General features: G+C 38.1%; 6 protein-coding genes and 2 long non-coding RNA genes across 12 annotated transcripts; 3 read left to right on the top strand and 5 right to left on the bottom strand.

Annotated features, from left to right (window-relative positions):
• Window positions 1-18,500: 18,500 nt before the first annotated feature.
• On the bottom strand, window positions 18,501-252,639 carry LOC124164563 (serine/threonine-protein kinase OSR1). Of its 4 annotated transcripts, XM_046541933.1 has the most exons (12): window positions 252,390-252,638; window positions 162,144-162,281; window positions 46,042-46,259; window positions 45,406-45,518; window positions 44,107-44,357; window positions 43,201-43,366; window positions 41,583-41,818; window positions 36,473-36,587; window positions 30,534-30,638; window positions 26,562-26,905; window positions 23,328-23,514; window positions 18,501-20,307 (listed from the first exon to the last, which is right to left on the bottom strand). In XM_046541933.1, exons 1-12 carry the CDS (start codon window positions 252,434-252,436, stop codon window positions 20,230-20,232), a joined length of 1,998 nt encoding a protein of 665 aa, XP_046397889.1. In that variant the 5' UTR covers window positions 252,437-252,638; the 3' UTR covers window positions 18,501-20,229. The 4 variants fall into 4 exon arrangements, with proteins under 4 accessions (XP_046397889.1, XP_046397890.1, XP_046397892.1 ...); XM_046541934.1 differs by lacking the exon at window positions 30,534-30,638 and having other exon boundaries at window positions 252,390-252,639; XM_046541936.1 differs by lacking the exon at window positions 162,144-162,281 and having other exon boundaries at window positions 252,390-252,637.
• Window positions 252,640-260,625: 7,986 nt separating this feature from the next.
• LOC124163597 (tRNA-dihydrouridine(47) synthase [NAD(P)(+)]-like) lies at window positions 260,626-276,589 on the bottom strand. The gene is made up of 11 exons (XM_046540613.1): window positions 276,354-276,589; window positions 276,050-276,210; window positions 275,149-275,392; window positions 271,802-272,207; window positions 268,699-268,893; window positions 268,189-268,305; window positions 267,721-267,897; window positions 266,971-267,130; window positions 265,857-266,008; window positions 264,838-265,019; window positions 260,626-263,770 (listed from the first exon to the last, which is right to left on the bottom strand). The coding sequence occupies exons 1-11, from the start codon at window positions 276,413-276,415 to the stop codon at window positions 263,698-263,700; spliced, it is 1,929 nt and encodes a 642-aa protein (XP_046396569.1). The 5' UTR covers window positions 276,416-276,589; the 3' UTR covers window positions 260,626-263,697.
• Window positions 276,590-282,968: 6,379 nt separating this feature from the next.
• Window positions 282,969-290,422, bottom strand: LOC124164304. Its single transcript, XR_006866021.1, has 3 exons — window positions 290,391-290,422; window positions 285,298-285,352; window positions 282,969-283,036 (listed from the first exon to the last, which is right to left on the bottom strand). It is a non-coding gene; the product is annotated as an uncharacterized LOC124164304 (long non-coding RNA).
• A 12,185-nt stretch (window positions 290,423-302,607) lies between these two features.
• Window positions 302,608-315,501, top strand: LOC124163763 (phosphotriesterase-related protein). The gene is made up of 7 exons (XM_046540847.1): window positions 302,608-303,018; window positions 303,442-303,604; window positions 305,223-305,413; window positions 307,755-307,913; window positions 310,310-310,474; window positions 313,538-313,755; window positions 315,013-315,501. The coding sequence occupies exons 1-7, from the start codon at window positions 302,997-302,999 to the stop codon at window positions 315,142-315,144; spliced, it is 1,050 nt and encodes a 349-aa protein (XP_046396803.1). The 5' UTR covers window positions 302,608-302,996; the 3' UTR covers window positions 315,145-315,501.
• A 3,035-nt stretch (window positions 315,502-318,536) lies between these two features.
• Window positions 318,537-327,849, top strand: LOC124163492 (phosphotriesterase-related protein-like). Of its 2 annotated transcripts, XR_006865777.1 has the most exons (8): window positions 318,537-319,035; window positions 319,999-320,158; window positions 321,175-321,365; window positions 322,916-323,074; window positions 324,675-324,839; window positions 325,829-326,046; window positions 326,234-326,354; window positions 326,775-326,815. XR_006865777.1 is itself a non-coding variant. In XM_046540437.1 (7 exons), the coding sequence occupies exons 1-7, from the start codon at window positions 319,014-319,016 to the stop codon at window positions 326,904-326,906; spliced, it is 1,047 nt and encodes a 348-aa protein (XP_046396393.1). In that variant the 5' UTR covers window positions 318,539-319,013; the 3' UTR covers window positions 326,907-327,849. The 2 variants fall into 2 exon arrangements, 1 of the variants encoding a protein (XP_046396393.1); XM_046540437.1 differs by lacking the exon at window positions 326,234-326,354 and having other exon boundaries at window positions 318,539-319,035; window positions 326,775-327,849.
• On the bottom strand, window positions 327,079-344,345 carry LOC124163491 (serine protease snake-like). Its single transcript, XM_046540436.1, has 10 exons — window positions 344,044-344,345; window positions 339,264-339,350; window positions 338,209-338,375; window positions 336,753-336,948; window positions 334,864-335,024; window positions 333,885-333,997; window positions 333,158-333,246; window positions 330,718-330,936; window positions 330,371-330,537; window positions 327,079-327,931 (listed from the first exon to the last, which is right to left on the bottom strand). Exons 1-10 carry the CDS (start codon window positions 344,087-344,089, stop codon window positions 327,758-327,760), a joined length of 1,419 nt encoding a protein of 472 aa, XP_046396392.1. The 5' UTR covers window positions 344,090-344,345; the 3' UTR covers window positions 327,079-327,757.
• A 15,556-nt stretch (window positions 344,346-359,901) lies between these two features.
• LOC124164052 lies at window positions 359,902-361,691 on the bottom strand. Its single transcript, XR_006865945.1, has 3 exons — window positions 361,079-361,691; window positions 360,702-360,878; window positions 359,902-360,025 (listed from the first exon to the last, which is right to left on the bottom strand). It is a non-coding gene; the product is annotated as an uncharacterized LOC124164052 (long non-coding RNA).
• Window positions 361,692-434,557: 72,866 nt separating this feature from the next.
• LOC124164559 (asparagine synthetase [glutamine-hydrolyzing]) lies at window positions 434,558-468,291 on the top strand. Its single transcript, XM_046541931.1, has 10 exons — window positions 434,558-435,119; window positions 437,453-437,578; window positions 440,103-440,418; window positions 443,041-443,226; window positions 444,815-444,993; window positions 446,825-447,002; window positions 447,651-447,858; window positions 448,891-449,064; window positions 456,815-456,958; window positions 463,329-468,291. Exons 1-10 carry the CDS (start codon window positions 435,000-435,002, stop codon window positions 463,456-463,458), a joined length of 1,761 nt encoding a protein of 586 aa, XP_046397887.1. The 5' UTR covers window positions 434,558-434,999; the 3' UTR covers window positions 463,459-468,291.
• Window positions 468,292-487,587: the final 19,296 nt, after the last annotated feature.

Raw genomic sequence — 487,587 nt, 5'->3', positions numbered from 1 at the left:
TCACAAGGCAGTGTGTAGACAAAGAAGCTCTTAGAGCAATACTAACGCAGCTAAAACTTCAATTAAAGTGTCCTTCCTTTTTTTCCCTCCTGATCCCTTTCCACATTTTTCACCTTGACCAGATGTATAAATCAGGTGTAGTACTATTTTAACTCAGTTAAGTACAATACCCTTCCTACTTTTAGTCTCCGCATCTTGCACCAGGTTATATAAAGTAGTAAGTAAAATAAAATAAATTAGGCTTTTATTACATGTTCTGTTACATACAAGTGATATTAATGACAATAACAAACACTCCAGCGACTTGTTTCTTTCAAGGTCCTACACACTTCCTACTTTTTATCATGTTGTTACCATATCTCAGTATATTTTCATATTCACTTGTATACACTGTCAAACTTCATTGCATAACCTCACTCGAATGACATTAACATGGTCAAAGCTAATTCTAATGTCTATAGTTTATCCATTTTCAGGAAGCATGCTATTGCCTTCCTCATGTGGGTGCACAGAAGGATTGAAGAAAAGGGCACAACCGAGGTAAAATGTTAGTGGAAGCGTTCAGAGCTGGCGAGTGTTGGGAGCAGCATAAAGTTTATCAGCTCTTCAGAACTGAGGAGGACAAGAAAGAAGGAAAGTGATGTGGTGACAAATCATAATACATTCTTGGATGAAATTGTTGCTCAGGGAAAGAAGTTTAAAGTTGAAAATCAGTTGTCAAGATACTTTCAAAGTGAAAATAATGATGCAAATAGTTCAAGCCTGCATGGTCTAATGCAGAGATTTCGCGAAACAGGGGGTTCGCTGCAAAAAATTCATGGCCTTTGCAAGAGATAATATGAGCCAAAGGCTGATTAATGAAGTTGCTGCTTCCACCATAAGGCAGAGTGAAAATCCACTTTGGCACGAGCTACGCTTCATGCGTATAACTGCCTCAAAGGTGCATGAAGCAGCCCATTGTGCAACTGATAATGGAACATTACCCAGACGGCACAGAACCCTCAGTATCTAATTCGTATGTACATAGTACCCATTGACTAAGGGGATACTATGCCGCTCCGTCGCTTTTCGTCAATGGATAATTTCCGTTCGCGGCCTGTCGACGAAGCGCGTACGCAGCATGTGAATGTCCGCTACTAAGCACGTACGATTGGATACGAAGCGCGCAGGAACACGGCACTCAGGCTAATCTCAATCGATTAGGTCGAAATTAGATATATCGTAACTCGCACGATCGAAAAATGTATCGAACGCAACACAATCGATAGCTACCGACCGTAGCGAGAACCTTGATACGAATCATTATGAATTGTAAGTTCTCAATAGGTAAATAACACCATATCATGAATTCTAATTACCATGAAAGACTCACGACCGACAAAGTTTTTGTCGGTTGTGAGTTTTTCATGGTAATTAGAATTCATGATATAGTATTATTTACCCATTGAGAACTTACAAAACTTACTCGGCCACTTAAATAACTCTGCGAAAAATGAGATTCTCACGGCTAATTCACGCACCCCCAGCATCCAGCATTGTTAAGTGGCTCGTACTTACTTGGAAACCTTGAGATATTAATAAGAGTAAATTCTTATTAATTTTGACACTAAATAAGACATCACATAGCCCACGAGCATTAAAAAGCTTACCCTAAAGCCTGACGAAATAAAATTTTTAAATAATGCCAATTGCCGATGAAACAGGATTGCTGACACATCTGCTATTAGAATGATCGAATTCATCAAAATGCAAGCAAAAATTAACGTATAGTTCAGTCTCAGCTACTAAAACTTACCCATATCAGGCGCTAAAGTATTTGAAAAATTATTTGGTATGAGTAAAAGTCCCTAGGTCACTGCAGTAAATGTATCAACCTATTAAAAATATGAAAGTCCTGCCAAATCACCAGCATAAACACTTGTAAAATAAAACATGTTATCTCTTAGATCACACCTCCGATTTTATACTTACTTTGCATGAAGTCACCACCGCAAGAAATTTTAAAGAGGCAGGAAAGAAAAAACCCACAGAAATACAATACATATATTATGTATTTTCTATTGTCAACCACAATAATATTTCCAATTTTCTCTTCTATCCCACATCTAATTTAGCGAAACAATTACTCTTATTCTCTTTCGAATAGAAAATTATTTAAAAGAGGACTGGTCGATACATACAAACTATCGTCAATACTTTCTCCGATGAACGTCCACTATCACTGCACCAACTTGCACAAATCAAATCCACATCCACAAATATGTCACTTCTGCCACAATGTCTGTCTTCTTGGCGACAGGTAACAGTGAAGCAATGGTACCTTCCTCCAATCTGGGCACCTTCAATTCAGCAAGAATTTTCTCCTCGTCTTCTCGTCCAAGGCCACAGATTATTTTCTGATATCACAAGGTGCGATGTGAAGCTCACACACCTAAAATTAATAAATAATAAAATACCATGTAACTTATTAGGTCCAATCATTTCCAATTTTTGGTATTTCTGCATGAGAAATCAAATTACTATAGGCTCGTAAATATAGTAAATATTTGTATGCCTGATATTTTTATTGTTTTAAACTATAGCATAAGATAATTTGAAATGATGAAAGCCGACGTGTAATACACCATAGGGCAAGCTAAGAAGCAATATTCGATCCTATAAACTTGGCAGCTTATTCCTAGTTTCTCCTTTAACCACACGTTCACCGAATGAATTAATACAAAAAAGACAACTAAAATGCAAGAATTTTCAAAAGAATTGCTGCTACAATATTTTGAATCACCATTTTTAGTACTGAATAGTACTATAGTACTTCAGTACTGAATAGTTCGGGATGTTGATGCATCAACATCCCGAAGCCACTTCTAACTTAAAATTACATCCAAATAATTACAGCGAGAAAGAGTACATACCTCACAGTTTTTCGTAGGGGTGAAATGTTTTTTTCTTATCGCCCAAATGCACTTCTTCTTCAACTCAGGATCTTTTGGAAAGCTAAAAACTTGAGCCATGTCCCGGAGTTTCCATTACATCCCGACATTACACACACGGAAGGCATTTTTAACAAAAATATCTCACAAACACGTTTCTGAAGCCCAGAGAATGAAATTAAAGAATAAGGGAAACTTCACCATTACCAGACACTCTATTTTTCACAAACTTAACCACAAAAATCCCTGAAATGTGGTGAGACGTGACGTAAACCATGCCATCTCCAACGGCTTGTGAAGGCATGTGATCTTTCTAGGAGGATATGGCACGATGGCACCAGATGGCACCACCCGCGAAAGAAAATAGTCCCAGACCGAATACAGTTTTATCGATGAGATACAATTTTATCGATGCATATGAATTTGCCAGTCCTCTTGCATCTTTTTTCGTCATTAAAGGAAATAAAGAAACAAAACCTTCTAAGTAACTTCCTAAGCGCGATTTTTGTATCTTGATTGTCCACCCTCGTATTTAGGTACGAAAACTTCCTGTGCCGTCTGGGTAGTAGAAAGGGTGGTGGGAGCTATTAAAATAAGGCCAACAAAGGCTATGAGGAGGGGCTCTTCCCTTGAGGCCCAAGTAATAACAAACATGTTTTTTTGGTGATGTTGCCCTATCAGAAATATATGTCCTTTTTTGAGTTTGTTTGCTCCTGAATTTAGTGCTTATTTGAACCCTAACACTTGATGTCAATGGAGAGGAAATACCTGTCCTCTACCTGTACTACTCTCCAGGTCAACTCTCAACTCTCTCTGACTCAACTTCAAATAGTTTTGTCAGCTTCATTGACTGGAACCTGTGCCCAATGCTTCTGAGATTAATTCTGCATGTAGTCTCTTCACTGCCAGTGGTCTTAAAGGAGTAGTATGAGCTGTATTCCTATCTTTTTGGCAGTCAAATCTATGTGGGACAACGTTTGGCTTAATTTTAATTGGCCCTCCAATCATGGTATATTTGCGCCAGTTTTCCATATCTTCCTGCAACTGATGATAAAAATGTGAAGCAGACAAATCATGAACTAATTGAGAGAGATAATAGGTTTTTCATGAATCATCTACATTTATGAATTGAAAAATACAAGTATCAAAGCTCTATGAAAACGTACTTTAACCGGTAGAAAAATCTTATAAAAATACTTTTCTTGAAATATAACAACACTTTTTCCGTTCATAAATAAGTTTTTCCTTTGATTTGATTGTTTGTAACTTTTCAATTTATATTACGCGGCAATAGCATCCTTTGGCTTAGTTCAATCTTTTTAACTCACAAAAATAAGATATGCAACCGTACTGGCACTTACATTAAAGTGATCCTCACAACAGAAAGCTGTTGATAATTTCGAGAGAGAATTTACGTCTCTTCTGCAGGCTCTCAACCATTTTAATCTCTTCTTCGAATCTTTCGGGACATAAATGAAAATCTTCTTCGGCGTGGAAACTGAGGTATTTGAGCAACAGGGCACGATACAAGATTTGTAAACCTTTCTCTTTTTTTTCTCGTTTACATCCATTATGCTTGAATGAGATAATTAATTAAGATTAGTGAAAATCACAAATTAAAAAACAAAAACAATAATTTACTCTAAATGCGGTTCCATCATTAGCATCCACTTACTTTCTTGTCAAAATATAAACAATTGTCCCTAGCGATACCGTTCCGTGACGTCATGCGTCCATTGCGCAATGACACATTGTTTTCAGGCTGCCGAGAAAGAATTATTTTTAAAGAATGATATCTCAGTAAAAAACCGCAGGCCACGTGTGAAATTTTTACCACATCCATTTTAGTTGGTGGTCTTCCGATTCATCTGGTTATAAAAATTGTGCATGTTCCCCATTGTACTAATCCCGCAACAGAACACGAGGTAATACTCCCGGGATCTCTGTGTTCGGCATCTTTCCTTAGGATTATGGATTCCAGAGGCTGATTCAAAATGAGCCGCCCATGTCTAAAGAATGTTAGGAAAATTTTAATATGAAGTTTTATGCAGCGAGAAAATGATTAAGTTCCTCGAATTAAAAGAAAAATTGATCGTGCGGAAATGAGTATCACAATTTAACGTAAAATAAACAATGGTTCTGCAGGATCATGTGAGTTTCTTATCGTTCTGAAGGCATTATGTTGCATAAGTATACCTTATTAAAAAAAATATTCTCACCATAAAATGGTGATGGATGGAAGGTTGTGGACACGAACTGTCATTGAGAGATACATAAATATATCTAATAACATTTGAAAAAAATCTTCATCTTACGCAAATTTGGCTTCCGTAGAACAGAATGTAAAGTGATTTCACACGCAGCCAGACATTTTAAGTAACATGCACGTTGCTTACCCTAAAATTAGCTAATCATTCCCACGCATCACAAACCCACCAATTCGTGACATAAACTTTAAATTTAGAAAATATATTCGTGAAAATTATACTCATTATTGTTAATTACCGAAATGGCATTGATTAAAATGTCTTCTTCTCAATTGGAGTTTGCCTCCAAATTCTGGTAAAATTTTCGTAAACTGTAGGGCTTCGGCAGTGGTCAATATCATCAAAATTCTGATCTGTGACCCTGATATATAAGCACACAAATTTCCTTTAACGGGCAAACTCATTCCGAAAAAAGTATTTTTTGTCAAACATCAGGGGCGGATCCAGGATTTCTTTCTAGGAGGGGCACAAGCAAGGCCGTATCCAGGATTTTGTTCAGGGGGGGGCACAAGGATACCTCGTCATACAAAACGAACGAAATGATAACGGTATTAAAAATCTAGCATATTTTTAGGGTCTGGGGGGGTACGTGCCCCCGTGCCCCCCCCCCTGGATCCGCCTATGTCAAACATCATACGTACTCACCCAGGTATACAATTGAATCATTCGGAAATGGATGAGAAAAATATTCAGGTTGTCGACCATGTGGATAAGAACAAAATGAGGGATAGTTAACGGCGAGTACCCAAGCGGAACAGAAAAGTCAAAAATACCTCAAAATGACGTCCAAATATGGTCATTTCTCAAAAGTCAGAATGACGTCATATGGGGTGCCAATTGTGACTATTTTGTGACATCACCTTGACTTCATTGTGACTTCAAAATGATCTAGCATACTGTGTTTGACAAATGGTGGCCTTTCCACCTTCCAGGATATACTTCAACAGCAGTACCGTGTTCAGGGCCGGCACACCCATTCGGCACACCAGGCGACTGCCTAGGGTGGCACTTTCCCGGGGGCGGCAAAAAAGGGTGGGAGGGGGAAAGTAGGGAAGGAGAGGTTTGGGGGCGGAAGATGTTACCTTTGCCTAGGGTGACAAAAGTGCTAGCGCCGGCCCTGACCATGTTGTACACGAATGAAATGCTAAAGAAATGGAAATATTAGGAATAAAATAGAAATAATACGAAGAAAAAAGTTGTTTTTATTGAGAGCTTAACAATGCTAGCAATAACATAGTAGCAGGCAGTCAATCAATTTTTCTTTGCGCACGGTCCATTCTGCTATCAGGAAATAGCTTGAGTGCAGCACCTAAGCAACGCAAATAAATAAGAAATGAAAAGTTTTATCAGAAATATAGGGAACTTATAGATGGATATTGAGATCTGAATGAGATTTGTACTCACACATTAGAGCTTCGAAAATTTTGGATTTTCCCAGTCCAATTTTCACACCAGAACCAGAGAAGTTCATGCTAACAGCAAAAGCATTGGTGAAAACCTTGGGCAAAATTTTGAGGACAGCTTCTCTCTCATTGGTGGCTGAACGCCCAAAATTCATGAAGTAGTAACACTAGAGTTTAGGGTGAATTAGATAACAATCATTGGTCACTTCTAAATTATACAACTTCATACATATTAATTTCAAACCTTTAATTTCATTTATGATGAAGTAAGTAGTTAGGTAAATAAATAACGGCAGCAAAGAGCAAAATAATTGACGTTTTATCACAGAACTACACCTACCAACGTTTATCGTGTTATGGTACTTAAATACGGGATTATTATTAAGGATTTCATCAGTTTATTTCACCTATAGAGCAAACACACGTAGCCCGAGGAATCCATGACGAATTCTATAACTTATGCACGGTTTGAACACTACACAGTGTTTCGTAGATACTAAATTATGGAATCATACCTAGTTATGAAACACCTTTCATTAAAATATATAAACTTGAACAACACATATAAACTTTCAACAACACTTAAATAAATTCAATGGACTCTATTTTCCCTGGAGAAAAAATTTGAAACAGTACTTACACGTACTTCGGCAGTTTTCGGCGTTGCTTCATCCATCACGCAGACATTTAACGTCCAGTATGAAACCAGGTTAACTGAGACACAATATATATATATCACTTTTTCACAACGGCGAAATTCACCAAACCAGTCGATGAGGTACCTTTTTCGCCAAATACCGTCAAATCAGAAAAAATGCGGGGACAACTACTACGTTGGCTCCAAACGCCGGCTCAACCACGCGACGACGCTAACACGCTATAACCACGCTTGACAATAAGTGACATCACTCGGTAGCGCATACGAACTATACATGGAACAACTCTGAGGCTAGACAAGCAAAAATTAAATGCTGTTGAAGTTGTTCGTAAATTCTCAACGTCTTCATGAGAGAAAATTCCGAATGAAAAAATAAATATATCTATATAAACACAAAATAAATAGTTTTTTTTTTAAACACAGGCATACGAAAACAAATTGAAGAACAATCATAACAAGAAACTCAGTGTAGTCATCTTTGTAGTATATATAAATACAGTCCTGTATGCTATGTTTTCATTTTTCTATCTCAACATATGCGTAAATATGTGGTCCGGGGTACCATTTTCAAGACGGTTAACGTGAGTATCATGAATTTTGTTAAATATAATTTGCAGTAGCAGAGGATGCGCATGGTCACGATGAAGTCATTTTCACGTCATGAGAAGAGGCGAAGTAAATCTTGACAAAACCTCGTCAACTTGACGTCACCTGAACGTCATTTTGACTTTGGTTTCCGCTTGGGTATTAGCTCAGGTGATGACGATGATGATGACGATGGACAACTCGAACATCGAAACTTCGGCCGAGATGGAGTTGGAGAACCTGGTCCGGTGGAATGCCCGAGTAACCTTCCACGACGTAGGGACGGGGTTTGAATATCTTTAGCTACCTACTATGGCCTTGACGATATTAAATTTTGCTGTTCGAGGTTACTCGATTTAACGCAATCATGGTGGAACAGTATAAATCGCGGAAATATTACAGGCCACTTTACTCCTTAACGTATTCTTTCCCCTTTCTTAATCCCTTTTACTCCTTAACTCCTCGCTTTTAGTTTCGAATGCTTTCATAAGCCGGGGCGGCCTGGGGTGAATGGGGCTCCTCGGCTGGGGTCCCTCCCCAGAGAATTTTTGGAAATTGTACGCCTGGAAAAGGATTTTGACGCTCTTGAAAACTAGATAAAAGTTAATAAAAGTAGCAATCTTGTAAAAAATACTGTAAAGAGTGAGAATTTCTCAGCTTATAAAGTTTAATAATACAAATCTAAAAAAAACCTAAAATAAGCTTTTCGAATAACCCTTTTTTGAAAAAAATAGGTTATATTTATTCTTCTGACTCCTTCATTTTATTTATATATATTATCCTATCTGAAATTTCGTTCATACAATCCTACGTCAGAAAATCAGTTCGCAAGGCCGTTCACTTTGTGAACTCGATTTTCATTCATTTTTGTATTTATGGATAACATTGTAATATGACTGGTGAAATATACTGGTCAGGAAACGCTACCTCTGTATATCATACATTAGAACTAATTTCTAACCAAACACCACGAGATCACGTCAAAAATACAAAATCTTCCTGTCCCATTTATCACGGGGTTAAAACTTAAAACCGAGAAAAATATATATATATTTTTAGAGATAAGACATGAAAATGTTGCTCTTTCATAATATACGTAAATAACTTTTGAAAAATTATCTAGTAAATCGAGACCCCAAAACGAATATTAAAGAATTGGTAGAAATACTGATATCTGTATGTACTAATGTTTTTGAGCTTCAGTTTTGTGGATAGGTATTCTGTATACAGACTGTCCCAAGGGTCGTGTGTCATTTTTGACCTGTAATTTTAGTAACTTTCCATCGAGCAATTTTCATGAAAATTGGCACACTTATGGGGAAAGGTCCTAAGTTTTGTTGAGTGCAAGCAAAATTTGACAAATTTCAAACTAAGACGGCAAGGGAGGTTTATCGGAAAAGACAGTGGATATGTGTTCTATGCCACTCACTTGGTCACCATTCAAAACCTTTGGTTGGGGACATTAGTTTTCCTAGTATTTCAAAACATACATCTATAACCTTTGACCCCCTTTATGACCCTTGCTGGTAAAAAAAATCGACAATATGGATGTACGAACTGCCTAACCGACCTTGGAACCCTTCAAAACCTATGGTTTGACACGTTGGTTGTCATGATGGCCGGACGTTTAACTCTATGACCTTTGACCCCATTGTGACCCTCGGAGGTCAAAAAATCAACAATACGGATCTATGAACTGCCTAACCGACTTTGGCAGCCTTCAAAATCTATGGTTTGACACGTTGGTTGTCATGATGGCCCGACGTTTAACTCTATGACCTTTGACCCCCATTGTGACCCTCGGAGGTTAATAAGTGAATAATACGGGTATTTGGACAATACCAATGACTTGGGCACCCTATAAAACCCATGGATCGACACCTTTGTTGGTATGCTATTCTTTTTGTCACCCTTATGACCTTGACGGTGACCTTACTGGGTCAACGGTTGAATTTTCGTAAACAAAAGTGTTATTTTAGGGTTTCTCGTGTCCGAAAACCTAAGAATTGACACATTGGTCAATGAAATTCAGACATTTTTCTATCTCGATTTTTTTAACATTGAAACCCCATAAGGCAAATTCAAATTTTTGGTTTGGACCTAAATTGTGAGGTCAAAAGGTCAAAATTCTAAAATTTTGCTTGCACTCAACAAAACTGAGGACCTTTCCCCATAAGTGTGCCAATTTTCATGAAAATTACTCGATGGAAAGTTACTAAAATTACAGGTCAAAAATGACACACAACCCTTGGGACAGTCTGTATACGGTTTTATGGACGAAATTTCAGGTACTACGATTATGTGGCTTAAATTTTACCCATGCGATGCTATGGACTAGAAATCCCATATAAACCTGAATGGAATGATTTTTTTAAATACTACTTTGCGGCTAGGAGCGGCAGTGCTGTAGTTGGGGGAAAAAAATTAGGCGGTACTTACCAAAAATTGTCAATATAAATGTAATAAGTTATTAACCATACATGCACAGCCTATTTTACCGAGTAAACCTATTCTAGACAGTGATGTATTTGGGAAGAAATTTAGGTGGTACTCACCAAAATTTGCAAACAGCTGAACATGTATTTTACATCCGGCTGCGATTGCAATGTCAAACTCCAACTCTTAAATTAGTTCCAAGTTGTGCCACGATTTAACTTTCACAAAGTAAATAATCATTTCGGATTTTTCTTGCTGATATCAATTGGGCAATTTACAGTTGGGCTATTTTTTTACAGATTTAAAAAGGTAGTTTAACAGGTACGCTTATAACGAGTTTGGAATTTTAGGGGGTTCGCCGTACCGGCCCAACTATAGCACCGAGGAGCGGTCGAAATATTTGTACCTATTTAAAAGAACGCACAACACTTCTTCGACATCGCTGTTTAACGAATTTACTGTATTCATTTTACGGAATCAATAAGGTCGTCTATACGAAAATTAGAAATTTTTCTTACGGCCATTCAGCTATCGTATACAAAGTTCAAAAACAGGTCACTCAAAATGCAAAATAATTCTACTTAGCGAACGTCAAACCATAAGCTAACACTTCAATCTCTCAAGAAATTAGCGAGCTTGCCTATTACGAATAATCCCGCGGGAAACAAGGGATCGCATCCCCACACTTCTGCTTAATCCTCGTGTCATTAAGTCAAGGTGACATTGAAGGTGGAAATCCTTGCGCAATTACACGTGCAGCACCCCCGGGACGATTTCTTTTGTGAAACCATAATCGTTCCTGCAACCATAAAAAAATACCTCGAGATTGTGAGGTTATAAAGTGACGGACAAGGGCACGCTGTCCATTGGAGCTGACATGATAAAACAATACCTTAATTCCACCACTTTCCATGTCCAACATGAGTGAGTCTCCCGGCTAGCATGTACTATGAGAGATACCCCGAGGCTACAAACGAAACAAGCAAAAACTGAACTCTTATTCAATTGCATCAAACGCAAAAAGTGATGGAAAAATGTAAGTCAAAATCGAATTTTCCAGTTAACGATTTTCAATCTAAGTGAAAAGCTCGAGTTTTCAGCGAAAATCGAAACTTGAACCAGAAGATCGATTCATCGAAAAAATCGACGGTTCTTAAAAAAGTTCGTATAAAAATATATTTATTATCCATTTGAAACATAACTTAAATACAAATTTGAGTAGTAGGAGAAATCCAGTTAGAATAAATGCTTGAATTATTAGCAGTAAAAATGTACAAATCGCTAAAATATTTGGGTAAGATCCAGGGACGGCGCTAGCAGGTGCAGGGCTAGGGGCGAACCTTCAGTGCGGGGCCCTTCACTTAAAATATTAAACTCTATACTCCATCTACAAACTCGAGCATTTTGAATCCCTACCACTCTCTGGCTAAGTATGTGTTCCCCTCCCAAATTCAGACTTCGCAATTACGCCGTTATGATACCATCACGCAGTTGAGTTCAAAATAGTATAATACAAATAAAATTTATAATTATACCTATTTATTCATAAAATTATTACGTAAAATAAACATAAAAAGCGCGCTTTTTACTTTAAATTACTGCATTATTATTCCTTTTTCATAATATTATTTTTTGTCTAGCACGGACTTAACAATACAGTAATAGTTGAAATTGCGTTTTCAAACTATCTTATATTTTAATTTTTTTCACGAACGCGGGGCCCCCTAAAGCGCGGGGCCCGGGGCAGTCGCCCCGCCCTAAGGCCGGCTCTGGTAAGATCATCAGAGTGAGATGCTATCTTCATGATCGACAGCATGCTTGTCCAATTTTACAGGCCTCAGAGAAAATTATTTCAGATGGGACGGATGGCGTTATCATAGGCCGGTGGGATCGAACGAAATAATGGTCAAGATCGAAGTTGAAAAATCGAATTTGGGTAGAAAGTCGAAGATCAAAGAAGAAGAGGCGGGTCCTTTGGATATTTGACAGATATCTATGCAAAGTTAATTGGCTTACAATGGATATTGCACGGATGTCATATGATAACGCCAATCAATGTTGTCTGGATGTTGTGGGGATATTGATTGCTGCTTGGGTATAGTCACCCAGGATTCGAACCCACCACTCTTCAGTCAGAGGACCCCCTGTGTCATCATGCTTCCCCTCAGTGGCGTAACTATTAGGGGGGGGATGAGGGGATGTATCCCCCCCAAAGCCTCAGAGAAATAAACAAAAAACTAAAAATCTTGTCTGGGTTTGATATACAGGGTGTCCCATTTATCTTGACCCCCCGAAATAACTTTTTGTCCAGATGCAAATTCAAAAATGTGTCATGCAAATGTTCATTAGCCGTCAGGGGGACATTAATCAGCATGATTGCCTTCCTTGTAGCTTTGTTATTTACAAAGACATGAACAGCAGTAGGTCTTTTTTAAATGGCATCCTATATTTTTTATTCGGCAATTCATTTCCTCTCCTAAAGACTTATTCAAAAATGTTGCACAAAGCACCATTAACATAAACACAGTGCTATGAAAAATGACTGACTCTTTAGCACTTAATGCAGGTACACACGTATTGGTACTACTCCACTTGCTGACATTGACGGTGAACAAATGAGAACATAGTAAAATGCACACCAGTCATAAGAAACTCGTCCACAGTAAGTAGACGAGTTTCTTATAGGCGTTTTCATAATGTGGTGAGCATGCAGTGAGCCGTTCGTAATAGCCCTCTAAGGCCTACACTCCAAGAATAAAATGTAATATTAAATATAGAGGTCAGGAAAAGGAAAAAAATTATACTCAAAATATTTTCAAATCCCTCATCTTAATAAACATCATACATGCAGAAAAATTGAATGCAGAGGATAACTCATAAATTTAATAAATTCGTAAGTATCGTAAAGGAAAACATGGTTAACTCCACTGTCAACTTATGGTGTTATTCATTAGAAAATCCCACTTTGCCCTGAAGTCTCGATGAGCGTCAAAAAGTCTTGAGGGGTCGAGACTTTGCGAGTCTTGCCAAGACTCCCGACCCAGGCGAGACTCTTGCCACGCCGAATGTTCGTCCCAACAATGCCAAGAAATGGAAGTGTCATCTCGACTGTCGAGACGAGACTCTCATAGAGCACTACCAAATATTGAGGATTCAATTTTGGAAAAAAATAAGTCAAATTAACAGGGCACTCAAATTTAGTCTCCTGTAATGAACTTTTCTCCCAGAGATTTTAGGCAACACGGACTGGACTACATTTGTACATCAAGATAAAATAGATACTTTTGAATCAAGATTATCAATATTTTTCCTAAATTTTTGGCAGAGGGACAACTAATAAGTAAGAATATACATAACTACTGTCAATTTATAACGGTAAATTCTACTCACAGGTGATGCTTAGTACCATTCTCTGGGGCTTTACACCCAATTGTATAATAGTATTGAAATTCAGAAGGTGATACCGTGGCTTTTAGGTAAAGTACCTGTTTACGCCCCATGTAAATCTCTTTTTCATAAATTTAGTATTTTACCTCTCCCATCAGGGTGTATGCAGGCCAAAACTGTTTGTGCTAAAAGAATATTTCCAATGATGCAGCCAATGACGACTATCATTGTTTTCATACAACAAGGAGTTCTACCAGTCTTCACCAAACATATATAAGACCTAAAAACTCAGGTCATGCCCTTGCACATGGGCCTATTGTAATTTGATATGCTTTAGTTAAGTTAAAGAGGGTAAAGACTATGTCCTCCTTCAAATGCAAGCTTCGTGAGTTTCTTCTGAAAAATATTAATTTTACTCGGTGGATGAATTTCTTCATTTATACGTGACATTTTTTTAATTGTACCTCAATCGACATTCCTATATTTGTAACAAGAGATCACATCTGGAAAAATAAACATTATTATTTTATATATCTATTTATCTTACTAAGTAATATTAGGTGCCATTGTACATTTTATAAATAAGATATTTAAGGATATTATATATAAGTAGACTCCCGATTATCCGGCTGCGGTTTATCCGGGTTGCGGATTATCCGTGCATGATTTTCACTCTCGCTCAATTTTTCCGCGATCTTTGTTTTTAAAAATCCTACGCAAAATCACCAGAATTACTGCATCAATGCTAGGACATACGGGGCTTATCATTTCCATTAGAATCCCCTTCGTAAAACGGGAGCGATCGCGCTCTAGTTGCATTCACGGGAGCACCGTGTTCCTGTTTTCCAAGCCTCGCAGTGCGCGACCGCGCTCCTTGATCACGGATACAAGTCCTGCAGCAGTTTCAACCCGGGCAACTTGTGTGAGACGCGAGTACGTGGCGTAGTGCCTGACAGTGTAGTTTGCGACGTGAAGCAGTGGTTTTGAAGCATTCGTGCAAACCTTTTTCCTGTATCCGTTATCACACAGCCACGGAGGCGTGGTTTTCGAAACCAGGCCATACACAAAGCATTAATAATACGAGTACATCCACGCTATCGTCGCTAAAAAAAAGATCGCGAACTGGCGAAGAAAGCTCTCAAGGAGTCCTGGAAGCACTCTAAAGCAACACAATAACTGCATAAATAATAATATATTGTTTGTTTTACGTAAATTATGAACATTAAAAGACATTTAACTGAAAGTTTGGATTATCCGTGTTTTCCGATTATTCGTGCCATCTCTCCCCATCATTACCCCGGATAATCGGGAGTGTACTGTACATAAAGTGGCACTCAATATCCCTTAAAGTTAAAATATACGCGATGCAGGACTTTTGAGGAAAAGGTTCATGCTAGATGAACCTATTCCTCAAAAGTCCAGACAGAAAAATAACTCCTATTTGTACCAACACTCAAAAAATTTAAATTTTCACATACCTTATTTATTTCTGATATATGACTTTAGGAAAATGTAATTTCCTGGGAATTTCATCAAATATTTCCTTTTTCAATTCATCCATCTAATAACTTCTCTGAGCATAGCAGCGCCTTAAGACTTTCACTTGAGCAATCTTGCATGATTATCGCCGACCTTGAACCTCCTTTTACTTTACGACGTCAAGGCCACTACACTGACTAGTAGCATTGGGCAAAGGTGATAATCTTGGGAGAAGAAACATAGTTTCACACCTCTAGGTCAGATGATACTTGCACCTTGCTTCTCGATGAAGGAAAAGATGCCAAAGCCATCAAAGGGAGATAAAAAAATATAACCAATTAAGTAGACACATCAAAGAATAAATGTCACATAAAATCGCCCTCTACAATTTACTGACTTCTAAAAACACCTACCGTGGGATATCCCTAAAGGGATATTGGGTAAGAATCTTTCTCAACAACAGTCCCTCAAGATGACTTGTGACAAAGACCAGCTCTATCAAACAAGTGGAGCATTACTTCACGTCTTGAACCTTAGGGCTTGAATGTTGTACACTAATTGAAATAAAGCAAAGGAAAGAAGTTAAACTACAGGAATAAAGCTCTCCTTTCATTTGAGAAGTACAATAGATTTTCTAAATATCACATCAGGTTCCTTACAAGAGCTAGGAAAATGAAGAAGAATGGATATCAACACAATTCAAAGGCATAGGCTTTATTCTGAATAAAAGTTTAAAAACAGTATTCACAAATTTTCAGCAAATTTTTCAGGATATTTTATTGAAATATTGTTGTACACTGAAGGCAGTAGGATCGAATGTAATCAAAATGTATGGTCCAAAATTTAATTAAATGAATTTTGTTACGCAAATTAAGAGGGTGATGAACCAAGGGTAAAGAACCCCAGTTAATCGAGGGAAATACCTAATACTCGGACATATCTGATAAATGCCCACCTACATCATAACCATAACTGGTTATGGGATAAACCCTAAAATATATCGAATAAACAGAAAGCATTATGGAATACACAAATGAGGGTTTAAACTGAGTGGATACAACTCTAAAAAATTGGTTATTTAATACAATTTTACCAATGAAGTCCTCTTCAGGATAGCCTACACAGTCCATTTTCACGACCATTCTATAACCAAGCAAAATAGCGAAGTGAAAATGCTTACAGCTGTAAAAATACTTTCAATAAACCTAGTCATGTAATAAATGTTTGCCACCCCCAATGCCCACCCCTTAAATGCTGCCCCAATTAAATATAGAGCATAAATCTTTACGCACAAATCCCATGGTGATTTTCAATGGATAAGCAAAGGGATCACAGTTTGAAAATTCAATAACTCTGCCAAACAGCACCATGTTTATCCATTAATGAATATGTACTGTATTTAGAGGCTGTTGTATCAGCTACTAAATTCATACAAGTAAAGTTACGTCATAAAAGATGAAAAACCATTCTCAGCATGTTGTGGCTAAGTTGAGCATGAATTTATACTTCAACGACACACCTCTGAAAGCTCAGCAATATGTAACACAGACTTTTCATATCTCTATATCTAATTGGAGAGAAGAAACAGGAAGTAAGTAGAACAAGTAAAGTTAATAAGGGTAATGTGATACTATTACAATGTAATTATTAGCAGGTAACAGGTGTTCCCACAGAGTAACTAAAATACTAACCTCAAATGTAAAATGAAAACTGAATACATACATATATACGAAGTACAAAAATAAAGGCACCATTTAATGACCTCAAAAAGGAGAGGCAATTACCAAATCTACATATGATTATAATGCCCAAGGATCAAGAAGAATATTAACATCTTATACACGAAAATACAGCAAGATAATCCCAATCATCAACAGTGCCAATTCCCAAATTTTTGGTGTACTCTTGAAGCCATGCAAAATGATTTTGATGGGAGGCAAGAATTATGCCCCTCAACTCCATAAATGCCCCAATTTAGAAATACAATTTAAACCATAATCACCAGCAAATGCAAGGAAAATTGGGGGATTACCGTAATAATTGTACTTAAATAGTTCCAGAGAATAATGGTGATAATAATTTTATTCATATTCAATCTAAGAGTTAATTAATCCCAAATGTATTCTTGTGCACTGCAAAAGTTGGCAAAAAAAACTTGAATTACAAAAAATTAAAAAAACGAACACAATTTAAAAACCCTGAGATACCCTAGATATGACTATGTACCAAAAAAAATACATTCCATACACGATTTGCACTTATGCAGACATGATAAAAATAATTGATGATTATTCCTTGTGTGAGGACCAAAGAAGCTAAGGGATGTAAGTACAATTTTGATAAACTTGGATGTAAACACATATAATGGTTGGTGGGGTATACAATATTGTTGTGGCAAAGGGATACAAGGGAATGACTGAATCTACATATAATATACTTATCAGTGATTCACCACCAATCGTTATCTACACGGAACTCCAAATTTATGCAAATTGCACTTTAACCACTTGGCTTCCAGGTTCCTCATGTGCATTTCATATATGTTATGCTGCTGTATTAATTCAACACCCCTTTAATGCAACGACAGAAGTATTATAATGCTACTATGCAAGTCCTCCAAAGCTACTGAGCATAAGTACACTATGCTGAAGCTAAATGTGGTAAGAAACTACATTGCACCAGCAACGATTATTATCTGCCAATTCAACTAACATCTCACCCAGGGGCGGTCTGACCAGGTCGGTAATGGCCGAGGGCTCAGAGCTTAGGGGGGCCCCAAAACGCTCGTGTCTCTTGTGAAGCATATATGACAGGTGTAATAAAAAGTCTCAGATCACTCGAATGTTATTTTTTCTACAATTATAAAATTCTAAATTTTCATTTGTTGCTTTATTTACGACATACTCAATGTAAAAAGAATCATATAAAAATAAATAAAATGATGGAGTCAAAAGATAAAAGAATCTGATGCTATTTTGAGAGGGTTATTCAAAAAGGTCATTTTAGTTTTTTTTTTAGATTTCAGCAGTTTCAAGGAACAAATTCACTAAATAACAGATAATATAACCATAAAAGATTATTAAATTTTATAAGCTATGACATTACCACTTTTCATTGCATTTTTTCTTACGAAATTGCCATTTTTTTTATTAACTTACATCTAGCCAGAGTAGCCTTAAAATCCATTTCCGGGCATGCATTTTCTTTAATTTTTCCAGGGGGGAGGACCCCCAAATCCCCCAGTAATGAGGGCCCCAAAGCACCCCAGACCACCCCTGACCTCACCAATGCTACATTACATATTAGAGGAGACAGGTACATACTAAAGGGCATAGGCATGAAGTTAAAAACAACATCAGAAGCATTTCCACGTTTATTTGTAATTAAGGCCACTTTTTTAAGGGTCTATACATCCACCGCTGAAGAAATCTACTTAATGGATATGCAAGTTTTCACAAAATAATATATAGTTGGAGAGAAACGGCACAGCTTCCAAATGCTTAAAACTGTAATGGACAGGCATCTCCAATCTATCACTGCAATTCACTGTAACCTCCAAGCAAATTATGAAAGTTTGGGGAATCCCACAAAAATAAATAAGAATACACTCTGGACAGCAGCTAAATTTGTATATATACACAATATACAAATGTGGATAGCACTAAACAAGTCCACCGATCAGAGATTTTTTTTTCATACTCTACAAAGAATTACAGAATTCATAAATAAAAGAAAAATTTAACAAAGATTTCCGTAAGCAAACTCATGGTCCGAGGAGTCTTTACCCACATAGCACAATGGCTTGTTACAAACGAAATTCAACAAACATGGAACATAACTTGGTTGCTTGGTTCTGCAAAGGAATAATGCAACTTTAAACTGCTTTCCACCACTACTAGTCCCAAACTTCATCCCCACCCTAATACACTTGACAATAGCATTTACAAGGCCTCTTAGATAAGACTGCTTCATGTTTATTTGTTTCATTTTTAAGTACTTGGCTATCACAATCTCATTGACATCATTAAGAGCGAAGAAGTCCCTGTTCTTAGCACGTCACATCCACAACTCAATCAGCATTGACACATTTTTACAGTTTCACGAGGATTTAGTACCAACCTTAAGTTAACACCTACAACCAGAAGGCTACATGCCCCTAAAGCAATCCCTTTAAATGCAAAACCAGTTCACTACCAATGCTTTGAAGTCAAGGAGTAATTATTGCCACTTTCATACACAAAATAAGAATAGATTTGCATTATAAAAAAACCAAGCACTGAAGGTGTTTGCTCCAAAATAAGGGCTCCTGTTTAACAAGGCATTTCACTTACAGCTACATATATAATTAAGATCCCTTCCTCCTTCCCTCCCAGTGGGAATGTAGTTCAGATGACATGAGATTCTTAGTCTCCACTCTTTGTTTTACAAAACCACTCACCTTAATCTCACTAAATATCCAGGAAGCATTTACAGGCACCGTAAGAAGGAATATGTGCATTCTATGGCAGTCTAGACATTGAAAATTCATAGAAGCGTTTCCGAAAAAAGAACTGAAGGTAGGCAAGTCACACTCTTCCTCAAAACTTGGTGAGCCATATGACACTCTTAACCATACAATTTTATTGTTATTGATCTAAGGACATTATGAACGATTAAATTTTTGAATAAAAAAATGACATTTTGCAGGGTTGCCATCAAATAGACTTTTGGGACTCTGGATCATCCAATAGCAACTGCCAGAGTGAACAAAGATATTGGACATTTGACGAGGGTAGATTTATAATCCCTAATGGATGTCACGGCAGTCAGCAATGAATCCAATCAGGTTGAGTTGGAGAAATGGGGCGTATAGGGTTGAAGGGGAGGAAAATACAGAAGCTGGAGGTGAACGGATACCTTTCCACCGAGGGAGGAGATACGAGGGAGGCAGGTCGAGTGGTCAGATGTGGCGGCGGCATTGGCGTGGGGAATTTTCACAACAGGACACAAGCAACGTAACCGCCCCCCCAAATGTAACGTAATCATCTCTTGCCCACTACGAAGCACCAGTTTTTCTTTTCAAGTCACGGGTCTCACACCACTAGTTAGTCTGTGATGGATATCTGAGCAAAGCCTATTAAGGCTTTGTCATCAGGGTCTTCATTTTCTCCACAGCCCGAGTTCTGAAAATAAAAGATGACAAGTTGTAACTACAAAATTTCAGAAGACTTCCTTGAAAACGTCCTCTGCAGCATTCAGAGGACCCTTAAAATTTTGCATTTAAAAACTCTCTTCACAATTTCGAAAACTTTAAGAAATGATGAAACCTTGAGTATAGTGGAATGGGAGTCCCACTAAAACAGCTTGATGGATGATTATTATGACATTTTACTTTAACTTAATACTGGGCTGGCAAGGGAAACCATCAGGAATCAATGAGTGAAAATATGTATATCAAAAGCAGAAAAGATGCTCTGTGTTTACTTTACAGTCTATACTGCAGCAAATGAACACTGAAATATCGGTCTTCAATATCTAATATTTACTTCACATGAGATGAAAAGTGGTAAATATTTTTACGTATGTTCCCATTAGATCACGCAATAGAAGGAAAATGTTCACAACAATTTATTTGTTGTGAGCATTAAACCGCAGTACTTTTTACCAACACTGATATTTTCATACATGAGGTGACGAGAAGCCAAGGGGTATAAGTGATTTTTTTTCTTAAGTACAGAAATAAAGGTAAAGAAAACAATCAAGATAAACTAGATATTTAGTCAGTGTATTTGATTTAATACTCAAGGTCAGCAATGAACAGAGACTCACTCATATTGCTTGGCCAACAATTTTTGTGCATTTCCTCTATCAATGTCTGCACCTAACTCAGGTACCCCTTTTGCTAATAAGGGCGAAAATATGCAGTAGGAATGTTTCTGGACCCAGGAGACGAAAGCTGAAAATTTTCCTATGCAGGCGAATGAATGCCAAAAATATATGCTTCCCTGCTCTCCCATTCTATGTTGGTTGAAGGTTCGCGAAGTCTTAGTTTCGGGACCCAACACAGCAGGATTTAGGCCATACCCTCGAAATCTGGGAGCAGGTACCTGGACCCCTCATCTCATATTACCCCTCTTCATGGTAACGGACCACGGTCGCGTACAATAGCGTAGTTTCCTTCATCAAAGAAAACGAAAGGCATTGATTCGCTACCCAACTTTAGTGTATTCATAATATACAAATTATTTGGTTTCAGAAATCCCAGTTTAGACAAATGTTCATGGTCAATTTTAACCTCATTTGAAAAAGGCCAGATTGGCACCATGCGATGCCACTCCACGTGATGTCACTGGGACCTAGATGCTGCAGGTAACGCATGCATGAGGCACAGAGCTCAGAAAACATCTCTTAATATGTAATCACCTGTTAAAATTGCCTATGGTCGGAAAGTTTCCTCCATTTGATAGGGTATTAATGATCCACATTTAAGCCAAGTGCTACCTGCTAGCAGGGTACTCTGCTACCTGCTAGCAGCCTGCATCGTAGCGGTGCTCATAGCCTTGCTCCAAGGTGGCCTCACACGGCAACAGACGGAACCAGAATGACATCACATGGGCTTTTCCCATCATTCATAATGCATTATGCATTTTTTAAATTTTTCCTGAATTTAAAACGCATTTTTTAAATTTTTTCCTGAAACTGAAGCCTCAAAATTAGGGGGTACTATATTCAGAGGGGTACTATGTTCGTAGAAATACGGTATTTGTTACTTTCTCAAAAATTATCAACTAAGAATAGAATTCTTAATCGTTTGAGCAGCGTTTACAATTTTGAAACGTAATTATACCATAAATATTAACTTATATCTCAATTTCAGTATAAACATCAACATGGAAATTGTTGATGCATTAAATCTGTTAATATTGACCGTAGAGCTTTGTTCAAAATTTGACAATTCTCAGAATAATATGAGGAATTCAATTCGAAGTCTGCAATTTATGAGCAAGCAACAATTATCCATATAGCTAATTCATATAAACAAAGCATGAGTTGACCAATGCCACTAATGGAGTTATAAACCCAGAAAGGATGGAGCCCAACTACCCTAGGAGTCGGAGGTAATGTGTAGTCCCCTCTAGGAATGGTCAAAAAAGGTTGGTGCTGAGAGTGTGTGATTACATATCTGCAGGGTTGATAAAAATCATGATTAAAAAAATCACTTTTGTTGATTTTATTGATTTAAATCAGATTTTATTGATTTAAATGAGATTTTTATGATTCTCCATTCATCAAAAATTCAGTTATTTGCAAAACTAACTATTTAGGCAGCATATATTGGAGAATGATCGTTTGCAGAAACAATAAGAGGCAACATACTCTAAACTTAATACAACATTTAGTCAATCAGGGGAGAGAACTATGGAAATGCCAATGGTATCAAATTAAAAATTACACCAGCATAATATAAAGTTGCCATTGGAAGTATCAAATGTGCTATATTATGCGGTTCTAAAGCATATGGAGTTTAGAAAAATTCTGTAATTGCAATTTTGTATGGTGCCTACGCTTAGAAGTTAAATCAGAAAACATTTTTTTTTCAACGGATACACTAGTATTCTAACCAAAGCCATTTTTTTAAATTTTCATGTTACATGCATTCCTACAGTATCATTTCTATTTACCACCATTAGAGCAACCATTGTGCTGATAACTGTCGACGCATTGTATTAATTAAGAAATAAAAATCAAAATTATACACTTACAGCTTCCTTTTCTTGACTCTTTAAAAATCAAACATATAGATCACATTATGATTTAAATCAAAGTGATTTAAATCAATCAACCCTGCATATCTGCAAGACCCTCCTTACCGAATGTCATGCAAAAATGCAGAGTCCCTTGGGGGTCAGTCCAACAGTAATGCTAAGGAGAGAACTCCACTGTTTTGAAAGGGTTAATAAAACAAATCACTTGTACCCCATGGCTTCTCACCTCCTCAAGTAATATCTAAATTAACCATCAATTATCAAATTATAAATAATAACATCGACCAATATACTTTGTTGGAGATGTTCAGACAGGCTAATAAGTCACTTACACTCAAATACAGCCCCCCTATGTCATTTTCCCCAAATATATGAGAAAAAAGAGCGGTACTTGCATAAGTAGGGTACATAAGAATCATCACTTCACTCATACTAACCAATGGAAATGTTACAGCCCGACATGAAGGAGTTGTTTCAATGAGTTTCCTTAAACTTGCTGCAATCGCAACCATATCTCCGCCATCAACAAGACCTGCACCCACTAATTCCGACGCTATACCTTCTGGACTGTCCTTTCCAATCACAAACTCAAAACGAATGTCATTCAGCTCACGGCGACTATTCCTATTATTTGGAGAAAGGAAGAGAAAAACATTGAAACTTTACACAATAAAATCAATGCACATAAAAGGTTATGAACTTCACTATACACCTGAATAGAACAATAGCATATTCTCTAAAGGAAAAGATCTTACATTTAAAATTTGCTTGACTGCAGATGAAATATAAGGAACATGTGATGAAGGAAATGAAAGGTGAGAACTATGAGTATCCATAGGTTAGCAGCATTAAACCAAAATGAGGACTTTGTGCGTAGGTTTCCGCGGCGTTGTACAAGATGACTGCCAAGTTACGGGTTCTCCAGCCGCGTCTGTCGTTTATAGTAGACTACAGTTTTGAAAGCCATCCAGCTTTTGTCTTCAGGTCGAAGGTGAGAAGTGTTGATTTTTTGCCGCCTTATATAGCACTGCCCATCCTCCCCCTGTGTGCTGTTTGGTCAGTACTCTCTTCCACACGTTGCTGATTGGGTAGCCATTGTCCCCTCTAATATTTGGTGTTTTATGAATTTCTATTGCTCCCCCAGTCTGCCTTGGATAGTAGCGACTCTTTTTTGCCACTATTTTCCCTCAATCGAAATCAATTTTATGGCCCGCCCTACTCCATGCATGCTCTGCAATGGCTAACAAGTGCAGTTGTTTTTGATTAGTGGCTCTTACATGCTCCTTCATCCTTGTCGCCATTCCTCAGCATGTTTCTCCAACATATGATCTTCCGCAGGAACATGGCACTTTGTGCATGCCTTCACATAGTTCCTGTGAGATACAATCTTTTGCCCCAGGTACAATGGTTTGTATCTTGGTCACACAATTGAACCTTGTGACCACGTCATGCTTCCTTCGTATCAACAACCTGTGGAAGAGAGTACTGACCCAACAGCACACAGGCGGTGGACGGCCAGTGCTATATAAGGCGGCGAAAAATCAAAATTTCTCATCTTTGACCTGAAGACAAAAGCAGGATGGCTTTCACAACTGTAGTCAACTATAAACAACAGATGCGGCTTGGCAGTCATCAAAATGAGGACTGTTGATGGTAATAAGTATGAAAATGATCGAGTAGAATACAACTATTGCTACTAACTATGTACTTAAGTTGGCAAAATTTCCTGTATCACTTCGAAATTTCATTGTTTTTTGTTCATTCTAGTGATGGGTCAATTTGATTCCTTGATTCTTCTATTCTATGCCCAAAATTGAAATTGAAAATGAGTATTTACCAAGGTGAAAATTCGATTCATGTTCCAGTAATACTGCAACCCACAAACACAGTCATGCTTACAGAAGTGAGTTGAATGTTAAATCGTAAAAAAAAACACAGTCCCATAGTGGCATTGAAGATACATAAGTTTTCTAGGTGCACGACGCTGTCATCGACTTCTACTGACAAGGGGAGTGTCACAAAATTGGGTCTCAGATTTCAATCAAACTTTGTAGTTTTGTAGGTCATCGGGAGCAGTCCACGAATCACCCCGTATGGGGGTATATAACCCCTTAAATATAGTTTTAGCAAAAAATGCTGTTAAATATTTACAGACCTAATATATTCCCTAAGAAACATGCCACGACCAAGAATATAAAGCAGCCCGGTAGTTACAGTGTATCACCCAGAGGGTCCAGGATCGATTCTCGAAGTCGACAATTTTTTTATGTTTTGTTTATGCTTTACATTTTACAGAAGCAGCCTATTCAATCACTGAAAATTTTGTCTTTATGTGTGGAAATCTTTTTCTGAAATGTGGATCTGATCTCTGCTGTTTTTCATTTTTTTTCAAACAGAAGCCTACTTTCAATAATGTTATTTCCGTGTCCCAACACGAAATGTTTTACGTAGCACATGCATTGGGTTTCCTTTTACATTGCAATGTGGACTCATATACTTCTATTTCAAGCCTAATTTTTGGAGCCTAATAAATTAAAGCCTAATTTCAATAGTGTGGAATCATTTTCATATTGATCTTATATATAATCAAATTGCCGCATGTATCCTCTGACACGCAAGGTTTTCTCATGGTGGAACTTCAAAATCTAACTCAAATCTATTAAAACATTTTAATAAAAAAAAACCGCCTATGGCATCAGTATTGGTAGAATCAGAATCGAAATGTAAGGATTGGAATCACTAAAATTCAGGAATCGACCCATCCCTAGTTCATTCCCTTGAAAAATGCAATCAAAGTTCCACAGTAAGACAAGAGCTACATGCATAGCACAATAACATCCACACAAACCAGTATTCCAGCTCTCTCTGTCTTTAAGGTCCCAACCACTCCGCTTGATTCTTTACAATAAAGTTCCCGAAGAAATAAAAAATAGCAACTCACTCTCCGTATTTAAGAAGAAACTAAAACTTCTCCTAGCTGAAAAATGCTACTACAGTGTTAATGAATATCTGGAGGATGCATTGTAAGGTAATTTCCTAGATGGCCGTTACCCAGATGTTAAGCGAATTAGGCTGGGAGCCGTTGGAGACTCGGAGGCTGCGCGCTAGGCTTAGATTGCTTGAACAATTAAGAATGGATATCTTTAAGAGCGATACAGAGAACATAATCTTAGAGCCACACTATATTTCCAGGTCCGACAGAAGCGATAAATTAAGAGAGATTTTTTGCCGAACGGATAGATATGGGAATTCATTTTTCCCCCGAACAATAAAGGACTTTAATAAACGCTTGTCCCAACCTCGTTAGAGCACTTCTTTTTTTTTTTTTTTAATAGCTGTAAACGGCTGGTGTCCTAACACCCCCTGCCACACGCCTTTTAGGCGGCTTGCGGGGTATTATGTAGATGTAGAATTGCCTATTTTTTTCCATGCTTCTGTTAGTATTTATTAACCCCCTGGAAGCTGTTTTGATGTTGTACATAACATAGTTAAATGATTATCTTGGGAATTCCCAAGAATCTTATCCTGGTAATTTCAATATTCATGAATTTATATCATTGTTTATAAATTTTATATGTACTTGACTTTAGCCTTGCAGATGTGGGTACTGCCAATGGTGAAATAAATTTATTTCGTCAATAAATAAAATAAAATACACTTATAACACTTGCCTCATCCTGAGTACTAGATTGATTGGGGCAGCTTCATACATAGCAGCGGACTCTGACTCCAAGACACCAGGGGCAGATGCTACAGCCTGAGGCTGCATGTAAGGCTGCTGTTGCTGGGGCTGAGCCGTTTGCTGTGCTTGCCTCTGCTTTGGGGTTCCTGGAGCCTTCGGCGTCATGATGGGCGTTCCTTGCTTCTGTGCCATGTGGGCTGGTGAATGGTGATCATCTCCGAGGACACCAGGGACTCCTTGTACACTTCCGGTGTCCGTTGTCTCCGTTGGATCCTTTTCACTACCTGACGATCCTCCTCCCTCAATGTTGTTCATTGGCTTTTCCTTGTCATACTGCCAAAAGAGAGCAACTCATATCAGTACATATGAAAAGGGAAAACTTTATACAAGTTCCTTCAAATTTGTAAAAATAATAAGTGATATTTGATTCTCCAAATTTTTCCCCGTTCCTTCTCCATGCTAGCCATGCATCTCAATATTACAATGGCAGCCTTTCAATTTCCCAACTTCAGACCACAATATGTCTCCTAGATGACAGAGACATTTCCAAGGTGAAAAATCAAGTTTAATCTCAGATATAAACAACAACATATATGGAGGGAGATCAATGATAAACACCAAACAAATTTCAGAAATGTCTCATAAGTCTCTTACATTTCATTGTTATGCAGCAAGAACTATTTCCAGGTGAGGCATTTGTAAAAAAATTTGAAAACTGCTTCTGCCTCACCATGTACAGTGAAACCTCTATTTTACACTTTTGAATGGACCACTTACAAAAAGTGCAAAATTGAGGATATTGTAAAATAGAGTATCATTATTTAATGGCGGTATTGTTTGGGACCTGATAAAAATGGTGCAAAATCGGGGAAAATGTATAATGGGGGAATGTAAAATCGAGGTTTAACTGTATCTCAAAACATGAAAGTGTAGCCAAATCAACAATAGATAAATATGTATGTATTGCTTGCATAATTATCATAAAAAATACAATCACATTATGCTGTACAAGGTTACAACAAATACCACGATGAAGTTTACTTCATTAGGGTGGCTGAATGTGTACCAAACCCCCACGCATAGTAAAGAAAGGTTCATGAATTACAGCAGAAGAATGGAAATCAGGTACCCTCAAGGATATGCAAGAAAAGTAGATGATGAGCTAGGGAATAAATCATAGATAAGCAGATTGAACGAAAGTAAACACTAGTACAAAATAAAAATGTACAACATTGTTTTACAACCTTCACCACATACACCCACAATCTGATACCACCACCACAAGGCACGGATGCAAAGCCACAGAAAGCCAAAAATGGTGCATTGAAAAATTTCTAGTTATATTAATGCCAACAGTCATGCCATTGCATTACTATTAGCCATGACCATTTTTGTATAACAAATTTGTATCTCCAAAATTGTGGTAAATATTGCAGAGATAATTCTCAAAGTCATTGTAAACTACAATTAAACCTACAATAAGGAGTAAAATTTGAACCCATATCCATAACCTTAGTGCCACACATATGTGATAAATTAATAATTTTAATAATGTAGGAGAGTCAAGATGCTAATATAACTTCATAGAAACTTGAGTAATTGATTTGATCACAAGAAATTCACCGTACACATTTTTTTACACATTAATATATTCCTAAAAATACATTCCACTACAGCATGCATCCAAAACAAATTTAAAAGGTGATAACAAGTACATATATTTTTACCAATTCAATATATTTCAACGGACAGAGCGCCAAAGAGACACACTAACACAAAATACGTGATAACTGAGGACAAGGAGGAACAAATGAAGGAAAAACAGAAGATCAACAGAGATTAAATAATGTAATATTTACATGTTTCGTGAAATCCACCCAGGAGAGATTATTAGATCAAAAGTTCATGGAGGGCCAGAAAGAGATTTCAGAAGGATGTTTTTACTAGAGATGGGTCGAATAGCAGATTTCTCGAATTCGAATATCGAATTCGAATATTAAATCATTGCTCGAATATTCGAATACCTCGAATTTCGAATACCTCGAATACTAAATGATGAATGCTGGTATGTTTGACTCGGTTGCCTATGCAGCAGGCAACACAAGATTTTGGGGAGTAATTTTGATTTCCTTTAAATGATTCGAACAGGAATTTAGCTGATTAATGAATATTTTAATTTTATGGAAACAATTGGGCATATAATTAATTCAACTAACATCGCTTTACCCTCACTCCTGCTGCCAAGTGCTAGCTGACAATCTGAGGCAATTTGCAAAATACAAGCTCTTTTCCACCGGATTTTCTTCAATTATTTTGTTAGTTATTATTATTAGTCCACCTTTGGGAGTTCTCACGAGATAAGAAGATGAATTGGAATTGCTATCAGGGAGAAACCAAATATCCTGAGAAAATATCCCTTCCTCTGGGACTGTAACAATAAAGATTTATAGCACCACTCATAAATTGTAACTTTATATATGTTTTCGGAAAAAAATACGGCATCAACTCCCGAGAAGCTCTGCTGCTCATATCGAGTTTCGCCAGAATGCTAAGTCTCCGTCGTATTTTGATATTTATTTCTTTGCGTAAAATGCTTAAATAAACTCAGAAATACGTCGTGTTTGGTCTTATTCTTTTTGAAATTACGCGCACATTACTAATATTTCAATTGAATAAAGGTGTAACATCAATTGACGAAAGTCATTCTTAGACACCTTTTGTGCTAATAGATGACTCATGCAGCGGTTGACCTCCACAGAAATGGGGAACTTCGAAGCTGGTAGGAAAAAAAGGTCAGTGGGGGAGAAAAGGGTGGGGCCCGAAAGACGTTTCTATTGTTCTCGTGTAACTTGGTATTTTTTCGAAGCTAAGGTCTTCGTAATATGATCCCTGCGCGAACTGTGACCGGATCTAGGGAAATGCGCTAATGTAAGTATCCCACGTTACTCACACAGCTGTTGACCTCCAGAAATGGGGAACTTCGAAGCAGGTAGCCAGAAAAAGGTCAGTGGGTGAGAAAAGGGGGGAGGGCGTGAAACACGTTTTTATTGTTCTCGTAACTCGATATTTTTTTCGAAGCAGGGGTCTTCGTAATGCGATCCCTGCGCGATCTGGGACCTTTTGTTTGATTTCGGAGAAGAGGAAAGCGTCAGAGTGGTTGAGGTAAGTGCTGAATGGAGGGGGATAGCGGATCGTGGGAAATGACCTAAGGTTGCTATCCCACGGCACTGAGGTTCTCCTGGTGGGGGGAATCGGGGATTTTCGGATTTTTTCACCCGACCATTTTCGGTTCCCCTCGTCGTACTCTTTTCACCGCTAAAATCCACGAATTTGATGTAATTCGTCAACTTGCGTAAAACGGCGCTGCGAGAACTAAACGACTAGAGTTCTCTTCATTTTTCCGAGTCAACTACCAACGACGTGCGTGCGACAGTGTATGACGCGAAATTCAAAGTATTCGAGGTATTCGAGGCGGTACTTTTCGCATAACTATTCGAAACCTCGAATATCGAATACTTTCTAATATTCGAGGTATTCGAGTATTCGCGGATACTATTCGCACATCTCTAGTTTTTACACGATGACACAAAGTTGGGTAAAAAGAGTTTGATTGTCGATACATACGTGGGATGACAATTACTGTTGATATTATTCAATTTTGTTCTAGATGAAAATTTTGACTTGGAAACTTAGTGGACAATGCACAGGAGATCAAACATTTTCTAGACTTAATTGCAATGAAAACTGCTGAATTAGGCCATACTACCTGCACCACCTTACTCTAAAAAGGAAATATATACATGAAATAACAATAACATTAAATTATTACAAGGTAATTACACCATTATAAATTACAATAAAATCAAGACACTATACAGAGGGTCATAAGAATCCAGCAGGTCAAGGAAACCGTACACCACCAAGTATTACATACAATGCAAAATTTCTGCAAATAACTCACATCATCGTCAGAGGATCCGTCACCATCTTCTTCTGATGACCACACCCACTCCCCTGTGACTGTTCGATGCAATCGGCCAGAAGTACCGGGCTGCCTCTTTGCCGCCTAAATATTTATTATTTAAGGACTTACTCAAAGCAATGATGTAACTACCAAAGTTGGAAACATTTACATGAGAAAGCACAGAGAAAAAATATTTCATCCTTAAGAAAGCTTACGTTAACAGTGACTCTGAAGAGCTTTCAGAAAAAGGTTTTCATCATGTGTTCAAATACGTTTTTCAAAACTTTCCATGAGCAAAATACCTTCATGGGCTCTTTCTTGAAATCGTCACCAAAAGACAAAAAAATCAACTATTAACTAAAAAAGGCAATTAGAAATGAGTTCATATTAAATTTCATGCCATCACAAGCAAGCAGGAGAAGAGTATATAAACAAAAGACAAAAACTACCTACTAATTCAATTTGCTATAAAAAATAAAACTCTGCAATTGTAATCATTAAACTTAACACATTTTTACTGAAAAGAACAAAGAAGCTAATATCAACTCAATGGTATTTTATCAAAAAAATGTTTCTACAGGATAAAAATGTAATGAAGAACAGAATCACTGAGACATGCATTCTACTTTCCAGTACGTTGAAATATTTTTCTCTTTCTGTAAGCCTACAAAGATTATTTATAAGGCATTTATTCCTTTCCATTAAACATTTGTATCAGTTTTCAATAATTTTCTACATAGGTACTGCTTAACCAATATGAACACACCACCTTGGTCCACCTCAGCATTTAATTCTCTTCTCCACCTAAATTTACTCCAAACCCATTCATATTCTTATTCATATATTCTAAGGCCCAAACCATTAGATTAAAAGTATTTTTGGTCTGAAGGAGAGTAACAACATATGGGCTATTGAAAAAATTAAAAATATCCAACCCTAAATGTACCAAATACACTTATTGGCTGACTTTGACACTAGAATGACCGGGGTAATCTGCACACCTATAATGACAGCCAGTGGTCAATTGACCGTTTGCCCTTTCCTTGCACTATTTCAATTGGTTTCCCTCCATATTTTTACCTAATGAGTGTAGAGGTGTTCCAATTATATATTATGGTTTGATGTAGTGTTGGGAAAAAAATTGAACATTGCAAAATAACATTAATTACACCAAAAAAGTTGTATTGTAAAATAAAAATGTGTCTAACCCCCTATGAAAAAATTGTATAAACCTGTTTCAAATTTTTAAACATTCTTATACATTACCATGGCAATGTGAAAAAAATTTGAAACAGGTTTATACAATGTCGTCTCCATGTTTCTGGGTGCCACCGCGTGGATTTTTTTTGTGACGACAGGACAGTTTCTACAGTATTCCAACCGGCGTCTTCAGGTCGATGAAGACGCCGGTTGGAATACCGGACAAAGTGTCCTGTCGTCACAAAGAAAATCCACGCGGTGAAACGCAGAAACATAGAGATATCATCTACACAACACCGCGGAAAACTAGGCATCAGGTTATACAATTTTTTCATAGGGGACTTGCATAGTTAAAAAATAATACGTCATGTGTTTCAAAACACAAGAAGCATTTCAAAACACATTATTTTCTGCAGTTTTCTTGGTTAAAAACATATATGAGGAAAAAAAATCAAATAAGAGTATTAAAATAAAGCACAACGAATTCGACCTCAAGGTATGCATTTCATTACTCTCTTAGCAAGTTTGCAAATTTTCTGACTATGTTCACAGCGTTCACACATGTGTTTGCGAGACAAACATCAATGGTTGGAAATATCCATGATAGTTTATAAGACACTGATAACGATCACCAGAAATGCCTCTGAGTGGCATACCGCATCCATTTCTGGGATGATGAAACAACAAACACCTTGGTGCATCAACTGATGAAAATTTCAACTGTTATAATCTAGGAAAATTGTTTACGCTTTGTCGCATTTGAAATAAATTTCATTTTTCCGATCAGCTGAGCACAAAAAAGTTTTCACCGAATTTGTTAAAAAAATATAGTTTAAATTGGATGATCTAAGAGAATATCACCAGTTCTAGTGAGCGGGATGACCACAGTGTGGACTGAACTACAGGAATGGGTGACTGCAGCATCTATGACGAGAATGTGACTGGCATGCAAGTTGTAACATGTTGCCAAAAGGACATTCCCCAGATGCTCATGAGCAGCCCAAAGGCAACGCAGTGCGCAGGAGAAGCGGAGGTGCGGCAGTGCCTGGCTTGGTTGGCAGCAGCTATGCACGAATCCAACAATGAATTGAATGAACTAAATGAATGTTCATCACTGTCCATAGAATGCTTAGTAGGCTTAGTACATAGCAACTTTTTACGATGCAGCATACCTTGGTTTTGCTTAAGTGTCTCTCCTTCTCATAAACTGTAAAATCATTCGTAAAAACTGTTTTAAAGACATGAGAGTCAAACTTGAGTAATTTTTCATGTGTAGTAAGTGCACACTATGGTATTTGACGAAATTAACACAAATTATCGGCAAAGAGAGCTAAATTATGGTACAAAATTTAAAAACGGTCAATTGACTGCTCACCGTCATTCTAGGTAAAAGCTGACATTTTTAAGGGCATAAATTCCCCCCCCCTTAAAAAAAATTCATTTTCAGATTATTTGTTCTAAAATTTTAAAATTCAAAAAATCTCAGCATTATTGATCGGAAAATAATGAAATGGTCCGCGAAAGAAAAATGCAAAAGGTCGATTGACTGCCCCTGGTCTTTCTCGAGTTAATAGTTTAAAATTTGGCTCATGCCAAAATTTTAAACTATTAAAATCTGCCATTAAATGAATACTAAATTCATAAATGATGAACCAATATTTTTCAAAATCCCATAAGAATACAAGCAAATAAGTTTCATTTAGAAATACATACAATCTAAACGAGAAGTGGAAATGAATTTAGTATGCTTCACTGGTAAGAAAATTTGCCTAAGACGGCATAATACTATCAATCAGGTACAGTGAGTCCTCGTTTAACGTCACTTACCGTCCCTGAAAAATGTGACGATAAACGAAATGACGTTAATCGAAACATAATATCCCATAAGAAACAATGTAAAAAGTGAATATCGGCTCCTATACCTCACAATTCCTACGCGAAAAAATTTTAGCGTATCCTATCAGGGGCATTTTTTACGATGGGAATGCCAAGCTATGGCATAAATACGAGTTCCTGTCTTCATGGACGACAATACCAGCAGTGACGTAAACCCTTCTCCATTTTTGTATCTTCCTGCATTTGGTTTTCGGCTACGCTACGGTGGTCGACTAGGCGAGCGTCGCCTGAGTATCATCATCGCTGAAACATCGTAGCAGTTACAGGAACCAAAATTATTGTGAACACGGTGAAAAAAGTGACGACAAACACTCCGAGTTCTACACGGAAAAATGCCTCTATATCACTTTTTAGGTTCCTGAAAACCATTATGTCAAGTAAAACCTTGTGCACCTACATAAGAATTCATTTAGCAGAAAATTTGCTAAAACCGTAATCGCAATTATCAATAAACAACATCGTTTTACACTTTGTATAGACTGACTATATTACCGCCCACACAACGAACAACCTGCAACGCCTGCCGCTTCGCCTTTTTTTTCCCCCGCGAAATTTAAAATACTTGACGTTATCGCAAAGCAAAGGTGCGATAAACGAATGACGATCTCAAAATTTTCGTGACGTTATTGCGAAATGACGTTAAACGGGGTGACGTAGAACGAGGACTCACTGTACCTAAATACATAGTATGAATATTTTTGTAGTATTTTATCTTGAACCATTCACACACATTAGCCTAGAAACTTCATAGTTTTGGGCGTATGTTTGTAAGGCAAATCATAAAGTAATTCAAATTAAACCAAAGAAAATTGGTGAGTGCAGAATCAATGCATAGATTTGACTAAGATACATTTTGTGGAATCTTTTATTCATGAGAGGTGAAATTTTGATTACATATCCACATCTTGGTTATCTTTTTGGTATCTTATGTTATGTTATATCTTGGATATCTCTCTGGTTATCTATGTTTTACCCATTTGGTTACCAACACCCCATTTTTAGAGACACCAAGTTTTTATGAGCTGCAATAATACGAAAATTACCTGTTCCAGCTAAATTTGCTTCTAAGGTCTTTTCCTTAATTCCCACAAGAATTGTATGATACTTGTCTTTTAAGCACATGAATTTTTAACAGAATTTCACGCGTTAATAAAGGTATATTAAGTGGAATAAATGATCTCATTGGTAAAATTAGTCAGCAAAATGAAAAGTAGACGTTACCCATATCTCCATAGCAGCCATGCAAGCTTATTCTGTTCTTTGTCGGTTCCTAGTTATGACACTTCAACTTCTGATCATCAAGCTCTAACTCCCAACCATTGGGAAGATGTATATATCACAATATTTTATGTTTTCCTCTGCATATTACATTTTTGCAGCCTCAAGCCCTAGGGTGAATATCCTATTTCCCTGGACTAAAATTGCAATAAACTGAATTTGACAATAGAGATTCATTGTCAGCTTTTGACCACTAACTTTTTAGAAGTTGATTGCATTGTTTCAGGAAAGTTACTAATCACAAAAACCTACACTTTCCTTCTCACAATAAAAAAATTTGAAAAAATGTGCCAGCTTCATTAGTTAATTCAGGTCAATGTACCAAGGAATCTAATGTACCCATAGAATCCATGCCATTCATTGAAAATGCCATTCACTCACCAATTTCCACTTCCCTTTAAAGTATCCCGAGGATTATAGATAATTACCAAAATGCTAGCAAAGGGTCACCTAAACATACATACTAGAAACATTATCACTAGTGCATCTACAATAAATTGAATAGCTTTGAAAGAAATGCATTGTCATATTCATGCTGATCTAAAATAATGAAAATATTTTACAAATAGGTACTTGAGCAGCATTGCATGAAATTTCCAAGTTCTATCAATTTACTCTATGCACTCAGTTCTCTAAATCTAACAGGCTGATTACCACCCTACTACAATCATTTCACACAGACCTGTTTCAACTATTTATAAGTCAACAGCATAATTTCAACATGTATTCTCCACATGAAGTTGGATAACTTTATTGCAAATTGCTAAAAAGTAGGAAAAGATATAAAGGATGTAAGTTGAGGGGAATCATAGCTGAAATAATCAATTTTCCTGCATTTCTATGTCAGACTTGCAAACTTTCCTTATGATGGAACACTTTTTCTCTCTTACTAATTACAGCTCTCATTCACACTGAATTCAGCTACATATGCAATCTCTGGCATCTAAGCTAGTTTAGACTAAATAGTAAGCATCACAATATGAGAACTGAAAAAGAAATGAGCCAGCACATTGCAGTGAAGCAGAGTTAGATAAACTAAATGAAAGATGTCTAAAGAGTCTATTGGACACGAAATCTATAAGAGATAGAATTGACAGGTGGAAAATTTTATGGAAGTCAATTAATTGGTAAGACAATAACTTCCACTGCTTTTTTTTAGTATCAACAGCTCAATAATTTTTTGAATAAAGAAAACAACTATTCAGAATAATAATGAAGCATGAATACTTGAGGATAGTAAGATTTTCAATGGGATTTTATAAACATTTAACTATCTTTTTGGGAAAATAAATAATTCAAAATAAAATCATAAGCACAAATACATGGATATTGGCTAGAGCATTAGCACAACATTCTCACAGAAATTCCTAAAACGACTACATTATTATTGAAAACAGCAAAGCTTTTTATATGGCAATCTACAAGAAGCACAATATTAGTGGCTAATCAGCTATTTTTTTATAACAAAAAAAGGTTTTAAGGGAATATTTCTCAAAGGAGTAACAATACAAATACAAATATTGTCCATGCAATGCAAACTTTGAAACAATATTCATTCATACCTTCTGAACTCTGGTTTCAAGACTAGGACCCATCGCCACCAACGTTTGCTGTAGATACCGTCTGTCCTTTGCCTTCTTGAAGAACGGATGTCTCAAAAGTTCTGTGGCAGTGGGTCTGCAGAAAATTTACTTAATTATGCACAGTAAAAGAATGTCTTCAACAATTGAGGTAATTAAAAGTTTTATAATAATTATTTTAGCATTAAATTATTTTCAGATGGAGAACTAGAAACAAGCAACAAGCCTTCACTATCCAACAATAAAAACCATTATAAAAACTACAGATGGCAATTTTTACACTTTAATACACAACAACAAACCATAGTTTCGACATTCTATGTCATTAAAAGGAGAAAACTTTTCCTTGAAAATGACTTAGAATGTCAAAACCATGGTAGGGAGTTGAGTTTTGTATCAAAGTGTGGAAATTACCATTCGTAGTTTATATATTATGTATCATGGATATATCGCACTTCCACCAAGTCAAGCATGAAACAATTTTATGCGTTCACAATTCAAATTTTTAAAAATTATGAAGCTCAGCTTAGCAACTTTCAAGCTAGATAATTCCAGCAAGTACAAGGTATATCCATAAAGTAAGGGCCGTTTGCTTAACTTAAATATGGGCACCACAGAACACAGTTTTACTCCTGCAGCGCTATCCACTGATTCATTGAGAAGCTATTGCAGCATTTGTTTTGTTTCATAAGTCGTTTGCTTGTCCGTACATTCAAACAACTATGTCCGCAACAATCGATGATCCTGCATTCTGTCATACAATTCTTGAATGGAAACGGATTGTCAGCAACTTAAATTCACCCGAAGTTACGTCCAGTTTACGGACCAACAGTTATGAGCGAAGGAAACGTAAGACAATGGTGCCGTGCAACCAACTTGAAACGGTGGCTTAGAGGACAATGTTTTGAAACTGAAGAGGAACTCAAGAACGTCACAGTCAATTGGTTCAGCTCTCAGGCGGCAAACTTGTAGGCAGAGGGGTTAAAGAAGATGGTGCAGCGGCATGAAAAATGCTTTGAAGTGAATGGCAATTATGTTGAGAAGTGAAGTAGGTTTGTAACTAACTAATGGTGCCAATAAAATGAATACAGTGAGTCCTCGTTCTACGCCACCCCGTTCAACGTCATTTCGCGATAACGTCACGAAAATTTTGAGACCGTCATTCGTTTATCGCACCTTTGCTTCGCGATAACGTCAGGTCTTTTAAATTTCGCGCGAGAAAAAATGCGAAGCGGCGGGCGTTGCAGGTTGTTCGTTTTGTGGGCGGTAATACAGTCAGTCTAAACGAAGTGTAAAACGGTGTGTTTATTGTCAATTTCGATTACGTTTATAGCAAATTTTCTGCAAAATGAATTCTTAGGTAGGTGCCCAAATGTTAAGTGCGTAAATGTCAAGTAAAGTTTTAGCAAATTTTACTTGACATAACGGTTTTCTGGAACCTGAAAAGTGATTTCTAGGAATTTTTCCGTGTAGAACTCTGAGTATTTGTCGTCACTTTTTCGCCGTGTCCTCAATAATCTTGGTTCCTGTAACTGCGGCGATGTTTCAGCGATGATGATGCCCAGGTGACCACCATAGCGAAGCCGAAAAAACAAACCCGGGAAGATACAAAAATGGAGAAGGATGTACGTCGCTGCTGGTATTGCCGTCAATGAAGACAGGGACTCGTGTTTATGCCATAGTTTGGCATTCCCATCGTAAGAAATGGCCCAAATATGATACGCTAAAATTTTTTCGCGTAGGAATTGTGAGGTCTAGGAGCCGATATTCACTTTTTACATTGTTTCTTATGGGATATTGTGCTTCGATTAACGTCATTTCGTTTATCGTCACATTTTTCAGGAACGGTAAGTGACGTTAAACGAGGACTCACTGTATACTTTTTACTGTGACCAAACGGACCTTACTTTGTGAATATGCCTTGCAAGCACCTTCAATATACCAAAAGTCTCATATGGAAGCAAAGACGAATTGAAATTAACCCTATTAGTGCCAGCCAATTTTTCCCGGTTTTGCTGAGGAATGCCAGGGCTTTTTTGGTGAATTTGTAGGTTTGCACTAAAAAATTCACAGAAAGCCTAATATGCATTTTCAGAAGCCTATACCATTTTTCTGAACTGAAGGCGGCTGACCTTGAGCGTGCTCGCAACCCACCCACTCTTCTAGCCAATCACAGAAGAGCGACAGGAGAAAGTGTGGAAGAGCCCGCAGTCTCTCTCTGAACTCCGAGCAGTGAACGTCGCTCTCCAGCTGGCAGTGTTGCCAAGCCTAATCTTTGAAGATCACTTTGGCGCTCGTTCTGCCGCCCCTGAAAGTACCGTTACTCCCAAGGCTGGCAACGCCGGTCGGCCGGATGGAGGGGGGCGTAGGGGAAAAGGGAAGGGGATGGAGGGGAACGGAGAATTGGAAGGGGCAGTGCTTCTGATTGGCTACTTGCTATTTTCCACCCAGCCGCCTTCAGTTCAGAAAAATGGTATTATATGTATTTTCACTATTATTTTACTTTGATCCCAAAACTTATGGGTATGTTAAAGCATGACAGATGCTAAAAAATAGTTACCGCAGGTACATGAAACACAAAAATAAAAAGGCTTGAGAGGAAAAAAACCGGCCGATAGATCGGCTCTTGGTTCTCTTAACACATACCCCCCGGGCCGATGGATCGGCCCGGGGGGTATGTGTTAAGATCGGCCCGCTGGCACTATAAGGGTTAAGTTTCTACCTCAACGAAAGGAAAAAACCATATTTTCACAAATATAAGATGAACACAATTCTACTAAAAAATTATCTCTTTGGTAAAATGAAACATTAATGATACTCATGCTACATGCAGTTACATACGCTTTATGAAAAAAAATATTTCTAATCTTTTCATGCAAGGAAATAATTACATTATTCCTCTTTCTCTAAATAAACCACAATAACAAAAATTGCAATGCTCACTAACAAAATGAATATATATTAAATTTGAAATATTTTTTTCATATAGCATACGTAACTTTGATATTCATGTACTTTTCTACACCTCAGAAATGGAAATCAACCTTTCGGACATTTAAAAAATGAAATGACGGGAAAATTTTTATTTTAAAATGCTATTTGTAATGCAAGGACATTGTTCTCTCATTAAAAAATACTATGAAATGTACCAATCAAATATTTTTCCCATGACAAGATGAAGAAGACAACCCTTTCACTATTATCATAGTTTTTCGAGTGTTCTCCTTCACTCTTCCGATTGTAGAAGCTAAATGTTTATGTTTAGACGAACTTTTATGATTCATTGTTGAAGTCAAATAAACAATGAGTAAAATGATATTTGACACGATCCCATGGAGCTTCAGCAGAATTTCATGCAAGTGCTTAAAGTTCAGCATTCTACCTTTTTTGAGCTGATAGTAGTTTTGTCATATTTCCTGGCACATGCAAGTGAATGATATGCAGATGATATTAGAAATTCATGAATTGGTTTCCTTTTGCTATTCAATACCTCCACTGCAAAACCACTCAACAATTGCCCACTAAATAAAATCTACTCATCTAGGAGTCCGCCAATACGAATGCGCTCAGCTGACAATAGCCAGAGCATAAACGCTCACTTCCGAAGCTGGAGATTGGAGGTGAGCGGCTATGCTCCGGGTATTGTCAGCTGAGCACATTCGTATTGTCGGGCTTCCAGATGAGCAGATTTGATTTGGTGGGCGGTTGTTGAGTGGTTATGCAGTGGAGGTATTGCATTACTCTAAAAAGTAAGGTGATATCCTTTTAAATAGAGGTTATCTATGAGGGAAAAACGCTTCAATTTTAGCTAAGTTTTGATCGCTTAGAGGATTAGCTTATGTTTAGTTCAATGATTATCAATTCATTCCGTAATGTCAGCTTTTTCACTTGTCCTTATTTGTTTACCAGCAGAAAAACTAAGAGTAGGCGTAAACCCAAAAGTAAAACTGATGCTAACATAAAATTAATAGAAAACTCCTAATTTTTTATGCAAGTTTCTTACCTCAAGAACACTATGAAAATAAGAGGAATTAAGATAAGATTAATTAATCATTTAAGAGGAATGCTAACTTAAAACCAAGAGGAAATTTCACTAGGTACCAACAACAGAATTCTTGTTTCTTTTTTTAACTTTTAAATACATTTTCTGCGTATTTTCGAAAGACATTATATAATGCGAGGAATTTTTTAAATTTATTATTAAACATTGTTCCATAAAAATAAAATCTGTGCAAAAAACAAGGTTTTAGTATGTATATTTCGCTCTTTTGGAACAAAACCTCTAATAGGGTAGTTTCCTTCATCAAAGAAAACGAAAGGCATTGATGGCGATTCGTTACCCACCATTAGTGTATTCATAATACACAAATTATTTGGTTTTTGAAATACCGGTTTAGACGAATGGCAAGGGTCAAATTTTATCCTCATTTGAAAAAGGCCAGATTGGCGCCCATGCGATTCCACTCCACGTGACGTCACAGGGACCTAGTTTCTACACGAGAGGATAGGAGTTATGCATCGTCAGAGGCTACCAATGCATGCATGAGTCACAGAGCTCAGGGAAACATGTCTTAATAATCACCTATTAAAACTGGCTAAGGTCGGAAAGTTTTCTTTGCTTGATAAGGTATTAATAAACCTTTTTTAAGCCATGCGCTACCAGACAGGAAGGTACTCAGCTACCCGTTAGCATCCTGCGTCCTATCAGCGCTCAGAGCCTCGATCAAGGTCACCTACCAGGCGGGAGGGGGAACCAGAAATGCGTCGTACGGACTTTTTCCCTTCATCCCTACGTTTTCGCGCGCTTGAAATTTTTCACTTTTCATTTGATCGCGAAAAATAGATATCGTCATTTAAAAATCTAAAAGCGTGAAAAACGTACTCCAGGAGTAATAATCTTTCGATTTAGGCAATAAAAAAATAATAGGAAACCACCCTATTAGCATGGAGCTCAATGGTTCGACTTTCGTACATGCGTTCAGGAACGCATTGTGTGCAAAAGTCGGATACTGCGTGCATCAAGAAAAGGCATAGACTGTTTTTCTTAAAGTAAAATAACAAAAACCAGCTTAGCAAATGAATCATCTCATACCTCTTGGATGGATCTTTTTGAAGGCAATCCACGATCATACGACGGAAGGTCTTCCCGTACGCTTTGTACTGGTCCTTCTCTTCCGCGCCGGTGTCTAAAGTTGGAGGGTCATTTTGAAGTGTCAACATGAGCACCTTCATTGGGGGATATTTGTGGTATGGAGCTGTTCCAGTAGCCATTTCAATGGCAGTAATGCCAAATGACCAGATATCAGCCTTGAAGTCATACCCATGATCCTAGATAGTAACATGAAAATTGATCAAGGAATTAGAGCTGGTAATAAATATCAATAGCAATATCTCATTCAAATATGTACTTGGTATCAGGAGCACTAATAAGAGGTACCATATTTCTCCACATATAGTCCCCCTCTCAATGCAGTCCTCCCGCTTAATTTTGAGGCTTCAGTTTCGGGAAAAATTTAGAAAATGCTTATGAATAGAGTCCCCCCTTCACTTTTACCACGGGCATTTTTGAAAAAAAGGGGGGCTACATTCAGATAAATACGATAATCCTATGTCACATTAATTTTTATTTAATTTTAATTCGAACTTTAATTCGAAAGGTGATATAAAATACATAAAAGAGAACCAAGATTAATATTTTATAGCAGTGGTGAGAAATAAGTGATCATTCGTAAACATGGAGTAAATATAAGCACTTGTGCACAAACTTGATGACATTTTCCATTAATCACACTCGTTCAAAAGTAATATGGTTCATGAAAAATAATTTTAAAATACAATTCCAATTGCACAGGCAGAAGGTAAATAGTCCTTGACATAGCATGTCCTCAAAGTGAAATCTAATTTAAATATTTCAACAACAGGAGAGTCTCATGGGTACATTCAAAACTCGATCACAATAATGAATTTCACACTTTTTATATAAAATGAGTTTTGCATGATATGCTAAAAATGTTATTTTATGATTTAAAAAGAAAGCCACACTCCCCTGAATTTAGTAATATTACTTGGCACAAAATTAAAAAAATTGCTAGATACCATTTGATATATAGATTTGGTAAATCACCATTACAGTCAAGCAGGGGCGGATCCAGGATTTTTTCCTGGGAGGGGCACAAGCAAGGCCGTATCCAGGATTTTGTTCTGGGTGGGGCACAAGGATACCTCGTTATACAGAACGAATGCAACGATAATGGGACCGTATTAAAAATCTTGCATATTTTTGAGTGTCTGTGGGGGGCACGTGCCCCCGTGCCCCCCCCCCTGGATCCGCCTATGCAGTCAAGCACAAAAAATTTTGGGTAAACTTTAAATTGAATTTACAAGGTCACCTTTCGAAAAATGAAAAATCAATCAGCAGATCACTATTTTTTGGTGTCATGTGAAAAGCCAATGGAATATATCAGATTGTACATAAAGGACACAGCGTACAACCTAATAAAAATTACAGAAAAACTTTCTGGACATGACATAATTTTCAATGGACAAACCTAGGCACTTGTGAAGTGGTGGAGCAGATGCATTGCACTTGATGGGATTACACAATAGGCAATGGACTTCGCCATGCATGAACATAAAATATATAATAACTTTTTTTGTTCATTTGATCCACCCATTTGGACACAAAAAATAAAATGCATAAATTCACTGACCTGCTCCATGACTTCAGGAGCCATCCAGCAAGGGGTGCCAACAAAGGTATGCCTAACTTTTTGTCTAGAAAGATCTCTACCAGTAGCCAACCATGCACTGACACCAAAATCTGCAATCTGGACAGTTCCGTCTTCACCAAGGAGAATATTTCCTGCCTTGACGTCCCTGAAAATAGAAAAAATACATAAAAATAAGGGCGTAAAGGCATGCTATATTCTTTAACCATTTTCAATAAGGGCAATATAAAAAAGGGAGTTTTTCTAATGGAGTGGATTTTCACCACAGTTCTGCATTTGGTATACGCAGTCAGACCTTGCCTTTGAATAATGCTAGTCTGACTACCAAGATTGGAAATACCAAACAAAAGCCTCATACTTTGTTTGGGGTTGTCTGAATGCCTCACCCAAGATTTGCACCTCTTGATCAATAGCCAACCCCTCTACCCACTGGGCTAGTACCCAATTAACTGTATACAACTAATATTTAAGAATAGGAGATCTACAACAATCAGAGCCATATTAGGTAAAATTGATTGGAACTTATGAACCAGTGCTGTAGTTGGGAAAAAAAATTTAGGCGGTACTCACAAAAAATGGCCAACAGCTGAACGTGTTTTATACGTCTGTCTTAACATGTTTCATACATCTGGCTGCAATTGAAATGTCGAACTCCAACTCTTATATTAATTCCAAGTCGTGCCACAAGATATCTCTGAACAAGTAAATAATCATTTCTGATTTTTCTTTGTGAAATACATTGGACAATTTACAATAGGACTATTTTTTACAGATTTGAAAAGGTAGTTTAACCGGTACGCTTATAACGAGTTTGGATTTTAGGGCGTACGGCGTACCAGCCCAACTACAGCACTCTTATGAACACTTTATAAAATCCACTTCACTTACCTGTGTATCTGCCCATTGCTGTGAAAGTACTCTAGACCTTTGAGGACCTCCCTTAACACAGTGGCTATGGTTGCCTCGTCAAAAACACCATGCCGACAGTTGCTGGCCTTCATCTTGTGCTTGATGATATCTAATAAGGATCCACCTTCCAGCAACCGCAGTACCAACCATAGCTCTTCCCGGACGACAAAACTTGTATAATACGTTACAACGTTTTCATGATTACATGATGACATGGCCTGGATTTCTTTCTGTAAGAGATTTTCATCATCAAATATCACCATACATATTCCAGACATTCTCATGATTACATACATTAAAGGAAGTCCTCAGCCAATTCAACTTCATACTAGTTATGTAATCAATACAAAGAAGTATGTAAAAAGTAAATTAAAAAATCAAAGAATTTAGATACTAAAGTTAATTTATAGCATTACCGGTAATACAAAAAACGAATGAATAAATACGAAATTCTAAAATAAAAGCCCTTAAGGGAGGCTTGTGGGGCTCACTCTAATCTCCCACGTAGTGTGTCACAGGAATATTTATAGCGAAATGCATAGTTAAACAAACATAACCTAAGTAGTAGCTTACAGTGGGTCCTGGTAGGGCAAACATTAGTCTGCCTAAATCCTTACACACCCCTATTGAAAAAAAAATCTGAACATAAACATCATTTCGTGGCAAACAGGCAGTGCTGTTTCTAAGTGAGCACTGAGAAATATTAGATAAGTACCGTGCATGACAAATTGAATCAGCATCAATCATTTTCACACAAAGTAAAGCGATTAAGTTGTTGTAAAATTTAATGAAGGACTCCTTAAACAGCAACCCAGCCATAATTAAACCACTGCAATTATATTATTCACTGCTGAGCACGAGCTATAAAGCTCACATCTCATGGATGTCGAAATAATATCGTGAGATATGTCCGCTTTAGAAGAGACATATTCACGCAAGATAACAACATCGTTTGAAGTAAGTCTATCATTGTCAAAAAAATCACACCGATAAATAAAGTCAATCGATTCAATACGAGGCTTTCCTTGAAATTCACCATGCTACGATAAAAATGTTGCACTGTTACATTCAACATACTACTTCCACCGTGATCGCTGTAAATCCTTCGATTCTCCGTAAATATTTCATGAGCACTTACCCAGTAAAATGATTGATTCAAAGGAATCGCCTAGAAATCTGGCTACCTCGTTATTGAATCCCCAAAATATGTCGGTAGCTGGACTCACAATAAATAAAATCCATAGCACTCAATAGAAACATCGTTGATTTGTGACTTACCAATAACTCATCCATACTCGTATTCCACTTTTCTAAGTTTATCCTTTTGATGGCACATTTTTCTTGTCTGGGTTTACAATATGCACCGTGGACAACGGCTGTAGCACCAACTCCTGCAAAATAAGTCCAAAATATGAATAACCATTATAAAAATCTTCGATCGTACAGCAGTTGATGTAAAGAGAGCTGTATGAGGAAATGAGAAGGTACAACAAAAAACTACATAATAATGCAGTGATAAATGTATTTTTCATGATAGACGAATACGAACTCAGGGCCAAAATTCCACGAGCAAAAAAATTGAGCCTGCAGTGGAGCGAAACTCATATAGGTCCTGGGAAAGTGATTTCGGCCAAGTCAAATCAGTTGCCTTGGGGTACCCTAACACAACCGCAACAGAAAATCTATGTGATACACACATCTACGAACTCCTTCTCTCAGAAAGAACACAAAATTAAACCTTGCTCCACTAAAATTCAACGTGAAATACGTGCCGGCAAACCGGCATCAAGACACATCATTGAGATGCATCATACGGCATAAGTGTTCTCCACTTTCTCCTCGAGGGACATCCCGTAACTATTGATGGTAAGATAAAAGCTAATATCATTAATCATTAATTGATATCTAACTCACCAATAACTTCTTTCAACTCGTAACACTCTTTAGTGTTGGGCCAGCCCTGCACTGTTCCGCCTGCACCAGTTACCGCCATCTTGTGGGCAAGAATATTACCAATGCTCACTCTGGCGGATCGCGGGTAAGTTGAAAACGGGGGAGCTGGATCCGTGGAGGAAGTTTTTCTTCGAAATATCCCGGGCGACCCTGGGGGCAGAACCCCGGGAGAGATTTTCCTGCAATGAAATGAATATGATAAGTACAAACATGGGATGATATTGTAAATAGATAATGTTAGCAGCCCTTGTTATTATTGGAGCACGACGGTGATGCTGTTAATTCGCTAAGTAAATGTAGAGTAGATCTGGGGAAGACTCTAATCAGAGTCGGAATTTTTTTTATGAAAAAATCAAACGAAATTGGAAATAAATAACACTTTCATTCTTTAACGTTAAGCTAATGGTCACTGAATATTGTACCACGTTTTATTTTTTGTTAAAAACTATGCCACTCCCTGGAAATGTTAACTATTGTTCCTCGTTTATTATGGAAGCGTGTTGGAAAATCTGTCATGCCAACAGTATGAAAATATAAGAAAAAATATTTGAAAAACAATGCAAATAAATACATTAAATGATCATCGGATAAGTCTTCATCAAATTACATTCGTCCCTTATACTCCTCAACCTTGATATCAACTTTACGAAATACTATGCCGTAGATATAGGTCACATCAATAAAATACTATTCAAATCATGCACATCAGAGGATATTTATATAAAATCGCGTGTTTACGCTTCAGACAGGCATCAGACGGACGCTTCCACTCGGCGGACGGCAATCTATTACGTGAGTTTCGTATTCGCGTGTTGCTCGCGTCCCAATTCTTAGTACAGGCATTAGTGGCGAATATTCGTCATAGCCCACAGCATCCATTCAGCAAAATGGTGAAACAGGAGGCGAGATGATAAAAGGAATGACCGACGGAAAACAAACAGCTGCCAAAAAAATCAGCACACATGCTATTCCGCTCGCGATCTCACAGCCTCCCGGCCGGATAAATTATTATCGTATTCAAATATGTACCTGCTCCAACCCACCCAATCTCTTACTGAGGAGAAAACTCATGCAGTGCGAGTAACAGACGCACGTTTGTCGAGGAGAAAGAAAACACTGACGAGGAAAAAAAAATTATAATCAGTCACGTGCCATGGAGATCGCCTCTTTCAATGCCATGGTGATTTTTGTGGAACCTGTGCGCTTGGCACTCGGCGCTGTTCTTTTTTTTATCGGGGCAACCGACATTACAAACACAAGTTCACCTTACGTAACTGCGGAAGCAAGTTTGGAGCAGTATTATGTGCCGACACACATAAGCGAGGGAGAGTCTCCCTGTATACCCACACCGCTCCCCTAAAAACCCACTCATGTCATCCCACCAGTCTCCTTCCCCTATATTCCTCTCCTACGCCCCCCACCACGCCCCCTTCGGTCCTCCCGTCTCCCCCACCACTCGCACCGCCTGTCACTCTTCCCTCTACTCCCCTCTTTCCCCCCCTCTCCCTTCCTTTAACACCACCCCTCCCTTTCCCCACCATTTCCCTCCCACTTTTTCCCTCAACTTTTATTCCATCTTTTTCTCTTTTCCCTTGTCTCTCTCTCTCTCTCTCACTGTATCTCCTCTTCGCTGTGCTAGCCTCTGCCGCCCTCGGTTGAATGGTTTGACGTAAGCGACCTGCTGCTGTGGCTGCTCCACCACCTTGTCATCTCCTCGCTTTTTAGCGCCATGGAATTCCGCACAGCATGGAACCGGATAGTTGTGGAGTGTGGTCTCTAAACAGTGCCTACATGCCGGCTTAACTCATCCCGAGGGACCGGGTTCGTGCACCGTAGGAATCGCCACAGACATACGGAGGAATCACGATTCAGGGTTCCCACTATAACTAACTTATAAATTAAAGTTTTTTTTCAGGTTTTCACGGTCTAAATGTCGTCAAATTCACGGTTTGTAAATAAGCCATTCTAGGCAGAAATACTGATGACGTAACAATCACCGGCCGCACGTTAACAAATATTTTATCAAACGCAACAGACGCAGTGAATGCAAACGAAAGCATCTAATATGACGCTGAAAACATCTCTTAGGGCGTCACCCATCGTTAGCAATATTCAGGTCCGGCTGAAGGTTGTGAGTGGGAAAATGGAGGGAGCAGGGTGGTAGGGAAGTGAAGAAGTGTCTGATTTTTCGTCAGGGTTAATGAATGCTTTGTTTACCGGTCTTCCAATCACAGGCTCAAGATCAATGTGTCGTCATGGCACGCGGCCCAATAATTGCGCTTCCTATGTACTAGGCATGGGCGGTCCTTAAAAATGTACCGGTATTTTTGTGATGAGTATTAAAAAGCAATAATAGTACTCTCCCGGTAGTACCGGCGAAAAAATACCGGTATACCGGTACTTTCACAATTGATAAAATATATTAATAAGTTGAGATTTAACGCTTGTCTTACCCTAATTCTCCGGTATTTCGGCAAATTAGCGTAACATACAAAAAGAATACACTGAAAAAATTATTAACTGGATTTTTTTACGAAAATGTATCGGAAAAATACATGAAGGCTAGATTCTCTAATAGTGTGAAGGGTGATAGTGATGAAGTTTTATTTCTTAGAAATGGCCTATTTCGCTTGATATATTATCAAAACTCAATTGTTTAAGTAGCTGGGTAGGCAGTTGATTGATAACACATAAGATGGCAGAGCCGTCGAAGTACCGGTATTTCTAGTACCGATACTCCGGTAGTACCGCCAAAAAAATACTGACCGGTACTACCGAAGTAGAAAAAAATAGTACTCAGTACTACAGAATACCGGTATTTTTTGCCCATGCCTACTATGTACGTGTGGTGATAAATGCGTGGACAGTGCCTGCGCGTGACTGACCTTAAAAACATGATCGACGTATCGATTTTTCCTTTGATCTGTCAATAGGGTAGTTTCCTTCATCAAAGAAAACGAAAGGCATTGATTGCGTTTCGTTACCCACCATTAGCGTATACCTATTAAAACTGCCTATGGTCGGAAAGTTTCGTTCTTTTGATAAGGTATAAATAATCCTTATTTAAGCCAAGCGCTATCTGCTAGCAGGGTACTCTGCTACCTGCTAGCAGCCTGCATTGTAGCAGCGGCGTTCATAGCCTCGCTCCAATGGGCCTCACACGGCGGAAGCCGGAACCAGAATGACGTCACACGGGCTTTTCCCATCATAATAAACAAATGATTTGGTTTTAGAAATCCCAGTTTAGACGAATGGCAATGGTCAATTTTAACCGCATTTGAAAAACGTCAGATTGGCGCCCAAGCGATGCTAGTCCACGTGAAGTCACAGGGGCCCAAATGTTATACGAGTAGTCAGGAGTTTTACATCGTCTGAGATTATCAATGCGTGCATGTGGCACAGAGCTCAGGGAAAAATTTCTTAACAATCACCTATTAAAATTGCCTATGGTCGGAAGGTTTCCTTCGTTTGATAGGGTCTTAATAATCCTTATTTAAGCCAAGCGCTACCTGCTATCAGGGTACTATGCATCCTGCTGTCCCCTCATCCTCCCTCTTAGTTACGCCACTGGTTCGAACGATCACTCTTCTGGTTCCTGAAAATCTTTCGCTGGAGCTACGGAAAACATGATCGTTTGATTCAGCTTTTGAGATATGACGAGAAAACTAGAGTATAGTGAAATGCACGCTAATTCCTGTGCTGGGTATCTATCTACCATTCGTTTTACATTGGGTGCTATGTAATGAGAAGATAACTTGAAGAACAGCACTCTGTCCGTAAATAGGGACGGGATTGTGGTAACCTTCAGGGCGCAGCTAGGAATTAACTCTAGGGGGGGTTTACGCGCAACTAATACTGAGGGTACTTGGGGGTATGGAATACCCGCTAAGGGCGGTACGGGGAGGTACCTACGAGGGCGCGGGAGGTACGGGGGCCCTCCCCCAGAAAATTTGTAAGATAAATGATTCAAAATTGTGAGTTTTACGGCTGGTTGAATAGGGTGGTTTCCTATTATTTTTTTATTGCCTAAATCAAAAGATTATTACTCCCGGAGTACGTATTTCACGCTATTAGATTTTGAAATGACCATATCTATTTTTCGCGATTAAACGAAAAGTGAAAAATTTCAAGCGCGCGAAAACGCGACGGCTAAGTAGGAATGATGGGAAAAGTCCGTGTGACGTCTTTCTGGTTCCCGCTGTCGCAAAGTGAGGTGACCTTGGAGCGAGGATGTGTGCGCTGTTACGATGCAGGCTGCTAGCAGGTAGCGCTTGGCTTAAATAGAGATTATTAATACCCTATCAAACGAAGGAAACTTTCCGACCATAGGTAATTTTAATACGTGATTATTAACAGATGTTTCCCTGAGCTCTGTGCCTCTGCCAAAAATTTATTTCTAAACAATTGATGTCTTCTTCGATGAAGACTGAACTCGGGTGGAATTTATTACGACGACGACGAGAATAAAGAATCCGTCCAAATTTACCACTTCTGTTAGTAAAAGCGCTAATTCAACAAAATATTGGCAATATATCTCATCTTAGATCCCAGAATGATCTATAGGAACTACAATTAGCGCAAATAACTCCGTTAACCCGAGCAGGGCCTAGGAGTTTTATCAGGGGAGCAAATATCACATTACCGCCCCCTCTCCTGATCCCCCTCGCTACCCTTCACCCCCGTCTTCTTCCACCACTAAAATATAATACATCCGTAAGCTGTTTTTTTGAGATGCAGTAGTTGAAATTACACATTTCATGTTTCCTATTAAGAAGTCTTATTTACATTATTGTTTAATAATTTATTAATAAATAATAATTATTAAGTAATTTAATTAGAACAGTTTTATTACTTATTAAAATAAACTATTCATATTTTGCTGCCCCTTGAAATCTGCCACCCGGGGCACGTGCACCCTCTGCCCCGCCCTAATTCCTGGCCTGAAACCTAGCAAAAATGATAGATTTGGAAAGAATAGACAGGAGTGCCAATTCTTCTGGCTTGTGTCCTAACTCGCTAGTATCGAGAAGGAAAAAATATCGACCTCATGGCTGCGAGGAGTATTAAGTACCTACCCCAATTTCGATAGCTCCACTGCAGTGCCAAGACCTGCTCTCCTGTATATCACGTAGCCTTCCCTCAGCAACGGATACAGAAAAAACTCAAGGGGGGGTGGGCGCAAAAATATTTTGAGCTACCTATGCTTTTAACGTAGTGAAAAATAATCAAGTTACTTGCAAACTTTATGACAATTTTATTTAAACTGATTATAGGGATATACAAGACAATGCTGTCTTATGACATAGAAAAAGTTACAATAGGATGGTTTCCTAATATTTTTTAATGCCTAAATCGAAAGATTATTACTCCTGGAGTACGAATTTCATGCTTTTAGATTTTTAGATGAAGATATCTATTTTTCGCGATTAAATGAAAAGTGAATCTGGTTCCGGATGCCACCGTGTGAAGTCACCTTGGTGCGAGGCTATGAGCGCCAATACGATGCAGGCTGCTAGCAGGTAGCAGAGTACCCTGCTAGCAGGTAGCGCTTGGCTTAAATAAGGATTATTAATACCCTATCAAACGAAGGAAACTTTCCGACCAAAGGCAATTTTAATAGGTGATTATTAAGTAATGTTTCCCTGAGCTCTGTGCGTCATGCATGTATTGGTAATCTCAGACGATGTAAAACTCCTATCTACTCGTATAGAAACTAGGTCTCTGTGACGTCACGTGGAGTGGCATCGAATGGGCGCCAATGTGGCCTTTTTCAAATGAGGTTAAAATTGACCATTAATATTCGTCTAAACTGGGATTTCTATTACAAAATAATTTGTATATCATGAATACACTAATGGTGGGTAACGAATCGCAATCAATGCCTTTCGTTTTCTTTGATGAAGGAAACTACCCTATTGTGGTTCTGAAATGTTCGGCAATTCGGATAGCCACACAAGATGGGGATGCGCCCCCCATATATCCGCCACCCCCTTCCCTATTCATATTTTTTTCTCATTGAGGTGATTAACAAATACACAGAAACATAAACCCCCAATACAATCCCTCTTACGAGTCCTATCGGGAAATTCCAGGGTTTATAATCGATATACACGAGTTAATCACCTATATTTACCACTAAACTTTCTCTTTGATCGATAGTCAGTGCGTGATTGGTGGTACACTAATACTACAGCAGCCGAATTTCAATGAATTTAAGTGTAAACACACAAAATTAATTTATAATCGGATATTTATGACTTAAGTGATCTTGGAGAATTTAGAGACGAATATTTTTAAAGCAAAGATTATTATTATTCCACGCAATGTATCTGACAAGTCATTGAAAAAAAAAAACAATCTATTATCTCAAGTAAACTTCGAGTAATAAATTATAGACTACACTCGCAGCATCGTTGGGATTTATTGAATACTTGTTTAAACTTTGTTGTTGGCTTCATATAGTGAACCCAACACCATAAATTTCGCATGTTTTTCGGAAAAAAGGATATTAATCTGTATGATATGTAAGTTAACGAGCTACTTGCCATTAGAAGTTGAGATTAACGTCCGACAATACACTTGCAGACTTTTTCAATAACAAAAAGACACTCGTCAAACCATATCAAAATCAATTCAGCGGTTGAGTTTGCGCAGTAGAGGAAACACAAAAATACTCTCAGACACTATTATTATTGTACGCGTAATTTTGGGCCGAAGTGTATTATTTTCGCTATGTGGTGGTCTTCGAAATATATCCCCATGCATTTCACACGAGTGTTGAAAGAAACATACCAATTAGGATGATATCCATCCTAAAGGGCCCCTTGCAGCAAAGTAAAATGTCGGATAAGCTAATTAAAATAAATTTCCGGCCATATGCTTTTAACCCAAGACATTCAAAACACAAAAAGAATCGGCTGGTAATTTTCCAAAGGAAATCCGTGCACTTAATGAGTTGCTTCGATAGAAATAACAAACACATGTCCGAAGATAGTGAAAAAACACTCCTATCGGAAGATATATAAAAATGAATCTTATCTATTACCTGAGATGAATTATGAAATATTTTTGGTCTTATAAATAAAGAGAACATTACTAAACAAATGAGGATTGGATGACTTTCACGACCATTCATCATCATTGACATAGTGGCGCAAAAGTTAAGGTCGTTGGGATATCGGGGCATTTAGAAATTATGACTGAATTAGGATGGCCAAAAATATACAGCCAAGGAAGGCGGATGAGAGGAAGACCACTAAAGTACAGCAGCATAATGCAGATAATGATCCTGCCCAGTAGCTATAAGAATAAAAAGAGGAAGTGGCCATGTAGAGAATCACGGCCACTAGTCAATATTTACGCCGGAAAGGACAAGTCTCTACAAGGGCAACAACACCAAGGAATAATGCATTGAAATGAAATGGAATAAAATATAATGCGGAGTAGATTACCTTAGAATTATTGCGGAGATGATCGTTCTACCACATCCTTTCATTGATTCATTCCACACGCTATGCTAATGGGACGCAGAGCCAACGAGTTTTTGACCCAGAATTCATTTCGGTAGAAGGCGTCAGATCTCATTAACGAGTCCCTATCGTCGGATGACTAAGTCGAGAGGCGGCATTGTACCGAATGATAGGGTGTCGGATTTGGAAAACAAAAAAAAATTAAAAAGATCTCATTAACTTCCAATCTCAACGACATGGACGGATTGATCGCTATAGATGTTCTGTGAGATTTATTGAGGCTATTCTTTTTCGAGATGAATCGGTCATTTTCCCTCTTCTCTAATATTTAAGCATTCCGTGTCTTTTACGTCGAGCGAGATTCAGCATTATTTGCGGCCCTGTATCCATCACGTCATCCTTTGCCATCCTTAATAGACCGAAAGAATACCTGCAGGATGAAATGAACTAGACGCCTGAGGCCTTGACGATGCATAAAATTAATAAATCATTTTACTTTTGAAATGACTGAAATTTGGGCTATTTTAAGAGGGGATTTCAATAAGCAATGTAACGCATTTTTTTTCTAAAACTGGGGTTGTTTTATCCAGTATTCAAATTCACCATGATATTCCCCAATCTTTTAGCTACATTATTTTTCGACGTAATATCCATTCAATGCGACAGCTTTACGCCTCCTTCAAGGGAAGGCCTGTATGGTTTTAAACAGAGAAATTTAAAATGTCATTCTTCCCTCGTACTATTAAGGATAGCAACGTTGCGTCAATTGATAGGCTTAATGGCGTCGCTCGCTAGGATCACTCATTGCATGTTTTTTCATAGTTCTAACCTTGCATGTATTTGCTCTAGGAATTACTAACCATTAGCAATTTTTTTATGAATAAGCATGTATATTTTGCTAGTGTGCGTAATATTTCTATAACCGTGCGGCGTGCATGTGGCGGTCCTCTTGCATGCCGCATGTTGGTGATTTGTCACCCCCTACCAAACACCCTAGAGGTGGCTCGCTGGGTATTATGTAGATGTAGATGGTTGCACGGTACCATTTCAGCGGCAGATGTCGGAGCCAACGTCGTACTGCATCCCCGTAGCGGCGATGATGAAAAACGCGGTTTCCAACGACTCACAGTGCTTTTGTTTACTGCCTGATCACTATAAGGCGCTACCAGGGGCGGATACAGAAAACACTCAAGGGGGGGGGCGCAAAAGATATATTGAGTTGCCTTTACTTTTTATCGCGATATCGCAATAAAAAATAATCAAGTCACGGGCAGAGTAAAATAAAATTTTAATTAATGTAATTATACACATATATAAGACAATGCCATCTTATGATATAAAAAAAGTCACAATCGTGGTTCTGCCATGTTTGCCAATACGGCCGGACCCGCAAGGGAGGGGCGCGCGCCCCCCGCGCCCCCCATCTGTATCCGCCACTGGGCGCTACACACGTTCCGACCAAACCAACCAACTGTCGGGACCAACTACTTTGGCACCGACGGCTGGAAGGTGTGTATGCCTGTCGCCCGACGCTTGTCAGACCATTCAACCGCCGACCGCCCTACCCTGATTTCTGTGGCGTCGAAACGTCTGTACCGTTATCGACTATTTTTGCAATCAATTTGAGGTTTGATCTTGCCGAGCAACTCCATGAAACACACTTCGCCCATCCTCCAAGAATTTCGGAAATCATTTCCATCCAATTCTCGAAGTAAATCAATGTGGGTGAAACTTAAAACAGCCAACAAATTCTAATTAAAGCCCATGTTAAGGCTAAATATTTCTCATGAGCGGAAAATGTTCACTCCAGATATCTAAGTTCTTCATATATAGATCCGAACATGGGTTTAGAGACCAAGCGTTTTGCGTATAGGTATACATTTGTGCATGAGAACTTTCCCCTATGGTAATCACACCAAAATCTGAAGCGTAAAAATGTTCCCAAAATTCAAAGATAAATTTTATGAATTCATCCTGTAATTTTAATCCATATTCACTTAACATTTTTGCTCGTGACAAGCCTTATTGCAATGAAAACGTATTTAACGTTCAATTTCAGAATTGCGGTGTTTTCAACTTTGTAACTGCTCATATGCTGCAATCAACACTTTTCATGAATACCATAATCAGAAGTCAACAATACGAAGATTGGTTCAAGGCAGCTTTCCAGTCCGCTCTCCCGCCTGCTAACCTTTTCATATTTAAGTATATCAATATCAACCACAGAATTATATTTCTTCCCAGTTGTTCGGAGATATTTGTTCCCAGGGTAATATAAAAAAGTATTTTGATTTTACAGTGGTGCAAATGACCGTAGTTGTCGAGGCACCCTTAAAACAAAAATACTTCTATAAAAAGTATTTCCATTTCTATATCTCGCCAGAAACTTTAACATTCTGGCTAGACAGTACCATTGCGTTGGCACAGGTGACACAGATGCAATCTAGAAACGATCGAGTGAGATACTTCTGATTCCTCAGTTGTTTGGAGATATTTATTTCCATGGTAACATAAAAAGTATTTCCATTTCTATATTTCGCCAATTCTGGCTAGGCAGTACCATTGCGATGGCACAGGTAACACAGATGGAATCTAGAGACGATCGAGTGATATACCTCCAATTCCGCAGTTACTTGGAGATATTTGTAGGGTCCAGGGTATCATGCATTTCTATTTCTATATCTCTCCGTAAATTTGAACATTCTGGCTACACAGTACAAATGTTTCGTCACAGGCGACACCGATGCAATCTAGAAACAATCGAGAAAATCGAGTGGGAGTCAAAACAAAGAAATCTTTGAATGCTTGGCCAACTATAATCTCAAGAAGGCCACGGAGAGAAAGTGGAGGCGGATGAGGAGCAGACTTATTTCCGATTGAGCGTGCGGGGTTGGTGAATAGTCATTGAAATCGGTCCAAATCGCTTGCCCTCAAAGACTCTTGAAGTCTCGTTATGGATTGGGGAGGCACGAATTTGATTTCAGAAAGAGAAACCTACACGTGTCCCTCTTACAATTGAAATGGACGAAAAGGTGCACACTTAGGTCATCTACATCTACATACTATACCACAAGCCGCTAAAAAAGGCGTGTGGCGGGAGGGGGAAAGTATGAACACCAGCCGTTTACGTATAAAAAGCAAATGCTCAAACGAAATTACGACTAACATTTATTAAAGTCCTTAATGATTCGGGAGAAAAACGAATTCCCATATCTCTCCGTTCATCAAAATATCTCTCTTAATTTATCGTTTCTGTAGGACCTGGAAATGTAGTGGGGCTTTAATGTGATGCTTTCCGTGTCGGTCTTAAAGGTATCTGTTCTGAATTGCTCAACCAATCTAAGCCTACGAGTCTCTAGCACCTCCCAGTTGTGAGCAACAAAAATTACTCGAATGAAAATTTATTCCCAATGGCAGTAATCTATAGTGGGAGAATTAAGGAAATTAAGGCGTAGGAAGTGCTTGGAAAGGAGGTAGCCAAACAGTATGTATGTAAATGTCAAAATGCATAAAATAAGATGAAAAAAAAAGGAAAACCACAAAAGGAGATTTAACAGGATTTACTGTAAAGCAGTGACATCACTCTTACCAAATTCAAAAAGGAACTAAAAAAAAAAACGAAATAAAAGTAGTCCCTCCACTTGACCGCAAAAGAGCACGTCCTTGAGCAATACAATGTATTCAACCACTGCACATCATAGAAATTTATGCATTAACGAATAACAGCAACAATTGATGAAAAATTTCAACTCATCCGTGACACTTTCCCACGACTAGTGAACCACATCTGAATTATACGAGTCACGAGTGAGCATAAAATAATGAGCAATTTTTCTTGATTCGTGTGAAACCTATCTACATAACTAAGGAATGCTGTTTGCCTCGTAGAATGCTGACCTGCGACATACTAAAGACAACATCGACCTGACGTGGGCAATAGGGCGGATCGCAAAAATCGATTTTTTTCAAATCCATCTGGCCCAATGAAAAAAAGTTGTGGGACCGATCAAAAATAAGGCCTGAAAAATTTGAGACCTCTACGTGAACCCCTGACCCTCGCTCAAATGCGATTTAGGGGGGGAAGGTCAAAATTCGAAAAATATAAAATTTTATGATCATTTCCTATAGATTTTGCCGAGTTACTGCCCTTTAGAGCAAAAATTTCGTGCATTTTGACGTATCTGCCACCGTTTAGCCACAAAATGCCTAATTTGAGTCCGCGCCCGCGAAGAAAATATTACAACGCCCGCGCAGCGTCGCGGATACAAGAGCTGCTAGCCGATCCCGTCCCCTCCCCGCTCGCTTCTCCCCCTCCCATGCCTCGAATGCAGCAAAATTCATCTCGCGTGTGCTGCTAGGAGGGCGTTTATCTTTGATAATATAAATCGGAAGATGGTAGAAGGTAAAAAACGGTGCGTAGTGAGACGACTTGTCCCTTATTTGGAGCCTCGTCGGCGTTAAACAAATCGATGTTACCAACTTATAGAGAAGTGATGAAATATTTTTAGATCTGCGAACGCAGGAAAGGAGCCTGCGGTCTACGAAGCGGCCTCTCGAGTGGCTATAAAGGTGTGCGAACTATGGTGACGCGCTTCTCTTCCATTGTGAATGTGACTAAATGGATTTAGCGGTACCACAGGAAGTACTATAACTTACGGAAAATTAGAATAGACAAAAAGTAGGGTTTTATTGAAGTATAAAGCTCAAACAATTTTAAAGGAACATGTTTAATTATGCGATATTTTTGCGTGTAAGTGCAAGGAGGAGCATAAGTTTCCCCCAATGAAGAAGTAGTTTGAAAGACAAGCTGACGAAAAGAAAGATGATAGCTGCTGGATTGTATCCTAAAGAAACTCGACAACTGAGGAAAAAAGGGAATACTCGGTGATCGATGAGTCAACATCGTCAATTCTTGTACGGGAAAATAGTATCAAAACTTTTCTTCATCAATTCATTCGAAGAAAATGAAATTAGCCGATTTGTATCTCTACTTTCCTCATAAAATAAACATTAAGGACTATAAACTCAAATTGGAACTTCTTCGGGGAAAATGCGTCTGCCAACTGTGATAGAGGTATATGCAAGAACCAAACAACAGCAATGATCGTTCCTGCAACTTTAGCCGACGCAAAAGTCATAACTTAGTAAGATACATCAAAGCTAGTGTACCAGAATCACTTACGTACACAGAAAAAGATGCTACATACTGACAAATCGCTGTCGAGTTTACAAAATTATCCGAATATTAAGAAAATGTTCATCAGATTTAATACAAGCCTATGCTCATCTTCACCAGTGGAAAGACTTATTTTCACTTGCTGGGTTTATCCATTTCCCTGTGAGGGGAGCTCTGTCAGACAAACTTTTTGAAAAACTTGTATTCCTCAAGGGGAATAATTCATTCATAGAGAGCAACATTTGATAATTTTTATTTTGAAAAATCTCAAATGTATATGTGTATGTTAGAATTTTTATGTTTATTTATGTGTTAGAACTTTTTAAAAGATGTCTTAGTTTCCTTACAAGTGTATTTTGTAAAAAGTATTTAAAATACTATTTTGTATTTTGTTATTCAAATACCGAAGTCCAAAGTATTTGGTATTTTGCATTTCAAATACATTTTGTGCAGTATTTTGTATTTCAAATACTCCTCGGCCTGTATTTTGCCCAGCCCTGCCTACTGTGGATAAGAAAAGAGAGATTTCATCAAAGGGCTCCATTTTATTGGAACGAAAGACTATACTCTTGTCTGATGAAAAAAGGCAAGAGGACTTATCAATACAAGTTTAGAGGGGAATGTGTGGTGTTAATTGAAGAAACAGGGTCCCACTTTTGGAGGTTTGCTTCGCCCGTCAGAGGATTAGCAAAAGTTATAAAATTATTATTATGCGATTATCGATTCCTTTCGGAGTGAAAAGTAGATACACAAAATTAAAAAAGGAGGCATCATCCCTTTGCTATAAGCATAATTCCAACATCCCTTAAAGAGTAAACTCAACTCGGGATTCACACCGGGTTAATTTTTCCATAATGGCCAACATTTCAATCTCCGACTCGGGGCTCATCATAAGAGATAAATTTTGTTGAATCCCGAAAAGAGTTAACCCACATCATTCGTCGGGAAAGCATTAAATCCGTGTTTCATCCCTTACTGTGGTCTATTTGCTAATTGCACTATGCTGACTTGGATTTGCGACATAAACATTGGGAGGGTAATCTTGGGACCCAATTTGCGTTGCTGCAAGGATGCGTTTGGCTACAAATCCGAGATTTTTTTAATTGCTGGGTTTTAATATCGACGTAAAGGACTACACGCTGATGATATATTGGAGAGAGACTCCGGTTCCTTCGGCTATATCTGAGATTAGCGCTGTGGAAATGAAAAATCTATTAGTGAACGTTCAAATTTGAAGTTAAATATTCTTTTTATTATACATGCGGACGAGATATTCGTGAAAGAATTCACCAAAACTTTGTTGACAGCAGCGAAAGACGAGGAATGACACTGATATAAGAAATATAGAGTGGAAAGAAGATAATTGAGTAATTCTTTCGTGATTGTTCCTCACCGGACGATGCTGAAACATCAAATATTAGTAAGACCAACGAAGAAAGACGCCTTTGGTGTGAATTTTGGTGCATTTTGGGCGTGGAAGAGGCGAGCGGGGAGGGGACGCGAGCGGCCTTCACCCAAAATCCATTTAGACACAGCTGTCTGACAATACCGGAATAGAAGTGTATATCCTAAGTTCGCACACCTTTATAGCCACTCGAGAGGCCGCTTCGTAGACCGCAGGCTCCTTTCCTGCGTTCGCAGATCTAAAAATATTTCATCACTTCTCTATAAGTTGGTAACATCGATTTGTTTAACGCCGACGAGGCTCCAAATAAGGGACAAGTCGTCTCACTACGCACCGTTTTTTACCTTCTACCATCTTCCGATTTATATTATCAAAGATAAACGCCCTCCTAGCAGCACACGCGAGATGAATTTTGCTGCATTCGAGGCATGGGAGGGGGAGAAGCGAGCGGGGAGGGGACGGGATCGGCTAGCAGCTCTTGTATCCGCGACGCTGCGCGGGCGTTGTAATATTTTCTTCGCGGGCGCGGACTCAAATTAGGCATTTTGTGGCTAAACGGTGGCAGATACGTCAAAATGCACGAAATTTTTGCTCTAAAGGGCAGTAACTCGGCAAAATCTATAGGAAATGATCATAAAATTTTATATTTTTCGAATTTTGACCTTCCCCCCCTAAATCGCATTTGAGCGAGGGTCAGGGGTTCACGTAGAGGTCTCAAATTTTTCAGGCCTTATTTTTGATCGGTCCCACAACTTTTTTTCATTGGGCCAGATGGATTTGAAAAAAATCGATTTTTGCGATCCGCCCTAGTGGGCAATAGCTTTTGAATATCGTCAAGTAAAATTACTTCCTCGAAGCGAATTTTATCCCTCTTCGGACACTTTCGCAATAACTACGTAGGAAGTCATTAGCGGATTTCAATGGTTTGGAAAACGTATCTTAAGAACGGATCACATGAGTTCGCAAGATGAATCCGTAGAGACACAGGCACAAAATATTTGAAATTTTATCGAAAACTATCTCAGGTTACTCAAATCGGGAGCGAATTTCCCTAGATAAAATCTATGATGGGTACTAATACTGAGAAATCATTTTAGTGGCCTCCTGTCAAGGCATCATCTAACTCACGTGCATGTATCGCATGCTTAGTACTTAATACCTAACATTGGAGCCGGCAAAAAATTTGTTATGAATATGTATGCATAGCGCTCCTATCTGCTTGTTAATGCTGATAGAAACAAATGGTTTTTCAGGTTCTTCTTTTGCTTTTTGAGAAATAAATAATCGTTCGCGGAATTTTGAGGGAACTAATTGGCTAATGATACAGGTTTAAAAAAATATTGGGTGAATATTAAAGATAAGCACTCGAACTCGTGATAAGAAAAGTTCTAGCAGAAATATATGACCCGCTTGAATACAAACATTACTCGCGGAAGACATGTCAGGTTTGAGGAAAATATTGGAGTCATGAAATGAATGATATAAATCAACGGCAATGAAAATGTTTTTCCCGATTTCCTATTGAACTCAGTGGTATCTTTGAAATAACATTTTCTCACCCGCTAAATAGCACTTATTGAATCCAAGTATTCGTAAGAGTGATTTTTCTTGATTACATTTTAAATAATTAAATTTAATTCCTTTTATTTTTAATTTGTGTATTAAAAAAAAAGAAAATTACATTTCCTAATTTTAAAGGAGATAATATCACGACCTAATTTATAAGGCAGATTCACGCTTAATGTGACTGAAAGAAAGAATTATTTTGATGAGCTTCTAATTTTAAAAACGATGGATATTATATGAAAAAAGAAGCATTAGTATCCAGAGTAATAAAAATTCTAACAGCTCAAATCTCCAAACTAATTTAAACCACAGCAGATGGCCCACCACTAAGATAACGGCAGAAAATAGTAGTTAAATCATCTAGCCCATCTTTCTTACGCAGCGAAATCAGCATCGAGGTGATTAGAAATCACAGCCTTAGAATAAACGAAACATCCTCCGTAACCGAAGAATAGTATCACCAGAATAAAGTCAGTTTACCCAATCCAACAATAACCCAGGCGTCTGGCTCATTTGGCTTCATTCAAGGACGGGGGCACACGTGCTCTGGACTTTCAACATTTTTTCCAGATAAGAACGCTGCACATTTTCTAATTATATGCTCAACGATTCTCTCAACGAAGCAAGAGAATAATGCATAACAGAAAAAATTAGAGAAAACAAATGTTGCTGACCCAAATTGCAATACCAATATAACTGACTACACGTAAAGACAAAAAAAATATTCCAAACATAATCTTTTTCGCAAACTAATTTATTTACGAGATTACTGTGTGAGATCGAAAACAAAAAAAACTTCGGTTGGAGCGATAATTTTCTGTGTATTTTTCAAGTGTAACAAACGTGTACGTTAAAAGCAAAATTAAGGCCACATAACAGCTTTTTTACGCAGCAAAATCAGCATCGAGGTGATTATAAATCACAGCCCTAGAATAAAGGAAACATCTTCCATAACCGAAGGAGAGTATCACCTCATAATGTTTTTCGGTTATCTTCCTTTGGTGTTAACTGCGGCACTATTCTAGTTTACATTATTTATTTTAACTTCAGTAAAGGTATTAATTTAGCAATAACTCATAAAATTATATGGTGAACACTAAATGCTTTAATTTTATGGTAGCCTGTATATCATGGAGAAAATTATCCACTTTTTGTCAAAATAACATGCATATTTTAATTTGAATATTCATTAAACATGTGAATATAAAAGTAGTGTCATAAATACCTGAGGTAATCATCGGATTTTTGAATGTAGTTTCCAAGGTATAGAGCGCAGTAAACTCCATTTTTTAACAGATCTATGAACAACCAGAAGCGTACAATGAGAAGGAAACATTGTGAAATTTAGGTTGGAACCAACCGAAAAACTGAACGACGAACGAACATTTATCTTGATCCCCTTGTGAGAATGAATTTTTTCAAATCCGTGTGACAAAACCGCACTAAATATACATCTACATCTACTTAATACCCTGCGAGCCACCTCTACGGTCTGTGGCAGGGGGTGATCAATCACCAGCATGCAGCATGCAATTGGACTCCCACATGCACACCACACGGTCCAAAAAACGTCACGTATACTAGCAAATTATGCTACCATATGCTGTTAGAAATAAAACTAAGACATATGTTTTAAGTTTTACATAGGTTAGTAGGCTACACTACAAGTCATGCAATCTATTTATGAGTTCTATCGCTGCCGTTATAATCTCATTGATCGTGGAAATAAAGACATTCTGAATCTGTCTGTTCTACAATCTATCCCTCTTACTTTATTTATATGATCTGATCTTCCGTAGTATGTAGGCGTCCGTAAGATATGGTTAACTTCGTTAGAAAAGACACTGCTCTTGAATATATCTAAAAGGTTTAGTCTACTTTTCAATCTACGGTCCGACAGAGATTCCCATCCGAGTTTATCTAAGAGGTCAGTTACACTAACATACATTTCTGGTCACTGAAGCCATGAGATTTACTACTGCTCTTCCTCATGGGCAGAACAAGAGCTAGAACCTCACAATCAATCCTTAGCATTACCGAGATTGCTGGAAAATGTTACAATCGGAAGCGGTTTCCACAAGCCACCCGCTTCGATTTCCATTTTATCTTACGACTTCAAGCCAATCCAGCCAACTAGTACGCGCATATCGGTCATATAAACAATGGGACCTTGTTTTACCCTCCATATCAAAGGTGGGCTCAGCTAACGATACAAGTGGACTTCTCAAGAAAGTACTGCCTGTTTGAAGAAGAAAAATCAATTTACCTGAAAATTTTAATCTTGCGCTACCACTATTCATACAACAGCGAGCGAACCATCCACCTCTTTTTGGTTTAAGAAGTTACGTTAAGTTTAAACTTAACGTGAAACGTTAGTTCCAGAAAAGAAGAAAACATCATTTTAACGAAAATTTCAAGATATGCTCTCCTAATTGCACGTAATTGATTGACGCCCACATAACAATCGGCATCTCATGCCCTATTTTGTTGAACTTTGGTTGGGAAATTCGCATTTTGCACAGGTTTCGGTGATCATACGGAAAATATTGATAATTTATAGAATAAATATCTCGTTTCGGTAAAACATGACACAATGTCCAATATACTTTGAGATTCACAACGGTTAAAGCCGAGGTTCGTCACCGCACCAAATAGCAAATGTTACTATGAATGAAAATGAATACTGTAATTTAAATCAAATCAAGATAATTACAAATGGTGCCTCGATCGGCTCAGATAGATGGAAAAAATTGCGCCCTGCAAAAATATAGTGATTGAATTATCAACATTATATTTGCCCTTAGTATCCTGTTTAACCTCAATGGACGTCACATGGTACTGGCACACTTTTCTAAATAAAATGTGAGAAGCGTAATTCTTTTTAATTGTGCAATCACGAAAATACCCCCTTAACGAGATATAAAAAATGAATTTCAACGTGAAGGACTTTTTATTCTTACTACTAGAAACGGAAAAAAATTGTTTTGCTTGAAGAATTAAACATAATACATATAGGTATAGAAATAATTCTTGGTACTTCAACAAGCGGAACGGAAGAACATTTTCCGTTTCTTCTAAACGCAGCAGCCACTTCCGTGACATAGTTAAAGCAAAAGAGGGGGAAGAAATTAGAGCAGAACCGACTGCTTAACTAGAGAAGTTGAGCTAACCGTTGAATAAATCTAAAACCTACATCGAGCGAATGTTTGAGTCCAGAAAGGGCATGAATAGTTATCTCGCTAAGTATAAGTAAATGCACTCGAAATAAATGAATTCCACAAGGAAGTTTTCCTTAATAACTTCCCAACGATCTATACTTCCATTTCTGTCTATCTAAGGTATATATTATCAATTACTCAAGCCTCTGAGTCTCCAGCGACTTCCAGCTGCGAGCAACAAAAATTACTCAATTAAAATTAATTCACAATGGCGGTAATCTTTCGAGGGAGATGTAAGGGAATTAAGGTAAAGGGCCCTTTTTGTCCCTTCGTTTCTCGCCGAGTAAAGACTATCAGATCCGCTTAGAATTAATGGGCCATAGATCTCCTCAAAGGTTGCTACGGTAGAGATCACAGATCCACTTCCCATCACAAATCCATCAATAAATTTCTGGCGCTCACCTATCATCCGACGTTCAGCACCTATTATACTTACACGAAGGCATGGAATAAAGTTCAATTCAATGTGCCAATAAATGGGAAAGGAAATGGATACGAGGAAAATTTTTGATGTTTTGTAAGTACACGTAATGAAAATAGAACCAGCAATCAAAGTATCGAACGTTTAGGATAGCCAAAGAAAACTCTACATAAGTGAAATGAAGTAAACGTATTTTTAAAGTAAACGTATCATTTCATGAGAGTTTGTTCTCGAGCAACAGCTTAAGAAAACAATCAACAAACATATTAAATTCTCTAATAGAAATGCTTATCTACTTATCCGTGAAAAATTCTTAAAATTTGTAATAAAAGTCGATTTGGCTATATACTGAAACTATTGCATGGGAAACGTGATAAAAAATGGCATCTCTTGACCTTACTATTGTACCTTCAGGTTATTAATAAATTCAGCCCATGAATTCCAAAATTAGCACAAGTCTGGTCAGAAAAAATTTGAAACAAACCACTTTCTTTCAACATCTTCATATACACCAAAGCCATTATTTCAACTTTTACTCATAAATATGTTCCTTCCATACTTTCCTTCAGTATGCAGTATACGTTAAAATGATAGCTTCAATTGATGTTCAAACTGGAATCAAATATGTTTGTAGAATGAAAATTGGAAATTGCGTGACGCAATCACAGAAACTCCGCATGATGAGTCCTTAAAAATTAGGTATTTCTGCAAGTCCTACCTAGCCTTTGCACCTACTTTGTACTACACTGCGTTCAATCGGCATCAGTAGTCATTTTCTGTTCCAGACAGCAAGTAGAACGCTTTTAAATCATGCTGTCAGTTTCAGCAAAATGACGCCGAATATACCGCGTAAGTTATAAGATATCGGGGGCTAGATTAATTTTAGATCTTCCTCCGAGAGTAGCTTTGTTGAATGTAGCAATACGTTTCAAGATTGCTTCAGCTTCATTCTTCAGAACACTCTTGCACGCACGTAAGCTTGGACGAAAATGTACCATTATATCAATCTAAAACAATAAGTCTCAAAATGGGTAACATTTTGCAATCGTATTGTTGATACTCCATCAAAGTTCTTTAAAAAAGCTAAAGATTAATTGTTCCTGATGATCGTAATCGCATATTTTCGTCCAAACAAAAGTGCATCAAAAAAGATGTTTGCATTGTCATATCTCAGTAACTAAGGAGTTACGGCACCATGTTTACGGGAAAAAAATGATTAAAACTGTCTCAATTACCATCTCCTGAATTTTTGCAGATTCCTCCTGAAATACTCTGTATATAAAATTATAAATTCGATAAATTATAGAATAATATGGTTAGAAATATAAACTATATAATATTGAAGTTAGGACGCCGTAAGTACATAGCAGTCGCGGTGGAAGGTTGTCTGCGAAGGTGGGCGATTCTGAGGCGAGATGCCGTGGACCAGACTTTACCCCGAACTGGTTTCTCCCCGCGGGATCCCTTCGTCACGCCGCAAGGTGTCGGGGAGCCCGTCACAGATCGTCCCCCGCTGCCGCGAGCGCCTACCCCGGTGAGAGAGAGCAGCCGCCGCCGCCGACGGGAAGACGGATGGAGTCATAAGATGCGGAGAAGGGTGTCTCACGGGGAAGAGAGGAATCCGACCTCACACCCCGCGCAACCACCACTCATCCTCACCGAGAAAGAATTCCAGGAAGCTCCCCTAAGAGGCAGCGTGAGTCGAAATGAATGAGAAATTCCTCATTCCGAGTCCTATAATATGAGGTATTTCTTAAGTATCTACCTAGCCTTTATACAGACTATCCCAATAATCGTGTGCCATTAGTAAAAACATAGCCTAATGTTGTTACTACAGCTGAACCCAACTATCTTCATATATCCGATTATCGGCCCGCAGCTTTTCAAAGGGCATTTACCTTTGCCGCCTCAAAAACATAGAACAACCTTCCCAAACTAATCCAATACTCGTCATCCCTGCAAAAATTCAGAAAAAATATATCTATTTCTAACTTGCCGAAACTAATTGGCGTTTTCAATGCCGTTTATTCATTTATGTATGTCCTGCATTGTGGTTGAATATTTCCCTTTGTTGTATATTTTCATTTGTTAATGATTTTCAATTTGTTTACACACTTACAATTAGACATTATGCGTAATTAATATAGCAACTTTGTTCTTAAGGTGAGACAGGATGTAAAAGGCAAATGCCATGAATTTAATTCTTAATGGAAAATATTTGTTACCTCTTTGTAGTATATTTTCATTTATTAATCAATTTATTACAATATTGATTACAATTTACTACTATATACAAGACATTTCACTGACTGCTGAGCTGTAAGCTAATTGGAAAAAATTGTTCAAATCGGATGTAACAATCTGTGAACAATAAATTTTATTGTTATTATTACCATTGAGGCAAATTGTTTCAAGAAAGTTAAAATTTCATTCGTCAGAACGCTTTTGAAACATGCTGCCTGTTTCAATAAAAGAAGACGGGATGGACCTGACATAAGAAAAAACATTAGGCAGAAATATTAGTTTAAGGAAAAGGGTTTTAAGAATTTAATTTAAAATATAAGCTCGAAACATAAACACCCAAAACTCAACTTGATATACAAATCTGACAGCGATTTCCACTGTATCGTCGCCAAAGCCATGATGAATATACATATTTTTTGAACAAAATTCTTTGGGTAGCAAAAATGTAAAAATAGCTATGTACAAAAAAATTCTATAAAAACGTTTTTATCGCGAAATATTGCTAACAACATGAACACAAGCTATGAAGAATTTGAGAGGAAGATGGAATTATATTGTTATGACTTCGCATAAATTGTTGTCCTCCCTGCCTTTCTTTTGCTGATATTAAAAGTACTATCATTATAATTTAAAAAAATATAAATATATTATTATATATTATTATTATTATTGGCCTCTAATTTTAGCCACTTCCTTTAGAGCTATATTCATGAAAATGGCATACTCTTCGGAAAATTCGTATGTTTAGTTGAATTAATGCAAAATTTTACAATTTTGACCTCACAATGAGGGCCCAAACCAAAATCTAAAATTTGGTAACGGGATTTCAATGCTAAAAAGTTCGAGATAGAAATATGCCTGAATTTCACTGTCGAAGATGTCAATCCTTAGGTTTTCGGACACGAGAAAAACGACATCGCTGTCGTATTACAATCGATACTTCGCTCTCTCTGCGTTTTATCTATATGGCTCATTTGGATAGCTGAGGGTATAGTTAAACGCGGACTCAGCCGTAGGCGAGCGAATACCACACTTTTAGGGTAAGTAAGTCAGTTTCGAGTATTTACAAAAGCATTCAAAGTGGCAGCGGAGAACCAAAAGGAAAGGCCAATATTGAAACCCCAATGTCAATGTTATTATGGGAAGTATAAAGTACTTATAATGATTATTTCTTGATATCCTGATATTTCTAACTATTCATGAGTGTTATAACAATGAAATTTCTTATAAAAACAGCATGAAAACAAACTCAGATGTCATCAGCCAAATTAGGCTCGTCACAGATCTCACCTCGGCTTTAACCATTTCAGTCCTGATCCCATACGATGAAGCCGAACGCCACTCCTGCATTTATTCTAAGGGAACATCTCGCGACCAATCCAGTCTGTCCTGTCCCACAAATCGGGCTACCAAGTATCACCATTTATATGAAGTCAGTTTAACGACGATATGGAACTCTCTGGCGTAAGATTTCGAGTACTGTAAGTCTGTAGATGCCTTTAAAGAGAACTGTAGTAATATAAGCTTGTGAAAAATTTATTTTAGCAATTACAGTAGCGTGTACTCCTAATTATATTATCGTGTCTGTATCTAAGTGTTTCCTTTTACGTTTTTCTATTACCTTGCCCTCAAGGATGTTGTACCCAGAGTGTAAATAAACTTCTATGCTATTCCATTATCAGTGGTTCTGGCCTGACTTCGAATCTCAGCCGCCATGAAATGGGAAATGATGTATGAGGATGGCGAGCCTTTTTGCGCTTGACTGCAAAATTTCATGAAACTATATCACACTCTAGTTTTCATCAGAGACGAGAAGGGTATCAGCCACCATTTAGGGCATCGGGAAATAGAGAGAAGAAAAATAGTTCATACGATGGAAAAACTAAACAGAATGATGAGGAATACTAACTAGTTATCAACCAATTATGATTTAATTCAAGGAACCAACTGCGGAATACCAGCGATATACCTTTATGAAGACACTTGCGGAGTCAACTGAAAACTACGCAGAGGAAGGAGAGGCCTCAGTTATTCAAAAAGATGAACATCTGATGCGAATTAGAGGGATCTGGGCCTGAGTTCCATTTCAAGGCAACTGATTTTCCTCAAAGGAAATGTAGCGCTCACCAATTATAAGTTCTAATGTGTTTTCCAGTATCGTCATGGTAAAATGAGCTGTGCCGGAACGCACTTTCCTAAACTTTTTTTGTACGTGAAATATTACTGTATCTGTTTTTTTATTTCAAGTTATTATTTACATTTGATCACAAAATTTTTTGTTTTGGTTACGAATGTATATATTTTGAGGCAAAAAAATTAATAAAAGCGTTAAGTACTTAACTATTATGTCTTTTGTTAACCAGAGCCTGAACGGCGTTTCGGCGCGTCCCAGGACCATGACACCACTGGTGTTTACCTGGCAAAAAAGCTGACTTCATTGAAACATATGAATTAGTAACCACTGCATCCACGTTGTTTTTCAAATCTGGCATTATATTATTGATACCATCTAAGAAAATTCGTTAAACTATAAGTAAATCTATGCAAAGTCACCGCCTTTTTCAAAGTGACGTATTTCTTCTCTTTTACATCCTTTATAACCTTATCTTCTCATCTATAGATTCTGATTTTGCTTTTTGAGCTTAAATGTGTAGGTTAAGTTGGCGCCTTAAAGATAGGGATAAAAACAAAGGACCTTGTGGTAATAAGCCATATTGAGATGTAAGAAATAAAGAAAAACCATAGTGTCAAGTGATACTAAAGTTTTTATAATCACTATGATACGTTAACATTGTGATCCATATCAACATTTAGCAACGTATGGACTTGGTTCACCATCTTAATCATTAGTCGACAATGCCAAGATTGTTTCGACGCAGCTCTCCATTACTCTCTCCTATCCTTAGCCTGTTCATAGTGACGTATTTCTTTTCTTTTACTTCATTTAAAACCTCCTATGTAACTCATGCGGAGCCGTCCCTTGCCCTTCTACGATTGCTTTCAACAGACCATTATGCCTCATAACGTGGACGGCTAAGTTTTCCCGTCCTCTCCTTAAGGTTTTTATAAGACTTCTCTTTTCTTCCACTCTTCTAAGCACACATTACTCACTCGGTCGATCCGTTTTATCTTCAAAATTCTTTGGAAGAACCGCATTACGAATGCTACCACTCGTGACTTCTCAGATTTTTAAATTTAATCACTTCTCGTAAGTAGCGAGGTAAAGATTTTGAAATGGCGGGGAGTGTGGTTTACCGAAGATTTCGGGGCCGGTGTGTACCCAGTGAGAAATGGGTGGTGGAATCCACGTGGAACCCCCGTGGAATCCACGTTGAGTGGTGGATATTTGGTGGTGGTGGATATTGAGTGGTTGGACCCACGTGGAATCCACGTTTATTTCAAGTGGATTTGTGGTGATTAGCATTAAATGTTAAACAGAATTTCTAATTTGTGGAACTTAACTCTCTGGTGACATTGCGTCATTTATCATCCTGAAACCACGCTAGTTATGTGAAAATGTATCGCACATTCTATTTTTATATAATTCGTGGAAAGGCAGCCATGAGAGCACATGAAAAATCGTAGACACATATATAGAAGGTTTAGATATAGAGTGGTTGAGGTTTTAACGGTTTTAGGACAGCACCTACTGCTGTTTTAATTTTTCCACCAAATTTCCACGTGGGTTCCACGTTTATTCCACGACCAAAAACACGTGGTATCCACGTTACATCTCCACGTGGGTTCCACGTGGGTTCCACCACCCATTTCTCACTGGGTATGGAAAACATCCCACTGCAAATTGGGGTCCGGGGGTCCACATGTTGAAAATTTTGGGATTTTTGTTTTTTTATAGCAATACTTTTCTTTTCTCTAAACGTATGAAAACTTTTTTTTACGTACAGTAACTGATGTTATCGTTTTATTTATTGAGGCCATCTCACTCGTTTTTGGCGCCCCTTTAAAAGTATTTCAAAGGGGGTCAGGTAACCCGGAAAAAACCTCCGTGGCTTCACCACTGCTTCTCGGCCTAAGTAACAAGTCATGTAAATACCCACCTCAAAAGAGATACTTTAGCGCCGACTAACCATGTTGGCAGAATAAAAATCGATTAATCAATCCGCCAGATTGATATCGCCTTCGCCAAATTAACAATTCGCAAGCTCAAAGAGGCCGTCTTTACCACCCTCAGAATGTCGGCGGCCTCTCAGCACTCCGACAGATTCCACGAATTGGGTGCGTGGTAGATGATGAATGAAAATTCGACCGAAATCTCGTGTCAAACTTTCTCCTCCAAATCGTTCTCTGTTGTTTTGATTCTTTGTTTTGGCTTTTCTCTCTCTGAGCGCTTGAGGAAGGTATTCTCCACTAGGAGCCCGACATTATGAAAAACTTCGCTGAAGGGGATCGGGTTAGTGTGGTGGCTTCCCACCCGGCAGGCTCGGGTTCATCTCCCGGCGGTGGCAAAGAATTTTCGGAGACTGCCCGATACCTGCTTGAATGTTGCGTGGAGGACGTTTCAAGCGCAACACTCTGTCCATCGGATGGGACGTTAAGCCGTGGTCCCCTCGTCGCCTTTCGTTAATACGGCGGACTGCCTTGAAGGGGGCTTGTCCAGTTGTTCCCTTGATGAATCACGGACGGCAGAATTGTGAGCAAGGAGTACGATTCGAGAGATCTACACCTACATACTACACCGCAAGCCGCCTTTACAAAGGCGTGTGGCAGGGGGTGTTAGGACAACAACCGTTTACGTGTAAAAAGCAAATGCTCAAACAAAATTGGGGATCGAGTCGGTGTGGTAGCCAGAGTGTTGGTTTCCCACCCGGCGGGCTCGGGTTCAAATCGCGGTGGTGGCAGAGAATTTTCAGAGACAGCCCGATCCCTGCTTGAATGTTATGTGGATGACGTTTCAAGCGCAACACTCCGTCTGTTGGATGTGACGTTAAGCCGTGGTTCCTTTGGCGCCTTTCGTTAACTAATGCCGACGCCGAATTTCTCTCCACCCTTCCTTCCACACCCTTCCCTTATGCCGCAAATGACCTCAGCTGTCAGTCGCCTCCTCCAAATACCATGCCAACTTTGCAGAACGGCTTTTCGAGTTCTCCACCGGGTAATAGGGTGGTTTCCTATTTTTTTATTGCCTAAATCGAAAGATTATTACTCCTGGAGTACGTATTTCACGCTTTTAGGTTTTTAAATGACGATATTGTGCGGAAAATCCACAGAGAAGAAATCAATCGTCTTGACTGGGATTCGAACCCGGATCCCTCAAATTCCTTCCGAGTGCTTTACCCAATGCAGCTAACGAGGCGTCATTCTCCCCTGAGGAAATTTGCGGACTATACTAGACAAGGTGGTATGGATTACTGAGCATATTATGAGACTATTAAAACATGATTTTTTTCTCTGTGGATTTTTCGCACAATTTGTGTATTGCGGGTGATTCCCGTAAAGGTACCACCGTGGGTACTGTCTATAAAAAAAGCAAGATACTCGAGTTTGAGGAGCTCTAGCGTCTAAATGAAGCAATCGATTTCAATGCAATAAAAAGCATACGAAAGAAAATTTATTTCTAAGTTGTATCATGTACTTTAAAAAATTTTCGGCTCAATAGTATTTCCTGTACTTAATTTTTTCTAAAAAAAGTACCCGTTTTTTGCGCGTAAAATCAAGTTTCCCAACTTTGAGCGCTTGGCATTCCCGTAGTTTTCGTTCCTATAACTTGAAATTTTGATATAAAGAGGCCACATCTATTATTAGCAGTTTTCCGAAAACAAATTGTTTATACCAATAAAATCAACGGAGTTGTTGTAAACAACGCAAACCTCTGCTAACTTTGAAGCCAGTGGGTCAATTGAAAATTGGTTTGTACCAATGTCTTCCGTCCCGGTATACTTTCGTATGAAACGGGCAAAGGTTACGTCGTTACGGCCATCGTGCTTATTCTTACGAAACTCCAGAAAAAAAACAAAACGAAAAATACAGTTATATGGCACGTTCACTCAATAATTAAAATTTATGCTAAGAGTTTTCACAGCGTTTTCCAATTGCTTGCGATCATGTAACCATTTCTTCTCCGACGAGAGGCGCAGTAACGAGGTGCGTTCAACTGCAAGGGAATAATCACTCTGGGGTTTTATCCGGATTATTTCGGGAGGGTTTATTTCATTCATTTTTTTTTATTTTACGCCGTGACTCAGCCCACTCAACGCTGACAAATTGTTGGACGATTATTTTTAGAGTACTTGCCGGGAGAGAGGGGCGGGGTGAGTAAGAGATATGAGCCTAACGGACAATCACAACGAGCATTTAAATATTTTTATGACCTCATTCGAAAGAGTTTCGTGGCTCTCAGCATCCAGGTGCCGGGGTTTGACGTCAGGGCTAGTAGCACCTGGTGTAGATGAGAAATTATTCAAACGCTTCTCTGGGCCGTGTCTCGTGATATCTTGTGTCAGGGGCGTAAATAGATCCTCATTTCGGGGCGGGGGGAGCGTCGGTCACCACCCGTATTTTCTCCCTCCCTAAACATTGGTTGTGCCCCAATTCAGAGTTTAATCAGAGCGGTGACGAGAGGCGATCGCGTCTGCCACGACACTTCAGAGTAGTGATGGGTCGATCATGAACGATTCGATCAAAAAGATTAAAATCACTAGGTGAATCAAATGACTCATGATTCATTTCGTTAAACAAGTTGATCATCAAACATCAATCACTCCGACTTCCGGTTTCATATCAATCATCCCGGTTTCCGGTTTATTTCAACATTTGGAACGATCGATGCTTGATCTCTTTTCGTCAGGGCAGAAATAGTTGTGAGAAAATTAAATACTATGTCATAAATAACTGAATACTTGTGTCATCTTTTGCTTATATATTTTACAGCAGTTATTAGTATTAATAACACCACTACACGTTGAAGGGAAATATTAAGATGACTCTTGTTTGCTACAGGGTAATTTTATGAACGGCACTATAAAATGTTAACAGCTGCAACTTCTACTTCTTAACAATATTCTCCTGCTTCGCCGAGGTGGTTGCGGTCGTGGCGGTTGATCGCTTTGCTGGACAAGGCGCCCATTTTAAAAACGTTGACTACATAATACTGGCACATCAAATTAGCGGGTTAAATTAAATGCTTAGTTTCCCACATCCATCACCCAATGTCAGAGGCTTCATTTCAGTCCGGTAGTAATTCTTTCACTCTTTCCAGCAGATGTTCGAACTTTCACACTGGATCCATAAATTGGCTACTGTACTGTAATAGAGTGGAGTTAGGTAACTCGTGCTCAGTTGAAAGCTTCTAATCGATTGAAATTCCTTGCGGCAGATCAGATTCATGCATAGTATTTGGTGTATTTTGTGTAGTTTGAGATATATAGTTTGAAATTATTCTATTAGTGTTAAGAAACTGTGGCAGTTTTGCCTTCCCAAATATTTTCATGACACAACTTCCTTCATTTTAGCAACCTCATTTACTCTACACTCATCTAGGAATCCACAGTGAAAATAGTTTATGAAATGATAATATGGATAGCAATCAGCGTTACCAATGCTATTCGCAGATGCGGCAGTATTTATTCGATTATTCAAAGTGAATTTATTACATCCATTCATTGAGTCTTTCAATCTTGATTCATTTGAGTCTTTTCGATCATAATGATGGAATCAATTGTTTGAATCATTAATGTGACTCGAGTCAAAACCATTGAATCACTAAAATGATCGACTTTGCCCATCACTACTTCAGAGGCATTCGTCAAATTCACCTGAGCGATTCCGATTCTTGCTGTTTTCCTCTCTCTCTTGCTCTCTCGTGTACTCGGGCTTATGGAGCTTAGCAAGAACTTAAAATAATTATGGATCAATAGCAGAGGAGGGGCCCGAAGAATACAGTTATACGGTGGAACAACTTCTTTCGCTCAAATTTTAGAAATTTCAAGCGAATTCTCGGAACAAAACCAATGTTTTGCGACCAATTCGCATGTTTTGCAAAGAGCTTCTTGTTTTGGCCACTAGGAGTCAACAAAACTGACTTCTGATTGGAGATTGGCCACGATAGAATAGAACCTTTTCTTAATTCCAATTGGGCGAGAAATTGTGTCCAATATTGTGAAAAGGATATTGGAATAGAAATTGGTGTGTGTCAGTTGGACCGCAATCCAATATGCAATGGATTGGCCAATAAATTGGGAGGTGTCATACAGGCTTAAGAGTCAGGTTCACTTATTTAAATTAAAGACTTCCCATGCTATTTACATTCAAGTAACTTTACTTTTCCACTATTTTCATAATTTTGGGGGTACCTTCAGCCCCTTTCCCAAGTCAATTGGGTTGGCTCTCCTAAAACACTTGATTTTTCTACCCTACGCACCTCCGCCAAAAAAAAGTGGCCTTGTAGGCAGAGAGCTGTTATATCGTAAAAGGGGTCTGGGATTCGAAGAGTGACTTTACCACTAACCCGGAACTAGGAATATCCTAGCAGTGCATTTTTCTGAAGGAAAAACTCAATAAATTATCATTCATGGCAAGAAAGTTGCACCCGTGCCATGAGTGCGCTGAATAATCTGACACATTTTCTCGTGTCATGCCTACCGGTGTCTCCCCCTGTGGCAGTGAGATAATGACCTTGCTGGCCAACTGAAAGGTCGCGGGTTTGAAAACTGTCCATGTGGACATTCACCACCCAGGGCATGGATGCAGCTTGTAAACTGTCAACTTGTCAAATGCTGAAATGAAGTAAAAAATCCTAATTTTTGAAGTTAAATAAAAACATAATTAATGCCATTACTAAGAGTGTGTAGTGTATACTACTAACCTTCTGACTGATATACTACAGGTCGGTTTTATTATGCCTACTTAATGTTTTGTTAAGTATGAGAGCCGAACTCTACGAATTACAGCCATTGTAAACTTGTTTTACTAACTCTAGTTCTGAACATGAAGAATAGGGTGGTTTCCTATTATTTTTTTATTGCCTAAATCGAAAGATTATTACTCCTGGAGTACGTATTTCGCGCTTTTAGATTTTTAAATGACGATGTATATTTTTCGCGATTAAATGAAAAGTGAAAAATTTCAAGCGCGCAAAAACGCGACGCTTAAGTAGAAAGTCCGTGCGACGCATTTCTGGTTCCCCCTCTCTCCTTGTGAAGTGACCTTGATCGAGACTCTGAGCGCTGATAGGACGCAGGATGCTAGTGGATAGCTGAGTACCTTGCTGAATGGTAGCGCGTGGCTTAAAAAAGGTTTATTTATACCTTATCAAACGAAGAAAACTTTCCGACCTTAGCCAGTTTTAATAGGTGATTATTAAGGCATGTTTCCCTGAGCTCTGTGCCTCATGCATGCATTGGTAACCTCAGACGATGTATAACTCCTATCCTCTCGTGTAGAAACTAGGTCCCTGTGACGTCACGCGGAGTGGAATCGCATGGGCGCCAATCTGGCCTTTTTCAAATGAGGATAAAATTTGACCCTTGCCATTCGTCTAAACCGGTATTTCAAAAACCAAATAATTTGTGTATTATGAATACACTAATGGTGGGTAACGAATCGCAATCAATGCCTATCATTTTCTTTGATGAAGGAAACTACCCTATTTTCAACTATCTGATGGTGATTCAACGCCTGTAGCATGCTACGGTTTACGCTAACTATGCATTAGAAACCGGCCCTAAGTGAAGGAGTATCTCAGACCAGGCCCAACCGCAAGTGAACACATGAAAAATAAAAACATTTCCGGAATTTGTACAGGAATGAAGGAGTTAGAGTGGAAAATATGCACATTACTAGGATTAAACCACGCGAAGCCGTCTAAGCGCAAAACGTTTGTCCTTCTGCGGTCTTACTTTGCACCAACTGCCCTTCCTTATGTCACAATTAGGATTTCCATCGGAAAATAGGCTAACAAAAACATGTTTTAGGACAACTCGAGGACTAGTTGGTGGTTAACCTATAAGTCCTAACGAAAAATGAACTGCACTGCGAGAATTCAACGGTATATCATCGGCATTCATATACAGCAGAAAAAAATGGCAGGTTTAAAATTACGCAGTATTTCATGAGGTGCCCACATTTTTTTTCGCATGAAACGGAAATGATACAGAATATGGAAAACTAACCACATTACTTCGGGAAAGGCATTTTCCATGAAGTTTCAACAACACAGCGTTATTAATTTTATATTATTCTATCAATGCTTATTTAGTTGAGGTCCCTCCGAGTACTATCCCGGTCTAAGCGGATATATATAGCCTCAGTATATCATACGTGCTCATATCGGCGTAGGAAATGAAGGCTATGAAATATAAGAGCAGGATTTGATACTTTCCTTGCGAAATATGTAAGGCTCATTCCAAAAAATCCCTCAACCTCACTCTTTCCGAGTTTTCTGAAAAAATCTGCAATTGATCCACCCAAGTATCTAGGGTCGCAGATACTCCATGGAATTTTTCAGCGCATAAATTTACAGTATTATCGTTTGCATTTAGCATATCGTTTGCAATTCAAACAAATTTAATTCCCATGAATTCGCTTCAGACTTGACGTGGTGGATATGCGATATATTCATGATAAAATTTAAACGACAAATGGTAATTTCCACATTTTAATAGACTAGAATCAAAACTCCAATCGAAACTCTATGTCATTTTCAAGGCCTGCACTGCATTTAAATTACCATTTGTTGTTAATATTTTATCACGGAAGTTTAATTAACTTTAAAATAAAGTATCGAGGATTTTTTAGTCTTGGAATTTAATTTATCAATAATTGCGTAAAACAATCGAGGATAAAATATTTATAAATATTAAAGTAATCAAAGACTTGTAAAATCCTGCGCAATAATATCATTGAAAAACTATACCCCACTATACAACATTGAAAAGAAAAAAAATCATGATATTTTCATAAGAATCTAAGATCACAATGAAAAGCAACTGTTTCGGTAGAGAAGCTATAAGTCCGGGTCATTTTCTGCATCTCCGCCAACATTTCCTAATATGATCTCGTACTTGACTCCTATAATGCGCAGCCATCTCTGCATGCGTCGATGGGGATGGGCGTATTAAATGTGACGGAAGCTCGCGAAAACTTTCCCACGAAAATACCTCAACGGCCTGAGAAAATACCCGGCTTATTTGCAGACCTGGTTTCAGCGAAAAATATGAGTACCAAACTTAGGCTCAGCTAAAATATTGCTTAGTGACGGAAAACTTCTCCACCTCTTCGTACCTTAGATTGCTGATATTATTTTTCCCCACGCATGGCGATGCGTTGGGGGAATTATGCAATCAGTAACCGTAGGTACATATGGCTAGCATACGAGAAGGATTAATGTAAATATAATTTAAGAAGTGAGTCATTTGTAATAACAAGTAGACCAACGTTAACATCATATAAACGTTGCTTTCTTTACATGGGGCCAAAGTTATTTCATTTACTGCCCGCTAAATATTTAAAAAATTGAATCATCAAATGAAAAGTGTAAGACTTCTCACAAGAAATAATTGAACATTTACTTTGATGTTATTTCTTTAAAACACTCATGCATTTTATATTATTTCATTGTTATTTTCTTTTTTTGGCATACATTTTTGTTATTTGGTGGTGGATCAATTCTGGTCCTATGACCTTGGAGAGTACATAAAGCTCCGTCTCTTTGTTATCTCGTTACTCAGCTGTAAAAACAAAATGTAGGAGTAAATAAAATTATTATAATTATTATTTTACATTTTTCCAATGAGCAAAGATGTTGAATTTTACACGGGCTTCCATTATTGCCGAATTTTTGATGGAATGTTTTTCCTGCTTTCTCATGCCTGGTCGAGTTCTTTTAAATGTGATTTATTCAGACATGCATGAATATTTCAGGGGGTATCCATTTTAAGGATCTTCAGTAAGGTAAATATTTTTTTATTTAAAGCGGAAAATTTACGCATATAAATAAGGAAACAACTTATCAGAACATACATTTGGAGAATGCTTCCCTACGTAAGTGAGGCATGGATAATGAATTACCACTGCAAAGAAATCAGGCGTAGAGTGCTACGGAATATGGCGGTACAGAAGAATGGTGAGGATCAAAAGTAATGAATAAGTCCTAGCAAGAGTGGGAGAGAAGAGAGGCCTCATGAAAACCTTGATAAGAAGACGGAACAACTATATATGACACATATTGAGACATGATGACCTGATGAAGACAATTGTCGAGAGACAAGTAGATGGAAAGAACGAAAAAGGAAGACCTCTAATAAAATATTTGGAGCAGGTGAAAGAGGATATGAAAGAGAAGAAATACGCATTTGTGAAAAGATATGAGAATAGGGTGGTTTCCTATTATTTTTTTATTGCCTAAATCGAAAGATTATTACTCCTGGAGTACGTATTTCACGCTTTTAGATTTTTACATGACGACATCTATTTTTCGCGATTAAATGAAAAGTGAACATTTTCTAGCGCGCGAAAACGCGACGCGTAAGTATGAATGTCGGGAAATCTCTCCGTGTGACGTATTTCTCGTTCCCGCTGCCGCCCTGTGAGGTGACCTTGAGGCGAGTTAAGCGCTGATACGACGCAGGCTGCTAGCGGGTAGCTGAGTACCCTGCTGGCTGGTAGCGCTTGGCTTAAATAAGGATTATTTATACCTTATCAAACGAAGAAAACTTTCCGACCTTAGCCAGTTTTAATAAGTGATTATTAAGACATGTTTCCCTGAGCTCTGCGCCTCATGCATGCATTGGTAATCTCACACAATGTATAACTCCTATCTTCTCGTATAGAAACTAGGTCCCTGTGACGTCACGTGGAGTGGCATCGCATGGGCGCCAATCTGGCCCTTTTCAAATGAGGATAAAAATGGACCATTGCCATTCGTCTAACCCGGTATTTCTAAAACGAAATAATTTGTATATTATGAATACAGTAATGGTGGGTAACGAATCGCAATCAATGCCTTTCGTTTTCTTTGATGAAGGAAACTACCCTATTGAGTGGAGAGCGGCGTCAGACCAATCTTAGGATTGTTAACCGGTGAAGATGATAACATTTTTAAATTCTCATTTCAAACGAGATTTTCAGTGCTAGTAAAATACATTTCTATCTTGAAATTTAGTTCAATATCACCAATAGGGTGGTTTCCTTCATCAAAGAAAACGAAAGGCATTGATTGCGATTCGTTACCCACCATTAGTGTATTCATAATATACAAATTATTTTTTTTCAGAAATACCGGGTTAGACGAATGGAAATGGCCCATTTTTATCCTCATTTGAAAAGGGCCAGATTGGCGCCCATGCGATGCCACTCCTCGTGACGTCACAGCGACCTAGTTTCTATAGAAGATAGGAGTTATACATCGTCTGAGGTTACCAATGCATGCATGAGGCGCAGAGCTCAGGGAAACATATCTTAACAATCACTTATTAAAAATGGCTGAGGTCGGAAAGTTTTCCTCGTTTGATAAGTTATTAATAATCCATATTTAAGCCAAGCGCTACCAGCCAGCAACGTACTAGGCTACCCGCTAGCAGCCTGCGTCGTATCAGCGCTAAGCCTCGCCTCAAGGTCACCTCGCAGGGCGGCAACGGGAACCAGAAATACGTCACGCGGAGAGATTTCCCGGCATTCATACTTACGCGTCGCGTTTTCGCGCGCTTGAAAATTTTCACTTTTCATTTAATCGCGAAAAATAGATATCGTCATTTAAAAATCTAAAAGCGTGAAATACGTACTCCAGGAGTAATAATCTTTCGATTTAGGCAATAAAAAAATAATAGGAAACCACCCTATTATCTCTGAAGATTCCGTAAAGAGCCGAACTCTGCGAACTACAACCATTATGAACATGTCGGACTAACTCTAATTCTGAACTTGGTTTAAATCGAAACATAGGTAAGAGGCCTAACGTGGTCGTAAATCCAGGAGAAACTCATCAGCATGAGGAAAAAAGTCTCACACATCGAAGAAATAGACCTTGAATTGAAATAAAAACTGATGAATTTTTTTTTCAAAAATTTCAGATCAGACTCATGCTTTTAAATGTCACTATCCTAATTAATACGAAGTAATTCCAACATTAACAAATATAACCAGGTATGGAAGCTCTAACGTCAGATAAGGCCGAAAAGATATAAAAACGAAAGAAAAAATGCCACAGGTCTTTCTGAGGGTTGTTTGAATCCAAGAAAAACCGGGGTAGGATTAAGATATTGTAGTTTTTCTGCAAAGAGTAACAACCTCCATAGGCACTCCCCCATCTCAATGTTTCCCGTTATTTGTACTCGTGAATGGTATCAACGAAACTCACTCAGAAATCACGCAATTTTCATCATTTATAAAACAATTAAAGTATTTTCAATTTAACTTTCAAGCGTAATGCCATAGAGAGTGCGTTGATTGACTTTTTTGCACACCTGTATACTTTTTCTTTGAAAATTTTTCCCCTCCACGAGGATGGGATTAAATACATATTGGAGATGAAATTTTGAAGCCGTACGGAGATAATGATTACGTTTCGTACAAATATTGATATATGAGGGGGCGAGATGTCAAAGGTGAAAGTGATTTTTAAAATTATATAATTATATAAAGAATTGTATAAAGAAAACAAACTAGAAAAACAAGATATTTAGCAGTCAATTTCGCCAAAATAATAAATTGCAATCAGTTTTGATAATTTTAAAACGCAAACCCTGAATACTATGAGCCAGTAAACATTGGTTTTTCGATAAAAAAACATGATTTGTAAATGTAGCATATTTAATTATGAGCAGGTAGCAGCCAATGAAACGACGAGGAGAATGTATGGGTTGCAAATTGTATTCTCCATTTGAAAGTCGCTTCTTCATGTTGTTGATTTTATCTATTATAAGTATAATCACTCACTTGTACAACACAAACAGCATACAAAACAATATAAATAAAATCCATGTATTCTCCTCAATCCTTCTCTCTCCGTTCGTGCATACAAAATATATATGTAATACGAGCGTGACGATAGAGGATGTGTCGGATTGATCTATCAGGAGATGAGACGACAAGAAGTACAAGTGATTTTTTGTTCTCTGCAGAGATAGTTAGAGAAATTAGATAAAGAAAACAAACGAGATCAACAACATATTTAGCAGTGAATTTGATTTCCCACCAGATGTCAGCACAGAAAAGATCTTGACCATCAAGTATTCGTATATTTCTCCCATCAATTTATCTAATTAACTCTGTTTAGAAAAAAAATCTCTCGTACTTCTTGGCTTCTCAGCCCCTCATATTTCCTCAAAATAATCTTAACTTCACTACGTGACGTATGCTCATAAATGTGGAGCCAATTCACCAATAATGACTGGTTTGCATTCCGGAACATGCTCTACGAATGGGCGATAGCTGGGAACACGTTATGCCACTTGATACTACTGCTGGGCCATAAAAGGTCAGCGCGAATACATTTTGAGAATTATGGCTTTATGTTTGTGCGTAGCGACACACATATGACGCAAAAGCTTACCCAGTATGGGATAATTGATGGTGTAATAAAGAGCTTAATTGATTACCTCACCAACTTCCTTCCCGTCTTCTTATTAATTACAATTGTCATTCTATACATTGGCTGAACGAGAAGACGTGCATGCAAATAATCCACGTAAGTAAACAACACCATGTTTTCAGCGCTCTCGAATACGATAATTGGCCAAGGTTATTCCGAGAAGCTATTGCAAAAAGATTATTTTGTGCAAAACTTATTTGCTTCACAGAGCAGATGAAAAATCACTATTTATTTATAAAGAGTCAGTAAGTTAAAAATATGATATCGAAAATGCCATTGAGTGTTAATTACCTTGGCAAACAAGCGAATAAATGGAGAAAATAAAAGTCCGGATCAACACTTCGGGAAAATATCTCATTTCATCCTTTTGCCAAGGATATGTCTTGAAAAACCTTTTAAACGTACCTATTCCTTAAAATAAGTGAATATATAAATACCTGCTTTTCAAGTAGTCAAAACGTGATATATTTTCGTCATTAACTAGTATCTACAATCGAATTTCAAATGTTTAAAGATCTAGATTATTTTGCTGGGGCGAAGAGGTGACAGACTACTTTCAAGATGCAGAATAAGTAACATTTCCATTTCTTTACGAATGAATTTCTTTTGACGAAACAAATAAGCACTCACATATAGTTTATCGTGGTTGCATAGAATCACAATCTGATTGTACTTGTTAAATAAATAATAATTATCGATTCTGTTTCGTTAATATTTCAAATGCTTTGTAGGCATTTAAATAACATTTAATATAACCTTGACATTGAGCGTTACGATTCACTATTGATATCTAGTAACAAATAACGAGTTAATAAATGCTGCACCGATTCTTAGGCTAATGATGATGATAGTAGGGGTGGATGCAGGATTTTTTTTCTCGGCGGGGGCACAAGAGTCTGACAGGTTTTGTCACATTTGAGATTAAAAACAAAATAAAAAATTACTGTAGCAAATTTTATCTTTATTTTTGTATGAAAGTTATTTATATTAAATTAAATGATTGAGACTCCGTAACACACAAAATAAAATGAACGCTATGATAACCGTATTAATAATCTTGTCTATTTTTTAAGAGCCTGGGAGGGAGGGAGCACATGCTCCCGTTCCCCCCCTAAGTCCGCCTATGATGGGTAGTGTAATACATTGTAAACATATACCATAAATTAAGTATATGTCTTAATATCTGCCTTTCAAGCAATCAAAACATGATATATTTCCGTCTATTGTTACTTGTCATATTTCGTCATATTATACCGTATTTCATACGTTACCATATTTCGTCATTGCCTATAATTATTTTTTTCCCTTATCTTGACCTCGTTTAATTCATATTAAAATAGTTCTTGGAGTGTAGGTCAACGTATGTTATGCAAAAAAGTTATAGCCAACGTTTTCCTGTTTATTTTAAACTATCATCAAGGCTTAACTTTGTACATATTTATTGATATATATAATAAATAAATATCAATAAATATGTACAAAGTTAAGCCCTGATGATAGTTTAAAATAATCAGAAACGTTGACCAAGAACTATTTTAACATTGCCTATAATATTTATCGTGTACTTCAAATTTTTGAAAGTTTTACACAAATACGTATTTTGCCAAAGAAGCGGGGATTTTGAAATGAGCGGCAGTTGGCCGACACTACTGACGATAGGCGGCAACGTGCTAATCCACCCAAGCTCGGGAGGATGAGGGTAACAAATTAGCACGTGAGAACGAGCGTAGTGAGCGGAAAGGGGTGCGAGAGCGCCGTTTATCGCGCGCCGAAGGCCACGTATCGCTTCGGTGGTATAGCGTACGAGGATTCGATAAAAATCCCACGGCCGAGATGGCCTCCGCTTCGCTTTACTTACCTACCCTGTTTGAGGAACGACAGACCTTAATCGTGTTTCCCCAGTATCAGACTGACTCACTGGAAATAATTTTCTCGAGAAAAATTTTCACGGAAAGAAAAAGAAACTCGGACTGACTGACCTGATCAAGGGTAGAGTGAATGTTGCCGATGTTTTCTCTGGATAGATGAAAGATTTTACATGCAAGGGAAATAATTGCGATTTATAACTTTCATTCCCGCGGTCAGGCTGAAGCATTAAGCACTGAACGCCTTAGCCCGCAACCGTTAGAGACATATAGATTTTGTATAGGGGAGGCCCAATTAGATCCAACGGAAGGTTTTTTTTTCTGTTGCCACTTCGGTCGCATTTTTAATTGGCTTTCAATAGCGTCCGCGGCGCGGTGATAAATATAATACGATCCTTTTTTTCCCAATATTTTGCGGTATGATGTTTGTAATTGCGAGGAACAGCGTTGAAGAGTTGTTAATTTCATAAATAAAATCATCATCAATGTAAATTTCGGTTGGCACCACTAATTATTCCTTATTTCCCCGTGAAACTCGGATCACTTAGGTAAATGAATGCATGTAATAGGTGCACATATACAGGTAAATAGAAAATAAGTAAACATTTGAGGGGATGTGAAGCCAAGGAGTATAATTCTTTTAAACAGAGTTAGATACATAAATAGAAGGTTAATATTAAGAAGAAATGCACAAAAACTTGGTAGCCAAAGATTAAAAATGAGTCTCTGTTCTATGCTAACATCGAGTGGAAAGTCATATGCACTACTAAATATCTAATTGATATCGTTTATTTTCAGTACCAAAAATCTGTCTTAACTGTATTTAGATAAAAAATCACTTGTACCCCTTGGCTTCTCACCCATTCATATGTAAGAGAAAACTTAAATGAAAGAGGACTTTTCGTCGTACAAACATATTCTAATGTCCAAAATGAGCGAGTAAATCTGGTACAAATAAATACCTTTAAATAAAAATGAAAAGATGAAAAGAGAACACAGCTATTAGAATGAAAAATATGATATTTGAAAGGTCTGTCATAAAAAGAACGTTTTCTTACCCAAATTTCTTTTACAAACGGGCAACAGGGCTTTAGTCCAACGAAAGTAATTCCATACCTCATGTCGATGCGGTCACTTCGGATTATTTCTGCTACCCAAATAAAATATGATCCCCCATATACGCCAATTTACACATATTTCAGACAAAACTTCGTTCGAGATGGTCCAGAGGCAATGTACTGAATTGCATTATTTAAACTGACGCCCACGTTATTTCCCAAGCACTAGCGTTGTCAGCTTCCAAGAACTTTTAAAACGTCCATTAGCGGCATTCTAAGGAGTTCCGATAAGGCAGCCATCTATCATCGGCTATAAAACAATAAACGTTCAAAGCTCTCAAAATTTTACGAAGTGCGAACATGATATGATTCCATTAAACTTAGAAAGACAATCTTTCTTGAAAGAAAAAATAAAACTCCTTTTGGTTAAAAAAAAAGCCTTTTACTGATTATGGCGACCACATAATGAGGAAAAAGTTCAATTCATTGATAAATTAACATAAGGACGAGTATAATATCTTAAATTAGGATCTCAATCAACCAGACTCAATAAAGATTATCAAGGCATTTGACAGGGATTATAGCGACGAAAGCTACATTTTTTTTGCTGAATAGGAAGATAAATTCCTAAAACAAAAATTACAACTAGAAAATGTGAAAAAATATTTGGAAAAAATTGTGCATGTGCAATAAGTGAATGATATTGTATTTACTCATTCTGCCTAGCATCAAGAAAAGGTGTGTTTTTCTTCACTCTACGAGCATGTGTTATGGAAATACATTCACTCATTGCCAGGAGTACAACTAATTTCATACTAGCCTTCGATATCAGCAATCATAAACATGAATCGAAATAAACGTAATCCTTCTCTTGAGTAATACGTGAATAAAAATGCGTCCATTCTAAAGAATTCTTTCTTCCAAAATCTCACAATCCCGTAACATTTTCGCCTATTTTTCCTAGTCTTGCTCAGCAATTTTTCGGTATCAGATGTTTGTTATATTTAAGCATTCGGCTTAATTTCGTTTAAATTTATTCACGATTTTACTATTATAACCGAATAATGTGTTTATTTCTACCTTATATCAATTATTCAATTCTTTTGAGCTGATTTTCACAAAGCTACTCTCTCATCGTATTCACACCCACCGTTGTATATGACATTTACTGACTATAACCCGGAATTCCACAATTTATAAAAATCACAATGCAAGAAACAGCAAACAAATTAAAATCATGGAAGGATTAATCAATATTCCCGATAGATTTCTCCTCATTATAAGACTAATTATCATTTTATTAGCCACAGTCTGCCTTTTCTTCTCAGATGAGATGCTACGACATCCTTGAAAAATGAAAATTTCGCAAATATTTATTTATAATTACCTCTATTTAATATCGTACCACCGAAAACAGCGCTATTTGGCCTTTACATCGGGATTTACATATCATTTAAAGATTAAGTGTACACAAACATCCATACTATGGATAGGGGTAACCTACCCAGACTGCACTCGGGCCCGCGACTATCGGTTTGACAAGCGAAGAGCCAGCCATTGCCGACTCCGGAAAACTTACTATTGCCGTGCGCTTTAGATTGAACTTAACATCAATCTCTTACTTATCTTTGCAATTTGGTTTCTCTGGAAGCTTGTTTTTTTAAATATTTTATGTCTAGGATTGTGGTTTTAACGGCTTCTAAAAAATTAAAGGAGCAACATTAACGGTGTGAGATAAAAATAAATTAATGGCAGGACGATTTCTGCATGGATTCGCAATAATTTCCTGCGATCGCCATTTGTTATAAAAAATCATGTCTCAACTATTTACTACATTTAACGAAAAGGGTAATTTTCACAGCTAGAATGCTGCTATATGTTTTTATTCCTAGAATAGGAAATACATCGACAAACATCACAAATGATAAAATTCTAATTCCAGTAAAATTTTCATTTTTACTAATAAATCCATCAATACAATTGCTATTAAGGGAAGGACAGATTAATCATGATGTTCTTTCGAAACGATAAACATGCTACGATCCACGCTATGGATTTCAATAATTCTTAATAATTCAATTATTTATAAGCCCTTAACAATTTTCTATGATAGCAATTTTCTTTGGCATTAAAATAAAGCTACACTTTCGGCTCTATTTCTTCTTTCAACTTTTCTCTGAGAAATTTTTTTCTGTGAATGGTTTAGCTCGAGGTTATTTGTCAATTTTATTAGTAGAGTCAGTTAAATCTTACATTAACGTTTATGCAAACATGATGTTGAGTGGCAGTTATCAAACTGAATCGCCTTCTTCCTCAACGGAATCGATTGCGTATAAAATCAAAGAACTAATCATGATGGAGTTGAATTTTTACATATTGAAAGAAACACTTGCAATTTTCCATTATTATAAACTTTTGATCCCCTGGGTTTCGACATTACTACAATATATTCAAGGTATATCGAAACCTAGGTCAGAAATAGAAGTTTATCATCGTGGAAAATTGCATGTGTTTCTTTCAATATAGAATCAATAGTGGATGATGAATGTAGAGTCACGGGATGCAAAGGAAGCTCTTGTACCTGCTTAGTTGTTTTTGAAGCGTTTCGTCTCTTCCAAGCATAACTAAAGGATTTAGTCATCGAGCGACTACATGAAGTGGGTCAAGGATACCAGGGTCAGTACATAACAGATAACCTTGGGAGCAAAAAAACTGCCAGCCGCTACCTGCTGTTTTTATTTATTGCCAATGAGGATTTGGCCGCAGGCGAATAGGAAACCAATGGACGGGAGAAGAAGATATTCATCTTGGTGGGCGGTGTAAAACAACGATAATAAAACAAAAACATAAATTAGATAACCTGTGCCAAAAGTCCGCAATTCTATGTGCATTTTGTAATATTTTCATTTTTTTGTCAATCCCCGTTTATATTAATTCTTGAATATTTTCAACACAATAATTTTATTCATTCGTTATACACCTCATATTTTAAGTTCCTTACACACGATGTCCGTTTTAGAGAACGTTTGGTATTCTTCATGCTTCGTATATTTTATTTTTAATATTTTTGCCTGCTTAAGTTACGTTTTATTGGTGTAGCATATGGATTAAACAGTTGTTTTTTTTTAAGTTTTTAAAGTTTAGAATAAAAAAAATTGTGTAACCGATATACCTCGATCAATTAATCAACATGGAAAAATCTAAACTTTTAAGTCAAAATAATGGGCAAATAGTGAAATTTGAGATTGAGATTGCATTTTACGTCAGAAGCCGGTGATTCAACGCTTAAATTGATACCTCATTGATCACTGCAGGTGCATTATTTACGGAGCATATACGGAATGGCAGAAAAAAATCTTTCTGCTGAAATGTATAAAATAATGGATTTATTTTGTGACTTAACTTAGGAAGAGACGTCAAAAAACATTAAAATATTGTCGGTCAACGGGAACAGTAAGCCAAAAACGCTAAAAATTCAGCATTTTTATGAATGTTTTTTTTCAAAATTCACCATAAATCACATGAAAAACGAAATTTGAGTGCAAGAATAAGAATTTGTATTTATTTTTCTTTCCAAAGGTACATATTTCAACCATAAGTAACCATTATCACTAACTGAAATATGTAAAAGAAATAACGTCTGCAGACATTAATAACGACCTTGGCATGTATTTATTATCGAAAGTTTTAAGTCAAATTAAGGGGCAAATAGTGAAATATGAAAGTGAGACTGCATTTTTCGCCAGAAGCCCGTGAGTCAATGTTTAAAATGATACCTCGTTTATCACTTTGGGTGCAGTATTTACGGAGTGTATACGGAATGACAGATAAAGACCTTTTTGTGATAATATATATGATTTTTATAAAAAAAACAAGGTTTTTATCGCGAACTAAAAAGTATACAGGTAATTTTTGTTAAGTCAATTTTTCAATGAACTTTGACGTAAATAAATTTGTTGATATAACCCCCCATCATTCTCGTTCCTTTAAACATCGCAGCGCTGGCGTAGGCTTTTCGTGGCCATTTTTAAAAACTAATTTCCATATGTAATTTTGAATTCTGCATAACAATCGAGATATATTTAAAACCATAAACAAATGATCGAATATTGTATCGTCATCTGGTTCAAAGTCATCCTTACAAATTTAGCTTGATAGCTAATCGGCCCGTGGATTAAAATTGATTTTAAAGATTTGACCCGGAAAAGATAACGAACAACAAAGCGAGCTCATAAAAACGTTATAAAAATGTCCTAGACTGGTTTCATCTAAAAACTTCATCGGTGTTAAATTCTCTTTATAATACTGTGTTTCTGAAATATATATTGTTGATATATTTTTTTTGAGAAAATAACTAATCAACTTCATCAGTATTAAATTCTCTTTAGAATACTGTGTTTCTGAAATATATATTGTTGATATACTTCTTTTTGAGAAAATAACTAATCTTATCCCGGGAAAATAATTCCAGTCACCTACTATGCATATAAAAATATTTTTAGGTATTCAAGGTGGCTTGGAAGATTTTCTTCATAATTACATTTTACCTTGCTAAATTACAAGGCCACTTAAATTGTTCGGATATGTCACGACGCTCAGGGCTATCAACGGTGGCCTCAGGTGTTAACCGTGAAAAAGATACCTTAGGCGCAATTTCCTTCGCCTTAATTGAAGTGATTTCCAAATAAAATCTGATGATTCAAGCGTGTTAGAGTGGAATTCTTTCCTATTAACATAAATAAGTGCAATTTTCCACGATTATAAAATTTATTACGACCTAAGTTTCAAGTGAAGATGATGTAGAAGAATTGAGAAAATTGTATAAAACTTTTATGATCGTGGAGAATGGCAAGTATTTATTCCAATACGATTTCCAAATGTTGTTTATCATCTCTATATCGAGTTCCGCATGAAACCTAATGAAAATAAACTCTGAAGTTTTCTTGGTGGCCTGATTTGACCTTCAAAATAATGATCCTAAATTGACGCCGTATAAATTTCAAATAAGTCAAACGACTTGGTTTAAAGGCGAAATATTTCAATTTTTTCTAGAATCAAAATGGAAAGTATTACACTGAAAGATTTTGTTGAAAAGATTTCAAGTTGCTGTCAGCATTTGGTATCGTGTCTTATACACGTACTTATTTTCAAGGAGTAGGTTTCCTTTAAAACTCAAACAAAGTGTAAGAATACAAACTAATGTAAGGAAAATAAAATTCAATAACTCCTGTGTATAACTTTGTGGTATTCCATTTTAAAGTTTCTTAGATGAATAGCTATTGCTTTATTAGTGGTCTGATTATATACCATTTCTTTTTTACCAGGTTTATCATAATAATCATTGAATTACCATTATCGTCAAACGTAAATTACTTGCTATTGATCAATTGCTACAATAGCTAACGATTTACGTCCGATGGTTATTCATCGAAGCCCGGGACGCTTTTATTAATAAGTAGTAGTACATGGTAATAAATGCAGAAGTTTCCAGAAATTTCCAGGGACCCAAAATATATTTTGCGTTGCCTTAATGTATGAATAATACAAAGAATGAATTTAATTATTGTAATAGCGCAAGAAATTCGTTATCAACCATTAATAATGTATCTAATTAGATTAAACAATGTATGGAATGAGGTATGTTAGAGGAATGTCAGTGCCCTAATTTTGTGTTTTTATGTATTAAATTCATATGAAAATTCAAGTTTCCTTGTACATCTCTTGGATTAATTTTGTAATTGTCAGAACTGACACTCCTTTTTTCGAATATGTAGGTAGCATCACATCCCAAACATCCAATGGTAAAACAAGTCGGTAGCCCCTAAACGGAATCCTAATACCAATGTTCCAAACCTATGTTCCAAATTATACATGTGCCACAAAAAATTGTATTCATGTGTGATATAAAAATTATTATTATTATTAATCCAAGAAACCTTAATCTAAAGATATAATTATGCATATAATGTAGTACCGTGATTAAAAGTATGATGGGATCGGAAAGAGCGAAAGTATTGATTGCGTTGCGCCATTCTGACGTACGGGGGTTGGCACTTATTTGTAGAAAGCGACCTTCCAACCTGCGGTGATTTATTCGATAGTGAGAAAAAAAACTTGAGATAGGTGGCGCGAGACGGTAACGTTGTAGAATCACCCACTTCCTTTGTGGGTTGCCAAATTTTACCGCCGCGAACTCAATCCGACACTGGAAATTTCTGGAAGGGTAATTGTGATGTAACCTACATTCTGGGCACTTTTCCACGCCGAAAATAAAAGGAAGCATTGTATTTTCCCTTCTCCGGAAAATAGTCCGTGCATTATGAGGGTAAAATAGTCCTCAGAAGTGACGGCATTAAAAGAGTACTTCCCCACTATCCGTGCCTAGATATAATGTGCAAGCCTACAAATATTCCCCACTACAGTTTCTTATTTTAACTAAAAAAACGCCGACATATAATCTCTAGAAATTTTTTTAGTCAACTGAGTTACATTTATTGGAATGGCAATGTCTCCAAAATATCAAGAAAATAATACATTCAAATCACACAAAGAGGGAAAATTCTGTTCAGAATTGAAGATCCAAGCGCAGAAAATCTATATCGGTAGCACTTTTTGCCGACATCGAATTTAATTCGTGCAAGCTCTGGTCATCCACTTCCCAAAACCTTCCTTTGGTTTGTAACTCAAATTTTATTCAAAACTCCAATTTTGAGTCAGGTTTCGAGCATAATTTCTAAGAAATTAGTGGTCAAGATTACTCTCGGCATTACAATAAAATCGATCTTTCAGCAATTACCGCTACAAAATGCCGATTCAAGAAAAAAAAGTTGTATGACGTAAAGTAATGAATGGCATTGTGAAAACATCAGAACAGACGCGTTGGACGCAATCAAAAGTAGCACTATAGGCTTTGGTAGCATGGGATTCACCTATGTACCAACTTCGGTCGCTATCCGTGCTGCCGCATGGAAACGCATACCGGACAGACATACGGACATCCTCTTTTTAAATATATAGATCCAGCAAAAAAACGAATCATAAGGATCTAACAGCAGGCAAAATGTAAGAACTGGGAGAGTGATCATAAAAAACCGCAGGACTTTCCCGACCGGCGAGCGATATTGACCATTATTAATCCTTTAACCCTCTCTACGAGCTTTCTCGTATCCCAGAGTTTACTTTTGGGAGAAATTTAATTTCAAGACTTCTCATTAAAAACTGTGAAAATTTTCTACTCAATCATAATAATAGCGTAGTTTCCTTCATCAAAGGAATTGATTGCGATTCATTACCCACCATTACTGTATTCATAATATACAAATTATTTCGTTTTAGAAATACCGGTTTAGACGAATGGCAAAGGTCCATTTTTATCCTCATTTGAAAAGGGCCAGATTGGCGCCCATGCGATGCCACTCCACGTTACGTCACAGGGACCTAGTTTCTAAACGAGAAGATAGGAGTTATACATCGTCTGAGGTTACCATTGCATGCATGAGGCGCAGAGCTCAGGGAAACATGTCTTAATAATCACTTATTAAAACTGGCTAAGGTCGGAAAGTTGTCTTCGTTTGATAAGGTATTAATAATCCTTATTTAAGCCAAGCGCTACCAGCCAGCAGGGTACTCAGCTACCCGCTAGCAGCCTGCGTCGTATCAGCGCTAAGCCTCGCCTCAAGGTCACCTCACAAGGCGGCAGCGGGAACCAGAAATACGTCACACGGAGAGATTTCCCGACATTCATACCTACCCGTCGCGTTTTCGCGCGATAGAAAATTTTCACTTTTCATTTAATCGCGAAAAATGGATATCGTCATTTAAAAATCTGCAAGCGTGAAATACGTAGGTACTCCAGGAGTAATAATCTTTCGATTCAGGCAATAAAAAAATAATAGGAAACCACCCTATTACCGCTACAAAATACCGATTCAAGAAAAAAAAAGTTGTATGACGTAAAGTAATAAATGGTATTGTGAAAACATCGGAAAAGACGCGTTGGACGCAATCAAAAGTAGCACTATAGGCTTTGGGAGCATGGGATGAACCTATGTACCAACTTCGGTCGCTATCCGTGCTGCCGTATGGAAACGCATACCGGACAGACATACGGACATCCTCTTTTTAAATATATAGATCCAGCAAAAAAACGAATCATAAGGATCTAACAGCAGACAAAATTTAAGAACTGGGAGAGTGATCATAAAAAGCCTTTCGGCTCGCCGGTCGGGAAAGCCTAAAAGGCTTTCCCGACCGGCGAGCGATAGTGACCATTATTAATCCTTTAACCCTCTCTACGAGCTTTCTCGTAACCCAGAGCTACTTCTGGGAGAAATGTAGTTTCAAGACTTCTCATTTAAAACTGTGAAAATTTTCTACTCAATCATAATAATTGCGGAAGCTGCATATTTCGCCATTAAACTTAACAGCACAAAAGAACTCGAGGTTTAAATCTTTCCTGAATAGAGCTGCAAATGTATACATTTTTGATGTTACATAGAAGCAACAATAGGTTAAATATCGAACAAACTAGCCCACTGATTTTTATTATTATTTTTTTGCATATCCTAAATATTTTACCACTAATTTAGAGATGTTATGAAAGAAAACCCGAACAAAATTTTATAAATGCATTTCCAAGCATGCTACCAAATGGCAACACGCCACAAAATTTTGCAATTGCTTGAAAAATAAATATAAACTTGACATAGAAACTAAGTTAAACTATGAAACATATATAGATGGCTAAGTTCTAACTACACGTAACTCAAAAATAGCGACTTTTTAGGCGAGCAAAAAAAAAAAGATTTTATATTTTCAATCGTTTATTATTTTAATTGTAATTAAAAACCCAAAATACATAACACTGAAAAATAACCATACATTTGCAAACAAAGACTTGTTTTTCGCTTGAATTTCATTTTTTATTAGCATTATTAACTTATACCGGCCAAATTTTGAGATACGTGTTGTTAGAAATTAGCCATCGACATATTGATCTTATGAATAAATGAGCATTTGTCGCTGAAGAGCTGGTGCAGCGAAATATATCGAATAAACCGCAAACTTACTACGGAGATGATGAAAATAACCAATTTTGAAAAGGCATAATTGACGACCAATGTAATGTACGCAAGGCATACGATTCACTTTAATAAATACTTCAATACTTTATTAACATAACGACAGCTATAAAAGTGATCACAGATACGAAATATAATTTTCATGAATTTTTATAAGCCTGTTCCCCAATGGGAAAATTTGACTAGGAACGGTTAATATAGTTTTGGAACATTTGCACCATATCTTCTACATTATTTCTACTATATAGATACCTTTTTCTCAACTTATACGCAACTAAACTCTACAAATGATGTACCAAAATGCACAGAATTTATCAGAGAACATGCGACGGCATATCTTACTTCCTAAATATTGCTATTGTTTCCTAAAATTGGTTTTTAAATAGTTAAAAAAAACAAAAACCGGTAAATATTCCAGACGTTAACGGCGCACACACTGATACATTTTTTCATTTGCAACAATATCTCGCATTCTTAAACTAATTTTTATCAAAATGCGGCTGATTCCACATTCAAGTCTCCTGTTGATACGTAGGTATGAGTCATCATGTGCGTTTAACAGAGGATAGGGAAGTACTTCCAATGTTGTGTTTTAATAGGTCCTCTGACCTCAATTTGTACATGAACATTCCAATTAAATTTGTACGTAAGACCCTGCCTTTTTTTCTACATTTAAAAATTAGAAACGCGCCTATCCCTCTGTGGACCTGCATTGAAAAGAGCGGGGGAAGCCCGCTGGGAGCGGGCGCATCACACTCGTGACTCTAGAATCTGACATGCTCGCTGTTTCCACTCTTTTCGAAAATTTCCCGCCGAAAGATATCCTCCCAGAACCCACATCCTCGAGGGCTTTCGATAAGCTCTTCGCCGCGCCCAACTTCCGCTTAAAACCTCCTCGAGATAAGTGGCGTCTTGAAATAGGCGCTCTCGTTTTTTGAGGTACATCCCCTTCCCATCACTCCTAAATATACGATCCAAAGGCATCGGAATCAATTTGGCAAAACCTTAAAATAGCGCGTCCAGTCTTTTTTTTAATCCTTAAAACATAAAACTTGATTACGTGCAAGGCCTAGAAAATATTCTCGCTGGTACTTGTGTTATTACGGAATGAAGAGATAATAGATCATTCTTTCATTTTTTCTCAAAATGATCACTGAACAAGTAATTGAAAGGAAATGGTGTTAACTTTCGATAGCGGACCTAAAAGATGATATGCGTGAATTTCATTCGTCCATAAACCAAAATTTGATTCAGTGCGAGACATAGCTTATATTCTTAACCATTTTATATCCAGGCGATCGCTTCCATGAATGAGAACGTGGAACTACAGTTGCAAAAAACTTTTATTTCTCAGACTTATTTAGAACTCCCAATCGTAGCAACGGGTATTTTGACCACAACTGGCCAAGAACAATGTGGTCCAAACAAAAACTTGGTTCCCTTTCAAAACAAATTAAAAACAAAAACTGTAACCGGCCACCGCTCAAATCAAAGAATGAAACAAAAAATATGACCAAAATTTAATTAATGGCCCAATAAAAAAGACATTATTTGCTCTGTATAACACCATGTGCGACCTTTTATTCGTGGCCTGTCTCCCGGCATGACGGGTGTCGATCACAAGGAATAGGCGGCAATATCCAATTGTCAATTAAATATTGGCGCTGGAGATAAAGCAGGCAATAAAGAACTGGTACACACTATATTCATTTCTGACGACAAGAAGAGGGGAAGCTGTCAAAAAAATATCGCAAATCAGCCTGATGAAAAGCCGATAAGCTTTGCTATAAAGCTTAACGAGTCTAAAGACCGTTTTACACGGGGCACGGAATTGCGCAGGTTAGAGCTGCATTAATTTCTAAAATGGCGTGGAATTGCGCGAATGCACGAACGAAATTAGAACAGGGGCTTTTTTGCCGTCTCGCATCCACGCATTTTCGCATGTGTTCTAGCAATTCACCGCTTTACACGACGCAATTTTGATTGCGCCTTCGCACGTACGTCAGATTGCGCAATTCCGTGCAGCGTGTCAAACGGCCTTTAAAATCGGGTAAAAGGTTCGTTAAGGTGTATAAGACTTTGGACCTTCAGTAACGTGCCTTGGACCTTCACTAATGAAAATCTCTCCATCGTAGGTTGCACAGACATTATTATTCCCTACAGTGCTATTATTAGTGCCAATGAGTATTTATCTTACAATCGGGTAAATTGTTCGTTTAGATATACTACTTTTTGGACCTTCAGTATTGAAAATCTCTTCATCGCAGATTACACACATATTCTTATTCCGCATACTGCCAATATGAGTGTCAATGAGAATTTATCTGCGTCATGCTCTTATCTCGCTGACGTCAAAAGTTTGGCAATAGATAAATGACCAGCGCTCAGCAGAAAGAAAAAAAAATGAAAACGATGGAAAAGAATCAGTCCAGGCTGTTACCGGCTCTCCTTTTATTTACCGCTCGTTGTTCATTCACAATAAAATCCAGGAAAAAATAAAAGTTTCATGAAATTGAGAATTTTTGATTGATGTACACGACAAGGAACGGAGAATAAATCGTTATATACTCTACACCAAAACTTCATTTTATTCTTAGAACACTTCTAGATAAATAGCACGACTTTTCTAGGCGCTAATGCAAACAAACGTTATCTAAGGAATAAAAATATGCGTTCTCACTTCGAAGTCATTTTTTATCTCAAGGTTCTCGTTCAGAGGAGTGGTTTTTTCCGGAGTTGTATGACGTTTGTCGAGGGATGTCAATCAGTAATAGGGTTTAGGCACATGGCAAATACGCCATCACTCAAACTTATCAATTTAAATTTGCCTCGTAGTGACTCATTGAAAAAAGAAACGTAAAGAATGACGATTACTCATAAATCAAATCTGTTCCTTTCAATACGCTTCAAATACTTTTGCTGACAGAATATCGGTTGAAAATTGATAATGTATGAGAGCCTTCGATTGTTGCGGATCAAAACTAAATGATACAGTACACGAGTGACAGAAACAACACTAAGGTCATTTACCTCATACTTAAATATATGATGAGGAATATGTTTCTAAAAGTTTCATGCGGATTTCACGACGTATACCACCACTGTAGCTTGAAATCAAACACGGGAGAGTAATCAAACCACAGAGAATCCCAGCTCCATAAAATGTAAACTGTGCCAATATTTCAAATTTTTTACGTTAAAATTTTATGTTTGTTACTGCGTCACTATAAATTTGCAGAAATGCTGTATGTGAGCAACTTCTTAAATAAATAAAAAAATAAAAAAATAAATATACATATTTTACTACTTCCTTTGACAAAATGTTCGACTGACTGGAATAGGAGATATCAGATTTCCGTTGGATAAATTCCTGTACATTAATAATGGCATACTTGGGTTAGCCTCGCGATAAAATTTATTTGGTAAATGTTATATTTATGTGGTAAATAGCAAAAGCACGATTAAAATATCTCTGAAGACTATACATACTTACATACCATGAAAGTAAGTCAAAGAGATAAAATATTTTCCCTCTTTAGTCGAGGTTTTTTGGTATGCTCACAATAAAGGGGTTCATATATTTTTAAATTTAGAAAATAATTCAATATGAGGGGGTAAAATCGAAATCAAAAGCATCTAATCATTCTGCGATTGAGTTACAACAGTTTCAAGTTGGCCTTCAACAAATTTGCTAAAAAAAAGTCCATTCACATATTACGTCTGAGAAAAGATCAGTAAAAGATGAGATAACCATGATGCAACATCAACAGTCCATTTCTGATGGCGGATACTGGCCACGCGATAAGCACGGAGTTGTATTTATGAGGAAATGAGATGCTCTCGAAGACTGTGCGCGGACCCCATTTCCTATATTATTTAGCTATAAGTTATTTAATGCTTACATCGGTGATGTAGTGGTTCCGTTTTTGTGGTGTTGTAATCGCCATGCTAAAACTTTTCGTAACTTGAATTGGAAGTATTGGGTTCACATATGGGCTAAGAAAAACTTGTGTTTATATTCGTTTGTCGGTTAATACGTATGTTATACAAAAATTTAAGCTATTGGTAGGGGTGGGGAATCCTTGTAGTCTCTTAGCGTGATACTAAAACGACACACACTATACCCTATTGGGCTCTCATACTCATGTGATGTAGCCAGTAACTCAGACGGAAATACTCTCCGAAGTTTTTTTAGTTACCTTTTTTTTAAGGTCAGTTATGTTAAAAACTCATATTTCAGCGTGTGTTGACATGTCATTGATCTCCATTAAAACTCGTGCAAAAGCATTTACACGAGTTTTAATGGATATCTTATGTCTTATCCAAACATTTCAAGTAAATTTCATCATAAACGGGCAAATGTCTTTTCTTCGCGTCCTGAAAGTTTTTCCAAAGAAATTTTCAAAGTGGTAAATTACGTTTTCAGAAGCGTGGTAGCTTAGTTAGTAGAACGATTAGGTTTACCCGGAACCTAAGGAATCCTGTTAAAATTTTGGACACCCAAAAGCGAAAATCCTGGAAGTGGGAGATGGCGAATGGAAATGGGCTTAAGGATTCGGATGAATGAATTCTTCCCAGAACTTGCAATGTCTGTCAATGATTCCTCAATATCAACCATATCAACTAAAGGAAACATATTGCCATTGTAATAGAAAGAAAATCGTTTCAAAATGGCAGAAATAGTATTACTAAAAGTTACAATTAATTCAATTTTGCTCCTAATGAAAAAGAAAACCATTTAATATTGCTAAATTAAGATTTTCAGCTCACGGACTTCGTTCAAAATAATGATATTACAAAATCATAAAGTGTAGGAAATAGATGTAATTAAAATTGAAAATGAGTACTTTGAGAAATGAAGTTATTATAAACCACACCAGCCATCCAAAAAAGCAACAACATTTAAATAGGACGAAAAAAATAAGTACTTATTATTAAGAAGAAGAGCTGCTTAACCTGAAGGTTAATTCCACCAGCAAATAATTGCCCAAACCGTTTCGTTAAACTATATTAGCTAAAGGCATCTTTTTGGACAACATAGTAACCAGATCCTTGAACTGACGATAGTACATATACTGAATATCGGATGCAACATATCGCCATTGGAGTCGAAAAAAAATTCAGTGTATAGTACCGTTAAGCCTGCTGTTTACAATGACTGCAATTTTTAATGCCGTGTATGTCGTATCAGGCACTTTTCACTCAACAGTGTTATATATTAGAATCTCGGTGCAGGTATTGATATTTTTTGGAAAAATCGATGAATATTCTACGAAAGAAAAAATATGGATATTATTGTAAGATAATCAATTTTGGAGGTTTTTAATCCTAAAAAGAAATGTGCATGGTATATGCTTTTTGAAGACCCTAACTCAATCAGCAAGTGCTTTACAAAGAGGAGCCAATTTTATATGCGTTGGAAATAGCATTCTTTAAGGAAACCCATTGTACATCGAGAGTAAATAGATTGAACATTATGAATTTTTAAAGTAATGTAGCAATAATGTAACAATTTGGTGGTCAGGGATTCCAATTGTGCCTCAAATATATTTTATACTGTTTTTTCCCTTTCATATGAGATTCTGACATTAGTAAATTGCCTAAATATTTTCCTTTTTTCTTACTATGCATTTTGTGTCATACATAAATTAGGTTACTGTATACGCCCTCAGCAGCATGCATAATTTTATCGCAAGTAGACTGTGCTGAATGTGTTTATGTGGTATTTTCCCAAGATATTCGATATTTTTCAACCCTCTCCATGCGACCACTCCTGCACATAATTGAAAATTATGGAGAAATTTTCAAGCTCGTACTGTGCTTTATTTTTAGTGTTTCAAATGTATTTTTAAAAACTAATCTGAAGCGAAAATATTTGATTCCCCACTTAATGGGTAGTCCAGAAACACAAAGATCTTTACCAAAAAAATCTGTTCGAAGGCTAGTGTAAAATATATATTTTAGGAGAAGATTTTGCGAATCATTACAGCAGTTTTCCTGTAGAAGACAGTTGAGAGTTGCTACAAAAGTATCGGAAAAACACTCGGCCATTCCCAAAAATCGGCGGAATGCGATTTTGGAAGCTTATCAATTTCGTTCTGGTGTCTGGTCAGAGAATAAAAGATATTAATGTGGTGATGAAACATTGAAAATATTAATGATTGTAGGGTGAAAATAGGGAATATCTACACATTTTCCTCCCGATTTTTGAATGTATTTTCCGACACAATACACGATAATCTTGGCCGCGGATTTCTGATGACCTCACTGCGAGCCATTTTTGTGCAATTGAACTCAACGAGCAATTGTCCTTCAAGGAGTGTCGCGTTGCCTCCTCCGTTCATCGCAAACACGGAACCTTAGTGCTTGGCCTTTCTAATCGCCCTACCACGGATCGCCTTCGTTAAACGTTCGTTACGCTCGTCAGGACGTCATAATTCTTCCGCGAGGCACAAGCCCTCCGGTAGAAAGAACTAAACAAAATAGGAGGGCACTGTTTACAGTATCAGAACTCACAGTAAATGTAAACAAGAACTTTGAACTTCGTTCCCCAATAACCGCCAATGACGTAACGAGAGGGGACGCTTAAATATACAAGGTGTTTATAGGAGGAATCTGCAATATATCATGAGGTGGTGAGACCGACTATTTTAAGCATTATTTGTCCATAAACATGGGGTCCTTACTCCTTAGTTACTGCTATGGCAACGCAAGCATTTATTTGGAACACTTATCAGTTACCATGAAAACTGTTTTTCTTGGGTATACAGTCTTTCCAGCATTTTATTTAATATTCTGGATTTAAAGGACATTAAATAATTAGGGTTTAATGACAATCATCATCCTAATTAGTCAACAATCCTAACATTTGTTTGACGCAGCTCTCCATTCCTCTCTCCTATCCCCTAGCCTTTTCAGAGCGACGAATTTCTTCTCTTTTACATCCTTTATAACCTGTCCTATGTGACTCATTCGGGGCCCCCTTGCCTTTCTTCCCTTCCACCTATTCTTCTACGATTGGATGAAAATATGCGATTATAATTGTCTGAAACAATTTATCTTTGAGAACTTTGAGTAAGTATCAATAATATGATTGACCAATATCACACATTTTGAGATCGTTACCTTCTATAGAAATAAACGCCCCAAAATCAAGGAGATAAGGTCTTAAGAGTCCTCTCCCTCTTGATGATTACCCCTCCCCCCCGAAATGATTACGACATCCACAAAACCCAGCAGAAATATTTATTTGGCAATGGCCCTGGAAACCTAATGCTGGGCCAAAATTCATTCCATGTACTTTCAAAAGAATGTGGGTATTATCACGAAGGCTGATGAAAGTAATTAAAGCATTAAAGCCTTGTAAATTTTTTTTGGTCAAAGCCTCTTCATTAGGCTTTTTCATTGCCGTAAACTTTATATTCGCTAAAGATGGAATTTTCATCGTTAGTGCACAAAATCATCGCAATAAAACACAAGCAAAGCGTTCTAAGGAATCGGTGGATCAACATTGTTGAAGCTCTTGCGGGTCATTGTTGCCGTTGGTAATGTTTTTTCAAAAATGACTCGCGTACTTATTCGGTTTGTTGCCCGAAGTTTCGAGGCTGTTACTGGTCATTTTTTCTTAGGGAATCTAAGAAAAATAAGGTAATAATCTAATTCATAACCACATGTTCACTTCTATGATCACAATGAGAAACAAGTAATGAAATTATTTAATTCCATAAGAGGAAGAAGTGACCAGCAACGGCCACGGAACGTCGGGCAACAAACCGAATATATTTGCAGAGCACACCCGAAAAAAACATCACCAACAGCTAAGAGAATCAAGTTTTCCAATCTTGAAAGCACGCACATAACACAAAATTAATCTCTCTCGCTATTCTTCTTAACACTTGATTATATGAATTACTGAAAACAGCGGCGTCGGAAAGGGGGGGGGGGGTGCAGCCTTTACTCCGGGCCTCGTTTACATTAATAGAAATTAAAATTCATTTGTCTCCAGATAGCTTTTTCCCGTCTGGCACACATTCTCTCATTTTCATGTGCTTTTTTCGCGTAATTAGACTCTCCCCTTTCATATTCGCAAAAGAAATGCGGGCACTTTCCAATATTATTCCCCCAGAGAAAATTGCTACGATGCCCCTGATGTTCCTTTAACCGCGAAAGTCCGACAGCAGCGCTCATTACAGGACGGAGAGCATGGATTACAGTTTGACTTGATGCATTTTTAATGGTATTTTTGGCTTTCATTACGGGAAGTCAGTATCCAATAGGGTAGTTTCCTTCATCAAAGTAAACGAAAGGCAATGATTGCGATTCCTTACCAACAATTAGTGTATTCGTAATATACAAGTTATTTTGTTTTAGAAATCCGAGTTTAGACGAATGTTAATGATCAATTTTAAACTCATTTGAAAAAGGCCAGATTGGCGCCCATGCGATGCCACCCCACGTGACGTCACAGGGACTAGAGAAACGAATCCCATTTTCATTGAGGTGAAAGACACTGCTCATAAGTTCATTTATCGTTTGAAAAAAAAACAATTTTGAGACGTTGAGCCTTAGGTTGTAGGTAAAAATGAAATTCCATAATGTTCATTCTATATTCCATTCACACGAATAAAGACAAAGAAAGAGTTTTGAAAATTCGGCTGATATGAGCCACAAGAGGAAGTAGCCTTTAAAAAAGATTAAAGGGAGCTATAGGGGTTGAAATCTTCCCCGAAACGTTTGGGAGATACGGTCTTAAATACACTAAGGGACACTACCACGAAATGGATTCAAAATAAACTCTCAAAACTCTCTCTCAAAATAAATTATATCAAAAACTTTTTTATGGCTATGGCCTCGCATTTCATCTGACTGAAAGAGATGAGACACTCTTCAATACCACAGGCACATAATAACTGATATAAAATCCAAGCTTCAGGTATATTTTCAAGATTAATGCGTGTGTTTACTTGGACCATAATAATGTACTATACCCTCATGATAATTTCCTTGGAACTTGTCACAATAGGCACTCTTCAAATTCACAGGACACTCTTACCGTCCGTTTAACATGAGCATAGTTTAAGAAAATATTACATTTTGAGAGCTTATTGATATGAGCTCAGGGTAAAAATGCGAGAAGTAGACCCAGAAAGGAATAATTTCTAAAGATTATAGAGGAAATGGGCGGCCATTCTTACTTAAAAGTGAAGGTGATGGCTCAAGATCGAAAATAACCGCTGCCGACCATTCTACGATTTATCCTGAAGACGATGGCAGACATAGCCTTCGAAACGTCGGTGCTGAAAAACCCTTGGACCCGGCTGGAAACCCGAGAACTCTTCCTCCAGTCTATTCACCGGGAAAACATTAGATCATTCATCAACCATTCTACGGGTTGCTGATCACAAGAGGAGAGTCAAATTATTATAACTTGGTCCATGTTCTTCAATATTTATGAATTTTTAGGTTAACGCACGTCAAATTTTTGAATGGCTAACGTTTCCTCTACTATGCCGGAGACATCATCAGGCTTATGACCTTTAAAATTGACGCGGGTTACCCAAAAAGCCATTAATATTGGCACAAGAAGACTATTATTATTTAATTTTTAACATGGATTACGACCTAGCAATGATAAATTAATTTTTTTACCCCGTTACAGTACAGAATAAAGGTGCACAGTGTATTCTATTATTTTGGCTGCTTTTCGGTGCATTAACAAAAAGAGAATTTTTTATCGCTGATGGATGCTTGGGCTGTGCTCGGGGCCTTAAGCTTACTGTGCATAGTTAATTTGGCGCACGCTCGGAACGCCGATAATTGGATTAGAACGGCGTAGGGTAGACTATACTCTCCGGAATTATATCGGTGGACAGGGGATCGCAAGCCAGGGGTATTAAGCCTCTGAAAAGGCCGAGCTTTTCAAGGCTATTCCCAGAGGATCACCAGAAGAGAAGATCCTTAAAAAAGGATTAAGTAGTTAATCCTGCAAAAACAAAGGCTTTCGTTCAGCAAAAAGTAAGATCCTAAAGAAGAAGAAAAGAACTCGAATTGGTAAAGTGGATTCCTGGTGGTTAAAGTGGATACCAACCATGGAAAAACGTAATACAGCTACGGACGGAATACGCTTCTCATTCAGAAAAATTGAGAATAGAAATTAAGCGAACTCTGAGATTTCATAGTCATATATTATTATTATTATTACTTATTGCTGCAAGTGGACTATTTCCTCGTGGCAGCATTATATTTGCACATATGAATGACAAATCCACTTATCTAATAACAAAGTTAGAAACAGAAAAAGCACCTATCGTAAAAAATGAAACATAAATTCTAACATCATACGACTAACAATTGATCATTGACCCCAATAACCCAATTTCAAACGACCCATAAAATACCTTTATTCTAATCTCATACAGCTATACAAGCTTGGCGTTGAATTATTCTCCAAAATTGATTCACGACATTCTATGACAACTATATTCATTATGAATGCTAAAATCATTTCCATGCTCTGCATTTTAGAATCCAAAGGATTTCCAGGATTTCACTCTTTTTATTTTAGATACTCCAACTCATACCACTCAGATGTGTCACGGATATACCCTGTTGCAACTCCCAGCAGACAAGCACTGATTTACTGCCTTGTCACGAAAATTTGCGCCATTTCAACGTAATATTATTATTTCACTGTCTCAGGACGAGCTCCAGGAAGGAATTAATACGAGGATAGGGTATGAAATCATGGTTTAAATATTTTCACGCATTATTCTTGAAAATACATCGAAATCTTGGTTTTCAACATAAATAATTATGACGCCAATGGCAAGAATATTTGTTCCAGCACGATTGCATAAAATATAAACAAGCAATAAGCGTAAGCGTGTTAAGTACGATGCAACTGGTAAATGTATTCAAATATTAAAGAGGATGGAGAGATTCAACAAAGAAGCACAAAGTCATTAATTTAAAGGGTTTCAATGGAAGTTGCGAAATGCTTCCACGAACTGCGGACTTCCCGTATCGATTTCTAACTTTTACATGGTAAAATTGTATAAGTTAACTACACTTATGGGGTACAGTTATTCCAAGAGGGTATAGGACAACTCGAGTCCTCCTTAAAGGTGAGATTCTCACTGCCAATGGTTGGTGTTAAAATGTTTTCGTCGAAAACATAAAAGTTAGACAAATCAATTTCAATTCTGCGCATCCTGATTTTGCCTTTTTGTGTAAGTGGATGTCATGATATTTAAAGAAATAAACTCCATTACATTCCGCACAATATATTTATTAAAAACTCTACCGGTTTCGACCTTTTTAGGCCATTATAAAGAGATAACAGAGATTCTGTTCACTAAATAGAGGTAACAGAGGTTCTCTTACCTCTTGATAATGGCCTGAAAAGGTCGAATCCGATAAAGTTTTTAATAAATACTATGTGGAATATAACAAAGAATATTTTTCAATCAATCGTGTCACCATTCCGCGAAGTGTACTCGCGAACCATTCGATTCAATGGATAACTTCTATAAACTCGATTGTTTCAGGCTTTACTTTGTGAAAATCCATTGTAAACAATAAAAAGTTATGGTACTCGTTGTCAACTTTTTTTTGGTCAACTATTCCCCCCTCCTCTTGGAAATTCCCCTGAAGATGAGTAACGCTCCAACCTCAACGCAACCCTCCCCTACCAACGCGTAATAGCAACCAGATAAACAACAACAAAATAACTGTAAAAATAACGATTTCTGTACCCGATGATGTCGCCTCTGCGACGAAACCGGTCGTCTTGAAAAAATCGTGAGAAAAAGTACCATAATATTTTATTGTTTGATAACCTTTATGACTGAAAACCATTTTCCTCAATAAACAATTGCGAAATGTTTTCGAAAATTATTTGTTTTGGATCGCGCAGTTTCAAACTAGTCCTACAAAATGATCGCGCACTTTTCGCGCAAACATATCGGAGAACGAAGGACGAGGTTTTGTCACCTTACTTTTATCTTCTCCTGCACGGCATAAACAACGCAACGATGGCCGCTTTGTTTACTCTCGTTACCAAGGCTCACGCACAGCTTGGACTGTCAAAGTATACTGATGGAAACGTCGAATAATCACTCGGAAAGAGAGACATTTATATTTGCTCTCCGCGAATATTCCGACGGCCTTTCTCAACGCCGCGATAGAGGCAGACTAACAGTCACCCACCGTGACCTCTTTCCCACTCCTCGCGTTCAAGTGGATTCATTGTTGTCCTTTTATTTTTCCGAGGCCCACTCACAAAGCTTTTGAGGGGCCCGAGGCGTTCCTCCAATTCAACTACACGTCTCACCGAGGCCGTTTCGCTAATGTCGCTCGTTTCCATTTCGTACCTCGAGTCGATCAATGAGGATGGGAAACGCTACTAAAACCAGGTAACGGTATTGTACTCCAGGCCCGTCAGACGCAATTTGTTGAAAGAGATACTTTGCCAAACGGATAGATAAGGGAATTCGTTTTTCCCCCCGAACCTGAAAGGACTTCAAAAAATGCTAGTCGTAACTTTGTTTGAGCAGTTGGTTTTTATACATATGTTAACGGCTGGTGTCCTAACACCCCCTGTCGCACGCCTATTAAGGCTGCTAGCGGGGTTGTACGAGTATGTAGTCGTTTCACTACAATTTTTGTAGCCCATTATCTATTTCAAAATATGTTAGGTAATAGCGTATAACACCTCCTGCCACACGCCTTTTTTGACGGCTTGCGGGGTAGTATGTAGATTTAGATGTAGCATTTGACATTTAAATACAGTGCGATCTAGGTAATCCGATAAATAAACAGCCGTGACATAGCCGGATTATCGAAAACGCCGAAATATTGTAAACATACAGTAAACAAGCAAATTGCACAAAAAGCTTTTTAAGACATAATTTTGCAATTAAATAATATAGTGACGCCAACTCTCCCTCCTGCTCAGGTCGTGAGTCATTGTAGATAAACAAATTAATAATAACGATTACGGTCGATATAGGAGGAAAAATACCTGGACACAATTGTGACTCTCCAAAGAGCATTCCTTTTTTCCGATTTAGTGGGTCAAGTAAGCAAAACTTCATGCAGATTAAGAAATGACAAACATTTACATACATGAATAAAACAAATACTTAATAAGTATTGAAATATCTTTTATTTAAAAATTACGAAATTATATTAACCAAAGGGAGGTCACCAGCTATTCATGCCGAATTACTGGATGTGTCGGATTACCGCAATGCCAGATTAAAGAGATCACACTGTACTGATCAGAACTGATGTTGATAGTTAATATCGTTATTTGATGTTGTTAGGGGGTTTTTGACTGGAGGAGAGGGGGGATTGTTGAGAAAAAAAGGAAAAGGCAAAGTTGCTTGAAGGGGTGAGAAAAAAACTGTATTTTGAATCGAATAAAGAGGTTTTTGAAAAAAAATCGTGTCGTCACTGTAATATCGCATAATTGAACAAAATTTCTTGATGCTAGTATTTTAAGACAGATCCAAGCTGAAATATGTATTGATACCCAACTTTAGGCCCAACAATTGAGTTGCTTTGCATTTAGAATTCATTCCGCGTCTTTTTTTGCCTTGATAAGTCGCTTGGTGAATACACGACTACACAGGCATGCATGCTACGCTACGCTACGCGATTATAGCCAATGGTACTATGACTTCCATTTTAATTACCTTTGCTTGGAAAAATATTATTTTCATTTTTAAATGTTCCCTCCACGATTTTACACAACACGCTGCCGTTTTTTCAGCCACCGACACATTGCACATCAAAATTTACTGTAAATCATTTAATATTTTATTTTTCATTTCAGCGTAAAAACAATTATTGCCGACAATGTAGCATGAATCTACCTTCAATGTATCTTCTGCAAGACAACAGGACAAATCCAGAGGGATATCAAGTGAAACATTGTTTTTACGCTGAAAAAGTACGCTTGAAGCCTACAAAAAGCGGAGCAACTCAAGAGAGCAAGTACCGATGCCCATAAGTTAATCAATCAATCTGTAATGCTTTCTTATCTACCGGTGCTGTGGGTGTATATCGAATTCACGTCGAGTATTCATCGATGATTGAGATTAAAATCGAAATGAGTTAAAACTGAACCAGATTTTCATAACCAGTGAAATGTTAAGTATTAAACCAAAGCAAAGATTCCCGCACATTTTTCTTCTTTCTAGAATAAATACACCTGAATGGTGTCTGAATATATCAAAACACCGTCTGTGTCCTCCTGACCACCTTTAAAACACGTACATATTTATTATCTCTAGCATCATGTGACAATCACGCACGGCAGCAAATATGTATCGTATGATTCAACATTCCGTGAGAATGAGCGAAATGACCGAAGCCAAAACATTGACTGGTTTTAATTTTCTTACACGGTGACAAGTACGAGAAAAGTTTATTTAAATATATTTTGCACTTCCGTCAATATTAAGAAAGGTAAAAAAATTAAACGATTCGAAGGAATGGAGCGATGACCCAAAATACGATAAAAATAACCATTTGATGAAGTAAATAATAATGTAAGGAGACATTTTTTATTGCTGAAAATCGTAATCTCCAGTAATCCATGGAGACGGAAAAAATTATCGTGTGATATAGGCATTAAACTAGAAATTGCTTCCATTATTCAGCTAAGTCCTAAAGAAAATAATTACTAGTCGAATCTTTAACACCGACTCTTACCACGGTGATTATTAGTGAAAAAATGTGAGAAATCTATGTATAATTGCGTAATATAATTGTAAACTACAATTTCTACGTGCTTCATGTAAAATTTCGAAGACTGCTCAGGAAAAATAACTTAAATTAGCAATTCTTAAAAGCGTAGCTCAAACAATACCTTGACTTAGGCGTGAAAATAATTATCGAGTTATAAAGACATTCAACTACAAACTGATTCAGCTGAGTCCTTTAAAATACTCGCTTGTTGATTCACATAGAGGTAAAAGGAGTTGGATTGGACCAGGGAGGAGGTAAAATATGGCCGGAATGGCGAAATTTGGTGACTTGCGAGAACATGCTAAAAGAGCGGTTGGATTCCATGTAACCTTGAGGCTGGGTCCTCGAAATTAATTATTCCAACATTCATCTCGAGTCTTCCCTTCCCACATAGTCCTTCAGAACACCAAAATGGAACTAAATTCATGGAAATCCCTACTTGCGATTCCAAGAAATTACTTTCCGAAATAATATGCCCTCCGGAATGAAAGAAACACGGCAAACAAAAACAAACAGTTGATCCGTAGCCTAAGGAAATTTTCAAGTATACATTCCTACATTTCAAGTAAAACATCCCTAATTTGAGAAAATTGTGCATCCTCAGAATATGAAACCACAGATTATAAAATTATGCATACATGCATTACAGGATTTTAGCTTACAATCTCTATGTGGTTAATGAAAATTTTCGACGGCTGTCGGGAAAAAATAAGTATTAAACGTTTATTTATGTTAGTATGATCGTGATAGATTTCTTGTGATCAATATTTTAGTTCTTTTCTGCTTCAGAACCTTTGATGAGTTGCGAGACGTACCTTAATTGTTTTTAATACCGATTTTAACTGTTAATCTAAAGATTTAAATAAGTTACACACACAAGCATATCATTTTATGTAAAACATTCGATGGAATTGTGCAAACAACGCTCTTCTTAGCGGACCCTACAACTTAAATATCACCATCCGGCAAGTCATGCATAAGCTATATAAGAGTAATTTTTATAGAAAATGTTGCTTCAAGTTTCGAAATAGAATCACCGAAGCTTAGTACTGAATAAAGCCAAAAATGGGTCGAAATATTTAAGGCAATCGATATTTAGGAAAAACATCCAACAGAAAGGTTACTGCAAATCAGTCAATATATGAAACATTGTTAGGTAAATCCATCTATCAAATTGTAAATTTATTTAATATCATGCACTGTACCATAACACAACGTATATAGTTGATTCGCTCATTTACTTTCAACAAGCAATTCGACTTTATATCTCGGCGCGAAATTTCAGTGAAAAAAGCACACACGTTTAGAGAAAAACCGTAGACCAGCCTGCGGATTACCTCTCATCAATTACCCACAAGCGCACGTAAAATGCGGATGAACCGCAAAATAAATATAAATTGCTTTATCCTGGATTAGTTCCCTCGTACCTGCCTGGGATGCGATTGCCAATTGTGCCACCCGAGCATCCTCATTTCAGGTCTATTTTTGATGGATTTTTGCTCGTGCAAAATGACCCCTCAAAAGGTGCATAATCGGGGATACTGGTTTGAGCAGTGATCAATGCAAATGAAATTTCCTCCCTGACATTTTTGTGAAATTTTCATGGCATTTAATCACGTTACTTCATTAAGATTTCACGCATTCATTCTTCAAATGGAATCGAAATATTTACGCTAGTAACATGAAATGGCGAAAAAGTCGGCTAATGAGTGATTAATTGGGTTATCTTCATATTGTATCACTACTTTTATATTTTTATCCGTGAATTACGCTATCAATGAAAGCAGTATAGTTTTTTAATAAGTAAAAAAGTTGGCATCATGTGCATATTTTGTTGGTCGCGTAGCCACAATAGAACCTCTCTAAGGTCACAATTCATTCCACGCTCGTTTTTTTATGGAGCTGTTATAACTTTCACTCTCTATACATTTAGGAAGTTACGCGCCATGCTAAAATTCGGCCTCGAACTTTACACCTCACGGAAGAGTTGTTTAATAAGTCAAAATGTTGGAATCAGGAGTATATTTTCTTGGTCACTGTAATTAAGAGTGATAAACAGTTGAAGCTGTAGGAATGAAGTGATGGCCCCAAAAAAGGTTTGGAAAAAAAACCGTTTGACAAAGAAGAAATGTAGGATATAAATTTTTCTATTGACGACTTCCTTAAAAAGATTTGAAAAAATAGCCAAAATAGATCCTCACTAGTGTGACACTCACGCGCTGTGTATTATGACACGCTAGTGTTGTTCAAGGAGATTTTATACCTTTCACTGTCCAAATTTTAGGAATTCACACACGCTTTTCAGGAAACTCTTAAAGTCGGCCTTGGCCTTCACACCTCACAGTAAAGTTGTTAAATTCGTACCATTTTTATATATTTATCACAGAAAGACGCTATCAATGGAAATAGTATAGTAATAGCTGGTTAAATTATAGTTATAAGTAATAAATTTAGGATCAGCAGCATATTGAATAAAAACTTTTAGGCTATGTCGCCGCGTCAATTCTTGGGCGACATAGACCAAAAGTTTTTATTCTACATGACTAGCACCCGCGAAAGTTTTAACGAAGAATCAGTAGGATATTTTGTAAGTCGCGAAGCCACAAGATAACATAACTATTTTATATCACACTCGTGTTTTTTTAAACACTTCACTTCAATTTTATTTGTTAGTACCGTGATCCTATCCTCTATTTATTTTTTCTAGTGGTTCTATTAGAATGGAATTCTTGGTAACCGATATTTTGTAGCTTTCAATCAACGTATAACAGCGAAGTAAAATATGATTAACAAACATCGAGAACACACCTATCGCTACTCGTAAAAAAATTATTTTCCTAGGAATACATCGCATTTCATGTAATATGAGTTATTTACGTGCATTTTTGATGTTTTGACATTGTTAAACTTTAAAAATATTTATATTGTTCCCCCAAATATTGCTAAAAAATGAAATCTGATGACGAGCTACACTCGTCGTAGCGCGATTTGGCATTGGAAGTTCATGATGAGATAGACTCGTCATTTCGGCGCAAGGGAGCTGTCATAACTTTCACTGTCTACATTTAAGAAGCCACGCGCCACGATAAAATTCGGCCTCGACCTTCACACCTCATGGCTTCTGGGTCTAGGCTCCGAGCGGAATCCTACTGCGGCAACGAAACGAACGTGATGGTAGGGTAACCCACGCCCCCTATTCCCGCCGAAAAAAAATCAATATCCATAGGTAGGTACTACATAGTCCCTCTCCCGCCCCTTTGGCTTTTGTGACTGCGGATATTTCGTGGCTCGATGCATTCCCCTATGAGCTCGACCGACTATTACCTACAAAAAAAACTACGAAAATCGCCATTTTGGTAGTGTGCATTGTCGCGGGGTGATTTTCGTCGTTTTTTTGTTAGTGATTTATTCAAAGTAAGATTAACAATAAAAACATTTCCTTACATGAAAAGTTTGGAAACAGTTTTTTCCACATAGCCTACGTAACTTCGATATTCATGTAATTTTCTACGCCTCGGGGAATTGAAATCTACCTTTCGGTCATTTAAAAAGTAAAAGAATGGGTAAAATTTAATTTTAATAAGATATTTGTTATGAGAAGATGTCGTTCTCTCTGTAAAAAACAATGAAGTGCACCAATAAAATATTTTGCTCGTGACGAGATGAAGAAGACGACAGTTTCGCCGTTCTCGTAGTTTTTCGCGTGTTCTTCTTCACTCTTTTGACCGTAGAAGTTAAACATTTACGTTTAAACAATGTTTAATGATCCAGTCGAATAAACAATAAGTGAAACGACATATTACGATGGAGCCCTATGGAGCTTCGGTAGGATTTTCTACAAATGCTTAAAGTTCAGCGTTCTACCTTTTTCGAGTCGATAAGAGTGAGCGATTCAGACCAACAGATCCACCACGTGATCTGATATTTTGCCTATGAATAATTATAATGATTTACGTTGATTAGCGTCTTGGATTGTATATCACTAAGGTTAAATGCAAAATAAATTTTGGACAACGTTTCGATATATGTTTATACCTTCTCAAGGGCTATTAATAAATATGGTTACAATAATTTGATACATAAAGGTATAAAAGGTTATTTGAATGATTATTTTTAATAATAAAATAAAAAATAAAAAGAAATCAACTGTATGTATATTAATTAAAATGAAAAGACATGAATTCCGACATATATTTTTACAATGAATATGATTTGTTTATTGATTGTAACTGAGGTAATACATGCCATAGTTACCTATAAATTATCTAATCCCAGGCGCTGATCAAAGTTAAAAATTGATGTTAGAAGAAAGAAAAAATAGGTAATTATTTACTTCATAAGAAGGAACGGTACTTAAAGTTATGAGAAATTTGGCTCTGTTCAAAAGCTCATTTATCTATGTAGGGCCAATATTATTTCCTAGATTGGAAGATAGCATAGGAGATTCAAATAGTTTAACATATAATTTGAAAAAAGTAGAAAATGGCTACTTCACGAATAAAGTCCTCATGTATTTTTTTGTTAATAGTACGAAAAGTACTCAACATGTTGTGCATGCTCGACAGGTTGAGATTAATCAAGGAGTTGTTATCTTTCTATGCATTTATTTATGCTTCGTATCTCAGTTTACTTTTTTTTAAACCGCATTGTAATTTGTCTTAAGGTATCCAATAATATGAAATGAGTAAGAGGGATTCCGAATTTATCCTTGCTTAATTCAAATGTAAAATATGCTTGTAGTGTTGATTACACGCATAAATAAATTTGATTCAAATTTTAAAATAATATAGTAAAATTCCATATAAAATTATTATTACTTTGAATAAAATATTGTTCTCTTTTTCATTTGTTTACATATGGTTACTTTATTTTTTTATCACACTAAAAATTAATTACTTGCTTATAATTAGCACTGCTGACTAGTCTAAAAGGGATTAGCAGGACAAAAATAAAAATTCTACATAATTTTATTATTACTTTGCATGAAATATTGTTCTATTTTTTCATTCGTTAACATAAAGTAACTTTATCGTTTTTATCACTCTAAATAATTAATTGTACCTATTTCCTTATATAGAAAAATTATTATTATTAGTATAGCTATTAAAATTATTATTACTATAGCTATTGGAGGTTTTTACCAAAAAAGGATTTAAAAAATGATTCATCAAACAAACTTTGAGGAAGATGGTGGATATTCAGGTGATTCGTATTTTAAAGACATTGGTACATTACCACTTGATAAATTGTATCAGTACATATTAATAATTGATAATTATTTTAATAATAGATACAAAAGGAAAAGAAATAATAATAGTAGTATCGATTTGAGGGCTTTAGGAAAGTATGAGATTCCGCGATGTCATACGCATAAGGGTTGCAGGAAATTAAAAGTTGTTGTACCTAAACTGTTTAATAATCTGAAGAGTGAGTTTAAAGAGTTAAAAACGTTGAGTGAAGTAAAAAGAAAAATTAAGATATGGTTATTGACTGGTTGTTTATAATGGAATGTAAAAGTATTTTATATAATGATATGCTTATTTGCTATTAATAATGTTTTTTTTTAATGTTTAATTTGTTTGTTAATGAAATTGTTAATTTAGTAATTTAATAAGACACAAATTGTATTGCTTAATTTGGCACCTGCTGACAAGCCAATTTCGGCTTAGCGGGACCAGAATGTTTGTTTTCATTTGAAATTTTAAACTGTTGTATAAACATTATTTCTTGTATGTACATACTTAGTAAATGAATAAATGAGTAAATTATAAAAAAATATAATTATTATTAGTATTACTATTAAATAATATTATTAGTATTACATTTAATATTATTATTATTATAAGCAATCACTGACTCACACTCATTCACCTGTTAGTCATTCAACCCGATAGTTGGTTTGGATCGGTTACGCTGTCGAGGTCGCAGCAGGAGATTGAGTTATTATTCTTCCCATTCATACTTCGCGGAAATGACATAATATGCGATTGCGGAGCGAGTGTGTTCCACTGGCACGGACTCCGTTCCGCCCTCTCCTAGGGGGGTCTTTTTCCTATTCGATGCCCCACCCGTTCTGCTTTCTTGAGCACCGAGGCCATTGGAGGTTTTTCGCTAACCTTCCTCGCCCCCCCCCCTCCCCTCAGGGGCATTCGCGAATATCGCTGAATGGGCGGGCGGCTGCGCTGAATATTGCGGAAAAGGTGAAGTCAGCTCCCAGAACGTACACGTGGTTACTCAGGTTGATTCGCTGGAACCACTTTGCATTCGATCACCTTTGGGGAGGTCACCTTTATTGATGGGAAAATGTGTTTCAAAATCGATTTTTAATCGAAATGGAAATCTCTACTTTTCAAAAAACATTGAGCTAAAAGATCGATAATCAATAGAAATCGACTTTTTTTAAAACATAGCTAGTACAAAAACATGACTAAAATCGAAACTTAAATCAAAAGATCGATTAATAAAAAAATTGATGGTTATTTTTTTGAAAATATAGTAAAAAACGTGTTTACTATTTATTTGAAAAAAACTCAAAATACACATCTAAGTAGTGGAAAACATTCCAAAAAATCTACCTAGAGTAAGAATATTCTTAAATTATTTGTAGTGAAAATTTAGAAATGAACGCACATCAAAGTTTGTGGATCACCGCTTTGAATAATACGGCTTCACCAAGAGTTTTAAGAAAGATTAACTAGTGTAGATACCTTTTGGTGATAGAGGACGTGCCTCTCTAATTTTCCCTGCGACGCTCCTGAGATAAAACGAAACTGTCAAAATCAAAGTTTAAAAATCGAGTTTGGATTGAAACTCGGAGATTATGGCTCGATCTCGATTTCCTCGATCGATTTGACTATCAAAACTCGTCAATGGATAAAAGCTTTCAATTGATTCATTCATATTAAAGCATTCATTAACGAGGGGATTCCATCCAAATGTTACTAATCGATTGGTATAAAATTGAATGGTTCTATTTTATTTCACTTTCAGTTTTAGGAGGTTGAGTATTATGCGCACCAAGTATGAAGATAATTTGATTACATTGTCTACCCCTGCTTTTTAGTATCATAAAGAGCGCTTGCGTTTAGTATTTCGTACAACGCTTGCCAATTATGAAATTTATGACCTTATTGCTTTATTTTAAGTTTCATTTCTTCCTTCCTGATTTCATCTCAATTTCAATGGGTTCCACCGACACATAATGAAGATTCTAAGTTTGGATAAGAAAAAATATGCAGGAATAGGATTTCATATGCACCGGAAATCAACTAAATATATATGTATGTTTTAGGGGAAAGGAAATCGATTTCCGTTGACATTTTTCCTTTTACCTGAGCTCTTTCTTCCCATAAATAATCAATCTTGCTTTTCCTCACAGGATTAAAATAAACTTGCGCCTCTGAACCCCACCAATCTCACGATTGGTGCTTGGGTAATCTTTCCTTCAGTCAAATGCTGCTGTCAGATAAATAAATGTATTTCACAAGCTAAAAAGCCTTCAACTATCGAGATCATTTCAAAAATAAGTAAAAAAAAAACACCATCTGATAACTCGTAGCACATATAGTCGATAATATAGGTATCCATGGTTGAACAATGAAAATTCAGTGAAACGTTATGTTTGTCCATAAAAATTATTCATAGGGCAACGAATCCGAGATTGCTTTGACTCATTTCTTCCCAAAAATTGTCAATCTTCACTTTTATAGTGAAGATTAAAATAAAATCGTGCCTCTTAATCAAACCAATAACAGGATTGTTGCCTGGGTAATCGTGCCTTAACTCAAAGGCTGCTGTCAGATAAATAAATGTATTCGACCAGCAAAAAGGCTTCAATTATCGAGGTCAACGCTAAAAAAATTCAAAAAACACCATTCAATAACTCGTAGCACATACGGTCGTAGTAGAGGCATTCATGGTTGAACTATGACAATTCAGTGAAACGTTATGTTTGTTGATAAAAATCTTCTTTGGGCAAAAAACATTAGATTGTGAAATATGATTTCATGCTTTCCCGGCGAATAATGTGGGTAAACTCTACTCGGGATTCCCACCGGGTTAAATTATCCATATTAGCCAATGTTTTCAAATATTTTTGTCGTTTTATAAAATATCTTTTTTGTTGTTTAATAAAAAATTTCATTTTATTTCGAAATAAAACGGCAAGCAAACGCTTATTTTTCAAATTTTAATGCACAGTGGAAAAGCAAAGAATTATTATTATTGGGAAGAAAAAGCTCTAGTGAAGGGGAGAAATCGATTTACTCTATCCCAAGCCTCTCTGCTCCGCTCCTCAATCAGTAAGTGCAATAGCACAGCTCCGCGTTATTTTAAATGCAGTGCCTGGAACCTCTCTAGCGGCCTCCTGAAGCCCACTTTTGATATTTTTTTCCAGCTATACTCCACTGTTTCCTCAGTCTGATCTAATACTATCTCACTTTCCATTACTTCTTTAAAGGCATGTTAATTTTTTGGCTCCTTTGGTTTCTCTAATGGCCATGAGTTCTTCACTGATTTCTTAAATTTCAGATCGCATGGTATCATCACTAGATTATGATCACTGTCGATATATATATCTACCGATTCGATCGATGGATTATTCTTTCTCATAGGAAAATTCACTAGAATTGGTAGAAAATTAATTACGTATGCTTGGTTTCGCTATTTAGTGGGCCCTTTTCGCTCTGCAGCGTTAAGGTGTTTTTCCCCGTCCCCTCCCTCCGCTCCTATCCTTTCCCAGAGGCGTCAGCGGGCTCCCATCGCGGCGGCGCCTCTATCCTTTTTCCTTCCTCTCCAGCCCCTCCCCGGGTGATCGGGCGAATTAAGCCACGGGCTTGGGTCCCGGCCCCGGTGTGTTGTATCCTTGAGAAGGTTCACCTAGAACCCTCATATTTCTTCTTGTCGATATATGCTATTTAACAATTTGATCGTTGGATTGTTCTTCCTCATAGGATAATCCTCCAAAATTGTTAGAATAGCAATGGCTGATGCCTGGTTTCGCTGATGGTAGGACCCGCCCGCCTTGCGACTGTGCGGGATTCCTCGTCCCATCCCTTCCTTCAGAGAAATACTTTCCAGGCGAATGGATTGCGTGAGGAGTTCTCGGGATCACCATCGGGTCATGGGCGTACCCAGCGAGAGGCAAGAGGGGACGTCTTAATAAATTTATTCGTCCCAGGAGGCGTCGTCGGGCTCCTATCGCGGCGGCGCCTCCTTCCTTTCTCCTTCCTGTCCTCCCCCTTCTGGGTGCAGAGGTGAAAAGCTCGCGCTTACAGACCCTGCCCCGGGAGTGTATCCTTGCGAGCCCGCCCTAGGAGTCTCGTTCCAACTGTCGAGTCGATATATGCCGCAGTCGTATGTTAAATAATATCAATCCATTTTTACACATCTGCTTGACGCACGATCCATCTCAAGAGTGTTTGAAGGGCAGGATGAAGTTGGTTTTCACCAATATCCAACAAGTTACATGTCCATGTCATAGTAATAAAAAAAGTGTTCCTTAGCAAGTGCAAAGTGAAATTGCATACAGGCAATCGCTCTCACTGGGCAAGCATCGCATTCCACAGATGAGACTATTCGCGAATCCAACGGTGGCATCGTTATAACAGGCCGAGGAATAATCGCTTGCATACGGCCGTATATGCTACGTGTAGACGAATGTGTTTTTTTTTTATAAATTCAGCGATGACCTCGATAATTGAAGTCTTAGAGCTTGTAAAATACATTGATGCATTTGACAGCAGCCTCCGGCTGATTACGTCAAGTAAAAACAATCTTTCGGGGAAGACGCTGTTGGGTTCGTCTCCTTCAGAAAATCGTTTTCACCGAAGACCTCTCATTCTGCTCCGGGTGAAAGGGTCGTAAAAATTCTAATCATCCCCCTTTTTTATGTCAGCCCGGGACTCAGCCGGGAAAGGACGATCCTCAAAGGAGGTTGAATCGCGGGCCATGGTTGACTTCAAGGCCAAGAATTGAGTGGAATGGTAGGGGATAAGTTAGGAGCCGAAGAGTCTATTATGTGCCACTCTGTTGTCGTGATGAAATTATTGAGTACTTTGTTAGATTTTATCCGGAATTCTGTTTGACGGTCTTAATTAATTAATTTAATTAAATACTCTGTAACGCTAAAACAATTAGATACTTCAAATATTTTTTAACATACACTGTCTCAAACTTCAGTAAAGTCCGAATAACACGATCATTTTTTTTTCTTCGCGAAAGTGATCAATATCGCGATCACTTTTCCCGTCTCGAAAAGCGATCGCTCTAGTGATCATTTTTCTGAATCACACGGTCACTCCCGCCGTCGCTTTTCGCATCATTTCCGATATCACAGCTCGTTGTCATAGGACCCACATCACGAAAATATATAGCGTGTTTGTTTATCTATGTCGTTCCCACAATTGTCAAACGCTGCGCTGCAATCACACCATACAGTCATGCGTTCTGATTGGCTGATATGGGGTTTTAGGGACGGTTTTAGCGACGGAAAAAGCGACCGGACGAGTGATGAAAAATAGCGATCGCGAAAAACAATTGCCGGCGACGATCATTTTGCGAGTGATCAATCTAGTGATCGCGATAGTTCGCGACGAAGAAAAATGATCGTGTGATTCAGGCTTAAGTCACGCATGAGGTGGTTATTTAAAACTTTATTAAATATTGTCAACAAATCAATGTTAATGAAGTCAATTTTGAAGATTAAAAATATCTTCCTCAATTATCTCTAAAGGGAAACTTCACACCCTCTCGACCGAGCTTTTCGGTATCATATTACACATTTCACACATATGCATGGAATAAAGGTGAGTCCTTGTTTGGACTTAATCCGGAATGCCGCTAGCAAGTCAATTTATTACTTCAATTAAATGCTCTGTACCGCCAAAACAATTATATTACAATAATAACAATATAACAAATTGAAGTAAAAGACACTATCTCAGACTAAATAAGTTTCACGCGAAATAATTTTATCGAAATATTATTATGCATTGTTACCAAATAGATATCAATGTAGTCAATTTTGAGAACACAAAATCTCTTTTTCAATTGTCTCTTAAGAGGAAGCTTCACGACCTCTCGATCGGTCGTTTTTGCCTTTTTTGGTGTCATATTACACGTTTCTAATGCACGCTATTGTGTCGATATTTTCAGGGTGCAAAGAGTAAATATTTGCCTGCGTTAAAAATGTAAAAATTTGACTTGCTAAAACATATCAAGGTAAATTTTAAGCTTATAATATAGAAGAAATAGTTGACGATAACTAAGCTTTGAGAAAAATACATCATATGAGATTTATTTCAAGTTGAGATAACGCATCTTAAAAATTAATTTGAAATTTATTAATTTTTGGGCGTTATAGAGTATTGCATTTAATTAATGTGTTACCTCGATACCGGAATTCCGAATACAATCCAACAAAGTACTCGACAGCTTCATCACTCCAAAGTGCAACTGAACGACATGTAATTCTTCGGTTAGCTTACCAGATAGAAGTGATTGTTCACACTAATTATGCTTTGAGGAAATTACATCATATGAGACTTACTTCGGTGTGAGATAATTTATTTTTCAAATTGTTTTGAAACTTATAAATGTTTTGACGTCACAGAGTATTTGATTTAATTAATAAATAAACTTGATAACGGAATTCCGAATAGAATCCAACTAGGCTCGCAGCAATTTCATCACTCCCAAGTGAGAAAGAACCGCATGAATTTCTACGGCTCCTAACCTATCCCTCACCAAAACACTCATTTCTTGGCCTTGAAGTCAACCTTGGCCCGCGATGCAACCTTTGGGGATAGCCCTTTCCCGGCAGAGTCCCGGGCTGACGTAAAAAAAGGGGATGATTAGAAATTTTACGACTTAGCATTCCAAGGTGATAGCATTTGTTTTAATCGAGATGTAGTCAACGAAAAAAGATCCCTGAGCGGTAGGAATGATTCCTCTTCAGGCTGTCCTAGATTTCGTTGGTCTATTTTAAAACTTAGCATGCTATCGTCATGAAAATTTTAAGAGCATGTAAGCAGTAGTGTCATGGTGACCGAACGCCGATCCGGCTCTGGTTGAGAAAAGGCATAATGTTCAAATGACATTTTTACCAATTTTGGTGCCTCAAAATTTCTAGTGCATATATAAATTCGACACCAAAACAAAAATTTTTGTTATAAAATGTAAATAATAACTTAAAAGTAATTAAAATTAAAAAAGAAAGAGTAATATTTCACCTGTAAAAAAAGTTAAGGAAAGTCCATTTTGGCACTGCTAATTTTACCATGACACCACTAAATATAAATTTTTTATTATTACTCCATACAACAAATAACACTTAAATAGCAAATGTAGAATTATTTTAAGTAGCCTTGAAGAAGAACCTAATAAAGGCTACCCTCAAGTAATATAACACTACGCTTCAACTGTAAGATATATATAGCTCGTGTAGTGATACCATGGCAATCCTTTAACAATATAAGTGCGAACCTTAAAGCTAATTAATAGCAGTTTATTTATAACTTAACTATTTACAACAATATTTGCTCTACACTCTATTTGGTGATGAGCCACGAATGTGAATTTTCCAAAAACTTCCACAGATTTTGAAATAGTACATGAATTAGTTAACAGAGCACATTGTACGCCTTTGGTCCCACATAAAAAATATTTTGAACAACGTCAATTTTGGTGCGTTTATACTTATTAAACGCTGCAAGCTATTGCCGAGTTTGCTCTTCTCAACAGTACCTCAAATTTTTAAATTTTGTCTAAATATTTTCTTAGATGTATTGGGTCTTCTTCTCAAGGGAACTCGTTCGTTCAAAAAATTCGTACCGAATGTCTAGGATTAATTTTGAGTGCGTGAATTTTGAATACCATCTCTAACTCGAGCACTTCGACTAATAGCGGGGGCACTGCCGTCTCAAGGCCGCCTGGCCAGTGTTCAAAGCGCCTTGACGAGCGCGGAAGGTGTTCGCTGTCATGAATATGGGTTTCTAGTTGTTCCACATAAGACGTTACTTTAGCCCGTATTCGTGATTTTAATGACGATTAAAAAATTCATTTCAATAGAATTGAGGCTTAAGCCTGAATCACACAATCATTTTTTCCATCCCTTTCGAGGGACAGCTCAAGCGATTGGGGAAAAATGACCGTTTTCCGCGATGGCTCGAAGGATGGAAATCCCATCCCTTTTTCCATCACGCGGCAGGTCCCTTTTTTTCATCGCTGAAACCACAGCTTGTACCGTCCTTCAGCCAATCTCGTGACCGCAAGTCCGCTTTGTACTCGACCACGTAGCTATTTTACCAACTAATGATTCGTAATAGAAAAGCATTCAACAATTGACGTAATCCCTCTCAGGTCAATCTCCAAATAACGTACATTTTCTAAAGTCGAAACTTTAAAAATTAATTTATTTTACATAAGAACCAAAATTGTGCAATAGGGTGGTTTCCCATTATTTTTTTATTACCTACATCGAAAGATTATTACTCCTGGAGTACGTATTTCACGCTTTTATATTTTTAAATGACGATATCTATTTTTCGCGCTAAATGAAAAGTGAAAAATTTCTAGCGCGCGAAAACGCGACGCGTAAGTATGAATGTCGGGAAATCTCTCCGTGTGACGTATTTCTGGTTCCCGCTGCCGCCTTGTGAGGTGACCTTGAGGCGAGTTGAGCCCTGATACGACGCAGGCTGCTAGCGGGTAGCTGAGTACCCTACTGGCTGGTAGCGCTTGTCTTAAATAAGGATTATTAATACCTTATCAAATGAAGAAAACTTTCCGACCTTAGCCAGTTTTAATAAGTGATTATTAAGACATGTTTCCCTGAGCTCTACGCCTCATGCATGCATTGGTAACCTCAGACGATGTAAAACTCCTATCTTCTCGTATAGAAACTAGGTCCCTGTGACGTCACGTGGAGTGGCATCGCATGGGCGCCAATCTGGGATGATATTTTTCAAATGAGGATAAAAATGGACCATTGCCATTCGTCTAAACCGGTATTTCTAAAACGAAATAATTTGTATATAATGAATACACTAGTGGTGGGTAACGAATCGCAATCAATGACTTTCGTTTTCTTTGATGAAGGAAACTACTCTATTACAGTTAGTCAATCATAAACTCTAATGACGTAAGTGGCAGAGATCGTTAATAATATTTACACTGTTTTTTTTCATTTTTACTTTTGTGCTGTCTACGGACATGATATGTATGTCCACAGACACAGAAAAAGAGGAATATTGTGTTTACTCACGACAAAAAGTTTGTTTTATTTGTCATTGGGCATTCCGTAACTACCAATAGTGTATCACTATGTTCGTTACCATCAATCATGTCCAAGAAATGCAGAGTTCACGAGCATGATGTCCACGGACATTACGTCCACGGACATATTGTCCACGGACATGACGTCCAAGGACATGATGTCATGGACTTGACGTCCACGGACATGATGTCCAGTTGTAATAACGAAAAAATAAGCAATGGATAAAGGGATGGTGGGAATGAACGTGTGATTCGTAAAATTATGGGTCGAGCGATCATTTCTTTGGTCCCTGAAAAGCAATCGTTTGTGCTTTCTCTCAGAGGGATGGAAAAAATGATCGTGTGATTCCGTTGGGAATACCGAGAAGACTTAACGGAAATATACGTATCTCCTTCATTTTCCATAATAACACGAAAGTTGGAGATTCAATATTGGCCTCGAATTTTGTCATCTGCGCTTCCATCATGCAGTTATATTCTCATATATAACATAATCTTGCATATATATCCTCTAAGTTTTCAAAATTTTTAAGGTGACCCAGGCTGTAAGGGAAAATCGAGGAATGGGATTTCCATTTCTTTTTTTAATCACTCGTTACGTCCCTCTTTCCGTCGCTGAAACCATAGCTTGCACCGTTCTTCAGCCAATCAGAACTCTTGGCAGCTGACACTGATTGTGAAGCCACGCTTTGCTTTTAAACAAAGACAGTGGTGACAATGGAAAATATTGGCATCTGCTCTGCCAACACGCAGAATCTTGCATATATCTCCTCTGTGTCACCGAATATTTCAGGTTGCTCGAGGGTGTATGGGCGAATCGACCGCTCTCGCGTTAAAGCGGTCGGAAATTCCAACAGGTATCCAGACAGCATGGGTGTTGAGTGCCACCACGTGCTAGAATGAACTCCTCCACCTAGCGGTGGGCAGGTTGTGGGGGCGATGGAGGTGAGTCGCATCGCTCCGGCGGCCTCAATGGCCCACGGACGAAGTTGAATACGACGAATGGGAATGACTTATGAGATTCGCTCCCACCACCGCGAGCCCGAAAAAATTAAAGTAGAGAACACGTGTTTCAAATTCGCAACCCGTTCGTCTAAGCCCCGATTGTACTGGTTTTCAGGGAAATCAAAATTTGGGCATATAACCACAGCTTATCATTATTAAAGTATTCTGCCGATTAAGGTAGAGCGTCTGGGTAAAAGTAGCAAAAATTTGATGAAATTTTGTTCAAGTATTCTTCGAAAGACGCAATTTCAACTATTTAAAGAAAAAGGCATTCCCATTTGTCATTTTTGAGATATTTCACGGTAAAATTAGGTTAATTTAACATGATTTCTTTTGGAGAAATACAGATTTTTCGAGCCAGAGAAACCGTTTGGAACAAGAATTTGTTGAGACGGCTTTTATTTGAAGCAAAACTTTGCGAAAAATCTAAATATGTACGGTAAAGTATAAGTTCATCATAAAAAATAGGAAAGTTTGAGATTCAATATTCTCTTCCTGCCTCTCCCTCGTTTACCTAACATTCTTCCCTCTAACACCGGGGTTTTTCCTAATAAGGTGACTGACAAGATTAAGCATCCATCATTCATCATTAAAGTAATCTGCCGATTAAGGTAGGTTTGGAAGAAGTACTTAAGAAACATTCTGGCAGCCTCCTTCCTTCATGCATTTCTCCTTTCAATTCACAATAAGGCCTACTCCCTTTCATTCTATCAAAAAATTCCTAATCTGTTCCTTGCTCTCCCTCGTTTACTCTACATTCTACCCTTTAACACTGTTTTCAACATCCCCTCTCCGCTAAGTACTCCCTCCATCCATACTATCCGTCTCTTTCGTATCTTATCTAGAAGCTGCCTCTCCTCACCCACCATGTCCAGCATTTCTTCGTTCCTCCTCCGCTCCGTCAACTTAACTTTCTCCATTCTTCTCCACAACCACATCTCGAACGCCGTCAGTCTTCTTTCGTCCACCTTCTTAATTATCCATGTTTCTGCTCCGTAAAGCCGTTGTAAAGTAATGATAATGTACACTCTAGATCAGGCTCTTCAAACTCTTACATAAAGATCCTCTCATAAGCTCCTTCCTGTTCTTGAACGCCTCCTTCATTCCATTTTTTTCAAATTTTCTGTCCAAAAGGTTGAATTATTATCATACTACTGGTTTCAAAACTACCCACTTGTCCGTCCGCACACGAGTGTCACTGGCAATGAGGTAATGCGTCCCGAAGAATATTAGGTATTAATGCAGGAAATCAAAGAGCAGTGGGAGAAAGCCAAAGTAGACGAAAGCATATTGCATTTGTGTCCATTTTTATCATTCCTTCTGATATACAAACAAGCAATATTTAAAATTAAGCTTAAATTACCGCCTTCTATTCTCCTCCTTTCCTTTTTAACTCTCCATCATCAAGGTTCCTTTTCTTAGGACCCTCTTCATCCATCATATTTCTGGTCGTCCCCGACAATGACTCCATAGCTCTTAATGCAACGGCCCGATCCATACGTTTCCATCGGCCAATATTCTCCTTTTCAATTACACCCACCTGGACTAAATGGGTTAGCAGAAGCAAATGCTGCAAATCGGGTATCTTAGCCATGGTTGTCACATCAATCAATCATTTTGACGCCACTGATAAAATATCTGGGCCGTACTGTAAATAAAGTCTTGCAGTACCACATGGATCTTATCACATCAATTCTAATTTTGTCACCCTTTTTCCACAGGAATGACTGCTTGTAATACTGTTCGTCTATTTATTGGACACATAGTTAAATACGTAATGCTTCATTTAGTAACATTCATCCTTATTTTATGATAAAAAGAGAGATGGAATATGTTAATGGGTATTTTTTGAATGGTTTTTGTAGCTTTTTTTGCTGAAGAATACTTTTTTGGATTATTTTTCATCCTCATTACATAACTTATAGCAATAATATGTAATCCACAAACTAAAAAAGAAGTCGGTCGGGTAGAATCATCGTCCAATGCAGGGCAGGATTATGCCGCCGGGTAATTTTCACTTCACTTTGCTTATTAGCCGCATAACCTTATTAGTCGCCATAATAGGAAAAACCTTACGTCCATGTTGAATATCGATATTTCGGCCAATATGGAGTCGTCGACATAAAAGAAAACCAAGAGATATTTCTGAATAATCTCATTTTTTCATCTAGAACAAAAAATTATAATTAGCGTAAAAACTACGGAAGCAATGTTCACAAAAAAATTACTAGCAGACGGATCATAGCATTATTGAAAATTGAAATTTGCAGGCAATTGTTTTTTCCTATAAGACAAGACTGGGAATTAAAAGTTTTCGTTAAAACTTGGTATGGATTAAAAAGTTGGTAAAATCTGCGGTGGACCAAAAATAATTGAATATAATATTAATTCATCCATAGACACAGAAAAAATAGAACATAGAAGCGCTTTAATCATAGAAGTTCCATAGTAGATAAGGCATTTCGATTAAAAAAAAAATGAAGACAGCATTTCACACTACTGTAGATGTTATATTGAAACGGTAAGACGGATACGGACGAATATGGACAACGGAATTAGGTTAAGTTATTAAATTAAGCTCTAAAAGAAGATATTTGAAATAAAAACTTGCAATTTTCCACTATTATGAAATTTATCACGACAAAGGCTTTAATGTAACTACATCATATTCAAGGCGTAGTGATTCACGATTCAAAACGTAGTATCACTGAAACTTAGGTCGTTATAAATTTTTTAACCGTGGAACATTCGTGGTACATTGCATGTACCTACCTAGGTGTTTCAATATGGAAAATCCATCACGCTAATTGTAAAAGAAGATATGTGGACGAGAAAATTTTTATAAAGACACAACGAGTAATTAAAAGAGACCTGATATACATTTTTTCGAATAAACCTTAATTTGTAATGAAAATAACTATGGAGGGTGATCCTCCATAGAGAAATAATGGGAAGATATGAGGATTTGAAAAAAAAACTCGATCCAAGATAGGATGGTAAATTCCACTTCCGAGGGGATTCAAAAGCTTTATAACGACTCATGGGCGGAGTGAAAGATACAGATTGCAGTGTTAACGGTACGAAATAGCCGCAGCCCATCGAAGAGTACAATTCCCGAAATAATGGCAATAAACGCGAGCGCTCCATCAAGGCAGCCAAGGGTGGCACCCGGACGCAAGAATTCAATTGCACGAACGCTTCGAGTGCACGGAATAACTGCTCACGTTCGCCGAGGATATCTCCTGGATCGCGAAACTGGTCAACCGTTGAGTTATGACCACTTTCCGTGCCACGAGAAACTTCACTCTCCGTCGCATACACTAAATCTTCTTTCTAAAGTGCATTTCGCTCGTTTTGGGTACAGTGGTGGGTCTGAGACCCTTCAAACAAAATAAAACAGTAAGAAATATTTTACATTAAATACATGAGAAAAAAATCCCCTGGGTCAAAAAGCGAATTGCGGATCTTTGACTTTACGGATCTCTGCCCAGATCACTAAATTATTCAGGTTCTTTTACTCCAGTAGTAATTTTACCAAGGCTCATCTAGCACCGTTTGATCTAAGACATACGTGGTGATTGCGCTTAATTGTACTATCGTTATGAAGGATAGTATTATTTAAAAATCAAATGCTTCTACAGTTACTAATTTGCTATATGGGTATCAAGGCTGATAGTATTAAAAAAAACATAAGCTTCCACATTTTCTAATCTATTCTGATTCGGCAAGAGAAAAGTCCTGTAAATATACGAATGCTACTTGAGTTAACTCAAGGAGACACGGAAATCCCGTGAGAGGTTTACCCACATAATTCGCCGGGAAGGCATCAAATATTTTTTTCAACATGAAGTTGGGATGGAAAAATGGAAGATGGGAAAATGTCGGTCAATATCTATTTTTCGATCAATCGATTTTTAATCGAAATGAAAAGCTTGACCTTACAACAAAAATCGAAGTTTTAACCAAAATATCGATTAACCGAAAAAAATTGACCGTTCTTTAAAAAAAATTCAGTTCGTACGAAAATGTGTATATTATGCATTCGAAAAATGCTCAAAATATTCATTCGAGTCGTGGAAAAAAATTGTACTAATTGAATTCATTGTAGTAAAAATTTACAAAAACATGCACCCCTCACCGCTTGGAACCATAAACCACGGAACCTTCGGCTTCAACAAAATTTTTAAGAAATATCAACTGATTGATATGCTTTCTTGATGATTGAGGGCGTACCTTTCCAATTTTACCGGCCTCAGAGAGAAGTATTTCACTCGGTACGGATGTTGTTTTCATCGGCCGGTAGTGACGCTACTGAGATCAAACGAAACGGCCAAGATCAAAGTTGAAAATTCTAGTTTGAATCGAAACTCGAATATCATGGCTCGATATCGATTTCCTTTCAGCCTCATATGGGTGATGAACAGAAGACGAAGTGATAAATTAAAAATTATTTCTTTGCTAAAGATTGAGCACAATTGTGGTGTCCTTTCGACATAATCGCCGAGGCGATTGAGGAATTGGTCGTGCCTGTTGACAAGCTTTACTATACCTCTTTTGTAGGATGTTGCCGCCCATGACTTCCAATGAATATTGCCTTTGTCTTGAAGCTCATCTTCCGATTGGAAACGATTTCTTTCTTGTCACATCTTCATTTCAGCTTCTGGCTAAGTTGGAAGTAACACGGAACTACGTTGGCATTGCACGGACGGTGATCAAAAATGTCCCATTGAATTTGCTCAAGGAGCAGTTGGGCTGCATCAGCACTGAGATGATGGGCGTTGTCATGGATCAGAACCCTTCCAGAAGTCAGCATGTCTCTTCTTTTGTTTGGAATAAAAATGGGCGTAATTTTTCACTCTGTTTCAAACTGAAGCCACGGTGCATTAAAAAAATTCTCGGTAAAGGACATGTAAATGCTGAAGCCATTCGGCGAGTTTTCAGGCTGTCGAACCGCAGTGCACATTTGGCGGGAGAATCAACTGAGGCAGCGTAGTTAATGAGATTGATACTAACCTTAAACTTAAAACTTAGGGTCAGAAATGACTTGAGCGTGTAGTGCGGAGGACGCACATTTGTCCTATCCGCACAGTACCCGCGGGTCGCTTGTATGGTGTTCTTGCTGAGCGATCGGAGGTTGAAAAAAGGCCGCCCTCATATAAGTTAAAATATAATACGGCATAGGTCCATTGGACGTGAAAAAATTTCTCTTAAGTTCTCATGAGGGGCTTAACGCAGGTGTAGAAATATCAAGGGCTGACTGCTCACCTTGTACTGAATGCGGAATCCTCTCTTGCACAATAGATACTACTTCTCCGTAGGTCACCAGAATTTATCGACGAGACTCTGACACCTACATTAGCAAATCATCAGCTCGAAGAACTATTCAAATTCAGCAGAAGAGAAGGCATGTTTTGAAAGAGAAGACGCGGGCACAGTACCAATCACATCAATCACAATTATACTGACCGTTGAAAGCCTATGCAGGAGGAAAATATTGAATGCAAAATGATGACTCGATCACCAACGAGGGGTATCAACACATTTCAAAGAGTTGATTAGATTCCTCATATCACTAACTTAAAGTGCCTTCGGATTCCCTTCCTTTTATTAAAAAAAGGACTTTGAGCAGCTCATGGGAGTATCAAGCATTGAAACTTAATTCCAGTAAAATTTAGTGCTTAAATGGGGCGAATTATATGACGGAGAGCTACCTTTACCGACCTTTGCTTTACGAAAAGTAACGGCTCTGTAGAAAAAGAGAAAATTCCATATATTTCTACTAGGTATGAGTCGTTTCCATTTTTTTGGATTCTGATTTCAATTTCGATTCTTTCGAATCGGTTCTCGATTCCAATTCCATCGATTCTTTTTCATACCTAAAGGAGGGCTATCGATTTTTTCAGTAGCATTGCTGTCATAAAAATTTAAGAATTGAATGGAATAAAATTACGAAGACAATTAAGTGGTCTAAAAAGTATAATTATTAAAAAAAGCAAACAAATATGATATTAATATGTCCTCAGCTTTCATAAAATAATGAACACTTAACCGTACCAGACATAAATTGTTAACTTAATAATGTACAGTGCACAATGGATCGGATGAGTGGCGGCCTTAATGTCCCAAGATTATTGTCTATTTTCAAAATGTTTATCTTTCTGGAATCGATGGAATCGGGAACGACTTTAGGCGATCGATTCTCGATTCCGTACCCAGTGCTCCGTTCAGAATACAATTGCCCCAGCGATCTTCCAAACGATATTTGGCAGAACTAGCTGCGTTAATGCATGCCCGGACAATAGCTCACGTAGTTCCTGACGTTTCCACTTTACGATGGTTATACCCTGCGAAACCGGAAGAGGAAACGACAAGAGAAAGACGAAACGTTTGTGAAGCTCCCATCGCCTTATTTTTTTCTCATGGATTTGCCCAAGCAAGGAAGAATATGGTCGGAAGAAAAATTATACGTTAATTCTTGTCATTTTTTTCCCGAACGTTCCGGACGGATGACGAAGATTCTAGCCATATAGACGCGTCAACCTAAACAATTTTAAAGCGTACAATACGTATTCGTTAGTACGTTTTCAGTTGTTGTTCGTTATTCATAATGAATTGATGCATCATAACGTTTTATTGGGTAAAGTTATATTCTAAACATTAGCTTTTTAACCATGTTTAAACCAAAGGCATTACGCTCTAATAGGCACATATTTCCAATCTCAACACCTCCACCCAGAATCGACGTTCCTAGGAATTTAAATCTAACCCCCCCGGTACGCAACGTGTTAAATACACGTTGAACACGATAATATAATACCTCAACAGCTTTGCTAAGCATCAATTTCTCGTTCACTATAGATTTCAGCACTGGGAGGCAGCACGGGTTTTAACCATCGTATTGTGAATGCACGATAGTTAAAACGATCGCTGGAACAATCGTAATCTCAACCAGGCACAAGAATCGGTTGAATCGAGAAACGACATTTGGAGTTGACTCTTCCCTCACTTGCGGTCAGCTAAGTTGGATGCTGAAGAAGCAATCTTACTGCTACGTCCACATCCTGCGAGTCGCCGCAATGGGTATGTGGCATCTCACGTTAGAAATCGCTGCCAGGACCTCAATCATGAAATCGAATGAAAGTTGGCCTCCATATCAAGGCGAGCCATTAGCAGCGTTCGCCTCAGTCACCTTTATCAACAAAAATGCGGATCACAATTCACGAAGAGAATAAAAAGTGCCACGAAAACCCTGAATCACGGTACCACTTGGTCATCATACACCAAATATATTTAGAAAAAAATATTGAGGTAAAACTTTATTTTGTGAAAAATTTCTTACTTTTTCCTATATTTTTTGCTATTTTTAATCACATCCAACATGAAACGGCCCTTTCCATCATTAAATTTAATTTTTTGTGTACGCGCTTAATGCATTTTATCGCTCATGCCTCGCAAAGTCGCTGAAAAGTGAAGATTTTGGTCTCGCAAAATGATTTTAGACATGAAAAATATAGTTTTGCGATGCACTGATCTTATAGCCTTGAATGTAAGCAAAAAGTTACATAAACCAAGATGAGGTGAGATCGTATTATATGCATTGATTAAGAATGTCATACGTTAACGAGAACCTTTAACGCTACTAGGTATTTACCTAAGGTGACCAGATTTTAACATTCGTAAAGCGGAACACTATCGTGTCCCGTAGTTTATATGGTCTAAGCTTACCATGAATCATAGGAGAAGACACCTCAGGACCAAAAGTGTATGAAAAAATCAATATTGTGTGGACCTGAGTAGTAAACTCCGCAAAAGGCATCGATGCGGCTAATTAACAGCTCAGATAAATTTCAACGACTTACGTGCAGCAGTTTGCTGTTTTAATTTTGCATAATAATGACAGATGGCGTCCAGTCGACGCTAAATTCTTTTTCTATAAAGCTAATTTTATCGTTGATCCGAATTTATATTTGTAGCTATTTTTTCTGTAACTCAGCCTCAAATTAGGTAAAACACTAACGAAACCATGTGGAAACCTCGCTGACCAAAAAATAGATACCTAAAGCGGATAATCCCGCGGCTAGACAAGAGTTGTGCGCCACCGCGCCGACGACAGCGAAAAGTAGTCCATGCCACGGCGCCAACGCGAGGCCGAGACTGCTGAAAATAACATGGTGAATCTCACAGAACATTCCCAGAACTACGATCATTTCAAATTTTAACCTTAATGTTTTCACTTCTTTATCCTAGGAACTCAGTATTTTAATCGTTGGTGACCAATTCGCACCGTAGTGACCATCAGCGGGGATGCCGGCGCGTGCCGCACGCTACAAAAATAACCTCGATGATGCATCCATCGAATTTTTACCGCCGGTACACATGCCCAGACGAGAAATCTTCAACCATGGGCTGAGTTTTTGGGGGGCCTGGGGGATCCTGGCCCTCCCTACTTAATTTGTAATTTTAATATGTAATTTGTCCGAAAAAAGTATGAAGCCTATAATTCCAAGTAGGTACTATGAAATCAGAAGCATTAAAAGTTTAAATAAATTTTAGTCTTAGATAGTGCTTAAAATGCTGTTTTCAGTGGAAAATTTCAATAAGTTTTCCACGAACACTTAGGGGCTACGGAATACCCCTAATGTTTCACTGGAGATTGTTCCATAGCCCCTAAACTAATAAAGACATCTATTATTATTATTATAAACCACCGGCAGGATTGCTGGCTCCCAACACAAAACTTTACACTTCACTCATGTCTTCAATCAGGAGAAAAATAATTCAGTTCATGCCATAACCAGAGCAGACTAATAGATTTAAAATTAATTCGTAGTTGCGGGAATGGAACTAGTCTTCCCCCACCCAAACCGTCGGCGGTACACATCACTCTTCACCCGAAAATCAATCCCATTCACGTCAGAAGGGCCCTTACGATTGTAAAAAAAATAAAATAAAAAATCAATCAAAAAAAAGCGACCGCTCCTGTGCCACTTACTTCTGGACGACCGGCGAGACCGGAATGAACCACGCGGCCATGGTGATAAGGCCTTCCGGAGAACCATAAAAGCTCACTGCAAACTGGAGATACTTGGGGGAGTTTGCGGTATTGAGGCCTGGAGGAGGTTGTTCGCAGCACTGGGATCTAGGAATCACTGGAGTCGGCGAAATCTTGGTAGTGCCTATAGATCCGCACTTGCGAGAACAACTCCGTTAGTGGGTACACCCGCCGGCGGCAATACGTTCGATCCATAAAGTACGTCTCCTCCGTCGGTTGGGCTTCGGTCGTATTTTACGTCAACTAGATAGAGGCTAGGATAGTGGATAGGAGAAGCGCTAAGGCGTTAGGAGGGAGGAGGACGCCCTTAAATGTCTACGATAGCCACCTTGTCAGCTTCACCTACTTCGGAATTAATTAACTCCACTCCATCCAACAAAACCCCTTCTCTCTCTCCTTCTTGTTCATTTTTTTTCTTTTTTCACAGCGCCGTATAAGTCAATGGTTCGCCCGCTTCGCCGCCGGGCGATGCCGATATCCTCATACTACACAATTGGAGTCGGGCATATGCGATGTGAATCAAGCGGTGTCGTGTAGCAGTCGTTCCGACTCCACCTATTAGGTTTAAGTAATCAATCTCCTTGACAATTGTATCCAGTTCTACCTATTTTTACGTTAAGAGTCTTATTTCTCACAGGTCTATAAATACAATCACACAAGTCACCAATTGTTGAAATATGTTGCTAAGGTTTTGGCATGACGAGTTGCATTTTTTTCTTCAGGTACCGAAAATTATGTTCAAAATTCCACGGTAAGCAAGGTTTTTTTTAGAAAATCTTGAATATAAGACGATTAAATTTATTGCCAACCATCATGGAAACTTTGAAACTAGGAAAATCTTGTGACTCCATCTATTAGGTTAAGTAATCAATCTCCTTGACAATTGAATTCAGTTCTACCTATTCTTACGTTAAAAGTCTTATTTCTCACAGGTCTATAAATACAATTACACAAATCACCAATTGTTGATATATCTTGCTAAGGTTTTTGCATGACGAGTTTCATTTTTTTCTTCAGGTACCGAAAATTATGTTCAAAATTCCACGGTAAGCAAGGTTTTTTTTAGAAAATCTCGAATATAAGACGATTAAATTTATTGCCAACCATCATGGAAACTTTGAAACTAGGAAAATCTTCTGACCTTATCTATTAGGTTAAGTAATCAATTACCATGACAATTGTATCCACTTCGACCTAAACTTATGTTAAATGTCTTATTTTCCACAGGACAGTAAATACGATTACTACACAAATCAGCAAATTTTTTACAATTTTACTAAGGTTTTGGCATGACGAATTAAAAATCAAAGGATTTTTTCTGCATGTTCCGAAAATTATATTCCAAATTCTGTAAGAAGCCAAGTATTTTCAAAGACCTCGAAAATGCGAAGAAAATATTATGGCATACCATAATAGAAACTTTTTGAAAATAGGAAAATCTTCCCTTAGGTGATGAAATGAATGTTTAAGTTCTAGAACATCTCAAAAATAACCATTCCAGTCGTTTTCAAAAAAAGAACTCCATCCATTTTTGTGAGGATATAAACATTTATAATATTATATTTGCTAAAAATGGATTTTAATGGAAACTAGACAGTAGTAAATGAAAAATATCCCCAACGGGATTAGAACGATCATCACTTAGAGTTTTGGAAATCTAAATGATGAATTTATTTTTCTTGCAAAGGGAAGTTAGGGATGGATTAGGTTAGAAACTAGTGTGATCGAAATGTACTGTGTTTTAAAAGGTAGTGAAATTAGATGGCCCACCTCAAAGGATTTTTTCTGCACATTCCGAAATTTTGTTCAGATTTCTTATGAAGCTAGAATTAGAATAATCCTGTGCAATCGGAAAGTACTGTCTTTAAAAAGGTACTCAATAACCTTAGAATCAAGCAAGGATCTAGTGAATCTATAATCCTTCAAAGAATATGGCCCAGGAGCCGTAGTGGGAAAATGGGACCGATCTGACCGAGATGCAGCCAGCGAGGATTTCCGGAGCTCATCGATTTTCGGGATGGCTCTCCTGAGTAATCACTTGTGTCCGCCCGCTGCACCGCCCACCGCCGGTCACTACGGGAGGCACGGTCGGACGCTATAACTCATCTCCGCTGTGGGCCCCGAATTCCTCGCCGCCCGAGTGGACATTAAATGGAAAGGACTGACGGCGGCGGAAGGAGCGGAGGTATGTGTTACGGCCTTATATGTATGTACGTGGGAATACGATTCGCTTATTTCTCACCGGGGACGGGGTTGGACCATCCAAAGGCCGTTGGAAAACCTCGCGCTCCCCCGAAGGATAGGGGGATGAACGGAAGGATCCGGGTTTTCGTGAGTGGTGACAGGTTATGTGCCATCGAAACAAGTCGATGCTGCGATTAGGACTTTGGATAAATAAATATAAACAGTATTTATTTACATAATGTGAATAACAGCTATTATGGTTCGTCAGTATCAGGCTCCAGGCCCGGAAATAGGGCGGGGTAGAGGGAACACGTGTCCCAGGCAGATTTCAGGGGGCTTCAAAATTTCAAAATTTTATTTTTTGAAATTATTTAATTTTTTCTAATTGATTTATTTAGTAATTATTAATAATTTATAAAAAAATAATCAATAATAATAATTCTTAATAGCAAACAAGGTGTGCAATTTTAACAATCACATCTCAGAAAAATACCTTAAGGTTGTATTTTATTTTAGTGGATGGGGACGGAGGGGTGTGGAGGAGGAGGGAGGGAGAAAGGGTAGGGGGGGTGGCAAACTGTTCTTTCCCCCCTGAAAAAAAACTCTTTGTTCAGGCCCTTTCGGGTTCACTATCAATTTTGCTGAATCAACGAAAGTGCAATAATTATTTTGTATTCATTCGTACTGCCGCTGTTATCGAGCAATAAGAAGAATGCTATAATTTCAAGTAATTATATATACTAAAAAATCATTTTCAAGGTTTAAAAATAAATATTTCATTAATCAGTGGCAGAGCAAAAACATGAATCCAGGAGGATATTTTGAAAGAACGATTACATCATGATCGCTCCACTCCAAAGTAAACTCTTTCTGTAAAAACTAAATTCTGCGATATAAATACATGTTATCAAATATACATCTCTAGCATTGTTATGTTATTATTTTTCGTAAAAATATTAATCTTCACAATGATCATACTTCGATTTCATATCTGCGCAAGCGAAAAAGTATTTAGACACCAGTAGTGGTTTAGGAAGCATCCTTCATCGCCCTCCCTTCTCTCCTGGCAGTGTCACTTTAAAAAGTTGTGAAGTTGGAAGAGTTGTGACAAATGAAATCTCACTAACTTAGTAATCCAACCCAAAGATTGATTTAGACTGGTGAGAATACAACTCATCCCGGAATGAGCCAATGGCGTGCGAGTATCGCACATTCAGAATAGGGAGGTCGTCGAGGTCAGTAAGTTCTGAAATCTGCCGACAGGAAGTGCCATCATGACACTCATGTAATAATATCGTTTTTAAAATTGATGAGCCGTTCTTATGCCTTGGCCTGGGAGTTTTAGCTTGCTGTATACATAGCAGTCAACCACTATAATAGTCGACGACGTGGGCACCGAATACCTTTTCATATTCCGACCCGGCAGCGCATTCGAAGTAATCGGAGTGGACCACTGCGTCGCTCATACTTTCTAAGGCGATATTTTATACCATACCCTATTTTCTTTACTCAAACGCCGAGATAATACACAAAAATTGTTATTATTTTTCTATGAAACAATATGTAACTTTTAGGTTTTAATGGATAATGCCCGTTTTTTTCCGGCGTTTGGTTTCACAAGTGGTGCCATCTTTTAGCCTTTTTGATTTCTATGTACGTCGGATATTAGTTCTCCTTTATTCCTTTGCTGCGTTTGTTTTCCCTGTTGAACTTACAAAACAAGACTCGCTAATGTTGATTAAACGAAGAGAGAAATGAAGATTTTTTTCGTTTACAAAACTAAAGTTATGTCCTATATTTCTCTTGCTTCGTCCACTTAAATTCCAAGAAGATTCATTGGTCCATAAAAATCGTTGATATAATTTTTATAAAAATTCCCAAGGTTCCCAAATCTTGAAAGTTTTGCCAGAAAGTACTTGTCCAGCCACACAAGTGTGTAGCGAAAGGCAATTTTCTGCAGGCCGTATTACCGTAAAATGGAGACGTGAAAATCTGCAGCCTGAACATATAGAACAATTGGTTTTTGCATGAGAATTTGAAAGGATCAAATATTAGATGATTCATTTACGAACATTATCTTTATTACAATTGTGCTAATGCCTTTGCTTGGAGCTCTTCCAAGCAGTTTGGATACGTATATTAATTAAATTTTCGGCATATTACAAATGGTTAATTCATTTCGATTGTGCTCATGAAACTGTTTAAGACACTTTAATTTTAACTCATCTCCGAATTCTGACACAATGGCCATCAACATTCTTCATTTTCGTTTCCTTATTACAGCACGCTGAGCATTCAGAATAGGAAATTCATAAGGGGATTTGATAAATAAAAATAGGTTGGAATGTGCGTTGGTGTATTGCCTGGTCCAGAAATTACCATGCTCGACTCGACTCGATACTCGCGAGTAGTTTTCAACTCGACTCGATACTCGACTCGAGATCAAAAAGGGCTACTCGCAAATCCCTACTAAAAACCCTATTCTCTTCCTTCCCCTCTCTCGTTTACCCAACATTCTACCCTCTAACACTGTTTTCAACAATCCCTCTGAGGTTATAATAATAGTAATAGTAAACGTCTTTATTGGGCGAGATTGGGACTAGAAAGTCCCATCTTCCATCTAACCCCTCGTCAAACATGAAATATATGCAGTTAAATACATTGTCAAGTTGCTCATGAAATACATGATGAGAAATTACATAAAAAGAAATATAAGTTCCATTTTCAATCAACAATTAGCATTATAAGTTAACAAAGTTACCATTGACCAAGTGTAAAAATATGTGAGTGAACGTGGGAAAAACTTAAGGATATTGACTGTCGTCCTCGTTCCAACCATACCATCTGTCTCCTTCGTGTCTCATCTAGAAGCTATCTCTCCTTAGCCAACATTTACTGCACTTCGTCGTTGCTCCTCTTCTTCGTCCACCTTGACCATTCTTTTCCACACCCAGCTATAAATCTAAGTGAAAAAGAAACACCTCGCCAAAAGCACCAGCGATCTTTATACCCGTGTTTACGAAATAATTTAGGAGCTTGATATACATCTGATAATGATCACACTCCCGATGGACTTAATTTGAGTGCAACAGACACGATCATTAGCCGTGACGCAAGAAATGATGCATGAAAAAGCGTTTCACTCGAGTAAAGGGAAAGATTTCATTCACCATCTTATAACACTTAGCCACTGAATGGAAACTGGAGCTTGCGTGTTCGACTTCAGCGCGAAAAGAATACACCAAGGTAAGCTAGTATTCCTTCATGACCAGTCACCCGCGGCGCTATTACACTTGACTTTCACATCACGAGTACAGACAAAAAATGTTTCAAGAAGTAAATTTATTAGATCATAAATTTTACGAGAGACTGAGGCGATCAGATCACATCAAAAAGTAATTATGGATTTAAAATGATCATATGGATAGCTTTTGGGTACAATCCATCACTGTACCTCTGGTCTCGTTTGAATTTCTTCTACCAGAAGTAATCTTTTGCATCTTTATCATCATCGCTGGTCAGCAATCCTAATATTGGTTTGACGCACTTCTCCACTCAATTCTTGTATTAGCTAATCTTTTCACACCTACGTATTTCTTCCCTTTCACATCCTTCTTTACTTGTCCCATATATTTTTTTCGAGGTCTTCCTTTTCCGTTCTTGCCATTTACCTGTCCCTCGACGATTGTCTTCAACAGGCCATCATTCCTCAAAATGTGGCCTATAAGTTTGTTCTGTCTTTTCATTGAGCTTTTCGTGAGTCTTCTCTTCTCTCGTACTCTTCTTAGGACTTCTTCATTACTAACTCGGTCGATCCATTTGATCCTTATCATTCTTCTTCAGCAGCACATTTCAAAGGCCCCTACCCGTGCTTTCTCCACCGCTGTCATTGTCCATGCCTCACTTTCGTAGGGAAGCATACTCTTTTCTTATCTTTCATCTCCTTCTTTACATAATCCATAAATATCAATCGAGGTTTTATTTTTCCGTGCTTGCCTCCTAGTCCTCCATTGATGATTGTCTTCCTCAGGCCATAATGTCTCAAGATGTGGCCTGTCAGGTTGTTCCGCCTTCTAATTAAGGCTATTTTTTTGCATCAATGATATAAAATGGAAAATCGAGCATCATCCGAGCGAAAAATCAACCGTCATAATTAGACAACAACACATGAAATATCTATGTAATTATTCCCCCGATTAAATAGGAGCCTTAAAAGTTTAGTTTGCCAATTCATATTCATATTGAAATTTCTTTCATCGAGGACATCCTGTGTAATATCAGCTATGACCCGTATCGCAGAAATTATGGTAATGACGAAGATTTCCTCCCCGACGGTCATAGGGGGGAAGAAAATTTCTCCCAGGCGAATTTTTCGCCAGATTAATTCGTGTAATAGAAAAAAGTTAAATGTATATGTGAACATGTAAGACCAAAGCTGTTTCCCTCCAAAATGAATTACTGATAACTACGGACCACGAGCGACAGGGGAAAAAATATTTTGATTTCGGGAGTGATATGGTGGCATTCAAATATAAGAAAGAAAAAATTTACGTTCCATCCAGGTGAAAGATCGTTGACATAGGCTTAGATGATAGGATCCGAGAACCGCACAACACAATTATTCCAGATATCGTTAATCTTCCTCGGCTTTTTATGACTAAAGCACGTTCCGTCATATGATCCACTCATTAATGATCAACTGCCATTTTAAATCGCGTTTAAAAAGGATCACCAAGAGCTAAAATGAATGTTTTTCGAAGACGAAATATTATGGGTGAAGGATGGTGGTGGAGATCTACAGGGGCTCGGGTTCAACTCAAGATAAAGTTATTGGACACACTGAAGTAAAATCCTTGGTGAGCGAGGAGTCTTAGGGAAAGGCTTATCCCCCCTGCAATTAATGTGCGACATTCATACACCCTTGCCTTAGTCGGGGGTGAGCTCCATCCTCATCTGTTCGAACCAATCTCCCGAGTTGCATCGCTGAGTGAGTGAGTAACGAGGCACAGTGAAAGAAAATGGCTCTCTCACCCTAAATGTGAGATACTCACACACCTTTGGCTTAATCTAGGGTGAGTTTTACCCTAATCTATCTAAAAAACATCCAACTCGCATCACTGAGCGAGATATTACGGCACGAAATAATGATAGCAACAATTTTTATTTTTAGACAGTATTTAGTAGATAAAGAGTTATGTTTGTTTTTAAAGGTAGTTGTAGACAATGAAGCTGCAGCTACCTCAAGGGTGGAAGATAATAAATGCGATGAATAAGGGGTAAGATGAGAATGAAATTATTAACCCAGAGTGTAACGAGAGTGGGAGAGAAAGGCAGCCAAAAAAATAATCTTATCGGAAGACGCGATAGACAAAATAATTTTACATAATGAGGGTCGGTAATGTTTTCTAGTCTGCACACCGCCTTCTCATCATCATCCCCTAAGACGCGAATGGGTTAATTTCATAGATATTTCCAAATAAACAATTAGCACTTTAATTCGAGCCAATTTAAATATTTCCATCCACTATTTTTATAATCAAAACACTTTCGCGAACCGCTTGTAATTGCAATGAGTACACTCGTCTTTTATTTATTTATTTATTTATTATGCTTAATGTTCGCCCAACATGTACATAATTATAGGGCGAACAATACACGATTATAACTACAAAGAATAGAAAATAAATTGGTCACAGCCACAAAAAAGTAACAATCATGATAACAAATGGTAAAAATATTAACTAAATATTATCACAGTCGCGAAACATATTCTTAACATCTTTTAAAAAGCAGTTTTTCTTTTGATACAGGTCTAAATCATTGAAGATTTTGTTATATAGTACACAGATCCTTCGTATTGGCGTATTGGAACAATAATTTGTTGTAACCTTAGATATGTAAAATGTTCTTTTGAACCGGCTATTAACATTTGGTACTATTATTTTTATTTCCTTAAGCAATTCATAACATAGGCCCTTGTTAATGACATCATGCAGAAATAACAGATCGTTTATGGTTCTTCTATTTTGCAGGGTATGGAGACCAAACACTCTTAACAAATCACTATAACAAACATAATTCTCGAAAAGCAGATACACATGATATAATACAAAATATAGAAATCTTAAAAATCTCTTTTGAACTTGCTCTAGCAGTACAATATGTTTCTTTAAATAGGGATTCCAAATAACTGACCCATATTCCAACTTACTTCTTACATAAGAGTAATACAATGTCTTAAGTACCATCTCAGAGTCAAAATATTTTGACATACGGTGTATAAAGCCCAAAAGTTTACATGCAGTTATGCTAATATTCAATATATGTGAGGTGAAATACATTTTGCTATCAAAGGTGACCCCTAGATCCTTCCATTCATTAGTCCTATTCAATTTGGATTCTTCCATATGATAATTGCATTTGATTACATTTTTTCTCCGTGAAAAAGATAAAACAAAACAAACGTCTTGCTTCCATTCTGATAATTGTTAGAGGTGGCTAACTGGTAGTAGTAATGAAATTAGTGACTCACACTTCGATTTTGGCACTATAATATTCTTACAGCTAGCTAGTGCTATTTGACACCAATCAAAAGTAAGTGATCGCTAGAAGCACTTAATTTATGCGAAGCGTGATGACGCTCAAGTCCATCTAACTATGTTTCTTCCCATTACTGCAGAAGAGACTATGTAGATATGTTTTAAATAGTTTCAAAACGGATTTTAGCATGAAGTATCCATATGGAATGGATTCACTAACTCATGTTCAAAAATATGGTATTCTATTTTAAGGTTTATATCATGAAATACCTATAATTTATATCACTATATGTATGTACTATACCACTAAACGTATGTGCTTATACCTATATAATATATATATGGGTCAATGTTCATTTGTTAGTTGTATCATATAAGAATTAATCTATTATTTTTTACTATCAGTGCCTTTTCTGTTTATTCATACGTGTAAATCTAATGCTGCCACCAAGCATTAGCCTACTTGCAACAATATCTAGTAATAATGATATAATAATGTAATAATAATCTGTATGTCACGCTGACAGATAGTGAAATTCACGCGCATTGTCATGAAATAATAAGTGGCAAAGGTAATATATATTGATCAAAAAAAAATATTATGGACTGGGCTAAACGCACTGATGATGTTCATAGATAACACAGGCCAACAATGAATAAACTTTTTACTCAAAATACCTTATTCTTATGTTTTTAAAGTTGCTGAATCCAAATATGATGGTTTTAAAGTTGTATCTCCCACCATTAATTCACATTTTACAGTTAAATTTATGAAATCAAGCAATATTTTTAGAATTGAACAGCTTTTTTATAGTTACAATAAAATTGGAAAAGTAGGTCTAATGAGCGAAGATAATGGGGGATTACTGTTGGTACTACACCGAGAAGTTCAGCAAGCGATTCATCGCAGAAAAAGCGTAGTAAATACAAACAATTTTATCACGATGTAGTGAACAGTAAATACAAACAATTTTATGATGTAACACAGTGTATCATTGATTTCACTGCATACCGTATAGCGATATTAGACTAAAGATTAAATACATATTGCTTGGAAACTATGGGTGATACAAAAAAACTAAGGCCAGGTTTGGATTCGGCATATACAAATCTATAAAGATCAGCTATTAAAAGAAAAAAAGTTTTCAAACAAAATTTTTTTGTTGGCCTGTGTAATTGGTGCCTCTGATAATCACCTGTCTCCCCAAATGATGTAAGAAGAATTTCCGACTCTGAATGGTACGGGAGTCTGGTATCCAGCATGGGGAGATAGCAAATCACAAGAGACACTATCTCCTCACGTCCAAACGAAGGCCACGCGATTCGCATCATCATCGGCACCACTCGTCACGCAGAAATGACGAACGACCCTGCGGTTCGCAATGTTCCTCTCCTGCGACTCCTCCCGCCAGAGATCTAACATCCACCACTGATTAGCTGCCGATTAAAGGGACACCCGATTGGCTAATCGGCTCGATAATCCGCTCAGACGGGAAAGTGAAAGCGGCGCTGCGCTGGGGGGGGGGGGGGTGCAATACGTCCGACTGCCTTGAAGGGAGGTTGTCCAGCTGTTCCCGTGATGAATCACGGACTGCGGGATTCCGAGCGAGGAAAAATATTCGAGAGATCTACACCTACATACTACCCCGCAAGCCGCCTTAAACGGCGTGTGGTAGGGGGTGTTAGGACACCAACCTCTTAACCCTTTCTAACCCAGAGCTGTTTCTGGGAGAAATCAAATTTCAAGATTTTTCATTTTGAAAACTTGAAAATTTTACACTCAATGATAATTATCCTGACAGCTAAATACTTCGTCAATAAAATTTACGCTAAAAATAATATTTAGTTTAGATATCTACTAAATAGAGCTGAAAGTTTAAACATTTTTGATGTTGCTTAGAAGCAGCATTGGGTTATAAAGGGTTGAATATAAAGAGCAAATGCTCGAACAAAAATGGGGATCGAGTTGGTGTGGTGGCTAGAGTGTTGGCTTCCCACCCCGTGTGCTCGGGTTCAAATCCCGGCGGTGGCAGAGAATTTTCAGAGACTGCCCGATCCCTGCTTGAAATGTGTGCGGAAGACAGAGAGATCAGGACTCCTATGCGGGTCCTCTAAAGGATACAACACACCGGGGCCGGGAACCAAGTCAGAGATAGTTATACATCCGCGCTCCCGAGGAGGGGTTTGGATGGGAAGGAACAAGGAAAGAGGCGCTGCCGGGATAGGATCCCGTCGACGCCTCGCATAGTGTTGGAAGGGAAGGGGCGGGGTAAACACCTCACCACTATAGAAGCGGAAAGGGCCCACTAAATAGCGATACCCGGCATCAACCATTAATGTGCCAACGTTTTGGTGGATTTTTTCCTATTAAAAAGGAAAATCTATCGATCAAATCTTTGGATGCGTGCGGAGGACATTCAAGCGCAACTCTCCGTCCGTCGGATGGGACATTAAGCCATAGTCCCCTTGTCTCCTTTCGTTTAGAGTCAGCCTGTACCGACGCCGGGTTTCTCTCCACCCTTCCTTCCATACCCTTCGCTCATGGCGCAAATGTCCTCAGCTGTCCGTCGCCTCCTCCAAATACCACATTATACTCGAACAAAATTAGTGCTAGCATTTGTTAAAGCCCTTTATGGTTAGAGGAGAAAAAAACCCAAGTCTGTCCATTCGGCAAAATATATTTCTTAATTTATCGCCTCTACCTAACCTGGAGATATAATGGGGCTCTAATATGAGATCGGAATTTCAAGGTAAGTCTCAAATGTCACCGCCAGATCTCGTTCAAATTTTCTTAGAGAAGGGAAATGAATACCCATGAGGTGTAGTTTTTGTTTCAACCGCCAACACTCAATATTTTTCGAGATATATTAGCGACGGATAGTACCAGGGAAACGCAAAAATGTATGCATCCCGAAGCACAACAATACACCGTCAGTGCTCTTCGTCGTAGCAACGGTATTTAAAGACCGTTTTACACGGGGCACGTACCTGCACAATCTGACGTGTGTACGAAGGCGCAGGCAAAATTTGCGTCGTGCAAAGCCGTGAATTGCTAGAACACATGTGGGAATGCGTGGACGTGAGATGGCAAAATAGCCCCTGTTCTAATTTCGCTCATGCATTAGCGTAATTCCACGCCATTTTAGAAATTAATGCAGTTCTAACCTGCGCAATTCCGAGCCACATGTAAAACGGCCTTAAGGGTCTATGGTTGTGCTGCGTGTTGAATAAATTGAGGCATAATTTTATTCTTTCCCGGCGAATAGAATATTTAAACTTTTCCCGGGTTTCCGCGTAGGTAAGATATATTCTAAGAGCAACTAGACTTTTCGGGTTCTGACTCGTTACCCATTTTCAAAGCTACTGAATGAATATTTGAAGTGACCGTTAATGCTTAGCATCAGGAAGGGCGGGATCGGGAGTCCCGATTGTTGTGGCGGAGAACCGTGGACCAGCGTATACTTAGCTCTGGCAATCCTAATTCTTTTTCCAGCCTTTATATCAACTCACCAACCTGTGTGTTTGTCTGTTTGTTTGTCTGTTTGTCTGGTACAAATCTTGTAACTCAAATTTGACTCACTTCCTGTGAAGCAAAAACACTGAAATTTTGCACACTTCTTCATTTCCGATGACAATACATGAAAATATAACTTTTTCTCTCCAACCCCCCTTTAACCACCCCCCAGTCAACCTATAGCCCCCAAAACATGTTTTTGATCTAAGAAGTTCCAAATGGTCGATTTTCGTGTATACATTTAATTTGTGAAAACTGTACAACAGCTAATTATGATCTTCATATATTCATTAACAATTGTAAGGTTTTGTTAATGTTTGAATATTGTTTTACCGTTACATAAAACGTACGGGGTGGCATTTTTAACATAGGGAGGTGGCATTTTTAACATAGGGGTAGGCATTTAAAAGCATAGGGGTGGCATTTTGAAACATAGGGGGCTTACCATTCACTGAAAATTTAATAAATATAGTGACTTTTTTAATACGTCACTTTTGGTTTTTCGGGGTCACTGAGTTTTTTTGCTTTGTGTCATATATAAACGTTGCTCATCCCCTGTAATCTAAATATAAAGGCTGGTTTAAAAAAAAAAAAATTTATAAGAGCTTATTAGGGTTCGATTCCAAGAGCTGCTGATCGAATATCCGGTATCTCTGTTGACATTTTTATTTTCCAATCTTATCTCTATCGCCTCTTTAGTTAAATGATCCCAAAAATGGTTCGGTCGCCATAATATATATAGAATATCTTGACAGCGCGGAAACGCGAGAGAAGTTTACGTATCAATTTAAGCGTTTTCCTGGTACTTACCGTCGCTAATATCTCGAAAAATATTGATCGTTGGCGGCATAAACAAAAACTGCACCTCATGGGTATCCGTTTCCTATAACCTTCACAAATTTGAGCGAGATTTGGTGGTGACACTCTAGTGACTTTCCTTTTAGCCGGAAAACCTGATGTTTCCTCAAAAAAGTGGTTGCCTAGCTTTGTGGTGACCCCTTGATAATGGCGATGTATTGCTGAAACCGGTCGAGGAAAATTAAACTGTGCCGTATTGTGTGAAAAACTACTAAATTTTGCTGTTTTTCCAACCAGTATATGACCCATAACAAGTTAAAATAAGAAACCGCATTGAATACGCATTTACGGGTGTGGCTTCCTTCTTGACCGGTGTATACAAGTATTAACTTTATGTAGCTAACCTTTGACATTAATTTTTTCAATAGTTCTAAGGAAAGAAGAAACTTCCCTAGATGTAAAATGGAAACAAGGAAGAAGAGATGCATTCAATGCGACACATCAGGTTCACGTGACTTCCTCTTTCTAGATGCCCTTTGTCCTTGGAGTTTAATGATTATCGCTGTAGGAGATATCGATCTGAATCATAGATCGAACTGATACCAAACACAATTACACATGTGAGATACTTGAGAGCACATACCTCAGTTAGCAATGTCCTCAGAAGTAGTGTATTCAAAACGTTATGTAATGCAAGGGTTGACAATCCAGCAGCATTTTGAACGATAATAACGCGTTCAAGAGTCATCAAAATTTATTTAAGACGCATTGACTCCTTATAAAAGCCTTAAAGGTCTTTTTTATGCGAAAAAAGGGAAAAATACTGCGTATGAAAGGCATACAAACATGTTTAGTGAGTGTACCGATACCCTATTGAGGCGTTTAATGGTATTTTTAAACGAAAAAGAGCAATATAAAGTTTTTATGAACTTGGATTGACACCTCTCGGAAGTCCAAACACGTGTTGGGCTCCATGCTAACGTCTAAAAACGTATACAAATACTTACCTCCGCAAGGTATTGAAATGCGTCATTGAATGCAATGAGATGAACCTTATAATGCGGATGTTGTTTGTGCACAAGAAAATCACAGTAAATGAAAAAAATTATATCTTTCAAAGCAATGCGTAAAACAAGTGACTTTGTACGCAGTAACGCGCACGGGTGCATAGTCATATGCACCACAGATGACGCTCGCTGAGAAAAATATTTGGCCTGACCAGGATTCGATCCCGGATCTCCCCATTGCCGGTCAGGCGCGCCAGCTAATTACTCTGCGTAATTGTAATTAAATAGCCAATTACACTCTGTTACAAAAGTTTAATTGGCTACCTGACCGGCGATCAGAGGATTCGGGTTCCAATCCTAGCTAAGCAAATATTTGTTCACAGCGAACTTCATCCTTGGTGTATATGCATTTTCTTTGTTTGTTCTTCTATAGCAATATCACTTGAAATCTTGGGTAACAATTTTCCGTATCATATCTATGCAAAGTTGATAATTTTTATTACAGAATTTATTTTTCGCTGACGATTATTTTCTTCATAATGGCAGCGTTTTGAAAGGCAAAACACATTTTCCCTCGTAACTGCATTTAGTACGTTGCTTGGTAACTTTGGAATTGGGTTTGTGATGGAAAGTTACGCCTGTGAAAATACGCTAAATATAATGATGAGGAGATTGACCCTAGGCCCATAGGCTTATAGTGATACATGCTCCTTATCATTCGCTTGCATTTGAGGCAGCTTAGTGCTTCGAATAGCATCAACTCTCATAGTTCGACGAGCTTTTAATCTACCCTTCCAATACTATTTCCATTCAAAAATTGCTATCAAGAGGCTGCCTAATATTTTAAATGGAACTGATGTTAAGTTTTTACACCCATAGGAAAGCGTTTTAACGCAGAAAATACAGTTTACACTGCTTGCTAATTACTGAATAGAGTCACTGCGTACATTGCATTTTTGTCCTTCGAACACAACGCATTTTAAATCCATGCCAATTTTAGTTCTACTGTCGTCATCGTCCTGCCTCAATTACCATTTGCATGATCCACACATCAGCAGTTATATATATTCGCTAAAATTTTTAATTAAAGGAAGTGCATTATAATTGTCCTCCATAACCTTACTTTAAATGCGTTATGATTACGAAATATCTTATATAATCGCCACCAGGATTGAGGTAGATAAGGACGTTGATATTGCTAACACGTACATGACATTCGTATACTTGGGCGAGTTTTGCCTCCAGGTGCATTATATTTTGCACATAATTATTAAAGAGAAAAATAACCAAAACTTACAATATATGCTAATAAAATAATAATCTCGTGCTTTATCAGGATGTAGAAGAGTCTTTCCTCGGAAAGACGTAACCTTTCTACTGTGGGAATATTTTCGAATGAAAAAGTAAAAAGAGAGGTACTATTCCGCACTCGTTCAGCCACACATCAAATACGCTGTGAGGTTATGGGATCCGGTGCAGTAAGGTTTAATGCCTGAACTTGATAAAATACAAAGAAAAGCGGCGCGATTCGTCAAAAACTGCTGCGGGTGTACAGAAAGCGTTATACAGATGTTAAATGAATTAGGCAAGGAGCCACTAGAGACTCGGAGGCTGAGCTCTAGGCTTTTATTGCTTGTTTCTTGGATATTTCACTTTGTCACTGGAAGAGTGACTTGGACTAGTGAATTAGAATCCTAAGATGGGACTCTGCTAGGTAAGGTAGAGGAAGGTGCAATGCCCGGACTCACCGCGGCAGGCACGGGGTTGGTTGATATGGGTTGGGATGGGCAGGCAGGCGGAGATTCTGTAGAGGAAGGCAGATCAGATTCGGGAGAGGTAGGCGGGCTGGAAGGGTTGGACTCATCATCGTCTTCGGACCATTGGCCGTTTGGATCTGGAGAATCCGGAAATTCTTCATCCAATGCGTCGGTTGGCGCGTTGCGAATGTCGCAATTCTTTGTTCAGATAACATTTTTGTCGTAGCACAAAAGTAAATAGACTCGTGCACGTAGGACAAATTAAAAATCACAATAGTCGCGGCAACTGATAGCAGGGCATAGCGGCAGCAGCTTCCGTAACGTATTTTTAAATAACCGCTCAATCAATCAGTATCTTAGCATCAAAATACTTACAATTAGACTGAGGCCAAGAATTATAATGAAGAATAGAATTTGCATGAAGTTGAATCCGTACAATGCAAAAGATACTGGCAATATTTTTTTATAAAAATAAAGTTTATCTAAACTTTAATGTACGTAAACCTCCAAGTTGAAACTTTCTCAGAAATATTTTTGACAAAGGTATGTCCTATCTCCATTTTTTGGGTTAAGGTCGCATCAAATTTGGGTCGCAAAATATTTTGCACACGCAAATCAAGTAAGATAAAGAAACCAGTTAGAGCTGCGTTTAGTCTGGAGGAAGCCAAACAGTAGAGTTCACTCACCTGATAGCCTATGAAATTACACTTTAAGTGGCCTTCGAATTTTATGTACATTTTCTGTCATCGGCTAAGTCCAACATTCAAGACATCTCATTGAAGTACACGTTATCACTTTATTTCGTTCTCTGCGGAGATGATTGTGGATTCATGGTGACCGCGTCGCAGACATGAACCATAAAAATGAGTGAAAAGCATTCACAACTGTTTTCCGTGACATTTTTCTCTCTTGAAACAGCCGTTCAAATTTCTAGCTTCAGTAATTATCGAAACGGCGATTAGTCATACCACATTGTCCTAAGCTGTAAACCATATGTTACAATGTATGTGCCCATATAAATGAATTTTACAGATTTAAAAACCTTTAGCCTCGGTGAAATGGTATTAAGGTTATTGATTATACAGGGTCATCATAAAAAAGATGCGGTTATGAACATGCTTTAGATGAACTTTTTATATTTTTTATTTTTCGAATTTGTCGTCAAACACTTTGTCACATAATTAATAAATTAAGAAATATGCGCTCGATAAGAGAGAAACCCGGCGTCGACATTATCCTATTCCTAACGAAAGGCGCCAAGGGGACCACAGCTTAACGTCCCAACTGTCGGTGATGGGACTTCCTCAAGCAGGGATCCCGCAGCCTCTGAAAAATCTCTGCTACCCTATCCCTACTATCTTCCTATACATTTTGAAACCGCACCATTCTTTTAAGATAACCGTATATATTCCCATGATTGATGCTCTAGTAATATGTCCAATGTCGAACATGTATAGCTCATACGGGGTCGTTTTAATTTTAATCTAGCTAAAATATGAGGTAACACAGAATGATACCGATAAAATCTTAGGAGGAAGAGAGAGATTACTATAAGAGAAGAAGAAATATATGAGAGAGATAAGAGAATATTACTCTTCCATACTGTACTGCGGCTCAGAGAAGCGCACTTTTAAAGCGACTAAATAGCAAATAAATATAATCGAGGCTGTGAAACATTTAATCGTGAAAATTAGTCTATAACTGGGGCCCTTAATGATTAGTACCTCAGAGACACGTCAATCATCTACGAAGTTTCAAATTGAACGGTATACACCCAATACGTCTTATCTGTGCGCAGATAAAATTTTTTCTCTGGATTCCTCATCATACCTTATCATCATCAAATGTAAACAAGTTCAGGTTAGGCACGCGAGGCTACTGATATCTCACTTCCAGTATAAAAATCAAGTAAAGTTCCTTAAAAATTAAAAGAAAGTGCGCTTCAGTAACAGTGTAGTTTGCATCAACAAAGCATGTAGTACCAACCCGCTACTGTGCCAACCCATTAATCACACCTATTCAGCTCGTTCGGGAAAAATACTAGATAACCTGCGGTATCTTTCTAATTACCAATCAAATTTCGCATATATTTATGATGCAGTGAAAATGTTGGTGATAAAAAACGCCTGTAGGGAAACATTAAATTTGGAAATATTTGTATACCAAGAGGTCCGTAAAATGGTTTACAGCTTCTTTAACTTACAATAATAGCCCCTTTCATTTCAGGGAATAATTATCTGACAACTAGATAAAATAAGACCACCACGTTCGAGTGAAATTAAATATTCTCATTCTAAGCTCTGACTCCATCAACCATTCTCTTCACGGGAAAGAAACCATACGAGACTAGAGAGTCAACAACCAATAGCAACTAAATATTTTATTGCCTTAAAATAAATAATATTTACTAATGGAAAAACTCATTCAGCTAGTAGGTTAATGGTTGCATACAAAGCACGAAATGTCATGATAAGACGTATGTGTGCTGAACCAAAAGAAAATTTCTTTGGCCATCAATGACCAATCACAATAAATAGTGAGATTTATCTCCCTGGATAGGATGATATAAGAAAATATCCATCAACTTCCCTGTACGATATGCAGCTTGTGGTGCAAACTTCATAGCCATGAATAGGATAGGACAAAGAACATTAATCGGGATCAATACATTTCCCTCACGAAAAACTCAAAAATTACTATGTAAACAAATATAACATCTAACTTGCTTGGAAGATTGAGTACAATTTGTGCGAAAATATTCTTCATATCAAATTTAAGTATAAAATAATTGTTACTTATCGGATGGTGAATCATCAACGAATGAAGGATGAAATAATAGCGATTCTACGTCTAGAATTGTAACTGAGATGAGATGGAGAATAATTAACGAATAAAGGATGAATTAATATCCGAATTATTGGGAAAATGGGACATTTTTATGAAAGTAATGCTGAAAAAATATTTATTGAGCGGTCACAAAAGTCTCGAAGAAAAATCTATTCCAATATGAAACTAAATGAGTTCCGCCCCATCCCTTACCGTATGTGAGCAATCTTGTGACCCATGGTCTCGCCTAAGTGGCGCCAATCCGTAGTCTGGGCCATGTCTCCACTTCTTCCGAGGATTGAACTACAAGGAAGAGGTCCTCCGTGGACACCAAAATGGACTGCTAAGGCCGGAAGATGGGATCAGCACCTTCCCCCGACGGAAATTGGGCCCAAGAGGTGAAAAATACTCCACAAGGCAATACCAAAAAAAGCACCGAAAACTTTAGCCCGTGCGGTAAGAACACTTTCACGCACTTCCACCTTCATCAACGAAGACAGTTGGAAGAACTGATGAGTGACCATCGAGAGAGAGGAAGGTCCCCGCTATCTCGGATTGCTTACTTAGGAGAGCGCTTCAGGGCAGAAGTGAGTTAATGGGGGAGGTAGCCGACGTCAAGGGAGAAGTTTCGTGGTAGGAGTAACCGAAGCAGTTGGGGGCAGTCTTCGGCGGAGATAAGATAGTCAATGAGTGGGGAAGACTGTTGAAATTAACCGGAGATTATGGTTTTAACGAAGCAAGAACTACATGGTCGCCGCGACATCGAATGAGTTATCCGTCCGAAAGATTTCTCGATTCAAGACTGACCATTGTAGTGTGATTGTTTCAAACTCAACGCGTTTGCGGCGGTATGATATGGCGGCTTGCAGGTGGTTGCATTTCGATTTCATCTTTTCTACGAGTTTCATTATATTTGTGGTTTCACCCTTTACTATATAAATGCATTGGAGTTAGTAGATATATTATGAATTAACGCCATAACAAATCACTCGGACTGGAAATGGATTCTCGGTCTGTAGCGCTAATCACTGCGCTAAGCCTAATTAGAAGTCAATAGACTTATAAGCCTACACTTAAGAAGGGTGTGGAAATTGGGAAGGGATAAGGAAACAGATAAAAAAGGAAATTATAAAATTAAAAAAGAACATGGAAATTAGGAGGTCTAGGCGTGATATTCCCCATTGCAAAGGCCATTTTACGCGGGGCACGTAATTTCACAATCTGACATGTGTACGAAGGTGCAGTCAAAATTGCGACTTGTAAAGCGGTGAATTGCTGGAACGCATGCATGGACATGAGATAGCAAAATAGCACCTGGTCTAATTTCGTTCGAGCATTCGCGCAATTACACACCAAAATGAGAAATATACCATAATAATAAGGCCGTATAAAACGGCTTTAAGGATAGGTGCATATAGATCGGGAGTGGAGAATCTCATTGAGGCGACGCGAGCTGTCTCAGGTAAAATCTGGAATTTATTGGTACTTGATATGAGAAATCAATTGGCCCTATAGATATCTAGATGAAAAGAGATGGTCCAGAGATATTTCCATGAGCATGGGTACCTAATAAAATACCATAACCAGAATGCATCGTTAAATTTTCACTAGTGCGATATTTTCTTCGTCCTTAATGGAGTTAAAACCCAAAGACTCGCCAAAGATTATATCATTTCCAAGTTCTCTATACTTTTTCGATATCCATATTCCATGCAGCTCCAGTTCCCACAATCATCAGTGGAACGGTTGCTCATTTACGCAATGTTATTCTTTTAGAATACGTTTTCTTAAGTCTTACTTAATAATACTGAAGTCAATGGCCAAGCCCAGGATTAAGTGGCCTCGTTGAGAAAGAGAAGGAAAGACTACCAATAAAGAATTCCTCATCTCCTAGCATTAGGGTGGTTTCCTATAATTTTTTATTGCCTAAATCGAAAGATTATTACTCCTAGAGAACGTATTTCCCCCTACTAGATTTTTAAATGACGATATCTATTTTTTGCGATTGTGAAAGAGAGAGTGAAAAATTTCAAGCGCACGAAAACGCGACGGCTAATTATGATTGCTGGGAAAATCCCGTGTGACGTCATTCTTGTTCCGGCAGCCGCCGTGTGAGGCCATCTTGGTGCGAGGCGCCGCTATGATGCAGGCTGCTAGCAGGTAGCGCTTGACTTAAATAAGGATTATTAATTCCCTATCAAACGAAGGAAACTTTCCGACCATAGGCAATTTTAATAAGTGATTATAAAGAGATGTTTCCCTGAGCTCTGTGCCACATGCATGCATTGGTAATCTCAGACGATGTAAAACTCCTGACTACTCGTATAGAATCTAGGTCCCTGTGACGTCACGTGGAGTGTCATCGCATGGGCGCCAATCTGGCCTTTTTCAAATGAGGCTAAAATTGACCATTGCCATTCGTCTAAACTGGGATTTCTAAAACCAAATAATTTGTATATTATGAATACACTTATGGTGGGTAACGAATCGCAATCAATGCCTTTCGATTTCTTTGATGAAGGAAACTACCCTATTGTAATGGCATTTTCAGTCTTGGAGTCACCAAAATTTGTGGTTTAATAGTTTAAAAATTCCATTAAATTATCTTTATATGTATTTATTAGGTTTCAAAAATCATTGAGGCATACGTGATTTCTAAGTTGAATATTTTGGGCTCCTATTGAAATTGCGGTGGTCTCCGTTTGCTTATAACGTGGAGAGGCCAATGCTGAGTTGCGAAAAGGTTCTTGGAACATCCTTTTTCATCACTTAATTTATTTACCGCACTTCCACCAGTGTCAAAAACCTTCAAAGGCAAATAATAATCTATTAAAAAAATATCAACTCAATTTTGCGCGCTTTCTCTTCCTATATACCACAATATTTATTTAGACTGATGAGTACATATTCTATCACCTTTGACCGATGTACCATCTCGATTAGTCCATAGGAGGACCTCGGTGGGGAGCACGGGGGCACGTGCACCCCCCAGAACCTTAAAAAATGTGGAAGATTTTAATAAAGTCCCATTATCATTGTGTTCGTTTTGTATTACGATGTATCCTTGTGCCCCCCCCCCAGAAACAAATCCTGAATCCGCCCCTGGATTATTCCCTGCATATTATTAATTTAAAAGGCATCCTTTCTCTTTACCTGCAACCTTTCTCCGTGAAAAAGAAAAATCCAGCAGAGGACTGCATTAAACAAGAGCAGGAGGCTACATGTGACCACGTCAGAACGAAGGCTGAGGTCTCGACGTTGGTGGATGTGCTCATGCAGAGGGAACTTGGCAGCGTGCAGATGGATTTGTTTCCAAAGAAATTTGACTCCTCCAAGCCTCACTCTTTAATTAAATTTGGCTCGCACCTCATCATCCGAGCCAGAGCTGGGGTAAGCCTAAAACATTCGCACATTTTCACCCTCCGAAAACTTGCCAAGATAAATGCTTTCATAAGGAAACTTTGCTTTAAACGCAATCACAGCCATGAAGTTCAAGAATAGGTTTAAATCACTACATTACAGTGCCAAGCAAATTCCAGCATTTAAAGTGAAAAATGAGGATAAAGAGTACATTATATCCCCATGCAAGGGTGTGTCTGAGAAGAATTTATCCTTAAATTCCGAGAAGATACTACTCATACTTTGGCACATCTGTTTGGTTTTAATCGTTACGTTTAATGATGTATCAATATACCTGGCACCGTAAATAATTATAAAAGTACTTACAGGTTACATAAACTGCGGCAAAATATATTGCGGCTTAAATTCTTCTCAGATACACCTCCTTTAATTAAAAACATTACAAAAAGGTATAAAAGTTGATAATAAGTTTAACAATCGCGATAAAATCTTATCAATAGTTAGGCATTGAGAATACTTACAGAAGTCAGCACGTCTCCTTTTTCCAGCCTTTATATCAACTCACCAACCTGTCTGTTTGTCTGTTTGTTTGTCTGTCTGTTTGTCTGTTTGTCTGGTACAAATCTTGTAACTGAAATTTGACTCACTTCCTGTGAAGCAAAAACGCTGAAATTTTGCACACTTCTTCATTTCCGATGACAATACATGAAAATATAACTTTTTCTCTCCAACCCCCCTTTAACCACCCCCCAGTCAACCTATAGCCCCCCAAAACATGTTTTTGATCTAAGAAGTTCCAAATGGTCGATTTTCGTGTTTTGCGACCACAGTGAAAGTTATCCACTTTAGGCATATCCACATAGTAGGCATTTAAAAGCATAGGGGTGGCATTTTGAAACATAGGGGGCTTACCATTCACTGAAAATTCAATAAATATAGTGACTTTTTTAATACGTCACTTTTGGTTTTACGGGGTCACTGAGTTTTTTTGCTTTGTGTCATATATAAACGTTGCTCATCCCCTGTAATCTAAATATAAAGGCTGGTTTTTTAAAAAAAAATTTTTTATAAGAGCTTTTTTGTTTTAAATGGGCGTAATGTTTTACACTGTTTCACGCTCCAGCCACGGTGCATTAAAAAAATTCTCTTTTGTCGGCATAAAGGTAAACATGTAAATGCTGAAGCCATTCGGCGAGTTTTCTGTCTGTCGCTCCGCAGAGTACACTTGGCGGGAGAATCAATTGAGGAAGTGTAGTTAATGAAATTGCTACTAACCTTATACTAACTACTAGCAGTCAGAAATGACATGAGCGTATGGTGCGGAGAACGCACATTTGTCCGATCCGCTCAGTACCCGCCTGTCGCTTGTACGGTGTTTTTGCTGAGCGATCGGAATAAACCGCCCTCGTAGAAAGTATCATTAGAATTATTCCTTATGAGAGATTTGTTGATGCGTCATGAAAACGTAAAGATTACAAACACAGGCATGATAAAATATTTGTTGTTAATTTTCAGTGTTTGCGATTAAATTCTTCTCAGATACTCCCTTTCCTTCAATGCAGCGCAAAAAAAGGCATAGAAGTTGATAATCGGTTTAACTATCGCCGTAAAATCTTATCACTAGTTAGGCACACACGGAAGAAACTGTTAATTGCCTTCGTTCAAATGACAGAATGCTGCGGTAAGTGCCACCGGAGAATATCCTACTACTTCCGCTCTCCCATACCTCCTCTCCGGATGTTAAGGCCTGGTTACACGGTACAGAAACACGTAGAAGTTAATGTACGTTTGCGTGAATGATTTTGGTTAACCGGAATGGAATATATACTAATGTATGAACCATATTAGAACAGGTTCTATTTTCTGTGCATGCATTCGCACAAGTTGGGTGGTTACACGGTGCATTTTGGCGTTCATTCTTGCGTTCATACATTTAGATATTAATCCATACGTGTTAATGTACCGAGTAACCAGGCCTTTAGAGAATGTGCAGGACTCCATCGGCGCCAAGGACGCATGTGATTGACTTTCAATTAAAATGATCGCAATATATATGAATTGATTTTATCTTCAGGCGATCTTCAACTTCAATATCACACTATAATATTTCCCGCAAAGACAATTTGATACCATCCCAATCGTTTGCGGTGAACGTACTATCACAACTAGGCAACCGTTGAAGAAGTGTTCCTCACAGCTTAAACCACTTCCCTTCTCGCTGTGAGTCGACTGGATTTGAGCGGTATCGATTCTCCACCGATTTATACCAGTTACTAAGACACTTAATAAACGGTGACCTTGATTTTCAATGAACAGGAGATAAAATAATCTCATAACTTCAAGGTGATATTTTCACCATTGGTTTATCAGATGTACTTGATATGTATTGGCATGGAATACATACTACGTGATGAAGTTTCATGGCGAAAACAGATTTGAAATTTCAAATGTTCGATAGGTTTGGGACAAAAAAGACGCCAGTAGAAGTTCATAACATGGAATAACTAAATGTGAAAACCTATTGTAATTATTATTATTATTACATATTAATGCAAGTAGGTTATAGCCTGGTGGCAGCATTTTTACACACATGAATAACAAATCTACCTATATAATAACAAATCAAGAAACATAACAAAGTAAAAAAATAAAAGAGAGACTTTGTCATTATAACTGCCCGAAAAAGTGTCCGTACACTTCTTCTAGCCGAAAAATTAACATGGGAACTACTCTTATCGCGTGATTTTCACTATCATTTAATTTCGCAAATTCAAAAATTATCTTTAAATGTAAGAGAAGATGTCTGTTTGTTTGTCCATTATGCATTTCTATACGGCTGGATGTATTGTAGCCAAAGTTGGTACGTAGGTGCATCTCATGCTTCCAAGCCCGCAGTGCTACTTCTGGTTGTGTCCGACGCGTCATTTACGTCGTTTTCTAATTAACGTTTTTTTACGTCACATCATACAACTTCTGTGTTTGGGCATCCTGTCGGGTAGGCACACCTCTTGACGCGATATAAGGGAAAACATACCTCAAAGGATTCTATACATAACTATTAATCCTTTGGGCACAAATCTTTTTGCTGGGGTATGCGTTTACACGACGATTTTGGCCCTTACGTACACGCTTAACGATCAGTGCTATGGAGCGGGGTATAACTGATCCCGTAGCGGTATGCGGAAATCGTTTTATTCCATTGTTTTCAGATATATATGTAAACCATCATCATACCTGCTTCCTTCCATCACCTAAAAATCCTGCCATGTGACCATGAATTCCAATTTTCTGGGTGCTATCCCGAGTAAGATTATTAGATTTTTAAACACAGTTTTAACGAGGCATATCTCATTCTCGCATGCATGATCAAATTTTAAACTGAAATCACGAAAACAGTTATGACTATTACTTATATGATTGAAATGATAAATACAAAGGGATATGGTTCATCTTTCATCGCTCACTAAAGTTATTCCTTAGTATATCTCTGGCACTGAAGTAGTTTTTATTTAAAACAAAAGTAAAACAATAAAAATTGCCTTTAAATCATAATATGAGAAGTCGCGTCAGGAGCTCATTCAGCAAAATCAAAGAATGGATAAGATAGCAGATTCCGTATGAATGTGATACTGTCATTTCTATGGTGAATTAAAATCCTAAACTGAGGACAGAACTGGACAAAATACAGGCCGAGGAGTGCTTCAAATGTATTTGAAATGAAAAATATCTTTGACTTGGGATTTGAAAAAGAAACTACAAAAGAGTATTTGAAATACCTTTCAAATACAAAATACGTTTGCATGGAAACTGAGAGATCTTAAAAAATATATAACCTGCCTTGGCACATTATTGATAGTTGCAGGCAAAGAAAACGAAGTAATCTCTGAACCATAATGTTACAGAAGCGTTGTCGGAGCTACTTCAAAAGTATTTCACAAATGTATATTTTATTTTAAAATGGGAAATTACCAAAAGTATGTGTTAGAAATACAAAATACAAGATACATTCAGGTTTTGTATTTGATATACTAAATACAATTTACAAATGGATTTCAAATACGCATTTTAATTTACTTCTATTTGAAATACTGCCCAGCCCTGACTAAGGATTATATCGGAGGCATTCAGAGGGGTATTATGTATTTCCTCTGGGTGATAACTTAACCAGAATAACTGCGATCAACGGTAGTTTTTTTTCTGTATGCATTCTGGCAATAAAACTGTTGTCAGGTAATAAAGAAGGTTGCACACACGGCGATATTCCCCTGCCAATTTGAACATTGCATGCCAAAGGCTAAGCTCCAAGAATAAGGTGTAGCTATCGCAATTAATCATGAAAGTACATTATCAATCTTCAGACACTTGACGCATTTATCTTTGAAAAACAAGGGAAGGGATCGTGATAGAGAAGGAGTAATCACTGACAGCTCAAACCGCAAAAGCCTCAACAACCAATCAAATTACAAATTCAACAGCTGGTAACAATGATGAGCCGACTCATCATTTTTACAGATTAATTTCACAACAGTTTTAATTTTTTTAGATAGGTATGACAAGAAATAGTGCTTACCTGTATTCGTAAAGATATATTAACACTAATATTGGCATATTATCAATCAAAATTTCACAAACCCACGGCTTAAAATCAGAAAAATCACATTTACATATTAATTTATATAAACAACTTGAAATTCTACTAGTTATTTAATTGAATTAATTGGATGAAGTGGAAATCAAGGCCCTCAATATTTAACCGCAACGGAATCATGACGTACAATGTTGGAAGGAGTATGGTAAAAATCTTCAGGGGTGTGGCCAGGACGATGTGTTGGGGGAGGGGGCATGATTCGGGGGGTCAGGGTGGTGGAACACCCCTCTGGAGAAATTTTGAACATTTTTATCGCTAGAAATCACATTTTATATTCTTTTGGCCCTTAAAATTACACACTTGATGTCGGGAAGATGTTTTTCTAAAACTCAATGGTGGGGTAGAATACATTTTTTATAGGTTAATATTTTTCTAATAAAATAATTTGGTTTGGGGGCATGTGCCCCCGTTCCCCACCCCCTGGCTACACCAATGGACATATTCAATACAGAGGTATTCAGGAGGGTTCTATTTGGTTTTCAAAAAAACCTAAATTCATAATTATCACGAGAGCAGACAAGCACGGATAATTATCATAAATTAAATAATGATATTAAATGTGTGCAATGAGTGGCACTAAGTTTCAACTTAAGTTTCCGAAACGCTAATTTGAAGGGTAATGTTCCTATTTCCGGGTTGCCGCTCTCCATCCTGTGGGCAATTCACTACATCTTACCCAGATATAGCAGACGCAGTTGGCGAGTCGCCGATTTACATGGGATTTATTTTCCACTCAAATACCACCTTGATTTGTGAATATCCAGGGCGAAAATTTAAGAGATATTGTCCAAAAGATCTACCGATCTATCTACTGATTCGATCGATGGATTTTTCTTCCTCATAGGAAAATCCACTAGGATTGGTAGAATATTAATTGCGTTTCGCTTGGTTTCGCTGTTGGTAGGGCCTTTGTGACGGTGCGGGATTCCTCGTCCCTTCCCTTCCTTCCCTATCCCCTCCCCGGAGGCGTCATCGGGCTCTCATCGCGGCGGCGCCTCCGTCCTTGTTCCTTCCCGTCCTTCCCCTTCTGGGTGCAGAGGAGAAACTCGCCATGCACGGGGATAGTCTTGCAGCTATGCTGATCATTTGGACCCGAAGACGGGAAGCTGGAACGCGCCCGTAACTGTCGTCCGCAAAAATATTGAGTCGACGCGGAATTCACCCGGAAACCAATCACCTACCACTATGATTGTTAAGTGTACTCTCGCATGATAACCGCAAACTCTCTCTCCAAAACTTAGCTCCTAAGTTAGTTGCGTGATTGGTAAGCATCTGGTTAGCGTCAGCGTAAACCATTACATCGTGCAACATGGAGAGAATGCCTGCTGGGCTTGAATCATGAACGTGGCCAGAAGTCCATTCCGGAGTGGTACGGAGGAGCGGTGGAGCGGTACGGAGCGGTCGGAAGCCGAAGGAGTAGGCATCGGAGTCCACTCACTGAAAAAAGTTGAAAAGAAATCACCTTTGATGCAACATTCGAGGCGTCCATTCTCTGCCTTTCAGATTCCCTTCAGTTCAACCAACTACAGCTCACGACCATTTCGTGTACGGGGTTCGCCCCGAAAAGAATTTTAAATAATCGCGGAAAAAACTTTAAATTTTCCATGTGAAAACTTGGAAGGTATTTGAAAAATTCATCCCCATTTTTTCCCCAATATGGTTGAATAGGTAAAAATACCAAGTCTTGAGAGTTTTCAGCTATACCTTATGTGAGCATCCTACTTTACAAGGGGTGCAAGTGCAATTTTTATAATTTCGGAGACAAAAGCAGGTAATGGTTGGTGGGGTACGCAATACTGTTGTTGCAAAGAGATGCAAGTGAATCACTGAATCCATGCGCATGTACTTATCAGTGATTCACTTGTATTCCTATGCCACAACGCGCCAGAACAAAATTGTGTACCCCACTAACCATTATCTGCATTTATCTCCAAAATTTTAAAAATTTCACTGGTACCCCTATGCCTGGCTTCTAAGGTCCTCAAATAGACCAAGTGGGACGCTACGAGCACCCATTTCACGCTATAAATTGAAAATTTAATTATAAAGTATGAACTTTTTATCAAAATGACATAATAAAAAGGCATTTTAAGAATATACAATCCTCATGGTTTACTAGAAATAGATGGAAACAGAATCAACATAAGTAAGAACTATATTTTGCGATAAATTATCTGCTTAGAGCGAGAGATTTCCGACTAAACCATGATAACAAGACTGATATTTACCGAGTTGATACGGTATTTGGATCGCTTGCCCAATAGACCGGAAGAACAACAGTTCAGGGCGTTGGTCTTATCCGCAGATTATTGCTGGTAAAATGAAAAATTTCCATTAGTTAGATTATTCATAAGTGATCTTGTTTATCTATACATAAGGTGGAACGGTCAAAGAATATAACGCGTGGGAGAAGTATCCGAAGTCGTCGTTCATAAAAAAAATAAAATATACAAAAGTTTTAAGATAATAAGGGAGTATTGCCTCAACTGATACATGTAGCAATATTAAACGGGTGGTATTTACAGCCAAATCAAAGAAATTTATACGTTTAAAATCAATAGCACTAAATAAAAGAAGCCTTTCACTGCATGAAATGTATGAGTGAAACATTTTGAAAACCTAGAACCATAAACTTTCAGCTACTAATATTAAACAGGAAAAATAGTAATAAAAATCCATTAGTTCCGTGGAATTCCAGTGGTGTTATATTATATATATTCCTCATGACAGATAAGTTCGGCCATTCTTTGCCTTTCGGTTTTAGTTTAGCTCAACCAACTACAGCTCACGACCATTTTCTGACCACAGTCAATAAGATAGAAGGCCATTCACTGTTTTAAATGTAGGCTCAGTATGCAAATCTAAAGGGCGCGTCAGCATATCAAGCCATATCTTTCAAACAGCGTAATAAAATTCCCAAATTCCATTTGAATTCATCACTGTTGCCAGTGGAACCTCGTTATTGTTAGTACTGAGTGAAATTATGACTATTTGATACGATAGAGTTTTTCTGTGGCTTTTGGTATCAATTCGTGGTGATTATAGCGTTTAACGCAGTAAAAAATTGGTTTTGGGATTTTTTTTGCCTAAATCTACCAAATGCAGTTGTTCATACACTATATGTAGATAACTATGTATAAAAATTAGATTCCCTGAAAGATGGTTGGGAAAATCTATATTTTCAGCGAAAAACCATTTAACTTCTTAAAGCCACTTATTTCTACAGCATTAAAAATAAAAACTTTCGTTATTTGCTACACATTCATAACAATCGAGACGCCTTCGAAGTGATCGATAGAAATACAGGCGTATGGCGTTATGATGAGCCAACCGACAGCTTAAGTCCTTAGCCTCCTCAGCGTTATATGGGAAGAGTCGGTTAGTAATGGTGGAAGGAAGCGCGCCCTCGGAATTAGTCTAATCATAAGGCTGCATCACACGAACATTTTTCCATCCCTCAGACTGATAGCTCAAGCTATAGGTTTTCAGGGACCAAAGCAGTGACTGCTCGACCCATCATTTTCTGAATCACATGATCATTCTCACCGTCCCTTTTTTCCATCGCTTATTCCGTCACTTTCCGTATTTACATCTGTCAACTAATTAAAAGCCCATCGTGGCGTTGCCATCTCTGTTAGCCGCCGCGCGGTCTGACTGGCCGAGGGACGGTGCCAGCGATTGTGTCAGCGACGAAAAAAGGGAAGTACCATGAGATGGATAAAGATATGCGACTTCCATCCCTAGAGCCATCGCGGAAAATGATCCTGTGAAACGGTCAATAATGAAGTCATCATTGAAGTAATCGCTGGAGCTGTCCCTCCAAAAAGATGTAAAAAATGATCGTGTGATTCTGGTTTTAACTATAGTCACCATGGGAACTACGGCTTAATTCCTACCCTACGGATGTAGTGACATGCTTGAAGTGGCCCCCACTAACAATAAGCACAAATAGAAAATCTCCTCTAACGCCGGGATATTAGTCCGAGTCCGCAGGGTTGAAAGCCATGGATTCTCCGACGGCCGATAAATTAGGTTGTCAGTTGTGTCCTGGATTTCGGTTTGTGCACAGCATAGGCGTAGCGAGGGGGGGGGGTTTGGGGGATGAACCCCCCCCCCCCCCAGAGATCAGAGAAATTTTTAAGTTCAATCCATTTTACTTAATTGGATTGATATTACTAATAGAAAAGTATAAGGATTAATAGATTATCCCTCAGAAAGCCGTAAAACTCACCATTTTGAACTATTTATCTAAAATTTCCGCAATTTATTAATCTCGCACCTACCACTTGTCCTGGTGGGTATTCCCTACCCCCACACACCCCGGTATTAGTTGCACCTAAATCTTCCCCCCCCCCCAGCCTTAATTCCTAGCTCCGCCCCTGGTGCACAGCACTACTTGACATATAGCATTCAGAAAATTTTGAGCCTGTTTAAGACTTACCACTTTCCCGGCGAATACAATGAATAAACTTCTCTCGGTTTGCGCGTGAGTGAGAAAAAATAATGCAGCAGACTTTTGGGGTTCCGTCTCGTCCTTATCCCTTTATCAGGGCTACTCATTATAAAATATGAGGTTTTACAAGAGGAAGCCCCTGCGATCGCTTTAATGATGGCGAAAAAAGAAGCCTTGAGAATAGGTAACGAGATGGAACCCGAAATATCGGCTGCCTTAATTTTTCTTGCCCGCGCGCCAACCCAACAGAAGTCTATACCATCTGAGCCTAATTTCTATTCCTCAACATATTTTAGAGGATTTATTTCATCGATTGGACGGCATCTAAATCTCCATCTACTCATCTCCATAGAGAGCGTTTCACTTTGACCGACTTCTTTCCGCGGATGGCAGTGAAAAGTGAAAAAAGCAGGAAGCATTGGAAACATGAAGTCGTCCCGAAAACATCTAATTAGAGTAAGTAGTACATGCCAACACTCGGCGCGACTAATATGGTTTTCGAGAAATTTCTCCCAGAGAGATCAACTCAGTAAAGGCAGTAAGAGATTTATTTAGCCGAATGAGATTCTTACATGATTTTAACAGCGAAAATTGCAGGAAGGCCAGTCAGTAGGCATAGCACTCAACAACTGTGCGAATTTGTACGTTTAGACACTTCTAAGGTTTCTACCCATACTTTAACAAATATGAAAAACAGGGCGAAACCGAGAAACAAACACCAAAGTAGAATATAATATGCGATTTGGTTTGAATTCCTATGTTTGATTTTCAGTTCCGTTTCATTTATTATTTTAATCTCGAATACATTCACATGAAGGCCATTATTTGAAAAATATAAGGTCGTTATCGAAAAAGACTCAACGGTTCACATTCATCATGGCTTAGTAATTTACTGCGAACCTAACATTACAAACAGCATTCTCCAACCATGGTACATTCACATAAATTACTCATTCAGTATGAACAAATATATTCACAACTAATATACTGTCTAATATAAAGATAAGATCAGTGTTTGTACCCAAACCATACTTGATGAGACACTTCATTAACCCTGAATAATTATATCCATGACATACTAATAATTCTAAAATTGTGCTCAAATTTTACCACATTACAGAAAAGTTTCACATTCATTTTTCTACATTCGTAAGACCCTTCCAGTTCCGAATCTCCTTATTACCTCATGATGGATATTGCTAATTTTTCCATTTCATTACTTTGATTTCGCAATTTCCGATGAGTAAAACTTTTTGCTGTAGTCTTTAAAAATGCAAACTTTAAACTGCCCACTTGAATCTTTTATCTTTACTTCAATGTCTCGTCAAAACTCGGAACTTCATCTCGATAATTTATCTAAATTTTCTTGGATGAGTTCCAATGATCAACACGCTAATTTGGTTGCAAAAAAATGGCAACGATAAGATATCCTTCTCACGTTGATGATGCAGCTATTGCCAAGCAGGCAATAGCTGCATCATCAACGTGAGAAGCAACTATATTGGAGTAACAGATATATATTCTCCTACCCTGTCGAGCCAAAGACTCCAAATAATTTTTTAACATAAAATCCTTCTTTTTTCATTCTTACTTCTCTTTAAAAAATCGTTCCTGTTGCATATTTTTATTTCCCAAACTGCCGAAAATAAAATACAATCACAAAATATTCAGATTATTTGTGTTAGATGTTAATTATATGGTGCATCGACAAACTATGTTCTCGTGCATAATCATGTAACATAATGAACATACGTTTTAAAAAGAAACATTTTTATGGCATTTATTTCATAGGAAATATTGGCACATCTCTATGCTATGTTGCTACATATTGTTATATGATATAATAGAGAGAAAAAATGATTCTTGAATAGTTTATATTCCTGGAATGTTAATTAGTTCCCCAGAAAAAAAGTAACACGTACTTGAGTAAAAAGCGATAAAGTATTTTCTGATAAACCTAGAAATTTATTTTTAATGGCATTCAATGACCAACTATTAACCGGTAGAGCTAACTTAATCCGCCACCAGAGGCTATTCACGAATGGAGATAAATATTTTGACAAGCGGAACACAATTTCCGCGGGCGGTTCACAAGCGTCACTCCATTCACCAGAAAGGCACTCCCAAATTTCCCATTCCGAGAGTAAACGGAGACGAAAATTCTAGAGAGACTGAATCAGTCCAGTGTTTGGACAAGCTTTACAAACTTCGACACGCGTCAACAAAAAGCAGGAATCCTTCGCGTGGGCCGCGGTGGAAAGCACATGCATTCCGATTCGTGAGTCAGCCTGGAAGTTTCCATCAGTGTGTTAGAACCAAGTCACGTCCGAGTGACCGCTCCAAGTGACCACGGATTGCGAATATGCATCGGTGGGCCCACGTCGAGAAATTTCATGACGGGTGAGAACTTACGTATTCCCCGAGGAAAGTGTTGCCGGTGGCCATTCAGGCGCCGAGACAACTTGGACATTCTCTGTAGTTCATCCATCGATCATCGCAGCAAGACGCTTCATACGTGGCTTGTTGACAAATTCGAGAGAGAGAGAGAAAAGCAATATCTCTTCGTAACAAGGTTTCATAACCAGGCTTGATTACAATAGACCCTGAAACCAGTGGCGCAGCGAGGGGGGGTTTTGAGGGATAACCCCCCCCCCCCCCGGAGCTCAGAGAAATTTTTCAGTTTAATCCATTTTACTTAATTGGATTGATATATTGATATCATAGTATAAGGATTAATAAAATATCCCTCACAAAGCCGTAAAACTCACCAATTTGAACCATTTATCTTGATATTCCGCAATTTATTAATCTCGCACATACCCTTCATAGATCATAGATAGATTATAGATCATATCCTGGCGGGTATTCCATACCCCCACACACCCCGGTATTAGTTGCACCTAAACCCCCCCCCCAGCCTTAATTCCTAGCTGCGCTCCTGTCTGAAACACCCATTTCGTTTGAATATGTTTATTGTGATGCTTACTCAAAATGTAACGATGCATATTACTTCAGTTTATTTGCCAAAACTACTTTTAAATTTTACTCATATTAAATAAATTTATTTGATCCGTAGCAAATAATTGTAGACAAAATGTAAAAATGCATACATTTTATAAATGAAAGAATTTATGAAAATTTTCATTTCACAAGCTGCAGAAAATAAAATACTATCATAATATATTGTGTTATTCACGTTGGTTATATTAGGTGCTAATTATTTATTAGATCCGCAAATTATGTTCTCGCTAATTATTATGTAATGTTTAAACATAGGTTCAACAAAACTTTAATTTTAAACGAAATATTTGCATAGCATTTATTTCAAAATTGACAAAATATTGCCTTGCATTGTTTCCGTAGATTAATACATAATTAAATAGAGAGAAAACATCATTCTTGAATAAGTTACACCTCTGAATGCTTCATGAGCTCCTAGAAAAAAAGGACATAACTTGGGAAGCTCAATGTTTTCAACGGTAGTCAGTAGAGTATACCATATAATGAGTATTTATTGGTTTTCGCGAAAGTGATGTTAACTTTATTCTTCGGTAGAACCTCTTTCAAGCCTCTTACTTTAAGGACACTAACAGATTGCACTTTTCAAGAGAAATATTATTGTGCAGAATTTTTTTGCTTGCATTTAATTATAGATGTATGGCCAATATATTTCTGAGACCTGTGACTGGTCAGGACACAATCACTTCTATTTTTTCAATGGAATTCGTGGTTTTAACTATTCATGGTAAAACATCCGCAAAGTTAACGTGAGTTAACCAAAACTACTCTATCTATGACGGAAATTGCCCCTATAAAATGCCAGGAGAAGTTTCAATAAGATGCAAAGGAGCGATCGCTGGCTTTTTAGGTTAATTACACCCAATAAATTCACATTAATTGCCATGAGAAAAAAATTCCCTGGACTGGGGATCGAATAAGGGATCTTTGTATTTTCACCATGGGAATTTAAAAAAAACTGGGTAGCGTATTGGTGTGCGCAGTGGCACAGGAAACCACAGGTCCGTGGCTCGATTCCCGGCCTAGCGGAATTTGTACTCATGGCAATTAATTTGAAACTCACCTCGTCTCACACGGCAGGCATGAAATAAACCATACCCAATAAATTGTATTAAATGAAATACTGCAGTAACATTCGTGAAAAAAAACAAGTTTAACGAAATGAAATTATTTTTTACTAAATTCTCGTAGAAATCCGTAGAAATACGCTAAATAAGATGCGGATGACATGGCCGAAAAATTTTAAACCTAATCCTGATAATTAAAATTCTTTCTCTAATTACCACTATTGAGGCAAATCAGGTATAATTTTGTCAATAATGAGCACTATTCTGTGATTATTGGTGTTGTTACCTGTACAAAATTGCCTGATGACACTATTCATTGTCGAAAAATGGTACGAGGGTATTTTACTCGCTATATCTCGGTAAAGGGTGTCATTTTAGGTCCCATTATTCTCATTAAAAAAAGATTACCGAGGCATCATTCAAATCGTTTTCCTCCAACCACCAATTTCGTTGAAAAAACACCATAACAGAATTTTCAAATAGGTGTGATTGCCATCACACCCACATTTCGATGTAAAATTTTCAAGGAGCCAACCTTGGACTATATAGAAAAGTTTTTGCTTTGAGAAAACATTCAGCTATTTCAAAAAACAGGATGAAATATTATTTGGAGTGTAACGGATGGTTAGATCTCCATAACGGCAATGTCGTTAAAGCGAATATTAGGAAAGAGAGTAAAGAATGATGGATTGAAGCATTACTGGAAAATTTGACATTTTTCGAATTCGTGGATATGGAAATAGCTAAGAGTGACTCGATATATTTTCGGAAAATGATGCGGCGATGTGATGAAGCAAAATGACGGGAAGCTTGTCACGCAACGCGACAAATGTTCCTCTGATATTTTGTTTGCGAAACATCTGCAAAAGTTAGCGTTGATATTTCTAAATTTGATATTTACTGCGACACCATTCGCATAATTTTTTTTCCTAGCCACATTTTTTTTCATTTTTCCCACATACAGCTCAACTTATCTTGTTTCAATCGAGCAATTTATTTATCCTTTACTGGACCATCCTTTTATAGAATCATTGAAGTGCTCTGTAAAAGCAACAAGATACATAGCAGGTGTCCGGAGAGGTATATCGTTAAAGGAAAAATATAGCAGCGAAGACATCTCTAACAGGCGACTGTATTTAATATTTGGTGGTAGTTATGAGTTTAACAATCTGATCTAGAGTAGGTATACCGCTTTACGGAGCGGATACTGAGCGGGGATTGGTTGTTTAAAGCCGCGCTTTAGGAGACAAATGTTAGTTAAGCGGGAGGAAAATAGTTTTATAGATGAAATGAAAGGGAATAGGCCTCACTCAGAGGTAATATAAATTTGGTGACTATAAATAGGCGGACTGATTTGAATAATTCTCCTTTTAACTAACTTCAGCCAGTAGAATACCCTTCATAACAATCTACATCTACATCCTAACCTTATAGGGTTAGGCTGTAGATGTAGATTGGCTTATGACGGGGAGTTAATAGTCTTATGGCGGGGGATGTCAAAACACCTGCCCTTAACATATAAATGCTCCAACGATAATACGCCTTGCATTAATTACACATTTTTGTTTGGGAAAAAACTAATTCCCATACCTATCAGTTTGGCGAAAGATTTATCTTTATCTATAGTTTCTGTCGGACCTGGATATTATAAATTTATTTACGAGTTAACCCATAGACAATAATCATGCACAAAATTTCCTTAGATAATAGAAAATAACAAACACACGAGTAAAACTAACCCATTAAGCAAAATGGGTTAGTTTTACACGTGTGTTTGTAATTTTTAATTCGCACGTGTGTTTAGCGAAACGCAATGTAAAACAATATCGGAAAGCATTATGAGGTAAAATTTACGGGCGACGTGACACGCTGTCCAAACGAGTCCCGCGGGTATATTCGCACGCAAAAATCACGGCGAAAAGGTGTTGAGGAGGGGGCGATAGGATGACGACGCGGCGCGGCAGAGTCCCCGGCAAAAACGAAAACAATTACGTCGGAGAGGACGGCCTCCGTTGGGAGGGTTTCCTTAACTGGGGCAAGGACGAGAGGGAGGGTTGGAGGTGCGCCACGCACGGCACGCCGACCAAGGTTCCGAATGGGGAAGAGTGACGCGTGCATCACAGCACCACGAGCCAGCGAGGCTGAATGGGGGCGAGCGAGCGTGAACCGTCTCCGGAGGGGAGACCCCGCCCACCTCCAGGCGCGATCCTGAACCCCTTATCCCGAGCGCAAGAAATGGGAACGCTCAAGGGATTTACTTAATTCGTAAAAATGCATTCGCATGGTCGAACGCCTTTCGGGCAAGTGGGGAACCTGGATAGGGTGGTTTCCTATTATTTTTTTATTGCCTAAATCGAAATATTATAACTCCTAGAGAACATATTTCACGCTTTTAGATTTTTTAATGACGATATTTATTTTTTTGCGATTAAATGAAAAGTGAAAATTTTTAAGCGCGCGGAAACGCGATGGCTAAGTATGAATGCTGAGAAAAGCCCGTGTGACGTCCTTCTGGTTCCCGCTGTCGCCGTGTGAGGTGACCTTGGGGCGAGCCTTTGAGCGCTGATACGATGCAGGATGCTAGCAGGTAGCAGAGTACCCTGCTAGCAGGTAGCGCTTGGCTTAAATAAGGATTATTAGTACCCTATCAAACGAAGAAAACTTTCCGACCTTAGGCAGTTTTAATAGGTGATTATTAAGAGATGTTTCCCTGAGCTCTGTGCCTCATGCATGCATTGGTAACCTCAGACGATGTAAAACTCATATCTACTCGTATAGAAACTAGGTTCTTGTGACGTCACGTGGAGTGGCATCGCATGGGCGCCAATCTGGCCTTTTTCAAATGAGGTTAAAATTGACCACTGCCATTCGTCTTAACTGGGATTTCTAAAACCAAATAATTTGAATATTATGAATAGGCTAATGGTGTGTAGCGAATCGCAATCAATGCCTTTCGTTTTCTTTGATGAAGGAAACTACCCTATTTTTGGACATCGCACAGTGACGAAAACTCATAAGGGATGGTTCTTAGGCTACGGTTACCAGGCGCGCAGCTAGGAATTAAGGCTAGGGGGGGGATTTTAGGAGGAAGTAATAATAATAGAATACGGGAGGTGCGTGTACCCTCCCCCAGAAAATTTTTGAGATAAATGGTTCAAAATGGTTCGTTTTATGGCTTTCTGAGGGATATTTTATTAATCTTTACAGTATTCTATAAGTAATATTTATTCAATTTAGTAAAATGGATTAAATTTCAAATTTATCCGAGGTCTTGGGATGGTTTTATTCCCCAAAACCCCCCTCGCTACGCCACTGACGGTTACTATACATGCAAGTTATGATGAAAATGTGTCCTGACGAGTACGTCCGAATTTGTCTGAACAAACAAACGCCTGTTTTTCAATGAGTATGTATACACTGACAGCGATTATCACGTCAGAACATGCATGAGGGCGTCAGAAGTAGCAGAGCAATCAAATAAGTTTAATTTTTTAGTGCGACTTGCGTCTGCTTTTGGTGCTTAATTAGTGTTGGAGTTTTATGGCTGTATGCATGAGTTGGATTTCGACCGATTTGGTTATTTCACCATGGATAAGGATAAATTGATAAGTCTTGTGTACGAGAACAGGTGTTTATCTTTTGATTTGGACGAGCAATGAGTTTTTATGGGGCGAAATGAGTGAGATTCTTCCTCCCCTAGAAATTGTGAAAGGTTGAATAAATTGCGAATGATTTCTTCCGAAAAAATATGAAAACATACGGCAAAATTTATATTATTTTCTGAGAATTATGAATAAAATATCCACGAATTTAGCATCGACAGGAAATACTGTTGTGCCTTAAAAATAACACTTACTGGAGGAAACTATTGGAACTAATATATATCTAGCCATATTTCATATTCTCATCAATGTGAAATTATAAGAAGTACTTTCCTGTATGATCCTATATATTATGTCTTTTCATTATGCACGAAATCAGTCATATCACTTACGTCCATGGAAACACCCTCACGTATCAAAATACAAAAGATTAGCCATACATTTCAAGTTGGAAATTTTTAATGAGAGTTTATCAGTCCACTTGATCGTAAGATTTTCTTATCGAGCAACAACGTGACGAGGTGATTTAGCAATTTTAACAAAATTGGAATTTCCGAAGAATCTTAAATACCAGCATTGGTTTAACTCCCACTAAATTTCATAACAGTTGAATTTAATGCAATTTAAAATAAAGCTAAGATTAAAATCGTACACTGATGCTACGTAAACTAAGACTTAAGAATGAATTTGAAATGACTGAGACTCAAAGAGCATGGCATATGAATTGCGCAATGGTTTACTTGAGTCTCTGCTTCAGGGGTTTAAATTATTATAAGCGCTAAGTTATCATGGGAAATGATAAGTAATAAATTAATGTAATTATACACATAAATATCCATTAAATTAATAGATTCAAGTGAGGAGCCAACCGGCACATTCCAACCTTCGAAATGCATATAAAAAGATTTTTTCCATCCTAGCCATCACCAGCAACTGAACCCTTTCCTGGAGTATTTATATCATCTTTATGTACATTTGAACAAGCAGGATAGTTAATTCTTCTGTAATAATAAGAAAAATTTAATGTTCGCAGTGAAAAATAACACTGCGATAAAATTTCCATACTCTCTAGATTCAACATCATGTACTTCACCTCCACAGGAAACAGGGATTGTACTATGCATGCATGAAAGCATTCACGTATCGGTCAGCTTCTAAGGTCGAACCAAAGCAGGGATAGAAACACATTCAAGTAGGATTTTTTTTAAATTACTGCTAATTCTGTATATATTTATCTTCGTGGATGATAAGTCATGCTTACTAAATGCTTCTGCCATAGTTTTACTTTTCACCTAAACTTAAAAAGCTACCTGTAGGAGTCACTATATTTTCCACATCATGCACTACAGCACATTTTACCGTTGCTATACTGCGTAGGAATTATCACGAGACCAAAATATTAAAGAAAACACTGGAGAAAGGGAATATTTCAGATTTTACACTTTCCTGGGATCATTAAGGGTATCATAAGGTTTGCATTTAGTATTAAGCAACCTGCAACCGCTAGGACGAATGAAGGCTATTTTTCTCTATTTGTTTGTTACTTCTATTTTCATACCTTACCGGTTTTTATCCAGTCGAAAATAACCTAACAAGGTAGTAACTACAATAGAATAGATATTACAGTTTTTCTACCACTGCTATCCCGTAGTGACTTCAATGTTCAATGTGAGACATAGAACGTTATACTCGTAGGAGGAGCTATAACTAAGAACGTATGCTAGCGGGTGTTAGATAATTCATTTCCACAGTAATAATGAGCAATCTCGTATTGCATTCATCTGTAGAACGGCCTCCAACCAAAGACCCCTGATGTGCATCGTAGGGTGTTTCGTCAAGTTAGACTTGCCATCATCACGGTGATAACACACGCATTATTACCATGCCTTCATCACAGCAAGGAAAGAGAGGACCCCTGCAAAAGGCAAGAACTTTTCCAATGTGCATTACCTCCACAGTTCCTGACGGTACCAAGAAAGAAATAACGTGTGCAGCTTCTTGGCTGCGATTTCGATACTCAAGCGACTGCCGTGAATTTGCTCAGTGGATTGGAAGTGATATCCTAATCTGTATCACTCCAACTGCAACCACATGTTCTCAATTTGCAAATTCCGGAGGAGTAAGCATGCTTATTAGCGTCTGTTAGTAATGGCAACAGTCTACTTCCATTAAAAGCACAGCGTACAACATACAACTTTTTACGCAGTCACGCGTTCGGGTATATTTGAAACTAGATATTCGAATCTCGGCAGAGCCAAATAATTTTTTCAACCATTCACAAAATAGAGAATGAAAATTTTCTTAGATCGTTCTGCAAAGATACTTTGTTTCCTGCTATTCCGACCTTGATAATAAAAAGCTATTGTCTAAATGACGGATATAAATGTAGTATCAGTAAATTCAACGGTGGATCCAGGATGGGACCCCTACTAACTAAAAAAACAAGGAGGGTCTACTACCGGCACCAGGGGTTCGGTGGGTAACCTCCTATCAATAGTAGCGGTCCGGGAAGGTAGGTTACGAAAATTAAGAGAATTTCGAGGCTTGTAACAACACTTTAATGTTGTCTCGTTAATGATTTTCTAAGGAGTTACATATTTAAGGAAATATTTATGTACAATTATTATTAATTTTCTCTCTTTCCAGTGTATACTCGACAACAGAAAAAAATACCATTTTATCCTGTGTAAATAGAAAATCCCGGGACAGAGAGGGACATTTCAAGTGAATTTTCCTTTCCGGAGAATCACTTGAAATAGGCTCCATACAATGGGAGGTATACACAGTCCTCGCGAAAGGCTTACGTGGCTTACGTACCCTAACTGCGCAAAAAAGGCCAGGAGAATAGGGCAGTTGTGTGATGGCTAACGAAAATAAACGGAGGGGTAAGTGAGCACAGTTTAGAAACCGTGGAATTGTTTTCCTTTACGTCAAAGGCTCGCTGATATTTCATATCTCAGCTATACCACTAAGAACGATAAATCAATGAGATGCACAGTAATATTCAGAAGCATATTTCCCTTTGGTTACAACCTTATCTATTGTATTGCCTATCCATGAAGACATTTATAAAAAATGCACATCAGAAACGCCAATATAATTGCCGACAAATGGCAATGACTGGAGACTTCGGGTCTCTCATTTCTCAAAGTGTGTCGCCCTGGAAGGCAGGAATGAACTGAACTGTTAATAGGACATGTTCCCACATTTGTGGAGACACGATGACATAGCAAGGAGCTGAGTCACTGACAAACATTTTTAATACCGCGAAGCTCTTGATAACGTTACACTGCTGCTAATACCCGCAGCAAAGACGCCGAGCATCCATTCTATCCACTGGGAAAAGCCAAGGATTAAGTCGTAAAAGTCTCGATTTATTGCATTCGAAGCAAAAACAAAATAGTGCGAGACAAAATGAAGTGTCTCGCTTGCGGAGACTGTTTTATTACAATCATGGGAACGCCAGAGGGAAAAATATGTATAAGTAAAAAAAACCTTGCATTCCGATCACGGAAATGAAAGAAATGCTTATGATTGTATTATGAGATACTAATGATCAAAAGTTCCTGGGTTTTAGGCCAAACTCCAGGAACGTTTGATCATTTATAAATAGAGGTCAATACAAGAAGAAAAAAATCTTATTATGAGATACTTGCATTTCATTGCATGTTGGTACAATATTCTTGTGAATGAAATGGATATTTTTTTTTAAATTCTCAAAATAAAAACTACACAATACCCTGCGAATTCCTTTTTTATAAAGGAGGAAAAATATGGAATCCTACTTTCTTCGACGGTATTACTATTATAATGAATCCAATCGAAATTCAATAAGAGGCCATACACTCAAATTGTGGCAATTGTTTTAATGGTAAGTCGACATCTTGGGTGTACATAAAGATTCAGAAAGTGGACGCCGCACCATGAGATAATTTCTGGCATTTTCATTTTGGGAACTATTGGCTAGTGTCAGGAAACTAGCCGTCTGTCAACAAAAGTGATCCATTCCTCTAATAAACTACCACATTGCCCACTCTAGACTTTATGTTATTTAATCGTCCCTACGTGCCCTAACTAGAGGTAGAGCATATTTAAACAATGGCCGACTTCTCGGGCTCTGATCATTCAGGGCTGACAAAAATACATAAAAACGCCAAATAAAATTTCTAATGGTTTCTCCGACCATAAATGTCTCGCATTCTCATTTTGTCTTTAGAATACCTGTCTCCTAGTAGGCGAATATTTTGTAAGTAGTTTCAATTTAGTGTTTGCGCTCATTTTATCATTGCTAACATTTACATAATCACAAGTGGGATGAGCAGTGCGAGTCATGATATTTGTTGCGCCTTTCATACGCAGGGATTAAAACCTACTTCATCCTCTTCCATTTCTTTTTCCTAATCCATATCCTCCAGTTATTATTCCCTCTTGTCCTCCGCCGACGACTGCGTTCAAATCTCTTAAAATAATATAATTTTCTTCCTCAATCATCTTTTCGATTACTACTGCGTTTCAATCTTACAAGTTTGATTGAAATCTGATACCTGCTTTTTTGATATTACCCTTGTTCGATATAGAGCACTAATTGTTAGATGTTAAAATTTTTATGAGGCGTATTTCTGTAGCTACATGATCCATTGCATTAACTGTTTAAAATTTGCTATCCATTGCTACATGCACTCACCTTTTGAAGAGCATTTTTTTATAAAAACAAACCGACATTTCGCATTTGATATATGACGTTGCAACGCGTTGGTAGGATTTCAAATACTTACGCCAAGGATACTTCCGCGGCCCATTGGTACTGATAAGCGCCAATTTAACGCTTAAATGATCTATGCTAAACTTACGATCTACAACATAAATCCAGGAACCAAAAAATATACTCTCTCAAAAAATACACTCACGATTAGTATGGATCGATATCACACATATATTCTTCGTTTTAAATTCCGTAAGGTCATTTCAAATCCAATTCATTTTGGTGATCCTAAAAATGACAGCTGTTCGCGGAATTCTGTCAGTGAATCTGCGAGCGTTGTCATTTTCAAACTAGCGCGAAAATATTTGGCATTAATACCAATATTCACATCATTCGCGGAATAACATCGCACTGTCCATTAAATTACATCGCTGAGTCTTGGGAGAAAAGATTGATATTCCAAACTCCCTCGAACGGAATTTTCAAAGCTGTTTGCGTTGCTCCAATCAATTCAAAGGAAAAAAATGAATTTCGGAAACAATTTTTTATGATCCGAAAGTATTTAATCCTATAGAGTCCCTGAGCAAGGCCAACAGACGACCTTGATGAGGTAGAAATGTCCGGAATAAACATGACACCTTGTGACCCTACCCAACCCATACGCTGTGCGCCTTTCATCCCGTTGTCCAGATAACACTTACTCGAGAGAGGTGGGCTGGAAATTACGAAATCCATCGGCATGAAACATTAAAAAAAAATATCTTCATCTCACTCCTCACCGCAATAAATCTTTCATAGTGACAGCTGACAGAATATGGAATTCACCACGAATAGAAATTAGAAACTTGCAATTAATACAGGTACTTAAGACCAAAGTGTACAACTTGCTTGACAGCTCATGGCAATTCTCAGTTTAGCTCAGGGGCGCAGCTAGGAATGAAGGCTAGGGGGGGTTTTAGGCGCAACTAATACTTACGGGTGTGGGGTATTGCATACCCTACAGGGTACGCAGGAGTTGCGGGGGGCCCTCCTCCAGAAAATTTTGAAGAATAATGGTTCAAAATGGCAAGTTTTACCGCTTTCTGAGGGATATTTGATTAATCCTAACACTATTCTATAAGTAATATTGATCCAAATAAGTAAAATGGATTCAACTTAAAAATTTCTCTGAGCTCTGGGGGGGGGGGTTTATCCCCCAAAACCCCCCCCCCCTCGCTGCGTCACTGGTTTAGCTAGCCGTGATGATGTGATGGATTACTGATGTAATGAGCGTAAAGAAAATATTTTGTATTATTGATATAATTTTCTACTAGAGTTTCGTTTTGTTGTCAGACTTGTAGATATTCTTATATTTGCACTATGCTTATATTATAATATTTGCACTTACTAAGCCCTGTTGTCGTGTTTTCTTTGTATCTCAGTCAATTGATTTTTCCTAGTTTGACGCGTAGTTGTAAAATATTTCATGGGCCTGAGAGGCCCACGATAAAAAATGAATGGAATGGAATTGAAGCTTCACTAACGCCAAGGTAAACTCATTAATGATATTGCATGAGTTAACCTTTCAGATACTGAATGCTTCAATGTGTTATTTTGCGAATACTCCCGATTCTCAAAGCCTTTGAAAGCTATTTCTTCTATACTTTTCTGTTTAATGAACCACCTACTATGTATCGAGATATCGGCGGCGTGCGTCGAAACTTTCAACCCTTTATCACGGATAACGGCTTGGAAATTTGTTGACGTCATTCTCTGTTCGTGGGAGTTCACGATGGGCATTCATAGTAGTACACTTCCAGCCCTTTACTTTGCTCAATCCATGAATACCTAGCATTCATACTTAGCCATCTCGTTTTCGCGCGCTTGAAAATTTTCACTTTTCTAGCCCTATCTTGAATCCATAGTGACGTCGTAAAATTTTCTAGGACTTAACGATCCGGGATATCTTTTTTAACTTATATGTGGGCGGCAGAAGGCAATAGGGTGGTTTCCTTTTCCTTTCCATTGTCTAAATCGAAATATTACTACGCCTGGAGTATTTATTTCACGCTTTTAAATTTTTACGATATCTATTTTTCGCGATTAAATGAAAAGTGAAATTTTTCAAGCGCGCGAAAACGAGACGGCTAAGTAAAAATGCTGGGAAAAACCCGTTTGACGTCATTCAGGTACATATATCGCCAATTAAAAATCTAAACGTGTGAAATGCGTACTCTAGGAGTAATAATCTTTCGATTTAGGCAGTAAAAAAATAAAAGGAAACCACCCTATTGAAACCCAGAGTCCTCCAGATCTCCCGAAAACACGCGTCCCGTCCCGCGAGACCTCCGTGGAAAAGAAAATTACGGAGTCAACACCCTCGGCAGTCAATCCTTCAACTCTGCGGGTTCACTTGACCGCTTTTCCCATATAATGGATGCAACGGGAGAGAGAGTCTCCACTTTCACTCCAGAAAATGATGCACTCAATATACATATAAACCACCAAAAATCTCCAGAGGGCGTTGTTTTTTGAAGTGAAAACTTCTTTAGCGGCGTTAAGCACTTTTGCGGGATGGGGAAAAAGCATAGAATTCGCGTGAGCGTCACCGACCCGACACCGCGATCGCTACAGCGAGATATACATATGTATAGTGTGTATAGTGTATACAATGGTATAGGTTGCGTCACCGCTATACTTTTACATACTGAATACTGGCATCTGTCTGCTTCTAGTTTTGTACTGTACATACGTACTTTTTCTATACAGTGCGTATTATTTTGTAGACTGTTAATACAGATTAATATATAAACTTTGTTAGTATATTTTTAATATATAGACTGTTAAAGTGCTTTTGTTTTAAAAATACTAAAATTGAAAATAAAAATCTATAGTGTATATTGTATAAGTACATTAAATATAAAGAGCTCGTGTATGAACGTGCAGAAGAGTGTACTTGCTATAAAAATACAGGTCAGTACAATTTAAGACAGTTTCTTTTATGTGCATAGTGAACAATTATATGTTTAAAGCATATTAAATAAAAGAAATAAAAGCATATTATATTTTAATATATGAATGATGTTACTTTCTATTCATACACATCGTATTTTTAATATATATTTAATAATAAACAGTTTGCTGAAAAAAATAATTTCAATTTTAGTTGAAAAATGAGTAATACTGGAAAAATTAGTTCTTTAATAATATTAAATCTATATAAAAAATGAAAAGATAATATTATTTCAGTTTTCACTTCTGTCGGCCAGTCCCGCGACTGCCCCGTTTTTTTTTACGTTAAGCCTGTGCCCAAACAGCTAGCCCTTCCATCCTGAAGGGAGGCCAACCTATCATTGCGCCATAATTCAGGATCTAGCATTGAAATAAAAACAACCAAACCCTATTCGTACCTACTTAAGCACAATCATCAATGAGAGGAAAGCGAAGGATGGAGCAGTGATTAGAGCCCGAAAAATTTATTGCTTTGGTAATTATAATTGTACTATAATTGTATTAAGTTCTTATTTTATTATGATTGTAAATAAGATTGATTGTGAAAATAGTTTACGCCATTATTGTGCTTTCATGTTGGGCGATCAATAAATTATTATCAATTAAATAAATAAAAAACAATTAGAACGGATTTTTTTCCAAGATAGGAGAGACATAGCAAAAGAGATCCTAAATATATTAGGATTGCATACGGCATTAGCCACACGGTAATAGAACGGTCATCGGCCTGAAAAAGAATTTTTAATCTTAAGGATCTATCTGACTCTCTCAATTTATCTGCCCGTATGTTTTTTTCAGATATTAGAGTGTAGAAATGGCCTACTGGCGAGTAAATTTTACGCGTTCATATTTGGGAAACTATTATCTTTTTCTGTGACATTATTCAGCGAGGGTTCGAAAGTTTTTTCGAGGAGACTAGAAATTGACGAATATTAACTAATAATAATAGTGATAATAATAATTAATATAAAATATAATAATAATAATAATCATAGTAATTATTACTCATTATTATATTTTATATTAATTATTATCATCACTGTTATTATTATAATTATTATCATCAGTTAATATTCGTCAAAAGAAATGAGACGTAACACTTTTATTATTCGATCTACCGCTTCCCATGCGACTGTCTTTCAGCAGCTTGATACTACAAATTTCACAATCCCGTCATTTCTAGAATTATGACGCTTCTGTTAATCCTTTGACACTGCCGCGGTCAGAGCACTTCTTTTGTTTTTGACCGACTTTAATAACACTTCTCCCCCTCCCCCGTAAATTCTTAATACGGCTAGATAGCATATAAACTGCGCGATAACATTAAATACGCACCTCATTCAAGTTTTATTACTTTTGCCGTGAAAGATTATTTCCTTTCGTTAGGTTCATTATTAAATCGCAATTATGCCCTTCGCTGCGTTGGAATAAAGCGTTGTAAAACCTTATTTATTATTTCGGGAAGATCGTATTCCCATGTACAGCAGATATTACGATTGGATCACAACTATTGATACGATAAACGAATTCTTCTCGGGCTCTCAGCCAGGTTAACTATTTTACATCCATATTCTTGCATATAGGTTTATATGAAAGAATTAACCAGGCTGAGAACCCGAAAAAGAATTCGTCAATAGTAACCAGGAGAAATCAAAATCGTTTATATGCGATATGTTTTAAAATACGATGGTTTTAAATTATGTAACAAATATCTTGAATGAAAAATGAGAGAAGTTGCTTTCATAATTTAGAAAAATTACTTTTCAATGCCAACCTAATACATAATCATTTTGGCACAGGATCCACAGAACACTGTGCCAATTGGAAAACCACGTCCTCATAAATAACAACAGGGAAAAAGCTTAACTAAATAGGAAGTAGGTTGTGGACTGATTGGAAAAACTCGTGGACTACAGTTCCTCCATAATAATGGCTAGAGGGTAATCAAGGAAAATAATCTTTAACTTCACTCACTCGGAGTGTCAGGCCATGAGTTTAATTAGGGAGGGAATTGAACAAGGGTGTATCTTCGTTTCCAGTGTGCGTGGTCAAATGAATTCGCTTACGTAAACCGAGAAGAAAGGTAACCTGCGAAAGAAAGGAGTATAAAGGAAAGAAAGGTGCTACAGTCCGTCTAGTTTTATTCGGACGTTTCCACCTCCTCAGGGGCGCCTGAGGATCTCCCTGCGGGACAATGATAGATGCCGATAGTTTTCGGCTAGAATGAAAATTGTGTCCTACTTCCATACTTGAATGCATACGGAATATAGTAAAAGCCTCGTGAACTCACATAATTATGCCTGTGGTCCCCATGGACTTACAATTTTACTGCTATCAACCATAGTAATAAATCGTTTAGGCCTTGTATGGATCTCATTTTAATTTAATAAACAACAATGAAAGTTTAAAAAATAAATATATATATATATAAATGAATGAAAAAAAAAGAAAAAATAAAATGAATCACGAGAAGTATGCTTAAGAAGAAAGAGAGCCCTAACGATGGTCATCAATAAGTGTAACGTATAATTATTAATCGCAATCTGAAAAAATGGCATAACAGAGAAGAATAGACAGTGCCATTGATTTTTACTGCATATCGATTAATCATGATGAAACAATAAAAAATATTCTCATGAAATACTGTAAAACAAACCCCTAATTCGCTATATAATCTCAAAATTTGAACTTCTTATTTTCTATTCCATAGAACGAAATTTTTTTGCAGTGATATTCTTTTTCCATAATTAATAGAGATTTGAGCTAATTATGTGGCAGAAGGTTTGGCTGAAATTCTACAATACAAACCATCGACAGAACTAGATTAAAATTAGTAATAGCCGAACAAACATGGAAAGTAGAACAATAGCCGCATATGATTATCGCATGGGTGTCAACACCTTCCACCTCTACAGGAATATGCTCTACTTCAGTCCCGCATTGTCCTCGGGACAAGTGGTAATTGATGAAACAAGGTCATCCGCTGATATAAAACAAACGCAAGAATACCCAGACAGAGGATGATTACAGTATTTCACTAAATTTACCCTCTCAATTGTGTTCTCTACTGACTGTGATTAATGTGATTCTCTGCGAGAATTCAAATAAAATATTGTTATAATTCGTAGTCACACGGTAAATTTGGGAAAATTTCAAGAGATCCACCGGTTACTTAAAACAGGGGCGGATACATATAAGGGGCGTTGTGAGGCTGCCCGCCCCTTGTGAGGCTGCCCGCAATGCCGAACAATGCAGAATCACAATTGTAACTTTTTATATTCTAAAATAGCATTTTCTTGTATGCACGTATAAAAAGTTTGAACCAAACTATTTTAAATTTTTCATTTAACGTGATTATTTTTCATTGCGATAAAATCGTAGGTACTTAGCTCAAAATATATTTTGCGCATTCCCTTGAGTTTTTTCTGTATCCGTTACTGACTTAAAATAAGTACATGATTGGTTTAAGAGTGATTGCTCGGAGCGAAATGTAATTGGTTTCAAGAATATGTTCATTTCCTAAAATTCCTAGCTGGCAAATAGATTATTTTTCTAGTAACAGACACAGGTAGTAGATAACTGTTCTTTTCTTCATCTGACTCGTCATTGCAATTAAAATGTATCGCAATTTCAACATTTCAAGGTCACGAATAATCACAGTTATAGTCAAACGTAAAATGTCACAGCAATAGCTGCATGTAACGAGACGGGGAAAGAAAAAAAACTAGACGACCGAAAACTGGGACCGCCTTATCACGAATTGGCATCGCGTGGGCTGGAGCTGGAATCTCGAACAGACCGGACGGGTAGGTCAATATCTTCCTTTTATTTTTATTTTTTTACGATATTTTCGGCACAAAATAGTCCAATCACGAAAATCTATTTTAAAATAATGGCTTCTTAAATGTAAAACGCACTTCAAGTGGGTGAGAATTGGATCACAGGTAGCAATAAAAGTTCTAAAAAAAAATAAAAATAAGCATAAAAAATTAGTCACGTACGCTTCTCCGGTAAACAGATTATTTACGTAGCAATCATCACTGAAAACAACTCAATCTACAAAAACCTAAAGCGCGGCTGAATGGTGGGAATACGACTGATGGGAATATACACCAGTTCCCGCGGACGATAAATGTTGAGGAAAGGGAAAGAGGAAGCAATAAACGTAATTTATGGCGTGGCGCCTAAGCCGGGTGGCTGGCCTGCGACGACGAGAGTGGTGAGACACATAGCGCCATCTGTGCGGGCAAATGACGAACTCTTTCCTCCCGAGCCAACGCTCGCAACAACGACCGCCCGTGATTCCGTAGCGAAGGCGCTAGTTCCGACTCCACCTCCTTTCCTTTCCCCTCGTTAAGCCTGCGGACAAATACTACGTAGGGGGGCCGGAGTAAGGGAATGCGGAATATTTGGAGGGATCACCTTTCCAATTTCGCGGTCACTTAATCTTTGATTCTTCGAATATCCAACTGACTAACTGATAAAATTTAAAACATTATCTGAGTTAGATTATTATTCAATTATAATTCGAGACTTTGGTCGGGGATGTAGGAATTATATAATATGAATACATAACGGTTTGAAGGCCTTGATAAACTCGTATATATTACATAAATTACTCCACAATTCATTTCAAGGTAGGAATGATAACAATTGAAGGATTTTACGAATAACATTTTCCAATTCAAAACATCGACTTAGAGGAAATAACCTCTATGCCTGATTCCCAAATACTCCTCATAAAATTTTACTTTAACTGAAGGTAAAAGAAAATTAAATTGAGAACTCTTCAAGGGCATTCATTTTAAGCAAACATCAGCAAAAGAGAATTAATTTTTACAATGGAGTAAATTATTCCTACGAGATTTTTTGGCGAGAGAACTTTTTATGATAAATAGAAAATTATGGCGCAGCAATTATAATTATATTCGGACAATACATAACAAATCTGGCGATAAATAACAACAATCGAGGAAATAACTTTGTGTTGAGTGAAGCGAACCCTTAATCTATTTTTTTATCATTAAATTCTCCGATAGTCCTCGTGTTATACTTGTGTCCTTGTACTTAAAGGACAGGATGCAGTAAAACCCTGACGTGACAGCGCAACTCAAGATATACTTGGATTAAGGGCAAAAAAAAATTTACATGAATAGTTTTATGGTGTGGCACATTTCTAGGAAGATAATTTATCTCGTTCTATTCAGCGACTGATCATTATGTAAATAATGATCTAAACGACGATGGCATATTTTTTTATCCAGTATGCAGGCCAGATTCGACGATCAGGGATAAACATGGGGAGGTTAGCCCAATACTGAGCAGAATGAGAAATACAAGCGGAGATAAGAGGTTGGGAGCCATGAATACTTAACACTGAGCACCTACTTCCATGTTCGATTACCTCGGACATAGTTATCAGCAGTAGGTGGGAGTGGAAGGAGAAAATAGGTTCTTGGCTTTCTACACCGAATGAAGAGACCTAGAACGAGTACCGAGATAAATAAATCATCATATAATGTAATAATATACGTCTTTTTGGAGGTTATTCCTGCTCGAATCAAAACTCTTTCAAGCCATAAACATCTTCTAGTAAATTAATTACGTATCAGATTTCATAATAGTAGCCGTGAAGAAGAATCCATAGCCTGGCTGTAAGAGAAACTTCCTTCCGTTTCGTTTTGCAATATTTTTATGGATTCCTAAAGTAGGTAACCATGGTAGCATTTAGAAATCCACGATATCATAGAATCAACAGAAACATTGAAGCATTTGAATGATGCATATACTCAAATGAATAGTAAAAATACTCTACTTGCTAGCTTTTTGATTATCAACTTACAATGAAACAAATTGAATTTCGTATTATAAAGAAACGTTTAAAAATAACAAACTCGTAATAACCTACGGCCATAGGAGGAGGTACCATACCTTAATGCGACTGCATAGGTATGAGTGAAAACATAAAAACGCGAAAATAAAACTTCATATTCTTTATTTTATTAACATGTTATGGCACTGGTGAATAGTTTATTAATATATAATGAAATAATAAATTATTTGTTTGTTAATGCTTTGACACAAAATTTAGAGTAAAAATATTTCTTCTTGTGCTCTACCGTCTAACGCCAAATGTCACATTTTTTTGGAAAATGCAATTCATAACGCGCAAATTTCTGTAGGTTTTACCGGCGATGCTTACCTACGCGAAGACAAACAGTATACACCACCTAGTGTTTAAATACCGCTTCGGTAAAAAAAAATATTTTAGTCCGTTCAGTAACTTGACAATTTTGATAACAATAAAACTTACGTATCTGAATATTCTTTGCATTTATATATTAGTAAATTAATTGAATAGTTAATACATGCGTTAGGTACGTGAAATTGTTGTTAAGGCCTGTTTACACGATACATAAACACGTACGAGTAAATGTCTGTTTGCATGAATGACTTTTGTGGTCGGAACGGAACATGTACGAATGCATGAACAAAATTAGAACAGGTTCTATTCTCTGCATGCATTCGCACAAGTTGGGTGGTTACACGGTGCATTTTGGCGTTTATTCTCGCGTTCATACATTTAGACATTAACCCGTACGTTCAAAAAAGGCTATTCGGGCTTCCAGCCGGGTGGTCTCCCTCCATTCTGCCGACGTTTCGGAACACGAGTCGGGTTTACTTTTCAGTTGGTTGTGAGGTCTAACGTGATTGGCTCGGAGGCAGCCAATCTTATTTTCTTAAGTGCCGGTATAGCCTTTTTTGAACATATTCGCCGGGAAAGCATCAGATTTTACTTCATTAACCCGTACGTGTTTATGTACCGTGTAAACAGGGCTACAAATACAAGGAAACCTTGTTGAAATCGAAAAATATAACCATCGACAAGTCTACATTCCTACGTGACTATTATATTCTATTTTACAAGCTTCAAGGCAGCCAAATGATAAAGTATAATTCATTCATAAAAAAATATATGAATAAAAAATATTTCCGTTGCGTTGGAGACAGGTATAGAGTTCACTTTGCAACCTCCTAATGGACGTGCACGTTGAGGATTGCTTGGACATCATCTAACTATTCGAGGTGAATTGACTGTACACGAGTATCTATCACGAAAATCTAACTTCGATAGAACTCGGCACACTTTCTTCTAGCACGCGTCACAAGTAATCCCCTCAGCTATTCCAAGCGGTATCCCTTTTCACCCTTGACAATGCTCCCATGTCATAGGCGTCCTTAACGGTTCTTCTGTGATGCTAGTCATAGACAAGGTCATTGACTATGGTGCCTTATAAGTGAATGAAAGTGAAGATAGATAACATCACTCAACCTAATAAGTTGACATTGTGACACGATGGCATAATAGATTGCGGAGCAATGCCTTCACCCATTTAATCACAATGCATGCAGACTTCGTCGTCATGTGACACAGTTATTCTGTACACATGTGAGGAGATGGTACGATAAAATGGATGGGGCAAAATTATTTACCCTCGGTTGAAGAAACGAGCGGGAAAAGCTCCAGTGACGAGGAAAATAAGAGTGACTGACTGGTGTCTCCATTAATTAAACTGTATTTTTTTTATTCCTCATTTGTTTATGTCTAGAATGAAACAGACAGCTGCTGGAAATGATGTTCTATTCATCCTCATTCAAAAGCTGTTAAATACATGAATAATTGCAGATGCGCATACGTTTGTACACAATCATTTAAAACATTTCCGCTGACAGATTTCGCTCATCTACGCATTTAAAGAAGGCGTTTTGCAGATGATTGAAAACATACTTCCACGATCATTTTTGAGAGATTTCATCTTTTTTCTCAATATCATCACCTGATCAGCTATATCTACTTTTCATGTTACTTTTTGAGTGAATATTAACAGGAATAGCTAGTGACTACTCAACGATTACTGATTTAAATGCGTCAGGCCTATCATGAGCAATTTATCTTCCAACATTTCAAACTTTGAAAATCCACTATTTAACCCTTACCGTGCTGACATTAGTAATGTAGATCTGTATCCTAGAGCTGGCCATTTTCAATTCTTAAGTGTTTTTTCTTATCAAGCAGTCGTTGATGCGAGGAATAGGCGCACGGTATCATTAAAAAGAATGAATTTTGCTCTTTTTCATTTGTTATTGAAATATCTAGGGCCACTTTGTTAAAAAAAAAATGGCCCTCTACTATTTTTCAAAAGACGGACTGCGTAATATTACGCCCGTATAAATTATCGAAGGACTTCACGTGGCGTAATATTACGCCCATAGCACGCAAAGCGTTGTAACTGGGTATTTACATGCCGAAAATTTACCTGGGAGGCTAATTAATTCGGGAGGGATTAAGGCTTATATGAAAAATTACGGCATATAGAATTCAGCCATCATTGAAACTAATCAGTATTTTTTTATTCATTATGCATCAATGACAAAATTAATGCATGAATAGACATAATACAGCTTCAAAACACTCCGGCCGATTTCCACTTTTCATTAATACAATTGCCTGCGATATGATTTTTTATAAAAATTAGTGATACACCAAGGGAACGCCACTGGACATGACATTAATAAATACCGCCATGATAAATCAACCAACCAAATCCTTATATAGGAACAACAAAAGAACGAAAAGATTCAATCGATCCAATGATTTATTTGTCACCAATAGCAATGAATTCATTCCGACTAATCCATTTCGTAGAGTTAGCTGGACGGGTTAACATTTGCGTCTGCCGTGTGACACGGGTCGGGGTGAAGGTCCCTTGTCACCGCCATCCGCTGCCGATAGCAAGCACATTGCGATCCCGACGCAGACACGACATACGCATTAGCGAGAGAAAAAGAGCGGATCACGGGCAATGGCAGAAACACGACGAACCCTGCACAGCGCACATGTCCCGAAATCCGAGATGAAATAGCGAATCCGGATAGCTAAAGCGATGGAGGAGCTCAGCGGGAAAAATGAATCTGACGTTGACGTTCAACATGACTAAGGGTAAACGTATTGTTTGTTTTGATGTTTCATTATCTTTCCGGCCTCGGTGGCGGCGGGGTAAAGTCCTCGCCTGCCAATCAAGAGGTCACCGGTTCGAGTCCCGCCTGGGTAGGCCACACCTATCCTGGACTTGGTTGTTCGTGTTCATGTAATTGTTAACTTGAGGAAAAACCGCGATGCAAAGGCAAATGTTGGGTGTTTTCAGTGATATGGGTATAAATTTTACAATCAAAATATAGCTCGGGTGAATACTTTTTTTATCCATTATCTTATTAAATACTTTTTTTCCACGATCAATAAGAGATTATAACGGCAGCGATAAAACTCATAAATAGATTAGATGACTCGTAGTGTAGTCCAATAACCTATGTAAAACTTAATGCATATTTCTTAATTTTCTTATAATTTCTAACAGCATATGATAGTATAATTTTTTAGTATGCGTGACGTTTTTTTTACTGTGTGTTGTGCATGTTGGAGTCCAATTGCATGCTGTATGCTGGAGATTGATCACCTCCTGCCAAACACCCCAGAGGTGGCTCGCAGGGTATTATGTAGATGTAGATGTAGAATACTCAAAAGGGCTGGGTATTTACATGCCGAAAATTAACCTGGGAGGCTAATTAATCTGGGAGGGATTAAGGCTAATATGAAAAATTACGCCATATAGAATTCTGCCAGCATTGAAACTAATCAGTATTTTTTTATTCATTATACATCAATGAAAAAATGAATGCACGAATAGACATAATATAGCTTCAAAACAGTTTTTCTACCTGGAAAATATTTTATGCTTTCCCGGCGAATTATGTGAGTAAACTTCTTTCGGAATCCCTAGAGAAATTTGACCACAATTTTTCTATCCCTTCACGGTAGTAAGAGTTTATAAATAGGTATACGGAAGACAATAAGCTATGAACGAACCAAAAACGAATTCTTATAGCTATCCATTCGGAAAAATATCTCTCTTGTTTTATGATTTCTGTCGGACCTGGGAATATAGAAGTGTTCTAATATGACGTTCTCCTTGTCCGTAGTTGTGTATTTTTTTGCTGATGATTAATGGAATTTTTATACTATTAGCTTCCATTCAATTCTCAAATTCTTGGTTTAGTTATTTTTATGTGGAAGGAAATAAAAGTTTTCCTGACTGATATAACGGTTTTTATTTTTGTGATATTTTGTATAAATGGATGTTTATTTTCATAAATTGTATTATTAATATTTAATTTATTTTTATAAATGGATATTTTAGAAGAAAATGGTGAAGTTTAGGGTTTTCAGCAAAAACTTAACAAGCATATGCAAACCATTTGTAATATCGATGGTATCGTTGTCTGGAATCGAGAATTTATTTTATATAGGTATCGGTATCGAGCATCGATAAATTCAGGTATCACCAAATCCCTTGTGGTAATCTTCTTTTTTAGGTTACAATAGGGATAAAGACAGATTACCTAAAAAAGAGTGCATTATTGTTCAATCATAGGGGTCTGCTTCCGGTATTATAAGAGAATAACCGCGGAACATACCGCGGCATACCAGTACGTAGCTACACTCAAGTGAAGATGAAGAGCGAAAACTCCACCAAGGAAAAATAATCTTCTTGGCGGGGATACGGAGTACCCAGGTTCCCATTCCGGTCAAGTGAAATCAGTTATCTTGCTCTCCAAAATTTTCAGACTAGATCTGCATGAAGGATTATCATCAGAGTGTATAGTGTACTTATGTATGTAATTGTTATGCGTTTCTAAAAGCATGTTAGTTGCCATGTGTATTAGTGTTGTGTGCATGTACAATTACTGGAATATCACAATTGAATGAAAACAATAAGAAAAAAATATCACTGAATTCAACGAAAGAAATTTATATGTCATAGATTGATATTACCAGTCCTGTATAAACAGTGTATGATGGTATCCCCCAAACGATTTCACTAGGGGTACCCATATATTCCACCATTCTTGAAGGGTATTCTGTTGTAATGTAATGGCATATGATTGGAATAAATTTATATTATTATTATTACATGAGCTTCCAATCTTATAGTCTCTGAATAAAATATAAAATACCTCTAATTAGTATAAAAACACCTGACACCAATGTAAAAAATTCATTTAAATAAATAATTTGCATTGTTTTTGACTCGATCAGCGACTCAAAAAGTTATATATAATGCTTTAAAAATGACACCACCTAGACCTCCTCTCCTGCATTTTTGAAGGCTTTAAATGACCAATAGGAGTATGTTGAATGACATAACGATTGGAAGACAAGGCAACATGATCGTGAGCATGGCGTCTAACAGTCATTTCCGAGAAGCAGAAGTGTTTCCAAACTTCCAACAGGATGTTATCTTCACACGAAATTACGTCTAAAACAAGTCAACAACTGCAATGGTACTTCACGTGTTATGGATAGCGTGACAAACTATCCAGTCATATGCTAAGTGAAGTTGACACCGTTAACTAGTTTTGGAATAGAACTAGAACTTAAGTGGGATCTAGTCAGTAGCGGATACAGAAAACACTCAACGGGGGGACGGAAAAGATATTTTGAGCTGCCGTAACGTTTATCTTATGAAAAATAATCAAGTTAGATGCAAAGTTTTAGTAAGTTTTATTCAAACTGATAACACACATATTCAAGACAATTCCATCTAATGATATAAAAAAGTTACAACTGTGGTTCTGCAATGTTCGGCAATGAAGGCAGTCCGGGAAGGGGGGGGCGCCCCCAAGGCCCCCCCCCATACGTATCCGCGCCACTCATCAGAGAAACAACCGCGGACTATCGGACGATGGACACTTTCGTGGTCACCCGCAGTGGCAATCGATGTGCGATTATTCCTCAGAACAAAAATCTTTACGCTCCAAAATTTCCTCCAAGGAATTTTCGCGCGCCAAATACGCTTAAGAGTGACCCACTTAAATTTAATCTCCGGCTTCTCCATGGTTGATTCCAAAATTAACAAATAACAATACGCATTTACTAATGATATGTGGCGGGGTCACCTAAGAACTTAATTTTACTACACATCGATTTCATTCTTGTCTCAAAGAGAGCAAAAAGAATTTAACAAAAAAATGCTCCAAAACCAGAACAAATAAAATAACAAAAAATACAAAGAGGTAACTTTTGATGAATAAATATTATAAAAAGCGGCTCTAAATCCATACTTCTTACTTATTGCTATCGCCCGGTTAATTATCCAACACTTACAAATGTTAAATGTTATCTTCTAACTAAATCAAACACCGAAGGGTTATTGACTACAACTTGATTACTCAGTTGCCGCGATGAGGGAGGAAAATGTGACAGCACAGGACACAGCCAACACACCTGACTGCTGAGTTGAATTTCCCTTGGAGCCTTCGTGTTCTTCATTATCAAGGCGAACTCTGAAGGTTGCGAGTTCAACTTCCTGGTCATGCGATTTTTCGCCAGCATCAGTTATGAATATTCTTATTACTGACATTCAGACGTTTAAGGTGCGCTCACAACGAAGCCGCCTTGAAGATATTTTGTATTCACATCCGACGTCCCTGACATTCTGATAGTATTTCCGCCTCAGAATAACATAAGGTCTGCATCTCCAATCTAAGAAACCGCGTTACTTCCTCAACCCTTCGCGTTTGGCAATCGCCGTATCTGCATCTGAGTACAATATCTCTTCGCCCCCAGTATAGATATTTATACACATAGAAACTGACTTAGAATAGTTCCAACAGCTCGGGTGCTACGCCATATAAATAACATTTCGTGGAATAGGTTAAATATTCAAATCATCTACTAGATATTTTTACGATGATTATGAATACATATAATTAAATCTCATCAATCATTTTATGAAGACCAAACATCAACTCATGTGGTTACTGCTCATACAAACTACAAATCACAATGAAATTATAAATTTATTTTTCTACTGAATTTAACGCAGTAGTTCAAGTCAATCAACGACAAAATGGAAATATTATCTCAAAGGCACATAAATACTTCTACGAAAATCCATATTACACTCACGCTGGATTTTAGTACACCCATTCCTTTCGTTGCTAGCATCCCCCAATAAAAGTCGCATCAACAGAGGCTAGAATTCAAATTTTCAAAACCAAATTAATATTATAAGTAATGAGAAATAAGTAATTATCGACGCACCGAGATCCATGCCTATGCTCAACTCATCCATAAACGTTGATAGTCGAAGTTTCCAGAAGCTACTCTAAGAACGCAACCATAGATCATCCTTTCCCACCCCCCTCAACTAATGGATAAAAACAACATTGTGTACCCTACAATCAAATTATATTCAAACCTGAATCACAAGATAATTTTTTCGTCCCTCAGAATTAAAGTTCAAGCGATATGTTTTCAAGGGTCAAAAGAATGATCGCTCAGCCCATCATTTTCTGAATCACACGATCATTCCCACCGTCCCTATTTCCATCGCTTTTTCCGTCACTTTCCGTATTCACAACCGTCATTCAATCAAAAGCCAAGCGTGGCGTAATAGCCGCTATTCTGTTTATAGTGCGTTCTGATTGGCTAAACAACGGTATCAGCGATGATTTCAGCGACAGAAAAAGGGACCTGCCGAGTGATGGAAAAAGGGATGGTATTTCCATCCCTCGAGCCATCGCGGGAAATGATCGCGTGAAACGGTCATTTTAACAACATCATTGGAGCGATCGCTGGATCTGTCCCTCGTAAGGAATGGAAAAAATGATAATTTCACTCAAACTTATATTTAAATAAGGCAAACGTAAGTGGGATTAATTCAAGTGTTCAATGCTATTCAGGTATGAATCATGCGTAATTAAAATAGCTGTTATTACGAGATCGATTTCAAACGAAGCTGTGGCTATATTATTTTTTTTTTAATTTTGCTGGCGCACAAGCGCCAAAATATTGATATCGCCCCCTACGACATTTCGGATTATATACTCTAGTTTTGAAATTACTGGACTGGTAGATGCAAACCAGATACGCCTTTGAAAACTACTTTCTTAAACGAGAGAATTACATTATATTTGAATTAATTATACGCCATTTTTATGACCTTGTTTCGGCAATAACTTCGATATTTGAATCGATCGGACTACAGCCTATTCACACATTTTTCGATTACCTTTCAACAGAGGGGATGGGGTTATAATTCCTATTTTATCAAGGCTAGACTCTACGGTGACAGAAACAAAGGAGTATTTCGTTCAGAAGTCATGAGAATGTGAATGGCGAAACATCGAAACGAAACACGACGCGAGCGTTCTCCGTTTCGCGTGCGTTTTTCAGGGAACGTGCCAGGTGCGGAGCGCGCCATATTACATCACTCGGAGCCGGGAGAGGCATGCAAAAGGTACGGGCACCGATCAAGCACGAAGCGGGGCTGGAAACGCGTGGACAAGGTTGCGATAACCGACTCGGAACACGGACGTCTTGCGTAAATGCGCTTGCATCTGATTAAGTCTTACAATCAGTGATGCGTGGAATCCAAAAAAAAAAAAACTCAGCTCACAATCAGTCACAGTAGTTCTTCATATTTGGTAATTAGTTAACAGAGCTAGGGCCCCCGCGCACTGGCAACTTTTACGAAGCAACTATTTAGTTGCTTTCAGGAAGTCCCTATGAAACACACGGCAGTTGCGGCTACTAAAAAGTCGCCCTTGCGCGGGGTCACAGTCAATGCCGTGTGTTTCATTTGAACTTCCACAAAGCAACTAAATGGTTGCTTTTTAAAAGTTGCCAGTGCGCCAGGGCCCCTAATTCTATTCCTAAAAGGAATTGATTTAAGTATACCGGGAATAGCCACGGTGATAACTTTTACGGAGTCACCCACAATGCACAAATTGTGCGAAAAATACACTGAGAAAAAAAATCATTCGTCTTGACCAGGATTCGAACACGGATCCCACGATCTCCGGTCGAGCGCTTTAAGGCCGGGACACACATAACCGCACCGAGCCCGCGCCGACACACGGCCGACACACGGCCGCGGCACGGACGATTGTTGGTGACGGTGGTAGGAGAACACACTGGCCCGTCACTGCCCCGTGCGACGGCCGTCAGTATTGTCTCATTTCTGTTCCTAGCGTGGTGTGTTTTTCTGATCTCGATCATGTTTTCAAACTTTCGGGACAGTGATCAAGCGGCGATTGCCTTGGCTCTAGATGAAGAGGAAAAAGAGGAAACTTTGAGGAGGCGAAGAAAGAGAACTTGCGACCTCGATGTTGGATTAAGATAATAATTAGGTGCAGTAGCTTAATTAATAGGTCTGTTCGACCTTTAAATTCTTACATGATCTGAGTTCAGACCGGTTTAAGCCAGGTCGGTTGGACAGTGCATAGAAATCAAGACCCATTGAGGGAGAATTTAATACCCTGTTTCATCGTCTCATGGATGATGAAATCAAGTTCTTCGGATATTTTCGAATGACAAAAAATACCTTCTTCTCCATCTTCTCCTCAACAAGCTCCAAGAACATCTGAAGAAGAACGATACTTTTTGGAGGAGATGTATTCCACTAAGAGAACGTCTGGCTGTGTGCTTAAGGTTATGTGCCCATATTTGTGCGTTTTTAGGAGGTGTACATATATGTGTGTGTGTATATATATATAACACACACACATGACCAATATTCTTCTTTTCTAATTTCTGTAGTTTTGCATAATTGTATAAGAGAGTCACCAGTGGTAATAGAAACACAATTTCAAAAAATCAGTACTTTAATATCCAAATTTTTAATACTTAACATGTTAATATTATTATTTTTACAATTTAAAAAACGAGGCGTGGTTCACCGTATGCACGGAAAGTGGATTCGTTATTTGTTGGTTGCTTTCGTTAAGGGAACTGTAATGAGGTGATTCATTGGTGAATGATGAACGTGTGGAGGAATCATTGCTGCCTGCGACGCTTTCATTTTTTGATAACTGCTTTAACTCAAAGTCTTGCACAGTGGTGAAAATTGAAGTTTTTACCTGGTTTAGTAATATGGGGTCCAATTAAGTATGAACTCTGATTTTTTCTGCCTCTTTTTCGGCTAATATGTACGCCATAAGTTGGCTCGAAGGAGACTCTTGCGCCGGTTTTTTATAATTTGATCCCCTTCGTGTAGCATTCAATGGCCTAATGAAGTGGTTTCTTTGCCCAAAAATGGCTTGCGTGGACTCAGCTGGAGGAACTAGAGAGATAGGCTGAACTGTAATCTGTGAACTTGTACCGGGATATTGAGAAACATCATTTTGGCTTTCAAGCTCACTTTCGGGATCATGTTCAGGCTCTTCCACTCTTGGGTCAAATTCAGAATCATCCCTTTGGTATTCTATTGATGGCACATTTGAGAAGGCTTCTCTTTCCACAATATGATGGAGCAAAAATTCCAAAATGTCTTCGTACTTGTAATTTTGTTTTTTGGCTGCAGCTTGTCCTGATTTTGTCTTCGTCTTCTGTAGAGTTCGACGGAACTGATCTCGAAACGAGGCCCACCTTTTCCTGCACTCTTCCGGCCCTCCTAAAAAATATTCTTTTAGAATAATAATTTTATGTTAAAATCTATCAAAATATCTTTTTTCAGGTTTCTTGCAACTGGGGATACTTTCAAGACAATTTCATTCAGCTATAGGCTGGGCAGATCGACTGTAGCTGCTATCATTCACAGTACATGTAAAGCAATAGTGGACGTTATTCAAAACGAGGTCATGCCTGTGCCAGATGAAGCAAATTGGAACACTGTGGCATCTGAGTTTTGGGAAAAGTGGCAGTTCCCCAACTGTATTGGAGCCTTGGATGGGAAGCATGTTACAATTCAAGCTCCGAAGTTATCAGGCAGTTTATACTGGAATTACAAGCACTCATACTCCATTGTACTTATAGCCTTAGTTGACCTATGCTACAACTTCATTGTGGTAGACGTCGGAGCTTACGGGAAAAACTCGGATGGAGGTATTTTTTTAACTCGAATTTTGGAAGAGCTCTGGAGCATGGCCAGCTCAATGTTCCCAGGGGTGGAGCACTACCTGGAACAAATTTCGAACTGCCAATGGTCATTGTAGGTGATGAAGCCTTTCCTCTTAAAAGATATATGATGAGACCTTATCCTGGAAAAGGTTTTACAGATGACAAAAGGATATTTAACTACCGTCTAAGCCGAGCTAGGAGTATTTCTGAAAATGCGTTTGGAATTTTGGTACAGAAGTTTCGCATTTTCTCCCGACGGTTGCAAGGAAATCCTGAAAACATTACGACTTTAGTACTAGCTGCTTGCGTTCTCCACAATTTAATAAGACAAAATGAAGGAAGTAACATTTCAGCATTAAATGAAAGCAATGATGGGACTGAGAGCACCAGACTCCGTAGCAGGACCTGCAATCTTCAAGACCTACCCCGTCTACGAGGAGGGTCAACAGGAGAAGCGTTTGCTGTTCGAGAAAAACTCAAGGATTTCTTTAACTCTCCAGTTGGAAGTGTAGAGTGGCAAGCGAGGGCTGCACTGGGAATATAATACGCCCAAGATTTAACGCCAAATGACATTGGACTTTAACGTACAAGTAGAGATAATATTTTGAACTTCAACTTTCAACTGTGGAAAATTCAACTGTGTTATTGCGTTAATTATACATATTACATTTTTATTCTTTCTTTACCTCTTCTTAAACTTATTTATTTATATTTTTGTGAGTTCTTGGGGTTTAAGTCTAAATAAATAAAAACCAAATTTAGCCAACGCTTCGATATAATTGTATATCATCTAAAGGGCTTGGTTATGAAAAAGAAAATGAGATAAACATATGGATGAATTAAATATAATATGATAGTAAAATTTGGAAGCATAAATATATAAAGTTACAATACTGTTTTTAGTTTATTATAAAATGAAATGACAAATTCAGTATTAAGTAATTGAGAAAAGGGAAACACAGGAGTTCAACGTAACTTAATTTATGGTGTTTGTTTATGGTAACAATGATTATTTTGTAGTCCATGGTTACATTCAGAGAAAATCAATCAAGAACTGGGAATTTCCGCTCTTCTTCAATAAGTTTCTCGCTCTCCATATTGCACGAGCCCGCACCGTCACCGTCAAAAAGTAAACTGAACTAGTCGGTGACGGTGCGGGCTCGGCGCGGTCTCCAAGCACGATGACGGTGCGGGCACGGTGCGGTGGTGTGTGTCCCTACGCGTTTGAATGCATTGTTTTCCTTTCTCGCCGTAGCACGTCCAACACTCGGCCGTGTGTCGGCGCGGGCTCGGTGCGGCCATGTGTGTCCCGGCCTTAACACAGGGAAGTTTCCATTCCAGTCCGATCCAATCCAACAGGTAGCTTAACTGGCTAAAGCACTCGACCGGAAATGAGGGAATCCGGTTTCGAATCCTAGTCTAGGCCCATGACTTTTTCTCTGTGGATTTTTCGCGCAGTTTATTCAAAGGAATTATTATGGGCTTCTAATATTTTGTGAAAATTTCCATATTTTTTCACCGTTTTATGAAGAAAATTCAAAAAGGAGTGTTTTTACTAATTATTTATTTATAACACTGATACGCTTCATTTAGTATCAATAACAAGTAAGCAAACTTTACCTTAATTAAACACTCAGTATGTTGTATCACCTAGGTATTCATCATTGCATCGAAGCCGTAAGATATTGTGTGAGTGCCTTTCAATTTTAAGTATACATTTACAATCCGAGGCACAGAAGGTAAGAACTTAGTTTCAGGAAACCAAAATTAAGTAGATCTCAATCAATATTTGCAAGTCTAAAATTTAAAGATATCCACGATAAATATTTCCAACAGAAATCGTTAAAAGCAAGTACGGTAACTTTTATACGGTTAATCCCTATAATGCACATAACCACCATAATTTGTTTGCGAAGTATCCTAAATCCCATCTCTTGAGGGCTGGCTAAAATTACAATAACGCATATAGGCAATAATCAGTGGAATTTTTGCAGTTTTACTGATGATTAAATATTATCTTTGTTAGCATACACTCGTAATTAATTTATTTCAGCATCGATTTTTATTTTAAAAGGTTATTATCATGAGAATAGTACATGATTGACGTCGAAATCGTACTACATTATTATCTTTTAGCCTCCTCTTTCTAGTTTAGTTTTCCAGCTCATTTTCTGCTTCGCGACCTTCAATATTACCTTGCCCGCAGTTACGTCCGATACTCCCCTGTTCCATCCACTTCAAAGCCACTATATCCAGCTTCAACTAGATCCACGGTTCATCAAAAAAGCAGGAGTCAATCCTTATGGCCTTTTTCGTCCATCATAATTCTAACCTTCTCAGCAAGACAGAGAAGGACATCTACTTATCATTCTCAAAGCCTTAGTTAAAATAAAACTAGAATTACCTGAGCTGCAAATTAGAAAATGGCCGCCATTTGTATGCGATGGATTCCAGTACTGAGAAAAATATTTATCATTCATGTATTTACTGTCCTAAATACAGAAATGTATAATAACTGTGCAATTTATTTCACATTGATAAACAGAAGCCGGATTTTGATCGGGTTTTTGGGCCACGAAATAAAATCCTAAAGGTGCATTTAAATTGACTGTACTGTGTACAACCTAAATGACACATTATTTTTATTTAAATCTCATTTTCGGCAGGGGACCACTATATGCAGCGATTGGAATAACTTAAGCTTCATTATAACAATAAGGCAGCGTTGTATAATTTGTTCCCATGTTAATACCTTCTTCCCTACTATTCTACCCTTTCGCACAAAAAAATTGTCATTATATGAATATATATCTTCTAATGAATATCTAATAATACACTCTAAATATAATCAGTACTTCCTGAGTGAATTAGGAAAAATTCAAGCCAATGTTTATTTAAGTAAATAATACAAACTATTTTTTAAACGAAAAAATTAGAAATACAGTAAAAATTCGTCAAGTATTAAATGAAAACCGAAACATTAATGGTTAAGAAAGCGCTACTATCCGTTTACGATTTTTCAATGGTTCTTCAATGGATGATTCTTCATGGTTCTCATGTTTCTTCTAGTCTAGTTACACGCTTTGAAAACTTTTGAAGACTGTCTCTCCTCGCAATAAAGAAAGCAATATTTAAGCTGCCTACCGCCCGCCATTTAGGACTATCTGAGTACTTTCTATCCATTTACCAATACTATCGTTTTGTCTTAAATTTTCAGAATTAGTTTTTATTTTTCATGAAAATGCAATGGGGTGTCCTCACTTAAAATTACTTCACCTACGCTTACATCGATCTTGATCCTCCCCCTAAGATATTATCTATATGCCTGACGGCTTTTTGGTAAATCCCAAAATGTACAACGTTGGAACTATTTCGCAGAATATATAATGAAATAAAAATCAATTCGCAAGTGAGCTAATTCAGTCTATGATATGGGCAACTGCCACATAAAAAATATGAAAAAAAAATAGCGATAGCATCTAGGGTTCAATTGAGTCATGCGAAAAATAAAGAAAGGTAGGCATTATTTTCTTAATTAAAAAAAATAATTAGACCAAAATGGTTAAATTTCCATGGTCAAAATCACGCAAAATTGTCTAAGTGTAAAAAATCAGCAGATGAAAAATATCTAACCAAACCTGGACTCAAACTAGGACTCTCCACATATTCGCACTGAGAGCTTTAACGAATTAGGCTACACCTAAGTATAGCACCCGAAGTTTGTCAGCAATTACTCAGCAGTAAACTGATGGATAAAACTGGAAAGCACTCGGCATAATTTAGGGGAGCCCAAGTCGAGGGAATATTTTTCCTTTGAGGCATTTTTGTGCAGAGAATACAACGGCGTATGACTCCGTAAAAGGTTCACTGGCTGGCTATACCATAGCAATGTCTGAAACCACTAACAATCATTAAGGGCGCATGCACTCATTGCATCTTGACCTTAGAAAATGGGAAATAATAATGGTGTTTGGCTGCGTCCGTGATGCGGTTATTCAAGTGGAGAGCGCCGTGACGTAATGAAAGGTACAACAACATGCATTGGCGCCGCTATGCTAAATAATTTACGAAGCCGATCAACCTCCGCGAAGCATCTACGCCGATAATCTCTCGACATATCTCGATCCGGCCTCTTAGACTGCCGCTTTGGCCTAAAAAAATCGATTTCGAGAAAGAACATGAAAAATAACATGTCTTTCCTGGAAATAAAAAAATGAGTAGCGATTAAATGGAAAAATCAATCTCCTCTGATATTTATTCACGCGCATACTCTTATTTTCCTTCAAGTTCGCTCACAAATTAACCAATTAGCCATGTTGTGTCAGCTGATTGCGGCTCCACCTCTTTTTATGACACATATATAGAAAGCATTCTTGTTTACTGTGACAACGCGAAATCTACCAATGATATCTATTCTTCCGGTGGTACGTCTGGTTGTTTCTTGATGACAACAGTTTCGCTAACACTGCTGCCAGCATCTTTAGGACGATGATGCCGGTCCAAGATTTTTGTCCTCCTTATATAGGGGCTCAGTTCCACTAGTTGTGGCTGCTGCTCTCTCATTGGTAGAAAAAATACTGGAATTATATCCACCATTCTTCTAAAAATATTTTGAGGGCAATATAAACAAATAACTAATTCTCGTTGCCAAAAAATATTCATTCAAAGTAGTTAGGCACCGTTTTCAGTTACTAAAGACCCCCTAGAAAAACATTTTAAAAGTGCGTTAATGCATTACGAGCAGATGAATTCACCAAGTATATCATTGTTTTCGTTTTAAAAAAAACTATTTAGTGGACTGTGGCCAAAATGCCATATCTGACTCCATTTGTAGTGGAATTGAGGGATCTAACGAATGATGCTACTTTGCCATTTCATTCCCTTTCTTTCCCCACATAAGTAATAGCCACATCTATTATAATCAGCCACAGTGGCGCAGCGAGGGGAAGATTTTGGGGGATAAATCCCCCCCCCCCAGAGCTCAGAGAAAGTTTTAATTTAATCCTTTTTTTAATAATTTAATTGGATTGATATTACTAATAGAATAATGTAAGGATTAATAAAATATCCCTCCGAAAGCCGTAAAACTCACCATTTTAAAACCATTTATCTTAAAATTCCGCAATTTAATAATCACGCACCTACCGCTTATCCTGGTGGGTATTCCATAGCACCACACACACCGGTATTACCCAGACAGCAAGAATCCTCCGTATCTAATTCGTATGCAGATAGTATCCATTGACGAAAAGCGACGGAGCGGTAGTCAATGGATACTATCTGCATACGAATTAGATACGGAGGATTCTGTGCTGTCTGGGTAGGTGCACCTAAACCGCCGCCGCTTATATTCCTAGCTTCGCCCCTGGTCAGCCATATCATTAACCAAGTCAAATTTTGGCTTTCCAAAGCACACAATAAAATATCGAGTATGATAAGTACACCTGGAATAAGAGCAGATTATGTAACATGTAGAGAAAAACATCATCATGTTTGCCAGAGAAATGTCTGACTCCATTCCATCACAACAGGATGTTGTGATGAGGCTAACAGAGAAGAAACAAACTGCATTTTCCGTCATGCGGACTGCCAGCCACCTCTCCGACCTACATGCTCTCGTTGGTTGGTAAATAGGCTGAGATGACCAAGGGAGGCAGATGATGCAATCAGCACATCTAAACTAATGACCCTGAGGCTACCGGGATGGGATGCTCTCCTACCCCCCGTGCTGAGAGCGACGTCACGCTCAATATTTCCCAGTGTTATCCAAGATTCTAGACCTTTCTCTTTCGTTTCCCCTGAACTTGGTTTCAATGCTACTCATTTTAGGGGTATGAAGTGAAACACTTTGCACTATCCACATAAAATTTTCATTAAACTAGAGTCGACATGTTTCGCTGCACTGCAGCATTATCAAGACTCAGCGAAGACTCAGCGAAACATGTCGACTCTAGTTTAATAAAATTTTTATGTGGAAAGAGCTAAGTGTTTCACTTCATATCTCATAATGGATCTCCACAAAGTATCTGCCTCATCCATCCAATTCATCTACTCATTTTACCTAGAGAATGAGACGTTGGTCATGCAGGGAGGTATGTCAAACCACATAAAAGTTATTTTAGACTGTATATGAAAAATACACCTTGATAAAATCTACAGCAAATGACTACTAAAACTACAGCAAAATTTCAGACGCATGTACAGAGGTATGTCAAACCCCTTAAAAGATGATTTAAACTATAAATCAATAGTACTACATCATAAAAACTACAGTATGTGGGTACGAAAACTACAGACGTTAGTTATGCACGGTGGCATGTTAAAACGCTTAAAAGGTAATATTTAGCACTTTCCAGGCGAACAGAATTTATAAACTTTTCTCGGGATCCCGAGCGGATAAGATTTTGTAAGAGCGCCGACGTATCGGGTATCGAATCGTCGTTTAGTAGCCGTGAGAATGGGTAACGAGTCGGTACCCGAAACGTCGGCGCTCTTACAAAATCTTATCCGCGCGGAATCACGAGAAAAGTTTATATACGCTTAAAAGGTGATTTAATACCGTATATCAATGATATCGTATATCAGTGATACATCATGAAAACTACAGCAACAACAATATAAACCAGAAAAAGATTAACAATGAAAGAAACTCTCACAAGCAAAAAAATCTATAGGATAAGATATCATAAAGGAAGCTATAGAAATTCGATTGGACCATAAAAACTTCAATCGTGACGCTGGCTATGCCATCAGCAACACCTGGAAACCCGTACTGTCAGCTCTAAAAAGCCAAAGGATCAGCGGATTGGCTGCCAAGAGACCAGTCCTCAACCAATCACGTGACACCTGACCTCCAAGCAGGGTATATAAGGGAATCAAACCCTCAGTCCGACATTCAACTGCCCTGATGACGATGCTCGAGTCGAGCCTCGAAACGTCGGCCATGGAAAGCCTCAACCGGTGGAAAACCCGAGAAGAATTCCTTCAACTTGTTCGCCGGGAAAAACTTCGATCCTATTATAGGATAATGCCTTGAAAAAGATTTTTTTCAAACCAGAAACCAAAAACAAAGTAATACCACACGTGGCTCAAATTGTCTGCTAGCGTAACATGAAGACTTCAGGGAAGGCTAGCAATTATCACTGCTTTTGAAGCTTAAAGCCAATTCAATATTTAAAAAAGGACAAGACAAATAATGGCATTAAAAGTGTATTCGTACTGGAAAATAAGCGAAGTAATCGAAGCCGTTGAAACATGAAACAAGCCAGATAGTGGCACTTGGCTAAAAATTTCTGCTAGTTGAACAGAAAGGCTCCTGGTTAAGCAAATAGTTACTCGGTAATGGTTTTGTAACGACAAAACTATTCAAGAGCTCTTGGAACCGAGTAAATAACCATCATTATCACTGATCAATAAGAAAATAATGATATGGACAACTTTGATTGATAAAATACAATGATCACAGTCACAATCCAAATTCCAACACTCCTGAGTCAATTTGAATCGGCTGGCCAAGAATAGGTCTCTTACCAGGGGTGACACTGGGTCTAGGATTTCAATCAACCTTTGTAGTGTTGACATCTATCGGGAGCTGTTCATGAATCACCCTATATAGGGTTATACAACAAATATTTTAAACAAAAAAACGCTGTTAAACATTCACAGACCCATAATATACCCTTAGAAATAGCCCCACCCAAGAATTAAGGAAATAGATTCTTCTAAGCAGGGATGGCAAGTGGAACGAAACGAAAGTCAAAACCAGTAAATTTTTAATAGTTTCGTTCCCGGGAGAGGAATGTAGAAACGAAACGAAAAAGAATTAAACCCGGAGAGCTAAACTCAGGGTCGAAACGAAATCAGAGTCAAAACTACTTCGGATCGAAACTTAACTAAAACTCTTGGACGAAACGAAACACAGATTATGTTTCGCAACAGAGGGAGCACTTGCTTCACCTTCAAAACAGTTTAGTTTTGACCGTTTCGACTTACACACCAAGTTCGAAATATGGTTGAATGAAGTAGAGGTTCGGCCTACCGTCAAGGGACACTCATTTTTTTTTACCACTAACAGGAGAACGGTGAACGCAAACTGACCATTCGATTTTTAGCTCAATGATTTAACCTCTCTACACGCATGTCAAACGTAATGGGTCGAAACTATTCCCACGCATCCCCCTCCACTCAACTTCTGGGAACGAAATTTAACTACGAGCAGCGGAATTTCGATTAATTTTGTTTCTTTCCAGAGTAAAGTTTCGTCCCGGGTCGAAACTAAACTCCTTGGTGATTTTAATTTCGTGCGGGAACGGAACTAAACCCAGGCCTCGTATTTTCGTTTGACTCAGAGTCGAAACGGAACATTTTCTTTCGTTTCACTTGCCATCCCTACTTCTAAGGAAATATATTAGGCCTGTAAATGTTCAACCGCGTTTTTTGTTTAAACTATTGGTTATATAACCCCAGATGGAGGGTGATTCTTGGACAACTGCTGATATATTACTACACTAAAAAGATCGATTGAAGTCTAAGATCCAGTTTTGTGACACCCCCCTTGTGAGTTCTGATGACGATAATAGAGTTTCTCATCGAAGCGTGGGTCATAAACAGCCCCACCCGGTGCCAAACCTGATATGATTTTATCAATAGTATTCGCTGGGAAAGCCTACGATCCTTTAGCAAAATATTGGCTCGGCGCAATCTCCCATAAACCACTTATAGCCTAATATTAGAAGCTCTCACCCTAGCTAGGGTTAAACATCATTCGTAAATTCCCGAAATACTGGGTATTTACCCAACTCGAATCGGAGTGATGACCCATCCCAATACGCTTTCGAACGACCTTTCTTTTTGGCGCATAACAAAGCGGGAGATGACGAAGGCAGGGAAATAAAATTAAAAAAAGATAATAAGAACCCTTTCGCCCATGGCGGCGGCGGCTCACGACCTTGCACCTCAATAGAGAAAGAGGGCCGTCATCGGCCGTCCGATCGCTGTTACGGGAAAAGCGCCGCTTTCCCCCCGCGCGCCGTTGATTGACGGGCACGTGGGGAGGGACAACGGGGAGCCCATGACGGTGGATGATGCGACCCCCGTCGCTGCGGCCTCAAGTTCCGCCCTCCACGGTCCACTCGCGTCCCGCTCCAACCAACATCAGCATTTGACTAAAGATGAGGACTGAACGAGTAACTAGCAAACACACTGTGATAGCATATTTACAAACAATCGTTTCACCTTTTGAGGAGGTATGTTCGCGACTGCGAGATACAAAACATATAGATTCCGCATATATTATTTCCAAAAATGTATGATCAACACAAAATACATAATCACATCCAGGATTGAAAGAAAAACTGGAAGATCTAGGAAGCTTAATATATAGTCTTCATGGTTGTAATGCCTGGCTTTTCCCCGGCGAACAATTTCATTGAAGATTTATCGGGTTTCAGACGAGGTTGGATATTCAAGAAATACCGTTCTCATGGTTACTGCAAAGTGCATACCAAAAAATGTTTGCGATGCCATAGATCAGTAACGACTCCTACCACCTGCTGAAGTTTGTAAATTCTTCCTGAAACACCCTGTATATTTGGAGAGACAGAGAACGTAACCAGGGTTACCACTCAGACTAAAGTATAAAATTCACGGTTTTTTTCAGGTTTTCACCACCTAAATTTCGCCAAATTCACCGTCTGTTGATGAGCCAATTCAGGCAGAAATATTGATCACGTAACAATCACCGGTCGCGCGTTAACTAAAAGTTAAACAAACACGATAGACGCCGGGAATGCAAACGCAGCAATGAAAGTTCTCTTATGACGTCACCTATCGTTAGCAAAATTCAGGGCGAGCTAACGGTTGTGGGTGGGGAAGTGAGGGGTGGCAGGGAAGTAAAGCAGTGTCTGATTTTTCGACAGGGTTAATGAACACTTTGGCTACCGGTCTTCCAATCACAGGATCACGATCGATTTTTCGTCATGGCACACGGACCAATAATAGGGTGGTTTCCTATTATTTTTTTATTGCCAAAATCAAAAGAATATTACTCATTTAGTACGCATTCACACTTTTTGATTTTTAAATGACGATATCTAATTTTTGCGATTAAATGAAAAGTGAACATTTTCAAGCGCGCGAAAACGCGACGGCTAAACATGAATGCTGGGAAAAGCCCGTGTGACGTCATTCTGGTTCCCGAGATCACCGTGTGAGTTGACCTTGGGGCGAGGATGTATGCGCCGCTGCGATGCAGGCTGCTAGCAGGTAGCAGAGTAGCCTGCTAGCAGGTACTTGGCTTAAATAAGGATTATTAATACCTTATCAAACGAAGAAAACTTTCCGACCTTAGCCAGTTTTAATAAGTGATTATTAATACATGTTTCCCTGAGCTCTGTGCCTCATGCATGCATTGGTAATCTCAGACGATGTGTAGCTCCTATCTACTCGTATAAAAACTTGGTCCCTGTGACGTCACGTGGAGTGGCATCGCGTGGGCGCCAATCTGGCCTTTTTCAAATGAGGATAAAAATTGACCCTTGCCATTCGTCTAAACTGGGATTTCTAAAACCAAATAATTTGAATATTATGAATAGACTAATGGTGGGTAACGAATCGCAATCAATGCCTTTCGTTTTCTTTGATGAAGGAAACTACCCTATTATCCTCTCAGCATCACGCGATAGCTCAGTAACTATAAGGAGTTGCATTAAGAGTTGTTGGACAATAAAGGCCAAAAATTGTTCGTACCACATCCTGAAGAGTTGCGGATTCTTCCAGAAACAAACTGTATTAGAACCCGCCAAATCCGATTCCTAGATACACATCTACATATGATACGGGTGCTATGCCGCCAGAAGGGTTAGGTACCAGCGTAGGCGAAGTAGTAGTCGAGACAAGGTATACAGGCGCGGAGGGGGTGTTGGGGGGCAACCGCTGTGCGGTGGGGCGCTAATTCGCGATGCACGGTCCTACACTCCCCCGCCTCCCAACCTCGCGTCCGCCCCCTGCTTATGCAGTTTGCCTCTCCGCAGCGAGTGACGCACCAAAGCCGCGATGACGGAGCGGGCAGCGAGCCGAGGGCAGGTCCTCGCATCATACGATACGACTGCGTCGCTCGGGCGACAGCCGAGGACGATAACATTACCGCCACACAGTGAGCTGGAATCGAAAGAAGCTGACCAAAACCTCAAAAAAAAAAAAAAAAAAAAAAAAATTGGAGCTGGGAAGATGAAACTTGGCATTAAAATTTTTAACTAAATTCTACACAAATTCCCCATTTTTACTGTCCCAGAGAGTTAGCAATATATATACTAGGGATGTGCGAGTACTCGAAAATTCGAGTCGTGTCGAGTGGAGTAGTTTCGGTTACAGAGCTTTCGAGGATAGTAGGTCCAGCAATCTGCCGACATGATGAGCTATCATGAAACTCATGTAATAATACAGTTTTAAAGCCTATGAGTCATTCTAATGCCTTGGCCTGGTAGTTTGAGCTTGCTGTATACACTATGGTTGTCGGCGTGGGCGCCGAATTACGTCACCCGCGGCGGCCGATCGTCTTCCGACCCGGCGCAGCGCGAGCGGTCCGAAATCGGAAAAAAGCTGGAATAATGTCCAAAATGACCTTTTTAGAGGTAGAGACTAGAAAGTTAGCGTAAATACTCATAAATTATTACCAGATAAAGATTTATATGCCATTTTACATAAATACGACCCTTTGGTGACGACACAGTGGCCCAAACACGACCAATTTTTTAAAACCACGCGCGATGTCGTTTTTCCTCGAAAATCTTTCAATTCATCCAGGTGGTGTTGCGTTGATATTGTCAAAATGATGTAAAATGCATTTTCAGGCATGTTATTTTCAAAAATTTTGCTGAACTCCCCATTTCCTGGGGGGGGGGGGGGTTGCCTCCACTAATCCCCTCATCCCCCCCCAAACCCCCTTATCCCCCCGTCAATGCATATCTCTTGTTACACCACTGGTTTGGATGCATATATGACTTAAATGGTCGACATATTACTTGGGGTTAATTAATGTCAGTTGTGCCTATGGAACTATTGAAGACACCTTAATTTTCATTCATCTCCTACTTCTGACAATAACCATCATCGATCCTCATTGTATTTTCTTTCTTACATTAGGCTAGGCATTCAGAATAGAAAATTGGAGTAGAATATATTGTAGTATGCATTGCTGTAATGCCTGGTTCAGAAATTATCATACTCGACTCGATACTCGCGAGTATTTTTCAACTCGACTCGAGATCAAAAAGGACTACTCGCTAATCCCTAATATACTACTGAATTCAATTTGTTTATTATTGTGCGACTTTCCGGCCTATGAGATACTTTCTTTCCTGGGAAAGTTTCCTAAGGATACAAGATTCGTATTTGCTATAGGGCCCTTAAAACAGTGTCTTTAAATATTCTTCATGCATGAGTAAATACCCGTTTTTAATGACCCTAACTACGACCGCCCCAATTGCCCCGGTGTTAACGAGATTTAAATGAATCACATTTACATATACACTTCCCAGCGCCTATAACTTAATGTACCATTATTTCATCATCGAATCGACTGTAAACTGTCTCTGGTCCAAAATTCAAGAATTTTAAGGCGTTAAAATTTAGTAACCTTGCCCTACAAAAGTAAAATCCTTTGATGCATGTGACGAAGTGGGTCTGATTTCCATATGGCAGGCTGTAACCTAATTCGGCTCCATAAATTAAGAAAAAAGATGGATAGGGTGGGCGGAGCATCAAGGTAGCTTAATTCAAAATAGGAGAAAACTACGACTAGAAAAGGTTTGAAACTATATGTATATGTATGAAATACCTAAATGGGACGCCTTCGTTAAAAGATACTAGCTAAGCTAAAATTGGCTAATGTTCTTCAATAGTTACCTACACTAAAAATAATTGCTAATTATCATAAGCTCAGCAAGCATCTTTTAGTATGATACACTTTTCTCGTATCTTAGCTAACCTTAGCTAAGATTATTACGAATTAAGAGTCAACCAACAATTGATTTTAACTACGCTTTCACTCGTATCTTAAGGCAAAATTTGGAATCAGGATACCCTATCTTGTAACTTTCACAGAAGAATTTGCGAATACCTTTGATGTAGACGTGGAGAACATTATACTATACATAGATTTAATCAATGAACAGAATAAAGTCATTCCAAAACTACGTGATACTATTTGAATGAATATACTGAATCTCACGTTGATAGTTCAGAGTTTTTGTCTTCACAATTAAATGTAAATTAAAAGATGGTTATAATTTAAAAAATTCTAAAGTTAAGTTTCGGAACGACAACCGTGACCATTCGATGCGAAGCGAATTTTCAACAAAAACCCACATAATGGACGTTAATCTAAATAAATCGCGGAATAGAATACATATTTTAAAGAGGAGAAAATGGCAATAAACAACATCTCACGAAGACCATCATCTAAAAAAAATTGAAGGGCGCATATTCATCTCGAAAAAAGAAAATATTCCGTTCAAGGGGGGAAAAAAACTTCTCGATGTTATCGACCGATCCGCGAGTTCTCTTACGAAAGGGTTTTTTCTTGAATGGGGAATATCATAAAATTCACACAAAGGAGTCCGATGGAGGGTAAAAGACTTCACGGCTAGGCGCTCCCATTCCTCAAACGTAGCGGAGCATGGGGTGTAGGATAACAACAGCCTTCGGGAGCACAAAGGAGAAAGATAAGCGGTATGTGGAGAGAGAATGGACCGCCATCGCCGAGTGCCTAGGCCGCGGAGAAGAGATTGGAGAGCTCCTGGCACTTGAGGAACTTCCCCCCCTAGGGACACCTTCCTTACACAACGGAGCGCCCTAAACTATATGTGGTAAAAGGATAAGTAAGTGGGTTAAGGTCTTTCAGTGCGTGGCCTATCTCACGGGTGAGACGACGGGGCAAACCTTGACCCCTTTAAAACTCCTATTAAAAGGAATCAAATTATCTTTAAAACTGTAAAAACGAAACCATTTCTGGTGGACCACTTGATCCTAATCAGGGGCATGGCCACAGATGTAATCAACGCCGGTATCTTTCGTCATCAACTACCGCCTGTCATATTTAATCGTGGTGACGTAAACAACCCAAGTGTTTGTCAGTCACGGTACATGCCCAAGATAAAAGATTTTTCGGTCATTAGTGATTCACGGTGTTAATACCCAAAAAAGGAAAGTCTTTCAATATTACGCTGATATGTAAATCAAATAGTGAGCATATCATGAGATTTTTTGTGTAGTTGATCGCTCAAGTATGACAATTGGTTTTTAGGAAAAGTGCCCTTACAACGTCAATCTAATATGAGGTCTATTTGAAGTATTTTTGTAACCAATATCTTCATCACCTTAACCTTAAGAAAAGAGAGTTATGCCCTAAAGAATTCAGTTTCACAAAAACACTATGCAAATAACTTTTTTGTTTCGCAAAATCATAGGGTTATCAAAATGAAAGTGAAATTTTAGATATGCACATGAATTTATTTAGATAATTATCAGCCTGGACCACATTACATAAGTACACAAAGGATCGCACTTGAAATAAAAAATAAACCCTAGTTGATTCATAAAGCTTTCTTCTCATTCCCAAGAAAAGTGCTAAACAAACGACACTGCGGATAACCAATCAAAGATATTACTATAAGATTGTTTGTTAATAAAATGCAAGAAATAGATTTTGTACAACCATTCATTTCTCCGAGTCTCGTGAGAATGTCTTCGTTATCCAAGGGGCCCATACCGCTTTGTCCAACATACGTATGTGTCACTTAAACTTCTTCGGGGGATATCTATTTCAATTTTCCCTAACGACTAAAATTTTTAGTGGCGGTTATATGTTTTAAGTCTTACATTCAAATACAAAAATGATATACCTCTAGCATGGCACCACTAAGTCACTTGGACATCTGAGCGGTTCCATTGCACGAATGATTTAAAATAACTGAAAATTTATCGACCGCCATGCCAGATAAGCACTAACGAGGAAGAAACAATAATCTCTATTTCATTTCAAGCCGAAGGGAAAAACCACGAATATTACGAAAGAGGATCCTCAAAGTCGGCCTTTTAATGTGTTGTCACCCACCGCGAATTTAAAGGGGTTTACAAAAATCGCCACTCGCGTCGCTGACGGACGAAGAGGTTCACGAGGAAGTTAGGTATAGTTAGGAGTGCAAATCGAAATTTATGTAGGTACATGATGATTATTTTTTTCCTTATCTTGACCTCGTTTAATTCATGTTAAAATATTTCTTGGAGTGTAGGTCAACGTATGTTATGAAAAAAAGGTTATAGCCAATGTTTCTGTTTATTTCAAACCATCATCAGGGCTATGTAAGAAAAAACATAAGAACAATATAAAATAAAAAGATAACAAAGATACACAATATTTTTACATAAATAAATGTTACGATAGATGATGATGATTATGAAGTTATGAAAAATCAAATTCATAACTTTCCAAAGCTATTCACCGCAAATACAAATATTATACGGCAAAATATGGGGGGAAAAAATGGACGGCATTGCTCTCATCACCGCGCCGCGGACATTTTTGAAAACCGATTAACATGCGACCGGAGTGGAAACAGAAATCTGCCTTCCATGGAATGGAATTGGGTCTCCTCTATGCCGTCTCCTTGGGAAGAATAGACTTGAAGTTTTTTTTTTCAAACCTACGGGAAACCCATTTCCTCTGGTATTGCAGCCTGTTACCCGAACACACTTCGGAAGACGGGAGACGCAATGCCTTTGCATGATAATAAGGGAAGAACGAATGGAGAGACCCGGCGAGGTTCTCTTACGAAACAACACCACATAGGAAATGAGATGCCGCGCGTTCGTAATAATGAGGCTGCACGATTTGGAAGGAGAGGAAAAAAAAAGGAAGACAAGAAAGAGGAAGAAAGTGGGCCCTAAGGGCAAGAGGGATTCCGGTGCGAGCTGGAAAATATTAACACTTAACTATCCGAGAGACGAATTTTTTGAGCAAACGAAAGAAAAGGCGGGGAGGGAAGGTCTCCCATCAAACATCAGTCAAGGACCTTCCTCTTTGGTCTAATTTTTTCCTTACGAGTTGCTATCATCGCAATCACCATCAGATCTTCGTCACGTATAATAATAGAGCATTCCCCCAGTGCTGACATATGTCTGTCTAGTCTTTCTTTCTTTCCCCCTATCCTTTTCAAAGCCCTTTTTCAGGAGGTCTTCGCAGGTTTTTCACGCCCTCCCCCCTTTTCGTGTGGGCGTATTCCGGCAGTGGGTTTTTTCCTAAAGGATGAAAGTCAATATTCATAGGTTTTTGTCAGCATCCCACGTTTGTGCATATCTTTTTATACACTTGGTAAATGTAACATTGTTCAATTTGCATTTTTCATATTGTTTTCTTAGTAAGCATGTTAAGCATACTTCTACGTCCCTTTTTGTTCTAATTTCACTACACATAATTTCAAGAGTACCTTTACAATGTATCCTTCTGCAAATATTTCATGTAGGACGAGGGGTTGGATGGGATATGGAAACTTCTAGTCCCAATCTCACACAATAAAAACGAATTATTATTATTATGTCCTATGAGAACAATATCGATCGATGTATGCAAATTTTAGGTAGAGCCATACGCTATTAGAATAAGGAAATAATTTCCTTTCTCCGAATATTTTAGAGTTTAATGCTTCCTATTCTTGGTTTAACAAGCGAATTCTTTCAATCTTTGAGGACTTTCATGTGGAGAACTTCTTGTCTCGGCCCGGTCGTTAACTTCATGATTGCCCTCTCCTCCGTTGTATCCGCGTAGTATCACGTCCTCTTCACATTACTTTTATAAGGGTCATGGAAAATAAATTTTCAATACCATTCATAACTTTTCAATTTATGCTATGCTTTTAAAAAATCCTCGAAGTGTGAGTGGCCCAGGGAAACGAACTGGTACCCCTTCTACCCTGAATTTGTGAAGTTCACTCGCCTATAGCCAAGACTGAGGTACACACAACTATCTAATTTCAACAAATCTTACCCTCGGGTTGTAACACTGAGTGAGGCATTCGATGATATTACTCGCGAGTGCAAATACCATTTTATAAATATTGGGAACAAATGGATGGCTCGGTGCACAGCACCACGCAGAGGATAATTTTGATAGCAGGTTATAAAACTTTTCACTTTCCAAGGGATCAATGTGTGTGCACTATCAATAGGGTGGTTTCCTATTATTTTTTTATTGCCTTAATCGAAAGATTATTACTCCTGGAGTTCGTATTTCACGCTTTTAGATTTTTAATTGACGATATCTATTTTTCGCGATTAAATGAAAAGTGAAAATTTTCAAGCGCGCGAAAACGCGACGCGTAAGTAGGAATGATGGGAAAAAGTCTGTGCGACGCATTTCTGGTTCCCCCTCTCTCCTTGTGAAGTGACCTTGATCGAGACTCTGAGCGCTGATAGGACGCAGGATGCTAGCGGATAGCTGAGTACCTTGCTGAATGGTAGCGCTTGGCTTAAAAAAGGTTTATTAATACCTTTTCAAACGAAGAAAACTTTCCGACCTAAGCCAGTTTTAATAGGTGATTATTAAGACATGTTTCCCTGAGCCCTGTGCCTCATGCATGCATTGGTAACCTCAGACGATGCATAACTCCTATCCTCTCGTGTAGAAACTAGGTCCTGTGACGTCACGTGGAGTGGAATCGCATGGGCGCCAATCTGGCCTTTTTCAAATGAGGATAAAATTTGACCCTTGCCATTCGTCAAAACCGGTATTTCAAAAACCAAATAATTTGTGTATTATGAATACACTAATGGTGGGTAACGAGTCGCAATCAATGCCTTTTGTTTTCTTTGATGAAGGAAACTACCCTATTCTTGAAATCTAATGGGAAAGGGCATACACGCAGCAACATTCTGCGGTAATGATTTATAACTACAACTTTATATCGCCTCTTTTTTACGTTTGAACCAGGGATGGCAATAGAAACGAAAATGTTTGGTTTCTTCCCGGAGGGAATCGAAAATACGAGGCCTGGGTTTCGATTCATTCCCGCACGAAATTAAATTCACGTAGGGTTTTAGTTTCGACCAGAGACGAAACTAAATTAATCGAAACTCCGCTGCTCATAGTTAAGTTTCGATACCAGAAGTTGAGTGGAGGGGAAAAAGATGGAATAGTTTCGACCCATTACGTGTGACATACGTCTGGAGAGATTAAAACTTGGAGCTTAAAAATCGAATGGCTAGTTTGCGTTCACCGTTCTCCTGTTTGAGGTCAAAATATGAGTGCCCCATCCATCTAATGGCGGTAGGCCGAACCTCTACTTCATTCGACCATACTTCGTACTCGGTGTGTGGGATTGAAACTAAACTGTTCGAAGCAGTGGCGCAGCGAGGGGGGGTTTTGGGGGATAAACACCCCCCCCCCCCAGAGCTCAGAGAAATTTCTAGGTTTAATCCATTTTACTTAATTGGATTAGTATTACTTATAGAATAGGTTACGACGAAACTCAAGGGGGGGGGCACAAAAGATATTTTGAACTACCTTTACTTTTATCTTTATAAAAAAATAATCAAGTTGCATACCAAGTTGAAGAAAGATTTATTTAAACTGATTACACAAATATACAAGACAATGCTATCTTATGACATAAAAAAGTTATAATTGTGGTACTGCAATGTTCGGCAATGCGAGCAACCCCGCAAGGAGGGGCGCGCGCACCCCTCACCACCCATATGTATCCGCCATTTAGTGGAAGTGGTATATTTTAGTTGTCAATAGTTTTTCATAAGTTAAACGTGTTGTTTATATGATATATTGCCTCAGTTACGTATTACTGCCTTGTATTTCCTCGTGCAATGCGTAAATCGATGACTAGTAGCGCCGCAAGTGGCGATTTTGAAATCTGATTTTAATTCGCGCGGAGCGAGAACATAACTAGCGACGGAATTGATGACCCTAAAATGTAATATTCGTGTGCGGAATTAGTGGAGCAGCGAGGGGGGGTTGTTGAGGTCCAGACCTCTTCCCCCCATCCGAAATATAAAATCTCAATTACTTTGCTACATAATAAAAGTAAACAAATTTTTTAAAAAAATCACGGATTTATACGAGATTTCTTTGAAAAATGAAGTTTTTCGATTTTGAAAAGTGTTTGAATTAGTTTGAAACCCTCTACCGAGTACCCTTGTTTTCCAAAAATGTTCCCCCGCAACCCCCTGTTTTTTGATTATTTTAGCGCTTGCATTCTTCAAGCGTGTGTGTAAAGGGTGTAGTTGTGTCTTAATTGACCTAGTGTAGTGACCATAAGGGTTTGAAATGTTCATAAATTCGATTCAAAATTATTCAAGTGGTGATAAAAAATAACTCAATGTGTACCATCTTACGTGCTAATAATGTTGAAGAGTTTTATCTTCACTGATTAAACGGTGCTGAGCTTGGTAATCCAGCAAACTAAGTTGATAATCATAGAGGTCTAGAAAAATTGCACAAATATGACCATATGGTCGAACTTTTTTCAAATGGTATTGAAGAAAATGCGAAATAATTTTTAATCGATAGGTACTTCGCGCAACCAAATAAATTATGTGGCAACCCCCCCCCCCCCCCCTCCACAATGAACGAAATTCCTGGTTGCGTTACCGTGTGGAATACTCGCAGAACAAAATTCGGCGTGCACGGAGTCGAAGACAGAGTAATTGCTCGCAGAGCATGGGGGGGGATTATATAAGCACTCATCCGCTTTTCCCCTCTCCAGCTTCTGCTGCCTCATTCTGTGCCTCCCCCTGCTTAGGTTGATTACGGCGGTCGTCCCTCAATTAGTATCCCCATCCCAGTCTCCGACTCTCATCCCATTGCACTCCGAGCGCGTGCGCAGAAGCACGCCACACGTCGTCAAATGGTCCCCCTTCCCGTAGTCCCATTAAACTCGCCCGCGCCCAATCAGTCGCAAGCCCACTCGCACGAAAACGCTCGCGAACGGGCGTGGTACACGCGTCCATGCTCATATCATGGATGGACGTGTACAGGGCAAAAAAGAGGTGCTATGCTACTGCATTCACAAGGCTCCTATTACCTGCCATTTTTAATAAAAAATATAATAGTGAGAGACAGTGGTGCTGACTTGTTATTTCTATATGACGTGATGATGCCGCTAAGCGTCGAAACGCGTTGTTGTTATCATTAATAAACCAGTGGAAAGTACACTTAGTTGTATCATTTTATTCGGCGTGCTGTTCCACCATACCTCCTCAAACATAGTGGAACTCCCATTTTTTTAGGTTTGTAAATTACATGTGAGATAATAAAAATATAATCACTGTGATATACTGGGTGGAGAAAAATTATGTCATGAAATTTGAGACCTGGATAGCTGATGAAGGTAAAAATCAAAATAACATGATATTTAGGTCATAAATGCACCATTTTTAAACCACAGAAACTTTGAACCAACCGATTGGCAGCGAGTCAGCCCCGTTGCCGGATGCTCTAAGCAACTAATGGACTCGAATGTTTTGCTCAAGAAGGCTGCATAGAGGAGGTCCAATGCCACCCCACAGAAGGCTGATTTCTGTTGCCACTTCGGTCGCATTTAAATCGGCTTTCAAAAATGTCCGCGGCGCGGTGATGAGTGCAATGCGATCCATTTTTTTCTATTATTTTACAGTATAATGTTTGTCATAACGAGGAATAGCATCGAAAAGTTATGAATTTGATAGATCACATCAGCATGTGTATACATTTCGGTTAATACCCGATATTATACCTTATTTCCCCGTGAAACTCGGATAAATTTGTCCGTCAGCGACGCCAGTGGTGACTTCTGTAAACATAATTACATGCGCGGTGGTTGACAACACATTAAGAGGCGACTTGAGGATCCTCTTTTGTAACATTCGTGGCTTTGCCTGCCGGTGATCGCGATGCATGCAAGGCAGCTCGCTAGCTCAGTGGTAGCACGACAATAGGGCAAACTCGCGGCCAATCGAAGCGCTTGACAAAAACTTACCGAGGTCAAAAAATGGCGCTTTTACGACCTCAACATCAAAAGAAATTTTGATTCCTGCTGGCATCAGCTATCCAGGGTTAAGCTTTCGTGGCATAATTTTTCTCCTCCTTGTACATCAATATGATAAATGAAATATGCTGTGGTTGGTACAAACCTTTATAAAAAATAAGTGATAGTGTTCAGTATTTCTAGAATAGTGTAATTTTAATTTTTCAACCAATTTGTATGCAGGCCCTTGAGGGACCAAAGCTAAAGCCTCGTTAGCCAATAGAAAAATGCGGCACTGGACGTGTATATCGTTTACAAGACGTGCGGAAAATCTTGGGCATGCCTGAACGGTTAGAATTTTGTTAAGCTACATAAAACCTGCATTCACTTTTTCATGTGACTGCATTTACGTTGAAATACTAATAAAAACCGAATGCATCCTCGTTTTCTAAGACGAAGTTTTAAAACAGCAATTTTTTGCAGAATTTCAGTTGGATACATAACTATAATTCATTATTTGCGCACCTTATAATGCTTATTATAATATGTTAGCTAGGTTTCAATTTAAAATAAAATGAGTCAAAATAAAAGAGTATATTTTGGTATTTACAGTTATTTACATGATATAAAATTTTGTTCACTTTCGGGCATTATAGAGCACTATTACCTATGCTTTGTTAAATAGCATCTGATGGCCCTTAAGGAAGCATGGGTAATGAAAGAGAAGGCGCTACGTTTAGTGAAACGCTAGCTATTCTACCACACTCATGAAACTGTAATTTAACGTAACGAGACTACCTACGAGGTGTGTTCAAAAAATATCGCGACTTTTGTGTTTTTTCAAAAATTATTTATTTATTCATGAATATCTATTTTGTCCCCTTCAAAGTAATCCCCATGAGATATTATACACTTGTGCCAACGGTTTTTCCAATCTTCGAAGCACTTCAAAAAATCTTTTTTTTAAATCTTGTTCAGCTCCTCCTTCGATGCCGTCTTTATCTCGTCAATCGTAGCGTAACGTCGTCCTTTCATGGGTCTCTTCAGTTTAGGGAACAAGAAAAAGTCACAGTGGGCCAGATCTGGGGAATACGGTGGCTGCGGCATCATTAGTGTGTTGTTTTTGGCCAAAAAGTCGCGCACAAGCAACGATGTGTGAGCAGGGGCGTTATCGTGGTGCAAAAGCCAATTTTTGTTCTTCCACAAATCCGGGCGTTTCCGGCGAATTGCTTCGCGCAAATTGCGCATAACTTGCAGATAATATTCCTTATTGACCGTTCTACCCTGTCGCAAGAACTCATAGATATTCATGAATAAATAAATAATTTTTGAAAAAAAAACAAAAGTCGCGATATTTTTTGAACACACCTCGTATATCGAATTTAAACCTACATATAACAAGTTAGATATGTTTAACTTATCAGCGGAGAGAAGAAATTATTTCCTCGAGAATGAGAGTAGCCATATGTAGGAGTCAAGAAAGGTCCATGGTCTATCAATATAGCGGTACAATATTGATATCTGGCTTGACAGCGGCTTCGGCCTAAGCCCATCACGCCACCTCCATTTTATAAATGACTCTATTGTTACGATGCCATTAGTTTCCTCCTCAAACGAGAATAGATGACCTTATCTAACGTTGTCGCAGAGAGAGACAGTGGTACAGACCCAGAAAGGACCTCTTGGGAAGTGATTTAGCCCAGGGTAGATGATTAGCTATCACCAAAGAAGGTTCCATTGAATGCGTATAACTGACATGCGCTCCATTCTAAACCGACTAAGACGTCGTTTAAATGCATTAAAGAAGGTTAGAATCGACTCCCAATAGGGATGAATCCGGCGGTTAGGGCGGAAGTGTTTCCCATGGAGGAGAGCCTCCATATGAACGGCAGCAATATTCCAAATGGCCCCGACTCCCAGGTTCATGGTCAATGTGGAGGTGCTACTCATTACAAATTATGACTCATCACTCAAATAGTATACCACAAATAATGACTCATTATTCCTCAACGGCAAACTCAGTATGACGTGAATAACTCCAGTATATACTGCGTGGTTGGAAATGTTTTCGACGTTATGTTAACTTACCTGAGACAGCATCAAGCGTGGATACTTTGTTCATCGGCGATATCTTAAAGGCAACCGATGCAAGTGGCAAAGAAATAATTTACGTCAGCTGTAAATAAATAGTAGTTGTTCATAATTTAGCGATTTTGGTGTCTAGCATAAAATAAATCTTCACATAGTACTAGGAATAAGATACGAGGTTGTATAAGATCATTTCAATATTTTTAATTACGCACAGAGAACAATAAAATCAACCTTTGCAGCTATTTCGGAAGGAGGAAACGGAACCATATATGGTTCCGTTCCTCCGTTCTTACCAAGATCGCCTCGCTATTCCAGTTCTCTATTTTACATCAAGATTTTGCCGAGGTTTATAGTGTCGATGACCTCGTGGCTCATTATGGATTTAAAACAAAATATCGCACCTGAAACCGCATCATTACGACATCACACACACATTGTTTATACTTGATTCGCACAAATACTTATAAGACAACACGTTACAAGGCGGTTTCCTAATAATAAACCCAACGTATGCAGACTATGAAGCGGTGAAGAACAATAAAAATTTCCAACATGAGATAATATAAATAATCATCATGTTGCTTTTCGTTACCAAGGTAGCCGTTATTTTCCAAAACATCTTATGTAAGCAGAGAGACCTGCTTACAGCGGGAGACTTAAATATGGAAGTAAAGAAACAATTTATAAGAACCTACATTTGAGGTATGCTCCTATACGGAAGTGAGGCATGGACAATGACCGCAGCGGAGAAAGCAAGGATAGAGGCCTTCGAAATGTGGTGCTACAGAAGAATGATGAAGATCAAATGGATCGACCGAGTTAGTAACGAGGAAATCCTAAGAAGGGTAGGAGAGAGGAGAAGCCTCATGAAAACCTTAACAAGAAGACGGAACAACCTCATAGGCCACATCTTGAGACATGATGGCCTGATGAAGACAATCGTCTAAGGACAAGTGGCAAGCAAGAACGGAAAAGGAAGACCTCGAGCAAAATATATGGAACAAGTAAAAAGGATGTGAATGAGAAGAAAAACGTAGGTGTGAAAAGATTAGCTGATAAGAGAACTGAGTGGAGAGCTGCGTCAAACCAATCCTAGGATTGTTGACCAGTGATGATGATCTTATGAAACATTTGTTTTTTGTTAGTCGGGATCCCTGGTAAAACTGTTTTCTCGCCTCAAATTAGAGTTTATTCATTAATAATTAACACACATTGATCCTTTGGAATGTGAATAGCTCACCCAGGCAAGATTTGGACCCGTGACAGTTGCGCTGAAAGGCAGGAACGTTACTCCCCGGCCTCTGAGGCCGACAAATAACCTCTATTGCTGATTGGCTGGAGACCATTAAAGAGATGATCTGCGAGGGCTCGAAGAGAACAACACAAGCACGCTATCCTCAGGAGTTCGTTAGATAAACACACATTTTCGAGCCTTTTCATGCGATATTGGCGAAAAAGGAAAACAACAAGGTATCCTACGATATGCACCACACTAACTGCCATCAACACATATCCCTCTCGCTCCAAGAGTAATCCACTAAAAGCTATTTTTTAATCAGAAATCACTTGGGTGGTACCGATGACAAAATGAAGTGAAATGATGATTGCCAAAAGGTCATCTAGTCGAAGGAAAATCAGCGAGAGAGTGCATGGGCCTAAAGGGAATGCATCACTCCCCCTTGACCCATTGTATTTTGTCTTTTTTCGTGAATCACTCAAAATTTAAATTATCATCTTGAAATTTTTAGTGTACAGAATTGATACTTTCAACATTTGCCTTTTTCTCAGATACGAAAAATTTATATTCGAGGAAAAACTGAGAAAAATATTAAAATTTGATATTCAGGCGAAATGCTGAGGTCTTGTATAACCCAGGTAATTTTATGACGATGCCTTTGTGAAGGTATAAGTAAATATGTTCAAAAGCTGCTATGTAACTATAACAATAATATGAATTAAGTAAATAAAGTGATGAATCTATGGCTTCCATATACAATCCAGAGCTCGTGTAATATCTACAATTATTGCAAATAACTTCAAAAATATTTTCAATTTTTTATCGATTTCCATTCGTTGCGAAAAAAACGGTCGAGAGGGGTGAAGCGTCTTCTGAATTTAATTTCCATTTGCGTTTCCAATTAACGTTTAAAGTAAATAACAACCCCTATGAAAAAATTGTATAAACCTGTATAAAATTTGTATACATTCTTAAGGCCTGTTTACACGACACATTAACACCTACGGATTAATGTTTAAATGTATGAACGCGAGAATGAACGCCAAAATACACCGTGTAACCACCCAACTTGTGCGAATGCATTCACAGAAAATAGAACCTGTTCTAATTTGGTTCATACATTCGTACATGTTCCGTTCCGATCCACAAAAATCATTCATGCAAACAGACATTAACTCGTACGTGCTAATGTATCGTGTAAACAGGTCATTATACAATATGCCATGACAATATATAAGAATGTATACAAATTTTATACAGGTTTATACAATTTTTTAATAGGGGAACCGTTATCGATGAATAAGTTGGAACGAAACTTGAGAATATTGGTCTATTGAGAGACTAATTTAGTCAGTCATTTAACTAATCCTTTAAGACAGGTTTTAAACATAATTAATTAATGACCAGACAGCGAAGAATGAGGTCAGTTCTAATTTTAAGATGATTAATTAAAGTAACAACAATTAAATTGAATGAAAAAGGGATACATTTCAATACTAGATGGTCTGATGATTTCTGGCGGTAAGTACCTTATTCAAGCAATCTCTTTTGGATAATATCGAGCAAATAGCTGCATTTACGATCCAATGGTGAAGAAAGTGAACGAGGAGGTTTTAATGACGACCAATACTTATTATGCCTTTCGAGAATCTTTAGGAGGCCACTTTCTCGTCATTCATTGCCTATTGTAGTTCGTCCAATCAGAATTCACCAAGCGCATTGAACGAGTGGGTCGGTCTTTACGATACATCACGTATGCCATAAACAGAACCGGTACGATAACTTAAATCCTATTTGCTATAAAAATGAACGAGAGAGGGTCCGATACATCGGCCATAAATCCGATGTAAAAAAAGCTTCGGCGATGAATGACTCATAAAACAGGGAAGCTTAAGAGATTTTTCGCTAATACATCCGTGATGCGGCAGTCGTATTGTGATTTTCCATCAAACTATAACTATTACCCCATAGAATAGGCTGTTATTCGCACAGATTAAAAAAAATTCAGAACATGAAACACTATCTCGAATCGAGACAGTTCTGATTCATTAAAGGGGCTATGGCGTCTGGAACCACTCTACTACTGTAGTGTTCACTTCTATTCTGTTCAACTATTTCAAATCAAACATGCACAATTAAAAACACAATCTAATCAACGCAAATTATAGACGGTGGGTAATTACTCATGAAAAAAATCTGGAGGCGTCGACACGTAACATTCCTTCACAAATAAAATTAACGCAAATTATATCCGCAAATGTCCTGTGTTATTACTCACGAAGAAAAGTCGGGAGCGCCGACACGTACCATTACTTCACAAATTAATTAATAAAAATTCTGGTATTAATGATGATTTACTGATAATCGTGCTCAGTACAGATACCCGCGCGTACATGTAAAACACTCAACCAAATGCATTTTTTTTTCAATTTTATTTTTATTTTTTTAGTTAAAATAGTTTTTTATTTTAGCTTTAAAATAAAATGAAATTTTCTTGGTTTTAAACCTGTTTCACCTCCGCGAACTAAACAGAGACATTGTTGCATATTAATAATCTAATTCATGATCATTGGATTCATTTTGATATTCATTCATTTCATTAAGGACGGGTGCATCTTTAAGACGATCCGCCGCCGGAGGGCAAGTCGCCCGGCGTCGCCTTGGACCCATCCCCGATGAAAGGCGCCAAGGGTCAGCTGTTTAATGACCCATCCAATGGAATATGCTGACCTTGGATCTTTCCTCTGCAAGGCACTCATAAAGCAGGCAATAATGCCACTGAAGAATCCCGGCGCGAGCCTGCTCGAAAGACAGCTGTCTGCATTTTCGAAGGTCCACGTACAAGCAGTCAGGGGTTGCATTCAGTGAGGAATGATAGAATTCATTGGATGTAGGTACCTACCATTGAAATTCTTGTCAATATAATGTCTCAACTTCGACGAAACAAACTATGTTCATTCGATCACGTTAAAGAGGGTATAAAATCAACGTTATGTCATTTTCCAGGCATGATGTCTTCCTGGAAAGGGTTTCAGAGTTGAGATCAAGTTTAGACGTATTCCAGAATTAAAATATTCCTTCATCTTGTAACATTATATAAATAAAATATGTCTGCCACAAAGTCTTCAATTTCATGTATATTTTTATAAGTATTTCCCTCAATTCCCGGTATGTTGGATTCTTGCTTGACTTGATTATTTATTATAAGAAAATTAGACCTTGAATTCAAACAATTTGTGAAGAATTTCTGAAATTTTCAGCCAAAATTTTCAAAGCCATGAAATGATTTTCTCGGCAACAATTCACAAGATATGCACCCTTTCAGATGAATTAATAATATTTATTATAAATATATTACGAGGTACCATTCGCCTTATTCATAGACGATAGGTTGGCTACGTTATGAAATACAGACATTACCTTTGCTGGAAACTTGATATGAGGAAAGGTGAAGAAAAGAAACCCCGAGGATTTCTGAAAGATAAGAACTTCAGAGCTAAAGAAAGCTTAAATGTAGAAGTACTAGAGAGATGCGGTGAAACTGACGTAGAATAGGAATAAATAATTAATTCAGAACCTCAATTCTAAAATTGTGACACAAATAATAACAACATCAACAACACTGAATGTATGATTGAGTCCTTAGCGCGATGATGACAGCTCAAAGCAGCATTTTCCATGCTGTGTCATTCATTATCCGTTCCTTTCACTCCCAAATTAAAGAGCCTAGTTACTATTTTACTCTCTTCTCCCTATATTTTTGAAATGCCGCATAGCCTTGGTTCCAGCCCTCTCATCTCGCGAGGCCTAATCAATAGCCTTCGTTGTGCATCGCCACTCGCGCCTTTAAATAAGTTCCTTGCCCGTCATCGGAGCACTCGGGTCAAGTTCTCCATGCCTTTCCCGTTCCCTTTGTGCTATTCGAGAGCCAAACACAACTGGATGTACCAAATTCCAGCGGGCCGAGTTCAGATGAACTTGACTTTGAAAAGGACACACAATGAACGGGGAAGGCTACAATCATAGGAAGCTACCCTTTTATTATGGGATACTCCAAAACCAGGGTTTCGCATAGGATCGAATCGTAAAGGGAATTCCTGAAGAGACATAATAATTTGAGACGAGACTACAAAGTTAATTTTTAAATGATTGAAGTCGCAAAGCAAGTGACTTCATTAACCAGAATTAATTAATGGTGCTTAAGATTATTATGCTACACTTTGATTAAAGAAATTTGAAATTAACGACTTAACTTAAATATAATGGATGCAGATAATCATCACCATAGTTCCACCAAATTTAGATAAATATAATCTGCGGATTAAAGCTCAAAATGTAAATTTCTACACTAATACCCAGCGCGCCGACCACCTCTGATTGTTTTATGCGATGTTTAAATCTCGAGTACTGCGGAATCAGGTGATTAAATATGCTGGTTAGCCATTACTTACAATTAGTAAATAAACAAGCTTCAACAAGCTATCATTTGGAATCACAATTAAAAGATTTCATACGCTGCCCTTTTAACTGCAATAAGATATTTAACCCCCGCAGTCTACCTTTTCGCTCTGGCCTATATGCCTCATAGTGCATGTCTCAGAATTATCCCATAACTCTCCGGCCATAAAAACACCTTCCCTTCAACTCTCCCCCGCCACAAACTTCACATTAGAAAAATTCCCGCGAAATATTTCGTTCTCCAAAATCTACTACAACCAAATTTTCATCGGTAAATGCCTAAAAGTTCATCTGAATGTTGTGCACGGTAATTAGTGCTTGTGAGATTTTGTTACAAGTTAACATAGCAATTCATACTTGCATCAATTATAATGAAATGATAAAAATTTATCAACAGTATAAGGAATCATAATTTTTTTATCTCAATGCCAAATTCATTAATGCCTTAATTTTTCAAAGATCTCATAAGATTCTGAATAGATATTTTATTTGACAGGGACTCTTTTTTCCTTAAAAAGTTAAAAAATTTTCAATGAGAAATCACCACTAGTTTTAGGAGAAAATTATTACTTCGATTTCATGCTCTTTGAGAAGGTTCGAATGGGTCATGCAAATGACTATACTTTTAATTTTGCATGTGAATAACAGCTATTTGACTTACCAAGTTCCTTGGAAGAATAATACCACGTACTACAAGAATGTAGGTCACATTGACTGCAGGTAAAAAACTATGCTTGGTGACGATTATTATCTGATGCGTTTTATACAGTTTTCGTAATTGTTATGATAAATAATTATTTGATCGAATTTTGAAGTTCTTACGAAATACAGTCGTATCATGTTGAAGAATTTTAAGAAACAATAACTGGCACAGTCTTAAAATAAAGAAGTCTCCGGTTATTGGCATGATTGCTCACAACTACATGCGAATTGATGATTGCCCCAAGTTATTTTAGCCTGATTCAGGTCAAATGATGATGAAAATCTCAAGTGGATCAACAACTGCTTTCAATTAATGAAGTTCCTTGAGGCTGAGCCCAATAAGTAAACATACATTTTGAAAATGAGGACAGCTAAGGGTAACGAAAATATCCTCGGAAAATAAAAGAAGATACTTTTCTCTCCGCAATAAATGAATTATTTTTGCAGATAAAATATTTTCGACGTTTTAGTGTAAAATAAAATATTCCTCGCGTTATTTGATGCGATGCGGCTCATTTCCAAGAAGATTTGTCAGATGTCTTTGATTTATCAGCATTACAAATCTTTTACATTAGATAATGTGCTTCATCATAAGTTATGCAGTTAATTCATAATTCACAATTTTTTCAATCAGGATTTTAAGATGTCCTCTCGAAAAAAACCCATAAAATAAAATCAAAAACATTAAAATTTACTACGTTATCTGGGAAAACTCATAGCAACAGCGCATCTAACTTCGCGATGGATCTATTTCACATTCTGCAACAGATAGCCCCTGGCATCTGTGCACCCTACAAGGTTTACATGTCATGCAAAAAGTAATATGTACAGGATTTTTATAAGACATTACAGAAATGTATTATTACATTTATAGCACATAGACTAGCAGTGCCAACCTGGCTGTTCCACAGCTATTTGACTATGCAGCGCTACCGGTCGTTGCCTTGTCGCCTACCGTTGTGGCGCTGTTGCCTGTCGTGTTGCACCTGTTACTGATTGCTTGACTTTTGCAAAGGAGAACCATTGCAGTGGAGAGACAGGAATTAATTATGGCTTGCCACTGTTTGTCTCCCGTTTTGTGGACAGTCTATTTTTGGTCCGTTTTTGCACGTTTTTTGCCCGCACCTTTACAAAGTGTCAAGATACAAGTGTAAAATGTGCGTACAGCCATTCAATTAGCATGTCAATCTGTCTGCATTTTGCGCAGTGACACTTTAGGGTCTATCGCAGTCGTACTACAGAGATTGGGTATCGGATCACTATAACCTACGACAAATTTAATTTTCACAAATAGCGACCATGAAAACCTTTACTCGATAATGGCAAATATCATAGAAACTACGTCTATAAATAGGTATTACTCGGACCTTACTTTAAGAAAAAAGCAAATGCTGAAGGTACCATTTTTTAAATGTGACTTATACCATCAAAATATTCTGGCATTAATTACTTCCGGGATATCAATTACTTTTTCCATAAACTCTATTTCTGATCAAAATTTTTCCAATTTCAACCAGTGATTGATGTAAGTACGTATCTACCTACTTATGTAATCACACCTAATTGGTAATTATTAATTTTCTTGCGGGTAAAAATTTTGAGATTACATTTAATAGTAATAGCCATGAGCCTCATGCACTAACATCGATCCATTTCCCGATTCTCTATTCAGTACAATATAGACAGAAAAGCAATAAATTAGAAAAAGTACAATGTACAACATTTCGCTCGAATCATCTTGACCTCGTCAACGAAGAAAAGTATAGCCGCACTGAGCCGCTACTGAGCCGCACATCACGTTGATGTTCACACCGCCAAATTCTCTTCCTTCGTCAAACCGCAGACGTTCATATCCCCTCCTTGCTGCCTTCAGCATCTCTTACTTCCAAAGTAGATTCGAGAAAGAGAACATAAATATGAATACTTTTCGACGGGGCATGAGAGTTCATATGGGTTAGAAATAAATCGTGAGCAATCGATATACGTGTTCCCTGAAATATTTCTCATGTAGCATAAAGGATACTCGTTCATGTCTTCTTGCATCACACAGGAACTAAAAATTAATAAAAACTTAATAAGTTAGGTATATTTCATCGGCTAAATCTAGCACTATCGCCTAAACTAAAAAAAAAACAAGGTTTTATCTATTCGTCTGGGAATACCATCTATTCTAAGGTAATGGTTTTCCAAATATTACGATCAAAGCTATAAAAAATACAGAAAACTGGCCCCTCCAAATGATGATTTATGTAGTCACTGTCTTTCATGCTCGCTGAAATAGATAACACAGAAAGTTCATTTCCAAAGTCAAACAAGGTAGCAAGATTTTATGCAAATAAATTAAAGATAAATGAGAAGCCCTCAGTGTGTCATTGGGAAGGATGGAGAATTGGATGAATGAATCCATTATTCCGTTCAACGTACCCTCACAGAATCATTTTTCGCGACGACGAGAGCCAAATCGAAGGATCACGAGTCAATTGAGCGATCAAAAGGTCTTTCGACTCAATTTGTGTTTATACCACGTGACTTTATGAATCCAATTCTCGGCAATGAATACAGATACCTTCGATATGACGAGAACGGCCCACCCAGGAAGAATATTTTCCTCAGAAACAGAAATCAATAGCGCGTATAGCAATAGGGTCGTTTCCTATTTTTTTCTTGCCTAAATAGAGATGTTATTACTCCTGGAATACGTATTTCACGCTTTTAGATTTTTTAATTGGAATATCTATTTTTCGCGATTAAATGGTAAGGGAAATTTTTCAATCGCGCGAAAACGCGACGGCTAAATATGAATGAATGCTGGGAAAAGCCCGTGTGTGAGGCCACCTGGGTGCGAGGCTATGAACGCCGCTAGGGTTCAGGCTGCTTGCTGCCAAGCATTGAGGTAGCGTAGAGTACCCTGCTGGAAGGTAGCGCTTGGCATAAATAAGGATTTTTAATACCCAATCAAACGAAGGAAACTTTCCCACCATAGGCAATTTTAATAAGTGATAATTAAGAGATGTTTCCCCGAGCTATGTGCCTCATGCATGAATTGGTAATCTCAGACGATGTAAAACTCCTGACTACTCGTATAGCACCTGGGTCCCTGTGACGTCACGTTCAATGGCGCCAATCTGGCCTTTTTCAAATGAGGTTAAAATTGACCATTAACATTCGTCTAAACTGGGATTTCTTAAACCAAATAATTTGTTTACTATGAACACACTAACGGTGGGTAACGAATCGCAATCAATGCCTTTCGTTTTCTTTGATGAAGGAAACTACCCTATTGCAAGTTATTTTTAGAATAAAAAATAATCTTAGCAGCATTTAACATTGTAATAAACGATTTTACTATGGATAGGAAGTATTTCGTGGTGGTCCGATACATATTTTATTCGGGGTTGTCCGTATATTATAATTACAATGGAACAACTATTTTACCAGAGTTAGTTACTCATTCTCACTTTTTCCATAAGACAATGGTGCTCAGTGAAAGCACGACAGCTAAAAAAACAACCTCATCCTGTCCCAGTATAACGTGACATCGGACTGAATTTAATGAAATATTATCCAATTGCTCATACGATGACAATTGTTGGCGCATTAAATTTTAATAAGGAGCTAATAACGAGGAAACATACTTCATTTTATCACCAATAAGTCTCTCTCATGGATATACATTCTTCCGGTTTCCGGGTCCAAGTCCTTCGCGATATAGCAACACGGAAAGCGACTGTCAAATGAGCAGTTAAAATTCGCCCCCACTTTTGATGCAACGCCGAAATTGTTCATTCACTACGCACACTCATCTACGTGGAACGCATTAATTAAAGGACGAGCTCGTTCACACTCGATTCGGTAACCAAGGACAAGGCAGAGCGAATAACGTCGTGACTGGGTCACGCACAGCTGACAAGGTTAAGGTTGGTTGGCCCTCGAGCTGATCCTAATTCATTTCCCCTTACCAATACTAAGCTTTCAACTGAAAACCGTAAGTATAAAACTATAATTAAGGAAATACACTGAGGTACGTACGCTTCGCACTCGAATAGCATATAGTGCTCACTCAGACATACGAAAATATGGCAGTTACTTCGACTGTGTGAATAAAAACATGATAAAAAGGAGACATTTAAAGTTAGAAATGGGATTTGAATTTTATAGTTTACATAAAAAGATGATATATTAAAAATTCGAATTGGGGTATGAAATTTTAGTACTTTGTTGCTTTCAAATACTAATTAAGGGAAAAATGCTCTAGTTCAAACCACTAAATACACCTAACTTCCAACAGAAGTAGCATAAATTAGTGAACATTATGAAAAAGAATGATTGCCAGTTAAATTTCATGCATGGATACCATTGAAACTGCTAGCAAAGTTGCATCAAAAACTGCCTCGACAGTTTGCGGATGTAAAAGTTTAGCATTGATTTTAATCTGAATTTGATTAACACTAGACATTGGTTCACATCTGAACTGCGAGAAACATTCCATAAACATTCGATCGGAAGATATTTAATAAAATTTTCCGTAATTCATTTTCTACAACATAAGGACTTTTTTGTGGGCATTTTTTACGCGAAAAATCAGCGCTTTTGATATTTTATGGTAGGACGAAAAGAAATTAATTTCCAGGTGCTTAAAATACTACGGTTTTTAATTTGGGCCATGTATTAATGGCATTGGATGCGTGTTGGATTTCTGCATGAAACACACAAATGGTTTTTGAGAACTTTTTTTTAGATTTCTTAAGAATATGGTAAATTTGTTCATCATAAATTAAGGAATTTATTTACATTTCTGGGCTGAATTTCTCCTGACGTGGGCTTCGGATACGACCAACTCCCAGGTCGATCATTCCCTTTTCAGAAAATTAAGGCTTATAAATTTATGTTTTGAGTTTATTAACAATTTCCTGAATACCCTCGCGCAATCAGACGAAGTACATTTCGCTCATTTATCAAATTAATCAATTATATTTCTACTTTGGGGAGAATGACGTGGAGGCGACAAAAATTTCTCTTGGTAACTATCCTATAGTTTTCATTTCAAAAAATTGTACGAAAAAACGCAAAGAACTCCCAATATTTTTCCGCCACATTCGTATAATTACTTCCTCGTAGAGAGAAAAAATAATAACAGTAAAAATTAAGTAAGGTTTTTTTATAAATCATAAAGAATTAAATTAGCATTCTGTTAAAAATATACCCATGATACTTCAGTTCCTTGAATTTCACGGTATGACTTCAATGACTTCTGCAGATAAAAGAGATTATGCTCCTTAAAAAAGAAAAAAACGATCCACTATGAGGAAATTTCATATTTTCGAACCAAATAAATTCACTCTTATTATAAATCCGCGGAGAAATATACCATTATTTTTAAGTGAGCAAGCATTGACATTTCAATAGGTATGTCCTTATGCCTATAGGTACTAAATGCAAAGGAAACTACACTGGTAAATGTGCGCTTAGCAGTCGAGTAGGATATTATGTTCTCTCACACATACAAAAATGCGGCAGTTGTTAAGACTGAGCACATCGCTGGCACATTGAAATAGATGTGCCGGGACTAATAGCCACTTCGCGCGGGAAGCGGCCATTAATTAGTGACGTCATGGGGCTCTTAGTATGCCGGAGTTGAAGAAGTTATGAGCACCGCATTTCATTTTTTCTCTAATGAGATGAATGCGAAGTAAATATAACGTGCAATGGCACTGGAGGTAGGAAAGACGAATCTTCACGTCTTAAGATGTTCCTAAGCTGAAGGAGAAAAGGACCCCATCAAAAGAGTCCAGGGGATAAGTAAAATGCTCATCCTTAAATATTTTCTCGGGTATCTCTCGTGACCTACACCTATTACTACGTTTCACGGCAGTCGAGGTCACCAACTGCTCCAAGCAACTATATGGATGACCATAGACAAGCATTCCCTGGTCAGCCGCGTCCTACTAGCGTATTATTAGAAACTTGCTCCTAGGAAAAGGGTACCCAGTAGTAATTAACCAAGACTGCACCCAAGATAATCTCTGCATTCTACGTAGTAGACGCTTTTGAGCATAAATAAATTCCTTGAGACGTTGGAGGTCATTATTTCTGGCTTAAAATGAAGGCATGCACTATATCGTGCACTTTCCTACAAATGAAATTACCAGTAGTGTAGGAAAGGAAATAAATTCAGTGGTTCGTTATCGCGACTAGTTATAATGTTTTTTTTAAATTTACGTAAACAAATACCCCCAAATCTACCTCCTTAGCATAAATGTTCATATTTTAGAACTATTCTAAACCCTTAGAAGGAATGTAAATGCGAAAATAATCCTTGTCTTCCTTCCAAATAATCGAAAAGTGATTTAAAAAATTGGATGGGGGCATCCCCCGAAAATGGTGGGTGATGGGGAAAAACGGATGTCATATTCGGACTCAGGAGGTTATTTTACATTAGAATAAGCAGCAATGGTATGGGGGCTCGACAAAAAATATTTTTTTGCCGTCCAGTGTTATTATGGAAAACAAATTCATTGTGGTAACACATCGTCAATCATATTAAAGCTCGCCAATGAGTTCTCGCTCTTTTTAAGTGATAGCTTGTTCTTTGGCTCCTACTTTTCCATTGAAACTAATTAACTCAATAAATTTCTTACATGAATCTTTAATTTGCGAGCAAAGTTCAGTGACTAAGCATGGCGTACAACAAATCAGATGATTCCCTTGATGTAACCCGCCAAAGTGTTATACAGTATAAGCATATCGCCGCGTCGGTATACGAAGTTTTCCATAGTAATTCACAAACAGGGATGTGCAATACTTAAGGAGGAGGCAGGGTCAAGGATGGCAAGTGAAACGAAACGAAAGTTAAAACAAATAAAATTTAAATAATTTTGTTCCCGGGAGCGAAATGTAGAATCGAAACGGAAAAGAATTAAACCCGGGGAGATAACCCCTGGGTCGAAACGAAATCGGAGTCAAAACTACTTCGGGTCGAAACCAGTGGCGGATACAGATGGGGGGCACAGGGGGCGCGCGCCCCCTCCTTGCGGGGCCACCCGTATTGCCAAACATTGCAGAAACACGATTATAACTTTTTTATATCATAAGATGGCATTGTCTTGTATATGTGTGTAATAAATTTAACTAAAATTTTATTAAACTTACTTACTTGTGACTTGATTATTTTTTATTGGGATAAAAGTAAAGGTAACTCAAGATATCTTTTGTGCCCCCCCCCCCTCGAGTTTTTTCTGTATCCGCTACTCATCGGTACTATACCTACTTCTTGTCTCACACCCTATCTATCCAGACAGCGGCAGCCAGTGAAACGAAACGAAAATACGAGGCCTGGATTTAGTTTCGTTACCGCACGGTATAAAAATCACCAAGGAGTTTAGTTTCGATCTGGAACGAAACTTTACTCCCGTGAACGAAACTAAATTAATCGAAACTTCGCTGCTCATAGTTAAGTTTCGATCCCAGAAGTTGAGTGGAGGGGGAAAAGAGGGAATAGTTTCGACCCATTACGTTTGACATGCGTGTAGAGAGGTTAAAACATCGAGCAAAAAAATCGAATGGCCAGTTTGCGTTCACCGTTCTCCTGTTAGTGGTAAAAAAATATGAGTAGGCCCTTGACGGTAGGCCGAACCTCTACTTCATTCAACCATACTTCGAACTTGGTGTGTAAGTCGAAACGGTCAAAACTAAACTGTTTGAAGGTGAAGCAATTGCTCCCTCTGGTGCGAAACATAATCTGTGTTTCGTTTCGTCCAAGAGTTTTACTTTAGTTTCGATTCGAAGTAGTTTTGACTCCGATTTCGTTTCAACCCTGAGTTTACCTCCCCGGGTTTAATTCTTTTTCGTTTCGTTTCTACATTTCGCTCGCGGGAACGAAACTATTAAAAATTTACTGGTTTTGACTTTCGTTTCACGAAATCACCAAGGAGTTTAGTTTCGATCTGGAACGAAACTTTACTCCCGTGAACGAAACTAAATTAATCGAAACTTCGCTGCTCATAGTTAAGTTTCGATCCCAGAAGTTGAGTGGAGGGGGAAAAGAGGGAATAGTTACGACCCATTTCATGACATACGTGTCGTGTAGAGAGGTTAAAACATCGAGCTAAAAAATCGATTGGCCAGTTTGCGTTCACCGTTCTGCTGTTAGTAGTAAAAATAATAGTACCCCATACATCTAATGGCGGTACGCCGAATCTGTACTTCATTCAACCATACTTCGTACTCGGTGTGTGGGTCGAAACTAAACTGTTTGAAGGTGAAGTATGTGGTCCTTTTCCTAACTAAATTCCTTCTTTATTCTAAATCTTTTCCTAAATTTTCCTAAGTTCGGAGCGAAACATTATCTATGTTTCGTTTCTACATTTCGCTCCCGGGAACGAAACTATTAAAATCTTACTACCTTTGACTTTCGTTACGTTTCACCATCCATCCATGCAACCAGATGACCAGTAATTTAAATAACTTTAATGCAATGAGCCAAGTGGTGAACCAACGGATTGCGCATACGAGCAGCAGCTGATTTCACAAGTAACGTTTCCGATCGCCGACTCGCCGAAGAGCTGGACTCAAAAATGAAGCTCTCACGCCTTATTATTGCGCATGCGAACGGAAAAGACAAACAGCATTGTGAGGGAAGAGATGCTAATGGCTGACTTTGTATTTCCTTCTTGATACAATGGCGTACTGCGCGAGAGATCATTGGATGTTAGGCCGGCCATACTGTGAAGGACCTTGGCCAATGTATTTAAAAATATTTAAGTCGAGAAATGCGGGATATTCGAATGAGAGAGCATTAAATGTCGTAAATGTGGCAGATGATCATTTAATTTACAACTCAATTCGAATGAATCGATCCAAATTTAAAATGCTCAAAAGCGCATGATTTTATCATGCACTCAAATGTAGCGCAATACATATTCCAACGATGAATTGTTTTTCTGTTACTCTCTGATAGGCTGTTGTCATGGGCGTACCTCCTTCTAGGAGGGGCAGGGGGGCAGCTGCCCCTCCTAGAAGCAAAAATCGCAAAAGTCTTTAAGCAAAATCAGTGCTGAATTGAAACTAAAGCATTCAACAAATTTTCTTTTAACCCGCGAAAAATGATATATGTTAGTATAAGATACCTATGTAACTAAAACAAAATTATTTTTTCAACGAAATAATCTCATAAACTAATGTCACAACTTGGTTTGCTCCCCCTTCCCCAGACCATGGCTTTCCCCCCTCCCTAGTTATGATCCTGGGTACGCCCTTGCCTGTTGTCACACAAATCGATAGCACTCAACACTGACACCACCTTACGCAACATTATTAATTATAAACTAATGCTAGGGATGTTGACTTACAAAAAATATTGGGATCCGGCGATCTTGCCCCGGTAAATTTTATAAGGAGTTAGTTTTAAGTTTTGTAAGCAGTTTAGAAGAGTTATATGGTCAAAATTATAGCCCTGATAACTCGAATCTCGATATCTGGACACTCTGGGGAAAATCGACAAGCCTGAAACATTTTTCCTTACACCCATAACGAATTTTTGAGGGGGCTTGGGCCCCCTCAGGCCCTATTGAGTCGGCCGTTGAGTTGAGCCCCACCGAAAATATAAGAAGCGTCACTAATATTCATTTGGAAAATATGACTAATTAGGGTTATAAATCGTGGAACTCTACCACCATGCATTTAAAAAAATAATAGCTTTAGAAAAGGTATCAGCAAAATACCGTAGCCTTGAGGCCCCTGAAAACATTACTTGTGGTTCTCACAGCTATTGGCTGTTATTTATTTTATTTTTTTAGATTACACGAGTGTTCACCAGCATTAAGTGGGAGTATTTCTTGAACTCAGCACGTTAAATGGTTATTTTTTCAATACATTAAAAAAGCCATTTTCAATGGCTCTCCGGATATTTTAATTCTATGCTCTGAAATTTCTCAATATATGGGAAAATATGAGTGTATTCTGGCCTCTGGCGCAGCGAGGGGGGGTTTTGGGGGATAAATCCCCCCCAGAACTGAGAGAATTTTTTTTAGCTTAATTTATTTTACATTATAAGATTATTGGGTTGGATTATTGAGGGATGAATCCCCCCAGAACTGAGAGAAGTTTTTTTAGCTTAATTCATTTTACACTATTCGATTATTGTGTTAAATTACTAATATAAAAGTATAATTATTAATAAAATATCCCTCAGAAAGCCATAAAACTCACCATTTTAAACCATTTATCCGAAACATTTTCTGGGGGAGTGACCCCGCGTCACCCTGGCAGGTATTCTATACCCCCCAAGCTCCCAGTGTTAGTTGTGACTGACTGTTGTAGTCTTAATTTCTTGTTGCACCCCTGGTTATGGCAAAGATATGATACGAGTGTACTTGGCTGGCATGCACTTGAAATCAGCCCGCGTTGCAATAGGACATGAAAAACTCTAATTGAATGTATTTCAAAATTCTTTTCTTACGTCATTTAATCAAATCGATTTTTAATATGTCATTATCGCAGCACTATTTTGCTGTGATTTGACAGAATCGTTTATCATTCCTTTCCCGAGGCGCAAGTTAAGACACCATCCCATTGATTTTCGATCGCCAAAATGTTGAATAGTATTTTAATACATTTAGGCCCTTTATTCAGGAAGATACACACTCATTCAGGAAGAGCCAAAGAGATCTTATGGACCTTTTAATGGCAAAGCACCACCCCACAACCTCAAAAAAAAAACTCGCTTTTGAGGAAGATGGGTACAAGTTCTAAAGGTCGTTATGTCATATCGATAATATAAGCTAAAATTATCTTAGTTTATCGTAATCGAATCTGAGATTAAGGATGATACGGAGTGATTACCGGCTCCTGAACATGCAGAGAAGATTGAAAACAGCGAAGTCACCCACCCGACCTCTCGGTGGTATGAAAGCCTGCTGATTGCATTATTATTGTATTAAAGACCTAATGATAGCATGATATGCAGAAACCCGGGTGGTACTATTTGAAATAAAGTGTGGAATATAACAAAAGTATTTATAAAATTTAACCGCTGATTTTCTGATTCTACTGATAGCAATGCAAAGATTGCATCGATGAGATTTTTTTAGCATCTGAAAGTTTCAATTCCGACGTTTTCACCTTATTAATTTTAGAAAAACTTGAAGCTGAAGTAACACAGTGCTATAACTGTTCACAAATACGTTAACCTTGTGAATTCGAACTATTTTGATCCAAAGATGTATCATCAAAAATATCTTGTCGAAAAAAACAGAATGGACATGGGATATCGATGGATCCTACGGTTCAATCAAAGTCATGTCATCAGATTTAGCAGTACTGAGACGGTTGAATGTATTATTTGAAATGACTGGAATGACTTACAAGCCCCAATCATTTCATATTAATTGCCATAGGAAAGAATTCCCGCGGAACAGGGATTTTTTTCCTGAGCGATAATTTTTTTCGGTGAAATCTAACTTAATTATATTGAATCCTAGGAATATAAAACGTTTCTAGGCTTCCAGGATTTCTGACTGTCACAAGATGTGGACTAATGACGGCCACAATCATGAAGGATCATTTTTTTCGGTGAAATCTAACTTAATTATATTGAAACCTAGGAATACCATACGTTTCTAGACTTTCAGGCTTTCTGACTGCTACAAGATGTGGACTAATGGCGGACACAATAACTTATGTGCAATTAGCAAGCTTCTCCGAGATTTTCCAATTCCTCATTACCGTCGACTTTCTGATCTCTAAATGCCCCCAAAAAGGAGAGGCTTAGAGGCAGTTGGAAACACATTTAAAAATAGAAAATTTAGTGTTTCGACAATTTTTCCTCGGGTTTCAGATGATTTTAGATGGGGTCGCTTCTAAGACTTTTTGTCGTGTTTCGTCTCGTTAGACTCTAAATATTTGTATGAATCAATCAGTCAGTGGTCGGAAGTGGACTTTACAGCATATACAGGGTGTTTCACGAGGAATCTGCAATACTTCAGAAGGTGGTAGGGGAAACCATTTTAAGCCTTTTATGTCCATTAAAATGGGGTCCCAACTCCTTAGTTACTGGACTATGGCAACGCAAACATTTTTTTGGATGCACTTTGTGGTTACCATATAACCGATTTATTCTCGGGTATCCAACCTTTCCGATATTTTATTTAATACCCTAGATTTTTAAGGGCATTAAATAATTAAGTCTGCACGAAAATGTGCCGTGATAATTATCTGAAACGATTAATACTTGAACTTAATTATACCAGAGCTTTGGGCGAGTATCAACAATGCGATTGCGCAATCTCACTCATTTTGAGATTACTAACGCACCTTGCACATTACACCTTTTCGCCCGTGCGGGGAAAAAACCGCACGGCCCATTTTCTATTACTCCAATGAAGAAGTTTACGAGATCTTCCACATTGTACGGTTAAAACACGGGCACGATTTCTCGTCCAGTGCCACTGGGGCCACACAGCTACCGTATCGTCTTTCTGCTTAGTGATCCACGTTAACAAATGCACGCTTTCACACTAGACGGTTTCAGTCGTGCGGGACCTGTCTCCAGTACTGTTGATTATAATCTTCTCGTACGGTTAAAATCGTAGAGTATGAAAAGCAACCGGCCACGATTTAATCCCTTGGGGTTTATTTCCGCACGGGCGAAAACGTATAGTGTGCAAGGAGCGTACAGGATACTCAAGAAAAACCGTTTTCATGGTAACTACAATGTACCATGAAGAAAGATCTGAGGTTTTCCCGGCGTATGATGATGTTGAAGTTGTTTCGGGTTTCCCACCGGATGAGGTTCTCCATCTCTGCCGACGTTTCGATGGTCGTGTCGTCCATCGTCATCAGGGCTTGTCTTCGAGTTGAGTGATCCGACTTATATAGTATGGGCTCCTGGTCAGGTGACTTGTGAAAAAAAGGCGGGAAAAGGCGGACCAATCGAAATTCACCTGACCAGGAGCCCATACTATATAAGTCGGATCACTCAACTCGATGACAAGCCCAATAAACTCGACAGGGAAAAAATACATATAACAGAAATAAAATGCTTACGTTCAATACTGAATATAAGATGGGGGACAGAGGATTATGACAACGAAAGAATATATACAAAAGCTGTGATTCAAAATATAGAATTAGTAATAAGAGAACATTGCAAAACATACTATGAAAAACTAAAAAATACTGACGAAACAACAATCAAAAACTTAGCAACAACAAAAACTAGTACTTGGAACAAACATACACGGACAGAGTCCTGTTTGCAAATATAGGCCGGGGTAGCCAATAAAAGGGAAATGAAGGAAGATGGAACATTGCAACAAATCGGTGAACCGATTGACAGCATATAAAAGCTGTTTAACAGCAAGGCACACACAAGCGAAGACAACCCCTGATGACGATGGACGACATGACCATCGAAACGTCGGCAGAGATGGAGAACCTCATCCAGTGGGAAACCCGAAACAACTTCAACTGCAATGTACATCAAAAACAACTTTGGCATTGTCATGGCTCAGTAGCTAAGGAGTGGCGACCTCATGCTCATGGACAAAAAATTTCATTAAAAAATTTCTCACCACCACCTCCTGAAGCAATGCAGATACTTCCTATGACATCCTGTTAATACGGGTTTATTTACCATGGTTTTGTAATTTTCCCCCGTCACACAAGGCAATGATATCATCCTACGGGTCACAGCTAAGGCGCAGCGCACTCTCCGCTCATAGTGAGCAGGACAGCGGCTATCTTTTTCTCCGAGCCGGCCTTATTATTCCCCGAGGATGCGCCTCCAATTTGGACTGCCAGCCCACTTAACAACCACTTTTCAGCGTCCCCGTGCACGGACGCGTTAGAAAATCGTGACGCTGCGAGGGGGGTCATAAATGTGTCAAATAACGCGACGACTATCGGAATGGACGATTTTCTTCCATTCCCGCGAGCGTGCTTGACCATTAGTGCGAACGATGGCGCCAGCAGCGGGTGAATCACAATGGCATATTTTTCTTGACCACTCCGAAATTTATAATTATTTTGAGTTTTTGAACATGAAGTAACTATTACGAATGAAAAATTTTGCGCTATGTCGCCGCGTCAATTCTTGGGTGGCCCCAACGTTTCCTGACCGATGATGGCCGCTTTTTCAAGGGATTCTGAAGAGATGGGAATTTAAATTCTTTTATATAGGTATCTGTGTCAGGTGGTGGGGGGATGGGAGTGGGAGGTTGGAGGAGTGGGTTGCTGATTGTTTTTTCTCACTACGGGTTGCCAAGTACGGCTAATTTTAATGCCGGTGTCCCTGTTGAAATTCTTCTTTTCTTCTTTGGATATTTCAATGACTTCTCTGACGAGTCTCTGCTTAACACCTATCTTTTATATTATTTCTACTGCATAGATACCTTTTTCTCAACTTATACGCAACCAAACTCTACAAATGAAGTACCAAAATGCACAGAATTTATCAGAGGACATGCGACGGCATATCTTACTTCCTAAAAATTGCTAAAATTGTTGCCTAAAATTGGTTCTTAAATAATTAAAAAAACGGTAAATATTCCTGACGTAAACGGCGCACAAACTGATACATTTGTTCATTTGAAACAATATCTCGCATTCTTTAAATAACTTTTATCAAAATGCGGCTGATTCCACATTCAAGTCTCCTGTTGATACGTAAGTATGAGTCACCATGTGCGTTTAACAGAGGATAGTGTAATTACTTCCAATGTTGTGTTTAATTTAAATTCTTTTATTTAGGTATACGATCGTGATGCGCCCGCTCCCAGCGGGCTTCTCCCGCTCTTTTCAATGCAGGTCCACAGAGGGATAGGCGCGTTTCTAATTTTAAAATGTAGAAAAAAAGGCAGGGTCTTATGTACAAATTTAATTGGAATGTTCATGTACAAATTGAGGCCAGAGGACCTCGTTGCCCATGTTGATGAGGTGGAATGCCCAAAAGCCCTCCTTATAGTCCTCATATCTAATACACCAAAGAATATTCGTCACCATCACCATTCGTTGTAACACCACTGTTCCAATCGATCTTAGTTAAACAATAATGAATTTCTTTACACCTAAGGCCCATAAATCTGATATGACGGAGCTCTTAATCTCGTGAAAAGGATTAAGCTACCTTTGCGAGTCTATGCGTGGAAAAAATTGGTGTCACGATTTTTTTTAGCTGAATTTGTCTTGATAATCAAGCTAAATACGCATTCAATGGCCCTGATTTCCATTTTCTCTTCCTTCCTGTAATTTTAATTTTTTTCAGAATCAACGTATATTTTTACTTAAAAATATACTTCTGTTAAGATATATACACGTAATCCATTCCATGAGGATAATCTCTCGCTCCCATTAAGATGAAAATTTCATCAGTCGCTTACTAAAATAAGCTGAACTAATTAAGTCAAAGATGCTCTCTAAAATAAATATCAAACTGATTATACTGAGCCAAAGAAATGCTCTAAAATAAATATCAGAACGAAAACCACAGTATTTTTCATCAATCGAGCCCAATCTTCCTATCTCTGGATTCAATGCCGTATTATAAAGGAAAATTGGCTACAATGAAAGAGATTAATCGACGGAAAATTTCCACAGCGAAAAATTTAAGCAGTCTTAACGAAAGGGTCTTCTGGGAATTCAGCGATGAGATATTGGCCGTCACACCACGCGGTATCGGCCAGTGACGTGTCCGTGAAAAGAATCGGTGTCATCGCTTGTAAAAACTTCCTCTCCGAAGGAGTCAACAAACGCTGACAAATTCTTTCTGGATCAAGTCTCCACTTAAGGACCGCGTCAACCTCGGACCTCCGATGGTCATCCGTGACGAATAGAAAATTTATCGTGGCTTGATTACGCAAAGTGTTAACACGACGGTCAAGTAGTCCATCTCATCGCTAAAAGGGTTTTTTTTTAAATTTCATTGAGAATTTCATCCCAATCCTTATTTTACACCCGATTACACCAGAATTGCCTTTTAAAAATCTCGATACGCCTCCTTTCTTAAAAGGATCTGCCAAAACAAAACATATTTTTCAAATCAAATAATGAATTTTGGACACCTTTGCGGCCTACGACCACACGCAAAATTTTTAACTACTAGAATACCCCGCATTACAAACCGTCACAAGTGTCCAATCATAAAATACGGAAATCGTTTGAGTGCGTAATGCACTGATTAAATAAACGTAGAAAGTGTTTTAGATTAAAATGTTTTAGATTTAACCAATTTTTGTACCATACCGAAGGGATAATTATTCGGGTGAAAAGACAGCTATTGTAAGGCTTTTAGCCTTTACTTTTTGATGATTATTATCTCCTTACCAGTGAAGTAACGATTCGATAATTGAAGCATTTTTCTTTTCTGATATTACTACTAAGTTCCAAAGGGAGGATATAAGGATGTAACTAAATGAATTTCAGAACATAGTGGATACCTGAGCGTTGCCAAGAATAAATTCAGGCCAGCTAGGTTTATCATGTTGACTTAATTAAAATTAGGAGTTTTCCAATCCTGGACAAGGGAAAAAATGAGGAACAGAAAAGATGGTGAACTGAAGGGTCTGGTGAACAACGAAAGAGGTAGGAGGATAGGTTAAATTCGACGAAGGAATCCAACGGCTCATAAAATTAAATTAAAATATGATGACTATTGTATAATCTATTCCAAGAGCGAAACCCAGTCTATTCTCTCATTATTCAACTATGCTCCACTTTAATTTATTTTTTTCGTAGATTTGATGACTAAATACTTTTAGAACAGGTCTTATAATGCCTGGTTACGGCTAACGATAAGATAATGTAGACCTTACTTCATTTGGCGGTGGCTAAAACTGGTTAGGTGGAAGTTTGATCTTACACAGAAGAAAACCACTTCCTTCACTTTCAACCACGTCTGGGTAAAGTTAACCCTAGATTAATAAACCTGACTAATGACTAACCTAGATTAATGAAACTATTTTTTACCTTCCTATCAGGTTATGTTTGTATTGTAAACCAATTAACTTTAATTTTTATTATTGCTAATGTATATTTTAAAGCTTAAGTTGTACGTCTATCATTGAAAATATTTTTGTAACAATTCTTTTTACTATGATTTATAACAAACATTTTGATGTAAGGTGCTGGGGAAAATGTTTAAAATACCATAAAATACGTAATTTTTTAAGAAAATGCAAAATCAATACTTTGGAGTTTTGATTTGTAGTGTCATAAAAATTACGAAGGTTTAAGTGATCCAGGGTTAACGGCTGTATCATCTCATAGTTAGCGTCAACCAGGCATTATAAAACTTGCCCATAAAGTCCTTTCCTCATCATGATTTGATGCATGAAGCGTTTGTTTAACTGGGTTCCCACACTTCCTTGTGGTGCCATTGAATCCGCCGAGGCGTGAGTAAAATCCATCGTAAAGGAGGAAATACTGACTTGATGGTATCGTACGTCGGAAATTCGGATGCGGGGAAGAACCGCGGTAAAGGACGGAGTTGACCACAAGGATAGGGATCGGATCGTGACAATGACTTTGATACTTCGCACAGGAAGTTTTCGGTAACCTGTAAGGCTTCACTTTTATAAAATCATGATAATGATATTAAAAAATGGATTAAAAATTTTAATTTAATTTCACATTTATATTCTTACTTAAAAGAAGGAAATGACAATAAAAAAGATTTTAAAAACACGCATACTCCAAAAACAGTTTAAAATATACTAAAAACTAAAAAAATAAATCTTTTCATTTCTCGGAGAATTAAGCGTGGGTGTAAATCCTTAATCACCTATCAGGCTCTTCTAAACTCATCTATATCTTTCTATTTATATAAAAGAAGATGTTTGTTTGTCTGCCCGCTGTGAGTTTACAGTTTCACGGATTGCAACCAAAGTTATCACATAAGAGCATTTTATGCTCCCAAAGCCTATAATTCTACTTCTGGTTTGTGTCCGACGCGTTCTTTGCGTCGTATTCTCATTACTGTTTATTACGCCACGCCATACAACTTCTGTGCTTGGGCATCCTACCGGTTAGGCACCCCTCTTTACGCGATACACAGGGAAAGCATAACTCAAAGGATTCTACACTTAACAATTAATCCTCTTGGTGCAAAACTTTTTGCTGGGGTATGCGTTCACACGACGTTTTTGGTGCACGCACATACATACGGACATGTTATGACGGAAAATATCAATGTTGTGGAGCGGTAAATAAGCTGATCCCGAGCGCGGTAAACAGAAATCGTTTAATTTTCCATTGTTTGCAGTTGCATATGTAAACTACCATCATACCTGCTTTGTTCTTTCACCTAAAAATCCTGCCATGTGACCATGAATTCCCAGTTCAAAGTTTCCCAATTCTCTGGGTACTATCCTTCCCGAGCAACGTCGGGTGGCTTGCTATTCCCCTCCCCTATAAATATTCATCTATATACATCTATAAAAGAGGATGTATGTTTGTCCATCCACTATGCGTTTCCATACGGCTACACGGATTTCGACCAAAGTTAGTACAGAGGTGCATCTCATGCTATCGAGATTTTTTGTATTGGTTGCTTTCGTTTTTTTTGTTCTTTATTTTAACTTTCGATTGATTCCGACGCGTCCTTTGCGTCGTGTACTCTTTACAGTTTGTTACGTCACGTCATACAATCTCTGTGATTTGACATCCTGCCGGGTAGGCACACATCTTGACACTCTCAAAAAGGAAACATTAAAATCCTATATGATCATGAAATCAAAGTTTCCCACATCTCTGGGTTTTATCCTTCCCTAGCATCGCCGGATGGCTTCCTAGTTTCTAATAAACCTAATCAGCAGTTTTTGGAAAAGGGGTGTCTTTTTATAATATCTTTTCATCAATTTATTTTATATTTAGCAGTCAATTCAGATTCAGTCCGACGCAGCTATCCGCCTGCTGCGACGCAGAAAGAACCTGTCACTCACGTCGACACGCGACTCCCGTGGAACTAGCGCGCCCTCCAGCTGACGATACGCAGCCGCGTAACGAGGTACCCGCACACACCAAGAAGGAAAACGCGCGTTGTATATACGCCCGCCCCCGGGTCCCTTCCCGTCGCGTCGGTGGGTCCCTCAAGGCGACCACTGGCCGCTTCCAACTCGACTCGACCATCACGGGAGCGAAGTATTCACCGTGACGACGAGACACAACGTGCATACTTTAGAGGCAGCTAGAATGCAAGGACCGCTTGGACCACTCTCATATCCATTACATTATCCCAGGGGCGTAAATATGGAGGGCTCATAGGGGTTCGGGCTGGTGTGGTGGCTAAAGTGTTGGCTTCCCACCCGGCGGGCCCGGGTTCAAATCCCGGCTGTGGCAGAGAAATTTCAGAGACTGCCCGATCCCTGCTTGAGTTTTGTGTGGAGGACATTTCAAGCGCAACACTCCGTCCGTCGGATGGAACGTTAAGCCGTGGTCCCTTTGGCGCCTTTCGTCAAGAGCAGGCTAATGCCGACGCCGGGTTTCTCTCCACCCTTCCTTCCATACCCTTCCCTCATGGCGCAAATGACCTCAGCTGTCGGTCGCCTCCTCCAAATACCATACCATACCATGGAGGTCTCATTGAACCCCTCACCCCCATTCCCCATCCGAAATGAGGTAAATACTGAACAAATTAAAAACCGCGTTGAATGAATTAATTACATGAATCATGCGTGAAGGATTGACCGCGGAGTGCAGAAATACTCCATGACAGTGGCGAAGCGAGGAGGAGTTTTGGGGGATAAACCCCCCCCCCCCTCCCAGAGCTCAGAGAAATTTTTTTAAGTTTAATCCATTTTACTAAATTGAATCAGTATTAATTATAGAATAGTGTTAGGATTAATCACATATCCCTCAGAAAGCCGTAAAACTCGCCATTTTGAACCATCATTCTTAAAACTTTTTCTGGAGGAGGTCACCCGAAACTCCTGCTAACCCTGGCGGGTAAGTAATACCCCCACACCCCTAAGTATTAGTTGCGCCTAAACCCCCCCCCCCCTAGCCTTAATTCTTAGCTGAGCCCCTGATCCAAGATATATTTTTCATTATTCGTAAGTCTTTAAGAGTAAAATATCAATGGGTATCATCATATGAGTAAAATATCAACATTAAAATTATCTTGTTTAACATCACGCTACCTTGGTTTGACAAGGTTCTAACCGACATTTTTGCAAAATTTGGTGTTTTCACTCAAGATAACTAAGTTGATGTTTCTCTATGTGTTCACCGGTTTTTATTCCTCTATGTAAAATAATAACAGATTTAGACAGTGACAAAGTTCCAACTGCAAGGAGAAAAAACTAATATTTGGTGTGACAAGGTTCTAACTGCATTTTACTTATTTTATTACTCATATAAACATGTGAAAAAATAAAATAAATAACATATTTTCTTAAAGTAATAATTACTAGTGTATCTAGTGGATCACTAGTGTATGTTCCAAAAATCAAAAATAAATTCCTATTAGTAATAGAAATAGAGCAGTTTAAAACTTTGACAAGGTTTTTCTCAAAACCAGCTGAAGGTCAGTTAGAACCTTGTCAAACCAAGGTAGCGATCAGTTAACCAAGTCTTCCATCGATTTTGTTCCCTCTGCAATAATATATCGAACATCACATGTAATGACTCTGTAGATGTCCGAACCGATAGACAGCGTCAAACTTTTCATGGAACAGTGCAAAGTTTTTTAATAAAGATCAACGCTAAACATTTTATTTAGAAACTATGGTTTTGATTGTTTACTCCTATTTAATCCCACTCGTGTGAGGCGGCTGCGTAAAAATCACCACGAGCAATCACCTCTCCCATTTCTTGACCGATGATGGTACAACTTTTCGCCACACTGTAATTTAGACTATATAACCAAGAAGTTTCATTAGCTTTGCAAAATCTTGAAAGAAGAGGACAAAATCCTTACATGAATACACGATACCTGATTTCTGGTACATGTAAAGTCTTTCTTTCTCTAATGATAGACAAATTAAATCCGATTATAAAACAATCCATTTACTTAATATTACCATTAAACAACATTTACTAGTATATTTTAGTCGCCTGTCAATTTTATGGAAATTTATCCTCCATTGACATATCAATTAATTATATGTAAGCAAAAAGCGAGATAACCAATACTTCAAGGGAATGAACCTCACATATATACCAGCCACAGACCAAGGCGAAGAATGAGATAATCTTAACAAAGAGATCCATTGGTCCTTGCAAGCAAGCAGTTCTTATCAGAGCTAAGTTTTTATGCTTGGGTTCGTGTGCCAAATTGCTTTTTTGCATCTAATAATACTTCCCTTAGCTTTATTTTAACGACAACCCAGTGGAGTAGTCAGAAGTAATTATTGGCGCGAGTTCGTGTGCCATGATCTTTACACTCCATGGGATGAATGTGTGATGAAAACTGTATTAAACTAATGTTCGAAACTTCATCCCCGATTTTAAAATATTTCGACCCATTTACCCTTATGGGGTTTTGACAGCCCAACTCTCATTCCCTCTTGATAACAAGCCACGAGCTTGTAAGTTACTGGATAATCCTTCATGATCTTTCATGTCATCATTATCTTCAGTTTTATCTTTGGCAATGGAAATTCAATTTTAAGCGATAGTTCTCTCATATTAATTTCAATATTTTTATTCTGTGTGTTGAGTTTTCGCATTTAAGGGGGAGACTCGAACTCTATAACACTCTTGGTTACTGTTTACCATGAATCTACTATATTGACCGGATTTATAATCACCCTTGCATTCTACAACACTAACCCCGAAAAATACTTTTCTACTAGCACCTAGGCACTTACGAATGCAGCATATTTTTGAAATGCACCGATTTCCTCTCAAATATGTACTGTCTTGAATTCTCCAGTTTCCAGGTAACGATTTATTCGACTCTGGCAAGGATTCGGTTCCTACATCCAGCAAATTTACTCTGATACCGTAGAATGCTAGTGATATACGTCTGGGGAGTAAGTCTGCGACAAGAATCACTCGTTGAAAGTTGGTCGCTTTAATAAATAGCCATAATTGTTACCTCATAAACACAGTACAGATCAATCGACTTTTTTTCGGCTCTCATTTCCAATTACGAATCATTCGTACAGCTTACATCACTCTCATAGGCGTGCATTTACGGGAACGTAAGTCAGGACAAGTTCGCGAAACCATAAGCAACTAGTAAATTGGAACTCTTGACAATAATACATAATCCAATATTTGGGTAACGAATTATTCTATTACCAATAAAGTAAATGGTAGTTTGCATTCTCTAACTTACAACCCTCATAAGTAGTAAAATAATCATCCCATCAGACCACTCCTGGCGGTCGAATATTTCATAGATACCACGTACAGTAATGATAACGTACGTAGGAAATGTAGATACGAATAACGTACATACATTTTGTAAGTGTACCGATCATTTCATATAAAAAATTGGCTGCTGACGGTGAGATTTCGGTAATCGGGTACAGCTGATTCAATTTTTTCGAGTCATTCCTCGATTTGATCCGATGAATCGACTTCAATAACAATCCTAATTAATCGAAGGACAAAATTAGGAGCGTTAATTCCTAATAATTTCATCGCCAAGTTTTTATTAACATGTGTACATTAATATCGACCTGTAGGGCTTAAAAATGCCTCCTCAAAGAAAGTAGCTCAGACGATTTAGCGTCATACCTAGCTTGAATATGTTTCAAATTACGCCATTGCTAACGAATATCAATTATGAAGCTAAATGCTTTAGTATTTAAGTATACGTTACCATGAAAAAACTGGTAATTTTCTTCCGTGGTTGCATAAAAATCTGATTCTATCAGCATGATAAATAAGTCATATTTTACACCACCACATTAGATATTGACAATCATCGCGAGAGATTTCCCCGGAATACGCGACCCATACGAACTAAACATAATGTCCGCAATGCCACCGCTTCTCTGTCGCCATAAGAGGCATCGCTCATCAGCGCTGACAAAGGGGTCCAACTAAGTGTGTGCATCACTGAGTCGCAAGCATTCCCATCCCCTCATAAATTGCGCGGTGTGCACGATGCCAATGAACCGATCCTTGAGAAATGAATACTTTTTTTAAATTAGCATACACCAACAACTGAAAACTGCGAGCCGAAGTTTTGAGCAACAAGTTTTAAGTAGTTATTGGCAGCCTCAGATCAATCTGTTATCGCTATAATCCAGCACAGTTACTTAAATAATGGATTTCAAAGACCAAATCCACACAATTGGTTTTTCTCGAGCGAATTTTCGAAACTTACCCGATACCGAACGTCATCCAATGAGTATCATAGGAACACTAACGTAAGAATTCGTTGCCAGGGAATCAATTTCCATACTTCTCATTTGAGGGAGCTATATATTCTCTTCCCCTAGTTATTCTTTTAAATAAAGCAATGATAATAATGCTATAAGATTATTTTTGGCTTCTAACACCCACATATTTCCGTCCAATATGAAAACTTCCGTGAGGCAAAGGGGTTGATCGAACGAGACACATCTCTCTTTTAACGGCAAGCGACGCATTAGCGTTAAGCACCTCATAAAATCGTCCTCATTCGCTACCACAGGTTTCCACAAGAAGTTTAACGATTTTAACCCATGAATCTCTCTCCAAGAGATTCAACACCAGCCTTGACGATCAGGAGCCTTCCAATTTACGCGAGTAATGACTCCCTCACGACATTTCATGATTACGTGCGTAAAATTATTTCACATCGCGTCACTTCCGTGTCGAAACGCAATATCGCGGTCGTATTATAACATCGGAACAGAGAGACGCATCGATGGGTTGTAATGGATAATTTTGCTCCGGTCTCTGACGCGGCACATAGTCCCTCCATTACCATACGTCACAGCATGCTGGAGAGATACCCAGTTTCATACTGTGTACTAGGATTTTTGTAAACATGAAAAATAAAGTAAATGAAGTTATCGCTGTACTTTTTCTAACCGTTAATCCTCTAATCTGCATGACACATTGTACCTACCTCCATTAAGATACGTCACAACATGCTGGAGAAAGTCCCAGTTTTATATTGACTAGTTTGATTTTTATAAACATGAAAACCGAAGTTAATGAAGCTATCGTTCTACTTCTATAGACTGTTCACCCTCTCATCAGCATGACCAGAACTTTCGATCTCGTTCAGATAAAGGTTTAGTGCAACATTTCCTAACGTCTTACGTTAGATGGACTTCATAAACCTGGCTCTAAATGACGGAGAACTGTAGTATCTCGTAAACATGACTGATCACTCGAGGCGATTAATGAAAAAAACATCAATTCGCTCCTTATTCCCGCTTGATTATCCACAAGCGCAAGCATCCCGGGGAAACTTCCTCATAACTAGCAAAATTGGAATCGCTCATCAGCGCCAGCAAAGAGGTCCCACGCTAAGTCCGTAAGTCTGAACATCATTAATTCGCAAGCACCCCTAATAAATTGCGCAGTGTACGTAGCGCCAATGAACCTATCCTGGAGCAATTAATACTTTAAAAATGTAGCATACACCTCGTGCTGAAAACTCCAAGCCGAATTTTAAGAAGCAAATTAAACGAAGTTACTGGAAGCCCCAGATCAATCTGCTATCGCTATTCATAATCCATCAGTTCTGTAAATACTGAATTTCCAAGATGTACACCACAAGTCTGCAAGTTTGTGCATCATTAAATCGCAAGCATCCCCGTCTCCTTACAAATAGCGCGTTTTATACAGTGCCAATGAACCGATCCTTGATCAAAGAATATTTTTAAAAATGCAGCATACACCAAGTGCTGGAAACTCCAAGCCGAAGTTTTCACCAGTAAAATTTAGGAAATTACTGGTAGCCCCAGATCAATCTGCTATCACTATAGTCCAGCACAGTTTTTTTGAATAATGGATTTTGAAGACTTACACCACACAAATGGTTTTTCTGTAGCATAATGATTTCAAAACCAAACCGATACCACATGTTATCCGCTTTAGATCGTAAGAACAATGAGGATTCTTTTCCACTAACCCATTTTCGTACTTCTCGTTCAAAACGTTACGTTCAAACGTCCGTTCTCGTTAAGGGCACTAAAAAATCTCTAAATATAAAAAAATAAAGCATACAGCTAGTGCTGAAATCTCCAAGCCGACATTTTTGAAGTAGCAACTTTATAGGACCGTCTTCGAACTCCGCGGAGGGCGAAAGGAATGAAGTACATCCCAAAAACCCGAGATGAGGGATAAATATTGAATAAAAATGAATCACTCACCTCCCCGTGAACGGCATCCTGATGAGTATCTGGTCGGCAGCTGTCATTCCGACGCAGGCCCGGAGGGTTAAGGCCCTCGCCGCCCTCACTCCCCGCTTCCTCGTGTTCCTCCTCGTTAAAGCGCAGGATCACCTCTGTGGTCAAGTGGTAATTCTGTTGTTCTCCGACGGTCCTCTTTCGATCACTCCTCGACGACTGGCGACGGACGAACTGACCCTCGCGGCACCCACGGACTCACAAACACACGAGCCGCGCCTCCGACCGACCGAAAACCCCTCCACATCCACCCTGGCGCAGGGCAGCCAACCAACCACTCTTCTGCCCTTCTTCTTCCCCTCCAGCCTCCTAGCTAAACCTCCCCTCCTCCACACACGCCTCTCTCTCTTCCTCCTCCTCTGTTGGTTGCGGAGGGAGGCTCTCCTCCGTACCATTTCTTCCTCCTCTTCTTCTCTTGGGGTTCTCCCCCTTTCGCCTCCTTCTCCATGTCTCCGGGACGTGACGCGCTGGGTTTGAATTGGCTGGCGGAGGGCACAAGCGAGCGAGAGCACTGCGATGGAGAGAGGGTAGGTCAGCATCAGCGCTAACAGTGTTTAATACTATAAGGACCGGGGTTGTATGGCTACCTAGAAGGACCATTACGTGTAATATTGACGGGTGTAATTATTTTAAATGTATGCAGAAAAGTTTCTTGGGTTTTCCACCGGTTGATGTTGTCCATGTCTCCCGACGTTTCGAGCATCAACTTGCTCATCATCCTCAGGGGACCTTCTGAATGATGATCAGCAAGTCGCTGCTCGAAACGTCGGGAGACATGGACAACATCAACCGGTGGAAAACCCGACAAACTTTCCTGCACCTGATACGCCGGGAAAACCTAAGATCATACATTTTAAATATATCTTCGCTTACGTTAAAATTAATCGATAACTTCATTGTACATAACCTTTTCCTTTGTTTGCCATTACAACAGAGTAATGTTCTGCAAATAATTTTAGAATAAAACTGTGCGAAACCAGGATCCTGGTCAAGGCGAATGGTTTTTTTTTCTCCGTGGATTTTTCGCACAATTGTTGCATTGCGGGTGACACCCGTAAAAGTTATCACCGCGGCTAGTCCCGGTATACTTAAATTTGAGAATAAAAGATTTAAAATGAGCAGCGGTCACGTCGCTCCTGCTTCACCCACCACACAACACTCGGTGTGGCATATATGCTGCGTATTTCATTTCAAAACGTAATAGGGAATGTGAAATGCGTAAATGTACTAACTAAAAAATCAAAATGGCCGGACGCAATATGGAGTAGTAATTTCCTATATAAACACAGGTTACCGTAACAAATAAAATAGAAACGCTTAACCCGTCATTTTGACATGCGTTGGTGTTTTAAAGGAGGCGCATAGGATAACTCCATTTCTTCGTGAAAAGTTAAATTAAATTTTTAACAGAATATGTGTCATAAAAAGTAAATAAAAAATGAAGACGACGGGAAAAAATTCTAAGCAATATGATTAAGTATGTAGAGCAGTGGTTCCCAACCGGTGTGCCGCGGCACTAAGGGGTGCCGTGAGATCTTTTGAGGGTGCCGCCAAAATTTCACATTACATATTTGTATCGTAATACTATTTTTTTTATTTAGGCAGAATCAGTGTAAACATAATTCTCATATCATCTAGGACTAAGTATAAGGTGTTGTTGCATGCAAACTCTAGAAATGAAACAAATAAATAAATAATAATAAAAAAGCTACGGAGATTTTAAATATCTATTTCCTTATAAGGGTGCCGGGAACTTTTGAAAGGCTTTCCAAGGGTGCCTCAAACAAGAAAAGGTTGGGAACCACTGATGTAGAGGTTACCCGTCAAGGTGACGGGTCTGGTCCTCCCAGCGTTAAAAGCCGTTTTACGCGGGGGACGGACTTGCGCAGGCTAGAACTGCATTAATTTCTCTTCTAAAGCGAGGAATTTCGCGAATGCACGAACAAAATTAGAGCAACGGCTAATTTGTCATCTCACGTCCATGGATTCTCGCATGCATTCCAGCGATTCACCGCTTTGCAGGACACGATTTTGACAGCGTCTTCGTACGCACGACAGATTGTGCCAGTACGTGCGCCATGTAAAACGGCCTTAAAGATCGTTTATCGGAATGCATTCTGGTATACAGGCTGATGTTCCTACTGAGGCTTCACCTGACAGGGTCGTTCACAGGGGATGTAAGGCGCAAGTTGAGCTATTGATAATAGGGTAGTTTCCTTAATCAAAGAAAACGAAAGGCATTGATTGCGATTCGTTACCCACCATTAGTCTATTCATAATATACAAATTATTTCGTTTTAGAAATACCGGTTTAGACGAAAGGCAATGGTCCATTTTTATCCTCATTTGAAAAGGGCCAGATTGGCGCCCATGCGATGCCACTCCACGTGACGTCACAGGGACCTAGTTTCTAAACGAGAGGATAGGAGTTATACATCGTCTGAGGTTACCATTGCATGCATGAGGCGCAGAGCTCAGGGAAACATGTCTTAATAATCACGTATTAAAACTGGATAAGGTCGGAAAGTTTTCTTCAATTGATAAGGTATTAATAATCCTTATTTAAGCCAAGCGCTACCAGCCAGCAGGGTACTCAGCTACCCGCTAGCAGTCTGCGTCGCATCAGCGCTAAGCCTCGCCTCAAGGTCACCTCACAGGGCGGCAGCGGGAACCAGAAATACGTCACACGGAGAGATTTCCCGGCATTCATACTTACGCGTCGCGTTTTCGCGCGCTTAAAAATTTTCACTTTTCATTTAATCGCGAAAAATAGATATCGTCATTTTAAAATCTAAAAGCGTGAAATACGTACTCCAGGAGTAATAATCTTTCGATTTAGGCAATAAAAAAATAATAGGAAACCACCCTATAATGGGGATAAAGGGGAAGGTTTGACATTAACTAATATTCTCTAAATCGAGGTTTTGGGGGAAATACGCAAACGAAAAGGAAAGGGTAGATCAGCATCATCGCCAACAGTGTGAAAAGATCGTTTTAAAATAGATAAGTATGTAAATGTCCATTCCAATTTAGGTACGAGGAGGCGTCATTAAGCTGCCCATTGAGAGGATTTACAGCGTTAGTTGCCCTATTGGGAAAAATTCAGGGGAGTAGTCATCATCATAAGTCAACAGTGTGAATAACACGATCAATTTTTCCATCCCTATCGAGGGACAGCTCCAGAATTGGCGCAGGAAGGGGGATTTGGGGGAATAACCCCCCTCCCTTCTCCCAGAGCTCAGAGAAATTTTTAAGTTTAATCCATTTTACGTAATTGGATTAATATTACTTATATATAAGGAGTAATAAAATATCCCTTAGAAATCCGTAAAACTCAACATTTTGAACCATTTATCTAAAAATTATACATTTTATTAATCTCGCACCAACCACTAACCCTGGTGAGTATTCCATACCCCCAGAATCCCCGATATTAGTTGCACCTAACCCCCCCAGGCCTTAATTCCTAGCTGCGCTCCGGAGCTCCATCGTTCGCTCCAATGATAGTGGAAATAATTGGACCGTTTCACTCGATCATACTCCAAGATGGCTCGAGGGATGGAAATTCCATCTCTTTTCCTGTCGCTAAAACCAGGGATGGCAAGTGAAACGAAACGAAAATGTTTCGTTTCGACCCGGAGCGAAACGAAAATACGAGTCATAGGTTTAGATTCGTTCTCGCACGAAATTAAATTCACGTAGGATTTTAGTTTCGACCAGAGACGAAACTAAATCAATCGAAACTCCGCCGCTCATAGTTAAGTTTCGGTCCCAGAAGTTGAGTGGAGGGGAAAAAGAGGTAATAGTTTCGACCCATTACGTTTGACATACGTCTGGAGACATGGAGCTTAAAAATCGAATGGCTAGTTTGCGTTCACCGTTATCCTGTTTGTGGTCAAAATATGAGTAATACGGTATAAAAATCACCAAGGAATTTAGTTTCGACCTGGGACGAAACTTTACTCCCGGGAATGAAAACAAATTAATCGATACTCCGCTGCTCATAGTTAAGCTTCGATCCCAGACGTTGAGTGGAGGGGGAAAAGAGAGGATAGTTTCGACCCATTACGCTTGATATGCGTGTAAAGCGGTTAAAACATGGAGCTTAAAAATCGAATGGCCAGTTTGCGTTCACCGTTCTCCTGTTTGTGGTCAAAATATGAGTGCCCCATCCATCTAATGGCGGTAGGCCGAACCTCTACTTCATTCGACCATACTTCGTACTCGGTGTGTGGGTCGAAATTAAACTGTTTGAAGGTGAAGCACGTGGTCTCTCCGGTGCGAAATATATTTTGTGTTTCGTATCGTCCCAGAGGTTTAGTTTAGTTTCGACCCGATGTAGTTTTGACTCCGATTTCGTTTCGACCCTTAGTTTAGCTCCCCGGGTTTAATTACTTTTCGTTTCGTTTTTAAATTTCGCTCCCGGGAACGAAACTATTGAAATATGATATCAGGTTTTTCTGGCGTATCAGGTGCAGAAAAGTTTCTCGTGTTTTCCGCCGGTTGATTTTTCCATGTCTCCCGACGTTTCGAGCAGCGACTTGCTGTCCATCCTCAGGGGATTCAAAAGGATGGACAGCAAGTCGCTGCTCGCAACGTCGAGAGACATGGAAAACATCAACCGGTGGAAAACATCAACCGCCGGTTGATTTTTCCATGTCTCCCGACGTTTCGAGCAGCGACTTGCTGTCCATCCTCAGGGGATTCAAAAGGATGGACAGCAAGTCGCTGCTCGCAACGTCGAGAGACATGGAAAACATCAACCGGTGGAAAACATCAACCGCCGGTTGATTTTTCCATGTCTCCCGACGTTTCGAGCAGCGACTTGCTGTCCATCCTCAGGGGATTCAAAAGGATGGACAGCAAGTCGCTGCTCGCAACGTCGAGAGACATGGAAAACATCAACCGGTGGAAAAACCGAGAAACTCTTCTGAAATTATTGAAGTTTTACTGGTATTGACTTTCGTTTCGTTTCACTTGCCATCCCTGGCTGAAACCTTCGCTGGTGCCGACTCCATGGGGCCTGAGCCCCCTTAAAATTCGTTATGGGTGTGAGGAAAAAAATTGTCAGGCTTGTCGATTTTCCCCGGAGTGCCCAGATATCGAGATTCGAGTTATGAGGGTTCTGATGTTGATCATATGGCGATATGGCCCTTCTAAAATGCTTATAAAACTTAAAACTCACTACTTATAAAATTTCCCGGAAAAAGATCTCCGGTTTGCCCCCCCCCCCCCCCCCCCCCAATATTTTTTGAGTCGGCATCCCTGTTCAGGCGATAAGAACGAACGGCCTTAGGTCCTCTGGTCAACAGCCCAAAACCATATCCATTACACCACCACACTCCCCGCACCGATCGGGAAGACGTGTTTTAACGCCAGAGGTCAAATATAGGTTCAACTACCATAAGTTCTTAGAAGATAGAACTTGTCTATAACATATGGTGATTTCACACTTGCAACAACTTTCCTCATTCCTTCGAGATAAGCTGGTGGCCACTCCACAGGAGTAAGATCAGATATTTTCAACACTGCAGAGTGAATGCAAGTGATTGGAAATTGGCTGAACCATTCCGCAAAATTTATTTACCCCAAAACGCGTTTCAACTCACACAGCCATCGTCTTGAACCTGATGATGGATCTGTGAGTTGAGACAGTTTATGAGGAAAAGTGAAACAGTTTTTATAATATAGATACCTTCCACTACATCAAGCCCGAATTCGCCGGCGACTGAAAAGGGCCATACAAAATACCTCAGGTCAGCCACTTGAAAAAGGGGGTTATACCTCGAACGCGGCAGACCCGCACAGCATAATAAAACATAAAATTACAATAAAAAGATTCTACATTAGTCCACTTTTTTTTTTTTTTTAATTCATTCACAAAAATGAAAAAGAAGGTCATACTTCTCTTTTAAAAAATTCTATTTTTCTCCATTCATTACCAGCTCTACTAATATCGTTTGTCCTTATCCCTTCCTTCTGTGAGACCAAGGCTATACATACGAACTTTGGAAGAAATGTGCTCATGACGTGTTAGTGTTGCGATAAAACTGAGTAACAAGTAGAGATAGAGAAGTTAAAAAAGAAATGGAATACTTGACCGTACATACAGAACACAATGGTGTATCCACGGGGATGGTTCTCCGTGTTACCACCCCCTATTTAAAAATTAAAAGACACGCCAAAAACGAGTAAGATGGCCGCAATGGAAAAAAAATATTTTAATGAATACTCGTACTCGTGAGGAAGATGATGTTTGTCAATCCATCAGGATATGCAGCACATTAATAGGGTAATCGCTCTCATCACAATGGGGAGGAATTTTCTCAGTGATGAACAGGAAGGAGTAGGTAGAGGCAGAGTGCCCAATTTGCAGTCAAGGGATGATAACCACTTCTAATGAGTCGATTTTATAAATCACAGTTTGATATTTTACCAAAGACTATATTATACATTGGGTATACGACTGAAATTCCTTTATCTATGTGCATTTTAGGGTAAGAAATCTGCATCAATGAAAAGTACTGACATTTTGACTTTCTTTATATACAGTACAACTTTATATTTGGTATTAATTAATTTCAGCCTTTCATGGTAAAAAAGAGTATATGAGGTGAAACATGTTATTTTTGTAGGTAATTTAAGTCAAGGAGACTGCAGAGAGGAGGCTCAATGCCACCCCACAGACGACTAATTTCTGTTGCCACTTCGGTCGCATTTTTATCGGCTTTCAAAAATGTCCGCGGTGCGGTGATGAGTGAATGTGATCCATTTTTTCTAACATTTTACAGAATAATGTTTGTCATTACAAGGAATAGCATTTTTATGTTATGACTTTGATAGATCACATCAGCATGTGTATAAATTTCGGTTAATACCTAATATTATACCTTACTTCCCGGTGAAACTCGGATCAATTTGCTCGTCAGCAACGCCAGTGGCGACTTCTGTAAACCTATTTACATGCACCGTGGTTGACAACACATTTAGAGGCGACTTGAGGATCCTCTTTCTTAACAGTCGTGATTTAAGTAATCCAGTAGCAGAGGAAATTAATAAAAAATGTATCCATATTCACACTAATTTTTTTTCAATTTAAGAATAAAAATAATCAGTTCTCCTGATAAGATGACAAAATAAACATTTATCACTCCTCGATGTGACCAACACTTGTTGCGTCTTTGTATGCCAACCCAGTTGGAACTATGCATTTTCTAGTGTGGAATAGTAGATTACCGTGAGAGTCTAAATGACCATGCATGCTGGAAATAGCATATGTTCACACAGAAAACAATAGTGGAAAATGTGGATAAATCTTCATGCCAGTAATTGAAGTCCTTCTTCCTGGCATTTCAAATAATGCTAACCAATAGTTTTGCCAAAAAGGGTGAAAAAAAATTAAGTAAAAATGAAGACGGGTCATTTTCATCTCATCCATCATTCTAGGTCTAATCCATCACATTAGGTCTATTTATTGTGTGTTCTCTAACTTAGGGTTAACTAGCAAAGTAGAGTTACTACATTAGCTACCCCTACACTTCATTAGAATGATCTTTAAAGAAGTTCATGAGGTTCTGACGAATGTTAACAGGTTGCATACGGATGACGAGAATTCTCGTCATTTTTTTCCCCGAACGTTCCGGATGGATGACGAAGATCCTCGTCATTTAGGCGCGTCAACCTAAAGAATTTTAAAGTGTACAATACGTATTCGTTAGTACGTTTTCAGTTGTTGTTCGTTATTTCTAAGGAATTGATTCATCATAACGTTTGATTGGGTAAAGTTATATTCTAAACATTAGCTTTTTAACCATGTTTAAACAAAAGGCATATTTCCAATCTCAACACCTCCACCCAGAATCGGCGTTCCTAGGAATTTAAATACCCCGGTACGCAACGTGTTAAAATAAAAAGGAATGCCTTCCTTAACTGTGAATGTACAACTTTATGGAAAATTTGAGCCTTCAATCATCGTCTTCACTTAGGTAGTACAAAAGAGGAAAAATCTTAGCATTCTACATTCCGACAATTGAAGTGCCTCATCTAAAAGGCAATTTGCTTCATATATCCATATGAAAAATTTCTTTAATATATATATGAAAATGATGATGCTGCCTCAAATATCTATAAGTTCAAGCTTCATTTCACACATGAAAAATGAGGAGAGAGAGCATGTAGTTTCACTTAATTCCTGTCCATATTCATCCGTACATATTTAATCGAAATAAAATCAATTAAATAACAACATACAATAATCACAACAAGCACTGAGTAAGAACTTACACACACCTAACAATCATCATACAAGCATGTATTGTTTGACAGAAATTTCAACACGAAAAAATCAGCCCATCAAGAGTATGATTACAGCAATTAATAAGCATATGTTCTTGGCACGTGAGTATAGAAAACATTTTGAAAGCGTAAAATAATCACAAAATGACACAATCAAAAATACTCGTACACCAATCAATCAGCCAAAGCCAACAAAATTTATTGCTATGTAGCAGACTCCTGATTCTCCGGCTGCGGCTTATCAGTGCATTATTTTCATTCTCTTTCAGTATTTTCCACGATCTTTGTAAACAGAGTCACCAGAATTACTGCATTTTAATACAAGGCTATAACAGGCTTATTATTTCTATTAGAATCCCTTTTCGTAAAACGGAATAATTTACATAAACAGAATCCCCTACTCGCAGTATCCATGATCCGAATTTGCATCAGTTGCGACCCCCGCAATTTGTGTGAGATGTGATTACGTGGCGTGGTGCCTGACAGTGTAGTTTCCGAAGTCACGCAGTGTTTTTGAATCAGTCTTGCAAACCTCTTTTCTGTATCCGTGATCACACAGCCAAGGATGCATACGAATACACAGTAGGCATACGAGTGCAATCACGTTATTGCCGCTAAAAAGATCACGGTAAGGCAAAGAAATCTCTCAATGAGTCCGGGAAGAGCTCTAAAATAACAGAATGAGTTTGTTTGATTTACGTGATTTATGAACATCACAAGAAAATTAAGTGAGCGTTGGATTATCCGTGTTTTCTGATTTATCATGTCAACTCTCCCCATCACTAGCCCAGATAATCGGGAGTGTGCAGCAATTGTTAACTTAGAAACAACCTCCAGAGCAAAATAATTTCATCTAATGGCACTCGCTCTCAGTTCTAGGTAGTTAAAACAAGACGTTGTCCTCACTTCATAGAAAAAAAACAAATACTCACTTCAATGCATGTGATTTAAAACATGTTTGCAAACATGGCAGTCAAAGGGACAGCACAATTTGGTCCAATAAACAAAGTTACAGAATGATGAAAGGAACTGATCCAACAGAACATTCTGATCTAAAGATCTATCATTCATTAAAATAACTTCACTATCTCAAAGCCATTAACTTCAACTTTTTCAATTGCCACATTTTTATTGGTTAGGAAATCACATATTGACCCAATATCAAACTATTGGTCAGAGAATTGCCCTCAGGCCTTCACATTGGAAAAATGCCATGAAAATCCCAGGTGCCAACATTTTTATTCTCCCTCGCAGAGCACATAAATACCTTAATGACAACGTGCACAAGTAGCACCCGGAGAAAAAAGGAAGAGGAGAGAATTCTCAACACCTGATGAACTTATCTGAAATCACCTGAGGATTTATTGGTAAACTATATTTTTATTTTCTAAAAACTCAAACATAAACGCCAAAAACTGAACTTTTTTCACGAAAAAGGATTTTTCTCCAAAATCATAAGATAAGTACCTCAAAACAATCTAAAAAATAGTGAGGTCAGTATCATCCGTGAATAAGAAAATCATCATACCTACACTCACATGCATAACAGAATGCAACAAAACTGAGCTGGCATGTCAAAGTTGTTAGGGCAATGCAATAATGAAATTGGGTACAAAAAATTGGACACTTTATAAGTTGCACTATCAAGTGGCTCTGATTCAAAATTGAATAACCAACAAGTACACTTAATTTGTCAAAATAAGCCTTCTTCACTAAGAAAGGTTGTATTTCACACAACTCACTGACCAAGGGAACAACTGAAAAGCCAATAATGTAACTGAAAGGTTGTTATTAATGCTGAGTTTTACAGGATGAGAAAATAAATTCTCAATTATTGAAAATGAACAACATATCACAGAAATCAAAGTCCTTAATCACAGAATATAAAGGAAACAGTAAACAATAATGCATGAAGTATGTGAAACAAAATTTAACAGGTAGATAAAATTTACCGTTAATCCTTCTTAAATGTCTTAAATTCAATTAAAATAGACAGCCAAGTGATTATCAAATGAGATGCTATTGATCATCATGAGTTCTCATATAAAAAAATGGCCACAATATTTCATGTGCTCTTTTAACACACATGTGCCCTCTTACAAATCTTCAGATAGTTTCACAATATCCAGTGGGTTTTATGTTTGTTAATTAAAATATTTAGTCTCGAACAATTATTCGACAAAAAATTACACTTTCATTGGAACATCTAATCAAAAGTAAAAAAAATGTGAAGATATTGCTACCCACAAAAGTATTCAATAGTTGCTTACTGGAAGACATCAAGGGTATTTCCTAAGTCCTGATCTTTAATTTCCACCAAATAATAATCTACGCCTTTAAATTCATATCCCCTTATTCATAAAAAAGTACCAAAAGAGGAAATTTCTTCCAAGTTGCCATGGAATATTTTTAGGTGCAGTTGAGTACACAAGGGCGGCAAATTATCGGACAAAATTACATTAGTAGATGGTTCGAATAATAATGATGAAATACCCGATTAAAACATGGGCAAAATTTGAGGCAAATCACCTCCCTTTTTACGCTTCATAACAGTAAGACTAGAGGCAACATAAAGTTATAAATAAATGAAAACAAAAATACATGGCTACCATTCACTCCGTACAGAGCCACTTGGTTATCAGAGCATTACATCCTCTTCGCTTGACATTTAAGTAATTCACTTTCCCTAACTTGATTAAGACAGAATGATTACAATCAATCATAAAAATTTAGCAGCACCAACAAAAATTGGCAGTGCTCCATATCATTTTTGCAAGAGTTTCTGAAAGGTAAGAACAACCTTTCTGATAAACACATTCCCACCAATGAATGACTGTCAAGTTCCTGAAATCGATGGGAAATTTCTCATCCACTACTACAGAATGCCAAAAACCTCCACATTCAATACATGAATTTGAATGCCTTCTTCCCACGTACATTCATTCAATATGCACACGCACTGTACGCAAATGATGAATCATTTCCAAGAGTTGGCTTTGTGCTTGGGTAAGAAATGAAACCCTTCTGGAACAGGACCCAGGATCATTTCGCTATAAAATAAGTGAAACGTTGTAACTATTAATTAACAATAACATAAAATAATTTTCAAGATTGAACATGCATAATAATACTATGCTTGGAGTAGATCTAATTTAAGAACAAACTCACAAGAATGAATAAAATTTCATTTCTGATTAAAAAGTGACATATGATGTGTTTCCTGAAACAGGAGACATAGTCAAAACTCAACCAGAAGAGACAGCGGATTGAAAATCAGCTGGTTTCTGTGTGAAGGGTACATGAAATGCAGTCATTCAAAACATTTCTCCATCTTCCTCCTTTAGTCCTTACTCCTCACCCTCCTCTCACATATGAAATAAAAGTCAGCAGCGCCAAACACCACCACCATTCCCTTGAAGAGGTGACCAGCAGTCGGTCACGAGACGTTAGAACAAAATCCGATATACCATGTTGCATACACATGTATGTCACTTTTTAATCATCATAAGCCATGAAAACTTTAATCAAGAAATGTCATTTCTGTCTAGTACATTCTACGCAGCATTATATTAAGTGAAGTCACACGCAAAACTATTTACAATAAAATGTGAAAAGTTACAATTACACCTGAGAAAAATTACAAATTTGACACCACTTTGAAAGTGTGATAAAGCCAAATATTCAAAATACTGCAAAAAATGGTCAGTACCAGCATTAAAAAAATTATGCAAATTATTAAGGCAAAACTCTGGGTCTATATGGGTTATGCAACTATGCATTAATATTGAATTAGCAACTATCAATAATCAAATGATTAATAATGCAATTGCCACCACACTATATTTTCATGGGTGATACATTTTTTCTGGCAACGGCGTTGCTATTATTGCTACAACACATTTCTGAGTAAAATTTCTTTACAACACATGTTTTGAGTAAAAATTATGCAAATAAATTGCATTCTATCATTCATACACTTCCAGCATGGCACTCTGGCAATGGAATGTTCAAATATTCACCCATGCGTAGCAATGGATGAGAAAAAAAGAATCTTCAACTGAATTTTACACGAAAATATTATTGATTTAAAAAAATATGAGGAATTTCCATTACTTACCTAAGTTTCACCCAGCTCTGACAATCAGGGCTAGCCATAAGTGTCTCCAAATCATTTCTACCACAATAAGGTGGTGGTCTTTCATTGATTCTCTGTGGTGGTCTTTCAAGTAGACCAATGGGAATATACCGATGCAAAAACGACAGCCACTCTAGCATGAAACGCCTTGTAGTTTCAACACCCTAAGAAAAAAAAACATAAAATATAAATCATGAGGAAATTATCTGTAGAAACTAGGAAATAATCTATAAAAACTAGAAAATAATCTGTAATAATAAAAACTGTAGCTAAGAAGGCCATGTCTTAAGTCTACAATGTAAAGCACCGTATCATAAAGAAAAGTGTCTTGAAAAAATCTTTGAAAACAACAGAACAGCAAATACATAATTATATCCAACAGCACTGTAATTTACACTAAGACAATGATGCTCAGGTCACCTAGTTAGTCACTTGTTCTCCCATTGCCCACTTAAAAACTGAATTATGAATTTAAATGAGGCCACCCTACTACTTATCTTCTGGAGATTTCGGGCAAATTTGGGCAGACGGATATTCAGACATATGTATACAATAATTATTTATCAAAATTCAATTTTTTCTCTAGTAGAGTTCCAAGAAAGGGGTTACCTAAGAACCGATTCATGCAAACATAGTACATAGTTTTTGTAGTAAAGTAGCTCACTACCAACACTTGAATTGATATCCACTACCCCCATTCCTCCACTTACTATTCCATTTTACATCTTTCAGACATGGGATCCATGATCCACACAATGAAAGTTAAGCTCATGAGGTGCTATCCTCCTTTATACACATATCTTAATTTATATCTTTTTGACGCATAATCAACAAGTTTTATTCAGCCCTGTATGTCACGGTAAAAGAGCATAGTTGCCATTCATACACTGATATTTCCTTAAGGTACTAGGAAGCCAAACAAAGAAAGAGGCTATTATATGTGATTCATCCAATGCAATAATAACCAATCGACATGAATCCTCATCCATATGATGACCTACCTTGTTGTCACTTCCCCAATGCTCAAGACCATAGTTGGCATACTTCTTTAAAATGTCAAATCTTTCTCCCGATGATATGTCATACATCTTTTTCTCCTTTATCTCTTCAAATATCCAAGGTTTCATTAAAGCTCCACGACCAATCATAACACCTGAAGAAAACAATGCACAATATCACAGGAGCCATTGAAAGACAAGAAAAAATATTAAATTTAAAATCACTGATTACTGCTAGCATGATTACTACATATTTAACCACATCGTCCCCAGTAAAGACAATAAAATGCTTAGCCGATTATTATTATGAGTTCTCAAACAACTCCTCCAATTATGGAAAAATTTCACTCCTCAAATATTCCCAAAATATAAAAATCAAGGTTAATAAAGTGAAAATGAAAAATCTTTCCCCATCATTCCCACATTCCCTCAGAGGACTGCTTCATAAAACATAAAATACCTCTTCCCTAATAGGTCAGTTGTCCAATTCTGATCTACTGAATAGTAATACATACAGCGAAACCTCGATATAACGACACCCCACGGTGCACTAATAAACACTCGCTATAGCGAATTGTCGCTTTACCGGAGGTGGAGCAAACAATAGCCAATATACCTGTTGCGAACAGATACACAGGAACAGGAGTGGTGCGGCGACAGATAAACATCTATCCGATAAACGTAAGCATAAATCCAGACGAAAGGCTATGTTTTTTTGCATCAATAAATTTCCTTACTCAAATAACGACCAACTATTCAAACAATTTATAAGCGCCGCACTGAATAAAAATCATGCAAAGCATTGTTTTGTCATCATTATATTTATCGAACGACAGTTTACCACATAAATTTGAGACTGAGCACTCCATTAACTTCATTTCTAACAGATCGCTAGCAATTACAGAGGTTAAGGAGTCTTCATGAAAGTCTTCCGGCGGTGAAACCCTCGCTATGGCGAGAGCCAACACCGAAAGGGTCTCGTAAAAACGAATTTTTTAACACACTTATTAAAGGGTCAATCGACGGTGCATCGGCTATCTCTTGTAATAGCGGGGGTGTCGCTATAGCCCGTACTTGCTTTAACGAGGTTCCACTGTAATTAATATAACAAGCATACCTGAGACTGCACCAGCTTCCATATGCCTCTCGTAATCTTCATATGAGAGAATATCACCATTTCCAAACAGGGGTACTGGATCAGCAAGTTTAGCACATTCGTTTATGTAATCCCAGTCAGCCAATCGAGTATAGCGTTGCTCTCTAGACCTTCCATGAAGCTAAAACAAGAAGTTCAACAACTTATAAGAAAATTAATTTTAAAACTCACCCAAAATTAACTTTTAAACGAGGATGGGAGATAAAAATTATTTATTAATTTTAATTTTGCCATATGTATAATTACAGGTATAGTCAGTGCATAAACAGTTCGAGTATGTATTTTTCTTTATATTAACCCTTTCGCTGCGGCGCACTCTACAGAAACCTCCCTGTCCCATGCACAATGGTCAATAAATCAACTGCTATAAGACAAAACGAGATGATAAATACCAGCACCTTCCCATCACCATTCTCGCCCAATAAAGCAAAATATGGCAACTTCAAGTGCTGAGCAGCACTTTACCCATCACCCAATTGCGATAATATTTTACAGGATTTATGTCCTCACCAATAGGCACAATTTAGAGGGTTGTTACAAAAGAAAATCGAAACATTATAACCACCCCAATGGACATGGACATAATTCAAATAAATTGTGACGTTTTAACAACAATTACTTATGATCCTCCCTGGAAAAGCATCCACCCTTCATTCAATACCGCTTACTGATCTCTTTAAAACGTTATTGTACAAATAATTTCAGTCTCACCGTAATAGCAGAGACACCCCAATCTTTGAACTTGGGAATCAATGTGTGAGCAACATTCTTGTCTGAGTGAACGCCAGTGCGCGTCTTGACAGTAAGAGGTAGATTAAGCACACCAGTCATGCTCCTGACAATAATCCCAAGAGTATTCTCTCTTCGTAGTAGTCCACTGCCACCACCCTGAAATATTGAATATTTGAGACAGTTAATTACCATGATAATTTCCTGAGTAAATATAATGTTGATAATAACAGCAACTTATTTCCATGTGTTAGAATAAAAACAGGCTTTTACAAACATAATTTCCCCCAAGGCAAGTTAAAAATAAGAACAATTAAAACACATATACATCATTCATATCCCATCATTCTGGCCTAATTAGGTAAATATGTAAGAAAGAATTTTATCACAGCATAATATCATATAGAAAAATATTTAACTTATATATAATTACAAAATATAATAACTCACTTGTTGATATATGAGGTCTATTGGACATCCCAAATTCAAGTCAATGAAATCTATTGATGTTTGTTCCTCCAACATTTGAGCACATCGAGTCAATACATATGGATTGTTTCCACAAAGCTATAAAGGAAGACAACATATGAGTTCATAATTTTATTTAGATCCATCAAAAGGAAACTTGCACAGGTCAAAGAATGCTTCAACGTATAAAACACCAATATTAGCTCGCTTAATTCCATAATTGTTGAAATTTATGATTGCAAATAGAAAACTAACATTAAAAGCTACACAAATAGCAGACAACTTGAATGAGGTTCCTACGCCCAGCTGATCAGGCTATGTCAGACACGGTGATAATAGTCTAAATTTCATCAATTTCCAGCTTGGAATAAACAAAAGACATTTCATTGATACTTATAGAAAATATGGCATGGTATCATGAAACAATACAGTAGAGGCAAATGATAGATTTATTTGGATGAATAATAGATTATGATCATAATAAAATTCTACCTGAACTCCAAAAAAGTCTTCAGAGCAATGCCTTCGAACCAGTGCCCACTCAGCCTGTGCTCCTTGAAGAAGGGATGATGCCAAAGCCATTTCCCCACAGGTGATATCAGCACCATATTGTTTGCAGATCCGCCTGAACGGCAGGTTACCAACAGTGGTCAGAGGGGAGAGATATAGTTTTCCTCGCCAATCTAACTGAAAAATAAAGGAAAAATAAACTAAAGAATCTCACCACTGTGAAAGCATGCATGAGGAGGGTTAATTAACACTGGAAGCTCCAACTTTTTATATTAAGCTTAGCATGGCAAGTAGAGGTGGGTTTAACTGTTTATTTAAATGAACTGTTCATTTCCTTCCAGATAATTTAAAAGACAGTTCTAAAAATGCCTTCTCGACAAACAATCAGGGCATATTATATGTATATTAAATACTTTCTATATTATTTCTTCCATGTTTAATCCCTGATTAAATGAACAATGGAGGTTGATGAAACTCCTATATTTTACTATGACTTCCAATAAATTAGGTAATATTCATCCTAGAAGTTTTTACATATCCATCGCTGGCATTTCAAAACTCGCCTTCCTATCACTCTCTGCATGGTATATGCGATTCAAATTTGTGAATCATACATGATTCATGATGTTGTTTTGTATGATTCTATAAAAATAAATTTTGCACAGAAAATGATTATTCATAATAACTGATGCATAACATAATTTCCTTCAAGCAGCATTGTGAAGGTTAGACAACATGTTTAACACTAGTCTGTGTCTTTAAAATACTTCTATATGGTAAAATAGTACATGCAAACTGACATCATGTTATACCAACATATTGAGACATAATTTCAACCTAATTTTATTCTCTTCAAGAAGGAAAAAAAAACACTTTTTACCAAATTGATATTGATTATTTTATTAGTTTTCTTTCCCTTTCAGACTTAAAAATGAAAAAGTTAAGTTTCAAGGATAATTTATGTGCAATAGCGTGAGGAGGCCACATTAACATTTCATGAAATTGCGCACAGTACAAAACTTGTTTTTCAACTTGTGTCATCAAAAAAAATCAGTGCAGTAGACAAAGTTATTTCTTCATTACTCTGAAAATGATGAGCACATGTTTCCATCACCTTTCCCCATCTAATATGGAAATTCTTCCTATTCGCCATCAAATTATATGTTAATGGTGCACAAACGGACTTGACAAGTAATTTGTGGAAAACTAGAGCCATTTCTATTCAAACAAATGCAAAAGTGAACTCGAATGCCTATGCAACAGAAAGATAAATGTGAATGGCAAAATGAACTTTAACCTCCAGATGAAATTGAACACCCACTCAAATGTTCAGCAGTTCAACCGTTCATTTTTGCTTGCAGGCATAGTCTTTAAGAAGGGCCCACAACATAAAGGCCTCCATAGCTTCATACAGAGAGAAGACTCAAGTCTAAGCAAGGGCGCTGCCATCAATCAGGGGCAGCATAGAGAGCTTGCCAAGACCACACGCTGGACTGATGGACTCGGCAGAGTTTTCCCCAAAAACTAATGCTTTCTAACAAATGGAACGAAACCCTAGGGTGGACTCGCGAGGATACACTCCCAGGGCAGGGTCTGTAAGTGCGAGCTTTTTACCTCTACACGCAGAAGGGGGAGGACAGGAAGAAGAAAGGAAGGAGGTGCCACGGCGATAGGAGCCCGATGATGCCTCCTGGGAGTGGAAAGGGAAGGAAGGGAGGGGATGAGGAATCCCGCACCGTCACAGAGGCAGGCAGGTCCTACCATCAGCGAAACCAGGCATCAGCCATTGCTAGTCTAACAACTATGGAGGATTATCCTATGAGGAAGAATAATCCAACGATCAAATCGTTAGATAATGCTTTCTAAGAGTGCCGTTGATCAACCACACGCTAGGTTACAAATGTCCCACATCTACATTAAAAATACTCTGAATGAACAGCTTGTCTAAGCCATGCTGCTGACTGCCTTTCCTCTATGTGACTGCCGCAGCATTACCTATATTCAAATCCAAGCCGTGAGTCCCACTAAATCATTTATCACTTGAATATTTTTTTTTCTATTTTTTATTTCTTATAAACAAAATTCTAGATTGTCAATCACTTTTTCATACTGTTAACCACTCATACTTATCCATACTTGGCATGCATGGGAAAAAGGATCGATTTTGAAACGTCAATAATTTGGAAAATAATAAATCTAGAATGAAGAAAATTTCTTAGCATTTGCTCTCTTCCATGAATTCTTCAGAGGTTTATCCTTTTTAAACCCAGGTTTTCCTGTTTTTACCAATAATCTTCATAAGAACATAAAAGGGAATGCACATGAAAATACAGCAAACCTTGCGTGTAAAGATCACAAATTAATGAAATCCCACCAATAACGATCCCACCAATAACGGTCCCTAGGACTTTCCCAAAATGGAAAATTCATTTATCCGCATGTAACGAGTACGGATGATACGAAATCCCCACTATAACAACATATTCTTTGGCTCCTTGGGGATTAATTTCCTCTTTTATAAAGAAATTATGGCCACCTTCGCTACTTAACCATTCTGTATCTTAATACTAGTTCTCACATGCGGCTACCACCACAGTTGATCTTAAAATTCTTCCCTTTACAGCCGTTTGATGGAAAGGGTGGGACAATGGTTAATTGTTACAGATCTGTTGCTTAAATAAAGATGATTCACGGAATATTACCCGGCAATCCTTCAAATATCCTTCGATGTATAGGGCAAAATCCTTCAAATTGTGCACTAAGTATTCCAGTTTATAACAAAATTGAACGATAGTACCTCTGCACCGCAGAAGGGGGGAGGACTGGAAGGAGAAAGGAAGGAGGCGCTGCCACGATAGGAGCCCGACAACGCCTCCTGGGACAGGATAGGGAAGGAAGGGACGAGGAATCCTGCTCTGTCACAAAGGCGGGCAGGTCCTACCACCAGCGAAAGCAGGCATCAGCCATTGCTATTCTAACAATTTTGGAGGATTATCCTATGAGGAAGAATAATCCAACGATCAAATCGTTAGATCATATTACTGATACAGTGACCTCCTTCTCCATACAAGGAGAGACAGCTCACCTTTTTACGCTCCCTCGGACACAATCGAATGATATCCTCGTCAGTCACAGCACCAACACCTGGAGCCTTGTCTCCTGTCTCACCACCTCCCCCATTTTCTTCCAATTTTACTTCGTTATCCTGTCCCTTTCTCTCAACACTGACTGGCACTGTAACTTTCACACTGCTGTCCACTTCAGTCATCACTTGACCTTCCTTTTTGGCTTCCTTTGCTGCATCATTCTCTAATTTCTCTCGAGCCAATATTGCTTCACTGCGAACAAAACTGTACTTTCTCTTCCTTAATGTGAGCTGCAAATCTTTTGACAGGATATTGGCAGAAACAGGGGGGAGTGACTTGGTTCGTTCCCAACGTTCAGTGTCAATCACATTCTTCCCCTCAGGAGTGAGATGAGCTGATGCAAATCTAACAAAACAAAGAAAGAAGTTGAAACTCAATAAGTAAAATGGTACTGACTAGATAGGGAATCGTTTCATTGTCTATCATACAAAGCCAATATGAAGTACATGAGAAACTAACTGCCACACAAAAATAGCACCCATTGACCATATTGAGATCAAAATTAGTAGTAAACTGAAATAATGCTTGCCATCCTTAAAAGAAATAACATTACAAGCATAAAAAGTGGACTAATAAGGCTGTTTAAGTCATAAAAAGTATACTCCATTTTCATCCCCACATGCTTGAAGCATCAACAACTAGTTTTATGGTTTCCTTAGCTGGAGAGTCACTAGGCAAATAACTCTCAGAAACTCATAAAACACAATAAACTTCATCCAGCCAGTAAAACACATTTTCTACGTGTTTTCACCTTCCACATCAATAACCATTCTGGCTTGTTTTGATCCTTAAAAAACGCAGATTAATATTAAACTGCAGACTATAGTTATGTAGCTATTTAGGATTCCATTTTAGGCTGGAACCAAGAGCAACCTGATGAAAAATGGAACCATTGATACTATCCAAAGTATTGATGTTAACTTTGGAACAGAAACTGAAAAGCTTGGGCTGAAAGGGATGGGACTGGTGTGATACCACACAATGGAGCAACTCTGGACAATCATGCTCGCTAATGCTTACATCGTATTTCCTTCCAACTTTTGCTTTGCTATACAATATAATCATGAAATTAAGACAAATAAATATACCACACATCACATTGCATCTAATAGAGGTAAGTTTGCCGCTGGTGGTCGCAATCAGTCTTGATTAGTTTGAAGGGATACATTATCCAGAGTGAAATATCATACTTTAAAAAAGAAATTGCGCATCTCTTTGGTAAGGGGGCGACCATTAAATGTGTGACATAATTTTAGCAATTTTTGGACTCACAAATAGTAAGACATTGTAGGATTTGGCTCAACCCCCTAACTCTAATCTCACGTGAGATTATTTAAAATGTGTATTTCCGGTGTAAATATCCTAATCTATGCTTCATTGCATTGGCTTTATCAAAAAAATTATTATTTTTATCTAAGATTAGTTAAGGCTAGTATTGAAGATTACTAAGATCGTAATCATTTTAAACTGTTCCTTGCTGAAACAAATTACCTGACACTTGCCAGAACCCCCTCTCTCAAACATGAGACTGGGTGAGAATCAGCTTAACCCATTCCCACCCTCCTAAATGCCTCACATAATAAATGGCTGCCCCCTAGGTACTTCAGAATTTTATGATATCAAATTTCTTCAAAAACTGTTTTATTTCTCTTTCTGAGGTAAAATTATAATTCAATTATTTTCATGTATTAGTGTGTGTCATTCCATTATACAGTAGAACATGGATAATTCTAACTCCTTTAATTTGAATATTTCACTTGGTCCCAGGGTTGATAAAAATCATGATTTTTTTGAAAAAAATCATTTTTGTTGATTTTTTTATTTAAATCGGATTTTATTAATTTAAATGAGATTTTTATGATTCTCCATTCATCAAAAATTCAGTTATTTGCAAAACTAACTGTTTGGGCAGCATATTGGAGAATGATCGTTTGCAGAAACAATAAGAGGCAACATACTCTAAACTTAATACAACATTTAGTCAATCAGGGGCAGATAACTATGGAAATGCCAATGGTATCAAATTAAACATTACACCAGCATAATATAAAATTGCCATTAGAAGCATCAGATTATTATGCGGTTCTAAAGCATATGAAGTTTAGAAAAATTCTGTAATTGTAACTTTGTATGGTGCCTACGCTTAGAAGTTAAATCAGAAAACAATTTTTTTCAACGAATACACTAATATTCTAACCAAAGCCATTTTTTTAAATTTTCATGTTACATGCATTCCTACAGTAATCATTTCTATTTAAGAGCCACCATTGTGCTGATAACTGTTGATTCATTGTATTAATTATGAAATAAAAATCAAAATTATACACTTACAGCTTCCTTTTCTTGACTCTTTAAAAATCAAACTTATAGATCACATTATGATTTAAATCACCTGATTTAAAAAAATAAAAATCAAGTGATTTAAATCGAAGTGATTTAAATCAATCAACCCTGCTTGGTCCCAAGCATTTAGTATTCAAACAACGCTAAAAAATAGTGGATAATTCGAATTTTTGGTGCATCAAATGAAGGTATAACTTATAATCTGCAACTCAAATTAATTGTGAATCCATTGGAAAATTTGCTTTACTAATGCTATTGTCAAAAGTTTTGTGATAGAAAAAATGTAAGTCTGCAGGAAGCCAACCAGTGGAAGCAAGATCTAAAGGAGGTGATCCAGGACAGAGACCCCAAAAACTTTTCAATGCTGATGAAAGTGGCCTTAAACGCACACCAGACAAAAATCTGGCATTTAACCCTTTCGCTGTGGCCCACCCTCCGGAAACCTACCCGCCACATGTGTCAAAAGGGCTGAGCGCAAGGCAGGGAGGATGTAAACATACGTTCACAGCAGCCTGCCGTGCGAACATACCAGGTACGTTCACAGCAGCAAAAGGGTTAAAGACGAAAAATGCCACGGAGGAAAACTAAGCAAAGGAAGAGTTACACTTTTGGTTGGAGCAAATATGTACAGTTCCAAAAAGCTGCCTTTGTTGTTGATAGGAAATCGGCTAATCCCCATTGTTTTGAAAACGTTAAGCCAAAACTGGTGCAGTATGTAAACAGTTAAAATACTTGGATGACAAGGACTTCTTTCATTAGCATTTTTGGATAATTCGAAGTTTTTAACTGGTCCCTAGATGTTCGAATTATCCAAGTTTCATTGTATGTACTATATGAAGCTGGATTTCTCACCACCATTTCCTCCAGACCATTTCATATACTGCAATGACCTAAGCAGCCAGTCATCTATATCAAATGCAAACCTACAAGCCTTAAAGCTTACCTGCAAGTAGGTCCACGAGGACAAAGGCCATATGTTTTGAAGACATGACACTCAGCACCAATATCTGGAGGCTTGTTTTCCAAAAACTTGATGATGTCATGCTGAAAAGGACACTTCTCACCATTTTGGCAACTGGCAGGTTTAAGCTCTTCTTGATTTCCATTGCAGCCCAAATCCAAAAGTTGCGGGCACAGGTTATCATGCCTGTTGAACTTCATAGGAGGTGGTCGAGCTTTATTTTGACCTGAAAATCAATCCAATACCATAATATCAAATTCTAAAAGTTTATTTTGGCTGCCATTTTTTATGCCATTATTCAAAATGGAGATCCCAGTCATACGGAGAAGATAATATAACATCCCAAATGTAAATGCTTTTGAAGGAGTAAGAACGGCTATTAAATGCATCAGTGATTTACAGCACAAGGCCAGCTACTAAAATCATTCTATGGCAACCTACAACAATTTCTAAGCATATCATCATCTGGGAAAATGTCCAAGTTCAGCAGTGCACAAGAAAAAAGTTGTAATAATTGTAAGAAATATACAGGAGCTGAGATAAACATAATAAGCCTAGAATATTTGCCTACAATGAGAAATTTTACCAGCAATTAACACGCACAGAAAATTAATCTTTATTATCATAAAATAAAAAAACTAACGGCTTAATCAATTAAGTTCAAAGTCGAGGGCGAGGATGGACTGCACCTGCCGATGAGACAATAACGGCAAATAAAATCATAGCTTGATGTTAGAAGAATAATAACTACGTTAAGTTTTAAAAAAATTGGTTTATTTCGAAAGAACACGTCAACATGACTTCCATTTCCTAGTTTGGATGGCATTTTCGGTCTCTCTCGGTATGCCAAATCAAGTGAGCTACAAATAAAGTTTGGCCTTACCTCTTTGCCTTTTCCTCTCCGAACGCGAAAACTTCAGCTTCTTATTTGGTGGGCTTTCATCATCGTTATCCATAATTTCTCCATCGTTATTGTCCTCTGGAACATCATCTTCAGGTACAGGTTCTGGCACGGACTCATTAGCAATATTTTGCAATATGTATCTGTAAAGAAATTTGATAGTTTGCCTTTTGTAGAGCAAGTAAGAGTAAAATGAAGATAGCATTGTTTCGAATATTTTTAATCGATCACAGCGAACTAATTAATGATTAATCTAGGAAAATTCGGGACGATTGTCTTCACTTACTTGGGCTTGATTAGAGCCACGCCGCTCGGACGATCAATTTTTGCTACATCTGACAGATCCATCGCTTCGAGGGAATTACTCACTGTAGCCCTTGGGTAGAAAAATCAATTTATGTGTTTAAGCACTGCTATTCACACATTTCTAAACGAAATATTACATTAACCAGTGGCTGTTTATGTTTGCCGTCGAACACAGAACGCCGGATCAAACTTAGACCATATAAGAACTAGACCCGCCATTCCCCACCCCTACCCATGTCTCGCCGTGTGGCCAACATCTCCCCTCCGCTCCCTTCCTTCCCCTCCCACTTTTAAAGCGGCGTGACGTCACGGTTGGGACGCTCATCGTCGTAGCGCATGGCTACGAATGGGGATTCACTGTATCACTGCGGTATTTTGACCATTTTCTTCGCGATTTTTCAATTAAAAGTACTAATATTTATTGCGTTATGTACGAGAAATATTCTCTCAGCCATGGTTGGATTGGTGAACTTACAATTAATGAACAGTGGCATTTTTCGGCATTGGCAGCGACGAAAAAATATTGTGGCAGTAAAATGAAGACGAAGCCCTTTGTAAACTTCCGCAGATTTTTTTCTTATCTCGTTAGCGATCTAGCATCATTCGGAACATCGTTATAAAAACATGAAATCTTGTACAAAAGTTGTAAACGGGGGGAATTTTAGAGAGGAAAAGGGTCATGGTGTAAAGCCGGTCGTCCACGAAGTAACGCGGCAACGCCTTCGCATATAGTAATTTTTAAACGGTCAATTATGCGATGCAAATTGAGCTGCGCGCTAGCGCTACTAAAAAGGGATGTCAACAAATCAGCATTCATATTATTTAGGTAAGTAATTTAGTTATTTCATAAATGCATAATTTTTTACTTAGCAGACAGCTCTCGTGTTATATATATTTTGCGATGGTGGAAAAAGGTCTAGCGCCGGCTTTGCAAGTGACACCTACGATTTACGTACGCTACGGAAAATTCTGGGAATAAATAATACCTATTAACATATTTATAATTAGAAAGAAAGAGAGGATTGGATTAAAATAATTTTAGAGATAAATTTGTTTAAAAACAATCAATTATATTTAATTCATTGAATAACTTAATAAATATATTCTTGTAATTTTGTGAGTATGTTCTTACCGAGTTGACAATGAAATTTTTTTAAACTATTTATGACATGATTTTATTTTTTAGATTTTTGTCATAATGCGTAACAAAAGAGGATGCAAATTCAAAGATCATTTAAGAAGTGAATCTCATTTTATTTAAAAAAAAATGCAGGAGAGATTACTTTGTCTAATGTGTGAAATGTAACGGGTAATTTTCTATTTTTCACGGCAGTAGGAATGATATTTCGCAGCACTTGGAGACGCAAGAGCATAAAAGATATTTAAATACTCCTGCATCTTCCTCCAAAATACAGAAATTTATAATAAAAACGAAGAAAAGATACTTGCATCAGCAGGACGTGAGTGATAAGGCAGTCCCATTAAACTCATGAATGGCTTAGTACCATTAAATCGAATTACAAAAAGTGTCTGGTGTTGTTATCAGATATGGGAAAGCAAAATATTACGTTAAGATGAGTCACACGGCTTGTGAGTCGAAGGTCCCGGCGCTGAATTCGCGGAAGAATGCCGACAGAGAAGCTATACCCGGTAGATTCTATCTACTATTATTCTACTACTAAAATTTCATGGGAAAATGCTTTTTTAATTCGTACAAATTATAAGGAAGGAAAATTGTTCCGGACTATTAATGATTTTTTTATTCATCACTGGCGGCATGACGGTAGTTGCGCGGTTATTTAAATAGCTCACTTTAAAAAAGTGATCTAAACACCGGAAAAATCTGAATTTCCGAATATCCCGGGTCCTGTGTGCTGAACCATATGTTGGCATTAGCCAGGTTGTAATGATAGGCCTTTAAGGGACGAGGACTTGACGTCCCATCTGCTGGACAGAGTGGTGCACTGGAATTGCCCTCCCCATTACTCTCAAGTAGGGATAGGGCCATTTCTGATAAGTTTCTGCTACTGCCAGGACTTGAACCCAGGCCCACAGGGTGTAAAGCCTTTGTGATGTATTAGCAAAATTATGCTCACTGTTAATGGGATTAATTTGAATGACTATCCTCAGATATCTCATTTCTTCAATCCCCAATCTTTGTTTGTTCGCAGGTGGTTAAACGGATTTCCTGAAAACTGCTTTTAATGAGAATATTTTCGAAAATTAGCTTCTCTGCGAGCATTTAGTATCACCACTCCGAAATTTCTCCGGGGTAATAGAAGTAATCTTAGTGCCAGAAATGCTAGCAGTTCAACCATGTTAGACATTGTTCAGGATTGCATCCTTGTTTCTCTTAAGGTAACACGTCATCTGTGGTGTTGCTTGTGAGTAAATAAGATTATTAGGCTTCATTTTCTTGCCTCCAAATGAGTAATTGAATCCGGGAAACATATATCTGATGCGATTGAAAAGGATTTCATGTTCTTTTACCGCAAAGCCTCACATATGAGGCTTTTTCTGTATCCGGTTCTGGCTCAAATCAGAACTATACATAAGTGTATGATTAAGCGTTCTAAAAATAATGAACAAGAGTTATCCTGAAAACTATACTTCACCTCAATACCGACTCTTGATTTTACACAGTGCCCATATTTCGGTCCCTCCAGCTGCGTAAAATCCAAGTTTTACTGTATTTAGATACTAATTCGATGCTAATCTCTGCTGATGGGAATAAGTTAAGCTCTCTCACATGTTAATAGCAGTAGATGTTTTCAATGCAGCAATGAGCTCTGTATATCCCATGCACACTAGGTTTTTCCATTTTCTCCCTAAGTTTAAATCTTAACTTAATCTAACTGGCTTAGGTGTCGTAGATCTGACACACATCTCGTATTTTTAAGTTAATAAACTGTTAATACAAAACAAAATAGTTAATCCTTGCTCAGCAGTGCATCGCCCTCGAGAAATAACTGTCGTACTACAGTGGAAAGACCTTTTTGACCTAGCTAAATCCAATTTATGTTACATGTAAGACATAAGCTGTTTGGCAGTACAAAGACTATCACTCGCTAAAATGCAATTCTCATAAAATGCCATACTAACTAAACTGGGCTTCCACTGTATTTACCAATAAAAATAAACACAAGAAATGAGGCCAAAATAAGAACACTTGACATGCAATACTAAGATCTAGAACTTCAAAAAATGGGGAATTTTTTTTTGCACAAAAAACAAAGAAACACCATAATTCTACTAAAACAATTACATGATCAGTGCAAAGTTATACGGAACCAATCATACTATTTAAGTAGGATTTGCAATTGCCAACAATAACTCCAAGAATGCTTGCCAGAACAATGTCTTACACAATTCAAGGGGACCATACGAGTACTTCTACTTCATAAGTCACACACCCATGATGAACACCTCACAAAATGAGCCTTAAGTACATAAATATAGGTGATTATTTTAGATAGGAACCTTTACTTAATACTTGAAAACATCATGCTCCTTCTCATCCAACACAATCACAATGTCTCCAGGCTCCAAACCTGGTTCTTGGTCACCTTCACCGGTGAATACCACTTTCTGGACATAAGGCATTCCTTTATCTACATGAACTTCCAATATTTTACGTTCCCTAACAACCTAAATGGATAAAAATGGTACATATAGAGTTGCTTGCTTCTCTAAAAAAATCCAACTTGTGAATGATGAAGAGAAAAACTTATTTAACTGACCAGAGTGGCTGCTTTAAACCAAGCGTATAAGGTCGATGTATAATCGTTCCATCTTTTACTACAGAATGTACTGGTATTTACCACTTCATAAAACAATTTCACGAGACTAGTTCCGATTCACAGTACCATTTACGGGTCAAACTCTGAACTGAATGTAGTTGTTTTGATTATTTGTATTTGTGCCACACCAGCTGCTGACAACGGAGGGAGTGGGGTATGATAGCGTTTGGTTTAGCTGTAGCACCTGCCTTTTCAGGCATGACACTCTGTTTCCTAACATACTTTTCAGTCACCATGTCAAGAAGCAAAATTGTATTATAAAATCCACTCTTAAATAAAGATGGAGTCGAAATTTTGGTCCAGCATTACTTGTCATTGACAGCAGTTGTCTAATTAAATGCAGTAAAAGATTGATAATCGTGAAATCTAATTAATGGAACGATATGAATAACAGAAGATTTTCCCAATGGATTTTTCAAAATTGGTCTCGTTTAAAATTGCATTACCTAAAATATTGCTCTGTGTGGTTCAATTGCCACCTCAAAGCCTAGCTGTCCTCGGGCTACTTCCGAAAGCTAGTCAACTACATAGTTTGAAACTTAGGGCCTATTTTACACACTTTGGTACGACTTCCTGCCTATGCATAGTTGTATCTTTTTTATCAAAGAAGTATCCTAAAACCACCATTTTTGAGTTTTGAAAATCCCAAATTTCCAAAATCCCCGAACCCCCCTTCGGCTGAGGGGGTACCTTTTCTCAAGACCCACGGGTTTCTCACACCCCTGATCAAAAACTAGTTCCGCCACTGAACACTTCTATTAACCGACAGAAGAATCCTTTTTGCTCCTGATATTCGTTCAAGCATTGACCGAGGTGTTAGACAAGGCTGTCCACTATCGCCTTTGCTGGTTCACGTGTACGTAGAGGAAATGGCGAGGAAGGAGTGTGATGAGTTTAAGAGTAAAAGTTGGTACCTAACGTTGCCGCCATTTTTTTAGTCGAAATGATCTTTTATTATGCGCCTACCTGTATCCGCAATACAGATTTTTAGCGAAGAACTTTTCTAGTGCAGTTCGCGCTCGAGACTACAACCCCAAAATGCGAAGAATAGGGGAGGCGAAAATTGTGGGAGAGAAAGGAACGGAGGAGGGAAGTGACAAGGCGAACGACCAACATAGTGCTTAAGTTCAACCGTGGGTTTCCGAGACAATTCGACTTGAAGAGGAGACGGAACGGAAAGACGGAAGGGAAACCTCAGTTATGACGAAAGGGAAACCTCAGTTATGACAAAAATGTCACATTCCTCATAACGTGATTTTCTCATTAGTTATCAATTAAAAAAACACGAAGTATTCCGCCTACTTTTCATAAGTTGGTGACGTCATTAGTGTTCCATCTCATTCATACGTTCAGAGATAACCGCTAATTGAAGGAAGGAGTCGCTCACTGGAATGTAAATAACTTTGATCCACGTGGAACCGATGCGCAAAACGGAGGAGTTGCGGAGAAGCAGTGGCACGCTCGGCAGGAGTTTGTGACGTCATCAACTTATTCGCGAAAGGGTTAGACTGCCGCTTTTACGTCACGAGAAGAACGTGAATTAGGCGACTCGACGGATCGAAAAACGAAATATCACTGGTCTCTCTATTTTTCAAGCCATATCACAATCGACATTTTAAAAAATTGATGAATGACTCCATTCATTGAAAGTACGGAACTAATTCCAAATTTTCCAACGAACATCGTTAACAAAAGCCCACCAACACCATCCATACATCCACGGCAGCCCGTTTTTCCGATCTCAAAATCGTCCACAATGCAAGGCCTATTAAACAATAATTTGTATTAACGGGAACGTTGGAAAATTGTTGAAATAAAAAAATAAAGCTTGTAGCCTGTAGCAGACATCTTCAAATAAAAATCATTAGCAAACGGCTGCTATTGCTAAAAGAAAAACACAGAAAGAGAAGCAAAAGAAAATGCGCAGGAAACTTTGAATCTGACTCAGACACTGCTATTGATGAGAGAAAGGTTTGTGAAGACGAATTAGAAAGTGAGTTATTTTTAACGGAAATGGGTAAAGAAACCACTTTCTATTAACGAAGACACCGGATAAGAGGGAGAAATGTGGTATCGGTGCAATACTTGTGAATTAAGGGCACATCAAGAATGTTCTAGATGGAACACTCCTGAGGGGTATTTATGTAACATGTGCTTCGGAATTCAAATTTAACTTAAGGTTCTAAAAGCTCATAAGCTTATGTAAGCCTATTGGCAGTGCCCTTAAAATTTTCAGCCTTTTTTTTACCATGGAAAGATATTTTTTTAACCATTGACTTCATATTAAGTCCATATTTCCGTTTACTTTTTTGTGATTTCTTAAATGCGGAATTATTTAATATAATAAACATAAATATTTCAGTTTAACGTGCCTAAGTCATCTAAAATCCTCATAATTCTTATTTTACAACCATTTAGTAGGACATGACATTAGCGACTGCTGTTACCCCAGGATATGGGTAATACAGGTATGTCTGTAACTGAACTGGTTAAAGCACACGATCGGAAATCGGTGGATCCGGGTTCGAATCCTTGTCAAAGCTAATGATTTTCTCTGTGGACTTTTCGCACAATGTGTGATCTGCGGGTGATATCGTAAAGTTAGCACCGTGGCTATTACCCGTATATTCCCATTTGCTTTAGGTATTTGAATGTATGTGATAATGAAAATGCTGAATAGACTGATTGTCAAAAAATATGGTGACTTCTCTTCGGATAACTTCGATTACTATAAATTCGAATTAATGGTTGAACTATTACCTGATTTTGGTAGGTGATAAGAGTATTAAGATGAAAAAAGGTATCCTACCTGCATGGACGCAATCTCCAGGGTTGGAGCGAGGAGGTGGCCTGGTGTTCTGGCCTGGGAAATGAATTTTAAGTATAAGATTAAATGCAACAGAAGATACAGCAATTTACCGAAGCACCATCACGTATGGCCAAATTGATACTGCTTCATTGATTATTCTCAACCAATATGGGGGCATCCATTAATTACGCGAGGCGTTTAGGGCGATCTAACCGATTCTCAACTAATCTCACGTGCCGGAGAGTGGGGGTGCGGGCAAGTATTACGTAATTTTTTTCCGCAAGAAACAGTGTACAATTGCGATCTCAGTTATCTTAGAAACTACTTTTAACTGATCTCAAATTGTTATTCTAGTAAACACAACTCAATTAAGCACATATTACCGTATTTACACCGAAAATACGCCTTTAGAACAATCTCTCGTGACATTAGAGGAAAGGGGTGGGGGTCGAGCCAAATACTTATCACGATATCTCACCAAGGGGGGATGGTAGGGAGTGTAAAAATCGCCTCACGTAATTAATGGATGGACGCTATGGTGATTTTCCGTTCCTAAAAAAATTAAATCAATGCGTAAATTATATACGTGATAGTGATTATATAACCATGTATATATTTGGTGTAAGAATCAATCGCTTCCGCCTCATCATTGTTTTGTCGCAGTTTTTAACTATTTATCACTGTTATTAATATCAAAATCGATGAAAGAATTAAATGTGTAAACCTTACTTGTCTCTAAAAATTATAAAAAGCCTTTTATGAGCAAAATTTCCAAAGGAAGTCGTTAAACCATCTCAAGAATCGAATTTGTCTCTCACAATTCCTGTCATGTAATCTGGCAGTTACGCCTCTAAACCAATAGTCATAAATTTTATTTGCCAAAAGTTTTACCGTCCATTTTGCTACTACCATCGTTTGTCTTCCCTCCCCTTTCCCCCCCCCCCTAGAAGCAAAAATCGGAAAATCAGTACCTACTGAATTGAAACGAAAGCATTCAAGACATTTTCATTAAACCCACGAAAAATGATATGTATTTGTATAAGATATGTATCTAAAATAAAACTATTTTTTCAAGGAAATAATCTCATAAAGTAATGTCACAACTTGGTTTGCCCCCCGCCCTCTAGACTATGGCTTGCCCCCCTAGTTATGGTCCTGGGTACGCCTTTGGTACAAAACTATTCGAATCCCGGCTAAGTAAAATATTTTTTTAATGGCGAGCTTCATCCTTTGGTGTATTTAACTTTGCACCCGTGCGCGTGACTGCATACAAAGTCACTTGTTTCTGCAGTGCTTTGACATTCGTCGTCGCCGACCAGCGACAAAATAGGGGGTTTTCACTCCTGACAGTGACTAAGTAAGCACGACCCTCGCCACATGTGCCACAGTGTGGACTTGTGACTTCAACATCTTGTTCGAAAAACCCAATGAGGTAATGAGCACACAAACATGACAATAGCGATTCTTTAGTACTTCACGAAATTCACTTTGACGACATTCCAGTGCAATCAGTACATTAAACGGCTTAGTATTTAGTGTACTATGCAAAGCCCTTAGAGGTGGAGCCGAAAATACGAGATGAAGGCCGACATTTGTTGTCAGGATATTAAAAAGGAAATAGTATCAGGTGTATGGCAGGAGTTTCCTAAATAAAAAATATCCGTAGCGTTTTGACGATTGTTATCGATAACAACACGGCTTCAAAGCGGGGAAAATACCATTATCCTGCCTAGTTTAACCCAGTATGCTTGCAATGTTGCTTCTATGTAATATCAATAACGCATTCATTTTAAGCTCTATTAAGGATATGTTTAAACTACGTGGTATTTTATGCTGTATGGTAAATGGCAAAATGTATAGCAGCCAAAATAATTATACAGGTGATTGAACAATCTACGGCCGTTTAACAGTCGAAAGAAAATAAATTCCCCAAGACCGCACTCTTTGCTGAGCAAAAAGGTGGGGGGCTGGGAAGTTAGAAGGATGACAGAGAGGTCCAACTATTTAAATACACAAAAATAAAGCTGAAACACTATGAAACAATCAATCGCATAAGCTCACTCACGCACCTAGAGGATTTGCTCCAAGGAACAAAGGTCGCAATCACACATACACTCAGGTTTGCACCCCCTCTCATCCTTTCAATTTCCCACCTTTTTGCCCAGCAAATAGTACGGCCTAGGGGAATTTATTTTTTTCAACAACAATTATAATGATTAAGTAGAAAATTCTCATTTTATATAAGTGAAAAATAAGTGCAAAGGTTAAGAAACAAAACGTTTATAGGGACAATAAAAATAGCATATTTCACATACCTTTGGCTGTTCTTGGCGCCATGTTTGGGGCGGGGAGGACCGAGATGTCATGGTCCTAAAATTAAGGAAATATAAAGGTTAAATTATAGTTTTGAATAGCGTTTACTAGCGTAGTATTTTATTTGATAGGTAGCACATATTATCATTAAGTACTTAAAATTTAGAAACACAATATTACCAACCGACAAATTGTAGATTATATAATAATTACAATAGCCATCCAAAATTTGTTATTATTATAAATAAGAAATATATCCTTTTAATAATTTGATGAATAATTCGGGGTTCGAATCATATTTCTTTTTAATAATTCTTAACTTAGTCCAACAATTTAAAGCCAATAAATAGTCATCCATGAAATTATTTTATCTCTCTTTTCATATTATTAGATCAAAGTTTTCCGCTGCCATAAAATTATCCTTAAAATATTTTTGCACGCCCACTCCCAAAACAGAAAACCGCTGAAGACAATCTAATTCGAAGAATACAGCCGATGCAGATGGACACCGACGAGTTTTGAGAAGCTCGAAATTGACATACGTGGAAAAAATTCCTAGAAAATGCCTGAGAACCAAGAGGTCATAAAGATTATTTTATTTGGAAAAAAACGCAGCTAGCACTGAGCAGGAATGCAATCCTCGCGTGCACCCTATGCGGATATTATCTTGTCATTAGTGTGTGAATCCATATTCCTTTGCTTGGCTGTGTTTCGCGATCTATCCAGTTTTCACACTCGCCATACTATCGCTGTTCATATCGACGAAATATCTTGTGTCTCAAGTATGGCTATTTGATTCACATCATGTCATGAAACGATAACCTAGGCATTTACGTGGCCCCTCCGCCCCGTGGATCATACGCTGCCCAAGGGGTCCGGGAAAACTTTTGAAAAATGACATGCCTGGAAATACATTTTGCATCGTTTTTGCATTTTAAATTTAACTTTGAGCTGATGCAGTTATTGAATACCAAAAGTAGGCAATAGTTTAAATTTTTTTTATTTCTCTGAGGGCTTGGGGGTTGTCTATCCTCCTCATTCCCCCCCCCCCCCCCCCCATAGTTACACCACTGCGGTAGAATATAATTCACTAAAACTTTGATCGAAGGTTGGTAGATTTTCTTAAAAGAGGCGTTAATGTAGGCTTATGTCCACAAAAAATCATCATGTTCCGGGTTCAAAGTAGTGAGGCATTCACCGAGTTCATATATTGGCGATGGCAGAGATTTTTCAGAGACTGCCTGACCTCTCCTCATCGGAGTGCTCATCGGAGGCCACTTAAAGCTCACAAGGAGACATCGCCAAAGTGATGTTTGGGATCTGGATGTGGATGTTATTTTCTGAAACTATATAGGTAAGGCAGAAAAAGTGTCATGGCTTTCTTCCACATATGCCCGGGTTCGAGAGATGCTCGCTTGTAAAGATTTCGCGCAGCATCACATCCATTGAGTAATCTCCATCTCTCAAATATGGCCATGGCGGTGTGGTCTAGGGCGCTAGTTATTAAACCTGTATAAAGTATCTAGGGACCGAGTCCCAGTGTCGGAAATAGTTTTTCTCTCTTCTAATTTTTGAAATCACCCATTCGTTTTATTTAGTTACTTCACGATTTTTAAAATTTAATATCAATTTTTGACACTTTGACCGTGACACTTTTTCTACCTTACCTATATAGTTTCAGAAAATAACATCCGCATGTAGATCCCGAAAATCACTTTGGCGATGTCTCCTTGTCAGTACTGTCGGATGGAAATTCAAACCGTGGTCTCCTCGGCGCCTTTTGTCAAGATCAGGCTAATGGCAAAGCCGAGTTTCTCTCAGCCTTTCTTTCCCCACCCTTCCCTCATAGCGCAAATAATTCAGCTACAAATGAGGTGGGTGAGACGCCAAGGGGTACAAGTGATTTTTTTTCAGAACAGAGTTTGGTGGAGAAATTAGGTAAAGAAAACAAACGTGATCGACTTGATATTTAGAGGAGCATTTCAATTTCCCCTCGATGTCAGCACAAAACGGAGACTCACTTTAAAGTACCCCTTGGCCATCAAGTTTTTGCTTACTTTTTCCATCACTTCAAGGGCATACCCAGGATCAAAACTAGAGGGGGACATGCCATGGTCGTACAAGTTGTAACAAAGAAAAAGTTAAGGAAACAAAAATAACAGCGCTTTATTAATTTTTAAAATAATTTGATCGAAACAATATTTCTATTTTAATTATATATGTTATATATCAATTTTCTTGAATTAAAAGAAAATTTGTTCAAAAATTTCGATTTGAACTAAATTTACTTTTGCTTCTGGGGGGGGGGGGGCAGCTGCCCCCTGCTCCCCCTCGCTTGGTACGCCCATGTATCGATTGCTGTACCTAATTCTGTTTAGCACTCGAAGACAGCGGCGCAGCCTGGAATTAAAGTTAGGGGGTTTATGCGCAACTAATTCAGGGGGTCTGGGGGTTATAGAATACCCGCCACGAAAGTGGGAGGTGCGGGGGCCCTCCCCCAGAAAAAAAATATGATTAATGGTTCAAAACAGTGAGTTTAAAGGGTTTCTGGGCGATATTTCATGTATCCTTACATTATTGTATGAGTAATATAAATCCAATTGAGTAAATTGGATTTAACTTTAAAATTTCATTTGAGCTCTCGGGTGGGGGGGAGGGGAGGGGTTTCCCCAAAACCCCCCCGCCACTTCTACGCCACTGCTCGAGGCCCCTATTTTGTCATATTGACGGGCAACCTGGCCATTTTGATGATTTAATTAGCACGTTTATGCATTCGAAATTCCTTGAAAATTACATTTTGAATTAAAATAAGCAGCGTATCTGCCATAATGATTGACGTGTGGTAAGCTAAGGCAGGCGAGGCAGGAGAGACGTAACCGCTGTACATTTTTAATTTTTAATTTTAAAATTATTTGTAACAAATTACTCAGTTGTATTGAAAAATAAGGAAAAGGTTATGTGTAATGAATTTATCTAATAATTTTAACAGAAACGAAGAAATATTTTAAATGATTACCACACGCTAAAATGACGGATATGGGTCCATCTATGCAGCGACCCCGGTCCTTCTCGAGTTAGAACAAAATCCCACCCCCTACTCTCTCCTTCTCATTCCCTCGACATACAAATCCAATAAACTCGAGGCATGTCAGTGAGAAAAAAGGACAAGAAGTATTCGTCCATCATTGAATTTTGAAGCTGTAGGCAGTGTAGGCCATACTATACTCGCACTGGGGATTGGTCCCACGTCGTAACATTTTGAAGCCCGTGGATTTTACATGTATAAGTTGCGAGAAGCCAAGGGCTTTTGATTTGTTTTAATAAAACATTTCCTAATCCGAAAAAGAAATTCAGGAACCGCTAAATGACATCACCTTTTAAGCAGGCATGGTAAGTGAAACGAAAATATTTCGTTTCGACCCGGAGGGAAACGAAAATACTAGGCTTAGGTTTATTTTCGTTTCCGCACGAAATTAAAATCACCCAGGGGTTCAGTTTCAACCCGGGACGAAACTTTATTCCCGGCAACGAAACTAAATTAATCAAAACTCCGCTCCTCATAGTTAAGTTTCGATCCCAGAAGTTGAGTGGAGGGGGATAAGAGAGAATAGTTTCGACCCATGAAGTTTGACATGCATGTAGAGAGGTTAAACATATAAACTGCCAGTTTGCGTTCACCGTTCCCCTGTTAGTAGTAAAAATTCGAGTGCACCATGCATTTAATGGCGGTAGCCGAACCTCTCCTTCATTCAACCACACTTCGTACTCGGTGTGTGGGTCGAAACTTAACTGTTCGAAGGTGAAGCACGTGTTACCTCCGGTGCCAAACATTATCTGTGTTTCGTTTCGTCCCAGAGTTTAAGTAAAGTTTCGACCCGAAGTAGTTTCGACTCCGATTTCGTTTCGACCCTGAGCAGGGATGCCGACTTACAAAAAATATTGGGGGGCATACCGGGGATCTTGCCCCGACAAATTTTATAAGTAGTGAGTTTTAAGTTTTTTAAGCATTTTAGAAGAGTAATATGATCAACATTAGAACCCTGATAACTCGGATCTCGATATTTGGATATTACGGGGAAAATCGACAAGCCCGACACATTTTTTTCCTCACACACATAACGAATTTTTGAGGGGGCTCAGGCCCCATGGAGTCGGCGCCACTGACCCTGACTTTAGCTCCCCGGGATTAAATTCATTTCGTTTCGTTTCTACATTTCGCTCCAGGGAACGAAACTATTGAAATTTCACTGGTCTTGCCTTTCGTTTCGTTTCACTTGCCATTCCTGCTTTTAAGCAAGACTAGATAAAGAGCTTAATAAAAAGGCTGAATAGTTGGGGCTCGAGAAAAACGTACGGAATTCTTTTCCACGGAATCAAATACGACAGCCCTAGTTCTAATCGGGCCCGAGTCCCTGGAGGGAAATATTTCCCGAGGAATACTCGGGCTTGCGCAAAAATATGTCAAAATTGTCCAAAAAATTGTTATTGATCGATCGATTGATTGTTTGCATGCGTTTCTTTATCATTGTTCATTTTTTCTTATTGATCTCGCTCTAATAATTTCATTTTTCTCTTCACGCAAACAATATTCTCAGCTTCCAGCATTACACATGCGCTATTTTAAAATTTCATTAGTAAACTGGCTGGTTGGGGCGAGTTTAACTCACAGATACAGAAACGATCACGCAAGAGAGATATTTTGCTATACGGATGTTTAGGCATTTGTTGTTTCCAAGAATATTCGAGATAATTCCGGTCGTTTTAATAAATTCTGGTTGGGATTATGCAGTTAAATATCTCTAATAAGCACCTTATTTACTTTTAACATTTTTTTGCCCGCGGCTGGTGATTCAACAACCTCTGCCACACGCCTATAGTGGCGGTTTGCTGTGTAGTTAGTAAATGCAGACTACTTAGCGAACCAACATCAAGAGCTATGAGTTGATAACTGATGGTACCAATGAATGTGTAAGTATTCACGAATTTTATATCTCGATGTGATGGTAATGCATGGTATCCCGTGAGATTGGATAGGGCTGGGGCTTCAAAGTGTTCAAAATACTCATTATTGCCACGCAAAAGATGATTCACTCACCTCTTGATGGAGGCCGGCTGCGGGCCTCAAGCGAGACCGTCTCCATGGGGCCCGGCCGGCGGAAATCGCACCTCCACGGCGAAGGCTGGGTGGCCCGGGTAGACCACCACGACGTCGAGGGGGGCGACTACCTCTACCCTGCGGATCACCCACTGCCCTTCGACTTCCTCCGCAGTAATTCGCAAGTGGAAGTTGAGGTAGCCGATCCCCTCGACGCCTTGAAAGGCCCTCGGTATGTGCCGTGGAGGGTCCTGGCCCACAACTGGGCCAGCATCACCCGCCCCAATATGGTGTCGCTCAAAAAGCCAACCCGGGACGATTTCTCCTTCTTCGCCCTCCATCGGCGGATTGGGGGGTGGTGGATTTTCCCTTGCCTCATTCACGGTGATGAGTCGCTCCGCAACCTCTGCCGATGGAGGGACATCATCCCGGGAGGCCTCCTCGCTCCCTCCGGGCCGATACGCGTCTTGACAGTCGCCCTGCCGTTTTCGCTTGCCTGGAGGGAAATGAAGGATATGAAAGTCCTATAATCTCGATATGAAAACGATCGTCCAAGGGTAGGTGGATGCGAAGAAGGGTAAGGGATGGCCCGTAGGGAGTTACATAGGTCAGGTCAGTGGCGTAACGATGGGGGTGGTATGAGCGGGATAAATTCCTCCACGAAGGGGGATAGATTCCCCCAGCCTCAGAGAAATAAAAAGAATATTTAAAACCATTGACTAGTTTTTCCGTATAATAACTGCATCTGCCGTGAGTTAAATTTTAAGCATAAAATGATGTAAAATTTACTTCCAGGCATGCCATTTTTCACAATGGCATGCCTGGGGGGGAGGTCGCCCCCTCAGGCCTAACCCTTCCCCCACTCCCAATGCATATTCCTAGTTACGTCACTGGGCCAGGCTCTTAAGGATGCGAAAGGGATAAATACGCTACTATGAAGTAAAAAATTTATATCCAGGGGCGTAGTCGGGGTGGGGGTGAAAGAAGTCTCAGGGGGCACGTGCCAACCTACCAAAAGCATTTCATATAAGGAGGATAATATTAACCTATAAAAAAATATATTCTGCTCCACCAATATATTTTAGCAAAAAAAAGTTTCCCGACGACCCATGAATTGCTTAATTTTAACGTCCAAAATAGCATAAAATGTTATTTTTAGAGATAAAAATGTTCAAATATTACCCCCCCGGGTCGTGCCCCCCTAACATATCGTCCTGAATACGCCCCTGCCTATTACAATATACATATTACCATTATTACACAGGACTGCTGGTAGTTCATCAACTAAAATTGAGGAAAGGACACTTTAGCGAGTAATTGATTTTTTAAACGATTAGTTCAACCTTTCCCACATTCATTTCCAATCAAAAACGAATTTATGAACCTCATATCAATTAAATTGCATGCAAACATACATAATCAGCTAAGAGTTGCAGATTAAATTCCTATGTTATGCATTTCTCTTTGTATGTGACAATCAATTCAATTCAATCAGGTCTCGGGCATAGGTTATCTGCGATTTAAGAACACATTAGGCCTTACTTCTTCTTTGATTAGGATTCTTATTTAATAAGACACTATGGATACGCTTCGTCGCAGTAATTGGCCCTCGCAGAAATTAAGCGAAAGCGATTTCGCATAACGAAGAGAACGAGAGCATGAACTCTGCGCTTCAATTCAGGAAGCACGCCATCGAACCGAACTCATCAGGTTTAAGATCCCGAATATTGTTAAGTTAATTCCGTTCGGAGGGATATTACTCCCAAAATTAAGACTATACGCAACTTTTTGTGCATTGGCCCTCGAAAACTGTCGAATCCTTCGAGGACCGACCAGCCAAGGGATGCATGATGATTATATCCAAGTGGTTGCTAGGCAATATCCTTTCCGCCACGTATTTCAATTAAAATCAGCCAATATTTAGTGGATTTAGGTCTAAAAATACTATCCTACAATGGTTATGACACTTACGACACATGCACTGGCCCATGCTGAATTGCAAGTTTGAACAATTAACTGCCGAAAAACTATTTTCACAATTACGTCTGTTCGCTCTTGATGTCTGTCTGATTGCTTGATGCATTCGTAAGTAACAATAGTCCCGTAGTAACGGTTGGCGTATGGTTTCGAAAGCATTGTTGCTCCGGAACCGTCGCAGGTGAAGCATTGCAATAATGAATTACTACGTGATATACAACTGAATTTTATTTTCTATTTATGATTACATGATAAATTAAAATTACAACTAAGTGGCCAATTCATACGTTTTTTAGTGCTTCTAAACATATGAACGGCATTGAAATGTGTTGATGATTTATTTATTTTTTCATTTTACAACGGTCTATTATCGAAAACTGTGGATAGTGGAAATTGTAGAAAAGACTGCCGTTATATCGTTAGTTGGTCAAGCGGTAAGTGTGAGTATTCTTTACATGTTCCGTCTTGTACTGAAATTTTCAAGACAAGGTTGAGATCCCTTTCCAATTTAAGAGCGCAACGTAATGAATTGGGCATATCCCAGACAGCACACTGGTAACGGTATACATATACCGTAAGTATACCGGGTGTATACTGTTTCCTTAAGAAACTGTATACATGTTTTAGATTCTAAGTATACATAAACAGTATCCTGAAGCGTATACGTATACAGTATACGAAAGGTATCTGTATACCTTTCATATACTGTATACGTATGTGCTACATATGGAAACAGTATCTGAGAGGTATATGTATACCTTTCATATACTGTTTCCATATGTAATCTCAGTGGCGGATGCATATGGGAGGCGCGCCCCCCAACCCTTTCCTGGCCGCCCGCATAACCAAACATTGCAGGACTACAATTTTAACTTTTTTATGTCATAAGATGGCTTTGTATTTCATGTGCGTATACTCAGTTCAAATAACACTTTCTTAAACTTTGCATGTGACTTGATTATTTTTTTAGGATAAAAGCAAAGGTTGGTCAAGATATCTTTTGCGCCCCCCTCTAGAGTTTTTTCTGTATCCGCTACTGTGTAGCCATTAGTAAACAATTAGTGCCCTTTAAAGGTTACTCTGTCCGTATACTATTTCCATATGTAGCCTTCAGTATACACAGCGTCCTTTATAATGGGCTAAAACCTTTCCGTTACTTGCGTGCTCCTATGACCCCAAGAGCTAAACTGACAGGAATAAATCTAAATTACCTCAGGAAGGGCCACTCACGCCAAATATGTGGAAGGGTAGGAGCCAGACGAATATGGTAGTCCACGTGATGGTGTCACGTGAAAAAAACTGTTGGAATTTAGTTGGAAAACCTTACCAGCTAACTCTTCCCTGAAAACATGGAGTGGGACCTGTTCGCAAAGGGCAGGTGTCATTCACGGCAGCGAGGTTGGCAAAGCAAATAATTACGTTTGTACATGCATATTCATTCTTTGTAAAGGTATCGGCTCGAGCCGCTACTCTCTTCTTATTCTCCTTCTGGTTTCATTGGATAAAGACGTCGTCTCATTTAATATCTTTAAACTGATTCATCAGTGAATTTATTTTCCCCGGTTGGCTTCAGGCAGCCCTGGCAAAAATGAAGGAGGCTGATAACGGTGCTGGAGAGTTTTTTATCATTTCTGTTCGGAACACCCAAGAACGCCGTCCGCCTGGGTTATTAAGAAATGCAGATTAATTTAAAAAATCAATGAACTGCCTTAAGATGTAAAAAATCCTGCCATGAAAAGTCCCTATTTTCATAAAGAAAAATGCTCTTCGAAATGTGATTTCAATCGTGCTTTTTTATCTACTGAGGCGATGAAACAAAAAAGATATTTTTCAGTGGAATTTATTCCTCAAGTCATAACGCGAAACTTAATTTTTTTGAATGCCAAGATTTGGACTCCCGCCCGTGATTTCGACCTATCGATAGTGGATTCCGTCGATAGTCGATTCCACCAGTAGTCGATTTCCACAGATACAGACTTAGACCATATAAGAACTAGACCCGCCATTCCCACCCCTACCCATGTCTCGCCGTGTGGCCAACATCTCCCCTCCGCTCCCTTCCTTCCCCTCCCACTTTTAAAGTGGCGTGACGTCACGGTTGGGACGCTCATCGTCGTAGCGCAAGCCTACGAATGGGGATTCACTGTATCACTGCGGTATTTTGACCATTTTCTTCGCGATTTTTCAATTAAAAGTACTAATATTTATTGCGTTATGTACGAGAAATATTCTCTCAGCCATGGTTGGATTGGTGAACTTACAATTAATGAACAGTGGCATTTTTCGGCATTGGCAGCGACGAAAAAATGTTGTGGCAGTAAAATGAAGACAAAGCCCTTTGTAAACTTCCGCGGATTTTTTTCTTATCTCGTTAGCGATCTAGCATCATTCGGAACATCGTTATAAAAACATGAAATCTTGTACAAAAGTTGTAAACGGGGGGAATTTTAGAGAGGAAAAGGGTCATGGTGTAAAGCCGGTCGTCCACGAAGTAACGCGGCAACGCCTTCGAATATATTAATTTTTAAACGGTCAATTATGCGATGCATATTGAGCTGCGCGCTAGCGCTACTAAAAAGGGATGTCAACAAATCAGCATTCATATTATTTAGGTAAGTAATTTAGTTATTTCATAAATGCATAATTTTTTACTTAGCAGACAGCTCTCGTGTTATATATATTTTGCGATGGTGGAAAAAGGTCTAGCGCCGGCTTTGCAAGTGACACCTACGATTTACGTACGCTACGGAAAATTCTGGGAATAAATAATACCTATTAACATATTTATAATTAGAAAGAAAGAGAGGATTGGATTAAAATAATTTTAAAAATAAATGTGCTTTATAACAATCAATTATATTTAATATATTGAATAACTTATTAAATATTTTTATGTAATTTTGTACGTATGTACTTACAGAGTTTTCAATTAAATTTTTTTAAACAATTTACGACATAATTTAATTTTTTATATTCTTGTCACAATACGTAAGAAAAGAGGATGTGGATTCAAAGATCATCTAAGAAGTGAATCTCATTTTATTAAAAAAATCCAGACGCGATTACTCTGTGAAATTTGTTAAGAATGTGTGAAATGTAACGGATAAATTTCTATTTTTCACGGCAGTATGATATTTCGAAGCACTTGGAGACGCAAGACCATAAAAGATATTTAAATACTGCTCTATCTTCCTCCAAAATACAGAAATTTTAAGTAAAAACAATTTATGAAAACGAAGAAAAGAAACTAGCATTAGCAGAAGGATGTATTTCCATTCTATTTTTTATAGTCATTCCTTCAGATCTAAGGTCTGTACATCACAAGTTATCAAATCGGTTTTGCAGCGCACATGATACATAAGGCCGTTCAAACAGCTGCTGTTTTGTTGCCCGCAAATGTGGAAAATATTGTCATTAAAATATATTTCTATTTCTACATTACACTGTGCGTCTTCAAATGCTGAACGAATTTTGTGAAACTGCGGAAGTCGCATGTATAAGAAAATACTTGGTTACTGTAAAACGCGCTAGTTACCTCTTTCTTCAGCTTTAGATAGAATTTTCAAATTATACCACACCATAAATTCCTACTTTCTATATCAGGCTTAATGGCCTAGAATTGTAGAAGAGAGTTTTGAAAAAGAATCCTCAAATTCAGCTAGAGTTTAAAAACAAACAATCACCTTTTAAAAAATGCTATTTAAGTTATTGAGGGAGATAAAATTTTGGTAATCGAAGTAGCGAATGAAGTTTAAAATATCTGAATCAAAAGCGGCCAGAAAGCCAAAGCGGTCGGCTAAAATCTCTATGACCTTTGATCCCCATTATGACTTTCGGAGGTCAAAATAAATTGTTGTACGGATGAATGAACTGCGTAACCGACTTTGGCACCCTTCAAAACCTATGGTTTGACACGTTGGTTGTCATGATGGCCAGACATTTAACTCTATGACCTTTGACCCCCATTGAGACCTCGGTGGTCAACAAATCAACAATACGGATCTATTAACTGAAAAATTGACTTTGGTACCCTTGAAAACATATGGTTCGAAACCTGGGTGTCACGATGGCCGGACGTTTACCTCTACGGCCTTTGACCTCCGTATTAACCTTGGAGGTCAATTAGTGAATAATACGGGTATTTGGACAATACCAATGACTTGGGTGCCCTATAAAATCCATGGATCGACACCTTTGTTGGTATGCTATTCTTTTTGCCACCCTTATGACCTTGACGGTGACCTTACTGGGTCAAAGGTTGAATTTTCATAAATTAAAGTGTTTTTTTCGGGTTTCTTAAGTCCGAAAACCCAAGAATTGACATTTTGGTCAATGAAATTTAGACATTTTTCAATCTCAATTTTTTACATTAAAACCACATAGGCAAATTAAAATTTTTGGTTTGGACCCACATTGTGAGGTCAAAAGGTCAAAATTGTAAAAATGTTGCTTAAACTCAACAAAACTTAGGACCTTTCCCCATAAGTGTGCCAATTTTCATGAATATTGCTCGATGCAAAGTTACTAAAATTACGGGTCAAAAATGACACACGACCGTTGGGACTGTCTTAATATTCATTTTCTAGGAATGCCACCGTTAGGTTAATCTACTATTAATAAGTAATATTTCTAAAATAATTTTGCCTTTTTATGGACCCCTCCCTTCATCCTTTGTGAGATATCGTGGGATTTTGCTCCACGCCTTCTTTTTAATCTCACGTAGGATTTTTCAAAATGCGTATTTTCAGTGTAAATACGTTAATCTAGGCTTCATTGTGCTGGGCTTATAAATAAAACGATTTGTTTAATTATTTTTATTGAAGATAACCGAGATCGCAATAAACTGGTTTTTGCGGAAAAAATTACGAGATACTTGCCAGGACCCCTTCTTTTTACCTAGAGGGGGTGAAGCCATGGTCTGGGGGAGGAAAGCCATGGTCTAGGGGGGGAAGCCATGTTCTAGGAGGGGGGGGCAAGCCAAGTTGAGACATTTTAGCATGGAAAAGATGAATGAAACCAACATTATAAGAACATTATTACAGCGCTTTATTAGTTTATGAGATCATTTCCTTGAAAAAATAGTTTTATTTCAGTTACTTAACTTATACTAATACATATCATTTTTCGTTGGTTTGAAGAAAAATTTGTTGAATACTTTCGTTTCAATTCAGTACTGAGTTTGCTTAAAGACTTTTGCGATTTTTGCTTCTAGGGAGACAGCTGCTCCCCCTGGCCTTCGCTGGGTACGCCCATGTTTACATATGACATTCTTAATCAATTTATTTAATACGATCGCTTCTCGCTTTATCTTGATTTATTTAGCTTTTTGCGCACAGTCAAGGCTATAAAATGCCTTAGTTCATCGTAAAAATATATTTATTAAGTTTATAATCATTTTTCGTGCCCAATATCGTCACTTTTCAGCGACTTTGCAGCGAATGAGCGTTAAAATATCTCAAGCGCGCATACGGAATATCGTCTGCAGTCCCAACCGTGACGTCACGCTCCCCCATCCCACTCACTTCCCCGCCGTGCGATGTTGGCGTTCCGCCCGAATGGCAGGTCTACTTACTTCTTAGACCATTTAAGTAAGTAGACCTGCCGTTCGGGCGGAACGCTGTGGCCAACATCGCACGGCGGGGAAGTGAGTGGGATGAGGGCGCGTGACGTCACGGTTGGGACCGCAGACGATATTCTGTATGCGCGCTTGAGATATTTTAACGCTCATCCGCTGCAAAGTCGCTGAAAAGTGACAATATTGGGCACGCAAAATGATTATACACTTAATAAATATATTTTTACGATGAACTAAGGCATTTTATAGCCTTGATTGTGCGCAAAAAGCTAAATAAATCAAGATAAAGCGAGAAGCGATCGCATTAAATAAATTGATTAAGAATGTCATATGTAAACATGGGCGTACCCAGCGAAGGGCAGGGGGAGCAGCTGTCCCCCTAGAAGCAAAAATCGCAAAAGTCTTTAAGCAAAATCAGTACTGAATTGAAACGAAAGTATTCAACAAATTTTCTTCAAACCAACGAAAAATGATATGTATTAGTATAAGATAAGTAACTGAAATAAAACTATTTTTTCAAGGAAATAATCTCATAAACTAATAAAGCGCTGTTATAATTTTCTTATAATGTTGGTTTCATTCATCTTTTCCATGCTAAAATGTCACAACTTGGCTTGCCCCCCCTCCTAGATCATGGCTTCCCCCCCTAGACCATGGCTTTCCTCCCCCTAGACCATGGCTTTCCTCCCCCTAGACCATGGCTTCACCCCCTCTAGGTAAAAAGAAAGGGTCCTGGCAAGGAGTCGTTCCGAATGGAGGGAGAGATAACCTCACAGGCATACCTTGATTATTATGATTGATGAAATTATTATTATGATTGATGAAAAAATTACGTGATACTTGCCCCAGGGGCAAGTATCACGTAGTTTTTTCCGCAAAAACCAGTTTATTGCGATCTCGGTAATCTTCAATAAAAATAATTAAACAAATCGTTTTATTTATAAACCCAACACAATGAAGCCTAGATTAACGTATTTACACTGAAAATACGTATTTTGAAAAATCCTACGTGAGATTAGAAAGAAGGCAAAATCCCACGATATCTCACAAAGGATGAAGGGAGGGGTCCATAAAAAGGCAAAATTATTTTAGAAATATTACTTATTACTAGTAGATTAACCTAACGGTGACATTCCTAGAAAATGAATATTAAGACTGTCCCAACGGTCGTGTGTCATTTTTAACCCGTAATTTTAGTAACTTTGCATTGAGCAATACTCATGAAAATTGGCACACTTATGGGGAAAGGTCCTAAGTTTTGTTGAGTGTAAGCAAAATTTTACAATTTTGACCTTTTGACCTCACAATGTGGGTCCAAACCAAAAATTTTAATTTGCCTTATGTGGTTTTAATCTAAAAAAAATCGAGATAGAAAAAAGTCTACATTTCATTGACCAAGATGTCAATTCTCAGGTTTTCAAACCCGAGAAACCCGAAAATAACACTTTCATTTACGAAAATTCAACCGTTGACCCAGTTAGGTCATCGTCAAGGTCATAAGGGTGGCAAAAAGAATAGCAAATATGATGCATTAAAACTTAAGTTTCGTATAATTTTTTCTTTGGCATATTTCTTATATTTGAGTGATTTTTTTCTTCATTTCTTTTGCGGAAAAGGTCGTGAAATTTTTCACTCGAATTTGTTTAGTTATATTTCACACATTGAATTGCTTTTCTGATGCACACACTTCATTTACAGTAGAAAAAACGAGTTCAGTCGCAGCAATTGCTTGTGGTAAGGGCAAAGAATATTTCTTAATTTTAGGGCAATATTGTATGGAATATGCTTTGTTTCAAATGATGAAATATTTATAACCATTTGTACTCTATCAAGAATTGTGCTGAAGCCCAAGATTTTACCCTTTTTTAACCAATATATTTTTTTAAATAATGATACCTCATTAAAAAGATCGTTTTTGGAAATATTATTATATGGAAAATTTTATGCACAATGATCGAATGATTTTTGAACATCATTCCAATTAAGTTTATCTTTTAATGTAATCCAATGAAAATGTTCAATATAATTTTAATATAGCGTCCACTCTTCTAAATAATCTTTGCAGTTACGATAGAAATTTTTAACGTGATTCATGATATCTGCATGATTTATTGCACCCACTTCGAGCTCACTTATGCTCTTATCGATGGTTAATGGAAAAAAATTACTTTCTGACCGCTTTTGACTCAGATATTTTTAACTTCATTCGCTACTTCGATTACCAAAATTTTATCATCTTCAATAACTTCAATAGCATTTTGAAAAAGAGGTGATTGATTGTTTTTAAACTCTAGCTAAATTTGAGGATTCTTTTCAAAACTCTCTTCTACAATTTTAGGATATTGAACCTGATATAGATAGTAGGAATTCATAGTGTGGTATAATTTAAAAATTCTATCTACAGCTGACGAAAGAGGTAACTAGCGCGTTTTACAGTAACCAAGTATTTTCTTATACATGCGACTTCCGCAGTTTCACAAAATTCTTTCAGCATTTGAAGACGCACAGTGTAATTTAGAAATAAAAATATATTTTAATGACAATATTTTCCACATCTGCGGGCAACAAAACAGCAGCTGTTTGAACGGCGTTATGACATAAATATGTGCGCTGCAAAACCGATTTGATAAATTGTGATGTACAGGCCTTACATCTGAAGGAAAGACTATGAAAAATAGAATGGAAAGACATCCTTCTGCTAATGCTAGTTTGTTTTCTTCGTCTCCATAAATTGTTTTTACTAAAAATTTCTGTATTTTGGAGGAAGATGCAGCAGTATTTAAATATCTTTTATGCTCTTGCGTCTCCAAGTGCTTCGAAATATCATACTGCCGTGAAAAATAGAAAATTATCCGTTATATTTCACACATTTGACAGAGTAATCGCTTCTGGATTTTTTAATAAAATGAGATTCACTTCTTAGATGATTTTTGAATCCGCATCCTCTTTTCTTATGTATTGTCACAAGAATATAAAAAATTAAATTATGTCGTAAATAGTTTAAAAAAATTTAATTGAAAACTCTGTAAGTACATATGTACGAATTTACGTACAACATTACATGAAAATATTTAATAAGTTATTCAATGAATTACATATAATTGATTGTTTTATAGCAAATTTATTTTTAAAATTATTTTAATCCAATCCTCTCTTTCTTTCTAATTATAAATATGTTAATAGGTATTATTTATTCCCAGAATTATCCGTAGCGAACTTAAATCGTAGGTGTCACTTGCAAAGCCGGCGCTAGACCTTTTTCCACCATCGCAAAATATAAATAACACGAGAGCTGTCTGCTAAGTAAAAAAATATGCATTTATGAAATAACTAAATTACTTACCTAAATCATAAGAATGCTGATTTGTTGACATCACTTTTTAATAGCACTAGCGCGCAGTTCAATTTGCATCGCATAATCGACCGTTTAAAAATTACTATATGCGAAGGCGTTGCCGCGTTACTTCGTGGACGACCGGCAAATTCTTTACACCATGACCCTTTTCCTCTCTAAAATTCCCCCGTTTACAACTTTTGTGCAAGATTTCATGTTTTCATAACGATGTTCCGAATGATGCTAGATCGCTAACGAGATAAGAAAAAAATCTGCGGAAGTTTACAAAGGGCTTTGTCTTCATTTTACTGCCACAATATTTTTTCGTCGCTGCCAATGCCGAAAAAGGCCACTGTTTATTAATTGTAAGTTCACCAATCCTACCATGGCTGAGAGAATACTTCTCGTACATAACGCAATATATATTAGGACTTTTAATTGAAAAATCGTGAAGAAAATGGTCAAAATACCGCAGTGATACAGTGAATCCCCATTCGTTGCCATGCGCTACGACGATGAGCGTCCCAACCGTTACGTCACGCCCCTTTAAAAGTGGGCGGGGAAGGAAGGGAGCGGAGGGGAGATGTTGGCCACACGGCGAGACATGGGTAGGGGTGGGGAATGGCGGGTCTAGTTCTTATATGGTCTAAGACTTACTTAAATGGTCTGAATGGCGTTTCGGTGAGGCAGCGTTGCAACAAACAACGTTGCAACGCTGCCTCAGAAAGATCTCCGTGTGTAGCGGTAAGTTGAAATCTATGTGCATGCCCGTGTGGAAATCATAAAACCTCATTTCTCTCTCCGTCCTTGGAGGAGTAAAAAAAGACTGTTATCTTAATGAAATATGGTGCTTGCTATGCTTGTAAATTAGGGTGCAAAAACGGGCAATTCCGCTCAGCATATCGCGAATTAGTAATGTTTCCCTTACTCCACCTAAGGGCATGTCGTGCAGTGATCCTCTTATTCGCAAATTACTGGATCTAAACGGAGTTGATCACGATTCAATGCTTTAAAATATCTATCTTTATAGTTTTTCTTTATAAATTGTAATAAATACTCATCTTGGCAGGTACGTTTGCAGCATCAACACATGATATGATTTATCAGTCTTCCAGACACACACTTTTAATGAATGATTCCTTCTGTGGAATGTTTCTTATGTGACGACCTCCGTTATGTAGTACGTGCAATTTGCCCATGGTGTTTTCTTGTGGCGTTTTAAAATGAATCTTTTTCCTACTACCAACCTCTATCTATGCCAACTATCTTCTCATCATTCTGGTATTCAGTTTCGCGCTTAAAAAAAGAAAATAACTGATTATGGTTATTTCTGTGAGTTATCCACAGTGACTTGTTTTCCGTATATCTGATACTTAGGTGCTTTGAGGTGATCCCTAGCCTTCTATTTTCATGGGTTAACCACTTGTATGAGAATATGTTGTCTTAGTTGGTCTTAGTTGCTCACATTCGTGGATTATTTGACGTTGTGCCTGCGGTATTATGTAATTCTTCGCAGTGTTTGCCCCTTGTCAGAGCTTTCGGTATTTGTTTTCTGCCAGCAACGATCTACTCGCGGACAGATATAGTAGTGCCGTTCTTGTTATCTCGAAAAATTTCAGTGCCTCCGTAATTGTCGGCTATTAGTCTCACATTACGTATCTTCAGGGACTAGTTAAAGCCAGTCAACAGCTTCAAAGTTATCCTGTGTTTGTAAAAAAAAATGGATTCGAAGGTTCAGACTGGTGCGTTCTTATTTTTAAAATAATATAAATCCGTTTTTTATCTTATACTTTCCTTGGGTCATGTAGTGGCATGTTTTTTTACGCTGAAAGTTCATTTTTTTTACTGCATCTTAAATGATTGGCACCTGAGAGACCATTTTCATGATGTTGTAATTGTATAGGTGGGCTGGGAACAGCTTTAATGCTACCTGAACCCAATCGTACTATCGAGGGAAGATTACATAGCGATTCCAAAGGGATTTTAGTGTTTTTACTGTAGTCTACCAAAACCAATGGCATGAGTGTGCTTGAAAAGGTTGGCCTTCTGGTATATGTACTCATGCCATCTTTCTTAGATAATGAAGTATACCCCTTGGGGAATTAGAATTGTCCTCATTCAACAAAGGAAATCTTTCTTGAAAACTAATTTTTGTTCTTTTGCAGTCCTTGGGGAAATAGCTCCTGATAAAATAGGGAGAACACTGACCCATGAGCATCTTTTCCTTGACTTTGATGGATTTTACACCCCACCACCTCCCCACTTGGGAGAGGTTATTTTTGATGGGCCCATCCATCTTCAAAATGTTGGGTTCATACGTCAGTATCCGTAAGTATGCAATGCCTTATTAATTTGCAGTACATGAAAATATCATTAAGAGGAGTAATGTAGTTTTCATTTATGGTTAACAACTATTTCATATCTTTCTATCACCAGGCGTATTTAGTGTCCTCTCGAGCATTTATAATTCGTTATTGTTTCAACCAAGATCTTATGTGCTGACTTAATCAATTGTTATCTTTGTGAACTGAGTATTTGATGGTCCATATCGGGGACTATTTGAATGTAGTTTTTGAATTTATTATATTTATTTTGAATTCATGATAAGGTTTATTGTCCTAATGAAACGATTTAGTACAGCAAAGTTGACAGCTGTCTTTCCCAGAAGTGCCATCTCCCTGAATGTGAGTCATGGTGTGGGTTTTCACTCGAGAGTATTTTTTTACTTTAATTGGGATTAATTTTCCATTGATATTTTGATTTAGCTTTTTTATTTGCCTCACATCTATTTTCACCATCAATTGTTTATTCATTACACTTCTCATAACTCTGGCTATCCTATTCATTTGATTATTGGTGAGAATTTGTATCTGAGGGCCTCTCGTCTTTAGAAATAATTTGATGGTAAATGGCTGGTGCTGGCATAGCTGGTCCCAGGTGGCCACGCCAGTTTTGGCCCAACATAGGTTGTTCACCAGCACCTTCCTTCCCCTTCCCATCTTACCCAACATCTAACTAGTGAATCAGATGCTGTAAGTTGTTTAAGGGATAGCATGTGGCCATCTTCTGCACTATAATATTTATGTTGAAAACCACATTTCTGTGAGTATTTTTCATTCAAAACCAAAACATACTTCCCCTGGCCATTTATTAAAAAAATCATTCTCGTAGGACTTTAAAAATATCTCAAAGTATAAAATTTCATTACTTTAGATCACAAAATATTTAAATTAGCGAAAACTTGAAATCAAACCAATATGTTTGACGAAATTAGCTCCATGTTTTTTCATGATATTGGGATATTGGCTCGATCATCGATTTTGGGCCAAGGCACTGTGCTCAAACATTGGTGTAGTATAAAAGATGTGGCTCGACCTTTGCAACCTATAACACTGCAGTGTTGGGCCAACATCTGACTAATGCCTGATTCACCTGCGTTAGGGCGTTAGGTGAAAGGAGTTCAATCGAACCATTGTCTGGGCTGCCTAATGAATGGAATCATATAATACATTCAAAACATTTGTATTAGTTTACATTCACCTCACGCAATCAATTTTAAAATACCTGGAACAACACTATGATCATATTAATTTAACGTATAAGGTTAACCTATTGCTATAGCTAAGGTTGAGGTTAACCTAGAGCTTCTTTATCATAAAATAGTATTTTAAAATTAATTTCACATAAAAATTTAAATATTACTCTAATTTATGATAAATATTTGCTTTTATACCTCTTTTCTTTATGAGTCAGTCTCTCATTGTGATTTACACAAAGATTGCACATTCATTGCCTACTACATATTTTTCTTGTCATAACTTATGCCTCTGGTGCATAATCTATGAGTGCAGAGATAGCATTGGTGTTATATCTTAATTTCAGTGACTTTTACAAAATGGGTTACTCTGGAACTCTCAAGTATCATATATTTTTTAAAATATTTCAGCTACAGCAGCAAATATAACCTGGCTTTCTATGATGAGGATACCCATAAGGCCCTATATAGAGATATTGACGAATATCTTAAGTCCGGTGGATTGACAATTGTGGAAAATTCCTGTCATGGCCTAGGTCGAAGAGCGGATCTTATGAAAGAAGTCAGCAAGAAGACAAATGTTAATATTGTGGCTGGCACAGGTGACTAACTCTTTTTATTCTCAGGGTGGAAAGGTGAATCTAAGTGGGAGAACATACATTAATATCTCTTTTCTCTCGCTGTGTAAAAATTGAGCTCGTTGTTCTTGACTGTAATCTTCTCCTGGTCACATTTTTCTTTTTTATTTAAAACAAAATTAAATAAACCTTTTCTTTTACATAAATACTGAAAGAGTTTACCTTCTTGCTGAAGGGATTAATGATTGTTTTTATTATAATAAGACACGTAAATGAGCTAGTCTCTGCTTCCTGCCGTCTTTATTCCCTGAATTTTATCCTTCTTCTTGGTTCATTTATTTTTGATACTCTACCATTCTATTCCCCACAGATCATTCTTAGGGTTCCACATGCCATGTAAAATGTGTTTTATATTATAATTTTATAATTGTAAGGATAGTATTTAACTGCATTTGGGCAATTCCATTTGTGACGGAATTAACTTTCGAGAAAACTATGCAATACGATATTTTGATTAAATTGTAAATTATAAAACTTCTGTGTGATCAAAAAACATTTATGTAGATTATGTTCATACATAGAAACAAAATTAATTATCGAAATACCTTTTAAATATGCCCAAAATTAACATGTGACGGAATTAGTGCCAGGTCAACCTCCTAAGTGTAATGATTTCAAAAATCTTTTAGTACAGTTTGAATCGAAGTACAGTTTGAAAACCTTTAATAAGGCTCTGAATAATATTTCAAATACATATTGATATCTTAAAATTTAATCAATTAGCTGTCGATTTATCAAGATAAAATATTTCCGGCCCAAATTTTAATTTGTGAGAAAAGGTTGACATTTTCATGGAAATGCCCATTTATAACTTTTCTTAGTGCGTAAAATTTTTTAACAAAATGGTTGAGAAATTATGAAAGTAGACTGGAAAATCTGTAAAAGTTATATGTAGTGAACTTTGAATTTTGAGTGCCATCCTGAATATCTAAAGTGACCAAATATCATATCAGTTGGGATGTGCTGCTGGCACCCTGAATTTTTAGGGGAAATACAAAAGTCATGGAAATATGCATAATTGACATCTGATGAAAGGAGGGCAGTTGAGCATCCCCTAATTATTTTAGGAATTTTTGGATCATTGGTGTATAAAGGTTGGATTACAGTGCCTAAAGTAGAAAATCTGGTGACTTCAGCCATACCAGTTAACACCTTGCCAATTTCACTCAAATTCTAGCTTTTAAAAGTGTTGTTTGGATTAGAGAATGGAACATAGTAAGTTTCCAACTGAGGATAATTTAAGACTACCCAATAATTACCTATTGCTTGTTGTATTTTCTACATCTGTATTTTCATTATTTTGAAATTTTAACAAGATAGGGGGCATTATTCAATGTGTGAAGGAAGGCACCTGTGGTAATGATAACATTAATCAAGAACAGGAGTGGTAAAGGTAAGGGATAGGCTTGTTTCCTTGAATTGCCAAATTTAGACAGTTAGTTTACAATAATACGTAAAGTTTTACCATAATCATAGGATTCTAATGGAAGTTAAGTTTTTCATTTACATGTATGTATTTCATTGTATTCTCGCCTGAAAATAGATTTTTCTCTCCCAGCATTCTTTAGAAAGTCACTTAAATCGGGATGTGGATGTACTCGAAAATTCAAGTCGAGTCGAGTAGCTGGTACTCGACTCGAATGATTCGAGTAGTATTACGACTGTCGAGTCGAGCAGTTTCTGTTACTGGGCTGTCGAGGCTGAGAATTCGAAAGGATCAAATATTATGTGATACATTTACGTAAACAATCTTAATTACTATTGTACAAATATCTTTTTTGAGGGTTCTTCTGAGCAGTTAGGGTTCATACATTGACGACATATTACAAGAGGTTAATTAATTTCAATTATGCTTATGGAACTGTTAAAGGCACATTAATTATCATTAATCTCCTAATTGTGATTCAATTGCCATCCATGTTCCCGGTTGTCTTTTCCTTTTTACAAAAAGCTAAGCATTCAAAGTAGAAAATTCGCAAGGGGATTGAAAATTATGAGAACATGTTTGAACATGCAATGCTGTATTGCCTAGTTCAAGAATTAACATACTCGACTCGATACTCGCGAATAGTTTTCAACTCGACTTGATACTCGACTCGAGGTCATAAAGTACTACATACTCGCATATCCTTACACTTCAAATTGATTGTAAATGTGTAAATCCTTGCAGATAATCATCATCATTATGTATTGTTGCTATGCTTTCAATGATTTGGGTAATAAAACACGAATCATTCTTATCACCCAATGCATAAAGGATAAGCTTTCTATGATTTAATTTTACTGAAATTCTTCTTCCCGCCAGGTTTCTATGTGTCAAGTGTCCAAAAAGAAGATGTGTTGAAACTTTCAGTTGAGCAAATGGGGAATATAATAAGAAAGGAGATGTTAGAAGGTTGCTCTGAAGATCCAAGTGTTAAGTGTGGTTTCATTGGGGAAGTGGGAAGCTCTTGGCCCATTGATGGTGAGTCTGTGCTACTGCATAGTATGCTGTATTTCTGGATGATGATGTAAGATCTGACAGTGATGTGATCTGATATGAAAAAGCAGTTCTTAGTATGACATCCGAAAGTTTTGGACCATTCACTTTTAGGTACCTACTTCAACATAAGGTACAAATCTGAAAAGGTACTAAACAGGAAGGTACGAAACTATGTCCTATCAGAAATGGCACTGAATGAAAGAGCTGCTGATCCAGGAAGTTGTGATAGTTTTGTACTATATATCATTTATTTGTCCATTGATTTGTCGTTACAAGTATAATGTTAAGTGAGGTACGCAAGCAGAACTAATAAAAAATGGTATAGATGAAGAAATTTATCTGGAGAATAAAATAAGTTTTTCAAAAGAAACTTACGAAGATTGCACTTCAAGAGGGACATAGTCCTTACTCTCTTAAATTCAGGTGGATGCTTATTAAATAAAAATTGGCCCATGTGCCAAGGGTCATAAGCCAATTTTTTAATTCTTATACATATCTTGCATGATGTGGTGGAAATTCTTAATATTAGTAAAATTGGACATTGCAATATTTCCCCTGAGTTTTAATTTTTAATGATGTTGTTTGTAACAACGAAACTTATAGTGTCAAAATAAAAGTCAATGGAAATATTGCAATGCCGTGCAATTTTACTAATCTGTATACATAGGTATATGTTTGGTAAAAGCTGGTAGCGCTCTTGTTATGATAACAAAGATAATCATCATTGGCTGTATAATTAGAAATAATCTTCTTTGCACCAACAATTTTGGCAAGCATGTGTATACAGGGGAGAGGTAAAATGCTAAATTTCTGATTATATAAAGGGTGACATGGGGCTTCAACAGGGGCTTTCATAGGTGAATGTGGGAGGGGGGGAAACGAAGGCCAAATATAAGCAGCCTTCTCATAGGACTCATCCTTCCCTCTCAGCCGGTCATATTAAAATATCGTATTGACAGCAGCAGAGAAGTCAAGAGTGGAAGCATTCGTAATGTGATGCCACCGAAGAATGATGAAGATAAAATGTATTGACCGTATAAGTAACGAGGAAGTGTTAAGAAGACTGGGAGAAAATAGAAGCCTCCTAAAAAACTTAAGCAGAATATGGGACAATTTAGTTGGCCACATTTTGAGGCACGATGGCCTGATGAAGACTATCGTTGAAGGACAAGTAGAAGGGAAAAAGGGCAAGGGACAGCCCCGAATGAGTTACATAGGACAGGTTATAAAGGATGTAAAAGAGAAGACATACATTGCTATAAAAAGGTTAGCGGATAGGAGAGAGAAATAGAGAGCTTTGTCAAACCAATCTTAGGATTGTTGACTAATGATGATGATGATGATTGAATATGCATCTGTCGATATTTGCCTGCATATTTCTTTAAAAAATTCACATCTTAGAAAATATTGGAGTACAATTTGGGATACAGGCAAATATTGGCAAGGATATAGGCGGATTGAGAGGGGGGTCATGGGGGCACGTGCCTCCCCTCCAGATGCTTAAAAAATAGACAAAATATTTTATGTTGTGTGTTACAGAACCTCAATCATTTAATTTAATATTAATAACTTTCATATCAAAATAAAGAGACTATTTTATATAGTAACTGTTGTATTTTATTTTAATCTCAAATATGAGAAGACCTGTCAGAGCCTTGTGCCACCCCCAGAATAAAATCCTGGATCGCCCCTGGGTGCTTTGCCTAAAAACTGTAGTTTCTTCTTTTGAATTTTGAATATTATTTTATAATTGAGCCTGTGGCGTTAGGAGAGAATACTAAACATTAAATTGAGTATAGTTTTGGAGCTTAAAACAAGTCTTACAGGAAGTAAAAGTGTGGGTGTATTTTGTGGAAATTTCACAGGGAAAAAATTAATCGTCTTGACCGGGATGGGTGAATGATTTTTTTTTTCTCTTCAGAATTTTTGCACAATTTATGCATTGCGGGTGACACAGTAAAGTTTTCAATGTGACTAGTGCGGCATGCTTAAAATAATGTGAATGCAGTTTCAGGATTTAATTAATGCTTGTACCTTCTGAAACCATATAACCTATATTCCTTATCTGGTTACCATGCAACCCACAGATCATTTTTGGGAATAGATTTCTTCCATTTGTTACAAGGAGATTTCACTCTTGCAAATGTTGTTCCTAAAATGATTCTCTCAGCATTTTTTTCCAGAATATTTTGTGAATGAACTTATCTTCCATAACGTTCTTAATAGTGCATAGTTATACTTGGAAGTACATACATAATTAGTATCTGTGCATTATTATATTGTTCCATGATTTTAAGTATTCATTATTTATTTAATTTTAGCATCTGTCTTTGTTGATAAGACTGGCTACGTCACTGAAAGAATTTTTCTCCATCTAGCATTTGAAAAGAATGCTATTTTAGCAACTGCTGCTGTCCAGGAAGAATTAAAATGCCCTGTAAGTTTTCACCCTGGGCGCCATTCGGATGCTCCATTTGAGATCATTCGCATTCACCTTGAAGCTGGGGGCCTGAAGCACAAGACTGTCATGTCTCATCTAGAGCGTATGTATCTTTTCTGAAAGACCGATTGGTTTTTTTAGGATTTGGCCATTATTCATTAATTTTTTTATAGATTATTTTTTAAATTTTGTGTTAATTTATTTTTTTGTTTAACCTTGAAAGAAAAGTAGTGTTTTATGTGTAACTCACAAAAAATTTAAATACTTAGCTAGTTTAAATCAACATGTTAGTACCTATTTCTTGTAAGAGTTTTACATTAGGTTTACCACCTTTAATTAACTGTCGTAGTTAAAAAAGTCATAGGAATTAAAAGTCGTAGGAATAACGATATGTAACTATATTCAGGTACATAGTTATTTCAGGCATGACTTTATGGAGTCTACTTAACATTATGAAAGGGATCGGGTTGGTGTGGTGGCTAGAGTGTTGGCTTCCCACCCGGTGGGTCTGGGTTCAAATCCCGGCAGCGGCAGAGAATTTTCAGAGACTGCCCGATCCCTGCTTGAATGTTGTGTGGAGGACATTTCAAGCGCAACACTCCGTCCGTCGAATGGGACGTTAAGCCGTGGTCCCCTTGGCGCCTTTCGTTAAGAGCAGGCTAACGCCGATGCCGGGTTTCTCTCCACCCTTCCTTCCACACCCTTCCCTCATGGCGCAAATGACCTCAGCTGTCGGTCGCCTCCTCCAAATACCATACCATTAACATTAATATCTCTATTGTCCAATGTCACCTAGTTTTTGCTCCTTCAATATCAAAATGGCAACGATAACTTCACTTGTTTTTTCGAGAATTTCATATTGCTCTTTGAACACTGTTTCCCCAAAAGACTTATGTCCAAAACTAAAGGTAAAAAGCCCAGTAATAAGTGGTTTACTAAGGAATTATCTCATTTACGATCTGTAGTAATCCAACTTCACTCCAAATATAGTCACTCTCGCAATATTGAGGACAAGAAGGCCTGGCTTCTTCATAAGAAGGAGTACATAAATAAAATAAATCAGTCAAAAATTATGGCAAATGGTACTCTAATTAATAAGGCTGACAATAAAGTAAAGGCACCCTGGAAAGTTATTAATTCTGAAACTGGCTCTATACATCTCAATTCAGAACTCCCTTTCTGTTCTGAAAGCCTGAACAAGCATTTCATTGACTCAATCAATCTCATCATCTCCTCTTTAAAGAGCCCATCTGCTGATGCCACTGATCTTCTTAGAGAACTCCCTGTAACCGCACCTGCTTTCAAATGGCAGTGGGTTACTCCCACTGACATTTTTAAAACTATCAAAAGCTTCAGAAAATCAAACTGCACCGACATTTATGGATTATCAGCCAACCTTATCATACAATTAGCAGATGTACTCAGTGAACCCCTTGCAATAATTTGCAATACTTGCTTTCAGTCAGGCTCATTCCCAAAAGAACTCAAGATATCGAAAATAGTCCCCATTCATAAAAAAGGTGATAGAACCTCACCAGCAAATTACCGCCCAATTTCTATCATTCCTGTTTTTGGTAAGATAATTGAAAAAGTCATTAAAATTCAGCTCTACAATCATTTTCACGATAATAATCTATTTACACCCTCTCAATATGGCTTTCGTCAAGGTCGTTCTACATCTTCTGCCATCAAATATGTGGTCGATAACTTACTGGAGGCTTTTGAAAATAGATCCTCTCTTGTTTTAACAGCTTGTGACCTTTCTAAAGCTTTTGATTGTGTTTCCCATCCACTACTCCTTAGAAAATTACAATATTATGGTATCAATAATACTGAATTAAAACTCATGGAGTCCTACTTAACAAACCGCTTGCAATGTGTTCAAGTGAATAATTCACTGTCTGCCCCTATTAACGTAACACATGGTGTACCACAAGGATCAGTCCTCGGTCCTCTTTTATTTTTAATTTTGATAAATGATCTCCCACACCATCTTCCTTGCACGTCAGTCTTATATGCTGACGACACTACTCTCATACATGATCTAAATGACCCCACCTATCCTTCGGATGTTATCCTTTCAGTGGCCGAAGAATGGTTCTCAGCAAACAGGCTTGCCCTTAACACAAATAAAACCCAACAAATGGTGTTCTCCTTAAGCCCTACTCTGTACTACACTAGAAATTTAAAGCTACTGGGCTTTGACCTTGATTGCAGACTAACATGGGATTGTCATACATCCTCTACAACTGCTAAGTTATCAAAAGCCATATTCCTCCTTAGAAAACTGAAAACACTCATTCCTGCCGAACATCTTCGAGCAGTTTACTTTGCCATTTTTCACTGCCACCTCTCCTATGGCATTGAGGTTTGGGGCCATTCTTCCTCATCTAAAGAGTTATTCATTCTACAGAAAAGAGCCATTAGGATTATTAACAATTCTAACGTAAGGGAACACTGCAAACCACTACCCACTGTAGGCTGTCAACTACAAAAAATTCTTTTGACCATGTTAAACTTTGCATGTTCAACCACTTACCTCAAGAGGCAAGAAATTGTACTTTAAGAAAGTTTAAAGGTGTTCTTCACTCGTGGATAGTGACTCAAGCTTTTTATTCACTCAATGAATTTCTGGAGAGCAATACTCTAAATTGTATATTCTAGATTTAGTTTTTCTTTGACGAAGACTATTACATTGTATTATGTTTAATGTTGAATAAATTATGATTATGATTATGAAAAGTAAAGAAAACTTTGTAATTCTACGTAAATAATAAATGTCCAACCCATGGGCATCACCAGCAGGGGGCAGCTGCCCCCTGTGGGATCAAAAATAAAATTTAGTTAAAAACAGAAGTTTTTTTCAAAATTTTCTCTTGAAGAAAAATAATATAAGTATAAGACATGGAATAATTTTTTTTCAAGTACAAAATTAAAATAAATTAATTAAGTGCTGTCATCATTTTCTTAAACTTTTGACTTCACTTACCTTTTCTCTGCTGAATTGTTGCAACTTGAATGACGACAGCTTATCTCCCGTCCCCCCCAGTTTTGATCCTGGGTATGCCCATGGTGCAACCTAGGTTTCAACGTTTTCATTAAACTATATTCAAACATAGAATTTATTTGCAAGTGCTCATAGTCAAGTTGTATTTTATTGTTACAGGTACTCTTACAACTGAGGCTATCCTATCTGATTTTGCTGAGCTTGGTACTTTTTGCCAGTTTGACCTCTTTGGCACAGAATGTTCTCTTTATCAGCTGAACATGAAAGTGGATATGCCATCAGATGCACAAAGGCTGAGAATGGTGAACCATCTTGCTGGTGAAGGATTCCTTGATAGGATCCTCCTGGCACATGACATCCACACTAAGCATCGACTGGTGAGAAAATTATTTCATATTTTATTTTGTGATTGGTCGATTCCAAAATTTTAGTGATTCTGGTTCTAACGTTTTGATTCCGATTACACCAAAACAATTCACCTGATGGGTATTGTATCTGCAACTGTAATATATAACAAAAGAAATACAAGTGCAATACATATGTAATTCAACTTTGTATTACAATCATGATGCAATTGTTTACGAGGAAATTTGATACTATATTACAATTGTAATCAACATTCTGCGTTTTGAAAAACTTTTTTAATACGTTTGAATTACAAATGTGTTACCACAATTGTGCTGACTGGGAATAGGTTTATTTTGACTTTGTCTATTGAGATGCAGTTGCATGACCGGGTGCGGGAATAATTGCTGCATGCTCAATGGGACAAATATCTTTCGCAATCAAATTTGCCAGTACTGAAACTTTGGACTGAGAATGATGGAGCGTATGATTTTTTTTATTGCTCATTGGAATGCATTAGATAACACTTATGTACTCCAGGCATTTTATATTTTTGATGCATATGATAATTCCATGTTGCGGATTATCCATGCACAATTTTCACTGTTGCGCAATTTTTCCGCGATCTTTAAACAAAAAAAAATTGGATGCCATCACTGGAATTACTGCATTAATGCTAGGATACACAGGACTTATTATTCACGTTAAAATCCCCTTCGTGAAACAGAAGGGATCATGTGCTAGCTGCGTTCACAGGAGCACAGTTTTCTTGTTTCCCAAGCCTCACAGTGCATGACCGCGCTCCGTGATCACGGTACACGTCCCGCAGCAGTTGCAAGCCGGGCAACTTGACGAGATGCGACTGCATGGCGTGGTGCTTGGAAATGTTGTTTCGGATGTCGCGCAGTGATTTTGAAGCATTCGTTCATTCCAATTATCTGTATCCGTGATCACGCAGCCCGGATGCGTGGTTTTTTAAATCAGTTCTTATAAGAAGCCATAATAATAGGAGTACAACCTTGTTATTGCCGTCAAAAAGGTCATGGACTGGCAAAGAAAGCTCTCAATGAATCCAGGAGGCACTCTAAAATAACTGAATATCTGCATAAATAATAATGTATTGTTTGTCTTATGTAAATTATGAACGTTACAGGACATTTTTGTGAAAGTTTGGGTTATCCGTGTTTTCCCATTATTCGTGCCTCCGCTCCCCATCATTAGCCCGGACAATTAGGAGTGTGCTCTAATTCCAGCAAACTTTTCTGAAGAAATATGTATTTCATTTTCAGATTGAGTTTGGAGGCCATGGGTACTGCCACATTAATAACAATGTTATACCAAAGATGAAGATGAGAGGAATGACACAAGAAGATATTGACCAAATAACTATCAAAAATCCTGCCCGGTGGCTTGCATTCTAGTTGCATATGAAAAACACCTGCATATATATTCTTCATCTATTATTTTGGTAAATGAAGACCCTTTGATTTTTAAAATATGAAAGGGAAAGCGTATTGTGCCTTATTGTTGTTCCATGAAAGGTAAATTCCTATTTTCTTTTATAAAGCATTTCATACTCAGTCAAATGTCAGTAAAATTAATATATGGGGTTATACTGTAGAGGAAATCATCATGCAGCATGCCTGAATCGATATTGTTTTTCATTAATATCCAATTCTTTTTATAGCTATATGTAATATAAAAATCTTCATCACTGTTGGATTATGTATAAAAGTGATGATGAAAATATGACTGAATACACAGCATTTTTATGGAGATTCATGTAAAAATTTCTTTTGATCCTCTATTTCCTGAAGGTTTTTTTTTCCAGTTAGAGGTAACTGAATATTATGTTACCAATATCTTCGGAAATATCTTGAAAATTTTCACTTTTCATTTGGTCACGAAAAATAGATATCATCATTTAAAAATCTAAAATCAATCTACATATCTGTATGACGTAGCAATTAAATGGGATCGAAGAATCAATAGATCTCTCAATTTCCTGGATTCAGAGATGCTGCCATTTAACTTCTAAATTTATTTTTTTAATATCACTATCTTTCCCTCTTAACTGATGTTAAAGTGAGGGTTAGGAATTGGTAGGGTCATGAAGAATGTGTTCCATTCTAGTCAACGTTTACTAAAATGTATTTTTTAAATTTAAAGTTTGAGTGCAAAGTTTCCTGTCATTCTGTGCATATTGGGTCAGACAGCGTGCACATTAGGGCGGATTGGAAAAATCGATTTTTGTCAAATCCATTTGGCCCAGTGAAAAAAGTTGTGGGACTGACCAAAAATTAGGCCTGAAAATTTTGAGGCCTCATGGTGAACCCCTGACTCTGAAAATTTTCAGGCCTTATTTTTGGTCAGTCCCACAACATTTTTCATTGGGCCAGATGGATTTGAAAAAAATCGATTTTTCTGATCCACCCTAGTGTACATATGTATTTCCCTATCTGTAGTCGGCTAAAAAAATCTCTCAATTATAGTGTTTCTTATATTCTCGCTTATAGAGGCTTTTGAGGGTAAAAATGATGGGACCTGACCATGAGTCTCACTCATAGAAGTTTGTCACTTCTACAATTGGGTAGTTTCTTATTTTTTTAATTGTCTAAATCAAAAGATTATTACTCCTGGAGTACGCATTTTCACTTTAAGATTTTTAAATGATGATATCTATTTTTTGCGATCAAATGAAAAGTGAAAATTTTGAAGTCCGCAAAAACATGACATGACAACTATGAATGCTGGGAAAAGCCTGTGTGACGTCATTGTGGTACCGGCTGCTGCCGTGTGAGGCCACCTTGGTGCGAGGTTATGAGCACCGCTACGATGCAGGCTGCTAGCAGGTAGCAGAGTACCTAGTAAGCAGGTAGTGCTTGGCTTAAATAAGGATTATTAATACCCTATCAAACGAAGGAAACTTTCCGACCATAGGCAATTTTAATAGGTTTTTAAGATATGTTTCCCTGACCTCTGTGCCACATGCATGCATTGGTAATCTAATACAATGTAAAAGTCCTGACTACTCGTAAAGCATCTAGGTCCCTGTGACGTCATGTGGAGTGGCATCGCATGGTCGCCAATGTGGCCTTTTTCAAATTAGGGTAAAATTGACCATTAACATCCGTCTAAACTGGGATTTCTAACACCAAATAATTTGTATATTATGAATACACTAATGGTGGGTAAGGAATCACAATCAATGTCTTTCGTTTTCTTTGATGAAGGAAGCTACCCTATTGCAAGTGAGTTTTAGAATAAAAAATAATCTTTACAACATTTAATATGCATTGTAATTAGCCAATTCAATATGGATAGGAAGGATTTCGTTGTGGTCTGATACATTTTTTTATTTGGGGTTGTCCGTATATTTTAATTAAAATGGAACAAATATTTAGCCAACGTTAGTTACTCATCCTCACTTTTCCCATAAGAGAATGGTGCTCATTGAAAGCACGACAGCTAATGAGGAAACTACCCTATTCTCACTTATCGAGGTTTGACTGTAATTATGAAGCCAGTAAAGGGATCCCTTACCTTGCCTACTCCCTTCAACCCCTCTGAAACAAATTTTACCTTCCAAAACCCACCCAATACATTTTTCTGGCAATAGCCTTGTGGTAAGAGGCCCTACAAAAATAATGCGGACGAAAACATTGAACCAGCATCGGTGTCCAAAACCTGAAGATGCAAGTTTCAGTGCTCACCAAACTTTTGTTACCGGAAGCAACATCAAACTGGATGGAAACCCACAAGAATGTAGCTTGAAACTGAATTGCCACCTCAAGATGGGAAAGACTTCGCAATGACAAATTTTAATGCGTATCATTTTAATTTAAATTGCTTTCTAACGGGTCTTGTCACATTATTGCCACCAAAGGACGAGGCTGTGAATAAGTGATACATGGCTGCAGCTTATAATGGAGAGGATTTATTTTTGTATTTAAAAAATGGAAGGGAAGATATGATAGAAAGACAATCAGTGCTCATTAAACCTTGTTTGCCAAAAAAATTGGTACAAGAAAACATAAAAGAATGGAGTTGACTTTAGAGTCCTGCGAAAGCGCTCCCTAGTAAAAATCTCTATAGGATTCAGTTTTCCTATCATAATTTGACAATAGGAGACATTTGTTCCTATGGGAAAATTTTATGTTCCTATAGGAAAGTAGTACTTTTATACTTAAGTATTTCTATAGGAAAATTTTATGTCTTTATAGGAACAAACATTTCCCATTGTCAAATTACAAAAGGAAAACGAAATCCTACAGAAATTTTCACTAGGGTTTGCTCATGCATCATGGCATTGCAGTTGCCTTTTTTTAATACAAATTGCTTTGGCATGCTTGACTTACTGTAAATATATTGGGAAAATACATTTCATTTGATTCGTAATTTTGAATCAAATAATCCGGACGAGTGATAGCTTAGCGATGTCATTTATGTCACAATATGTCGTGATTCATTGCACAACAATATTTCTGGCTACAAAGGTGGATCTGACCTCAGTAAGGGATAAAATTTTCCTAAATAGAAATAGACCCACAGTGATAACAATCATTTGGAAATATTAAAATTGGAATGTTTGATTTTTCAAAAGGTACAGCACGTTATTATTATAACATTTTAAGACAGAGAAAATTAAGATATTTGGCATTTAAGTCAAATGATAAATTGCATTTATAATTTTCTATGTTTTTCTCGTGGGAAAAATATATTGCCGTATTTTCGGAAAACAATTTTTATAAACATACACCGCTATTCTTTTTTTCTTCACTCGCTCCTCTGGTTTGGTGTTGAATTTCCTCATTTTAAACTCGCGCCAAAATGAGAGTTTTTTTATTGGTCGATAGCAGCATGGTAAGTTCCGTAACGTCCTTGAAAATGGCGATTTTGAAATGTTATACCGCCAGTTAACTCAGTCTGTGTATATTTTGACGAATGACTTGTATTAATAAGTTTGATTTGCGCTCCGAATACGATGATAATTCCGTGAAGTAAGAAACGGCAAAACCGCGTAGCGGTAAAACTGCCGCCATATAAAAGTGGGCGTTTGAAAACACTACGACGAGGACTTCTTCGCCGAATGATAAGTGATATCACCTCTATATTGGATTCTCAACTTTTTTATTTTTGATATCTTTTTGTGCCTCGAGAGTTTCGTTTTGTAGATAATATTTTGAATGGTCATTCGAACTCGGTTGCCAAATCCAAACGTCAAGAGTTCTCTTTACCGACGTGATAACCGGAAACCATCGAATAGAAGTCCGCAATTAATTCATTAGAAATGGTTGCGAAAATTCAGACTGGTACGTAATTTTTTATATGCTAAAGCTTGTATGTCAATATAATTTGAGGGCATGAAACCATGCTGCTGTTTGCAATGTCCCCGCGTAGCTTTTTTCAACCCCTGTTTTTTGCATTGCGTAATGTTTTGGTCGTATGCGATCTTTCAATATTCGTATCGCGTAAGTTTGTTGAATGTATTATAGAAATGGAAGGGTACCTGCGAGCGTGTAGCAGGGGCGGATTCAGAATCAAATTTGGGGGTAGGAAGTATGGAATATCCCCGGGAGAGCGTGGCATTTTTACAGTAGGCAGAGCTACGCTCTTCAATAAATACAACTCGAACTTCTCTCACGTGCGGGACTTTTAGCCATGCATTTGCATATTCACTCCCTTTACTAGGATACAGAAACTATCAAACTAATAAAAAATTTATAAAATATGAGGGGGGTCGTGACCCCCCCTAAATCCGGCCCTGGGTCAGTGGCAGATACATGAGGCGCGCGCCCCACCCCCTCTCGCGGCCGCCCGCATTAGTGAACATAGCATAACCACGTCGGTATTGTCTTGTGTATGTTTATAATCAGTTTAAATATAACTTTCTTAAACTTTGCATGTGACTTGTTTATTCTTTTGTTGCGATCAAAGTAATGGTAGCTCAAGGTATCTTTCGCCTTGAGTCTTTTCTGTATCCGCCAATGCCCTGGGTGTAGGGTTATTAGTTCTGAGCCCAAGTGTGATTTAAGGTAAGTTGATGAGAATATCGTTGCTGGCTTAGCTTAGAGAAATTTTGTCATGATGATGGGAGTAATTTTCCACACAACATTTATTTGATCCAAATGGTTTCAACTCTCTGTGTCATTCTCAAGGATACAAACTTCCTTGACAACCAATGGTTTTACCCAAGAGAATTTCAAAGTCTTTATTCTTTCGAACATCAGCCAAAATTGATAATGATAACTGATAATACTTGCAATATTTTACAGTGCTTGGAGAAGTTCAGCCAGATACACTTGGAAGAACGCTGACCCATGAACATCTTTTTCTTGACTTGACATGGGCAGTTAGCCCTCTGCCCACTCAATTAGAAGACAAATTAGGAGGATTAATTAGCCTCCAAAACTTGGGATTTATTCGCCAATATCCGTAAGTTTGTGATTGCTATTGTCTAATGGGTTTATCAGCTGTAGTGGCATCAACGTGAAGCAATTATCAGGCATAAAAGAAGGTGGTCACCCCCCCCCCCCCAGAAAAAAACCCTGAATCCGCCCTTATGCCTGAGTATAACTACCTTTTTATGGATCTACTGATGAATATCCATTGTAATGCCATACATCCTTTATCAAAAATTTCATACAAGTTCCCAATTAACGTTTGATCTGATAGTGGTCAGGTCAGATACGAATTGGCTATGAACTGATGTTCCTCATCTGGAACTTGTGGGTACAAAAAAAAGGATTATTTTCCATATCATTTCTGTACATTTGATATCATTGTCCTACTGTTTCCTAACCATTTCCTTGGAAACCTGTTCCATACCATTTCAAAATATATTTCCTACCGTTTTCTTTTTTTCATATACATAGGTTCCTTACAATATCCATATGTTAATTGTACTGGATCAGTGGCCCCGACTGCATAGGGCCTGAGCCCCCTCAAAAATTCGTTATGCGTGTAAGGAAAAAATGTGTCAGGCTTGTCGATTTTCCCCGGAGTGTCCAGATATCGAGATTCGAATTATCAGGGTTCTAATATTGATCATATGACTCTTTCTAAAATGCTTTAAAAAAACTTTAAACTCGCTACTTATAAAATTTCTTGGGGCAAGATCCACGGTTTGGGCCCCCCAATATTTTTTGTAAATCAGCTTCCCTGTACTGGATCCCAATGGCTCCATACTTTGCCATTTAATTAGTTCTCGACTAGTTCCCTATACATAGTTCCATTGGTTCCTCGCTGATTACATATCACTTCCATTCATGTTTTCTACTGTCCAATTTCAAACCTGGAACATCAGTGTTCCAGGAAAGAAATTTTCAGATCAGAAATTATCATACATTCTATGCGTGAAACTGCAGGGGAAGATGAATAAAATATTTATTTAAGATATTTTCTATTGAGATGTTTTTGATGTTGAATATCGTATTTACTCATATTTTCAGTTACCATAATAAATATAATCTAGCATTTTATGATCAAGATACATATAATGCCCAATTGAAAGATCTTGATGAGTACCGCAAGTCTGGAGGGTTGACAATAGTAGAAAATTCCTGCCATGGCCTGGGGCGAAGATCAGACCTTATGAAGGATGTTAGTGAAAAGACCAAAGTGAATATTGTAGCTGGCACAGGTAGTCAATTCCATTACCCATTAGCAATAATAAAAAATTGTGTTGACTATCTTTTTTATTATTAATGAAAAACTATTAACTGAAATTGAAGAAAATTTGTTTTGCTTCATGCCATTCGATCTTGTGGGTGTATAATTGTCTCATTGGTTAAATTTAGTTTTGCAAATGACATAATTGGGTGCTTTCCTATTATTTTTTATTGGCTGAATTAAAAGATTATTACTCCTGGTACTAAAGCATTTCATGCTTTAAAATTTTTAAATATCTATTTTTCGCGATTAAATGAAAAGTGAACATTTTCAAGTGCACAAAAACGCAATGGCTAAATATGAATGCTGGGAAAAACCTGTGTGATGCCATTCTCGTTCCCACTGTCACTGTCTCGTTGAAAAAGAAGAATACATTTGCAAAAAAAGTTATTTTTTGCTTGAATTTTATTTTTTAAATGTGATTACACTTTAATATATTTAAGTCTCAAACCGGCAAAATTTTGAGATATGTAGGTGTTGTTAGAACTTAGCCATCGATATAGGGAAAAATTATAGGGTATGAAACTAAGAGGGCGATCGAGGTGGAAGAGACAGTATGAGGAAATGGAGAAGAAGGAAGGAGAGGTAGGCATGTTGAGGCCCCCCCAGAACTCAGAGAAATTTTAAAATTTAATGCATTTTACTTAATTAGATAAATATTAATTATAGAATAGTGAAAGAATTAATAAAATATCCCTATGAAAGCCGTAAAACTCAACATTTTGAACTTTTTTATTTTAAAAATTTTCTGGGGAAGGGCACCTGCACCTTCCGTATTCTATACCTCCAGTATTAGTTGCTCCTAAAACACCCCCTAGTCTTAATTCCTAGCTGCGCACCTGAAGAGGGAAGTCCATAAAGGGAGGGAATACTTCGTAAATACTCCATGCAAATCTTCTCTAATTGGAAAATACTTGAATAATAATGAGTAGAGATGCGTGAAAATCGCAAATGTGATATAGATGCGATGTGCCCAAATAAACGCGACATACATGGGATGACTGGATTTTTATGATACTTTTACACAAATTTGCATTTTCGACCGCAAAATTCGTACCTTTTGTGCCGAGTGCAGTTTAAATGCTCTGCTGACACTCACCGCTTAAAGCATGTGAGCGACTGGCCAGCTGCTAGTTGGCTGGGACTCTACGTGGCGGCAAACTACAAGTGGGCACGGGCAAGCTACATCTCAGCCACTATATGTCTTATTCCTTGATTTATGATTGTTCTACAACATAATTATTTAAAATATTCTGTATTTTGTCATATAACTGGATTACACTACATTTTATCGTCATCTACCTCATTATAAAAATAAAAAAATAGACGCTACAAAATGCGATAAACTGTTATTGAAAGTGCAACAAATAAAAAATGAAAGTTCGATTTTTACGTATCTCTAATAATGAGCAATCTGCATGCCCACTTGAATTAAAATGAATGAAGGGAAATGCAAATGATAAATGAAAATTTTAACAATAAATGTTTCAATATTCTAATGGATCCTGGATCTTCTGTCAGGGTTCTACCTGTCATGCACTCAAAAGGAAAATACATTGAACCTCTCTGTCGAGCAGCTGAGTGACATAATCAGGAAAGACATAACGGAAGGATGTGGTGAAGACCCGAGTGTAAAATGTGGTTTTATAGGTGAAGTAGGATGCTCTTGGCCTATTGATGGTAAGCTAAATCTTTATCCTCTAAACTAGGAGTAAGCAATAGGGCGGATCGGCAAAGTCGATTTTTTTCAAATCAATCTGGCCCAATGAAAAAAAGTTGTGGGACCGATCAAAAATAAGGCCTGAAAAATTTGAGACCTCTAGGTGAACCCCTGACCCTCACTCAAATGCAATTTAGGGGGGACGGTCGAAATTCGAAAAATATAATATTTTATGGTCATGGCCTATAGATTTTTTGCTGAGTTACATTCCTTACAGAGCACAATTTTGTGCATTTTGACGTATCTGCCACAGTTTAGCCACAAAATGCCTAATTTGAGTCCACGTCCACAAATAAAATATTTCAACGCCCACGCAGCATCGCGGATACAAGAGCGGCAGGCCGATCCCGTCCCCTCCCTGCTCTCTTCTCCCCCACAAACTCCTCGAATACATCAATTTTCATCCCCCGTGTGCTGCTAGGAGGGTGCTCATGTTTGATAATATAAATTGGAAGATGGTAGAAGGTAAAAAAGGATGCGTAGTGAGACGACTTGTCCCTTATTTAGTGCCTCGTCGGCGTTAAACAAATCGATGTCACCAACTTTTAGAGATGTAATGAAATATTTTTAGATCCGGGAACACAGGAAAGGAGCCTACAGTCAAGGAAGAGGCATCTCGTGGCTATAAAGTTGTGCGATCTATGGTGACGCGCAGTGGCACCGACTCCATGGGGCTTGAGGGGGCCCGAGCCCCTCAATAATTTGTTATAGTTGTGAGGAAAAAAGTGTCAGGCTTGTCGATTTTCCCAGGAGTGTCCAGATATTGAGATTAGAGTTCTCAGTGTTCTAATGTTGAACACATGACTCTTCTAAAATGCTTACAAAACTTAAAACTCACTACTTATAAAATTTCCCAGGGAAATATCCCCAGTTTGGGCCCCCCCAATATTTTTTGTAAGTCGGCGTGACACGCTTCTCTTCCGTTACGCTGGTGACTTAATGGATTTAGCGGTATCACAGGAAGTACTAAAACTTAAAGGAAAATGTGAACAGGTCTAAAGTAGGGTTTCATTGAAGTTTTATTAAAACTCAAACACCATTAGAGGAACATTTGAAATTATGCAATATTTTTGCGTGTAAGTGTAAGAAGGAGCATAAGGTTCCCCTTAATGAAGTAAAGTTTTGAGAGACAAGCGGATGAAACAAAAGATGGTTGCTGGAATGATTCCTAAAGAAACTCGATAACCTAGGAAAAAAAGGGAATTATCGGAGAGCGTTGAGTCAACATCGTCAATTCTTGTATGGGAAAATAGTATCAAAAATTTTCTTCATCTATTCATTCGAAGAAAATTAAACTGACGAGAAATCAGCCGATTTTTATCTCTACGTTCTTCATCAAATAAAAACTCAGGACTAAACTCAGACTGGAACTTCTGCGGGGAAAATGCGATGAAATGGATTTGAAAAAAATCGATTTTTCCGATCCGCCCTAGTAAGCAACCTTTTCATGCTTGTAGACCATATTAATTCATACTATGTATGTATTGTGAAATTGCAATATTCACTGGTCAATTTCATTTGTTTTACTTAAATTGTGTTAATGAATATTTTAATTCACAGCATTTGAAAAGAAGTCAATTTTAGCCACTGCTGCTATACAGGAAGAGTTGAATTGCCCTGCAAGTTTCCACCCTGGACGCCATCCTGATGCTCCATTTGAGATCATTCGAATGCATCTTGAAGCTGGAGGCCGCAAGGATAAGACAGTCATGTCCCACCTTGATAGTATGTATGTTTTATTTGATATGATTTTCCAGTCTTTCCATTGACATTGAAAAAAAGCATGTGCCTTCTTAAATCCCTAGCTACCAAACTTAGTATGGGAGCTTCTGGTGCATTGAATCATTGTACATGTGGCAGGTTCCTGTAATCGTAAATGATTCAAATGCACTCTCTGTTAATAGTGTGTCCAAGATCGGTGAACTAACGTTTGTTTCTGCTTGGAGAGTAGTCATTGTTTTTTTGTAGAAAGCGTGCATCTTTTGTTGTGTAAGTATGACACAGTAAGTTTTCTCCTGCTGTATTGAGAGCAAGTCGTTATCTTGTTATTGTGTACTAAGCAGTGGCACAGCAAGGGGAGGGTTTTGGGGGATAACCCCCCTCACAGTTCAGAATTTTTTATAAGTTTAATCAATTTTACCAAATTGTATTAATCATTCTTATGAAATAGTGTAAGTATCAATAAAATACCCCTCATAAAGCTGTAAACTTAACCATTTTGAACCATTTGCCTTTAAAAAATTTTTTTTTACTGCATACAACACGTTTCGGCTCACTGAGCCATCATCTGGTACAGAAGTCTTGTGCCAGATAATGGCTCAGTGGGCCAAAACTCATTTGTGGAATTTTTGGAATAGTGCTACGATCTTTCATTTATTAAAATATGTCTAACTTCTACTATAATTGAAACCTGAATCTGTTGAACTTATTTGGTAATAAAGGTGTGTTTAAGTACCAGTCAGATGTTGTCATTGTGTAAGAATAGAAGATTATCAACACTTTCTGCATTGCTTATTAAATAAAAATACTACTCTCTTGAATAAAAATATGTACTACTAAAAGCGAAAATGTGAAATAGTTTCTAGCCATTTATAATATAAAATTCTATAAGCTTATCAGGGATTAATTAATGCCATTGACATTAGCTTGAGACTTTGATGCGTATTATCAATTCACATTGAACTGCAGTTAATTTGCTAACCTCCCTCACACAGGCACTTTCACAACTGAGTCTGAGCTGTTGGATTTTGCTGAACTGGGAACTTTTTGCCAGTTTGACCTTTTTGGCAGTGAACGATCATTTTATGTGTTGAACTCTGACTGGGAAATGCCATCGGACACAGAGAGACTGCAAATGGTGAAGCATCTTGTTGGAAAAGGATTACTTGATCGAATCCTTATCTCTCACGATATCCATTCTAAGCACAGACTGGTAAGAAAACTTAAATCTAAAACTATTTTCATAACCCTTTATGTAATGCATCTAAGCAGTTATTGCGTATGCTTCATCAAATAATGAACTCATTCTTAGGAAAAGAGTTAAGTGAGAATTTTCTGAGAATTTTCTGTATTAACCTAGTGGTCGATAGTTGTCTTGTATTACTTTTCTCATTCTTTAGTAATTGCACCATAACCAAAACCCACAATTGATGTAACAGATTTGAAACCATATATTACAATGAGTGATTTCAGATGCACCTCACCTAAATCATATTGGAACAACATTTTCCACTGATACAAGTAAGATGTATTCCTTTGTTTAATTCATGGGCGCACCCAGCAGGGGGCAAGAGGGACACAGCTGCCCCCTTCTACAAGAGAAGTAAATTTAGTTTAAAACGTAAGTTTTGTACAAATTTTCATCAAATCCAAATTTTTTTCAAAGTGATATTGGTATAAAACAAAAATCTTTTTTTTCGAGCTTATAAATTTAAAAAAATACTGCACTGTTATAATATTCTTTAAATATTAGTTTCCTTAAGCTTTTCAGTACTACTTGAAGGACCACGGCTTGCCCCCCTCTAGTTTTGATCATGGGTACGCCCTTGGTTTAATTCATTCCATAAATTTGGCTGCATGTTAGAGGAATTCTTTTTTTCTGTTATCTTAACTACATATTTTCCTTAGAAAGCAGCATATTATGCCTTATATTTTATGTAGGTTCAGTTTGGAGGCCATGGATATTGCCACATCAACTACGATGTAATGCCAAAAATGAAGAGGAAAGGCATGACTCAAGAAGAAATTGATCATATAACCATAAAAAATCCAGCAAAATGGCTGTCATTTTAAGCTTGAGCATTTCCCATGTATCAACTTCAAATGATTCTAGGATATATTATTTCTATGATGAATGTAATTGCTAAAGGGATTGTACACTTGGGTTACTGCCTCATTCAAATTTTACTGAAAGGTAAATTTCAATTTTATTAACATTAAGAATGTAATAGAATCGTCATCATAATTATGTAAGCATATTTCTTTATTTCTGTGCCTTAAAATGCTTGCTCTCGATGGAGCACAACAAATAGGCTACAATGCACCGTTGTTCTTTTTAAAAAATAAATACCAACAAATAATATATTATTGTCATTATAGTCTATGCAAAGCTCGAGTCGGATTGCATAGATCTTTCTATTGGTGTGCAGTAAGGCTTACATGAAAGACATATTTTCCTGATTTGAGATTCTCAATCAACCTGGTTGTGATACAATTGAATTTGTACGAGGTATTACCCTCAGCATTAGTTGACTTGGTGGTGAAAACAATAATTTTTCAATACCATTTTGGGCTTCCTAAAATTTTGAATTACATGGCTACTTCATGCATATATTTTCACAATACGAGCATTAAAAATGCTGAATGTGATCAGGCCACCATATATTCTTATTTCAGTTTTGTTCTTCCTGAGAGCTTTTGTTTATAAAAACAATGTCTATTAATACCTCCCCAGATTAAAAATACACCTGGGGAACCATTTTAAATAAGATAGCTTGATTAATCCTTAATATATATCATGGCTGTATTTAATGGATAACCAATGTGTATTTTATGTCAAAACATTAAAACAGCGAATCGTTAGAGCAAACGACATTATCAATTTATGATTTGCTCTGTCATTTGTATGCACTCTGTTCTTTCTTTTAACCCGATGGCCACACAATACTCTCAATCCAGGGAATGTATGAGGATACTCTTGTGTAAACTCCTGGAGCATTGGGGGCAGCGCACAATTTTCCAAAAGATGTAATCCCAATTACGTAGTGTATGCAGTTATTGCTTGAACTCCTTATCTGTATAGGCCCTCCAGAATCACCCTGAAAGTAGAAGGATGACATGTTCATGATTCTGGCTGTTAATTTTCTTCTGAGTAAATGATACGAGTTTAGAACAGATGTAATGTTTATGAAGGTGGGACAGTATCATAATGAAATACATACTTGGATTTCAGGAATCAAATAATTAATTACAAGATTTGATATTCCACAAACAAATTTGAGTTCTTTCATCAGATACTCGACAAAATAAGAGGATAATTTTTCTATTTTAAATTAATTTTCCTTAATTATAATTTACAGTTTGAGCTGAATAATAATGAAATACTCTATGTACCTATGTACCTTTAAAAATTTTTATATTAAGCGTATAACTATGTATTTTGTGAAAAAATTTGCTACTATTGTTAATTAAATTGATGCAGGCTATTTTTCTCGTGAATGTATGTCATTTTAAACCATATATGGTTTATACCATAGCATTCATGTGATTAACTGTTGAGGCAATTTGGGAATAGTGTTGACCCTAGAATAAGTCTCATCTGGCATGCTTTCACTCCAGAACTCCAGAAGTAGCAATGGTATATAAATAACGTTATAAGTTTACCCACTCTTTGGCCTTTTTCCAACTGATTTTAAGAAACATGTTACAGAGGCAATGAACATCAACAGTGAGTGAAAATGAATAGGAGAAAAAAATATTTAACTAGCAACAGAGGACAAAGAAAAGAACCTGGATGGAGAAAAGGAATGGCAGTGTGAATGAGTGGTTCAATATAATTATTGGAGCTATTGTTGAATATGCCTACAAAAAGTTAAATGACAACAGGTAAATACTTTTTTATTGCAGCATTGTATATAGTAGTAAAAAAAATTGTCCAGTAGTCTTAATTCCTGAAAATTTTCATTGTCGCTCCAACAAAAATTTCATTCAAAGAATAGCAATGTTTAAATGCCTTTCACAAGAATATTTCTGAGATAATGGTAGGCCTCTAGATATTTACATGAAAAGTTTAAGTCGTAAGCAGGGGCGGATCCAGGATTTCTTTCTGGGAGGGGCACAAGCAAGGCCGTATCCAGGATTTTGTTCGGGGGGGGGGGGGGGGCACAAGGATACCTCGTCATACAAAACAAACGAAATGATAAGGGGACCGTATTAAAAATCTAGCATATTTTTAAGGGTCTGGGGGGGGGGGGGCACGTGCCCCCGTGCCCCCCCCCTGGATCCGCCTATGGTTGTAAGACTATTTTTTCCTCCTGGTTCACCACAGTTTTTAACTTAGACATCCTTCAATCTGTGTGCAAATATCATGGTTCATCTGGCCTGACAATGGAGTGTAACTCGGAGAAATTTAGGTAATGATCAAGCATTTGACCTAGTGTTAAGACCCAAACATCTTTCACTGCTATCGTCTTGAGAGGCTAAAACACAAGCCCATGGTTAGATTGAATTTCTGTCTAATTGACTTTTCCAAATCAAATGGTCCTTACCTTTTTTTTTTCACAAAGCCACGGATGTGTGGTTTTCGAAACCAATGGAGCATTAATAAAACGAGTACAACCATGTTATCGCTGCTAAAAAGATCGTGAACTGGTGAAGAAAGCTCTCAATGATCCTGGGAAGCACTCTTAAATTACATAATTACTGCATGAATAATAATACATCTTTTGTTTAACGTAAATAGGGTAGTTTCCTTCATCAAAGAAAACGAAAGGCATTGATTGCGATTCGTTACCCACCATTAGTGTATTCATAATATACAAATTATTTGGTTTTTGAAATACCGGTTTAGACGAATGGCAAGGGTCAAATTTTATCCTCATTTGAAAAAGGCCAGATTGGCGCCCATTCGATTCTACTCCACGTGACGTCACAGGGACCTAGTTTCTACACGAGAGGATAGGAGTTATACATCGTCTGAGGTTACCAATGCATGCATGAGGCACAGAGCTCAGGGAAACATGTCTTAATAATCACCTACTAAAACTGGCTAAGGTCGGAAAGTTTTCTTCGTTTGATAAGGTATTAATAAACCTTTTTTAAGCCAAGCGCTACCATTCAGCAAGGCACTCAGCTACCCGCTGGCAGCCTGCGACGTATCAGCGCTAAGCCTCGCCTCAAGGTCACCTCACCGGGCGGGAGGGGGAACCAGAAATACGACGTACGGAGATATTTCCCGGCATTCATACTTGAGCGTCGCGTTTTCGCGCGCTTGATAATTTTCCCTTTTCATTTAATCGCGAAAAATAGATATTGTCATTTAAAAATCTAAAAGTGTGAAATACGTACTCCAGGAGTAATAATCTTTCGATTAAGGCAATAAAAAAATAATAGGAAACCACCCTATTATGAACATTACAAGACATTAAAGTGAAAGTTAGGATTATTCGTGTTTTCCGATTATTCGCACTCTCTCTCCCCATCATTAGCCCGGATAATCAGGATGTGCCGTACTATTAGCTATACATCATTCAACTTACCTGGCAAGTATCTTTTCCCCCTCTCAGTTCTCCCGCACACATCATCGTCTTCAATATTCCTTGGGGAAGTTTGTTTGTCTTTTGATCAGCAAGGTAAAGGCGATTGCATGTGTTCCCATCGATGATGTTCAGAGTAACCTTGAGGAGAACATCACTTGGATCCTCAGCTGGAGATAGAAGAGAAACATGAAGAGTGTGTTTATAAAAAGGTGGACCATTTGTTCAAATATGCAAAAATTAATGAGACAAAAAGACTTGGACTCAGACCAGTAAAATGGCCCGATCATATTATGAAAAATAAAATCACTTTAGGTCAAATAATTCTTGATGGTTAATGGAAAACTCACCAAAGTCGATTCTTCCCCACCCAGTGGCTGTTCCGGTGCTTGTGTTGAAGGTGGGCTTGTTGTAAAGACAGGCTGGCCTAACTAGATGAGTGAATTTTCTGATTGGACTCTGCAGCTGTATGAGGGCTATGTCATTGTATTTTGCCGGTGGGCGATAGTTTGGATGCTTAATTATTCTCAAGACCCTGTAATCACCACTACTTTCACCTTCCCTGATGCCTTCATGAAAAAGATAAATCCAATACTTCTTTCAATAATTGTTGGAACATAGTTGTCATAAAAAATATATTTGTTCTTGCATTACCTTAATGCAGTTAAGGAAAATTTGGTGATATTAACCCTTAACCAGTGTATTAACCAGTGTAAATTCCCCTGGACCGGGAATCGAATCACGGACCTTTGGCTTTCCGGGCCAATGCACAGACCACTACACTACCCAGGTTCTTTAATTCCCATGACAATTATTTTGAGGCTCATGGCACTAGGTGTTAGGCCCTCGCGGTCCATCAAGGATGGCAACGCAAGGGAGAAAGGACTTCCAAGGAGCCACAACCGGTTGAGAGCCTCCACCCTGAGCTAAATCCGCGCAAAGCGGTATGTGTAATATTTCAAATCCTACCTCGTGAACGGCGGTGAAATATACCAGAATTGCCATGAGAAAAAATTAAAGAACCTGGGTAGCGTAGTGGTCTGCGCATTGGCCCGGAAAGCCAAAGGTCCATGGTTCGATTCCCGGTCCAGGGGAATTTTTTCTCATGGCAATTCTGGTATATGTCACCACCGTTCATGCGGCAGGATTTGAAATATTACCCTAACCAGTGACCTGCAATTCTTGTTCAATAACAGTGACGTGCGTTCTGGGAGACCGCAATAAAACAAAAATTCATAAAACGTTGCAAAGTCATTTTTATTGCTTAGTTTAATGTTACTTTGACTTCTCAACTATTATAAAACTTATATATAATATTATGCATTCCCAACACGAACCAACTTTTTCAGTAAAAATTGTTATTTGAAAGAGGATCAAAAAACTGATATCAAAAACACTTGAGTTGTTATTGTTATCGTACACATCGTAACTAAATACTTAATTATACACGTTATGAAACTAAAAATTCTTCCTTGGAAATTATTAATTGTTATTAATATTCTTGAAACTCACTAGGAATTGTTTTTAACAACTTTTTGTATTATTTCCACCAGCATTACATTCATTGGTTTTTCCAATTTAATGACGTAAGGTCTCACAGACAGCTACTAAAATTCACTTTCAAATTTTCAGAAATAAATAGTAAGAACGTAGAATTTTAAGAGTGCTATGTCCTTCTAACACAAAATTATGATGCTCACGAGGATTATAGATATTTTGAAATAGCTATTTTGAAAATATTCATAATTTTAGAAACCCAGCGGTCTCTCTGACCGCACATCACCGGTTAAGGGTTAATTATATCCACTAAATTTTTATTTGCTAAAGGTTAACCTCACAAAGAATTATTAAAATAAATTAATGCATGTATCAGTGGCGGATACATATTTGGGGTGCACCCCTCCCCTTGCGGGGCTGCCCATATTGCCGAACGTTGCAGAACCACTATTTTAACCTTTTTTTATAAATTATACGATGGTATTGTCTTGCATTTGCGCATAATCAGTTCAAATAAAAATATCTTAAAATTTGCATGTAACTTGATTTTATTTCATTACGATTTAACTATAGGTAGTTCAAAAAATTTTTGCAACCCCCACTCGAGTTTTTTCTGTATCCATAATTGGTATGTATAATACCACACACTGAAGACACTTGAGTACATTAAGCAGGTTAGTGTTACAATAGGTTAGACCAGGGGTCTCCAATTTACTAGGCCACGAGGGCTATATTCCAAGTTCCGAATCGCCCCGCGGGCCAGATAGCAAATTTGCCGATGGCTGAAGTATTCGATTCCAACGTCTATTGAAGTATCCGGTTGCATATTTCTTATATACGAACAGTTGATGATGACTTTGACGTGTAGTACAGTGCTGCAATGCTCCTAGCGGCGTCTCACAGAGTTAAATGAGCGAGAATCGCGTGCTACTTGAAACGAGTGCGCGGGCCAGATGAACGCGCTCCAAGGGCCGAATCCGGCCCGCTGGCTGTATTTGGAGACCCCTGGGTTACACCATTGCGTCTCATCATGTGGATGATTTAATTGCCTTGTCTTCCACCCAAAGTTTTTAAATAACTTCTCTCCTCACCTAACTTTCTTAGAACTACCCCATCAGTTGTACAATCTATTAATTTTATTTTCATCATTCCCTTTCAATACCACTTTTTGAAAGTTTCTGGGCTCCATTTCTATGCTGCCATCCTCATCCATGCTTCACTTCCATAAATAATCTTGATCTTATTATAAGTCCTAAACCTATGTGCCTGTATAGAAATATTTATTGTGCTCACCTGATTGCCCTGGTGGATGAAAAACTGAAGCACTGGCAACACCTCTTCTTAAGTTCCATTCACCAAGTCTGACAACAGCTGGAGAGCCTCTGTAATGGAAAATAGATGCATATGAGTAAAGAATCGGTGGCATAGCAAGGGGGGGGGAAGTCTGGACTCTCTAGAAATATAAAAGCACACATACTTGGTATGACAAATGAAAACCAAATATTGAAAAATCATGAATTTATAAAAGATTTAATTGAAAATGAAGTTTTTTTTTCGATTATGAAAAATTAGTTGAAAACCCTCTACTTAATAAACCTGTTTTTCAAAATTTTCTACCAGTTTTTGAACCCCTCCCTGAACGAAATTCCTGGTTACGGCACAGCCAATAATGAGTGGTTTTTATTTTGATTGTTCAAAATTTACATGTACATACGTGCATCATAGAGTCATGACATAGATTAGAATACTTTAACAGGGATAAAACATCCCCAATGCTTGAAGCCTGTTGCATGTCACTTTTGACAACAGTCAACAATTTTTTTAGTCCAACATAGAGGAACTTATATTTCACTGAATTACTGACAAATGTCCAAACCTAAGCATTTAAGCCAGTTACAATAATATTTTTCTATTTTCAGCCTATTAAATGGATTTTCAATGGACCTTCACATGGAAACTTAGTATACGGTATACATGTAAGATAATTCATCATTAGGAAAGCAATAAGATAATTACTTACTTACGTGTTTGGACACAATGAGCAGCTGTCAAGACAAATGAGTCACTGATGAGAGATCCACCGCAGTCCCAATCAAAGCCCTCAGAACCTTGACGGCGGTAGCCAATGGCAGCCTAAATACGTAAAGTCCCTGCATGAATGGAATAAGCTCAACAAAGCAGAACAATACCAAACATCTCATTATAGAAATATGCATGTCATAGCAATGGCGGCAGAGGTAGATTATTTGGGTAAATAAGACACAATAACAAAGAGGAACCTCTAATTGGTACCTTCCACAGTACTATAACATCAAATTCATCTGGCAACCCTCTAAACCTTGTTCCATGTCTGTGCATCCTTTTACGTTTACAGGTTGTTATAAGAGTCACATGTACGATGTATAGTTAATTTGATGAATTCATTGACTTATTCCACTTATTTAAATAATTTGATAATTTGGGTAAGTTCACTAGGATGTAGGATTTTATGCCACATTTAATAAACAACCTGTGTGACCTTTAAAGATATATGTACCAAAGGAAAACCTTAGGACAGGCACAAAATATATTGAGATTGGCTGTTATTTGATTAAACAAAGTTTTTCTTTGACTGTGATTGATTTTAAAAGTCATATTAGGGACATTATAAAATTCTGTAATTTTTAGTAAAAATAATAATATTTACAGAGACCCAGATTTCACTTTAGAGCAGTTATCTTATGGTATTTTCCATGTGGGCATCTTGGTGGTTGTTAAAGCTATTATTTTCTGAACAATACGTGTTCTCATAAAATTGTTGATGGAATGTTTTTCAGCACATCACCATGAAATTGCTGCACCAAAGTAGGAACTTATTTTTGCCAAAGCAAAATTACTTAGTTGCACTTTGTTCTGAATCACCATGGAGCCATCACAAAATTAAGCTCTTGAAAATCATTTCATGTATCTTAATATTTCACTGCCAATGACCTATATTTTTAGTTAGCATATATGCTTACCATGTGAGGAAATTCCCCAGGCTCTGTTTCTTCTCCCCCTACAATAAGATGCAGACCTGAGTCTGGACAGTTAGCTACATTGAGTGCTACCGGGTCTGGCTCAAGCACTAAAGGCAATCCTTGTACACGTTGAGTAACTAATTCACTGTACTCCTCGCATTCTGTGGAGAAAACACGAAATTTAGGCAGTCAAGAAATTGATGAGGAGCATAGGATCTAGCAGGTTGTGTTGGCAAAAAAAAACAGATGTTGGAAAGTATGTACATTGAAAATCATGATTTTAGTCTAAGTTCCAGTCTAGGTTTTAGTCTAAAGCTTCAAACTTAAAAATAACCTGAAACATGATACTTCTCATGATAACTTCGTTAATATTTCTTTAGGAAAAAAAATTTCACTGGAGTTTAAAATAAAAAAAAATGCAATGAACACTTATGAAAAAAACATAAAAACTTTGAAAGAATACTTTTTTTTGCTAATGTCAAAGAACAATAGGGTGGTTTCCTATTATTTTTTTATTGCCTTAATCGAAAGATTATTACTCCTGGAGTACGTATTTCACGCTTTTAGATTTTTAAATGACAATATCTATTTTTCGCGATTAAATGAAAAGTGAAAATTTTCAAGCGCGCGAAATGGCGACGCTCAAGTATGAATGCTGGGAAATATCTCCGTACGTCGTATTTCTGGTTCCCCCTCCCGCCCGGTGAGGTGACCTTGAGGCGAGGCTTAGCACTGATACGTCGCAGGCTGCCAGCGGGTAGCTGAGTACCTTGCTGAAAGGTAGCGCTTGGCTTAAAAAAGGTTTATTAATACCTTATCAAACGAAGAAAACTTTCTGACCTTAGCCAGTTTTAGTAGGTGATTATTAAGACATGTTTCCCTGAGCTCTGTGCCTCATGCATGCATTGGTAACCTCAGACGATGTATAACTCCTATCCTTTCGTGTAGAAACTAGGTCCCTGTGACGTCACGTGGAGTGGAATCGCATGGGCGCCAATCTGGCCTTTTTCAAATGAGGATAAAATTTGACCCTTGCCATTCGTCTAAACCGGTATTTCAAAAACCAAATAATTGTGTATTATGAATACACTAATGGTGGGTAACGAATCGCAAACAATGCCTTTCGTTTTCTTTGATGAAGGAAACTACCCTATTCCTACTTTTCTTAGAATTCAATAAATGGTTTAGCGGTTAATATGAAAAAAACGCTTTTTTTCAACTTTCATCTGCTTGTTCCACAGCTGATATTTTTGATAGTTGAACACAGTGATAAAGTGTCTGACCTTCAACATTATCATTGATAGGTAACACACAAAAATTACACTTGTCAAACGAAGAATGATTTTAGGAGCCAGCTCCCTAATTATGGCAAAAATGTAAAGGAAACTTCTGGGAGCAGTTCTAAATTATGATAGGATACTGAATAAATTTTAAAGCAACAATATATTCTCTGCAGCTTAATTCCAGCAGCTGGATTTCAAACAATATATCTGAGTAACATATGGCATCCAGAGGGATAATCTGGACAAATTCCTAAATTAGATGCACGTGTCCAAAAATACTACATGGCTTGCATAAGCTGACGTGAGGTAAAACTAAGGGTCAGTCAAACTCGTCCGGAAACAGAGCGGCATTCCAGCCGAGAAAAGGTCACTGAAGCAGCTGAATTGCCTCAATTTCAAACAAAGGCAATCACATAGTTTAAACCCATGTCAACAGTGCTGCAAAAGATCCTAGTTTTGGTCTATAATTCTTTGTTATATTTTTCTTTTTGTTCCACCAGGTATATTTATTGAAGCATTAACTATTTTTGGAACACTGTTGAACAAGAAGAAGAACCATTCAATCTTACAATCATAATTTTCAATTAATTATATGAAAAAACTTACTTCTTTCACTAATCCTTCTCTTGGGTCTTGATATACCAGACCCAGGTCTAGATTCTAAGTAAACACCATTAGACGGGGCTGGCTTGGGCTTTGTTGGTCCACCCTGGCTTTGAGAAGGCTTCTTGTTGAAGTCGGGCCAGTTGTAAGGGTTATTAGTTGAGGGACGCTGGCTTCCTGGCTTGTTGGGACGTGGCCTCTAAGAGCATACAGATAAACGGCCTTTGTTATAAATGTAAAAAATTAAAAAAATAGCCAATTTATGCTGGTTAAATGTTTTTACTATGCTCATAGCCAGCTGATTCTTATGGATGAAAATTAAAATTTTTGAGAGCAAAATCTGTTTAAAATTTTAAGCAAATTCTTCAGACTGTAAATTACCACTAATTAGGCAAAAGTTCCCCGAGGAAAAAATCATATGGCTTGCTCAGTATGCAAACGTGGATTCCTTGAATTATCAGCAAAAAAATTTCCTTTGTCTACTTATTTTTGATGGCATTAGAGAACTAAAAGAAGTATTGTTGCCGGACATAAAGTTTCTAAAAGCAGCATACTTATGCACACAGCACCACACCAAAAATTTAAAAAAACTTTGAATGTCAAGGACTTCCCTTATGACAATTTCATTGACAAACATATCCTTGTCAGTGGATGTCGTAACTCTAGGTGCAGACTAGATCAGTTACTGTGGTTGTTTCCATCCCCCAAATTTTCACTCCCTCTCATGTACCAGAAAGTATCAAAATTGGAATCAATCCATAGGAGCAAAATTCATTTAGCTCCCTTTTTCCATCAAATCTGGTCAATTTTGGACATGATTTCAGACTACACATAAAAAAGTTTGACTTAGTTTTCATGAGAAGATTATACTTGAACAGTGCAAGAATTTCTGAATTGACAATAGACGAGAGACAGGAGAAGACATATACTGCCTTTCTCAGCTTAAATTTTTGATTAATGCACAACTTTTTTGTTCACAAAAATACAGGATCACTTAAAGTTCACATTGATTTATTCTGGTTTAGATAATAACCCCACAAAGCACTGATTGGGAGTCAATCACCTCTGTTGTCTACAGCCAAAAATATCTTAGCATAGTAAAAATCTCATTGCCTATAACCAGTATTATGTAGTTCTTTTACACGGAAAAAAAGCTGTATTGGCAAGAGCCTAATGTCATGAGGAAAAATATGAAAAATCGAATAAGGAGATGGGGTGCTTCAGAGGCGATTCAGGAAATTCTGTTTTGAGGTCAAGACAAATCCATAATTCCTTCAATGTGGAATTTTCTCAGTCTATGTGCATTTGCCAAGAGATACTAGAAAGAGGGCCCACAGTTATTTCCTAAAATTTAACGTTACCAAAACTTTCACTCGTTGGTATGAGTACAATTGGTCCCATGTGGAAATAACTAGCTCCTCTAGATTTTAATTTAACGTATGTGATGAGAAGGACATACCGTGGGAGTTGGAGTTTCTCTCTTGCAGCAGACTACAGGAGAATCCCTCACAAAGCTGCAAATTTGTGGCTGTATCCCCTGGGATAGCTGTGCAATGGCACTTTTGCACTGTTGAAATGGCTTACACACTCCTGCTTCCCTTGAATCCAGAACACATCTGTCGCCAGCTGAAATGAAATTAAAATATTTCCCTTGATGAAATACTACATTCACAAATCAAGAAACAAAGAAAGAAGGTGTTGCTTGGCCTAATATATTCAGTTCCTCCGTACTTAACATTAATGACCTAACACATTTTCACTCAACGAGCCCTGTCACAGAAAAAATCTCATTTTAATACTTACATATTCATAAAATAGTAAATTACTTGCGATTTATTAATCTGAATGGTTATATTGCAGTTTTCCACATACTTTTTAGTGGTATTGATTTTTGTTCACATATTATATGATACTTTATAATAACTGAGCAAGAAAATTTTTATCGTGGAAAGTTATTCACCTGACAAAACATATATGTAAACTTGACTCAAGGAAAACCCAAAAAATTCAGAACCTCTTGGTAAACACTAGACCCTTTACTATGATCTTGGGGGAGGATGAAAATAGAAAAAGAGCGTATTGATAAAGCCTTAGCCATTGCATTTTGCCCAGTTGTTGATTGCAGACAAATATTTTGTTGCATGAACAACTGTGAGGCCACAAATTGACTGTGTGTGGCTAGGTGTCCAAAGGTACTATTTTTACATTAGGGTTAAGTAAACTATGTACCTCCTCCCCCTCATGAATCTAAGAATGGAAGCAGAGGAGGTTAATACTATATTCAAAGCAGTTACAACGATGCAGAAAGAGATGGCAAAATACGCCATAAAAATAATTTCTAAGGCAACAGGAATACGTTCATATCCTTAAATACAAGCAGACCAACTAATTATTATGCATATTTTTAAATGCTTTTTTAAAATTTATATTTTCATCATACACAATCATTATGTATTATTAAATATTTATTTTTAATATAATTTTTTCATTCTCAAGACTCGGAGAGTATCTCACCTAATTTCTGGCCACTGACACACACAAGGAACGATAGCAGCAATAAAAAGGCAATTTTCAGGATGGATTTTGTGAGCCCGACTCTTCCTGGAATGGAAAAAAAGGCATTATAATGTTTGAAATACTGGTAAATATTAAAAAAAAAAATAAAATGCAATATAAATGAATACCTAAATAGTTTTGCCGTTAGATCACATAAGCCACCAAATCTATCTCCACTGCCAACATGAAAGCCGTTAACTGTCACATCAATAGAATTGAATGCAAAAGCAAACTGTACTGAGCTTCTTTTTACTCATATTTAAGAAACAGACAGCCCATCTAGTGGCCTCACACCTCACTTCTGTAAATGTCATTTGGAATAGAAATTGCTCACTTATACTTTGAATTAAGAGGTAAGTGTTTGTATTTAAGATCAGAGGCATATAGGTGTGTATAATGCTTGAGACTTATTGCATAAGGGGCACTCAAAAACTAATGCACGCCAATTTCCTGAGACCACAATTGTTACTCTGGGCACTTCTTATTAATACAGTGCATAGAAGCATCCTTCCCGTTTCCATTAAAATTTATTTGAACACAATACAGATTGCGGTGTGGCAGCAGCAGTTCTACAAGATGGCTGATGCACTTAAGTCCATAAAAAGAAGTTCTGGGGTGGGAGAGTTTACAGGAGAGGAAAAAAAAGGAGCAGGCTATATGGTATGTTTAAAATAATAAGCGGGGAAAAAGCATGGGAAGTGATTGAGAAGAATGTTACAAAACCCAGCTTTGTTGAAAAAAATGATCACCAGCTCAAGTTAAAGACAGAGAGTCAAGACAAACGACAAATGCAAGGCAGTTCTCCTCCTTGAATAGGACCTTAAGGGACTGGAACGACCTACCAGCAAAACTATTTGAGCCCTTCCCAAAAAATTAACATATTTTTAAAAAGCGGTTGAAGAGGCAGGGACTAAGGGTTTTGTTATGATGTTTTTAATTTCTTTTTGCATCGTATGTTCATATTACTACCAGGCCAATGGCCTACTTGTAGCAATGTAATGATAATGATAATAAAAAAGCAAAGCTTTGAGTTTCTTTGTGAGAATGAGATGGCTGGAAACATTCACTAAAGGTTGAAGAGGGTGTATAGAAATGATGATGCCAATCACAGTATAGTTAGTCAGTGGGCACAAGGACAGGGGTGCCGACTTACAAAACATATTGGGTGGGCCCAAACCGGGGACCTTGCTCCGGTAAATTTTATAAGTAGTGAATTTTAAGTTTTTTAAGCATTTTAGAAGAGTCATATGATCAACATTAGAACCCTGATCACTCAAATCTCGATATCTGGACACTCCAGGGAAAATCGACAAGCCTGACACATTTTTTCCTCACATCTTTAACGAATTTTTGGGGGGGCTCGGACCCCCTCAAGCCCCATGGAGTTGGCGCCACTGCACAAGGAGTACCTGGTGAGAAATGGCACTTCAATGTTGAAGAACATGGACACAGCAGTAGACCCCATACTGCTAAAACACCTCAAATTGTTCATCGCGCCGAGTCTTAGCGAACAGATATACACGCCTTAGTTCCAAGGTGGCGCAAGGCTATAGAAAAGGATGGAGATTATGTTGGCAAGTGACATTGTGTTCCTAAACCCAGTGAGAAATGGGTGGTGGAATCCACGTGGAACCCAAGTGGAGATGTAACGTGGATACCACGTGTTTTTGGTCATGGAATCAACGTGGAACCCACGTGGAAATTTGGTGGAAAAATTAAAACAGCAGTAGGTGCTGTCCTAAAACCATTAAAACCTCAACCACTCTATATCTAAACCTTTTATATATGTGTCTACGATTTTTCATGCGCTCGCCTTTCCACGAATTATATAAAAATAGAATGTGCGATACATTTTCACATAACTAGCGTGGTTTCAGGATGATAAATGACGCAATGTCACCAGAGGGTTAAGTTCCACAAATTAGAAATTCTGTTTAAAATTTTATGCTAATCACCACAAATCCACTTGAAATCAACGTGGATTCCATGTGGGTCCAACCACTCAATATCCACCACCACCAAATATCCACGAGTCAACGTGGATTCCACGTGGGTTCCACCACCCATTTCTCACTGGGAAGGATGTGTTAGTACACTTTAAAAATTGAAAAAGCCTAGAGTTAAGGTTGTGGTGTCAGAAAATTTGGGTGCAATAGTTGTGGAGTGTACCTCGTAGAAACTATAACGAGACCCACTCTCGCTATGATATTTTAGCCTGATAAAGACTTTAACATTAACATAATTTTAAATAAAATATACCCTAGGACGGCAATGGCAAAAGATGTTTGAGGCTCATGTGGCATGATAATATCTCGTCCTTGACCCATTAAAACTTTTAAACAGTATTTGAAATACACCCTTGTCATGTGATTGCACATGCTCAGCATTATGCCAACAGCAGAATAAAATATGTTGATCAGGGCTATCTCGAGTACAATGGGATGATGAATGAGAAGACACCACTTCTTACGGACTTCTTCTTTCACTGCAGCTTATTTTCCCGATAAGGATCGCTGTTCCTGACTAGTCACATCCAAACCACTATAACCCTTCTCCCTCAAATCGTTCTCAACATAGTCCCTCCATCTGGTCTTCCCATGTTCTCTTCCCTTTCACTGGCAAATTTTGAATTCTGTTCCCCACATTCTCGTTCCTTCTTAAGATATGTCTGAAACATTGCATCCTTCCATCTTGCACCTTTCTTGAGATCTCAACAACTTTGAATTAAGAGATCACGGCTTGCACCTCATGCACACAACTCAATTTTGACTCTCAAAAACAGTTTGTACATGGAGTACATAAAGAGTAGCTATGAAATTCTTAATGGGTAGAGGTGAGCACTTCTTGCACTGATATGCACTGTTATGTTTCACACAGCTGCTGGTAGCCAAGATAGGTGCCATTGAAAAATGTACTGTAGAAAATGGTCTAGGGATGAGGGAAGCTGTGGAAAAGTGGACAGCAGTTCACATGGATGTGGAAAAGTTGTGGAATTTGTTAATGAAACGGACATGATCATGAGATTAAAAAAACATACAACAACTACTGTACGTCATATTCTGCTTTTTTCAATATGAAAGTTATTAATATGATATTAAATGATTGGGACTCTGTAATACACAAACCAAATCAAACGAAATCATAACCGTATTAAATATATCTTGTCTATTTTTTAAGCATCTGGAGGGGGGGCATGTGGCCCCGTGTCCATCCCTAAAACTGCCTATGATACGACTCATTGATATTTCCCATAGAGTGAATTTCCTACCTTTACAATTCATAAGGAAATATTGACATCACCTCCGTTACTCGTACCATCTGAACTAATTAATTATCATGTAATTAGGAACTACCCTTACAGCTACGGCTTCATTCCAATTATTTTTTTCAACGGAGTTGTCCAGTCATAAATTATCTGTGGATCACAAAGATTTTCTGTCTGCTAAATGGTCCCAACTGCCAAAATGTACTGATTCTTGTGGTCATAGCACAGGAATGGTTATCAATATTTATTTTAGATTTCTATGAGCCTGGGGGTCAGAAAAGCTGTCTCTGGGGTTCCGTAAAACTAAGAATCTTTAAAGATGTGTCACTTAAACAAATTTGTTTACTGTCACACAAACAAATTTGTTTACTGGCCTCAGCTTTTGCAAAGCGGCTGATATTTATCATGCCGGACCGTTTTGGTAAACATTTGAAATAGACAAGAGTGTGGACTGCCTCGTTATTTTGTAAGCCTTAATTCCTAGCTGCGCCCCTGAACCCATCAATTTGTTTACAAGCCATGAGCGATAAAACACCCACAAGTTTTAAAGCATGGAATCAATACCTACGAATAATAAGCGTTTAGGCGAGCATTATAGACATGACATGAGAAGTTGCCGTCGATCATCGCATTACTGAAATTTCGCGGGGCATAACAATTGAATTTGTTTGCGCGGATATCCAACGCATGGGTGGCGCCTAAAAATTCGTTAGCAAGGCAAAACATTACGATTAATAATAGGCACTGTTTACATTAGTGCAAAATATCATATCATGCAAGCGAAATCGGTACTGGCCAACCCGATAGGCTTGGTAGGCAGCACGCGTCTTTGTTTACGGATTCCAAGCAGGCAGGTAAATATAGGTACACCGGTGATTCAAGTCCGAGCGTTTAAGCGGATAACGTCGCCACTAAGCATTCGTCCTTGGGAATTGAATGAGACAGGTGCCCGCGCGCTTGACGTCACAGCCTCCCTCTAGATCCAAGATAACACGATCAGCTGAAACCACACCCTGAAGGTATCACCATCGGAAGAAATCAACCAAGTAATCGAGAACTAGAAGATATGGCTTAATTCAATGAAATAAGACTACCCCTTGATATAGGCTCGAGATCAGCACCATTGCGGTCGAATCATGTTATGGTGTTAAGCTCACGTCGCGCTCACGTGGGAATGACTGATATTATACATTCCTATCCCGAAACAGTCGGTTTTTACAGTGCGCCATCATGCTAGCCTCATGGGGAACAATTATAATAAGAATCAAAGGCAATCTTCTTCTTCTGGACACCACTGTGTACGCCCAAGGCGAGAGATTTCAATGCTCGTAAGTTTAACATTAAGACGCCATCGTAAACAACACGAGCCCAACGGCATGGAACTTAACAAGCCGGAATGATGATGAAGGACAAGTGACGCTGGCGGTGTCTCCAACGTCAAACATCAAAACACCAATGAGGACCAAAACTTACGCGATCCCTCCAGCGTCGTCGGTAGCGAGAACCGGAGGCCTTCCATGTCGCCGGGGAGCTCTTCACCTCTGCGAAATCCCACGGCTCCCTCCGGTATTTTGTCTTGTTTCGGCGCAGGAACAACACAGCACTTGGTTGCACTACCACTGCTCGAGGAGGCAGTGTTTTGGATACCTCTTGGAAGCCTACTGACCGCCCCAGTCGAATCCTTGCTGTAGTATATGACGAGTGTGTCCCGAGTCTTCCCTTCTCCCTCCCCACTCCTGGGAAGACCTCTCTTCCCCTCTTTCCAAACTTGACTCCCGCTGCTATCTCCTTAAACCTCCTCCCCATTCATACTTCCTCCCCTCCTTTTACCTGTTGTGCTTCCTGGTTTTAACCTTCTCTTCCACCTCCTTTCCCGGTCCCCACCCATCCCCTCCTCCGATTTCCCTTCTCCACTTCCAGTCTCCAGTCCGGCCTGAGGTTTCCCCTCCGACCGCGTTGACCAATCGCTTTCGACCCCGCGACACTGTCCTTGCCGCCGCCGCGAGTGTTATTGAAGCCGGGGAGAGGTGGTGGTGGGGCTGCGCGGGACGACAGTCGATGAGAAAAGCAAGGATTTAATTGAAGAAGGGATGGGCGAAATTTTTTTTCCCAGTCAGTAATAGCTAGTCCAAAATCAATACAGGAGAAATTTAAAAACTGTGTTTAGTCTGGCAGTTAGGTAATAAATCGATCCCTTATTCATATATTCGGAATGGAATACCTCTCCGTTCTAAGAAGACGATGCACTTGAAATTTGGGTGCATTTTTCCCTGTGCGAATTGCATAATATAGCATGTGTGATTTGTTTTCCTTTAAAAGCAGAGATTATGCAGACCCGATAAGAGCTACCTGTTTATCGAAGCAGTCGTGCACAGTGGCGCAGCGAGGAGGGGGGGATTTTGGGGGATAAAACCCCCTCAGGGCTCAGAGAAATTTTAAATTTTAATCCATTTTACTTAATTTGATTGATATAACTAAGAGAATAGTGTAAGGATTAAAAAAATATCCGTCCGAAAGCCGTAAAAACTCACCATTTGGAATCATTTATCTTAAAATTATCTCAATATATTAATCTCGCACCTACCGATTATCCTGGTGGGTATTCCATACCCCCACACACACCGGTATTAGTTGCACCTACACCCCCCACCCCCCCAGCCTTGATTCCTAGCTGCGCCCCTGGTCGTACATAATATGATAAGTAAAGCTCATGGTTCAGTCAGTGGCGGATCTATGAGGGGACTAAAGGGGTGATAGCCCTCCTCCCTTGGATATCCAATTTACACTTGATAGAATGGTAATTTTTTCCGACCCCACTACTGCTGGAATTTTAACCCCCACTTAGCCCCCTCCCTTGTCCCTATCCTGGATCCCAGTGACGTATATAGATCCTAATTTAGGGTGGTCTAAGTCAAGAGTAAGAAATGCTACCTCGTGGCAATGACGTAGGTATGATAGCATGTGCTGCAGGGGGCGGCCCTGGGAGTCCTCGGCTTTATTGTGGTTCCCACAGGACACTCCATTGCATAGGCGGATTTAGGGGGGAGGAGGCACGTGCCCCCCCCCCCAGACCTTTAAAAAAATATGAAAGATTTTTTTATACGGTCCCATTATCATTGCGTTCGTTTTGTATTACGAGGTATCCTTGTGCCCCCCCCCAGAACAAAATCCTGGATACGACCTCGCTTGTGCCCCTCCAGCAGTGGCGTAGCCAGGAATTTCGTTCGGGGGGGGGGGGTCCGAAATCAGAGTCATCAAAATCATATTTTAATAAAACCGGGTACTAATTAGAGGGTTTTAAACTAATTTAATGATTTTCATAATCGAAAAAAAACTCCATTTGTTAAGAAAATATTTTTTAATTCATGATTTTTTTTCAATATTTTGTTATCTTTTGTGGGAAAAAATAATTTTGTTTTTATATTACGGGTATGACAGGGTATTAGACCGAAACATCGCGTAGAGATAACGAGTCCGGACCCCCTGGACCACCCGCTGGCTACGCCACTGCCACCCACTAAGAAATCCTGCATCCGCCCCTGCTCCATTGCTCTCACGCCTAGTTCCTCTGGGACGGATCCACCCACACTCCCACCCATAAATACGCTGCCCAGTGGAGGTAATGAAGATAAAATGCGACTTCTATGGGTTGGTCATTCCATAGAGGCTACAAGCACTTGAGTGATTTGGGTTTGACCAAGAGTTTTTTTTTAAAGTTTGGACGTAAACAAGCGGACGATTAGCTGTCTTACTATCACGTGGACTATTTCGTTAAATTATTGCTCGTTACGTGAATCTCTAGGGGACATATGTCACTCCAATAACAGGGTATTAGACCGAAACATCGCGTAGAGATAACGAGCCTTTCATTATGTAAGCAAACTCATGGAAATGTTAAAATCGAACGGTTAATAAAAAATTAACATAATTGGAATCAGAAAACTCAAAAAAATAAACGTCATAAATATAAATTAATTCATTACGCACATAACGAAGTGAATAATGGCAAAGGCTCTTCCGACCATGGAAAGGCGTTAAAAAGCGAATTAATATTTTGTTTAGAAGAATCAACAGCATTTGCTTACGTTCATTTCTCGATATCATATTATTAGAAGTATTTACTTTTGCTTTCAAAGTTTCCCAACTGTCTATCACATCCCAATGTTATGTAAAAAGAGCGAGGGGGACCAGCTAATATTCCAATCAATCGAATAATTAGAGGATACGGTTGTGTGTTTAGTTTTTCGAATTGCACGCGGCATATGAAGGTCATAGAAGGTTCAGCGTAGTCAGGAATTAGGAGTGAGGAGGGATTGGGTGTTACAAACGCCACGTTGAGCCGTAATGGGTATTCTTTCGGGATCTTATTAAACTGGAGTTCAACTAATTGTAAGATAGGTATTAAGACCCATTCGCTCATTCATTATCAAAACTTAAATTTTATGCATACGAATCATTCTCTCTCGACTTGTCTTTTTTGCCTTTTCGAACGCGAATTACTCGTCTCATTTATCGTCTTCAAATTCCAAGATTATAAAGAATTTACCTTTATTTTGCCGTTTCCTTGCTTCATTAATACAAAAATTATTCATTCGAGAAAATGCTGAGGCTATCCTCTTAAATTTGAGTGTACGGGAAAACGTTGGCAAGAGTCGGCTATGTGTATTTAGAATATTTTAAGATGATTTGGTACGTTTTAAACAGGCAATTCGTCATGAAAGGATGGATCAAGCGGGAAACATGCGGCCTTTTAAGATTGTTTTGAATATATGAGGGTGGAGCCGAATACGGGTTGAGCTACAGTCGTAAGAACTTCACTCATTCACGGTTTGGGGTCTGACCCTTTTCCTAGGTCTTCGCACTGCTAGGATTTTTGTTGGTGTCCGAAGGCTTCACCTGAAAATCAAACGCGGAAACCGTGGCCCAATAGCCAAATGATGACCCTAAAAGCCAAGGGGCACAAGTGAAATTTTTATAATTTGGGAGATAAGTGAATATATTGTTTTGTGGGGTACACAATATTGCTGTGGCAAAGGGATACAACTGATTCACTGAATCTATATTTTTTATATACTTATCAGTGATTAACTTGTATCCCTTTCCCGCAACAATATTGTGTAACCCGACAACCATTATGTGCACTTACCTCCAAAATTATAAAAACGCACTTGTACACGTTGGCTTCCAGGGCCCGCAAATAGTCTACCCACTTAGATAAAATGCTCCCTGAGGTTCTTTAAATCATTTTTTTAAATTTCGTTATTGCATGAATTTGTTTTTGTCGTGTATTTAATATCGTTTTTATATATTAGCTTGCATTGAAGTGCTGTGGTAATTGTAACTTTTTTTAAAGTCAACATTATTATTTCAAATTCATTTTCTTATTGCGCCACAGGTACAGGAACTTCGTCTAGAGGAATGATGCCTATCTGGCCATGATGAGGCGAAATGCCGCATCTCGAAAAAATAAAAGTCGTTCGTCCGGGATGCAAGGCGTGGTCACTAATCGCGTCCGCAGTCCGGGCGCCGACCGGATGTTCCAGGGTTCAAATCCGGGATCTGGTCAATGTCCCGATCAATGGAGACATTCTTTGGGTTACGAGGAGTTGCTGAGTTAACCCATTCAAACGGGTAAGGCGGACCGCGATGAGCCGGCATTCTATAGCCAAGAAGCTATTCATTATGCATACAGTGCGTGGTGTCTCGGGACAGCGTATTCAATCGCCGATTCTGAGCTTGAAAAAAATTAATCACTTGCGCGAAGATATTTCTCCCACTCACAGGTAATCGTGCGTTGTGTTGTTAAAATAATCGAGTGGGCTGCGCTCTCATCGTTTCTGGGGAATCGTGATGAGAGCAGGGAAAGGTGCTGGCCTCGCTTACCGAAGGCGGGAGCTCGAATCTTACGTATTACGCTGGCCTTGGGGTAAACGGACTTGCGACTTCACAGGTTGCTCAGCTCCTGTAGTTCCGACAATGTTTCCTGTCTCGGTAAAATGGGAGGGTTTGCCATAATGCCTCTTCTGAATATTTTTAGTCAGTAAAATGTGGCTCGTCCGTGTCAGATTGCTCATGGGGATTTTTTTGATCCACTATAAATAGACTTCGGCGAATTCCCCAGTGGTTCTTAAGAGGCGAGCACGGCGAGAGCGGTGTCATTAATTGGGCGTATCCGCCGCATATTGTTCGTTCTCTAAAAATAATAGTGTGATATATTCTTTTTCTCAGAATTTGTATGTGAAACACCGATCATGGTGACGAAGTAGCAATGGTGTCTTCTTACTACGCAATCACAATGAAAGAAATAATAGGATCTTCATTAAGAGAGATAGACGGTAGAACAGGCAGATTCAGAATGTCTTTTTTTCCACGATCAATAAGAGATTATAACGGCAGCGATAAAACTCATAAATAGATTAGATGACTTGTAGTGTAGCCTACTAACCTATGTAAAACTTAATGCATGGTTCTTAATTTAATTATTATTTCTAACAGCATATGGTAGTATAATTTGTTAGTATGCGTGACGTTTTTTGTGCTGTGTGGTGTGTGTACTAATTGCATGCTGCATGCTGGTGATTGATCACCTCCTGCCAAACACCCTAGAGGTGGCTCGCAGGGTATTATGTAGATGTTAAGTTTTTGTGCTCTCATCTTCCCAGCTGATCGCTTTATTTAGTTAAATCATTTTTAATTTTAACACCATTCTTTACTATTTATTTTCCTAGGGATCATTTTCGGCCCTGATCACGCCCTTGAGCCGGCTCCTAAGCACTTTGCCAAAACCAAAAAAAATATCTTCCGCATTCTTCACAGGACATCTTACTTACCTTTGGACTTAAGCAATACATACCAACCTTTAAAAAAAAAGAGCATCAACAGAGAGAAAAGCTTCCAGTTAAGTAATACGTGAAAGGGTGTCATCAGCCACTATAAACCACACCGATCGAGAACGGACCAATCAAGGCACACTTAAGGGTATAAATACCGGCTCTCAAGGTATAAATACCGGCAAGAACTTGGCTCAAAATTCAACCCCTGAAGACGATGACGGACTTAGTCATCGAAACGTTGGGACCTCTGACCCAAATCTACACCCGGTGGGGAACCCGAAAACTATTCCTGCAGAGCACACAACGGAAAAACTCAAATTACACAAAAATATCGTTTACTTTATAGGTACAGTTATCGATCAGAATATCTATTTACGGCAATATGAAACGTGCGAAGTTCTTGCGTAAATGTCTTATTTCCATTTCATATCTCTTTTAACGATCCTTAAGGAATAGTGTTATAATCAACTATATTTTGATAAAACCAAATATTCTTAAAGCTTTGATATTTTCATGGCGATTTTCACTCTTGGCTTATTTTCGCTAAACTTGAGGCTCTTGACGCGAACTGAAGATCAATTAAAAGATTTTTTTCTTTATTTTTCCATCGATGGGCGTTGAAAACATCACTTGCGAGTGCTAACAGGTAAGAGGGTTCAATTTTTTTAGTGCAAAGTAGCGACTAATTTTGAAATGTCATGAAAATGAATTTCTTTGTTTCTTGGTGGACTCTAAATTTAAGTATACCGCGACTAGCCACGGTGGTAACTTTACGGGAGTCACCCGCAATGCACAAATTGTGCGAAAAATCCACAGAGAAAAAAATCATTCGCCGGTATTCGAATCCGGATCACTCGATTTCCGGCCGAGTGCTTCAGCTACCGAGGCGTCGTTCTTCCCTCTGGAAATTTGTGGACTATACCAGACAAGGTGGTATGGACTGCTGAGCATATTATGGGACTAGCATTACAAATCGTGCGCAAGACGCAACAGCCGTAGAGCAAAGCCCGAACTTTGAACACAAAGAGGTGTTTGCGTTGGACGAATTTTAAGTACACCGGGACTAGCCACGGTGATGAATTTACGGTAGTCACGCGGAATGTACGAATTGTGCGAAAAATCCACGGAGAAAAAATAAATCGAAATCGAGGGATCCGGGTTCGAATCCCGGTCAAGGCGAATGATTTTTTTCTCCGTGGATCCTCCGCACAAGTTGAACACTCTATAATTGCCTCAAGAGAAAATTAACCTGGACCCGGAATCTAACCGAGGATCTTTGTCTTTTCATGTTTCACTGAAAGAATTTTTACGTGAGTTTTTATGAAGTTCGCTACAGTCGGAGGAGTTGAGGACTGGAAAGGCGAAGGACCTTGACCTTGAACTTAGGAGCATCGCATGCCTGAACCTGGATAAACCTTTGAAAAACGCACTTAGACTCTCACAGCATTTTGCGGCGGTAAGATCTTTGCCTTATTATCGCTGAAGGAAAAATTTGGAAAAAAAGAAGGAAGTAATTTAGTTTGAAATGGCGTGGAAACATCACGAAGTCGACGTCAAATGAAAAAAAAAGATGGCATTTTCACAAGGCTGAAGCACGTTTCTCCTCTATCTGCACGTATATGCACGACAAAAATTATCGCGCAACGTTTTTTATTCTCTATTACCTTACAATTAACCCTCTTATTGTTAGTGTCACGGCCCGATATATCGGCTCTAACGTAGCCCGGCTTTAAAATCATAATAAGCTAATACATTTTGTTTTATCCCTCATCAATGTATTAGAATATTATAACCAACAAATAGTGAAATAAAAAAGACATTACATTGATACCTAATATAGTAACTTCATTTTGTTTTTTTTTCATGAAATACTAAAAAAATTCTTAATTTACGTCGGCACTTTTTGCTAGTAACTCCAAATTTCGATTGCACTGTATTGTAAGAGGGTTCGGGCGATCAAGAACTCAAATTCTTCCTGAATTTCGTAATCAGAAGTAATCTCTTAAGATTATGAAACCTGCCTGTATGGGTGACAGATTTTTCGAGTACTTCCATTTTTTCAACAATTACTTAAAATTACCTGCGATTATAAAATGGTTTAATGATTATTTTTCCAAATATTCGGAAATCTTCGACCGCATTGTATTAAGGCCGTTTTACACGGAATACGTACTTGCACCATCTGACGTATGTACGAAGGCGCAGTCAAAATTGCGTCGTGTAAAGCGGTGAATTGCTAGAACACATGCGAGAATGCGTGGACCTAGGATGGCAAAATAGTCCCTGTTCTAATTTCGTTCATGCATTCGCGCAATTCCACGCCATTTTAGAAATTAACGCAGCTCTAGCCTGCTCAATACCGTGACCCGTGTAAAACGGCCTTTACATTCAGCATTTAATACTTTCCGGTTAGCAAGGACGCTTACGTCGCTAGATTAGGTATAACTTTGCTTTCATCGGGCAGCTAAACCTAAGCATCGTTATTAGACGCTATTAAAAGCTAAGCGCTACCTGTATAATATATAAGCGTGAATGAAACATTCTGTTTTTGCTACTATTTTTTATACTTTGGGTTCTTACCAAACTGATGAAGTATGGCAAGATTTCCTTCATTATTCGTACGATGGTCAGTGTGAAAAACACACTTTTCTGTGCTATTACATGGATCCTTATACTATGGACCCTAAAAAATAATCTTTTCGGCCCACCCTGGTGCCAGTATAACTGTATACAATCAGTGTCGGATACATATGGAGGGCGCAGGGGGCGCCCCCCACCCTTGTGGGGCCGCCCGCATTACCTAAAATTGCAGAACCACAATTGTAACTTTTATATCATAAGATGGCATTGTCTTGTACATATGAATTATCAGATTAAATAAAACTTAAACTTTGCATGTGACTTAATAATTTGTCACTTAGACTAAAGTAAAGGAAGCTCAAGATATCATTGCGCCCCCCTTAGTTTTTTCTGTATCCGCTACTGTATACAATGTGTATACGTATGTTACATTTTTCGTCACTGAATACTACACAGTCACGAGATTAAGAAGTACTCAACACATTTCTAAACCTTTCTTGAGGAATATAATCTCGGTATCCAGAGATATATTTACTCTGATAAATACCGTGTTGTTTCCCCAGATTTATAAATAACCGGAATGAATTCAGCACATAATCAGAGACGGGTGAATAGCAAAAAAAATATAGCGCCTGGGAGTATTTAAAGGCACGTTTAAAAATTCGAATTCGTCATGAGTACCTTTAGTATGTAGAGTATGCAGTTAATGAAACATACTCGTTACAACCACAAGTTCATATGCATTTCATTTTTAAAAAATTGAAAATAGTCTACGGGTTAGATGCACTAGAATACCTTGGTGCCATTTAATATCAATGTTACACTCTTTAGTCAGTATTAATAAGTAATCAACGAATTTACCGATAATTCCGTGGCGAAGAAAGAGCGTGGTTATTATGAGTTTCTAGGATAGGCCTATCGTTAAAGTAGCATTAAAGTAGCAACAGGTACTTTCAGAATACAATTTGTACGTACGAAAAATAATTACATTTTTACTACTGAGAGTTACGTTACTCTCTGCACAGTTAGACGTTACTCTCTGCACGTTACCTAACCCACGAAGCCTGTCCTCAAATATATAATTTGTGTAACCGCTACCAACGGCGGGAAAGAAAGTTTCCCTCTATATTTTTTCCATTGATGCCAAACTAGAGTCGCTGACTAGAGGCGCGGATGTTCTCTGTGACCTCAATTCATTCGACCTTTGGAACCTGTTCGATCGGTGACGGCTGCACACCTCGAATACGTCTCGACTACTGGTGACGTCTTTCTCATGACGTCGATGTGCCGAGTATTTTGGGCACTCATTTCGTTATCTTCCACCCATCTATCTTCTCTCCGAGTGCCTCTAGAAGAGAATACCGCAATAATGAAACGGTTTGTCTCATGCATACAGATAATTATGGAACGCATCTTCGGTTTTTCCTACACTACTTCCTTTGACGTTGAGATCTCTGAGTCATCACCAGTAATTTTTTTGTATTTTTTTCTTCCCAGAGAGTGCTCTTTTACCGGATTTTTTCCTGTGAACTTGGTTTTGCATCATCGTGCAGATCACTTGAGCGAGTTAAGATCGTGATTGAAGGAAGTTTAAAAGAACAGAAGATGAACACGTTGGTGAACAGTGTTTTTTAAATCAATTATCTGACGTAAATTCAAAGCTTTTTTGAATTTAATTATGATGGTATGGTAAATTACATGATATTTTCGGGTTTATTGCCGTAATTATTCTTGGGTAAGATGCAGGTATTCCTTTTGAGAACATCATCGGTAAATGAAAAATATGGGTAAAAAAAATTCGCTGCATGAGTTGTCTGATTAAAATGCCCCCTCAAATACTGGTTCATCCACCGAATATCTTATAATTTCTGATTGAGTTTAATTCACTTCCTCTACTTTTCTAGCTATAGTCATCTATTTCTAGTTATTTTTTTAAATTTCTAGTTATTGAGCAAACTTTAGATACTACATGCAACGTTCAAATGTTTTTTATTAGATCGCGTAAAAAAAATAAAATACATTCCCTTGAGATAAGTAACCGATGAACTACGTCCAGCTCCGAAGGAAATAGTCTATATCGGACACTAGAATGCCAAGAAAATGGTGAGAGAATTTTATTTATTCGTATTAGCGTTCGGTAGCCCTTCATGAATTACATTTGAATTTTCAACCACGATAAATATCTTTTCATTGATTTTTTATAAAAAAATCCTTTTTGTGTCAGACGCAAAAAGGGTATTAGCATAACGCTGATCTTGTCAGTCGTTATAACTAAGATGTGTATAAATATTTAAATTACGGAAGCTAGTGGTTCATATAGTATCTAAAAAATTCATGTTAATTTTGACACTTATTATAGTATTAACTTGCAAGAGAATGGCCTGCTTCGTCACAAAAGAAAAAGTGGATAGTTCTTAGGAAGTGTAAAAATAATGGACCACGCTCTTAGATTTAGAAGTCTATCTCAAAATAAACACAATTTATTTAAATGTAGCATAATAATAGCTTGTCAAATATATAACATAACCAGCAATTTGAGGAAACAAAAATTTACCTCCAAGGTTACCTCATTCATGGAATTCTCCAATTAACATATTTCATCAAATTTTTGAATAAAAAAGAAAAATATTGTTTTTCCTTTCAAAATATTCGTAGAAACCTCAAAAACCGGGGAACCTGCGTCTTTGGTCCCAATTTTACCATCAATTATTAACATTTACCATTTTACATTCTAATGGCAAAACTGGAGGACTTTTGTGAGGCTTGAGAGAGGCTTAAAAAAGTAAGGGCGACTTTTTAGGTGACTTTTTTTTGGAAAATTTAAGGAATTTTTCTTCAACTCCTCATTACCAGAGTTCATAATCGATATTACTTCTCAGTCACTTTTTCATTCTTGGAACTCCGTTTTTAAACGTTAGTCACCAAGGCCGTTGCGAGGTGTACAAATCCCCTCAATAAATATTTGAAGGATCCAGCTTAAAGTGTACTCCCCCAGCCGAACCTCCCAGAAATGTATTCTCTTCCCAGTTGAAACTTCTCCAAGGTATTTTTCCGGCTGTAGCCTAATTAGTGAACAATAGGGTGGTTTCCTATTATTTTTTTATTGCCTATATCGAAAGATTATTACTCCTGGAGTACGTATTTGACGCTTTTAAATTTTTAAATGACGATATCTATTTTTCGCGATTAAATGAATAGTGAAAATTTTCAAGCGCGCGAAAACGCAACGGCTAAGTATAAATGCCAGGAAAACTCCGTGTGACGTCGTTCTGGTTCCCGCTGCCGCAAAGTGAGGTGACCTTGGGGCGAGGATGTGTGCGCCGCTGCGATGCAGGCTGCTAGCAGGAAGCAGAGTACCATGCTAGCTCGTAGCGCTTGGCTTAAATAAGGATTATTAATACCTTATCAAACGAAGAAAACTTTCCGACCTTAGCCAGTTTTAATAGGTGATTATTAAGACATGTTTCCCTGAGCTCTGTGCCTCATGCATGCATTGGTAATCTCAGACGATGTAAAACTCCTCTATACTCGTATAGAAACTAGGTCCCTGTGACGTCACGTGGAGTGGCATCGCATGGGCGCCAATATGGTCCTTTTCAAATGAGGATAAAAATGGACCATTGGGGTTAAAATTGACCATTAACATTCGTCTAAACCGGTATTTCTAAAACCAAATAATTTGTATATTATGAATACAATAATAGTGGGTAACGAATCGCAATCAATGCCTTTCGTTTTCTTTGATGATGGAAACTACCCTATTCCCGCCGCAGAGACCATGGGCATGGACTCCCGCGCGCCTCCGCACGCCTGTAAGTGTACTTCCGGGCGCCGCCATCTTATTAATATTTATTGTCGAATAACGCGGCTAAATCATACTTTCCTTGTTATTAGGGTATTTTCTCAGTTTTAAATATTGAAGCGCAGCGAAAATTACCTTGTGATCTGAAAGTAATAGCTCGAGATATAATTTTAACGCCCATGAAAAGCTATCGCTGCAGTTATCCCTCATAGGGAAAGGTAAAGTGATCGTGAGATTCAAGCTTCACCATCGTGAAGTGTGTACAGTCTGGTATCACCTCCATTCTTGAGCTTTTTTCATTTTTCTTCAATTCATTCGTTATAATTTCAAGAGGCAGTTCCAGAATTTTCCTTTGTCCCTTGGGACTGTCTTCTTCAGTAGGTACGGCATATGGGTGAATTTCTGTGAACCAGATGAACATGATTTTCCATGAATTGTCCTCTCAATGCTGGATTCTATGTATTGAAAGAACAGGATTCGTTTGCAAACACTTCATTGTGACCTTACTGACCATTGAATTATTCATAAGTTGCATCATAGGTGAATTGTGAGCATTTTGAATAACTTCCTCGTAGCCTTCTTCTTCACGCTAGCTAGCTTCATATACTTTTCTAGCATTTTTCTTGTATCATGGTAAGTCAACATCCAACTTCATGTTTGTGGTGATATCTCCCCATCATTGAGACCCACATATACGAGGAAAGCTTTTGCGTCCAAATATTTCCGAGAAATTGGAATTTCTCAGTCATTTTGTTTCCGTATTTAGACGTAAGTCATACTGACCTAGGATTTATATGCGAATGCTCTTAACTATCGCCTTCCATCTTTTTTAATGGTTCCCCCCTGGATTTTCTCGTCGTATAATCTGCAACATTATTTGAAGCCGAAGAAATTAATAAAAAATATTTTTCTTGATATTTGTGTGTATTTATATTACTTTAATGGTAAGAATTGTTTAAAGCCTAGGCTTAAATGCTAAATGAGAGTTAATTAATATCGCTCAAAACCAGTGTGGATCCTAAGTTTTCTCAACAAAATGTCCTGTATCAATTTACCATCAATGGACGGCGTTTGTTTCCTTGAGGTAACTTTTGAGGCAGCTTCAAGAACACTTTCTCTTCGCTTTTCTTCTATTTTATTATCGTAGAATGCGAATCAATTTAAATCTGAAAAAAAACTTTTAAACATTGGATGTCTCCCACTTCTTGTTCTAAGATAAAAGGATTCACTGACTCTATTTTCAATGAATTTTCAAAGATATGATGATATAATAATCGGAAGTAAATCACGCTAACTACTTTCTTCCACGTTTTCTACGATCAATTCTTTTCTCTGGTCTGGGGAATCAAATATATGAGCTACTTAGCTTTTAACCTTAAATTTTGCTGTGAGGATATGAGCCCAGAAATGAATCAAGTAATACAATGAGGGGCAGATGCAGTGGCGTTGCGAGGGGGGAGGAAATATGAAAAAACAATTACTACCCTTCATAAAAGAAAACAAAAATATTGAAAAATTATGAATTTACAAAAATGTTTTGACTATGAAAAGTGTTAAAATTATTTTAAAACCCTCTTCTTAATATCCTGTTTTTTTAGATTTCTCACCCTGGTTTTGGACCCCCCCCCCGACGAAATTCCTGGCTACCCCACTGGGCAGATGCAATTTATACTCATGAACTACTAATTTGTTAGAATGAACAAGGATAGGTTGACGGAATTTAGTGTAATTTAGTGCTTACTTTAAATAGATAAATACCTGGTATGACTTATAGTTTCATACGTATTGTTAGCCACGGGGGACTTACCTTTTAAATGAAGCGTCGAGAGATAGAGGAAGGTTGGTTGCATACATGGGAATTCGTTTTCAAAGGAGCGGATTTCAATGATGGATTTCACTAACGATGGTAGTGTTATACAAGTTTTCAAGTCCTGCAAATGTGAAGTCTGTGGGTTCTAGTCCCGTTGAGTAGGTGATGGAAGCCCTGAATAAATGTTTACTACGTCCATAGTCATGTGTCACAATCACACCAAGCGAATGGCAAAATTGGTTATTTTTAGTGGTCCATTGAGATGATGAATCACTTCCCTTCAACCGGACGTATTATTGTCAATTTTTGTAAAAAAATACTCGTTTCAAACTTATTCAATCACCTTGAAATTTTTCAGTTACGTGGCGTTATCCCTTGTTTACATTTGCCTACATCTCAAACATGAAATTTTATTCATGATGAATTAGGCAAGGAATTATTTTTTTACTTAAAGATGGGGAAAATGTTGAGGTAGCCAAAATTTGTCTGAAAATTGTAAGACGACATCATAAGCGTCAACGTAGTAATGCGAAGCGGAAAAAGGCGACCTGTCTGGGGATATGCGGCCACTTAATATTGACGACTGGTGGTCGTGAATAAAATTTTGGGGCCACCTATTTATTTATATGCAATGAATGGAAGATTGATGGCAGTGTGATAGGATGGAACTCACTTCTGGTATAAATGGCAGCTCTTAAAAAAATACGGGTGCTTGTCTTTGTTGGCAAACCCATGCATGATGCGGGAAGACCAATTTAGGAGAACATTTATATGTATTTTTTAGGTACCAGCGATTTCTTCACAGGATAGCTGTTGATAGGTCGTGCGGCTGTGGGCGTTGAGAAACCATGCAATCATGTATATTGAAATGTGCTGGACCTGCATGTGTTTATTTATGGCGAAGCTTAATGTGTGCTCTAACAGAGTTACCGTTCGGGGTCGAAAGATATAAATGAGCTCATTGTCACACGCTATATGTGTCATATTCTTCGTGTAAATGACGGCAGAAACTATTTTTGGCTGCAAATAAATAAAAATAAAACTTATAATCGCAATGGTGGTGATGAAATTCAGTGGCGGATACAGAAAAAACTCAAGGGGGGGGGGGGGCGCAACATATCTTGAGTTGTCTTTACTTTTATCGTAATAAAAGATGATCAAGTCACAGGCAAAGTATATGAAAATTTTATTTGAAGTGATTATAAACATGTAAAAGACAATGCCATCTTGATATAAAAAAGTTACAATTGTGGTTTTGCAATGTTCGGCAATACAGGCGGACCCGCAAGGGGGGGGCGCGCGCCCCCTGCGCCCCCCATCTGTATCCGCCACTGTGATGAATAGCATTGTGAGTACTCGTCAAACTGAGGCATGTGGAGTTTAGAACGTCTCATTACCACATGCTTTGGTCGGAAGTGGCAGTAATTTGGACGATTAATCTTGCTTCCACGATAAAATAAAACTATGTATACAATCTGTGGTAAAATAAATTACTTACTCTGTCTTAGTATCACAGTCGTGCAAGAAAATATCAGTTATTTTGTAAGCCCTACTTTTCAAATTCTGTCTTTTCAGTTTTTGAAGTAGCAGCCCAACTACATTTATCTTTCGATTGGCTGGTTTATTGCTGCTAATACGAGAAAAAATTCTCACTTTAGTACTCTGTAATGGTTGATTACTTTCCGAGTCCGTAAAGAAATACATGAATTAACCAATATAATAACTCCACGCAGTGGTGGATCTATGGAGGGGGGGGGGGGACACGCAGTGGTGGATCTAAGAAGGCTATTTGAACATCCAATTTACACTAGATAGAATGGTGATTTTTGCTCGGGTCCGCAATACTGCTGGGTCTAATGCTCGGGCATTTAATTCTCCATCCGATGCGACACCTAGGAAAACGAATATTTTTTCCAAGTATGGAATTTGACCTTTGCTAAAAGACCAAAAATGACTTCGGTCACGAGCTTTCAAAATGATCGTGTCGTTCGACCTAGCTATTCCGTTCATTAATAGATCGCACGGATGATTTCGATCGCTCATATTGGTCGATCACGACCGATCCATCAATACCTATATTGATGACTAAATACGAAAAGTTTGATGAGGTAAGAAAGCATTTGTATCAACCTGTTGTCAATACTGTTTAGGATTTGTGTAGGCTATTTCTTAATGAATTCCTTTAAAAAATCCAATCATCAAATAATATCGTTATAGCTGAATTTCTTTCCAAAATGAAAATAAATTTGTAAAAAGTTTCAGTCTAGAAAAAGTCAATTTATTTTTAATTCCATTCGACGTGGCGACTAACAATAAGAATTTTGAATGAATTTCCCATGTTATTCTGTTTCACCGGAGAAGGCTCACACAGGGCAACGCCAGGAGTAGAAAATCATTCAGTTGTATCATCCCTCGTTGAAGCGATGTTTCCTGGAACAATTGTAAAAATGATATGTTAGACTTGAGACAGGAACTACGCGGATGATTTGTATACTACTTCTAAGTGTGATGAAGTTCTCGGAGGAATTTAACGATCGATTCAAAGGTGAGGTGAGTTGAAGATGGTGTAAAAATCAAGTCAAAGGAAATTTAACATATTTTATTCATTATTTGATTGTCAAACCAACATTTTGGAGTAAGGGAAAATTAATTAAATATGTTTATTTGCGGTTTTAACAATAGACCATGAAATACATGCCTTAGAAACATTTAATCATCATGGACACCTCATACGACTGCATTCTGTCCAATAATCAACATTCTTAAGTTAGACAATTGCTACATCAAATTCAATGCTGCAGCGAACGGGAATGGGGGCAAATAAGACACTCTGAAAGCGCAAGCAGCTTGTTGGTCTTAAGAGAACAATTAATGTTCTACAGCACTAACTTGAAAAGTCTACCATTTTATTAGTATTTGACTAGATAACCTTAGGTATCAATTATGTGAGTATATTAATTTTCACGTTAAATTCTTGAACTTTAAAAACGAATACCTACGGCCACGAAACACTTATACCTTCAAGAAATACTGCGTGAAGGTTTTGAACTGTAAAGATAGGTACTCTATGGAAATTGATGAGAAGAGTGGGTACATGAGGTCGTACCTGCTCGTTTTTCTTCATCTAGTTCATACGTTCCTCGTCGAAAGACACAAAAGGCCGACCGCAGCCAAGATCCCAATCTCCGCCAGCTTGATTTTTTCGTCGTCCCGATGCGCCAAATGTGGATGTAGTATGGATATGTACCAATGTCCTCCAATTCGTCGGAGGAAACTGGAAACGCTATGAAATAATGCTGCTAATTATTACAGGCCCAAATTTTTAGGCGCATTATAATGCGTACAATATACATTGATTTAAAACAATTCAACTTCAACGTATATTTTACTTACTTTTACATAAATAAGATATTTTATACAAACGCCTAGAGTCATTAAGGCTCTCTTCTGAATTTATGCCATGTAAAATAATGCTATACTTACATAAAATCTCTTCCATCGTTGGCAGCTGAAGATATCCCTGTATCAGGCTCAGCTTCCGGCGATTTCAATCCGTTCCTTGGGTTATTTCTTGAAAACTCAAGAAAAACTGAGGTATTTTTAGGCTGCACCAAAGAGTTTCTTCAATTGCGTCGAAAATTATCAGTGAAATCTTCTGTGCTGATCTCTAACGCGTCTATGCTCAGAGATATCTCTTTTAGAATAAATTTTACGATGGTGACAGCAACAATAGGTGTCAGCGAGTTAACGTATGCGCGACCCCACGCGAATGATATTTCGAGGGATTCATTTATCATTTTTAACTTGTCATTTGTTTGATTTACACATGAGGAAGAAGTCATTTGATTTTTCTATGCTTAATATTTTCTGGTAAAATCATTTAACATTAAATTCACCTAAATATGCCGCAAAAAATAAGCTGTATTTCTGTTTTCTCGTTTTATTTGTACCGTGAATGTTATTGCCTTCTACAACTAGGTACTATATTACCTTATTTCACGGCCTTTCATATTGTGGCGTTTTTAATTTTTCACATTGAAACACAAATACAGTTGAAACAAAATTAGAACACTTTTAATAGTTATCCCGGCGAACACATCGGAAGCGCCAACGCGCACAACCGCACGGCACTTTTTTTTTATTCCAACCATACCCTCCTATCCTGCGCCGTCAACAACAATTGATCCATTCTATTTTTGCTGTACATTATAGCCTGCTTCATTGTCTTTCTCCCATCAATTGTCACATTAACATTCAACCCAAAATAAATCAAAATTAATTGTTACAATATAGTACAGAAACAAATTAGTCATGCTGTTACAGTAATAATGGTAGATCAATTGCCACAATTCAGTCGTCTAAGTTTTGAATGTAATGTTAATCCGTATGAAGCGGAAGCATATATCTTTGTCACGTTCTGATATAATTCTTCGTTAAATCTTTCACGGGTACATGTCATGTTAGATAAAATATTTTGGGTGATGTCGACGCATCAATTTTTGGGTGGCCACAACTTCTCCCGACTGATGCTGGTCGCTTTATTAAGGGAAGCTCTCCCACCGTTGGAAGCTGAAGATTAACCGGTAACAGACTCAGCATATTCATAATTTTAAACTTGTCATTTGTTTGATTTACATATGAGGAAGAAGTCATTTTATTTTTCCATGCTTAATGTTTTTGGGAATGTCCGTTGACATTAAATTTACCTAAATATGCCGCAAAAAAATAAGCTGTAATTCTGTTTTCTCGAGTTATTTGTACCGTACATGCTATTTCCTTCTGCAACTTGGTCCTATATTGCCTTCTTCCACTGCCTTTCAAATAGTACAAAAACAAATAAGTCATGCTCTAACAGTAATTATGGTAAATAAATTGCCACAATTCAGTCGTCTAAGTTTTGAATGTAATGTTGAGAGACACGTCATTTAGCTGCACGGTGAGTAGCAATATAAAGTTCGGTGAGATCATAAAATGCAAGGAGAGCTACGTCGCTACGGGGCAATACTATGACTTCTCTCTGCCTCATTTCAAATAATTTAAAAACATATAAGTAATCTTGCTAGCATTGATAAATAGTAATTACCGATCTATTTTAATCGGTGTCTTGTCGACGTTGAACCGTTATGAAGTCGCAACACCAGCAGTTGCGTAACTATGGGGGGGATGAGGGGGATAAATCCCCCCCCCCCCCAAAGCCTCAGAGAAATAAAAATAAATAAAAAACTATTGTCTAGTTTTGACATATAGTAAATTTTAACGTAATCTTTAAATGAAACCCAAATTTTAAGTGCCAAAATTATGTAAAATGTATTTGCAGGCATGTCGTTTTTACAAAATTTTTCCAAACGGGGTGGCGGGTGGGAGGTTGCCCTTCCCCATACCTCTTCACCCCCGTTAAGCATATTCCTAGTTGCGCCACTGACCACCAATGTCCCCCAGTGGGGTAGCTAGCAATTTGCTTCGGGGTGGGGGGGATCAGGGGGACAATTTTTGAAAAGTACGGTACAGGTTTCAAACTAATTTTAACGCTAATAAATGAATGAACTTTGTGCATGTCCATAGTTTTTAATAGCGTACGACGTGTTTCAGCTTCGCCATAATCAGGTATAGAACATGGCGAAGCTGATTCCCTGAAACGTGACGTACGCTAATAAAAACTGTGTAAGCATACACAAAGTTTTTTCATTTATCAATGCAATATGTTCCACAAAATCTCGCCAAACACCGTTGAATACATCTAATTTCAACTCTTTTTATAATCGAAAAAAATTTTCAAAGAAATTGAGTAAATTTTTCAACATTTTGTTTTCTTCTATGAAGCAAAGTAATTGTTTTTTTATATTTCGGGGGATTGAGGGGATGTCCGGACCCTACCCCTCGCTACGCCACTAGTGTGCTCTCAGTTTGAAAATTTCGGAGAGGTATTTTGTTCTGTTTCCTGAATTCATCTCTTCGATTTCGACTCCATTACGTTTCGCCAGCCTTCATCTATCAGGAAACATGCACTCACTCAATGCTTCAGTTAGAAGGTTAGTTTGGATCAAGGGGACTGCATGGAGGAGGCCCAATTCCATCTCATGGAACAGTGGAGTAACTAGGGATATGCTTTGGGGGGCGGGCATGGGGTGGCGACCCTCCCCCACGCACAAAGGGGAGTCCAGGAATTTTTTTTTTAAACTACGTGCCTGGAAATATATTTTACATCATTTTGGAATTCAAAAGTTAACTTTGACCAGATGTAGTTATTATATGTCAAAACTAAATAATAGTTTTAAATATTTTTTTTGAAGTGAAAACTTCTTTAGCGGCGTTAAGCACTTTTGCGGGATGGGGAAAAAGCATAGAATTCGCGTGAGCGTCACCGACCCGACACCGCGATCGCTACAGCGAGATATACATATGTATAGTGTGTATAGTGTATACAATGGTATAGGTTGCGTCACCGCTATACTTTTACATACTGAATACTCGCATCTGTCTGCTTCTAGTTCTATACTGTACATATGTACTTTTTCTATACAGTGTGTATTATTTTGTAGACTGTTAATAGAGATTAATATATACACTTTGTTAATATATAGATTGTTAAAGTCTTTTTGTTTTAAAAATATTAAAATGGAAAATAAAAATCTATAATGTATATTGTATAAGTTCATTTAATATAAAGAGCTCGTGCATGAACGTGCAGAAGAGTGTACACTGTACACGCTATAAAAATACAGGTCAGTACAATTTAAGGCAGTTTCTTTTATGTGCATAGTGAACAATTATAGGTTTAAAGCATATTAAATAAAAGAAATAAAAGCATATTATATTTTAATATATAAATGATGTTACTTTCTATTCATACACATCGTATTTTTGATATATATTCAATAATAAACAGTTTGCTGAAAAAAATAATTTCAATTTTAGTTGAAAAATGAGTGTTACTGGAAAAATTAGTTCTTTCATAATATTAAATCTATATAAAAAATAAATAGATAATATTATTTCAGTTTTCACTTCTGTCGGCCAGTCCCACGACTGCCCCGTTCTCTGAGGCTTTGGGGGGGTCTATTCCCCTCATCCCCCCTCATAGTTACGCTACTGCCATGGAAGGCTGATATCTGTTGACTATTTGGTCGCATTTTAATCGGTTTTCAAAACTATCCGCGGCGCGACGATGAGTACAATGCGATCCACTTTTTTTCCAATATTTTGCAGTATAATATTTTCAATAGCAAGGAACACAATTGAAAACTTATGAATTTGATAGATCACACCATCATGTAAATAAATTTCGGTTAAAACCCGTAATTATACTTAATTTCCCCGCGACACTAGAATCACTTTGTCCGTCAGCGACGCGAGTGGCGACTTCTGTAAACCTATTTACATGCGCGGTGGGCGACAACACATTATGAAGAAGCAGGAGCAATTTCCGCAAATTTTATTTTTATTTTAGGACCGGTTTCGCTTACAGCATCATCAGGTACCAATACCGAGGTACAGTCGGATTCAAAAGTATTGCAACAAATGGAGCGGCGCCACTTTCGCCGCAGTTTGGAAATCGATTTTCGGCATTTTCTATTGTACCAGTGGGAGGGAAATTTGAACAACATTCCCACCTCCCGTAATATTTTTATAACGACATCGTTAAAGGGAAATGTATGCGGGATATGAGCAATGTTTAATACCACATAATTTATGCAGCTCCTGCTAGATAATAAATCTACGTCCAGAACGTCAATTTACCTTCTCTCGTAAGTTGGCCGATCCGTCGAAGTATATTGTCTTACAATTAAAGCTGAAGCTTTTCGATCAGCAATAGAGCATAACAAACATATAAAATATCCGCCGCAATATCACAGCAAATAATGTCACTGAGTGTTTAAAATCAGTTTGATTTAGTGACACTAGAAGACTGGTTCATTCCCTTGCCTGACAAAGCTCGTAATGAATCCACTATGTAGTCAACGAGTGACATGGACTAGTGGTTAAGGAGAAGACTTACCATGGCAGCAATCCGAAGTTGGTGATTCGAACCTCTCCGCCCATAATTTTTTTCCAGTTACATAGTACGGCAGTAACATTTTTTTATCCACTTTAACGCATATTAACTTCATTAAACACTACTGTCCTTATAAAATTTTGAATGGAGAAAATTCTCTTTTTGCATTCCGCGGATATCATTATACGTTTTTACCGAAATATCAGTGCATCAATAATATGGAAAATATTTCAGTCAGGTAAACTGCTCCATCAAGTCCTTTTTCGTATTGCCCGAATATTCTATCGTTTTCAATAATATGTAGACACTCACGAGACCCGTTTAATTGATGGGGCCGGGTCTGTATAAACTTTGAAGGTTGGCACATGAAGCAACCTGCATCCGTTGCCGACGAGGACGGACACGGACGCAACTGAGCAACCGAACCTGGAGTCAAACTCCAGGAGCAAGTGCCCAATCGAAATTAAGATTAGCGGATGGAATGCATTGAGGTTATTCGCGTCCCCGCTGACGTTATTCCGTCGGTGTATTTTCTTTCGGTCTCCGTAGCGTGTTTTTTTCCTATCTTTGGATTCATATTTGGACTCACCGTTTACCTGTTTTCACTACGTGGCTCCGTGGCCGAGTGGGTATGTACTATGTGATGTAAAATCGTGAGAATCCTGCGAGGGATCGAGTCCGAAGTAATCATTCTTTTTCATTTTTTAAAAGATATATTCTTAATATCAACATAATCTATGCAGGTGACTCAAGAAAAATTCAGTAATGAATATTTAGACGAAGAAAGGAATTAATTTAATGACTCTAATTTGATGTTAGTGACAGTTATAAATAAATTAGTATTTTAACTCTTTCACTTAAATATCCGACGACTTAAAGTACCTTTTATAATATCGAATGAATATCATCCATTTTTCCTACTTTTAAGTTATCATACCGAAATATAGATATCTATTTGGAAATCTATTGGCCTTGCCTTCGGATTTCATTCCTGGCAACTTAAGAGAAACACCACGGCCAGTTCATTTACCCCAACTAAATGCATCACAGCTAATCACGGGTGAGCGTTATTAATAAGTTTGAAGATATGGATGTCATCAATTTTGGCCTTTAGCATATAAAAATAACAGTATATCTTCATCATTTTCATACACCTACTATTTTATTACCAGTGGTGCAGCCAGGAATTAAGGCTAGGGAGGGTTTTAGGCGCAACTAATACTTACGGGCGTGGGGGTATTTCATACCCATCAGGGTAAGCAGGAGTTGCGAGGGCCCTCCTTCAGAAATTTTTTAAGAATAATGGTTAAAAATTGCGAGTTTTACGGCTTCCTGAGGGATATTTGATTAATCCTAACACTATTCTATAAGTAATAATGATCCAAACAAGTAAAATGGATTAAACTTAAAAATTTCTTTGAGCTCTGGGGGGGGGGGGGGGGGGGGTTTATCCCCCAAAACCCCCCTCGCTGCGCCACTGGCTATTACTACCCCGTAAGCCGCCTCAATAGGCGAACGGCGGGAAGTATTAGAACACTAGCCGCTTTCATATAAAAAGTCCTTTATCGCGCGGGTGAAAAACGAATTCCCACACCTATCCGTTCGGCAAAATACCTCTCTTAATTTGTTGTTTCTGTCGGACCCGGAAATCTAGTAGCGTTCTAATATCATGTTCTCCGTGTCACTGTTAAAGATATCCATTATCAATTGCTCAAGCAATATAAGCTTCGCTCGTAGTCGGCGGGTCTCTAGCGTCTCCTACCCTAATGCGCTAAACATATATGTAAAGCTTCTTGAACAGCCGTGGCAGTTTTTGACTAATCTCACAGCTTTCCTATGTGTTTTATTAAGTTCAACAATTAAGTCTTTCTACACCGCATCCGATATCCTCGTTGCATATTTAAGATATGGTCGGACGAGTGCGAAATAGCACCTCTATTTTAATTTATCGTCCGAAAATCTTCTCTCAATACGCTTGACGAATGCTAACTTCTACAGGGCTCTCAAAAAATATTTTTTTTGTGTGTTCCCAGCAATAGGTTCGAAGCCATCGTAACTCCTAGATACTTCACTTCATCTGTTGACTTTATGTTTACCCCAAAATATGCCCGAAATTAAATATTCCGTTTTGGTTTTACAGATGACTCTATTCCAATTTTTAAGGCTGCAAAAATTACTCTGTGATCACATATACCGTCTATGACATCGATTTGTTTTATCAAATTAGGATGGCTTACTGATTAATGGTCTAATTTTTATTTCCTCTAGCGAGCTTGTCAACTACTTGTGCAAGTGAGTGATTTGCTAGTGCGTTTACAAGGATTTTGGAGATTTATATATTCCTTGATTTAGGTTTTAGAGTGTAAGAATCCAAAATTATAGATGTGGGATTGAAAAAGTAAATGCGAATACTTTATTTTCTAATTGGAAAATAATATTATTTCGTTCATTAATTGTGCACCAAAAACTATCTATTTCAATATAAGTTAAGGCGCTGTATGTTTTAACTTTGTAGCAAAACTCCACCACCTATTCCATCGTGTCGATCGCAATTGTAGATCTTATATACTGGAGGGAAAACTTCGCTGTCGGTTATATCCTTCGTAAGTCAACTCTCTGTTCCTATGACCATGCCTGCGTCTTGAAATTTACAACCGATTTTATCACTCTTGTTTATAACGCTATGACAATTAATTGAGGCAAAGTTAATGTCATATTTTTAGATTGCCTTTCGGTTGGATCTTTTCCTCGCTAATGTGTATAAGATGAGTGTATCATTATGAAAGTGCTAATTAATTTAGATATAATCGCTTTCCCTGGAGTAGGTGCTTTGGAATTATCGTTATATCCCTGCATTACCGCTCCAATATTTACTTCATGTGATGCAAGGATTTTCGCAATGTGGACTACCTCGGAGGCTACATTTAGTTAGATAACTTTACTCGTTTAAAAAATTCAGTACTGAATTTTTCTTGATTCACCTGCATAGATTATGTTGATATTAATAATACATCTTTTAAAAAATGAAAAACGTATGATTACTTCGGACTCCATCCCTCGCAGGACTCTCGCGAAATTACAGCACACAGTATAGACCCACTCGGCCACGGAGCCACGTAGTGAAAACAGGTAAACGGTGAGTCCAAATATGAATCCAAAGATAGGAAAAAAACACGCTACGGAGACCGAAAGAAAATACACCGACGGAATAACGTCAGCGGGGACGTGAATAACCTCAATGCATTCCATCCGCTAATCTTAATTTCGACTGGGCACTTGCTCCTGGAGTTTGACTCCAGGTTCGGTTGCTCAGTTGCGTCCGTGTCCGTCCTCGTCGGCTCGCCGCGAAGGCAACGGATGCAGGTTGCTTCATGTGCCAACCTTCAAAGTTTATACAGACCCGGCCCCATCAATTAAACGGGTCTCGTGAGTGTCTACATATTATTGAAAACGATAGAATATTCGGGCAATACGAAAAAGTACTTGATGGAACAGTTTACCTGACTGAAATATTTTCTATATTATTGATGCACTGATATTTCGGTAAAAACGTATAATGATATCCGCGGAATGCAAAAAGAGAATTTTCTCCATTCAAAATTTTATAAGGACAGTAGTGTTTAATGAAGTTAATATGCGTTAAAGTGGATAAAAAAATGTTACTGCCGTACTATGTAACTGAAAAAAAATTATGGGCGGAGAGGTTCGAATCACCAACTTCGGATTGCTGCCATGGTACAGTCGGATTCAAAAGTATTGCAACAAATGGTGCGGCGCCACTTTCGCCACAGTTTTGAAATCGAGTTTCGGTATTTTCTATTGCACCAGTGGGAGGGAAACTTGAACAATACATGGCTCCGTAGCCGAGTGGGTCTATACTGTGCGCTGTAACTTAATGAAAATTTTGCGAGGGTTCAAGTCCGAAGTAATCAATTTTTTCTCTATCTCTCTCTCATATCTCTCTCAATTTGTCGTTTCTGTCGGACCCGGAAATGTAGTGGTATTCTAATATCATGTTCTTCATCCAACATCTATTGAGTGTAAGGTAAGGGAAAAAAATCAGCTCATGTTCGAGAGCTCATGTTCATTTCCTATGGGGTCCTTCAGTCAGACCCAATATTACAATTCTACCAGGCAATTCTGTTAGTGGATGGAAAAGATAAGTCATGACAAAAAAGGTATTTCTCATTCAGTCATTTTCTCATAACTTTTAAGTGAAAAAATGCAAAATTTACCACTTATTTTTCATGAGTTAGTGATGTTGTTAAGTTCTGGTTCATTAATTCATTTAGATAAAGAGGTAGATTTCACTGTTCATTTTCATCCTTTTCAGTAAAAAGAGCGATTCTTGATGAACCTTCCCAGCATATTACAGTTGAGGACCTCAAATCCGGAATCCAGAAATCCAGAACATTTGAAAATTCCTATGTGTAGTGTTTTAACTTGCCACTCCAAGTGGCTTCACTTTATGACCATCAAATGATTCTAATATTCATGACGTGGGTTTCAATTCCACCTTCATCAAATTATCACTTTTACAATCTGTCAGTATTCTTTGAGGCAAAACATTCACTTGAGCACCGATATCTAGTTTAAATTTGACGTTTACACCATTAACATTAATAGTCTCAGACCAGACATTCGAATCATCTTTCATTCTTAAACTGTTCACAACACTTTCAATTACAAAATAATTAAGATGGTGTTCAACAATTACGTCTGGGGCAGATAAGTCAACTGATTTTACTTTAGTATTATTATACAATTTTCTAAATTTACATGCAATTGCAAAATGATTTTGCTTTCCACAATTATTGAAAATTTTACCAAATGCTCGACATTCTCCTTTTTTATGCTTAAAATTACACGTTTTACACAAATTCACTACTGTCTCAGGTAGGTACTCACTGTACAGTATGCCTCACTGAATCCTTCAATGCTTCAGCTCTCGTTCTTTTCCTGCTGACTGCATCCACGGGTTTAGTTCCTTGCAGGGTCTCAGCCTGATGTTTCCCCATCTCAGCTGCCTTGCAGATCTCTTTTATGCACCCTGAAAATTCCAAGTTGGTACATGAGTTTTAAGCTAGTAATCCGTCACAAAAAAGACCGATTGAGCTCGAGGTATGCGTCCTCTTAAAAACTAAAACTGAATATCAGCGCTGATGTTGGGCACTACGTGATAGTTTTTGTATGAGCACATTTTTTTCGCATGATAAATCGAAGCTGTTAACTAGGGCTGGCAACTGATAAGCAACGGAGCTGTGGCAAGGCGACGTCACTGAAAATGAGTTCTAAGAGGTGTGTAAGGAGTTGTAGAAGACCGATAGCTGCTTTGCAAAAGTTAGGCAAGGAAAACAAACCTGTCTAGAGACAAAAGAAAAACCAAAGCTTAAAATATAGGAGTTATTCGAAGATAAGATCCTAGCTTAGGCCGAGAAGTTCATTTCTTGTCCTGGTTGGTTAGTGCAGGCCGAAGCAAGGACAAGAGGTGGGATCTTAAAGGTTAGGAGGTAGAATGGTATGTATTGGTATATGGGCATTTTACTCGAGCAGAGAGGTTCAGATCCAGTTGAGTCTACCTGATTCACCCCAAAAAGAGGTAATGCGAAGTTGGATCTAACCAGTCATATCAACGTGTGGAAAATAGCTGGAGATTTATTGTGAGTGGTAAATAGGTCTAACGCCTCAGCAGATGAAAGTTAGTAGGAAATAAGTTACATTTATGCAAAGCGAAGGTTTTTATTGAAGAAAATTGGCCACACCATTCCCCTGCAGTTAATTTCATGCCCTAGAGAAACATTTCCGCCCCCCAGTATTTACGGGAATAGCAATTGATATGCCATGAATTTTTCTCGGACTTCCGACATACTGTTAGTGAGACGCGTCCATCGAAACGTCGGCATAAATTGGGGAGCCTAACCCGGACGGAAACCCAGAGAGAAAAAGCCATCGCTGCAGCTCAACGGGAAAGCAACAGCAGAAAAAATACTTCTCAGGCACTATAAATTTCATCGTTTAGCCCAACTTGTTGAAATCGTTGCGGTCTCGAAAATATTCACGCAAAATGGCAGAAAATAATCATCAAGATGGACAGAGAATTTTGAATGATTTTTGGAATGTTATGTGAATTGGCACAGAAAATAGAGTAATTCGACACTTGAATAAACACTTGAAGAGGCATCGCATTGGTGTGAGCCATGGGTGAGAGAGTTACTATATTACCTTTACCGTTATTCAAATCTAGGCCGCAGTCGTAACATAGTGGGGATAGAACCACCCACGTAATTTCTGGGAAAATTGAAAATATTGCAATTGCTTTTAGGTGGCTTACCAATGAAAATTTTCGCATGACCAGATTATTGAACAATGTTTTAAAATAATTTATGAAAACCACAAAGTCACTCGTCAGCGTATATCAGGCTTCATACGTAATATCACTAACAGGTATTGCACACCACCAAGTCGCGGTATGGAAGTTAATGAACCCCCTAAACAACGATGTACAACGACTGCTTCAGCCATACACATAAAATGTCCGGGTAGGAGGGGTTCATTATGGGGGATTTCGCATATGATCATTCTCTCCTGAATTTCGATAGGAAGAGGAATTGAGAACTCCCTGACTTTCCCACCGCTACCACGCCAATGCCCTTAAGCTATAACCATTATTTCATTGAAAAAACATTACGAAAATACATGCAAATGCGGATGAGTTGATCTTTACCATTAAGTTCTTAATGTACTATGTGGAACTACCGAAACCGTAAATATATGGAAAGTGATAAGCAACACAAAAACAGCAATCCGATTGAATCTTAACGTACAACTCAACCACCCACTTAAAAGTGCAGCAAATTATCTCATTTAAATAATAATTTTAATGCTTTCAACACTGTCATGGAGATCAGTTAGCGACCGATTTTTACGTCCTTTAATTGCACTGCTATTTTGACGAAAAAATCACACCTCAAATAGCGAGATTTTACAAATGCCTATTACTTTTTTTTCGATTCTTCCCACCCTACAAATACAACCAGTAAAATAATTACGAACATTATCGTAAAATAGATCGCATGACTTTTTCAAAGTAAGTTTGTCCTATGAATTGTTCTACCGCCAGTAAAACATTCTCGTACTCACGTAAATGGCCATCCGAAGAGTTATTATGTTTCTTTCGTAGTCTCCTTCGCACTGTCTTCTTACACTAACTCCGTAACTGCTGAGAAAGAAGGCGATCTTGACGAAGAGGGTTGGTTTGTTTATCAGCTGTCTAATCAAGAAATAAGTTGCTTGAAATGGCACCAAGGTTCGTGACGAGTTGACTAGAGGGGGGTAAGACCTGATAGGAGGCGGGGTAGGGCAGTTACTGAGGCCGTCGAATTAAGGCAGGCTCGACATCAAACAGCCATGACTACTGCCCAATTTTACGTCGCGGAGCAGACTGTTACGAGAGGCAATGGAATAATGCAATACTTTCGTGAAATGATGATAATCTTGCGGATGACGTCTTTGAATGACCTTTGAAGCAGATTTTCCCCCTCCCACAATGGGATGATTTTTCTAGAAGGCGCGAAAAAAGGTTGGAAAAATTGCATCGAGACCCTCGCGGAAGGATACTGTTTTCCGCTAAAGTTATTCCGCGAAGACTTAAAATTAAATTCGTTCTTCCGCGTGACGAATCAATTTTCTAATCGCACCTAAACGTATTATTAAATTAATAAGCAACATCAAATATTAAAATTAATAGATTTAAATATTTTATAAGTTATTTATGTTATGCTGTAGCTTGCTTTTTACCGTTTTTTTTAATTTATCGGAACTATTTCTAGTGGTGGCTAGTTGTCACGTGACACTCTAAGAGGCCCACAATGCTTCTCCTGAAAATCTTTCATCAGTCTGGCGGCAACTTGCATTGAGTTTAGAGGTGAGTACGGGAGTGTTCCCAAAAAAGTTAACAACTTGGATTTTCTAAGTTTTCTTCAGTGTTGATTGTGTGTAATTTCGACTTTAGGCATGTGAAATAATTGTTGTAGCGAGTGACTATGGAACCCGTAAAGTAAATTAATTTTGCGGAAAATCGTGTTCAACGAAGTGCTGAGAACCAGTGACCCCGTACAGTCTTCAAGCTTATCAAGAGTAATTCTCATATTTTATTCGATGTTTGAGGCTACGTAATGTAATCGTTATCGATATGATGGTCGTGAATATATTTTCGGAGGAAAGTTTCCATCGTTCGTTTACCTGAACCGTTCTCGTTTGGTCATGTTTTGGGACTTGCAAAATACTTGCAACGTATGAAATATCTATTTTTGTGTGTGGTGAATTTCTCTCGCCTCTCAAATTTTAAATTCACTATTTCTCGGCAAGCGTGAACCAAGGTCGTAGGAAGTGCTCCATAAATTTTTAGACCGGGGTTTCAATGTAAGCTTTTGAATCGGCGATTCTCGGGACTGTGCATTGCTATAAACCGTCATAATCAGTTGGTACTGACGTTGTCTTTTCAAGTTTTCACCGGTGTATTATATTGGTTGCGTCAAAAATTGTTAATCAAAGTATTCGTATATTCCATAACTATGTAGTGATGTGAATCAGAATCTGTGACATCATATATTTTGTCAATCTTAATTGGTATATTCCACCTTGCTGCCACTTATTCCACGGATTGGTCTAGGAAATGAATACATTTATACATAATGTGGAACTCTTCTTTGAAACTAAGGTTGGGCCATAATTCTGAGGGAGTTGGAAATAAGAATTAGAAATTAGACCACAAGAAGTTAGAAATTCTTTCCCTGTATGATTGGTTCCAGCTGAACGGTTAAATTTACCGGAGATGTAATGACGTCATCAAATCGTGAAATGTGGGCGTTAGCTTCGCATGTTTTTCATTTTAAACTGAGAATGGCTTAGTTATGAAGATTATTATTCCTCGTAACTTAATAATCTTCGGACTTTACTCTTAACTAATACAATGTCCCCACTTCCATTTACCGAATACGCATAATGAATTGCGGTTCGGGTCTTAAAAATCTACCCTACTGTGGCATTTTGCCTCCTAAACACTGCCGCGAAATACATGGGTGACTACTAGTAGCGCTTGGTTCACTATTAGGCACGAATTTTTTTTAAATTCTCAGTCGGTAGGGATCGAATTCCAATAAATTTCTTTAATTTCGTTTATTTCTACTTGAAAAATGTATCAATATGGCTCACTCAGACATTCTCGCATATTTTAATTATTTCTAGTGATAATATTTATAGTGTGGCTAGAGGTTTACAAAGGATAGTAATCGTTTGAATCGAGCACTAAGTCGAGGCGAAATTTAATTTGTTATTTTTCTTTCTTTACAGCAATTCAAATCCGTTGTCGCTGTCGATTGCGTGAAGTGAAATCAGATTTTGCGGGAAATCCTTACAAGATCACATGGGAGAGGTGTGCTGATTAAGATATGGTAAGTCAGTCAAATTTTCGTTCATTTTAATTTTATATATCCTTGGTGGTTCATTCGCTTCCTTTAGCCTTTGCTTCATTTACATTTTGCTTTTACTTCACATTGTCTCAATGCACTCGCAAAGTAGAACTATTTAACGACGTAGTGACCATTCATTTGGTGATTCACGGGCATTGTAAACTTTTTCTCGACATAGATTCCTCTGTCTGCTTTGTTCCTCCGTGAGGGAGACTCCCAGGAAAAAATATCCAAAATATACTAAAAAATTTTATGCAACGAGGTGGCATTAGGTAGGGTCATGTATCACGAGAACATTCAAGAAACCTTTTTAGAATTATATTTCAATCATCAACGAATGAAACGTATGTTTCAGCTTCACAGTGATAAGTTAATAGTCGTCATGTTAATCCATTGCGAGGATTTACAGTTTTGTTCAGCTTCATTCAGATAAATAGGTTTACCTATAACCATGAATAATCATCATTATAGGTTAATTTTAATGACTTGCGCACTGCGATTTGCCCAGCTTACTTGTCCCCTTTGCCTCCTATGCACCATTCTTACTTCGATCTATTTCTCAGCTCGAGTGATACGTCTTTATTTGAGCTCACACTTGTTTTTGACACAATAGACCAGTTTAGGACTTTCTTTTAACGTCGATTTTGATAATGGAACGGACAAATTTTTCCGTTTACAACCCGTCGTCCACTTATCGAGCAATTCTCGGTGAAAAATCGAAGGTGTCGAGACTTTGGCAGAAAATTTAATACCGTCACAAATTAATGCGGAGCGAGTCACCGCCCCTAGATACTCCCAAGCATCTCTCGCGTAACAAGCGAAGTTAATTGCCGCTTATTTTAATTATTTCTTCCGACGATAACACTTTCATGAATGAAAACAGTAGAAATATAGTAAGATGCGGATCAGCAGTGGCGGATCCAGAATAGGGAAAAGGGGGGAGGCTAAGTGAGGGTTAGCCGACCAGCAGTAGTGGGGGTCCGAATAAAATAACTATTTTATCTAAAGTGAATGGGACACCCATGGGGGGGGGGTCCCCTTAGCCCCCCCCATAGATTCACCACTGTGCGTACAATTAAAAAATAACTGCTTACAAAATAAATACAACAATTATTAGTCTCGGAAGGTTAGGCTTTTATTATAAGAGAGAACTAGACGGTTCTCTAGTTAGAAATGCTTTCCCTCTCTGATCGGTTCTGATTTATCAGAGATGTAATGGCATCACCAACTCATGATATGTGGGGGTACCTTCTCGTATCTTTTCATTTTAAAAAGAGAATGGCTGAGTGAAGAAAATCATTTCTCCTCGTAAGTAATCTTCCCACTTCATCAACCGAATTCTAATAATAAATTGCGGTTCCTTGTCTGAGTAATCGACCCTATTGTGACATTTTGCCTTCTAAGGGCTGCAGCGAAATACTTAGCGGCGTGGGTCTCTAGTGCTTGGTTCACTGTTGGGCAGTCCAGGCTCTCCTTTCACTTCGTGATAATTTTTTCAATTTCTCAGTCGGTAGGCATTAAAGTCAAATAAGTGTCTTAAGAGCCGTTTATTTATAATTGCCCAATGCATGATTTTAGCTTACTTCGACTGACTTGCGCACAACGATCCGGCCTGTTCTCGTATTTCTCATCGTGGCTAAAACTAACTTCCTTGTTATCATACACATGAGTAGGGTTCCTTTCCCCCAAATTAGGCGTGAAAATGCTTAAGACCTCTTATCTCTGCTGCCTAAGGGAAATGGAGGCAATCTATAAGGATATCTGTAAGAAAAAGAAATTCTTGATACTGATATAAATTCATTGATCTAGGACACGTCACAAAATACCAAGTACACTTCTTCCACATCTATGCAAGGATGCACAATAGTTTCCACTAATTATTAGCATGTTTCAATCAATTACAGGTCAACATTGACTGATGATAATGACTCGTCATTTTCATTTGTTACAAAATATGATTTTCTTTTCTTTTCTCTCGAATGCCTGAAATTATAACTATGCCGAACCAACCGCAACTCAAATTTCGTTCTTTCAATAAATGCTCGCATAACTTTAGTTTTGAAAGACATATCAAATGAATGTCGTTTCAAAATCTTGAAGGGGAAGACTTAAGGGATGTAATATGGAATGTGAGGTGAGGGTTGGTGGTGTGATGACAGGGGAGACTTTATAGGTCTGGATTTGATCCTGTGAAACCAATCAGGAGTTTTCCTGTGAAAACATTTGTGGTGGTAGATCGGTTACTTCGCGAATTTTTTCCATTGACCTCCCACATAGGGTCTAGACTACGAGCAGACTTTCGTGCACAATATATTAGGCGAAGCTTCCCCCCTTTACTTCTTCTCAGTACCTACTCTTCTACATATGTATACTACGCAGCAAGCCGCGTCAATAAGCGTGTGGCAGGGGGTGTTAGGAAACCAGCCGTCAACGAATAAAAAGGAAAGGCTGTGACGAAGTCCTACCCAGAATTTATTAAATTCTTTTATCGTGCGGGAGGAAAACAAATTCAATTATTCATCCATTCGAAAAAATATTTCTTATTATCGTTTCTGAGGGAACTGGAAATATAGTGTTGTTCAAATATGATTTTCTCTGAGTCTTCCTCTTCTTGTCGTGCCTGTTTTCCAAAGTGGAAAAATGTCAAGCGAATTATGCCTACTATCTGTGGCCTGTCGCAACTAGACATTTACTTATGAAGCCAATTGTATAATAGTGAGTCGATTATTCAGTCATCTTTTTCTCCTACGGTTTTATTCATACCTGTTGCCATATTAATGCAAGCGTCTAAAACCCAAATGTAATAAAACGTGTTTATCGTTTTTAAGTTTCCCGTTGATTTTAACCATTGGCTTTGACTTGCAATGGTGAAATGCCTACCTTTTATTTTTATCATCAGTCCTCCATAATAGTTACATGTATTTCTCCTTAAACAATTTAAAAAGTTAAATATCATACATACATAAATAATTTTGGAGCTATTGTTGACCTAGAGTCTATTGCCTGTTGGAGGGATCACCTTCAGAAATACAGTCGTAATTCTTTACTTACTGCTGCGAAACAAGAAATGCCTTCCAGATGAACTTTTGATACATAAGAAACACACAGTAAATATAAACTAAAAATGGATTTAACAATAAAAAAGGAATATGGTTTGAAAATAGTTGTATTAGATATCCCCTATAATATTTTTTTAGTATACAGCCAGGTTCACTTGCTTAAGGATGGTATATATGTTGTTACTCTCGTAGTCGTATACATGTTGTTACTCTCATTGATTGTTTTTCGCAAACTAGTGCAAATTTTTGGTCCCAAGAAAATAAAGCTGCCTTTAATAAAATAACATTGAGTTTGGGCAATTCATATGAAGTATTTGTTCGTAGATAGTATTATTGGGGCTCATCCAAGACTTTTGGACTACCTCCACCACCACGAAGGTAGAAAACCTTAGCATCTAATAGATATATCAGTGTCTCAGGGGTAGTAAGTACCTGCAGTTTAAAAATTATAGGAAAAGAGGGTGAAAGGCCATCTGCTCCGGCTGCAGGAGCAAGTGTGATTGCTCTTAGAGCTGTATGTGTACGTTTGAGCGAATTTTAAATGCACTAGCCTAGCTCAACATACCATAATTTACCCCAGAATATACGATAGCATAATAAATATTGTAAATCACAGTTAAAGAACACTTATTACGAATAAAGTAGTGCTTCGTTCTACAATTTTTCAAACTATTTGCAATGTTATTTGTATAATGCTTCCATTTTAGATGCTCATCAATTGCTAATCCATGGTATTCCTCAACTCGAACCAGTGTGAAACTGTCAGCATGTCATTTTAGTACGCTTGGAAGAACGTTACACAACATTAGTCAATGGGGAAGCTGTTGTATAAATTTTAACATAATTTAGGTTTTCTCGCTTAATTTAAGTTTGTTCGATGCAAACCATTGGTTGATATCGTTTATATCACATTTTATGCATGCTTTGCTGTAAATCAATCCGGTTCACACTTTTGTAAGACAGGACTAGGTTATCCGCAAAGGCGGTTAGTTTACCACCGAAATTTAGATTACACAGATGATTGATTTACAATAAAAATGATATTGGACCTAACGCTGATCCTTGAACCACTCCAGAACAAATATTTTCAGAACTTCTATGACTATTGTAGTACCTTAAAAACTTTAAGCGCGCAGTCAAGAAACTTTCGAAATGACTTTATAGAAATGCTACGAATTTCTGCAATATGTTGTTTATCCAAAAACATCTTGTATTTTATTGTATCAAAGGCTTTTTTATAACTATGTATACAGCAGCGGTTTATTTATTACATTTAATGGACTGAAAAATTGGGGTGATTAAGTTTTTCAAGCGTCCTGAGTACTTTTACCTATCCTAATACGAGGTTCGTTCTATTAGTCCTTAGAATTTCCGAAAAATTGCTCTCTTAGTTTCCAAAATTAATATAAGTCAGAAATTAGCACTTGTGACTCGTCAAAAGTTGAAGTTTGAACTGTATCCATCCCATAGTTTCTTTGTTGTTACCGATTGTAGAGAACAACTTTTGCTTACAAAAAAGTATAGAGCTGAAAGGAAACTAAAATCAAACATATATAATAATTGGTCCAATACAATTTGTTCTTATACCTTTTTCTAAAGACTTATTGAACGACCCTCGAACTATATTGATTGTCACACAACTACTTCCTATTCCGGAAAATTTACCAGTATTCTTTTCACAAGTTTTTCAAGTCCGTTAGAATAAATTTAGAGCAAAGAAATCGGACGATAATTGTGAATACCGCGTAGTACGAATTTTTCGTGAACGGGAACAATAATTTCTTGCTTCAAGGATGGAGGGAACCTCACATTTGGCAAGCTTTCATTGAAGAAATGGCAGAGTACATCTGCAATGTCCTATATGATAATTTTATCATTCCAGCATTTATTTGATCCAGACGGGCAGCTTTCTTAAAGATTGACTATTGGCAATTTTTAATACATCAGGCGTAGTGACTGGTTCCAAAAAGGAGTTTAGGCTTAGATGATTTTTACTATTTGATGAATTATCAATCATTGAATTATTTTTTACAAATGGATACAATTTAGGAGACTCAAATGCGCTTATGAACTCCTTCTTGAAGTCTATATCAATAATAACTGGGTCATTTAAGGTCCGATTTCCTTGTATTAGTTCATGCACTGTTCCTTTTTATTTCGATTTACTTTGTCCAATTGTTCCATGTAATAGGAGTTAGCCGCATTACGGACACATATACACAGTTTATTCTTATCTTTACGTACTCTTTTCTCAAGCCGTTATTGTGCGGGTGATGGCGTAGTTTTAGAAAAAGATTTTTTTACGCGCAACTTTGCTCATCGAGGAGTCAGTCATCCAGGGCTTTAATTTTACGGCACGTTCATTCCTGACCATACTTAAGACTCATTAACACATGTTAACAGTATCTTTGAAAATGAATTAAAAGTTTAGGAAATTTCATGTTCTTCATACAATACTTCCCAAGAATACAGTCGAACATTTTCATTTAATGATTTACGGCAGTGACATTAGATGGTGTACTTTCGTTTTCTTCGCGAGCAGAAAGATTGGAATTGGGTTGGACTCGAGAGTGATGCGTTATACCTATATGCATAAACTTGGCTTTGAGGTCTACATTAAATGTGTTAAACCACCGAGTGATTACATGATCTGAACAGGTAGCTCATTGTCTAGTCATTCTGGTTGCTTCATTGATTAAGGTAGTCAAGCCACATGAACTCATGAGATTTGTCAACTGCTTGGAGTCGCAGCTGGGCATTAGTAACTGAACATTCATATCACTGACCATTACTAATTTTTGAGATATGCACCTTGATTAGGGTTCAAAATCTGAAACAAATTGATCAATAGAAATTTTTTGTCCCTGTAGACGACAAAGAGATCAAATATACAAAACTTGCATGAAACATTGATCAACAAGCAATCAGTACGGTTGTTATGTCATGTCTTATAAACGCTAACACACCTCTTGCTCTTTCAGAAGTATTACAACTTCCATAAGAATAGTACCTACCCACTCACTGTATATACATTAATTTAATCAGATTGTATTCCTATTTCATTCAAAGCTATAATATCGGGTAATTGTGAAATACTATTTAAATGTGAAAGTAGTAAATTAAATTTGCGTCTAACACTTCGGATATTTTGATGGACGATCAATAGGGAATTCATTCCATTAAAGGCATTTACAGTACTATTCATATCCATAAAATTGGCTTATAGTCAAGGTATACCTTCTATATCATTGAATTATGAATCACAAAAGCAACGATCAAAGATGTTTTACATCATCCATGATGCTAACTACAATTGCTGGCTCCTTTTCTACTTTTCTGAAATAAATTTTACCTCCGCGAATCCATAGATGCTTACAGTGCTTATCATGCCGCGCCACCCCACCTTTCTACCAGCACAAAGGGTCTCATTGATGCAAACAAGTATTATCGTTTTCAATAATGTGCAGACACCTACCAGTCCCATTTCATTGATGGGGCCGTGTTGGTGACCACTTACAGGGTTGGCACTCAATGCGAGCTGCTTCCTTTGCCTTTACGTCGCCGACGAGGTCGGACGCGGATGCAGCCTGGCTAGCGAAATGGGAGTCGAACTCCCGGGGCAAAAACCCTAGCGGTTGCAATGCGCTGAGGAAACTCACGCACACGTTGGGCAATTGGAGTGTTTTCTTTCGGGCTCAGCGACAAGTACAAACTATGATGTGACTCACTTGAGGGGGTGTATATCGGTCACACTGGGAGGAACTTCTTTACTCGTGTGTCCGAACGCAAAAGGTGCTTGGAGAACCGTGACCCAACTTTTCAAAGCGCCGAATGGCACACAAACATGCATCAAATTTTCGGTATTAAATTATTCAGTTCCAAGAAAAACGGCTTATTTTAGGTGCGGCCGAAAAGTGGGAAATGGTGAAAAAGAAAAGGAAGAAATTTGACTTACTGAACGGAAATGGGTTTTTTAGTCACTCCCCCATCTTATATGTACTCCCCTGACTGCTACCTAACCCCACTTCCTTCCCCAAAACCTTTTTTACCACGTGACATGACGCAAGTCCGGAATTTAGGTTGTCTGTATGATGAACTCTTCTTGACTTACCGTCTGTGCCCCCTCCTACAACCCCTCCACCTACTTCCTTCTGATCCTTCACCCTCACTACTTTTCAGTAACGGATACAGAAAAAACTCAAGGGGGAGGGCAAAAGATATTTTGAGCCTCCTGTACTTTAATCGTAATGAAGAATAATCAAGTCACATGCAAAGATTAAGATAGTTTTATTCAAAATGATTATACGCACATATACAAGACAATGCTATCTTATGATATAAGAAAGTTACAATTTAGGTTCTGAAATATTAGGCGATGCGGGCGGTCCCGTAAGGGTAATATGTATTCGCCACTGCTACTTTTGAAGATATATATTTCTGTCCGAAATAATAATTTGTTTGTACCCGATTATGACTATATAGAAATCGAAACACGTGCTGTGAGGAGTGGAATGAAATTAGTGGGCAGTACGCAGTGGCGGCTGGTGGTAATTTATCTAGGGTGTGCATTAGAGCAGATATAGGATGATTTAATTATATTATGTTAATGCTAATCCATGAGCATCATATTTCGTCGTAATAGAATACATCGCAAGCAAAACATATAACTGGCATATTCTAACCTTAAAATTGCATGAACAGAAATAATATTAGCATGAATGAAAATAATTATTCTAAACACGCCTTTACAAGTGACGGTAGGCGAAATTCATTCTCCTTTCCTTACACCCTATGAGGAAGTAGTGTAAAAAACGGCCATACAGATGACTCTGTAGACGGACTAGGATCCTGGGTGCAGGTAGTGTACGTGACGGCTACACCACTACACTACCTGCGAGTCACTCACCAAAAACATGCGCCTGCGCACTCGCATCGTTTTGAGTCTGCTCCCATCACCCATTTGAACTGCATATACCCCCCCGCATACTTCGTCCCGCCAGAGCACCCTCAAGCGATCGCATAGACCGAAAATGCGCCCGGTCAATGCCTTTGGCCCGGCGCGATGCCACTGGATCGCACACTTGTAGAGCGGTGAATTCGAAAAGGAGATAGCTGTAGCGTTCATGTTTCTAGCATATGCAGACAGGATTTTTATCCTTTTCGTTGCAAAGGAATAGTTTTCTTTTATAATTCATTCATCTTTGGGTGTGCACTTGCTAACATGCGTATACGCACGCGCCGCCACTGGCAGTACGATATCTTTGCATCAATTCGATATTTTGTTCCGCGACATCTCCCCGGAAAAAGGTTGACTTTGCGGCATGGTATATCATCTTTTCATATTCATACGTGACTCACCGCTTCTGACTTCCGAAGTTGTGGCTCCATAGCTTAGTAGGTTCATTACATGTGCGGTTGTTGCGGTGAAATGTGGGTGGGTTTAAATTCGAATTAATTATTCTCTTTTTCATTTTTTTAAATAATAGAGTATACAAGAGTCAATACTACATTTATAAAAATAATGGCTCTATCTACCTTAACACATTTCTTTCTAAACAGGTTAATCACTGAGGTAAAATAAGTCGGGGAGGTGGCAGTGGTTGTATCTTAATTTCCTTGCGGCTAATCACTGTCAAATATCCATTGAGTAAAATCCCGACTTATAGTATCGGCAATACTCGATAACTAACCAGCTACATTCGTAGTTGAAATCATTTTATAGCCCTAGGGTATGAAAATTATTTTAACTCATTAAAATGGGACACGTGGATGTCTATGATATTATTGAAAACGATTGTACATCATTCGGAGGTAGGATAACAAGGTCAAGAGTCGAATAGAAAAAAAAATTACTTGGCACTTAGCTAACAGCTTATCATTTACGTGCTGATTCAGAATTCGGAGTTGAATTCCTCCTGTTTCCCAACTAGATTTCGTCTTAACCGGGTAGTAGTGGAAAATTAGGCTACTATTTATTTCTGCATCTAATGCAGCACAAACTTTATTCACTACTACTTCCATATTTTCATCACATTGGCTGGGGATGCCATGAAATTTCGTCTTAATACCTAACATGCGTTTCGCAAGGCCATCAGAACGGTTTAGTGCGTCAGAAAGTTGCGTCTTCAGCACCACATTTTCACTTTGCAATTTGGATATTTGATCTAAAAATGTCTCTAATATTTTACCCTGCGATTCAATTAACTTTAACCTGTCTCCCAATTTATCGTATGGCTTATGAATAGTGTTCCCTAGTTTTTTTGATCCGTTACATTTAGTTATTTTATATTCCCTTTGAACAAATAAAATATTTCCTGAAGGGATTTACCTTCCGATTTACTTCTGTCCACACGGGATGTCTTTCATAAATTTTGGCAGTACACACATTTCCAGGATTGTCCTCTTGATTCAATCCCTTCGATGTCAGCGACTCCTGTAGAGAAAATCTATGGAAGGTTTAACGGCAGGTATCGCTATTGATGGAAGGTGTATTCCGTGTAGATGTGTTACACTTTGCACACGAACTAATGCCAGAAAGATGTTGTAGGCATGGCGGATATAACTCCTGTAAGCTCGATTTAGCACACTTTTCTTTACACAAATACGGCTTCCACTCAATGAAGGCAACTATTTTCACACAGTTAGCCGGAAACTAAATGGCTCGCAACCGGCGATGCATAGCGTTGAGTCAACCACACGGAGTGAGAACTCATCCATACCCGACGGGAGCGGAACACGAACTGAATGTAGCCAATCTTAGCACCGGACCTCGTTGCACTCACTGCCCTTTAGTTTACATCTACATACTACCCCGCAAACCGCCTAAAAAGGCGTGCGGCAGGGGGTGTTAGGACAAAAGCCGTTTACATATGAAAGAAAATGCTCTAACGAAATAACGGCTAGCATTTTTTTAAAGTCCTTTATGGTTCGGGGGAAAAACGAATTCACACATCTATCCGTTCGCCAAAATATCTCTTTTAATTTATTGCTTCTGTCGGACCTGGAAATATAGAGGGGCTCTAATACTATTATGTTCTCAATGTCACTCTTAAAGATATCTATTCTCAATTGTTCAAACAATCTTAGCCTATCGCGCAGCCACCGAGTCTTCGGTGGCTACTTCGCTGGGTAACGCTGTCTGTACGCCCGTAGGAGTTCTTTTACGAATCGTGCAGCTTTTATTTGTACTTTGTTCAGCTCGCGGATTATGTCTTTCTGCACCGCATCCCATATGCTTGCTGCATATTCAAGGTGTGGACAGGGAGAGCGTAAAATAGCACCTCTCTTTCAGTTTTTCATCCGAAAATCTTCCCACAATACGCTTCACGAATCTTAACTTCTTTAGGACTCTGCCAGAAATATTCCTTATATGTGTTCTCCACGATTGTTGTAAGTTATCATAACTCCCAGGTACTTCACTTCGTCCGTTGCTTTAATGTTAATACCACAGTTTAATCAAGCGGAGGGGCACCGCGAAGTTTTCAGACACGGAAATGAACCTTTGATTACCGGAGTAACTAAAACAGTCGAACGTAATTAATTCCGTTACACAGAATGAAGGGAGTCGTATCATATTAATTCGAGGCTGTAGAATCTCACCTGGTTAAGAAGCTCGGCTGCACGAATCTAGTGGTACCAAAATGACAATCAGCGAAATGGAAAATGAAGGTAGGTCTCACCAGATGTCAAATATTTCATATTGCTCCTCGGTAATCAATCACCTTCTCGAATGCCAGTGAAATTAACCCTCCACCACTTGCCCGTTATCGTATATTTATCCAATGAGCAGTGTTTGTAAAAGTGCTGAGAAAAAGAAACTCGGCTATATTGCAGTTACTTTTTAAAAGGTATTCATTTACGGGTATAAATTACTGATTTTAAAAGTAATCAGTAAAATTATATTAACTTCTTTTAAATTGTCCACTCTAAAGACCACTTGGCAATTAATGTCGAATATTGGAGTAAAAATATGGAAAACTAGAATCAGAAATAGCTAAAGTTGCACTTTAACTCGCGATGCATACCCATTTGTGTTGTTGGCTACAACATAAGAGTGGCTGAACCTAAGCAAGGAAATTATGACACTCAAGGATTAGAAGTTATACGTAGGCCTAGGCAAATCAGTAAAACCTATAATGTTAGCGTCGATTAGGAGCAATTAACGATTACATCGATAGTACCGATTCCTCTTCCAACGTAAGTAGTAATTTAAAAATAAAACTTGCATTTCGTAAAAGTAATTGCTACAATTTACTACAAATCACTGCAAAAGTAATCGTTTCAAGAATGCCGACGAGTTTTACTCGATTGCCAACCAAAAACTCCGATGAGGTACACTTACGGTAATTATTCCATGTTGGGTTATTCTATGCATAGAGGAGGCATCAAATGAGAAGATACACGTTTTGCTCTGCCGTTCCAAGCACTCCAATACGCACAATTCTACCGTTGAAACACAACAAATTACTCTGTTAACATTAAATAGATTAGCTTAAAGCCAGAGGTAGCACGCTGAATTATTTTTGAAGGCGGACGTGGAGATTCGCACACGACATACTCACCTCTCGCACGCAACGGGCTGATAATGATTTTTCGGAGGACGAGGCATTCACACTGCGAATTGTCAAGTAGAAGAATGCTTGTGCCTTCATCCGTAAGGGCCCACAATTATTTACAGAATATTAAATGCAATCTCTAGAAATGCAACTGTTTTTCAGAAATTCACCTTTTTTAACAAAGTTCCATGACAGGCTATAAAAAAATGATTTTTTTCAACGATAAAGGTGTTTTAATTTTCTCTATTTCAGAGGAAATAATTCTTTATGTAAAAACATTATTCCGTTATCCGAAATGTCACATTCGGGGACTTTCCTTGCCCTTCTTTACTTCCACCTGTCCTTCTAAGATCGTTTTCATCAGATTATCAAGGCTCATATTATTGCCAACTCAATTTTCCCGTCTTATTCTAAGGATTTTAGAATATTTCTCTTTTATCCCACTTTTCTTGGCACTTCCTCATTATACTTCAGTCATACTAATAACATCACTCATATCTCATACTTATATCATACATCATATCATATACTCATTAGTCGATCCATTTCACATTCATCATTCGTCTATAGCACCTATTCGCTTCATCAACTTTATCTTTATCATTCTCCGGTCGCACCGCATTTCGAATGCTTCCACTCTTGACTTCTCTGCTGCTGTCAACGTCCAAGTCTCACAACACGCCATAACGACACGAATTTGAAATATTTCACGATTATTATCAATCAGCGATTGATAAATAGAATAGGTATTTACATCAACGTCGTCATGTGTGTAGATAGGCTACACCATTTTGAATTCAATTTCGAAAAATAGATATCACGACTAACAACACATATTAATATATTTTTAATAAAATGAACGCTACAGTGAGAGTAATTTACGGTTTTTATTGATAATAGGAATTGCTATCAACGCCGTCATATACGTAGCCAAGCCACAAAATTTCCAATACACTCGCGAATAATCGTAAGATGGCACTATACATTGCACAGAAAATGTTAGAGGTGGTTTACATTAGGATTCATTTGGTTATCGCGCGATTACTTTTCGAAACTTTCCCATTCTTCCCTCATACGTAGAATGTAAGTACTATCGTTTTCCAAACATGTAGACACCCAGTAGTCCTACTTTAAACTGATGGGGCCGGGTCGGTGAAAACTTGACAGGTTGGCATATAGAGCGACCTGCATCCCTCACTCGTAAGCAACCAAGAGCCGACGAGGACGGAGGTGGACGCGACCTAGCCACCGAATCTGGAGTCAAACTCCATTAGCATTAGCCCAATCAGAATTAAGATTAGCGGATGGAATGTACCGAGGTAACCCACGTCCACACTCACGTTGGGCTGTCGCAGTGTTTTCTTTCGGGCTCCTTGGCGAGGTTCTGCCTATCTTTAGACTCAAATTTGGACTCAACGTTTGTCTCTTACAACTTCGTGGCTCCGTCGCCGAGTACATCTTTACTGTGCGTGGTTGTGGCGGAAAAGTTCTGGGGTTATAACTGAGCTCATCAGAGGCTCCGAAGTCTTGTACTGCAAAATGTTTTCGATGCTGGTTATTCTTCTGTTAACTAGAGTGGCGTTGAGAACTCGGAGCTGACAGCTGTTGTTGAGTCCTAGTTTATAACCGATTATTTATACGGATATCAGTACTCCTTTTTTAAACCTTATTTAGGCTTTATATGACAATTGTTACAGTTTTTATAAGGTGTTTAAGTGGGCGTTGAATGCTGATACGCTGTAGTGAATATATTGTTGATGACTTAGTATAGTGTAAGTAATACTATCTTAATATGGACGGGCTCTAGGAACCCTTTAACTATAAATGAAATACGGGATGGACAGACAGGGGTATACGTCATAATTTAATAAAATGTAATAATTTCATTGGAAATCGGGAAGTACTAACCATTGCCCAGGAAAATTACTGGAATATTTGTTGGAAAATTGCCATATGACAAAATTGATTCGAGTTCTTTGTATGCCGCCAATGAATAAATTCAGATTAATTTTATAGTGTCCGTGAGCGATAAATCATGCGAAGAAAGGAAGTTAGGACCCAAGGAACGCAGTAAATTACATTTTCAACGATAGTTTCATTTGAAATCACGGGCCAAACTCCTCTTACATCACTATCATGTTTCGTAAACATTTATGGAGGGTAGCTTACATGCTTGTGATAAGCCAACCCTGCCGAACACCTTTTCAGTTTGCTGGCTGGATAAGTGTTTCTTTTTTTATAAGTATACCGGGACTAGCCACGGTGGTAACTTTACGAGAGTCACCCACAATGCACAAACTGTGCTAAAATCCACTGAGAAAAAATTTTTTAGGGGGTGTCCGGGTTCGAATCCTGGCGAATGATTTTTTTCTCCGTGGATTTTTCGCATAATGCTAGCTGGATATTATGCTGAGTTAGCATTTGACATAGGGATACATGTCTCACTCTCGTTGGCGCTAATTTAACTAAACCTTCAAAGGGCATAGGAAAAAATGTCACATGAAGCATTAATAAGCAAAGAAGCTGAGAAAAAGTGCATAAATAGTCTCTCGCGTACAGAAAGCTAGTACGTGATTCGATTCAGTGAATGAGGCTAATCATTTATGTCATGAGTTACAGGATAAGACCGTGCTCTAATTATTTTTTAATCATATACTTCACCACCGAAGTTGAAACGTTTGAAAAATTATAATATATTTATTCAATATTTAGCATTTCATACTTTCAATTTCATACTTTTTTCGCAGATGGAGTTTTCACGCTTATCTTTTACGTGTCCGTACTCGATATACAGGTGAAAAATAAGAGAACCGAGTATTATTATCATATTATTCTCAAAGTACCTCTCATTATAAATTGATAGGCCCTCCACTTTCCCCTCGACTTGTAGGCACAACAGAGCCATACTTTTCGGACGTTAATGTCAAATAATGCTTCGTTGGTTTACTTCTCCACCTTACTTATTTCCTGAAAGGATTTTATTTTCTTATTTTTTTCAAAATTCAAGCAAAATATACCACTTTCGTCTGTCAACTATATAATTACTTTGTATCATACAAGATAATTCTTACGAATATTACATCTTTGTGGGTATCCATTAACCCTTTCGACACCGTGGTGTTGTTTCCTTACCATGACTGTTGGACTGAGCCCCAAGGGTCTCTTCCGTCCCCTCTGTACGGACCATTTTTGCAGGACATTGGTTAAGAAGGGTCTCACGGATAATCACACTCTCTCAGCGCCAACCTTATTCGACTTTTCCTAGCGGGGACTCCGCATTATCTCGGACTCAAAGTATAATTGGTCTTCCTCCTTTCCGGGTTGACAGCCCTAGAAGCGGATTTAGTGCCGGGTAAACTCGTGGTTAGTTTTTGTAAATTAGCTACATGGATAATTGTTGTTTACCCGTATTTTGCAGATTTCGAATTCAATTCCTCGGTTTTTTGTGCATCGTCAACTTTTGAACGGAGCTATACCGTCCTAATTAACGAGTTTCATACATCAAAAATTTCTATGTTGATGTTTATATCAAAATCGAGATAGAAGTTAATGATTATGGTAAAATTTCATTTAAAAATTGTGAGCGCTCCTTAAAAGACAAAAAAAGAACTCAATAGGGTGGTTTCCTATTATTTTTTTATTGCCTAAATCGAAAGATTATTACTCCTGGAGTACGTATTTCACGCTTTTAGATTTTTAAATGACGATACCTGTTTTTCGCGATTAAATGAAAAGTGAAAATTTTCAAGCGCGCGAAAACGCGACGCGTAAGTATGAATGCCGGGAAATCTCTCCGTACGACGTATTTCTGGTTCCCGCTGTCGCCCTGTGAGGTGACCTTGAGGCGAGGCTTAGCGCTGATACGACGCAGGCTGCTAGCGGGTAGCTGAGTACCCTGCTGGCTGGTAGCGCTTGGCTTAAATAAGGATTATTAATACCTTATCAAACGAAGAAAACTTTCCGACCTAAGCCAGTTTTAATAAGTGATTATTGAGGCATGTTTCTCTGAGCTCTGCGCCTCATGCATGCATTGGTAACCTCAGACGATGTATAACTCCTATCTTCTCCTATAGAAACTAGGTCCTTGTGACGTCACGTGGAGTGGCATCGCATGGGCGCCAATCTGGCCCTTTTCCAATGAGGATAAAAATGGACCATTGCCATTCGTCTAAACCGGTGTTTCTAAAACGAAATAATTTATATATTATGAATACACTAGTGGTGGGTAACGAATCGCAATCAATGCCTTTCGTTTTCTTTGATTAAGGAAACTACCCCATTATTAGTTTATATTTTTTGAGAAAGGAACTCAATAGGATTTCAAAAACTGACTAAATGATCGCTATCCCTTACCACAAAAAAGGTAATAGAAGACGAGATGTCCGGGTACCTGCTCCCGGATTTCGAGGGTACGGCCTATGTCCCCGCTTTGTTGGGTTCCGATAAGACTTCGCATAGCTGCGACCAGCATAAAAGGGCAACGAAAGAGATATTTGCGGCATTCATTCGCCTGCGTAGGAAAATGTTAGACGAAAATTTGTTGCTTTCGTCTTCCGCGTCAAAAACCGTCCGGGCGAATATTTACTTTGTTAGTAGCGAAAGGGTTAGTCAGATGTGGTGTTTAGGATGGGCGAGGAGGTCGAGCCGATTCTCACCCAATCTCACGTCCTTGCAAGTATCACGTAATTTTTTTCATAAAAAAATGATAACACATTGTTTTTTAATAAATCTAACGAATGAAGATTAGATTAACGTGTTTACACTGAAAATACGCATTCAATTCTGTCGCGATAACAACGCATGCTTATGGGGCATGGTTTTAAGTTATTGATTTTTCATTTTACCACTAAGATAACCCGTGAAATAAGGTTCACTTGACTGCCCCCTTTGTTTCCAGTATCAATTCCAACGATTTATATGAAGAGAGAAGGAAATTTTTATATAAATATTGACTGTGATTATTGATTAAAAATGAGCTTCCATACTATGTATCCATAATAAACGTATCCAAAATAAACTAGATAAAATTAAATCGTGATCTTGGTGGAACAAATCAACTTTGAATTCCGATTTGTACAAATCCAATATAGATAAAGAATCTTGCTCAAGTTGTAATACACTAACATCAAGTGGTCAATAACTTCAATTTTTTTAGTTATGAATTTAAATTTTGCTGTCTGCCTACTTTTTAAAACAAAATAGTTAATGCGATGTAATATTTCCCAAAATGTTTGTTTGCTATGTATTTCTTTGGTAGTGCTTATTCTACGAATTCCCTAGTGTTGCTATTGGAATAATTAAAGTTATATATTTCTGAGCCATTTTACATATTTATACAAATCTTTCACAGCTAAAATCAATTGGATATAAAGAATTTCACATTAAATTACAATAATTTAATCTGTTTAAGAGAGATTTTAATATACCTACCCTATTCAATATCACTTTAGCAAGCTCCCTAAAAATAGCCTGTTGTTTAAAAGTCATTGAACAAATATGTGAATTTCTAGAGAATTTTTTAAGTATCCTTCTTTTTAAATAAACTGCCTTTGTTTTAGCATCCATTTCCACGAATTTTAAAGACAGACGGGTATAATAGTTTGAGTCATTCCACCTCAATTCCAAAAAAGCTTGTCCCGTAGGGTCTCAGATTTTGATGAATTCATAGTTGATATTTTATAGTTGACGCTGTAGGTCATACTACTATGATATAGACTACCAGTCTATGAGTGCACGTCCGTAGACTAGTATTAAAAGTAATCGGAAAGCCGCACGGGAGAAAAAGTAAACGTTTTAATATTTTCAAAAAATATCATTCAGGAGGGGATTTAAATTTAATTTTTGTAATTCTAAGGTAATGAATGAGACTACATTCTAAATAATAAATGCGTGGGCCAATTCTGAGATGAATTATTTTGAGAAAAGTTGATTAACAATGTTTTTTAAATTTAAATATAATAAATATGTAACAATAATAGGGAAGTGCACTTTATAAATATTTTACTCAGAGTGACTGCCGAAAGGACTTAGCTGTAAAAAAGCAATATATAATGGCTATACGACAATTTGATAGTTAAATTGTGGGATTTATATGATTTAAGGCAATTTTTTTTTTAAAAACCGATAACGTATTAAAACCACATAAAAAAAGATCTCAGGGTATTTAGTTTGAGGTTGATGTAGACCCATACAGATAACAAAATCTGAGACTCTTAGGGACAAACGCTTGTTGAATTTAGGTGGAGTGATCCATATTTAATAATCTAACCCCCGAATTTAATTTAAAATTTGCTCTCTCCTTAGGTGCAAGCCATCCCCGGACGTGAGGGGGAGAATGAAGGGTAGAGCAGGAAGAATGAAGAAGAGAAGAAGACGGTGGCCTCGCGGGACATCCAATGCTAATTCCTTTTATGTTATTCGGAGAGATTTGACTCGAATTTTAATCCACATTTTTGCTTTTTCAATTTCAGAATGAATATTGAAGAATTAGAACATCATTCATCGACTTGAGTTGAATGCTGGGAAGAATGCAGTTTTCCTCGGACGTTGGTCATTGCCGTATCAGGTTTTCATCAGGTTATCTTGAACATGAAATGGTAAATTAGGGCCGACCTGAACCACACACCTGGAGTTATGAGAGACTCCTGGTGGAAAGTGAATTCACACTCTATTATCAAAGCACGACCTCTAGGTAACAACAGTACACGAAAGGTAACGGCTCTAAGGAGCAAGTTCAAAAAGGTTTCGCTACACCCCTGAAACTAAGGTACCAGAAAGTGCACTTTAAAGTTATTTTCTACGAATGAGACCTGTCCTAGGAGACAAAGAATGCATTCTTAGGCAGGAAATCCATGTGGGTATTTTTGTGTGTGTAGTTTTTTTTAAGGTATTTGGGTGGGTTTTGTACTAACACCATTTATTGCAGGAATGAAGAATGAAGAAAGAAGACGTAGCTGAGGCCCCGAAGATAGAAGACATCGCAGGGGGCCTCGAAGAATGAAGAGTGAAGATAATGTGCAGGTGTATATCGGGAATGAGTGGACATTGATAATCCCTCGCCTGAAATGAGTGTTTTTTTGTACTTAATTGTAACATGTCTGTAACTCTTTCCCTTCCAGCCATGAAGACTGAAGACATCAAATTGAGCTCGAAGAACGGCAAGGATCCGATTGCGTGTGTTTTTTAATCTATCGTGTGATTTCGTGTGATATTTTTCTGCGTGTGATTATTTATATTTGCGTGTGCTGCGATTATTTTTCCGTTGCGTTGCGTTAGGGCTTACATGTTAGTGTTATTTATTTATTTGTTTGTGCATGCACTAATCTTACCTCTTCACAGATTCAAGCCATCGCTGGACTTCAAGGAAGGAAGAGTGAAGACTGCAGGAAGAAGAGAAGATTGATGACGCAAGTATTCATAGAAGAAAGAAGAGGAGCATCGTAAGAAGACGTGTGCGATATTTGCGGTTTAGTTTTGGGCCCTTCTGGTCAATGAACAAATATTTTCGTAAGGCTAGGCTTTTCCGTGCGTTAGTTTTAGTTTTTTTGTGCCGTGGTTTTGTATTACGGATTCCATTGCGTCATGCAGGAATGTGGCTGTGGCTAGGTAGGAAATTTATGATTTCCTATCGATGCCATTGTCACGTTCTTGTGTGCTGCTTTGGAGTGGTGCAAATCCTCGGAAGGGTTATTTATTTGTGTATGCACTAACCCGCTCTCTCCCTAGGTCCGCAAGCCATCGCTGGATGTGAAGAGAAGAATGAAGATTCATCGGAAGAAGAGAAGACAGAAGAGGATGGCATCGCAGGACCAGAAGAAGACATCTTAGCTTTGGGCCCTTCTGGCCAGTGAACATAAATTTGCGTAAGGCTAGGCGTTTTTTTGCGCGCGTTAGTTGTAGTTTTTTGTGCCGTGGTTTTGCATTACGGATTCCATTGCGTCATGCAGGAATGTGGCTGTGGCTAGGTAGGAAATTTATGATTTCCTATCGATGCCATTGTCACGTTCTTGTGTGCTGCTTTGGAGTGGTGCAAATCCTCGGAAGGGTTATTTATTTGTGTATGCACTAACCCGCTCTCTCCCTAGGTCCGCAAGCCATCGCTGGATGTGAAGAGAAGAATGAAGATTCATCGGAAGAAGAGAAGACAGAAGAGGATGGCATCGCAGGACCAGAAGAAGACATCTTAGCTTTGGGCCCTTCTGGCCAGTGAACATAAATTTGCGTAATGCTAGGCGTTTTTTTGCGCGCGTTAGTTGTAGTTTTTTGTGCCGTGGTTTTGCATTACGGATTCCATTGCGTCATGCAGGAATGTGGCTGTGGCTAGGTAGGAAATTTATGATTTCCTATCGATGCCATTGTCACGTTCTTGTGTGCTGCTTTGGAGTGGTGCAAATCCTCGGAAGGGTTATTTATTTGTGTATGCACTAACCCGCTCTCTCCCTAGGTCCGCAAGCCATCGCTGGATGTGAAGAGAAGAATGAAGATTCATCGGAAGAAGAGAAGACAGAAGAGGATGGCATCGCAGGACCAGAAGAAGACACCTTAGCTTTGGGCCCTTCTGGCCAGTGAACATAAATTTGCGTAAGGCTAGGCGTTTTTTTTGCGCGCGTTAGTTGTAGTTTTTTGTGCCGTGGTTTTGCATTACGGATTCCATTGCGTCATGCAGGAATGTGGCTGTGGCTAGGTAGGAAATTTATGATTTCCTATCGATGCCATTGTCACGTTCTTGTGTGCTGCTTTGGAGTGGTGCAAATCCTCGGAAGGGTTATTTATTTGTGTATGCACTAACCCGCTCTCTCCCTAGGTCCGCAAGCCATCGCTGGATGTGAAGAGAAGAATGAAGATTCATCGGAAGAAGAGAAGACAGAAGAGGATGGCATCGCAGGACCAGAAGAAGACATCTTAGCTTTGGGCCCTTCTGGCCAGTGAACATAAATTTGCGTAAGGCTAGGCGTTTTTTTTGCGCGCGTTAGTTGTAGTTTTTTGTGCCGTGGTTTTGCATTACGGATTCCATTGCGTCATGCAGGAATGTGGCTGTGGCTAGGTAGGAAATTTATGATTTCCTATCGATGCCATTGTCACGTTATTGTGTGCTGCTTTGGAGTGGTGCAAATCCTCGGAAGGGTTATTTATTTGTGTATGCACTAACCCGCTCTCTCCTTAGGCGCGATTCATCGCTGGACATGATGATAAGGAGAAAGAAGACACTTGGAAGAAGATTGGATGGTGCACATTACCGAGCTGGCTTCTTGCGGCTCTACATGAGTGGCAGCAGATAAGGAGCGGTATGATCTCAATACTCATTCAAATTTGGTTCATTTTTCCAATGCAAATTTTTAACTTAACGAGTTGCTTGAGAATGTTCAATTTTGCATTCATTAACGGAACTCAATTGTGCTCATGCTTATACTGAACTTCTAATTTGCCCATAATGCCATCAAAATTAACAAATAAACTTAATATCCCCCTCAATTTAGTCATTGACTACTTAGTTTGAAAATTGTACTTGGTACTAAGTAACTGGAAGTGATATTTCATTGACCAATTAACTTCGAAATGCATTGAAAACTTATGAAATATGTTGCAATGGGCATAATATTTTTTTGTGCCAACATTTTTCTGGATGACTCATTATCACCTATCAACGTATTTTCTTTTCAAGTGTTTTCAAGTCAAAATATCACCTCCCTTAACAGTTTCCGCAAAATATTTTCACATTATAAAGCAGTCCGAAATACTTTTATTTGTAATCAGTTTCTAATTATCTGTTTATTCATTATAAATTTTATTTTGATTTTTCATTCTGAATTATTTAACTATTTTTATCCTGTGAAAGGTTACCCACTTCAAAATCAATCCTTAATTTTTCCTATTTAAACAAATATATAGTTCCATTTAATTGGAATTAATTTTTTATTTTAATAAGTATTATTAATTAATTGAATATTATTTTAATTTCCCCTGCAATACGGGAAATGTTATTTTTCATTCGAAGTTGTTTTAAATCTAATTAAAAGGTGAGCCTTATTACTCTCTAACGTCTACGCGCCATAAGAAAATTTGTTGATTGATTCAGCCATGAGGCCTATTTTCTAGGACATTGATTTGTCTCTTTATGAGTGTTCGTTTTTTTTCCATTGCAGAGTTCGTTGGATCGTCTTGTGTGAGTTGACTACTCAAGGCCTCGGTGAAAGCACGTGCAAAAAGATCGAAAGAATGCAGCTCGTTGCCGCAGGCAGACGGTAAGATGTCATTCATACCTCTTCCAAGATTTGAGTTCAGTTCAGAACCATTATTTAGTGATCACCTAGGTACACTATAATTTTTACATTCGGGAACCTCGATGATAAAAGTAATGATTGCGTGAGAAAATAAATAAATATTTTCACTTTTCCAACGCGAAAATATTTAACTAAACCGCACCCAAAATTAAGATCTCGCGCTTTTTTTACAGCACTCACAAAACTTAAATCCCGCGCTGAATCTCAAGGCATTGATTGCTTGACGACGACGATAGCGTTTCCTTTCATATATTTCGATTTGAAACTTCATTTCCATTAAATTTAATAATTCCAATGAAGAACAGTTATGGGGATTTTCGTGAATCTAACATAAGTGTTCACTTTGCTGTTTAATTTTCTCATTGTAATGTGGAGGTCGAGTTTACCATATTGGCCTTGCTTTTGGTAACTCAGCAACCGTCATGCGCGCTCAATTAATTACTTTCTCGGAGACGCTACCTGAGGGAAACATGAGATTCCGGTCATATATTCTACCATTTTGAATTTTTCCGTGAATTTAATGAGTATAAGTGACATATTTCAAAAAAAGTCGCAACAATAATGTTACAATGATTGATACTCTTTTGTGTTTAATTTTGGGTACTTAATTTCTGGTGACGCGTTTTTCCTTGCTATTAAATATTTATTAAGTCAATGGTGTCGGAAAAAATCAGTATATATTTTTCATTTTTTTTCGGCTGTTTTTTTCTGAAGTGATCCTTTGACCTCTGGCTCTTTGCATGATCTTGAGAATTAACTTATATTATTTCTTTCGTATCAGAAGACTTAATTATTAAATTACATCTTAAAAGAAATTATTAAAATACATCCTCCTGGATAGGTGTTGTGTCCTTAATATGGATGCCATATTTGTAACTTCTGGTTTCATCTTTTTAAATAATTTCATCGTATTGATTTTTATAATTTCATTATTGTTTTCCAATTCATATAATAGTACATATATTAAATGCAGAATGGTGTATATTTGCTATCAATTTTTAGTAATACCCATGAAGTCCAAGTAAGTCGTAAAAAGGTATATATATAACAGACTCAGCTCACTGTAATGATTTCCGGGAAAATTTTTAATATTGCTTGATCATATCTTTAAAATGTTTAAAGAATAATGAAAATACATTGAAATATCGCCAATGAGATAAGCGTCAAATAATTTGGAATTACCCGCTCTTGCATTTTTTTAATTTTAAAAATTTCTTGACAATTACAAAGTTAATATTTTCTCAACGCCTTCCTCGAAATGATATTTCTAGGCTGAGAGTTAACTTTTTAGGTCTCCCCTTCGTTGGATTTTGAGAATTTTTTGTTATATTACCACAGGCCATGCTTGTGGACAACGACAGCGATTGCTTTTGGAGACAATTGTGGAGGTCCATGAAATGGACACCTGAAGGTTACTGCGCCGACAACTAGAGACTTGAGGATTTATCGTGAGGAAAGGAAGAATGAAGATAGGAAGACAGAAGACACCAAGCCTGAAGATAGTTATTTTTTTTTGCATTTTTTTGTTGCAATTATTGTACAGGGTGTTTGTATCTTTTTTTTATTTATGCATGTATTTTTTCCAGCTATAGTTAGGATTTGCGGCAGGAGAGTAGGGATTTTATATTGCATCCTACCGTCGAGTAGAAATAACTCAGATTAGGCAGGTCTTCGTATATCGTGGCCACGATTCCGTATTTAGGCGTTTAATTAATTCAGGCGTATAAAGAAGTATTTAGGTAGGCAGGGCTGTACGAATGGATGAATGTGACTTTATGAATGAGTGAATGGAATGTGATTTTATGAATGAGTGAATGGAATGTGATTTTATGAATGAGTGAATGGAATGTGATTTTATGAATGAGTGAATGGAATGTGATTTGATGAATGAGTGAATGGAATGTGGTTTATGAATGAATGAAAGATATTAGTAGTAGTAGTGCTTGATTGTTATGAATTGCTAATTCTTTTTTGTGTAGTTTTTTTTATTCTTATTAATTTTGGTCGTAGTGTAGTGCATGCCCCCCTCAAATCCAAACTGTTCCCTCATCGTGGGGAGGGGGTGTAACAGGGATAAGTCATTAATTTACGCCAAATGCTTACAAAATTGCACCCTTATTGGGAATGTGATAGATTATTTTTTCTTTCAAAGTTTATGGAGTTTCTGCATGAGTTGCAAATTGTAAATGTTATTTGATAACATGCAAATATGACTTATCCCTGGCTAAAACAGTTGGTGCATTTGTGATTTGTATTTAAATATGTGAAATCATTGAATATAATATATTATATGATGTTGTGTTCTTTATTCCAGTGCTAAGTACTATTTGCATTACTGTTTTTGTGGTTTTTCGATAATATTGTACAGAGCCTTCTTTTATTTTTGTAACTATTGCTTGTATTTTTGCCAGCTATAGTTTAGACTTGGGGCAGGAGAGTAGGGATTTAATATTGCATCTGACAGTTGTTTAGAAATGACTCAGAATAGGCAGGTCTTCGTATTTGCGACCATGAAAATATAATTAAGTAACACCTTGACCAGAATAAATTGTACCCATTGTTAAGGTCAATTTGTATTATTGTTTTTGATAATTTGTCTCGATTTTTTTAATGATATTATTTTAATAGCATTTGAAATTATTAATTTAAGAATTTTAAATACTATTAAATTGTGTGCATGTAATTTCTCCCTACTACTCTGTACAAGTAAAGGCAATAAAACTATTTTCTGTATACAATTGGCAATGTTACAAAGGAGATGTTGTAAAAATAAAATATTTTAATATCTTTGTTATTGGTGACATAAAATAAAACATTTTACATATAATATTTGTGAAAATTAAAGTGCTGGTACAAATCCAGTAAAATGGAATGTCGTTAAAGTATTGACAAAATTTTACATTCGTCTGTTGACAATTAACCTAAATAAAGTGAACATTTTCAGAAAGCATCCATCAAGTGCAATTACATTGGGCATATATTGTGTGCATAACTATATTTTAATTAATTCAACTGTATGCAAATAGGCAATTTGTTAACATTGTTAATCCATTTTTTGTAATGATAGGACATTGTTACACAAAAAGAATAATAACATGTATTTTTTCGGCCACAGTTTAGATTTGGAACGGGAGAATATGGGTTATATATTAATTATATAATGCTGTCGATGGTAAATAACTCAACTAGGCAGGCCTTTGGACATCGTACAATGAGTCCATATTATGGCGTTAGATTAATTCAGGCGTGCATGTTGAGGTATTTAGTTAGGTAGGGCTTTAACAATGGATGAATGTAATTTTGTGAATAAGTGTAATAGTACTGGTAATGCTTGATCAGTATGAATTGATTTTAATAATGTATGTTTTAATTTTTTATAACCATAGGGGTGTTTTGGGGACATAAACATACCTCATATTTCTCCCCTGGAGGTAACTGTCTGCAACGTATCTGCTGAGAAGACCAAAAGCCCTCCAGCACTCCAATTTTCAAATTATGTTGTTACATTTCATTATGTATTCCAGTAATCAATGAATTGTTATAATGCTGAAAGATTATTTCATCGTTAAGTAGGTAGCTGAAAAGTTTGTAACGAGTGTATCGTTGTCTGATACCTCCGAAGCGACGACGACAAAAGAGAATCAGTAAAGGCAAACCACATAACACCCAAACTCTTAGTACCTTTCTGGTTATGTGGCTGATTGAGAACTCGCCAGCGATCTGCCACGTCAGTTAACCATGACAATCAGAGCCTCATTTGCATAGCTAATTTGTATTGTGTTTTTTTTAAATATCTAACACTGTTTGACAGTAAGATGGAGGGGAAGGGGCTTTGGGATATTAGCCTCGAATATTTATACATATGAGATGAAAATATTCCAGGTTGGGCAAGCACAGTACAAGACAATTTAATAAAAATCTTTTCTAACTCTGAGGAAGGTGGTAGTTGCCCCTGAAAATTTATTTATTTTCATCTTTAAGTGTGTATTTTACTGTGTGCGCCCAACCTGGGACATTTTTGTGTAACACACATCATAGAGGAATATCCTGAAATATTTATACATATGATGGTAAGCAGGGGCGGATATAGGAATTTCTTTCTTGGGGGGGGGGGGGGGGCGCCACCGTATTCAGGATTTTGTTCTAGGGGGCACAAGGATACTTCGTAATACGAAGCGAACGCAATGATAATGGGACCGTATTAAAAATATTGCATATTTTTTTAAGGGTCTGGGGGGGCACGGGCCCCCGTGCCCCCCTATAGATGCACCTATGATGGTAAGTTATTAGTTATATTTATATATTGTCACTTCTTGGTAGGGTAAGGTAGGTACCCCAAAAAACCAGATGCAGTAATATCCAGTATTATATGTATATATTTGAGTGTGCAAGAGCAATCTCACATGGTCACTAAGTGTCATACATCGCCGGCGAGAGGGGCGAGACAATTCCCGCAGCTGCTCCCGTGCGAACTCCCGTTCCCCATCCAGCGACGGGCTATGCTGTTATCACGCGAGGTTTGCGGAGAAGACGCATCGCTGTGTGTACCCATGTAGCTTCGCGGAAAACATGTAGGGTAGTTGGTAAACGCGGCAAGCGCCCTGCAGTCAGCCGCCTTTTCATCACTGATGCCGCCTCTGAACTGCAGCATCTCATCGACTCTGGATCGGACTTGTAGAATCCTGGAGGGAAAACTTCGCTGTCGCTTATATCCTTCATAAGTCAACTCTCTGTTCCTAAGACCATGTCTGCGTCCTGAAATTTACACCCGATTTTAGCACTCTTGTTTATAACGCTATAAAAGTTAATTGCGATAAAGTTAATGTCATATTTTATAGATTACCTTTCGGTCGGTTCTTTTCTTCACTGTTCATAAGATGAATGTATCACTATGAGAGTGCTAATCAATTTAGATATAATAGCTTTCCCTGCATTACTGCTCCTAAATTTACTTCATGTGATGTGAGGATTTACGCATGAGTGGATCACCTCGGAGTCTACATTTAGAAAACTTTACTCCTTAAAAAAATCCAGTATTGAATTTTTCGTAGTCACCATCGTTATTATGTTGATAAAATAAACTGCATTGTTTTGCAATAATTTTGTTTAAAAAATGAAAAAAATTGATCACTTCGGACTTGATCCCTCGCAAAATTCTCATGAAGTTACAGCGCATAGTATAGACCTACTCGGCTACGGAGCCACGTATTGGTAATAGGTAAAAGGTGAGTCCAAATTTGAATCCAAAGATAGGAAATGATATCTGCGGAAATCAAAAAGAGAATTTTCTCCATTAAAAATTTTATAACGACAGCAGTGTTTAATTAAGTTAATATGCGTTTAAGTGGATTTAAAAAATTGTTACTGCCATCCCATGTAACTGAAAAAAAAAAATTAGCCGAGAGGTTCGAAACAGATACTTCGGATTACTATCGCGGTAAGTCTGCTCCTTCACCACTAGTCCATCTCACACGTTGACTCAGAAGGGGATTCATTACGAGCTTTGTCAGGAAAGGGAATGAACCAGTCTTCTAGTGTCACTAAATCAAACTGAATTTTAACACTCAGTGGCATTATTTGCTGTGATATTGCGGCGGATATTTTATGTGTATGTTTTGTTCGCTATCGCTTATCGAAAAGCTTCAGCGTTAATTGTAAGACAACATACTTTGACGGATCGGCCAGCTTAAGAGAAGAAGTAAAGTGACGTTCTGGACGTAGATTTATTATCTAGTATGAGCTGCACAATTTGTGGTATTAAACACTGCACATACCCCGCATACATTTCCCTTTAATGATGTTGTTATAAAAAATATTTCGGGAAGTGGGAATGTTGTTCAAATTTCCCTCCCACTGTTGCAATAGAAAATACGAAAACTCGATTTCAAAACTGCGGCGAAAGTGGCGCCGCTCGATTTGTTGCAATACTTTTGAATCCGACTGTAAGTCTTCTCCTTAACCACTAGTCCATGTCACTCGTTGACTGCATAGTGGATTCATTACGAGCTTTGTCAGGCAAGGGAATGAACCCGTCTTCTAGTGTCACTAAATCAAACTGATTTTAAACACTCAGTGACATTATTTGCTGTGATATTGCGGCGGATATTTTATATGTTTGTTATGCTCGCTATTGCTGATCGAAAAGCTTCAGCTTTAATTGTAAGACAATATACTTCGACGGATCGGCCAACTTACGAGAGAAGGTAAATTGACGTTCTGGACGTAGATTTATTATCTAGCAGGAGCTGCATAAATTATGTGGTATTAAACATTGCTCATATCCCGCATACATTTCCCTTCAACGATGTCGTTATAAAAATATTACGGGAGGTGGGAATGTTGTTCAAATTTCCTTCCCACTGGTACAATAGAAAATGCCGAAACTCGATTTCCAAACTGCGGCGAAAGTGGCGCCGCTCCATTTGTTGCAATACTTTTGAATCCGACTGTACCTGATGATGCGGTAAGGGAAATTTGACGTAAAATAAAGGTAAACTTTGTGGATATTGCTCCTCCTTCTTCGATATGTTCCGTTTCCACTCCATCTCGCCTGAAACCTCAGACAACACATTTGCTGACCGACTTGAAGCCTGTATGACACTTCCCAATATATTGGCCAATCTATTGGATATTGGATTTTGGTCCGACTGACACACACCAATTTCTAGTCCAATCTCCTTTTCACAATATTGGACACAATTTCTTGCCCAATTTGGAATTTAGAACAGGTTCTATTTTCACGCGGCCAATCTCCAATCAGAAGTCAGTTATGTTGACTCGTAGAGGCCAAAAAAAGAAGCTCTTAGCAAAACATCAGATTTGGCTGTAAAACATTGTTTTTTCCAAAATTTCGCTTGAAGTTTCCAAAATGTGGACGAAAGAAGTTGCTTCACTATTGATTGAAGCGTACAAATCACACGAATGCTTATGCAACGTAAAATCTTTAAAATACAATGGCGTTCTTTAAAGGGACATTAGAACACTATTTCGAACAATAATTGTGCAAATATTGATACTTGTCGCACGGTACGTAACGCCCAATATTTTAAACAATATTTCATGCCGATTTATTGATCAATAAATTGTAAAGTGTAATACGGGCTTGAGGATCCTCTTTTGTAATATTCGTGGTTTGGATAGTTGGGGCAGGAGCTCACTGCTCACAGGCGTGTGCATTTTTAGTACTTTGGGGAGGGGGGCGGTTTCCCTGGGCCAACTCGCACTTCCTTTGGATAGAGGCTACCCTAAGGATTCGTGAATTGAACCCGAGACCCAAGGGGACTGCATAGAGGAGGCCCAACAGGGTCCCAATAAGGCCCAATGGGATCAAAATACATAAAGCTACAGAATTTTCAAATAAGTAAATTAGTAAAACAGGAAATTACAAATTAATGACTACGTACAATGTTTTATGCAGTAAAATTTTGATTTAAAAAAATATTACTGGTCATTCCACCTTTTAATATGCAACTCAATCGCTAGAGATAGAATGCCTGGGAAATTAAAGATTTTATTTTGTTTTAGAACTTGGTTTCCGATTAAAGAATTATCCCAACACAAGAAGAACATTTTTCCCCCATTTTTTCCAACCAAATGTCTCACTCGCTGGTTTAAATACATCTAATGAAAATGTAGGAGAGAGGAGGAACCGGATGAAAACTTAAGGAAAGAGAACAACACCATGATGGGCTGAGGCTTGATCGCCTAATGAAAGCGGAATAAGACGGTAAAGGAAGACTTATAATAGGGTTGTTTCCTTCATCAAAGAAAACGAAAGGCATTGATTGCTATTCGTTACCCACCATTAGGGTTTTCATAATATACAAATTATTTGGGTTTAGAAATCCCATTTTAGACGAATGGCAATGGTCACTTTTAACCGCATTTGAAGAAGGCCAAATTGGCGCCCATGCGATGCAACTCCACGTGACGTCACAGGGACCTAGTTTCTATACGAGTAGATAGGAGTTTTACATCGCCTGAGATAACCAATGCAAAGGCACAGAGATCAGGGAAACATCTCTTAATAATCACTTATTAAAATTGACTATGGTCGGAAAGTTTCCTTTGCAGCTTGCATCGTATCGGCGCTGATAGCCTCGCACCAAGGTGACCTCACACGCCGGCAGCCGGAACCAGAATGTCGTCACACGGGCTTTTCCCAGCATTCATACTTTGCCGTCGCGTTTTCGCGCGCTTGAAAATTTTCACTTTTCATTTAATCGCGAAAAATAGATATCTTCATTTAATAATCTAAAAGCGTGAAATTCGTACTCCAGGAGTAATAATTTTTCGATTTAGGCAGTAAAATAATAAAAGGAAACCCTCCTATTGCATCCCATAGAAGGCTGATTTCTGATGTCACTTCGGTCGCATTGTAATCGGTTTTCAAAAATGTCCGCGACGCGGCGATGGGTGCAACGCGATCCACTTTTCTCCAATTTTTTGCAATATAATTTATTTATTTCTATCACCCCCGAAAACAGCCCAATGAGGCCTTATACATCGGGAGTTTAAACAATCAACAACAAAAGATTACACACACTCATGTCCTGGGAGGGGCAACCTATTCAGGCGGGACTCGAACCCGCGACCTTGGATATGGTAGGCGAGAACTTATCCCTACCGCCACCAAGGCCGAAAATGTTTGAAATTGCAAGGAATTGCACTAAAACGTTATGAATCGGATAGATTACATCACCATATTTATAAATTTCGGTTAACACCACTGTAATTATTCCTACTTTTCCCCGTTCCCATTCCCATTTGGCTATGCAAGGTGGAGAAAACTTGTGTCAGTAGGAACCAAAATTACTAATGGTGTTTAGGTCGACAGAAACTTTGAGCCAAGCACTCCGATTGGCCGCGAGTTTACCCCGTTGCCGGATTCTCTGGACAACTCATGACTTCGAATGCTATGTCCCCAGCCTTACAGTCTGGTGGCATCCGACCATAGCAATCAAGGGGACTGAATAGATAAGGCCCAATCCCATCCCATATTAGGCAGATTTCTGTTGCTATTTCGATCGCATTTTAATCGTTTGTCAAAAATATCCGCGGTGCGGTGATGAGCGCAATGCGATCCACTTTTATTTTCAATATTTTGCAATTTAAAGTTTGTAATTGCGAGGAATAGCATTGAAAAGTTATGAATTTTTATATATCACATAATCGTGTACATAAATTTCGGTCAACGCCTCCATAATTATACCTACTTTCCCCGTGAAACTCGGATCACTTTGTCCATCGGCGACGCATGTAGCGACTTTAGTAAACGCATTCAAATGCGCGGTCAGTGACAACACATTTAGAGGCTGACTTGAGGATCCTATTCGGTAATTTTCGTGCCAAGACCCTTTGGTAACTAGTCAAGCGCTCTGACCACTGGGCCAACACAATAACCCATCCTGGGAAATGAAATACTGAAAATTAAACGGTTTTGACTTTCGTTTCGAATGCCATCCCTGGTCCAAAAGCTGCACCCAGGGTTAAACCGGAACTTTCTGGTCCATACTCCAATACTGTTCACACTTCCCTAAGAAGCTCTCCTAATACTTCACTCTGGGTGCATAATACAAACTTCGTTTATGAGCAGCCAGAAAAATCTCAGACCAATTCTTTTTCCTTCGCGTTATTGGACACGTCGATTAGACAAGGATGAAGTAAAAGTTCAATCCTCTGTTTTCTCATTTAGAGACGTACTTTTTCCAATCAAAGTTATTTGTTTGAGTTTTGGAGTGCCTCATTCAGTGAGTCGCAGCTTTGTGAATAAAAATTTCTTTTTCGAATGTGGTAAGAGGATACTATTAAGAAATTTGTTGATATTGAATGAGAATTTATCAGCCCTGAGCATGCTTTCAAAATAAAGTGAAACTTGGGCCTAATTTTTTCAATCATCTGACCGAAACCTGTGAAGCTTTATAAAAGTAATGGATTTTTACTGGGTATTTTGTAAGTCTTGAGCCTAATGCGTTTTCATTTGTCAATTAAAGGAAGAAATCTCGAGGTGCCGTATTGTTATGAAGTGATAAACGTGATTAAGTGGACCGTGACTATTGGTCACTCAACTAATGATTAAAAATACCTACATAATTGTAACCTATTCGGGTGAAACCGTTGGTATTTAAAATTGCTCCATTTTGATGGGTGAAAATGCCATTTTAAGAAAATATATGGTCCTTCCGTTTAATGTCCTTTTGATATCAGATAGTCATTTACATATTAAAAAATGACTACGAGTAATAAACTCATTTAAAAGGAGCTACCGCCATTTTGTGTGCATTCGGGTCATTTTTAAATTCCCATTCGTAAGTACAACACCCTGTGCGTTTTTCCGCTTCCCGTATCCCTAAAATCACTGCTTTATCTGGGCCATTATTTGATGCCCCTTCGTCAACATCCAATCTCTTGGATATTTAACCGACCCATTGTTACATTTGCCACTCAAATGGCGTTTTATTTCTTCAGCTGACATTTCAACTTCGCCGCGGCTTGGCTTTCACCTTGGAATAGCGTGGCCGATCGTCTCATCCGAGACGCATGATGAATATTCAAAAAGACGAACGATGTTCGCGTGCTACGAAATGCGATGCGATGCTTTTATCGCCACAGGAGTGCCGCAGCGTGGTATAGCAGTTGTATCGCCTAAGGTTAGCAGGAGCCATTGTCCAGGGAAGCTCAATCGTGATGCCTGCTCGCGATGTTGCCATTTTCATTTCATGTGTTTATTTAATTTTAGGGAGTGGCTAGCGGATCAGGCAGGGATTTTAGGAATCAAAACTTCGTTTTTTCGCCTACTTATGAGACGAAAAATCTCATTATCATCAGCCCACCTACATTATAATGCTAGATATTACCTATTCCTAAAATTTTACTTAAGCACTTTCGCGAAAGTTTGTTTCCATTTTTTTGGCAAATATTTCAAGTTATTTTCCCTCCAGGAAATATGGTGTCAGTGATAGAAGCAATGAAAATATTGTGAAAGTAAACTACTGGTGCAATTTTGAAAAATAATATGGAAGTGAATTTACGGTAGACTCAAATATAATTCCTTTGGCGATTCAGAGAAACCGTTTCTAGGCGAATTTTTCTATGAGGATTGATAAGTTCATGAAAAATTCTGATATACCTAGCATGCATTGGTGGGACGATACCATAGAAGACAGACTGCTGTACTAAAATTTTGAGTAATGCTGTTGGTATTAACGTCACAGTCAGCCTTCAATAGAGTACAGGAAATTATTTCAGGAAACTAGTTAATGGATGGGTAGCTGCTGGTGATGAGCATGTACGTAATTGTCTGACTATTTATTAGTCCCCGAGTCGGCGTATTTCTCCAACTAGTTGTCCTTGAAATTTTAAGTCCGCAAATTATACGAATTCAGAAAGAGGAAATCGAATTTCTACCTCTTACGAGGCATAGCGTTCGTTCAGAAGTTCAAGCTAAATTATTTTTTGGGAGAAATTTCAATCTAGGTTTCATATTTTTTAAAAGAAAGTTCTCAAATTTTACGACAAGGGAATTGCAAGATTCCTCGAGTAAAAATAAACACGGGGAGATTCTCTTCGTGGATAGCGCTTGTGAGAAGCTCAAGAAAGGCGTGGATTGCAATCGCAAATGAATCAGCAATTTCAACGTGAAAGAATTGAATGAAGAATTGTGTTGCTCACATACAAATGGAGAATAAGTCTTACTGTGTTATTTTCACCAAATAGACGGTAAAGTCGCAGCTTTCACTTGTTGAAGATGTTTGGCAAAAAATAGATTAAGGTTGAGCCTCATCATTATCATTAAATTTCCAGATCATTTTTGTCTTTCACGGTATTCCAATGATATAAAAAAATTTTATGGAGGTATTTCTGTTTAAATCAAACTACCAAATTTAAGATTGAAACTTTTAGCTATTATTCATGCTCGCATGTTATAGATAGAATAATAAAAATGTTACATTTATTCAATCTCTAATATGCAATCAATCTTTGAGTATTTTAAACTGAAAATAAGGAACTTTTTAATTATCAATATTAATAAAACTTCCACTAATTGAAGCCGGAGGTGAGTTATGAATAGAAGAAATATCCCGAGAATTTGAAAATAGCTCCAATTGGTTTATGAGACATCTTGTTTCCATCAAATAAAGTCATGAGTTTTCTTACTAATGTGCGCGTTTTTTGTCGTGGGATTCTCATAATTACTATCGCTTCTTTAGCTCATCCGATTAGTGATGAGTGACCTTTAGAATGGACTTTTCGCATTGTGAGGGGATAGTACTTGAAAGGCTTGCCTCCCGAAAACAACGCAAAATCATCTTACGGTAAGCTAAATACCAAAACAATCGTGGCATTGAAGGGATAAGGTTTGGAGTTGACTTTAAATCACTGATTTACTGAAGAATCTCCGAATCTCGTACTAACAGCATGAATGGTCAAAACTTAAGTAACAGAAGGAGTACACTAGATAACTTGCTCAACATGAGACTGAAATTCCGCTAAGGAGACTGGAAAAACAATGAAAACCAGAAATTGTGAGAATTTGAGAAATTGCTATTTATTAGTCCCCGAGTAAGCGTATTTCTCTAACTTGTTGTCATTCAACTGAGGTAGCTGGATGACTCCGCTTACGCCGAAATAATGGCGGAAGGCCAATAGGTTAGTAATTATTTCAGCACTTAGTAATCATATCGTGACTTCGTAATTATTTTAGAAAAGGGAAATATATGACCCGCATCATTATGGAGGTGTTGGAAATAAGAAAATATTTAAGCAATTAAATTCCCGATCAAGGACTGATGCTCAGCTGTAACATACAGAATCTAAAAAAGTAACCTCTACTTCCCCGTAAAGGTGACAAAAAATTGATTTCTAATAAATCTCATAATCATCTAATTTGATAGGTTGGTAGTTTTAGAAAGGTTTATCTAATTTTCAAACAGTGATTTTTAAGATTTACTTATCACCTTTAACTTTTCAGGGGCAGTGCCGATACCGTTCGTATTGTGTATTTTCACTAGCTTTTGTTTTCGATGTGAAATCGTTTTGCTCAGTGCGTAAAATTACAACCCGCATTGCCCACGACTTAAAAATTTCAAAGAAAGCCCATATTTTGTTTAATGACGACTTTTGAAAAGAACTATTTTGCCTATTATAGAAATTTTGATGCTAATGGCTGGGCAGTATACCTCTTAATATTTAAGATAATCTTCTTTTTGTCCGCATACGATACTTATTCCCAAAAGTCATGTTCATAATATTTTTTCCATGCTTTTGGATTGAAGTAAATGCCAAAGGGATTACCATAAACTATTTATTTCCTTTTATTAACGTTGGAGTATACACAGAAATCCAAGTTTTTTGAAATGATATCTTGGACTAACTTCAAGAATTTTCTGTATTTAATTTTCCTGGTAGAGATTTCAAAGGGTCTGTGACACGGGTATATGCCTAAAGATTTTTGAGTCTTAAATGTGCACTTACATTTTTAATGATGAAACGAAAGTTATAAAAAAAAGGTTGCCAGCGACAATTCCAGAGTTGACTTTTGTAATGGAATCTTAATACCTACTCTAATAAAAAAAGTGTTCTGTAGATTTGAACTACAAATAGTATTGCGATAATAATGAATGCCAATCATGATGGGAGCGTTGAATTGTAAGTTTTCGTACGTGAGGTTCAAATAAGATTGTCAGAGTCAGGGGCGCAGCGAAGAATTAAGCCCAGGGGGGGTTTTAGGCGCAACTAATACTTGGGAGTATGGGGGTATTGCATACCCGTCAGGGTAAGCAGGAGTTGCGGGGACCCTCCTCCAGAAAAATTTTAAGAGTAATGGTTCAAAATGGCTAGTTGTACGGCTTTCTGAGGGATATTTGATAAATAACCCTCAGAAAGTAATACTAACACTATTCTATAAGTAATACTGATCCAAATATGTAAAATGGATTAAACTTAAAAATTTCTCTGAGCTCTGGGGGCGTTTTATCCCCCTCGCTGCGCCACTGGTCAGAGTGATCATGTTCACAGTGAGGATCCTCGGATAAGTTCGTATTTTAAGTTCATCGCAGCCCAGGAAGGAATTGGTGTAATCCGGTTAAGGCTGGCGAAGTTGGCTTCGTCGTTATTCAAAGGATTTGTGTCGGTATTTTTTTAATGCGTTAAACCACTCCATAAGATCGGTTGCTGAATAAAAATAATAATTTTGGACCCAATTTTAGTCTCACTCCGATCTCGTGGAGCTTTTCCTCATAACCTCGAGAATAATTATGGAGATGTTAAAACGAAGAACTTGTATAGTGCTGCCCCGAGCCGCTCATCCTGTTTCATTTTTTTTTGCTGGAGAGTGCTTCTCGAATCGGCTCTTCACCAAGGAGAGTTCTCAAAGGTCGTTAGGCCGTATCCCTCACTGGTTAACCCTCAACCGGTGACGTGCGGTCTGAGAGACCTCTGCGTTTTAAAAATTATGAATATTTTCAAATTGGCTGTTTTTAAATATCTAAAATCATAGTTAGCTTCATATTTGTATAAAAATAATTTAACACTATTAAAATTAAATGTTTTTATCATTTAATTCTGTAAATTTACAAATTAATTCGATTAACGGTGTGTGAGACCTCACGGTACGCCTGCAGAATAAATTTTTTTTAAATGAACAAACGGGATAAATTCAATTGTTTCCTATTAGTTAGCCATCTTCCTTTCACACTTAAGCCTTTATTTTGAATTATGGCAAAATATTAATGCTAAAAAACGTTAATAATAACTGAAGTGTTTTTGATATCAGTTTTTGAATCCTGTTTTAAATTACTTTTTTACCAAAAAATTGATTCGTATTGGTAACGCATAAAATATAAAGTTTGGAATAGTTTAGAATGTAAAGAAACATAAGCTTAAGTAATGAAAATGCCGTCGCAACATTTTATGAATAATTGATTTATTGCGGTCTCCCAAACCGCATGCCACTGGTAGTATAAAAAAATATTTCACGTCACTGGTTAAGGGTTAATAATGTTACGCTTGCAATGAATGTTCCAGCGATTTGATCGTTGGATTATTCTTCCTTATAGGATATCCTCTAAAACCGCATGCCACTGGTAGTATAAAAAAATATTTCACGTCACTGGTTAAGGGTTAATAATGTTACGCTTGCAATGAATGTTCCAGCGATTTGATCGTTGGATTATTCTTCCTTATAGGATATCCTCTAAAATCGCTGGCACGTTAATGGCTTTTCCAGGTTTCGCTAATTAGTTGGGCCCTTTTCGCTTCTATAGCGTTAATGTGTTTTTCCCCGTCCCGTCCCTCCCAACCCTTTCCTTGCCCCAGAGGCGTCGTCGGGCTCCTATCGCGGCGGCGCCTCTTTCCTTTTTCCCTCCTCTCCTGCCCCTCCCCGGGTGATTGGGCGTATAAGTCTCTGACTTGGTTCCTGGCCCCGGTGTGTTGTATCCTCGAAGGGCTCCCCTTGAGCCCTCATTCTCTTTGCTATGAATGTATATGTATTCCCATTTGGTTATCCAAGGTGGAGAAAACTTATGTTATAGCTTATGTCAGTAGGAACCAAAATTACTAATGGAGTTTAGGTGGACAGAAACTTTGAGCCAAGCGCTCCGATTGGCCGCGAGTTTACCCCGTTGCCGGATTCTCTGGACAACTCATGACTTCGAATGCTATGTCTCCAGCCTTGCAATCTGGTGGCCTCCGATCATAGCAATCAAGGGGAATGAATAGAGAAGGCCCAATCCCATCCCATATTAGGCATATTTCTGTTGCGATTTCGGCCGCATTTTAATCGTTTTTCAAAAATCTCCGCGGTGCGGTGATGAGCGCAATGCGATCCACTTTTATTTCCAATATTTTGCAATTTAATGTTTTTAATTGCGAGGAATAGCATTGAAAAGTTATGGATTTTGATAGATCACATCATCGTGTACATAAAATTCGGTCAACGCCTCTAAAATTATATCTACTTTACCCGTGAAACTCGGTTTACTGTGTTCGTCAGCGACGCGAGTGGCGACTTTTGTAAACCCGATTAAATGCGCGGTGGGTGACAACACATTTAGAGACCGACTTGAGGATCTTCTTTTGTAATATTTGTGATAGCGATCTCCGGTGGACAAAGCATTCGAAGTCGTCAGTTGTCCAGAAATATTAGCTGTCCATTCGGAAACAGAGCAAACTCGCGGCCAATCGGAGAGCTTGGCTCAAAGTTTCTGTAGTTTAGAAATGGTATCTTTTCGACATAAACTTCATCAGTAATTTTTGTTCCTACTGGCATCAGATAACCAGAATTAAAACTTTTAGGCGACCCGGTATACTGTACAGTGCATGAGCATACAGTCCTAATAAAGGTGGAGATAATTACCACCATCTGCGAGTTTTGTCTCAACGAACGCTCTTATTAATCTTTTTTTCCTGACTTATTACTAGCTTAGCAATTGCACTACAGTCTTTAGGTATGTTGTGAATAGAGAGTACACCGTTACTTATCAACTGCATTACAAGTGAAAAATAATTCGCCCTAGATTTTGTCATATGTAAAATTCTCGTATTGAGTTTCAAATTATGACCTAAATCGGTTTGTGCTATTTAGTACGTTTCTACATAGAAAATTTCGACTTTTTTTATAAAATAAATCAGAGAAAATAAATTTGTGATAGATTAAAAATTAATGTAAGAAACAATGCATTTATGTAAACTAAAAAGAAAAAAATGTTACAATATGTAAAAAATTGGCTAATGCCAATGCCTTCATTTGAGCTAAAAAGAAGAAAATAAACCATGCGGCCTTTGCCCAACGTTTGTTCCAACGTTTACATTTTATCTGTTTAAAACAAAAAAATGCGGTGCGCATCAATTTCAATGTTATAAATCAGATTATTTTTCTGTAAATATTCACCACGACACTACAGCTAAAATCTCAAATGATGATGAATTAATATGATTGATCTATGTCCTCTAAAATTTTAAGATTGTAGCGTAAGTTTCAAACGAGTAATACTGATGTGTAGAAATAATTCGTTAAGCAAGACAATGTAACAAACAGGTCGAACGAGAGCGATACGTCCACTTAAACTTTTGATGGAATGTTTTGGAGGACGAACTGGATCGTATTTTTGTGGAATATGCATTTTTTCAAATCCAGTTTCCCACCTCGCGGTTCAAATATTTCCCAACGAGTACCTTGTCTTGGTTTATTTTCGTATTCACTCAGATTTCTTAAAAACCTTGTCTTTTTCTTATCTTACCGTCCACTTCCCTTCTCAAGTTTCCACTTCCTGTCGTAGTTGGTCACGGTATTAATTATTAGGACGCTTTTTCCTCCAATTTTTCCGGTGATAGACCAAATGATTACTCAATAGTGTTGCCGAAAGCTCCATACTCTCTCATGAGGCCACTTTGTGGCTGGATGTTTGTGTCTATCGAGAAAATCCGGTGATAAACAACTACGCGTCATGCCAACCGCCGTATGACTTTGCTTCAAGGCGTTTTGTCTTGAAAATATACGCTTTCATTTAGGCCATTCTCGCTAGGGTTCTATTCTCGGCCGCAGAATGTGAAAAATTGAAATGTAATAAATTTACTGGCACAAAGATAGTACTCTTCCACCGAGTTTCATTATTATTTTATACCTCATGGATTTTTTAGAGTTAGAATTCAATTGCAGTTAGCGCTGCCAAACGGTACCCGAATGCATAACTTTGAAATTTTTTCGCTATGGGTTCCATCCAATACTTATATTTTACTTCCGTAAATTTGCATCAATAGCTTCAAGAAAGACTACAGAATTGTGTGCTATCCATCACAATGCGTCAAATTTATTGTATAGAACAACAGGGCATATCAAATCCCGCAGTTAATTTTCTGTAGAAATTTAAGTCAGTAGAAATGAAAGTACCATCGTCATGCATGCGGTATGAGATCAATTGTTGCAAATCACGTCGTCTTAATTTTCATTTCATTTTCGGTTTTCGCGGTTCATATTTATGGAGTATAAAAGGTTGAATCACACGATAATTTTCCCACTCTCTCTGGTTCCGTCCCTCTTATTTAAATTATTTATTTAATCATTCAAAAACTGCCGAAAAGGCCTAAAAAATTGAATAGAAAGCTTAAATTCTGCAGCTGTACCAAATATAAACTATAAAAAACTACAAAAAGGACATAAAAAAGATTCAGAGGATGTCTTTTCTAAGCTGCCTCTTGAATGATCTGATAGGCATTGAAAGATCCAGGGAAGGTTGAGAAGTCGAAATGGTATTGATAAAGGAAGAGAGTCTGTAAAAAAGTGATATTAGGGAGAGAGAAAGACGGAATTTAGGTTAATTTAGCAGGTGATTATTACCAAAGGCGGGGGTGGGAGTGTGGAGTGAAAAGAAAGGGAGTATTTCTGAGGATCGGACCTTGCCTTATAAGGTATTGTAAAATTATGGGGCTGAAAGATAGCTCCAGCGATAGGTTTCCGGGGACCAAAAGAGTGTTACTTGACTCATAATCCCACCGTCCCTTTTTCCATCGCTTAATCTGTCGCTTTCCAGGTTTGCAACTTAATTAAAAGCCATGCGTGGCGTAACAATCGCTGATGGCGGTCATGCGTTCTGATTGGCTGAAGGACGGTGCCAGCGATGATTTCAGCGATGGAAAAAGGGACTTAAGCCTGAATCACACGGTCATTTTCTTTCGTCACGAAAAGTGATCACTACAGCGATCGCTTTTCGCGACGGGAAAAGTGATCGCTCGAGTGATCATTTTTCTGAATCACTCGGTACCTCCCGCCGTCGCGTTGCCTCTCGCATCATTTCCGATATCACAGCTCGTTGTCATAGGACTCGCATAACGAAAATATATGGCGTGTTTGTTTTCTATGTCGTTCCCACGATTGTCAAAAGTTGCGCTGCAATCGCTCAATACGGGAATGTGTACTGAATGGCTGATATAGGGTTTTAGTGTCGGTTTCAGCGACGGAAAAAGCGACCGGACGAGTGATGAAAACAAGTGATAGGAATCCTCATCATTAGAGTTGTTTTTCACGATCGCGCCGGCAATTGTTTTGCCGGCAACGATCCGACGATCACTTGCGAGTGATCACTTAGAAATGACGAATAAAATGATCGTGTGATTAAGGCTTTACCGAGTTATGGAGAAAGGGAATGGATTCCCATCCCTCGAGCCATCGAGGAAAATGATTGCGTAAAATATTCATTTTTCCGTTATCATTGGAGCGATTGCTGGAACTTTCCATCGAAAGGGAATGAAAAAATGACCGTATGTTTAAGGCCTAATATAAATAAGGCAATCCTAAGTGGGATTACATCAAGTGTTTAATGCTATTCTAGTAAGAATCATTAGTCCGTAAAAAATCTACGAGGTCGAATGCAGACGAAGCTGTGGAAAACTACAATAATTTATTTTTATTTTGCAGGCGCTAATGCGCCAAAATACTAATATCGCCCCCTATGACATTTAGGATTATATACTCTAGTTTTGAAATTAATGGACTGGAAAATGCAAACAAGATAAGCCTATGAAAAACTATTTTCTTAAACGAGAGAATTACATTATATTTGAATGATTTATACGCTATTTTTATGATAGTGTTTTGGCAATATCATCGATATTTCCCTCGATTGAGCCACAGTTTATTCACACCTTTTTCAAAAACCTTTTGACATAAAAGCATGATCGCTTAACTCATAATTCCCACCGTCCCTTTTTCCATCGCTTATTCTGTCACCTCCTATTTCTACAACTGTCGTTCGCTTAAAAGCCATGCGTGATGCGAACAATCGCTGATGGCGATCATGCGTTCTGATTGACCGAAGGACGGTGCTAGCGATGGTTTCAGGGACGGAAAAAGGGACATGCCGAGTGATGGAAAAAGGGAATAGGATTTCCATCCCTTGAGCCATCGTAAAAAATGATCCTGTGAAACAGTCATTTTTCCGCCATCATTGGAGCGATCGCTTGAGTTGTCCCTCCAAAGGGACGGGAAAAATGATCGTGTGATTTAAGCCTGAATCACACGATCATTATTTTCGTCATTTTCGAGTCATCACTCCAGCGATAAACTCGAGTGATCACTCGGAAATGATAGTCGCGCGCAATTGTTTTTCGCGATCACTCCAATGATGAGGATTCCCATCACTCGTCTGGTCGCTTTTTCCGTCGCTGAAACCGTCACTAAAACACCATATCAGCCAATTAGAACGCATTCCCGTCTGGATCGATTGCATTGCCACGTTTGGCATTCGTGGGAACGCCATAGGTAAACATAAACACGCTATATATTTTCATGATGCGGGTCGTATGAAAACGAGCTGTGATATCGCAAATGATGCGAAAAGCGACAGCGGGAGGGACCGTGTGATTCAGAAAAATGATTACTTGAGCGATCACTTTTCCGGTCGCGAAAAGCGATCGCTCGAGTGATCACTAAGGGGGACGGAACTAATAATCGTGTGATTCAGGCTTAAGACTTAAGAGGTGCTTATAATAATGAAAAGAGAGTGATTTTTTTATCCAATGCCATTAACTTTGGTTTTATAGTTGCTCGAACATTTATATAAGCTTATTTTTTTCCGGCCTCGGTGGCGGAGGGTTGAATCCCCGCCTGCCAAACTGAAGGTCGCCAGTTCGATTCCCGCATACGTATCCACGGCATGGGTGGTTTTAATTGTTTCTCGTCTGTTTTAAAATGCTAGTAATTGGGGAACTTGTTAACATCACAGAAATTATTATTGCCATTACATCATCGCATGGGTGCCGTTAGGCACTTCCCATGTTATTGTGCAAATTAACTCCGTGATTCTGTAATGTCAAATCCTCATATTCAACGTTTATTTTACGTCTATTTTCCACATTAAATGCTACCAATGCTTAAATTATTGATTTTTTTTCAGTGGCTGTTTACTTTGGCGTATTTTACGGAGTTTGAAGGTGCATAAGACGAACTTCGCTCCCCGAGTAGGAAGATAACAATATCACAGCTGACTGCGAATACATACTGGATTGAAAAAAATGTGTATACCTCACAGGATACTCGTTATCGCCCAAAGCACCTTTGAGGCCCAGCGATACCAATTGATATCAATTCCAACACCCATGAATATTTAACGTAAATAATAACGCTTAAAAAAATGTTTCAACTCGTCTCGTCTCAGTGGTTCGTAATAAGTCATAATATTCATAAATTTCGAGCGATATGAGAAAAAAATAATACAGCATTAACGAGTTAAGCATTTCACACACTTCCCAAAGGCGCGTACGTTGAATCATTTTCCACTAATTTTAATTGAACTTTTTCATGTCTATTTGTAGTGTTACAAATCTTTGAAGCGTTCTTATATTGAGATTTGCCTTAGAAACGTGTCGAGTGGAATCAATAAATGTATACTATCGCATACTATTCCGATGTCTTCTTTCAGCTGTTATTCATAGTTCATAAATATACCCTCATATTACCGGAACCACCGCCGTACATCTATAAGGCTTGCTTTCCAGATAACGTGTAACGATCCCCATTGCAAGCCGGCAGTTGATAAGTAGTGAGAAAGTAAAATTCCACGTTTTCCCAGCGTAACGTGCATTCTTGATAAGGGTAGTTTACTTATTATAATATTTAATTCCTCACTGTCAGACGCTAATAGTTCGTGAGAATATATCTGTGAGGGGTTTCTTTGTGTTTGGAGCGGTCCAAAAATTATTTTCTACACATATTTCCATATATTATCTTTCAAAATATATTCAGGGGTGCCGACTCACAAAAAATATTAGGGAGGCCCAAACCGAGGACCTTGCCCAGGTAAATTTTATAAGTAGTGAATTTTAAGTTTTTTAAGCATTTTAGAAGAGTCATATGATCAACATTAGAACCCTGATCGCTCGAATCTCGATATCTGGACACTCCGGGGAAAATTGACTAGCCTGACACATTTTTCCTCACATCTGTAACGAATTTTTGGGGGGGCTTGGGCCCCCTCAGGCCCCATGGAGTCGGCGCCACTGTAATATATTATTTTGCGGAATGGATGGAAATAATACTCGATGTTTGATATGCCTCCGAAAACAACAACAAAAGTCTGAACACTCTCAGCAGCTCGCAATTTTGGATGGAAATAATCTTCTTTTTCTATTCAAAGAAATACTACAGTTATAATGAAAATCGGAATATTAAGTATAATAAGCATGAAACTTAATTAATGCTAAAAAAGAGTTTGCATTAATCTTGTCAAATTAACAATGGGGTGTTTTCTTTAGCTTGTACTTTCTCCTCAAATTTTCTGGCTCGGGCCTTGGATTGAATTTCTTGGTGATGGTAGCGGTATGATATCCTTTTCACTGCTTTGGAATGAATGTTTCATTCGATGTGAACGGGTATAAGAGAACCATAAAATATAAGTAACTACATTCTTGGTAAGTACGGTAACGAATTTAGGAATATATTTAACTGAGACCTAGTTGGAGCTTATAAGAAACGCTGTGTTAACCACGATTTGAACCAAAATCCCTGAATTCTATTTTATCTTGCTGATGCCGCAGCATAGTGATTTTCTTTTATACGTTATCATTTAAAAATATAATTATTTATGTATTATTTATTGAAATAAAACATCTTCCGCGAGTTGATACAGTGCTCGGAACGAGTTTGGGGGATCTTGATTCGATTCTAATCGTAGGGAAATGATTTTTCACCCGTTGAAATGTCTCACTTTGTTCAACCTTTGTTCATCCTTATTACGTAAATTTTTACCTCTGGTTAGTCCGCTTTTTTTCTACCGTTAATCTTCATGAAACATCACAGTGTTCAAAGTACAAGAGGAAAAATTATTTTCCTTCATCTGGAAGCAAACTGGGATCTCTCAAACTCCTGCCGATTACTCTAACCAATCGCGGTAGATGTTTCCCTTCAATAATTACAGCATGTTCGGTTAATTATTAGTTTTATTTAACGTTTAACGTCGATTTAATACAATTGAAACGATTTTTTTAAATTGCCAATTTCCTCGTAATCACCTAATTCTACGGTAAAAATGATGTGGTTTTTAAAAGAAAATTTCAATTATTTACATTCATTTTTCTTTAATCGTTTCCAAAGAGATCGCGTCTTTAATTTATTCTCGAAAAACGACTATAGTGACATTTAGGTGGGAGGAAACCCCCTCTCACCCGCAGTGTAAAGGCCTGAAACCCGCTGACAGGTGAAGGTAAATAAAAAATTCATACAATATATACATTAATTTTCGAATGTTCTATGCGTCATAAGTTGCGGAATGTTTTGGCCTCATCCGCTTCCGGTAACTAGGGCGGAGTCGAAAATCCATCGTCTGTATCCGCGATCCGGAGTTCCCCAACGCGCGACCGAAAGTCTATCAATGCCGCTTAGCTCCTCACATTGCTGAGGGGGTGAAGACTCTGGTTTGATCGAACATTCCATCCCCTCCCTCCTTCATTTTCTTGGCCTTAAGAGTCATCCCTCGGACAAGCTCCGGGGCCGACCTTGAAAACGGCCGTGTTCCTCGAACTCGGTCTCAACCGTCTCAACAACCGCCCCCTGCTCGAGTTAGTCCGACAAGAATTCGGTATGGGCGAAGTCGAATTTTTTTTTAATTTCTGTCTTCCATTTCACGATCGTTGCGGAGGGGGGATCGCTAAAGGCCTACTTACACGTTACATTACACACGTACAAGTCAATAATTAAATTTATTAAACGCGTGAATGAACACTAAAATGCACCATGTAGCCGCCCAACTTGTGCGAACGCATGAATAGAAAATACAGCCTTTTCTAATTGGGTACATGCATTTATACATGCTACATTCCGGTCCACCAAAATCGTTCAAGCAATCAGACATTAACTCGTACGTGATAGTTTTTTTCGTGTAAACAGGCCTAAGCTTTGGTCCTTCACCTCGTGGTTGAAAGAACCGTGTGTGTATCTTACCAAATATTCTTCATTTTTGTTCTCATGTTTGTAACTCGTACGTGTTAATGTACCGTGTAACCAGGCCTCAATAAATAACAATGAAGAACGATATCAAACACCCCAGCAAAGGGATATAATGAAATAAATAACCATGTATGAATTCAAGAGGTCTCCAGCAGGGGAGACGAAACTGTTGACTGGACATCCTGAAAATTTCAGCTCGATTGTTTAACATTTAGAGGTCGCTCAAAGAGCATAAATGCAGTAAGATTTAATTTTATAATTTTTAAAAATAACATCATTGACAGGGGTTGAGCACAATATTACAGCCCTTAGACCCAAAATTCGCACCATTTTAACGTCCGCTCAACAGTTTCCCAGGAATACAATACTTTTCCTCGAGCTGCAGCCGCGTGTCACACCCCTGATCAAGGGCTTACCCGGGATCAAAACTAGGGGAGAGGGGAGGGAGCAAGCCATGGTCGTTCAAGTCTTAACATTTTTGCACGGAAAAGGTGAATTAAACGAACATTTTAAGAAAATTATAACTGCGCTTAATTTATAAAATTATTTGCTTGAAAAAATATTTCAGCTACATTTTTCGTGGGTACAAAGAAAATTTGTTGAAAACTTTAGTTTCAATCCAGTTCTGATTTTCGTCAAAGACTTCTGAGATATTTGCTTCTAGTGGGGGCAGCTGCCCCCGCTGGATACGCCCACGCCCCTCACTGCGAGCTGGTCGCTCGCAGGCCGCATTCAGTCATTGCCTTACGCCCCTCGAGCCTTCCCTAACGAAAGTCGGCGGAAGAAAGGAGGAGTCGAAAACTATGCTAACGCTTTTCATACCGTGTGTTTGCTGTAGATACTCCTTTAAAATGTAAGAAGAATGGAAAACTGCACTCCTTGTAAGAGCCCCCAACTCACTGCCTACACAGTAGAAGCCATAAGATAGGTAGCCTTTACAAGCGTATCAGGAAATTGGTATTATGCCCATGTAAAAAAATAACATTAGTGACATTGAATCCGAGAAAAATTTACACACGGGGCACGAACACACAGTGGTCATCCTTCAAAAATTTGAGATGGAGATCATCACATGTCACATTACCATAATGATTATTTATAATTACCTTTCTTTAAGCAACTACACGTATAGTATGTACTGTGCATGTCTCCAAAAGTAAATCCGGCGGGCTCGGGTTCAAATCCCGGCAGCGGCAGAGAATTTTCAGAGACTGCCCGATCCCCGCTTGAATGTTGTGTGGAGGACATTTCAAGCGCAACACTCCGTCCGTTGGATCGGACGTTAAGCCGTGGTCCCCTTGGCGCCATTATTTAAGAGCAGGCTAATGCCGACGCCGGGTTTCTCTCCACCCTTCCTTCCATACCCTTCCCTCATGGCGCAAATGACCTCAGCTGTACGTCGCCTCCTCCAAATATCATACCATCAAAAGTGATTTGAGCGATTAGTTCAAAACATATAGACGTATAAAAACACTCTGATTTACTGCATTTATATAATCAGAGAATTTAAAGGTATCCGTTAACTTTTATTCTCTTATGTCATCAAAACGCTAGTTGAAAACCTCGAAACATGCATTTCGATATACCACATTGTGGGTTTATATTCGTAAACTCAGAAATCAATACATTTTTCATTCGAATGTAAAATATCAATAATATTAGCAATTATTCTTTCTTTTGGAGATCAAAAATTTTTGTGAGCATTTCGAAAACCGGAAAAGCAAAGGTTACATTTCATTCTGTTTTTGCTCAATGCCAGCAATGTGAGCAAATGTAACGTTAGACTGCACATACATATCCTTTCCTTGGTTTAGCGTGGAATAAACTGAAAAATTGAAGTGCACCTGCTCCAACGTTATGCTACGAAAACAGAAATTCTAAAGACCGTTTTACACGGGGCACGTACTTACACAATCTGACGTGTGTGCGAAGGCGCAGTCAAAATTGCGTCGTGTAAAGCAGTGAATTGCTAAAAAAAAACATGCGAGAATTCGTGGACGTGAGTGGCAAAATAGCTCCTGTTCTAATTTAGTTCTTGAATACGCGCAACTCCATGCCATTTTAGAAAGTAATGCAGTTCTAACCTGCGCAATTCCGTGCCCCGTGTAAAACGGCCTGGACCGGACTGTAGCGAGGACTTTTCGCCAAAGTGGTGTGGCTCTTAAAATCTCATGATAGTTTCCAGGTAGATTTCGTATCAGCAGTTCTTGTAAATCGTTGTACGACGGAGTAAAGGTACATGTTTATATCAGCTCCGGGTTGTTTGCAGAGGATCCGGGATTGTTCGCATATGTACTCCTTCTCAATACATATGCTCAATTCATGTTCTGCCCTGGTTCCTCACGCTGCTACAAACACCGCCGGCCGCTGCCATTATAGCCCATGTGTATTATTTTCCAATAAAAATTTTCTTGCTTTATCTTGATGATGAGATCTTCTGGCAGTAACGGAAGAAAATATGATGGATCGGATCCGTGTTGGAGACTTGACGTCTGGGAACGATTTAATCGAAATCGATCGACCCACTCAGGTTGAAAAATGTAAATTTTCGGAGTGCTGTCGCTGATGGAGCCAAATTCAATGAATGTATAAGCATATGGAGTATCAGATATCGCTGAGGTCATTTATATCTTACGTCAATCGCTTTTAGGAGAAGAAAACTTACTTCCGGAAACAAAGAATTTATCTATAAGTATTAGGGCGCCCCCTGTGCGACTCTCAAGCTGCTTGAACCACGTCTTAATATAACTCATACTGACTCAGTTATTCAACTCGAAGGTTGATTTGGATCACTTTCCTACAGGCTAACTAGGCCTAGGGCCTCAAAATCAAAGGGGCCAACATTCAAATTGTTCGCAAAATAAACTTTCACTATTCTGAAAACAGAGAACACTAAAAAACTGAAACGAAAGCATGGATAAATCCTACGCTTATGACTTTAGGACGAAAATAAAAATTTATATGGTTAAAACATTGATATATATCACAAAAATGATGTATTTTTATATCTCTCATGTAATTTACAAACTTAAAAATGGGATGATAAAGAAAGATATCTTACGTTCCACTAATGTTATTAAACAGCTCGCATTAAGTGTTTCGATTGGCTTGCAATTATCATCAGGTGATAATCAGTTGGCCGTCACGGGAGAACTTTTCCCACGTTTACACGAGGGAACCTGATTTTCCAATGATGCACAGTGAGCACGCAAGTTCTCTTAGAATAACGAATAAAAATCTGTTTAGCCCTACATTCAATAGTGGTGAGTCAGTGGTGTTGCATTGAATTTCGTTCCGGGAGGGGGTTGTGGCAAAACCAGGGAGGAACAGGAGAAATGTTTTAAGAACAGGGTAGTAAATAAATTTATACAGCTTAGCAAATACAGCTTTAAACTAATTTAAAAACTCTTAATAATCGAAAAAAAATCATTTTTCATAGAAATATTTTGTAAATTCAAGATTTTCCAATATTTTGTTCCCTTTTATGATGAATCAAACTAATTGTATTTTTATGATTCGGGGCGAGGGAGGGTCCGAATCCCCATTCCTCTCTACGCCACTATGGTGAGTGGTTTTTGGATGACAATCTTCCGATTTCAGAACTGTCCATAAAGCACATATGCAGTCTTACGACGGAATTTGATGTAAAAAGTTCATTGCACTTTGGTTGCATTCCATTGGTTTTCCGTGATAACTGCCAAAGCTACGTCATAAATATCGATACCTTCACCGCATAAACGCTCAACAATCGCCCACCGAATAGAATCGTAGCCACCGAGAGACATCGGTGGCTACGATAGAATCCGCTAATCTAGATAGCCCTTGTAGTACTGGAAGAGAGGATTTGATTCGGTGGGCGATTGTTTAGCGTTTATGCAGTGAAGGTATCGATATTTGCGCAAGATTTACATTTTTAGCTGCGAGGAATGGCTCGTGTGAGGTCAAGACGGGTCGCAGGGTCGTAGGTCAGGAGAGGAGTTTCCTTATCTCGCTGGTTAAACGACTTTATCACTTGTGATAAAGTCGTTTGACAAGCCCAAGCGATTTTCCTGTGTTCTTAGCGGTGAAAGCTGTGGTTATCATCTCATTCCCACGGGCACCTTGTTTACCAGGAAAACTTGCTCGCGACAAAGCTCAGTCTAAAATCCTTTTTTTTTTATAGTCACCCGTTTTATAGATATACGGCATTCCAACAGTGAAGTACTGAACCCTTCATTTTCGTGATTAAAATGCTTCGAGAATATCTTATTTTTTTCTGGACATCGGTCCTAATAATGTAAATATCTCACGAATTAATGTTTTTCTTAGGGGTGATATACGGAAGGGTTTTCAAGTACCCTTAGAGTAACATGACGCTGAACGACTATTGGCTCACGCCCATTACGTTGGGTATTCGTGACTCGTGAGTGGCAGAAATGAGTAGTTCATATGAATTAAAAATGTTATCAATAATTGTTATGATCAGTGATGGAAGGCATGAATGTAAAAATTTTCATTTTGTTCTCATTCTCAATTCTTCAGATAAAGGGGATAATTATGTTAATCTTGCGGAAAAATAGTCGTTATCGTTGATTTATGCAGAAAAAAGCTTTATTCTTCAGTTTCAGAGATTATCGCGCAAACGAAAGGACCAAATGCAATGCAATATAATTCGCTCTTGATAAAGGTTATTTCTACTTTGGTTGCAGGCTCGGAACTAAGGCGGGGCAGACTAGGTACGTGCCCCGGGCGGCAGATTTCAGGGGGCGGCAAAATTTGAAAAGCCTGTTTGAAAAGTTATTTAATTTTTCTTATTAAATTTTTAAAAAAATACTATAAATTTATACATTATTTAACAACAATATCAATAAAACTTCATAAGAGCAAACATACGGTGAATAATTTCCACTGTCGCATCTAAAGAAACAATTGCTTATGGATGTATTATATTTTGGTGGTAGAGAAGGGAAGGAGTGAGGGTGAATTAGGGATGGGGGCGGCAAAACTGATATTTGCCCCCCTGAAAAACCTCCTAGTTTCGGCCCCGATTGGTCCACACTGTATAAATATCCTCATCGTTTATTCTTTCATTTACTTTTTTCCTCAAGAAAGTACCCTATTCTTGCTTCCATGTTAGTTTTCCATATTTTTTCTTATTCTTCATCATCGCGGCAAATTCGTTTGACGTACTTCAACTAACCCCTAAGAATGAATTAAACGAGAAAATATTTTTGAGAGCAACGTTTCCTTTGTAGTGATGAAATTACATGTTGAAGTAGGGTAGGAGTTTAGATGAACACTATATTTTTCAACGAAGCTGGGGAGGAGGAAGGGCATATACTCTCTGAACACGGGAACGTAGTTAATGCACGTAGTCTGCAAGTCTCAAGGCGGGATAGAAGGCGAAGTGGAGTCGCTAGACATGTGACTGGCTGCTCATACGGTGAATAATGCTTCCTTCCATTGGTTTCAGAACTTTTATTTCGATATTTAGTGCCATTCCTACTACATTTCTTAGCCCATTTAGCCATGAGGCTACACTCTACCCTGGTAGGCAAATGAGACTCTTGATGAAAAACTGCGCAATATTTTGTTGTCAAATTATCTCAAATAAGGGGAGGGTCCATTAATTGCGTGAGGTGATTTTGGCTATTATTGGACCCCCCCTTGGTGAGATATCGAGAGATTTGGCTAGACCCCCTACCCTCCTTCCATTAATCTCAGGTGAGATTGTTCATCATGCGCATTTTCAGTGTAAATACGTTAATCTATACTTCATTCCCACGTGAGATTGGGGGAGAATAAGCTTGACCCCGACCCCCCTAAACATCTCACGTAATTAGTAAATGCCCCCTAATCAGAAACGCGCTCGCTTGCCAGACACAGGCCAATCACTCAGAACAAGGACACACGGTCAGACACTTCAAGTACACTTCTGTACTTGAAGTGTCCTTCACATAGCACTCCAGCAGGGATCGGGCAGTCTGAAAAACTCCCTCCATCGCCGGGTTTTCGACCCGGACCCACGTTGTCCTTTATTTGGCATCTCGTCGGCGTTAAACAAATCGATGTTGCCAACTTCTAGAGAAGTGATGAAATATTTTTAGATCTGAGAACTCAGGAAAGGAGCCTGCGGTCCATGAAGAGGCCTCTCGAGTGGCTATAAAGGTGTGCGAACTATGGTGACGCGCTTCTCCTCCATTATGTGTGTGACTAAATGGATTTAGTGGTACCACAGGAAGTACTAAAACTTACGGAAAATGCGAATAGGCCAAAAGTATGGTTTTATTAAAGTAAAAAACTGAAAAACATTTAAAAGAACATTTGAAATGATGCGATATTTCTGAGTGTAAGTGCAAGAGGGGGTGTAAAGTTTCCCTAATGAAAAAGTATTTAGGTAGAGATAAGCAGAAGAAGCGAAAGATGATAGCTGCTGGATTGAATCCTAAAGAAACCCGACAACTGAGGAAGAAAAGGGAATCGTCGGAGAGCGTTGAGTCAACATCGTCAATTCTTGTATGGGAAAATAGTACCTACAATTTTCTTCATCAGTACATCCGAAGAAAATTAAACTGACAAGAAATCAGCCGATTTGTATCTCAACGTTCCTCATGTAATAAACATTAAGGACTAAATTATCGTAGACTTTCCCTGCGTATAGAATTGTGGAAGGTTACACGGGATTTCCACTGGGTCAGGTTCTCCAACTTCATCTCGGCCGACGTTTCGAGGTGCGAGATGGAGTTGGAGAACCTGACCCGGTTGAAATCCCGTGTGACCTACCACAATTAAGGACTAAACTCAAACTAGAAGTTCTGCGGGGAAAATGCGTCTGCCAACTGTGATAGAGGTATATGCAAGAACCAAGCAACAGCAATGATCGTCCCCGCAAATTTAGCTGACGCAAAAAGCATAACTTCGTAAGTCCAAGGTAGTGTACCAGGATTACTTACGTAGGCAGAAAAAGATGCTAATTACTATGAATGCGAAAAGAGAGGTATCAAAGGGTGTCATCAAAGTGCTCCATTTTGATGGTATGAAATACTATACTCTTGTCTGATAAAAAAAGGCAAGAGGATTTATCAATCTAAGTTTAGAGGGGGATGTGTGTTGTTAGTTGAAGAAACAAGGTCTCACTTTTGGGGGTTTGCCTCCCCCGTCGGAGGATTAGCAAAAGTTATAAAATCTGCGATTCTTGATTCCTTTCCGAGTGAAAAGTAGTTACACAAAATTAAAAAGGATTTGAACATGATGGTACCGAGTGAATACCGCCCAAAAAGGAGGCATCATCCCTCTGCTAAAAGATTCCAACTTCCCTTGCAGTGTGGGTAAACTCTTCTCGGGATTCCCACCGGGTTAATTTTTCCATAATGGCCAAAGTTTCAAGCTCCAACTCGGGGCTCATCCTCATGGATAAATTTTATTAAATCCCGAGAAGAGATAACCCACATCATTCGCCGGGAAAGCATCAAATCTTATTTCATCCCTTACAGTGGCCTATTTGCTAATTGCATTGAGCTGACTTAGATTTGCGACATAAACATTGGGAGGGCAATCTAGGTCAATTTGCGTTGTTGCAAGGATGCGTTTGGCGACCAACCCGAGATTTTTCTGATTGCTGGATTTTAATATCGACGTAAAGGACAATCCGCTGATGATATATTGGAGAGAGACCACGGTACCTTCGTTTATATCTGTCCTTAGCGCTGTGGAAATTCCAAAATATATTAATGAACGTTCAAATTTGAAGTTAAAAATTCCATTTAATATAAATGCGCACGAGATATTCGTGAAAAAATACACGAAATCTTTGTTGACATCAGCGAAAGACAAGGAATGACACTGACGTAAGAAATGCTGACTGAAAATCAGATGATTGAGTAACTCTTTCGTGGTTGTTCCTCCACAGACGATGCTGAAACATCAAATATTAGTTACACTAACGAAGAAAGACGAACTTGGTGTGAATTTTGGTGCATTTGGGGCGTAGGAGAGGAGAGCGGGGAGGGGATGCGAGTGGCCTTTAACCAAAATCCATTTAGTCACAACCGTCGGACAATACCGGAATAGAAACGTATATCCAAAGTTCGCAAACCTTTATAGCCACTCGACAGGCCTCTTCATAGACTAGACAAGTCGTCTCACTACGCATTCTTTTTTACCTTCCACCATCTTCCGATTTATATTATCAAAGATGAACGCCATCCTAGCAGCACACGCGGGATGAATTTTCCTGTACTTGAGGCGTGGGAGGGAGAGAAGTGAGCGGGGAGGGGACGGGATCGGCTTGCCGCTCTTGTATCCGCGATGCTGCGTGGGCGTTGGAATATTTTCTTTGCGGATGCAGACTCCAATTAGGCATTTTATGGCTAAACGGTGGCAGATACGTCAAAATGCATGACATTTTTGACTTAAAAGAGCAGTAACCCGGCAAAATCTATAAGGAATGACCATAAAATATTATATTTTTTGAATATCGACCCTCCCCCCTAAATTGCATTTGAGTGAGGGTCAGGGGTTCACCTTGAGGACTAAAATTTTCCATCGGTCCCACAACTTTTTTTCACTGGGCCAGATGGCTCTGAAAAAAATCGATTTTTCCGATCCGCCCTTGGGAGCAGCCTACTGCGCCTCTATCCGCGACGCTGCGTGGGGGTTGGAATATTTTCTTCGCGGACACGCACTCAAATTTGGAATTTTGTGGCTTTACGGTTGCAGATACGTCAAAATGCACGAGATTTTTGCTCAATAGTGCAGTAACTTGGCAAAAATCAGAAAGGAATGACCATAAAATATTATTTTTTTAAAAGATATTTATGACCCTTCCCCCTAAATGGCATTTGAGCGAGGGTCACGGGTTCACCTAAAGGTCTCAAAATTTTCAAGCCTTATTTTTGATCAGTCCCACAAATTTTTTTTTCGTTTGGCCGGATGGATTTGAAAAAAAAATCGAATCGCCCTAACGCACAATGGTTAAGTACTGCTTATCGGAGGTATTGTTACATCCAGTAACTGAATGCAAATTCAATAATGTGTACTCCTGTACCATCAAATGTATGCAAATGCCAGCATGTTGTGCCGAGATGTTCTATATCAACCTCTTCCCTACCATTATCACTTACCAAAATAAAAAAAATTGGACATTAAGAGCAAAGATGTTTCTGGGTTCAAATTACTAGGCGATACACGAGATACCAGTTTGAAAACAAGATGAGACAGAAAACAGTAGGGGAGATGTCAGAAAATATCCAAAAATATACGCATTACAAATACAGCCATGTAGGCCAGTGATTAACTTTCCTTTAACTACTACAACATGTATGGAGGCCTTGTAGCTGAATTGAAGCTGGTGGGGGATAAAACCCCCCTGATTTTTAAGTTTAATCCATTTTACTTAATGGATTAGTATTACTTACAGGATAGTGTTAGGATTAATCAAATATCCCTCAGAAAGCCTTAAAACTTCATTTCTTCACTTCGTTAATTAAAACTTTGTTTAATCATAAATCTTAAAATTTTTCTGTTGGAGGGCCCCCCAACTCTCACTTTTCCTGGTGGGTATGAAAAAACCCCACACTCTGTAGTATTAATTGCACCTAAAACCCCCCCTAGCCTTAATTCTTAGCTGCGCCCCTAGTTGAACATAAGCTATATTCTGATACTTATGGTGATGTATGTATATTCAATTATGAGAGAGTAGACCATACTAATTAGACTTCGATCAGTTAAGGAAGTGGACCAATTTATGTTTCCCCTGAGAATCTTTACCATCAACAAGTGTGTCACCAGATTGAAGGGTTTTATGAGGCAATACGAAGCTGACAGAAATCACTTATTTCACAAAGTCAAAATGGTAGGAGTTAGCTAATAGCAAAATGTTCAAGATGAAACTATACTCGCACTAAATTTGATTAGTGTGACACATGCATTTCATGGTACATATATGAATATCTCAGCAGCTTTTGATGAAGCCCATAGTGGGAACATCCTGTAGGCAGGGCAATTCCAGGATATTTTTCTAGGTGGGACACCAGGATCTGACAGGCAGACAATCTCATATTTGGGATTAAGAACCACATGCAATAATTACTCTATGAAAAATACTCTTAATTTTAATTTAAAAGTTAATAATAAGTAAATATTAATAACTTTTATATTAAAGCATAAATTTTATTGATATTTGAACTAAAAATCTCGTCTATTTTTTAAGCATCTGGGGGCAGAGGGGCATGTTCCACTGTGACCCCCTCCTAAATCCACCTATGCTCACATGTGATTGACCAATAATGCAGAGCTAAAACACTCCCAGGAATATGGGCCAATACTATTGTATACTGATATATTGCGGACATTCTCTCTCTGATGAGCATATCAAGATTGTTCACTAGTACACTGTTTGAATAGAGACAATCAGTGGTGTAACTATGGGGGGAATAAGGGGATAGATTCCCTCCAAAGCCTCAGAGAGATAAAACAAAATAATATAACCTATTGACTAGTGTCATATCGCAAAGGTGACATTGCTTGTTTTCTGTTTGGTTGATAGTTCTTTTGTTTTCTCCCGCTCTCGGAGATGGAGCAATGGAAGTAACATGTGCATTGTAACGTGTTTGAAATAATGTGGCTGTAAACATAAAGATATAACAACTAGTTTTGACATATAATAACTGCATCTGCTTAAAGTTCAATTTTTAGCGCCAAAATGATTTAAAATGTATCTCCTCGCATGTAATTTTTTCAAAAATTTTACCCCGATTTTCCTTGAGGGTAGGGGCCATCCCAACCCCTCCCGAGGCATATTCCTTGTTACACCTCTGAAGACAAAGTATAGGTACTCTTGTTAAAGTACTAATCACCTAGACGTATTCACTGTCATTGAGTATGAAGGTAAAGTAATAAAAATTAATTTGTTACCATAATTTAGAATAGACCAAAGCTGTTATGACACTACAAAAAACTGACATAAAAATACGACTTACCAAGTACTACTCTGTGAGGCCTTGTGCGTTAAAATTCCACTTATGCATGATTGTGAATACAAAAATAATATTACTGCTCCAATTTCAAAGCTATAAGATGAAGTCAAAATACTGAATCACTAAATTGTTAAACATTATCATATATTTAAGTTTTATCTGCTCCATTTCACATTTGGGATGGCAGAATGTGAATTGCATTGGAGGAAAATGCCTAGTTTACTTGCCCCAGCCATTCCATATGCTTTCAGGAGATGGGAGGTTCAGAGCATTGAGAGTACATGCATACTTCTACAGCCTAATTCAGAAGGCAATTGAAGTTGCAAAATGCAACAAAAGACTTCAGCAAAGAAGACAGCTACAAACATACACTACCACTAGAGAGAGCTTCGAAGGTGAGGCATAAATAGAAATAGCATGCACCAATCAGTAAGCAGCCTCAAGTATAAATATTAGCATGAATGCAAAGAATTTATCTTCGAACTGAAGGTACCTCCGAGACAAGTGGAAAAGGGTTGTCTACAACATAACAATCAAGCAGCAGCAATTCTAAAAGTGGAATTGAGCAGTTTATTAATCATTATGGAAACCTCAGAGAAATCAGTACATTTTAACTTTAGGAAACTCTTTATAGCACAGTGCTGATCCCAGGAGTTGGGCATAGGTCCAAGGATCGAGAGACTAGTAATGGTATTTCTTGGATTGGATGATAAGTGACATTTGGAGAAGAAAATTTCAGTCGACGCTTTCATCGTTGAAGTTGAGGATCACTCCAAGAAAGGTGTTGATCACCACAATATTGACAAAAATCAGAGGGAAGATATTAATATAGAGAAGTCAAAGAAGAGCCCAAAATGGGCTGGAATAGGTCCTTCATTTTCACTTTGTTGAGATTAGGAAAGTGATTCTTTTGGATGAAGTACAGCCGAATCACAGGCAAATTAATAGGCTTTGTCTCATGACTTAGCACATGCTTTGCCTGCACTTTAGAATATAGAGGAAAACAACAGTGAATTTTAAAAGGAAAAAAATGAATTTCAGATAAGATTGCTTATTCTAAAAAAAATTAGATTTAAGATATTTTAGTCGAATAAAACAGATCAATTGGAAGAAAGTCATAGGTGGTCGATCACAGCAACTGTTCGTGAAAAAGAGCCTGGTGATGAAATTGGAGGATTGGTCAAACTTTTACAACAACTAACAACCTGAGAAATTTCAATTCTATTTATTATTTCTAATAATTATTTAATGACTCCATTCTGGAGCGTGTAAGAAAAGGTGCATCTCATGCTTCGTAAGGCTGTAGTGCTACTTCTGGTTGTGTCCGACACATAATTTTCTCACTAGCATTTGTTACGTCACTTTGTACTCCTTCCTGCCGGGTAGGCATACTAATTTACACGCTAAATGGGAAAATGGAACTAAGTATGTATTCAACACTTAAAAATTACCCCTTGGAGCAACCCTTTTTGCTGGAGTTGTGTTTGCGTTCATACAATGCTTTTAGTTTGCGCACATTCGGACACACACAACGATCAATGTTGAGAAGTGGGGTATAAGTTGATCCCCTGCATGGTACACGGAAATCATTTTTTTCCATTGTTTGCTGTTATATATGTATACCATCATTTTACCAGCTTTGTTCCTTTACCGAAAATACCACCATGTGACGATGAATCCCAAGTTCCAAGGTCTTCCAATTCTCTGGGTACTATCCTTCCCTAGCAATGCTGGGTGAACTGCCAACGTCATAATAAATGTTCTACTTAAGTTCGTCACCCATCATTCCCAATCAGTTGCGGATCCAGGTCTGGACCAAGGGGGTGACGGGGCAAACTGAGAGTCAGGGGAATACCTCCAGGCTGAAAGGGGGTTCGGGAATTTTGGGATTTACAAGACTAAAAATCAGCCGTTTTAGGCTAATTATTAGACAAAAATGGCAATGGCTTGATTTGGCAAGGGATTTCCAAACTCAGAAGAAGTATGAGGAATGAGATTATAATTATCAAAGTTTGATTTTTAAAACGTGGTAAAAAGATTCATCCACCCGTACAAGTTAATGTCAAAATGCTTAAACGATTTTAGTAGACTGGAGCGGAGCATGCACCAAATAAAAACAGAGAGACACTCGCGATTGTTCGGATTTTTCCCCAGGCATTCCATGACTTTCCTAAGAAAATTTTTCCAACTTTCCACAACAATGGACCAGAAAATATTTTCCATGAAATGGTGCATTTAGAGCACTGCTGTTGTTGAGATCGACCATTTTAAATGCGGCACCGAAATTTATTCTCTCATGCATAACAATTATTTGCACCGAGCTTCATGCCCCATATAGTAAAAATCGGGATTGCTGCCTAAACTATAAATCTGAATTTGCAAGGGTTTTTCTCAACTTTAGCACTTTCATTAATGCAATTTCCGCTGCACCTCTGAAAGCAACCAAATGTACACTAAAACATCTAGCGTAAAATAGCCAAAATTATGAATCACTGGAGGAAGTCGAAGTAGGACGCTGAACAAATGTAATAAATGATACATTAGGAATTAAGCTTCCAATACTGTTATGCCCCAGCTATAAGGGATACGTACCAGAGTTGTGCTCAGCGAAATCGCGCTAAATAGAACACGTGAACAATTTAGAGGCTGTGTCAACAAATTTACGGTGCGATAACTATCTCCACATGCAGCATGAAATTATTAGCGAGGTTACATCAGACAGTCCGCGCAGAAATACTTTCAGTCGGAGTTGAATTCATACATTAACACTGTTTCACCAAGCACGACAAACACCCGAAGCCACCTACATTAGCTATAAATAAAATACTTTCTCCTCTGCATCCAGTCCGCGGTCTAACTTACATCAAGCAACAACCAATTCAGCGTTGAACGTTTCCCACCTCCAATCTGCTCCACTCGCACGTTGAATTTCGTACTTCATTTTATTGCTGCGAATTTCGACTCTTTCCCAACCTCCACCAACATTCTCCCACGTTATCAATAATTACCGAAGATAAATCGCTGATTGCTTAAAGCGCGATTTTCTTGTCATAAAAAAGCTGATAATCACTTTTCCCAACATTCTATACGGTCAGATTATTCGGCTCTTGGGAAGATTCCATTTCTCTGCGATAATTTCAGGCTGCTGTGAGGAAACATGTGCGGTATTTGGGCTTTATTTGGATACGAAGAAGACGTTCCTCGCGATGGTGCTTTCGGAAAAATTAAACACAGAGGCCCAGATGCGTGGCGGATGGAATCAGAACATATGTTTCACGTAAGTTAAATAATATCACATTAAATAATTGGGTCGACCCTTGGTCTTACCTACCTCGATTTCAGTTCGAGAAGTAAAATGCTTTGATTCCTAATAAGTTCCTATTAATTTTATATTTTGTGTCGTGGTTGCCATAATAATTGACTAATGATCATTCTGTCAAGAGCTTCGTCAGCTGGTTCACTCATCGAAAAGGTGTAAGTGGTAGACTGTTACGCTCGATTGCTGCGTTAGGACAGAGACTGGCTAGCTCTCTCTCTCTTCGCATTACCTGCCCTCGTTCTAGTCGAATTTCCTATTGAACTGCTATAATAATCAAGTTTGATGAGTAATCCAGGCATAATACTTAAATGTGGAATAGATATACCTCTTTTACGTCGAATTTGAAATTGACGCTACCTCCCTTCCGCCTGAGGTTCACTAGTCTAATACCGCTCTGCGGCTATTAACCCTGTTGCGAATGCTGATATCGCCTACGTGTACCTTATTTTTAAAACCCCCAAATTGCATCATCTTCACTGCACTATTGCACGCACACGTGCTTTCGTTTCGTGGATGTTCTCTCAAAGGCTCCGAAAGGGGGCAGGAGCGGGCCGCCACCGACAAGGCGGGTTTCTCAAATTGATTGATCAACTTTCAGCACCTTTCCAAACGTTTCCGTCAATTACTGCAACCTGCTCGCTTGTTAATCAGCCTTTTTCACATTTAGCGGCCTTTAATATGTTTAATAGTTTGCGTGATGTATGAAAATTCATGGAACTTGGGGCTATATTCTTGTCTAGTACCTGTATGGGCTAATTCTCGAAGGCGAAAGCATTCAAAGTGTACGTTTGAGGGAGATGAGGGATTTGCTCATAGCTTACAGTCTATGGTGCTCATATATGTTGATTGCCTATATATTCAACGTTTAAGATTTTTTTTAAAGAAACGATTATCCATCTCCCAAGACCATTTACGGCCGAAGTTACGAAAATGCAGCATTGTAACTTACTAAAAATTATTTTCTTAAATTCCGTAAAGAAAGGTTGAAATTGAATGTTTACATAACGTATGTCAAAATAAAAAAATGAGTCTATGCAGAAATTTCAAGGCCAGAAAACTTATTTTGAAAATGAAGGTTTTTTTATTTTTATATTTACCTCCTGACTTCAAATTCAAATTTCCGGTAAACATTTCCTAGTATTTCTTCTTATATTATTAGTGCAATCTTGATGAAAATAGAATAAAAATTCCTATGTTCATGAAATGCCTAATTCAATGTGAAACTTGACAAAATTAATGTAAAATAGGAGCCATAGGTCAAGTGTGCGGCAGATTTATTACGGTGGTTAGAAGGAAGTCGGGAGTCATTACAGTTTGGCAACCCTGTGGTGAGGTGGGAGCTACAAATGCACACCGACTGCTGAAACTGCAATATGTTATTTCTTAAGTTACTGGTTTGAACTAGAAAAAACAACAATTCTATTGACTATCAGAAAAATTTTTGCTAGTTCCACATAGCCCTATATACCTACACCACAGCTCCCTCAGATATTAGATATGGATAATAATGATGACAGAGATATCTTACAAGGGGCATACATACCTATGATACTGATTTTGAACTAGGCACTTATGTGACACTTCTATTCATATAAATTATTCCATGATCTGGAACTAATGTAGAATGAAATGCAGCTCTGAGGGTGACATTTTCATAACTTGTATGTCTTTTACACTGGGACTTGCCGTTCAAACAATATTACTCTTTAGGACTTCATAGTGTACTGTAGTTCAATAGAAAATTTCAGTATAATTTTTATAAAAATTTGGAAAATGTAATTTCAAACTCCCATTATGTGCATTTCCAAATAAGTAAGGTTGCTCTCAGCTATAGCTCCAGGGATGCTGACTTACAAAAAATATTGGGGGGGCCCAAACCGGGGATCTTGCCCTGGGAAATTTTTAAAGTAGTGAGTTTTAAGTTTTTTAAGCATTTTAGAAGAGTCGTGTGATCAAAATTAGAACCCTTATAACTCGAATCTCGATATCTGGACACTCCGGGGAAAATCAACAAGCCTGACACATTTTTCCTCACACCCATAACAATTTTTGAGGGGGCCCAAGCCTCCTCAAGCCCCATGGAGTCGGCACCACTGTATAGCTCTATATTGTGATATAGAAAAATATATGTATGCGTAGGCATACATATATAGTGAAAAATAGTTGGTTCATAACCTCGCTGTAATGAACTCATAATTTTGATTTGAATGTGGTCAATGCACATCTTCCTCAAATTTATACGTACATAGAAAAGATGGTGTGTAATTGACTGAACTGTTTTTTTCATGCAGAGGAGCTGTCTTGGATTTCATCGCTTAATCATTGTGGACACCATCTATGGAATGCAGCCTCTTAAAATACACAAGTATCCTCATTTAACTCTTCTTTGCAATGGAGAGATTTATAACTGCCAAAGGGTGAGTTATTTGAAGAAAATTTGGGTCACATCTTCTGGATTTGTCTATAAATCACACTGTCTTTACTTAGTGACTAGTCAATGGAATTTTCACTTTTTGTGATTATTAGTTGCAGAGATATTTTGTATCTTAAATACATGTCAAATGTATTTAAGATACAAAATACAAATTACTTTTAAAGTCTGTATTTCAAATACAAAATACAAATTACTTCTAAAAATTTTATTTTCAATACTAAATACAAATGTAATTTCAAAATACTCTATTAAAATACAAAATACATGCCTTCACCGAAGTTCTTACCTAATAAAAAATTAAAATCAATTCAAATATGAACTATTTTTAGAATGAGAGGCTCAAACATTCTTACAACGTATTCATAGGAAACTGGCAATTAGACCATTATTCATGGCAAAATGTCTTAAATAAAATGGAGAAAAATGTCTCCTGAACCTTTTGGAACAGCGTCAGACTTTACAAGTCCCCTCCACAAATTACTCAATACACCAGTGGCGCAGCGAGGGGAGGGGGTTTGGGGGATAAACCCCCCCCCAGAGCTCTGAGAATTTTTTAAGTTTAATCCATTTTACTTAATTGGATTGATATTACTAACAGAATAGTGTAAGGATTAATAAAATATCCCTCAGAAAGAAGTAAAACTCACCATTTTGAACCATTCATCTTAAAATTCCGTAATTTATTAATCTCCCACCTACTGCTTATCCCTGGTGGGTATTCCATACCCCCACACACCCCGGTTTTAGTTGCACCTAAACCCCCCTCCCCCCAGCCTTAATTCCTAGCTGCGCCCCTGCAATGCACAACTATGTTTCGCAAACTACTCCACACGCGACTACATTTTGCAAGTATACAAGCGCCTGCGGGTGCTACAGAAGTAAATTAAGGGGCAATTTATTGTCCCATAGATGGCAGGCTAATACCGACTCTTCGGGATCCCTGCCATCTCGTCGCACGCCCTTTCTACTTATGCACAAAAACATTACATGTATTTTGATTTTGAATATATTTTAAAAATACAAACTACTCTTTAGATGTATTTTCGTTACAAAATACTCTCAGAAAATGTATTTCCGATACAAATTACAAACTACAAAAGTATCTTGCATAGTATACTTGCATTTGAAATACATTCGTATTTTCGATACTGCCCATCTCTGATGAGTTGTCACGTCTTACTACGTGTATCATATTTATGGTAGAAGACTCCTGTTTGAGGACCTATTCTTTCTTTATGTTTATTAAACATTCTTTCCAGATATATGTATGTATATGCATCCAAACTTTATTTTTTTCCATTTTTGCCAATTTTTTGCTTAAGTATCTAAATATTATTAAAACTTAGATATTATCTTATCATTTTTTTAAATAGAGCAACAAAATGTTATCATCATGATAATATTTTTCATTTCTCTTCACCAAGTATTCTGGAGATACTTCATTTTCAAATTTGACAAAATGCTAACCCAAGCTGCTGCGGAGGCAGGAACAGAAGGCGATACAAATGACCATATCCAAGCAAGCATTTCACTATTAAATGTAATAATTTTTACAGTGTAAGAGTGAAATACACATTATTGGTTGGAGAAAATTTCATTGAAATCCATCATGGTCGAGAGGGGGGCACCAGTGTAAGGAGTACTTAATGTGGAGTGACTGTAACTCTTCCCATTAATATTTCTTTAAAATTCATGCTCTATTTTTTCGAAAAAATTAAGAGCTAGTGCTACATTCTTTATTTAAGATTCCTAAAAGTATGTTCTGAGAGTAAGCATAAAATCTGTATTATGTATGTTTATGCTTCATAAATCTTCAAATAGAAGATTTACTTGCCATGAAGTTATAGAGTGGATTTTTAAAGTCAAATAAGGGTCTATCCTGACTATTATAACATAATTTTAATTCATTCTGTATTTCATGCGTATCTAACTACCTAGCATTTACTCAATTAAAAAAAATGTACATTTGGCAGAAATCGGTGGTGGCAAGGATAAGTCCTCTCCTACCATACCGAAGGTCGTGGGTTTGAGTCCCACCTGGATTGGTGACCCCTTCCAGGACATTGGTGTGTGTGATCATCTGTTGTTGATTGTTTAAACTCCTGATGTAAAGGCCACATTGTGCTGTTTTTGAGGGTAATTGAGATAAAAAAATAAATAAACAAATATGTGTTCAACCTTTTAAATTCCATGCTTGATTCATCACTTGACTTTCATCCATGATTGCATACTCAGTCTACCCTGCATACATATAATAGGAGGAACCAGGGGCGGATCCAGGATTTCTTTCTAGGGGGGCACAAGCAAGGCCATATCCAGGACTTTGTTCTGGGAGGGGCACAAGGATACCTCGTAATACAAAACGAATGCAATGATAATGGGACCGTATAAAAATCTTGCATATTTTTGAGGGTCTGGGGGGGGGCACGTGCCCCTGTGCCCCCCCCCTCCTGGATCTGCCTACGGGAGGAACCCATGATGTATGTATACTGTGCTTTACTTTTCAGGTAGAAAAAGAGTTTGGTTTTGATTATGAAACACGCTGTGATGTTGAGGCTGTAATGCACTTATATGCCCACTTCTTCGAAGAGAATCTGGCTAATGGAGGTGAACCAGCATCAAAGAAACTTAAAAAAGATGGAGAGTCAGAGGTCAGTTTCAAGGAATGCATTGGCCGTCTTGATGGTGTATTTGCCTTTTGCTTGATTGACATGAAGAGGAAGAAGGTTTACCTGGGTCGTGATGCATTTGGAGTGCGTCCAATCTTTCGTCTTCGTGGTGGCAAGGATAACTCTGTGTTGGGAGTTTGTTCAGAGGCTAAAGGTAAACTTCATATTACTTTCTATCATATAATGGGCTTTATTTTTACATATTCAGCCCTTCTCATCGTACTACCTCTTTTACAACTTCTGATTTTCACCAAAAATGTTAAATCTATCTCATTATTTGTAAATTTTTGAGTTCCCATTGCAATGGCTTCACTTACAACCTCAGAGGGGATTAAGTCCACGTTGGCTCAACATAGACTTTTGCACGATCCCATAGTGTCTTATGCAATGCCAAATCTCTCATGAATAAATGGGTGCATTCCATGCCAATGTGTGCAGTTATAGTAAGGATGTTTAACTGTTGTAACCTACTGCATGTTTAATACACTATATCCTCTGTATTATAAATAAATCCCTTTTCAGTAAAGGCCAAAATTCATGTTGAATAAAATCTGCAGATTTCATTTGATAAATTTATGACTTCAGTTTATAATTTTATCTAATAATTCAATTTATTCATAAAAAAATCTAATTTATGTTATTTAAAAATGGCTGTAGCATATTTTTTGGCATATTATTGGTGAAAGGATCTGCTCGCCAACTCCATTGTCACCATTGCTTGGCCTCTGATTGCCCTACCATTCAGCATTAGCAAAATGGATGGAGGAATTCTCCAAGCTTGTCGAAGAACTATACACTCATCTTGGCAATCCTCTGCACCCGTGAACTTAGATACTGGATAGATCTCAGTCTTCTTACACTGGGTCTATAGATACTTTGCAGTGTCATGCCAAACCTGGTGTTACTACCATCACAGATTTGGTGGCAAAGCCAGGAGAAGCACCCACTCACTACGCTCTGCCAATTTTGTGTACCTGGAAAATTGTGATTTGTAACGGTGGCATCTAATCATCCTACCACAGGATGCCACTTCTTTGTATAGGACTGCCCATTCCAATGATTATACAGTCCATGTCCTAGACATAGGGTCAGACCTGTCTACTCAGTCAAATTATTCACTGAACTCCAGACCATCACCACCCGAAACACTATAATCAAAAACTGAAAAAACATACCCGAAACGAAAAATATAGCAACTCACTGGAAACAGCCAGAAGGCTGGGATTAGTGCAGCAAAAAAAAAACAGAAATTCTGGCGAGGCGAGGTGACTTCCAGATCTGCAAGGATTATGATCTATCAACTGTAATTGACAGCCGGATCTGTACCGATGGTACTGGCATCTTTGCATTTTAGTCAGCCTCCCACATGACTTCCTCTGGTGTTCAGTGCTGCTGATGTCACCTAAATAATCATCTGAGCAATCATCCTCACTTATTCCAATCTCATTGCTAACATGGCCTCTGCTCAGCTCATAGACACCATATCTGGCCATCGTGGTCCATTTAATCTGGATTGCATGTCTGCTCTATCAGGATTGTCACTATGACCTGCTGGTCAAGTATCTAATCATCTCTTGGATCCCCTTGAACTTGGCAGGAAGTTCACCATCACACGAAGGATGCTGCGTGCTTGGCTTAGATTGCTTGAACAATTGAGAATGGATATCTTCAAGAGCTACATGGAGAACATAATATTAGAGCCGCACTATATTTCTAGGTCTGACAGAAGAGATAGATTACGAGAGATGTTTTGCCAAATGGATAGATATAGGAATTCGTTTTTCCCGCGGACAATAAAGGACTTTAATAATACAAGTCGTAATTTCCTTAGAGCACTTCCGTTTTATGCGTGAACGGCTGGTGTCCTAACACCACCTGCCACACGCCTTTTAGGCGGCTTGCGGGGTATTATGTAATAATAATAATAATAATAATATGTAGATGTAGATACCCTTCCAGCCTGGACCAGCAATCTATTATGATGCCCAACATCCTGTTCAGTATCGACTTTAGAATACACAATCAGAATTTGTGCTGCTAGAAAGCAAATGCATTGTGCATTGCTCACACAGCCTTTTTGCCTCACCACTTCTCTTGGCTCACTAGAAGGATAACAGTTGGCAACCTTGCAGCATCTACAGACTCCTCATTGTGCGTACTATCCAATATCTCTACTCCATTTGTCAACTTGAAGATTTCTCCTATGCTCTCAATGGATGCATCATTTCCTGGGTCATTGACTGTTCAAGCCTTTACTAATATTATAATGACTATCAAATACATACATTGAAAAATCACCCATAATTATAGGTTTGAGCTTTTTTAAATTCTTATTTCCTGATAATGCTGAATATTTCTCCCTCAGATTTTTCAATAATGCTGGGAAATTTTTCTCAGTTGCTCTCATTGAGTTATCATTTTAACAGCAAAGGATGTTATATTGTAATTTTTTAAGTGGAAGATATTATTGAAACTAAGATTAAAAATTCCAGTTTGTGATAATCATGGGAGAAATTACGGTAACACTCAATGGGATGAGTAGAATTATGTAACATGTAATTTAATAATGTAATCATAAAAATGTATTTTTTTGTATCTTAACAACAAAGACCAATAATTTATAGGCTGTACATGAATTACTGTGAGAAAAAATGTTTTTTTTCCTCATGGCAATTCATGTATATTTCACTGCCATGTGGCAGAATTTGAAATATTTCACAAATCTATCAGCTTTTTGCATTTAAATGATCAAACATTCCCATCTTACCTATTTTAGGCCTTGTGGGTATGTCTTCTATCTTTGGAGATGAACCATGGTCCATCAATCCTGTCAAACCAGGATGTTATGAGGAATACAACATTAGAAGTGATGGGACAATGAAACTTGTGAGTGACCCGGATGGCTGCAAGTATTATCGAATTGGAGATGTTCCCCTCTACAAGACACTTGTGCCTTATGATGGTGAGTGTGCATTTACAAACTGGTTCCAACTGGCATCAGTTCCATGGTGCTTATTGTGACTTGCTGTTGGCATTCAGATGACCATATTAAAGTACCTTAATTAAAAAAAAAACAAAACCTGTTTTTAAACGGCGAGTTTCCAAGTAATAAGCATTGTTGGCATCTGAGTAGTCAATGAAATCTGATCTTCTCTGATCACTGCTGTACTTAACAATTGAATCTTTTGTTCTGATCAAATATCGAAATATGGAATTGACAGCCTCCCAATGTGACTGATTATGAGTTTTCAAGTATTTACTCATAGAATCCATGAGTATCCATAATGTATGGACATGAGACAGAAGCAGAGAACACGAACAGCCATACAATAAACTGTTAGTGATACCATCATTTTCACAAAGTGATACTCAAACATTTTCATCAACGGGACTGACTGAATTTGGAAATACTGGGAAACTAACTTTTTTAATAATTCATGTATATATTTTATATTTTTTTGCAACTCACAATTTTTGATGAAGAACATACATACTTATATTGTAATCTTACAATCCTGTTAGATTGGAATACCGAAAGTATGAGTATCTCATAGAGTAATTTGGAAAGAATTTGCAAGTGCTTTAACGTCATAATTTAAACAATAAGTAACTTGACAACAACTAAGCCATTACCTTCATTCTGACATAATGACTTATCATGCGAAAGATCCACAGAGAAAAAAATCATCTGCCTTGACCAGGATTCGAACCCGGATCCCCTGATCGAGTCGGTTTCCGGTCGAGTGCTTTAGCCAGTTAAGCTACCGAGGCGTCATTCTTCCCTGCGGATATTTTAGGACACTATCGGACAAGGTGTTGCTAGACTGTTGAGCATATGATGCCACAAGCAGTCCAAATCGTGCACACAGCACCACAGCCGGAGAGCAGGCCCGGACATAGAACACCTGTATGTGTTTATTTGTGCTTTGCAGCCTATCATCTTCAAAAATTAACTCTTTGTCCTGAAGAACAACACTGCAAAGAGCCTACTTTTCCCTACAACTTCCTTCTTTAAAGTTATTTTCTGGTACTTTTATATGTTATGTATAGCTATAGCAACTTATACATGTTATAATTATAATAATTAACATATTAACTGCCTCTTCTCCCAGCTAGATAGGTACTGCTGTTCATTCTCATTAATTTTTACAGCCAATGTCTCTAAAGGCCAAGTTAAACAATGTATTAACCCATACAAGTTAATGTATGAATGCATAAATGATTTTGGTGGAGAAAAAAGGAACATGTATGAATGCATTAACCTAATTGAACAGGTTCCATGCTCTGTTCATGAATTCAGAAAAATTGGTGCATGTTCATTCTTACTTTCACTTATTTACTCATACCTGTATAACTATCGTGCAACCATGATTTTAGTTCACCTACTATCTCTCCATTTCAATGAAAAATTTCTTTTCATGGTGACTAACATTGAAAGTAATTGATGTCAACGCGTAATTAATTATGTGCTTATTACTTTTTCTTACCTAAAAATTAAGCTCTTGTTATGTTACATTATTTTAGCTTATTCAACTCGTGTACTTTTTCAGAACTCAGTTCGTCTGACATTTATGCGAACATTCGCACTCTTCTGACGGCAGCAGTTAAGAAGCGTCTTATGTCTAACCGTAGAATTGGTTGCTTTTTGTCTGGTGGACTTGATAGCTCTTTAATATCAGCATTGTTGGTGAAGTTGGCCAAAGAAGAGGGAATCTCGTACAAAGTACAGGTTAGACTATATGTTACATTGATTCTCTGGTTGATTTAGTCCTAATGAGATGTAGACCGAAATCTGATCACTAACCTAAAAGCTGCTATACACTGTGAATGATCATGCTGAATGATCACGTGATCATTCGCAGGATCATGCGAGCAAAATAGAGCAATTTTCACTGAATGACTCATGCATGAAGGTTCATTCGTGAATTTTTCTGTTATTCACGGTAAATGATCATGCCCATGTTCATGTGCATGATCATGCTAAATGATCATGCAAATGAAATCATTCGTCGTGTATAGCGGCCTTAATAAGTACCCTGTGTGATTCATTCAGAGAAATTATCTATAACCAAGAAATTAATTTTTTCCATCAGTATACTCTTGAAGGTGCTGCCATGAAAATCTCATCCACTGATTACTAATAAATTAGAACTCCACTGAAGTAAATGGTGGATATTTTCCTACTGTCTTTATTCAAGTCTAAGACTGATTGGCTGCTGTAAGTGACAATGTACAGTTATGCACTTGTATTACTTGAGCGTCAACAAGTGGCTATAAGCGGTGGATCACATAGTACAGACAGCAGAGGTAGTTGTAGTTCAGCAGAGATAGGTTAATTACAGAAAAGTCTGGATGTTTGAAATGGAAATCAGCGAAAGGTCAGGGAATGTCATCTATGGTCTTACCCTTGACATGGAAAGATGCAAGTCCTCATGCAAGCAATTACTAATTAGCAATTAGAAAATTTACCAAAAAAATTGTCACTTCAACCGTGATAAATATCTTTGCAACCAGATTATTTTTGGGGCAATTCATGAGTTTACAGTAACAAAAAAATGAATAATGATCCTATGGAAGGAGATAATCTCACAGCAACGCAAATTCTGTATGAATTGATGTACATATGTAATCCCTATGGGCTTCCTTGCAAATGGATATTTTTAAATCCAATAACCTTCAGCGTGATCGCACCCACAGTAAACTACTGACCGAGCAACTCGATATTGCTTGTAGTGCATGACCTCTGCCACTCGTAACCTGGTTGATGTGTGTAGACGCTCATGTTGCATGATCACATAGCCATGTATTGTTGCTAGTGGTGGATGATCAGCCAAACAGACTTATCATTACTAATTGCAGTAATTGAGAGCTATGTAAAATCTTTAATTCATGATTTCGCCAACTTCAGCAGTTGAAGAATAAAATTTGGACATTCGGGCCAGTGGCTACATCTCATTGATGTACATTTTTACAATGAAGTGGGCTATACTAATTTTATCAACTGTAAAATCTCTCAACCAGCGCTATAAGAGTTGGTTTGGATGGGTGAAAATTGAGCTCCCCCTGCACTGAGCTTTTTGTTTAGTATCTCTATCTCATTGATTCAATCTTGAGAGTAGTTTGGGTAGAATCTACTCTGCGCTAAGGTAGAGGGGGTTAAAGCTGCTTTAGGATCCCCCCCTCATTAATCTGCCTCTGAACATTGATTGGCTAAAACTTTCTTTCACATATTATGGATTGGATAGCTGTTTTCCTTGCTGGAGTTGTCAGTATTGATGATTTCCAAGACTATTCTGATGGTAGTATGTGCTCTCTTTTTCCAATATCTCTGCTCCTTCAAAGTCAATTTTATGTTGTGCCTCACTCCATGCATGTTCTGCAATGGTATTGGCAAGTTGTATTGATTCCTGTTGGTGGCTTTTCTTTTTAACCTCAATGCCACTCTGGGAATCTACACAAAAAGTTTTTATTAATGTAAGGGTACTCATTTTAACCAAGAATGAGTACAGAAGCTATTGGTGATGCTAGGAAGTGATGAATTTTTCATTTTTTCTGTTTAGTCATTCTCCATTGGAATGGGAGAAAGTCCTGACATAGTTGCAGCTAGAGAAGTTGCAAAACATATCGGAAGTGAACACCATGAAGTGAACTTTACTGAGAAGGATATTGCTGATGCATTGGATGATGTGATATACCACCTTGAAACTGCTGATATCACCACAGTAAGGGCATCAGTTGGTAAGCAAAATGCAATTCTTTAGCCTCGTCAGTACATACCAACGGTATACATTGATGTTCTATGCAAAGTGGAATCAAGTACTCATTAGCTTAATTCAGACATAATTTTATAAGATCTGGCAGCATTTCATATTCCTTAAATACCAAAAGATTTTCAATAGTTGAATCTTTATTTTAAGGATAATCTTTAAAAAATGCCAATTAGAGAATCAGTTCTCTGAATTTCAGCATCAGCACTATTTCAAGCTTCAAATCAGTTTTTGAAATTACCCGATTGAGAATTCTAAAAATTTTTAGGATCGAGTTTCATTCAAAAGTGGATTTATAAAAATTATAAATTTGTCCATTTTTGATTTAAAATCATTCAATGAGAGCATTTCAATAAGATTCAAACTGAGCATATCCGGATAGGTTTTTCTCAGCATTTCAACCCAGTGAGTTGGTCCATGGTTACCAAGAATTCATGATCTAAATTGTTTCTCATCATTAGAGCAAAGTTGCTCCTGCCATGAATCAAGTTTAATATACACTTAGGGTATCAGCCAGCGCAGCAAACATGATGGGCACTAGTATGTAGGTATACTATACTTCTTTTTAATAGACCCTTTCGTGAACTATATTTCTAATACTGTTCCGACTTCATTTCAGGAATGTATTTAGTATCAAAATATGTTTTAAAGAACACTGATTCAACTGTCATTCTTAGTGGTGAGGGAGCTGATGAAGTGGCACAAGGGTACATATATTTCCGCAATGCTCCCTCTGCGGAGGACGGACACAAAGAGAGTTATCGTCTGTTGCAAGACCTCTACATGTATGATGTTTTAAGGGCAGACCGCACCACCTCTGCATTCAGGTAACCTCATCTTTCTTGCACCTAGTACGTAACACCTTTTTCCACCATGTTCATTTCTCTTTGGATGGTTGACTTTCTTTTCTTCCTTTTTGTATTCTTCTAAGGAAGATCAAAATTATTGAGCTTTGTCAGGACTTATTATCTGCTTCCGTTTGAGTTTTTAGAATTTATCGATTTCAGCTGTAAGAGTTGATGATTATTTCCCAGTATCTATTGAGACATTTCAATCGTGGATGTGAATTAAGGCTATGGTTGACTTAGGGGTTCAAACCATCCAAAATGCTCACTAAAACTGAACCCAACAGAAATGTATCCCCTAAAAGGTGGACCCTTGCAAAAATTTTATGGCTAAAGCATCATTGTCTTCCTCACCATTACATGTCCAATTTACATCGACGAAGAATAAAGTATGAACCCTCCTAATCAGATCAGTGGTGCAGCGAGGGGAGGTTTTGGGGGATAAACCCCCCCCCCCCCCCCAGAGCTCAGAGAAATTTTTTAGTTTAATCCATTTTACTCCATTGGATTGATATTACTAATAGAACCGTGTAAGAATTAATAAAATATCCCTCAGAAAGTCGTAAAACTCACCATTTTGAACCATTTATCTTAAAATTCTGCAATTTATTAATCTCGCATGTACCACTTATCCTGGTGGGTATTCCACACCCCCACAGACCCCGGTATTAGTTGCACCTAAATCCCCTCCATCCCCCCCAGCATTAGTTCCTAGTTGTGCCCCTGCTCTTAATGTCTCCAAAATTTGATAATGCAAGCAAAAAGTACTAGTATGAATTTGATATTTTTGTATGCAAAGAGGTATGATTGTATTCTATCACTATATTGGAGCTACTTATCATGAGGTTAACGTAAGGAAACTTATCCAAAAGGTAAATTTAATAATGGAGTGCAGCCTGATTTGGGAAAATGGTTGATTAAAAGAAATGCGAATTCCAACCTGTCAAAAATTAAGAATCATAAAGCTTTGAAACATTTGTCTCATGAAATAAAGTGTTTGCTATGTTTTTGCAGTCTTGAGTTACGAGTCCCTTTCCTTGATCATCAATTCACTCAGTATTACCTGAGTCTCCCTGCAAAGTTGAGGCAGCCCAAGGATGGTGTGGAGAAATATTTGCTGAGGAAAGCATTTGATGGCACTGGACTTATTCCTGATTCTATCTTATGGAGGCATAAGGAGGCTTTCAGGTAAGTTAATTTACATTTAATGGCTTATTAATCCTCTACTTCTCATTATAAGCCACTATTGTCTCGCATTTGAAGTGCCATTTGATACTTATATTTGTCTTGAAGTATTTTACAGGTTAAGGTAGGCTTCCCTCGTAGCAATTTACAAATCACCCAGATCCCTTCCCCTCCCTAAGTTCCACTTCGCTTTCATGCTCATTATGAGGTCAATTCTATTTCATTCTATCTGTAAATCTTATTCTTTTTTTCACCAGCCAGTGCTTAGCAAACATTCTTACCTAAAACAGTTTTCAGCATTTCCTCCACCCTTAGTACTTGTTCCATCCATACCTTCTATCCCCTCCGGATATTCTATAAAGACCGTTTCACATGGGGCATGTAAGTGCACAATCTAATGCAAGTACAAAGGAGCAGTTAAACTTAACCACACGCATTTTTGTAAAAATAGGGGGTACTACATTCTTATAAATATGATGATTGTGTTGTATTCCATGAAATGTGTATTTCTCAATGCACCTCCTTGTGCCTTTAAACAGTATTTTTCTCGGGTTATTAGGTAATAATTTTGGTTTTCATGACAATAGCTGATGTAAATTATTGGAAAATATTATCCCCATCTCGATAGTGAATGGGTCTTCTATCAATTTTTCCTTCTTATGAAATACAGTGAGTCCTCGTTCTACGTCACCCCGTTTAACGTCATTTTGCGATAACGTCACGAAAATTTTACGACCGTGATTCGTTTATCGCCCCTTCGCTTCGCGATAACGTCACGTATTTTAAATTTCACGCGAGAAAAAAGGCGAAGTGGCAGGCGTTACAGGTTGTTTGTTTCGTGGGCGGTAATACGGTCAGTCTATTCAAAGTGTAAAACGGTGTGTATATTGTTAATTGCGATTACGGTTTTGGAAAATTTTAGCATCAGAGACATTTCCACGACAATGTCCAAGAAAACAATGTTCACAATAATTTTGGTTCCTGTTACTGCCACGATGTTTCAGCGATGATGATGCCCAGGCGACGCCCGCCCGCCTCAATTCGCAATTAAAACCATCTCTTCGATTTCATAATCCCAGTTTGCCCGCCCTCGCTCATTTGCGCCATTTTGATTTCGCTCCTGACCGGTCCGAAAAGAAATTCTCGTAGCGAGGGTAGGGCCTATGGACCGGAGCACCGGATCCCCGGTCTGTAGCGTCTGGTAGCATTCATTGGACCGCACTATAGCGAAGCCGAAAAGCAAATGCAGGAAGATACAAAAATGGAGAAGGATTTATGTCACTGCTGCTATTGTCGTCGATGAAGACAGGAACTCGTATCTATGCCATTAGATTAGATTAGATTAGATTAGTTTATGCGGTGGGGGATCAGCTCCCAGGGCACTTAGACCTATAGGTCCATTGTGCTAACCACCGATAATGGATCATCCATAGAGGCCAATGTCCTTAACGAAGGACAAAAGGTCCCCAATGGGAAGATCTCTTACTTCCTTGGGCTCTATGAAAGGTGAGCCCAGGTGTCTATATCGAGTCCTCATGATTGCGGGACACTCGCATATTAGATGGGTGGTTGTTTCTTCTTCCATCTCACACCATCTACACCTATCTGAGTCTGTTATTCCCAGCAGGTGCATATGTCTCATTACGTGATAGTGACCCGTAAGCAGGCCTACTACCGTCCGCACTTGACTTCTGTTCATAAGAAGAAGTCTTCTCTCGAGTCTAGGAGAGATCTCTCCTATAAGGGTTTTTGCCTGACGTAAACCCGGTGTTTCCCGCCAGATCTTTAGGTGTTGGGTTGCTCCCCACACTTTAATTGCAGCCATCCCAATTGATGGGGCAACTGGCACAATTGGTTCTGGGCCAATTGGATTCTGTTCAGCGCCGGCATTTGCCAGTTCATCTGCCTTCTCGTTTCCGGTGATACCTGAATGTCCCGGTACCCAGAAAAGTTCTATTTTGCAGTGGCTGCCCAGAATATTGAGAGCCTTGTAGCATTCAGCCAATAGTTTAGATCTGCACCAAGGTGAGTTCAGGGCTTTTAGAGCAGCCTGACTGTCAGTGCATATATGGATTGGTCTCTTGTAGAGACCTGTCTCCTCAATAGCGTGCACACAGGTTAGGATAGCAAAAATTTCTGCCTGAAACACTGTGGCATATCTTCCTAGGGGAACATGTATGCTCCTAGGGGGGGACTGGCTGTAAACGCCTGCCCCTGCTTTCCCTTCTTTCATGGAGCCATCGGTGAACCACACTTGGGCTCCATTATGAAGGGCTTTCCCCTCTTCTTTTGCCCAGCATTCCCTGTTTGGGAAATGGGTTTTAAAAAGAGGCGGTGAAGAATTGAACGTCGCCATCATGGAATCCGACCCCATCTCAAAAATGGTGCTAGACTCCCTCAGTCCCGTCCACAGTTGTCTGTGTCCAGAGAAATTTCCTCTGTCGTACCACATACCTAGATTTCTCAATCTGTATAACGTGGCTCTTGCATGAACCTCTACTTCCACATAAAGTGGGGGAAGGTTCAGCAGAGTTTCCATCGCCAAGGTTGGAGTCGTCCTCATTGCTCCTGTAATGCCCATACAGGCCATTCTTTGTAGGTGGTTAAGCTTGTTCCTAACAGTAATTTGTTTGGTCTTTTTCCACCATACAATTGAGCAGTGGAGGAAACTAGGTTTCACCACTACATTGTATAGCCAGCTAATGGCTTTGGGTTGAAGGCCCCATGATTTACCAAGGGCTCTTCTACATGTCCATAATGAGGCACATGCTTTTTTGAGTTTGCTATCCATGTGCTCTCTCCAGTTGAGCTTGGAATCTAGAGTGACTCCAAGATATTTGACCGATGAGGACGGTGTTAGTCTCTTTCCCAAGAGGTAGGGGGAAGTGAATCCCTCTCTCTTCCTTTTCTTAGTGAAGAGAACAAGATTGGTCTTCTCTGGATTAACAGAGAGTCCTGTTTCGGAACACCACTGGGCTGTTTTGTCCAGGGCTTTCTGCAAAAGCTCACATACTGTGTCTAGGAATCTGCCTGAAACCAAGATCACGATATCATCAGCGTATCCTTGTGTGAATACACCGGTATTGTGGAGGTTTGACAGCAGACTGTCGACTACCATATTCCACAGTAATGGGGACAACACCCCACCCTGTGGACACCCTCTTGTCACAGTCACCGTCAGTGAGCTCCCTCCAAGACGGGCGGTAACAGATCTTTGCTCAAGCATGTATCTGATCCATCTCACAATGTGTGTATGGATTCCATGCCTGTCCGCTGCCAGGCAGATTTGTTCAAAGGATGTATTGTTGAAGGCTCCTTCTATATCTAGAAACGCTCCAAACCCATACAAACCATGTTCCAGTACGTTCTCTATCCTACAGACTAGGTTGTGGAGTGCAGTTTCCACAGACCTGCCCTTCTGGTAGGCGTGCTGATGTGGATGCAGAGGATGGTCCCTAAGGGGACCATCTCTGATATATCTGTCAACTATCTTCTCCAGCGTTTTCAGCAGGAAAGACATTAGGCTAATGCCCCTAAATGAGCTAGCCAAAGTGTAGTCCGTCTTCCCTGGTTTTGGGATAAAGACAACTTTGGTAGCTCTCCACTTCTTTGGGATATACCCATATGCAAGACAGGAGCGGAATATCCTTACCATGGGGAGTAATACCAGCTCCTGTCCCTCTTGTAAAAGTGCCGGGAAAATTCCATCTTCGCCGGCCGATTTGTAAGGGCTAAAACTCATTATAGCCCATCTAGTTACTTCATATTTAACGATGCTGGAGGCCAGTCTCCAGTCCGTCACAGCCGGACGGGTGGGAGGCTTCCATTGTTGCATCTCCTCCGACTCTTTGGAGCCTGGAAAGTGAGTCTCCAACAGAAGTTTTAATGCTTCCTTGTCAGAAGACGTATATTCTCCCGAGGGAAGCAAAAGAGACCCTACTCCGGCTTCCGGGTCTTTTGCAATGATTTTATGAAATCTTGAGAGTTGTGGAACTGACTCCACATTCTCGCAAAAGCGCCTCCAAGACTTCTTTTTTGAGCTTTTGATCGCTGATTTGTACCTACGTTGGGTGTCCTTAAAGGTTTCCCAATCTTGCGGCAACCTGGTTCTCTTTGCTTTATTAAAGAGTTTTCTTGTCTCCTTTCGGAGACTTTCTAACTCTGCTCCCCACCAGGGTGGATTACCACTCTCTTTCCTGGTTCTTAACGGGCAGCTGACCTCGTAAGAGGTGATGATGCACTTCTGCAGATGTTCCGCAGCAGCATCAATCTCCTCCACTTTGTTGAATTTGTTAGGAATAGTCTGTGACAGGCTATCCCTTAAATAGTCTCGGTACATTACCCAGTTCGTGCTCCTAGGATTCCGGTATGTGGTTCGCTTTTCAGCGGCGAGCATAAGTGTGAAGAGAATATGCCTGTGGTCTGACAGTGAGACCTCGTTGGATACTCTCCATTCACCCACTGAACTTACCAGTGTATTGGTACAAAAAGTAATGTCTAGCACCTCCTCCCTCAAACTGTTTGAGAATGTGGGTAAGGAGCCCCTGTTGAGCACCTGGAGGTTAGTTGTCATGAGGTATTCCACTAGGGCTCTGCCTCTATCGTTGGAGTCACTGCTCCCCCACACAAAATGATGTGAGTTAGCATCACACCCCACTAGTAATTCTAGACCATTAGATCTGCAATAACTTACCAACCTCTCCAACTCCGCAGTCGGCGGCAGCTCCGGAGAGTCATATGGTAGGTAGGAGGAACAGGTAACAATCCTCCTTATGTTGGCACCAGTCCCCAGAGTCAGCAGGACTGCCGTCTGGTCCCTGGATGTAAATTGTGGTAAGAGCATGGCTCTCAACCCATTAACAAAGACACATGTCCTTGGTCTATCAGCATTGGTGCAATGAAACATTTTACCAGATGTTGTACTCAAGCCTCTGACCCTACCTTGGAAAGCCCATGGTTCTTGGATCAGAGCAACATTGACCTTACCTTCATAAAGGATCCTTTGCAGGACCCTTGAGGCGGCCTTGGAGTGTTGGAGATTGGCCTGGAGCATAGTGATGCCTGCCATGACTATTTCTCCACTCCCTCCTTGCTGGTTGAGGCAGCTTCTTCATCAGGGGGTTTCGGTTTATCCGTCCCCCCTGCAGTCCCCAGGAAAGCAACCTCAACTTTGCTAAGGCCGATATGCCTTTGAAAGTTGGGGCCCGATATGATGTCGGCAGATGGCTCATCGACACCCAAGATGAAACGGGTGCCCTTTGCAAGCACCTGCCTGTCATACGTCCTCCAAAGGCTGATGTTGAGCCCAGGATTGACGCGTTTAAGTCGCTCTTGAAGAGGCTTGACCTCTGGCCTGCTGTGTCCTGGGACCCAGACCATCAGTCTCCTCCTCTTTATGAGGGTGTCCGCCTCAACACACTTACAGACGATCCCTTCTACAGGTCCCATCTGTTCCGTGGCGGTCACCAGCCACGACGCTGATAGATCGTTGCAGCAGGCAACCTCCATGGCACCATTGATGAGCCTGGTGCCCATAAAAATCGGGAGCTCCTGGCCCTCTGGGACAGCGTCCCAGAGTTTTTCCAGTCGCCCCTCGATCTCCGCAATCCATTCCTCCGTCACCACCCCTGTCGGGTAGTTATGAGGAACGATGGCCATCCTCTTGAGGTCCTTGGTGACCTCAGCATATGAGGGTTTAACCCTCTTATTGTCTCTCGCCTCGCCGGAAGGAGTGTCGCCAGGGGTTCGGCTCCGTTTTGCCGCGGCCTTCGGGGTCTCCGCACCAACCACACCCCGCTCGGGGCCCCTGCTGGGTACATTGTCCCCAGCAGTACACCCTTTCGCAGGGGGGGGCGCAGATCCTCCGGCAGCCTTAGCAGCCCTTTGCCTCTCCCTCTTCCGCAACCTCTTATTCCTCTTGGCGGAAATCTTGCTCTCTGTGAAGAGCCTTCTCATGTCAGAGGCCACACTCCCTAAGGTGGAAGCACCGGAGTCGGACTCCACTGTCATGGGAGTATGAGGCATCTCTTTCAGTGTTGACTCCGAGGAGTCTGATAATAAGCCCTCCTCCTCCCCCGAGGGGTTGGAAGTAGGGCCAACTTTGGTGGGGATCCCCGAAGGGCCCCCTTTTGTCAGGGCGGTTGAGTTGCTCCCGTCTCGATCCCCACAGGGGCTCATCAACAGGGCCTCCTCCTCCTGCCCAGATAGAGACAGAGACCGCCTTGCGGCAGCCTCCGATGAGGTTTTAGATTTTTGTTTGATATCCATGAAAATCCCACGAGTAGCTAGGGAAATAAAGGTCCTGCCCATACAGAGCCCCGCATGTATGAGTAAGGCTAAATAAAACCGGAGGTCGCCTGGTTTCCGGAGTCGCCCCTGCTAGAGACTTCTCACCCTCCGCCCCACCTCACGTGGTCACCTTGGCGCAGGGGCCCACCGTAGTGAAGGGAGCAGTTTATCGACCAGCCAGGTCTAGATCCGTCATGTTCTGCGAAAACCAGGGGCACCTCGTGGAGGATGTGGCTCTACACCACGCATGACGGTCTTGGCAGGCAGCAAGTCCAAAGGCCCGCTAGCCTGCCCTAGGATCACTTATCCTTCGCCCCCAATCTATGCCATAGTTTGGCATTCCCATCGTAAAAAATGCCCCAGATGTGATACGCTAAAATTTTTTCGCATAGGAATTGTGAGGTCTAGGAACCGATATTCAATTTTTACATTGTTTTTATGGGATATTATGCTTCGATTAACGTCATTTCGTTTATCGTCACATTTTTCAGGAACGGTAGGTGACGTTAAACGAGGACTCACTGTAGGTATTTTACATGTTCCTTGAAAAGGCACTTTGGACATAGATTTTGTGCCATGTAAAATAGAAAAAGTGGAAATGAATCTGTAAATTGTACTTAAGAAATCCAAAATTTTTTACCCAAAGAAGGTACACCCTAATAATAGTATGCTTTGTAACAGGGGCGGATCGAGGCGGATTTCTTTCTGGGGGGGGCACAAGCAAGGATGTATTCAGGATTTTATTTTGGGGGGGCACAAGGATACCTCGTAATACAAAATGGACGCAATGATAATGGGACCGTATTAAAAATATTGTGCGAAAGATCCACAGAGAAAAAAATCATTCGCCTTGACCGGGATTCGAACCCGGATCCCCCGATTTCCGGTCGAGTGCTTTAGCCAGTTAAGCTACCGAGGCGTCATTCTTCCCTGTGGATATTTTCCCACGGCTATATATCACCGCGACTAGTCCCGGTATACTTTAAACTAGTCTAGAGCAAACACTCCTTGTGTTCTATGTCCGGGCCTGCTCTCCGGCTGTGGCGCTGTGCGCACGATTTGGACTGCTTGTGGCATCATATGCTCAGCAGTCCAGCAACACCTTGTCCGGTAGTGTCGGAAAATATCCACAGGGATGAATGACGCCTCGGTAGCTTAACTGGCTAAAGCACTCAACCGGAAATTGGGGGATCCGGGTTCGAATCCCGGTCAAGGCGAATGATTTTTTCTCTGTGGATCTTTTGCACGATTGTGCATTGCGGGTGACTCCCGTAAAAGTTATCACCGCGGCTAGTCCCGGTATACTTTGAACTTAAAAATATTGCACATTTTTAAGGGTCTGGGGAGGGCATGTGCCCCCTATACTTTGTAAGAATGAAAGGGATTGAATTTTCATTTCTTCGAGATGGGTTTGAGATTACAATAACCATTCAGTATTTTTACTTATGTCTTATATTCCCTACAGTGATGGCGTGGCATCCCAGAAGAAGTCCCTCTTCACAGTTATACAGGATATTGTGGAAAGCAAGGTTACAGACAAAGCCCTGGAAAATGCTTGCAAAAAATATCCACATTGCACTCCTAAGACAAAAGAGTCCTATTATTACAGGTATGATCACCATTTCACTCATCATGATATCATTTGTGCCTACTAAGGATTAAAACTACTTACATATCTCCCGAACAAAGGCTGTAGCCATTGAGGAAGGGTTGTAAAGGGTTCAAACCCCCATGAAACTTTTGGATGTGTTTTGGTTACGGTACAGTAACCTAGTATGAGCTCAGCACTCAAAGCGAATGCCCTCAACTCACGTTAAGAGAGACCATTTCAAGATTGGGAAGATAGGGATGCGTTCCTGGTGGCACAGGTATCGGGTATTGAATTTCCTCTGAACCATATTCTAATTAATATCCTTTGAAAAGCTTAATTATGTAAACATTTATAGTTTAAAATATCTTTAAATATAGTAGACAGGCATTCAAAGTCGTTTTCTCTTGTTAAAATAATACACGTGTGTTTTTGAAATTCTCCCCTTTTGTAGGTTGGCTAATATCTTGGAAACAATGCATGTTATCTCAGGGGATTGTAACACATTTCCAGCAGTTGGCAAGTGTTGTTTCATAATTGGCAAAGAACGAAATACTTTAAAGAATATATTATATTATAGCTTAAATGAAATTTGTCAAAATTTATGCATCTAAATGCGATCACAAATAGCATTTATGATTGTTCTGATGACAACGCTTAACAGTAGGTGGGAGTTGGTCACAAAATGTAGGTAATATTATGAAGGTAAAGTAAGAGTTGAAGGGGAAAGGAGCCACTGTCACAGCTCAGAGTACATCAGCTGCAACTGTGCTATGAGTTCTAGCCGATTCTCCTGATATCGCAGTACTGAAAATACAGGGTTGATAAAAATCATGATTTTTTAAAATTTAAATCTGATTTTATTGATTTAAATGAGATTTTTATGATTCTCCATTCATCAAAAATTCAGTTATTTGCAAAACTAACTATTTGGGCAGCATATATTGGAGAATGATCATTTGCAGAAACAATAAGAGGCAACATACTCTAAACTTAATACAGCATTTAGTCAATCAGGGGAGAGAACTATGGAAATGCCAATGGTATCAAATTAAAAATTACACCAGCATAATATAAAGTTGCCATTGGAAGTATCAAATGTGCAATATGTTCTAAAGCATATGAAGTTTAGAAAAATTCTGTAATTGCTACTTTGTGTGGTGCCTACGCTTAGAAGTTAAATCAGAAATCAATTTTTTTTCAACGGATACACTAGTATTCTAACCAAAGCCATTTTTTTAAATTTTCATGTAACATGCATTCCTACAGTATCATTTCTATTTAAGAGCCACCATTGTGCTGATAACTGTCGATTCATTGTATTAATTAAGAAATAAAAATCAAAATTATACACTTACAGCTTCCTTTTCTTGACTCTTTAAAAATCAAACATATAGATCACATTATGATTTAAATCACCTGATTAAAAAAAATAAAAATCAAGTGATTTAAATTGTGATTTAAATCATGATTTAAATCAAAGTGATTTAAATCAATCAACCCTGTGAAAATATGTACTTGCTTGCTGTTTAAAAGTCTGGAACCAACCAGAGCTTCCACTAAATATCTTGGATGGTTTAATTACCTTGTGATTCAGAAAATGATGGGTCATAATCATAATCCTTGAAAAGCTATCGTTGGAGCTATCACTGTGAAGGACAAAAAAATTACTACAGCAGACTCCTGATTATCCAGGTGTGGTATATCTGTGTGGGGGATTATCCGTGCATGATTTTCACTCTCGCTCCATATTTTCCGTGAATTTTATAGAAAAATAAATTCGGATGCAAAATCATCGGAATCACTGCATTAATGCTAGCATACACTGGGCTTATTAATAATAATAATAATAATAGTTTTATTAGCCAAGAGAACCAATACAGATTAGTAATTGGTATAGGCTCGTCAATACAATACACTGATGAATAACATGGGATGATATATCAGGTAACATTCACATAAAAAAGTATGCATTTTGAAAGTCACATTTGTCACAGCATAAAATTTTAAGTACAAGCACTGCTCATAGAATACGTTTACAAATGTTTTCTTTACATTAGTTCATATATTCATCAACACTATACAAGGTATTTTTAATTAGGTATCTTTTGAGAAAGAGTTCAATTGATGATAAATTTCTTAATTATTCTGGTAGAAGGTTATGAAGTATATTACATATTTCCGTTAGAATCCCCTTCGTAAAACGGAAGCGATCGTGCGCTAGCTGCATTCACGGGAGCACCGTGTTCCTGTTTTCCAAGTCTCACGGTGCACGACCTTGCTCCGTGATCACGGATACACGTCCCGCAGGAGTTGCAACCCAGGCAACTGGTGCAAGACACGTCTACATGGCATGGTGCCTGACAGTATAGTTTCCGACGTCGTGCCGTGGTTTCGAAGCATTCGGGCGAACCACTTTTCTGTATCCGTGATCACACAGCCACGGATGTCTGGTTTTCGAAACTAGGCCTCGCATGGAGTGCAGTGGAACCTGTTTAGTAAGTTTCTGAAGTGACCACAAAAAATGAACGTACTAACCAGGAAAACGTGCTAACGAGGAAAGTAAAAAATAGCAGTCGGGGTAATTGCAATCTGTGGAAAAGTCGTCACAATTACAATTACTATCGGTAGTTCTCGTAGGATCGCCTTCCTGAACTCTTTTCACCTTTAAAATAAAGAAAATGGGCGCTACATTGAAAAACAATACCATGTGAATAAAAAATCACAATGTCTCATAGATTTCCCGAAGACATTTACATGAAAACGGCGTCTTTCTCCCGTGATTTATCCCATATTTATTTATAGAAAGAGGACAAGTATAGCTAAGTCATTTCTTTTTTGTCACAGCATACTCGGAGAATATAAAAACAACACTGAGTATGTCAACGGGTTGTTTTTAAACATCATAAAAATTGGACAAAATTATATTAACCTTAAATTACGGCAACAGCCGTACACATTCGCGCTTCTGGAATAAAGCCATATCGATTGTTATAGCGATCGATATATCGAATAATAACACGCAAGATTATTAGATTACGAGGTAATTACAAGAAGATTTTATATTAAACAGTCGAAATTTACTATTAAAATTTGTTTAATGTCGTCTGCTTTCGTGCCGAGATCAAGTATTTTTAAGCTAAGCTTCGCGTGGAGATCCAGAGCATCGTCTGCTCCCGCAGCAGTAGTCAAATACGCACGTACTACGTAGCATTGACGTCGTGCAGTACTGCTTTAGATAAAGTGGGAATTGGATAAGACTCATTTCTTCATCATGATAACTCGTGCAATAGCAACAATTGCCCACTCGTGAAATTTGTGCGCAGTGGGCACTGCAGAGGCAATAGAAGGTGAGGAGCTCGGGGTGGGGAAAATTGCGGCTTCTCATTGGCTGCAGTTTTGCATAGTCAGACATTCCTGATAAATGGCCATATTTTATTATTCATCGCGTCATAACAATTGAGAAATGCATTTGGATAAATCACGGTCGAAGAAAGATATGTGGAATGAATGCAAGAATTTTAATGGCTAGTAATAATAAATTAAATCATGAATTCGGAGCTTTACGACCTTAAGAAGATACTGGAGAACGAATTGCGGGTTGCGTCACGGCTAGCAATTGAGCGTACTAACCAGGAAAGCGCAATTTTTTCAAACGTACTAACCAAATACTTTTGCCTGTATTTTGTTCCGATGGTACCGGGACCGAGAGAAATCGTCGTACTAAGGAGGAAAACGTACTAAGGAGGAAAACGTACTAAGGAGGAACGTACTAACCAAGTTCCACTGTATTAATAATAATAATAATAATAATAATAATAATTTATTATCCCCAGTAGACAATATACAGAGTAGGTTATAAAATAGCCTACAGTTAGTAATCGTACAGGGTACGTCAAAAATTTTGGCATACAAAAACAATGTCACACAGTAATTATAACAAAGAGAAAAAAACATAATACCAGGAAAAGGAATGAAGGAAAAGGCACAGGAATACAATTAAAGGAAAAAACATATCTCAGTTTCAGGTTACGATAAACAAACAAAATTCATTTAGGCAACTTGTCTGTCAGAAATTCACTTAGTGTGTAAAAAGATTTCATTAACAAATATTTTTTCACCTTGCTTTTAAAACTAATAATACATCCTGTAGATTTGATGCTCTCTGGGAGTGAGTTGTATATTTTTGTCCCCATTGCAAATACACTGTTGCTGGATATCTTTGAATTGTGGTGTTTTGCATGGATTGCATTTTTGTTTCTAGTACCATATGCATGAATGCTATTATTGAACTTAAGAAGATGAAGATTATTTTTTACAACTACAACAGTACAGAAAATATACAAACTTGGGACAGTTAAGATGTTTAATTTTACAAATAGAGGTCTGCAGGGAGTGATGTAGTGGACTCCCATCATGCATCTTATCATCTTTTTCTGAATTAAGAAAACTTTATTACATGGTTGTACTTGTATTAAGGAAATACAAGTACAACCATGTCATCACCGCTACAAAGATCGCAAACTGGAGAAGAAAGCTCACAATGAGTTCCAGATGTGCTCTAAAATAGCAGAATAACAGCATAAATAATAATACAGTAGACTCCCGATTATCCGGCTGCGGTTTATCCGGGTTGCGGATTATCCGTGCATGGTTTTCACTCTCGCTCAATTTTTTCCGCGATCTTTGTTTTTAAAAATCCTACGCAAAATCACCAGAATTACTGCATCAATGCTAGGACATACGGGGCTTATCATTTCCGTTAGAATCCCCTTCGTAAAACGGAAGCGATCGCGCTCTAGTTGCATTCACGGGAGCACCGTGTTCCTGTTTTCCAAGCCTCGCAGTGCGCGACCGCGCTCCTTGATCACGGATATAAGTCCCGCAGCAGTTTCAACCCGGGCAACTTGTGCGAGACGCGAGTACGGGCGTAGTGCCTGACAGTGTAGTTTGCGACGTGAAGCAGTGGTTTTGAAGCATTCGTGCAAACCTTTTTCCTGTATCCGTTATCACACAGCCACGGATGCGTGGTTTTCGAAACCAGGCCGTACACAAAGCATTAATAATACGAGTACATCCATCATTTTTCTTATCGACCTTTCATAAAAAAGTTGTTCATGAAATTTGGGTTGCATAACTGCAATGAAAAAATAGAGCTTGCCCTAGGCTTACTATCACTACATGCCACTAATCCAAATTAGGCTCCTGGTTAGGACTTCATAATGTATATATGGAATTTTTTTAGGGTAGTGTGCACACGTTCATGTCTTATCTGAGGATATTACCCAAAGAAATATCATTCACAGTTAAAAAAGAGAATGAACCTATATTTGAAACGCAGCATTTATTTTGGAACCATCAGTAAATCTTTTACTGAGTGATAAACAAAGGAAATTTTTCTCTCCTATCTAAGGGAATTGGAAATTTTCCTTCCAGTTCACAGGGAACAATGCATTCATGATTTACATGAATAAATAGGTTCTCGATTTACGAACTTTCAGAGATATGAGCATTCATAAATTCAAGCGTGACTGAAATTTCAAATTTGAGGTTGTGCAATGCAGCGTGGTGTGATGTAGAGGAACCCACACTTTGGGCCCAGTGTAGAGCATCAATTAAACCGTTGTGAAGTCAGAAACTGTTCAGAGTTTTGCCCATTCTTCCTCCTTGCGGGCAGCGAATTTTTTTTGGCTCCAGCCTCATCGTATGCGCAGCTAGATAAGTTAGTTAATGCAACTTGTAAAGCAATGTTGCATTCTGCAGGATAAGCACAATTCATGATGCCTTGCTAGGGTTTTCTACTTGTGAACAAATTCAACTTATAAACTGGGCTAGGAAGTATGTAGGCATTTCAAATACAAGTATTTTAAAATACGTATTTGAAATACATTTGTAATTTGTATTTGGTATTTCAAGTACACAACCTGAATGTATCTTGTATTTTGTATTTCAAATACAGATTTTTGGTATTTCCCCATTCTAAAATAAAAATACATTTGTAAACTACTTTTGAAGTAGATTGATAACACTTCCGTAGCATCATGCTTCAGAGAATACTTCGTTTTCGTTTGAATCATTTTCTTCATGTTTACAATTATCCATAACATGCCAAGACAGGTTATAATTTTTAAAGATCTCTTAATTTCCACTGTAATGTATTTTGTATTTTAAAAGGTATTTACAATAATATGTTTTAGTTTGTTTTTCAAGTACCCAAGTATAAGGTATTTTGTATTTCAAATGCATTTGGAGCAGTATTTTGTATTTCAAATGCTCCTCGGCCTGTATTTTGCCCAGTGCTGCTAATGAACAAGGACTTGGAACGCATCTTGTTTGTATGTTGAGGACTTAGTGAACTTATTTGCTTCTGCTCTTCTGTTCTTATTTGTAGAATGAAATTTGAAGAGAACTATCCTGGACAATCTCATTGGATGCCTTACTTCTGGATGCCTAAGTGGACCAACGTGAGTGACCCATCTGCACGATTTATCAGCCATTATGCAGCAAAGGATAAGATTTAATCAGAAATTCATAAATTTTTTTCAAATCAAACTGCTACAGATTTTCAGTGAACATGGTTGTAATTCATTTCTATGTTATTTTTCTCTTCAATTGGTTAAACACTGTTGAGTCCTGTTTCACACTGTGGTCATCTCAGTTTCATTCTCCTCCAGTAGAACATTTTTGTGAAAATTGTGGCTCATATGATCTCAGTACAGCTAAAGTAATCATAAGGTAAGTATTATGGTGAAATGCATATCATAATTAGCTAAGGTAATGGTTATTACTGGTTGGTGCTTGTGGTTAATGCTCATTTTATGCCCTCTTACAAAAGTGCTTTACTGGTCTACCTTAAGAGTAGGAGAACCTAGAACTACCACTACATCTTTATGTTTTTACAGAAAAATAATGTTTTTAACAAGCAATAACAAACAAGCAATGAAACAACTTTCAGTTGAAGGAGAATAAAAGCAGTTTGTCATATACTAGGTTAGGACTACACGATACATTTATAGATTTTTTAAGAGTACATATTTGTACATATTCATCTCTTATCTTAGGATATTACACTTTACATATTATAACTTTTGCCGAATCACAAGTAGCCCATGGTACGCTCAGCATAATGGAGAGGTGGAAGTGGGAGTCTAAATATGTATTGAAAAACAATACATCCTATCTAAGTAGAGAGAATCTTGGTTATTTAGTTTTTAAATCTGCACCTCTGTGAACCGTGTACAAACTTCATAAAAGAAACTAAGTTGCTTTGGGTAACAAATTTTATTTTCAGTATGCTTACTACTGAAATTTATTCTTTATGTGTGCATCTGTCATGAGCTGTTATGTTGGTTGTCCTGTAGGAATGGCAAGCCTCTACTTTTGATCCTTGAAGGTGGTTGCTTTGCCAAGTTTCCCTTGGTATCGAGACAGTGAGAAGGTGAGGGTAATACCCTTCCCTTTAGGATAAGGGGAGGCTATAGGCAGGAAGGGAATATGTGTGGGCTAGGGCCCACTTGCTGCCTATCTTGTATCCCCAACACCCTCACTCATACAATCTTGGCCACCATTTTTGCAATGCAAATCCAGTAATCCTTCAGAGATCTGAGTATTTTCCCAAATTGACTTATTTGGGCTCCACTCCCCGTGTCGACTCTTGGTGATGGCTAACCTTCTTTCTCAGGTATGCTGTCTCGGTATACCATGTCCAAGTATTCTTTATTTGGGGCAAGGACTAGATATATGCCGTATTTCTCCTGAGGTCACTCCCGGTTGTCCTTACATAATAATTTGGTGGCCCTTATCTCTTCCTCTACATTGTCTCTTAGCATTTTTTGTATATCCCCAAACTCGATCTCCTGGCTGCAGCTTACTCAAATCATGAGTCTGATGGCGTTGATCTAATTGATGTTTTTTTTCATTCTTCTCCTGCATTTTTTCCTCAGCTCACTTGGTTCCAGCTCTATCCTGACCAATCAAATATTTTCCCTTAACCAGCGTGTATGAGTAATTCTATTCGGCTGTGAATGTTTTGCAGAGGTGTGAATCTATGAACTAAAAGACCAAGATTAGGGCTTCTCTCCTAAGATAGGATGTTTTTTACTATCTTTACTCCGGCATCTACCTCTCCATCACTGTGAGCATGGCATGGGTTGCTTGTGATTAGGCGCAAGTTAAAATCTTTGGCAACTTGCTTGAATTCTCCTTGTAATTGCTAACTTTAATCCACCCATACTTTTGTATACCAAATAGAGCGAACATTCCCTTGACCTTCGCGATCACACCTGCCTTTGTCATCAAATTAAGTGCTGCTACTTCTAAGTATCTTGAAAAATAATGTATTACCACCAGGTATTCCCTTGCATTTAATGAGGCAATATCTATGGGAGCATTTGCTCAGGGACTTTCTTGCAGATCGGACAAAATATGAGGTTCAATTCCCATTGGACACTTTTCTATTCTTAACATCTTGTCACCATATCCTTAGTTTCTGGCGAAATGGAGGGTCACCTGATAAGAATTTCTTGCCCTTGCTCTGCATTTAACAATGGGAAGATATCTTCCGTAAAATTTCAACTGTATTTCTCGGAAGCATATTCTTTTCCCAGTGCTTTTGATGACCAGCTTGATATTGAAACCAGCTTGAAATCTCAACTTGGATCAACCACACTACTGTTTCTGCCAAATTGTCAATTGCACATAGTTTTGGCTCTAAAATTTGGCAAAAATGTTTGAAGTTAGCTTGCACTTATATAAGACACTTATCCAGTCATTTTCATTGAAATGGTCAGCAGCAATAACTTCCCACTAATGATCACTCCTAAAACTTCGTTAGGTGTTGTCATCCTGTGCTTCAAAGAAGTACATTTGGTCAATCATCCATTTAGATGGAATTTGACCGATTAAATTCCCTAAAAATCACAAATAATCTTTGCCAGGGTTTCCTTTTCCTTTAATTCAGTGGTAGGTATCTAATAGCGGTTTTAATTTACCATCAGCAGTGTTTGACTTAGATGGTAAATTATTAATATCTACTATAATTTCACATAAGACACAAGATTAACTAGACTTTAGGGAGATATGTAGTGCAAAATGTAAGCGCATGGGAGTTGGGCAATTGGAAGTATGGCTGAATGGATACGTGAAGGTCGACACGTTTAGCGTAAATGCAATACCCTGAGTCAGCTCTTTATCTCACATCCAGACTGATCTGACTTTGGTTGGTATACAGACTGCATAAGATTACTTATGGTTAAATAAAATATAGGATGAAAACGAATCACTCATGCAAATGGAGCATCTCCTGAGAATTTATTTATAGCCTCAATGTCATACAAAAGGTCATGTGCAATATTTCATTCTTATATCCATTAATTCATTGTAAGGGAATCTATTTGGTATTTAAAAATATAATTTATATCACCTCTTAATCATTATGATTCATTATATAAATTTATTTTGTATTAAAACTAAAAATGAAAAAAATCATTATTTGCAATACCATGGAGAATATTTGTTTGAAGAAAATATTTATAATTAGCACATTAGTGCATAAAGTAGGTAATTAATAAAAAAATTAATTTTACACCTAAATGTTTGCTTGGCCTAACATTTGCCGAGTGAAGATATGGTGTATTGTTTTACTTACTTAGAGAAATTGCAACTTTCTGCCTTAGTTTTACCTTCATTCTGCACATTTAAGGTCGTACATACTTTGTGGTACCTATGTTTACACTTTTAATGACATGAAACTTTAAGAGAGAAATTTTTAGATCTCCTCTTTTGCATAATTCGAATTTAGGTAATTTATTTAATTAAGTTCACATTGGATGAGTTGAACTTTTCTTAGAAGCTTAGCTGAAGAAAATAATCAGTGAGTGGTTTTAGTAAAAGTAAATTTTCAATTTGAGTCACCCACAAGATGGATATTAAATTCAGTCTTGCCAATTATGCCCCAAGTCATAGATATCAGTGGTTTCTGGATACAAATCCAGAACGTCCTCATGGTATGTGTAACTTTTGTAATGCCTAAAATTATGCATAATTAATTGTATACATTTTTATAGTCGTAAAGTTTCAATTGTGGTTCAAAGAATCTCCCTGTAATGGATGTCACTTAGGCATTTTACTTATTGTTAATATGTACTTTTATATTAAACATAGTTAACTTTTTGTTTTATCGTTAACTTTTTAAAAGTTATGGACTTATTTATGCAAATTATGGCTTTACTTAATTTTTGTGAATGCAATTTTGAAGTTGATAGGCCTTGAGTTTTCAGAGGAGATAGAGAGATTAAAAACCGTGGAAAAATAAAATAAAAAAAGTGCCATGAAACAAAAAAATGCCTTGACGGAGATAAGTCGTACTAGTGGCGACTTAATATTTCAAGCTTAGTCATGGGATACTGTCATTGGGTGGTTATACTCATGTATTTATTTCCTAATTAAACCACCAATAAGATGGACATCAATCCATTTCTGTCCAGTGAGTCCCAAACCATATACAATAGTGGTTATCAGGGTATTCATCTGGAATTTTCCCATTGATAATTTATTTGATTGCATGAATAATTCATAAATTATCAACATTTTATATAGATAAATATTATTAGTACTAAAATATCTCTGTTATGGCTGTCACTTGGGCATTATGCCTGTTGTTAATTGGGCTGGAAACAAATATAATTAACTTAAAGTTTTGGACTTATTTTTAACAATGATGCCATTATTTTATATTTGTATCATTATTTATGTATACGCATTGATCAGTATTTTAGGTTAAGGTGATATCATGAATGTGATTCAGTGGAACTTAAACTGTTCATAAAGAGTCAGGACCTCCTGGAAAAAAATTATCTCAGCAGCAAAGAAATAGATATGTACACACAAGCATTAAGCTAATTTTGTGGATCTTATATATTCTGTTTTTGAGGTAGATGGGATGGGCTATAAACTTGGAAAAAGCATCATTTATTAGTTCGTTTAAATAGTGGTTAATGGCTGCATTAGTCACTATTTTTGTAGCTCTCCTCTGTTGCAAAAGTACTTAGGTGGATGGACTGAGATCATTGGGCATTTCCAAAAGTACGCTTGCTCTGCCCATTATACGATTTTAAGTTTGCTATAAAGTTGAGGCTGTAAAGATTTATTTGGATGAAGGAGCATGGCAGAGTGCAAGCATATCGCCTGCAGGTGAAACAGGATGAGAAATTGATTGAAACATATTTATATTTGGTACTTTTGCCAAAAGTGGAGAATTTTTACCCTTGAACTTCGCCCTTTTCACTCCTCTTACACATGTTTGCTTGGAAAATGCATGTAATGTTGATTGTTAAATAAATTGAAATTTCAACTTGTTCTGGTGTCAGTTTTTTCCCTTTTTTGAGAAAAAAATTACACTGACTTTAAGGTCTCCCCTCTATTTCGAGAATAGTTTTTCCGTGGTTGTAACAGGTGGATTTCTGGAGGTGGATGGTAGAGATTCATTAGAACCAGAGCTTAATTTCATAGTAAATGAGAAATATGTATCTCATAACGGACTTTTGAGCATTGACGTATGAACTGTTTAGTCACAAGTCACTCTTTGTCACAAGTCTACATGAAATTTGTGTCTTATATGTTCAAGTTTAGAGGCAATGAGGTGGTTTGGAAGAAAGTGCATCTTCCTGGTACTAAAATAAACCTGTTGCCAAGTAAGCCATTTATTTAGCATTATTGGTACTCCTATTATGAATTGCAGATGTGGGAGAGGTTAACACTTAGGATAGATTGGTTTGGTTCTTTGGTTCTCTGTTCCTGGAATTTGGAACTGGAATTGATGCTAAATGGACTGTTTTCTCTAGGATTGCCATTGTAAATCTGGATACCTCAGACTCGTACATGAGGGCTGGACATGACACTCAATAGGGTGGTTTCCTATTATTTATTTATTGCCGAAATTGAAAGATTATTACTCCTGGAGTACGTATTTCACGCTTCTAGATTTTTTAATGACCATATCAATTTTTGGCGATTAAATGAAAAGTGAAAAATTTCAAGCGTGCGAAAACACGACGGCTAAGTGTGAATGCTGGGAAAACCCCGTGTGACATCATTCTGGTTCCCGCTGTCGCCATGTGAGGCGACCTTGGGGGGAAGCTTTGAGTGCTGATATGATGCAGGCTGCTAGCAGGTAGCAGAGTACCCTGCTAGCAAGTAGTGCTTGGCTTAAATAAGGATTATAAATACCCTATCAAATGAAGAAAACTTTCCGACCTTAGGCAGTTTTAATAGGTGATTATTAAGACATGTTTCCCTGAGCTCTGTGACTCATGCATGCATTGGTAATCTCAGGCGATATAAAACTCCTATCCACTCGTATAGAAACTAAGTACCTGTGACGTCACGTGGAGTGACATCGCATGGGTGCCAATCTAGATTTTTTCAAATGCGGTTAAAATTGACCATTGCCATTCGTCTAAAGTGGGATTTCTAAAACCAAATAATTTGTATATTATGAATACTCTAATGATGGGTAACAAATCACAATCAATGCCTTTCATTTTCTGTGATGAAGGAAACTACTCTATTCTCTAACTTTTTTTCTCAAAGTGGGAGTTGTGGGAAAGAAAAGGTCGATGCCGTTCATTGGAATTCTTGCCAAATTGTCATGTTTACCCATATTCTATTACTTTATCATGAGGAAGCAGATTCATGGCAATTTTTTCCCAAAATGAGTCACAAAAAGGTCTTCTGAGTGACTTAAATTTAACGATCAAAACCTCGATTACCATTCTCCTTTGATGTTAAATAGCAGGAGATAAATATCTTTCGATCGACATAATTTCTAATAGCACGCCACATGTCATAACATTAAAATGTGTGATGCAGTTAGCTTGTCAATGATGTTTATTTACTAATGTAAGAAAGAAATTGCACACTCACCAATCACAGAAATTTTGGAGGCAACAATAACTAGGATCTTCCAGGATTCCTGCTCGGAGACTGACCTTGAAATAGATCAAAGAAAGGACCTTTGGGTGAACTGCACAATAAAATGGACTTAATTTTGTGGGAAGGGCAAGTAGAGGAATAAGTAATCATTGGGCCAAAAACACGGAGATCCTTTACCCTCAAAGAGGGCAAGCCAGAACAGTGATGCAGCGAGGGGGTGGGGGTTTGGTAACAAAATCCCCCCCCAGAGCTCAGAAATTTTTTTTATAAAAATATTTTACTGTGACAAATTTTGTAACTAATATTAGGGGGACAGATGACTCAAAAACAAAGTATCGAACTATTCACTCAGCCGTAAAACTCTCCATTTTGAATGATTTATATCTTAACATTTTTATTGGGGAGGGCCCTCAACCCTCCAGCTTACCTTGGTGGGCATTCCATACCCCTCAGACCCTCCAGCATTAATTGTAGGTAAAACCCCCACTACCCTTAATTCTTAGCTGCGCCTCTGATCCAGAAAGTAACCACCGTGTGTGTTGCGTACGAACATGAGTGCCATAGGAGAAAATCCTGCCAAGGGTTAAGTGCGTGGTGTTATACGATTTCTTTGGGCAAAAATTTAAATTAATATAAATTAAAATTTAAATCAATCAGCAGCCGAAATTCGTCGTGAATCGTGTGCTGTTTAGTGCCCAAATGTTATGAGTGAAGGTGTAGTCCGTAAGAGGGTGCGATTTAAAAAAAAAGGAAGAACAGCCATTCACGACTCAGCGCTCCAACAATGACGAAGAGCTTCAAAACGCAGTGGGAGGTTGGCTGCGTTGACAGGCAGCAGGTAAGTTATAAAGATGGGATTGCAAAGACTGTTATGAGATACGAAAAGTTCTTGAATTGATTTAGCGACTCTTTGGAAAAATGAAGTAAAGTTTTAGTTATAAGATGTATATAATAAAATTGTTCTAACTTTACTCGTTTAATATTTATTTCAAAACGGCACACAGTGCATCCGCGCGTCTGAAGCTGGATTAGTCGCGACGCGGGAAGGTTATTGAAACGGTATGGATTTTAACGCTCAAAATTCAACGTTTTTAAGCTGTGCTTCAGCATACAACTTCTCAAATAGTCAATATTGAAGATAACGGAGGAGTTTCAGCCGAGGTAAATGCATGATACATTGAATTTTATCTTATTCTCCGCCAGGGGCGCAGCTAAGAATTACGGCTAGGGGGGAGGTTTAGGTGCCACTAATACTTACGGGTGTGGGGATATTGCATACCCACCAGGGTAAGCAGGAATTACGGGGGCCCTCCTCCAGAAAAAATTTAAGAATAACGGTTCAAAATGGCGAGTTGTACGGCTTGCTGAGGGATATTTGATTAATCCTAACACTATTCTATAAGTAATACTGATCCAAATAAGTAAAATGGATTAAACTTAAAAATTTCTCTGAGCTCTGGGGGGGTTTTATCGCTGCGCCACGGTTCTGCGCTGCAGTGTTTCATTGTTATCGCTTAACTATAAGCCTGAAATATCCCATCGAACAGTCAGACGATAATTGTTTTTCGTAGCTGGAATCCACGTATAAATCCACTGCAGGACTCTTCCTTTAGCTCACTCTCAACGAGCACCTTTGGAGTCCTGTGAGCGCACAGATACCGGGCGGCGCTTCGGTTACCTCTCACGACGCAACGGGCGCGTTTCCGCCACGCTCCGATGGCGCTCACTAGCACGCCTCGTTGCTTTTCTTCAGCGCGTTCGTCTCCTCAAAGATGCCCCCCCTCCCTCATCTTTCCCGCGTCCTGTCGACGACGCCTCGCTAACTCCAAATTACATCTTGGGTTTCAATTCCTTTCGCGACTGGCGAAGAAAAGACGAGCGCTATACCAACGTCTCCGCAAGGCCTCGTGCAACTTGGATACTGAAACGAAAATACCCTCGTCATATGCGCCTATCGCATGCTCCTAAAATAATTCTGAAGACAATGCTCTATAGAGGCTTATACGGGGCTTCAGGAGGAATCTGGTTTCAATTTCTGCCGTGACTGGCCAGTAACAGATACAGAAAAAACTCAAAAAGATATCTTGAGCCACCTATACTTTTATCGTAAGAAAAATAATCAAGTTACCTACGTGCAAAGATTAAGAAATTTTCATTTAAACTGATTTTACACACATAAAAAAACAATGCCAATTGTGATTCTACAATGTTCGGCAATAGGGTGGTTTCCTATTATTTTTTTATTTCCTAAATCGAAAGATTATTACTCCTGGAGTACGTATATTTCATGATAATAAATTTTTTAATGACGATATCTATTTTTCGCGATTAAATGAAAAGTAAAAAATTTCAAGCGCGCGAAAACGCGACGGCTAAGTATGAATGCTAGGAAAAGCCAGTGTGATATCATTCTGGTTCCCGCTGTCGCCGTGTGAGGTAACCTTGGGGGGAGGCTTTGAGCGCTGATACGATGCAGGCTGCTAGCAGGTAGCAGAGTACCCTATCAGGTAGCGATTGGCTTAAATAAGGATTATTATTAATACCCTATCAAACGAAGAAAACTTTCCGATGTTTCCCTGTGTCCTGTGCCTTATGCATGCATTAGTAATCTCAGATGATGTAAAACTCCTATCTACTCGTATAGAAACTAGGTCCCTGTGACGTCACGCGGAGTGGCATTGCATGGGCGCCAATCTGGGCTTTTTCAAATGAGGTTAAAATTGAACATTAACATTCGTCTAAACTGGGATTTCTAAAACAAAATAATTTGAATATTATGAATACAGTAATGGTGGGTAACGAATCGCAATCAATGCTTTTCGTTTTCTTTGATGAAGGAAACTACCCTATTATTCTGGAGGTAGAAGGGGAGACAATTTTAAGCATTTTTGTACACAAACATGGGGTGGAAGCTCCTTAGTTACTGAACTATGACAACGCAAACATTTTTTTGAATACACTTTGCAGTTACCATGAAAACGGTTTTTCTTGGGAACCTATCCAGCCTTTTCGGCAACTTAACACTCTGGATTTTTAAGGGAACTAAGTGATTAAGTTTGGACGAAAGTGTGCGGTCATAATTGTTTGAAGCAATAGGTACTAATCTCAAAATGGGTGAGGTTGTGCAACATTATTGTCGATACTCGCTCAAAGACCTCGCCTAACTAAGCTCAAAAATGTAGGTACACGGTAAGGCGACTACCTCTCCTTTTTCTACTTTTCTCTCCAAGATTTGACTTCCTCTTATCCACCGGTAGCCATATTTTTTTGTTTTTCTCAGCTCTCGTGCGGCTTTGAGGACTTTCCTCCTTCCGTAGCTCAGGGCCTCGTTCACGTTTATTGACTTATCCGTGGGTCAAATGCCTAGTGGAGAGGTTCCTCTTGACTCATCGTTTCGCCAGGAAGTTCTTTCTTATATGGTGGTTCAGAGAACGCACTTGTATACATCCTGCTTGACCGAAAGCAGAAGTCAAAACTATTTTCCGTGAGGTGAACGCCCAATTCAACCCCAATTTCAGCTACATTAGAGAAAGATTTTCATTAGCATTGACCGGGATACCATGAATCTGAACTTAATTTGCGAATAAAAGTTGATCAAGGTCATCTGAATTATTTTGACTCCCGAAAATTTGCTTATTAAGTTACGCATTTTTATTTTTTTAGAACACAATGGGCTCCTTACACAATTCCACGAAATCCAATAAACGATGTTTTTTAAGTTTATTTACTTCACTATTGAGAAATTTTCCCACATTTTCGTAAAACTTCCTGTTATTAGCTGTCAACTAGTTACCATCACTATCAAGACTGTATTGTGACGGTATAAACGTCGAAACTAGTTGACAGCTAATAATAAAAAGTTTGTGAAATAGTACTGGGTTTTGTTTCACCATAAACATTTTATCGTTTCACCAAGTAACGCCCAAATCAGTTGGTTTTATCCGTAAAACTTCATACCTTTTGCATTATTATTTCTCTCACACCTTTTAATATACAATAATAAAGCTGTGGCTTCTATTAAAGGTTTGTCTTTTTCAAAGGTAATATTTCTCATCGATCAAATCAATTTTCTTTTCTTCATCATTAAGTAGGAATGGGTACTTCCTCCTATGCTTATTTGTATTCTAGTAGGTACATATAAATGATAAAAAATAAGGTATTAATGGGTACGAAATACTCAAACGCAGAATCGACCGAAAATTGCTTTCCATAATATGCTTGAATCCAGTTTTCCTAAGAAAAACTAGGCAATTCAGAAATACGATAACAAATAACAGCAAATTCATGCCTTCCTTCTGAGAGGCGTTTTGGCTTCCCAAATGGGAAAATTAAGACAAGTAATAAAAGCTTAAAAAATAATGCAGCCCCTTGAATTAGAATCGATTCGATCCAATTTTTCCAAGTTCATAATTTTGGCTACTTGATACAAATTTTTGAAATGAAGGACCCAAACTTCGCATCACTACATCAAGAAAAGGAATAACATTATTTCAAATGATCAATGGGAGCAAAGTCGTTAAAAGCAGAAAAAAGTAATTTGTAGAGTTTCCGGAAGGAAATAAGTAAAATAAATTTCCTGACGGAAGAATCTTGAGAGTTGATGGCACAAAAAAAGGTAGTCATGTATGTATGGCGAATTAAGGAGTTGCTTTTATGGCATGGGGAATATACCGTGGGGGTAGGTGAACACTGGGTTTTTATACGTACGAAACTCTATTAAAAATCCTTAAGAAGTTTATAAAGAGAATGGTAAAACATCACGATCGCTAAACTCACAGTTTAATTTGCATGGAGTGTAATTCCTAACACACTAACAGGCACGTAGCCAGAATTTATCTTCGCGGGATATAGAGAGGTATACGGGTTGCATATACCGAGATATTGTGTTGTAAATTCGCTCAAATAGGAAAATCATAATAATATATTAAATGAACTATGTATCTGAATAACGCTGAATGTTAAATTCATAATTGGCGTACACTAAATTCAGTTGTAGGTAGGCATCCCGATTCTCTCCATGTACCTTTATATTGTATTTATCGAGTAGAATGATAAGAACTGGATAATACTCAAACGCTCTCTTTAAATAAGGCTCCAATGTATGAAATTTTTGCCTTAGAATGGCAATTTTTTTAAATTTACTGACTTTTGCGTGCCTTAATGGCATTTAAGATATTTGTGTACGAGATCCGATCGCGTCAATAGATATTTCCCAACAAATTTTTCTTTCAGTTTTTATATTTTAAACTCGCAATTTTTCATCAATGTTGTTTCTCGGCAAGTATTATCATGGGTTTAGTGAATGAAAAATTTTTCGTTAGCATTTGTACCTTAACAACTCCGCTCGAATTCTTCTAATGCTTGGAGGTCCATTAAATAAGTAGGTGTGAAAAGATTAGCTGATAGGAAAATTGAGTGGAGAGCTGCGTAAAACCAATCTTAGGATTTTTGACCAGTGATGATGATGAGGGAGACATTATGAAATATGGCTCTATAATGTTCCTTACTACTCTAGACAATGCTCTTACTTTTGATCTCGATCCAGACTAATGCGGGATGCAAATGTTACCAACAAAAGTATTGTTTTTGTTAGGTCATCCAGTGCGCAAATCAGATGTTTTATAAATCATGTAACTGACTGGCAAAAAACTCTAGTTTCCCATGTTTAATATGGTTATTTTATTTCTCTTTTTCCTCTCAAATTTTGTGTTGGGTTAGTGTATAACTAATACAGTTACCTGCGTGGATATCTTTGATATTTAACGTAATGAAATCGCTTGTCTATTTCGACTCTTTTTTTTTTACCGACCCAGATTTCGGCGCATAATGTCATTTTCAATTGATAAGATTTTTAACCTTGAAAATAGCATTACGTGCCGAAACCTGGGTCGGTGGAAATAAAATATGGTATGGTATGTGGGGGATGCGAACGACAGCTGAGGTCATTTGCGCCATGCGGGAAGGGGTAGGTAAGGAAGGGTGGAGAGAAACCCGGCGTCGGCATTAGCCTGCTCCTAACGAAAGGCGCCATGGGGACCACGGCTTAACGTCCCATCCGACGGACGGAGTGTTGCGCTTGAAATGCTCTCCAGACAACATTCAAGCAGGGATCGGGTAGTCTCCGAAAATTCTCTTCCTCCGCCGGTATTTGAACCCAAGCCCACCGGGTGGGAAGCAAACACTCGAGCCACCACACCAACCCGATCCCTCGGTGGAAATAAAGAAGAGTCGAAATAGACAAGTGCTTTCACGTAGTTAAATATTAATAATTTTTTTTCTTTCATTTATATTTTAAATTAGACACTTACTTGAAATTATTGCTTTATTTAGGTGAATTGATATTATATTATTTAATATCCATTTATTCATCTATTTCTATATACTATCTGGTTATTTGTACTGATTTTTTTGTTGTATTTATTTTTGAACCTTTGATAGCATATTGAGTGTTATCAATTTTTTGTTCCATGTATCACCCGGCTGAAGGGCCCGTCCATAAATTATATTGTTATTGTTATATCGAAAATGGATAGTCAGATGCCCCTGGGATAGTGGGATCCTCAGCATATCTATTGCGGGTAGTCACCACAGAGGAAAATTGGGGAGGGAGCGGGAACAATGATTTGGAGTTAAAAATAGTCCCAAATATTTTTTATGGCCAATTTTCTCTATCTGAATACATAAAAAAAATATAGCACAGCACTTATTACATTATGTACATTTACGTTTTACGCATTATTTACTATAAATAACTACTAGTTATATTATTATACATTATACATACTGTTACTTACTAAACAGATTATTTTGTTTAGTGCTACTATATTTTAGACTTATAGAAAATGTTTAGTTTTGAGGCTCAGATTTATAAAATCCTGTGAAAACCAACATTTAAACTTATTAAAGTCAGACGTACTTTTAAATCTCTGGATAAATATCATAATATCATAGGGCCGTGTAATCCGCGAAAGATGTCATCAAAATTACCATTTCACAATTCAATTAGCATAATTAAGGAATTAAATTGGCTGATTTTGTTGAATCAATAAATAATCTGCAACCTAATTCGAATCAGTGGACACGTGGGCTACAGGCTTGAACTCTAAGTACTAAATTGAATTTCATGTTTTCTTGCTTTCGAGCAGATGGGTATCGTAATACGGCCTTGACCCTTGGGAAGTTAAAGGCAAGATTAATGAAATGAAGCTTGGTATCAGTCTAAATACAAAACGGATATGTAAGGGAATCCTCGAGATGAGGAAAAAAAAACGCTCGCACACTTGGACTTGTTACAGTAAAAAAATACTCGTCGCAACCTTCCGACGTAGACCTGAGAGCAAGGCGAACTGGTAACGCAGATTCAATTAATCTCTTGCGATTGGTGGCATAAAAGCAGCGGCTTTTTGAGGAAAAAAGCTTGCTTATTTTTTTCTCAATTCCCTCTTTGCAGCAAACGCCACGGAATGATACAAATAAAAATGGAAACAGAAAAAAATAGCATTCTTCTCTTCCGACTGTACTGCCCGGGCCAATGGAAAATCCCATCTTTTACGAAGGCAAACTAAATACTCACTCCCTTTGAGAGGCACTAAAAAAATCAACTAAATACTTATGATACACTGCTGGATATGACAAGAAAGTAATTTTCAGGCTTTCATTCATTCGCAGAGAAAATAGACTCCAGATGTATTTTTTTGACGTGAGTATTAGGCATTTACAGTCCTGTCTTAGAAGTAGTCTTTGAATTCAAAATGAATGTAAAAGGAAACAGTAAAAATAATTATATAACAAATAGCATCATTTTATTAAGTATATAAAAATTTGTCCTGGATATTTCACAACCATTCCAAAAAAAATAGTGCGTAGTACGTAGAAACATGAAAATTACTTGTTTTTCATTATAACATGATTTCATTGCAATAAATACATTAGCTTCCGTATTCCGCACTTCTAAATAGATTGCTTCGACTTTTTGTATGCACCGTAAGCTATATGAAATATCTTTGTCTAATTATCAAACTATGACTAAAATAAAAAAAAAACTTTTTTATATGAATGGTGCCACATATAGAGCTTAACCCGCGAGTAACTCTTTCTGGAAATTCACGAGAGAAATACATTATCATTCATCAGTTATCACGTATATAATTCATAAAACTTTATAACTGTCAAAATATATCGGTTAGGGGAAGGTAAACTTTTATCGTCCAACATTAGTTATTCTTTCTAGTTAGAGTGTAAGATAAGGTATAATACCCCTGAGCGAGGGGGTTCTTTGGGGGATAACCCCCCCAGAACTCTGAGAAATTTTAAAATTCACTCCATTTTATTTAATTGGATAAATATTACGTATAGAATAGTGTAACGATTAATAAAAGATTCCTTAGAAATCCGTAACATTCTGACCATTTTGAACCATTTATCTTAAACCTGTAACCCCCCCCTAGCCTTACTTCCTAGCTGCGCGCCTGTACCCCATAGGGAAGCTATTTGCGACATAAGTTGCTTTCTAATGCACCCTACTCAATATTGCATTAGGCTAGAAAAAGTCAAATTGATCTTGGTAGCGTCTCATCACCTCAGAGTCCTTTTTTGATCAGACCAACGGTACAATAATATTTCCCCATCGTAGGAGTTATAGAAATTAAAACTTTGCTGTTTCCACAATATGCTTAATTCTATCCGACCATGGCTTAGTTACAGAATAACATTTTCAAGGTATTAAATGAAACTACGTAACGAAACCATGGTCGGGAAGAATAATACATCATGTGGAAACAGCAAATTTTTAATTCCTTCAACTGCTACGATGAAGGGTTTCCACAACAAAGTCACGTCCGCTAATATCACGTATTTCCCCATTGGTTAAAGGAATTTACATGCTATGTTCGTAAGAGGCTAATGCTCTATGTCAGACAGGTGTGAAAGTAAGGTGGAAACATAAAAGTTCTAATGCTTTCAACTCCTACGATAAAGGATTTCCACCCCCGCTATTGTTACTTATTTCTCCATAGGCTTATTTCACATCATTTGAGGCGCATTACAGCCAAATTCACCACTACCAGCCTGTTTACAGTAACAATATTTATTTTGCACATATGCATGTGTTGAGGGTGTAGTTGTGCCAGGAGAAACTTAAATACTTATTTAATAGCATTTGAAAACATTGAAAGATCAGTACAGAATATTCAATTTTTAACAGTCACTATTATTATTGTCCATATTGTTTTTAAATTTTCTCCAATAATTTTAATATTTTTTCCGTCGCAAGCAGAACATTTTTGCATTTTGATAAAAAATTAATATTCTTTTGATTCTTTTATTTTTTTCTCAGTATATATTATTTTTTCAAATTATGATCGGACATATTGAACAAGAATAATTAGTCAATGAAGGACGTTACATGTTGCGTTCGTAAGATGCTAATGCTCTACGTCAGACAGGTATGAACGACGCGGAAAGATTTTATCGAAGTTACTTCGTCGTAATTACTGCTTGCCATCTCTGTTATCGTGCGTGGATACGACCTTAACGTCGAGGCAGGGGACGATGCCACAGATGACCCCGACTGACGCCAAACAAACAAGTGAGATACGGGGCGGCACCCTCTTCAAGATACCTATCGCGCAACGCATTACGCCCGATGGGCAACGTTGGCGCGATAGTCCGCTGCACTTAGACGTGAGTGCATTGGCTGCAAATAGAGCGTGGCCATTAATGTAACTCTTTGCAATCCTCATACAGGAATACGTTCTGGGGATACGGTTGAAGGCGCGATACCATCAAGGTCTTTCATGACGTAAAAGAATCTCACCGAGGAAAAAGATCGCTTGCGTCACATTTCCGTGTAAAAAAAGCAAGCTACCCGATTGTGATGGTGATTTTCTCTACATAGAGGGAATGCATGAATGTAACTGTGCTAGAACGTTATAATAATCGCGCCACCATTCAAAATGTGCGAATTATGTTGGCAATCAGATGAGATATCAGTAAAATATAACTAGCCGTGAATAAAAATATTTGAATATGGAAATTCGGAGAGAAAATTTTTATATAATTAGGAAAAAAAATGCGTTTCATCTAGAAGAAATGTATCATTGGTTGGTAAAATATTTTGAAACCAATTCCATATTTTTAACAAGGGCCATCCTTTTCGAAACATTTTTGATAAGCCAAATTGTGTGGGGGTTTTGGGGGATAAAACCCCCCCCCAGAGCTCAGAGAAATTTTTAAGTTTAATCCATTTTACTTAATTGGATTGATATTACTATAAGAACCGTGTAAGGATTAATAAAATATCCCTCAGAAAGCCGTAAAACTCACCGTTTTGGACCATTTATCTTAAAATTCCACAATTTACTAATCTCGCACCTACCTCTTATCCTGGTGGGTATACCATACCCCCACACACCCCTGTATTAGTTGCACCTAAACCTCCCCCAGCCTTAATTCCTAGCTGCGCCCCTGCCTTGGGCTACATCTTTGCCGTGGTGAAAGGCCTCGCGCGTTCCCATGACCTCTAGAGCTGCTGCAGCGGGATTGATTCTCAATTACTTCCGGTACGGCTACCTATGCCAGATAGGTCAAAGGGCAGCAGGAAGACGAGTGGTTGACCACGTGATAGTGTAAGAAAACAATATTGGAATGGAAGTGGGAAACCCAACCAACTATCTCTTGCCTCAAAACATAAGAGTACAATCAAATGAGCCTCGGAAACTCATCGAACGGGACCCGTCCGCAAAGGGCGGGTGTCGTTCATGGCAGCGAGGCGAGGTCGGCAAGGTCCTCGGGGTGGTCAACATGCGAAATCATTGCAGACACATATTGTGAAATGAAGGGGGAAGTACATGAAGGAAGGGGAGGCTGGACCAGAATGCTTATTAAGTACACCATGGAAACCTGCATTAATCGGTAGATTACTTTAATAGTGATATATGCTGCAAGACAATAAAACTTGCGGCATTTTATGGTTTTTAGACATTATAGACGTTCCGAAAATTGAGCCCTCAAAGTCGCAAATGTTGAGCGATTGAGGTACAGGAAAATATATTCTTGCATAGCCCCTAATAGACCCCAGTTGGCGCCATTAACTAATGATTCGATTAAATTTCATCATCTTTATTCATCCTCCAATTTCCTATTGCAAGATTTCATGAATGGTCATTAAGGTAACGGTAGTAATTTTTTGAACGTGCTTTTTGGGTTTGAATTATTTTAAGTTGCGAGCGCTAGTTACACGCAAACCGACATGGGGTCGCCTCCAGTGTAATTAATCGAGTAATCAACGAAAAAATCAAATAGTGGCTGAATTAAAACGAAGATAATCATTTTCAAGGGAAAAGAACAAAAGGAAATACCAAAGAAGGAAAACTAAACTCTAATTGGGTCTGCTCTATTGTTTAAGACCTCGTCATCATCTCAGTTCCCAAGCAACTCCGAGCAAAAAATCATTAAAAGGATAAAGGGCTTTCCGTGTAAAAAAAATGGACCGCCACAAAGGTTAACCATTCAAGATGACGGAAGGAAAAAAAAATTAAGATTGATGAGGGAATTTACCACTCAAGCATTAAGATTTGAATTCGGATAAGTTTGTGAAAGCAAATATTTTATTAAATATTACCAAAATAATAAAAAAAGATCACAGCTAAGAAATGAAGGTGGCTACGTTAATATTCAGCAATTAGGTTAATTTTTAGTACCAAAAGTTGTTTTGCAAAAAAGTACGAATGGACACAGCTTTCTTCAAATACCCTGAACTAAAACAGGTGTAATGTACTTATCTCTCTCCGACTTTTACTGGTCACGATGTCGCGAGAGACAAAATAACACTTTGTACATGAGAAAAGGTAGAGAAATAACACAGTCAAGTAGAAGACATACTCGGAATCCCAATTGGGCCTCACATGTTTTGAATTAATTGCACAAGTTAACCTAAAGATATTACCATACTATAATTTTAAATGGATAAAAAAGGAGTTGGAAGTGCATATTCTCACAATATCGGTAATTTAATTTTTCCAAAGACAAACTTCTCTCTTCTTTTTGGAAAAGGTGCGGAAAAGTTGGCAGAAGAAAGAATTTTAACGAGGAAGAATGATCCTGCGTACTATCACGAACACATTCTATTTGGATTTAATTTAATAAAACTTTATATTGAATAATAATACTTTAAACAGAAAAATCATCAAAAAGTATATCAACGAAGATAAAAAAATAGAAAAAGATAGATACTGATTGATAGCCAACAGAATATGCTTTATGTATGATACTCCACAATTATTTTCTCAAATGAAACGATGAACCACGGCAGAGTGATTTTTACACGAGCATCGCGTCAAATTTGCAAGTTAAAAGTACTTTTAATTACCTCTCGAGGTTTAACCTAATAGTTCAACTTTGAGAGGCCTCTTATGGTTCTTTGCTGGAGTGAACTCTAGACGTAGGTTCTGTTTTCACGCTGCCCTTCATAAAATGTCGATGCTGCTCAAACAACTGGTTCTATCCAATGGAGCAAAGTCTCTCACATCTGACCAAAAGGCCCGATCAAACGAAATGCAGGTGGATTCTCATGCAGTCTCAGCTGAGAAATTTCACACAGTTTTTTTCACAGTGTTTCCCTAGATAAGTATTCGCTCTTTCAAAAACTTATCCCATATTTTCCATACGTGCTGCTAAAAAACGATGTATTTTTATTAGATATTCCTTAAATTGGAGGTCAGTTTTTACGCAGAATATTTTGCCTGCGTCATTCGCAAGAACAATGTTGATAAGTTGTCAGCAATGGCCACACTGATGCAGTTGGTGGCCCAAAATAACTGTATCGCACGCCGGGGAAGGACTACATCTTTGCGCAACAAATGCTTTCATCACAAAAAATGTAATGCATTTTTCATTCATTTTAACATTTTTCTATTACATATCCATTCAATTTATGCATTCATTTTAAAAGGCGAAAATATACGTTTCTAAAAACGTACGTGATTGTCCAATTAATCGATAATCTGGTAGTAAGTAGTTCAAAATAACAATTGAAATTTTCTCTTCGCATTCCTCTCAAGCCTGAAAAACGTTCCATTAAGGAGCGTTTCTATCTCGGAAAATCAAGGATCACAGTGCTTCGTCTTCGTCGGGGAAATGCTTTGGAGAAAACCTCCCATTCATACTAGGAAGTTCCAATAATTTTTTGCTAATAAAACATAATTTTATCGTGCATTTCACAAAGTACTCCATAAAATAGAGCAGGTTTTTCCTAACTATTTGTGGGTTAGAATACACCAGCATGGATGCCTAAATACTCAGTAAGTAATGAACGGGGAAATGGTACAAAATTCCATAAAAAGGGAAACCTTTTTAATGCTGGAATTTTTAAGTTTACATACTTGCGTAATGTAAAAATGGAAATGACATTCCTACTAAAGTTTTGCTAAAAGTATTAAACAAAAGTAAATTGAATACTTTTGTTCTCAAATTCTTACTAATTCATGGCCGATTTAAAAATAAACTGGGCGCAAAGTTTTACTGAAACTTGAATTTAATATACAACCGGTTTCATTCAACAGAGTACATCATCAGGTAATAAATTATTCGAAGAAGACTTAAAGAAATTTTCTCACGATGTCTACTGTCGGATGAAACTGGCTGTCAAATAAAGAGACACTTTTTTGAGAACATTTTACAAAGATTATTTTTATAATTCAATTGAGAATATTTCAAATGAACAGCACGGCCACCAGGGGTCCTCCGATGGCAGTTTGAAATTCGTAAGGTACAGTATGGTATTTGGAAGGGGCGACCGACAGCTAAGGTTATTTGCGCCTCGAAGGAAAGGTATGGAAGGAAGAGTGGAGAGAAACCCGGCGTCGGCATTAGCCTGCTCTTAACGAAAGGCGCCAAGTGGACCACGGCTTAACGTCCCATCCGAAGGACGGTGAATCTAAAAATTTCAAGCTATTACCTCGGTATTTTGACGGATGCAGTTTTACTATACACAGCTGTCATAAAAGAATGGTGCGGTTTTGAACATGGTTTAAATGAAACTACTGACCACTCGTGTAGCATCTGGGCCCCTGTGACGTCACGTGGAGTGGTTTCGCATGGGCGCCAATCTGGCCTTTTTCAAAAAAGAGGTTAAAATTGACCATTAGCATTCGTCTAAATTGGGATTTCTAAAACCAAATAATTTGTGTATTATGAATACACTAATGGTGGGAAACGAATCGTAATAAATGCCTTTTTGTTTCCTTTGATGAAGGAAACTACCCCATTCTCCTTGACGACCGGAGAAAACAATGAGAGTCAAAAAATAGTGGACAAAAATTCTTGTTGACGACGCGTAAGTAAACAATAAGGGAGTCATTTAATGGAAATTGTGCCGTTCGGTCGGATCGTCGCTACCGATTATATTAGTCCTGAATATTTATCAATTTTGTTCACAAATTAAAAAAAAATTGATTTGTGAAGTAATGGTACGTGTCGTTACTCCCGATTTTTATTCTTGAGTAAATATCCAGGACAATTGACTTATGATTGATGAAATCTTCTTCATAACGAGAAAGACGCCAAAATCAGTCGAATTTGGACTCCAATCTGCAGACGAAGGTATCATGTCAATGCATTAATAGCTATTTCGTAACCGACATCTCGAAAACGGACAGTTCGTTACCACGACATCTCGTAACCGCGACTATTGTTAACAAGACAATTCGTGACTGACTACTTCGTAAACGCGACAGTTCACATAAAGGCAGGAACATAATAGGAAGTGATGAAATCGACTCATAACGGGCATGAAAAATATTAATTCTCAAACTACCGATTGTACAAAAGTAGTTTAAAGTATAGCGGGACTAACCACGGTGATAACTTTTACGGGAGTCACCCGCAATGCACAAATCGTGCGAAAAATCCACTGACAAAAAAAATCATTCACCTTGACCAGGATCCTAGTCGGGGCGAATGATTTTTCAGTACAACAGTAGCTTGAACATACGATGTGGAACTCAGGCGACAGTTCCTTACCGCCTGATGGCTCCACCAAGGTTCCACCGTTTGACATTCATGACGAGGCGCGATCGCAGCGACCAGTGGCGTCAGCAGGGACTACGATTCCCTAATCCTGAAACCGAGTTGCTGCTCCCCGCTGCGGTCTGCACCGCGTGCGGTTGGTTAAACAAGCCGAGGAGCGTGGGGCTGCGGTCACATACACGCGAAGTTTGCACGTACACGATGTCAACACCTTGCCACGAATGAAAATCGGGCCGCAGGTGCTGAATACATCGAGAAGAAGTCATTATTGTTTCAACACATCAGAAATTCAAAAACCATCAACGGCATATTCGAAATCACACTTTTGACTTTCCAGGCCAGGAAACAATTCAAATTAAAGGATCACATAAATCGTAAAAGTAGTTATTTAGAAGGAAATATTTCATCGAAAAATTATTCTGAATTTCATTCCACTGATCACTTCAATACAAATATTGACTGCCTTAATTTGATTAGAATTCACTAATTTTCATGAAAAAATTATTTAATGTTACCAATGGCCATGTTTTGTTAATATAGGAGAAACACCATTTCACCTGTGATTACCAGGAGTAAAAACGGAGCTACCTTGATTTAATTGTACAGTTTAATCGACTCCACCAAAATTTTATCATTGTAACTACAGGTTACGGTTCATATCGGTGCATTCTAAGGAAATTTGAATATTGCTTGCGCAATGAGAAGTTACGGAAAGAGCCCTGTGTAAAATGTAAATTGAATAAAGTATTCTTACACATAGTCAGTTACAATTAGTGACGTTTATTCAATTAGATGCAGACCTTTTTAACCTAATATTGAACTGATACTAACTATCAAAATCTGTCGCACCAATTTCTGTTAAGCAATACAAAATTAGAACTCACATAAAAATAATTTCAACGGTGCTGCTCAATTGATTTAAAACGTAGGATAATGGAGAAGAAGGTCATAAAAAGCCATATTCACATCCTAACGTAGCAGGTTGAACTAAGCTCAATCAGGATGACAAATAGCGAGATACAGAGAAGAGTAGAAGACATTGAGACCTTGTAGACAGCAACACGCCAGTAAAAAAGAATGAAAGGGGCTCGGCACACACAAAAAATACGAGGAAATATAATGAAGAAAGCATTTGAGGAAAGGTTCTGAGAATAAGACTGTGACACATATTTGTAGAACTAGCCTAGGTGTCGCAAGAAAATAATTACTCGAGAGAGAGAATATAATCTGACTTAGTACAAGAAAGAGAGCGAAAAATTCTATAATTGAAACATCAGTGAGAAAAAAATGGAAGGGTTATTTTGATATTCTGATAGGCAAATATTGGAAAATAATTGACACAGAAGTTTTCACAACTTTCCCTATTCCACGCAAGATTTTTCTACTCTCGCTGCAATTTAAGTTAAAAATGTACCCTCTGAAAACTTTCATATTATAAACCCACAAAATTATATGTATCTTATTAATTATAAGCGAGAAAGATTAACCTTGAAATATAAAAAATTAAGATTAAATAAGCCTCCGGGTAAGATGCAGACACGGTTAATGAAACTACGATGTGAAAAACCAAAGCTTAAGTCCTGATTACACGATATATTAATCCGTACGAGTTAATGTGTGAATGCATGAACGATTTTTGTGGACCGGAACGGAACATGTAGGAATGCAAAAACCAAATTAGAACAAGTTCCATTTTCCATTGATGCATTCGCATAAGTAAGGAGGTTACACGGTGAATTTTTGCGTTCATTCTAGCGTTCATGTATTTAGAAATTAACTCGTATGTGCTAATGTACCATGTAAACAGGCCTCTATAGTCTTAAATAATAATCATCATTAGTTAACAATCCTAAGATTGGTTTGCCGCAGTTCTCCATTTCTCTCTTCTATCCGCTAACCTTTTCATAGCTACGTATTTCTTCTCTTTTACATCCTTTATAACCTGTCCTATGTTACTCATTCGGGGCCGTCCTTTGCCCTTCTTCCCTTCCACCTGTCCTTCTACGATAGCCTTCATCAGGCCATCATGCCTCAAAATATGAACAAATAAGTTGTCCCGTCTTCTGTTTAAGGTTTTTAGGAGGCTTCTCTTTTCTCCCACACTTCTTAGCACTTTCTCGTTACTCACAAGGGCAATCCATTTTATCGTCATCATTCTTCGGTAGCACCACATTTCGAACGATTCCATTTTTGACTTCTCTGCTGTTGTCAACGTCCAAGTCTCGCTTCCATAGAGAAACATACTCCATATGTAACATCTGATGAATTGTTTCCTTACTTCTATGCTTGTATTCTCAGCTGTAAACTCAAATAATAGAGGCGGAAAACCGAATTATTAATGGACGATGGGTAACTACTTTCTCTAATGTGAAAAGTGTTTAGAACCTTGTGCTAAGCTCGACATTTAAAGGTTAACAAGCTTGAATTCATGATACTAAACATTGATGAGTTAAGGAGCTACTACATTTCCTCTTGTAAGCAGGTGGAAATACAGTAAGACACTATTTCACGCAATAAAGGAAGATTAATCTGATGTAGGATAAATAATAATTTCCTTAATGCACGCAAAGAGAAATACGTACTATTTCAGATTATCGAGACTAGCCACGGTGATAACTTTACGGAGTCACACGCTGTTGAGGAACTATTTCTTTTGTTTGTATCCATGCGCTCACTCCGGCCGGCCAAGGGAGTCA

This window comes from Ischnura elegans, chromosome 8, assembly GCF_921293095.1.
Source record: "Ischnura elegans chromosome 8, ioIscEleg1.1, whole genome shotgun sequence".
Taxonomy (NCBI): domain Eukaryota; kingdom Metazoa; phylum Arthropoda; class Insecta; order Odonata; family Coenagrionidae; genus Ischnura; species Ischnura elegans.
Note: the sequence above shows the minus strand (reverse complement) of the source record. Positions and strands in the feature narration are given on the sequence as shown.

What these genes read in the sequence shown, in the direction of transcription:
- LOC124163597 (XM_046540613.1), bottom strand. Translation starts at nt 276,415, where the DNA reads ATGGATCTGTCAGATGTAGCAAAAATTGATCGTCCGAGCGGCGTGGCT. An exon ending in ATTGGGGAAGTGACAACAAG is followed by an intron (nt 265,020 to 265,856) that starts GTAGGTCATCAT and finishes TTTTTTTCTTAG; the next exon opens with GGTGTTGAAACTACAAGGCG. An exon ending in CAGAGCTGGGTGAAACTTAG is followed by an intron (nt 263,771 to 264,837) that starts GTAAGTAATGGA and finishes CTTATTTTATAG; the next exon opens with CGAAATGATCCTGGGTCCTG.
- LOC124163492 (XM_046540437.1), top strand. Translation starts at nt 319,014, where the DNA reads ATGGTTGCGAAAATTCAGACTG. An exon ending in ATGCTCTTGGCCTATTGATG is followed by an intron (nt 323,075 to 324,674) that starts GTAAGCTAAATC and finishes TTTAATTCACAG; the next exon opens with CATTTGAAAAGAAGTCAATT. An exon ending in AGTCATGTCCCACCTTGATA is followed by an intron (nt 324,840 to 325,828) that starts GTATGTATGTTT and finishes TCCCTCACACAG; the next exon opens with GCACTTTCACAACTGAGTCT.
- LOC124164563 (XM_046541933.1), bottom strand. Translation starts at nt 252,436, where the DNA reads ATGACAGCTGCCGACCAGATACTCATCAGGATGCCGTTCACGGGGAG. An exon ending in AGGATGCCGTTCACGGGGAG is followed by an intron (nt 162,282 to 252,389) that starts GTGAGTGATTCA and finishes AACTTTTTTCAG; the next exon opens with TGAGTGGACTCCGATGCCTA. An exon ending in CTCCTGAAGTCATGGAGCAG is followed by an intron (nt 41,819 to 43,200) that starts GTCAGTGAATTT and finishes GTTACTATCTAG; the next exon opens with GATCATGGGTATGACTTCAA.
- LOC124164559 (XM_046541931.1), top strand. Translation starts at nt 435,000, where the DNA reads ATGTGCGGTATTTGGGCTTTATTTGGATACGAAGAAGACGTTCCTCGC. An exon ending in GAATCTCGTACAAAGTACAG is followed by an intron (nt 444,994 to 446,824) that starts GTTAGACTATAT and finishes TTTTCTGTTTAG; the next exon opens with TCATTCTCCATTGGAATGGG. An exon ending in CGCACCACCTCTGCATTCAG is followed by an intron (nt 447,859 to 448,890) that starts GTAACCTCATCT and finishes ATGTTTTTGCAG; the next exon opens with TCTTGAGTTACGAGTCCCTT.
- LOC124163763 (XM_046540847.1), top strand. Translation starts at nt 302,997, where the DNA reads ATGGATTCGAAGGTTCAGACTG. An exon ending in GGGTTCATACGTCAGTATCC is followed by an intron (nt 303,605 to 305,222) that starts GTAAGTATGCAA and finishes AAAATATTTCAG; the next exon opens with CTACAGCAGCAAATATAACC. An exon ending in TGTCATGTCTCATCTAGAGC is followed by an intron (nt 310,475 to 313,537) that starts GTATGTATCTTT and finishes TTATTGTTACAG; the next exon opens with GTACTCTTACAACTGAGGCT.
- LOC124163491 (XM_046540436.1), bottom strand. Translation starts at nt 344,089, where the DNA reads ATGGAAGGCCTCCGGTTCTCGCTACCGACGACGCTGGAGGGATCGC. An exon ending in TGTCAGTGGCCAGAAATTAG is followed by an intron (nt 338,376 to 339,263) that starts GTGAGATACTCT and finishes ATTTCATTTCAG; the next exon opens with CTGGCGACAGATGTGTTCTG. An exon ending in CTGGGGAATTTCCTCACATG is followed by an intron (nt 333,998 to 334,863) that starts GTAAGCATATAT and finishes TTACGTATTTAG; the next exon opens with GCTGCCATTGGCTACCGCCG.